General features: G+C 41.4%; 3 protein-coding genes across 7 annotated transcripts; 1 reads left to right on the forward strand and 2 right to left on the reverse strand.

The window, feature by feature from the left end:
* Positions 1 to 1,750: 1,750 nt before the first annotated feature.
* Positions 1,751 to 315,147, forward strand: fmn1 (formin 1). Of its 2 annotated transcripts, XM_033026936.1 has the most exons (19): positions 1,751 to 1,885; positions 9,174 to 11,191; positions 21,940 to 22,067; positions 58,265 to 58,379; positions 74,600 to 74,661; positions 125,148 to 126,004; positions 128,940 to 129,090; positions 152,233 to 152,320; positions 157,090 to 157,151; positions 171,818 to 171,906; positions 174,624 to 174,753; positions 175,926 to 176,072; positions 181,019 to 181,078; positions 181,878 to 181,998; positions 197,852 to 197,944; positions 222,794 to 222,845; positions 257,648 to 257,797; positions 313,545 to 313,626; positions 314,462 to 315,147. In XM_033026936.1, the coding sequence occupies exons 2-19, from the start codon at positions 10,471 to 10,473 to the stop codon at positions 314,504 to 314,506; spliced, it is 3,153 nt and encodes a 1,050-aa protein (XP_032882827.1). In that variant the 5' UTR covers positions 1,751 to 1,885; positions 9,174 to 10,470; the 3' UTR covers positions 314,507 to 315,147. The 2 variants fall into 2 exon arrangements, with proteins under 2 accessions (XP_032882827.1, XP_032882826.1); XM_033026935.1 differs by lacking the exons at positions 1,751 to 1,885; positions 9,174 to 11,191; positions 21,940 to 22,067 and adding an exon at positions 51,990 to 54,295.
* Positions 315,148 to 319,197: 4,050 nt separating this feature from the next.
* Positions 319,198 to 340,400, reverse strand: grem1 (gremlin 1, DAN family BMP antagonist). Its single transcript, XM_033026938.1, has 2 exons — positions 340,181 to 340,400; positions 319,198 to 322,168 (listed from the first exon to the last, which is right to left on the reverse strand). Exon 2 carries the CDS (start codon positions 322,165 to 322,167, stop codon positions 321,652 to 321,654), a length of 516 nt encoding a protein of 171 aa, XP_032882829.1. The 5' UTR covers position 322,168; positions 340,181 to 340,400; the 3' UTR covers positions 319,198 to 321,651.
* Positions 340,401 to 368,618: 28,218 nt separating this feature from the next.
* arhgap11a (Rho GTPase activating protein 11A) lies at positions 368,619 to 412,496 on the reverse strand. Of its 4 annotated transcripts, none has more exons than XM_033026941.1 (13): positions 412,269 to 412,496; positions 408,599 to 408,687; positions 407,542 to 407,638; positions 404,392 to 404,645; positions 397,565 to 397,728; positions 394,360 to 394,500; positions 391,429 to 391,500; positions 383,055 to 383,134; positions 382,429 to 382,540; positions 379,471 to 379,600; positions 377,516 to 377,621; positions 373,190 to 373,337; positions 368,619 to 371,056 (listed from the first exon to the last, which is right to left on the reverse strand). In XM_033026941.1, exons 1-13 carry the CDS (start codon positions 412,380 to 412,382, stop codon positions 369,414 to 369,416), a joined length of 3,150 nt encoding a protein of 1,049 aa, XP_032882832.1. In that variant the 5' UTR covers positions 412,383 to 412,496; the 3' UTR covers positions 368,619 to 369,413. The 4 variants fall into 4 exon arrangements, with proteins under 4 accessions (XP_032882832.1, XP_032882831.1, XP_032882833.1 ...); XM_033026940.1 differs by having other exon boundaries at positions 383,055 to 383,146; XM_033026942.1 differs by having other exon boundaries at positions 382,444 to 382,538; positions 383,050 to 383,146.
* Between the last annotated feature and the right edge of the window lie 59,915 nt (positions 412,497 to 472,411).

Genomic DNA, 472,411 nt, shown 5'->3' on the forward strand with positions numbered 1-472,411 from the left:
TTAAGAGCAAGTATTGGAATGTCAACATGTTTCATGATGTGCTGATGCAGAACAGCTGCTTGACAATGAAACAAATCAGGAAACCTTGGCTTAGCTCTTTTTTATTTTATTGAAAAACTAAGTATTGTCTGATCCAAGTATAAACACACAAATGAATAATTTGGCTTGTATATTTAAAGTTGAAAAATAATAAAGAAAAATGTTAGAAGATTGCTAATTACCTTTTTCTATGGAAGACAGAGGGATGTCTCTAATGAAGATAGCCATTCACTACATTTTCATAATTCTACATACAAAAATAAAGTCATGATTTAATGTGGAAAGAGAGAAAACAAACCAGATAGTTAAAATATGTTGTTACCTGAGACAAGAAACTAGCCTCTGTTCAGATTAGTCCAACATTATTACCATACATTTACCTACGCGGCTAAGCCTATTATACAGTACATGAAATGCAACAGCTAAAATATCAATGCCTAGTGTGCTTACTGTTATCACGCAACAATTTGAGAGAAATAAATATTGTACAAAATTCAAAGCAGCATTTGCTGTATCACACGTGGCACTGCTCAAAGTCATTATTGTAAAAAAATCGCACGCAATTTTAAATCCAAGTCTGCGCATTAATTGTGTGAGCAGCTATTTAATTATTACAAATTGAACGTGGACTTTCTTGCAAATCTATCCCCTATCCCCCAAACATGCAACTGTTTAAATGGTGAATTCTCACTAAAGGTGGAAAATAGTTATCTTCTTGGGGTAATATAGTATTTTCTCTCCTCTATATTTCTTGCTACGTTAAACTATTTATTTTTCCCCTGATCTATCCCAAATGGATTGGGAGGGGAGATCTTGGTCAACTGGATAAATGTCTCATCCACCTCACCTCACCTCGGCCAGCAATTTAAAGTGCGTATCCTTTTTGCCGAGTTGGTGGGCAAAGAAAGTAAACGTAACCATACATCTCTGGGTCTCAATGTAACTAAATTTATCTTAGATAAGGAAACAAAATAAGTATCAATCGGTTTGGAAGTGTAAGTGGCCAGGCATACAATTATGGAAATTCTGAGGTCAATCTCGACAAGTATTTCTAGGTCTTCAGTGTTGAAGGTAAGATTTGTCACTCATTTTATGCACCAATTATTATATAGAAGAGGACGGGAAGGACCTCACGCGTTTTTCATTAAACATATTTTAGCTATCCAGTTTCACAATTTGCCCTGTGGTATTTGGACATAAACTGCTTTCCTCTATCCCATTTAAATTGTAAATAGATACAAATTCACACTTACTTCATTCTAGGTCCTCTTGACATCATTTTACAATTTATTTTTTTCTGAAAAATAATTAAAATTATTCGCAGGACCACAAACGCTTTAATTTTTAACATTTATCTTAAGGCTTCGTTTTTTTTTGCTTAGGATATTTTTAAAGAACTCATATCAAGTCTATTTGGACAAAAGCGCAGGAGGAAATTACACTCACAGATGTGTGAGGAAACTATTTTTTTTTAATTAATTTTTTTGCGAAGGCGCATTTTGTTGGATTGCGATGTTTTTTCCCTTTTTCTTGGGTTCAGGTCCCTGCTCTATAAATAACCCGCGAGATTAACTCAAGCGCGTTGACAGTTTGCCAGGGATCGTCCCGCCCACTCTCAGTCCCGTGATAGGCCCAATGCAGCCGCCGCGGCCGGTCTGAGTGGCTGTGCCGGCCGTCAATCACTCGCCAGGTCCCGGCACAGCTGCTGCTGCTGCTACGGAACCGATTGCAAGGGGAGAGAAATGCTGTTGACGAGGCAACAACATCTAGCCCCAGCTAGAGTAGACATCTGCGGATAATCTCACTTCGTCCATCTCTCTCTCTCTCTCACACACTCACACACCAGGTAAATTGACTATCAATAGTAAGTTGTTACGAATAAGTGTTTTAAACGTATAATAAATAGGCATTTTATTGTGACCATTAAAATCAAATGAATGAAGTTCAATTTTCCGTGAGATTGTTATTGAATACCTACATTAACCCTTTCATGTATTTGACGCAGCAATACAAACATACATTTGCCTTTTTAAAACATCTATTAAGCAATTACAGCATATTCCTAGGGAATTCTTTACGTGTTTGTTGTCATCGTTTTTATTTTTAAATGTTTCTAATAATGTTAGATTGTTCCTGACTTTAAACCATGTCCATTTATCAAATATATGACTGACTAAAAAATCTGACAATTGGCTGTCCATGAAGTATGATTTCTTGGACGTGGTGTCACTGTTATATTTTGGAATGTGGTAAAGAGTGTTTTTATTTTTATGGCTGTACCATCCAGAGGATTATTAAGTGATGCAAATTGCCCCAAAAATTGTCAGCATTGTTCCCTGTGCCTTGTGTCTTTTTTTTTCTAAACCAACATTTGCAATTCCTTGTTTCCACAAAATACATTTGGACAAGTACATGCATAGGAAAGGTTTTGAGGGATACGGATCAGGTACTAGCAAATGGGACCAGCTTGGATGGGGCATCTTGGTCAGCATGGACAAAATGAGCCAAAGGGCCAAAGTTTCTGTGCTGTGACGCTATTACAGATAAATTGCAGACTTATACCTATGTAGTGTTTAATGGACTATTAATATGCAAAAGCAGCAATGACACAAAAATCAAACAGAGGTTAAGCAGGGAGCTGCTTTTAACCATCTTTGCCAAGCTAATGAAGGAATAGCTTTCATCCCCTGTTGGAAACTTAAACAGTTTACAATTCATGGGATAACTTGTTTGTTACAAGCTGTAGATTAATTTTGGTATGAATGACCCAGCACATGTCTTAGATATTACTTTACCAACAAAATTTGGAAATGTATGTTTTTAAAAGCAGGAATATAACGTGCTTACAACGTATTATCCAAGTGACATTTTACTTTGTCGCAGAATTATAGTTCTTTGGATGTTGATGTCAGGTTGCAAAGAGACAGGGTCCATATTGTAACAGAGCCTAACTTGTACATTTTAATTTGCTATCCAACTATAGCACATATTTATTCAAACATCATTTACTGAATGGTTGCAAAATTATGCATTTAAATTTAGACAGCAACTTACTTCCCAAACACCATGTTTGGGACAGAGACCCATCATTTATTTATTTGCCTCTGTACTCCACGATTTGAGATATGTGATAGAAAAAATCACATGTGGTTAAAGTGCACATTGTCAGATTTTATTAAAGGCCATTTTTATACATTTTGGTTTCACCATGTGGAAACTACAGCTGTGTTTATACATAGTCCCCTAATTTCAAGGGACCATAATGTTTGGGACACATGGCTTCACAGGCATTTGTAATTGCTTAGGTGTGTTTCATTGCCTCCTCATTGCAGGTATGAGAGCGTTCTCAGCACCTAGTCTTTCCTCCAGTCTTTCCATCATCTTTGGAAACCTTTATTGCTGTTCATCAACATGAGGACCAAAGTTGTGTAAATGAAAGTCAAAGAAGCCATTCTGAGACTGAGGAACAAGAATAAAACAGTTAGAGACATCAGCCAAACCTTAGGCTCACCAAAATCAACTGTTTGGAACATTCATTAAGAAGAAAGAGAGCACTGGTGAGCTTTCTAATCGCAAAGGGACTGGCAGGCAAAGGAAGACATCCACAGCTGATGACAGAAGACTTCTCTATTATAAAGAAAAATATCAGAAACACTCTACAGGATTCAGGTGTGGATTTGTCAATGACCACTGTCCGCTGAAGATTTAATGAACAGAGTTTAGAAGGATGAGAGGGATTCTCATTGAAACATATAAGATTGTTAAGGGTTTGGACACACTAGAGGCAGGAAATATGTTCCCGATGTTGGGGGAGTCCAGAACCAGGGGCCACAGTTTAAGAATAAGGAGTAAGCCATTTAGAACGGAGACGAGGAAACACTTTTTTTCACAGTGTGGTGAGTCTGTGGTATTCTCTGCCTCAGAGGGCAGTGGAGGCGGGTTCTCTGGATGCTTTCAAGAGAGAGCTAGATAGGGCTCTGAAAAATAGCAGAGTCAGGGGATATGGGGAGAAGGCAGGAACGGGGTACTGATTGGGGATGATCAGCCATGATCACATTGAATGGCGGTGCTGGCTTAAAGGGCCGAATGGCCTACTCCTGCACCTACTGTCTATTGTCTATAGAAATACAGAGGCTACACTGCAAGATGCAAACCACTGGTTAACTGCTAAAATAGGATGGCCCGGTTACATTTGCCAAGATGTACTTAAAAGAGCAACCACAGTTCTGGAAAAAGGTCTTGTGGACAGATGAGATGAAGATTAACATATCAGAGTGATTGCAAGAGCAAAGTATGGAGGAGAGAAGGAACTGGCCAAGATCCAAAGCATACCACCTCATCTGTGAAACATGGTGGTGGGGGTGTTCTGGCCTGGGCATGTATGGCTGCTGAAGGTACAGGCTCATTTATCTTCATTGATGATACAACTGCTGATGGTAGTAGCATTCTGAAGTGTATAGACACATTCTATCTGCTCAAGTTCAAACAAATGCCTCAAAACTCATTGGCCGGTGGTTCACTCCACAGCAAGAAAATGATCCCAAACATACTATTAAAGCAATAAAGGAGCTTTTCAAAGCTAAAAAATTGCCAATTTTTGAGTGGCCAAGTTAATCACCTGATCTGAACCCTATTGAGCATGTCTTTTATTAGCTGAAGAGAAAACTGAAGGGGACTAGCCCTCAAAACAAGCATAAGCTAAAGATGGCTGCATTACAGGTCTGGCAGAGCATCACCAGAGAAGACACCCAGCAACTGGTGATGTCCATGAATCGCAGACTTCAAGCAGTCATTGCATGCAAAGGATATGCGACAAAATACTAAATATGACTACTTTCATTTACATGACAATGCTGTGTCCGAAACATTATGGTGCCCTGAAATGGGGGGACAATGTATAAACATTGCTGTAATTTCTACATGATGAAACCAAAATGTATAGAAATGGCCTTTATTACAATCTGACAATGTGCATTTTAACCACATGTGATTTTTTTCCATTACAAATCTCAAATTGTGGAGTACAGAGGCCAATAAATAAATGATGGGTCTTTGTCCCAAACATTATGGGGGGCACTGTATGTAATAGGATTGATGGTCAATTTGCCATGTTATTTATAGCTTTGAAATAAATGAATAAATCTTCGGGTTTATATTTTGCCTTTAAAAAAGCAGGATGTTTTCTTCCTGAGAAGCCAGATAAGGCCTATGTTTTGAATCTTGTCTGAAATGTTTGTCAGTAGTGTGTTGCAAAAAATACAGCATTGGATTATCAGTCGGAATTATGTGTTTGTGACTTGAACCGTGGCTTTTACACACAGCTTTCCAACTCGTGCATATTTCTATTTTCAGTGTTTTATATTTAGTAGTAGGTAGTCATTCCACATTAAAATTATGGAGAAAATACTCAAAATCTTTTGTGCATTACAACAAACATTGATTTGTTTTACGCTGTCTTGTGATTTCTGATTCATTTTTGAATGTCAGGGAGTATTCTTGGATAAATATCTAACCTTAAAATATAATCTGTAAAAGCGAGTTCTGTATCGTTTTGTGCCAATGTTCACCAATACTCGGTGGTTCTATCAACAGTGAGGGGGTTGCAAAGAAGCGTCAGAGGAGTATAGATGGAATAAGTGAATCGGTGATGAGAGGAAATATGGTAAAACATTGTTGAATTGTGAAAATTTGAAAGATTTTGTGTTCAAAGGATCCATGGTACACGAATCACTCAGAGTTAGTATGCAGTTACAGCAAGTTGTAGGAAAACAAATTATGTTAGTCTTCATTACAAGAATGGAGCTGTCTTGTTCCAATTACATGAAGTCCTAATTATATGTCTGGAATATTGAGTACACTCTTCTGTCTCTATCGATGTATTCATTATGACTGCAGCAAAAGTTCACCAGGTTAATTCCTGAGCTGGAAAGTTTGTTATATGTGGAAAGATATATATGGGATTTTTCAGATTGGACCTGTACTTTCAAGTTTAGAATAATGATCTCAGTGAAACATATAAACTCATTACAGGGCTTGACAAGGTACATGAGGGATTAATGTTTCTTTCCCCTGTTGGGGGTCTAGAACAGGGTTTACAATCTGAAAAACACAGATATGCACGTAAGAAACTCTAATGTCCAATCCCATCCCCACCTCCCCTCTCCCCCTACCCCTGCAACAACATCAAGCCTGAATTTCAAAGTGAAAAAACTTTGATTTGGCAGAGAGTGATAAAAGATGGTCTTAAAAGGAATTAATTGGGATGAATAATGGTTTAGTCCAGAAGATTCATTTAAGATACATTTTCTGAAGGAGTAAAATAGATGCAGTTAATGGGGCAGGGATACTGAGTGTGATAATAACTGTTAATATCAGAATAGAGGGAGCAAGTAATAATTTAGGTATGCTGGAGCAAATGCAGATGTATTGTGTGGTTGAGCTGGAGAATAATGGAGAGATGGGGCGGAAATTGAGAGGAAATGTAAATAAGGATGTGACCAGATTGCTTTGCGGATCTGTGAACAAATATAGGTTAGGAACAACAGGATTGATAGGGAGAAGGACATATTTCAAGAAAGGATACAAGCAAAGTAGTTTTGGGTGAAATTGTTATTTTGGGGGGGTTGAATAATTGTTGAAAAACAAGACATGCAGCAGACATATGAGGGTTTCAGTTCCCTATCATTTGAGGTGAACAGGCAGGACACCTTTGCAGAAATAGTAACAAGGTAATCCTTAATCCTTAATGGTGGGTTATGGGATCGGAACATCTTGGTTATGCCGGACACCAAGGTTATGAACTGTCATAAATTGTAGCGAGGAAGGTTTTGTAGTTGATGGCAAAGTGCAGAATTCATTACTGATACCAGAGAAGATGGTTTCGGTCTTCTATTATTCAGTTGGGGATCAACTGTCGCTCACCCAATGACAATGGTAGTGTGACATTACCTAAGTTGTGGATCGATTCACAGAGGTAATGTCGAGGGTGAGAGAGCAAAGGCAGGGAGGGGCAGGAGAAGTGGTGGAATGGGTGGCACTATTTTGAGGGTGGAAGCTGAGACCTTAAGGAACGCATCCACAAAGAAGACAAGTATGGAGAATATAGCACAGTACTGATTCTTAAGAATTTGTCTCTTTTTTAAAAATAATTCCCATTGTTAGATTTTAAAGTCCAAAAGAAACTTTCTTCTCACTCAAATATTTTGTTTTTTGTATAATATCAGTTTAATTTGTACAATTTAATATAATTTGGAAAGTATGATTGTTATTGGTTGGAAGAGCGGTTAAAATTACCCTGAGAAATTTTCTTAATCTTTCTTTTTCTTGGAGACAATGTATTCCTTTCAAATCAGCGAATTAAATAAAATAAAAATCATGATATTTCCTTAAGTGCTTATTCCTTTATAATAAAGCTTGCTTTCCCCATGCCTTACTATACTTTAACCTATCTAATTAATGCCATAGCTTCTTGTGTGGGTCCCTTTTTCATTTATTGTTTTATTAAATTTCCTTTGAATCTATTTCATTTGTCAAATTCTTTTAAATTTAGATTCCTTTGTTTCAAATCTTTTTGCTAATCCTTCTGCTCTGTTTAAACCCCTTTACAGAACTCTAATTAACTGAGCATTGACTTGTACACCAACAATCTCCACTGTCCTCCCCATCCGAACCTCCAGCCCTCTTTCTCCCTAGTGTACTGAAAATCACATTATTTTTTGTAAATCCTCTTTGCTTTTTTTCCTTGCCCTTCACTCCTTTTCTTTCAACCAAATGAATAATTATAATAAATATTTTAAAATAACTATTTTAAAATAAATTCCCTAATGAATCAAGAATTAAAAAAACAAAAACAATATTTTTATATTGTCCAAATCCAAATTATCCAAATTAAATTGGCTGCTCTCAGTGTTGACCTTAAGGGCCTGTCCCACCAACATGCGATTGCATGCGTCTAGCGCGACCAAACGCTTGAGGCGTACAGCCTCGTGGAGTCGGTCCCAATTCGAACCACGGAGGCGAGTGGAGTTGTGCAGGAGGCGGGCCGACTGAATTTGGACGTCGCACGGTGTCGGGCGGTGACGTCATCACGCAATGGCACGCCGGGTGGTGACGTCATCGCGCAACACCACGCGGTATGCGTACGCTGTCAAGACGCTGCGTGCGACGTCAAGACGCTGCGTACAACATCAAGACGCTGCGTACGACGTCAAGACGCTGCATACGGTCTCAATGCGGCTGCGGGCCGACAGGCCGTTGTCGCGCGGGATTTTCGGACAGTGCAGGATTTTCGGTGCCCCGCTCAATGTCGGGATCAGCCCCGCACAACACCATACGCCTCCGCCGATCGAAGTGGGACCGGCCCCGCGAGGCCGTACACCTTAAGCAACCACGTTTGGTCGCACTAGACGCATGCAATCGCATGCTGGTGGGACAGGCCCTTTACTTTTCATTGCACAATTTAAAAAGCTATTAGTTCAATGCTTTTTTTCCAACATTTTATAACAATTTCTGATTCCAATTAGATGAATTGAGATTTATTTGGAAAGTGTTAATTTGAAATTCTTCATGAAATAACTGACCATATGTGAACACCCTTCAGACAATATGATATAACAGTCTATCAATGCATTGATGTAAATTTTTTGCCATGATTTCCTGTTCCATTAATTAAAGATTAGATTTTTCTTTAAATGTCCATTACACTACTGTATTTCCAATCTCGGGCTACACTTTGCTATTAGTCTATTTATCTGTCTTTTAATTTTCTTTTCAGTGAACCTCAGTTAAACTATAGAATGAGAACTAATGAGAGCAACTGAAGACCAGACTATCATAGTTTATTTAGCTTTTAATCATATTTTTGTCTACGGTCCTGAATTTAAAAAGAACTTACTCAATTGTACCTCCTTTATCTTTTGCTTAAATCTAGTGAGGAATTTGGATCACTGAAATTTTAAATTGTTGGTGGCAGGGACCGAAGCCCATGTTAAAAATGCAAATCAGGTTATTGCACTTAGAAATTTAAGATTGTTGACTGTTCACATTCCCCTTCCAGACAATAACGATTTTGCTAATGTTGATGGATGATGATGGTAACTCCAGTAAAATACTTTTATAAAATTATTTTTCTGCAGGACTCTGACATTGTGAAAATAAACTTAATGGATCCAGTGGAACATGACAATCACATGACTTCTTTGAGTCAGGCTTTTTAATTAAGTGAAGTGAGTAAATAATTTGGTGGAACGTTACTTATAATGGAAGATACTCATACTACCCAACAGTTACATAAACCTATCAAAGAACTATGCTTCATCAGTTACTACTGCCTTGGGGGAGAGGCTAGATGGATTTTGCAGAAATGCAGTATGTTGTTCGATAGCTCGGTGAAATGTTCTCCAGAATATAATCAAGCGAAGGAGGGATCAGGGGCTGGAAAAAAGAGAGGTTTGTACTGTGACAACACTCTGCACATTCAGAAACAAACTGACACAACAAACTCTGTTAACACTGCTGTGCCTTTATTTGCTGCTGAGAAGCAATCTCTATTTGCTGATGCCTTTACGATTACGCCAGCTTATCGTCTGATTTTGAAAATGGGAAATCAAGATGTGAAACTTCAGGACATTCAAGAGATTGAAAATAAGCCAAGTGAACACGAAGAAGATTATGGTGCATTTGATGTGAAGCATTTGGTGGCAATGACATCTGACCGTAAAAAAAGTGATACTAAAATCAAAAAACTGAAAAAGCTTGGCAAAAGAAGAGAAAGTACTGAGGAGCCTTCACGTCAAAATGTAAAAAAGAAATCTATTTCTGGATCAGAACCTATTTTTATAAGTGGTAAGAAAAATCAGATAAAAGACACTGTTGGTACTTCTTATTCAGTTAATTACAGTAAAAGCAGAAGCCTCCAGTCAACCATGGTAAATATTGATTTGTCGTTGGAAACAAAAACACCTAAGTCAGAGTTAAACAGGGACAACTTGGATTTTCAGGATGATGCAAAAACATTTCCGTTAGAAGCTGATGGATGTATCTTTATGTCAAAGCATGACAATGAATTGAATACTGAAGACCTGGTTATTGGCAGCAATAGTTTATTGGGTGATTTGCAAGATACCATACATTTCCTGCAACAACAACATGGTAATTGCTTAGGAAGGAAAAGAGAAGCCTGAGGACAAGGCCAATAGTTCCCTGTTTGGGACAAATTTACCTTCGGAGCACAGGATTTATCACCCTGACGATGGTTTAACAAACAAGAGCACTGTTGAGAGTGTGCTTCCCAAAGATCAGGCTGTAGAAGCAGTTGTGCAGAAAGATGTTCTGACTATTTCAAAGACAGAAGGAATTAAAAATTGTGGTCCATTTGCAGAGGATACAATCAAATGTACTGAGGAACAAAACATTTCAACAGTGGTAACTGGAATGCAGAGCACAATTGTTAACAGGGGGAATGTTGACTCCACACCAAAGGCTTTTATAGATTTGGATCCTACTTTTAGTAAAGGAAATATAGATAAAAGTAAAAAGGACTTGGAATCTTTTGAAGAAAAGACAGAAAACGGTGCAAATTCACAGACCTTTGGTTATGTCAACAAGAATCTGATGAATGTTGTTCAGAGTGAACAATTTTATGAAACAGGTGAATGGCACAGGGTGTTAAAGAGCAATGCACATGCAAGTGGAACTATTCTGACTTGCGACGATAGGAAATTATCAAGAGAGGACACATTTGGCATTAAAGAAGAAATGTTTCTAGAGCCTCTTGAAACTGTTGAAAAAGCTTCCATGGATGGCCATCTTAATGGATGCAACAAAAGTGATTCTTTATCGTTACTGACTGCTGTTAGTAATATTTTTAACAATTCATGTCCCACTAATGATATAAAGCATCATGTGTCTCCTCTTTCATCACCTTTGACTTTGCCAAGCCCTCAACTCCATCACAGGATCCTTCCACTACCTGTATTAGATACAGAGCATACAACTTCAGATGATGACTATTTAAAGCCAGCTGCATCCAGATATAGTTGTATCACAACTAAAAGTATAGATGTGAAAGATAATTTGAATGAAGAAAGTGTTTTGCAATCAGAGTTTAAGAACAGAAACGAAAATTTCCAGCAACAGGATTCCGAGGAACAAGGTTGGTTAAAATACTTTAAATTTGATTTGTAAATACCTTTTGATATGACCATGCCTACATTTGTAACGTCTTCATGCAGTTAAGCGAAACGTAAAGTCTGCATAAATGCCTGATTTGCAGAATTGTACACTGTGTGATCATGTGTCATTGACTTGCCTGATTGCTGATTTGTGCCACCTTGATTCTGAACGCTCACCCAGAGACAAGTCCAAAATGTACCCATTTTGACATTACAATTTAAAATATAAATTTTGACCTTGAATACAATAGGGGAGATGAAAGGAACACAGTGCTGGAGCAATTCAGCAGGTCAGGCAGCATCTATGGAGAACATGGAGGGGTGACGTTTCCGGTCGAGACCCTTCTTCAAACGGATTGTACAGGAGGAGAAGAAAGCTGGAAAAAGGGAGAGGTAGTACAAAGTGTGGCAGGTAATAGATGGACATAGGCAAGGGGGTGGGGTTGAGGGGAGAAATAGGTGGAGCATAAAGGGGGGAAGACAGGTGGTGGGAGTATGAGGAAGAAAGGGGGTGGGGGTTGAGTTAGTGGTAACGTAAAATTGAAGAATTCACTGTTCATATCATTGGGTTCAAAAGGAAGAATCAGCTATTAACATGGGGGACTTTTGATCCATGTGTAATTTTGTATCTGCTTTGCCCTGAAATTTTATGTGTTAAGAAGACTACAACATCAGCTGGAAATGCACATGATTCTGTGGAATGAATGTCTTGTGATAAGCTCATGCATCTCTTAAATATTTGCACTGAGAAAACTTCATATGAAAACAAAGCTCTCCATTATAGTTCTAGATTGGAGAAATGTGGAGATATCTGTAATTCATTCACTGGTCATACTGAGACATCAGTTGTATAACATCAGCTATCAATGTTTTAACTGAAATTAACTTCTATGGTTTATTTTAGTTTTTATTCTTGTCTTTTATAACAGCTTAATATATATTTTAATTGGTAAAACTTCACAGCATGAAGTGCCTTGGAAGGGAACTGTTCAATACTCTGATTTAGTGATGGGCATTCAAGTGAAGCAAATTGGGATAAAAGAGAAACTAGTACCCCATGCTGATTACATATTATCTAGCTTGCATTTCACAAAGGTGCAAACATCTAGACTATAGATCACCTAGTAGTTTTTAATTTATTTTGATGTTAATATATTTAATGAAATATTGCCATCTTTTCTGCTGGTATTTCAACAGTTCTATAGCAAAATACTGATCTTCAAGAGTTGGATAGTAATGGGCCTGTCCCACTAAGGTGATTTTTTTCGGCGACTGTCATAGTCATAGCAGGTCGTCGAAAAACCGGCGACTGGACCCCCCCTACGACAATGTCTACGACAATGTCTACAACAACCTACCACCTAGTCGACGTCATGCTATGGCAAGCTGCCGACAACCGGCGACCTATTAGGACGTCCACCTACGACCACACCTATGACAAACTACATCCACCCGCGACAAACTACGACAAGATAAGACAATTCAGTTGCTGGTACCTGGTGCTGGTTGACGTAGGTAATCATCAATGGAATTCACTGAAGTCAGCACCGGCGACAACCTACGTCATCCTGGCGACAACCTGTGACAGCACCTATGTCAGGCTACGCTCATTGGCGTCAAGCCAACTGTCGCCGAATGCCGCCAAGAAGTTTTGAACATTTCAAAATCCAGCGTCGACCAGAGAAACGCTACGATTCTTTGGGCCGACTGAGGAGACTATACAGGCGACAACCCGGCGACCATGTGGCGACAGCCATGTTGCCTGTAGTCGCCTAAATAATCGCTTAAGTGGGACAGGGGCATAAGTTTAAAAAACAGTACCTCTCCGGTTATAATCTCAGGATTACTCTCTGTGCCATAAACTATCAAGGCAAGAAATTGGAAGATAGCAATTAAATACATGGCTACGAAGCTGGTGCAGGAGAGAGGGCTTGAAGTATATGGATCATTGAGTTCTCTACCAGAGGTGGTGAGACCTGTACAAGAGGGATGGATTGCACCTGAACTGGAGTGGGCCAATATGCTGGCTGGGAGATTTGCTAGTGATATTCAGGAGAGTTTAAACTAGTTTGGCAGGGGAGTGGGACACAAACTAGTAGTGTGGCAGAGAGGAATGTTGAGGCAAATCGAAACATTAAAGCAAGCAAGTTCAGTAAATAGGCAGGAAGGGCTAGACCTGGAGCAAGTAAGGCACAATAGATTAAACTGCATTTATTTTTTATGCAAGAAGCCTGACAGGCAAGTGAGAAGAACTCTGCGCAGGCATTGGTATATAGGACTGGGATATTATAGCACAGCAGAAACATAGTTGAGCGAGAGGCAGGACTGGTAGCTGAATGTTCTAGTTTGTAGGACACAGACATGACAGTGGTGGAGGTAAGAGTGGAGGGGTAGTTGAATTTTTGATTAGGGAGAATGGCAGTACTTAGAGAGGATACTTAATTTAGTTTAGAGATACAGAGTGGAAACAGGCTCTTCGGCCTACCTAGTCCATGCTGACCGTCCATCGCCAGTACACTAATTTTATGTTATCCCACATTCACGTCCTACATGCTAGGGGCATTTTACAGGCCTATTAACTTACAAACCTGCACATATTTGGGATACTGGGAGGAAACCAGGGTACCTGGAGAAAACAGTCACAGGGAAAGCGTGCAAACTCTACACCGACAGCACATGTAGTCAGGATCGAACCCGGGTCTCTGGCACTGTAAGGCAACTCTACCGCGGTGTCACTGTGCTGCCATTAATACCTTCTCTTGCAGGTATTCTGACAAGTACCTATTCCAACATCTAATACAATGATTCAACAGTAGTTTTTCTGTTAACCTAATTCATGATTATTTTATCGCTGTAAGTATCATTCCACTCTATACATGTTGGAGAAGAATAGCATGGCCATAAAGAAGGATTCTGTGTCCACTCAAGCTTTTTCAAACAATTTGTAGATGGCCCTACTGGAGAAGGGGCAACAATAGAATTCCTATTACCTAATGAGGCAGGGAAAATAACTTTAATGTCATTGGGGGAGGAGTTTGGGACTAGTGACCATAATGCTGTTAGTTTTTAAATAGTTATGGAAAAATATAGGACTGCTCCACAAGTTAATGTCTTAACATGGCGCAAGGCACGTTTTGAAGGCATGAGACAGGAAATTGCAATGGTTGATTGGGAGAGGCTGTATGCAGGTAGAGGGATGCCTGGCCAATTGGAGGCTTTTAAAAGTGAGATGGGGAGAGTTCAGTGAATTTGGGTTCCTGATAGAGTGAAGGGCAAGACTGGCAGAAATTGGAAATTCCGGTAAATGATGGATATTGTGGCATTGGTCAGGAAAGAAAGCAGTGTGACAGATATAGGCAGTTGAGATCATGTGAATCCCCTGAGGTGTGTAAGATGTGTAGAGGGTCAACTTAAGGTAATTCTGATCACCCAGCTATAGGAAGGGTGTCATTAAGCTCAAAAAGCTTTAGAAAGGATTCATGAGAATGTTTCCAGGACTGGAAGGTTTGAGTTATAAGGCAAGATTGGATAGGCTGGGACATTGTTCCCTGGGGCATAGGAGGCTGTGGGGTGAAGTTTTAGAGGCACATAAAATCATGTGGAGTAGAGATAAAGTGGCTGGTTACAGTTTTTTTCCCAGGGGGTAGGGGAGTCAAAAACTAGAGGACATAGATTGTGGGTGAAAATCAATTATTTTCCCCAACTATCAGAGAACATCCTGGGAGAAAATCTAAAGAGATCTACAGGCATTCAAATTACAGTTATTTTGGCTCGGAAGGCTACCCGAGATTAGATCTCAAGACTTCTTTGAATTGAAACCTGCTCATCTTTTCCAAGAGTTAAATTCAAGGTCCTTTCCTTGGTCATCCTTAGCATGAACTAACAGGTTTTGCTGAAGCATTTACATATCTGGCAAGTTACAAAATTATCGGCTGATAGGTCTTGTTTAACCCCTGGCCGTTATCTTTTTTTTTCTGCACAATTTTGTTAGATATAGGGAGCTAAATAATTGATACATTGAGTACAATGAAATGCAATTTTCATCTTTTATTAGTACTTTTCATGTCCAGAAACTTATTGTGAAACAAACTTCCTGTTATTTGTAGATCCCACAAATTTCACATGAATAAACCGAGTAGAGTCTAGTGTTAGAGAATGGCCAATTAACAGCTATTAGCCAGTTCAGAACTTGTGTGTTTGTCCATGCATGCAGGCACAGAGGTCCTAAATCTGCTGATGCATATGTGAGCATCTGCTGGAAATAATGCACAGAACTACTAGCGTTTCCCTGTAAAATCCAACCAACATGAATGTAACCTATTCCCGATGCTGGTATCATTTTCATCCTGGTGGATTTTCATATGTTGAAAATAAAGACTTTTGAGAATGCTCTGCATGTATAAATCAAATCTGGAGATTTAAAATCATTGTTTTCATATTATTTGGGTTAACAACTTCCATATAAACTACACAGTGGCTCTCATTGGAAAAAAAAAATGTTTATTTAAGTAATGAAAATAATGACCTCGGTGTAAATTTGCACAGGAACAGTAAACACTCTAATTTGAAGAAGGGTCTAGACCCGAAGCATCACCTATTCCTTTTTTCCAGAGATGCTGCCTGACCCGCTGAGTTACTGCAGCATTTTGTGTCTATTGACAGTAAATACTCAGTCAGCTTTGTCAATTGTAATTGGAAAGAAATAATGGACAAATGTCAACATGAAGAATTAGGAAGAACTCAAAAAATGGTACGCGAACAAATGCATATGTGCATGGCAGGTTTAGTGTGTGTGTGTGTAAATATCCACCAATGCAAGGTAAAAAACATAAATCCTGAATATTTTTTAAATAGTTTGAGATTGAATGAAAAATAATACAGTGATTGGATAACTCAACAAATCAGGCATTATCTATGGAGAACATGGATAGTTGTTGTTTTAAGTCAGGATCTTTTTTCAGACTGTCCACACCAAATCCTGTTTCTCTAGAGATTGAATAATGATGTTCACAATGACGTGGCTGTCCTTGTGTAGAAGTCACTGAAAGCTGGCATGATGGTGCAGCATTTATTTAAAAAGACAAGTGGTATGTGGCCTTCTACTCAAATCCTCTAGCAATAAGGGGGTAAAGTATCACTGGAATTATACAGAGCTTTGTGGTGTGGTGTGGTGTGGACAGTTTTGCCACCGTATTTTAAGAATAGGATATTGTTGCTTTAGTGGGTGTATAGTGAAGACCTATCAGAATTTTCCTGAGATGCCAGGTATGTCATATGAGGAGGGATTAAATAGACTATGTCTCTGTTCTCCAGAAGTTAAAAGAATGAGAGGTGACTTCATTGAAATGGTAAAAATTATTCAAGGACTCGAGAAATAGATGGGAAAGGATGATTCTCTTTGCTGAAGTTGAGAACTCAGGATTACAGTATTGAAATACAAGAGAGGCAATGAGGAAAAGTTTCTTCACTTAGAGAGTGGGGCATTTTGGAATTCTCTTTCCTGGACAGCTATGCAACTAACCATATTTATTGGATTTCTGAATTTTAAAGGAATTGGGGGATAGAGTTGGTAGAGAAAGTCAGAAAATTATATAGCATGGAGTTTGTTTATCATCAAATATCCAATTACATCAATCTCATTTTATTCTTTCATGTTTTCTTCAGCCGCTGCAAGATTCTATTTAAGAATTCTATGTTTAGAGTCATAGATAGAGTCATAGTGTGATACAGTGTGGAAACAGGTCCTTCGGCCCAACTCGCCCACACCAGCCAACAATGTCCCAGCTACACTAGTTCCACTTGCCTGTGCTTGGACAATATCCCTCCAAACTTCTCATATCCATGTCCCTGTCTAACTGTTTCTTAAACTATGGGATAGTCCCAACCTCAACTACGTCCTCTGGCAGCTTGCTCTCAATACCCACCACCCTTTGTGTGAAAAAGCTACCTCTCGGATTCCTATTAAATCTTTTCCCCTTCACCTTGAGCCTATGTCCTCTGATCCTCGATTCCCCTACTCTGGGCAAAAGACTCTGTGCATCTACCTGATCTATTAATCTCATGATCTTATACACCTCTATAAGATCACCCCTTATCCTCCTGCACTCCATGGAATAGAGACCCAGCCTACTCAACCTCTCCATGTAGCTGACACCCTCTGGTCCTGGCAACATCCTCATAAATCTTTTCTGAACACTTTCAAGCTTGACAATATTTTTCCTATAACATGGTGCCCAGAACTGAACACAATATTCAAAAAGCGGTCTCGCCGACGTACACACCTGGAGTATTGTGTGCAGATTTGGTCTCCAAATTTGAGGAAGGACATTCTTGCTATTGAGGGAGTCCAGGGTAGGTTCACAAGGCTAACCCCCGGATAAACTTGGCAAACAAACAGACAAACAAACAAGGTGAGAGTTTTAGTAATATAGAGATATAGAGATATGAATAGTCTGAGTATGTATTTTCAGCAGTTAAAAGGCAGGGTAACAAAAAAGGTTGCCCTTCATCAGAACTAAAGAAGTGTCTTTGACTTGAAACATTAATTATTTCTCTTTTTAAAATGTTGCTTACCTTGGTAAATGTATCTGTCATTTTCTATTGTTATTTAAGACTTCCAGCTTCTTGTAGTTTTTGTTTTGATTCTTCACTAATAAAGTAGATATTTCCTTTTATTTCTGCTGTTTGAATTTGGCTGGACGGTCTAAAAGTTACTCATCCATTAGTTGAAAATCTGTTATGTGATTGCTTAACATTGACACTGGATATTTTGAAATGGAAGTTTTCAATTTTCTGAACTTTATAAGTGACATAAAAAGTCTCCATTATATTACCAAAATCTAATTACAGAGCTAATTATTCATTGTGTTTTTCAAGATCCTCCTGATAATTTATAATAGGACCCATGTCACTAACTCTTTAATTATGTGTTATTGCATCAGCTGCATCGATTTTTTATATGATTCCCAGAGAGATGTTTCTTCATCCTTAATGCATTTGGAGCCCTGGGTTAAAACTAGCTTGGATGCATCATTCAGAATGATTATTGATTCATTCTTTTTGAGTGAAGTCATCTATATTTCTTGTGTCAAAAAAGAGAATGAACAATGCAAGGTCTGATTTGTTTAGGGGAGTGGAAAATAAATTGACTAAATATATATGTGTTAAAGGATGTGCCATTTGATATTTAGAGATAATCCAGTAATGTTGCAAATTCCACAGATGAGCAGGATATTTTTATTTTTCCCTCACACATTGTTTACTAATTCAAAATGTATTTTTCTGTCAGTTTTCGGACAACAGTTTTTAGAACATTGAACAGTTCTGAAATGTATATTAGCTTAATCCTTTATCTATAAAGGTTTCCTGATATATTGTGTCAAGAGTTGTTATACACAATCTTTCTATAGAGGGCAGCATTTGCTTGCATTTTCCAATCATTTCAGTCTTGGTGGATTCAGGTTGTATCGAACTGTCCTGAATAAAAATATCAAAATGAACATTTTAAATCTGCATCCTCGAGTAACTTTATGCAACTTATGCACACATTTCAGTTGAAAATATTCAATTTATAAATCCAAGTTCATCTGGTTTCTTTCTGTGCTTTTCAGTGGCGAAAAAGGTTGGAAAAGGTGGGGGAGGGAGGGCGTGGAAAAGGGGGGGATGGAGGGGGGGGGGGAGAGGAGGTAGGGAGAGGAGGTAGGGAGAGGAGAGGAGGAGAGGGAGGGGAGAGAGAGAGGGAGGGTGAGAGAGAGGGAGGAGTGAGAGAGAGAGGAGGGGGGAGAGAGAGAGGAGGGGGGAGCGAGAGAGAGGAGGGGGAGAGAGAGAGAGAGAGGGGGGGAAGATAGAGGTAGGGAGCGGGGCGGCAGCGGGACGACTTGGACCCGAGCGACGCCCGGAGTGATCTGAGGACTGTCAAAAGCAGCAGAGGGCCGGCCGATCGTGGCTTCAGCGAGGGGAAGCCCACCCACCAGCGTGACAGACGATCAGGTGTGGGAGACGGAGTCCCCTGTGACTGCCGCCACGGCCACTTTTCCACCGCGCTTCCCCGCGCTGCGAAAATGACCGCCGTCGCCATGTTATGGAACTTCAAGGAGCCCAGCGGAGCATGCAGCATGACCTGAAGGGAGGAGGGCTGCTGGGTGGCTGGGCTGTGGGCGGAGCTGGGCATTACGCTGCAGACGGCCGGCGGAGTGTGAGTTACGCGGGGGGGGGGGAGGGCACGGAACTCGCAGCTCGTGGAAAACAGTGACCAGCAGGCTGTGTTTTGAAAACTCTGTGCAGCTGGCCGCGAGGTGCAGAGCCATTGTGAGGTCATCAGCTCGTTAGCTTCAGCTCGTTAACTTCAAAAAAGATCTGAGATTGGTGAACAATTTGATGAAATAATGAACCAAATTTTCAGATGAAGTGATTTTTGAGATCATGACGTAAAGCTCTACCGGAATATGTAAAAATTATCTACCGGTATATGTAAAAATTTCACCGTTAGCGCGTCGGGTTTTCAAGGAGTTGTGAATCACACACAAGCAAACCAATAAATAAGTAAATATCCAGTAGGGGGAAGAGAGGGGGAGTGAGAGAGGGGGAGTGGCGAGAGTAGGGGGAAGAGAGGGGGAGGGAGATGGAGGTGGAGGGGGGAGGGGTACGGTGGAGGAAGGGCAGAGGGGTGGGGGGGTAGAGAGAGGAGTAGGAGAGAGGGGAGGTGGCGGGGAGGAGAGGGGGCGAAGGAGGCTGGAGGTGTGGAGTGGGGGCAGAGGGGGGAGGTGGAGAGAGAGGAGGGGGGAGAGAGGGGAAGCGAGAGGGGGGAGTGGGGATTGGGTGAGGGGGAGGAGAGGGAGTGAGGGGGGATGGGGAGAGAGGGGGGTGGGAGGGGAAGGAGAGCGGGGAAGGGGAGAGAGGGGTAGGGGGAAGGTGGGTGAGAGAGGGTGGAGAGGGGAGGTTTGAGTGGGGGAGAGTAGGGAAGAGAGGGGGAGGGAGATGGAGGTGGGGGGGAGAGGAAGGGGGAGGACGGGTGAGAGGAGGGGGCAGAGCGCGAGGGGGGAGAGGGAGGGGGAGAGTTTGAGGGCTTGGGGGGAGCGTCGTCAGAGGTGAGGGCTGGTTCTTCAACGCAATAATCACTCGCTCCCTCGCTGCAAGAAGACAGCATGGTTTTTTTTCAAAGGCCTTGCGAGCGACGCAAGGGGGGAGAGGAGAAGGGGGGAGAAGAGAAGGATGGGTGGGGAGAGGAGAAGGATGGGTGGGGGAGGAGAAGTGGGGGGGGGAGAGGAGGAAGCGAGCGGGCAGCGGGGTGCGCGTCAACCAAACGACTTCAGCGGACTCAATTGAGACTCCAGGGGTGGGGGGAAGGAGTTGTCCGAATGCTCCCGTAGGCGGCTCCCGGCTGCAGGATTCAGGCTTCAGGGCCCGAGTAGGGAGGGGGGGGGGTGGTTGTGGGGAAAGAGGTGGGGGGAAGAGAAGGAGGAGGAGGGGGGAGAGGAGGAAGGGAGCGAGGAGTGGGGAACGTAACTGGCTGCGCATTGAAAGTCTGCGCAGCTGGTCGCGAGCAGCAAAGGCATTGGGGGTGGGGAGCCAGGCGAGTGAGTGGGCTATGAACAGCGGAGAGAGACAGCACCGGCTTAATTCTCTGGAAACCAGCAGCTGAGTGAGCGGGCGGGCAGTCGGGGGATGGGAGGGGCGAGGCTTCACAAGCTGCATGGGCAGCGAGAAAACGTCTTCAGCGCGTGAGGCGCCTCTGAGCTCGCGATCTGCTGAACAAAGATCCTGAGCTGTAGGATCTTTGCTGCAGAACGTTCTCGATCTTTCTGCGCCTTTTGAAGAACAGGAGTGAGTGGGCTAACATACCTCATGGAAAACTGCGCATGCACGTTGACAGCAGCTGCATTAATCCAGAGCGGCGGGGGGGGGGGGGGGGCACGTGGAAAGGCATTGTGAGGTCAGCAGCTGGGCAACATTAATATTTTAAAAAAATGTCAGTTTGGTTATAAATTTTAGTAAATATCTAGGGACATAATTGACCAAATTTATAGATTGGATTTTTGAAATCATAAGGCAAATTTCTACCAGAAGACGTGAAAATGTTACTGTTATTGTAACGTCAGCAGCTGGGCAGTGGTCAGATTTAAAAAAAAGGTCAGATTGGTCAACAATTTTAATTAAAAAGTTGGGAAAATAATGTACCAAATGTACAGAGGAGTGGATTTCTAAAATCACAAGGAAAATCTCTACTGAAATATGTAAAAATTTCCCCATTTCGGCATCTGGTTTTCGAGGAGATGCATTTCAAAGGCAAAATGACACACACACACGCACAAGCACACGCACATGCACACGCACAGTTTTAATAGATGTATGATATGATAGATATCTTTTCAAAACTTTGTTTTCAATAGACAATAAGTGCAGGAGTAGGCCATTCGGCCCTTCGAGCCAGCACCGCCATCATGGCTGATCATCCCCAATCAGTACCCCGTTCCTGCCTTCTCCCCATATCCCCTGACTGCTATTTTTTAGAGCCCTATCCAGCTCTCTCTTGAAAGCATCCAGAGAACCTGCCTCCACTGCCCTCTGAGGCAGAGAATTCCACAGACTCACCATTCTCTGTGAGAAAAAGTGTTTCCTCGTCTCTGTTCTAAATGGCTTAAAAACTCCTTATTCTTAAACTGTGGCCCCTGGTTCTGGAAGAAGGTTTCCAAAGATTACTTTTTAATGCAATTTTGTGCTGACTTTCCAGAAAATGTATCGTCTGTTGAAAGAACTTCAGAAAACTTCAGACCAAAATCTTTGGACCTTCAACTATTTACGATGGATGGAGAAGAAATGGATGCATTTTCTCCATCATTTGATTACATGCAGTTTAATGTAAGTAATGACTTTAAATTATTAACTATTGTAAAAGAGGTGAACTCTCTGTGCAGAGGTTATCGCATTCATTTTGCTTATCTGTGTAAAAGCATGCATGGTCTATTTGATAAATGGGTTGTTTCGATTCCAACCTTCAAAGCCATGTCTTTTTGATCCCGAGATTTAGTAATGTGAAAAATAATCATGTATTTGAACTTACTAGCTGCAAAAGCTTGGATAGAGCTGAAGCAAATCTTTACAGCAAATAGACTTCCTCAGCTTCGATAATTGACATGTTTTATTACTCCAGATTTAAAAAATATACTGGACCAAGTGGGACTTGTTGGGGATGGGGGGCCCGGCGTCACGAGAGGGCTGGTCCCCGAACGCGGGGTCGTTGCTCACGTCAATCACCCCCATACCCCGTTCCCCAACGTAACCTGTTCGCCCAACGCAATATTCCACCACTCACCCATAGCCCCCAACTGCGCAGGCGCGGCTCATTTTCCCTCATCCCACAACACTCCCTCCCCCTGCTCTTCACACTCCCTCTTCCCTCCCCTCACCTTCTCCATTCCTTCACCTCTCCCTCCCTCACCTTTCCCCTACCATCTGTCACTCCCTCCCTCCCTTCATAACCCCTCTTCCCTCCCTTCACCCTGACCCGTTGGGCCCCGTTTCCCCAACGCAATATTCCATCACTCACCCGTTTCCCCAAAGCAACCCATTTCCAACACTCACCCGTTCCCCCAACGCAATCAATCCTTCCCACATGGAGGGGGGGGGGAGGTGTCGGCGCTTCCCGGAGCCAATGAATGGGCTTGACCTTTGGGACTTTTGGCGCTCCCTTGAATCAATCAATCCTTCCCACGTGGGGTGGGGGGGGGGGGTTAGGACTCGACTTTTGGGTCAGCGTTGGCGCTCCCTTGAGCCAATCAATCCTTCCCACGTGGGGGGTGGGGGCAAAAATCTCACTCTCTCCTTACTCCCCTTGAAGCTGCTGATCCCATTGTCTCTCTGTCACCTCTCCCTCGCTCTCCTTTTCCCTACCCTCAGTCACTCCCTCCCTCACCTCTCCCCTTTTGCACACCCCCACGAAAGACAATCTTTAAATAACATTTCTTCTCCTCCCATCCCCCACTCTGTCAACACTCATAGCTTCTGTGCTGGCAGCAGAGATCACATTGTGATGTCATTTTTGGTTTTCTGAAACTTCATGGCAGCTTGTGTAAATGAGATCCCATTGTGATTGGATGACTGAGATGTCATTGTGACATCATCACTGGAAACTGCCAGAATCGTCTCCCACTCACAAGCAGTTATTATTTTCAAAGTTGGCTTTTTTATAACTTTAAATATCAACTAGACCAAGTGCAGACCCGTTGGGTCTGTTCCCCCAACGTGCGGTTGTGGGGGGAGGGAGGCGGCATGCAGCGTCACACACACTAACTATCCCCCCCACACTCACGCTAATTACCCCCCTTGATATTATATTAATATTATTAATTTGCCCCTTTTACCCCATAACCACACTATCTACTGACGCATAGCCCCCAACTTGCAGTCACATCTAGAGAGGGGGGGGGGGTAGAGAGTGAGTGCAGAGAGAGATGGGGCAGAGACAGAGAGAGAGAGAGAGAGAGAGACAGAAACACAGAGAGAGGGGCAAGAGGGAGAGGGGGGTGGAGAGGAGGGGGGAGAGGGGGGGGGGAGGAGAGGAGAGGAGGGGGGGGAGGGGAGGGGGGGGGGAGGAGAGGAGGGGGGGAGAGGAGGGGGGGGGAGAGGAGAGGAGAGGGGGGGAGAGGAGAGGAGGGGGGAGAGGAGAGGAGGGGAGAGGAGAGGAGAGGGGAGGGGAGGAGGGGGGGGGGGGGGAGGGGGGGATGGGGAGAGAGGTGGGGAGAGAGAGGAGGGGAGAGAGAGAGAGAGAAAGGGAGAGAGACAGGGGGGAGAAAGAGAGAGGGATAGGGAGAGAGGGGGGTGGGGAGAGAGAAAGAGAGTTCCTTTTTACTTCAACCCAAACTGAAATTTGTTCAGTGTCATTCAGAGTGACAGAGTGACAGAGACTAATTGACAGAGCTCCATCTTGATGAGAGACTGATTGAGGCACACCACTTCCTGGTTTTATAGTCCCTCTCCCTCCCTCCAGCAGGGGCAGCAGAGAGAATGGGGAATTTTGTAAAAACATTAATATCTCCGTCATTTTTCATCGACGGGAAAAATCCTCGGCACACATGCGGCGGAGGCGGGCTCTGAGCAAGGTGGCCAAAAATGACGGCCGTAGGTGGCGGCGTTCCCTCCGAAATCGCAGCACAGAAGGCCAAAAGCGGTCAAGAACAGAGATTTAGTAATATAGATAACGTGAAATATAACATCAAATGTGAAGCAACGTGATACTAACGCTCCGCTTTCAAAACTGCTGCCGTTACACCAATCTTAAAGAAACCTGGTCTTGATCCCTCCTCTCTCATTAACTACCGCCCAATCTCAAACCTCCCCTTTCTTTCAAAAACCCTGGAGCGTATCGTTGTGTCGCAACTTCATTCCCACCTCCTTGCGTATAACCTACTTGAACCCCTCCAATCTGGCTTTCGCCCCCTCCATAGCACAGAAACTGCTCTCCTCAAAGTCCTCAACGACCTCCTCACCTCTGCTGACACTGGTTCCCTCAACATCCTCATCCTCCTCGACCTGAGCGCAGCCTTCGATTCAGTGAACCATAACATCCTGCTCACCAGACTCAAAGACCTCGGCATTGAAGGCTCTGCACTCAGCTGGCTCCGTTCCTACCTTTCCAACAGATCCCACTTCATCTCTCTCCACAACCACACCTCTGCTACAGCCACAGTCACTCAAGGCGTTCCCCAAGGCTCCGTACTCGGCCCCCTCCTCTTCATCATCTACATCCTCCCCCTTGGTCAGATACTCGGCCACTTCAATCTGGACTTTTACTGCTACGCTGATGACACCCAGATCTACCTTGGCACCAAATCCCCCCACAACCCCCCCCCCTCCCTCTCCCATATCAACTCCTGTTTGTCAGCTATAAAAAGCTGGATGCAACATAATTTCCTCAAACTCAACAGCGATAAGACAGAATTCCTCCTCATAGGCTCCAAAGCCACACTCAGCAAAATCAATAACCCCACTCTCACCATCGACGGCACCACTGTCTCCCCATCTCCCCAGGCCCGCAACCTTGGCGTGATCTTTGATTCCACCCTCTCCCTTGAGCCTCACATCCGCCATGTCATTAAAACCTCCTTCTTTCATCTCCGCAACATCGCCAAACTCAGACCCTCTCTCACACCGCCCGCTGCTGAAAGACTCATCCATGCCTTCATCTCCTCCCGACTGGACTATTGCAACTAACTTCTCCTTGGCATCAGCTCCACCTACATCAACCGACTCCAACTGGTCCAGAACGCAGCCGCCCGACTCATCACCCATACCAAATCCTGGCATCACATCACTCCAGTCCTCAAACAACTTCACTGGCTTCCCATCTCCCACCGGATCACCTACAAAATCCTGATCCTCATCTACAAAGCCCTCCACCATCTGGCCCCCACATATCTCATTGACCTCCTCTCCCCCTACCAACCCTCACGGTCCCTCAGATCCACATCAGCCGGTCTCCTCTCCATCCACAAGTCCAACCTCCGCAGTTTTGGGGACAGAGCCTTCTCCAGGGCAGCTCCCAGGCTCTGGAACTCCCTCCCCCAACTGATCCGCAATTCCGTGTCCCTCACCATCTTCCAGTCCCGCCTCAAGACACATCTCTTCACCTCTGCCTATCCTTAGCCCCACGTCCCCGTCCCTTTTCATCTGTGCATTAATTGCCTCATACTGTGTTTTGTATTGAATTCTGTCTTTACTTTGTGTACTAGTCATGTCTCTACTATTTATTTCATTCCCCTTACATGTTTTTCCTCTACCTGCTAAATTTTTGTAAGGTGTCCTTGAGACTCTTGAAAGGCACCCATAAATAAAATGTATTATTATTATTAACGATAACGGGAAAAAGTTGAGTAAGATTCTGCAAATATTTGCGTACTATTGTGCACTGCAGTAGCGTAGTTCCTTGATCGGACAGACAGACAGACAGAGCGAGACATTTATTAGTATATAGATAGATAGATAACTCTTATTTCCTTTTATTAAATTTGAAGTTCTACTTTCAAAGTATATTTGTTTAAAGTGCTATTGTGTTTCTCACTGAGAATTGCTGAATTTCGATCGCTAAAATTATGCATTTTGAAATGTTAAAAAAAAATTCCCTTAAGATCAGTGCAGGAGCAGTAAATTAGATCTGACCAGTTTTTTTGGGGGGGGAGGGGAGGGAGGTACAGACTAAAGGCAAAAGCAACATATGGAAAATCTTTTATGCAGAACTGGTTGGTAAGCTGCTCTTGGAAGGTGTTGAAAGACAGCTGGAGGTAGCATCAATCATGGCTTTCAAAAGGGAATTTGACAAATACTTGAAAGAAAAGAAAGAATGCAGAGTTGAAAGGATGCAAATGGTTTGACCCAATAAGTTTGCATCAAGCACCAATCCACACAAATGCCATTTTATTTTCTCCATTCTTCGATCAACTCCCTCTAGATTCTATCACTGATCTGTACATTCAGGGCAAGTTACAATGGCCAATTAACCTACCACCCTACATGATTTGTAATGTGTGAGGAAACCAAAGAAAACCCATGGGGTTGTAGAGGGAACATCCAAACTACAGCATCAGAGATCAGGATTGAATCCAGGTGACAAGAGCTTTGAGGCGGTGTGTACTTTTTGGGTGTTCTGATCCGAACAGTTCTGCCGCTTCTCCCAGGTTAAGGACGAGGATCGCGGATCTAGGACAGATTGAAATTGAAGGTCATGTTAGTGACCAGGAGTCTATCAGTTGCTGGCTTAGAGGTGGATCCATGCTGGTTGGGTAACCAACCTAACACCTCATCCAGGAAGAATGGCAGCAGCAAATGGAGTGGGAGGACAGGGTATCCGCAATACCCTGCATGAAGCATGAAGAACCTCAGCGAGGGGATTCCCTTCTCACGGAACCTGTTCGTCAGGAAGGTCTTGCTGGAGGGCTGGAAATTTGTGGCCGATGACATTTAATATCTCCAGGACTTCCCTGGTAACGGATACTTTGATGTCACTTTCAAGTATCCAATGAGATGGCAGAAGCTGATGCAAGACTTCCGGGAGAAGGGGAACGAAGCTCTGCTGTCGCTGCTGAAGGTGCAGCTGCTCTTCACCCTCCCTACCTAGAAGGAAAGGATGGTCACGGTGCACATGTTTACCATGCCCGTCGTGGATGTCCTCGCCTTCCTTGCTCGTTATGTCGAGGGAGCAGGGAACTGTGCAAAGGAGAAGGACCAGTTCGGGATCTGGACGAGCAAGCGGAAGGTGAAGCTGAGGGTGGACGAGGAGGGAGCCATCATCCACCCTCCCTCGCTGTTCGCTATCAGAGGGAACCGAGGTTTCATGACCTACATGGGGCAACCCAGGGTGTGCAGGAAATGCAACAAACCTGGGCATGTGGCAGCCCAATGCAGAGCAGTTGTCTGCAAGAACTGCAAGCTGGAAGGCCACGAGACAAAGGACTGCCAAGTGAGCAGGAACTGCAACCTGTGCGGGCAGATCACCTCTACAGGGCCTACCCTGAAAGAGTCTGCACCTACGCACAGGCAATAAGAGGAGCTGTTGCCAACACCCCCAGGGTGGGCGAGACGCCTCCCACCACTGCCAAGACCCATGCAGAAAGAGAACAGGGATAAGGACAGCCCGACCACCTCGTGCCCCCAACCGCCGGACAGAGACTACCAGCTACCTGTCCAGGAGGGAGAGTCGATGGAAGAAGGGGAACAGGAGGAGGCATGGCAGGTGGTAAAAATTAGGAAACACCAGAGGGCTCTGCCCAAAGAGCCAAGGCCGGAAGGAACGGGAAAGTCCAAGAAAAGACTCCTCTCCCATACCAAAGCCAGCAACCGCTCCTTGTCGGAGGATGAGGCGACATCGGGGACGGAGGCAGAAGAAGGAAACGGGTGAGGAGATCGGAAAGGGAGAGGACACGCCAATTGTCCCCCAGCTCCAGGAGACCGGGAGCAGTGCAGCGGCCAATGGGTCCTGCTCCGGGAGTCCAGGACAATGAACCAGCCACCATACCCCAGCGACAGGAGACAGAGGGGGCGGTGTGCCTGGAAGAGGGTGGATCTAGGAGGATTCTTCCAGCAACAACTCCAGCTACGCTAGAGGAGACCCTCCCCTCCTTGAGGATGCCATCACTCAGTACCTGAGCCCTGAAACGGTGCTTCAATTCACCAAAACGATTGGCATGAGAGGGCAATATGACGGTCAGTTACTTTTTAAGGATAATGGAGCTAAAGCAGCTCTCTATAATGGGATAATATTTTGTCATCAAGTGTGAGGTACTCTCGGGGCTGCTGTACATGGCGCAAGTGTGGCCTGTCGCTCCGTCCTATGCCACAGGGATCACCTGGGCCGTCTTTCAGTGCATCTTGGGGTTGAGGGTGGACCGGGTGGATGGGCCACATGCAGAAGTCGGTAGACAACGGGGGTAAAAGCGTGCCCAACGTCGCCCTCGCATTGATGGCCATTTTTGTGAGTGGCTGCATTAGGTGGAGCGTAGAGCCAAGTCATGTGGGCACCACAGATTTCCTATAAAAGGGGTTGTAGGGTGGGGTTTCCAATAATTCAGCATCATGGAGCAACATCAGAGGGCATTGCACTCACAAGAAGAAGAAGCCCTGCTGCTAGCAGCAGCCCTCATGCTTATACATGAGCAAGACAGGACAAGAAGAATGAAGAAGAAGAAGCCCAAGAAGAAGTCCGTGTAGTTAAAGCATTACAAACTTACAAAATTCTTAAGGGGTTGGACAGGCTGGATGCAGGAATATTGTACCCGATGTTGGGGAAGTCCAGAACAAGGGGTCACAGTTTAAGGATAAGGGGGAAGTCTTTTAGGACCAAGATTAGAAAAACATTTTTCACACAGAGAGTGGTGAATCTGTGGCATTTGAAGGTAGTTGAGGCCAGTTCATTTACTATATTTAGGAGGGAGTTAGATGTGGCCCTTGTGGCTAAAGGGATCAGGGGGTATGGAGGGAAGGCAGGTACAGGATACTGTTGGATGATCAGCCATGATCATATTGAATGGCGGTGCAGGTTCGAAGGGCCGAATGGCCTACTACTGCACCTATTTTCTATGTTTCTATGTTTCTGAAGCCCTTATCCCTGAAGAGATCCAGGTTGGGCCAGTATGACAACCTGATGATTGTGCTCCAGCAAGAAGATGAGGCTGCCTTCAGAAACTTCACTAGGCTTCCTCCTGAGCTGTTTCAGGAGCTGAAGACATGGGTGGGCCCTCCTGGAGAAAAAGGAGACCTTCATGAGGAAGCCACTGGAACCAGGCCTGCGCCTAGCCATCACCCTCCGCTACCTGGCATCAGGAGACACGTACAAGAGCCTCTCCTACAGCTTTCTTGTGTTCCACAACACCATCAGCAAGGTTGTCCGAGAGACCTGTGAGGCCATCATCAATGCTTATGAAGTCATGGACTGCCCTAGTACACCAGATGAGTGGAAGAGAGTGGCGCAGGCCTTTGATACCAGATGGAACTTCCAGCACACATGTGGGGCAGTGGACGGAAATCGTGGCCATCAGGTGTCCACCCAAGGGAGGTTCAATGTACTTCAACCACAAGAAGTTCCATTCCATCGTACTCATAGCAGTGGTGGATGCAAACTACAACTTCCTGTTTGTGGATGTGGGCACACCTGACAGTGTTGCAGATGGTAGGATCTGGAGAGAGACCTCCCTTGGGCAAGCACTGGAAGAAGGAAGAGCAGTCTTTCCTGATCCAGAACCTCTGCCAGGAGAAGACAACCCTGACATCCACTGCACACTGGTTGCTGATGATGCCTTCCCACTCAGGTCATGGATGATGTAGCCATACCCTCACAGGCAGATGTCAAGGGAGCAGAGGATCTTCAACTACATGCTGTTCAGGGCTTAGGAGAGTCGTGGAAAACGCCTTTGGCATCCTCGCCAGCAGATTCAGATGCCTGCTGACTACGATGGAGCAGGAGCCCAAGTATGTGGAATATTGTCTACGCATCATGCATCCTCCACAACCTGATCCGTACCAGAAGTGCAGCACCAGCAGCCATGGTGGAGGGTAACCGAATGGACAACCAGACAGGCAACGTCACACCAAGCTCATGGAGAACTGGTGGACAGGCTGCACTGATGGTGACACTGGAGAGATTGCCCAGAAACACCTGCAACAAGAGAGCCAAGGAGCAGAGAGACCATCTCTGCACTTACTACAACTCCGAACTAGGCAGTGTGCCATGACAGAACGACATGATCTGAAGACCAGCAGCAAACAGCCCACACCACAAACAGAAGTGCACCACTCGAGGTAGAGTGCCCGCAACAGAGCCATCCACATCCTCCCAAAAGAGTTTAATTTTCAATGCAGTACAATGCTTGTGTTTGTGTTTGTTTTATTGATCAAAATATATGAAAATTATTTGCTTTTCAATGCAATGCAATGCTTGTATTAGTGTTTGTTTTGTTGATCAAAATATATGAAATTTAAATATTTGTAGGTGATGCCATGAGACACTGCTCTGAAATATATCTTCATACATCAATTTGCTGTCAAAATGTCAAGCATCTCCTTTATTGATATTGAAACAAACAAAAGTTTTAACAACAAAAAAAGGTTGAACATACAAAAGTGCATACAAAAATATTATAATCGCATAAAATTTGAAATTAACTATAATAAATCTATAAAGAATTATCACTTTAACAAAAGAAAAGTGATTTATTATTAGACTATAAAGAACATACAACAGTGCTTAAAAAAATATAATCACATAAAATTTGAAATTGTCTATAGTAAATCTATAAAGAAGCATCACTTTAACAACAACAAAAAAAACAAAGTCAGCACCGGCGTTAACTTGGCGACAACCTATGACAGCACCTACGTCAGGAGAAGTCAAGCTACGCTCATTGGTATCAAACCCACAGTCGCCGACTACCCGAAAATTCTTCAATATGTTGAAAATTCAGCGTCGACCAGAACTCTTTGGGCGACTCACGACCATACAGGCAACACCCCGGCGACCATGTGGCGGCAGCCTAGTCGCCTAAAAAATCGCCTAAGTGGGACCGGCCCATAACTGATTCTACTGGGAGACTTCAGAGTCAGGCTGTGGAAAAAAATACTCACTTTTGCCAATGCAGCAAAATTAAAAGCAGAGGAGAAGGCATCCTGCTGGAGAATTGGTCTCGTTGATAAAATGTTTGAAGCGCAATCATGCTAAAACTATGTGTGTCGGAAAGAACTGCAGATGCTGGTTTAAATCGAAGGTGGACACAAAATGCTGGAGTAACTCAGCAGGACAGGCAGCATTTCTGGAGAGAAGGAATGGGTGACGTTTCGGGTCGAAATCCTTCTTCAGACTTAAGTCTTCTTCAGTCAGACTTCTTCAGTCTGAAGAAGGGTCTCGACCCGAAATGTCACCCATTCCTTCAATACAGAGATGCTGCCTGTTCCGCTAAGTTCCTCCAGCATTTTGTGTCTACTATGCCAAAACCATGCTTTGTTTCATCTGAAGATTTTCTCCATGGCGACCAACATGTTGAAAAATTTGCGGCGACCATACTGAGGCCGCGACTAGTTCCCAGAATGCGGGAACTCCTCGCAACCATGAAGGACACTCACCTGAGACCACCAGCGAACATGTGGCGACCATGTGGCGAGTGCATAGTCTCCTGCACTTGCCTAAAAAGTCGCCTAAGTGGGACAGGCCCTTAAAAGTATATTTTACACTCTATAATCTTTCCCTTTGCTCTACCTATTATTGTAGTTTTGTTTGACCTGCTTATATTTATGTATCTTATCTGATTTGATTAGATAGCATGCAAAACAATGTTTTTCACTGTACCTCGGTACATGTGACAGTAATAAACCTAAATCTAATCCTACTTGGTAAGTTCATTTTCTGACCCCTTTTTGCCTGCTTTATTTTCAAAGTCCTCTCCTACATCAAAACTCACTGGATAACATTAAAAAAAAACTGTACCAACATACTAGAGGAGTGTGGCGGTTCAGAAAATTATGAAAGTTTCTCGTTGCAAATAGGTGTTGAATATGTTAACCATTAAAAAGATATCGAAAAGATCTCTTCTATTGGATTTGATATCTATTGTCAAGATCAGTTGAGATCAATTTCCTGGTTATTGTGTTTAGTGGTGTTTGCACATAATGGAGCTATTATCTGCAATGTTGTGTTTACCAAAAAAAATATAGAGCATTTTAAACACTTTGTGATCATAACATGAGTTTTGAATATTCAATTTTTAAAATAAAAATAGCTTTACTGATATCAGAATAAATTAAACTCTGCAGTGCTATAATTCATCATTCACTGATAGCCTTCTGTCATTGTTGTTGACATCACCCAGTGACTCAGATTCCCTGGCAACCATTCTCTTCCAAAACGGCGATATCTCCAGTGTTATCATCTTTTTCTGGTTCATTTTTCACTACTGTAAACACGTAAAACTCCTTTTGTAAGATGTAGTACCTGTATATTTCCTGTTGAAATTAACAGTAATAAATAATTAGTTTTCCAGTAGGGTATATTGAATGATCAAAAAAAATAATTGGGGCAGAATTTGGCTTGATAATGGTGAGGATGTCAGACTTTTTTGTTTCATTGGATGAAGTCTGACAATAAATAGTTACATTCAGGCAAATGTAGCCGAACGTGGAAAATCAAGAAGTTGCTGAGTAATTGCCCATGCCTCCACATAGTATGCTATTGGCACCAGCAAAGTTGACAATAGCTTCAACTATTTGGCAGCTATATCGATAAACTGCTGATGCTAATCTAACCCTGAAAATAGCATATCTTATTGATTGTGATGTAGTTATTTTTTTATTGTGATACTGCTGATTGATTGTCAACCTTTCTGGCACTGAAAGCTGCTGAGATCTGTCCAATTCCTTCAGAACATTAAAATGTGCTCCAAGCTACCATGTTTCACTAACAGCTTTAAATTATTTTTATCTTTAAATTCAGTTCCTGTGATATTCTCCTGCCCATGTCTCAACCTTTAAAGGCCTGTCCTGCTTAGGCGATTTTTTAGGCGACTGTGGCGACTGTCATAGTCGTAGCATGTCGCCGAAAAAACGGGGACTGGACCCCATTCTACGACAATGTCTGCGACAAGCTACAACAACCTACCACCTAATCAACGTCAAGCTACAGCAAGCTACCGACAACTGGTGACCCATTAGGACATCCACCTATGACAACCTACGACTACATCGGCGACAACCTACGACAACCGGTCAACCTACGTCCACCCACAACAAGCAACAACTGAAGACAATTCAGTCACTGGTACATGTCGCCGGTTGACATAGGTAGACATAGGTAGTCATCAATGGAATTCACCAAAGTCAGCTCCGGTGACATCCTACGTCACCTGGCGACAACCCACGATAGCACCTACATCAGGAGAAGTCAATCTACGCTCACGTCAACCCACTGTTGCCAATTGTCCCCAAAAATGTTTCAACATGTTGAAAATCCAGCGGCGACCAGAAAGATGCTATGACTCTTTGGGCGACTGAGGAGACTTCTCACAACCATACAGGCGACACCCCGGCGACCATGTGGCGACAGCCCAGTCACCTGTAGTCGCCTAAAAAATAGCCTAAGTGGGACAGGCACTTTAGTTCGCTCTTTAAAATGTTTGTCTAAAATTTATTTATTTTAAATTTCTGTTTTTCTGTCTGTGTGATTTCATTTAAGTGGTTCTGAATGGAACTGCTGTGTTTTGACCATTGAAAATTTGGACTGCTGCATTTTGCAGCTGAGACTTACCAAGGGACAGATGGTGCACTGTTAGTGCACCCATCACTGAGCTGCGTACAGAGCTCAGATGAGAAATAGTGAGCAATTTGAACTGGTATCTGAGGTTGTAGCAAGTTATGAAAGTAGAATACGAGCAGCACAGCGGTCGTGTTGCTGCCTTACAGTGCCAAAGACAAGTGTTTGATCTGACTAGAGATGTTGTCTGTACGGAGTTTGTATGTTCTCCCTGTGACCAGCGTGAGTTTTCTCCGGGATCTCCGTTTCCTCCCACACTCCAAAGATGTACTGGTTTATAGGTTTATTGGCTTGGTATAGTTGTAAATTGTCCAGAGTGTGTAGGATAGTGTTCGTGTGCGGGGGATTGCTGGTTGGCGTGGACTCGTTGGGCTGAATGGCCTGTTTCTGCACTGCATCTCTCAATTAAACGGAAAAAACTAAACTAAGCAGCAAGCCCATGGTCTTTGCCAAATGTTCTAACTAATCTATTGTCCCTTTCACTATCAGTTATCTAAAGGCAGTGGGAATATGCTGGGGAATAAAACAAGAACTCTATGGAGCGTATAGCCAAAGTGAAGCAGAAATTGGGATAGAGGGAGGAGCATTCCCTCTCAATTGAGATAAACAGCCAGGTTGGGAGGTGTGAGATGCTGTACATAGCGCAGATGAGACCTGTATATGGCACCAGTGGTGCAACAGCCATTTAAATTGTATTTTATTTTATCTACATGTTTAAAATAAAAGTTTGCATTTACAGGGATGTAAAATGCCTGCAGGGAATTCCTCATATAGGAAGAATACTCCAAAAATATTTTAAAAAACAAAGAAAATGAATTAGCATGTATAGTTAAAACTTTGAATTTTTATTTAAGTAACTTTACATAGCTTTTCAAAGTTTTCCAACATTTATCTAAATTTTACACAGTTTTTCTTTTATGTTTAATGTTTTTCAATAAGTGTAAATATTACGATGCACTTAAACTAGCCTTAGTTCCTGCATTGTTGGATTTTGAAGGCAGTGCACTTTGCATCCATAGTGATATAAAAGTGAATGTTTAACAAAGTAAATGGGAAGTCAGTCATGTGTGTGCCTTTGTTTTAGATGTTGTAATGTATTCAGAAAAATGGAGAAGGTTGACTTTTGCTGATCGTTCTGATCATGATGAACAATGGTGTCATCGATACTGTGCTATCTCAAGGGCAAATGGTTAGAGTGCCTCCCAAGATGGTTACAATCAGCCTTTTGGTATGTTTATTGCTTGTCTCGAAGCAACCCAGGTGTCAATACTGCACTATACTTTCAGAATGAGGGCATGGGCTTGTTCATCAGAGTTACCATAATTCTAAATTCTCGAGAATCATTAACAATCATCTACACATCTCAAATGATGGAGAGCAGCTGAAGATTGTTGAGGCAAGAGTACGATCTTCAGGCACTGTTGCCCACTGTTAAGATGCTTGGCCTCCAACAATCTCTCATGTTTGACTCCAGACAGTAGAATGTTTGTCTCATGATTACCATTAACTTCATTTAATGCAATACATGTTCAAGGTCTGCCTTGATGTTAAGAACAATCACTGTCACATCACCTCTGGAATTCAGCTTTTTAGGCTATTTCTGGGCCTATGTTCATCTGTAGGGAACCCTGAGGTTCTGACAGAATGCAGACTGAGCATCAATATCTCGATTATTGGTGAATTAGTGTATTTGATAGTGCCATCATTCATAACTTCATGAAGAAAATAGCCTGATTGTGACAATTAGCTTAACTGAATCAGCATTTGCACATCATTTTCTAATTTGTCAGGAGGATATTGTATTTGCACTGAAAGAGCTTGGCTAGATCTTTAAAAAAAAAATTTAAACTGCACCAGTGGGACCATAACTGCACCAGTGGGACCAGTCACATGGGAGGCCTGGTACCCCAATGCAACCCATTCCCTAACGCAATATTGCACCACTCACCTGTTCCCCCAACGCAAACCGTTCCCCCAACGCAATATTCCACCACTCACCCATAGCCCCTAACTGCGCAGGCGTGGCTCATTTCCCCTCATCCCCAAGCACTCCCTCCCCCTCCTCTTCATGTGTGGGAGGGGATGGGGGGGGGGGGGAGGGAAGTGGGGTGTGTATGTGGAGGAGGGGTGTGTGAGAGGTTAGGAGGGGGGGAGAGGGTGGTGTGTGGGGAGGGGGGTTGTGTGGCGGGGAGGTAGGGTGGGGGGGGAGGTGTGTATGTGGGCGGGGAGGTGTGTATGTGGGCGGGAGGAGTGTGGGAGGGGGGAGATGTGTGGGCGGAGAAGGTGTGTGTGGGCGGAGGGGGAGTGTGTGGGGGGGGATATGTGTGTGGGCGAGTCTATCCAGTCTTTCTTCATATGAAAATCGTGACATTCCAGGAATCAGTCTGGTGAACCTTCTCTGTACTGTCACTATGGCAACAATGTATTTGAGCATTGGGCATTGTGACAGCACACGATGGAACGTTCACCATTGGCTCGGGCTCCTGCAAAGGCATATGTAAATGGATCCATTCCGATTGGACATATGTGAGCATTGGGCATTGTGACATCACACGATGGAACGTTCAGCAGGGGCTGGGGCTGGTGCAGCTTCTGTGGGTGAGAAGCCAGTTTAGTTTTGAAATATTTGGGGGGGGGGGGGAAGGATTTGATTAAAAACGTGTACTTAAACACTACGAAATGTAATGAGGTGCGGATACTTAGAAAGAAAAGTGAAATCTCTACCGAAATGGAAAAGTCGTCGGCGAATCTGCGTCCGGTTTCGGAGTTGCAGGGAATCAAAGGGAGAAATGTTGCCGGAAGCCGTACATGTAAATGGATCCATTCCGATTGGACGTCTGCGAGCGTCGGGCATCGCGATTGGACGTCTGCGAGCATCGGGCATTGTGACATCGCACGGCGGGAACGAATCGAAAGGCAGAAAGGCTGCCGGACGGATGTCGGACGGATGGGGCGAGAGTTTTATATAATAACTAGACCAAGTGCAGACCCGTTGGGTCGGTTTCCCCAACAGCGTTTGCGGGGGGGTGGGGGGTGTGAGAAGAGTGGAGGGAGGGGAGAGGAGGAGGAGGAAACGGGATAGATTTGGGAGGGAAAGGAGAGCGGGGTAGGGGGTGAGAGATGGGGAGAGAGATGTGGTGGGAGGGGGGGATGGGGAAGATGGGGAGGAGGGAGAGGGAGAGGGGTGGGGGAGAGAGGGGAAAGAGGGGAAAGAGTGGGGAGGGAGAGTGGAGGGGAAGGGGGAGAGAAGTGGAAGAGTGGGGAGGGAGGGAGGGAGGGGTAGGGGGAGTGATGTACCTGCCTTCTCTCCATACCCCCTGATCCCTTTAACCAACGCAGCCGTTCCCTACCCGTAGCCCCCACTGGGGGGGGGGGGGTGGGGGCGGCATCACACACACTAACCACCCCCGCACACAGAGTTGGAAAAGTGTATAAACACCGTTCCCTACCTGTAGCCCCCAGCGGAGATGTGGTCGTCGAAGTCGGGTCCCGGCCGTCTTAAAATAGCGTATCTTGAAGTCGTCGAAGTCGGGTCCGTCTCGGCAACGCGGGGGGGTGGGGGGGTGGCGGGGCGGCATCACACACACGAAGCATCCCCACACACAGAGCCTTAAAAGTGTAATGCCCCAACGCAGCCGTTGCCTACCCGTAGCCCCCATGGGAGACGTGGTCCTCGAAGTAGAGCCGTTCCCGAAAGGCCGTTTTTAAATGGCGTCGCTTGAGGTTGTGCTGCGGGCGCCAGCAGCCGTTATGGTCGCTGGCCAGCAGGAGGCGACAAAATGAGTGAGTGGGGGGGGGGGGGGGGGGGGGGAGAAGGTTTTAATTTAAAAAATGGACATAAACATAACGAAATGTAATGAGGAGTGGATAGCTGGAACGGAAAGTGAAATGTCTACCAAAATGGCTGCTTGTATGGGTGAGAAGCCAGTTTTTTTTGAAAAACTGGGGGGTTGGGGGGGGGGGGGGGGGAAGGAATTGATTAAAAACGTGTACTTAAACACGACGAAATGTAATGAGGAGCGGATACTTTGAAAGAAAAGTGAAATCTCCACCGAAATGGAAAAGATGTCGGCGATTCTGCATTCCCCCTTATCCTTAAACTTTGACCCCTTGTTCTGGTCTTCCCCAACATCCGGAACAATCTTTCTGCATCTAGCCTGTCCAACCACTTAAGAATTTTAAACGTTTCTATAAGATACCCCCTCAATCTTCTAAAATCTAGCGAGTACAAGGCGAGTCTATCCAGTTTTTCTTCATTCCAGGAATCAGTCTGGTGAACCTTCTCTGTACTCCCTCTCTATGGCAACGATGTCTTTGAGCATTGGGCATTGTGACATGACACAATGGAACGTTCACCATAGGCTGGGGCTCCTGCATAGGCATATGTAAATGAATCCATTCCGATTGGACATATGTGAACATTGGGCATTGTGACATCACACGATGGAACGTTCAGCAGGGGCTGGGGCTGGTGCAGCTTCTGTGGGTGAGAAGCCAGTTTAGTTTTGAAATTTTGGGGGGGGGGGGGAAGGATTTGATTAAAAACGTGTACTTAAACACGACGAAATGTAATGAGGAGCGGATACTTAGAAAGAAAAGTGAAATCTCTACCGAAATGGAAAAGATGTCGGCGATTCTGCGTCTGGTTTCGGAGTTGCAGGGAATCAATGGAAGAAATGCGGCCGGAAGCCGTACATGTAAATGGATCCGTTCCGATTGGACGTCTGCGAGACGTCGGGCATCGCGATTGGACGTCTGCGAGCATCGGGCATTGTGACATCGCATGGCGGGAACGAATCGAAAGGCAGAAAGGCAGCCGGACGGATGTCGGACGGATGTGGCGAGAGTTTTATATAATAATAGATAGATAGATAATAGATAGATATAGATAATGTACTTGTCATTTCCCACATGAGATCCAAAGAGAAATGCAGATTTTCTCTGAAAAGATAGCCTGATAGAAATAAAAATAAATGCTGAAAGGGTTTTGACTTCAGCTCTATTTTGTTTGCCATTTTGCCCTATTACAAATGTTTAAAAATGGTTTGATTTTTTTCCCAGTTCAACCAATTTTTATCTCAGTTTTTCTCTTGAAATATATTTACTGAAATTCAGTGTCTATGTCTGTTTCACTTTCCATGTAGGCCTTTCTCTTTTAACTGTGTGGTTATGTCTTTTGACTAGATAATTGCTTTGGAGGTCAGTTAGTAAACAGAAATCGATAAGTGAAATACCTTGCAATGAAATCCCGAACTGAAAGAATAGAGTGCTCTCTGGATTAATCTATAACTGTGGGGTGATTATGAACCTTAATCAATGTAATTAACATTGCAGTGTCTTTTAGAGAACTTCAAGGAACTGGCTTGCATCATTTCTTTTGTTGTTGATAACGTTTGATGAGCAAATAATCTTTTTTAAATCGCATCACGTCTTTTGTGCAAATATCTCTCTGCTGCCATACCAACTTCAAGTAACACCAGGTTTTCGGGCATTTGTTATGCTTCATAAAATAAAGCATTTATTCTGATTCTGTTACTACTTACACTATCAATTTTAAATTGGGTTGATGTAGATGTGCCAAATATTTAATTGCATCATTTGCTTTGATATGTGTTATGATTACATTGAAATGGAATTCAAATTCCTTCAGTGTTACGCCCATAAAACCAAATCTCAACTGGATCCACCCAAGTCAATAAATCTGATTTGTATAAACGAGTGAGCAATAATGGTTTCTACTACATTTCTACAAATGCATAGGATTTTGGTGACATTGAATTGGCCTTTATGCTGATTGTGGTTCAACGAAGATTTCTTGATCTATATTTGGTGCTGGTTTTATATTTTATTATGGTGGTGCTAATCATGTGTGTGGAATTTATAAGTGCCAAGGGAAACATACAATATATATAGTGTGCCATTAACTTAGTTAAAGAAATAATTTTCTAGCGTGCAGTATTAGGAGGATCCGACCATATCGCTCCTGTCCAGAAAGTGAATTCAATAGACGTCCACTCAGGGCTCTCACTTAACTTTTTTCCCCTGTTGCCAGCTGGGCAACCTCGGCAGCTTTTTATGTTGCCAAATGACAGTTTAGGTGGTCATTTAAGACGGTTTGAATGACGTGTGCTATAATGTGCTCGGACGAAGTGCGTAGTTACCAGTCGGAATTATGGTCAATGAAGCATTCACGTTATTTCTGCTTCAAATAAAGTCACAAACTAAACATATTCACCAATCAAGACATGATATATACCACAATGACATGCAGCAAAATTATAATACAGTATCTCAACTCTTTTTACACGTTGCATTGAATGCAATTTCTATTATTCTCTTTCCACTTCCAAACAAAATGTGGTTGGATTATTCAGCGTATGATCAACCTCGGTGAGACCAAGCGCAGGCTTGGCGATCGCTTCGCACACCACCTCCACTCAATTCACAATAACTAACCTGATCTCCCGGCGGCTCAGCACTTTAACTCCCCCTCCCATTCCGAATCCGACCTTTCTGTCCTGGGCCTCCTCGATGGCCAGAGTGAGGCCCACCACAAATTGGAGGAACAGCACCACACATTTCGCTTGGGTAGTTTACACCCCAGCGGTATGAACATTGGCTTCTCCAATTTCAGGTTGTCCTTGCTTTCTCCCTCCTTCCCCTCCCGATCCCAGCTCTTCCACAGCCTACTGTCTCTGCCTTGCTTTCTTTTTCCTGCTCGCCCCCCCCTCCCGACATCAGTCTGAAGAAGGGTCTCCACCTGAAGCGTCGCCTATTCCCTTCGCTCCATAGATGCTGCCTCACCCGCTGATTTTCTCGAGCTTTGTCTACCAACGGGATCCCACCACTGGCCACATCTTCCCATCTCCTCCCCTGTCGGCTTTCCGCAGAGACCGCTCCCTCTGAAACTCCCTGGTCAATTTGTCCCTTCCCACCCAAACCACCCTCTCCTGGCACTTTCCCTTGCAACTGCAGGAAATGCTACACTTGTCGCTTTACCTCCCCCCTTGACTCCATTCAAGGACCCAAGCAGTCCTGGTTCGCCCAACACCACCACTCGGGGGGAAGCCGGTGACACAGTAGCGACGCAAAATAACGCTGTCTTTCCACGCGTGCACAGTGGCACCATGTTATAGGAAAGATGTCATCAAACTGGAAAGGGTACAGTGAAGATTTATGAGGATGTTGCCATGACTAGAGGGCCAGAGCTATAGGGAGAGGTTGAGTAGGCTGGGACTCTATTTCATGGAGCACAGGAGGATGAGGGATGATCCAATAGAGGTGTATAAAATCATGATTTGAATAGATCAGGTTGAGTCTTTTGCCCAGAGTAAGTGAATCGAGGAGCAGAGGACATAAGTTTAAGGTGAAGGGGAAAATATTTAATAGGAATCTGAGGGGTATATTTTTTACACAAAGGATGGTAGATGTATGGAACAAACTGCCAGAGGAGAGGAGGTAGTTGAGGCGGGGACTATCGCAACATTTAAGAAACAGTTAGACAGGTACATGGATAGGACAGGTTTGGAGGGATATGGATCAAACATGGGCAGGTGGGACTAATGTAGATGTGACATGCTGGGCCGAAGGGCCTGTTTCCACACTGTATCACTCTATGACTATCTATCTTTCCCTCTCAAACCCATTCTCCTGCCTTCTCCCCATTACCTCTGACACCCGTATCAATCAAGAATCTATCAACTCCTCCTGAAAAATGTCCATTGACTTGGCCTCACTGTCTGTGGCAATGAATTCCACAGTTCACCACCCTCTGACTTAAGAAATTCCTGCTCATCTCCTTCCTAAAGGAATGTCTTTTAATTCTGAAGCTGTGGCCACTGGTCCTAGACTCTCCCAATAGTGGAAACATCCTCTCCACATCCACTCCAGCCAGGCTTTTACGAGGCTGGAACAGACTGCAACAGCTTCACACCATGTCCCAAAGCTCGTGTCATGTCCTGCATCACCCAAGGCAGCAGAGACGTTATAGCAGAGGGCAAGCGCCGTCACAAAGTAGCTCACGATGGTTTGGGTAACATTCAGGAATGTCTATGCATGTCACATCATGCATATTACTGAAGAAGGGTCTTGACCCGAAATATAATCTATACCTTTTCTCCAGAGATGCTGCCTGACCCACTGAGTTACTCCAGCACTCTGTGACATGTCACCTATCCATGTTCTCCAGAGATGCTGCCTGACCAGCTGAGTTACTCCAGCACTTTGTGTCTATTTTACCTTCACCCATCTGCCCAAGCCCACCCTCCCCCCTCCTTTCCTATGATCCTTTCCACCTATAAACCTCTCTCTGCCTTTACATTTCACTCCTCTTTCAAATCTGCTCTACTTATCTACATGCATTTTCCTTCTTCGCTTTTTAGTCATAGAGTGATGCAGTGTGGAAACAAGCCCTTCAACCCAAACTGCCCACACTGACCAACATGCCCCCATCTACACTAGTCCCACTCACACGCGTTTGGCCCATATCCATCTAAACCTGTCCTATCCATGTACGTGTCCAAATGTCTCTTAAACATTAGGATAGTCCCAGCCTAACTACCTTCTCTGGCAGCTCGTTCCATACACCCACCACCCTTTGTGTGAAAAAGCTACCTCAGATTCCTGTTAATTTCTGAAATATTGGTAATATATTTGATGCAAAAATGCTCCAAAATAAGGCTCAGAATGCATCAGAGAGCATCTAAAACCCCAGCTTCAAGGGCCCTTAAGTGGGCCCTGAACCCTGGCATCGAGGGACTTCTCGCTTATCGCTCATGATGCGCGCAGCGCGCTAATTATTTCACATTAGAATTTTTGTAATCCTGTCATGCCACCCATCTTTTTGGAAAGCTTCGTACGGGCCTGTGGGTGCTGTCTGTATGGAGTTTGCTCCTTTTCCCTTTGATCGCATGTGTTTTCTCCGGGTGCTCGTGTTTCCTTCCACATTCCAAAGGTGTGCAGGAACCTATTTCAGACCCAACCCAAAACGTAATATTTTCCTTTTGTCCAGAGATTCTGTCTGACCTGTTGTTACTCCAGCTTTTTGTGTCTATCTTCAGTTTAAACCAGCATCTGCAGTTCCTTCCTACACACACGATACTATACGATAGAACTTTATTAATCCCAGGAGGGAAATTGTGTGTGTGTGTGTGTATAGTTATATATTCATATATAAATATACACTGGTTTGTTTTCTCGTTTATAACATTGTTGTGCTGCTGCAAGTAAGGTTTCATTGTTCTAACTGGGATGTGAGAGAATAAAACATTCTTGACTCTTGACTTACGTCGCTAATGTGTGGGATAGAACTAGTGTACGGGTGATCAGTGGTCGGCCTGTTTCTACGCTGTATCTTTAAATTAAACTAAAAACACTAAAACCAGAGGAAATCTAAAGAAGGGTCTCTACCCGAAACATCACCCAATTTCTTCTATCCAGAGATGCTGGCTGTTCCATGGAGTTTCCCCGCACAATTAAAGCATCTTCACCCTACCATAGGTACCCAACCAAACACAACTAAATTTAAGGTAGCTCTTTTTTCCCAAGAACCCTTTTTTACTTAAGTCCAAGTCAAGAGTCAAGAGAGTTTTATTGGATAGGACAATTAGATTCTTGCTTGCTGCAGCACAACAGAATATGTAAACATAATACAGAACAGGAGATAAAAGTTCAGCGTGTCTATATACCATAAACCATATATATACACAATAAACAGATAAAATGCAATAGGCTGTTATTTTTCAGAGTTTGGAGTTTGGTTGTGGTGCATCCACTCCAGTTTAAATTCCATTTCGAATATTTTTGGAGGACCAGGAAACCAAGAAGCAAGAGTTACTCCAGGGAGTTACTCCAGCTCCAGGGAGTGATTCTGCGTTGGTTTTCAGCCGTCGCGGTGAGGCGGCGACCGGACAGCAATGGCGGCCAGATCTCCCACAATGCAAAGGGAGGGAGAAAGTGGCCGACGCAGACCAGTTGCCATGGCAGTGCGCAAGCGTGCCGGCGAATGAGGAGCGAGCGGAGACCCGAGACCCGGATATGGGTGGCGGGCGGAGATGGAGAGTGACAGAGAGAGAGATAGAGAAGGGGTCTGCTCAGAATTAAACGATAGGTGTCCCAGGTGCTTGCCAAGCCGGGCAAAATGGCATGGCTTTTAGGTTGCCCGGCGGGGCTTTATGCGGCTTTTTCACGGGGCGACTTGACGCAAGAGTTAACCAGAGTTTAACATCGTGGGAACCTCGTGCGATAACAGTACGGCATTCGTGGACCACCGTGGACTACCGTGGCGCTAACGGCAGGTAATCGTGTAACTTGGTGACTCGGGAGAAAATTCAAGAAAGTTTGAATTTCTCCAAGAGTGACTTGTACACTTGTGGTTGAGTATTGCAACATTATATGAACGTAGTGGCCAGTGCGATATCCGTGCGATATCCGTATTAACTCTTGCGGTTACCGTGGGAACTCCTGCGAACGGTGAACCCGGAAGCTGGACAGAGGGGACAGAAGGTGAGTAAAAATTGTCTTCTGTGGGATTGAATTTAAAAAATAAAGATTTGCATCCGCATATGGACATCAACTTATTCATGAGTTATGTTAATGAGATTCAAGAAAATAACTATAATCTTTAAAAGGGACTTTACTGAAAGGTCCCGCATTTTTATGGTCCGTGAGAAATTTTTCACATGTACTTCTTTGAGAGATACAGCTCGGAGTCCTCGCCGACTAGCGATCGATGCCTTTCCGAAGCAGGGTCCGGAACGCTACCAATCAATGTTCTCCAGAGACCCGTGTAAGGAGTGAACTGCACATGCTGGTTTAAACCGAAGACAGACACAAAAAGCTGGAATAACTCAGCGAGTCAAGCAGCATCTCTGGAGAAAAATAGCTGATGTTTCGGGACGAGACACATCTTCAGACTCAATTCCGATTAGGATGTCTGAAGAAGGGTTCCGATTCGAATCGCCACCTATTCTTTTTCTCCAGAGATGCTGCCTGACCCGCTGACTTACTCCAGCTTTTTATGTTTTTCTTCCCAGATCTGACTTACCTGCTGAGTTACACCAACATTTTGTGTCCTTTTGTGCGTATTAACCAGCATCTGCAGTTCCTTTAGACATTACCTAACTTCAGATTTTAGAGATATAGCGCGGAAACAGGCCCTTCGGCCCACCGAGTCCGCGCCGACCACCTATTCTTATCCGGCTTCAGAACGGTTCTTCCTTCCATTCGTTTGGGCACTGACCCGACCTACCAACCTACCTCAATGCGGACATTGGACTTTTTCCCCCTGGAACTGTCCTGAAAACATATATTCTGAACTCTGGTATTTTCCTCTTCGCTCTACCTGGTGTTCTTGTGCATGTGTCGGAAGGAACAGCAGATGCCGGTTTAAAGAGAATGCTGGAGTAACTCGACGGTTCAAAATGCTGGAGTAACTCAACGGGACATGCAGCATCTCTAAAGAGAAGGAACGGGTGACGTTTCGGGTCGAGGCCCTTCTTCAGACTGTACGTGGCTTGGTTATATTCATGTATAGCATTATCTGATATGATTGTATAGCATGCAAGCAAAAGTTTATTCCCTGCATAGAATCATACAGCGTAGAAACAGGCCCTTCGACCCAACTTGCCCACACCGACCAATATGTCCCATCTACACTAGTCCCACTTGCCCGCGTTTGGCCCATAACCATCTAAACCTATCCTATCCATGCTTCAGTCTAATGCGTCTTAAACATTGCGACAGTGCCTGCCTCAACTACCTTAACGGATAGATCATTCCATACACCCACCACCCTTTGCGTAAAATAGTTACCCCTTAGGCTCTCATTAAATAATTCCCCCCGAACCTAAACCTGTATCTGCTGGTTCTCGATATGAGACAATAATAACAAACCAAAGCGAGTTAGGACATCAACGGGGAGATCCTGGGTAAATCCAAGGTAGCCACAAAATGGAGGAACTCAGCGCAACAGGCAGCATCTCTGGCGAGAAGGAATGGGTGACATTTCGGGTCGAGACCCTTCTGATATGCTGCCTGTCCCGCTGAGCTACAGGTTGTGTCTATCTTTGTTTTAATCCAGCATCTGCAGTTCCTTCCTGGCCGAACCCGATTGAAAGATGAGAGGCCGGGCGATAGAGCACTGGGTGTGACACGGATCAGGCTTCAGTAAGCAAAGTAAAGAGAGGTGGCAACGTTATGGAAATGAAGCCGGTAATCCGAGTGATGGCGAGACGGTATCCTCTAATGTGTCGGAAAGAACTGTAGATGTTGGTTTGCGCCGATGATAGACACAGTAATACTGGAGACAGACATAACATCATGGACGGGCAGCATCTGGATAAAAGGAATGGGTGACGTTTCGGGACGAGACTCTGAAGAAGGGTCTCGAACCGAAACGTCACACATTCCTTCTCTCCAGAGATGCTGCCCGTCCCGCTGTGTTACTCCAGCATTTCGTGTCTATCTTCCGTATGCTCTGTGATGGTCATCTCGGAGTCAAGTGGCAACTCTGGTCTGTAGACACGAGGAACTGCAGATGCAGGAATCACGAGCAAAACACAGAGCGTTGGACGAGCCTGACCCTTTGAGTTCCTCCATCACTTTGTGTTGAAGTCAGGTCTGGACATTGCTTGGCTCAGTCTCAGGCGCCGGCTAACTAGGAAGGTCGAGTCAAAGTCCAGAACTAACACTCAAGAAATAACGTTTGCGGCCTGATGTTCCCAATATTTAATTGAAATCATTAATAAAGTAAATAAATAGATACCGGTCTAATCAGTATCTACGGGAGTGGACAGGCTAGATGCAGGAAGAATGTTCCCGATGTTGGGGGAGTCCAGATCCAGGGTCCCAGTTTTACAGTCTACCGTGGGAACTCTTTAACTCAGTAAGTAAGTAAGTAGCCTTTATTGTCATATCAGCGCACAGGCAGCAGTTGATTGTTGCTCTATTCAGTTTCCCAGGGGGTCGGGACGGGACTGGAGTTGGGAGGGAAAGGTGGGGGAGTCGAGGGAGAGGAGGGGGAGACAGATGGGGGTGTCTTCATTTACTGGCGGCGGGTGTCTGTCACTGAAACAGGCAGGTGAGATTTCACATCCACCTTGTGCGTGCCTCTCTCTCTCTCTCCCTCCCTCCCTCTTACACAGGCTGAGAGACTCTGCCTCTGTGAGTGTACGTCTCTTTCTCCCCCTCTCTCACACACAGTAAGACCGAGGTACTGTGCTCAGTCCATCTGTGTCTCCCACATACAGAGTAAAACATGTCTCCAAATGAGCCAATTCAACCAAGGGAGGATATTTATAGTGTGTGAAAAAAAAGTGACATCATTTGTGCCACGTGATGATTTAACAACACTTCACAATGTTCATTCAAGATTTAACGGGAAAGCTCGGGAGACGGACAAGTCACTCGCACAAATAACAGAAATGCCGAGTACCGTGGGAACTCTTTATCTACCCCCCCCGTTATATCGTGTGATATCGTGCTAGACCACGACCACTTCACTCTGGTTACATCTTGCGTCAAGTCGCCCCGTGAAAAAGCCGCTTTAGGTCGCCATTGGCACCCGGGCAACCGCAAATTTCGAGCCCTGCCACTGCATGTTCCATTTGATCTTTTTTGTTTATTGCTGAGTTGATAATATACATATTCTCATTTAACCCAGAGGATTCATTGGGTTAGTTCTGCGGAAAAGTAAAATTCAGTCAAACAGATCCTTGTTTTCCCTCTTTAAATTCAGATTCAGATTCAATTTTAATTGTCATTGTCAGTGTACAGTACAGAGACAACGAAATGCATTTAGCATCTCCCTGGAAGAGCGACATAACAAATGATTTGAATAAATAATAATAAGTGTCGGGGGGGGGGGGGGGTGATTGGCAGTCACCGAGGTACGTTGTTGAGTAGAGTGACAGCCGCCGGGAAGAAGCTGTTCCTGGACCTGCTGGTTCGGCAACGGAGAGACCTGTAGCGCCTCCCGGATGGTAGGAGGGTAAACAGTCCATGGTTCGGGTGAGAGCAGTCCTTGGCGATGTTGAGCGCCCTCCGCAGACAACGCTTGCTTTGGACAGACTCAATGGAGGGGAGCGAGGAACCGGTGATGCGTTGGGCAATTTTAACCATCCTCTGCAATGCCTTCCGGTCGGAGACAGAGCAGTTGCCATACCATACTGTGATGCAGTTGGTAAGGATGCTCTCGATGGTGCAGCGGTAGAAGTTCACCAGGATCTGAGGAGACAGATGGACCTTCTTCAGTCTCCTCAGGAAGAAGAGACGCTGGTGAGCCTTCTTGATCAGAGTTGAGGTATTGTGGGTCCAAGAGAGGGCATCGGAGATGTTGACTCCCAGGAACCTGAAGCTAGAAACACGTTGTCACAGAGAGAGAGATAGAGAAGGGGTCTGCTCAGAATTAAACGATAGGTGTCCCGGGTGCAGATGTCACAGAAATTGGTAGTTAGTCCACAGAACAGAAGGCTATCAAAGGATAGAACAAGATCAGTTGGAAATTTGGGTGGAGAAATGGCAGATGGATTTAAATCTGGACAATTGTCATGTGAATGCATTTTGTGAGGCCAAATACAGAAGAAGGCCTTGGAAAGGGTGCCAAGACGGTTTACAGAATGTTGTCTAGATTAGGGTGGTATTAGCTACAAGGGGAGGTTGGATATACTTGGATTGTTTTCTCTGGAATGCCAGGGGTTGCAGGGAGATGTTGTAGAAATAGAAATACATACAATTATGAGAGGCATAAATAGGGTAAACAGTCAGAATCTTTATCCTAGAATGGATAAGTCAAATACCAGAGGGCGTAGCTTTACAGTGAGAGGGGCAAAGTTTAAAGGGGATGTGTGGAACAAAATATTTTTACACGGAGGGTGGTAAGTGCGTGGAACGGCTATCAGTGTTGGTGGTTGAAGCAGATAATAGTGGCATTAAGAAACTTTTGGATAGGCAAATGGATATGCATGGAATGGAATGATATGGATTATGCACAAGAGATGGTAGACAAGAGATAATAATAATAATAATAATAATAATAATTTTATTTATAGAGCACTTTAAAAACAATCATAGTTGCAACAAAGTGCTGTACATCACTAATCATTGACAAAAAAGTTAATACACACCAATAATAACAATTAAAAGATGGAGTAAGTAAAGATATTCAAAATAAAGAAATATTAAAAACACTAAAAACAGGAGCAAAGTCTCATGCATGGTCAAAAGCCAGGGAGTATAAATGTGTTTTAACACTGGCTTTGAAGATGGACAGTGAGGGGGCCTGTCTGACGTGCAACGGCAGAGCGTTCCAGAGTGCCGGAGCAGCAACAGAGAAGGCTCTATCCCCTCTGAGCTTCCGCATAGACCTCGGTACCTCCAGGAGCAGCTGATCAGCTGACCTGAGGGACCGGGCAGGAGCGTATGGGTGGAGCAGCTCAGAGAGATAAGGCGGGGCGATATTGGCATTATCTTCAGCACAGACATTGTGGGCTGAAGGGTCTGTTCTTGTGCCATATTGTTTTATTTTCTATGTTCTAAGATAGTATCGAGTAAATAGCCATTGTGCCTCAACAGTTGGGGCAATTCGTAATCATTTTGTATCTTTGTAAAACTTTAGTTAGGCCCCATATGAAGTATTCTGTGCAGTTCTAGTCACCACATTACAGGAGGTTGGTGGAGGCTTTAGAGATCTTGCAATAGAGGTTCACCAGGATGTTGCCTCAACTGGAGTGTGCTTGACCTGACTACTAGCAGAGGCATTTTAACAACAGTAAGCTGAAAACGGGTCCAAAATACTGAGAAGAGGACTGGCACAGTTGAAGGGAAAATAAAATCTCTACTTGGGATACGTTCCAAAATGTCACTCAAGAGAGCAGCTGCGAAGCTGTAGTATTTACAGTGTGATCACAATGTTAGATGTTCAAGCTGTCTATTGTTGCTCTGCTATCACCAGCTAACCCTTGGAACTCCTGAAATCAAGTTACTGTTAATGATTAATAAACATTTATAACTTACCAACAGCCTTTTACCATGAGGCTATCTGAGATTGATCAGGTTGAATTCACATTACAGTTCCTATCCATTGATTGCTTTTTTTTTTTTTTCTCTCTCTCTCTCTCTCCCTCTCTCCCTCTCTCCCTCCCTCTCTCTCTCCCTCTCTCCCTCTCTCCCTCTCTCCCTCTCTCTCACTCTCACTCTCTCCCTCTCTCTCTCTCTCACTCTCTCACTCTCACTCTCTCCCTCTCTCCCTCTCTCTCACACTCTCACTCTCACACTCTCTCCCACTCTCACTCTCTCCCTCTCTCCCTCTCTCCCCCCCTCTCTCCCTCTCTCTCCTCTCTCTCCCCTCTCTCACCCCCTCTCTCCCTCTCCCCCTCTCCCCCTCTCCCCCTCTCTCACCCCTCTCTCCCTCTCTCTCTCCCTCCCCCCCTCCCCCCCTCCCCCCCCCTCCCCCCCCTCCCCCTCTCCCAACACAAAGTGCTGATTCAGTCAGTCAGACAGAAATCTGGGCAGGGAATGGACAGGTAACATTTCGCGTTGAAATGCTTCTTCAGACTGACCCTGACCAGTCTGAAGAAGGGACCTGACACAAAATGTCATCTATGTTCTCCAGACATACTGCTTGATCTGTTGAGTTGCTCCAACACTTTGTATCTTTTTATGACACGAAAATGGTGCCTATACAATCAGTCTGAAGAAGGGTTCCGAACTGAAATGTCGCCTGCCCATTCCCTCCCCAGATTCTTATCTAAATGGTGGCCGATTCGGAAAAGGGGAGATGCAGCGAGACCTGGGTGTCATGGTACACCAGTCATTGAAAGTAGGCATGCAGGTGCAGCAGGCAGTGAAGAAAGCGAATGGTATATTAGCTTTCGTAGCAAAAGGATTTGAGTATAGGAGCAGGGAGGTTCTACTGCAGTTGTACAGGGTCTTGGTGAGACCACACCTGGAGTATTGCGTACAGTTTTGGTCTCAAAATCTGAGGAAGGACATTATTGCCATAGAGGGAGTGCAGAGAAGGTTCACCAGACTGATTCCTGGGAAGAAAGACTGGATAGACTTGGTTTATACTCTCTAGAATTTAGGAGATTGAGAGGGGATCTTATAGAAACTTACAAAATTATTAAGGGGTTGGACAGGCTAGATGCAGGAAGATTGTTCCCGATGTTGGGGAAGTCCAGGACAAGGGGTCACAGCTTAAGGATAAGGGGGAAATCCTTTAAAACCGAGATGAGAAAAACTTTTTTCACACAGAGAGTGGTGAATCACTGGAACTCTCTGCCACAGAGGGTAGTTGAGGCCAGTTCATTGGCTATATTTAAGAGGGAGTTAGATGTGGCCCTTGTGGCTAAGGGGATCAGAGGGTATGGAGAGAAGGCAGGTACGGGATACTGAGTTGGATGATCAGCCATGATCATATTGAATGGCGGTGCAGGCTCGAAGGGCCGAATGGCCTACTCCTGCACCTAATTTCTATGTTTCTATGTTTCTATTCCCTGCCTGGCCTGCTGCACCACTTTGTGCTTTGTTAAAGTTAATGGCTGTTGACTCACCATTGAAACTATTTACAAATGCAGGAGTTGTCCACAATATAAACAAACACCATTCCCTCTAAAACAGCATGGAGGAAATTATATATTTACTGACTGAATTTTTAGTTACATTTACTTCATTATTTCTTCCGGGTTACATTGTTCATCTATTCTTATTTACGTCCTTCCTATTGATGGCATGTTGACAGAACTTTTATTGATAAACATTATGGTTTTATAGTGTGGTCAGGCATTGCTCCGTAAGAACAACTTGCAGAATTACATCTGAAACAAATGTGTTATTTAGTCAAAGAAGAAAAAGTGAGTTGCTATACTTTCTGCTGCAGTACTTCATACAAGCATTATACAGCAGACAGTTTTAGTTGCTCAGTTACACATGCTTGCTCACTACTCTTGCCTGCTTCTACTGGGTGGGGTTTTTTATAATACCTGCCTAGACTGCGGAAGTAGCTGAGGGAGTTCGAAATATGAAACCAGTTCTGTGGGCTTTCATGCCTCATAGTAAAGCCGGAAACTCGCATTCCAGCTGAAAGCTGGAACTTGCTAGAGGAGGAGGGTTATTTGTGTTCACTGTCAAAGACGCTAACTTTTCAACGACTGCTCCGAATGAAAACTTATCCAGGCTTTTCAGGCCTGCAGCACTACACCTTCATTTCACGATGAACTTTATGGGTGATTTGAGACTCTGGCGAAACCTGTTTAATATTTCCCTGCTGAACTCTCGGATTATGGAATGCCAGTCAAGAAAAACGGAAACCGGAAAAACCACCCGAATGATGTTCTCAGAAGTTTATTCCTATTTTTGTTTTGGTATTTAACCTTGCTTGGTGGATTCTGTCAGTTTTAAGGTTCATTTTTGAAGTACGGGCCTTCTCACAATCAGGGTTCTCAGTATTTCTTCCAACTATATTTTTGGGTGAAGAAAAAATTGCATGTAATTAGAATAACTAAATTAATCTGACTGGATTTTGAGGTTGATGAAAATGTATTTTATGTTCCAATTAATGAAGTTCAAAGTATAGCACAAGGAATTTTTTTTTTAGTAAATAGATGCTTGTAGACAGCTAGGTTTGCTTGTTTGTGGAAGTTTAACCCTACTCACCGTAAGCTCTCACAGATGTGTTCTTTTGGTTTAGGAAATATTCTGAATTAGATTTAATAGTGGGGGGCAGTAGAGGACAAAGACTAAAGTTCATGAGAAACAGATTTTGGCAATTGTACATATTGGAAATCTAATAATAGCTGATATGTTATGAATTAAATTACTTAAGTGAATGAACATTTTCAGAGGTAATTCAGATATCAACATAACCAGTAGCAATATGACAGAAAATATAAATAATCATAACAGTGCCAAAATGGAACAACCAGAGAATACAGCAACTCCACCCACAGATGCTTTCTCATCGCTATTTTCAGCATTTTCTATGAAAATGTCATTTTTGAGTCAAAGGAGTGGGACCAAGCCGATCACAGAAACATCAAAACAAAAGATTGACCAAGCAAATGCATCGTTAACTTCTTATCGCTCTCTCAGTCCTGACCCGGCACCTGATGACATTAAGGAAAATAATGCTGCTACTCAGTCTGAAAAGCAGGTTGTTGTTGAAGCAAATGAAGAACAAGAAAAAAATGATCAAATGCAGGAACAGCCAATGGAGGACAAAATTCAGATTAAAAGTACAGAAAAACAGAATAACGTATCATGTGCACCCGAGTGTGCTTTGGAGCCTCCTGGATCTGCACAGTTATTTGTCAAAGACTTGGATGAAGGGAAAGTGCATGTGATTCTAGTACAGACAACAGATACTGACTCAGAGGACGAAGCTCAACCGAACAAAAAACAAATTGATGAATTTGAAGTTCCATTGATATGTAATGAAAATTCAAAACGCACTTTAGAACAAGATTTACTGAAGGACAAGGGTCCGACATCAAGTCAGCAACAAGAAAATATTAATGTAACTGAAATGGAAGAAACAAAGAAAATTTCTGAACCCGTATTGTCAAATAAGGATTTACTCTCTCAGATGGAGCTCAGTAAAGATATAATGGAAAATGATAATAATGGCCCAGAACAGGAACAAGATTCATTAGAAAAGGCAGGGAAAGATTCTGTATTACCCATGTCAACTGATAATTCTAACAATTCCTCCATCCAAGGTCCTCCTACACAGATGGCGAGTGTCTTTCAAATGCCCCCTCTATTTAGTGGAGTGCGTTTACTGAAAAAAGGTGCGACAGGTGAATCAAGGGGGACAATTGCAGAGATTAAACAGAAAGATACTGATTTGGCAATGTTAAAATTGACTCAGCCTGGTCAAAAATCTACGGCAAAACTCCTGGCGGAAGCATTACCAAAGAGAAAAGATGAAGGAAGACCACTGGAGCCAAAGAAGAATTCTGGATTTTTGGAGCAGCTTACTCAGTTGATCTTTGATGTACCCCATGTGGAAAATAAAACGGAGATTGTTGATGAATCAAAGAATTCTGAAAAGACAAGTGAACCACCCCAAGAAGAACCACCACAAGCTGAAGCACCCATTCAAGCTTCTAGTGAGAATACTTTGGAAAGTTTCAAATCTTTATTTTCAGCCCGGTCTGTCAAAAAAGATGCAGCTAATTCACTGGACCTGGAAAGCCTAAAAAGGAGAAAAAAGCAAGAGGTGGACTCACTGAAAGCAATATTTGGAAGGCCTTTTCTGAAGCAACCTCCTGAGCAGAAAAAACAGACAGAATCTACAGAAGGAAATGTTGTATGTTAAAACTTTTGATTCTTCTTTTGTTTAGAAACTTGTATTATCAAATACTTAACATTGGTTTATGCTTGGCCATATATAACACTTGGTCATAACTTGATTTTAACAAATAATTTCATTTCTGACCATTGCCAGATTGGATTCCCAGTACAAATTGGATGAACAGCACCTCATATTTTGCTTAGGTAGTTTACACCCCAGCGGTATGAATATTGACCTCTAATTTTAGATAGCCCTTGCTTTCTCCCTCCTTCCTCTCCCCCTTCCCAGCTCTCCCACAAAGTCTACTGTCTCCGTCTCTTCCTTTCTTTTTCCTGCACCCCCCCCCCGACATCAGTCTGAAGAAAGGTCTCGACCCAAAACGTTGCCTATTCCTTCTCTCCGTAGATGCTGCCTCACCCGCTGAGTTTCTCCAGCATTTTTTGTCTACCTTCGATTTTTCCAGCATCTGCAATTCTTTCTTAAACATTTCATTTCTTCATGTATATGTCATTGACAAATTTGACATTCAGAATCAACACATTATGCTTGGTATATGATAAGTTCTCAAATTATGTTTGTGTGGAACAAGAATTATGATCTTAATTTCCTTTTAATTGTTTCTGACATTGGTATGTGATCCTTTCTCCACCTGCTCAACCTGCTTCTTTAGTAAAGAGTATGTGCATATGTCCTTTTAAAACCAGGATGCCATTTAGGTAATATATTTAGAGAAAACATAAGTTACATTAACAACCAAAATTGTTTTCCATTTCCCAATGAGATTACGTCCTTTAACAAAAATAAATCATCTAACATTGAGTATTCCAATTTATTAACAGTTTTGCAGCAAATTGACTAGCCATGATAATGTGATACACACTTACAGTTTGCATATGTTATCTTTATAAAATTTGCGCCTTCTGCCGTTAACCACTTGCAGTTTTATTGTTTCCTCAACTTTAATGTACATCTCTAAGTCATCTAAGTCACCTATTGCATTGTTCCAATGTCAAATTCCTCTCGGCTCTACATTCATTCATCGGAGTTGTACAGAGTTGGCGAAAACCAATGCAGAACACGGAAGGGATAATTTACAATCCATCTTTAATCAGGTGGTTTCATTTATGTTTCTATTTTGTTTATTTTTAATTTTAATTTTTTAATTTCAATAACACTTTTGTCCTACCGCTTCCTCCTGTGTTCTACATTGGTGATTATAGAGAGTGCGGGCCTCATTCAAGCTTGGATACAAACAATGAGGTAGAAATTGGAATGTGTCTAAAATTTCTTATTACATGATGTAACTACCTTTACCTTTCTCTGCACACATGGTCGCACTGCAAAATTCAAGGGTTCCATTTAATATCCATTTCACTAGCACATTAATGAAACCTAATACCTACTCAAAGTGCCCTTCCTGAAATTGGATATAGGAATTATATTCTGTGGCCTGTTCATAGTGGTACCCTGAAGCCGCGTAGTGTAGATTCCTAAAATATAATCTTATTTTTGCACCTATGGTCTTCCTGCAAAGCTTCACTGAGAATTCTGCAGTATCATTTGTAAGGCAAAGGAAGTTAAATTAAGGAAGTTAAGGCAAGGAGTGATAGGGTGTGGCTCATTTGGGCTGCACTTCTAGTTGCACATAACCTAAATTGTAATTTTGGGGGAGGCCAACATCTTAATGAAAAAAACAGGTTGATTTTACTCCACTTCAACATTCTACATTTATTAAATGATTCTATGCAAAACTCTGAGAAATAATTAAGATTGTTGGGTAGGTAAGTATCATTTGTTACATGTAAGCATCAGGCACTAATTCATTTCGACGAAAGCTGACAACTCACTAAAAAATTGAAAAGTGATAAACTAAATCAACTGATCAAACTCGCATGCCTCATTGGTTTAGATTGAATTTGATCACTATTGCTTTGATCACTATCAAAGGATTCCTCCCCTGATTGCCCATCCTCATTCCCTCACAACCCCTTCCTTTGTAGAACTACATGCTGCTTTTAAAGATTCTCCTTGCATGCATTTTACAAATTCCAAGCCATCCAAACCTCTTACACTAAGGCAATCCCATTCAATATTGAGGAAGTTAATCCCACACTACAACCCTATTTTTGCACCCTACTGCAATTTGCCTACAAATCTATTCTTCTAATTGTGTTCACTACTGGGAGGCCTTTACTATAACCCCATCGCACTGATTTCCCCTTTCTTATTTCAAAGTTCAACTCATATGACTTAATTGGTCAATCCTTCCATGATATCCTGAGCCATCAAGATCTCCCTGATCACCACTGCAACACCCCCTTCTCCTTTTATACCCACCTCTCCCATTCCTGAAGCTTCTACAACTTTTATACCCCAGACCACCAAGCTGCCAGTTCTGACCTTCCCTTAACTACCTGTCTGAGCTTGCACAATATCATGTGGTAGTACTGCCTCTTATGATATCATGAATCCATAGACATGGAGGGCGGAATTCCATGGCCATACTATAAGGAGAGCGCAATGCATACAGTGGCTAGGCTTCAGGTGGCATATCCCAAGCTCCTTCTGGACCTTCCCGATGACCTTTTGTCAGCTCATGCCATTAAGGGCCTTTCTGTTTTTTAAATATCACAGATGGTCAGGCCAGTTAAAAAAAAATTCTAACAATGTTTTGAAAAATTACAGATAAGTAAAAATTACAAAACAAAAAATCAAAATTTACAAATTTAGAAACTAATTAAAAACAAAGAGAGATAAAAATAAGCAAAATGTTTGCTCTCTCTTTTTCCAAAAGGAATAGGCCAACCTATTTGTGCGAGTTATGCCACAAATAGCATATCCTCTCAGAATACCAAATCTCCAGCTCATCTCTAACCTTGGTGCTGACATCCGAGGTGAACTAACCTATGATTGCAGTTAACTCGTGGTTCTTGTCCATTGACGGGTCGAACATTGACAGGGAAAACTACTCCCGCCAATATAATTTACAAGTGATCTATGATTCTAAAATTGAAGTCTATATCACAGATGAAATCGAAGGTGTAAAAGAATAATAGTCATACAGTACGGAAACAGGCCTTTCAGCCAAACTCATTCATGCCAACCAAGATCTAAGCTAGTTCAACTTGCCCACATTTGGCCTATATCCCGCTAAACCTTTTCCTGTCCACGGACCTGTCCAAGTGTTTTTTTGATTGTTGTTAAAATACCTGTCTCAACTACTGCCTATGGCAGCTCATTCCATATATCCTCCACACTCTGAGTGAAAAAGTTGCCCTTCAGTTCCTATTAAATCTTGCTCCTCTCATGTTAAACCTGTCATCTGGTCTTGTTTTCACTATCCTCATGATTTTATACACTTAGATTAAGGTCACCCCTCAGCCTCCTGTGGTCCAAGGAATAAAAACCTAGACTGGCAAACATTTCCATATAGCTTAGGCTCTCGAATCCTGGCAGCATCCTTGTAAATCTTTACTGCATTCTTTGCAGCTTAATGACATCCTTCCAATAGCAGGATGATCAAAACTGAACACGGTAATCCAAATGCGTCCTCACCGATGTCTTGTACAACTGTAACATAACGTCCTAACTAGTTTGCTCAATACCCTGACTGATGAAGGCCAATGTATCAAAAGCCGCATTTACACCCGATCTATCTGTAACACCACCATCAAGGAAAGTAATGCAGGTATAATTGAAATTGCAGTGGTTGTCTGCAGCTAAATTTTATTTAGAATTGCTCTGGACTGACATCATATTCTGTGCAAGTCTTTCAAGTTATAGGATAATCATATTTCAATGCTGTCTCTGTATATATCCTGTATCAATAACCCTTCGCATATGACAATATTGGAAGGGATGAACGTAGGGAATGGATATCCAACAAATACAGCTTTGATGTAATCAAATTAAAATGTATACTATGCGTGTGTACTTTAATGCATGTGTTTTCTTTAATGTCCCTCTTTTTAATTTTAATTGCAGGATTTATCTCCATCAGAATCTGAAGACCGAACTCCTGGACGACTTCATGCTATTTGGCCACCTCCCAAACCAAAGGATGAGGAAGAAAAAGTTGGGCTAAAGTACACGGAAGCTGGTAAGAATCAACTGTTCATAGATTAAATCACAACTTTGTGCTCTATTAAACATTTGGACATAAAATCCAAAGAAACATCTGTAATACTGTTCTAAAATGATTGTTTATATGGTTTTTAAATAATAGTCCAGTTTGTAAAATATTACATGTCTATAAATTACAAGTAGCCTTTTGACAAGCATAACAAAGCTATTAGCAACCTGGAATTGGATTTAAGAAGATATATTGTGGAAGGTGAATTGAACTCTTGATCATAAACATACAGTTCAGTGAAAAGAACAATCTAGCATGTGTATGATAAACAATGTAATGCAATTGGCTAACTGATCAATAAATGTCTTCCTTTAGTCTACCATAAGTTATTTATTTAATAATACTATGTACTTGTGCAACTTCAGAACATAGAGGTATTAAATACTAAGCGATATATTGGTTACATTTATTTTGCATTATATTGCACACCAGAAAATGTGCCAAATGTAAAATCACACTCAACCGAATCAGATGAATGCACAACTTACACTACCTTGTAAATATGTACCTCTTATGAGTAGGCAAACAAACTCAACTTGAATGGTATTCAACAGCATAATCCCCTGGTTAAAATAGGTATCAAGTTTTAGATCTGCCATTTATGTCCATCCATTTTTGAAGAGACCAGATGTGTGAGATAAGGAGAGAAAAGGTGAAAATTGTGAAGCCAGAGATAGGGGAAGGGGACAAGGGGATGGAGAAGGAAAGAAATGGGTACAAATCCAGGTGGGGCTCAGGGGAGGGGGGGGAGGATGGTTGTTGATCGGTCAGTTACCTGAAATTTGAGAATTCTTCAATTGAATTCTTCTATTTCAGGTAACTTAGTAACAACCCCCTCTCCCTTTCTCCCCCACGACCTCTCTTCCCTGTGCCCCAACTGGATTATTCCCTTCCTTGTCCCCCTGTCCCCTTCCACCTATATATCTTCCTCTGGCTTCACAATTCACACCTATCCTTATTCTATCCAATTTTTGTCTCTTCATCTCCAGCCCTTGTCCAGCCATCTACCTATCAAAAAATCTGTACCTATCTATCATTTGCCAGGCTTTATCCTGCCCCCACCTCTCTTTCAACCCCCCCCCCCCCATCTCCTCCCACACCACCACAATCAGCCTGAAGAAGGATTCCAACCCAAAATGTCACCTATCCATATTCGCTGAGCAGGTTGCGCAAGATTTACTCCTGCGCTGTGGGGGTCCTCAGAGCTCTGTCAATAGTGCTACACCTTTCTGCCTCCCTCAATTTCACCATAACCATTAGCTCTGCATCCCTCCATCTTGCTTGGAGCTCTTAATGTAGCAATTGCATGAATTTGCCCACCTTTCTGACTTACTTTCTTTTGGGAAAGTGTCTCAGTCTTCAAGCTGGTCTTTGATTTCTTTCACAACTGGACTGTTACAAACTTTGAATAGACACAAAGTGCTAGGGTAACTCAGCGGGTCAGGCAGTATATCTGGTGAAAAAGGATGGCTGACGTTTCTGGCCGGGACCCTTCTTCAGACTCCTGTCACATACTCTGTCTGGCACTCGTGCTTCACCACATCTGTCCTCATGGAGGGAAGCATTTCTCTAATTCATGGTCTTGTGTCAAGTTATTTTTTTTCTCTTCTCATGTAAATAAAGAAAATCAGCATTCATCTTTAATTTGCCTGGGCCATTCTGTTACAGCTACAGCTAATCGCTCTGGCTTTCCGGTACCTGCAAACTGGGAAATGTCTGGGTCCCTCAAGCCCACCAGACCTGTAGTCTATAGGACCATTGCACCCTAAAGCATGAGTAGTGCCTGGTGCTGTAACCTTATCAAACACACTGTCCCTGAATTGGAGCAACTCGTCAACAAGTGCACGTGATTGTTGAAATAGTCGTTTGGCTCATAACCGTAATACAAACTGACCATGTCTACCCAGAACATACAAACATGTCTGTCCACTAACTTGGAGAATCACTCCTGCACAGGTGCCCAGCAGTGATTTGCTCTTCTTGGGCATGAAGCGTTTGAGATCTACCATTACATGTTCTGGTCTTCATCAGACCCCAATATGCCGTATTGCTGAGTGGGCAGTGGAGAGATTGGGAGATATCTGGCAAATTGAGTATAATGTGGGAAAATGGGAAATTATACAATTTTGCAGGAAAATTAAAATGGAAAGCTGACTATATAAACAATGAGAGATGGCTGAGTTCTGGGATACAGGGCGATCTGGGTATCTGAGTACATGGTTGGCAGAATGCCAGTATGCAAGCAGTGCAAATAATTCGGAAAGTGAACAACATGTTGTCATTTATTGTTTGAGGATCTGAATACAAAAGTAGGGAGTTGGTGCTTAGTTATATTGGGAAATGGTCCAACCACATCTAAAATGCCATGTTAAGTGTTGGCCTCATTATTTAAGGAAGGATATTAAACTCTTTGGAAGCAGATCAGAGAAGGTTTACTGGAATGACACCTGAATGGGTAGGTGGTCTTGTGAAGAAAAGTTGGACAGTCGAGGTATGCATTTGTTAGAGTTTAGATGAGTGAGAGATGATTAGATGGAAAGATGTACCGTATTTCCCGGCAATGAAGACGCTATTTTTTACCCTAAAATAAGGCCCGAAAATTTACCTGCGTCTTTGAAGCCGAAGGTTAGATTGTTAGCCGCTGTAAAAGGACAGCCCCGCTGGGGGAGGGGGGGGAGAGAGAGTTCCTTCCATAGCGTGTGTGAAGTCTGGCCCGGGTCAGCACAGCTGGGCCACCAGGGGTAAAGTTGCGGGGAGGGCAGGAGCGTTGAGAAGGAGGGGGTCGGGGATCATGCCAGCAACTCACTAAGTAGTTCGGGTGGCTGCGAGTGGCCGCCGGGACTGGACAGCGGAACTGCAGCTAGTCCGCGGGTTCGCAGGCGACTTGGGAACTGCAGCTAGTCCCGGGGCTCGCAGGTGACCTGGGCGCTACAGCCAGTCCCAGGGCAGGCAAGTTGGGAACTGCAACTAGTCCCGAGCCTCGCAGGGGACCTGGGCGCTATAGCCAGTCCCGGGGTTCGCAAGGCGACCTGGGAACTGTAGCCAGTCCCGGGGACGCGAGGGATCTGGGAACTGCAGCCAGTTCTGGGGCACGCAGGCGATCTGGTAACTGCAGAACTTGTGTGCAGGATGGTTCAATTGCCTGCTATTAATGTTCTGCAATCATTATCATGATACCATTACTGAGGTCGCCTTGAATGTACCGTCATTAATTTCCGTTTTGGATGTGCAGTGAAGTCCATTCAACATAGCCATTTACACCATCCAACGCCAATGGTGCACTAATGGGTCTGGGCAACACCTTTAACCTTTCATATCCATGGTGAATCACACCACCCTGCACTTTGCCATTAACTACTTTTTTGGGTACCTGCATCACCTGGCAATATACACACATCTGTGATGTTGCAGCACCAGGTCATCTTTCATGCCTATTCTGAGCCATCTCTCTTTTTCAGTAAGCCCCTTGTCTTTTACAACCACAGGTGACTTTCTTACTGTCTTTAGCAACATTGTGACCTACTCTTAATCCCTGTCTGAATTTACTTGTACTTAACACCTAATTCAGCTGTGAAAAAGGACAAACTATCATGACCATTTCTGCGAGGTGTGTTCGGCATGTGCCTTGAGTGAAATTGTTTTTATTTTATGGGACAGGCATCATTTTCTCTTTGAATTTTAGTTCCGGTCGGTAAAAAAAAATTTCTTTAGCTTTCCCGTTTGATAGCTTGCAAGCTAAATTATCCCACATTACCTGATTTTATTAAAGACTTTATACTTTAGAGATCCAGTGCAGAAACAGGCCCTAAGACCCACCGAGTCTGTGCTGACCAGAGACTACCCCCCTACAATGGTACTAGGGATAATTTACAATTCAAATAAGCCAATTAACCTACAAACCCGCACGTCTTTGGGGTGTGGGAGGAAATCGGAGCACCCGGAGCAAACCCACGTGATCACAGAGAAAAGGTGCAAACTCCATACAGACAGCACACAAGGGCAGGATCGAAGATCTAAAATCTGTTTCTTTTTGGCAGTGTTTTTTAGCCTGACTGCATATTTGTCAAATGTGTCCATTGTTTGCTGGTTGCAGGTATAGTGTACATACTTGCAATTCTTGAAAATCTCTCAAGGTGCTGGGTTGAGATGTTTCTTCAGGACCATAACAGGATCGTCATATGAATTCTCACGGAAGAATAAAGGTGCTAAATGACTTACTACTTTCTCATTTGCCTGAGCCACCATGTTCTATAATTGAATGGTGGAGTAAACTTGATGGGCTGAATGGCCTAATTCTGCTACTAGAACTTATGAATTTGACTACCTTCTTTCATGCAGATCATTACTTTTTTTCTTGTATCCTCTCCCTAATAATGTTTTCCTTTTGGAACATCTCTACCCATTCCATTAATGGGGACATGTTTGCAAAGTCCATAGGTTGCCATTACTGCAATTTTATGTGGAGAAGTTCTTTACTACATCACTGTTGTTTACTGCCCTGCTTCTCCTTAAAGTGGCAATATCCTAAACTCATCAACATGTAGCAACTATTCAGTAAGGCAGGTAGTAAGTATAGAACATTCTTTATTGAAGGCAGTCAACACTCAACCAACAGCATGGTTTGTACTACATGTAAAAAAAATCATAATATATATGTTCATACCGTTCTTAAAGATATCGTCCCCAACATATAAACTAAAGTAAATACTATTGTGCTCTTGGTCAATGGGTTTGCAGCACCCAAGTCTAAGTGGTGTCTCTTCCTAGTCACTTCCATCATGATCATATCAATCTATCCTGTCTTTTAGGCCTTTAAACTGTGTGACACAAGGCCATAAAAAAAGGATATGTTATATTCACGACTTTTTCATGTGCCAGAAACACCCCTGAGCAAAACGTCCTTGCACTCTTCAACATCATTTTCACACTAATCATTCTTCATGCTCCCTCAAATGTTAACTCCTGCATGTTAGGTAATTTTGTTAATTTCTTTTCTCAGCCTGTCTGTGTACCAATGATTCTCAGCACCTGACCTAAAGAAGTATGAAAATTGCATCTTTTTGGCAGATACTTCACCCATTTCCTGTGGTCCTTGGTTGCATGTACCAAATTTTGTAACTCAAGGTGCTAAATAAAACCCAATTTTCTATCAACTTTAGACCTCATTACCTCCCTGTAACTTTCTTAAACAAAGATATCATAAGCTTATCACTGGTGTAATGAGGCAAGGGTTCACATGCACTCCTCTAACCTCCTACTACATTTGATGCTCCCGATGCAGCTTGCTTTAAATTGGCGAGACCCAGTGTAGACTAGGCGATCATTTCGCTGAACTTTTGTGCTCGGTCAGTCTGCTGGATCTTCCGGTTGCTAACCATTTTAACTCCCCCTCACATTCTCACACTGACCTTCCTGTAATGGGCCTCCTTCATTGCCAGCGTACCACACACAAACTGCAGGAACAACACCTCTTATTCTAACAACCCAATGGTACAGTGCATTCAGAAAGTATTCAGACCCCTTCACTTTTCCCACATTTTGTTACGTTACAGCCTTATTCTAAAATGGATGAAATTCTTTTTTTTTGTCATCAATCTACAATTCTACAATCTACAAAAATCTTCAATTTTTTATCATCAATCCCCAATAAAAAAGCAAACATTTCTAAACACCTGTTTTTGCTTTTTATTATGGGGTATTGTGTGTAGATTGATGATTAAAAAAAAGAAGAATTTAATCCATTTTAGAATAAGGCTGTAACGTAACAAAATGTGGAAAAAGTGAAGGGGTCTGAATACTTTCTAAATGCACTGTATGTACATTGAATTCTCTAATTTTGGTAATAATCAATCCCCTGCGCTTTTATCCCACTTTCTTCCCTGCGGCCCACCTGAGTGCGCACCCATGACTCCCACTGTCCTTTCCCCTTTCCTCATCTCCTTCCATGTTTTTCCCATTCACCTAGTTTCACATTTCACTCCTTTTCGTTACTGAGCTTGCACCCTTTTGTCTCCATTTATATCTCCAGCATTTTTCCACCCATCTGTAAATCAAAGGATCTCTCACCTGTTTCCACCTATCTCTTGCCAGGTTTGTCATGGCCAGCTATTTTCCCCCTTCTACAATTGGTCTAAAGAATGTCCCAATGTGAAACGTCACCTATCCACGTCCTCCAGAAATGCTGCCTGATCTGCTAAGTTATTCCGGCATTTAGAGTTTTGTTCACTGGGGTTATACCTGCAGTCATTTAACCTTCATGTTCTGAATTTTCCCCGAAAATTCGCACTTTTTCCAAGCTTTTAGCTTTTTGCTTTTTGACCTAACCTTTGTCACCATTCAATGTCTTTATTTCATTGAAGATATGAGGCACACATTTTCTTTAGATTATAGAGGGTATATTTCTGAGGCATGTACTGAATAGTGCTAATGCTTGGTTGTCTTTTCCCTTTTTCATTTTTAAAATTACATTTTACAGTTGGTATAAAGCTTTACAGCTCTATTTTATCAAGTGTTACTATCAAGGTTATAACATGGATTAATCAATAAATAGTGATCCCATCACAGATTGATTAAATTCTACTTGGGTTATTGTGCTTTGGTAAACTTCCAAGCCTTCATTATTCACTGAGATTATGTGTGGATAAAATTTTTTGTTTGTTTCTGTCTATTAGAGCCAATCCTTTCCAGTCCTATGAACTTTAAAGGCAAATAGCATTTGACACTGAAATGCTTGCCAAGGAAAGGAATAGTTTCACATGTTGGAATTCAGAATGAGCAAATGTTATTAATGTTTCTCAAATTATACTGATCAAACTGTAGATAATGTTTTTTTTTCCATCATGAAAGGAGGCTTATTGTTATGTAGTTTCACTCGGTGTAACATACACCACACAAAACCAGATGTCAGATGGACCACTGTCAACTGCATAGCAACAAAGCACTCGTTCTTAAATAGCTACAAGTAATCTGATATGAGTAATAGAACAAAGCTAATGTTAGAATGCGGTCATGACAAATTTTAATGGTTAGAATTCCTTGGAATATATTTGAGAGGAAAAAGTCACATGAAAAGCATGAAACGAAAAGAAAAAGATTGTATTGATATTAATGGGTACTATTCACAAACCATTCAGAATTTAACTTAAAACATTAATAAAATGCTCCCCGGTCTCACCACTTATTTATTCGGCAACTGAAACAGCATGTCTGGAATCTCATTGGAGAAATGTCGCATGACGTTACCTCCAAATGTGGGATTTGGTTACCGTGCAATTCTGTATTTATGCTGGCCCTATTTAGCTCAAAACACTTCTGTCCTGTAATGTCAATACAAGTCCGACACTGAAGAAGAGATCCAAGTCAAGCTGAGTTTATTGTCATATGCAAATTTATGGTGTAATAGGTATAATTACCATTTTCTTTGCATCTAAGATTTCAGATATGGCTAATAGGTCCATAATACAAATGAAGTACTGAGATCCATTTCTGCCAGGAGAGAGTTTAAAAGCAGAGACATTATGTTGAACTTGTATTGGACCTTAGATCACATTTAGAGCTTTGTACAGTTCTACCACCCCTTATATTAAAAGCTTGGTAATCAAACCTGATCTATTTGGAGGAGGTGTAAATCAAGGGAAATTAATGAAAAGGGGGGACAGAGAGAAAAAAAGATTAAATGCTGGAACCAAGAAATACAGATTTGTATATCTGCATTGAAGCACAGCCACAGAATATTAGAAATGCTCAGCAGTACAGGTAGCACCAGTGAAGCGAAGTACAGAGCTGACATTACATATTGATGGACTTTCATTTGGTTTGGGGATTCTGACCATATAAAAAGGCTGGTTATCATTTCTGAAATAAAATAGACAATAGACTGATGGAGAATAAGGGGATGCATGTGTGAAAAGTAAATAGTAACAAAAGACAATCTGTCTAAATATCTTCTTATGCTGAATGTTCTATTTAAGTACATTAAGAATGTGTGTAGGAGTCGGCCACCTAGCCCTTTGATTCTGCTTTGGCATTCATTAGGATAAAAGCTGATCAACTATCTCTATGCATTTTTCAGCACAGTTATCATATCCCTTTGTAGCTTAAATTTCCAGAAATCTCATCTATCTATTTTTAATGAATATGGCAATATTCATATACTCATATATGAATATACTCTGTTCATATTCATCAGTGCCGGATTTATGTATAAGCTGGACAAGCGTAAGCTTAGGGCCTCGAGATCTAGGGGGGCCTCGCAGAGCTGGATTCACCACTAGGCTTCATAGGCTGAAGCCTAGGGCCTCGAAATCTAGGGGGCCTCCGGCCGTTCAACCTGCCGTTCAACTCTGGGCGGGCCCCCCTCTGTATCTCTCACTCTCTCTGACACTCTCCGTCTCTGCCCGCCATCCGTATCCGTGTCCTCATCTGCCGGCACGGCAGGCCGCCTTGCACATGTGCACTGCTACGGCCAGCACATCCTCCCCCCTGCACATGCGCACAACCACGGCCAGCACATCATCGGCCGCCCTGTGCATGCGCACTGCCACGGCAACTATTTGGCGCTGGGCACTTTCTCCCTCGCTTTGAATTGTGGGAGATCTGGCCGCCATTGCTGTCCGGTCGCAGCCTCGCCGCGACCGCTGAAAACCAACGCAGAATCACTCCCTGACCCTGGATCTGGAGTAACTCCCTGGAGTAACTCTTGCTTCTGGTTTCCTAGTCTTCCATAAATATACTAAATGGAATTTAAACTGGAGGTGGTGGAGGGCTGAACAATAACAACCTATTGCATTTTATCTGTTTATACAAAATGCAATATGTAAACATAGTACTCTGTAAACAATGTTATAAACGAGAAAACAAAACGGTGTATATTTATATATGAATATATAACTATATAAATGTGTGTGTGTGTGTGTGTGTGTGTGTGTGTGTGTGTGTGTGTGTGTGTGTGTGTGTGTGTGTAATATATATACCCACACACAAAATTTCCCTCCTGGGATTAATAAAGTTCTATCGTATAGTATCGTGTGTGTAGGAAGGAACTGCAGATGCTGGTTTAAACTGAAGATAGACACAAAAAGCAGGAGTAACAACAGGTTTTGGGTTGGGTCTGAAATAGGTTCCTGCACACCTTTGGAATTTGGAAGGAAACAAGAGCACCCAGAGAAAACCCATGCGATCAAAGGGAAAAGGAGCAAACTCCATACAGACAGCACCCATATTCAGGATCTATTCCAGGTCTCTGGCACTTTTAGGCAGCAACTTTATGGCCAATGTACTGCCCCATAGTCTTGAACTTAATTAAAACATACAGTAGCTGTAAAGGGGGACATAGCGCCACTTGGAGATTTAAAACTGAAAATGGATATTCTCATTTTTTTAGTAACCTAAGTTATCAACGTATAATATTTTGTGTGTTGGAAAACAAAATATAGTGGCACAGCTGGTAGTCTTGCTGCTTCACATACCAGAGATCTGTGTTCGATCCTGTCCTCGGGCACTGAGTGTGTTGAATTTGCACATTCTCCCTGCAAGCGTATGGATTTCCTCCCACATCCCAAAGACGCATTGGCTTTATAGATTAACTTGTCTCTGTAAAATTGTCCCTAATGTGTAGGGAGTGGGTGAGGAAAGTGGGTTAACAGAACTTGTGTGAATGGGTAGACAAAAATGCTGGAGAAACTCAGCGGGTGAGGCAGCATCCATGGAGCGAAAGAAATAGGCGACGTTTTGGGTCGAGACCCTTCTTCAGACTGATGTGAGGGTGGTGAGGACGGGAAGAAGCAAGGAAGAGGTGGAGACAGTGGGCTGAGGGAGAGCTGGGAAGGGGAGGAGAAAGCAGGGATTACCTGAAATTGAAGAAGTCAATGTTCATACAACTGGGGTGTAAACTGCCCAAGCAAAATATGAGGTGCTGCTCCTCCAATTTACTGTGGGCCTCACTGGCCATGGAAGAGGCCCAGGACAGAAAGGTCGTATACGAAATGGGAGGGGGATTTGAAGTGCTGAACCACCGGGAGATCAGGTTGGTTATTGCGGACCGAGCGGAGGTGTTGGGCGAAGCGATTGCCAAGCCTACGCTTTATCTCACCTATGTAGAGCAGCTGACACCTAGAGCAGTGGATGCAATAGATTAGGTTGCAGGAGGTGCAGGTGAACCTCTGCCGCACCTGGAAGGACTGCTTGGGTCCTTGAATGGAGTTAAGGGGGGAGGTAAAGCGACAAGTGTAGCATTTCCTGTGGTTACAAGGGGAAGTGCCAGGAGAGGGGGTGGTTTGGGTGGGAAGGGACGAATTGAGCAGGGAGTTACAGAGGGAGCGGTCTCTGCGGAAAGCCAACAGGGGAGGAGATGGGAAGATGTGGCCAGTGGTGGGATCCCATTGGTAGACAAAAAAGCTGGAGAAATTCAGCGGGTAAGGCAGCATCTATGGAGCAAAGGAATTTATCGACGATTCGGGTTGAGACCCTTCTTCAGATTGATGTCGGGGGGGGGGGGAACATGAAAAAGAAAGGAATAGGCGGAAACAGTAGGCTGTGGGAGAGCTGGGAATGGGAGGGGAAGGAGGGAGAAAGCAAGGACTACCTGAAATTAGAGAAGCCAATGTTCATACAGCTGGGGTGTAAACTACCCAAGCAAATATGAGGTGCTGCTCCTCCAATATGCGGTGTGCCTCACTCTGGCCATGGAGGAGGCCCAGGACAGAAAGGTCGGATTCAGAATGGGGGGGGGAGTTGAAGTGTTGAGCCACCGGGAGATCAGGTTGGTTATTGCGAAATGAGTGGAGGTGTTGTGCAAAGCGATCGCTAAGCCTGCGCTTGGTCTCACTGAGGTTGATCATACACTGAATAATCCAACCACATTTTTGTTTGGAAGTGGAAAGAAATAATAGAAATTGCATTCATTGCAACGTGTAAAAAGAGTTGAGATACTGTATTATAATTTTGCTGCATGTCATTGTGGTATATATCATGTCTTAATTGGTGAATATGTTTAGATTGTGACTTTATTTGAAGCAGAAATAATATGTGAATGCTTCATTGAGCATAATTCCGACTGGTAACAATGCACTTCGTCTGAGCACATTATCGCACACGTCATGCAAGCCGTCTTAAATGACCACCTAAACTGTCATTTGGCAACTTAAAAAGTTGCCAAGGTTGCCTGGCTGACAACAGAGAAAAAAAATTAAGTGAGTGCCCTGCAAGGTGCATAATATTTTTGACACTGTCATAGGCCTTTCTTACATATGCTGTCACAACGCACTGTAGTCTCTAAACAACCCTTCAGTAATATTCCTTGCCCTCCATTTCAGAATATTTGTGTTTTAAGCCAATAACTCGACACTAGCACTGGCAATAAATAAATAAAAAGTGCAGCTTTCCAGCCCCTTGTCTCATTGGCCACGCTCGGCTGTAAATCGGTGTCAATCTGGTAGACCATCTTCCTCTAGTCGTGGGGGTGGGGGATTGGGAGGGGCCTCACAAGTGGAACAGCTTAGGGCCTCTCATCATCTAAATCCGGCCCTGATATTCATATACAATATACAGCAATGCAGAAACTATGACCACTGGTCCTAGACATATCGGCAGGAGAAAGATCCTCCCTGCATTTAGTCTTTCAATTTCCATCGCATTTTGTATATTAAAATAAATTCAGAGATTGTATTCTCTCAGGCAAGCTTGTCTGAAATTTGATGGTGGAAACTTGGTACCTAGCTTGTTAATACTTCCTTTTCATCTTATCAGGCTGCTCACTAGCTACTTATTCTTTGCATACTACATGTAAATAGTCTTGGAGTCATAGAGAGATACAGTACAGAAACAACTCATTTGGTCCACTAAATCTGCACCAACTAAATTTGCTGAGCTTTGCATAGAGAAGGCAACAATAGACTTCTAAATCATATTGAATTAGCTTGGACAGAGAAGGTCACCATGCGCCAAGGCTGAAGTGTCATTTCATCCCTTTACTTTATTAACTACCCCTGCCTTTGTTCTACTGCAGCATCTTCCATGATTTGCATGTTACTGGCACCCTTTTCAGGGTAGGAATCGCACCAGAAGTTATGGGCACAAAGAACCACATTGTGACAAATGCCTGAAATGTTCTCTGATCAATCATTTGAAATCATTTGATTTCAGCTTGCTCTCGCCATGATTCCTTGATAGAAGTCATGAACAGACATGAGAAAGCAAATCTTTTTGATGAGGCTCCATTTTCCATCAGCCAATGTTTATTAAATATTTGATATTGGTGCAAAGCAGAGTTTCATTTACAATAGTGCATAATTCATAATTAAAGCGTGAAGATACTCTAATTGAATATGAACATAATATGAAGCCGTTTTAAGTAGGTATATCCCTAATGTTCTCTATGTGCACCAGTTGCCAGACGATTGGAATCTATGGGTGTTGAAATTGATTATGAGTGACAATAGAAACTTAAACATAGAAGCATAGAAAATAGGTGCAGGAGGAGGCCATTCGGCCCTTCGAGCCAGCACCGCCATTCATTGTGATAATGGCTGATTGTCCCCAATCAATAACCTGTGCCTGCCTTCTCCCCATATCCTTTGATTCCACTAACCCCTAGAGCTCTATCTAACTCTCTCTTAAATCCATCCAGTGACTTGGCCTCCACTGCCCTCTGTGGCAGAGAATTCCACAAATTCACAACTCTCTGAGTGAAAAAGTTTTTTCTCACCTCAGTCTTAAATGGCTTTCCCTTTATTCTAAGACTGTGGCCCCTGGTTCTGGACCCGCCCAACATTGGGAACATTTTTCCTGCATCTAGCTTGTCCAGTCCTTTTATAATTGTATATGTTTCTATAAGATACCCCCTCATCCTTCTAAACTCCAGTGAATACAAGCCTAGTCTTTTCAATCTTTCCTCATATGACAGTCCCCCCATCCCAGGGATCAATCTCGTGAACCTACGCTGCACTGCCTCAATCACAAGGATGTCCTTCCTCAAATTAGGAGACCAAAACTGCACGCAATACTCCAGATGTGGTCTTACCAGAGCCCTATACAACTGCAGAAGAACCTCTCTACTCCTATACTGAAATCCTCTTGTTATGAAGGCCAACATTCCATTAGCTTTCTTCACTGCCTGCTGTACCCGCACGCCAACTTTCAGTGACCGGTGTACAAGGACACCCCCTTACCTAACCTAACCCCATTTCGCCTGCTGTTCTAGAAAGGAAACATTAGAGTTAACTCTGGGACTTAATTTACATACTTTTATAACTTTGTATCATTCTTGGGCCAATGTTTTCTGTGATTTGATGCTGTACAAGAGTTGGGTGTGAATCTGACCTTCGAGTCTTAAGGGCCTGTCCCACTATACGAGTTTACCCAAGAACTCTCCCGAGTTTAAAAAAAAATCAAACTCATTGTAAGTACGTAGAATGTACGTCAGAGCTCGGGACGTCTCTTAGTGGCTCGTAACGCTAACGGCAGGTACTCGGGAAACGCGTTAAGCTCGTGAAGTTTTTTCAGCACTGTGAAAAATGTCCACGAGAGCCCCGAGTACCTACGAACGGCTATTACCGTAATTCTCCGAGTTCGAATCAGGGGAAACTCGGGAGAACTCTTGAATTACCTCGTACAGTGGGGCAGGCCCTTTAGGGTCTGAAGAAGGGTCTCGACCCGAAACGTCAGCCATTCCTTCTTTCCAGAGATGCTGCCTGTCCCACTGAGTTACTCCAGCATTTTGTGTCTACTTGATCTTCGAGAGACTGAACCTGTGTTGTAAAGGGGAGAAAGGTCATCTGGGGTAGTATATGAGGAAACAGAGTTGAACTTGCAATCTTATTAAATAGCGGAGCGGGATGAGAGGCTGAGTAGCATACCCCTGCTCCAAATTCATATGTCTGTTGTTCACTTGTTGGGAAAGATGCTCGCTATCAGCTGGTTTTGGTTGCTTGTTCTCATTATCAGGTAAACCTAAATATTTAAGAGCTCTGAAGTTCTTGTGCAGTTAAATCATGTGTGACTTTTTAGTTGTCGATCCATAAGTTTTAGGTCCAGAAAGAAGGGTTAAAATTATTCCTTGCACTTTGAGAAGTTAACAGTTGAAGCATAGTTAACAGTTTGTCAGAGCTACTTGGGTTTACCTGAAGGTTCAGAGAATATTTTTTTCTTAAAAGCTAGAGATGATAGAAGTCTTTAAATGCATTTCCATAAGGAGAAATTATAGCTTGGTACTTATCTCTTAGTTATCAGACTGTCTTTCTGATATCGGGTACCCGATTAACTGACATTTCAGATATGTTTTTATTAAAAATCCCAATCCACTGCCATTTAATCTTCCACAAACAACTCTCCATTGATTTCATTTATTCTGGTGTCTGACATTGGGATACGTTTACAATCTCAAGATGAAGAATACCTTTAACCCCCTTGCTTATCATGAATTAATTGACCTCTGCTTTAAAAAGTATTAATGATTCTGTTTCCACTGTGCTTTGAAGAAAAGTTCCAAAGATTCATGACCTTCGGGAAGAAAATTGCAAGGGTGACCCCTATTCTAAACTCTGCCACATGAGAAACCATCCTCTCCACATCTGCGCTGGAGTTTCACTTATCAAAATTATAGAGTTGGTATATATGAACTGATGTGTTGATGTTAAAAACTAAATAAAGAGGACTCAAATGCAAATGTTTAAACCTCTAAAATTATTAGAACAATCTTAAAGAATAAATTCTTCCTCAAAAAGTTTAAAACTGTCAGGCTCTCTTAAAACAAAATTAAAATGTCAAAATAAGAGTTTAGAAAATCCTTGCTCTACTCAGGTTGATTGTATTGCTCTTACTGTCTCCCTGTAGTGTAAGAAATGCAGAGTAGTGTACTGCAAATAAAATTCATCTTTATTATTCTGACACCAGCAGAGGGCATTAGCATTCAATTTTCTGCTCTACTTCCTTCAAAACCAGTTGCTTGAGTAATGCTGTATTCCACTAATTTTCTATCAATAGCAAATAAAAATTCCAGAGAATTAACAGTTGCATTTCAGATTGGAGAATGCAATTAACATTGAAAATAATAACAAAATGAGAAAAAAGGGTGCATAAGTTATATTTATGGATGAAATTAAAATATTCCAGAATACTTTCTCAAAGAGAAATCAGCTCACTATCTTTACCCATTTTGTAGATTGATTAAATATTCTGATCAATGGAAAACAAATCTGACTGTGTAAAATTGTCACCTGCTTCATGCCTGGGCCTACGCAGTTTCCTGGTTGCTAAATACTTTTTCTTCTCCTTCCCATTCCCATACTGATGTTTCTGTCCTGGGCTTCCTCCACTGTCATAGTGAGGCCAAATGCAAATTGGAGGAACAGCACCTCATATTTCGCTTGGGCAGTTTACAACCCAGCGATATGACTTTGATTTCTCTAACTTTAAGTAACCCTTGCATCCCCTCTTTCTCTGTCCCATTCCTCCCCTCCCCCCCCCCCCCCCCAACTCTAGTCATCGGTACTAGTTTCACTGTTATCCTGTTGAGTTTCAATGTCTTTATAACTTATTATCACCTACCAACCCCCCCCCCCACCTTTCTATGATCATCAATATTTTTGCATGTCTTTCATTCATTTGTTCTGTACCTTCTATATCTCTCGTTTACCTTTCCCCCCCGACTCAGTCTGAAGAAGGGTCTCAAACTGAAACGTCACCTATTCCTTTTCTCTAGAGATGCTGCCTGACCCGCTGAGTTACTCCAGCTTTTTGTGCCTATCTCCTGCTTCATGTTACTGCCCAAGGCAAATTAAACCGAAATGTATCATCAATATGATTTCGTTTTGGTGCTCGTCAGAACTGTTCAAAGGTATAGTTCTTATTTTAAAAATGGCAATGTTAAATATACTTTTTTGGAAATAAAAGAGATTAGAGGTTTTTTAGAAAATGCGCAAACATTGGATAACAGCGATCAATTCCTCTCCTGCTCATTACCTCTTTCTATCATATCGTGTACACGTGAATACCAGGATGGTTTTGCAGAAATGACAACGTTTTATTGAGTTTGGAAATCTTTCAAAAAGTATAAATTGTTATGTAAAAATTAGATGTAAAGAAAAGCAAATTTAATTTTTTGATGGAATACGTAGTAATGTAATTTAATGAATTATAATTCTATGAAACAATAATGACTAAATCAGTTAACCTTTTGTTTGCATCAACAGAATACCATGCTGCCATTTTATATTTGAAACGAGAGCACAAAAAAGAATTAGAGAATTTACAGGTAAGAAATTATCATTACTTTTAAGTGAGAACGAAACGGTTTCTGATAGCTAGTTAGCTTTTTAAAGGTGTTAATTGGGGGAGGGCACTTTGGGTATACTGGATTGTCCACCACATACTAACCCAAAATTTACTTATACTAATATTTATAGAAATTAAATTTGTACAGTATGTCAGCCAATTAATTAATAGTTTTTTTTTCACAACGTAATATGAATATTTTGCACCCTAAATTGTTTGAAATGATGGGCTACTGCCGTTAAAATGAGTAAATACAAACTTGCACTGTAATGTAAATCCTTCATATTTTAAGAATATTACTTTGAATTTCATAGCAGATTTTGACATGCAACTTTCAAAGGTTCATGCTGAGTGTTGCAGATTTTTTTTTCATGTTACTAATCCTTGTAATTTATTGACACCACAAGATATTGAAAATTGTCCTGAAAATGATATTCTCTTAAGAAACATAATTATTTATTAATCTGGTAGTAATTCTATGGTTCCAAAAGATTACAGTTTAAGAGCTTATACAGCATTATGGTATGCTCTAACAGTTTACCTGCATTGTTTGTATTTCTATAATATTCTGAAATGTAGAAAGATTGGTGGATTCGTTTAAGAGGTCATATGGTTGCTCAATGTTGATTCAATTCTGCTGGAAATATTATTCAACTTTAGTTAGTTCTTAAAATGTCAATGCTATGAAGTGCAAAATGTAAATTTACATTTTTAACAAAGCAGAAAATTTTACTTTCAACATGAGAGTAGAATTCTTCACTGATGTTATTTGGAGCAGGTAGTTCCAAATAATAAACAAACATATAGACTAAAGTCTGACATGTGTAGGAAAGATGCCTTAGATTTTCAATCTGTTGATGAAAGTAATAGTCTGTTATTATGCAGTCAGAATTACCAGAAATGTTTCAATGGTTAATTGTAATCGGTTATGAAATACACTAAACTGCTTGAGGTGAAAACTGATTTAGTCTTCCATGCGTGCTTTTCAAGTATGTGTGGGGGATTTATGACTTAGCACTGCCAATTAGCAATCAGTTGATCAGTGCAACTGTGCCTGAACATTATCTTGTCACCACATTAACTTACAACACTGTCAGGATTTCAATTAACCACCCTTTGTATACATTTTGAAGTCTGCCCACATAACCATTTGTGTCTTGCAACAATTTTTATGGCACCTTAATAATTTAGCAACCGCATGGTTTATACTTTTTGCCTTGCATCTGGACTATATTAGCTTAGACTGAGTTCAAAAACATGTTATGAGTGATAACTGAAGGTACAATTAGTTATATTCAAAAATTGGATTTTTTGCCTCTGATACTGACAGCCAATGTATACAGACATGTTTTTGATCTGCAAGTGCTCAACAAGTTCTAAAGGCACTGATGGAATAATATTGAATGTTGTAAGAGACTGAATTCACTGAGACACTGAAGTATGCCAGTACTCAATGTTATTAAGATGTAAATCAGATTAGATTCTTCCGGTGTGCACAGCATGTGGAATCCTTGCTTCTATGTCTTTCACCTCTATCCCTCACTTGGCTCGCCACTTTGTTGGAAAGTTTTTATTGACACATGTCTGTTGCACCATTGTGAGACTAAAATATTTGTTATCTTATTTACGAACGTCGGCATGTTGTCAGAAAAGTCTGCATGCCCATGGTTATGTCTTGCGAAAGTGATACCAATAGCTGTAAAGACAAATGATTGCAGTCTTTAATGTTTCTGAAAATGAAGGCATCAACCTCATGTTTGGCATCATCATGCTCAGGACCAAGTTTTTGTGCTCTGTTCATTTGGATACCTTGTCAATGGTTTGTATATTATCTGCTATTCATCAACTTATCTTTTTATTGATGGCCCTATAGTACAACAACTGTATTCACTGAAGCAATGTGACACTGACTATCCATAGTCATTACCATCCCCAATTGTTGTCGTTTCATTGAAATTAATTGGGAGTATTACAGGGAGAGGTTGGACAGACTTGGATTGTTTTCTCTGGAACACCAGAGATTGTGGGGAGACCTGGTAGAAGTATATAAAATTCTGATAGGCATAGATAGAGTAGACAGTCAGGATTGTTGCCAGGATTGAAAGATCAAATACTTGAGGACAGCTTTAAGACAAGAAGGGCAAATTTAAAGGAGATGTGCGGGGCAACTTTTTGTACGCAGAGGGTGGTGAATGCCTGGAACATGCTGCCAGGCAGATACAATGGTGGTGTTCAAGAGACTTGTAGATAGGCATATGGATATGTGCGGAATGGAGGAATATGCTTTATGCGTTGGTAGATATGAGATGGTCTTGGCAATGTGTTGGGCACAGATATTGTGGGCCAAAGGGCTTGTTCTTGTGTCATACTGTTCTGTGTTCCATTTAACCAGAAGCTTTATGTGTGTGCATTCAATGACCCTGTTTCCTCAAGAGGATTCAGCACTTCTGACCTCCAGTCACTGAGGCAGCATCCAAGAATTATGATTCTTATCTCAATTATAATTATACATTTGTCAAATGTATAATTATTATTGAGATAAGAATGTTGAATTTGCCATAATACTACAGTTGTTCTTGAATTAAGTCAAAATGAGAGCTTGCACTTGACCTCAGAATGTCTGATGTTTATTTGTATCCTGAGGTTGATAGGAAATAATTATCTCCTCATCTTTAATGGCCAAATTTCCTAAAACTCCACTTAACCTCTCGAATATTTTTTCATGTAATTATATGATAGTAATTACAGGGAGTCTCACTTCTTGTTCTTAGTTATGCAGTGTATTTTATTCTAGAATGAATGAAAGAATTAACGTGAATTAGGAGCAGGAGATGTTCCTCTGGCCTGCTCTAGTGAATTATTGTGGCAAATTCAGCATTCTTATCTCTATGATAATTATACATTGACAATTTGAAGGTCAGAAGTGCTGAATCCTCTTGAGGAAATAAAAACATAACCTCAATCCATATCTCTTTCTACACCTGGTAACCATTCACCCCTTGCTTACCAAGAATCAATCTACCTCATTCCGACCTACAGGCAGGAACTAAAAGCTGCTAAGCCTGTGGTCAGAACAATGAAAAGGTGGACAAGTGAGGGCATGGAAAACCTACAGTCCTGCTTTGCCTGCACTGATTGGAATGTGTTCAGGGAAGCAACCACAAGCCTCGATACAGACACAGTAACATCATATGTCAGCTTTTGTGAAGACAGTTGCATTCCCACTAGCACCCGGATCTGGTTCAACAACGATAAGCCCTGGTTTACAGCAGAATTCAGACAGCTCTGCCAGTCTAAAGATGAGGCCTACAGGAGCCGGGATGCAGACTTCTACAGACAGGCCAAGTACAAGCTGAGAAGAGGAATCAGAGCTGCCAAGGAAAGGTAATCCGAGAAGTTGAGGAGCAAGTTCTCAGCTAATGACTCTTCTCCAGTTTGGAAGGGCTTGAAAGAAATCACCAGCTACAAGAGAACATCCCCCCCCCCCCCTAAACCCTGATACCCCCTCCCCCCTCACCAATCATCACCACGCCCACTCACAGCCTGACTCCAGTCTGCAAAGAGTGGGACCTTTTCCACCAACCCCTCTCCTATCACCACTTAACACTCACTTACGGCCTGACTCCAGTCTGCAAAGACTGGGCCCTCGTCCACTACCCACCCCCTCCTTGCTGCCCAACATCAGTCTGGCCACTTCTCCATCACCAACAATAGAAATTGAAGAGGTGGAGAGGCTATTCAATAGACATAAAAGCCAGAAATATCCAGTACCGGTCAATGTTTCCCCCCTCTACCCTCAAGCTCTGTGCCGAATAACTGGCACCGGTCTACACACACACATTTTCATCCTGTCCCTGCAAACTTGTACTGTCCCTGCCTGCTTCGAAGTATCCACTATTGTCCCAGTACCTAAAAAGACAAGGATTACTGGTCTTAATGACTACAGGCCTGTCGCACTGACCTCTGTCGTCATGAAGACCCTTGAAAGACTCGTGCTTGCCCAGCTGAAAAATATCACAAACCCCCTGCTGGACCCTCTGCAGTTTGCATATCGGGCCAATAGATCTATGGATGATGCAGTCAACCTTGGCCTACACTTCATTCTCCAGCACCCAGACGCCAGGGGTCCTATGCAAGGATTTTGTTTGTGGATTTTAGCTCTGCATTCAACACCATTGTGCCAGAGCTACAACACTCCAAACTCTCCCAGTTGACTGTGCGTGAACCCCTTTGTCAGTGGATCACCAACTTCCTGACAGACAGGAAGCAGCATGTAGGCTTGGAAAGCACATCTCGGAACCGCAGACCCTCAGCATAGGAGCACCGCAAGGCTGCGTACTCTCCCCTCTGCATTACTCTCTCGACACCAGACTGCACCTCCACAGACTCCTCTGTCAAGCTTCAGGTTTGCAGTCCTGATTGGACTGATCCAGGATGGGGAGGAATCTGCCGACAGACAGGAAGTGACACAGCTGGCGTCCTGGTGCCTTCATAACAACCTGGAGCTCAATGCGCTTAAGACGGTGGAATTAATAGTAGACTTTAGGAGAGCACCCCCTCCCCTCCCCCCACTCACCATCAACAACACCGCAGTCACATCTGTGGACTCCTCAAGTCAGATAAAGGATGTACTTCCTGCAGCAGCTGAGGAAACATAATCTGCCACGGGAAAGGATGGTCCAGTTCTATACGGCCATCGTAGAGTCTGTCCTCACCTTCTCCATCATGGTCTGGTTTGGCTTAGCCAATAAGCACGACATCCAGAGGCTGCAGTGAATCGTTCGATCAGCTGCGAAGGTTATTGGCTGCAACCTTCACCCCATCGATGAACTGTACACTGCAAGGGCCAGGAAGTGAGCGGATAAGATCATCTCTGACCCCTCTCAATCTGGCCACAAACGTTTTGTAGCACTTCCCTCTGGAAGGCGACTTCAGACTGTCAAAGCCGCCACAGCCAGACATAAAAACAGAGTTTTTCCACAAGCAGCAGCTCTATTAAATAACCAAAAGTCTGTAGCCTCCTTTTGCCCTGGTATTTTATTTTATTCACATGTTTAAACTATAATGTTTTATTCTTAATGTTTTAATGTATACTTAATGGTTTACTGTATGTCGTGTTGTTACTTGCAAGTGGAACACCAAGGCAAATTCCTTGTATGTGTACATATTTGGCCAATAAACTTATTCATTCATTCATTCAAGAATATTCAAAGACTACCACTTCTCATTGAGGAAATGCATTTCAAAAACATCCACTGCATAGAAAGAAAAAATTGCCTCATCTCGATTTTAAATGTGTGATCCCCTTTTAAACATTCTTCCACTAGCCATCGTCTTCACAATCATCCTAAAAATAATTCCTCAGGAATTTGCATGTTTCAATCATATACATAAGCTGAGCCTGTCAAAAAGCTGAGCCTGTCCAAAACTTTCCTCATGAGCCAACCTACGCATTCCAATTGTCAGTCTACAAATCATCCTCTGAACTGTCTCCTATGCATTAATAGGAGTCTCGGGCAGCCACTCTGGAGAACATGGATAGGTAACATTTTGGGTCAGGACCCTTCTTCAGATGTGCTGGTTGGTAGATTTGTTGGCCACTGTAAATTACCCCCCAAATAGGTGGCTTAAGCATCAGCTCAAGCCACTGCTTCATAGTGCCAGAAACCCATGTTTGATCCTGACCTCGGGTGCTGTCTGCGTGGAATTTGCACATTCTACTTGTGACTGTGTAGTTTTCCTCTGGGAGCTCTGGTTTACTCCCATATTCCAACGACGTGTGGGTTGATAGAATAATTGGCCTCTGTAAACTGCCTCGAGTGTGTAGGGAGTGCATGAGAAAGTGGGATAACATAGATAAGTTGAATGGGTGATTAATGGGGTGCATGAACCCGCTGGTTCCATGCTATATCTCTAAACTAAACTAAAGTTTAGCATACAATATGTGTAGAGCGAAAGCACCAATTGCAGTTGAGATAAGTTGTGAGTGAATGCAAATGGAAAGAAGTGGTAGACAAAAATGCTGGAGAAACTCAGCGGGTGAGGCAGCATCTATGGAGCGAAGGAAATAGGCAACGTTTCGGGTCAAGACCCTTCTTCAGACCCTGCTTCAGAAGAAGTGGTGCCCTGTTGTAGTTGGAGGGAACGTAACATTAGGACTGCTGGAGACCTGAAGTTCAACACAGTTATGTCTTTTGAGGGACACAATGCCACATTTATCCTTCCAATTGGTTTGTACTTGGTGTATCCATGCAAAGTTTATCTGTGCATTCTACTGCTTTAGAGACTGCTTCAATAGGGTGACTTTAAAAACACTTTCTGTTGTAGTAATCTTATCTAGGATCAGTTAATTCAACCATACACTTGCAAGAAGAGTACAATGCTTTATTTTATGTCAAAGCAATGTTCTCTTTTTACAAATGAGTGCTTTTCTTTCTGATTTGCCATATTTTTGACAATTAGGCTTGGTTAATTGCATTTTTATATCTATCTCCTTGGACAATAGGGAATCAGAAATCAAGAAATCACCAAAATCTATCTTCAATGAGTGCTACCTTTCTCTTTATGCAAGACAATTTAAAGTCAGTTAAGGCTATTTTTGAAAGTACAGTTTTGTGTTGTTGTTCAATGAAGCATTGCTCGATCTCTTTGGCTGCTTACTCACAGTAAAAACTTCAACCAAATCGTACACTTAAACACATATTTTAGCGCTCTTTAAAGGAAAGGTTATTTGTCGCAAATAAAAATGCTTGTATGGCTCTGAGACAACTTAAGAAACATATTTTCTTTTGTCCTATCTGGAAAAAAGTTAATTCAACCATTAATCAGTGTTACATGTTACATTTTCCGAGAACTTCCAGGCGTACAAGGTCAAGCATATTGTTCGCCAAAAAGGCAATGCCTTAAGATGGATCATTACCTGCCAAATCATATTAAACTCCTTTTCAGTTATTGTCTAATGCCAAGACTATTTCTGCATGATTAAACTTTATTGTAAAATAAGAAATGCTGTAATATTGCCTATGTAAATGAAATACAACAAATTAAAGGGAAAATGGAAATTGTTTATTACAGGGCAGCAATAATGGGAGGTTTTTGCTAATAGATCCAGTCATCTTAGATATTATCTCAATAAATTTGATTATGTAGGTTACATGAGATTCTAAATTAGTTATGGGTGGAAAGGCAGTGTTATAAGGAAGCACTGCTGTACTTCCACTTAGTTGCTTCCTGTCAATGGCACCCTATTCCTTGTCCTGACCTGCCCAAGGACCATTTCCAGTGAGGTAACAAACCTGATGTTTGCCAAATGACAGCTTGAGAGTAAAAAAAGCACCAACAAATTAGAACATGGAACAGTTCAGCACAGGATCGTGCCCTTCGGCCCACAGTGTTTGTGCCGAACATGATGCCAAATTAAACTGACCCATATCCCTTTATTCCTTACACTTCCATGTGCCTATCTAAAAGCCTCTTAAACACCGCTATTGTATCTGCCTCTACCACCACCTGTGGGGGTGTTCTAGGCCGCCTCCACTCTGCATTAAAAAAGACTTCACCCCCACAACTCCATTAAACCTTTCCCCACTCACTGTATAGCTACACCCTCTAGTGTTTTCACCCTGAAGAAAAAAAAGGTTCTGACTAGGCCTCTCATAATTTTATATGCTTCTATCAAATATCCCCTCAACCTCCAATGTTCCAGAGAAAACAATCTAAGTCTATCCAACCTCTTCCCATAGCTGAAATAATCTGATCCTGATGGCATTCTGGTAAAAATTGTCCAAAGTGTTTAGATGAGACATAGAAGCTCCACACTATGAACAAAATAGGCCTTTCAACTCTGCCCTCAATTGTGCTCTGTACTGGTTCTGTCTTTGAACTTCTCAATAATTTAAGCTAGGAGGACAATCAAAATAGACTTGTTTTTTAATGAACAATGTTAATCTTTTATGGCTGCCCTTTGAGAATGAGGTAGTACTTATTTATGAAATTATGATTTTGTTTTCATGTCATTTATCAATGTATAAAATGACTACTTTTAATATAACATGAGCTTTGGGGATAGATTTAAATGCATGTTGTATACTTATTTATTAGTATGGTTATAGATATTCATATTTAATGGCTCACAAACCACCCCACAGTTTTAATTGATTTTGTGGAGCAGATAATAAATAGTGAAAATGAAATGCAACTATGTCTTCCCACTTTGTCATGTTGTATCCTTTAGAATTTATTAAACGATCTTTAAAGCAGCAAAGAAGATTCAATAATGCTACTGTTTCCCATTGTTTCCAGAGAATAGACTAGTAGTGAGATGTGTTACTCGTATTGTTTATCGTTGCTATTTGTTACAGCGTGTTATATATTTGTCACCTTCCAGAAACGGGGCCTTGAAGTGTTTAAAGAGAGTAGGGGAAACAGAATGAATGAATTAATTAATAAGTTTATTGGCTAAGTATTCACATATAAGGAATTTGCCTTGGTGCTCCGCCCACAAGTGACAACATGACATACAGTGACAGTTAGGAATGACACATAAAGCATTAAACATTAGCAATAAGACATTATTAATTAAACATGTGAATTAAATAAAATACCAGAGCAAAAGGAGGCTACAGATTTTTGGTTATTGAGTACAGCTACTACTCGTGGAAAAAAAGCTGTTTTTATGTCTGGCTGTGGCAGCTTTGACAGTCCGGAGTCGCCTTCCAGAGGGAAGTGATTCAAAGAGTTTGTGGCCAGGGTGAGAGGGGTCAGAGATGATCTTACCCACTCGCTTCCTGGCCCTTGCAGTGTACAGTTCGTCAATGAAGGGAAGGTTGCAGCGGATAACCTTCTCAGCTGATCGGACGGTTCGCTGCAGCCTCCGGATGTCGAGCTTGGTGGCTGAGCCAAACCAGACCATGATTGAGAAGGTGAGGACAGACTCTACAATGGCCGTATAGAATTGGACAATCATTGCCTGTGGCAGATTGTGCTTCCTCAGCTGCCGCAGGAAGTACATCCTCTGTTCCTTTTTGACGGTGGAGTCGATGGTGGCCCCCCATTTAAGGTCCTTGGAGATGATGGTTCCCAGGAACTTAAAATACTCCACAGATGTGACTGTGGTGTTGTTGATGGTGAGTGGGGTGAGGGGAGGGGGAGCTCTCCTGAAGTCTACAATCAATTCCACTGTCTTAAGTGCATTGAGCTCCAGGTTGTTGTGATGGCACCAGGAAGTTAACTGTGTAACTTCCTGTCTGTAGGCAGATTCCTCCCCATGCTGCATCAGTCCAATCAGGGTTGTGTCGTCCGTAAACTTGAGAAGTTTGACAGAGGAGTCAGTGGAGGTGCAGCCATTTGTGTAGAGAGAGGAGAGGAGAGGGGAGAGTACACAGCCTTGCGGTGCTCCTATGCTGAGGGTTTGCGGGTCCGAGGTGCTTTCCCAGCCTCACATGCTGCTTCCTGCCTGTCAGGAAGCTGGTGATCCACCGACAGAGGGGTTCAGGCACAGTCAACTCGGAAAGTTTGGAGTGTAGTAGCTCTGGCAGAATGGTGTTGAATGCAGAGCTAAAATCAACAAACAAAATCCTCGCATTGGTCCCCTGGCGGTCTAGATGCTGGAGGATGAAGTGCAGGCCCAGGTTGACTGCGTCATCGACAGATCTATTGGCCCGATATGCAAACTGTGATGTTTCGTGATATTTTTCAGCTTGGCCATCACAAGCCTTTCAAGGGTCTTCATAACTACAGAGGTCAGTGCGACAGACCTGTAGTCATTAAGACCAGTAATCGTTGCCTTTTTGGGTACAGGGACAATAGTAGAGACTTTGAAGCGGGCAGGGACAGTACATGTTTGCAGGGTCTGGTTGCTACCGTTCTGATTTTAGAAGCGTGGGAAATGGGGCCTGGTGAGTTTACAAAAAACAGGGAATATGGGAAACAGGGCCCTGATGTGTTTAAAGGGACGTGGGAAAAGACCTGGCAAGTTTATTGGGAACATGGGAAATTGGGCCCTAATGAGTTTAAAGGGAGTGAAGGAAACAGAGCCTTGGTGAATTTAAAGGGAATGTTTAAAACATCACCCAGTCAGATGCTGAACTATCTGGACATACAAACTATCGGATAGTGAATTATCCAAATGGCCTACTCCTGCACCTATTGTCTATTGTCTATTGAGAGCTGCTAAAGTTAAGACCCCACACAGCTTTAGGCACAGATGCAAGTGCCAATATGCTTACTTTCATAGACTGATGAACAAGGACCCCCCAGATCCCGTTGTACTTCCCCTTTTCCCAACTTGACGCCATTTAGATAGTAATCCACCTTCCTGTTTTTGATACCTAAGTGGATAACCTCACATTTATCCACATTAAACTTAATCTGCCATGCATCTGCCCACTACCCCAACCTATCCAAGTCATCCTGCATTCTCATAGCATCCTCCTCACAATTCACACTGCCACCCAGCATTGTGTCATTTGCAAATTTGCTAATGTTACTTTGAATCCCTTCATCCAAATCATTGATGTATATTGTAAATAGCTGCGGTTCCAGCACCGAGCCTTGCGGTACCCCACTAGTCACTGCCTGCCATTCTGAAAGAGATCCGTTAATCCCTATTCTTTGTTTCCTGTCTGCCAACCAATTTTTTTGCATTCATACAGTTCCAGTGAAGTATTGTAAATGTTAAGAATGCATGTGGTCTTCTGGCAGTTGTATAGATATTGAATTATTTTAAAACACTTCCTTCAGGAAACATCATCCATGGAGAGGTCACAACGAGGTTAAGGGTGGCACAGCGGTAGAGTTGCTGCCTTACAGCGCCAGAGACATGTTCGATCCTGACTGCGGGTGCTGGCTGTATGGAGTTTGTACGTTCTCCCGCATGGCGGGATTTAAAACAAACTAGGTTGAATAGTAGGATTTTGATCTGGAAGAAACTCCACTGAGCAGGAGAAATTGGCAAAATGGATCATTTGCTCTGCAAGCAATACCAATACTACCATAAGGGGCAGTGCACTTATTGCAAAGATGTTGAAGGTTGGCCAGCCAGATTGTCCATGCCTGATCCACAGTTCTGGGGAAGATGCAAGATTGTGAGAGCTGGATTGAAGTGCGGTTGTTATTTTGGTCAAGGAACTCTGGAACCCAAGCACATTAAGAATTTTTCCTCTCCTCTCCTATGATCTACTAATTTCTTTAAGTCTAAATTTTGATCTTGACATATGTTACAGGAAAATTACATTTTGTAAATGTATTATACACTTAATTTCAGTATTCTTTTCTGTTCCAACACACTCCCAGCCTCCACTATCTTTCCTTGTATCTAAAATTCTTTTTTGCTATTATCACATTTTTCATGTAATGTGGTTGCCAGAAGTGTCTGCAGTACTCCAGCTGTGACCTAGCAATTACAAATGTTCTTCCTTAACATTTCTGCTCGTGTGATCTTTGCCTAAGCTAGTAATGATGCCTTATTCAACCTCTGACCTAGCAATTAAAACTGTTCTTCCTTAACATTTCTGCTCGTGTGATCTTTGTCTAAGCTAGTAATGTTGCCTTATTCAACCTTGGTTATCATGTTTATCATCAGGGTGCGGCTTCTCATTACCTGATTGCACTACATAGTAAAGTACCACTGTGAAGCAAACCAGTTCATTTATTGAGTCCTCAGATATACTTTATTAAATGTGTACATCGTGCTTTTCCACTATCATTGAAATCAAATCTAAAAATAGTTTACATTTGATCAGATTCTAAAATGTTGATGTATCTTAAGAAAAGTCTGCTTGGTTTTAATAAACATATTTATTTGGAAGCATCTCACTTAGAACTGCTCTGTTGCTGGCACCACGCAAGTCTGCCACTGATTACTGGTATTTCAGTAAACTTCAAAGATCAAAGCAGATAAGTGTGCTGATTGGCGATAGGATCTTATCATTGTGCCAAAATCTTCACTGGTAAAAGTTGGATTGGTAATGCAAAATGTTTTTACTGAGAACTGCACAATAAAACATGTTTTAAATTTCAAAGATTTCTTCTGTTGGAGATATCTCAATGTAGGTTTGCATGAGCAGTTGCGATGTAATTGCGGAATTAAGGAAGGCGATGAGTCATGAACTGCTGATGCACTGAAAGAAGACCTGAAAGTTGCTTCAAAAATCAATATTCCTTTCTTGCCTTTTTACATAATGAAAAATGGCATACATAGAAACGTAGAAAAATAGGTGCAGGAGTAGGCCATTTGACCCTTCAAGCCAGCACCGCCATTCAATATGATCATGGCTGATCATCTAAGATCAGTACCCCGTTCCTGCTTTTTCCCCATATCCCTTGATTCCTTTAGCCTTAAGAGCTAAATCTAACTCTCTCTTGAAAACATCCAGTGATTTGGTCTCCACTGCCTTCTGTGGCAGAGAATTCCACCGATTTAAAACTCTCTGGGTGAAAATGTTTTTCCTCATCTCAGTCCCAAATGCCCTACCCCTTATTCTTAAACTGTGACCCCTGGTTCTGGACTCCCCCAACATCGAGAACATTTTTCCTGCATCTAGTCTGTCCAATCCTTTAAGAATTTTGTGTTTTTATCAGATTATCTCTCATCCTTCTAAATTCCAGTGAATACAAGCACAGTCGACCCATTCTTTCATCATATGTCAGTCCCGCCATCCCAGGAATTAACCTGGTGAACCTGCGCTGCACTCCCTCAATAGCAATAATATCCTTCCTCAAATTAGGTGACCAATATTGCACACAATACTCCAGGCATTACAAGCAGTCAACTATAATTCATTAAAAGAATACTAACGTGGATGCCTATACCATTTGAATCTCACTTGTATTGTTCAGATTTTATTTTGAAACATTGATCCATCTGAAGATATCATTAAATATGAGAAAATGTATTCAAAATATATTTAAAATTAATACTTGATGCTGAGTTACGACAATTATTGTTGTTTCACATTACAATCTAAAATTGGTTTACCGTAACATGAAAATACAGCAATTAGTCAAGACACCAGTGCAATTAAATCCAACTCAAGCCCAGCCAACCAAGATGCCTAACCAAGCTTGTTCCACTTGCCCCTGCCTGGCCCCTATCCCTCCAAACATTTCCTATCCATGTCCCTGCATTTTAAATATCCAATGCCAGAAATTATATTGGGATAGGGCCCATATTGGTCTTCAGTACTGCCACATCAAACCGTTTTCAAGACAGGAAACTGGAGCACATATTTTGTTCTTATGTGTATTAAGTAAGAACCTTTTACCACCTTTCTCTCACCAACCTGATTGATTAAGCACGTCCATCATTGAGTATGTAGATGACTCACCATACAGGGTGTTTAGTAGTTTTAGAGTAGTAAAATTGTCATAGTAAAAACAGGCCCTTTGGCCCACTGATTCCATGCCGACCATCGATCATCGGTACACTAGCTCTATGTTATCCAACTTTCGCATCCTAAACTCTAGGGGCAATTTCCAGAAGTCAATTAACCTGCGGGAGGAAATCAGAGCATCCAGAGAAAACCCACACGATCACAGGGAGAACATACAAAGTCGGCAGAGACAGCACCCATAGTCATCATCGAACCCAGGTCTCTGGCGCTGTGAGGCAGCAGATCAACCCCTAACATATCTTATTTTTAGTACTTACTAGACTAAGTGGGACCCGTTGGGTCCCTGTCACATGGGAGGCCTGGTCCCCCAATGCAACCCGTTCCCCAACGCAATATTTCACCACTCACCCATAGCCCCCAACTGCGCAGGCGCGGCTCATTTCCCCTCATCCCCCGGCATTCTCTCCCCCTCCTCTTCATCCTCCCCTCTCCTCCACCCAATCCCTCCCTCACCTCTGCCTCCCTCTCCTTTCTCCTACCCTCAGTCACTCCCTCCCTACCTCCATAACTCCTCTCCCCTCCCTACGCCCCTCCTATCCCTCAATCCTCCTCACCTCCCCAGGATCTTTCCCCTCTCCACCTCCCCTCCCCCCAATTCTACCCTCAGTCACTCCCTCCCTCCATAACTCCTCACCCATCCCTACCCCCTCCTATCCCTCTATCCCCCACCTCCCCCACTCTTCACCTCCCCCATCCCCCCCACTATCCCTCCTCACCTCCCCAACTGCACTCCTCTCCCTCTATTCCCCACTCCCTACCTCCCCTATTCCCCCCCTCCCACCCTCTATTCCCCTTCCTCCCCCACACTCCCTCCTCACCTCCTCCACTCCATCCTCACCTCCCCCCTCCTCCTCTCCGTCAATCCCCCCACTATCCCTCCTCACCTCCCGAGGATCTCGAGGTTGCAGTCGTTGGCCTCAGAGCCAGGCTCAGCGCCCAGGCTTCGGATCCACAGTACGACCTCAGCCTGCCGCGCGGGCCTGATCAGCAGCATCAGCTGTCAGCCTCCGAGCCAGCCTCAGTGCCCAGGACCCGGATCATCAGCGCCCGGGCACCAGATCATCGGCGCCCGCAGACGCAGCCCCACCCGCTTTCCACCCGGCGGAGCATTAGTGGTGCACACTCTGCTCACTCCGCTCCTTCAGCTTTATTTTCCTCGTCAGACAAGGCGGGCACTGCCGGCGACTGACAGCGGACGCGGCCAATCAGTGCAGCAATGGTGCCAGAAGGGGCGTCGCCGTCCCGGCTGTGGTGGTAACTGACAGGAGAGGAGACCAATCTGCGTGGTTGTGACTGACAGGAGAGGAGACCAATCCACGCTGCGCAGTTTTTAAGATTTTTAAACCTGAATAACTTTTAAAATATACCATCGAACAAAATAAACTTGTTGCACTTGCAGCACAGGAGAATGGTGAGTTAGGTGACGCTATCGTGTACCATTTTTGCGCAAATAGAAAAATCATGCAAACCGGAAGATAACAAGGTCAGAGTTTTAGTTATATATACTAGACCAAGTGGGACCCATTGCGTCCCATCCCGGTGGGGGCAGTGGCCTGTGGCCACACGCACGTGCACACGCACACTCACACACACACTAACCACCCCCCACACACACACAAACTAACCACCACCCTCCCCCTTGATATTATATTAATTAGCTCCTTTTACCCCATCCCCCGCGCTATCCACTCACGCATACCCCCAACTGCGCAGGCGCGGCTAGAGAGGGAGAGGGTGGGGGGGTAGAGAGAGAGGGCAGAGAGGGCAGAGAGAGGGCAGAGAGAGAGAGAGAGGACAGAGAGAGGGCAGTGACAGAGAGAAGGCAGAGGGGCAGAGAGAGAGGCAGTGAGAGAGAGAGAGAGAGAGAGAGGGCAGAGACAGAGAGAGGATACCCCTGGGGGGTGTTTGCTGCCTTTTGGAGCTGGGGTTCCGGGTGTCCGCTGCCTTTTGGAGCTGGGGTTTCCGATTTATACCGTTTTTGAATAACCCGGGCTCCCGGGTGACGTCACTCGAAGTGCGTGAAAGATTCTGTGTGTGAGACGGCTCGGAGCAGACCCATTGTGACGTCATCAGCGAAAGCCGGTTATTTTATATTCAAAGTCTTTTGACGATTTTCAACTTTAATCTGTAAAAAGTCGAGAAATGTTCAGATAAGGTGAACCCGGCCTGGATGGGAAAAATGTCAACCGGAACATGTAAGAATGATATCGTTACCGCGTAGTGTTTTCGCGACGACGTTAGGACACACACATATACACACACACAAGATCAGAGTTTTAATAAGTATATGATTGCATGGAGGAGTTATAATTTTTATGCAAGAGCAACATCCTGCAACGTTAAATGGATTCCCACAGCGCCGCTACTTGGTTCAGTATTGTGTAAATGGGAACAGGAGTCTAAGCTCCCACATGCAGCGGTAACCAGTATAACTGCCAAGTAAGCAGGCCTTAGCCATGATGGCAGGAATAGGATACTGAGAGGAGAATAACTTGAAGGAAATTAGACGGGATAGCATCAGAATGTGAAATATATGGAGAGGGAAAAGCTTGACGATGTTCAGAAGGCAACAGTAAGGAACAAGGAGGGAGAAGGAGGAAAGGAACGTCGATTTGCAGAGCTCTTTTCTTGTACTCTCAACATTGAAAGGGTCAATAAAATAAGTAACAAACTTTAGTGCGCCAAAAATCAGTAAATCTTTCAATATTCCACAGGTTCTGCACCCTTTTTTTTGCAGATATCTGCTTCTCAGTTTGATACAGATTGTAATCCTTTTTCTGAAAGAATGTGAAGTGTTTTGTGAAAGGGATCATCGGTGGATTTAGAATATAGATTGTGGGATTAGATATATCAGTTTCAGTAAGAAACCCTTCAAACCAATGAATCCATCTATCTTCAGTATTTTCCTTGTGTGCAGTGTTAACCCCAAATTCTATATTTTGATGTGGGCATATTTATTTTACTGTTCCACTGCAAAATCTCCTCAAGGTATGTCTATTTTAAAGAAATTCCCCTCCACTGAGGGTCCTGCCATGAAAGGTAATCTGTTCATACCCTCCAGTGATACTGCCTGACCCGCTGAGTTACTCCAACTGATTGTGTGTTTATTTTGTAAACTAGCATCTGTAGTTCTTTGTGTCTCCATATCTTGTACCTTGTCCATTTTGTTAGAACTTCTTGTTCCACCATCCCAACTGGATACAAAAAGTTTAGAGGGATGTGGATTAAACATGGGGTGAGCTCACCATGAAGAATTGGGTCCAGGGCCCAGTTTCCGTGGTGTTTAACTCTGTATTTCTAACTTGAACTATAGTTTACTGTTTAATAGTTTTCTTTTTCCTTATGTTGTCTTTTAAGTTGAAAATGGAAACGATGCTCTAAAATTTGTTTTGCTTGGATCTCTTTTCAATGTTCTTCTAGTTCTAAACACTTCTAACACAACTGTTCTCAACCTTTTCTTTTCAGAGGAGAAAGGGCACATGATGGTTACATTTTCCCATACCTAATTTCCTGGGGTTCTGGAACTAAAAACATTTCTGTACTCTCTCCAATAACTGAATATACTTTTATAAATAGTGAGACCAAAATTACACACAATTCTCCATATGTGGTCTCACCAGGGCCAAATTCCATTTTCAATTACCTCCCTGGATTTATATCCCTTGCTACACATCCCAACATTTTTTTCTGTTTTAAATAAAAGCATAATACACTGTATTGATGATTTTTAATTGACACTAAAATCCCAATATTTCTATCTTGCTTTGAGATCATCAACATATTTATCCATTTTAACACATAATCTACATCAACCATAGTCTTATCAAACCTCATAACCTTGGAATCTGTTGGGTTAAGTTGGACTCACAATTATTCTATCCACTAGTAATGGTTCTCAGGCTCCTTTTGAGTTGATTCATGATTTATTATTAGCTACTACATCCAATTTGGTAGCGTCCCAGCATTTGTGAGCAATCTGTGCCAAATAAGAAAGGAAATTACAAACCACTCTTAATGCCATTCCCTATTTCCCTAGGAGTTTAGTATGATTCTGCCATTGCCTTGGCTGAAACCAGTTGGAAAACAATTACCATAGCGCAGCCTCATAAAAACAACAGCAATCTTGATTTCCTGTAATTAAACATATTTGCAGTTTGTTGCTGCCACAATCTGAAAGTAATGACACGTGAGAGAGAGGAACATAAGTGGTCGACTGAATCCAACTGCAGTTAAATGGCAATCTAATTGGGACATTGTGCTTCTCATTTTATTAACATGGTGGGTGTAGCTTAGCAGACAGGAAATTTGACGAATGGCAATGGTTGTCCAGAGATTTTGTCAAACTGATGGTGAACTCATATTTTTGGACTGATTCGTGGCTGTCAAATTGAGAGCATGGTTGCTCTATTGGGCAGGAGTGTGTGTAACAACTACTTTCATGCATTGGCATATTGATGTTACTGAAATGTTTTTTTTAGTAAGTGTATCACATCAGGAAGGAAAGCAGGGCTTCTACATTACAAGTGAACCATTTGCAGTGGATTTTGAAAATACAAGAGGGAAATGCAAACTAAACACAAGGAATTCAGTGCCATATCAGGGAAAGAAAGATTTGAAGATTATTCTATTTGAATAAGGAATCCGAGAACTGAAGCATATTCCAACATAAAATAAAAGAAAACGTGCAATAAGCATTAATGTGAGACTCATGCAGTAGCAGGCCAAGCACATGGCACATACATAAATCTTGCATGTACAGAGAAATCTGGAACTTTATAGTGCACTGTTGGTAAATGGCCATTATTCCCATACTCATGTTCTATCTTTCAATATCTATGAATAAGTTATTTATTGATACATTTTAATAGACTCTCATAGACCCCATGAGTTTGAACCATTGTTGAAATCTATTTTAGAAAGTCATGCTAAATATCTTTTGAAATACAAATAAATAGCATACAATCATTTGCCTGCAAGGATTGTCATGCATTGTTTGTGCTAAGGTACCTTAAAAATTACTGAACAAGTAATCCGGAACCCCAAATAAATGAATATAAACACAATAAACTAAAATTCAATCCACCATGGAATTATGGTGGCTAAATTCAGTTAAATAAATCTGGAAAAAAACTTTAATCCATATGATTTTAAAAAATAACAGATTGTAGAATCCAACTAGTATAATAATGTTCTTCAGGAATAATATATGCTATCCTTTCCCTGCCTATAATCTTTGTTAAATGTGACTGAATCATTTGCTGTGCATATTTCACTTGCACATGGTCCAGCAAGCTATTGAGTTCAGAAGCAGGAGATTAGGGCAATTAATATTGGCAGTGCCAATGATGCCTAAATTCCAAAAATAAATAAGGGAATAATATATCTTCAATGGGGGTTGTTCTTTCCAGTGAATGGTGAAAAGAAAGGGGAAATAGTATGAAAGGTAGACAAAAATGCTGGAGAAACACAGCGGGTAAGGCAGCATCTGTTGAGCGAAGGAAATAGGCAACGTTTCAGGTCGAAACCCTTCTTCAGAAGGGTCCTTCTACCTTCTATCGACTCCTTCTACTGAAGACAGTTTAACAACCTCCTCTCCAGAAGACAATAGTATGAAAGGGTTGGATTGAATTTTTCAGAGGATTCTTTGGGATAGAATATACTCTCCTTTGGAAGAGAATGGGTTAATTAGAGAAATGAACATGCCTTTGTACAGGGCAGTTCGTGTCTTACTAACTTGATGTAGTTTATTGAAGAGGTAACAAAGGTGATCAATGAGGGTCGACCAGTGAATGTTGTCTACATGTATTTTAGTAAGGCATTTAATAAAGTTACCCATGATCAGCTGATCCAGAAGACTAAGATGCATTAAGGGTTGTGGTGGAAGGATCTTGTTCAGGCTGGAGATCTATGTTGGTATGAGATTTCTCCGCGGATTTTGAAATTCAGTAAGGCATCGCTGCCGACATGAGACTTCACCACCGCTGAGGTCCCATCGTCACGAGGCTTCACCGCTGCCAAGGCCTCACAGCTGTCGCCCCACTTCACACCTCCGTGGTGCCGACCCGGGCCCCAGCCGCGGGTGTAGATGAGAGGTATAGATAGGATACACAGAATAGAAATATCAAATACAATAGGTCATAGGTTTAAGGTGAGAGGAGCAAAGTTTAAAGGAGATATGCAGGGCATGTTTTTTACAGAGAAGGTGATGAGTGCTTAGAATGTGTTGCAAGGGGTGATGGTAGAGGTAGATACAATTGTGGCATTTAAGAGAATTTTAGATAGGCACATGGATACGTTCGAAATTGAGGGAAGTGGATTATGTGCAAGCAGATAAGAATTGGTCTTGGTATCATGTTCAGCACAGACATTGTGATCTGAAGGGCCTGCACCTGTGCTGTACTGCACTATATTCTATGTTCTATATACATGGTATGATTAGCAAGTTTGCAGATGACACTAATGTAGCTGGTGTTGTAGACAATTAAGATGGTTATCAAAAGTTATCAGCAGGATCTTGATCAGCTGGGCAAGTGAGTTGAGGAATGGCGGGGAGGAAGAAAGGAAGAGCTGGAGCCAGAGGGCTGAGGGAGAGCTGAGAAGGGGAGGAGAAAGTAAGGACTACCTGAAATTAGAGAAGTCAATGTTCATACCGCTGGGGTGCAAACTGCCGAAGCGAAAAATGAGGTGCTGCTCCTCCAATTTATGGTGGTCCTCACTCTGGCCATGGAGGAGGCCCAGGACAGAAAGGTTGAATTCGGAATGGGAGGGGGAGTTGAAGTGCTGAGCCACCGGGAGATGAGGTTGGTTATTGCCAACCGAGCGGAGGTGTTGGGCAAAGCGATCGCCAAGCCTACGCTTGGTCTCACCGATGTAGAGCAACTGACATCTAGAGCAGTGGATGCAATAGATGAGGTTGGAGGAGGTGCAGGTGAACCTCTGCCGCACCTGGAAGGAAGACTTCATTGACTGAGAGGATGCAGCCAGAAGCTTGTTTCCCTTTATTTGAAGGTTAGTCAGCTAGCGTTGAGCGAACGGCCTTGAAATAAATTGGATGTTTTCGACTTCTATGATAAGACGAGCTCAGCAAATGAATGTTTACAAGATTCTGGCTAAGAAAACCTTCGAAAAAATGATTGTTTTGAAGAAACGGAACAGGCTGTTTTTTAAACGTATAACAATCTGGCAGCCAGCCAATGATACACCAACTCCTGGAGCCACGGACAGGTGAGTACAAAGAGGAGCCACAAGAGGGAGCCATGGAGCCAGAAGAGAGAAGATATGGAAAGAGAGTAACCAAGCGCACCGAAAAGGGAGAAGCAGCCTACCTGGGAAGATGCCAGATGGAAAGAAACAAGCGATGGAAGCAGATAGCCAAGAAAATTGAAATCCAGAAGAAACGAATGGAATCAGATGAGAATGCGAAGATGGTGCATTTTAATCTGGAACAATTATTCAGCCTCGGCCACGAGTTTGGAGAAAAGCAAAACTCATTACTGAGTTTACAACTGCCTGAGGGAGAACTCAAAAGGCACATCCAGCAGTTCCAAGAAAGAGTGGAATTTTTTGATGGATTTGTAGAGTATGTGAAGAAATGGTTACTTGAAATCGAACAACTTACGCATTCTACAGTCGGAAGTGCGATGCAACAAGGTGTTGAAGTGGGAGAAGAAATTACACCTCAAGATAGTATTTCAAATGTCTTAACACGAAGATCAAGACATAAATCTGGTTCTGTAGCCAGTTCAACTACAATGGTCTCAGCTCAAATAGAAGCCGAAGCTGAAGAAGCTGCTCTCTCGCTAGAAGCTGCCGCCTTGGAGAAAAAATATGGGATTGAGAGGCAAGAAGAGCAGCTGAAGAGAGAGGCTGAGGAACAAAGTGAACAGCTGAAGAGGCAAGAAGAACAGCAGAAGAGAGAGGCTGAGGAACAAAAAAGGCAATTCAGGAAGGAGAAAGAACGGCTGGAAATAGCCACGAAGTTGGCAGTTGCCAAGGCAAAGAAGGAGATACTAGACGGTCAAGGTACAAGATGCAGCTCAAGAATATCTCAGAAGGAGAGTCCCTTAGTCCAAGAAGGAGCTGCTAAGCTGGGAACAGCAGTTAAATCAAATCTACAGCCAGAGAATATCTGGCATGACTCAGAACTAGTACTGAGTGGGTGGATGGGCGACAAAACTTCATTTCAGCAACAAGGAGCTAGACCGAAGAAAACAACTTTTGGGCTGTCTGTTGAAGCTCCCAATAAGCCAGCGACCCATCACTCTTCTCAGAGGCCCAATATACAGGCTTGTACAAGCCAAGATTTTCAGGGGCCTGTTTGTTATCCATCTGCGCCCAACCAGGGCAAACAACTAGCCATGGGACTCGTGACAAAACTTACCCAGACCAGCACTCTTTTCAGAGGCCTGTTCGTCATCCATCTGCGCCCAGCCATGGATCTCAAAGTGAATTAATTCTATGAATTGATGAGGAATCAAATGAGAATCAGCGAGCTCCTAGCTCAACAAAATCTCTCTTCCATCTTACCCCCAATGGAAATTCCTAAGTATGATGGTGGTCCTTTGCAATATGAAACTTTCATAATAGCGTTTCACGAAGGAGAGGAAATGAAAATTACTAATGAAAGAGATCGCTTATGATTTCTGGAGCACTACACAAGCGGATATGCAAAGCAGCTTGTAATAAGTTGTCGAAATTTGCTGCAGAGGAGGGTTAGCAAATGGCAAGAAAATTGAATAAAGTACATTTTGGTAACAAACAGAAGATTGCTAATGCATACATGAAGAATACTTGTGCTTGGACAGCTATCAAGGCAGAAGATGTGAAGGCATTGCATGAGTTTGCGATATTTATTAGAGGTTGTTGTAGCTCGATGAGAAATCTCAACCACATGGAAGAAATGAATGTTGTTAGTAATATGAGGACGATCATTCTAAAACTGCCCTATAGGCTTAGAGATAGATGGAGGGATCGAGCAGGTAGATACTGGAAGTTGAGAAACAAGAAGCCATGCTTCCTGATCTGGTGAGTGTCATGGAAAGAGAAGTATGGTTAATGTCAAATCTACGCCATGGGAATATTCAAGATCCTAAACCAGCAACTGTTGAAGGTTCTACCTTTACTAAAACAAAAGGAAGGTCAGGACCTAAGGAAAGCAGTTTTGCTACCGCTATAATACCTGTAGAAACGACAGGAGGAATGAAAGGAGATGCATCTACTATTAAGCCACAAGGGTTTTGTTTGTGGTGTGATGAGGTTGGTGTCGAAAATTCAAGAAGAAGGAATATAAAGAAAAGATGGACTTCTTAAAGGAGAAGGGAATCTGTTTTGAATGTTTGAAGAAAGGATACATGGCTAAAGACCTTACCAACTCACTTATTGGAGTTCTCATTCAATTCAGACAAGACAGATTGCTTTGATGGCTGATATTAAAGCAATGTTTCATCGTCAACGTATCAGAAAAGCATATAACTTGTAATAAGTGCAGACAAGATCTGAATTACTTCATACTTAACAGAAGAATATGGAAAAGAAGCCGGAGCAAGTAGAACAGGAGGAGAATCCAGCCATGAATGATGCTGTTACTTCACCTCAAATAAATGCACATATTGAGGCCGGGGTAGAAACCTGTATTTTCTCCATCTTACCAGTAAAGGGAATGAGCATCCAGGGGAATACAGTGTTGCAAACATATGCTCTTTTGGATCATGGGAGCTCGGCTTCCTTTTGCACAGAAAGCTTGATGAGAAGGCTGGACATCACGGGAGAAAAGACTCAGATTTTCTTGCATACCATGAAAAAGGAAAAATGTTGTAATAGTTATCATATTACAGGTATGGAAATATCTAGTCTGGATGAAGACAATTATATACAAATATCTGATGTGTTTACACATGAGACCATACCTGTTTCTCATCTAAATATACCCAAGCAAGAAGACTTGAAACAATGGCTTTACTTGAAGGATGACAAGATTCCTAAAATAAATCTGGTATCAACCTGCTTTTTGGAATGAATGCTTTGAAGGCATTGGAACTGAAAGAGTTTGTCAGCAGACCATTTGCTGTCAGAACCCTACTCGGATGGGTTATCAATGGCTCCTTGAGAAGGAACAACAGAAGCAGGAACCAGAATAACCACCCTGCTGCTGCTGTCAATCAAATATCTACTGTTAAATTAGAAGAGCTATTGATCAAGCAATACAATCATGACTTCAGTGAAAGTACCAGTAAGGAATCAGAAGAAATGTCCAGTGAAAAGTTAAAGATCTTGGATATTATGAATCACTCAGTAAAGATGATAGACGGACACTATTGTCTAGACTTGCCTTTCAAGCAGGAAAGTGTTAGCCTGCCGAATAACCGTCACATTGCAGAGCAACGCACCCAGAATCTGAAACGCAAGTTTGGCAAGAATACGAAATTTCATGATGAATATACATCTTTTCTAAAGGACATGATTGACAATGATTATGCCGAAATGGTACCAACAGACCAGTTGAATCGAAGTGACATAGAGCTTTAGTACATTCCGTACCATGGGGTGTATCACTCGAAGAAAGGGACCTTGAGGGTGGTCTTTGACTGTGCTGCAGTCTTCAAAGGAACATCACTTAACTGTCAACTACTGCAAGGTCCAGACCTTACCAACTCACTCATTGGAGTTCTCATTAAATTCAGACAAGACCGATTGCTTTGATGGCTGATGGTGGTGCATAACAAGGTAACGTTTCATCAAATCAATGTATCAGAAAAGCATATTGACTATTTGCGATTCCTATGGTGGTCTGATGGTGGCGCATAACAAGATCTCGTTGAATACAGGATGAAGATACATCTCTTTGGAGCGGTGTCATCACCAAGTTGTGCAAACTTTGCATTAATGAAGACTGCCGGGGACAATAAAGCTCACTTTCCAGAAGAAGTGACAAACACAGTAAAGAATAATTTCTATGTGGATGATTGTTTAAAATCCATGTCTACGGAAGAGGAAGCAATTCAAATGGTAAAACATCTGACCTCTTTGTAATAAGGGAAGATTCATGCTATCGAAGTGGATCAGCAACAGCCGTGTTGTATTGGAGAGCATTCCACGATGATAGAGCCATTGAGGCCAGGGTGTTGGATTTAGACAAAGACAATCTGCCAATGGAAAGGGCACTGGGACTGCACTGGTGTGTCGAAACACATGTGTTCAAGTTCAGAAACTTGATTCAAGAACGACCATGTACTAGACGGGGTATCCTATCCGTGATTGGTTCTGTTTACGACCCTTTGGGATTTCTCGCACCATTTACACTGCCAGCCAAGTTGATTTTGCCGGATCTTTGTAAGGAAAAACTTGGATGGGATGAGAGTATAACGCAAACTTCCTCTCAGCGATGGACAGAATGGTTAGCAGATCTCAACAAGACCTCAGAATTCAAAGTGTATGAAGCCTACAAACTATGGTCGAATCAGATATGCACAGCTGCATCACTTTACAGATGCAAGTGAATGTGGCTACGGTACTGTTTCATATCTAAGACTGGAAAATGATACCAATGAAGTAAATGTTGCATTCTTAATGGGAAAGGCCAGAGTGGCACCATTGAAGCCAATGACGGTTCCCAAAATGGAAATTACTACCGCAGTCTTATCTGTTAAAGTTGACATAATGCTGCAGAAGGAACTGCAGCTTCAGCTGGAGAAATCCACTGCAGTGCTTAAATACTTTAACAATGAAAACAAGCGTTTCTAACCTTTGTAGTAAACAGAATCTCTTATGTAAGGAGAACTACTAATGTATCACAGTGGAAATATGTTCATACAAAGGAAAATCCTGCGGATGAAGCTTTTAGAGGATTAACAGCAGATCGCTTCTTAAGCAATAAGAGATGGATCAAAAGACCAGAGTTTTTCTGAAAGCCAGACAGAGAATGGCCAAAGCTTGAGCTGGGATTTGAAATCTCTGCTACTGATCCAGAAATTAAACAAAACGTCACAGTGAATGTTATTGTTAAGGATTCACCGAACATAACAAATGACAATTACCCATTTTTCATCATGGGATAAGTTAGTGACTGTGGTAGCTTGGGATCTTAAAGCTAAAACAAAGTTATTGCTATTTGTTCGAAAAAGGAAAGAGATTGCTGAAAGTATTTCTGAAGAAGATCCTGAAAAACTAAAGGAAAAGGTGGACACAAGAATATTTGACTCTAATCCAAGAACGACAACGATCATCAAGGGTTAGAAGAAATTTAATTCCAGGTGATATTGTTTTGGTGGATGATTCTACTGCACCACGAGGTTCTTGATTGATGGGAATGATACTGGAGATCATGCCAGACGTTAAGGGTTTGGTGTGTACAGTACGACTTCAGACTAAGAACAACGTCTTGGTAAGACCGATAACCAAGATATGTCTGTTTCTAGAAGGTGAAGATGGAAGAATCGCTAAAGACGTCTGACTGCTACCATATAATGCATATTACTTGAGCTGGTCCCCTCACTGTCTGGTCTACATTGAAAGACACGGACCGGGCAGTGAATGCCATGCAGTGTCACCCAGCACAGCAAATGAGGCCATGTCCTACTCCCGACGGCAGTCGGAATTTATGGCTTTGCGGGAAGTGGCTGACCTGAGCGAGGCCAGAGAGCAGCAAGAGAGGTGCTCGCTGCCACCCAAGCTACTTCCCGCCCCGGCCACAATGCGGTGGCTCCGCGCCTGGAGCGCCACGGCAGCGGTGAGTAAGTGAGTTGCTGGCATGATCCCCGACCCCCTCCTTCTCAACGCTCTTGCCCGTGCGAACCCGGCAGACTCCCCACAAGCTGTGAAAGGAACTCCCCCCTCCCCCCCCCCCCCAGCGGTGCTGTCCTTTTACAGCCGCTTCCCATTTTACAGCCTCTTCCCATCAGCTGCCAGCAATGAGGGATAGACTTGACTATCCCTCAGTACAGCAACATCAAGAACAATTGTGGCCGGGGAGGAAAGTAGCTTGGGTGGTTGCGAGCATCTCTCTCCTGCCGCTCGCTGGCCTCGCTCATGTCAGCCGCTTCCCGCAAATCCTTAAATTCCGACTGCCGCCGGGAGCAGGACATGGCCTCACTTGCTGCACTGGGTGACACTGCATTGTATTCACTGCCCGGTCCAGGTCTTTCAATGTAGACCGGACATTGAGCGGATCAGCTCAAGAGCAAAGATCATAGAGCGGAGCGGGTCAGCGGGCGATGGATAACAGGACAGTGGGCGGTGGAGCTTACTCCTGTGTCAGCCCGAGTAACCTCAATTGGTATTGTCATTCAATAAGATCACAACTGATTCAACTTGTCCCGGTGTGCTCCTGTTTTTCCCACCATCTCTCCACCTGCCGTCACCCTCCACCCCCCACCCATTCAGTCATTCAGAATGGGGGAGATCTGGAAGCCTTGGACAAATTGAATTGTTACTTTCTTTATTTTTATTTTTTATTTTTTTGAGAGTGAGAAATTCTATGTCCCCCCAGACTTTTTTCAAAATTTAGCAACTCAAAATAGGGGTACGTCTTCAAGTTCAAGTTCTTGAGTTTATTGTCATGTGTCCCTGTATAGGACAATGAAATTCTTGCTTTGCTTAAGCACACAGAAAAATAGTAGGCATTTACTACAAAACAGATAAATGTGTCCATATACCATGATATAAATATATACACGCATGAATAAATAAACTGGTAAAGTACAAATAACAGAAAGTGGTTATTAATAATCAGAGTTTTGTCCGAGCCAGGTTTAATAGCCTGATGGCTGTGGGGAAGTAGTTATTCCTGAACCTGGTTGTTGCAGTCTTCAGGCTCCTGTGCCTTCTACCTGAAGGTAGCAGGGAGATGAGTGTGTGGCCAGGATGGTGTGGGTCTTTGATGATACTGCCAGCCTTTTTGAGGCAGCGACTGCGATAAATCCCCTCGATGGAAGGAAGGTCAGAGCCGATGATGGACTGGGCAGTGTTTACTACTTTTTGTAGTCTTTTCCTCTCCAGGGCGCTCAAATTGCTGAACCAAGCCACGATGCAACCGGTCAGTATGCTCTCGACTGTGCACCTGTAGAAGTTAGAGAGGGTCTTCCTTGACAATCCGACTCGCCGTAATCTTCTCAGGAAGTAGAGGCGCTGATGAGCTTTTTTGATAATTGCGTTAGTGTTCTCGGACCAGGAAAGATCTTCAGAGATGTGCACGCCCAGGAATTTGAAGTTCTTGACCCTTTCAATCATCGACCCGTTGATATAAATGGGGCTGTGGGTCCCCCTCCTTCTCCTTCCAAAGTCCACAATCAGTTCCTTGGTTTTGCTGGTGTTGAGGGCCAGGTTATTGTGCTGGCATTGCCGGGAAATACGGTAATCAAGAAACGACATCTGGAAGATTAATCCTTGCTGTCTTATGTGTGTCGTGAGTGCATTAAGCTATACCTCCAAATCATCTCCAATAATTAATGGTCATTGGTTGGACTTTGAGAACGTTGAAAAACTGCCATTTTTGATACATTGGCCTTCATCAGTCAAGGTATTCGGTATAGAAGTTGGAGCATCATGTCATAGTTGTACAAGTCGTTGATCTTATTGTGGTATATAAAATCATGAGGGGAATAGATAGGGTGAATGCACAGAGCCTTTTACCCAGGGTAGCAACTTGAGGGACATCCTTTTCACTCTGGGGGAAAGAGCTGCCAGAGACAGGAACTATAAAACCATTAAATAGATATATAGACAGATATATGATTGGAATGGTTTAGAGGGATATGGACCAAATATGGGCAAATGGGACTGGCTTTGGTGGGCATCTTGGTCGGTATGGACAAGTTTGGCTGAAGGGGTTGTTTCCATGATGTATGACTCTAAATAAATCTATTGACTTAGTTAAGAATGAGACTATACTCGAAAATTGTTGGTGAAGATGGATAAATATGTGTAAACAGTTGTGTTTTGCTTCGTCTTGCTCAAGTCCAACCCTTTTGTATTATTTCCTCTTTTTATACACCATCCATTGAAAAGAACAAACCCTTTAGAATGGCAAGTTATCTGCTGTTATAATCTTGGACAGAATTGCTGGGCTGCTTTGTTGGCTTCCACTCAACCTATCCAGGCATTGAAGCAGCCTTAATTTGTTCAATTATTATATCCTTCATTGTACTGGCTGCTTCTAATTATGCTCAGGGTCACGTCATATTTGAAATTATATTTCTGATTACTGATTGATCTGATAAGAACATTGTTATTTAATTTGCTTAATGTAGAATTTAAAATATTTCATAGAAACATAGAATAGAAAATAGGTGCAGGAGTAGGCCATTCGGCCCTTCGAACCTGCACCGCCATTCAATATGATCATGGCTGATCATCCAACTCGGTATCCTGTATCTGCCTTCTCTCCATGCCCCCTGATCCCTTTAGCCACAAGGGCCACATCTAACTCCCTCTTAAATATAGCCAATGAACTGGCCTCAACTACCTTCTGTGGCAGGTAGTTATATTTTGTCATATTTTGTTATGACATGGAAGACAGCAGCTAAGGAACAATATAATCCCTGAAACTGATGCACATCACATGCTGGCTGAACATTAAGAGAATGCAAATCCTTCCTGTTGATGTAGATGAGGGCTTGGCTGCATAGAGCCTCTCAATGGCATTCAAGATTTTGAAGAATTCTGCCTGCGGGCTAATAGTTAAGTGCTCACTAGCTACAATTTGGTGAGTCCTCGGGGAAGGATATGTAATGAAATGCCTGAACAAGGCATTTCTGACTTATATAATGCAATGAAGAACTGCTGATTGACCAGTGTAAATTGGGTCATCTGAGGCTGCCTGGAAGTAATTACGAGGGTAAAAGTTCATCTAGTCACTTTAATAACCACTGACAAGGCTGTGCTTCCGTAGAATGAGGCTGCATATTCATGGTTAGCTGCCAGCAAAATTCATATTACTGATGCTCAGAACCATGGTCGTCTTAAGCACCTTATGTGTGAATAATCTGTCTAAAATCTCTTGATTTACAATCCATTTGGCATAATTTTCTTCGAGGCATCTGATAGCATTTATAAGACTAGGCTTAATGACCGTCATCCTGTTTTCCTTCACATTTTTGTTGTCCTTTTCCTCAAAACAGAGGAAATGGGAAGTTCTTAAAACAAAACACATAACTTTCCAAAGATTTGCAGAAATGTTTAATTACTTGACAGAATTTGTAGGCGACTTTTTAATGCAAAGGATGGGTACAGTCTCACATTTAAAATTCATTACATTTTCATGGCAAAACTTTACCGCTGTCTGCTATATTTTCCTGGGACAGCACAACACCTCTCATGTCACTAATAATTTAGGTTTCTTGAGCACGGTAAAAAGGTGATAATAAACTGCTTAGTCAAATGAGACCACACCCTCTTGCCTGTGTTTCCATAGGGCAGAAGCAAGGAACTGCAGATGCTGGCTTATTTTTTTAAAGACACGGTGCTGGAATAACTCCGTGGGTCAGGTAACATCTCTGGAGAACATGGATAATCCATTTTAATAATATTTTCCCAATTTTCAAGCAATACTTTGGAACATATTTTAGAGGTAATGTTACATTACCCCCAAACACACTCTTGGTGGAATCTGCATCATATAGATAATCCATAATCTCCAGAGATGCTGCCTGACCTGCTGAGTTACTCCAGCACTTTGTGTTTTTTTTACATGGGGCAGGGGAAATTTGCGGTCAAATGAGGCAGAAATTGTTATTGTATTTTCAGCTGGGATTTGATTAAAGCTTTTCCTTTTCTTTTTCTTTTCTTTAGCATGGTGTCAGATGATTTTCTTAATAATATTTTCCCCATTTTTAAGTAATTCTCTGGAACCAACTCCAGAATGTTATATCACTTTACTAGACGCTCGTCATGGTCTGTGTAGCACACACAATTAGTTGGCTGAATGCTCTTTCTTCACCAAAGCATAGACTCCAAAAGGTCCAGAGTGACAGATTGGATCTCAGCAAGAATCTATCATGACTTGGATTTCAACTGGGCTTCTTCTAATGGAGGCAGGCCACTGGTTCCAATTTGACAAACTCTGTCCGAGAGGCCGCTTGAATTTGATGTCTGAAATGGAAAGAAATAGGCTTTGACTTTCGTGTTTAGGAAGAGTAACTCTTTGGTTTCACTGTGTGACTCACCTAGATCATCATAGTGTGAGCCACTAGTCTATTCTTAATGTTGTCTCAGAATCCCACCTGAAATAGCCAGATGTGGGAATTTAGAGTCCTAATTCCAGGATCCTGGAAAATAGTTCTCAGAAAGATGAGTGAGTAGAAAGAGTGACGAGATGGGCAAGCCAATGGAGAGGAAGTATAATCTCTTCCTGTGGCATGAAGGGAATCCACCAAGAACCTTTCCAAATAAAAAGAGGGATTTAATATGTGCTCCTCAGCAATCCTAATTGTGGCAGCTGACACCATTTACTTGAGAGCAGGGGTTCCCAACCTTTTTCGTCCCGTTTACCCCTGGCAACTTTAATAGCACATAACAATGTTATTTCACTTATTTATGAACAATTAATGATGAACAGATACCAGAACCAAACACAGTCAGTCAATGAAAAAAAAAATGTACAAATCCAGAATCAACAAATTTAACCCCTGGGAAGGCGAGATTTACCCCCTGGGGATAAATTTACCCCAGGTTGGGAACCCTTGCTTTAGAGGCTTAGTCAATTCAAGAGTTAAAATCACAAATGTGCTTCAATGTCACCAGATTTAGCACAGCCTTACAATTATTGTATATAATCTAAGCTAAGAAGGTCATAAGTACATTATTTACAAGCATTGTATGGCTGTTTGCGAGAGTACCATTGCGAAATAATTTGAAAACATTTTATCACAGTAAACTTTTGTTTGCAAATCAGTACCTCAATAATATGACATACTTGCCATCACCCAGGATCTCTGGCAAGATGTTTTGAACCATCTCTGAAATGTACAGGATCTTGAGGAAACTTGAAAAGTAGCTGCTGAGAAGATGTTTCCTCTGATAGATGAATCCAGAACAAGAGGTCACTCAGGATACATGATCACCCACATATGATTAGATTTATTTCTCAAAGGGTTATGAATGTTTGGAATTTTTTGTCCAAGAGAGCTGTAGAGGCTAAGTTACTGAATATATTCAAGACTGAAATAGATAAGAGTTTTTGACTTTGAAGGTGTTTAGGGATCAGGGGGGAAATGAAGTTGAGCTATGGCCTTATTGAATGATGGATCAGATGTTAGAGAGAGAGAGAGAGCATATGGCTTACTCTAACTCCAATTCCTTATGTTTAAATAATGAGCAATGCCTCGATTTTCAAATATAAAGGTGCACTATTTTCAGTTTATTCTTCCCAAAGGAAACTGCTTTCTGCTTTATCTGCAGATATCTGCTTTGTATTTCAGAGAAATATATATAAAATTCTAGAGATCAGTATTCTTTTGAAAGTTGGATGCTGATCCAGAAGCCTCTGCATAAATTCAAAAATGTATTTTTAAACACTATGTTCAGCTAATATTAATTTGCTTGTCCTTAATTACTCCACGTTGACAGGAAATGGTAGAGATCAGATGCTTATTAGAAGGGCGGAACTAGTGTTCCGATAGCAAAACTGAACTGAAGGTTTCCTCGCATTGTGAAATAATTAAAAATGCCAGAAATTTTAGAAAGAGGGAAGAATAATTATTCAATTTACCCCCATGTGTTGGTGTCACTCCTAGGATTTTTTATATTAGAATTTAACTCTTTGTGAATTTTTTTTGAATTTCGGTTACAGCTAAAATAATTTAACCTGGTTTACTCTGTGTATCATAATGATACACAGTTACATTATCTTAACCTCAGTTTCACATTATGTTCATCTGTCTCCAATTTCTCTGACTCTGTAGACCTCCATCTGGTGGTTCGGATGAGAACTGCAAGACCTTATTACTGAGGCAAACCAAACACTTCAGTATAAATTATTCTTGGAAAAATCTCAATTACAAAGCTTTTTCTAAGATCAAATTTGCATGCAGAAAGTAGGTAAAGACTTGATGCCTGCAATAAGTTAAGAGTATTCACTCCAAATATAAATGATAGACTTGAATTTATCTTTTCCAGATCTGTCACTATTGACTTGCTGCCCAAACAGCCCTGATCCAAAACAACAAGTACTGTGCAGCAACTGACTGTCTGCAAGTGATATCATCAAATGTGCCAACCAAAATAAGTCCTGTTTATGAACTAGCTGAAGTTATTTTACTGGACGCCTAAGTGATGCCCCAGACAAAGACAGCTGCCAAAGCTGTCAGAGTTTGAACATAAACATGGAAATGTATTTAAAAATTATAAAAAATACTTTAAATATTTTAAACATTCTTAAATCAAATTGAAGCGCAAAAACACATTTATATTATTAAGTATATTAGGCAAGCAAAAACAGTGCTATTCTTCTGATTTAAATGTATGGGTCATACCCAGTGTCATTACAGCAGCCGGCATAAGTCCTGGCGAATTATTGCAATTTTGCATTCTGCCAGGGGAAGTCATGAAAAATCTAATCAGAGCACAGTCATAAAGAATGGCCAGCCACTTAGGAACTTAAAGAACTGCCAGCATGTCCTCCCAAGTTATGGCCTATTAATGATGGTAACTTTTTTTCGCCCTCTGTCCACTTCTTTTATTAGCAACCTTAAGACAAATGTGCTCTTCAGATGAAGCCACTTTCATGCCAGTAGTAATAGGTGAAATGGGCCAGTAAATGAGGTAATAAATAAACAAATTTGACGCAATCTTACATTTTATGGCGTGGCATAAATTTTATTGGCTATAAGTCTTTTGAAAGCGATCACTTCCCAAGCACTCAATATTGGTATTATATTTACACCCCATTTGTTTTGATTTTTTTATTCATTGAACCCAGAAGTAGAACAGATGTGCTGCCCACACCTTTTCAATGGAGATGTCCTTGATTCTGCAGTCTAAAATACCAGATAGAACTAGTTATGCCTTACAAAACTTTGAAGAATTGCTAAATTGTTTAGTTTTGGTCATCATTTCAACCCAGACTACGTAAAAATTCCAGACATGTAATCTTATTTATTTTAAACTATATTTGGTATTTTAATTAGTTTCTCAGTCATCCTTAAAAGGACATGAATGATGATGTAGTATTCAACTTCAGCACAGGTGAAAGGTGTCCAGCTGTTGTTCAATCCCTTTTGATCTACAATGTAAAATAGAGGAGTTCAAAATTTATGCGTGTCTTGATGTTTTATTGTTTATCAAGTAGCATTAAGAAAGGGAAATCTATTTTCAAATTTTATTTTCACATCTAACGTAGGAACTGTAGCCAAAGAAAAATAAATCCTGCAGATGCTGGAAAACTGCAATAATGTCCTGGTGAAAAAAACTCACCTGGTCAGGGTGCATCTGTGGAGAGAGAAACAATTTATAATAACAAGGAACTGCAGATGCTGGTTTATACCAAATCCTTTTGAAGTAACTCAAGAGGATCAGGTAGCATCCCTGGAGAACATGGATAGGCAACATTTTTGGCCAGAACCCTTCAGAAGAAGAATGGTCCTGGCCTAAATGTCACCTATCCATGTTCTCCATGGATGCTGTCTTACCCACTGAGTTACTCCAGCATTTTGTGTCTATCTTTCAGAAACAGTTTATGTCAGGTTGAAGATAGGGAAATAACAGAGAGTAAAATGTTTTGATTTTCAAAAATAGGGAGTTGGGTTGGAGAGAACCAAAGAGATGAGTGGATAGTCGAAGAATTGTTGAATTTGGTGGACAGTCGATGAATTGCTGAATATGATGTTGTCCAAAAAAATGATGTTGCCCAAGTTGGAAGATAAGGTGGAGAAACAATAAATTACAGATGCCTGTATTTTGAGTAATAAACAACACATCAATTTGAAGAGGGTCCCAACCCAAAACATCAAGTATCCATTTCCCTCCACATTAGCTACCTGTCCACTGGGTTCCTCTGGCAGTTTATTTTTCATATTGGAAGAAAATATACTGTTCTTGCAGGTTATATTGAGTTCTACTGTTATAGTAACTGAAGACCAAGCAGTCAGAATGGAGGTGAGATAGAAAATTGAAGTGGTAGGTGAAATGCTCAGGGTCACTCTTGTGCATTGAACAGAGGTGTTCTGCAAAGCACTCTCCCAATTTGAATTTGATTTCCACATTGTGGACATTATATCCTGAGCACCAGGTACAGTCAAGTCAAGTCAAGAGAGTTTATTGTCATGTGTCCCAGATAGGACAATGAAAGGAAAAGTGCATTATATTGGAGGAAATACAAGTAATTAACTGTTCCACCTGGAAGGTACAGAGTGGACCCTGAACAACAGGAAGGGGAGAGATGAAAGCCCAGGTGAAACCTCTTGCAGTTGCACAGGAAGATGCTGTGTAAAGGTGAAAATGAACCAGAGAGTCCCAGACAGAACTATTCATCATGGATGCTCAAATGGGGAGGCAGAGCATCGAGAAAGGAGGATGTGTCTTGTGGTGGTATCAAGTTGGAGGTGTCAAAAATTATCGAGATTGATCCATTGAATGCAGCCTTCTTGGGAATGGATTTACTGCCTGCCAGTGGCTCATTATTCCATTTTCACATACGTCAGAACCAATAATAGTTTGATGGCCTACTGCTAAGAAAACGTTACTTTGCTCTTTAACTTCACAGCAATGTGAGAATTACCTAGGGGAGGAAAACATTCAAGTTTCCCTTCAGTCATGAAAACCTCACATTTTTATTTCACATTTTCAACTAAAGATCTGGCTTTGGCCAAGTCAGATCATCCAGAGGCTTTCATCTAACTGTCTGCAGCCATACTTTCCTTATTTACCAATGGGTTTTTTTGTTGGCATTTTTGAAAATAACATCAAGTACAGATTTAGTTATATCAAAAGGAATATTTAAAGGCTCTTTGGGAGGTGTTTTCTGCCTCCATCTGGGATCCTGTCAGTCAGCCAAAGGGTCCAGAATTCAATTTCAACTAAGCTATCATCTCCTATGCTGCAAAGCATCTGGGAGCTCATGATTCTTTTGCCAACTGTGTTAAGAAGTATTGAAAACACATGGAAATCAACCTGCTATACTGTTGGGATTTTGGCTCCAGAACAATGTATTGACTTTGAATTGGCTTGTAGCTCAAATTTAGCAATATGCAGGACATCATCACTTTGACCAAACAATGGTATATTTTGATGTATAATCCAAAACAACCACTAGGATGAACATAATGCAATTATATAAATACATATATAAAATAAACTTCAAATTCCATGCGTCAGATATGAAACCCTTAGCTTTCCTTTAAAGGTGGGCACCACTGTAGCAAACATAACGATGTTGTCCATTATTCTTGCTGAAATATCAAAATCAAATGCACTTTCATGCTACAGAAATTCATTTCCTAAATCAAGATCAAGTGAAAAAGAGTCAAATGTCATCCACAAATGATGCTTCCAAAAGACCACTGCTTATATGGCAGTAGATCTAAAGGGCCTGTCTCACTGCGGGGACCTAATTCGCGAGTTTTGAAGAGTTTGCTCTCGACTCATACTCGCAGCATGGTCGACACGAGGTCCGAGGAGGTCTTTGTGACTCTCCTTCATGCTCGAGAGTAATCCCCGTGTACTCAAGGCCTCAGTTAGTTAAGGGGCTGTCCCACTGCGGCGACCTAATCCGCGAGTTCAGAAGAGTGTCTTCGACCTTCAAGCTCGAGGGCACTCGCCTGAAAAACCTCGAGCTGGATCGACCGTCTGCAATGAAACCGTGAGTTGGATCGATCGACCGCACACACACACACAAACACATCGCAAAGGCGGGGGCCATGGAAAGCGGGGGAGCGCTGTCTGAAATTCACACCTGCAATGAAGTGGAAGGTAAAAGACGGTTGCACAGTGTACGGTAAGTCCTTTAGAGGGGAGGGGGGGAGAAGAAGGTGAGCGAAGGGGGGAGAAGGGGGGGGAGAAGGAGTGGAGGCACTTTTAAGAAGTATAATAAAGTTTAGCGGGCATTTAACCTACCGGTCGGTTTTCCTTGGTCCTGAAAAGGGGCTGTCCCACTGCGGCGACCTAATCTGCGAGTTTAGAAGAGTTTGCCCTCGACTCAAACTCGCAGCATGGTCGAAACATGGTCCTAGGAGGTCCTATGAGGTCACTGAAACTCTCCTTCATGCACGAGGGAAGTTCCCGCATACTCGCAGCCTCAGCTAGGTCACGGAAAATGTTTCAGCATGTTGAAAATTTTTCCGCATGTAAGAATTGGTCGGCATGGTTCTTTTGAACTCGTAGTGCAGTGGAGTTGGGTCGCTATGTAGTTACAGGCAGTCGAGGGCAACCGTAGGCAATCTCCTTTGCTGACCGGGCATTTTAATTGGCTCATTGGAGTTTTTATGACCAAGGAAAACCACTCGGTAGGTTAAATGCCCGCTAAACCTTTATTATACTTCGTAAAAGTGTCTCCACTCCTTCTCCCCCCCCCCGTCTCTCCCCTTCTCTCCCCTTCTCTCTCCTTCTCTCCCCGTCTCTCCCCCTCTCTCCCCTTCTCTCTCCCCCCCCCCCCACCCCGCACTCTCTAAAGGATTTACAGTAACTGTCTTTTACCTTCCTGTTCATCGCGGGTGTGAATTTCAGACAGCGCTCCCCCGCTTTCCCTGGCCCCCGCCCTTGCGATGTGTTTGTGTGTGTGTGTGTGTGTGCAGACGGTCGATCCAGCTGGCGGTTTCATCGCTGACGGTCGATCCAGCTCGAGGTTTTTCAGGCGTGCCAACAAGCTTGAAGGTCGAAGACAGTCGTTGAAAAGTCGCATTAGTGGGACAGTCCCTTAAGGCTTCACAACCTTTATTATTTTATCCATAAGTTATCCACTTTCATTTCGCCTTTGTCAGGTATTATATAACTTAATAACAACAAGAAGGGAACAAATGATAGTTGGAGACAGTTGCAGATGCTAAAATTTTGAGCAAAAAAACAGACTGTTGGAGGAACTCAATGGGTCAGGCAGCATCTGTGGCGGGACATGGACAGATGATGTTTCCGATTAGGATCCTCCTCCAGACTGATAATAAAAGATGAATTATTTGACTAAAACTTATCTAACAAATGATTAATGCTTTCTATTGTTCTTACCTGCATTTGAAGAAGGCCTTTCGAAATAATTGTATAATGTATCATCCTTAAATACTGAAGAAAGAAAAGTCTGTTTTTTTGGGCATTGACTCTGGACTCTTGCACTTGGTGAAAAGAAAATAGTTTATTTCATTTTAGAAATTTACAGTGAACTCCTCTTCCATGGAATAGATCCTAACAGTGATTCCATGACCTGAGCCTAATTCATTCACTTGCTCCAAAAAGTATACTAGCCCAACTGAGCCAGTGGAGTTGACACATTCAGCCTAAGTGGGGTGACTCAATAAAGGTAGAAAAAAATTGCTGTTTACAAACGAGTCAGAATCTCTAGCAACTAATCATTTTCCAGTGGGTTCTGCGTAGGTACTTTTCACACGGGTTACAACAGCAATCTGGTGATATTTAGGGAATTTTAGTACACTTATTCTTTGAAAATGCACGTTTTAAGTTCCAATTGCAGGTAACTTCTCAGTAATCATTTGTAGAAGGTGATGGCACTCATTAAATTTTAAATCATCTTTTGTCCCTTTGCATATGTCAGAGAAAAATAGATAATCTTATTTTGTCGCATTAGCAGAAAATTTTGGAGATAGTACTGAAGGTTTATTTTTTCATCAGGAGCAAGACTGAAGGAGAGATCAATTTGTACGATAATTGGAAGACTAAACTTTTCAAAGAAAATGCTGATGTGTGAACAATGCATTGTATTATTAACTTGAAAATCACCTAGCAACATGAGGAAGATAGAACCCTGTAGTTAAAAACAATGAGGTTATTTTACTAGATCATTAGGATTAGAATAGTCTGCAAGTTGTTCTTGCATGCAAACATTTTGGAAACAAAATGATTTGGCTATTAACACCAAACATAGAATTGCTATAAAAAATACCTAACATTTTTTTAGTTTTATCTTTCCACCAGTACGCCCTTGATTCTTCCGGTTTATGATTAGAGTAAGAAATCAAAAGGTATTTTTGGTAACAATATACTTTTACTAATGTGAGGACAAAGTCCAGTTAATCAATGAAAATGTATGAACAACATATAGAATTTAATAATTCATACCTGCAAAATTATAATAAATTAATCATATTTTGAATCCATAATGTACTCCAACAAACAAGCTGATCTCAATAGTAAGAGCAACTGTCACATGAGATTGTAGGTGTTTACATATTGTTGGCTAACCTTTGGGCCAGAAATGCCATACAACCAGTGGCCTGATTGGGGCAAACTATTTGAATGTGATATGAGTCTTTAGTGCCTGATCTTGAATTAAGAAATGAGCTTGTATTGCACAAAAGTCCATTTGTTAAGCAGCTTGATTTCTTCAAAGGGTATTTCAACAGGTATGACATAGATCAGCCACAGGTAACCCTTGTCAATAGGAAGGCTAATGGTGATGTTTAGACATTAGGAAGTAACTATCACAACTTAATGAGATTTGTTATAACAGAAACTAAACGTGTGGCATTTTAGTATTTCTTAAAATGTGGCACCAATATTGGTTGAAGTAAGTTAAGTGCAAATTATTTGAGAAATTAGATATTTCGGCAATAAATTATTCAATTATTACCAGTTGAAATTTAACGTCTCTAGGTGCCAGTTAAAAATCAGCCAATTTTGCAGGTTAAATTTGTTTTCAGGGGTACAAGGTTGTTCTTGGCCCAGTTAACACCAGTCTGTGCTGAGGTTGAATCCTCAGTTTTTCAATCTTTAAAATATTTATCTATTTCTACTTTAAATATAATTAGTGATCTGGCCTGCACCTTCTAGAGATTCACCACCCTCTGAGAGAAAAAAAAATCGATGCTCCTCAATTTAAATGACCAACTTATTTTTGCTACGTCCACTTCTTCATGACCTTCGTACTAGTGAAAACATCTCAACATCTACCATATCAAGCCCAGTTAGGATCTTGTATATCTGAATGAGCTCACACATGATTCTTCTAAACTCCCAGGTATATGGACGCAAATTTTCAATCCTTCTTTGGGAGTTTAACCCTCTCCTCCCAAGTGAACCTCCTTCAATGTTACTAGATAATTTTTTTGGGAAGGGGATCAAAATTGTGCATAGTATTCTAGGTGTGGCCCCGCCAAAACCTTGTACAATTGCAACAAAATGTAAACATTCTTAAACTCCAACCCCTTTGCAATAAAGTCCAAAGTGCAATGTCCTCAGTCCTCATCACAAGATGCCCTTGCACCTATTTTCATATCATGAAGAGTCAAGAGTGTTTATTTATCATATGCACTGGGTATGAACCAAAGCAATAAACCTTAATTGCTGCGGAACTAACAACAACAGTAACAAATTTGCAATCAATTATCAGTTATTCTATGTAAACTAGACCATGATGGTACAACAAGTAATGTAAGTAGAGCAACCGTAGCAATACAAAGTCCATAGTGGTCTGTTAGAGTTGTGGTTCAGGCTACGTAGGGTTGCTCAAGAATCTGATGGTTGATGAGAAGAGGCTCTTTCTTGAACATGGACGGAAATGCTTCTCATTCTCCTGTAACTTCCTCCCAGTGATAGCAGTGAGATGAGAACGTGGCCACGATGGTATGGGTCTCAGATGATATTAGCTGCATTCTTGAGGCAGCGTTCCTGTCAATCTCTTCAATGGTGGGGAGATCAGTAGGTAGATAGGTAAGTTCAGAGGAATATAGTCCAGATTTGAATAAATCTGACCTGCTGGTATGGTCGGCATGGAGAAGTTGTACCAATAGGCCTGGTTCCATGCTATTTGACTATAACTCTCTGACACGATCTCATAAATACTTGCCATTTTGTTCTGTTTCTTGAGTTTAACAATTTATCCAGCTTTAATAGCCAATTCAGAATGGTAACAATCTTAACTGGAGCATTACGCAATTTAAATACCATTTTTTCCTCTCCATAAACAAATACGAGCTTTAAGCTCAGTTTTGAATTTTCATCAAAACATTTTATCTCAAATTTTAAAAAGTGGTAGATTTAAATCCTCTTTACTATTAATGCTGTCAAATTATCTCAATATCTACTGACTAGTCTCTGTGTATATTAAAACAACTGCAGGAACCTTAAAACAATTTCAGTATAACTTTGTGAAAATAAAAGAAACAGCAGATGCTGAATCTCTGAAAGAAACATTTGGAAATGTAGATCAAGCCACTTCTGTGGAAAGAGAAGCAGAATTAACCTTTTCTGATCAGAGGCAAGGGTTAAGGTTCGAACAAGGAGCCCTTGACCTGAAACATTAACTCTGTTTACCTTCCCACAGATGCGGTCTGAGTACTTCCACTTTTTGTTTCAGTATAATTTTATCTTGTACTGTATTTTCTAGGATTGGCGATGTGTATGCTCAATTTTCCACTTTTCATGTCAATTATTCAATTTATCTGTGACCTGCCTGTAAATTTGCTATGAAAGTCATTCAATTATGTATGAGCTGTATTGTATTGATATACTGGAGGTTAGGCCTGTAATGTTATTTATGTAATACTCAACTATTGCTGAAAGCAGAATTCTGACGAATGGTCCCAACCAGAAATGTCACCTCTCCAAGTTCTCCAGAGATACAGCCTGACCTGCTGATTTACTCTGGCACTTTGTGTTCTTTATTGCTAAAAGCTGTTGAAACTAGAAGAAGTGATTTGATGTGAAGCTTACCAACAAGATTTTAAACTCCAATTATTGGAAGTTGGAAGAGCTTCAGCAGCTTTTTTCCTTTTGTCTCGTTTAGCGATACTGCACGGAAATGGACATATCAGCCCTGTGAGTCCACACAACCCGGTGATCACCCGTACACTAGTTCTATCTGAAACACTCGGGCCAATTTTTACAGAAGCCAATTAACCCACAAACCTACATGTCTTTGGAATGTGGGAGGAAACCGGAGTGCCTGGAAAAAACCCATGTGATCACAGGGTGAACGTACGAACTCTGCACAGCCAGCACTCGTAGTCAGGATGGAACCTGGGTCTCTGGCGCTGTAAGGCAGCAACTCTACTGCCGTGCCACATGCTGCTCCATGATTTTCCTTCCATTCTAATGAAGGTGTATATGTTTTTGACACTGTGAGAGCCTATGAGACCATTGAAATATTTTTGCATCACCCATGGAGAAAGGGCTGAGTTCCAGAAATGGGATTGCCGTTCAGAAATCCCTTGTATGGAATTATAATGGAAGTGCAAGTGTGATTTGGAAGAAATTGAAATGATGTGAATGCATGCTACAAGGTATTTACTCTCTGAAACAATATTTTAATAAAGGGCTCTTCCTCTGAAGAACACACCACACTGAATCAGCTAGAACAGAACCGTGCCAGTGGTTAAATAAAAACATCCAGCCAAGTTCACTTGCCCAGATACCATTCTCATAAGGTTAGAATATGTTATTTTTCAGCTGTTGGCTCAGGAGAGAACTATTAGTCAACTACAAGCCTCAGGCTGTCTTCTTGAATTTTGTGCCTTTACATTATACCATGTAATCCAGCAATGATCTGAAGATCAGATGCCGGTGCGCTTGAACTCATGCTCTTCTGCTGTACTTGGCATGAAATCTGGAGCTTAATACAGACATAAACTGAGATGTTGGATACATTTAGGATTATTTGAAGGAGGTCACCAAGCTTAATTGTGGTATTTTCTTTGTTAGGTATTTCAAAGTAAATGTATTACTTTTGATTTTTTTACATGTTTACAAACTTTCAAACATTTAAAAAATATATTTGATTTGAAAGACATTTAAAATACTTGAAAAGGACTTTGATAGGAGCAAGCTATAAGAAGGCCACCAGGACAGATGCTTCATGATCTGTTGGCTGAGGTCTGGTAACCACGCACAAACTCTTCTGCTGCATAAGACATCTACAACAGTGTAGATGGAACCAAACTGACCTAGAAAGTGTGAGTGGCTCCAGAAATAGCATGTGGACTGTGTGTCATGGAGTCATTGAGCTCCACGATATGGAAACGGGCCCTTTAGTCCAACGCGTCTATGCCAACCCAGTTGACTAACCAAGCTAGTCCCACTAACCTATATCTGATCTACATCCTTCCAAACCTTTCCTATCCATGTACTTATCGAAGTATCTTTTAAATATCATAATTGTATCTTCCTCTAAAACACCATTATTATGTTGTTCCATATTAGCAGTGCCCCGTGTGTGAAAAGTTAACCCTCGGGTTCCTTTTAAATCTTTCACCTTTGAGATAGAACTAATTCCCTATGGAAAAGACCATGGCATATCTATGCCCCTCATGATTTTATAAACCTCTATAAAATCATCCTTAGCCAGAAACATCATGAATAGTGTCTGGTATTAACAACATACCAGGAATACACTGTATGAAAAATAAGACAGGAGCACAGCAGAGCCATAACATTTAATCCTGTTGTTTGGTTCTCCAAAGAAGAGTTATAGTAACTCCACATTGTTGCGTGGCACTGTCAACTCTTTTATAATCAGCCCTGTCAGATTTGCCAATGGAAAGTGTAATTGTTCATTGAATCTCCAGTTTTTCACTTATCTGAAATAGCCACAAATAACTGAGGGCAAAATAGCGAACATCATTTTTATTGTAATAAGTTTAAAAGTAGACATTAAACATTCTGTTCTCTCCTTCAACAGTGTTTTCGCTAAGTGCTAAATGCATATTTCTTTCTCTTTCATAGAATTATACAATGTCAAAGAAGGCCATTAATATTTCTATTTCGGCTCTATCAAGAGCCATCTTGTTAATCTCTTTGGGCATTTAAGAATAATAAGGGGTAAGCCATTTAGAACGGAGATGAGGAAACACCTTTTCTCACAGAGAGTATTGAGTCTGTGGAATTCCCTGCCTCAAAGGGCGGTTCTCTGGATACTTTCAAGAGAGAGCTAGATTGGGCTCTTAAAGATAGTGGAGTCAGAGGATATGGGGAGAAGGCAGGAACGGGATACTGATTGGGGATGATCAGCCATGGTCACATTGAATGGCGGTGCTGGCTCCAAGGGCCGAATGGCCTACTCCTGCACCTATTGTCTATTGTCATTTAACACATCACTGAAATGAACAACATTTCTCATCTGCAACCTGCTGTTTGTTTTGGGATTTACCTAGTTGGAGAGACAAGAGACTGCAGATGCTGGAGTCTAGAGCAAAGACAAACTGCTGGAAGAACTCAACTGGTCAAGCAGCATCGGTGAAGACAAAGAGATGGCTGGTGATTCTGTCCCTGATGCAGGATTTTGGCCCAAAATGTCGACCATCCCTTTGATTCCACAAATGATGCTTTACCCGATGACCTCTTCCAGCAGTTCATTTTTGCTCCAAATTATATATTTTTATCTGTCAACCAACTCTCATTCAAGTGGATACAATTTCCCCTCATTGAAATACTTCAAATAAAAATTAAATACAATATTTTTTTGGCTTTGGAACAATTTCCACCTCCTTAACTTAATATGTTGACATCTTAAAATAACTGATAATATGATCTTTAACTGGGTTATTGGTTCAGGTGATTTTCCATCCTGCTTGGCAGTACAACATATACTTAACAGTGTGAATAATCAGCTAAATAATTTGCTATGATTACTTTATTTTGCTATTTCAGTTTCCTTCTCAAACTTTGACAGAATAATTAATTAACTCTGTGACAATGCTTCTTCATTATGTAAGATTGTACTTATTTGTGCATCAACTGGAATAAATTGTGCATCTCATCGAACATTTTTCCCTCATCGTTTTTATTTTCTGTCCATTCTAATGCTGGCTATTATGACCATCAGGAAACTGCTCTGTGCCTCCGGCAATTAAGTGTTTCGAGAATGGATGGAGTGCAGGAATGTAGTCAAGTTTCCCCTCTCCCTATAAGCAATCTGCAAAGTGTAATTTAGTGCCACCTCAATGACCTGACCAATTTATAATGGATATAGCTGTAGATCTGCAAGTTGCCACGCAGTGGCGCAATATGTTTATTCATCATCATGTCTCTGTCTTGTCCCACATTTTTTTAAATTACGCTTTTAATGATCCAAGCTACCAATTAAATATTATTTAAATGACCAAGAGATCATTCTACAGTTTCACTGTTTTGTTTTTTTGTTTGAAATTGAACTCTGAGTTCAATTGAATCTCTCGGAGATGTAATTGCTGTCACGAGGATTACTGTTGAAGCCTGTGTGTGAATGGTTTTGATGTCTAAACAAAAGTTTTACTTCAAATACCTACAATGTTTGGAGACTTAATTTTTGCCTCCCCACAATGTGCACAGCACAGAAATAATATTGAGTCAACTTAGAATTTTGTGAAAAATAAATCTTTATCATGGTAACAAATTATTTTGATGTGCATTTAAAATTACCTTGTAATTTAAATGAGCATGCTGATTTCATAGGGCTTGTTCTGTTTGTGAGCTCGTCAAAATAAGGGTTCACTTTCTCAAACAATTGAACAGAGAAGTAGTCATGAGTAACAATTTCTTAATAAATGTCAAAGAATGACCCAACACATTGGAATAACCTCATTCCATTGAGCCTCTTGAAACTCTTTGTTGACGTCATCCAATTAATCCCACTTCCCTACTCTTTATCTATAACATGCTAGTCAAATTTAAGCAAAGCTATGGTTCATATCAAATACGTGTCCTCTGGGATGTCAATCACTTTGGTCACGAAACAGTTTATCTAAAAGCAAGCAATAATATTAGCGCAGAAGTGTTATTTCTCCACAGAAGATGTTAGACCTATAAGTATTTGCGACATCTTCTGTTTTGTTTTATTTCAGATTTCAATCAACTATAGTCTTTTTTTTGTATGCTTGTGATGGTGAAATAACAACGTGTCACACTTAGATGCAGATTTGCTTTTGTTATGAAGGATATTTTCTCACCATTCAATTTAAATTGACTGGCAAATAAATAGGATTATGACATTGTGAGTGCAGAGTGTATTTCTGTGATCTTGCACCAGTTTGTAGGACATTGTGCTGGCCATCCATCCCTTTACAGATCAGAGTAATCAGCATTGCCAACTTCCATGAGTTGTGACAAATCACTGTCAAAATGAATGCCCTTGTTTGTGCAGCAGGCAATGGTGCAGTTATCTTCAAACTGACCTGGACAAAAGCTCGCAATAAGATATATAATGAAGTTTCATGGCATAGATTTCTCTTTTTGCAGCATTGGTTGCTGCCAAGTACTAATCTTACATCAAGATAATTGAACAGCCAAACAAATTGAAGAATTATGGATCGCAAACCAGGAAAGAAAAGCACAAGTGTTCACCTATAGTTTATACATTGTAAAAGTATGAAAAAAACAGAATGTAAAAATATAATATATCTTCTATACTATTACTAAAACTCTCATCTTGTCCTCTTCTGGTTTGCATTGTTTTTAAATTTGAGCAAAAACTGTACCCTCTATCCCTCGGATTTTTTCGCCACCTTACTCACCGTTCTCCTCTGCTCCAAGCGCACCATGTTTTGTTCAGATCGGTGAAATATTACAAAGGTTATTGGTCTGTTATTCGCCGGGACGGCGACGCCCCTTCCAGCACCCGCTGTCAATCTCCGGTGCCCAGAATAAACAAAGAAACATAGAAACATAGAAAATAGGTGCAGGAGAAGGCCATTCGGTCCTTCGAGCCTGCACCGCCATTCAATATGATCATGGCTGATCATCCAACTCAGTATCCTGTACCTGCCTTCTCTCCATACCCCCTGATCCCTTTAGCCACAAGGGCCACATCTAACTCCCTCTTAAATATAGCCAATGAACTGGTCTCAACTACATTCTGTGGCAGAGAATTCCAGAGATTCATCACTCTCCGTGTAAAAAATGTTTTTCTCATCTCAGTCCTAAAAGATTTCTCCTTTATCCTTAAACTGTGACCCTGTAATAAACTGTAATAAAGCTGCAGGAACGGAGTGTGGGCTGTGTTCCGCGGGCGGGGGCTGGCTGTATTTACGGGTGCTGTGAGTGCAACAGGCGCTGAGGACAGGAGCCGCTGAGTGAGCCTGGAGCTGGGGACAGGAGCCGCTGAGTGCTGTTGGAGCCGGGGCCGGGAACCGGTGAGCCCACACACCCCCCTCCCCCACATCCCCCTCCCCAACACGCCCCCCCCCCAACACTCCCCCTCCCCCAATGTGATCAGCCATGATCACATTGAATGGCGGTGCTGGTTCGAAGGGCCGAATGGCCTACTCCTGCGCCTATTGTCTATTGTCTAAAACAAACACGGTCGCAGGAAGAATGTACAAACTCCGTACAGACAGCAGCTGTAGTCAGGATCAAACCCGGGTCTCTGGCACTGTAAGGCAGTAACTCTACCGCTGGTTTATTGTATAAACCCAGTATCTGCAGTTCCTTGTTTCTTCATGAACCCAAGGCCTGGTGAGTTTAGATGTGATTAAAACACCTCAATCCTGTAGAATATCTGCCCCACCCAATGTCAGAATTCCAGGATGCATTCCATATCTTGGGCAATGGCAGGCATAGGAAATATCATCAGATGGAACGGCTTGAGCTGTGAGTTTAGTCCTGGATACTGATGAATACCTTCGACAACTGCAGCAAAGAGACATGACCATGGCACCATAGGTCAGTCAAGGTGAAGAACAATCAAGAGAGTAATAATTATTAAGAATTATGCAGTTAGAGGAATAGAAAGATATTTCTGTGGTTGCAGAAGTACAAGCACCACTGTCTTTCTAAATATATGTTAATGATTTAGACTTGATGGCATAGGCACTATTTACCGATTTGTAACTGACACAAAACTGTGAGGTGCATTGATTGGTAATAAATATAGTAATAGCCTTCAAGGAGATAGAGAAAGATTTGTGGAATAGGCAGGTAGGAGGCAAATAAAATATCCAATATTACATTTGGATGGGATGAAGAAGCAATATAAACTAAAAGGTAAAATTCTGAATGCAGTACAAGAGCATGGAGGTTTGCGGAAATGCTGTACATGCGTAATTCATTGAAAGGGCAGGACAAGACTAAAAAATCGGTTGCAGCGGTCCTGAGTCTCCCGATCGAGGAGGGCGGTCAGTCGCTGGTGTGCATTCGCACCAAGGTGGCGGCTCTCCGCCTCAGGACCTTGCAGAGATACCTGTACTCAGGGCATCCTCCCAGGTGGCACGTGCTGGCAACGCACTTTTTCCAACGGAACCGCTGCCTTCAAGGAGGTACGCGGATCCCGATGGTGGGGGTCAACCGTGCGGTCCTGATGGGGATGCCTGGCTTCTACAGGGACTTGTTGAGAGTCTGGAACCTGGTTGCCATTGACCAGGCCCCACCTCCACCGGCGGAGGGTGACGGCCCGGGCTTGAGAGCAGCCGGTCCCTGTCCCGCCCCATCGGGTGACCGGGGGGCTCAAACGTGTGGAGTACTGGTGGTTGAGCAAGCCCCCGCTCAGCCGGAAGTACTCATCGGACCAAGGCGCCGTAATCCATCCCGGGAGCCGGTCCCACACAATTTGAGCCGCCTTTCCTCGACACCCTTCGTCTCCCTCCGAGACGCAGGGAGGCGTGTCCTGTACAGGCTCCTCCTCCACACCCTGCACTTCCTCGCCCTGGTCCACCGTCCGGACACCAAGTGGCGGTCGGTGTTCCCTTCCGGTCGCGAGGGGGGCCCCCGGTGGGGGTCCCTCTACGCAGGGATTCTCCCCCTCTACATTGGGGACCTGGGGTGGAGGGTATTGCACCGAGGTGTTCCCTGCAACCTGTTTCTCTCGCGGTTCACAGACTCGCCAGCCGCCTGCCACTTTTGCGGGCTGGAAGAAACTGTGTACCACGTGTACATGGAGTGCGTGAGGCTGCAGCCATTGTTTCAATACCTAAAGGGGCTGCTCCTTGCCTTCTGGCTGCATTTCTCACCCACCATCCTCATCTTTGGACACCCTGTGCGTAGGGGAGAGGGTAGGGCTGAAGATGTCCTGGTTGGGTTGCTCCTGGGCCTGGCCAAGCTGGCGATCCGTGAGTCAAGGCGCCAGACAGTGGAGGGCTCTACCCGAGCCGGCTGCATGCCCCTTTTCCGGGGTTACGTCCGTGCCCGGGTGCGGATGGAAAGGGAATACGCCCTGTCTACGGGCACCCTGAGGGAGTTCCGCGACCGCTGGGCACCGAGGGGGGTTGAATGTATCCTTGACAAGGATTGTAATATAGTTGTTTAGCAGTTGCTTACATATTTGTTCATCTTGTATTATGGTGGTGTTTTGTTTTATTGTATTGTAAATACAATTTTAATATTTGAATAAATATTTTTGATTTAAAAAAAATAAAAAATAAAAAAAAAAAAGACTAAAAAATCGGTAAGAAAATATCTTGGATTTTATAAATTGACGCATAGTGTACAGATACAAAGAAGTCATTATAAATTGTTATAAACCATTGGTTTCATCACAACTGGCATGTTGTATCCAGGAATGGACTCTACATTTTAGAAAGGATGTGAAGGCTTTGGATAGAATGCAGAACAAATATGTCAAAATGATTCCAGGGCTGAGAGACTTCAGTTTACAGAGAGACCGTAAAAGCTTGTATTGTTTACCTTGGAAAAGAGTAATTTGCAAGAGTATTGGATGATGGTATTTACAAGCATGAAGGTTAAAAGATAGTTGATGGAGAAGTGAAGAACTGAGGATTGCAGAATGAAGGTCATTGGCAAAAGAACCAAAAGTGACAGGAAGAAATTAGTTTGTTGAACAGGGAATGTATACGTGCACGGCTAAGGATGCTAATGGATGCAAATAAAATAAAGGCTTTCAAAAGAGAGCTATATAGGTCTTTGAAAGGAAAGAATTCATATGGTTATCGGGAAAGGGGAGGCAATTGGACTAGCAGGATTGTTTTTCCATAGAGCTAATACTAACTTGACAACTAAGTGAAGAGGGATCTCACTTGCATGACCTTTGATCACTTTGCTGAATTTAAATTGTGGCAAAACTGATTTCTCCAGCTTTAGGTTGTTGTCTGAAACTATACTTGATCCCAATATGGGCTGCGGCAGACCAAGACCATCTTTGGAGTTTTGCAACAAAACAATTCTCTCTGAATTTTCTTCCTGTGGTTATCTCTTCCCATTCTGGTGCTACAGCAGTTGTAGTAATACCGCAGGACACCTTAATTCTCCTTCCCATTCCCACACTGAACCCTCTGTCCATGGACCTCTCCACTGCCAGGGTGAGGCCACAATCAAAATCAGAAACAGCACCTCATATTCTACATGGGTAATCTACACCTGACCCATATCCCCTCTATCCTTTTCTATCTCCTTCAATTTCCTCTGGTTTTTGCACACTCTCTGTTCTTCCCATGATAACCCTCAGCCCCTATTATCCTGTTTCTGCACCCCCCCCCCCCCCCCATCATCTTCCACCGTCCTTATTTTGTTCCACTCTTTCTTTCCTTGTTGAATACACAATCTGCAGTCCTTTGTTATCTCCCTAGCTCCTTCACTCTCTGTTGCTCTCTCCACCCTTCCTCCCTCTACCCATGCCTGACTCTTATTAGCCAATCATCCACTCCCCAGCAGAATCCCACCATCCTGCCCATTTTTTCCCTTCCACTCTTTCAGACCAAGTAAAGGGTCTCAACCCAAAACGTCAACTGTCCATGTCCCTCCACAGTTGCTGCTCAGTCTGCTGACAACAGCTCTCCTTTTTTGCCACAGATCTGCAGTTTATTGTCAAAGTAATACCAATACGACCTGTGGTTTATTTTTATGAATGATTAATTCCGGGAAACTTGCTTTGACTCGGCACGGGCAAAACTTGTGCATAGACCAAATTTAGACAGTAAAGTGGCACAGGAAGGAAATATGGTTATTCAAATAGAATGTCAAACTGCTTGTAAAAATTAAGCAAGCAATCTCAAATTAAGTCAAAAGCATAATTATATGTGTTGCATCAGTGTACAATAGCATTAATTTATATTCTGTTTCCTAACAGCAAGAATTTGAGTTTAAACTTTTCCATATCCGTGGGGAACATGCTGAAGCAATATCCAAGTTTGAAGAAACCATTGCACAACTGAAAAATAACTTGGAAAATAAAACAAGAGAGGGAAAATCTGAAACAAGAGATGTTTCTGTTTCCACTGTTGATGATCTTGTGCCAAAGACATTTCGCAATGTTTGCATTCAGACTGATAGAGAAACATTCATGCATCTGAACCAAGAAGACAGCAGAACATCCAGAAGTAACCTAAGTATCCCAGGGAAGCTGAGTCTTGCTTCCTTGAACTTGAATGGCCAGTCAACTCAATCCCAAAAGACGACAAATGATGAATCTTCATGGTCTTCACAAACCTCAACTTCACAAGTCTCAGAAACTCAGCCTGCTCTATCTCCATCATCAGTCCCATTGTCAGACCATGCTCAATGTTTGACGACACCACTCCCTGGCTCTGCACCTCCCATTCCACCTCCTCTCCCTGGGTCTGCACCCCCCATTCCACCTCCTCTCCCTTTCTCTGGAATTCCTCCTCCACCTCCGCTCCCTGGCTCTGGACCTCCCCCTCCACCTCCACCCCCGCTCCCGGGCTCTGTACCTCCACCTCCACCTCCACCTCCGCTCCCTGGCTCTGTACCTCCACATCCACCTCCACCTCCGCTCCCTGGCTCTGGACCTCCCCCTCCACCTCCGCTTCCTGGCTCCGGACCTCCACCTCCACCATTCCCATTTGGAAATCCAAATTCCACAAACTTCAGCTCGACTAAAGACAGAGATGCAAGGAAACCTATAGTTGAACCTCGTCTTCCAATGAAGCCCTTATATTGGACAAGAATTCAGCTAAAGGATTCCAGGTATTGAAAATAAAAGCCTGTTTTGACATTTAAACACAGACATACATTTATTTTAACATTCCATATTCACATATAATGGGAAGGCAAATAGGCTAATTAATATATTCACAATTGGGTAGTTTTTCAAGTCTGAAGCCCAGTGTCTTTGTTATCCAACACATTCAACTTTTCAAATTTCTTTAGCAATTTACAATGGCCAAATTACTGTAAATCACTGTTTTCAATCAATGCCAGGTGGATTTTTTATTAATTGAAATGAACTTGATCTTAAACTTTATTTATATAGGCTATAAAAGTGCATCAACCAATAGAATGAGTAGAAAACTAGTAAAATATAATTGGATGCCTGAATATGTGCACTATATACATGATTGATTTTCAACTCTCAGAAATAGCTTCTCTCAAAGCCTCTTAAATGGGCAACATGTGATACTTAGTAGGGCCCTTTCCCCTGACTGTCTGAAGAAGGGTCTTGATCCGAAACATCACCTATTCCTTTTCTCCAGAGATGCTGTCTGACCCACTGAGTTTTTTGTGTCTATCTTTGTTTTAAACCAGCAACTGCAGTTCCTTCCTACATATTTATGTTGCTCCTCTGCTTATTCCTTGATAATACCTAGCGTTGTACTATAAATAAGTTACAAATGGCAAATAGAATATTCCTGTGGTTACCCAACTGCCCTTCCTTATGTAAGAGATCCAGTGAGAAAATGCTGTTGGTTTTGTTTTCATTCTTCAAAAATGGTCAAAAAGGTGCTAACATATATCTCATTAATAATGGGATTAAAAGTACATGAAAATACTCCAGAGTTGAGATAGACAAAAATGCTGGAGAAACTCAACGGGTGAGGCAGCATCTATGGAGCGAATGAAATAGGCGACGTTTCGGGTCGAGACCCTTCTTCAGACTGATGTGAGAGTGGGGCGGTGGGGGGGGGGGGGGGGGGGGGGGTGGAGAAGAAGAAAGGAAGAGTCAGAGACAGTGGGCTGAGGAAGAGCTGGGAAGGGGAGGAGAAAGCAGAGACTACCTGAAATTGGAGAAGTCAATGTTCATACCGCTGGGGTGTAAACTGCGCAAGCGAAATATGAGGTGCTGCTCCTCCAATTTACGGTGGGCCTCACTCCGGCCATGGAGAAGGTCCAGGACAGAAAGGTCGGATTCGGAATGGGAGGGGGAGTTGAGGTGCTGTGCCACCAGGAGATCAGGTTGGTTATTGCGAACCGAGCGGAGGTGTTGGGCGAAGCGATTGCCAAGCCTAAGCTTGGTCTCACTCATGTAGAGCAGCTGATGCCTAGAGCAGCGGATGCAATAGATGAGGTTGTAGGACGTGCAAGTGAACCTCCACCGCACCTGGAAAGACTGCTTGAGTCCTTGAAAGGCGTCAAGGGGGGAAGTAAAGGGGCAAGTGCAGCATTTCCTGCGGTTGCAAGGGAAAGTACCAGGGGAGGGGGTGGTTTGAGTGGGAAAGGACGAATTGACCAGAGAGTTACGGAGGGAGTGGTCTCTGCGGAAAGCAGACAGGGGAGGAGATGGGAAGATGTGGCCAATGGTGGGATCCCATTGGAGGTGGCGAAAATGTCGGAGGATTATTTGTTGTATGTGACGGCTGGTAGGGTGGAAGATGAGGACAAGGGGGACTCTGCCCTTGTTACGAGTGGGGGGATGGGGAGTGAGAGCAGAGTTACGGGGTATAGAAGAGACCCTGGTGAGAGCCTCATCTATAGTAGGAGGGGAACCCCCATTCCCTGAAGAATGAGGACATCTCCGATGCCCTGGTTTGGAACACCTCATCCTGGGTGCAGATGCGGCGTAGATGGAGGAATTGGGAGTAAGGGATGGAGTCCTTACAGGAAGCAGGATGGGAAGAAGTGTAGTCCAGATAGCCATGGGAGTCAGTGGGTTTATAGTAGACCCAGAGTTGAGATACCTCTGTTGCAAATCTATGGAGCATAGCAGGAAAGAGTTAGGGCTAATATTTATTTTACCAACTATTTTTCTGATCATCTTAGTGATCATGATATTATGTGCCTAATTTTCATTTGGGAATGGAATATATGGATGTAGGTCTATGTAGGATTTTGATATGTGTAATGTGCTAGAATAAGGCTTGATATTGCTCAAAGACGATCCTAATCCCAAATTCTCCTTTTATCTGTTATCTCTGTGTGTACCGCCATTCAGAAAGCAATTGCGATCATGAATTTATCTTGAGAAAGTGGCAAATCTACCAGCAAAACATACATAAGACTGGGCCACTTCAAAACCAACAAAAGTCTTTGGGTAAACAAGGGTGAGGATGGACATCAGATGGAGAGGAGTGGAAGTGTGCCCTCTTTATTACATAGGACTTACAATAGTACAGCCGTGAAACGCACCTAAGGCCCAGCATGTCTATGTTGAACATGCTGCCAATCAAACAAATCCCATCTTTGAGCACATGCTATGTATCCTTATGCCTGTCTCCTCTATTCCCTATCTGTTCATATGTCTATCTAATTGTCCCTTAAGCATCCTTACAGTTTAGTGTGAAACAGGTATTCTTTGCACATGCAAAGAAAACTTGATTGCCTGTTTTAGGTGTATATGGTACGTGCTAATGTATCTTTACCAATATGATATCTTTACCAATATGATATCAATTAATTTCTGTGCTTGCATGTTTCAGATTGTAGTTTTTTTCAGTTGGCCCACTGATTTAAATAATTTATTGAGATTAAAGTTTAAATCAAGCCAAACATCTTTCTGAATGCAACTAAATATAAGTTTACGTAAAGGTTTGTGTTGTAGTTTAAGATTTTGTTGGTTTTATGTTTCCAGCTACAACACTTGCAAATGTTTACACTTGCAAAATGTTCACTTGCAATGCCTCTATCTTATTGGTTAGCTACTATAGGTCCAGTGACTTGTAAATAATAATTTACTTTATTATTGTAGAAATGCTGAAGTGTCAACAATTTGGGAATCATTGGAAGAACCTAGCATCCAAGATGCTGAAAAATTTGAGGAACTCTTCTCTAAAGCAGCAATTAAGGAAAAAAAGAAGCCTTTATCAGACACCTATCAAAAGACAACCAAAACAAAAAAGGTTGGTTATTTTTTTTATTGTAGAGAATGAGTTCCTTAACATCCTGAACAGTAAGTATAGATCTACATGACAATCAATTATAACACAAATATTTTAAGATATCAGTGGTATGAAACCACTAAGAATCACATTAAATTAGAATAACATAAAAATTCATTCTTTAAGTTAACACGCCACCATGTTAATTTTTCGCAATGTTTTTTCACCTCGTGAAATTTTCATCCTTACATTTCTGCTTGAGCTTTTATTTTTTATCAAGGAAATGTTTGTCATTGCATATCCATTCTGTCAGTCTGAAATTGCTGGCAAATGAGAGCATATCAGAAATTAAACACAGGCATGAAAAGTAATTTACTCTGCTTTAACAAGGTATCATATAAGGTATTTAACATAGTATTGCGTACAGTTTTGGTCTAATCTGAGGAAATACATTCTTGCCATAGAGGGAGTACAGAGAAGGTTCACCATTCCTGAGATGTCAGGACTTTCATATGAAGAAAGACTGGATAGACTCGGTTTGTACTCGCTAGAATTTAGAAGATTGAGGGGGGATCTTATAGAAACTTACAAAATTCTTTGTTGGGGAAGTCCAGAACAAGGGGTCACAGTTTAAGGATAAGGGGGAAATCATTTAGGACCGAGATGAGAAAAACATTTTTCACACAGAGAGTGGTGAATCTCTGGAATTCTCTGCCACAGAAGGTAGTTGAGGCCAGTTCATTGGCTATATTTAAGAGGGAGTTAGATGTGGCCCTTGTGGCTAAATGTATCAGGGGGTATGGAGAGAAGGCAGGTACAGGATACTGAGTTGGATGATCAGCCATGATCATATTGAATGGCGGTGCAGGCTCGAAGGGCCGAATGGCCTACTCCTGCACTTATTTTCTATGTTTCTATGTTTCTATCCTTGCCCCAATCTCCAAACAGTTGCCTCCACTGAACAATTATATTAAAATAGAAAATGCAGGAAATACTCAGCAAGTTAAGTAGCATCTGTTGAGAGAGAATATTTGTTCCTTGCAGATTAGAAGAACAAGGGATGATCTTTTTCAAACATATAAGCATACCATACACTTAGTTTGCTTATGTTGCTACTTTCAATGAGTTATGGACGGACCACAGGATCCCTCTGTACAACAATGCTGTTAAGGATATTACTATTAATTTACCCATTCCTATTACATTCGACCTCCCAAATTGCAGCAATTCACACCTGTTTGAATTAAACTCCACCTGCTATTTCTCCACCCATCACTGTAGCTGATCTATATCCCACTGTATACTTTGACAGCCTTCCTGAGTCTGAGACTCCAGCAATCTTGGTGTCATCTGAAAACGTACTAATGAGCCTGTCCCACAAGCGACTTTTTAGGCGACTGCAGGAGATTATGCGATCGCCACATGGTCGCCACATGTTCTCGGGGAGTCGCCTTCATGGTCGTGAGGAGTTCCTGCATTCTGGGAACTAGTCGCTGCCTCATTATGGCCGCCGCAAATTTTTCAACATGTTGAAAAATTTGGGGCGACCATGATGAAGCTGCCATGGAGAGTAGTGAGAATTCTTGTGCCATAGGTGGGTTTCCAGGAGGTCCTAGTGATTTGCCAGGAGGTCGAAGGTTCTCGTAGGTTTGTGTAGGTTGTAGCCGGTGCTGACCGGTGAATTTCATTGGCTCATTGGGGAAAAAAAACGTAGGCAGTAGTTTTCAGAACCAAAGATAACCAACCGATAATGTTAAATGTCTGCCAAGCTTCACAGTCATGTATCTCTGGCTTCTTAAAGTTGTCTCCACTCCTTTTCCCCCCCTCTCCCCTTCTCTTTTAAAGGACTTACCGTACACTGTGCACAGCCGTCTTAATTGCAGCGCCAACCTTCCTGTTCATCGCGGTCTGTGTCTGTATCACGTTGACTTTGCACCGTGTGAATTTCACTCACCCCCCCTTTGCCCTGCCCCCCGCCTGCATAACGTGCTGGTGAAGGAAGCGAAGTGTGTGTGTTCCACTCTCAGTCGCTGTTCCAGTTGCCGGTTTTTCAGGTGACTGCCGGCAACTTGATTAAACAATCTTCCAGATGTACTAATGACACAAACAATCTGACACAAACAATCTTCCTGATGTACTAGTGGCGAGAGGATCTGGGGTGCGGAGGAACTGAAGCAAATCCACATTAGGCATGAAATGGTGTTGGGTAGACTGATGGGACTGAAGGCTGATAAATCCCCAGGGCCTGATGGTCTGCATCCCAGGGTACTTAAGGAAGTGGCTCTAGAAATCGCGGATGCATTGGTGTTCATTTTCCAATGTTCTATAGATTCAGGATCAGTTCCTCTGGATTGGACGGCAGGAGAGAGAAAACAGGGAATTATAGACCTGTTAGCCTGACATCGGTGGTGGGGATGTTGCTGGAGTCAATCATAAACGATGAAATAGCAGCACATTTGGGTAGCAGTAACAGGATCGGTCCGAGTCAGCATGGATTTATGAAGGGGAAATCATGCTTGATTAATCTTCTGGAATTTTTTGAGGATGTAACTAAGAAAATGGACATAGGGGAGCCAGTGGATGTAGTGTACCTGTACTTTCAGAAAGCATTTGATAAGGTCCCATATAGGAGATTAGTGGGTAAAATTAGAGCACATGATATTGGGGGTAGAGTGCTGACATGGACAGAAAATTGGTTGGCAGACAGGAAACAAAGAGTAGAGATTAATGGGTCCCTTTCAGAATGGCAGGCAGTGACTAGCGGGGTATCGCAAGGCTCGGTGCTGGGACCGCAGCTATTTACAATATACATTAATGATTTAGATGAAGGGATTCAAAGTAACATTAGCACATTTGCAGGTGACAGAGCTGGGTGATAGTGTGAACTGAGGGCAGGATGCTATGAGAATGCAGGGTGACTTGGACAGGTTCGGTGAGTGGGCAGATGCATGGCAGATGCAGTTTAATGTGGATAAATGTGAGGTTATCCACTTTGGTAGCAAAAACAGGAAGTCAGATTATTATTTAAATGGTGTAAAGTTGAGAAAAGGAGAAGTACAACGGGATCTGGGGGGTCCTTGTTCATCAGTCAATGAAAGTAAGCATGTTGAGGGAGTGCAGCGTAGGTTTACAAGGCTAATTCCCGGGATGGCGGGACTGTCATATGCTAAGAGAATGGAGCGGCTGGACTTGTATACTCTGGAATTTAGGATGGGAGGGGAGCTTATTGAAACATATAAGATTATTAAGGGTTTGGACACGCTAGAGGCAGGAAACATGTTCCCGATGTTGGGGGAGTCCAGAACCAGGGGCCATAGTTTAATAATATGGGGTAAGGCATTTAGAACGGAGATGAGGAAACACTTTTTCACACAGAGACTTGTGAGTCTGTGGAATTCTCTGCCTCAGAGGGCGGTGGAGGCCGGTTCTCTGTATACTTGCAAGAGAAAGCTTGATAGGGCTCTTAAAGATAGCAGTCAGGGGATACGGGGAGAAGGCAGGAACGGGGTACTGATTGTGGATGATCAGCCATGATCACATTGAATGGCAGTGCTGGCTCGAAGGGCCGAATGGCCTACTCCTGCACCTATTGTCTATTGTCTATTGACAGTCACTGGCAGTCGCCTAAAAATTTGCCGAAATGTGACAGGCCCATAGCTAACCCATTTACATCCAAGTTTATATCACAAACAACAGAATTGCAGCAGGACTACTGGTCACAGACCTCCAGCCAGATTAGCATCCTCATCAACCATAACCCTGATATGAGTAAGACGGTTCTGAATCCAAATCACCAAGTCACCATGGATCCCATGGATCTTGATTTTCTGGATCCTCTCCAATAGCTTTTCAATCACTGCTGTGAGGGACACTGGCCTATAATTTCTTGATATGCTGACCATTTTTTATAAAGTTGAACAATTGAAAATCAAGTAGTCCTGATGGTTTCTAAAATATGTTTGCCTATAAATGTAGATTGCAGATACAGATGTTGATGCTTCTGTTAATTTCATAAACCTTTCAAGGCATTATTCAAAAATAGAAATTTCATTTAAATTTCCAGCATCTGCAAAAAATCCAAATCTGATGAAACATCAGTAACCTGAGATATTAACTCTTTTTCTCTGTTAATTTCAGATTTCCACCATTTGCAGTTTTTGTCTTTTCCTGAATCTTGTCTTTTCTTAGTTGATATATTGACAGATAACAATCTTGTATCCTCCAGATTTGACCTGGAAGTTCTTTTGCAACTGCACATTTTTATTGAGTGATAATATGCCAACAAAAAAATTAATAAAACATAAAACAATCTAAAATTACAAAATAATAACATCTGCACTTTTAATAAAATTGTGATGTTGGAGAACGAAGAGCAATATTACACTGCATGTGGGATTTCACTCCATAAATCCAAAGCTACATTTCATATTCAACAGATGAAACCAATCGACTGCATAATGTTATAAATTGGATCAAGATGAACCTCATTGTCTCCTCTTGGATTGTGATAGTATGACTGAATAATTTTATTTTGTATCTGTTGTGGGTGGAAACTGTATGGAAATGGCAGTGGAAGGAGAAGTACACAGGAACATAATTTTAATTCTGTGACCCACAGTTGATCCTGATTTTAAGGCAAAAGTCATGCCTGTTGTTGCAATATTTGGGATGGGCATCTGTATATTTAACACAATAGCAAATGAAGGAGATGCAGCTTGTAACACAATGGCAAATAAAGGAGATACATCTATAGTGGCCCCTTAAAGTGAAAGGCAAAATCTCAGTGATGATCTCTAAATTATTTTTTGGGAATTGGCTAACCTTGATTGCTAAAACCTATAGGAGAATCAAGACCTGTAATGCAGAAATTTACAGCTAAGTAACACATTTTTAAGTATTTTATTTTTATTCTATCTGTGGATGTCACTTAGCTTCACACAAGATCACACATGGGGAGATTTTCTGATTTACCTCATCCTCTGTTCGCAGTTCTCAGGTGCTGATGTGAAAATACTCCTGGATGCAGTTATCATGGACCAGAAGTAACACAGGAAATTCCAGGAGCATTTATTAAATGAGACATCACAGCCCATTCCACCACTTAAATACTTAAATAGTTGCTGTAACATATGACTCCATAGCCCCAATTTCTCCTTCCCACGTCTTGCAACACAATCACTCTTTCAAATTACTAAACACCTTCCACAAAACAAGACAAACAAGTGGAGAAATGAGGAACTGCAGCTGCTGATCTGCAAAAAGAGACACAAAGTGCTGGAATAACTCTTCAGTCTGAAGAAAGGACCCAATTTAAAATGTCACCTATCCATGTTTTCTAGAGACGCTGACTGACCTGCTGAGTTACTCCACTGCTTTGTGTCTTTTTTAAACAACCATGTGTTTTGTCCTCTCCATGACTATTCGATTATCACCACCATATTAGCACCCTTGCTTCATTTATTCAAAGCTCCATCAATAAATAAACAGCAAGTAAATGGACATTCTGTTTTGTTAGTCACATCTGAATACGACTATCAGCATATTCTTTCTTAAAGAAATAAAAAAGGGAATTCTGCAAATCTGAAATAGTTGCAAAGAATGGAAATACTCAGCAGGTTAGAATATATCTCTGAACAGAGAAATTGAGTAATGGTTAAGGTCACTGGCATGTCCTTAGATCTTTCATAACATTAATCTACCCATTTCATGAAACCATGGGTTTGCCATGCCTTACATAATATAATTTGTGAGTCAAAGATGGTTCCCGAGGCACTTCGCTCCCAGCAGGAAATCAATACTGATTGCATACTTTGTGCCTGCTACTACACGACCTGGTTCAACTCACTTATTCTGCTTCTGTGGTGGTCTCATGGGAACCTCCTTCATGAGTTTGTTCTCATCTGACCTAGGTTCTACATCCACGTCCTGTGCCTTTGCTACAGGGTCCATGGGGAGAGTGTAAAGATACTTGGGGACCACCCTCATGTGTAAGCAGGAACTACAGGACCCTTTCCTTCTCTCCAGAGATGCTGCCTGTCCCACTGAGTTGCTCCAACTTTTTGTGTCGATCACCCTCATAGGGTTAAGGACTGAGAGTTGAGGGGAAGGAAAAATTCCGACTGTGTAACTCCATTGCTATTGTTTTGACACTAGCCTACTTCTGACCAGATGGCTACAGTTTGACCATTTTCCATGCAGGAAGAAAATATGAAATCATAAGCTACCTAGACTTAACCTTAAAGTGAGTAAAGAGTTAAATATTGTCCTGTAAGAATATGTAATAAAGATTAATTCTTGGGAATTGTGTGAACTGAACAATGAGGTACAGGGTTATTCAAGTCGATCAGAACAGGCAAGAGTTGTTCTTTTGGGCTGGGTAACAAACACAGGATGTCATATTAGTATAGTCCTTTTACTAAATGAAGGGTTATTTCTCGACATTTTACTCTAAGATGTAATAAAGATCAGAACTTGCGAATTATGCGACAGAACAACGAGGTGTAGGGCTTTTTTTATTTTTATTTTTATTTTTATTTTTTTATTTATTTATTAGAAGTAGACATATTATAAAATGTAGTTACATATTATAGTTAAAAAAAAAACTTTTCATATACATCATACGAGGTGTAGGGCTTTTAAAGTGGGTTATAATGTACCAGAGGTGTTATTTTGAGGGCAGGGCAATGAACGCAGGGTGTCATATCAGAATTGCCTTTTGCCAAAATGCAGTGTGAAGGGTTATTTCTAGTCGTGTTGCCCTATGATTTTAAAACATATTCTGATGCCTACGGTATGCTTAGAAGAAAAGGAGGTTTACTTTTACCTTTGCCTTTTACTTTGCCTGCTCTGCAAATTATTTTTATGGCTTTGACTTTGATTTCTGGTGGGACCTGAAACTGTTTTTACATAAATGTGCATATTTAACAATAGTCTAAACAGTTTCACCAAATGTAGATTAATGAATGAATTGGCATCCTTAAATAATGTTCTTTTATGAGCTACTTCTAAATATGATTAAAAGCATTTCCAAAATTCAATTTGTGCCATTTGTGTCATAAAGTTGAAGCATTAAGGAATATTGAGAATATCATTAACTTTGTAAAGCCATTTACTTTTATTTTCTCCTCTCAAAACTATTATTTTCTATTAATTTTATAGCTCACAGAGATTACCAGTAATCCAAATGTGTTTATAAAGCTTGCGACATTTTGAGATAAATCCAGACTTCTAACTAATATTTCATTAGTGATTAGATGCTGTCTTTCATTGGTATTTCTGTAGTTTATAAAATAATGTTGTTTCTGAAGAACATGATTCTTATCTATGCCAGCCACATGGTGTCAGTGCACTTTCACATCAACTTCACTGGATCAAACTTGGTGGCCTCCAAAAGCCCCACTGGTTACTTTTATTGAACACACTTGAATTATGTTATCATATTGATGCAAACTTTAAATCATGTTGATTCTACTTAAAGTTAATATGAGCTGCATGTAAAGACACAGCTAGTTTGAATAGTTTTATTATGATATCACGTCTTCTTAAAAACATCGAACAGACTGGAATCCTGATCTATGTAACTCGCAGTGCAAATTGATGATAATGCATTGAGAGAAATAAGACATCTGGCGCCTGAGTAAGCAGTGCAAATACATTTAAGAACCATTTAAGGATTGGGAAATAAATGCACAAAAGAATGAGAAAGATGGTTAATTAAAGGGACAACATCTAACCAAGTGCAATGAGAGGAGGAAAGATTAATAGGAGAGAAGGAATAGAAATGTTTAGAAAGACAATTTAAAGGTTATTTTTTCTGAATCTCACTGAAAAGTTTGATACAGGAAGGGATGTGACCCCACATTCACAAGAGTTGATTTTTAGGACCGGAGTGGTTGTTTGGCAGTAGTTCATACTTAATATTTGTTGAAAAAAATCCAATGGTTTATAATGCAAGACATAACTTTCTTTCGGGGGTTTGAAATAATAAGTATATAACATTTAGGCCAAACAGAGAGGCTGATTGAGATGCCTTTGTCCACATACACCCGAAATGTGTAGATGGATAGCTGGCAGTTTCCACTTCCTGATGCCTCTGATTTCTGCATGAGCAGAGTCAAAAGCAGTAGCCAGAGGCATCACGCTGCAAGTTCCATGCCAGACATTCATTTGACTGTCCACTTCGCTCCTGGACAGCACTAAACGATCTATCCTCTGGAATAAGGTAAATGCATACAGGTGCTTTCCTTTTTTTTTACTATATCGTAATGCATAATAATTTATTAGTGGTATAATATTCTCCTAATTTGTTTAAGGTGAGGGGGCAATTTATGGTGAGTGGTGCAAAGTGAAAAGGAGATGTTGCAGGGCAAGTTTTCTTTTTACACAAAAAGGCGGTGAGTGCCTGGAATGCGCTGCTGGGGGTGGTGGTTGAGGCATATATGACAGTGACATTTAAGAAACTTTTGGATATGCATATGGATTTGCAGGTGATGGTGGGACATGGCTTATGTGCAGGCAGTTACGGGTTGGTTTTGGCAACATGTTCAGCTCAGGTATTGTGGGCCAAAGGACCTGTTCTTGTGCTATATTTTTCTATGTTTTATGTTCAATGTTTTTAAATTGTAAAATAATTATAACTATGTGAAAAGGTCTGAAATATCCCTGACTGTCAAATGTATTTAAAGAAACATTGGTAAAGCTTTGTCAATTGTGGACCTATCATGGCTATCAGGGGTTGACACCTCAGATTAAAATGCTTGAGACGTGCTAGTCACTCAGATCTTACAGAGCCTCTGCAGGTGGCTGGGGACTGCAGGCAGCAGCGCAAAACACCAGCTGGATCTGCAATGATCCAGCTCAACATGAATTATAAAGCAGTATAACCTGAAGAATAAGTGTTGGACAGTTATCTCTGGGGTAGCACAGTAAGGTAGCTGGTAGAGCTGCTGCCTCACAGTACTAGAAACTTGGACTGTCTGTGTGGAGTTTGCACGTTCTCCATGAGACCATGTGGGTTTCCTCTGCTGCTCAAGTTTTCTCCCACATTCTGAAGGTTGGGAAGTTAATGGGATTAATGTAGGATTAATATGAATGGGTAGTTGATGGTCAATGTGTCCTTGATGGGCTGAAGACCAGTTTCCGTGTTAAATCACTCTGTGACTCTATGAAGTACGAATCTCATCCACTCCTGAATTTGGTGCAGTACTTATCCACAAATAATTATGAACACAACTTGATTTGTCATTATTATGATTGTAAATTTTGATATAGTAATTTAAGAAAGATTCTAAAACGGAAATTGGTAGTTTCTAAAAAATGGATGTTAATTTCGGGAGAAATTACATGCGAGTATTCCTCACATGTTTAAATAACATATTCCAGCATTAAAATTATTGCTTTGGATTTGATGATAATCCAAACAACTCTTAAATGAATCACAGGCCTTTTTGTTGGCTTCCAATAAATATGAACACAATTAAGCAATAATAAATCAAACCAATTTTTTTTGGCAAGCAGTGAGATGCAGATTAAAATATTGGTGATGTTGGTCAAATATGCAACTATGAGTATTATTGTCTTCAGATGAATCCACCATTTCAATAAATTTGTTCATATGCAGTGCATTCAGAAAGTATTCAGACCCCTCCACTTTTTCCACATTTGTTACGTTACAGCCTTGTTTTAAAATGGATTAAATTATTTTTTTTTATCACCAATATACACACAATACCCCAGAATGAAGAAGCAAAAACAGGTGTTTAGAAATTTTTGCAAAGTAATTAAACAGAAATAACTGAAATATCACATTTGCATAAGTATTCAGACCCTTTGCTATGACACTCAAAATTGAGCTGAGGTTCATCCTGTTTCCATTGATTATCCTTGAGATGTTTCTACAACTTGATTGGAGTCCACCAGTGGTAAATTAAATTGATTGGACATGATTTGGAAAGGCACACACCTGTCTATATAAGGTCCCACAGTTGACAGTGCATGTCAAAGCAAAAACCAAGCCTTGAGGATGAAGAAATTGTCCGTAGACCTCTGAGACAGGATTGTATCGAGACACAGATCTGGGGAAGGGTATAAAACAATTTCTGCAGCATTGCAGGTCCCGAAGAGCACAGTGGCCTCTGTCATTCTTAAATGGAAGAACTTTGGAACCACCAGGACTCTTTATAAATCTGGCCATCCGGACAAACTGAGCAATCGAGGGAGAAAGGCCTTGGTCAGGGAGGTGACCAAGAACCCGATGGTCACTCTGACAGAGCTCCAGAGTTCCTCTGTGGAGATGGGAGAAGCTTCCAGAAGGCCAACTATATTTGCAGCACTCCACCAATCAGGCCTTTATGGTAGAGTGGCCAGACGGAAGCCACTTCTCAGTATAAGGCACATGATAGCCCGCTTGGAGTTTGCCAAAAGGCACCTAAAGGCAGTGGCGGACTGGGTCTAAAAATATTGGTTGCCAGGAGACAAAGGGGGCCCACTTCACCAGGGGCCCACTTGCAATCGGGCAAGCTGACACCCTGGCCAGTCCGCCACTGCCTAAAGTAGTCTCCGATTATGAGAAACAAGATTCTCTGGTCTGATGAAACCAAGATTGAACTCTTTGGTCATGTCTGGAGGAAATCAGGCACTGCTCATCACCTGGCCAATATCATACCTATGGTGAAGCATGGTGGTGGCAGCATCATGCTGTGGGGATGTTTTTCAGTGGCAGGAGTAGTCAGGATCGAGAGAAAGATGAACAGAGCAAAGTACAAAGAGATCCTTGATGATAACCTGCTCCGGAGCATTCTGGACCTCAGACTGGGGCAGAGGTTCACCTTCCAACAGGACAATGACCCTAAGCACACAGCCAAGACAATGCAGGAGTGGCTTCATGACAAGTCTGTGAATGTCCTTGAGTGGCCCTGCCAGAGCCTGGACTTGAACCCGAACGAACATCTCTGGAGGGACCTAAAAATAGCTGTGCATCAACGCTCTCCATCCAACCTGACAGAGCTTGAGAGGCTCTGCAGAGAAGAATGGGAGAAATTACCCAAATACAGGTGTGCCAAGCTTGTAGCATCATACCCAAGAAGACTTATGTAAACATTTCTAAACATTTCTAAACACCAGTTTTTGCATTTTTTATTATGGGGTATTGTGTATGGGTTGATGATTAAAAAAAAATTTAAAGAATTTAATCCATTTTAGAATAAGGTTGTACCATAATGTGGAAAAAGTGAAGGGAACTGAATGCTTTCTGAATGCACTGTAGATTTCTGCATTGTTTTGAATTTACATTTCCGATTATTTGATCTATTTCATTTTGTTCTGTTACGTTTTGAGTATTTATCTCCTCCTTACCTGTATGTAGTAAACACAGTTTCACAACCTCCTCTCTAACTGCTTCCCCTCTGTGATTCCCTCTTCCCTCCAACTCTCCTCCTTTTTCCTTTCTTCTCCCCGCCCCCACCCCCACCCCCCATCAGTCTGAAGAAGGGTTTTGGCCCAAAACGTTGCCTATTTCCTTCGCTCCATAGATGCTGCTGCACCCGCTGAGTTTCTCCAGCTTTTTTGTGTAGTAAACACAGAGCAGGTTATTTAGGGACAGGGAGCAAAAATCCCATTAAGCCTTTCAATCCTTGTCTGCTCGAGTTTAGATTATGGCCCATTGCTGCTTCAACAATATTTGCCCACACTTTGATCCGTAATCTTTGATATAAAGCCAAATGATTGACATCATCTTAAAAAAATTCAATTGAACCAACATTCACAGATTTTCACTAATCGTTGTATGAAGACACCCTTCTGGTATTTACTCCTGAATGTCCGCTTCTTAATTTTCCGACCCTCATGCTCTGTTTTTTTTAAAAACAGAGGAAATAATACTTAACAAGCCGTCCAACAACAGTACTGATCATTTAACAATAGTGACAGCATTGCCCAAGATTTTCCATTTGGCAAGTAGTGAGCCATGAAACTTGTTAGATTTACTGGGCTAGTACCACTGAACCATGTTCAGATGAAACTGGTGGATGAATATATTATCTTTATTTAACAATATGGCAAATTCCTAACATACTTCCAGGCCATCCATGGCAGTAATTAAGATTTTTATTTGAAAATCCCTTGACATGGCTTTGCTGCACCTACCTAACTCTATCTTTAATTTATTTTTGTTTATTTAAAAGTATTTGGGGTTGATTCTAACTTTCTGGTGGCTGGCTAGCAGCCTGTCTTCTGGTGGTGACTGTATCTGTATTAATATGGAGCAATCTGGAAATTGTGTGGCTAGCATTAAGCTATGTCCAAAAGAGTGGAAATAGGGGAATATATAAATTGAATGAGACCAAACTAAATTATTTTGTAAAGCACTCCCGTCCCTTCTGCATCAGCAAAGAAAAATTAAAATCACCTTTAAGGGACAACTTGGAATCAGTGGCACCAGTGAAATTGGTATTGGTTTATTATTACTATCACGTTTATTGAAATACAGCGAAAAGCTTTTGTTTGCATGCTATCAACTCAAATGTTTCTATACATTAATACTGTACACAAGTGCAACTGGTAGAACAAAGAGAAAAATACCAGAGTGCAGAATATCGTTTTTCATCATTATAACATAACAATTCCAGAAAAAAAGTCCAATGTTCAAATTGAGGTAGGTTGGAAAATCAGGACCTAGCTTATGGAAAGATAGTTCAGAAGACTGATTACAGAGGAGAGCAAGCTGTTCCTAAGCAGTATGTGCCTTCAAGCTTTTTCCTTGTGGTATGTGCCTTCAAGCTTTTGTATCTTCTGCCCGACGGATGTGGGGAGAAGAAGGAATGACCGAGGTAAGAAGATCCTTGATAATTTTGGAAGCTTTCCTGAGGCATTGTGAAGTGTAGATGGAGTCATTTTGGGAAGTCAAGCCAGGGCAGAACCTTCACAGTGAATGGCAGGGCCCTAGGGAGTGTAGTAAAGCAGAGGGATCTAAGTGCAGGTACATAGTTCCTTGAAAGTGGCTTCACAGGTAGGCAGGGTGGTCAAAAAGGCTTTTGGCACACTGGCCTTCATCAGTCAGGGTATTGAGTAACTTTATATTTAATGCCTCCATGGGATAGTTATTACAATTGAGACTTACTCTAACCGAAATTACCTGGTGAGCATGTTAGACTTTCAATTATAATCCACACTTCATTATTTCACGTTTATTTTAAGTTTTGTTTTTGTAGTAGGACGCAATAGGAATACAATATGAAGGAATACTTTACAACTAATTTTGCTACAAATGATATCTGGAATATAGTGAACAGTTATTTAGTTTGTCCTTTTTTCTCTCTGATTTATGATACGACATTTACTTTGAATTAAATTCAATTTCATTCAATTTTCAAACACATGGAAATGTTAACTGAAAAGAAACATGAAAAAAGGATTACAAGAAAGAAATAAGTATGGTAGGCTCAGTTTTTTTGCTGAATGAAATTCACTCACCACTCTTGACATTTGAATTTTTTTTTTAAATCCTTTACCATTATCATTCTGGAAAACCAAATCTGCTTACTGGTAGCATCATGAACCAAATAAGCAAAACTGCAAGTCACCAGTAGCTCATGCAACATAATTGGATCAATTTAGTGGGCCCAGATAACACCCACCCACAAACTAAGACAAAAACCTTTAACAGGCAGCAAAACCATTACAGAGTCATGCTCTCAACATTGCCATTTATCAAGGTTGTCGAAGCTTTTGAAATACTTCTGAATGACCTTTAGTATTCATGAACATTCCAAGAAAGTATTACAAACATTTTAAAGCTTATTACACTTCTTTAAAAATCACTTAAGATCAGAAGCAAATCTGCAAACTCATTAAAAAACAAATTGAAATGAATAGTTTGACAGATCCTGTGCCAAGTCCAACCTGGCACAGTATCTATGACCAGGTCCTTCAGTACAACTGCTGGCAACCCCATTGGGATTATGCCCTGCCTTGGGACAAGCGTGCTGATGGAATTGCTGGCTGGAATCTGTCGGCTAGTTCAGGACTTCCGCGTTCAGATGAGCATGCACCAAAATCGCAGGCAATGCCCAATTGCTCACGAGCTGCCTGCCACAAAACAACGAGCATTTAACCACATATATTGCATGTTTGTTACAATAATAAAAAGATATGTAAAGTTGTGGCTTTTGAAATAGCTTGCAACATTTAGCATTAGATGTTTTTGAATCCCTGTAGTAATCTCCAGGAAGTGGTATGAATTTGAGTTATGGAAATCATTTTTCTGGCTGTGTCTTAGACTTCCACATGGAAAAGTAAAACTAACCATGTAAATGCTTTATTTATTAAGTGCTAATGCATCTATGGAATTATTGAGAATCATTGAGAAATGAAAATTACATTTTTTACAGTTATGTTCTTTACCTAAATGATTATCATATCAAAGACACTAAAGGTAATAATATAGCTTTCCGTTTTCTTTACAACAGCCTTAAGTAATTAATAGCATATGTTTTTATTTTAAAGTTTAATGTAAGTGGTGCTCTTTCAAAAGGCAATCTTGAAAGGTTAGTTTAGTAATGTAAAATAAAAACACTACACATGTCAGTGCATTTTCTTATTGAATCATGGAACAAAATCTTATACTTACAATGCATACTTTAAAGTATTATGAACCAGAATTTAATATATTTTACAAGAAGAGAGGTAAAAACAGGAATGCAATAAAATGGGAAACCCTGTAAGAAGTATGATATTTGTTCTTCAATTTTATGTTTCAAGATATATGGTTTCCATGGAAAGACGGTTTTAAAAATCAACATGCAATTTAATGAGGAAATTGCTTAAATCAGTAAATTAACTGAGCTACATGTTTTTACACTGCAACGTTACAGTTTTACATGATTAGTAGCAAGGCATTAATTCATTCTTCCTCGTCTGTTTTTATGAATTCTTACAATGTTTTGATAGTTGATCTTTACAAATAATACGTTAGGGATTGATATGGCAACACATTAAATAATTTTAATCTCTACTAATAAATAGTTTGTTTTTGAGGTTGAGAACAACAGTGTTAAATAGCATGAGTACTTAAAATAAGTTCAAATTGTTCAGTTTACAAAGAGGTTTTGGGGTTTATTGATTTCTCAAGAATTATTCTATCAGAGTTGAATTTAAACAAAATAATCCAATCCACATTTCTGCTGCTATTTTAATGGCAGTTAACTTTCGGTTTGAAGCATAAACCTAACTTTTGTTGCAATTATTACATCACCTTATTTTCCTGAGTAAATTATATCTATGTAAAATCCTGGCCTCGAGCCAAGTATACCTATAGAGATTATGGCAGTTTATGCATTTGCCCTAGAATAAGGTCAATTGGAAGGTCATTGAAAGCTGTACAAATTCGATACAGTCAAAGACTGCAATTATCCCTGTTGGAACTTATTCCACCTCCAAGTATTTTAAGTTCAGCAGGCATATGTGTAATTTTGAGAGATGACTGTTTGAATTTGTGGTTACTGTGAAACAAGACTGAACTTATTAGAGAATGTACCAGATAACGTTTGGGTCAAGATATGTATTCTTTTGAAGTATGTACCAGAAGAAGTTGTGGTTCCCACTTACATGAAGCTTTGGTTATGAATTCTCAGTCTACCATCTTTGAAATATGGATTTAATTTTGGTAAGCATTATTTCATTTGAAGGGGATGACTTTTAAACTCATGAATTTGTTCAGAACTTACTAGTTTTATAATACCTAATTTAGTCTGAGCAGGGATCAAAGTTGAATTTGTACTGACTAGATCTATCCCATTCTTCACAAAACACAGAAAATCCTAGGTTCCAGATTTGTTCAATCTAATGGAAAGTCTACATATATAAATTGGCGATTCTGCTTGCAATTGCAGGCATTCAATGTTAAATTTGAAGCTGTGAGTACAAAAAATAGTGAAAAAGAAACAAAAACTAGAATGAGGTGGAATATGAGTATGAATTTCTTGTTATTTATTGTTTGAGATCTGGCTGTTACCAGAAAAGCAAGCATTTATAATCCATCCCTAAACTGCCTTCTTCAGCCACTTCTGGTAAGTGTGCCCTGCTGTAGTCAATAGAACTGAATTTTGCAAGCTGAATATCATTTGCAACTCTTAATTTATATGGACATTTATTGCAAGCAACTAATGACAGATTTCCATTGTACAATTTCTGAAATTAGGGTTGTGCAGTTAATATTCCCATAGGGCTGGAGCAGAATAAGAAAGAACAGTAAGAAAGGGAACAGAGATGCGAGTAAATAAGTGTGAAGAGAGGATGCAGAAGGCTTTGTACTATATAGAATTTCACTGATTATTACGCTCTTCCGTGTGATTGGTTCTGATTTTTCAGAAAGCTAAAGGGCCTGTCCCACTTGGCCGTCATTTACGCGACAGGCCGATAGTGACTGACGCGCGACGGTCGCGCGCGTCATCACCCGTCATCATGCCACTTCAAATATTTTATCTGCTCTGCAAGTAGAATTAGTCAGCGTATTGAAATCATTTGTTATGTGAAACATTGATAAAATTATTGTTTGCTGGAAAAATTCATTTACTTTTAAACTTTCTGAATTACTCCCAACAAACAGAAAATGGTATTCCATTATAGCAGTTTGAGGGTTTCACCCAGCTTAAGAATTAGTTTGCACATTTTTTTCTAAATGGTGTTAGTAAAATTGTTGGTGGTTATTCTAAAAAAAAACTAATTTGGTTACGAATGTTCTTTTAGGATATAAAATCTACAATCCTTACCTGGATGTTAACTTTTGAAACATCCTTAACTAAGGATGTTTCAAAAATACTTATTAAGGTGTTGCTCTGAAGGCATTACTCTGAAAGCGTAATTATTTTCTCATTGTGGCCGACTGCGTAAGGGCGGCGCGCGGCGGTGCATGGTTACGCACGGTGTCGTAATCATACATAACCACACGCTACACGTACGAGGTCAGGACGCTTGCGTGCGACCGCAATACGCCCGCGTGCATACTTCACACCGGAGGCGCGCAAAGATTTTGTGCACTACAAAATCCTGGAGCGCCGCGCGATATCACGAGCAACTCCATACCCCTCCGCGCTTCTCCATGCGACTGTCCCGCGCGGCCCACACGCTACCCCTGCGTCTCAACGCGACGACGAAGTCGCGTAAATGGCGCGCAAATGTCGGCCAAGTGGGACAGGCCCTTAACTGCAGACACATCAACTAAATGGACAAACTATTAGCTACAACATAAATAATTTACAGACCCAATAACCTATTCAGGAGAAACTTTGTCAGGTAGAGATTGGTTAGAATGTGCAAACAGCTACTAAATTGAATACGTAACGTAATTAACATGGATGCCTTTAGGGAACTTATGTTTGGAGACGAGGGAGAAATTAGTTCAATAATATGTCCTTTGGATTAGAGGATCCAAGGTGAATGAGCATAATCATTGACATCAACCTTTTGGTTCAACTGACTTGTGTTTGTTCTGTAAATTCATTTCTTTTGAACAACACCACAAACATCCCTGCCTGTAGCTGTAACAGTTACTGTGGCTCTAAACGTCTGTGCCTCATCATGACTCCAGAAAGAGCATTTTGTAGTTCACTGCTGACACAGATACCCTAGATTACATAAATTTTTTGTCTTGTTAGCAAAGGAGGCTCCAAACATGTAGCAAGTGCTTATTTTTTTCAGGAACTGCAATGTGTCTTCAACTGTGTCTTGTACATTCCACATGAAGAGCCTAATTTTTTTTTAGCAAGCAGGTAGACTTTGTTGAATGTACAGATTGTGTTTGACCTCAAACTTTGTCTGGTTTCCTGGTGATTATTATTGGTGTACTTACGCTGCATCAATCTTTAGTTGTCCCTTTTCCCACAGAAAATATTAGCTGCCATGCAGGCTGCAGAGTGTCAAGGTTACCCCAGGCAATGTAACTCGAAGCGCAGTAATGTTGAGGAGTTTCACAATTAAAGAGCAGCTAATTGGTGTTCAAAACCAGAGTTTCACTGCCTCATGATTGACAGAGACTTTCCAGATCTGCTCTGTGGAGGGCAATCTTGTAAGCAGCTGCAGATGGAAGAATTGGAGGCACAGGATGTCTTATGCTCAAGTCCTAGTGCTCTTGACGCACCCTTGTCTACGGTGATTTATTCAGGTAAATAGGATGGGACATAAAGGTTTGGTGGATCATTGATGTGTAGTGAAGTTTAATAGAAAAATAAGAAAATGTTTCCTCTGATCAGGTATCCAGAGACCATAGATTGAAATAACTGGTAAAGGCAGTAGAGTGGGAGAATCAGGAGAAATATTTTCAGGCAGGGAGTCATTAAGATCTGAAATGCACCAGCTAAAAGCATGGTGTAAGTAAATTTCATAGGAATTTTCCCAAAGGATACAAGAAGAGTCTTGACTAAGTTATGGGGAATAAGCCAGGGTGCAGGAGTAAATTGGACGGTGCTATCAAAGATATAAAATCAGCTTAGTTAAAATCTGTAGCGCGAAAAGCAGTAGAAGTGTTTAAGATCAACCAGCTTTCTTCAGACTTTTCATCTGATAAAAGATTTTCAACCTAAAAAATTAACACTATTTCTCACTCCACAAATGCTGTCCCAAAAATTGTAACTTTTACCCGAGTTCTTTCAGAGACTTGACAAACAGGACAAACTAAATCCACTCTATGCAATACAAGTAACATTCCCTAATTTCTATAGTACAATATGGCCTTATTTCTCATACAAAATAATGTTTATCTCATTGTACCATCTGATTTAATGCTGTATTGCTCCGATTTCTAACAAAATCTCTCATGCTGCTTGATCGCACAATTTTTCACAAAGTAAAATTATCTTTTCAAATGCAAAGAGGAAGTCAGACCTGGCCCAGTACTGGAAATTCACAAATTAGTTGCAACCATACTCTGATTGGCCTAGGCATCCTGGGGTGAAAGTGAATTACATTTCTCACTGGTCATAATCGTTAATGTTGCTTATTTAACCCATTTGTACCGATTGTGCCAGCCACTTCCTTAATGGTATTCCATACCAGATAAACAGCTGTAGTTATTTGGCTTTACTCAGTCAAGAAGCATTCAAGTGAAAATGATGTCACTGTGGTACTTCAGATTTAAAACTACAATGAATATTGCCATAGGGACAACTTTGAAATATTTCACATCTGTAGTGGTCACATTTTTCTTTCAGAATTACCTGTGTGAGAGATTAGTCATTAACTTCAAACTTTGTTGTGTCTTTTAAGTTTAAATAAGTTATGACAGTTAACCAACTCCCATGAAAGTGTGCCGAGTTAAACAAATGCAATTTGTACAAAGTAATTTGTACAAAGTGCATTTTTGAGATGCGTTTGAAACTGTAACATATACAATCTCCCATCCTTCAGTCCAGGTTCAATCCAAAGCCTCCAAAGAATTGGCCTCCACTGCATTCTGAGACAGAGAATTCCACAGATTCACAATTCTCTGTGTGAAAAAAGTTTTTCCTCATCTACATTCTAATGGCTTACCCCTTATTCTTAATCTGGGGGGAATTGATGGGAATGCAGGGAGGATAAAATAAGATTCATGTAAGTGGATGCACGATGATTGCCAAAAGAATGTATGACTATCGATGCCACTTCCCACCCGCATCTCTATTACTTCACATGAAAGAGGCACAGAACTGACCAGATCTCGTGTACAACTAATCTTTCCTTCTATTGCCAGTTTACAATTGACCAAGAAGGTGGGCTTTAGCAAAGGTGATCAAATTGATTTCTGCACCAGTGTTGCAAGCAGCACCACCAAGCACATCATCCTTTGTTATTCCCCACAGCTGCACAGGGTCCCACGGCCACCCATGTCTTTCCCTCCCATCCCTCTCTGCCTTCTGCAGGACTCATTGCCTCCATGACTCCCTGGTCCACTCATCCCTCCCCTCTCACCTCTCCCTGACGTCTGGTACTTTTCCCTGCAACCTCATGAAGTACAATTGTTTGTGCACCTCCTCCCTCTCCGCCATCCAGGAATCCAAGCAGTCCTTTTCAAAACACAGATTTATGTGCACCTTCTCCAATCTTGCATTCACTCCTCTCAATGTGGCCTCCTCTACATTAGCAAGACCAAGCATAGACAAGGTGACTGGTTGCAGAGCACCCGCATTCCATCTGCGTTGGCCCTCCCGAGCACCTGGCTGCATACCTTTTCAACTCCCCTTTCCATTCCCACTCCAACCTGTCTATCCTAGACATTCTCCATTCCAATGTAAACTAGACAAACAGCACCACATATTCCACCTGGGTAATCTGCAGCTCGGTATCAATTCTTCCAATCTCTGGTAGCCCTATGATCCCATCTGCCTCTACTTCCAATCCACATTCAATCCTTCCACTTTGGTCTCATGTCCCACTTCCACCTCCAATCTCCCATCACCCATTTTACATTCCCCCTCCCCTCCTAGTTCTATTTACACTAGCACCCACAAATTCTACCCTCCCCTTTCCATCTGCTTCACCTGCCCTTCATCTCTCCCTTAATACTTTCTGTTACCACCTTACTTACCTATCAAATTCCAATACTGCTGGACTTTGTGGTTTCCTTATCATCCTCCTAGCTGTCTCCAATTTCACTCTCCCCAGGCTTACCACCACCTTTTCTTTTTGTCTGCTTCTTAAACTTTTACATCCCATCTTTCCTTTATACCTCCGGCAATGTGAAGATTTGTGGATTCTTTTGTTTCCAGAAGAATGAAACCTGTCTTCATATTTGCACCTTTGCTCATTCCCTCCAATAAGAATCATTGACTGACCAACTCTGCAGTGCATTTCTTAACTTGCCAAACTTGGTCTGCCCATCAGCCATGCTGCTCTCCAGAAATCCACTCCTTCCCCATTATTGACCACTGAAGTACTCCCCTTGACCCGTGCTAGCTGACAATAGCAATAATTCCCTGCCCAAGGGACATCATCCTTTATCATTTCGCAAGGCCCACATGAAGCTGTTTCCTGCTTGCATAGTTCCTGTCATTTATTGCCCATGTTGCACTCTGATTCTTTAATCTCTCATTTCTTTTAGCAATTCACCATGATTTTATCATGTTCAGTTTGCAATACTCCTACAACAGCAATAGAGTAATACAAACAAGATCTCCTGCAGGTTCACTCTTCCACACTCTTTACCACCAACCCTTGACCTTGGTTGTAAGAACAATGGTATTCTGAGTATTTATGTAATTGAAACATGAAATCAACTGTAACTTCAGATATCTGCATTCTTCAATGTAGAATTCCCGAAGTTGCAACTCTCTTTTCATAGGGTTGTTTACAAGCGGTTTTCGCCACTAGTTGAATCGACCATAAGGCTCCAAGTATCAATGAACTACATTTACTGAGATATAACTTGAAATGTTATTCTTTGCTATATGAAGCCTTAATGAGCCTTTATTAACCCAAAGTTATTAATAAGCTTCCTGGTACCACGTGTGCCTAATTTTAAATAGATTTTAAATTAATAAAATGATTTGTTCTGTTCAGTTTTATTATTTCAGCTTCATTCTTAATCATAATCGTAAATGTATGTTCATATTTATTAAACATTCTGTAAACTATATATAGTAGCAGCTATTAATAGTGTGTTTCCCATCCTAGATTGCTGTTTGTAAAAAATATATATATATATATATATATATTCTATGATGATATTGGGTGTTCATACATCTTGATTATATCAGAGCTGAGGAACCTGATAAATGTTATGGAACCAGTGTTTGGCAATATCAAAAATCTATAATTCACACCAAAAAGCTAGCTCAGTTTTTGCGAGCAGCTGCCTTGTGGATCAGTGGTGAACACCTTTGCTTTCCCCAGGCTCATAAAATAAACTTTGTAATCTTTAAATTAATTCATGTCCTCATCAGTAGCTTTTTTTCCAGCTTTATATATCTCAAGATCTGAGTATCTTGTTTCTATGACAATATTATATTGTGTTCCCCTCTGCTTCTACAACACATCACTCACCACTATTAACTAACCACTTAATCCTCTCTTGGCCACGTGCAGCCCAAAGTTTATCACTTGGAATTTTATTCATAAATCTTTCTACACTGCAGTTTTTGCACCTCCTCTGGAAACATCCTCACACATAGGTGACACGCCTAGTTTTTATTGTTCTTATTATTCTTTCCCACCTTGGTGTCCATACAATTATCTTAGAGTGATTTTTTTTTTTAAACTGAAAATGTTAAGGAAACAAAAATTATGATTTGCTTATATAAGTTAACTGGTCTAAAGCAGGTACAAGAATATGGATAAATATATACAAAATATTCACTGTGTCTGATGTATGTGAAGGTTATAAGAATAGTTACTATGAGCCATTATTGAATTAGTAAATGTAATTGCAGAGCATAGATTGTTCCTGGACACTATCAATACCTTACATTGGTGATCATTACTACTTTAATGTATGTTAACCCAGTTAATTACAAGCCTGATCTAACTTTCAATAATATTCCAGAACTGCAATGATTAAAATATATTTTAAAATATCCATTCAATGTAGCATCACCAATTTTATTTATACCCCACTCTACAAAACAATTGGTGTATGTATAGCACTTTCATTGGTGTCCTTTTGAAATTATCTAAATTGGCTAAACAATCTCTATTGATTCTTTATTGAACTTTCTTATATTTGACGGTACATCAATATGTACTGCTGACAGTTGTTTCATTTTAAGAATATGTTTATTGGCCAAGTATTTACATGCAAGGAATTTGCCTTGGTGCTCCTCTCACAAGTGATAACATGACATACAGTGACAGTTAGGAATGACACATTAAACATTAATAATAAAGCATTATCGATTAAACATGTGAATTAAATTTAAAAATATTTGTATGCTTCTAAGCAATGAAATTCTGTAAGTGTTAATTCATGGGAAGCATCAATAAACAACCACTGAAGCTGTTTAGTTGCTGTTTATTTGCTTCCTTTGAGGAAAGAATATAACTCTTGACTGGTCTGTTGTGGCCAGTGCAAGACTTCCATACCACATGGACATCACAATGCACATCACAAATATGGAACAGTTTTGTTTTACCACCCAGGAACAATCACACTGAAATTCTTCTGTGCAAATATGATTTGTTTATGAAATCCTGTTTTATTAACAGATTGTAAAATTACTAGATGGCAAACGCTCTCAAACAGTGGGAATACTTATATCAAGTCTGCATCTAGAAATGAAAGATATTCAGCAAGGTAAGTTCTGTTAAATACTTTTTTGTTACTAGATTTTTGATTGTGGAATATCAAAAGAAAAATCATAGCAACAGTAAGAATGTAATAATATTTTGTGTTTAAAATTGCTTGTTGAATATATATATATATATTTCCAAGCTTTCTGCTCAAATCTAAAAACACAGTCACTTACTTTAACAGCATTGCTCAAAATTGCATAAACCCTTATGTCCCATTTCTGGAGAGATTTCACCTGTGGTCTCTGATCTGATTTCATTTAAATTCCTAAATTGGTCAGAATTGCAATGGTTTATGTAAAATATTAAGGTTTTGCTTTAGAAACATCTTTCTTCAAAAATGCTGCTTGCACAGTGCATCAGTTTGCTATTTTGTCCATCTACAATTTTCATGCCTTTTTGAAACATCCATCAAGATTTCTTGTGCAATCATATTTTGTAGGATTAAATAAAACACCATTTGATAGATTGATCAGTTTAAATTGTTTGCCTTAGTTTTATAAATCTGTAGCCATGTATCTGACCTGTCTCATTAACCTGATTTCTAAATTGATATACTGTGTCAAAGATTCTGCAAAGTTTATACCACCCAAGTTGCTTGCAGACAAATAGATAATTATAGGCATGTTTCCCACAATTTTACATTGGTGCTCAGAATCCAAATAGAAGTGTTTAAATCTCAGTCCAATTTAGCTATCGTAAATTAAAGTTTTGACAACAGAGCACGTCATAATTCTTTTCCAATGTGTCAATGCTGGTTTAATAGGACCCTGGTCTGTAGCTTACCTAACTTTGCTTCAAATCCAGTTGGCTGAATTTACTCAAAGCAAGGTCTAGCGTTCATCTTCTTTTATTTAAGAATAGTAGATAATCTGTTTATGAAGCTTGAATCCTTATTGTCACAAGGGGTTTCTTAACTATGATGTCCACTTTCTCTGCCTTCTTAAATGGGTTTCCCATGCCAATCAAACTGATCTGAGATCTCACTTGCAGTTTCTGAATAACACACCTACATGTATGCTGCCACGTTTATTTTTTGAGAATCTTACACGGGGGAAATCTAAAATCCAAATTCTGTATGCTTAACCCTGACTTTTGAAAAATGTCTACCTCTATTGTTTCCAATTTTTTAATTTTTGAAATGAGCACAAAGCTCAACAGCAATTTTACAATTTGTTCATCTGCTGAAAATATTATATTGCTTTATTGAGAGTTTGATGTATGATTTAACTAACCTAACTAATGCTTTGTCACTCTAACAGTTTTAAACTATTTCTACCTATATATATCAATATAATTCAACTTTTGAAATTATTAATTTACATTGTATTATTATATCTATAGATATGTATTCTGCGCAGCTGCTGAAGAAATAAACGACAATCCAAGATTCCTTATATACAATGTTCTGCAGTAGCTAGTAACATTTTTGCATTTACTTCTTTCTGAGTGGTACAGCTGGTAGAACTGTTACCTTGCACTTCCAGAAACCCGAGTTCACTCCTGACCTCAGGTATGGATGTGTGCATGTACTCCCTGTTACTACGTGGGTTTCCTTCAAGTGCTCCATTTCCTTCCCATCCCAAAGATGTGCGGATTTGTAAGCTAATTAGCCTCTGTAAATTGTATGTGGAGTGCAGATATGAAAGTGGGACACACGTGTCTGAGATGAGCGCGCATTTTGCAGTTAAAATTATTCTTCTGAAGTCTTTGGAATGACTGGACAAAGGGGTGAAAATCAGATTTTTTTTATGATGGAAGGAAATAACTAGAAGGAATAATATTAGAAAGAATATCGAGCAAAATAAGTGCTCAATATTTGTTGTGCTTACCTGTGGAAAATATCTTTTAAAAGGTTTCCATGAGCATCTATGTTAAATACAGAAGAATGACAAATGAGCAGAATGTGTTGTCGATGAGTGGGCCGAAGGGCCTGTTTCCATTGTGTATCTTTCCATCAATCAATAACATTATCAAATGTCAAATCAGTGTTATTAAAAAATGTTCTCTCCCCCCCCCCCCCCACACATGTAGAGGAGCATGTGCTCTAATATCTGACGAAAAATAGACACAGTAAAAAGGTCATTGTGTCCATTCTGTCCATGCTGACAACAGAAAAGCCATTCGGGTTGATCCTATTTACCATTTTTTGGTCTTTGATTCGATTACATATCCCTCACTTTGCATTGTACCAGAGAAAACAACTGCTACCCAGAAATTTCTCTTTGTAACAAAACATTTGCAGCCCAGGAAAGATATTTTTAAATTCCTATTGCATCTCCACTATGGATGTTAAATTTTCCATGGGATAGCGACCAGAAATGTATACATCACTGTAGCTGCAGCCAAAATTCCTTCTTGTACAGTTCTAATAAAATCACCGCTTTTATACTCTATGCCATAGACAGTAAAGGCCACTTCCCTGTTTGTCTCTACACCCCTGTATCTGTCTGTCCATTTCTTGAAGGAGCTACTCCATGATCTTCTAAGTATCCTACTATTTTTAGTGTATTTGCTTGTATTGTTTACCCTCAAACCCCAACCACCAAGAAAACTACTTTACACTTCGCCAGGTGGAATTCTAACCTGTTTGTTTATATCTTCTTGTAGCCTTCAGTCTGAAGAAGGGTGCCCTAAAACCTCTATTGACCCATTTGTCTTTGTTTTTTCCTTGTGAACCAACAAATTTCAAATTGGTAAATTTTCTTTCTGCTAAACTATTCAAAAGACCAGATAATGATGAGAGAGAAATCCATCATATAAAAAATACATTAAAAAATAAATTACACTACGATACTTGAATGGTTTTAGTCCAAACCCTGCATTTTATATTTAACAATGACTATTGAAGGAAGCTGTTTTAACTTCTGTATTAATTTAGCCCATGTTGTCACTACTGGTGAGAGAAGACTGTACCCAGCATAAATACAAGGCATGTTCTTTGTGTTTGGAGCAACTGTACATTGGGTAGAATCTAAGGAATATATTCAAGTTAAAAATGTCTTTATGCTAGTTTATATTTCGGGCCTCGAACCATCATGTTAGATCAGATCTGTTGACCTTCGGTTGAGCAAATCTAGAGGTTTAAAAAAATATTTTCTTTGTTCTGAATAACTTGTAACATGTGTTCTTTTGAATCTCTCAAAGATCAAGGGGTTTAGTCTGATGAACCTAGGCCAGAACTGGTGCCAGAACAATTTTGCTCATGAATTTTTGGGGCATTAGGGCTCAGCTAGTCTCTCAACCACATGTCAATCCTATCACAATTCTCTGCATCATAAATCACACAGTTATTGTGGTATGACAGAAAGTCAGTCAGACCAGAGGCATCCTCAAGAGAGTTCTCTGTGGATAGTTGACATGTCTGTTAAAGACTGACACAACAGACAGGTCACGAAGTTAAGCTGAGAGGGATTTTAACAATGCTCATATTCCTCTGGTGAACTGCCTTGGTGACGATCTCTGTTGAACTTTACAAATAAAATGAAATTTAGCTTTTCCCTTTTTCAACAAGAAGCATACTCCTTCAGAAAACTTTCCAACTAGACTAAAGTAAGCTGCATTTGACTGGTCACAGAAAGTCTAAGATAAGTGTATTTTTGCAGTTAAAATTATTCTTCCGAAATCTTTAGAGTCTTTAGAGACATGACAAAGGGGTGAAAATCAGATTTTTCATGCTGGAAGGAAATAATTAGAAGGAATAATAAATGGAAGGAATATTGAGCAAAAAAAGTATTACTTTGCAGTGGCTACCTGTGGAAAATATCTTTTGAAAGGTTTCCATGAGAATCTACGTTGAATACAGCAGAATGACATGAGCTTTTATAGATGTACTGGACTAAATGTCATTTGAAAATAATTAAGTTTGTCTTCAGGTTCAGGATAGCATAAGCTAACACAATTGGTAAATTAATACAACCAAACTAAGAACATGTGGATTCCAAATACTCCATTCGTTTTATGTGTCACAGAACATGAATTTAGTTAGAAAGTGTTTTAATGTGTGTGCCTGCTAGTTTGTTAAGTGCACGGTGCTGATCTGTTTTTTGTCGTCAGTGACGGTTATTATAACCAAATGGGCACAATGCTACACTAATGATCTTTCTGTATATAAATTCTTGCTTTTGTGAGCATATACCATAGTGCCACAGGAAAATGTTGCCTTAATTTACCTCAAAATAGATTTCAAAAGCAGACTTGGCTGAGCGACAGTTTTTCTAGTTACAAGAATCCAATAAAATTACCAGCTCTTCACAGCATGTGTCTGCTTCCTTTCTGTTTATCTCAAAGTTTCAATAAAGTGGAAAATTTGAGCAGACAATGTGTGTTTAGATCTCTAATAAAGATTTGTGATCCTTTGGAAAGCTATCGGTCTGTAGTGTAATTGAACTGCATTTTCTGGAAGCAGCGTATTAACTTATCTTGCAAAACATTTGTAATTTTCAGTGCCAGGGACAACTTTATAAGGTTAGTTTGCATCACATATGTAATAAAATTAGCTTAATGCAATTTACAATGACAATGAAGAGAAATGCATTATTTGAACCACACTTGAATTGCCGTTACTGTAAATCTATGTCAGTAACAGTCTTTTAAAGTTTGGTGCATTACATGGACCTTGTCTGGTGACTTTAAAATAATGAAAATATTAAGTGTCTAGTTTACGTGAGATGCATATAGGATTCCAGTAAGTATGCTGCATTTGTGTAATGTGACTATGTTGAACACTGGCAATAAATGTGATTTAATGTGCTATTTAATTTGTGATTTCAGCTATTTTAAATCTGGACAACTCTGTTGTGGATTTGGAGACACTTCAGGCCTTATATGACAATGTAAGTATGAATGTCATAAAACTAATAAATGAAATGTATCTCTCAAAATGTAATGCAGGAAATAATTTAAACTAATTTAAATAACTAAACTTGACATGTTAGTATGTTATTAGTTTTGGCTTGGTTTTGGACATTGTATAATTTTCAATTTCCATCAATGTTATTGGCAAACCGGTATATCAGGATTTAAAAAATTCTGTACATTTTACTTTGCCACAAAATTTTCATCAATATGTTATTGATTCTTAATCTTGATTGATTGGTTCTTAAACGTCCTCTGAAAGGGCATAGCACACCATTCAGTTTGGAGCTAATTAGAGTTGGGTAATAAATGTTGACCTTCCCAATAATACACAAATCTTGAAAAATGAATTAAACAATAATCAGGATGATGCATGACTTAGAAGGGAACCTGCAAGTTATGGTGTTCTTTTGCACCTACTTCCCTTGTCCAAATTTGTTGTGGAGGTATTCGTCTTGGTCTAATGGCCGACAAGAATAATTGCAGTTCATAGAACAGGCAATAAATGGTTAAAGTGATGGCTGAGGTAACAATCAAGCACGTTGCTTCATTCTGGATGGGCCCAAGCCTCTTGAGAGTTGTTGGAGCTGCACTCATCCAAACAAATAGAGAATATTCAATCAAACTCCTGACTTGGACCATGCAGATGATAAATATATTTTGGGAAGTGTGAAAGAGAACCACTCACCACAACCTCGGACCTGCTTGTGTAGCGACTGTATTATACAGCTGTCTTGTTGAGTTTCTGTTCAAAGATTATTCTCTGGATATTGTTCGTGGTCTTGGAAATGATAATGCCATTGAATATAAAGTGTAGATGGTAGATCTCTCCCCTGTAGGATATGGCATCTGGCATTTTTGGGGCATGAATGTTAATTGCAACTTAACAGCTCATGTCTTCACATTGTCTAGGAGATCTTGCAGCCGGCAGGGAAAGATGCTTCAATTTCTGAGGAGTTAAAATATGTAATAATCGTTTAACATCCCCACCTCGTCCCATGTTGGAAGGAACGACATTAATGAAGCAAGTGAAGATAATTGGGTGTAGGACACTGTGCTGACGGGCCTCCAGCAATGATATCCTGAGGCTGGGATGATTAATTTCCGACAATCATAACCATCTTTTTCTGCGTGTACCATGACTCCAACCATTGAGCTGCTTTCACTTTGATGCCTGATAATTTCAGTTTTATCAGGCACCTTGATAGAAACACAGAAAATAGGTGCAGGAGTAGGCTATTCGGCCCTTCGAGCCTGCACCGCCATTCAATATGATCATGGCTGATCATCCAACTGTTGATGAGACGCATTGTCAAATGCTGCCTTGATGTCAGGGTTAGGCACTATAGCATTGTTTTTGGAATCTTTTGGTAAATTTTTCTTACCTAAGTTTGACCTGATGTCATGAGAGTTCATCCTTTCGATACTCTCTTGCATGTGTCATAACATCATGAGCATAAGTAGTAAGATAGGCCTTCTAGCCTTTAAGCCTGCTTTGCCATTCATCAATCATGACTGATCAGTGCCCTTTTCCAGCACCAGCACAAGAGCCTTAATTCCATTAATATCCAGAAATCTATTGATCTGTTCTGCATGATCAAACACTATGGAACAGGATAACCTAGAAAATATGATTTAAAAAGTCTAGCATACATCGTGATGAATAACAGTTGGTCGGACTGTTGCTTTACTAGTTTGTATGACAACTTTTTCAATTTATGCATTTGTTAAGAGGGCTTTTCAGGATTATGTAGACTTTCCTTTGTCCATAAGTGATCCTAAGACATAGGAACAGAATTAGATAATTTGACCCATTGAGTGTGCTCTGCCATTCAATCATGGCTGATCTATTTTCCCCTCCCAACCCCATTCTCCTGCCTTCTCCCCGTAACCTTAGACACCCATGCTAATCAAGAACCTATTAATCTCTGTTTAAATATACCCAATGACATGACCTCCACTGTCAGCTGTGGCAATGAATTCCACAAATTCACCACTCGGACAAAATAAATTCCTCTGCATCTCTATTCTAAAGGTATGTCCTTTTATTCTGAGGCTCTGCCCTCTGGGCCTAGACTCTCCCACTGGAAACATCCTTGTCACATCCAGTCTATCTAGGCCTTTCATTTTTCGGTAGGTTTCAATGAAATCCCCCACATATTTCTAAACTCCAGCGAGTACAGACCTAGAGGCACCAAATGCTCCAATTCGTTAACCCAATCATCCGGGGAACATCCCCGGGATGTGGGTCTGGAATCATACATAGGCCACACTCACTAATGATATTTCTGAGCCAGAGGGCTAGCAATTGCTTCATAGCCATTGCTGCTTTTTGGAATTATGTCATTAACTTCAGCATGCTCAGAACCACTAACTTTCCTTGGCATTCTCTCTAACTCTGGAATATCTATTGATCCACAGTTTTTACAAACATCTCCACAAATTTCTCCTCTAATAATTAAGATTTGCTACCTTTTGCAGTAAGTGTCAAAACTAAAATTAGATGTCTGATAAAGCAGACAATCAATACCACCCCACATTTTATACCCCAAGCTTGCAAGGATTTGTGATAGGAGACAACTGTAAAGGGGAGATTCATTTTGAATCCTTTAACCACAATACAAAGTGAAGAATGATGTGTGTGTTATTCACATTAGGGAAGGAAAGTATGTTGGTATCTGTGATGCAAACAAAAAAGATGGCCGGCGGCCAGTCTGCTGCTATTTCTGACATGTCAAGTCATTAAACATTTTTGGCAATGGTCTGCAATAATAGGGACAAAAAAAATCAACGCAGAGCAATTCCCACGCAAAGGCTGCATGAACTGCTTTTCTTAGCTATCCCCTCCTTTCATCCAAATCTTGGATTAAATGTTTTGGATTTTTGTCTCCTTCCTGACCATGCTTTCCCCTTTGACTGCTTCTGCCCTTCCTGCCACTGTAAGATATTCTTTAAAAGCGACACAAAATCTGTGATGAATCTATTATAATATCTTGTAATTAACTCACTCTTGGCAAATATCTATAATTGACACTGACGCACACCAGGCTGCTGCTGAAAAGTTACCCTTTCCTGCCTTTTGTTATAAGATCCACTCTATAGGTTCAACACTCTGATCTCAGTACTCCGTGTCACAGTAGAGTTAGCATTCAATTGAGACAAACTCCAGGGCATTGATTGTCATTAAATGATGAAAAACATGATATTGAATTAAGTATCACTTTGAAAGTTATTTGAAAGCAATAGCTTATCAATTGCATACAGTACCATTTAATGATAGCATTTGAATGTGAATAGACATTTTTGAAATTTAGAACGTAGAACAGTACAGCACAGGAGCAGGCACTTCAGCCCACAATGTATGTACCAAACATGATGCCAAGACCATCATGGAAGTACTATATCAACATTTAAAATACTTTTGGACAGGTACATAGTTAGAAAGGGTTTAGAGGGATGAGGGTTTAGAGGGGTTGTCCCACAAGGCATGAGAATGCACAACCATGCTATTGGTCATGTATGATAGGCCACCACCAGAAGGATAAGGACCAAACGCAGGAAGGTGGGACTAATGTAGATGGCGCATGTAGATGATTGGCATGGGCAAGTTGGGCCAAAAATCCTGTTTCCATGACTCTGACCAACTCTTACCTAATTACACACAATCCATATCCCTCCATTCTCTCTATAGCCATGTGCCCATAGAGCCAAAAGTCTCTTAAATGCCACTATCATATCTGTCTCCATCATCATCCCCGGCAGCACACTCCAAGCACTCATCACCCTCTGTATGAAACAAAACTTGTCCCGCACATCTCCTTTAAATTTGACTCACTGACCTTGAAGCTATGCCCTGTAGTATTTGATATTTCACTCCTGGGAAGTATTGTTCTGACTGCCTACCCTATCGATGCGTCCCATAATTGTATATACTTCTGATAGGTCTCCCCTCAACCTCTGACATTCCTGAGAAAACAATCCGTCCAACTTCTATAGCTAAATATCCCCTAATCCAGGCATTATTAAGGTAAACCTCCTCTGCAACCTTTCCAAGGGGAGAAAGGGATGACCATGGCTGACAAGGGATGTCAAGGACAGTATAAAAATTAAAGCAAAGAAGTACAACGTAGCAAAGATGAGCGGGAAGCACGAGGATTGTGTAACGTTTAAAGAACAACAGAAGATAACCAAAAAGACAATACGGGAAGAAAAGATGAGGTACGAAGGTAAGCTAGCCAAGAATATAAAGCATGGTAGTAAAAGTTTCTTTAGGTATGTGAAGAAGAAAAAAATAGTTAAGACCAAAGTTGGACCCTTGAAGACCGAAAAAGGTGAATTTATTATGGGGAACAAGGAAATGGCAGATGAGTTGAACAGGTACTTTGGATCTGTCTTCACTAAGGAGGACACAAACAATCTTCCTGATATAGTAGTGGCCAGAGGATCTGGGGTGACAGAGGAACTGAAGGAAATCCACATTAGGCAGGAAATGGTGTTGGATAGACTGATGGGACTGAAGGCTAAAAAATCCCCAGGGCCTGATGGTCTGCATCCCAGGGTACTTAAGGAAGTGGCTCTAGAAATCGTGAATGCATTGGTGATCATTTTCCAATGTTCTATAGACTCAGGATCAGTTCCTGTGGATTGGAGGGTAGCTAATGTTATCCCACTTTTTAAGAAAGGCGGGAGAGAGAAAACAGGAAATTATAGACCAGTTAGCCTGACATCGGTGGTGGGGAAGATGCTGGTCAATTATAAAAGATGAGATAGCCGAACATTTGGATAGCAGTAACAGGAGTCAGCATGGATTTACGAAGGGAAAATCATGCTTGACTAATCTTCTGGAATTTTTTGAAGATGAAACTAGTAAAATGGACAAGGGAGAGCCTTGTAAGATTGTAATGTACCTGGACTTTCAGAAAGCATTTGATAAGGTCTCACATAGGAGATTAGTGGGCAAAATTAGGGCACATGGTATTGGGGGTAGAGTGCTGACATGGATAGAGAAGTGGTTGGCAGACAGGAAACAAAGAGTAGGGATTAACGGGTCCCTTTCAGAATGGCAGGCAGTGACTAGTGGGGTACCGCAATGCTCGGTGCTGGGACCGCAGCTATTTACAATATACATCAATGATTTGGATGAAGGGATTCAAAGTAACATTAGCAAATTTGCAGATGACACAAAGCTGGGTGGCAGTGTGAACTGTGAGGAGGATGCTATGAGAATGCAGGGTGACTTGGACAGGTTGGGGGAGTGGGCAGATGCATGGCAGATGAAGTTTAATGCGGATAAATGTGAGGTTATCCACTTTGGTAGCAAAAACAGGAAGGCTGTTTACTATCTAGATGGCGTCAAGTTGGGAAAAGGGGAAGTACAACGAGATCTGGGGGTCCTTGTACATCAGTCGAATGGCATGTTGGCCTTTATAACAAGAGGAATCGAATATAGGAGCAAAGAGGTCCTTCTGTAGTTGTACAGAGCCCTAGTGAGACCACACCTGGAGTATTGTGTGCAGTTTTGTACACTCTGGAGTTTAGAAGGATGAGAGGGTATCTCATTGAAACATATAAGATTGTTAAGGGCTTGGACACGGTAGAGGCAGGAAACATGTGCCCGATGTTGGGGGAGACCAGAACCAGGGGCCACAGTTTAAGAATAAGGAGTAAGACATTTAGAACAGAGACGAGGAAACAAGTTTTCTCACAGAGTGGTGAGTCTGTGGAATTCTTTGCCTCGGAGGGCGGTGGAGACAGGTTCTCTGGATGCTTTCAAGAGAGAGCTAGATAGGGCTCTTAAAAATAGCTGAGTCAGGGGATATGGGGAGAAGGCAGGAACGGGGTACTGATTGGGGATGATCAGCCATGATCACATTGAATGGCGGTGTTGGCTCGAAGGGCTGAATGGCCTACCCCTGCACCTATTGTCTATTGCCTCCACATGCTTCCTGTAATGGGGTGAGCAGAATTGCACTCAATGATCCAAATGCAAAGTCCTATAAAGCTGTATCATGACTTCTTGATTCTTATACTAAATGGCCAACAGGGCAATTCTATTTCTTTAATGAGCACAGAGTTTTCTTGAGACCACACGTGAAGTATTGTGTGCAATTTTGGTCACCATTTGTAAGATAGGATATAGTATCTTGTAGACACTGTAACATAGATCTTTTAGATTGTGGTATTGTCAATAGTAGAAAAAATGAAGATTTGGCTATTGTCATTCATATTGAGGATAATGACAGGTAACCTCATTGAAACATAAGAATCTGCAAGTGACTGACAGAGTAAGTGCTGTAAGGCTGCTGGACAGGGATGTTATTTGATTGACGTGTAACTTGTAAGATACTTGCGGGCACAAAATAGGCACACAAAAAAAACATAATTTCAAGATAATTAAGAATATAACACATTAAACTATGTAGATGATCTGATAATGGACATCCTTGGAGGACAATGGGCTGAATTGTGCAGGCAGTGGCTCAGCTATGGAATGACCAGGGTTCAGCTGGTTCCCACGCAAGTCTGAGACTTCCACAAACTGCTATAACTCAAGGACTTACTAAGTGAACAGATGCTACTGCATTTGTTACTCTGTTTCATAGTGGACCACATTGATTCCGTGAGCCAGAGTCCTGACTCGCTGGAATTCCCTTGTATTATGTTACCTAATCTGCTGCTGTTGTTTTGCAAGGCAGACTAATTGGTATAGTATCCAGAAAAACCTTATATTTCATTAGAGATTATTGGTTGAGAACTCCCTTGAGAAAGCATTTCACTTTAGTTTAAGAGGAAGGGTCTCCCGGCCCAAAACGTCACCTATCCATGTTCTCCAGGGTGGTTGCCTGACCCTCTGGGTTACTCCAGCACTTTGTGTCTTTTCACTTTGGTTTAATTTTAATGTGTTTATTAACGTTATTTACCCGAATATCAAAGACATTTAATAACTAAAATAATTCCACAAGTTTTAATGGGAGACTAGGTTCTGCCCCCAGATGTGTCTCCTGTCATAGGCTGTCAGGAGCATTCCCGCAGCTGCCTCTCAGCCACTAAGATCTCGCTGCACCTTACTAGAAATATTCTGGGTGTGTAATAAGGGAGGTGAATACCATGGAAAGTGATCCCGAATAGCAGTCTGGATCCAGCACGATTTGTTCCATTGATGCAGCTCTATTGGACTTTGGTTAGGCTGCATCTGAAGTATTGTGTGCAGTTCTGGTTACAGGAAAAATATGGAGGCTTTGGAGAGGGTGCAGAGGAGGTTTACCGGAATGCTGCCGGACTTATAGGTTTTCAGCTATATGGAGAGATTGGATAGACTTGGATTGTTTTCTCTGGAACATTGAAGATTGAGTGAAGACTTGATAGAAGGATATAAAATCACGAGAGGCTTAGATAGGGTAGACAGTCAACCAGGGAGGCAATGTCCAATGCTAGCTGGCATTGTTATAAGGTGAGAGAGGAAGGTTTAATTGAGATGTGGTGTGGGCCTGGAATGCATTGCCGGGGTTGTGGTGGAGGCAGATACGATAGTGGTGTTTAAGAGGCTTTTAGATGGGCATCTGGAAGAGCAGGGAAGAGGGACATGGAGTATGTAAAGGCAGATGCGAACAGTTTAAATTAGCATCATGTTCGGCACAAACACGTCCCCACCCCCGTGTTTTGAGGGGTGGGGGACAATCTCCCCCACGTTTTGTAATCCGGACTTTATCAGACGCTTTCTAAGAGCTGAATCGGCCCATTCACGGGGCCTTTCAGCGCCCACCGCGGCTTAAATTCAAATTGCTGCATCGAGGCGTACGAGGCTTCCGATGTTTAAGTCCCCGCCGGTCGATGGAAGATCCAGCGAATGGGCTGATTCAACCCTCATGATTCGGGCTGGACGAATCCGCTGATGCTGGAGTTCGGAGTCGGTCACCAACCACGTCAGCTCCCGATATTACCGTCTATAGTTCCCACGGCCGAAGACACGCGTGTGTGCGCACGCACGCGTGGCCGCCAATAAATTTTGTCCCCCGCATGTTTTGATAGCGATTCTCGTGCCTGCTATGTGCTATCAAAGTGGAAAGAGTCAAATATTTTGCACTGATGACAATAAAACTATTCACTCATTTTGTAAATCCTTGTAATTTTTATTAGCTCAGATTATATTCAAAACTTAGATCAGTAAGTTTGGACCATAAGGGATTCAAGAAGTACAAGAATAGTTTGCTTGTGAAAAGAGGACTTTTTTGCTTGTCTTTAGTATCAGAGGGATTATGCAATTGACTTGTAAGATGTGCAACTTACTGGAGAGCACAAAATCTGTACAATTACTCAGACGGTACCCTATATCACTAGGATTCTTTCGCTACCTTACTCCTCTCTGCTCTAAGGCACCAAGTTTTGTTCCGATCGGTGGAAGATTACAAAACCTATGAAGGTTTAAAGAATCGTGAGATCAGCAGATTGGTCTTCTCGCCTGTCAGTCACCATGAAGGTAGCGCCCCTTCCGGCACCCGCTGGAGATTAAAGCCCTGGAGGCGGGGCTGAGTCTGTGAGCCCGTCCAGGAGTCGCCCGTCCAGGAGCCGCCTGCCGAGAATAAAGCTGAAGCAGCGGGATGTGGGCTGTGTTCTGCAGGTGGGGGTGGGGTGTGTTCGCAGGCAGGGGTGGGCTGTGTTCGCGGGTGGGGGCTGTGAGCGCGACAGGCGCCGGGTTAGGGAGCAGCTGAGTGAGTCCGGAGCCGGGTCCTGGAGCCAGGAGTGCGTTCCCTCTCCCCCTGAAGCCGTCCTGCTACCTGCGCAACCCTACAAACCCCCTCCCCCACACGCACCCCCTCCCCCACACGCACCCCCTCCCCTACAGCCCCCTTCCCCCCACACACCACCCCTCCCCCACACACCACCCCTCCCCACACACACACCCCCTTCCACCAGCCCCCGACAGGCCCAGCCTGAAGCCGTCCCGCTACCCTGGCTGCAGGACGCTTCCCGCCTGAAGCCATCCCCATCCCCCGGCTACAGAACACTCCCACCATTGCGGTGGGGGAACAGGTGTGTGGTGGAATATTGCATTGGGTTGCGTTGTGGGACCAGGCCTCCCATGTGACTGGGACCCAACGGGCCCCATTTAGTCTAGTAGATGATAAAATTAGAACAAAATTTGAGAATAATAGTAGATGGATTGCTCATGGAAGCTTCTGGGACATTGGCTAGAATTGTGCTAGAGGAGGCGATGGCTTTAGGTTCAGCTAGTCATCTCCAACTTATAAAAGCTCAATTTATGTACAGTCCATACATATGTGCAAGCATTTGGATGGATTTCCGGCTGCTGCCAGCGTATTCTGCTCTGCATTTCCCACTTGCGAACTTTGTTTAGTTTGGTTGAGAGGTACGGAGTGGAATTGGGTCCTTGTTCCCACTGAGTCCATGCCAACCATTGATCACCCACACACTAGGTCTATGATATTCCAGTTTTGCATCCTACACACCAGGGACAATTTGCAGAAGCCAATTAACCTTCAAATCTGCTCATCTTTGGAATGTGGGAGAAAACCAGAGCACCCGGAGAAAACGCATGCGGTCACGGAGAAAGTGCAAACTCCGTACAGACAGCATCTGTAGTCAGCTTTGAACCCAGGTGTCTGGCGCTGTAAAGCAGCAAATCTATCACTGCACTACTATGCTGTCCCACTGTTCAGGTTACGAACCATTCACAGGAACTGAACCATACTGTAACCTTGGGAGGACATGTATTCCTTATGTTCTTCTCACTTCAGAGATTACTTCAAACCTTTCAGGACTGCTATCCTAGATGTTCTATCTTTTCACAAATGTTACCAAATTTCTATGAAAATTAAACCTCTCACAATCTAACCTTACCATCATTGTTAATATGTGAACATTTACAAAAAGTCAGTCCTGTGCTTTGCCTTTTCATTTGATATTTCTGCAACTTGATAAAGTGGCGGCAGTCATGTTGGAGATTAAGTTGTGCTATAACGTAAGCCAACATGCTTATAACTCACCATTTACTATTTTAAATGGAGGAGGGGTGAGGAACAGGAAACCAATCAAAAGTTGCAGTCAGAACCTTTTTCCCAGGGTAGAAATGTCCAACACTAGAGGGCATAGCCATAAGGTGAGAGGGAAAGTTTAATGGAAATGTGCGGGACAAGTTTTTTTACACAGAGAGTGGTGGATACCTGGGCTATTGCTAGGTGGTGGTGGAGGCAGAATCGATGGTGGTGTTTAAGAGGCTTTTAGATAGGCACATGGGACTGCAAGGAATAGAGGAATATGGATCATGAGATGAGATCAGTTTAACCTGGCACAAACATCATGGGCTGAATGCCCCCTTCCTGTGCTGCACTGTTATATGTTCAATGTTCTATAATCTGTTTGTGGGAAATGGTTATTTGTTTAGATAGTACAGTGAAGCTACCTATGATTGCATCAAGACATGGGTCACTTGATTTCCTGAGGAACATCAACAGCTGAAAACAGCCTCTTTGTGCTGAATCCATTACGTAAATGCCTTTATAATGCTGGCTGCAGGATGTGAAAGGCAGGACTGCTGCTTGGGCCGCAAGCTACCCTAACAACCCATCCATTATCAAAACATGGCTTGATTACAATAGTAGGTAGCTTCACTGTATCATTTAAACAAAGAAATATTTCCTGCAAAAAAAGTGCTGGAGTAACTCAGCTAGTCAGACAGCATCGCTGGAGAACATGGATAGGTGATGTTTCAATCCATGTTCTCCAGTGATGCTGCCTGACCCATTGAGTTACTCCAGCATGTTGTGTCTTTTTAATGGTAAACCAGCATCTGCAGTTCCTTGCTTCTACCATTTTGCATAAACAAATTGATTTTCCTTTCCTCACCCATGCTCAATTAAAATTGTAAGTGGTGAGTTTGGGATCAGTTTATGTTATGTTCCAGAACAACTTCAACTCTGACATGATTATCACTCAACTATTTTTGTCCACTATTAGAACCCACCATCCCATAGGACCACTCTTTGTGATTGGACTATATGCCCCTTAACCTAATTACTATTGTTAATATGTGAATATTTACCAAATGTCAGTCCTGCTCTTTGCCAGCTCTATGTTCAACATAGTTTTAAATCCTTGCAGTTGCTGGCTGATTAGTTTCCATTCCCCAGTGATACACATGGGCCAATGTGCATGAAATGACATGAACACAGCTAAGCTGGCAAATGAGAATGTCACAATGCTGCCCCGCTAGCAGTTTAACAGGACAATAATTTATTATTAAAATATGAGAGAATCAGATATTATTGCGGGAAAGAAAAAGTGAAATGAAGTCTTTAAACAATTCAATGAAAATATCTTCTCATTTACTAAGCTCCGCTGCTACCTTTGTTAATTCAATCTGAAATGAATTGAATCTATGGTTTTGTCGTTCATAAATAATTCTTACTACTTACTACTGACAACATCATATAGAAATAAGCTGAAACAATGACTGAATTCAGGGTGTTTATATATTTCATACATGACCTAAAGCAAAAATGAACAATGGAAAACAAGTTTTATTTTGTGACCTGCATAGCTTTGCTTAGAGGCTGTGTGTGGTGCATTTGATGATTGTGATAAGATTCTATCAGCTAGGGACCAATGTTGTTATGGTTACCAACAGAAGAAATCTTTGTCCTCCTTACTGGAAAAGAACAACTAATACTAGTTAAACCAGTGCAGTCTGATGTATGTCACGATACTGCAAATACCTAGTATTGCAAAATGTTAACTTGTTCACATCTTTGCAAACCTTATTAAAATAATGTCCCAGAGATCCACAGGAGTCTTGTTTATTTGACTATGTTTAGACTAAAAGAATGCCGTATCGATTGACCGGTTGAAGCAAGCACATTTGGACATTGACCAGCCGGTGCTGGTTGCCCAGCCTCGGCCGCGAGGTCGCCTCCCTTCACGGCTCCCTCCGCCTGTCACTCCACCTGTCCTTCCGCCGGTCCCTCCACCTGTGCCTCTGCCAGCCCCTCGATCGGCCGACTTCCATACGAGGTCTGGTCGGGTTGTACGCCTGCCGGTACGTTTCGTGCCTCCTGTTCTGGGGGGGGAGGGGGTCCTATGATTTCAGAAATCCTCTCTAGATTTGGTCAATCATTTCCACAGATTTTGAATAAAATTGTTCATAAAACATAAAAAAAAAAAAAAAAATCAAGCTGCTGCATGAGTCACAGTGCCACCTCACAGATGTCCAATCACAATGGATCTCATTTACATATGATATGACATCACAATGGGGCAGGGGTGGGAGATTGGAACCTTCACGTGGTCCCACTAAAATCAAACTGCTGCATGAGTCACAGTGCCATCTCACAGATGTACAATCACAATGGATCTCATTTACATATGACATCACAATGGGACAGGGGTGGGAGATCTTTCCCCCTCCTTCCCTCCCTTCCTTCCACCCCCCTGCCTTTCCCCCACTCCCCCTTCTCTCTCTTCCCCCTTCTCTCTCTTCCCCCTTCCTCTTCCCCCTTCCTCTTCCCCCTTCCTCTTCCCCTTCCTCTTCCCCCTTCCTCTTCCCCCTTCCTCTTCCCCCTTCCTCTTCCCCCTTCCTCTTCCCCCTTCCTCTTCCCCCTTCCTCTTCCCCCTTCCTCTTCCCCCTTCCTCTTCCCCCTTCCTCTTCCCCCTTCCTCTTCCCCCTTCCTCTTCCCCCTTCCTCTTCCCCCTTCCTCTTCCCCCTTCCTCTTCCCCCTTCCTCTTCCCCCTTCCTCTTCCCCCTTCCTCTTCCCCCTTCCTCTTCCCCCTTCCTCTTCCCCCTTCCTCTTCCCCCTTCCTCTTCCCCCTTCCTCTTCCCCCTTCCTCTTCCCCCTTCCTCTTCCCCCTTCCTCTTCCCCCTTCCTCTTCCCCCTTCCTCTTCCCCCTTCCTCTTCCCCCTTCCTCTTCCCCCTTCCTCTTCCCCCTTCCTCTTCCCCCTTCCTCTTCCCCCTTCCTCTTCCCCCTTCTCTCTCTCCCCCTTCTCTCTCTCCCCCTTCTCTCTCTCTCCCCCTCCACTCTCTCACTCTCCTCTCTCTCCCCCTCCACTCTCTCTCTACCTCTCCTCCTCCCCTCCTCCCCTTCTCCCCCACCCCTCTCCTCTCAACCCCTCTTCTCCTCTCCTCTCCCCTCCCCCACCCCTCTCTACCCGCCTCACCCACCCTTCCCGCCCTCTCCCCCTACCACTCCCTTCCCCTACACCTGTCTCCCCTTCACCCTCCCTGCTCTCCTCCCCCATCCTCATCCCCCCCTCTTTCCCTCCCCCCCTTCCCTCCCCTCTACTCCCCTTCCCCACTCTCTCCCCATCTCCCCTTCCCTTCCCCACTCTCTCCCCATCTCCCCTTCCCCTCCCCACTCTCTCCCCATCTCCCCTTCCCCTCCCCACTCTCTCCCCCACCTCTCCATTTCCCCCTCTCCTGCTCCCTCCTTCCCCCCTCTCTCCACCCCATCACCCCTCTCTCCCTTTCCCCATCTCCCCCTCCCCACTCTCTCCCCATCCCCCTCTCACCCCATCTCCCTCCCACCTCATCCCTCCCTCTCCATCTCCCCCTCTGCCCATCCTCTTCTTGCCTCTCCGCCCCTTCTCCATCCCATCTCCGCCCCCTCCCTTCACCCCAACTCTCTCCCCTTATCTCCCTTCCCCCCTCTCCCCTCCTCCAAACCCCTCTTCCCTCCTCCAACCCCTTCTCCCCTCCTCCAACCCCCTCTCCCCTCCTCCAACCCCCTCTCCCCTCCTTCATCCCACTCTCCCCTCATCCCACTCTCCCCTCATCTCTCTCCCCTCATCTCTCTCCCCTCATCTCTCTCCCCTCATCTCTCTCCCCTCATCTCTCTCCCCTCATCTCTCTCCCCTCATCTCTCTCCCCTCATCTCTCTCCCCCTCATCTCTCTCCCCCTCATCTCTCTCCCCCTCATCTCTCTCCCCCTCATCTCTCTCCCCCTCATCTCTCTCCCCCTCATCTCTCTCCCCTCATCTCTCTCCCCTCATCTCTCTCCCCTCATCTCTCTCCCCTCATCTCTCTCCCCCTCATCTCTCTCCCCTCATCTCTCTCCCCTCATCTCTCTCCCCTCATCTCTCTCCCCACCTCCTCTCTCCCCACCTCCTCTCTCCCCACCTCCTCTCTCCCCACCTCCTCTCTCCCCACCTCCTCCCCTCCCCCTCTCTCTCTCTCCCTCTCTCTCTTCCCCTCCTCTCCCTCTCCCCCTCCTCTCCACCCCCCTACCACCTCCCCCCCCTGTGTGTGTGTGTGGAGTGGTTAGTGTGCGTGTGAAGCTGCAGCACCCCCCCCCCCTCCAACTGCGTGTTTGGGGAACAGACCCAGCGGGTCTGCACTTGGTCTAGTTACTCCTTAAAGCTAAAACTGCTCAGCTGATTCACAAATGGAGATTGTGGCTGGAATGATGAAATCACAAGAGAAGTGATAAAGGATTTTCAAGGTCCAGAGTTGAAGACTACAAAACATTGTCATATCAGTAAATGTATATTTATTACTGATGCCTTCTGGAATACCTCCAAATGTAAAGGGAATGCTTGATTACATTTGAACATTAGGCATCATTATCTGTTTAAAAAGAAAATCACTGTAGTGCTGAAATAATGTAATGATTGAATTAACATTTAATTGTGTTACAGAGAGCACAAGCAGAAGAGCTGGAAAACATAACCAAATACTATAAAAAGTCAAAAGAGGAAGAGTTAAAATTCCTGGATAAGCCAGAACAGTAAGGATTTATTCTTCTTGTGCTTGTTGAAGGGTAAAAGGAGGGGTCTGAGCTACTAGCCAGGAGCTGCATTCATCGGGGCAAGGGCCAGAGGGTCACAAAAAATAATGTAACTCTAACTTTATTTTGTATCTATGTTCCTCACAACTATAAAGTCCCACTGGCATTACAGAATCCCATATGATATCTCATCAACAGTGGTAATGTGGAAATATTAAAACTGTTTCCTGTTTTCATGTTATCCAATAATGTAATGACATATATAACTAAATATTGCAAACACTTTAAGTTATTTGATGCTGCATATGTTTAAGCATTTTCTAATTTCTGCCACAAACCACGTCTTTAATAGTTTAATCATTCTGCATTCATTTGATCAGTTTGACAATAATCAGTTTACCCTGGATAATTTGTGCTTTTAGATCTATCACAAATAGACACCAACTTACCAATCTTGGACAACATAATCACCATTAAATCATTATTAGTGAAAGTCATCAGTTGACAACACCACTTAGAGTCATCGAACATGGTAAATGGCCCTTTGGCCCAAGTCACCGTGTTGACCAAGAAGCTCCATCTACATGGATAGGTGATTTTTCGAGTTGGGACCCTTCTTCAGCTCGAATTATTGTGGAAGGTTTTCAAGTTCAGACAGCTGTTGGAAAAAGTCATGGGATGAAACTCCAGTAAAAGCAAAGATAGGTTGGGGAAGACCAGTAGCCCGCTAAGAAGGTTGTCATCTATAATCGTCATCTTTAATCTGGAGTTCTCTAGTTAGACAAAATCATAATCCTAAATTGGGAAGTTTGCCTCAGTGAGAAATTGCAGGAAATTATTAAATTGTAAATGTATTTCATATGGAAGATAGACACAAAATGCTGGAGTAACTCAGCGTGACAAGCAGCATCACTGGAGAGAAGGAATGGGTGACGTTTCGAGTCGAGACCCTTCTTCAGACTGTCCTACTGAGTTACTCCAGAATTTTTTGTCTATCTTCGGTATAAACCAGCATCTGCAACTCCTTCCTACACATAATGTTTTTCATATTATGATTTACCATTCCCTTACATTGAAATGTATTCGACACGTTTTTGTTGAGTTGCTTAATCTTTGAATAATTCTTTGGGTAATTAATTTCTTCTACATATTTGCCAACACTGCAGTTTTTGGAATTAAATATGCAAATCAGGAAATTGCAGTTTGGAATCTTTAGAAGTTGCAAAATATTTTGCCATGACCTAGAGTGGATTCTGACAATGTGCAGTGATAGTGTGCTGGGGGGAGAACACTTTTGGACTGAACTATATAGTTTAGTTTAGTTTAGAGATACAGCGCGGAAACAGGTCCTTCGGCCTGTTCACACCGACCAGCGATCCCTGCACATTAACACTGTCCTGCACACACTAGGGACAATTTACACTTATTCCAAGTCAATTAACCTGAAAATCTGTACACCTTTGGAGTGTGATGGGAAACCGAAGTTCTTGGTGAAAACCCACGCAGGTCACGAGGAGAACATACAAACTCCATACAGACAGCAGCCGTAGTTAGGATTGAACCCGGGTCTTAGGGTCTCCGGCACCGTGGTCTATGATCGATGGTCGGCATGGACTTGGTGTGCCGATTAACCTGTGTCCATGCTGCATCTCTAAATGCTAAATATATCAGTCTATGTCATATAAGCTTCATGGATCAGTTAAATGTCCCTGAGCTCTAGTTGTAGAACCAGTTCCACTCAGTGATAGACACGAAAAGCTGGAGTAACTCAGCGGGACAGGCAGCATCTCTGGAGAAAAGGAATGGGTGACGTTTTGGGTCAAAACCCTTCTTCAGACCGAACGTCACCTTCACATTCCTTCACTTCAGAGATGCTGACTGTCCCACTGAGATACTCCAGCTTTTTGTCTTTCAGTTTAAACCAGCATCTGCAGTTCCTTCCTACACAGTTTCACTCAGTGTTGAGATGCATTGTTAAACCTAGGGTGTGGATGATGAGTGACTGGCAGTCCAGGAGAACTTGGCAGCATTCCAATATGTTTTAGTGCTTCGGCTCCTTCTGATACCAGAAACCTTTTTTATGATTGACCATTGGTGATCTTCAGCTCGGCTTCTGTGGACCGCAAGGTTTCAGTGGTCACAGTCTCAAATCCGGGCAAGCAAATTTACCAACCCCTGTCCAGTGATAACTGGAAATGCACTTGAATACTGAAACAAGGTTTCTATTTGTTTTAAGAGGACCTCATGTCCAACTAAGTAAAAGGCCAGAACCACAAATTTGAACAACCATTCCGATCTGTCCTGCTACATAATTTGTGTGACCAATTAGGTCCATTGACCAGAAACAGCAATGTTAATTTTAATGCTCTTATAATAATTAGGGTTTGATTTGAAATCACCAATATAATACCTAATATAAAACTTGATTTTTAGCTGCCTGTTCTACTAATGGAGCAGCTTGAACTAATTAGAGTGCTGGCTATCACCTTGTAATTTAATTATCACTCCATCTCTACCCTGCTGGATCATTCATTGCAGTTTATTAAAGCATATAACAAACCTACTGGAAGTCAAATCATAAGTGTTTTGTTAATATGTTCAAGGAAGTATTATTGCCATTGCTTTTACATGTAACGATTTAAAATTAATTGGTTTCTTTATTTGAAACAGATTAAAACAGTTATATTTGATTCTCATTAACCTTTCTTTTTCAATAGGTTCTTGTACGAATTGTCACAGATTCCTAATTTTGTTCAACGCACAAATTCTATCATATTCCAATCTAATTTTATGGAAGGAATCTCCACAGTCCGCCGCAAAGCAGAGAGCGTTCAACGGCTAAGCAAGGTCTGATTTATTATGTATTATAGTCAAGGTGGAATCTAAAAATATATGAATGCCACCATAGGCTGCTAAGATTAATTTTATTTGTAACTGGTGTTGGGAAGAGATTGACAATGGCAGATGTAGAATTATTTTTCATCTCTAGTTATACGCTAGGATGGAGGCCCAATCTTCCAACCTACCTCATTGCAGACATTGGAGCTTTTCTCTAGAACTGTTACGATACAATCATGCAAACTATATTTTGCATTCTGGTACTTTGCTCATTGCGCTACCAGTTGTTCTTGTGAATTACTTGAATGTCCTCATGCATCGTATTATCTGTTTTAATGGGATAGCACGCAAACCAAAGCTTTTTACTCTACCTCAATACATGTGATAATGAGCTGTGGTGACGCGCGGCTGCGACCCGACACCGGAGCTCGGAGGCTGCAGCCACAGGTCCAGTGGACGCTAACATTGGGAGCTTGCGGCTCGCGGGTCCCTGGTGGGAGACTGCTTTTCAGAGCTCCCGCAACGGCAACTTCTCCCGCCCAAGTTGCGGGGTTGAAAATGACCCAGAGCGGGGCCTTACATCGCCCGGCGAGGCTTTAACGGCCACGACTTTAATGGCCGCGGGACTTGCCATCGCTCGCCGAGGGCTCCAACATTAAGACCCGGAGCGGGGCCTTACATCGCCCGGCGCGGGACTTGCCATCGCCCGCCGGGGGCTTTAACATCGGGAGAAGAATGGAACATGGGAGGGACAAGACTTTGCCTTCCATCACAGTGAGGAGGAGATTCACTGTGATGGATGTTTGTGTGAATTGTGTTGGTTGTGTGTCTTGGTTCTTTTCTTGTTGTATGACTGCAGAAACCAAATTTCGTTTGAACTTCATTTGAGGTTCAAATGACAATAAATAATTGTATAATTGCATGTATAAATTGTATGTATAATGAAAACCAATTGGTTTAATGCCGCCTTGATGAAAATACTCTGGAATATCAACTTTTTTTTAAATGAATTGGCCTTCCTCCAAAATATATCTACAACCATAGATTTTATCTGTTCTCTTGCATTGTGAATCCCTGAATAACCAGGAAAGAAAATTGCAATATTGTTGATTAACTGCCTAACATATTGACTGTTTAAAAAAAAAAAAGGCTCACTCATTAATCAAGACTTTTTTGTGCAGATTTTGAAAGACCAAGAAAGTGTGAAGATTGTGCTTGGACTCGTCCTAGCCTTTGGAAATCACATGAATGGTGGGAACAGAACTCGTGGCCAAGCAGATGGATTTGGCTTAGAAATTCTTCCAAAGTTAAAGGATGTCAAAAGCAGAGTATGTTAAATCTAAATTCCACCTATTATCATTGATGAGAAATTGTCTCTTAACAATCGCAGTAATGGCATATTTGAGAACAAGTAGCTGGAAACGCCATAGTATTTACTTGCAAAGCACAATATAGTATTAATTTCTTATGATATGATTGCTGCAAATCACTAACTTGCTGCTACACTGAACATGCATATACAACAAGTGGCACAACTTTTGCAACAGTTCACTGCCGTTTGTCAAATAGCATCATTCGCCCTATCTTCTGCATATTATCAGACATTGATCCCTAAACAAAGTTCATATAGTATGTAAGTAATTCATTACCTTATTTTATTCTGATGTTAGAAAAACATCCCCTTTTCCTCTATCATTATATGCTGTGAGCTGAACCCTATGTGTCCTCACTTATGTCCCTGACATCAATCTGCTGATGAGCAATGATCAACTTCTAGTGACTTCCATTTGATAAGGTCCCACATAGGAGATAATATGATAAGGTCCCACATAGGAGATTAGTGGGCAAAATTAGGGCACATGGTATTGGGGGTAGAGTGCTGACATGGATAGAAAATTGGTTGGCAGGCAGGAAACAAAGCGTTGGGATTAACGGGTCCCTTTCAGAATGGCAGGCAGTGACTAGTGGGGTACCGCAAGGCTCGGTGCTGGGACCGCAGCTATTTACAATATACATCAATGATTTGGATGAAGGGATTCAAAGTAACATTAGCAAATTTGCAGATGACACAAAGCTGGGTGGCACTGTGAACTGTGAGGAGGATGCTATGAGAATGCAGGGTGACTTGGACAGGTTGGGGGAGTGGGCAGATGCATGGCAGATGAAGTTCAATGTGAATAAATGTGAGGTTATCCACTTTGGTATCAAAAACAGGAAGGCAGATTACTATCTAAATGGTGTCAAGTTGGGAAAAGGGGAAGTACAACGGGATCTGGGGGTCCTTGTTCATCAGTCTATGGGAGTAAGCATGCAGGTACAGCAGGCAGTGAAGAAAGCGAATAGCATGTTGGCCTTTATAACAAGCGGAGTCGAGTATAGGAGCAAAGAGGACCTTCTGTAGTTGTACAGAGCCCTAGTGAGACTACACCTGGAGTATTGTGTTCAGTTTTGGTCCCCTAATTTGAGGAAGGACATTCTTGCTATTGAGGGAGTGCAGCATAGGTTTACAAGGTTAATTCCCGGGATGGTGGGATGGTCATATGCTAAGAGAATGGAGCAGCTGGGCTTGTAGCTTCTGGAGTTTAGAAGGATGAGAGGGAATCTTATTGAAACATATAAGATTGTTAAGGGTTTGGACACGCTAGAGGCAGGAAACATGTTCCCGATCTTGGGGGAGTCCAGAACCAGGGGCCACAGTTTAAGAATAAGGGGCAATCCATTTAGAACGGAGATGAGGAAACACTTTTTCTCACAGAGAGTTGTGTGTCTGTGGAATTCTCTGCCCCAGAAGGCGGTGGAGGCCGGTTCTCTGGATACTTTCAAGAGAGAACTAGATAGGGCTCTTAAAGATAGCGGAGTCAGGGGCTATGGAGAGAAGGCAGGAACTGATTGGGGATGATCAGCCATGATCACATTGAATGGCGGTGCTGGCTCGAAGGGCCGAATGGCCTACTCCTGCACCTATTGTCTATTGTCTATTGTCTCTGACTGACCAGAACTTTCTTCCACACCTGCAGTCTCTCTGTGGCTGACAGAGCTTTCTCTTCAGGGCAAATGCTTAATGCCGCAAACAACTAAAGTTTTAGCTTTCAGATTGATCTAACATTCTCCTCACCACCTGGACTGAGCAAATAGGCCTTAGCTCTTCCCCATCACCTGACTGCTATATATGTCAACTGTTGTATACAAATGTAAGAATGTAAAGGGCCTGTCCCATGAAGCGAGTTTACCCAAGAGCTCCCCCAAGTTTAAAAAAAATCAAACTCGTGGTATTCTACGAACTCCTACGACCTTCCACGAGTATGTTCACGAGCTCCTACAAGCTCCTACGAGTAAAATGGAGCAATTCTTTTCATCATGAGTATTTTTTTACTCGTGAAGTTTTTTCAACTGTGAAAAACTTCACGAGTAAAAAAATACTCGTGATTAAAAAAAATACTCAAGTAGCCCATTACCTCCAAAGATGGATCCGCACATGATTCAGTCATTATCTTCTAGGGTAGCAGTAAAGATTATGATTTGTTTTCCATTGGCTTCTTCACTCTGCATTTTGGAGAATGCATAGCTTTCTCCAAATTGTACGTGCAATGCATGTACAATTCTCCCCCAAAGTAATGTAGAATACCATTAACTCTGGAATAATGCCCAGCAATTGTTTCCGAACTTCTAATAATTGTAACTTTGAGCTGCTCTATTTGAGACCTGAATCTGACTCTCTAAATGCCCATATTCTCTGCCTGAAGCACAGTGGGATTAACTCAGATAATGGGAACGTGTCCCTGATTATACTAAAATGCTTGCTGAACCAGAATAGACATGAACTCTACGTTCGGATAGAATCTCTCAAACAATTGATACTGCCCACCATTTTTTTTCAGATCCTGTGATCCTTAATTTACTTTCCCTGTTACAATACTTGTCATACTATTTTGTCACCTTGTCAAATCACTGTGATTACAGCAAAAGATGTGTACTTGCCCGTCAGTATTTAGGTACAATGGTAAAACACTTCTCAGTAGTAAAACTTGACATTGATAATTAATGTCAAAACTTGATGAACTTGATATTGAAATTATAATGGCACAGTAAAAAAATTATAAGCTAAATATTCTCCTTATGGTGTTAAATAATCTAGAAGAGAAGATTTCAAAAGCCTTTTTACATTTCATGAACGAGGAAACGGCATTTACTTTGGCATATAAATTGATTTCAGCCTTCGGTAACTATAAATTGAGTATCAGGTGCAATGTAATTAACCCGGATCTCTTGGAAATAACTTTTAATAATTTATTGATTAAAATTATAGGACCAGGAGTATAGCAATGTTTCTGAAGTACAAAACACAGAAGTAATAAATTGAAAGGTCAATGTAAAATGCTTTGGGAGTCCAATCTGATTGTAATAGGTTTTGTAAGAGCCTTTTGAAATGATTTGTAAGTCTTTTTTATGACTTTTACAAAAAGATTAAAGTTATCAAGAATGCCAGAAAAGAGTTTAAATGGTTTTAATCATATTTAAAGTACATTAAATACAAATAAATTTGGAAGGATGAGAAAGATCACCAGCTCTAACAAGATTGCTTTTGAAACATTTTGTTCATCTGGTACTGAGACATAAAAGACCAAGGCCAAATTATAATTAATTGCATCATTTAAAAAAACAAAACAGATATATGGTTTAAAACAAACATGATACTATTGTAAGCTGTTTGTCATTGTTAGCTAAAATGGAGGAATTTAAGTTTTCTTAAATGCAAGCCAGCTTTTGTACGTTAAAGGAAGCAAATAAAGTAATCAAATGTTAGTAAGACAAGTAAGTTACTGATGAAACTGTTTCAGGATTGAAAATGTTCAAACAGTTTGGCATTTTGTTTCATTACATTGGTGAAGTTTAAAGGTTGTAAAATTCAGTCAAGCAGACCAATTACACAAGACCCTTGCTTATGATGGGCAAGATTTAGGATTGTTGTGCACTTCAGTTGTGACTTGCAATTTGTTCAATCAGAAAAAGCTTCAATGTGGAAACGTTTAAATCTGTTTTCTGAGTGAACTCTGGCACATAATGGTAATCCTAAAATTTGGCTGATTAAGTTTAGGAAAATTTCTGCTTCTTAATTGCCATACTTTTAAAATATATTTTAATGTTTCCAATTAGATAGTGCACGGTTTCACGGCATTTTTTATCTTTCTGTTGCGTAAAATTAATTTTCGGCTTTTTATCTGCCAATCCTCTCCTAATTATTCTCCTTAAGAATTGCACCAATCTAAGGCCTTAAGGATAAATGTTGTTCATTGGGTTCTTAGCACATTGCATGATTTCGATGAGGAAGAAGAAGTCACAAGGAACGGATAAATATTTTGTATGTATTTTTCTGTTATTCAGCTTTTAACTGAAGGCATTCAATGATGATTTAAACCCAGTTGACCGCAAATGTTGATTAATGTTCCTGTGCAAAACTCATCCTCATATCCTAAGAGGAAAACTAGGATATGAGGATGATAAACTGGTATTTCACACAGATGTTCATGATGCCCTACATACAGGAGGCTAAATCTCTGCCAGTTTCCTTCCATTGTCAATTCAACAACTGTGACTGGGGCTAGAGAACGAACTATAATTTTTGGTCCTTTAAAACATATTATATTGTCACCCTGGATACTCTAGATTACAATAAGGAAATTGACTGTCCCACTAGTGGTTGTGAACCACCCCACTTATCTCACCTCATGACCGTTAAGTCAAGTCCTGGATACCTGAACGTTCGGCAAGTATTTAAACAAAAAATCATGTGAGCCTCAATCTTGCTAGGAATTGGTTAATTCCTCAGAATGCACTGAAGGAGGAGGGACAATGTACCATTAGCCTAATGGAGACAATGAGTAGACTTCTGGCCCCTTGAACTCAGGAAAGATCCATGGCAGAGATCTGCAAACTGTCTTCATAGTTTTTAGAACTGTTAATTTTTTGCTGAATTTATAGTGAGGAATTTCAAATAAACACATGCATTTGACATGATCTCAGTTTCTATGTTAGTTTATATTTTGTTAAATGAAAAGTAAGGCATGCAATTAAAATCTGAAGAAAATATTTAAACCGGCGCCAGTTTGCTTTTTTAGAAAACTGTGTTATTTCCTTTTTGGCGTTTCAAACCCAGGATGAAATATGCCTAATAGTCATTCAATAGGCAGCAGAAAATTGTAAGATTACACAAATGCTTTGCTTTGTATTTAATATTCACAGTAATAGTTTACAATATGTTTATTTGCTGTTTTAGGATAATCAAATCAGTCTTGTGGATTTTGTTGCATCCTATTATTTGCACCATTTTGACAAGGTAATTAATGGACCTTTATTTGACTTTCTGTTACACAAAGTTGTAAATGTAAGTTAAAGCAAGTAGTGATTCAAAAGTTAATTCCGCTTGTCAGGTATCCCTTCTTTAAATCACAACACAGCACTTGATGATACAAGAATGAACAAAAATAAGTATTGCCCACACTACCACATCCAGACATCTGTATGCACAACTGCCTTATCATAAACTGAGAGCATTCTTTTTTGATGTGTGAATCTGCAGAACTATGTTGTTATTTTTACCTCTTCCTATGGATCTGAGTGTGTAACACAGTGGAGCAGCGGTAGTGTTGCTGCCTGGCAGTGCCAGAGACCCTGGTTCGATCCTGATTATGGGTGTTGGCTGTAGGGGATTTTGTACGTTCTCCCTGTGACTATGTAGGTTTTCTCCGGGTGCTCCAGTTTCCTCCCACACTCCAAAGAGGTACAGTTTGGTAGGTTAATTGGCTTCTGTAAATTGTCTCTAGTGTAGAATAGTACTCCCGTGATTGCTGGTCGCCGCATATTCGGTGGGTCGATGGGCCTGTTTCCGCGCTGTATCTCTAAAGTTTAAAGTCTAAGAAGGGGAAGGTCAATAAGAAACTCAATGGTTCACATTTGAAACAGATGTTTGTGATACACCTGATCTGGTTCTCGAGAATCCCTCAAGGAGCAAACCCAATCCATTTCTGCCAGGGTAAAATCCCGACTGACTTCAGATGATAAGGGTGCAGAAAATTGTGTAAAGTTCTTAAATGGTATTGAAACTAGGTTTTAACATTTCATTCTTCATGTAACAGGATGCAGGAACAGACAGAAGCATATTTCCTTTACCAGAACCCCAGGAATTAATGCGAGCTTCACAAGTTAAGTTTGAGGATCTCACAAAAGATCTCAGGAAATTGAAAAGAGACCTTGCAGGTATTAAAGTTTTGTTACTTATAAATTATTAGGTATCACTAAGTGTTGAATTTGAACCTGAATAAACATGATATTTACGTAGATATAAAATTTCCCACTTGCATCTAGGTGTTAACAAATTAAAATAATTAGTGTTAATAAGGAATGAGGAAATAAAGGAACAAAGAATTACACCCTAGATTTCCTCAATATTTTGGCCCATTTATCATTTTACCCAATGAAAACTGATCAAAATAATAATTTTGCCTTTACAATAAAGTATTTTTGTGCCATTTATGCCATTCTAAATAGTTTGAAATAATATCTGCAACTTTAGAGTCAGGTGATCGCAAAGTCATATTTTATGGTATTTTGTCAGCAATTTTTAATTATTATTATTTTAAAATCGCCTTCATTGAAAATTAAATTGATTCTATATTTCTTTGAATATATTTAAAGGCATCAGTATGTGTGGCATTAAAAAACCTGCACGATTGTACATTTTAAAATATCTTGTTCAAGTGTTCAGGGCCTTAAACATGAATGTTCATTCTTAAAGAAGGAAGTTTAAAACTTTCCTTCAGTCCCGATTGTTTGAACAGATTTCTGCAGTTTTTTCTTGATTTTGTAATTTCAATATGATCATGAAATTGATGTAAAGTTTAGGCTTAAAGCAACATCGTCAAATTGAGTGCAAAATACGTTCTCAATTACACCATTGTGTTATTTAAACTGAAACAAACCAGAGTTAAAATATTGTTATGACCATTATTTTGTATTAACAAGTTTTAGATGAAACGGTTAGGCCTAGTCCAAAGAAGAATTGTTTGTTCATTTTAAGATGAGTTCTTAATGTCAAGACTTTGCTGAATTTTTTTGAGGTAGCTCACTTATGAGGTAGTTCATGCAAAACAAAATTAAAGAGGTAGTGTCAGTCAAAAAACACATTTCTGTAGATTCCAAAACAAAGAACTGAGAAAGTATCAGTTGTTGTTTGTTCAACCCCAGGACACAGAAGTGCTCTTGTCTTCTCCCATCCCTTGGCTCTCATAGAACCCTTGCCCTGCCCTCTGTATTAGTAGTTTGTGCAGAAACATGATCTGTGTTTGATCTCCTCTCCTCTGTCAACAGGTTTCCAACATTAAGTCCAGCTACTGTGTCATTCAGACCTACATGTATGCCACAATACATTATATTTCAAAAAGATAAATGGACCTCAATTAATGATACTTTACCTTTGGACTAAATGCATTGAAACTTTTGATTTAAATGTATCTATTATGGCTTGGAAATACAATAGCGGGTTTCCAAAATTTTATCAAATTAAATTGATAAATGCAAACATTTTAATTGGCAATATGAAGCTATTTGTATACATGTCATGCTCAGTAAAGAATCTTAAATTGTACCAGATTTAAGTTTAGTTTAACGTACTATTTTCACATTTTACAGTCATTTTAATTTATTGTGGCCATTAAAAGGTTGTGGCTGCTGGCAAAATATCAGTGAAAGTTTAAAGCTAAACCAGATGTGATTAGAGACTGACTCCCAAGAAGCATCAAGCTCAACTATCCAGACAGACCCACTGGCTTCAGATGTGAATGATTTAAGTAATATTAACTAGTGTTGCCCCTATTACAAGGTGCATAGAATTACTTTATGGTTTGATGGTGTGAGCTTTTTGAGTGTCAATTCAGCAGACGTTTGTCCAACTGCAGAAGGGAAAAAAACATCAATAGTTTATTTTAGTGAGATGCTCAAGAATTGTTTCCAGGTTCTGGACTGCTATTTTAATTCCCATTATTATAATCACCCAAATGGACAAAAAAAAATCCCTTCATCTTATCAGCAACTATTTCCTTAGACTATCCCTACTCTTTGTAGCAGCTTGCTTGCTGGAGTTCTTAATCAGACATTTCTACACGGAGCTCCCCAGCTGTGGCAGGATCATACAGTGGGAGATTCAGATGGTTCAATTCGAGCATGATATAACTCAGAAGATTAGCTATTTCAAGTCCATGTTCGAAGTACTCGGGTAGTGAAGCATTGCCATTCGCAAGTGAGGCGACAACATCTGTGATCATTTTTTTTTTGCAGCCTATTACCACCAAGCACAGGCTCAGAGAGGCTATTGCAAGGTGAGCCTAATGACAAAATGGTGGACTGTTGCAGCCTTTCATATGCACCGTATCCTCTTTAGTGAGAACTTTTGTTTTCAGTAGTGCCATCTGTGCTTGTGATGCAGTTTTGAGGTGCTGACCACACAGAAGCTTGTCTTTCATGAGGAGGGTGCAGTATATTGAAAGAATTTCAGTGTTATGAGGGAAGTTGGATCCACAGTGTGAGCTCAGCTATTCCAGAATAATGAAAGTTACACGTTCCTTTAAATTAACTGAATTCCAGTTGGAAAATACTTCTGCAAATGTTGAGATGTGACAGAGTAATGTGAAGCCATGGTGGTGCCTCATTAGTTCTGGAAATTTTACTTTCCCGTGACACTCGGGGAGAAAAAAAAGTCTGAAAAAATATAATGTTGATGCTTCTGTTAATCACCTCATAATATTTTACTGCATTAAGGACATTATATACATGCAAATTGCTGTTGTTGACCTCGTGTATTGTTTTCATTGTAATTTGGCAAGAGGCACCTTCCCTAAAGACCCTGGATGGTGTAACCTTCTGCCAAGAACCCTTTTTCCCCTCTGCCTGTCTCTTCTAGCAGCTTCTCCTGCTCTACAAGATCTATCTTTATTCAGTTATGCTTGAATCCAAGAGCAAAGGGTACCAGGCCACCCATGGATAGAAGGAACTTGTCTCACCAAAAGCCCTTAAAACATCAAGCACCAGCCAGACCACACCTTTCAGGCTATTGAAACTCTAGACAAATAAGGGAAAGTTCCAAAAATGCATAGAATTGAACCAGCTGTCAGAAGAAGTAATCCAGCAGCTAATACTTAAGTAGTTCTTGATCTCTTTAAGTAATGCTGGTGGGAGTCCTCCATGCATAGACTGCATGTTCAGCTGTGAGTGCTTAAAATGGGCTGAGACTGATGCATGCCCATTGCAAATGGCACTACTGGTTTCAAACCAGTTTTGTGAATTAATTGGCATCGTAACACACTGCTGGAAAACTGCTGGCCATTATTAACTGGGTGGACACCAAGAACTGTCTCAAAAATATATCCAGCATACCCATCAGAAGTGCCACACAAGACCTGATCTCTGACCGACTGATGTCAAATAGTGTTTCAAAAAGCCTGCTGCCAGAAAGCCCAATTTTTCCCCAAAGTGGCTAAAAACATGTTATGCACCAGATTCGTTGTTGGTGTTTCTGAAAAATCTTTTTATAGCTGCATTTTCAAAACACTGCTCTTGTTGTCTACTTTGATATTGTTTGCATTGGGACATGCCACTATTTCACTGTTCTCTGACGATAAAAGCTGAACTGGCGCCTGTAAAATTGGATTTATGCAAGTAAATCTGATATTGTAATGTTAAGCATCTCCCAAATAAAATTTTACAGAACAAAGAATAATGCACTATAATCAGTGCTGTATGATGTAAATGATACATTAGGGAAATGAATCATCTGTTTAAAGTAAACAACGTTTTCAACTAATGCAGATTAAAGATTTGCTCGTATCTAAATCAGAGTTGTTACACAGTTCCAGATCTGTGCACATTCCTGGTTTTGTTTTTATTTGTACGTTATATCGTTTTTGATCATAAAGCTCCTTAAAATCATTGATAGCTCCTTATCAAATTGTACTTTGAAGTCTTTGATGTTTGCCTGAATGTGTATTTAATTGATCATGAAAATGTTCTTTAGTTTGTGATTCTAATTAGACCACCACTTCAATGATCATTGCAAGTAGTAAGGAATGGGATTTCATTCAGTTCCATGAATGTACAATGCCGTGTTAGTTAATAATGCTTTTAGTAAGTCTGTTTATTGTCTGCACAAAGATCCATTCTAAGTTTATACAGTTATAGGATGATAGGATTTTGATGCTGATAGACGATGGCCTACGAATTGGCACAAGATAATGAAAGTATTATGGCTACAGATAGCGACAGCTGCTCCAATATTTTCTGATTGTAGCCATATTAGAATAAGTAAGAGGAACAATTAAACTATGGTGTGCAATCAAAATCTTGAGATGATCTTTGATATTTAACATTTCACTAAAGATGGTACTAGGATTGCAGTGTAAAGGCCATAAGTTCAGCCAGTACTCAGCTGTTGCAAGTTGCAGCCTGAAGTCAATTTGAAATGTATTATTTTTCCAATCTAAAAGAAATCCATGGCAAGTTTGGGAGAGACAGAATTTCCAAATCGGTTTCCTCTTGCTTTACTGTTTTTCAACTGGTGCATCGCATGAAGGATTATACCTAACAGAGCAGCACTTGAAGTAACAGATGTGGGGCCTGATTATGTAACCGTGTACAAATCTCAGAATGGATTCTAGGATCCATTGAGCAAGTTGTAATATTTATCCTCTAATAAATAGATCAATTCGGCAAAACAACAAAAACAAATTGTAGTTGGCAGCACATCCAACAGGGAAATAAATTGGCAGGCACATTTTTCAAGAGCCTTCTAATGGCTGGAGCTCAATATAAATCTTTGTTGATACTTAAAATCATGGACCTATTCCAAACCAAGATGTAGACACAAGGAACTGCAGATGCTGGTTGGCAGAAAAAGACACAGAATGATGGAGTAATTCAGGCAGCATCTCTAGAGAAAATGGATAGGAGACATTTTGGATTGAGATCCTTCTTCAGACTGATTGTGGTGAGGGGAGAGAAAGCTGGAAGAGAGGAGGGGCAGGACAAAGTATGGCAAGTGATAGGTGGATACAGGTGAGGGGGGGGGGAGGATTGATAGGCAGATGGTTGGACAAAGGTCAAAGATGAAAAAGACAAAATATATGAGATACGGATAGAAGAGATTAAAATTGTGCAACCAGAGGAAGGGGATAAATGAGTGTAAGTCCAGGTGGGGCACAGGAAAGATGAGATGGGGGATGGGGGGTGGGAGAGGAGGGTGGAGGGAGATTTGTTTGTAGGTCAGTTGCCTAAAATTGGAAAATTCAGTGTTCATACTGTTAGGTTATAAGCTACCCAACGGGAATATGAGTGTCGTTCCTCCAGTTCACAGGTGGCCACACTCTGGCAAAGGTGGAGGGCCTGGACAGAAATGCCGGTATGAGAATGGAAATGGGAGTTAAAAGGGTTAGCATCCGAGAGATCCAGCAGGCCTTGTTGGACCGAGTACAGGTTTTTTGCAAAACAGTCACTGACTCTATGCTTGGTCTCACCAATACACCAATATAAAGGAGGCCACATCGGGAACACCAAATGCAGTTGATGAGGCTAGAGGAGTTGCATGTGAACCCTGTCGGGAAGTGTTGGTTTGGGTGGGAAGGGATGAGTGAATCAAGGAGTTGTGGAGGGAGTAGTCTCTGCAGAAGGCAGGAAGAGGTGGCGATGGGAAGATGTAATTCATAATAGGATCATGTTGAAGGTGGCGGAAATGTCAGGGAATAATGTGTTGGATAGTGAGGCTAGTGGGGTGAGAGGTAAGGATCAGGGGAACTCTATCCTTGTTCCATCTGGGAGAGGGGAAGTGAGAGCAGAACTACTGGACACACAGGCTTCCCAGATGACACAGTGGATATGTAAGTGATGTTAACTAAGCGACACAGATAATCTCACACCATTTGTCTTTTCATCTCTGGCCTCTCTGTCCCACCATCTGCCTATCAAAAAACCCTTATTTCCACCAATCACTCACCAGGTTTTGTCCTGCTCTTCCTCTCTTCGCGCTCTTCAACCTCCCCCCCCCCCCCGCCCATCCCCACAATCAGTCTGAGGAACGGTCCCAACTAAAAACATCACCTATTCATGCTCTCCAAAGAGGCTGCCTGACCTGCTGAGTTCCTCTAGCACGTTGTGTCCAAACCACGATACTTTGGCAAGTCAGAAAGAGTCAGATACTCCCTCACATTTAATTGAAAGTGTAGGTGCACTGCTTTCTAAGTATCATTTCCATGGGAATTTTTACTTATCTTTACATCCTTTACATCTTTATCCTTTACAGATCAACCCAAAAAAATTAAGTCGCAACTTCTTTCCACTTTATTCACTTTCTTGATTTTACTTTGCTAACTGCCGACTCATCATTGATTGCTGCTGCATGGTATTTTGTTGAACTCTGGTTTACATATTGCCAACCATTGAACACTGTGCTACAGACACCTGAAATGATTTAAATAAGCTAATCTTCATGCAGATACATGATACCTTGTTCATCCATCTTTTTGGATCACATTTCTACAGAAGTGATGGGTTATGATTTTCAAATGAATCCATGTCTTTCTTTGGCATTTGCAGTCAAGGAAGGAAGACTTTGTTGAGGAATTCATCCCATCATTCCCATCTGGATTTTCCCATCTGGAAATACTCCATTTGGATATTGGCTACCTCCATGGCAGCTTAGTGGTCAAGATAGTTAATTGTCTTTAACTAAATATAGTACCTTCAAAGATACACTGTTTTTTTTAATGGATAAGATGATTGAACACCAACCTAGAAAGGCTCCCTGGTCATCATCCGGTTCAATTTCCATCTATAATTGAGAAAGATAAAAAGACACCTTCAAATGCCTGTCTGGTTTGGGATCTCCACGCAGATCCTGACTCATTTCCCATCCATTTCAGATTTGGCAGTGATACACTGATATGACTCTCATTTTTAATCTGGTATTCTTTTTAACCATGTTACTGGTACTACCAAGAAAGCTTTTAAATAAGGCACAGAAGTCACAAAATAGATTCTCCTTTAATGTGTTCAATGCATGACCTGGATAAATTAGACCTTGTAGCGTCATTGCACTAAATATTTAATTGTGGACTGAAATTATTCATATTAAATTAAAGGTATGCTTGTGATGTTATTCACATTGGATATGTTGATTAATGACCATAAGAATTTGCTGAAATGTTTAAAGGGCAATTTTTCTTTATGGCTTGGTCTTTTTTGTTACTTGTACTGCATTACTTCTGTTACATCTCAATGCAGATCTCTGTTGTGTGCACAAGGTTCCTCCCTTTTACCTTTCTTAGCTCTGTACATCTGGCTGACTTTTGTATAATCCTCATATTATAGCTTACTGTCCAGAGCCAAAGCTACCTTTCATTACGAAGTAACACTGGCCCTATTGTTGCTTGTACTATGCACACTGGCCTCCAGAATGACATGCAAGTAAGCAAATGAATCAAGCTCTTCCAGCAGAAGTGAAGGTTATAATAGCACCAAGCCTCAATGCACCAGATCAATTCATTTCGCCCCAGGAAGTAACTACCTTAATACTCTGACACAGAGTGGAAATGAATTTATTTTTCATTGCTACCAGCATTGTAACTGGTTAGAATTACTAAACCCAAAAATGCTATTTGATGATCTGATGGATTTTAAAAACTCTGCAACTATATTGGGCTAAAAGAGACAGAAAGACTCCAAATTCCAGGAACAATAGAAATCTGTCTGCAATGCTATGTTAGATTAAGTCTTAACAGCGTGCAATCATTTAATCGTGTATTAGAATAAATTGTTGAATCTTCCAAGGTATTACAGGATGAAGGTGTCAATATTTACATAGTATGGCTGATTGGTTAGGTAGAGCAATGTGACATTTAAAAAATCCACAATACCAGGAGCAGAATAACAACGCATTAATATACACCTAATGGACTATATTTTTTATTGATGAAACTTGTACAGGAATTATTTCAAAAATATCTGTCCTTTCATATTCTTTACAATATGATATTAGAATATTGATATTAGAATAACAAGAATGTGTGGAACAGAGGAAAAGTAATGTAACTTTCTGTAATCCTCGTGTGGGTATTTGACTTACCTGTAAAAATAAACATACTGGGCAAAAGCTACCAAATACCTGGGTTTGAAGCTAATCGTGTTTTTAAATTGTGGATTGTAATAAAATACAAGAGTTAGACAAGAAAATGTGAGCATTTTTATTCTATCCTTTATAGAGTACTGTGTGTATGTAGTCTTACTGGAGCCACGTGCTTAAGATACATTTTGTCAGTAGTCCACCATGGGCTGTTTAATTATTCTCAGCCGTTAGTATTCCAAACTAGCTCTGTAGGAGGTAGGCACTATCTTTGCTCTGATAGGTAGACGAGGAAAATCATAAATTGGAAGCTGAACATGATGTGAAATCTATTTGTTGCCATAGCAATACAAGACAGGGGCTGCATAATTTCAACATTTTATGGCTTTGGTTTATTGGGTGTCAGAAAAAAATAATGTTATAGTGTTAGAAGACAGTGTTTCAGATTTAACAGTGGTCATTTTAAAGGTGCTAAAGAAAACCATGTTTCCAGAGAAATCTGTAAGGACCCACTGCTATAGTATTCCTGTCTGTTGCAATTTCACTTTGCAATCTAGAGTTTCCATCGAGGTATTATCCCAAGAGGAAATGTAACAGAACAGCACTTCCATCCGCCAGCGTCATGACATTTGGTCCCCTCTGCATCTTCCAGAATTAGCCTCATGATCATGGGTGTGATCTTTAGGTGTTGGATATGCTATAGATAGGAATTTGCCAGATCATGGAGAGGAAGCAATTAACTGCTGCAGCATTTAATTACCTACACACAGCAGAATTTTTTTTCCTTTTCATTTACTTTAGGGTGTTCGCATATCAACAATATCAATAAAATATGAGGCTCTTGTGACACCATATCTGGAATATTGAAAACAATTTGGTCTTCTGCGTAAGAAAGGATATACTGAAAATAAATAGTATGCCATGAAGAATCACCATACTTTTGAATAGGGTGGTAGTCCAGCACACAAGCAAAAATTAAACACCCGAGGTTTCTTCTTTAGAGTTTAAGAGAAAGTGCGGTGACATTTTTTTTAATCTTCAAGGGCTTGGCAAGGTAGATGCAGGGAGGATAATTCCCCTGGCTGCGAAGTCTAAAACTAAAGGTAATGAAGTAAGGGATAGACACTTTAAGATCAAAATAACAAGAAATGTCTTCACTCAAAGACTGTGGAATCTACATAGCGCTATGGAGGCACAGTCACTGGTTCTATTCAAAATGGGATTAATAGATCTATAGACATGAGAGGAAAGCAGTAATGGTGAAAAGGAATGAAAATTATGTTTGAAGTAGATTAGCCATGATGTTGTTGAATGGCAGAGGAAAATCAATGGTCTAAGTGACCTGTTCCTTCTCCCATTCTTAGGTTTCTCTTATAGTAGGAATAAAGATGTAGACGATTTCCTAAATGGGGAAAAGATTCAGAAATTTTAGGTGCAAAGGGACTTGGGAGTGCTGGTGCAGAATTCCAAAAAGGTTAATTTGCAAGTTGAATCAATAGCAATGAATGGATGAATTAATAAGTTTATTGGCCAAGTATTCACATACAAGGAATTTGCCTTGGTGCTCTGCCCACGTGACAACATGACATACAGTGACAGTTAAGAATGATACACAAAACATTAATAATAAAACATTGTTGATGTGTGAATTATTACGTGTGAATTAAAGAAAATACCAGAGTAAAAGGAGACTACAGATTTTTGGTTATTGAGTAGAGCTACTAATGGAAAAAAGCTGTTTTTATGTCTGGCTGTGGCAGCTTTGACAATCCGGAGTCACCTTCCAGAGGGAAGTGATTCAAAGAGTTTGTGGCCAGGGTGAGAGGGGTCAGAGATGATCTTACCCGCTTGCTTCCTGGCCCTTGCAGTGTACAGTTCATCAATGGAGGGAAGGTTGCAGCCAATAATCTTCTCTGCTGATCGGACGATTCGCTGCAGCCTCCAGGTGTCGTTCTTGGTGGCTGAGCCAAACCAGACCATGATGGAGAAGGTGAGGACAGACTCTGCGATGGCCGTATAGAATTGGACCATCATTGCCTGTAGAAGATTGTGCTTCCTCAGCTGCCGCAGGAAGTACATCCTCTGTTGTGCCTTTTTGATAGTGGAGTCGATGGTAGCCCCCCACTTGAGGTCCTTGGAGATGATGGTTCCCAGGAACTTAAAAAACTCCACAGATGTGACTGTGGTGTTTTTGATGGTGAGTGGGGTGAGGGGAGGGGAGCTCTCCTAAAGTCTACAATCAATTCCACTGTCTCAAGAGCATTGAGCTCCAGTTGTTGCTATGGCACCAGGACGCCAGCTGCGACACTTCCTGTCTGTAGGCAGATTCCTCCCCATCCTGGATCAGTCCAATCAGGGTTGTGTCGTCCGCAAACTTGAGAAGCTTGACAGAGGAGTCAGTGGAGGTGCAGTCATTGGTGTAGAGAGAGTAGAGGAGAGGGGAGAGTACGCAGCCTTGTGGTGCTCCTATGCTGAGGGTTTGCGGGTCCGAGGTGTGCTTTCCCAGCCTCACATGCTGCTTCCTGTCTGTCAGGAAGCTGGTGATCCACTGACGGAGGGGTTCAGGCACAGTCAACTCGGAAAGTTTGGCGTGTAGTAGTTCTGGCACAATGGTGTTGAATGCAGAGCTAAAATCAACAAACAAAATCCTCACATAGGTCCCCTGGCGGTCTAGGTGCTGGAGGATGAAGTGCAGGCCCAGGTTGACTGCGTCTTCCACAGATCTATTGACCCAATATGCAAATTGCAGAGGGTCCAGCAGGGGGTTTGTGATATTTTTCAGCTTGGCCAGCACAAGCCTTTCAAGGGTCTTCATGACTACAGAGGTCAGTGCGACAGGCCTGTAGTCATCAAGACCAGTAATCCTTACCTTTTTAGGTACAGGGACAATAGTGGAGACTTTGAAGCAGGCAGGGACAGTACAGGTTTGCAGGGACTGGTTGAAAATATCTGTGTAGAACCGTGCCAGTTGTTCGGCACAGAGCTTGAGAGTAGAGGGGGAAACATTGTCTGGTCCTGGAGATTTCCAGCTTTTCTGTCTTCTGAAAAGCCTCTCCACCTCTTCTATTTTTATTGTTGTTGGTGGATGTAGAAGTGATGTTGTGCAGCACGGAGGGTGTAGGTAATTGGGTGTGGTGGTGATTGGAGAGGGGTGGGTGGGAAAGGGTCCAGTCTTTTCAGACTGGAGTCTTGCTTTACGTATGTGTGAAGTGGGGAATGGGGAGGAGTGGGTGTAGAAGGGCCCAGTCTTTTCAGACTGGAGTCTTGCTTTAAGTGGGTGTGAAGTGTTGGTTGGGGTGGGTGCAGAAGGATCCATTCTTTGCAGACTGGGGTCTGGCTGTGTTTGTTGGGGAGGGGAAGAGGGGGTACCAGAGTTACATTTCTGCTTGTCAAACTTGCAGTAGAACTCATTCAGGTCGTTGGTCAGCTCACGATTGTCCAAAGAGAGGGGGGCTTTCCTCTTGTAGCTGGTGATTTCTTGCAAGCCCTTCCAAACTGAAGAAGAGTCACTAGCTGAGAATTTGCTTCTCAACTTCTCAGAGTACCTTTCCCTGGCAGCTCTGATTCCTCTTCTCAGCTTGTAATTGGCCTGCCTGTAGAGGTCTGCATCCCCGCTCCTGTAGGCGTCCTCTTTAGGCTGTCGGAGCTGTCTGGGTTCTGCAGTAAACCAGGGCTTGTTGTTGTTGAACCAGGTCTGGGTCCTAGTTGGAATGCAACTGTCCTCGCAAAAGCTGACATATGATACAGTGTCCGTATACTCATCGAGGCTTGTGTTTGCTTCCCCGAACACATTCCAATCCGTGCACTCAAAGCAGGATTGTCAGTTCTCAATGCCCTCGCTTGTCCACCTTTTTGCTGTTCTGACCACAGGCTTAGCAGATTTTAATTTCTGCCTGTAGGTTGGAATAAGGTGAACTAGACAATGATCAGAGAGACCCAGACCCACCTGGGGAACAGAGCGATATGCGTTCTTGATTGACATGTAACAGTGGTCAAGTGTTCTCTCCCGTCTGGTGGGGCAGGTAACATGAAGTCTGCACTTTGGAAGGTCACGGCTGAGGTTAGCTTTGTTAAGGTCCCCCAAAACAATGACCATGGAGTCCGGGAAGTCACTCTCTACCCTCATTACCTGGTCAGCGAGTTGCGTTTGCGCCTCACGTACGCAGGCATGGGGGGGATGTAAACTCCAGCGAGAATAAAGGAATTAAAATTCTCTCGGAGAGTAGAAGTGATTGGGAGAGCAGAAATTTGACAGTACCGTGATGCCGCTGCACCAGTCCAGCAAGGAAGGCAACTGCAATGTTAGCATTTATTTAGAGAGGACTAGAATATAAAAAGACATGGATGTAATGCTGAGCCATTATTAGGCACTGGTCAGACTGCATTTGTAGTATTGTGAGTAGTTTTGGGCTCCATATCTGAGGAAGGATGTGCTGGCATTTGAGAGGATCCAGACAATGCTTACAAGAATGATCCTGGGATGGTCGGGTTAACGTATGATGAGCGTTATATGTTATCATTTAACGTATACGATAACATATAACGTATAAATGACAGGCACTGTCCCTGTACTCTCTGGAGTTTAGAAGGATGAGGGGACCTTTCATTGAAACTTACCAACTGGTAAAAGGCCTGGATAGAGTGGATGTGGAGAGGATGTTTCCACGAGTGGGAGAGTCTAGGATCAGACTTGCACAGCCTCAGAATAAAGGGACATACCTTCAGAAGGAGGATGAGGTGGAATTTCTTTAGTCAGCTGGTGTTGAATCTGTGGAATTTATTACCACAGATAGCTGTGGAGACCAAGTCACTGGGTATTTTTAAAGTGGAGATTCACAGATTCCTGATTAATAAGGGTGTCAAATATTATGGGGAGAAGGCGGAAGAATAGGGTTTAGAAGGAAAGATAGATCAGCCATGATTGAATGGCAGAGTAGATTTGATGGGCCAAATGGCCTAATTCTGCTCCTATGACTTACGAACATGGGAAGAGTCGGATAAGTATCCAATGCATGGTGTATAATTTATTGTGAATGAGTGCAGACTGACAATCCAGTTAGTTACAGAGGTACTCTTGCATGAAAGAGACAAGCATATGAAGATGCAAGTGCATTGCACTTCTTAATAGTCTAGTTCAGCATCAACACGGAAGGAAGTTGAGAAAACTGTCAGAATCTCCTTGGAACCCAGCTTTCTCTATCACATTGGAGGGTCTGCTGCACACCAAAAAAAGATTTCATAGGCAATTGAGGCATGTAGACTATATGTTGTGTTTCACTCCTTTTTCTATTTCTGTAATGGAACTTTGTCTATTTTGCTCTCTCATCCAAGTGGCTATTTTCCATCATTGAGAGATCATGTTTTTCTCAATGTAGAGAAAAGACAGATGAATAACATAAGCTAATCTTACAAATCCACACTGATTCTGGGGCTTCTGTTCAACTCAACTGCAGTTGAGAGTTAGGTTCCTCATTCAATGTTTCTCTACTCTTACTTGATACCCGTTATCAACATGGAAATAATCACCTGTGGACAAAGCAGACTGGAGAAGACGCTTCCTGAATGATTTGAAAGGGTCACTTGGAATGATGTTCTTTGGCAATCCTGATTTCACTGTTGCAAGCAGAATATCATGTACCACCATGAATATGCATGTATTCAGTACATTTTAACATATTAAAACATCCCAAGCCATTTTGCACAACCACATTTAGGTAAAGCTTAACGCTGACGGTGGTAACGGAGGTAAACTTAAGATAGTTGATCAAAAGCTAGGTCAAAGTGGTGTTTTAAAGATGGCCCAAAAAGAGGAGGGAGAGATGAATGTTTAAGGAGAAATGTATAAGAGATAAGAACCTGGTAGCTGTAGGCATATGGGGGAATGAAGGGTAACTGCAGGTTTAAGTACCACAGGGATATTGGAAGAGGTTTCAAGAATAGGGAAGATCCCAGAGGAATTTAACACAAGATTGAGAGCCTGGGTCAATGTAATTTGACAGGCAGGTTGGAACATGTGTGATAAGATGCAGGTAGCAGATTTCATTCAGGATTCAGGGCAGAAATAAAGAAAAAGAAAGTATTACATAAATATCCACTGGTTCTTTCATGGAAGAGATTTTAAATTGTAACTTTGAGAATCCTATGCTAAAAAAGATAAAGACATGCATAGCATAAAATTTATTAAGAATAAATCAGCATTTCATATTCGGTTTATTTCCTTAATTGGGGAGATGCTTGGAGCACATTTTTAAAGATGTTTTTAAAATCAGTTTGAATTTTCATTGAAAAAGTAAAAAAATAACATTTCCTTTTATTAGGAACAAAATAAAGGATCAGTAAGTTTTAATTATTCAGTGGAGAGGCTCATTTAAGGTTCTTATTCAGTTTTTCCAGGAAAGCTCTGAGGAATATAAAGAAAACCCTGGCAGATACCCAGAATAAAGAAAAAGTTTAGAAACAAAATCTCCATGTTTTTGGAGTAGGAAGAGTTTATCTTTAAAGGTAGAATATCTATTTGAAATAAAGCAGGATTTAAAGGAAAGAGTGAACTTCAAGATTAGTTTCAGGTTGTTCAATTAAAGAGCAGACATGGAATAAATAAATGGCCTTCACATGTAAACCCTGACATACATTAATGATAAGTGTTTCCTATACATTTGAAATAGTTACAACTCTCAAACTTGTTTGTAAATTTTACTAGATTGATAAATGTTCATATGGATAATTCATACTGAACAATTCAACAAATACCAAAAGTTTTTTTATGCGATACACATTTAAAAACATTTTATAAAATATTATGCAGTGTGGCCAATGATATTCTGGAAGAAATTCATCTTTGGTCAGCTAGGCTGACCATACATGCAGTTTCCGTGACAACCACAGTAATTTCTGCATAATCATCTCTACTACATTGTTTGAAACAGAACATGTGGATATGGATATAACTATCAGCAGATAATCATCCATGCATTTAGTTATACTAGCTAAGATAATTTTCCCTTCTTACAAGAACAATCTCTGAAACTGGTGACATAGGTGGAAGGGATGGTGAAGAAGGCATTTGGCACACTTTACTTTCATTGGTCAGTGCAAGAGTTGGGAAATCATGTCCAGCTGTACAAGTACAGGTGAGACCACACTTGGAGCATGTGTGCAGTTTTGTTCGAAGAATATTATAAAGCTAGTTATAGTGCAAAAAAAGATTCACAAGGATGTTGCTGAACTCAACAACTTAAGTTATCAGGAGAGACTGGATAGTTTGGTTGGGACGCTTTGTCTTTGGAGTTTAAGAGGCTATGCAGGACCTTTCTAGAGATATACAAGATCATGAAGGACATAGATAAGGTGAGTAGTCAGTCATTTTTCCCAGAGTAGGGGAGTCTCAAGCAAGAGGGCATAGATTTCAGTTGAGATGGAAATGATTGAGAGAAAACCTGTATGGCAAGTTTTTCACATCGAGGGTTGTGGAATGAGCTGTCAGATGATGTGGTAGAGGTGTGTAGAACTACAACATTTAAAATACATTTAGACAGGTGTGTGAATAGAAAAGGTTTAAAGGGATATGGGCCAAATGCAAAAAACTGTGACTAGCTCAGATGAGCTCCTAGATTGGCATGGACAAATTGGGCTGAAGGTCCTGTTTCTATGCTATATAACTAAAACCATATGACTTTAATTTGTTTTTCTTTTGTTGTATATATTGCAGTAATTTTTACAATTTAAACAATTTATTAAGTAACATTTAAAAATAGGAATATATTTAATGTCGGACACTGTTTTAATAAAGACACTGATTTTTCTTCATTTCGCTACAAGTTTAATATTTCTTGGACTTCTGCTGAACATACCTTTGGTAATTGTTTGTACGATTTAGAATAAATATTGTAACCTTGATAAATTATTGTGTTTTGAAAACTAAATCTTTTGTGTTGATTGATGTATTTTCAGCATGTGAGAAAGAAACAGTTCTTGTATGCCAACATTCATCAGAGCAAGATCTCCAGCCTTTCAAAGAAAAAATGGAAGCATTTATTCAAAATGGCAAGTACATTTTTATACAACCTGTACAGTGAAATATAAATCAATTATCCCACATTCACAATGACATTTTCGACTTGAACATTGTATGTTAGGAAATCCTCTGGTTTCTGTAAATGTGAAAGATTATTGCTTGGATTTTGTTAGAGTTTTTTTTTGACACTTCCACATGGAATTGCTCACATTTACCCAAACAAAGCTGCGATTTCCAGGACCTATCTAAGAATCCAGAATGCCTGAGCTCTGCCAGCAATTTCTCAGCTGCCTCATTGCTGTCCAACAGTGAAGCAGATGTTCGCCAGCACTGCACTGGGGGACGGAAGAAACTGCAGATGCAGGATGTTACGTTAAAAAAAAGCTGCTGAAGGAACTCAGTAGGTCAGGCAGCGTCTGTGAAGGGAACCGATCAGATGATGTTTCGGTTTGGGACCATTCTTCAGTTTGTTTCTTGCATTGGGGTATTTGATCTCCGATTCTGCAGTGATTCAATGAGGTTTGTTTGGCTACAAGTAGGAAATGAGAGAAGATATTGATAGGTTGTTTTCTATATTGTTTTTTATTATTTGAAAGAGTTTTTAGGTTTTCTAAATTTTAAAAAAGTTTTCAATTTTAATTGTTTACTAGACCAAGTGCAGACCCGTTGGGTCTGTTCCTCCAACGTGCGGATGTGAGGGGGGGGGCGGCTTGTGGCATCACACACACTAACTACCACCCCGCACACACGCTAACTACCCCGCTTTATATTATATTAATATTATTAATTTGCTCCTTTTACCCCATAACAGCCCTATCCACTGACACATAGCCCCCAACTCGCAGGCGCGTCTAGAGGGGGAGGGGGGGGGGTAGAGAGTGAGGGCAGAGAGAGACTGGGGAGAGACAGAGAGATAGGGGCAGAGACAGAAGGGCAAGAGACAGAGGGAGAGGGGGGTGGAAGGGAGGAGGAGAGGGTGGGTGGGTGTGGGGGGGATGATGGGGGAGGAGGGGAGAGGCAGATGGGGAGAGAGTGGAGATGGGGAGAGAGTGGGGAGAGAGTGGGGAGGGGGAGGAGAGGAGAGGGGAGGGGGAAGGGAGAGAGAGGGGGATGGGGAGGAGAGGAGAGCGGGGAGGGTGAAGGGGGAGACAGGGGTAGGGGAAGGGGGTGATAGACGGGGAGGGGGGTGAGGGGGGTAGAGAGGGGAGGGGAGAGGCGAGGGGAAGAGGGGGAGGTGAGAGGAGAGGGGTGGGGGAGAGGAGGGGGGAGAGGAGAGGGCGAGAGGGGAGGAGGAGGGGAGAGGTGGAGGGAGAGTGGAGGGGGAGAGAGAGGAGAGGGAGGGAGTGGAGGGGAGAGAGAGAGAGGGGGGGAGAGAGAGAGAAAGGGGAGGGAGGAAGGGGGGGCGAGAGAAGGGGGAGTGGGGGAAAGGCACGGGGGTGGAAGAGATCTCCCACCCCTGTCCCATTGTAATATCGTATGTAAATGAGATCCATTGTGATTGGACATCTGTGAGGTGGCACTGTGACTCATGCAGCAGTTTGATTTTAAATGTTTTTGATGTTTTGTGAACAATTTTATTCAAAATCTGGGGAAATAATTTACCAAATCTAGATACAGTGTGGAAACAGGCCCTTCGTCCCATCGAGACCGCTCCGACCAGCGATCACCCATCCACTAGTTCTATCCTATACATTAGGGACAATTTACAGAGGCCAATTAACCTGCAAACCTGCCAATGAAGAAATGGCACAATTTAAAAAATATTTTTTTTCTAGACATATAAAATCATTACCTATGTTGTCACTTTAAACACGGATGATAAAGCAACAAAACCAGATCTGTCCTTATAGTCTTGAACCTTGGCCAGGAAAATTCAAATGATTCTAAAATTGCTTCATGAAAATAAGAATTAAGAGGTTAGCATTCTAATGTATTTGCTCAAAGTATCAGTCATTGTTACTTTGTTGACAACTGCTTTTGTTGAACAAGATTTTAATCATGATATTAATCCTGGTAGGGTTACTGAGTCATCATGACGTTCTTGGCTTATGATCCTTTTACTGTTTTTCTGGTATTTCTAGGCAAACTAATATCACCTTTTAAATCTGCATGTTCAATTAATTAATGCGCACTGTAAATCTCATCCAAAGAAAATAAACATAATTACTGTTAAAATTATATTCCCACAAGATCTGTACATAGCATACATTCCAATAAATCTAACAGGAATTCTTCAGATGAATGCCTGCAAATGAAATATATTCATCAGTGTGTATGCAAAGACCAATTTGTTTTGTTTTTAACATGTGCACAATGTTAGAAATTTGTTCCCAGTTGAATATGTTAAGTATGATAAACAATGTTTCTCTCCCCTTCTGAATCTCAAATCTGTTTACTTCATTGAAAACAAATTTCCAGCGAGAAGTACAATGGCGTGTGCTATTGTATCACATCTTATCTGTTGTTAGTTAGTAAGTGGACTTTCTAAGGCAGCAAATGATCAAATATAAAAGTAGAAGCACGGAACTGCAGATGCTAGTTTAAAAAATAAGCCACAAAGTGCTGGGTCAAGCTTAACGGGTCAAACTTAACGGGTCAAGCAGCATCCCTGGAGAACATGGATAGGTAACATATTGGGCCATTAGCCATCTTCAGACTGATTTTCTAGGGGGTAGGGGTAGGAAAGAAAACTAGAAAAGAGGAGTGGCAGGACAAAGAAGGGGAAAGGGGAGGGGAATACAACATATAAATGTGGGTCATAAATAGATATAATCCTTTGGTGTTTTTCCAAAATTATACATAAGATAAGCATATTTCATTTATTCAACATCTCAAGCTGACCAATAAATAGCAATGTTACAAAATTTTGAGATTTAAAAAATCAAGTCTTTAATTTATCCCATCAGATAAAGCATAAAAAGAAATTTAATTTGACACCTAATTCACTTCCATACATTCAGTATTAAAAAAGTTATGGCCATTTTCATACTCGGAAATTGGCATCTTGTTCCCTATTGCTTTTTCATTGACTTAACACAAAAGCTGTGATCGAGAACATTTTAAAGCCCATAACTTTCTTAAAATTTAAGAGAACTGAAAGAAATGTTCAGTTATTATAGATTGAAGCATTCTGAAACAAATATGAAACAATCTTACTTAGATGACTTGAAATTAAAGCATATAGTTAGTTAGTTACCTAATTGTAGCTAATTACAACATTCAATTACTAGATCTAAACATCTATCCATTTCTTAAGAATAGATTAACATTATTAAATAGCCTAAGTGTCCAAATAACATTCACACAAGAATTCACAATATAACATAATTTTTTAATCTCATTGTCATGGGTTTATAGGCCAAATGGAAGGAATTTAATGTTTAATACCTGTAAATTAATAGCCATTTAAATCAGCTTGCGAGTGGGATTTTCTGGAACGGGACCATTTGGAACGTTAAGGTTGCGGTGAATTTAGTTCCCCATATCGGCAGCAAATACACTGCCGGTTCTTCGGGGGGAAAAATCACCATTTCGCAACTTAAAATGTGAATTAAATGCATCTTAAGAAACACTTTTATACATAAAAATAAACTACTTTCTTTTACCTGTCCCCTACATAAAATCCGGCCCCATTGTCGGCATTGACGGCTTCAGAAGCTGATTTTAAAAACACTCCAGCGATTAACTTGTCGGGCGAATTTTTTTTTAAAACACACAGAACGGCCGTCGGAACGATTCTTTAGCAACATCTTGCACTCCAACAAAATATAATTCAGGACCGGGTCGGAAAAAAAATCCCGTTTTAACCCCGCCCCCCCCCCCCCCCCCCTTAAACGCGCCAAAATCGCGCACACGGCCAGTGGCAGAATTGCAGCGCTGCTGAAGGTAAGTATTGTAACATACCTACAATAAATTGTGGCTAGATTTAATGCACGATAACGATCAGTGAAATACAGGACATACTGATGCAGACAGATCAATATTAGTAAGACAAAGATTTTAAATTCTGTTTTTAAGATTTGCAATGTGATTCAGTAATATGTGGCATCCTTCCAATGTCTCCAGTAGTTTAAGGTAAACTTGAAGCGTAAGTGCAACCTACCTGCATAAATAAAAATCATAGAAAATGGATATGGAATGTGTTAACCCATGTTCTTTCATTGCTTGAAAATTAGTACATTATGCTGTATGCTGTCCAGTGCCAAAGGTATTATTAATTGGTTGCACATATCTGGAAAAGGTCCAGTGTCTTAGGTAGCTGACATTGCTTAAATACAGCTTGAAGGAGAAGCATATTGCGGCTGCAAGTAGTGATAGGTATTTGTGAATACCAATGCTTTATTATACTGTAGAATAGCTGAACTAGCACAAAAATAAAGTCCTCCAAAAATATCTGTGATTTTTATAGTTGCCAGAAAAATCCAGCCACCATCCTAAAGAGTTATTGGAATCTTATGTCTTAATGGGGATGCTACATTCCAATTAGTCTGTCTAGCTGTGCAAGATTAACACTGCATTGATTGGAAAGTGGACGTAAAATAAAAGAGGCAGGTCAAATCAGCTTTGCACATTATTTTTGTGCATTGCATGCAAGCAGTGGGTGCTACATTCACGCATGCAAACTTATGTAACAAGCTGGAAACTTAGGCACTTCCCAATGAAAGTGTACACATGTTTCTTGGATCTCCTTATTTAATTTTAGTTGAAGTCTGTGGAATTCTCTGCCTCAGAGGGCGGTGGAGGCCAGTTCTCTGAATACTTTCAAGACAGCTAGATAGGACTTAAAGATAGCGGAGTCAGGGGATATGGGGAGAAGGCAGGAACAGGGTACTGATTGGGGATGATCAGCCATGATCACATTGAATGGTGGTGCTGGCTCGAAGGACCGAATGGCCTACTCCTGCTCCTATTGAGCTGTTGCATTTTTATAAAAAGGATCTAAATGCACCCAAAATTGACATTTTATGCTTTTATGAAAGAAAAAATATATGTTTGAGCAGATACTGTGACAAAAACTTTTATGTTTCAAATATTTTATATGACAAATATGTTTAGAATAACTGTTAAACATAATAATCTGTACCATCGGGTGGGTTTACTCTGGTTACCACAAATCAGGTTGTAGAAAGTAATCATTGGGCAACTGAACACATTGTTCACAGATATGGCATATATGTCGCCATTGCTGAGTTTTCAAATTGGTTTTCATTTATTGCAGCGCAGCTTAGTCTGGGCATTTTATTCATTTACAAACAAAATAAGCCTGAGTTTGTTTTGCTAAAGTTACATGTGTGGATTATCATCATCATCAGTGACCATCAACTCATTGTATGATCATTGCAGCCACAACCTTATTATCTTGACTGTTCCCAAGCTTTCTGTAGCATCAGCACCATAGAAAGTAGCTTAGTGATGCCCTCTTTAACCAAAATCTGTATCCTAAGGCTATAAACCAACATGTTAAACTAACTTTGGAACCAGCTACAAAAGGTCAAGACTTAATAACCAGTCTGTACATTGGTACCGGTGAATCATCCTCAAAAATAAATTTTAAAATGTTTTCCAGGTCCCACGTTTGCAATTTCTGTAGCTTGTATTAGTTCTCATTAATGTGAAATTACAGACACCTTCTGCAAGATCTGTACAGATCCCCATAGTAGCAAAATTAGACCAGGGTCTTATTAATCGAGAAAGGCATTTGGAAACCTGTAGAAGAACACGAGAATTTAAGAAATGGATTGGGAAATGTGGTTCAATAGATTTTGTGAACATTTATAAATATGTAGAGATTTCAGGTAAGAACCAGAGAAATAAGCTCAATAGAATTAAATACTTATCACAGTAACGGGGCGAATAGAAAGTAAAATGTCAGAATTCAAGAAGAGGTATTTGATGAGAGAAGCTTAGGAAGATTTGATGGAGTAAAGCCATTGAGGGTTTAAGAGAAGGTTTTTAAAATTAACACACGAGATAGGTAATCATTTCAGCAGGGATCTGGTGATTGACAAAACAGGATGATGTTGATGGATAAGTTACAGTATATGGTTAAAGCTTAGCATGGATCAAATGACCAACAATATGAATAATCTGACTGAATCTGAGAGATTGACCAGGCTGGGCGTTGGAATTTTAATCAGGAGCAAAGTCTATGATGGAGTCAATGATAATGGATTTTTCTTCACAATTCTCAGCTGAGATAAAATTAAAGCTTAGAATATTTGCTTCACTGGGATGAGTTAATAAGCCTTTCACTCTTGATTCACAGTTCACTGATTTGAAGATGGGATGGGGGTGGGGCACGAGCCAAAGATATTGGGCCAAGTCATTCAGCTCTTTATGTCATCCTAAAATTGACCTGCTCTTTTTTTTTGTCTTGTTTATTAACCTGTGATTGATCTGTGCTGATATATTAATTTATTAAGTCATCATTGTTGCTTAGAAAACCATCTGCTCAAAAAAATCTCATGTTGTGCAAGAAGACTTTACTTGTGTCTATAAATATATATTTTTATTTCAAATTGAATCTCATTCCAATCATACTTGATCTGTTAAACATTTAAAACATAAAATATAAAAATTGTGCTTTCTCATATTACAGTCTTTGAAAATTCTTCAATTTGATTAGTTGCATGCTCTGTTTGATGACATCAATGTTGCAGGACCCTCTGGGATGCTTTTGGATTGATGACTGATGGCAGCCAATATAGGGAAGGGGGAAATCTATGCCACTGAAATGTCTAGATCTTTGCAGGTGGCTTTTTCCAAGTCATCATACTATGTTATTTTGCTGCTAAAGGCAAAATCCAAGCCATTTTATTCTTTAACTGTTCTACTCATGTAGCCTTATAATTGGTTTCCATCTATTTCCTTCTCTGTTTTCTACACTTCTCAGGTCCATTGTACGCCTGTTTATTCCTCTCAGCTTTATTAATTATTTAATTTAAATTGTTTTAATTTTAAGTATTATGTCATAATATCAGTGAGTAATATCAGTAACTATGGAAATCTCTCCGTGCTTTAGTAAAATCTAAGCATAATTTCATGCGTGAAATCATGCTTGGATATCACTAAGTATGGAAAATTTTCCACTTTGTACAAGAAAAAAACTATTACAAGGAAATAAACTATTATAAAGGCACCTTGCATTTTACACGTTGTTGATTTATTCGTTTTTAGAATATTGTGTTGTCTTATTACTACTGAAGTCTAATTTACGCGTTCCTATTTTCAGAATAACGCACTCAAATTCATGCCTGCACTGTATGGCAGCTTAGTCACATGCAGTGCCTGGCATATGTTTGATTTACGCACTTTTTGATTTACGTGTTACTTTTTCAAGCACGTAACCCCCGCGTAAAACACAAGGTGCCTTGTATATAGTATTCCACTATAGTCTCACTTTTTCTTGACTGCTCCCATTATAGAACTTTTACTTTTCTGCTTCTTCATAAAACTTTAATAAGCAAAATGATCCACTGATAAACTCTAGAATAACTTTATCTGGCCAAATGCTTGTGCATACCAATAAATACCTCTGTTAGAGACCTTGGTGTTTATTCAATGTTCTGGAGGCATTTATTGCCTTTGGCACTGAGGAATTATTTTGTTTATGACACAAGTTTAAGTCTGTGTATTGTATGCTGATTTTAGAAAGTATGAAACTGTTTTATTTTAACCGTTGATAAATGAAAACATTCAGAGTCTAATGTATGTATCTTTGTGAATCTATATGCTACTTTGAATTCAACCCAAATATTGAAATCTATTGAAATTGAAATACAGTAAATTTAGATGTTTTGCCATGTCTGTTCCAATAGTTATTCTCAAAGACAACAAAATGTTGCGATCTATATTTAAAGAAAATTGTGTGATCATTATCAATGAAAAACAATAGAACCTCAACCAATAGAAATTAATCCTCACAGATATACTAAATATGCAATATATTAGCATATTCTTCCAAAATTAAGTTTCATTGTGAACATTTCAGAATCAGAATATACAGGCGCTCCCTGACTTATGTATTAATCATAATTATACTTTATTAGCCATGTTTTGCAACAGACGAGGAATTTGATTTGCCATACAGTCATACTAATAAAAAGCACCAGAACACACAAAATACATTTTCACATAAACATCCACCACAGTGACTCCTCCACATTCCTCACTGTGATGGAAGGCGAAAATCAATCTCTTCCCTTCTTTGTCCTCCTGCGGTCGGGGGCCTCTAACCTTCAGTTGACGGAATGATCTTACTCCCATAGCCGGCGGCAGGCCTCCTGCATCGGGTGGGAATCTCAGCTCCCCCGCGCCGGGCGATGTACCTCGGGTTGGGGCTAGTCGAACATCGTGCAGTTTTAGAGCTTCCCGACTCGGTCTCTCCCGAGACGGCGAGCTCCTTGATGTTAAAGTCTGCAGGCTGCGTTTGGAGCATCGATCCCAGGCTAGGAATCGACTCCGATGGTAAGTCTACAGCTCAAAGTCAGTCCCGAGCAAGGCCTCCATCTCCACGATGTTAGGCTGCAGAGCGACCGGAGATACGACCCAGAAAACAATTGCATCTCCGGCAAGGTAAGAGATTGAAAAAAGTTTCTCCCCGACTCCCCCGCCCACCCCCCACATAAAACAAACCGTAGAACATTAACACAAACTTTTTAAACACACTAAAAAGAACCAAAAAAAAGACAAAAGGGACAGACAGACTGCAGGAGAGGCTGCCATCAAAGCGCCACCCTGTGGTAATAAATGGTTAACATAAACGCGCTCTTACATAAATGATTATTTAAGCCCACTGCTTTATTTCTGAGTTAGCAGTGCACTGCAACCATTTCTGCAAGCCACATCGGAGCTCCCACGTGGTCTCTGCGTCATTAAGTAAATTTACATGTGCGCAGTAGCACTTCCATTTCCGACTTACGTAACATCTGACCAACACAATGCTCCATGGGACGTAACCCTTACGTAAGATGGGGAGCATCTGTAATCCATAAACTGTTCTCAAAATTCACCAATCGCCAAGTTTCTGGCGATGTTTTAACGTTAACCGTGCGCTGATTAGTTTCTACATACAAAGTGTAAGCGAGCATTTTAGGAAAAATGCCTTTTGTTTTAAACGTGCAAATTTGAGCTTTCTTCATGAAGTTTGTTGATGTCGCCTAATCTGGTGCAGTCAGTGAACTGACTAGAAATTCAACTAATTCACATTTCTAAAAAAACAGTAAAAATGTTTGTTGAATAAAATATGTTTGCATGGCATACTCAGCAACCTCACTTGCCCCAAAGTAACTATTTTATGCATGTGGATTGTTATCTCCTCTGATAATTATTTCAAAATTACACCCTTTATAAAGTGAAATTATTTTCTATTGTACTTTTTAAATAAAAGTCTTTCAGTCACTTCATTCTCATTTACATGCCCCATGTTTATTCCATCCTATCTATGATATTTAATATGTTGGATGAAGCTTAGAACTTTTATCTGTTGATTTATGTCACACAAAATTTTCAATGTGATTAGCTGATCAGACGGCATTGCGTTATTGTTGTTTGGTGCAGTGGCTCCTGACAGTCAGAAAGAAAAATCTACATTATCTACAAATAGTGCTAGATTGTTGTGGATGACCTTCTCAAGGGCAGTGTCAAACATTGTCATTTTGTTGCAAAATCCAGGCCTATTAAAAAGATATACCTCATAAAATTTTCAGATATGCTGTATGCACATTTATATTTCAGCATTCTCATTACTGGCTGATTAGCATGCGACAAAAGCTTTTCACTGTACCTCAGTACACATGACAATAAACTAAACTGTACAAGCCATATTTCATTTACTTACTAGACTTGGTGGTATATGGAACAGGCTGCCATTGAGAGTAGTTGAGGCAGGTACTATAACAACATTTAAAAGACATGATAATCTTCCACCACAGTTAGTAGTTTTATTAGAGGGCTGTGTTAAGCAGCTAATGAGGATGGATCTCAATAAAGACTGCTACACTTTTTTTTAAATCTCCTTCGTTTTTGCTGAATGGTACTCAACTCCAGTTTACAAGAGTTCATTGGCCCCACTCTTCATGTCCCTGTTCCCAGTTTTCCGGAGTTGGGTATTTCATCTTCCCATTGCTGCTCCCAGATTTCAGGAGGTGGTGAACCCCATTCTTTCTTTCACCCATCCATGTTTCCAGGAATTAGTGTGCCTTTCATGCCACTGCTCCCAGTTTCCTACAGTTGGCATGAATGAATACGATTGTTTCTAGTATTTAATGTCCTGCTTCACCTTTCAGGCTGTGATGCAACCAATCAGTTTGTTCTCCACCACACACCTATAGATTGAGAGTGTTTGGTTATCTCATCAAACTACTGAGGAACAAGAGGAATTTTCTGAGCTTTCTTGTGAGCTGATCATTATAGGTGTATTCACCCAGGAACTTGAAACTGTTGACTCGCTCCATTGCAAAATTACCAATGAGGCAGGTGCATGGTCTCTCGGCTTTCCTTCCCTGAAGTCAACAATCAGTTCCTTGGGTCATACTAGTAAGATTATGAGTATGGACTAGGTGCATTGCAATGGCGTAGCAATCAATATGTTTGCCTGAACTCCCAGAGAAAAGAAGTCCATTTGGTTCTTTGCTTCCAGGGAGGAACTAGGTTCTTGCAGAAAATAATTGAACCTCTTCACATTTTTCTTTCTGATAAGCCTTTTTGGGGATTTGGGAGGCTAATCTTACTTCTAAAGCTCATGTCAGAAGTTCTTCTAGAAGTCAATAAGAACATTATCCGAAGAGGGAATGACTCAAGAACGTCTCAAAGACAGTACTAATTTTCTTAGAAGGATGGGCAAAAGATTCATTCATCTCCTGACCTCAGACCCCTCACCAGACGATGAATTGGAAAACTTAGCGAAGGATCTGATTGTGAGGCTTTGCCCATTTTCCAATTCACTGTGAGGAATTATTTAAATCTCGTTGCAGTTGCTATGCCGAAGTGTGCAAATCAAAAATGCAGTGGCAGCCTGTTTTCCATCTCTTGGGATTTACTCCCATTCAATTCAACCACTATAGGTAAGAACTGATCATAATCTTCTGAAGACCGATTTCCTGCTCCTCATAAACTTTTTACAAACCGATGTGCCAATATGTGTTAAAAATACATGTTGTCCATAAAGACTGCATTAGCATTTTAGCTGTGGTTGTGTTCCAACTTGGCAAGATCTTGTTTGTAATATGTGGCTCCTGCCTGGCTGGGATTATGAACTGTCATGTCTAGGACATAGCTTGATGCATTCCTGCATGTGCCCAGCTCTCTACTACATTAGAAAGTCAAATGTTTACAGTGCTAGAACTTGAGAATTCTCAGTTTCTAAATGTTTAAACATTGCCACAATAAATTGAAGATCCATCTGACTCCATTAACAGGTTTACACTCCAGGGCCAATTCTCCAAAAGCAAGACAAAGTGTGGCGCCACTGTTTTTCTTCCACCCAAATAGTATGGTCTTGATAAATGCAGCTAAAAAGATGAAGTGGGAATGATTTTTAACTCCAGTCATCAGGTTGGGAAGGTTTGCTTCAAGAGGTTGGTTATGATGCGAACCAACTCCTGTCTCAGCATTGACCTGCAACCGCTTTAATTTGTCCACCACTACAACAGATTGAAGATCTCACTGGCTCTCCACTCTGCGCTGGGCCCCTTGGGCAACAAGAAGACATACGTCACACTATTGCTCATGAACTAGAACTTGACCTTCAACACCATCATCCCTTCCAAACTCACTATCAAACTGGGGATTATAGACCGAGTGCATTTGGCAAAATGGTCGGCTGGTGACCCTAACATCTGTGATAGGTAATTTACTAGAGAGAAAAGATATACATGCATTTGGAAAGACCTACTTAATTAGAAATAGTCAGCATGGCTTTCTATATGGGAGATAATTTCTCACAAAATTGATTACGTTTTTTGAAGAGATAACCAGGAAGATTGATGAGAGCAGAGCACTGGAAGTTTATATAGACTTCAGCAAATCCTTTAAAATGGTTCCACATGGTAAGCTGCTTTGCAAGATGAGATTGCATGTGATCCAGGAAGAGCTAGGTAATTGAATAATGCAATGGGATCCCACTATCAGTCGCATCTTCCTATCCGCACCCCATTTCCACTTTCCATAGAGACCACTCCTTTCGCAACTCCTTGGTGCATTCATCCTTTCCCACCCACACTGACCCCTCCCCAAGTACTTTCACCTGCAACCACAGGAGATGTAACACCTGTCCCTATACCTCTTTCCTCACCTCCATGCAGGGACCCAACAGCCCTTCCAGCATTCGGTGCCCCCAATATGGTCTTCTTTATATTGGCAATACCAAGCATAGAATGGGAGACCATTTCACCGAATGCACTCGGTACTCCTGGATCTCCCGGTGGCAAACCATTTTAACACTTTTTCCCATTCTCATACCGCCAGTTGCATCCTGGGCCTCCTCCATTGTCAGAGGGAAGCCACTAACAAACTGGAGGAATAACACCTCATTCTGCTGGAATGGCTTACAACTTAATGGTATGAACATTGAATTCTTCCATTTTAGGCAACACCCACCCCAGTGTACGCGCATTTTACTGACCATCCAACCCCACCCCACACAATTTTAAACTTTCTGGATCAGCCTAGAAAGCTTCCATAATCAAAGTACTAGAGGGCCCTACTGGAGAGGGAGCAACATCGGACCTCCTCTTAAGAAATGGGCTCGATAAGTGACTGAAGTATTAGTGGGAGAGCACTTTGGGACCTATGACCACAATTCTATTCATTTTAAAGTAGTTATAGAGAGGCTTAGGACTGACCCACAAGTTTAGCTTAGTTTAGAGATACAGCAAGGAAACAGACCCATTGGCCCACAGAATCTGCTCCGACCAGCGATCCCCTACATTAACACTATCTTACCCACTAGGGACAATTTACAATTTTTACCAGTCAATTAACCTACAAACCTGTACGTGGGAGGAAACCCATGCGGTCACGGGAAGAACATACAAGCTCCGTACAGCCAACACTTGTAGTCAGGATCGAACCTGGGTCTCTGAAGTTGTAAGGCAGCAGCACCACCACTATGCCACCATGCTGCCCCGAATTAAGATCCTAAATTAGGCAAGACCAATTATTAAGTTATTAGGCAGGAACTTTCAACAATCAGACAGTGAGTATAGGGGCATCAAGGTCCTGTTAGGGTGAAGGACAAGTCTGGTAGGTTTAAGGAACCTTGTTTGATGAGAGATGTTGAGGTTCTGGTCAGGAGAAAGGAGGCATAGGTCAGATTTAGGCTGGTGGGATCAAACAAATCCCTCGCCATGTATAAAGTGTGTAGGAGGACACTAAACAATGCGATCAGGAGGCCAAAAATGCGACAATCTGCCCTTCCCAAATTTAACGCTTTCCACCAAGGTCTGCATTTACTCATAACAATCTTAAAACACAATGAATTATGATCCCTGTTCCCAACATGGTCTCCCACTGAAACACCAGTCACCTGGTCAAGCTTGTATCCCAATACAATGTCTAGTGTAATCCCTGCTCGAGGTGGATTATCCATATACTGTTCAAATATCGTGAATGTGACCTTGTTAGATTCTGAGATGTGGTACTTTAAACACTATAAATACTCAATCCATTAAGAAAATTAATCATTTTTAGCAAACAATTCTTCAGCATTGAGGAGCTTTAAGTAACCACATTGCTTCCTTTAAATCGTTTCTGTCCAAAATACAATTTTTTCAATAGATCACTGAAAGGACCCCTTATATCCTGTCTCTTTTTTTATAGTTTGTCAGGCTTCGCCATGACCAAAAGGCATAGGTACAGAATCTGCCATTCAATCATGGCTGATCTATGTTTCCACTCTCATCCCCATTTTCCTGTCTTCTTCCCGTAACGTTTGATGCCCTTCCTCATCAAAAATTCTCAGTGGCAATACAGTTAACCAAAACTTCCTGCTCATAGTTGCAGACAGTCACTTCCAAATGGTACTCCTTTACCCATTCCGTAAATCTTTCTTGGACATGAAAAGGAGTAAATAAAGGTGCCTACTAAAACTGTCTTTGGCCTATATTCTCATCAGCTGTATTTGCCAGCATTTGCTTCGCCAACTATTATTCTAAATTAGACACTGTAGTTTCAAAGCAGAAGTTAAAGGAGCTACCCCATGTGCTGATCCATTTCTGTTGGGTTTAGAGGAATATTGGCCAAACGCAGGCTGGTAGGACTAGTGTAGATTGAACATATTGGTTGTTGTGGGCAAGTTTTTACACTATATGACACTAGGACTCATTTAAATTGCATAAGGCCTGAGCTTGAGCTGGTGATTGATGAAATAGTCAAGGGTCTTATTCCAGAAGCAATAATGTCTTATTGACATTTGAATCTTCAAGTCCACTGTATAAACCAGGGCTTTCCACAGTTCATAATGCATTTGCCACATTGTATTATAGGAACAGATTTTCAACTATGCTACATTCCAAAAATGAAATGAGTTCTGGTGACATAGCCACTTCTGCTGATATTTGTTGACCAGCTGTTCAACATCCCCTCCGAACATATCTAGGTGCTCTGCATTTTACTTTGATGTACCATCTAACTCACTATTTTCCTCTTTATATAACTGGATTGGTGATAGATTAAGTAAAATGTTGTTGGGTGGTTGATGAATTTAGCACAGGAATGGTTGATCTTGTTTCAGGTTGCTCAGCTAGCAATTGGTGAAAATCTGTGATGGATGCAGTGTTCGTTCACTTCAGCGAGGTTTGCTGTTGGTTATGATACAGAAAAGATGGAAAAACAGTGCTTAGAGGCCTAGAAATTAATCAGGATGATAAACAGCCTTTCATCAACATTCTCAAACATAATAAGACTGTAAGAGAAAGGAGCAGAATTAGGTAAATTAACCCATTGTGTCTAATCTGCCATTCAATCATGGCTGTTCTATATTTTCCTCTCAACCCCATTCTCCTGCCTTCTCCATGTAACTTTTGACATCCTTCTTAATCAAGGACCTATCATTCCACCTTAAAAACAGCTGATGACGGCCACAACTGTGGCTATGAATTCCAAAGATTCACCACGCTCTGGCTAACAATTCTCCATCTCCTAATGCCAAGAGATATTTCTGTCGAGAAAATGCAGAGATTAATGACTAATTGGTGCCAATCCTCTACACAAAGCATCTGTCACTGATTATGGGCACCATTTCTACTTTGGGAGAAAAGATACACGCTAATCCCATTTGCCTTCAATAGGCTAATATCCTCCTCTGCCTTTCCTATCCAATTACCTGTCCACATACCTTTTAAATATTGTAAATTATTTGCCTCTCCCACAAACTCTGAAAGCTCATTGCAGATAACTAACAACCTCTCAATGGAAAAATTAGATCTCATTTAAATTTCTTCCCTCTCTTCTTAAACCCCTGCCCTCTCGTTCTAAACTCTCATGCTGTAGGAAAGCGACTCCGAATATTGCTCCTATCTATCACCCTCACAATTTTATTACCTCTATTAGATCATCCCTCAGCCTCCTAGGTTCCAGTGAAAATAAACCCAATTTATCCAATCTCTCCATGTATCTACAGCTCTTTGCCTCAGGAAAACATAATGGATAATTTCTTCTGCACACTCTCTCTGTTGTCACTACATCCTTCCTGTAATTTGGTGACAAGAAGAATATACAATACTCAAAGTATGGTCACTCTCATCAGTACTGCAACACAATATTGTAGTTTTGTTGAGTGAAAATTAAATATGAGCAAGGATAGTGTCTGTATATCTTTAAAACAAAACCGTGCCATTGTATGGCTGAAATACAGTTTAACACTACTTAGAAATGCATTGAGGTTTCATCTTTACTATTTGTGCCTTTGGTCTGGGGAGCATGAAACCTCAGCATCTCTGACTCAGATACCAAAATCGTATACACCAACAATGGAGTCATTGTTGAGAGTGTTAAAAATAGCACTGAGCACATTGACCATCAGTTGTAACTTAAAGTAAAAATATTAAAGAACAAGTATTTAATATAAATAATTCAAATCGTAGAAATTAATGGCAGTCATCTTATGGAGAAAACATTGCTCTCATGTTAAATTGTCTCTATTGTTTACAGAGATTTATTTCATAGATTTGAACTTTTTTTATTGGAAATAACGGTTAAATTAAGTTTGTTGTCATTCTTATTTTCAAACATTTTTTTCAATGCGTTTAATACAAAATTATAACATTATTTATCGGTTTATTCTTTGGAATCTGGCCATCACTGGCAAGATAACAAATTATTGCTGATGTTTCTTAGTTTTTCTTGTCCTTCATCCTCCTCTGGTAACTTATTTCTCTTGATTTTCCTACATATGGATTTAATGGGGAGTTCTATCTCAAACTTGAGACGTTTCATTTTGAAAGCTACAATAACAGAAATTAGCAATGATGATGCTAACATCACCAGTGCAACATGGTAAAACCAGGGAACTGTCCATATTTCAGGATGCCTCAAAATTCTTTACATCCATCAAAGCATTGGTAAAGTCAACACTGAAATGCCAGAAATGCTGGTCCCAAGACTCTGGATACATTCCATGACTTCCTAACTAGCATTTCAGAGGAAAAGACTGCTTCCCTCAACAAAAATGAAGGTACCAATTCCCACTGTGGCAACTGAGGCTCCGTATGGCTTCAGACCAGGGCACAGCTCTGATGAAATCGACCTGATGAAAACCTTTGACATGATCAACAAGGAAGCATCCTCACAAAGTTTGTCTGTCACAGGAAACTCATCCAAATCATTCGCCTCTTCCATAACATCATGGTGGGTCTTGTCCTCTCTCATCATGACACTTCAACATCACTTGACATTTCCGATGACGTGAAACAGTGATGTGTACTTTCTCTAGTCTTTTTCAACCTGTTTCCGATGTGTATCCTGATCCATGACCTTGAAAAGGAGTGTACTTGAGATACAAATTATAGAGCTTGTTCTTTGATCTTGTTTGCTGATGGAAAGGGCCAACGTGAGATCTCTGCGTGTTTTGCATAAGCATCAAATGCCAGGGGACGTTGACAAACTTGGAAGTTCTGAACAGGACTGGGTTTGTTTGTATTGAGATCATGAACCTGAGGTCACACTTGTGCTGGACAGACCATGTAATGCTCATGGGCACCAGAATCAGGGATGTTTAAGAAACCGATAGAAGGATTGTTTCAAAGACAGCCTCATACATCTCATTCTTGCATGAGAGTTGGAATTGTGCGTGCATGACAGAACAGGCAGATGTGCTTTGGCCATGATAACCTGTATCAGCTTTGAAGCTAGTTGACGGGACCGAGTTACCAGGGCCAGAAAATGCAGATGCGCTTCAGCTTCTCGACATTATGGCTTTCCTGTGTCCCCACTGACCTCAAGTGTGCGCCCCAGGGCTGGTCTTGTCAGCCAAAGACCTCAATCTCAAATCGAGTATACAAAGGAAGATTACACACTTGACATCTTTGAGCTCAATGGCTAACCAACGAGTTATGTTCACACAGTGATGCCTTTTTTGGCCACAGATTGCAACATATTAAATGAACTTGATATTAGAGAAATTGTAATATTTAATCCATTAGGAAAGATCATAGTCGTGTCTTCTTTTAGTTTTTGCATTCAAATTTCCCAGTTGTTCTTTATTCCAAACTTTCAATCTTCATACCTTCAGTATTTTGCTGGTCTGATGTTTAATATCACTTGCACTTCCTTTTTCATCACCTCACATCCATCATGAAATGGGAACAATGTTTAAAATAAACCTGGAAACCAAGAGGCAAATCATAAGACCCATGAAACTATGCATTAGTGTTTTTGGTCAATCTGTGAAAAGAAAATACAATCAATAAAGAATTCAGTCAACTTCTCAGTCCACCACACCCCCAAAACATGATAGTACTTCAAAAATAAACACATCTGCAACTTTGAAAGGTTTGATGTTCTGGTGGTCATTACTACTTACCACATCATGTGTTGTGTAATATTCATAAAACCTGCATTGCTGATGTTTTGTTATCTGAAGATGTTGGTCATAAAATATGTTGTTAAGTAGTGTAATAGAAAAGTACAACTCTTTGAGTTACCTAGTGTTTTAATAAAGATCTGGGTGCTTAAATTTGGCGCCAGTCTTCTTGAACTGTGGAAGATTGCATTTGACATGGAACTTAGTTTCACAGATTGTCTTTCCAACACATTCATCTTCTGGCGAATTAAGGATGACAGTAGAAATTTAAATGTGTACTTAGAATTCATGATTCATTTAGTGATTGTTCTATGTCTTGTGGATGTTTCTTTCATGTATTTACAACTCTGAAGATCAGACATGATTTTATTTAAACACAACATTTCCTTGTGAACTTTTTATAGAAACCTTTGCCTTTGTCTTTTAAATGTTTGACCGTGTTCAATTATCTATTATTAGTAATTAGTAATAGAAGGTACTATTAGATACAAATGTAAGTTTTATATATATACTGATAAATAGCATACATGATGTTTATCTGGAGACCATTCTCTTTGATTTTGGATATCTAATACTGCTGAGCCTGTACCTAAACACATCTCTTTTCACCATTCAAAAAGAGGACTGTGCTCTCTCCCCTCATTTCCATCACAGCCCACCACATAATGTTGCAATCCCTGAACTAACAGGCAGTCAACATGTATATTTGGACAGCTTAGTGTATTAACAACATCACTGAAAATATACGCACTCCTCTTTTCACTGCCTGAATTCAAATGCAGTTTCGCTCATCACTCCCAAATTGTTGCCCTGCCAAAAGCACCAGGATTAATCTTTTTTCTGAGCTATATTGTTCCAGTTAGGTGGATCTTCCTTATGCCTTTCAGATTAAATGTTGGTAGTGAAATCACTACATATGGATGTTACTCAGTACATTATGACCTCCATAAGGCAGTTAATATCAAAGACCCATACATGCTGGTCACACTCTCTTCTCACTGGCACCTTCGGGAAGAAAGCACAGGAGCCTGGGACATTTTAACTCTATTTTCAAGAACAGCTTCTTTCCAACAACCATCAGACAGAGAGACCACAGTCAGTCCGTGTTGGCAAGAACACCTCGGGCTCGATCACGTTGAGCACCGGCTCCCCTCAAGGCTGTGTGCTCAACCCGCTGTTGTTCACACTGCTCACACATGACTGTGCTGCCAGATTCAGGGACAATAAGATCATAAAATTTGCAGATGACACAACAGTGGTGGGACTCATCAGCGGAGATGAGGAATCAATGTACAGGGAGGAAGTGAAACAACTAGTGGACTGGTGCGGCAACAACAATTTAGCATTAAACGTCGACAAAACAAAGGAGATGATTGTCGACTTCAGGAGGTCGCAGCCAAAACACACACCCCTCAACATCAGTGGCACCATGGTGGAGAGCATAAAGTTCCTCGGAGTGCAAATTACAGACAGCCTCACCTGGTCCAGGAACAACACTGGGATTGTCAAACGGGCCCATCAGCGACTGCACTTCCTGAGGAAACTCAAACAGGCCTCACTCCCCACCAACATCCTCAGGACTTTTTACAGGGGCACGGTGGAGTCTGTACTCACGTACTGCATGAACACGTGGTACTCCAACTGTAACTGCTCAGACAGGAAGGCTCTGCAAAGGGTAGTGAGGGGTGCAGAGAGGGTCATTGGCGTCTCCCTCCCCTCCGTACAAGAACTGTTCCAGAGCCGCTGAAAAAAGCTCTGAGAATAGCTAAGGACAAACTTCACCCCCTCCACACACACCTGGATCTCCTGCCATCAGGCAAGAGATACCGTAGCATCAAAGCCCGGACTACCAGACTGCTAAACAGCTTCCTGCCACAGGCTGTGAGGCTGCTAAACAGTCACTCCACCTGATTCTGCGGCTTTGCACTGACATTTTAATAACTCTGGCACTGGCCACTCAAATCAGCTGCCCTGGACATTTTAATGACTGTTTTTACTGTATTTTAATGTTGCTGTTTTACCTGCTTTTAACTATTTATGCTGTTTCATCAGGGACTGGATTGCTTTTTACTGTTATTATGTGTGAAATGTTTTAAGTTTCATGTGCGATGCTCCGGTATTCCCTGGGAAACATCTTCTCATTTTGCACTGTACAACTGTAGCTTTGCAAGATGAAAATAAAGGTTGATTGATTGATTGAGGTTCTTGAACCACCCTGCAAAATCCTACCTTAGCACAGAACCACTGTGATTTTGCAATACAATGGTTTCTTTAAGTACTTTGTTTTTTACACCTTCATGGTCTGGTTTATTGATTATTCATTGTATATTTATTGTCGTTATTGCGTACAACGTGCCTGTACATTGTCTCTATCTCTCTCTGTCTGTCTGATGATATTGTGGGGATTCTGTGGCAAATCAATCCAATTACAAGACTGTATCAACAGCTGATATGGAGAAAGGGTGAGAAAGAGTACACAGTCTCAGTAAGCATATTAGGAAAAAAAACATAACTCTTAGTGAGAATGTGTCAGTTGGCAGGATATCAAGAATTGCTAGTCCATGTATACATGTAGCTTCTGAGAGGCAATTGGCCTGATTAATTGGGCAATTAATTAGGCATATATACAACTGCACATTTCCAAACTATCAGCACAAGCATCAGGTTCTCCATTATTAGATGTTATTAGAATAAATGTTACCTGGGAGTTTGATGCAAAATTGGTAATACATATGTACAGGGATGGTTCAATGAATAATTCCAACTAAGTTTCAAGTAATACTTCAAAAGTCAAATATTTGTTAATATTTACTAAAAATAGTTCCAGCCCAGCATAAAGTTTGGATTACATTAGTAGATCATGTTCTAAATATAACTACCAATTACTGATTTTTTTCTTTCATCTGTTGAGCCAGTCGTCGTTAAATTTTCTACTTGCATAATCACACTTATTTATTACAGATCAACATTGACTCGCCCAACAAAGCTGGATATTAATAATTTTATTTATAACCTTCACCTCTCAATTTTGCTTTAATTGTTGAGCTTCTGTGTGTTCACCTGACCTTTGTAAACTTATTCATCATGATTATTCATCATGATTGTTTTGCAAAATTCATTGTGGTACTTTTTTAACCTATCATTAACATGCTATCTGGACATTGAACTCGTGGCTACTTCATATGCAGACACGGTTAAAACTAGACATAAAGTTAAAATTTGATGACCGAGTCCAATTAACATTTATCTCTACAATCTAAAGAAATATTACTTTGAAGGAATGTCTACTCATTTTGTCACGTTCACACCAATTTGGTTAAATTACCTGGAACAACAGATAGATAATAAGGGGTGATCAGAGAAAGTTTGTACAGCTAAAAGAATACAGAAAACCACAAATACGTTTTATATATCATAGTCAAGGCAGCAAATTCTTCATGCATTCAAGCTAAGGAATTGTACTTAAAAATGATAATGTCTTTTGCATTTTTCACTGTACTAGTCATTCATCCTTCCAGTTAACCATTTAGTCATTCATCCTTTAAACTTATACTGGTTATTGTTTAAACAAACCAAGGTGAATACTTACTTGAACCCTATCCACCGTACAACTATTTATCACTTCAACTGACTCTTTAATGAGCCATACATCACACTATGTCATTCACATGACCATGGATGCCATCTCTATTATAGATGGTAATGCACATTAGCATTTTCAAACAGTTGAGGTGTAAAGATTTAAAAAAAAGATACACAATATCTTTCCAAGAATTGGTTGAGAGGAATCTTGAAAAAGCCAATGAAAAGTAATGAATGAACTTTACACCTTAATGAAAAAACAATTATCAAAGAAACTAAACAGAGAAGGTTCCTGTGCTTCTGATCAACGAGCGCACCAGAGACCTGGGTTTGAGCCTGACTATGGGTTCTGTCCGTACGGAGTTTGTACTTTCTCCCTGCTCCGGTTTTCTCCCACACTCCAAAGACATACAGGTTTGGAGGTTAATTGGCTTTGGTGAAAATTGTAAATTGTCCATAATGTGTAGGATAGTGTTCGTGTACGGGGGTGATCGCTGGTCGGTGCAGACTCGATGGGCCAAAGGGCCTGTTTTCATGCTGTATCACTAAAGACTAAAGAATAAATGATTTGCAGACAATTAATTATTCCAGAGCTTCCTATGTCCTTCACAATAGATGTTTCAAGTCAATTTTTTGTACATTGGATAAAATCTTTGATCATTTATGGTTTACATGTGACTGTAAACAGGCAGCTTAGTGATGCAGCTAGTGGGGCTCTGGCAACCCGAGTTCAATCCTGATCTCTGGCACTATTTGTCAGAGTTTGCACATTCCCTCTGTGTCTGTGTAAATTTCCTCACATATCTCTCCTTTATTCATCACCTACATTAACGACTTGGCTGTGAATGGAGGTGGCATGGTTAGTAAGATTGGGGTGACACTAACATTGGTGGGAGAGTAGGTTACCTAAAATTACAACAGCATTTGAGAAATGGCAGATCAATTTGGGGAAGGACACAAAGTGCTGGAGTAACTCAGCAGGTCTGGCAGCAACTCTGGAGAACATGGATAGGTGATGTTCTGGGTAAGTGTGAAATGTTGCATTTTAGTCAGATGAACCAGGTCAGGATTTATAAAGTAAATGGTAGGGTCCTGGAGAGTGATGTGGAACAGATAGTCCCAAGAGTGCAGGTACATAGTTACTTACAACACAGATAGATAGGTAGATGAAGAAAGCATTTTGCATGTTTATCTTCAACAGTCCGGCTAATCAGTACAGCAAAGAGGACATCATGTTACAGTTGTACAAGACATTAGTAGGGCCACATTTGGAGTACTGTGTACAGTTCTGGTTGGCCTGCTGCAAGAAGGATGCCATTAAGCTGGTAAATGTTTATGGGGATTTTACGAGGATTAGAGGATTTGAAATATATGGAGAGACTGGATACGCTATGAGATATTTCTTCTTCAAGTGTAGAAGGCTGAGGGGTGATCTTATGGAGATATATAAAATCACAAGAGACAAAAATAACATGAATAGACAGTCCTGTCCCCAGGTTAATGGAGTCAAAAACTAGGTTTAAGATGAGAACGGAAATATATAAAAGGGTTCTGGGAAGGAACCTTTTTGCTCACAGAGGGCAGCACATACTCGGAACATGATGTACGCATTCTGCAACATTTTAATGGATCCCTCAGTACCATTTTACACAGACATTTTTTCTTCAGCATTGCCACTTGAATTGTTAACCTCAGAGAAAAACAAGTTCTCTGAATTTCGGCATGAAATCTCCCTGTGCTGCACAAACATTTCCACTGCTCACCTAGACTTAAATTTCCATAATCCCATGACAAGCTTATGGAAGACTTTTAAAAATTCCAGCAGCCATGTACCTTTAAGGCTGCAACAGGAGTTCAATTTCTAATCTTTATCATTTATTCTTCTCTGTAAACCTAATCTGTAATTAAAGATTGAGAAGCAAGGAACTGCAGGTGCTGGATGCTGCCTAACCCACGAGGTTACTCCAGCACTTGTATGTTGCTGGAATTAAAGATTATTGGCTTTTTAAACAACAACCCCTCATTTGTTTAAGATAGGCACAAAATGTTGGAGTAACTCAGCGGGTCAGGCAGCATCTCTGGAGAGAAGGAATGGGTGACATTTCGGGTTTAGACCCTTCTTCAGACTGAATGTAAATCTTAATGCCAGATCATTGGGGGGAAAAATAGGTAAATTTTCTTCAAAACATTATTCAATAGCGTTTCCACATCCGTGCAAATAGTACACAACTCTTCTTACACATTCATTCAGGAACTGGTTTTGTGGCTAATGAGGCAAGTGATAGCTGACAGGTGAGGTAGTGAGTAATTTGTGAGATGATCTGCTCTTTCTGCCATTGGGAGCGCTCAGAGGTTTTCGTATGTCCCCAGTGCATAACCTCAAGGTTACACTGTAGACTTTAGAGACACAGCGTGGAAACAGGTCCTTCAGCCCACTGATTCCGCGCCGACCAGCAATCGCCTCATACAGTAGCACTTTCCTACACACGAGAGACTATTTACAATTTACAGACACCAATTAACCTACAAACCTGTACGTCTTTGGAGTGTGGGAGGAAGCCGGTGCACCTGGAGAGAACCCACACAGTCACAGGGAGAAAGTAAAAACTCCATACAGACAGCACCCCTAGTCTGGCACTGTAACGCAGCAACTCTGCTACTGTGCCACCCGTACTATCTCTGTACCATCCCAATGCTTCTCCATTATGAGCACTCAGAGATTCTCCAGAGTCGGTGGTGATGTTTTTGAGCATCTTGAAGCTTTTCCACTGTCTACGTGGTAATATCTTTGCATGACAGAGCTGTGGAAATAGTGTGCCTGTTACAGTTGATAGGCCTGGCAATGTAACTGAATGTAAGTACTGGATCAATAGTGAAGATGTTGGCCTGGGAGAGGACATTGACATTGATTTGCTTGTCCTAGTGAATTTGGAGACAGCATTGGTGGTATTTATCCCATGCTTTTAGATGTCTGCTGTAGGTTGTCCCAAGTCTCGAAGTAGAAAGGAGAGCAGTAATCAGACATAACTTATGAAAGGAAAGTGATTTCCTGTGAGATGGTTGGAAGTGAGTTTCCTCATTCTGGTGTCCAGTTGATACAAAAACCACAAGAACAAAAAAAGCAGATTTTTATTTCTTCACAAAATCGATCACTATTCTGAGAGATTACCTGCAAAACACCTCTTACTACTCAATGAGTAAGATTTAATTTTGTTTTTGGGTAAAATAATGTGTTCCATGTTCTTTAATGTAAATAAATATTTTGATTTACTTACAGCAAAAAACGAACACAAGGTGGAAGAAGAACATCTTGATGAGTCAATAAAAAGGTACACTACTTGCAATTTTGGCTAATTATCAGATACTATTTGTTGTGTATTAACATCTTCCCTCTCGATAAATGTAAACAAAATAATTTGTCAGGTACTCTAAATGTGTTTGATCTTTCATGAGTACAATATGGCTTTATTTAATTTTCTTGATTATTTTGTGTTTGGTGGTATTGGCTTTGAGGGGGGATCTTATAGAAACTTACAAAATTCTTAAGGGGTTGGACAGGTTAGATGCAGGAAGATTGTTCCCGATTTTGGGGAAGTCCAGAACAAGGGGTCACAGTTTAAGGATAAGGGGGAAATCTTTTAGGACCAAGATGAGAAAAGCATTTTTCACACACAGAGTGGTGAATCTCTGGAATTCTCTGCCACAGAAGGTAGTTGAGGCCAGTTCATTGGCTATATTTAAGAGGGAGTTAGATGTGGCCCTTGTGGATAAAGGTATCAGGGGGTATGGAGAGAAGGCAGGTACAGGATACTGAGTTGGATGATCAGCCATGATCATATTGAATGGCGGTGCAGGCTCGAAGGGCCGAATGGCCTACTCCTGCACCTATTTTCTATGTTTCTATGAAACAATTTCTAATCCTAGCACAATTCCTTAGAAGCAAGATTTGTCTGGATTTATTAGGTAATATGAACATTATCTTACAATGGGATATACTGTATATTTTTTTAATAACCTTATCTGTAGAACACTTAATACTGAAATTGCAAAAATGTATATTCATTAGTTTACAGATTCATTTTAAAGATAAGGTTTTCAAAACCAGCCAATCATCGCAATGAAACAAACAGCTAAAGCTATTGTCTATACCTTAGTATACATGACAATAGTAAACTTAAACCTTTGAAGGGATATTACTATGACTATGAGCTTTAATTTTTACTAGACTAAGTGGGACCCGTTGGGTCCCTGTCACACAGGAGGCTTGGTCCCCAACGCAATATTATTCCACCACTCACCCATAGCCCTCAACTGCACAGGGGCAACTCATTTCCCCTGACATGATTGTCCTAAAAAAAGAGGATTTAAATTAAGACACGGGCGATTCGTGTGGGGCCCAAATAACATTTTCGTAACGTAAAATTAGATTAAAGCCACCCCAAGAAGCAAGATTATATGTAAAATAAATGACTTACCCTTTTTTTTTGTCCTGTTTTTGCGATCCGTCACGTTGTAGGCGTTGAGGGCGATAGAAGTCGCTTTTTACTTTAATCCAACTATTAAATTGTCCAGCGATTTATTTATTTTTTAAAACCGGGACCGGAAGTCCGATCGACTAGCAGCCCGAGGAAATCCCTCTCCGACAAGCGATACAAACCTACAATTTAATCATGTCATTTATTAATTTGCCTCTATACTCCACAATTTTAAATTTGTAATAGAAAAAAATCACATGTGGTTAAAGTGCACATTGTCAGATTTTAATAAAGGCCATTTTTATACATTTTGGTTTCACCATGTAGGAATTACAGCAGTGTTGAAACATAGCCCCCCCCCCCCCCCATTTCTGGGCACCATAATGTTTGGGACACAGCAATGTCATGTAAATGAAAGTAGTCATGTTTAGTATTTTGTTGAAGTCCGAGATTCATGGACATCAACAGTTGCTGGGTGTCTTTGAAAAACACCTTTGTTGCTTTAACACAAATGGTTGAGATCATTGTCTTGCTGTAGAATGAACCGCCGGCCAATTAGTTTTGAGGCATTTGTTTGAACTTGAGCAGATAGGATGTGTCTATACACTTCAGAATTCATTATGCTACTACCATCAGCAGTTATATCATCAATGAAGATAAGTGAACCAGTATCTTCAGCAACCATACATGCCGGACAAGGCCATAATACCCCCACCACCGTGTTTCACAGCTGAGGTGGTATGCTTTGAATCTTGGGCAGTTCCTTCTCTCCTCCATACTTTGCTCTTGCCATCACTCTGATATGTTAATCTTCGTCTCATCTGTCCACGACCTTTTTCCAGAACTGTGGTTGCTCTTTTAAGTACTTCTTGGCAAACCGTAACCCAGCCATCCTATTTTTGCGGCTAACCAGTGATTTGCATCTTGCAGTGGAGCCTCTGTATTTCTGTTCACAAAGTCTTCTACAGACAGTGGTCATTGACAAATCCACACCTGACTCCTGAAGAGTGTTTCTGATCTGGCGGATAGGTGTTTGGGGATTTTTCTTTATTATAGAGATAATTCTTCTGTCATCAGCTGTGGTCTTCCTTGGCCTGTCAGTTCCTTTGCGATTAGTAAGCTCACCAGTGCTCTTCTTTCTTCTTAAAGATGTTCCAAACAGTTGATTTTGATAAGCCTAAGGTTTGGCTGATATCTCTAACAATTTTATTCTTGTGTCTTAGTCTCATATTGGCTTCTTTGACTTTCATTGGCACACCTTTGGTCCTCATGTTGATAAACAGCAATAAAAGTTTCCAAAGGTGATGTAAAGACTGGAGGAAAGACTAGGTGCTGAGAGCTCTCTTATACCTGCATTAAGGAGGCAATTAAATGCACCTGAGCAATTACAAACGCCTCTGAAGCCATGTGTCCCAAACATTATGATGCCCTGAAATGGGAGGACTATATATAAACCCAGCTGTAAGTTCTACATGGTGAAACCAAAATATATAAAAATGGCCTTTAATAAAATCTGACAATGTGCACTTTAACCACGTGTGTTTTTTTTCTATTACAAATCTCAAATTGTGGAGCACAGAGGCAAATAAATAAATGATGGGTCTGTCCCAAACATTATGGAGGGCACTGTACATTGAAGTGCCCCACACATTAGCCCAAAATCCAATTTCTGGTAATGTAGGGGACTATAAATTCTGACTGTAATGTAAACCACCTTTTGAATGCACCTATCTCAGACAAGGATTCAATTATTTTTACCACAGACATTGCAATGGCATACCTGATTGATGACCTATTCAATGTATAGCACCATTACAGCAAAGGTGCGATTCAGTACATTGAATTTATACCAGCTCCTAATAGAGCAATTTTATCAGTCCCATTCTTTATGTGGCCCAACAAATTATTCTCTCTTGTGCTTATCCAAATCTATTTTGAAGACACTGATTTATTCTGTTTCTCACAGGCAGTGAATTTCAGATCCTGAGTACATTCTGAACCAAATACGTTTTTCCTCACATTCCCCTACCTTTTCATGACCATTTTAAATCTCGGTCTCCCGATGCTGCAACCATTCATAAATGGCAGCAGGGGCTTCCCTCTACTTACACTGTCTCAACCAGCCACAATGCTCTGCAACTCTCTCCTCAACCTCCTCCTGAAATGACCACAACTTCACCAATCTAATCTGGTGCCTGAAATTCTTCAAGCCTGGACCCATTCCTATAGTTCTTTTCTGCATCTTCTCAAAGACTATCACATTATTCATTATTCTAAAATCATGGCACACTGAATGTATTGCACTGATTCATTTTTATTTTATCTTTTGTACTCCATACCTCTATGTATGAATCCTAGAATCCTACATGCTTTATTGATCATTCTATCAACTTTCAAGAATGTATGCATATGTTCACTCTTGCTATTTCTACATCCCTTTTCAACTGTACTATTTATACCCTGCTGTCTCTGCACTTTCCTGTATTAAATGTTAGAGATATACAGCATGGAAACAGGCCCTATGGCCCAATTTACCCATGCCAGCCAAGATGCCCACCAATGCTAGTCCCATTTGCCCATTTGCCCATACTCTTTAACCCTATCCTATCCATGTACCTGTCCAAATGTATTTTAAATGTTGTTATAGTATCTGCCTCAACTACCCCCTCTGGCAGCTTGTTCCATATAGCCACCACCCTGTGAAAAGTTGCCTCACAGATTCCTATTAAATCTTTCCCCTCTCACCTTGAACTTATGTCCTCTGATTCTCAATTCCCCGACTGAGTAAAAGACTGTGCATCTACCCTTTCTATTCCCCTCATTGTCTTATACACTTCGATAAAATCACCTCTCAACCTCCTGCGCTCCAAGGAATGAAGTCCTAACCTTCCCAACCTGTCTATGTAGCTCAGGCCTTCAAATCCTCACAATATCTGAGTAAATCTTCTCTGCACTCTTTCCATCTTAATACATCTTTCGTACAGTAATATAACCAAAATTGAACAAAATACTACAAATTTGGCCTCACCAATGTCTTGTACAACTGTAACATAACATCCCAACTTACATGCACAATATTCTGACTGATCAAGGCCAAATGCTGAAAGCCTTATTGACCACCCCATCTATCTGTGATGTCACTTTCAAGGATATTCTATTTATGCTCAGTATCGGCCCTGCTTATGCATTAATGCATTGTATACTATCCTCCTCATAATATGTAATTTTTTCAAACTTTGCATCATTTTACACTTCACCCTGTACATCCATTCAAAGCAGTGGTCCTTGCAATGCCAACAAGAATCATCACTGTTTACCCTTCTCCATTACTTTTACTTGTTTTCTCAACTTTCCACCTTTCAGCCAGTTTCCAATGTATTCTGCAGATAACCAATTAATCAGTGCGTTTCGATTTTGCTCAATAGCTTTTGAGGGGCAATTTATTCAATACCTTCTAGAAAAACAATGTCAATGGCATCTTCTGAATATTCTTCATCAACTTTCTCCCATTACTTCATCAAAAAATTCAACAAATTAGTCAACTATGAAGCAACTTTAACAATGCTAATTCCCCTTTATCAATTTAAACTTCTCCAAATGCCAAAGAATTATTATTATTATTATTATTATTATTATTATTATTATTATTATTATTATCTAGCAATGCTCAACTCTTTAACCCGAGTTTGAATTCATTCTCTTTTTCGAATTATTTGCTATTTTATGTCATTGGCACCACATATCCCTGCATCCAATGAGGACCAGAAGTGTCTGGCAAGCTCTGTAATCACCAGCTCCACTTCAACAAGCAACTATGAATGCATTTCTTCATGTCCTGGTGACTTGCTTACTTTAAGCATGGTCACTGTTGTACCTCCTCTATATTACTTTTCACCATGTTCATTACTTTGACAATTTTTCTTACCCAGATTTTGAGAGGATCCACTTTTTGTTTTTGGTAAATGCTGCTATATACTATTTACTTGGCATTCTAGCTATACTTTCGGCTTATCTGCCTTGTCTATCATAGGTAACCCTTATCCCTAATTGGTGCCATCCCTCTTCCTCCTCCGATACTCTTATGACATATGATGAAAGAATGGGTCGACTGGGCTTGAATTCACTGAAAGTTAGAATGAGAGGGGATCTTATAGAAACATATAAAATTCTTAAAGGATTGGACAGGCTAAATGCAGGAAAGATTTTCCCGATGTTGGGGGAGTCCAGAACCAACGGTCACAGTTTAATAATAAGAGGTAGGCCATTTAGGACTGAGATGAGGAAAAACGTTTTTACCCAGAATCTTATAAATTCTCTGCCACAGAAGGCAGTGGAGGCCAATTCACTGGATGTTTTCAAGAGATTTAGCTCTTCGGGCTAAAGGAATCAAGAGATATGGGGAAAAAGCAGGAACGGTTTACTGATTTTAGATGATCAGCCATGAATTATCATATTGAATAGCGGTGCTGGGTCGAAGGGCAGAATGGTCTCCTCCTGCACCTATTTTTCTATGTTTCTATGTGTCAATAGAAAGATTTTGGATTCTCCTTTTATATTGGCTGTCATTCTTCTTTACATATTTTCTCTTTGCATGTCATTTTCCTTTTCACTTCCTCTCTCAGCCTGCGGGCCTGTTTTCATTGGAATTATTCTTCTGGTAGATATCAGACACTTACCTTTTATCTTTCATCGTCTTGCACATCTCCTTTGTTTTCCAAAGAGCTTTGCCTTTGTCACCTTTTTTCTGATATGAGAACATATCTAGCCTTTAACTGAAACATCTGCTCATTAAATGATTCTATTACAGTCTTACCCACTTTATCCTGACCAGATCCTTCCCATCTCATTGAGGTTATTCCTCCTACAGTTTAAAAGTTCTACTTTGAATTTCCCTATTATTAATCTGAACTTTCTGATGTAATTGTCAATGCTCTCCAAGCATTCTCCATTGGCTTAGTCAATAATGCTACAATTAATTTAACAGTTTTAATAATTTAGGTCATTAAATTAAAAATCACAGACCTGCCAAACAAATGTGGGAATGAATGATTACAGAAAGGATAGATCCAACTAAAATTACCCATAAAATGCTTTCACGGTAATTATATATTATTCACATGTGAAAATATACATTTTATTCTTGGAAAATGGTGCCATTCAGAGCAGAACTAAACATTGACTCTTCCAGCTTTCATCCCCACAATGTCTGAAGAAGGGGCCTGACCCTTAACGTCACCTATGCATGTTCTTCAGAGAAGCTGCCCAATCCGCTGCGTTACTCTAGCACTTTAATTCTTTTTTTCTAAAACAGTGTGTGCAGTTCCTTGTTTCTACATAGCAAATCAGGTCATGCATGTCCATAGATCTAATAGAAATATCACATTGTAACACATGCTTTCACCTTAGGAGCCATTATCAATCGAAGATTCAACCACTTAAGCTCAGAATCTCCCATAGCAATCCCAGAAATAAGATCTATCTGTCTAATACCTGGTTATATATATCATTGTCGATATGTAGGTGCTTGAACATTATCACAAATTATAAACTAGCAGCCGAAATTGTTTCCAATTGCGACTAAATTAATTTGCATTGCCTGAACCTGAATAAAAAATGAATGATACAAAGATTATGATTTATCTCAAATTACTTTGTTGATGAATGCTAAATGCCCCTATTGTGTGCAAATTATTATCTTCCTTTTTCGGCCATTCACCTTGAATCTATCATGCTAATGATAATTTGCTGATAATGTGGTAGATGTCATTGCACAGAAAGTGGGAGAGTGGATTAATTAGAAGATAATTCAAAAAAGAATCATCATCCCATGCAAACTCTCATGGCAGAAAATTGAGTTGTTTTTTTTTTCATTTTAGATTTCAATTACCATATATTTTAATGGTTAAATTGTTTTCTAATCTCCTGCCCAAAACAGTGGCAACGTTTAATTGCATTGTTGATTAGTTCAAGTCCTACTTCCTGATAAATGGATTGGATACAATGTTAAGGTGTTGACTTGCTTTATCAAACCTTTATGTTTTATGTATTTATGTGTTCGCTCATAAATATTTGAATGTTATTTTGGGCATCTGCCAACCTGTCCCAAAGACCTTATAGAATATCAGGCAGAAGAAAAAGTGTTCGATCATTGAGGATGATTAGCTTTCATTCCAATTCTGTGATTTCTAAGGTGACATGAAGCCAATGTGAGACATATGAACACACCACAGATAGGGCTGGAAGTGGCGATGGGGCAGACAGTGGGTAATTGTGAGCTGGTATGCCCTCTCTGCTATTAATGTAGAGCTTCCATCTACTCCAGACGCGTGCACCGACCTTCGCAGTGCCATCTAGAATGCACCGCCTCCATTTTGCGCTTTCCTGGGCCAGTGATTCCTTTCTTTCAAAATATTTTTATTCGTTTTTTTCAACAAAAAAAAACAAAACAAAAAAAATAATGATAAACATAACAATTATATTGATACATAAGGATCAGGATTACAATAGCAAATATAACCTAAATATGTCCAGTGTCAAAATACACATTGAGTCTCTATGTAAATATAGTTAAGTGTTTAATAGAGAACATATATATATATAAAAACAAAAAGATAAAAAGAAAAAAAAAGAAAAAGTGAAAAAAGAGAAAAACAAAACCCCCTAAACTAGAAAAAAAAAAGCAAAACAGAATCTGGGTTGCAAAGAATTTCAACAATTTAAGTCCCTGTTTGTCGTCAAGTCCGTTCCACCGTATAAAGGTAAAATAATTATTATAACGTTTGGAGAGGGGACAATTTATATTGTGTGAAAATGTTGAATAAAGCTTCCCCAAGTCTATCAAATTTAACCAACGGTTCAACAATTTCACTCCTAATTTTTTCTAAATTTAAACATGATATCGTTTCAGAGTACCAATGGAGTGTGGTCAGAGGATTAAAGTCTTTCCATTTAAATAAAATAGATCTTCTGGCAATTAATCTAGTAAAAGTAATCAGCCGATGGGCGGAACGGGACAGATGAGTAGAATCTATCATTGGTAGGCCAAAAATTGCAGTAATAGGATGAGGTTGTAAATTAATACCTAAAACTACAGAAATAGTATCAAAAATTATCACGTAGGATTTATATGACCATAAAAATGAGCTAACTTATCTTTTGACATATGAGCTCTGTGAACCACCTTGAATTGTATCAGAGCGTGTCTTGCACAAATTGCGCAAGTATTAGCTAATTGAAGAATCCTCTCCCATTTCTCTATAGGTAGAGAAATTTGAAGTTCTCTTTCCCAGTCATTCTTAATTGTATCAAATGTATCTATTTGTAATTTCAAAATCAACTATAAATAGTCATTATTAAAACTTTCTGATAAGGGTTGAAATGTAAATGTTTTTCTAAGATTTTGGTTTGATGTGGTAACGGAATAAAGGGTAGAGTAGCCTTCAAAAAATGTCTAATTTGTAAATATCTAAAGAAATGTGAGTTAGGTAGATTATATTTATTGGAGAGTTGTTCAATAGACATAAAACAACCATCCAAAAACAAATCACGAAAACCTGCTAATCCCATCCTCTTCCATAACAGAAAGGCTTGATCAGTACTAGAAGGTTGGAAGAAAAAATTAGATGATAGGACTCGATAAGATAAAATCATTCAATCCAAAAAACGTACAAAATTGAAACCATATTCGAAATGTCTGTCTTTGGGTTAGTCGTATATTTATTCAATCTCGTAATTGTAAAAGGTAACGAGATCCGTAGAATAGAAGCCAATGATAGCCCTTGCATAGAATCACGTTCAAGATTTATCCATCCTGGGCATTGGGGTATCTTCTAAATCTTTTGTCCAAAACGTTAAATAGCGAGCATTAACTGCCCAATAGTAAAATCTAAGGTTCGGCAGTGCCAAACCACCATCAATTTTGATTTCTGTAAGTATTTTTTACTTCGTCTGGGATTTTTATTCTGCCATATATATGAAGACATTTTTGAGTCAATAATATCAAAGAAAGATTTAGCAATAAAAATTGGTATTGTCTGAAATAAATACAACAATTTAGGGAGGAGAAACATTTTAATAGTATTGATTCGGCCGATTAGAGATAAGGACATCGGTGACCATTTAGTAAACTGTTGTCTGATATGGTCAATTAGGGGCGTAAAATTGGCTTTAAATAGATTCTTGTGTTTCTTGGTCATCTTAAAGCCTAAATAAGTAAAACAGTCAGTAGTCAATCTAAATGGAAACTCCATAATTCGAAATTAGATTGTTTAATGGAAAAAGCTCACTCTTACTAGGATTTAGGTTATAACCAGAAAAACTATTACATTGATTAAGTAGTGCTACTATTGCCGGAATAGATTTCTCTGGAGTAGAGATAAATAATAACAGATCATCTGCATAGAGAGATAGCTTATGTGTCTTATTCTCACGGACAATACCAAAAATATTAGGGGATTCCCTAATAGCGGTGGCCAAAGGTTCCAAAGCGATATCAAACAGTAAAGGACTTAAAGGACAGCCATGTCTAGTACCTCGAAAGAGCCTGAAATAAGGGGATCTCTGATTATTGGTAAGTACAGAAGCCTGAGGTATATGATATATCAGCTTGATCCAAGAGATACATTTTGGACCAATCTTAAAATGTTCATGTGTATTGAATAAGTACTCCCAATCTACTCAAAATCAAATGCGTTCTCAGCATCAAGTGAAATGACACATTCTGGAGTTTTATTTGATGCTGTATATACAATATTTATTAATCTCCTAACATTATAGTATGAGGGACCAGTGATTCTGTGGAGTTTAAACTAAATTTGCAGGAGGCAGTGGGATCTAATAATGCAGCATAGCAGCAGGTGAGAGGCTGGAAGTCAGTATGGAAGGTGATGAAAAAAAGATCACTAGATAGGAGCAGCAGGAGCATGGCTGGGAGCAACCAAGGACTATGAGATTGAATTGCATTTATTGTAATGCGAGAGGCCTGATGGGTAAAGCGAATGAACGCAGGGTGCAGATTGGGACATTGCAGCTGCTACTGAAAGTTGGCTAACAGAGAGACAGGTCTGGCAACTTCATGTTCCAGGACAAATACAGTATAGGAGAGATAGAGGTAGGGGAAAGGAGGAATGGGTGTTGCTGTATTGATTAAGGAGAATGTCACGACAGTAGACCGAGATGAAATTATTGATGGTTCGTACAGTGAGACTATATGCCTGAAGCTGAGAAATAAAAAGTGAACGATAACCTTGTGGGGAGTGTACTATAGACCCTCAAATAATCAACAGGAATTAGGACAAAATTGCCAGGAGATTGCAGGCAACTGAAAAAACTAAGAGGATTGTCATAGTAGGGAATTTAGACTGTTTAGACTGAGATTGTCAAAGTACCAAGGGCATAGATGGGGTGGAATCTGTGAAGTGTGTTCAGAAAAGTTTTCCCAGGCAATATGCAGAGAGGCCCACAATGGAGGGGGCAAGGCTTGATCTAGTCTTAGGGAATTAGGACAGGCAAGTGACAGAAGTGTCTTTGGGCGAGTCTTTTAGGACCAGCGACTGCTATTCTCCTAGCTTTAAAATAGATATGGATAAAGACAGGGCTGACCCACAAAATCCTGAATTGGGGTAAGGCCAACTTTGATGGTATAAGATAGGTACTTGCGAAAGTTGATTGGAGTACATAATTTAAAACAATGCCAATAACTAAGCAGTAAACATTAGGATTGAGAACATTTCAGAATTAAGCAAAGAAATACCGAGACATTAATTCAGGAAAGGGAAGGCAGAATATGATAGAAGGTAATGGGAAATATAAAATTAGATTATAAGAGCTTCCCTAGAAGTAAAAAGAAATAGATTAGTAAAAGTTAATTTGAAGCCCTATTACACTGACGTTTGGAGGAACTGGTAAATAGCAGAGAAATTAAACAAATATTTTGCAACTATCTTCACAGGTCATCACAATAAACCTTCCAACAATAGTGGAGGACTGTGTCCACAGTAATGGTAGAATTCAAGATAACATGGATTCTAGAACCATTTTCATAGATTGGAATATAGTAAATTTAATCCTATTGTTTAAGAGAAGGGGGGAAAGTGAATAGGGAAATAAAAACTTGTTGGACTGACATCAGTAGTAAGGAAAATGTTGGAATCTATTTTTAAGGACAAGTAACAGAGCACTTGGAAAGTAAGAATAGTGTTGGCCAGTCAACATAGATTTATGGACGCAAATTCACGAGTGACAATGAATGAATGATAATGATTATCGCATATGACATGCCACAGTGAAATTTGTTGTTTTGCATACACAAGTATGCAAAGAGTCACCACATATAGGGCGACTATAAAAGCTATTAGAGAGAGATTTGCGGCTCTCATTTGCAGAACAGAAGGATGAGAAATTGGTATGATATATTCAGACATTTATAAAACATTCAATAAAGTACAATTCAAGAAATTATTAAACAAAATTGGAGCAATTATCCTGGTATGGACTGAGGATTGATTAAGAGACAAAAAAAAAGTAGAAATAAATGGTAATTTTCAGTTTAGGAGGATTTCATTCATGAGGTGATGCACGAATCATTGCTGGGACCTCAATTGTTGACAATTACATGTAAATAATATCCATGAGGGAATCAGTTGCAACATATCCAAGTTTACTGATGATACAAATCTGGGTGGCAGCATGGGTTTTGTAGAGGATGTGGAGAGCTTTCGGTGGGATACAGGCAAGCTATGAAAGGTCAATGACATGTCAGATTGAATAGAAACACCAGACTATTTTTACAGGATGATAAATTGAAAAGTATTGTTCAGAAAGACACGAGTGCCCACGTGCATGAATCACTGAACGTTAACATGCATGTTCAACAAGCAGTTCGGAATTCAACAATACAATGGTGTGTTGGCCTTTATTGCAAGAGGATTTGTGTTCAAAGGTAGAGACAGCCTGCTCCAATTATATAGACCCCTGGTGCGACCACATCTGGAATATTGTGTACTGGTCTGATCTTCCGACATAAGGAAGGATATTCTCATGGTAGAGGGAGTGCAGTGAAGATTCCCCAGTTTCATTCCTGGGCTGATCGCTTTGATGTACAAGAGGAGATGAAGTAGACTAGGCCTCTCTTGAGTTTAGAAGATTGAGGGATGATCTCATTGATACATACAGAATTCTTAAGGGACATAATAGGGTGAATCCGGAGATAATGTTTCCTCTGGCTGGTGTGCATAGACCGGAAATCACAACCTCAAAATAAGAACGGATATGAGAAGAAATGTCTTCACTGGAGGCTGGTGAATCTTTGGAATTCATCATCCACGAGGTCTGTAGTGGCTCAATTGCTGTGTATATTCCAGACAGAGATTTAAAATATTTTAGATATTTTTAGGAAATTCATGGATATGATAGTGTAGAAAATGATGCTGAAGTAAAAGGTCGACCACATTCTCATTGACTTGTGGCGTAGGAGTGAGGGGTCAAATGGCATCTTCAGTTTATTATGTTCCTATTACTTGTTCATTTTCAATATTAACTGGAAACCTGTGATCTTCTCCAACATAAATGGTAATGTAAATTCCCGCAACTACAGCTTTTCTTTCAGGTGAGTAAATTGCTCTTTAGCTGAAAATAATGCAGGGCCTCGACCCAAAACATTGCTTATCCATGTTCTCCAGATTTTCTGCCTGACCAGCTGTGTTACCCCAGTACTTTGTGTCCTTTAGTACATTAACCGGAATCTGCAGTTCCTTGTTTCTATATTCTAATTTGTAACTGTTCACTAAAATCATCACTGCACCCTTCAGATATTCTTTGTCGTCTACACCGTAACTATTTCCATGTAAGGGCATCCCCAGAAACATTATTTTAGGTTAATATTAGTAGTAGTAGTATGAATTAAGAAACAGCTTGCTTTGTGGTATTATACATTGGTTCTTGCATTGTGCCTTCAAGTTTCGGTGTCCATGTGACATCAATTGAATTGTATTTTACTACATTATACCCTTATAATAAAGTTATCAGTGAGGTTACACAATCTTTATGGTAGTGAAGAGGATGTTATAGAGTGGATGATTTGTAGGGTCTTGCTGTTAATGAGCTATTAACAATGCATATGATATCAAAGCATGTGATATATCACTGTGTCATAGCAGGCAGCTACTGTATTCATTTATCACCAGTTTGAATACAGCCTCCAAGTTATACCAAACATGCTTTGATCCTGTTTGTTACATGGACATAATTTCAGAATGAATATCGAGATCTAAATGATCTTTTTTTCCTAACATGCACTTGCAATTTGTTATTTTCCAGTAGCATCTAAATATATCAAAATTTTATGGGTCACTACACTTCTGCATTTATGATGTTCACCTCTATATGACATGCAGGTGTACTTTAGTTATACAGCCAAATGAACTTGGGGTTATTGAGGACATAAATTTCCATTGTGAGAATTTGAGTGTTATTAGTTTAAAGGCATTTTTGTAGCTTTCATGTCATACATGAAAGATGTTAGGTCACATCTTGAAACAGCAAAGCTCAAATTTATTTCATTGCTCTGTTTCCAAAAGATCAAAGATTTTTTTTGTGTTGTTCTCTTCTAAGGAAGAATCAAAGTAGTTAAAATATTAAAAGCACATTCCAAGCAGTGAACCATTTAATAAAAGAATTTGCTCAAGACCTATACAAGAGACAAAATTCAAGTATTAAAATTGGCCAAAAAAAAGAGGATTTGAGCAATTTCTAGTAACTGAAGTTGAAATATTGCATTGGCAAGTAATCTAATGTGGAGACATTGCAGCCAATAAGGGTTTATGTGTAGGAATTGCCATGGCCGCTATATGATATCATAAACATGAAAGGATTTACGATGTTACGAACTCGAAGAATTCTTTACCAATTTATTTAAAATGCATTAACTGTAGGCACCATAATCGTATTGGATTACACTTTAACTAAGCATACTTTTCTTCATTATCAATTCCAAAAAGCTTTTGTTAACTTTTGTTATATTAGCTCTTCACCCAAAGTGGTGTCTTGACTTAATTCATATTAATGCATATTTTATTTTTCAATGATAGATTAATTAAGATCATTTTTGTTTTATTTATCATGATTTATTGTTATCATACATTCCAGGAGGGAAATAAAAAAAGGTGTTTAAGTTACTTTTGAATCCATCAACTATTAAAGTAATAAATTTACAATTGATTCCGTGGACAAGATGTGGACAGCTCTTCCATGAGAACTCCTAAATGCAAAGCTGAATATCAAAAATTTAAAATTACATTTAGAGATTTAGAACTGTAAATTTGTATTTTGAGAGAAAACATTCTGGCTTCAATTCACAATGTCAATGAAATGAGAATTGAATGTGATTTTAAACTCCCTTTGCTTTCAGTATGTAAATGATCCTATGGCATTATTAGAAGAGAAAGAGCAAGGCAGTTCTCTTTGATTTTGGCCAAAGCTTATTTCATTGTTGTTTGTTAAAACACTTTGCAAGCAAATGGACTGCCACATTTCCTGGATTACAAATGGTGTACTTTAGAAGTACTTAATTGGATGTAAAAAGGCTTTGGCGTATACTGAGGTCATAAAAGGTGTACATAAATTCCATCCTTTCTTATTTTCAATATCACTAAGACAAGTTAAATGTTTCCGTTAATTTAGAACATAAGTTGGTCAGATTGCCACTATTATTCGCATGTGGCGAATATCCAGGCGGCAAAGTGCTGTTTGCTAGTGAGCAACTTATACAAAAAGGTGTTTTTGATTGAAAATTTCCATCAGGTCAATGCCATCAGTGCCAGAGTTCCTGCAGTGATATAGGCAGAAGCTCAATCTGCAGGGTAATTGATTGCCTTTAGATTTTTATACCCAAACATCACTCATCCCCATTCTTCTCTCACCCCATCACTAAAACCTTCAGCTATGTCTTTAACATTGGAAATTCCTCACTGACTTAATAGAATCCATTCCACACAAATTTGAACATATTAGAACCCAGTCAAATGCACATAATTTCATATTAAATCAGTTCGCCTATTAGCATAGTTCCCAACGGCTTTCCCGGTTTCCTGTCGAGAACATTAAATTAAAAATCTACAAAATGCACTGCCATTTCTTGCCCAGACTACTCGTACATCAGCTCCAAATCTGCCACCATGAAAGATGAGGGCAGCAGCTACATGAGAACACCACCACCTACAGGTTCCACTCCAGTTGCACATCATCCTGACTTGGAAATGTATCACTGCTTCCCTTCCAACTATATTCCTTCCTTTGACTTCAGAACTCGAACATCCTCTGTCCTCATCTCACACGTTTTGTCTTTTCATCTCTAGCCTTTGCCCACCCATCTGCCTATCACCGGGCTTTGTTGTGTCCCCCTCCCACTCTCAGTCTGAAGAAGGGTCCTGACCCGAAACATCACTTTTCCATGTTTTCCAGAGATGGTGCCTGACACGCTGAGTTATTCCAGCACTTTGTGCCTTGGAAATGTATCACTGTTCCTTTATTGTTGCTGGCACTAAATCCTGAAATCTCCCAGGATTCAATCAAAACATATTTTTTCAGAAGTTGCTGTCTGGAAAACAGTATTTGCCTCATGGATATTTAGTGGCAATCTGACCAATGTATTTTCTAAGTTAATGGAAACATTGAACTTGTCTTCCTGACGTTGTAAGTAAGAAAGGATAGGATTTATGAACATCTTTTACAGGAGTACTTTCACCAGAAGAACTTAAAAAGTTCAAGAAGGTCGCTCACTGCCAACTTCTCAAGAGTGGTCACAGATGGGCAATAAATGCTGGTAAGGCATCAGCATCTATAATTTTTTTAATTTTTTTAATTTCTGGCTTATAATTTATTTTACCATCTCAATGCAGTGCAAAATTCTCAATCTCTATGTTGTGGCTGTCAGACTAAAGTCTAGACTAAGCATTTCCATCGTCCCTGCACTTCACCACAAAGCCAAGGCCTTCAGTCACCATGGCCAGTTCTCGTCATTCTTTTCCCTATAACCTCTCATCTTCCAACAGGCCTTTCTATTTTTGAAAATATCCCCTAAATCTTTTTTATTTTCTGTTACCTTGTCTGGATCTTAGTAGTTGCATGATCTAAGTTCCAAAAAAAATAATAGTTTTGCTTTTTTGTATGTATCTTGTTTCTTGTCTGGTTTTCCTCTCACCCCACTTTTTTTATGAAGCACTTGGGAGCAATTTGCTTTGTTAAACTGCATTGTGAACACGCACTGTTGTCCCCCTTTTTTGCTCTAGATCTCAGTGACAGATCACTCTTCAGTCTACACAATTTGCACGATAATTTTGTTATACGTTGTATTGGAAAGCCAATTGAAGCTTTTTTTCCAGATTTTTTTTTTCAAATAAGCTAAGAATACAAGCACACAGTCCTTAACTAAAATAATTTCATGCTAAATTTTAACAATAGAAAAGATAGTGGACTGTTCAAACCTCATAGTGGAGGCAACAGTGGCATTCTACAAAATGTTCTTCACAAGTAAAGTTACAAATAGTATAAAGAAAATCAAATTGTAAAAATGACATTGGTAAGCTTTTTAGTCAAACAGACTCCTCTAGTTACACTTGACATGAAGTTACCGGCCATAAAATAAATATAGAATTTAGCGGAAAGAAAGTTAACTAGAACATAGAACAATACAACACAAGAACACGATGCTGTGCCAAACATCATCATGACCATGACTTACCTATGTGCCTGTCTATCTAGCCATATCCCTCCATTCCCTACATATCCACATGTTTATTCAAAAGTATTTTTAAATGCCACTAACATACCTGATTCACTCCCGGCGCTGTCCCCCAGACACTCATGCCCTCTGTGTAAAATACTTGCCCCACATCTCCTTTAAGCTTTGCCCCTCTTACCTTAAAGCTATACCCTCTAGTATTTGATTTTTCTTCGTCCTAGGAAAACAATTCTGATAGTCTACCCTATCTAGGCCTTTCATAATTTGACCCATTCGCACTAGTTCTCTCTTACCCCACTTTCACATCCACTCCCTGCACACTAGGAACAATTTTTACAGAGGCCAATTAGCCTACAAACTCGCACATCTTTGAGATGTGGGAGGAAACTGGAGCATCCAGGGGAAACCCACGCGGTCACAGGGAGAATGTGCAAACTCCACGCAGACAGCACCCAAGGTCAGGATTGAATCTGGCCCTCTGGTGCTGTGTGGCAGCAGCTCTACCAGCCACTCTGCCAACCACAACTCTTGACAGCTCTTAGCTAATTAAAAACATGTGTAACTTAATGTTAAGATTGATTAAAATAACAAAGCAAAATGCATACTTGCACTTGCCTTTCCATCCAAGTCAGTGAGTCCATTTAAATAAGTGGGATCATTCTCTAGCATCAACTTTGAATGGCATTGAGGGTCATTGAGTCCAGCAGCGGAGATCAAATGCATTGGCATCTGACCTTCAGCATGTCCTGCTTCCCACATTGTAACGTGGAGGCACGGGCCTGTGTACTGCAACTAGCTGACAATGCTCTCCAATCAACAAAATCCAGCCTTTGCATGACTTAAAGGTTGTTGCCTTCATGACTTAAGGGCCTGTCCCACTTAGGCGACTTTTTAGGCGAGTGCAGGAGATTCTGCGCTCGCCTCATGATCTCCACATGGTTGCCATGGAGAAAATCGATAATCCTGTAGTTGTAGGCACAGTGGTAGTGGGGTTGCCATGTAGTTGTAGGTAGTCGGGGTAGCCGTAGGTAGTTTTAGTTCTCCCCTTCTCCCCCCCCCTTCTCCCCCCCTTCCCCCCCCCCCCTCCCCCCCCCCCCTTCTCCCCCCCCCTTCTCTCCCCCCCCTTCTCTCCCCCCCTTCTCTCCCCCCCCTTCTCTCCCCCCCCTTCTCTCCCCCCCCCTTCTCTCCCCCCCTTCTCTCCCCCCCCTTCTCTCCCCCCCCTTCTCTCTCCCCCCCCTTCTCTCTCCCCCCCCATTCTCTCTCCCCCCCCTTCTCTCTCCCCCCCCCTTCTCTCCCCCCCCCCTTCTCTCTCCCCCCCCTTCTCTCTCCCCCCCCTTCTCTCTCCCCCCCTTCTCTCCCCCCCTTCTCTCCCCCCCTTCTCTCCCCCCCCTTCTCTCCCCCCCCTTCTCTCCCCCCCCACTTCTCTCCCCCCCCCACCTCTCCCCCCCCCTTCTCTCCCCCCTTCTCTCCCCCCCCTTCTCTCCCCCCCCCTTCTCTCTCCCCCCCTTCTCTCCCCCCCCCCTTCTCTCCCCCCCCTTCTCTCCCCCCTTCTCTCCCCCCCCTTCTCTCCCCCCCCTTCTCTCCCCCCCCTTCTCTCCCCCCCCTTCTCCCCCCCTCCCTTCTCCCCCCCCTCCCTTCCCCCCCCCCTCCCTTCTCCCCCCCCCCCTCTGTCTTAATTACCAGCCATCTCCTCAAGTTATTTTTCCTTTGTTTTTTTTTAACTTATTGACTTTTTTTGTCATTCTATTCAATGAATAAACAGATTTATTCCAGTACTTACTTTCACTTTTTTTTTAAATTGGGTCATTCCTCCCACAACTCTCCAACATTTTTCCTAAAATGATAAGGATCTCAACATTGATAATTGATCTTTTTATGAACGATGAGTAGTAGCCTAAATGATTCTTTCCATTGGGACAGAATTTCAATTAATTTCTGCTCAAGAGCTATGCAAAATTTCACTCATGAACTTATTATTGTTTGTGAAATTTTGAATGACTGTAAAATGCCTGTAATCATGTTGATTTTTTTCAAAGGTTGTATGCATTCCATTGTTTGTAAAAAAGCGGATTCTTATTTGTGTACAGATCCAAATTAATTGATTCCACACTTCCAGCTTGGGAGGTCTTTTGTTCAGAGATATGGAACTCTTTCCAGGTGAAGCAGCAATTAAATGTATTTCTTCCAAATTACTCTGCATATTTACTACTCACATACTGGCCTCCTCTTCAATGGGGAAACCAAGTTCAAATTATTTGACCACCAAGCATTTTATAACTTGAGATTCCAGTTGTCTATTACTTTAATGTTCCTTCTCACTCCCATTCAGATCTTTTTCTTTATTTTCCATTACAGTTCCAATGAATCACAATGAACGTCTGTGAACCCGCACCTCATATTCTGACTACACATATGATAGCCTTCCATACTCATTTACCAGAACATAGCACAGAACGGGCTCTTCGGCTCACAATGTTTGTACTGAACATGATGCCAAGTTAAACTGATCTCATCTGCCTGTGGATGATCCATATCCCTCTATACCCTGCACTTTCACATGCCTACCTAAAGGCCTATTAAACACTACTATCGTATCTGCCTGCCTCCACCACCATCCCTGGCAATGTGTTCCAGGCCCCCACCACTCTCAGTGTAACAAAAACTTGCCTTGCACTTCTCCTTTAAAGTTTGCTTCTCTCATCTTAAAGCTATGCCCTTTAGTATTTGATATTTCAATCTTGCTAAAATGGATCTGACTATCTACCTTATCTATGTCTCTCCTAATTTAATATACTTCTATCAAGTCTTCTCTCAATCTCTGACGTTCCAGAAAAAAACAATCCAGGTTTATTCAAACTCTCCTTGTAATTTACACCCTCTAATACTGGCAGCATTCTGGTAAACCTCCGCTGCATCCTCTCCAAAGCCTCCACATCCTTCCTGTATTGAGGCGACAGAACTACTAACAATACTCCGAATATAGCCTAACCTAAGTCTTTTACTCTTAACAACAATTTCAGATAATCAGCTATTTCCATATTTTCTATGTGCACCAGCACATATTGTGAGCACCAAATGCCCTGTATTAACTTGGAATATATGTAAGTAAATTGCTGCTTCATTTAGAAAGGGTACCACGTCTTTATCTTTCTATCAGGTGTTTCTCTGCTTATAGAAGGGAACTGCAGTCAAAATAATTGATAATCATTGCTGGTGTTCTAGCCCTATAACACAACCATATTTCTTATAGGGGATAAATAACATTTGGGAACAACCCACAGCACACAATGAACATATATTGAAAACAAATAGAATAGAAGAAATACATACAAGGGACACATGGCTACTCAAAAAGAGTGAGTGTAAAGAAAGACTTAAACAGAAGGGGAAATGCAGAAGGAAAAATCAAAATTGAGGTTCAGTGCAGTGAACTCCAATGTTTCGTTAACTGTAAATGTTTACTGATTCATGCCTGTGATTCCCCATAATTGTTCACACGCCTAATGAGCAGAATGCAAATGGAGATGACAGGACCAGTTTAATGATTGCGTATTACAAGCAAAGAATTTCACCTGCTGGCAAATTAGGAATTCACGGATCACCACCCAGAATTTTCTATCCCAAAGATCATAGATGTCTCTGAAACAAACAGTGATGAGCTAAGCTCATTGCACACATTTGCAAGACACATTTTAAAGTGTTTCCCACCAACAAAATAAAGTAGATGTCAATCGTTACCTATTTTTATTAGGTACTTCCAAAACAGAAAAGCATCATGTATGAACATCTTAAAGACCCAATCAGACAAAAATAGATGAAAGAACAAAGATGTGGGTATCAGGAAGAGCCTTAAGTAGGTTTTGGGGAGGATACTTCAGGATGAGAGGAGATGGAGTTATTTACAGAAGATTTCCATAACTTTGAGCCCGGACAGTAAAAGGAACATTTGCCGGAAGTTAATGAACGGAGGCGGAGTAAAATAAAGGGCCAAAGTGAAAGAAATTTGATGATAATGTAGGTTCATGGGGGGAAATTTAAATACAAGCTTGGAAATTTAAAATCTGTGGCACTGGAAGATTATGGCTCAAAATAGCTTAATAACAACAATAGTGTCGGATGAATGAGATCTATATTTGGAACAAGATACATATGGAAGTTTTGTATGCACTGAAGTTTACAGATGGTGGAGGATAGAAGACAGACTTCAGTCAAAAATGGAGGTGAGAAAATAAATATTATGGTTTGCTTGGGAGGATGTAGGCAGACTTTATGATGCTATGAATCCATTAGGATGCTGTGATTTTGAACAATCTTATTCAGCCTGAGATGGTAGTTGTAAAGGTAGTTTATGGTGAGACAACTAAGCTTGTATCAGTGCTCGGAGAAAATGACAAGAGTCATCAATGTTTAACTGAAGGAAATTGTCTGTGATCAAACAATTTGCCAATGCAGAAGTCCCAGACAATCGTAGAGGTCATGGAGTCGTGGTCAGAGCCAGTTGACATTCTGGGTCGGCCCTTTTTGCCTGAATTTGGCCCATTGCCTCAAAACCATTTGCATCCACATATCTGTGCAAATGTCTTTTGAAAGTCATAATTGTATCCAGCTTCCTCTGGCAACTTGTTCCAGATACCAACTACCCTCTGAGTGATAAACCTTTTCCTGAGATCCCCTCATATCTTATTTCTCTCACTTTAAGTTTATGCACTCTAGTATTAGAATCCTCTATCAAGGAAAAAAACTATGAGCATTCACTTTATTCATGCCCTCGTGATCTTGTACGTCTCCTTAAGGTCACCCCTCAACCTCCTATGCTCCTAAAAAAAAAAGTCCCAGTCTATCAAACCTCTCCCAATGACTGAAGCCTGAAACCACCCGGGTGAATCTCATCGCCAAGTTGTATTTTGTAGGGACATTTGTGGAGTCCTGGGAATTATGTAATTAAGGGACAGCTCCCCCAGGCACAATAGAACTGTACATCAGTTATGTTCATGTGTCTTGCTTCAGCCGGGTGGCTGACCACAATTTAAATGAATGGTTCCTTTGACTCAATGAGCATGATTAGATCTTAACATAGATATCTATATTTTATTACCATCATTACATCAGTTGTACCATCTGCAAAGACCATAAGACAGAGGAGCAGAATTAAGCCATTCGACCCATCGACTATGCTCCGCCATTCGATCATGGCTCATCTATTTTGACATCAATGCAAATTATGACATTGATCCTCAAATGCCTATTTCTATGTTGAACTGCTGTGAAAACTGCTTTAATGAAAACGAATCGAAAATACTTTGTGTCTTCAATTGACATGCATAGCTATTCTTTTATGCTAAAACCATATGCCATTGGAAATGGAATATTACAAGCGATTCATGGTGAAAATATGGAATTCTTAAAGTTCATATGTTCATAATTATAGCAGCAGAATTAGGCCATTCGGTCTATCAAGTCTACACCGCCATTCAATCATGGTTTACCTATCTTTACCTCACAACATTCTCCTGCCTTCTCCCCATAATCCCTGACACCCGTACTAAACAAGAATCTCAATCTCCACCTTAAAAATATCCTCTGACGGCCTCCACAGCCTCCTGTGCCAAATGAATTCCACAGATTCACCACCCTCTGACAAAATAAATTCTGCCTCATCTCCTTTTTAAAAGTACGACCTTTTATTCTGAGGCTATGGCTAGACTCAGGAGGGAGGATTTCGGAGTGAGTTGATGGCAGTACGTTCAGGGGGGGAGTGATTGGAGTGAGACAGGGGAGTGGAGAAGTTGAGGCGGTTGATGTCGCAACGGCAGTTTTAGATAAAAAGTCAGTCTGAAGAAGGGTTTCGGCCAAAAACGTTGCCTATTTCCTTCGCTCCATAGATGCTGCTGCACCCGCTGAGTTTCTCCAGCATTTTTGTGTACCTATGGCTAGACCCCCCCCAGTAGTGGAAACATCCTTTCCACATCCACTCTACCCAGGCCTTTCACTATTCAATATAATTTTAAATGAATTAGCTCTTCGTTCAGATTCCAGCTGAATGCAATTATTTTAACATCTGCAAGGACACAAAAAAGGCTAGAATTTTTAGAATTACTAAGGAGAAGTGAGCAGAAATAATAGCTAAGGTAGACAAAAATGCTGGAGAAAATCAGCGGGTGAGGCAGCATCTATGGAGCGAAGGAAATGGGCAACGTTTCGGTTCGAGACGTAATAGCTACATGTTTTTCTACAGATCCCCAGAATAATTTTAATTTCAGCTCCTTTTGACAAATTGTGCAAATTTCCATTCCTCTTCAGATCAAAGCAACTGGTAATAGGAACTTGACAATAGGTGCAGGAGTAGGCCAATTTGGCTTCGAGCCTGCACCGCCATTCACAGTGATCATGGTTGATCATCCACAATCAGTACCCCGTTCCTGCCTTCTCCCCATATCCCCTGACTCCATTATCTTTAAGAGCTCTGTCTAACTCTCTCTTGAAAGCATCCAGAGAATTAAACTCTGCTGCCTTCTGAGGCAGGGAATTTGTAAGATTCACAACCCTCTGTGTGAAAAAGATTTTCCTCATCTCTGTTCTAAATGGCTTACCCCTTATTCTTAAACTGTGACCCCTGGTTCTGGACTCCCCCAATATCGGGAACATGTTTCCTGCCTCTAGCGTGTCCAAACCCTTAATAATCTTATATGTTTCAATAAGATCCCCTCTCACCCTTCTAAATTCCAGAGTATACAAGCCCAGCCGCTCCATTCTATCAACATTCTATCAGCAAGTGTCTAACCCAAAAGGACTGTCAGGGTCCCTGGACAGAGTCGAGGGAGGAGATATAGGGACAGGTGCGGTTGCAGGGGAAGGTACCTGGGGAAGGGGTGGTTTGGGTGGGAATATTTTGCTTGGGCAGCTTAAAACCTAATAGTATGAATATTGATTTCTCGAACATCAAGTACCCATTGCATCCCCTCTCTCCCCACCTCCCCCCCCCCCCTGTCCCCCACCATCCAAGTAATTGTACTAGTTTTGTAGTCGTCCTGTTGAGTCTCAATATCTGTAACTTGCTCTCATCTAGCTCACAGCTAACAATGGCTTGATTCCTTTATCATTTTTACCTTTTTGCATATCTCTCATTCATTTGTTCAACATCTCTCTATATCACCATCTACAACCCTAATTTCCCTTGCCCCTGACTCTCAGTCTCAAAAAGGGTCTTGACCAGAAATGTCACTTATTCCTTTTCTCCAGAGATGCTGTCTGACCTGATAAATTACTCCAGCTTTTTGTGTCTATCTTCGGTTTAAACCAGCTTCTGCAGTTTCTTCTTACTCAAAGCCTCCTGGACTCCAGTATCATGCTTTGAGAAGAAGCCCAGTCCCTGAAATGATACTCAGAGGTTTGACAAATTAAAAGTCCTTTCCGTCACCATTACTGACTCTCAATAAAGTAAGGAACATTGAATGTCTGCCATTCAGAATGATATCAAAAGTGAACAAAATATTTTTAAATTAAATTGTTAAAAGTTAGAAAATAAAATTAGGTGAAACCATTAGAAATTATTAAAATGCTATGCAACAACAACCCAATTAAAAACTATGACTGCCTTCTCCTTGCTTTTTTCCTCTTTAGTCCTACTAGTCCAACTATGGAAGTGTGTCATGCACCTAATCCTTGAGCTAATCCTAAAAGCTACTCCTTGAATATAAATGCTAGGAAATTTCAGCAAGATCACACTCTGCTGCTTACCTACATGGGAGGTCTAGTGATGGAACATCTGGACAGTTATGGTAGGTAGACAAAAATGCTGGAGAAACTCAGTGGGTGAGGCAGCATCTATGGAGCGAAGGAAATAGGCAACGTTTCGGGTCGAAACCCTTCTTCAGACAGTTATGGTCCCTGCTTCTGCCCAATGTGTTCAGGGCTACTGCAAATGCACAAAGGTTTTGGAATTGTTTCTATTTTCCAGAAAATTTCAAGTAATAGGCCTAGATGTTCGCAGAGAAAACAACCCAAAATCTGAGCGATATCTTGTCTCAGGGATACAGTTTGGTCTTAAATTCCGCGTTGCTGCTAATGATTGCTGTGCTACTTATCCGATTCATGCTGCTAAACAGTTTCACCAATGGGAATAAAACAAACATGTCACCACCTTTGCCCTTCACCTTTCACTACACAATGCATTTTAAGGAGCTGCAAATACATTGTATGTGTAGAATTGAAGTCTTTCATCTCTTTCCAAATTGTACTTATGGTAAATGGCATTTTATTGTGAGTTCGCTCATTTTTGTTGCCAAAAGTACATTAGATTTTTGTGGCAAACTTTGATTCCTCTTAACACCATAAAAGTAATACAAAATTAGTCTTGCATTGTTGAGTAAGTATTGCAGAGGTCACATGTTTAGATCATGTGTGAGTCCATATAAAAAATAGTAAGAAACCATTAAAAAGCATAATCTGAAATATTCTTAAAACTTAAAACTTAAAGAATGCAAACCAACTAAAATCAATGACTTGGGTTTTGCCCGTATTTATCCCTTTGCATTCCTTCGAGTTTAGGACTCTCACCTAAATGCGGATGTCCCAAACAAGTGGCCATACTGTAATTGTGAATTTTCCACTGCACTGTGCCACTGGAGCCCAACAGTGGAGCTTATACGACCTGATGTTCCGCAAATATTTACAGTACATTCAGAAAGTATTCAGACCCCTTCACTTTTTCCACATTTTGTTACAGCCTTATTCAAAAATGGATTCAATTCATTTTCTTTATCATCAATCTACACACATCACCCCATAATAATGAATCAAAAACAACTATTTAGAATTTTTTGCAAAGTAATTAAAAAGAAATAACTGAAATATCACATTTACATAAGTATTCAGACCCTTTGTTATGACACTCCAAATTGAGCTTAGGTTCATCCTGTTTCCATTAATTATCCTTGAGATGTTTCTACAATTTGATTGGAATCCACCAGTGGTAAAAAGTTGATTAGACATGATTTGGAAAGGCACACACCTGTCTATATAAGGTCCCACAGTTGACAGTGCATATCAAAGCACAAACCAAGCCATGAAGATGAAGGAATTGTCCGTAAGCCTCCGAGACAGGATTGTGTCGAGACACAGATCTGGGGAAGTGTATAAAACAATTTCTGCAGGATTGCAGGTCCCGAAGAGCACAGTGACCTCCGTCATTCTTAAATAGAAGAACTTGGAACCACCAGGACTCTTCATAGAGCTAGCCGCCCAACCAAACTGAGCAATCAGGGGAGAAGGGCCTTGTTCAGGGAGGTGACCAAGAACCTGATGGTGACTCTAACAGAGTTCCTCTGTGCAAATGGGAGAACCTTCCAGAAGGACAATTATATCTGCAGCACTCCACCAATCAGGCCTTTATGGTAGAGCGGCCAGACGGAAGCCACTACTCAGTAAAAGGCACATTACAGCCTGCATGGAGTTTGCCAAAAGGCATAAAGGACTCTCAGACCATAAGAAACAAGATTCTCTGGGTCTGATGAAACCAAGATTGAACTCTTTGGCCTGAATGCCAAGCTTCACGTCTGGAGGAAACTAGGCACCGCTCATCACGGTGAAGCATGGTGGTTGCAGCATCGTGCTGTGGGGATGTTTTTCAGCGGCAGGAACTGGGAGATTAGTCAGGATCAAGGGAAAGATGGACAGAGCAAAGTACAGAGAGATCCTTGATGAAAACCTGCTCCAGAGCGTTCTGGACCTCAGACTGGGGCGGAGGTTCACCTTCCAACAGGACAATGACCCTAAGCACACAGCCAAGACAACGCAGGAGTGGCTTCGTGACAAGTCTGTGAATGTCCTTGAGTGGCCCAGCCAGAGCCCGGACTTGAACCCAATCGAACATCTCTGGAGGGATCTGAAAATAGCTGTGCATCGACGCTCCCCATCCAACCTGACAGAGCTTGAGAGGATCTGCAGAGAAGAATGGGAGAAATTACCCAAATCCACATGTGCCATTGTAGCATCATACCCAAGAAGACTTAAGGCTGTAATTGCTGCCAAAGATGCCTCAACAAAGTACTGAGTAAAGGGTCTGAATACTTATGTAAATGTGATATTTCAGTTATTTCATTTTAATTACTTTGCAAACATTTCTAAACACCTGTTTTCGCTTTTTTATTATGGGGTATTGTGTGTAGATTAATGATTAAAAAAATGAATTTAACCCATTTTAGAATAAGGCTGTAGCGTTACAAAATGTGGAAAAAGTGAACGGGTCTGAATACTTTCTGAATGCACTGTATGCTGGGAAATTTGCTCTTAAATCCTGCATCATGAGAATTTGCATAGTATCTGTGTGCCAATTCATTCCATAATGAGCTTGTTTTGAGAAAGTAAATTCTTATGGTCTTTTGCGTGTAATATAAATAACATAATTTATTAAAATCTTGTGGTTCGCATGCATTCCTGTACTATTAAATTTTCTTGATCGCTGCTACAGGAGATCGGCTGATTGAGGAAAGACACTGAAATGATGCATCGTCCAATGCGCCATTTCATCTTCAATTACCCCCACCCCCCTTAAATTACCCATGTTAATAATTCCTTCATATTTCCCTTGTGGTTATAAGAGGTAGATATGAGTTGATAGATGGGTTTGTGTGGATGTGGGATGGTGGTTTGAAAAGTGGAATTGCGAAGCAGCAGAATTGGGTTACACCACAATTATTTCTCTTTTAATCAATGACTAACAATCAGTGATATACAAATGTTATTAGATGTTGTATTTGTGATGGAAAGTTTTCTGCCTTCTTAATACAACTGCAAGAGAATAATAGAATCAATACTGCAGTCTCACTTTGTAAAATTCCTTGGAGCTTGTGTTTGTTAATTCTTTACCTCGTGTTGACAATTTGGCCTACCAAAGGCCAAAACTATCAACATTGCCATTTTTTATTTAAATTCTATGTTTTAACGGTCTAGAAATTTTGGTGCTCTCAAGTTCAAGTTCAAGTTCAAGTGAGTTTATTGTCATGTGTCCCTGTATAGGACAATGAAATTCTTGCTTTGCTTAAGCACACAGAAAATAGTAGGCATTTACTACAAAACAGATAAATGTGCCCATATACCATGATATAAATATATACACACATGAATAAATAAACTGGTAGTGCAAATAACAGAAAGTGGTTGCTAATAATCAGAGTTTTGTCCGAGCCAGGTTTAATAGCCTGATGGCTGAGGGGAAGTAGCTATTCCTGAACCTGGTTGTTGCAGTCTTCAGGCTCCTGTACCTTCTACCTGAAGGTAGCAGGGAGATGAGTGTGTGGCCAGGATGGTGTGGGTCTTTGATGATACTGCCAGCCTTTTTGAGGCAGCGACTGCGATAAATCCCCTCGATGGAAGGAAGGTCAGAGCCGATGATGGACTGGGCAGTGTTTACTACTTTTTGTAGTCTTTTCCTCTCCAGGGCGCTCAAATTGCCGAACCAAGCCACGATGCAACCGGTCAGCATGCTCTCGACTGTGCACCTGTAGAAGTTAGAGAGAGTCTTCCTTGACAATCCGACTCTCCGTAATCTTCTCAGGAAGTAGAGGCGCTGATGAGCTTTTTTGATAATTGCGTTAGTGTTCTCGGACCAGGAAAGATCTTCAGAGATGTGCACGCCCAGGAATTTGAAGTTCTTGACCCTTTCAACCATCGACCCGTTGATATAAATGGGGCTGTGGGTCCCCCTCCTACTCCTTCCAAAGTCCACAATCAGTTCCTTGGTTTTGCTGGTGTTGAGGGCCAGGTTATTGCGCTGGCACCATATGGACAGTTGCTCGATCTCTCTTCTGTACTCTGACTCATCCCCATCAGTGATACGCCCCACAATAGTGGTGTCGTCAGCGAACTTGATGATGGAGTTCGCACTGTGGTTCGCTACGCAGTCATGGGTATAGAGTGAGTACAGCAGGGGGCTGAGCACGCAGCCTTGAGGTGCTCCCGTGCTGATTGTTATTGAGGCTGACATATTTCCACCAATACGAACAGACTGTGGTCTGTGGACGAGGAAGTCGAGGATCCAGTTGCAGAGGGATGCGCAGAGACCCAGTTCTGCGAGTTTGGTGACCAGTTTGGAGGGGATGATTGTGTTAATTGCCGAGCTGTAATCAATGAATAACAGCCTGACATATGAGTTTTTGTTGTCCAAGTGGTCCAGTGCGGACTGGAGGGCCAGCGAGATCGCATCCACCGTTGATCTGTTGTGGCGGTACGCGAACTGCAGTGGGTCCAGGTTTTTGTCGATGTAGGAGTTGATTTGCTCCATGATCAACCTCTCAAAGCACTTCATCACCACCGGCGTTAGTGCCACTGGTCGATAGTCATTGAGGCACGTCACCTTACTCTTCTTGGGCACCGGTATAATTGATGCCCTTTTAAAGCAGGTGGGGACCTCAGACCTCAGAAGTGAGAGTGTTGAAAATGTCCGTAAAAACTCCCGCCAGTTGGTCCGCACAGGTTTTTAGAACACGCCCGGGTACACCGGTACTGGCCATCAAAATGGCCAGTACCCAAGTTGCACGTTTTTGATCCAGAAAAATTGCTTTATAATATTTGTTTAGAGACGGGATTCAGGATGGTCAAGGCATAATGGGGCGTGGGATGTGGTGATATGTATCACATGCTGGTTAGACTGGTAAAGAATAAGAAGATGAACCAAAGTTTTGGTTGTTGGGATTATAAGAAATGTATAAGAATAGATCCTTTATATCATAATCTTATCTTATATTAATGAATGTAGGACCCATAGGAAGTTATTCAATGATTTGACCTGCTATTCATTTAGTACATGCAACAGCGTGAAAGTTTTAATTAACAAAAAATCTACCATTTATATACGGTATCAGCTATATTGGAGCAAAATATCCCCGAACACTTCACAGGAATATTACCGAATACAGATTTCTCCATTTGGGTAGGGTAGATCGGAGGTGTCAGTGTTGCAGTTGAATAAAGGGGACTATGGAGTCATGAGGGAGGAGCTGGCCAAAGTTGACTGGAAAGATACACTAGCATGGAAGACAGTGGAACAAAAATGGCAGGTATTTCTAGGAATAATACATAAGGTGCAGGATCAGTTCATTCCTAGGAGGAAGAAAGATTCCAAAAGGAGAAAGGGACGACCATGGCTGACAAGGGACGCCAGGGACAGTATAAAAATTAAAGCGAAGAAGTACAACGTAGCAAAGATGAGCGGGAAGCAAGAGGATTGGGTAATGTTTAAAGAACAACAGAAGATAACCAAAAAGACAATACGGGAAGAAAAGATGAGGTACGAAGGTAGGCTAGCCAAGAATATAAAGCAGGATAGTAAAAGCTTCTTTAGGTATGTGAAGAGGAAAAAATGAGTTAAGACCAAAGTTGGACCCTTGAAGACCGAAAAAGGTGAATTTATTATGGGGAACAAGGAAATGGCACACAAGTCGAACAGGTACTTTGGATCTGTCTTCACTAAGGAGGAAACAAACAATCTTCCTGATATAGTAGTGGCCAGAGGATCTGGGTTGACGGAGGAACTGAAGGAAATCCACATTAGGCATGAAATGGTGTTGGATAGACTGATGGGACTGAAGGCTGATAAATCCTTAGGGCCTGATGGTCTGCATCCCAGGATACTTAAGGAAGGGGCTCTAGAAATTGTGGATGCATTGATGATAATTTTCTAATGTTCTATAGACTCAGGATCAGTTCCTGTGGATTGGAGGGTAGCTAATGTTATCCCACTTTTTAAGAAAGGTGGGAGAGAGAAAACAGGGAATTATAGACCAGTTAGCCTGACATCGGTGGTGGGGAAGATGCTGGAGTCAATTATAAATGATGAGATAGCCGATATTTGGATAGCAGTAACAGGATCGGTCCGAGTCAGCATGGATTTACGAAGGGAAAATCATGCTTGACTAATCTTCTGGAATTTTTTGAAGATGTAACTAGGAAAATGGACAAGGGCGAGCCAGTGGATGTAGTGTACCTGGACTTTCAGGAAGCATTTGATAAGGTCCCACATAGGAGGTTAGTGGGCAAAATTAGGGCACAATGTATTGGGGGTAGAGTGCTGACATGGATGGAGAAGTGGTTGGCAGATGGGAGACAAAGAGTAGGGATTAACGGGTCCCTTTCAGAATGGCAGGCAGTGACTAATGAGGCACCGCAAGGCTCGGTGCTGGAACCGCAGCTATTTACAATATACATCAATGATTTGGATGAAGGGATTCAAAGTAACATTAGCAAATTTGCAGATGACACAAAGATGGGTGGCAGTGTGAATTGAGAGGAGGATGCTATGCGAATGCAGGGTGACATGGACAGGTTGGGGGAGTGGGCAGATGCACGGCAGATGAAGTTTAATGCGGATAAATGTGTGGTTATCCACTTTGGTAGCAAAAACAGGAAAGTAGATTACTATCTAAATGGCGTCAAGTTGGGAAAAGGGGAAGTACAACGGGATCCGGGGGCCCTTGTATATCAGTCTATGAAAGTAAGCATGCATGTACAGCAGGCAGTGAAGAAAGCGAATGGCATGTTGGCCTTTATAACAAGAGGAATTGAATATAGGAGCAAAGAGGTCCTTCTGCCATTGTACAGAGCCCTAGTGAGACCACACCTGGAGTATTGTGTGCAGTTTTGGTTCCCTAATTTGAGGAAGGACATTCTTGCTATTGAGGGAGTGCAACGTAGGTTTGCATGGTTAATTCCCGGGATGGCGGGAATGTAATATGCTGAGAGAATGGAGCAGCTGGGCTTGTACACTCTGGAGTTTAGAAGGATGAGAGGTAATCTCATTGAAACGTATAAGATTGTTAAGGGTTTGGACACGCTAGAGGCAGGAAACATGTTCCCGATGTTGGGGGAGTCCAGAACCAGGGGCCACAGTTTAAGAATATGGAGTAAGCCATTTAGAACGGAGACGAGGAAACACTTTTTCTCACAGAGAGTGGTGAGTCTGTGGAATTCTCTGCCTCAGAGGGCGGTGGAGACAGGTTCTCTGGATGCTTTCAAGAGAGAGCTAGATAGGGCTCTTAAAAATAGCAGAGTCAGGGGATATGGGGAGAAGGCAGGAATGGGGTACTGATTGGGGATGATCAGCCATGATCACATTGAATGGCAGTGCTGGCTCGAAGGGCCGAATGGCCTACTCCTGTACCTATATACACCTGCAAACAAGGACTTCTCTCGAGCTGCTGCCCTGTGTTTCACCGAGACCTGGCTTTGTGAGTCGGCCCCGGACAGCGCGCTGCAACTGGCTGGCTTCCAACTTCACTGAACCGATTGCGAAGTGGAGGCAGCTGGGAAATCAAGAGATGGTGGAATATGCTTCTATACCAACCAGGACTGGTGCAACGACATCACGGTAATGTCAAATGTCTGCTCTCCCAACCTAGAATCCCTCTTTATAAACAGCAAACCCTTCTACTCTCCGAGGGAATTTAACTCCTTTATTCTCGCTGGAGTTTACATTCCCCCCCAAGCCTGCGTACGTGAGGCGCAAATGAAACTCGCTGACCAGGTAATGAGGGTAGAGAGTGACTTCCCGGACTCCATGGTCGTGACCTTCCAAAATACAGACTTCATGTTATCTGTCCCTCTGGAAGGCGACTCCGGACTGTCAAAGCTGCCACTGCCAGACATAAAAACTGTTTTTATCTACGAGTAGTTGCTTTACTCAACAGCCAGAAATCTGTAGCCTCCCTTTGATCTGGTATTTTGTTGGTTCACATGCTTGATCAATGGTATTTTATCATTAATGTTTTATTATTATAAATGTTTAGGGTTTTCTGAGTCATTCGTAACTGTCACTGTATGTCAAGTTGTTACTTGTGGGCGGAGCACCAAGGCAAATTCCTTGTATGTGAATACTTGGTCAATAAACTTACTTACTTACTTACTTACTTACTTACTTACTTACTTACTTACTTACTTACTTACTTACTTACTTACTTACTCACTCACTCACTCACTCACTCACTCACTTACTTACTTACTTACATTAAATTATTGTCTACATTATATATTTGAGTTTTGTAAATGAGTTAAATTGTAAGGCGCATCTTAAAAGAAGCAAATGAGGTGAAGAGGTTAGAAGAGGAATTTCCAGACCTTAGGGCCTTGGCAGCAGAAGGAACAGCAATGGTGCCAACATTTAAGAATCACAAGTATCATGCTATTTTAGACACACAATGTTGGAGTAACACAGCGGGTCAGGTAGCATCTCTGGAGAAAGGAATGGGTGACGTTTCGGGTTGACACCCTTCTTCAGACTGCTATTTTATTAATTAATTGAAGAGTACTATTGTAATCATAACATGAAGTTACACTTGAAGAATGAGTCTAATGTGGATCCAAATGCAAATAATTGCGAGGTGTTGAGAATCCTCTTAAATATTTTTCAGCTGAAATTAAAATATTAAAATAAAGGTATATTCATCACATCTTGCTGGAGCACTTTCCAATGTCAAAAGTGATTGGTGATAAAACAAGGTGTTCTTTCATATAATTTTATTTAAACTATTAAAACACCATGATTACAATGGTTATGGAAGGAATTTTAAGTTGACAACACAAGTGACTAATTAATGATCTAATTAATGCACCCTAGTGCTTATATAGACATTTTTACCATAGGGAACTATTTGAAACACTTTTTACTGCAAATTAAATGTTCTTTTCCATAATTTTTTTTTGTATTTTTACTGCTGTATAAACCAATCCTGATGGTCTTCATTAAACTGATGTAGATCTATGTGTAAATGTTTGATGTGCTATTCTCTTGAGGGGTAGTAAAATAATCATTGTTCAGTTAAAGACTAATTTGAGCTCAAGGGACCAAGGCTCATCACAGCTAGTGAAAATTAAGCTGCTTAAAATGTTTATCCTATCCTCTTGATCCTAAACTTTGATGATTGAAGAACGGTGAATGATCTGTAGGATTCTAGAAGTTATACTCCTCTACTGCTAAATATTAACTTCGGAATTTAAATATTTCTCAAAGACAAGAAGATAAGAAGGTCCATAATAATCTTCCAAAGCTCTGGTGTATCAAAATGCAGTATGCATTCATTAAACCAGTGTGAGAAAGGTACTTTAATGATTCAAGTCAACGCTTGCCATATTTACAGGAAGGAAGGGGTAGTTGTTTGAAAAGGTTTGTGGCAGCAAGTAGCCACGTAAAGAAAAAACAATTTAGAACAAAACTGAATGAAACAAAAACATAATTAAAACAGAAATGTGCAAAGTAGCTATTGTGGATCTATTGAACTGATGAATTTGTGTTGAACATGCGTTGCAGCTACCAAAATTCTAAATAATATCATATCATTGTATTGAATCCATGTCTGACTTTTATGTAGATATGTTGATGAGATCAGTAACACAATATTGTATTTCATTGCATTTCAACTGAATGGCACCTTAGTTGTCAGAAAGAACATGAGTTTAAACAGATACGAATCATTTGAAGTGCATGAATGAAAGGAAAGTGTGCAGTTCAGACTTTATGTGTCTGTACTTGTTTATGTTATGTGCCTGGAGTCGCTCACTTTGGTAGACTAATGTGAACTTGATTTCATTCTTTACCCAGTTTTAATTTAATTTGTGGGGTTGGGAGTGGTGATATATATTTAAATGAGGGCATTGATACCCCATTATTTTCCTATAAAGACATTCAGTACTTGAATATTTATGCATGCATGTGGACATGGTTATATAGCCATTATAAATATCCCCTTTTGGGACGACTGTAGGTGTTTGAAGGTTACATTATACATGACAAGTGTTGCTGCCATGAATGTTGAAGCACAGGGAAGTCACAATAATTACAGAGTATTGGCTACTGACTTTGGAACAAGCCCTCAGGGAAACTACAGCCACCAGCAGGTTTGTGTGTTGACAGTTTTTTTTCTTTTCCTCCTAGCTTTGAAGATATAATAAGGTTCTTTGGGGTGAAGCCAAAATCTGGGGAGAAAGAGGTCACTCCAAACAACATATTCATGTTGTGGTTTGAGTTCTGTACGGATTTTAAGAATACTTGGAAATGCGAAAGTAAACACATCTCTAAAGAAAGGTAAGAAAGATAAAATCTCCCATGGAAAAGTTTTAATCATTTTGGAAAGTATATCCTTTTTAATTTGAACATTTTTACTGTACCATCGAATCATAATTTACTTACTTTTTTATCTGAACTTGGCTTAAAAAAGTTTGATTCCCCCAGGGTGGGGTGAAGAAGTTGCCAAAATCTGCTTTACCCACAAGGAAGATAAACACACATAATCTGATAAATTACACTTTCCCAACTCTTTTCAATTACCTGCTAATAAAGTGGAATGGGAGCAGTGCTAATTCGTAACAGATTGTTTCACTAGTGCATTTTTATGTTGAAAAAGCCTAAATGAGCTGATATTATTGTTGCAGAAAGTACAGGCAAATAAAAGCAAATGCTTTTCTAGTTATTAAACTTCACTTGCATCAAAGAAAACCCCCCCAGACCTGGGCCACACTTAGCACAATGTCAGAGCCCCACACTGAATTTACGGCAGCACATATGACCCCAAGTATCCTGCTGGGGACATCAAACTGCGTGACACTGCTTCTCGCAACAGTCTCCTGATTTTATTGGTTTGGGAAAGAATAACCTTATCCCATATTTGCTTTTAGGTAAGGTTTCATGAAGGAAGTTTTTATGTGTGAGCTACGTTACAACTTAAAGATTGGCATTTCCCAGTTCTTTGCTCTTTTTGCTCTCTAGTGTTATATACTCTGATTCAGTATTTTCAATTTTCTGTCAAAATAAGTATTGAAATTGTTAAAGTTGTGATGTTTCTATATGGACATTTTTAAACAACTATGGACCAAATAAAGAACTATTTTGTATGCCATTTTGCCAATATTAAGGCATTGCTGCAGGGTTGAATCTATTCAGATCCCAATATTTAGAAAGATTGCAAAACATTTAACTAATGTTTTAGCTCCAACATTACTGGTGTATTCCATAGAAAAATGAAACGAATAACATTTTTACCACAATAACACCTCTGAAAACTCAGTACAGTTCCCTGACAGTTTTTATAATGATCTTACTTTAGGTAACAATATAAGGACAAATGATTTTCTTTATTTGATTGTTTAGAAATTATTTACAATTATTTCTAAATGACCTTGTATGCCCTGCTATAATACTGATGTCATTAACTTGGAAAGGGTGAAGGAGAGATTGACCAGGATATTACCTGGACTTGTAGACACAAGGAACTACAGATGCTGGGTTCCAAACAATGAACATAAAGTGCTGGAGTAACTCAGCATTCGCAACACCTTAGTTCCCACCCAAACTGCTGCCTGACCTGGTACTTTCCCCTACAATTGCTGGAGATGCAACGTCTGTCCTTATACCTCCTCCCTCACATCCATCCAGGGACCTCAACCGTCCTTCCAGGTGAGACCGAGGTTAACGTGCACCTCCTGTAACCTCATCTATTCCATTTCTTCGGGAAGACCAAGTGTAGTGTAGGTGATCATTTTGCTCAGTCCCGGTTGCTCACCATTTTGCTAACTGATCTTTCTGTCCTGGACCTCCTGCATTGCCAGACGCCACACAAAAAACAGGGGGAACACTACCTCATATTTCACTTGGGTAGCTTACAACCATGAACATTAAACTCTCCAATTTTAGGAACAAACCTGCAGACAACCATCCCCTTTCTACACACCCCCTCCTCTTTTTGTACCATTCTCTTCCCTGTGGCCCTTCAGGATTCTCACCAATTTCTTCCCTTCCACTCCCCAGCCCTCCTCCCCACATCCCATTCCACTTATATTTCTTATTCTGGCTTCACAAGTCACACCTCTTCCATCCTTGTCTCCTTATCTCATGCTTTGCTTTTCCCTCCTGACCTCTGTGCAACCATCTACCTATCAAAACCCTCCTCCTCACGTACCCACCAATCACTTGCCAAGCTTTGACCTGTCCCCACTTCTTGTCCAGGTTTCTTCCCCCCCAACACAATCTGACTGAAGAAGAATCCTGACCCTAGACAATAGACAATAGGTGCAGGAGAAGGCCATTCGGCCCTTCGAGCCAGCACCGCCATTTAATGTGATCATGGCTGATCATCCCCAATCAGTACCCCGTTCCTGCCTTCTCCCCATATCCCCTGACTCTGCTATTTTTAAGAGCCCTATCTAGCTCTCTCTTGAAAGCATCCAGAGAACCTGCCTCCACCGCCCTCTGAGGCAGAGAATTCCACAGACTCACAACTCTCTGTGAGAAAAAGTGTTTCCTCGTCTCTGTTCTAAATGGCTTACTCCTTATTCTTAAACTGTGGCCCCTGGTTCTGGACTCCCCCAACATCGGGAACATGTTTCCTGCCTCTAGTGTGTCCAAACCGTTAACACTCTTATATGTTTCAATGAGATTCCCTCTCATCCTTCTAAACTCCAGAGTGTACAAGCCCAGCCGCTCCATTCTCTCAGCATATGACAGTCCCGCCATCCCGGGAATTAATCTTGTAAACCTGCGCTGCACTCCCTCATTAGCAAGAATGTCCTTCCTCAAAATAGGGGACCAAAACTACACACAATACTTCAGGTGTGGTCTCACTAGGGCTCTGTACAACTGCAGAAGGACCTCTTTGCTCCTATATTCGACACCTCTTGTTATAAAGGCCAACATGCCATTCGCTTTCTTCACTGCCTGCTGTACCTGTCTAGGTTTACCAGAGATGCTGACTGACCTGTTCAGTTATTCCAGCACTTTGTGTCTTTATTTGTTAACTTGCCTTGCTGCCTTGAGTTATAGAGAGAGATTGGATAAGCTAGGATTCTTCTTTGGAGCATAGAAGGCTGATGAATGACCTCATTGAGGTGTACATGATCATGAGGGACATGGAGAAAGTGAATACTCACATACTTTTTCTCAGGATAAAGAGTTCTAAAACTAAAGGGCATAGGCTTCAGGTGAAAGGGGAAAGAATTAAGCAGGACTTCAGGGAAACTTTTTCATTCAGAAAATAGTTCATATCTGAAATGAGTTGTTAGAGGGAGCTATAGAAGTAGATACAATTATGACTTTTAAACACTATTTGGATAGATAAGAAAGGAAGGGGTTAGAGGACAATGGACCAAATGTAGGCAAATAGGACTAGCCTGATATTTTACCATATTGGTCAGTATGAACAAGGTGGGCCGAAGGGCCTATTTCCGTGATGTATAGCTCTACGGTTCTATAACGTATATCATGATTACTGCCTTAAAATACTATTCAAGAAAAGCCAGATATATTTAAAATGTTCAGCATCTGAATCTATGAACTCTCTTGGGAAAAGTAATAAAAAATGATGAAAGGCGTGTTGGTAAATATAACACAATACAATACTGTTAACTGATTATGTTCAAAATTATATTATTGCCGATGGTTATTCTTAGACTTCTGTTTCAATACCTCTGAACTGGATGAAACAAGAAATTAAGTTTTCTTCATGTAGCTGTTCTGCAAGGATAATAAGAATCTTATGTTCAACTGCTACTCTAGGGTTAAAGTTGGAATTTAATCTAAAACAGAAAGATTCCATTAAGATACATAACTAAAATTGGGAGTTCCTTGAAATGTTGTAAAATGGAACAGCAGAAAAAACATCCACATCTAGAATGTCTTGTAAAGTCATGACCCTTAGTGACACTGTTTTCCTAAGTGTGAAACTGTTGATTTACCACCCAGTTTACAGAAATGGGTCAGAATCAAATTAATGGATTGAATTCTAGATTTTCTACTTTTGAGTTTCTCTTTTCAATTCAACTCTATGAGTGCAGATCAATATTAAGAAGCATTATTAGAGCAATATTATTCAGCTATACATATAATCCAATTTATCCTCTGGTATCGCAATAAAACGACGGGGTTGACTTGATGCAGTAATATAAAATGGGTGATAAAAAACAGCCTGCTAATTTGCATCTAATAATTTTGCACACAATGTCAAGATCCAACTCAACCTCAGAAAATGAACACATTTAGGTTAATATTATATAGATTGTTGTAGTCTGTCAAATAGGACTATTAAAACTTTGATTCTGCATGACATTCAGCCTTAAATGACATAGATGTTAATATTGTTATGTTAAATTAATGTAATATACAATAGTGGCTTTAAATCTTGTGTTAGCTTTTTGCCAACACTCAGAGTTTATATTTTGTCACCACTCAGAAAGAAGGAACTGTGCATTGATTATCACAAAGAGGAACCATCTCACATGTAATGAAATATATATATTATAATTGACAACGAGACATACTCATTAAGACAGATCTTCCGTTCCACTACCCCTATGCTAGTATTGCATTGAAGCTGGGGACCTGCAGCATGATCAAGAGCATGGGATTTCCTGTCCCAGGCAATTAATCTAGCCCAATAGACAATAGGTGCAGGAGTAGGCCATTCGGCCCTTTGAGCCAGCACCACCATTCAATGTGATTATGGCTGATCATCCCCAATCAGTAACCCGTTCCTGCCTTCTCCCCATATTCCCTGACTCCGCTATCTTTAAGAGCCCTATCTATCCCAAAGGCATGCCCAACATAGCTCAGCTACATGACACGATGTAGAGATTGGAATCTTCTGCCCGCTGATGAATTGAATTTAATTGAATAAGGTTATTGGCCAAGTATTCATATACAAGGAATTTGCCTTGGTGCTCCGCCCGCAAGTGACAACATGACATACAGTGACAGTTATGAATGATACCTAAAAAATTAAACATTAATAACAAAACATTATTGATTAAACGTGTGAATTAAATTAAATACCAGAGCAAAAGGAGGCTACAGTTTTTGGGTTATTGAGTAGAGCTACTACTCGTGGAGAAAATCTGTTTTTATGTCTGGCTGTGGCAGCTTTGACAGTCCGGAGTCGCCTTCCAGAGGGAAGTGATTCAAAGAGTTTGTGGCCAGGGTGAGAGGGGTCAGAGATGATCTTACCCGCTCGCTTCCTGTCCCTTGCAGTGTACAGTTTGTCAACGGAGGGAAGGTTGCAGCCAATAACCTTCTCAGCTGTTCGGACGATTCGCTGCAGCCTCCGGGTGTCATGCTTGGTGGCTGAGCCAAACCAGACCATGATGGAGAAGGTGAGGACAGACTCTAGGTTGGCCATATAGAATTGGACCATCATTGCCTGTGGCAGATTGTGCTTCCTCAGCTGCCACAGGAAGTACATCCTCTGTGGAGTCGATGGTAGCCCCCCACTTAAGGTCCTTGGAGATGATGGTTCCCAGAAACTTAAAAGACTCCACAGATGTGACTGTGATGTTGTTGATGGTGAGTGGGGTGAGGGGAGGGGGAGCTCTCCTAAAGTCTACAATCAATTCCACTGTCTTAAGTGCAATGTGCGTAATAATAAAGAGCATATAAACGTTGATCCATGCAGTGTATTGAATGGCAGGTGTCATGTGAAGAGTGCAACAGGATACTGTCGCCTAAATGAACTTTTTGCTTTTGGAATTGAAAATCAGTTAGGATTCATGATAATATTTATGGTTGTTTTAGTAAAGTCTTCTAGTAGTAGAAAAGATTCTCATGAATAGGAAATGGACATACCTCAACGATGGTCATACTTGACCTTGCTACGTTCTGCATCATCCAACTCAATTATAGGGGGTGGATATCTGCTGGGGTTTTCTGACTTGTCCACTGCAATCTTTGCAAAAAGATATACCCCAGACAAACAGCAGATAATTCAGATAACGGTCTGATGTTTCCCAGCTTTGGAGCTTTGCCACCAAAATTACAATGGCAAGCAAAGAAAACCTTGCAGTAATTCATCACTTAGTAATTGTATTTTAATATTCATTTTTTCTAAAAGTAGGTAGTTTTTGTTGAACATGTTCCAATCACCATGATGTTAAAAGATTGGAAAGCATGACTGTGCAGTATTATTAATCTGAAAAGTAGATACCATAATAAAATAATCATTGCTTTGATGTTCTTGTATTTCAAATGTGCATAGAAATTCAGTTATTTGACGCTGATGGATACCAGAGACTGGAGATTCTAATATGCTTAGAAACATCCGCTAAAATTACGTTGTACAGAGGGCATCATGCCAGATTCTTTCTCAGCCACAGGGGAACAAATTTCTTATGTGCATGAATGTGTATGGCCCCATGCAAACAGGCATTCAGAATTCCAGGCCTTCAGCGTAGTTACACATCGTAACTTGGTGCAGTAAGCACAAACTTACAAGCATGCTCTCCTGCTGTGAAGGTTGCTTTTAAAGCAACGGTTCTCAACAGGAACGAAACCAAGACTGGCAGGTTGGACTCAGGAGCAGGCATCGCATGTTTCCAACAGATGATCAGGCTTCATGGCAACAGAGATAGATACACAGGGGAAACATTTTGTCTCTCACAAAGAAAGAAGATTTTGCATAGCATAGCTGTTTGATCACTCGGAGATGATTAAATAGTCATTTTCAATGGCAGACTCCTTAATAGCTCGAATAAGATCTGTCCCGTTGGCCGAGATCAGGCAGATTCATGTCAGGTTCTGCTATTTTATTTATTCAAGGTCCAGCATCAGATTTTAATGTTTGCACACAAACGATGTTGCAAGCTAATGGACATAATTAATGGATGCCAAGCCGGAATGTCTTGTACCTGGAACCAGTGATTGAGTTTCCCATTGTGCGCTATAAGCGTCAATTGAATTTCGCAAAAAATATTTGGCACACCTAGTTCGGAAATCGACATTTAAATGAAAATATATAAATTGAATTAAAAAAAACCATGTTAAAATTAATCAAATTTCATTTTAACAGATTTTTAAATATATCATCATAACAAAATGTATTCCAAAGTAGAAAGGTCTAGATTTAATCTGCTTCTGTCACATTTTGGTATAGTTTTGCATAATTTAATCATAGAAATTTCATCCAATAACTCATATTTTGAAGACAAACCTGCTTATGCTTAGCAAACTTTTATGTTCTAGTAAAGACATGTGTTCTTTCAATCCCATCTGTGAGGTCACAGAGTTATAGGAAATAAAAGACCAAAAGAGTTTCACTAACAAAGATGGGATTCAGGTCTGAATAAATCAGGTCCCTGGGATATTATACAGAATATAATTTCAGTTGCTGTTAACTCAAGCTGAGCTAAATCACACAATTAAACTACAAGCAGCACTAATAGGTAAAACAAATGGTGTGTAATAAGGGTTGTCTTAAGGAGACTGATGAAATGCAACCAGTCATTCCATTCATGAGAAAGTAGGCGTCTCGCGGTAGACCTTTCACTTGGTTTTATAGAGCCAGAATGAAAAGCAAGCTGTCAAAGGCCCTGATTACTGTCTCTCTAGGAAAGTGTTTGAAATGTGAAAGGTGAATTGATTCATGTCTGTGTTTGCCTGGGTTTATGAAAGACTTCTTACACACTGGGAATGTTAATTTTAAGTGGAAACACTACTAAACAGATATTTGCTATTTGTACCAATGAATACTTGTTTGTACAATATCTGCAAAGCAATTCATCAATGATTGATTTTAAGATCTATTTAAATGTTTTTTTTCATATTACACTATAGTTCATGATAAATCATGAATATTTAAAATAATCAGACAAGAGGACATGGCAAATGTGATTCTGTGATCCTGTACTCTCAACAGAAAGCTGACTTGAAATGCTCATCAGAAAATGGTGGGCCAACATTTGATCCACTTTCTAAGAGTGTGACCTTTTAGAGTGTTAGGAAGGCAAAATATAACACCACCCTCAAAAGAGATTCATTGCAATCGGTCATGCAAATGGGCAGGTAAATCCTGAAGATTGAGAAATTAGTAACTATGTTGACTACTTGATTCAGCAGAGGCCAAACCCGGCATAGGATCCCCCATAGGTGCCAGACTGGACACTTTAGTCTTTAGAGATTTTAGACTTGAGAGATACAGCACAAAAACAGGCCCTTCGGCTCACCACGTCGGCGCCAACCAACGATCACCCTGTACACTAACACTATCCTACACACCAGGGACAATTTACAATTTTATCAAAGCCAATTAACCTACGAACCAGTACATCTTTGGAGTATGGAAGGAAACCGGAATACCTGGACAAAACTCACGTGGTCACAGGGAGAATGTACAAACTCCATACAGACAGAATCCATAATCAAGATCGAACCCGGGTCTCTGGTGCTGTAAGACAGTGACTCAACCACTATACCCTTGTGCCTTTGGAGTTTATATGTAATAGTATATCAGCTATTATTAACTTTTTTTGACATCACTGCACCATTCCATTCTAAATGGCTTATGTGGTTTTAATATATATTTTTAATTTCTCATTGCATATTTGTTGTGTTATTGGACTTCAGTTATCAGATAGCCTGTGGCTTGCATTGAGATAAAAAAAAAGATAAATGGATGGAAACACTCAGCAAGTCAGACAGTAAAAGAGAAACATTGTTACTATTTCTGTTCAAAGTTTTTTCATCAGAGAACATAGTTTGGTTATAAGTTGCAGAAAGGGTGAGGAAAGGATAGAACAAAGGGAACATTTCTGATTAGTAGCCTATCAATGGATTAGAAGGGACTTTGGGGAAAAGAAAATCTTAATAAACAAACTTAAAGGCAATGAAATGAAGGCAGTTAGGAACTACGACACCAAAGGAATGTGAAAGACATACAGTACAGCGAAGAAGGACATGTGTGACGTCAGATTGTGATAATGGAAAAGTGTCTTTCTTTGCCCTTCTTTTCAGTACTACCTGAATTCATGATCAGAGTTGATAAAAAATGCATTTAAGATAGCATCCTCTGAAGACAAATGTTTATTTTTTAATTAAAATCGCAGCTTTTGTGTTTTGAAATTCTGATCTGAGTGCTCATTTGATTTAGTGCTTCATTTTCTAAGCCCATTGTACATTAATGCTAATTGCATCTATACAGCAATTTGGAATAAGTTTTTTTTTAAATCTTAAAATCTTGGCTGAGCTATAATGAAATTATTTAATAACTAGGCAAAAGAAAAAATAAACTTGTCTAAAATAAAATAAATATTATGAATGAGAGCATTTAATGTTTGTGTGGTTTCAGTATTAATGGTGAAAATGTTTGTCTTGGAATATGATGTGTGTGTTGGTTTCAAAGATCATTAGCACACATTCTAACTCTTTTAATTCTCTCATTACTTTTTAACTAAATTTAACTAAATTTATGTGGGTGTATAAGCTTCACCATCTCTAAATGATGAATGATTGTATCAGTCTTGTTTTGAAGAGATGCCTCTTACAGCTATTACAGTCAGATTTCACAATTCCCTGCATGAATTTCTTACACTTTCCATAAAAACTGGGCTTTTACTAGCTTAGCTGGCGCTGACAATTTAATCAGAGGATTGCATGGTATTTACATAATCCTTATTTCAAAACAGTTGGGAAATTAGCCATTTTTGCGAACATTCCACATAACTCACTAAACAATAATTTCACTTTAGTTATGATATATGAGTCTATTAGTTACAAAACCTTTTACATTCATGAACACAAACAATATCTTCATATTGCAGGCAAAAGATGGTCTTATCTTCTTTTGTCCAGTTTCTTCATACAAAGTAAAGACATAAAATAAATAAGGTAGATTAATGACCTTTGGCCAATAGCAACCAAATTGGAGATTGGCTCAGAGTACTGGATTAAGTACTTCTTCTTCATGGTTGTAACAGATTTAGGTGGGATAAATTTTGGCGTGCTTGAACAAGTTCTTAATGAGGAAAACATCCTGAAAATTCTCAGAAAGGACCACAATTTAGTACCCAGTTTGTAATGTGCCTTGAAAAGACATTATAAATCTCTTGAAAATAAAAATGTTACATTCATGGAGTATTGGAGACTAAATTAATGCTGGGTTGGGAGAATGTAAACAGATACTCACTCTTCGTTTCACATATGCAATATTTGGCCTGGAGATGTTTTATTCAGAACACATTGCACAATCTGTAGATACTCTGGGACACCCCTGCTGACCTTGGGAAGCCAGGCATTCAACTGAGAAAAAAAATACGTTCACAAAAGCAGAGTTAATAATGCCTTGAAGGGGGAAAGTTCTGAACAAATTAGATGCCTTGCAACATAATTGTTTCACCAAGAACAGTAAAAAATAATCTCTTAAATAAATACATGAATTATAATCTCATCAGAATAAAGCCTTGTTTCAGGTTTCAGTTTAGTCCACCTCTCAATCTACTAACTGCCTCTAGATAAATAAAGTTTGGTTTGTAGATTTTAATTCTTATTCTTATTGTTTTATTAACCCCTCAATTTCTAATTGGGAGGGGATTTAAGTCTCTAGTCAGCGGGTGGGAGATGCTGGGGTTATAAAAGAGTGATGCAGAGCCAACAGAGTATTCATACAATAGGAAAAAATTTAACCAAGTCTGGAAATGTATCAAGAAAATCATATTTGGATGAAAGAAAGTTGTGAAGAGAATTATAGGATATAGGAAAGAGTGGCATTGAATCAAAAAAGAATACTGGCCTTAGAGCAAAATTGTTCAAAGCTAACTTAGTAATATGAGAACCAGGGATATAAATGAAGAAAACAAGAATAATAATTAGAACTTTGGATGGATTTGAGTGCATGGCAAAATAGAGAAGGACACAAGGAACCAAAGGGCAAGATGGAGCTGAAAAGGGAATCATGGTAATTAGGGCAGATCTGGAGGAACAGTTATGTGGGTGGCACTGTGGAACTGAGAGAAAAAAAAAGCAGAGTAAGAAAATCCATCCTTGAACAAAGACATTTCTTGCAATTCAGGATTCCCGCCTTGGCAGCGCATACTTGCTCTTTGGAAAAAAATAGTATTTTAGAAGAGATTGCTTTAATCTAAAGTACTGCCTTCATAAGTAAAGGCTTTATTATGCACTTTCTAAAACATAACAATATATTAATACGTTTAGAAAGTGCAAAATTTATTAAGTAACTCAGCGTGGTATTACTCAATATTGGTAATGTCAAGGGCAATGTGTAAAGAGGCTCTATTATTGGGGATTTTTTTGTTTAAATGTGCCTGTTTTAGTTAATACATTTCAAGCAACCAATCTGCTTGGAACATCTAATTTCCTAATACCAATAAAGATGGTATTCTTAAAAGAACTGCAGATGCTGCAAATCCAAAATAGAAATAGATTTTTCTGGTGGCACTCAGCAGATCAGGCAGCATCTATCAAATTAGAGAAACAAAGAACTGCAGATGCTGGTTTTCAAAAAAGGACACAAAAGTGCTGGAGTAACTCAGCAGATCAGGCAGCATCTCTGGAGAACAAAGATAGATGATGTTTCGGAAAGGATCCTGACCCGAAACATCACTAATCCTTGGTCTCCAGGCATGGTGCCTGACTGGCTGAGATACTCCATCACCTTGGGTCCTTTTTTTTCTATCAAAATAGAAACAAGTTGGTGAACTTGTTTCAAAACTGGAAGAGTGAAAATAATAAGCATATGTAAAGTTGTGTGCGTGTGTGTGCACATATGTGTGAAGAGGGAAGGGTATGTTCGAGACAACAAAAGGATATGATGTATGTATGTATGTGATTGGAGGCCAAGATTGACTGGATGACAACATTTTGTTGGTCCTGAGAAGAGAATAAATAGAAGAAAATGCAGGGAATGCAGAGATATGGAGCATGTCTCTAGGTGGATAAATTGATTAGTTTAAGTAGGCATCATATTCAGCTTTGATATCATCTCAAAGGATTGTTCCTGAGCTGTATTGTTCTATGTTCTATGAAGATAAATTAGGGTAGTGGAGAGAAAAAGTGCCGGAACTGTTTGAAATGTTCTAAATAGAACACAGCAATTATTTGAAATTTGATGTTAATTAGAATATTAGAAATACTTCTGCAGCCAGATAGGATTTGTGAGGGTAAAACAATTAAGGTTAGAACTGGGCAGCCTTTCCTCTAAGCTGGTTTGGTTTGTTGTATAGTGTACTGATCGCATGTAATGATATAGAGTGAAAAACTTTATTTTGCCTGCTATACCATGCATAAATACAATCAATCCATACACGTACAGCAGATGTGCAAAGAGAAAAAAAAACAACCTGAGTGTAGAATATAGTATTATAGTGTTACAGTGACAGAAAATGTGCAAATTTTAAAACATGTGCAAGGGCTGCAGGGAGATAGGTTGAGAAATCTAGATTACACTCTCATTTTATGAGAGTTCCATTCGGTAGTCTAAGGAAGAATTTGCTCCTGAGTCAGGTTATACGTGCTTTCAAGCTTTTGGATCGTCTTCCTGGCAAAATAGGGGAGAAGAGGGAATGACCACGATGAAAATGGTCCTTGATTATGTTGGCTGTATTTCCGAGGCAGCATGAGCCATGGTCTGTGTTATGGACTGGGCTACATCCACAACTCTGCAATTTCTTGCGGTCTTGAGCAGAGCATTTGCCAAACCAAGTTGCTATTCATCCTAATAGGATGCTTTCTATGGTGCATCTGTAGCAATTGGTTCGAGTTGTTGGAGATATTCCAAATTTCCTTAGTCATCTGAGGAAGTAGAGTTCTGACACCAACGGGAAAAGCTGATTATCTGAAACTTTTGATTTCATTCTTGTGCTAAGAAAGAAAATGGGGTGTTGTTATTTGAGTTAAGGAGAAAAAGGTTTTTGATAATAAAAGCCAAATATAGAGCTATATCCAGAGGTCATTCATGCCAAGTATAATTCAATTCAATTCAATTCAACTTTATTGTCATTGCACAAATACAAGTATAGGTACAACGAAATGCAGTTTAGCGTCTGGTCATAGTCATAGTGCAAGATAGTAGAAGTAAAAATAAAAATACAAAGTTGGCATACAATAAAAGTTTAAAAAAAAATAAAAAAATAAAAATACTGGTTAACAATGTGTGGATTGTGGATGAATTAAAACTGATACATAGGCAGGTAACTGTATACAAGTGGGAGAGTCTAAGGATGGCTAGCGTCGGGACTCTGAGTTCAACAGTGTAATGGTGTTGTTGAAAAAGCTGTTCCTCAGCCTGCTTGTGCGAGACCTGAGGCTCCTGTACCGCCTCCCTGATGGGAGGAGGGCAAACAGTCCATGGTTAGGGTGAGATGGGTCCTTGATGATTTTCCCGGCCCGTCTCAGACACCGTTTTCGGTGGAGGGCATCCATGGCAGGGAGCAGGGCACCGATGATGTGCTGAGCGGTTTTCACCACCCGTTGCAGTGCCTTCCTGTCAGCTGCGGTGCAGCTGCTGTACCATACCGTGAAGCAGGTGGTCAGGATGCTTTCGATGGTACAGCGGTAAAAGTTGGATAACTAATTGATGATTGGATTTAAATGCCATGTAATGAAGGCAGGGGAACTGGAATTAGTTAAGCACCACATTTGCTGAACTGTAAATTGTTTTAGACAAGTAAAGCCAACTTATATACCTGAATACTATATATTGAATAATATACTTCATCCCAATTCATCTTTTGATCACTTGTCAAAGTCAAATTTATTTGTCACATGTTGCACAGGTGAATTCCATTCTTAATAGCAATACAAAATTGCAACTGTTGTTTAGTCAGAATGTTCTTTTCAATATTTTTTATTCTATAAAAATATATATTTGCAGATCATTTATTTTTGAGACTGAATGAATATTAATAATATTTATTGATAATGAATATGTTACTGATTATAATAATATAATAGATATTCTATTACCATTAATAATATTATACATTTTATGCTGCATTAAGTAGGTGCCCAAAGGAGCAGTTGTCTCACTTAGACTGGTTTATGGTTTTTTACATGAGCAAATCAGGACACACCGAGATTGCTACATGCTGAATGTTGTATCAAGTGGCAGATTTCACGGTCAGCAATAAAATCCAAGCAAAGCATATGCTAATGATCTCAAATAAACGACCACATTTCATTCCTTGTGACCGTTACCTCACCTTTCCTGACATCAGTTGATGTCAAATGTCATATTTGAAGATTCCTAGCATGCAGGAACAGTGATGTCATCAAACAACTCAAACTCCACATCACATTGAGGAGCTTCCACATGCTGCAAACCAGGAAGTAAAAAGGATAATTCTAACTAACATTTTCAGCATTTTACAGTGCAAAATTAAGATTAAAACAATATCAAAATAATGTTTTTATTTTATACAGGTGTAAAATGTTAAAATATTTAGATAAGATAATGTCAGTCTGCATATTTAAACTAGTTTTAACAGCAGTGTTAAACAATAATTTTGTGATAGTGAGCTACTAAGAAGCTCGTACACCTCAAAGAAGTATGACTTTGTCATGGAACATTGTTTATATTTAGAATGCTGTTTAAATGCTCCTATTAGTGCACTTACTCCTTCATCTTACACTTGAGGGGTTCTGAAACAGCTCACTGTCTGAAGGAGTAGGGACTGACAGCAGCTTCTGGATTTCTGCTTATTACTAAACATGTGTATACTTCAGAAGTTCCTGTCAGGTTTCCTCTATATATAACAGTGAGGGCTGAAAGTCTCGCTATTATTCTCACCGCAAATTCCAGGCAATTAATTTTATAGCAAGGCAGCAACAATTGTGGCCCCATACAAATGAAATTATTTGCTGGGAATGTGTTAACATGATGGTTTGCAGTCACTCCCAATCCTATAAACCTGCCTGTCATGCACATTGTGTTCCCCTGCCCTGTTATTCCCTATCATATGCACTGTGCCTATAGTCGAAGCAAATACAACTGAATGGTTCTATTTTGTGTTTTTCATAAAAAAGCATTTTATCAAGTGTGGTTAGTCAGAAGTAAATTAATATTTATTTGTGTTTTATTGCCAAAATTTTGCAGCAATTTCTCTCAAATCTTTATCAAAAGTTTAAAAGAATTTTGCCTTCATCCTAATCACAATTTAGACCTTATCAGAAGAAGCCACACTTTGCATTGCATTCAAAGCAAACTTGTATTTTACTCTGCAGAAGTTGCCAATAAATGAGTACAAAAACTGCCTTGCTTTTGTTCTATACAGCACATTCCCATCATGCTCCCTTCAACTTTGTGCACCTCTTCCCTCAAACATTCATTTTATCTTTGCTATTATTGCTTGAAACCTCAGCAGCAAGTTATTACACCAATGGCAGCTCAACAGGCGAGCATAGTATGCCCTGGTCATATTCATGCCAACCAGCTGAAAGCACAACCTTCTACTGGCAGCTCATTAAAAAGCCCTTAATTGGTTTTAACATTCAACAGCAGGCTTTTCCAGAGTGCTTCAATCTTTATGTTGATAAGCAGAAATCAGCAAGTAATGTGAAAAGTAAACTGCAATGATGGTTTTTATTTTTAATTTATTTTCTTTCTGGTTAGCTGCCAGTGTTAATGTACATTCTTGCAGTTCATCAATACTCTAGAAATCATTTGGGTAATCTCAAAGAATGCAATGAATTTTAGAAAATCAGATGAGTGCTATGTAGCTAAATTACACATTCCCGGTGACAGGTGGGTTAAATTCATAATATTCACAGTAAAAGTGGCATAAATTTGCCACTTTTACCTTTTCAAACTTAGCCCATCACAAGCCCTATTTACCATCAATGACAACACAATGCAAAAAAAATGAGACTCTCCAACAATCCAGGAAACAAGAAAGTAACCAAAAAAGGCAGGGAGAAGCCAACTTAATAATGAACAAAATTAACATAAAACTCAATTAACACTGGACAGGTCTACAGTATCTGCTGTGTGTGATGTCCGCTTGATAAATCTGAACAAGTACTTATAATTTAAGGCCAGTGCACTGGAGCTACATATGCATATGCTGGGATGTATGCACAGGTAGTTTCTGAATGGCCATTTTTTATAGTGTGAGAATTTAGGTGGGAGTACTATTGTTTCTTATTTAAAAGCAATGGCCTTGAATTTTTGATGAGAAGATAACAGGAGATTGGAGCTTGTGAGAGAGAGTGAGGCTGATGTGGAGTGGCGGTAGAAAGAGAGTGGTGCGTGATGGATAGAAGGTTCCTGACCATGGCACAGAGAAAAGGGGAGTCTCTCAATTGCACTGATGTAGCACATAACATTTTTTTGTCTCGGCCATTGTGTTAGCATGGCCTAGTGGCATCACTTGGAGATAATGACATTTTGACTAGGATCAAGCATTTGACTAGAAACTGAGGAGGGCTATAAGTACATAATACACCATTATAAGAACAAAATAAGAAGTATACTGTGTGAATCAGCAGCCAGCCACTATGAGAGCAAAAAAACAGGTTAAGTGGCTGGTTGCTGATTCATACTTTGTTGAGTTGGGAAGCTAGAGAATGATGCTGTTTTTATAAACAGTAAAAAAATAGGTTGAAAATAGAAAATGAAATGTACATAAGTGTAAATGCATTAAACTTAATTTAATAATGCCAAAACTAAGAATAAGTGTAACCTATAATGTAAAGTGCCCTTGATATTAATTTCCAGGACCCATGGTTCCAAAGTTCAAATACTTTTAAAATAGCTAGTATTTTTAACCTGCTGTTATCTCTATGGTGTAGGAGATGTGCAAAGCCAGACATTTAATTAACAGATTTTAATTAGACTCTGACAGTGCAATTGAAAGACTCCCCTTTCCTCAGTGCCATGGTCAGGAACCTTCCATCCATCACGTACCACTCTCTTCCTACCTCCACTCCACCTCAGCCTCACTCTTTCTCACAAGCTCCCATCTCCTGTTATCTCATTCTCTACTGACAGTGTTGTTCCCTCATCACCACTGCCTACCAAATCCTGATGTTACACTCCCAATATTCTTCAGCTCTGAATCTCCTGCACTAATTTTCCTCACTGACACCAGCCAATCTGTAAATATGGCAGATTGCTAAACAGCAAATTGAAGAAAAAATGTAATGAAGTCCTGACATCAAATGTCAGAATATGTGTGCCTAGCTTTGCTAGTTTTTCTTGTCTCACCAAACTCCTTCAGATCACTCCTATCTCCCTATCAACACCCAGGCCTGCCTTAGTCAAAGTTGTAGGTTCACCTTAATTCCTGCATTAATCCTAAATTTTGTCAAAACTTCTGTCAGATTCATTTGAAAAAGGAAGTAAAAGGAGCCTATTGCCAGCCCAATGCCCATGGTCTTCTTAACTTGAGTTTGAGTTTCGTTTATTGTCACATGTACAGTAAAAAGCTTCAATTTGTGAAGGGTTCATGTAGATTTTGTCCTGATAAAACAACTGGGCTTCCTGGTATAGCTAGGGATCCAGAAGATATAACTGGGTGCAGGCTCGTCTACACTGGGATGACTTTTATTTTAGAAACGCAATCTATTTTGGGGAGCCAATTGACCGAGAAGAGTGGCCTCCAGGTGACGCCTGAGCAAAATGACAGCAATTTGGTGCCAAAAGAAAGATTAAAACTAACCCGAGTCAACTTCATAACATAAGGAAAAGAAGAATGGTGCCTTGAGGAGGGACAGTGCCAGGTATACTCATTTACAGCAGGAAAGGAGTGGATCCTCTGACAAAATGGGGCTGGTGAGCAATTGGGATGAAAACACGCAACCCATGCACATGAGCTTCCTCTGGCTGTTGAGTTTGGCAGATCAGTGAGGAGAGGTACAATATTGGAACAGCTGCTAGATCTATAGTTTGCAGAATTACTGGCCATTCAACATGGTTGGCTTACCCTTCACCCATTCTTTGCCTGTGATTACATCTACTTCTTGCAGCCTACTGATACCCATCTGCCTGAGGCTTAATTTCAAAATTTTAACAAATTTGTTTAAAAATGCCTTAAGCCACTAGAAATTACTTGAAGGTATAAAATAAAATAAATAAAAATAAATAAACATTTTAAAACTACTCCATTTAAATGAATGTGTTTTCCCACACTGTTCATCACTGACATCTGCGTTTAGATGCATAGGTTCATGTCAGAGGCAAATTGACCCAAGAGAAAGATGTCATTGGCAGTTCCCTGTGGAACTGCTGGCTAGATGTAAGTACACTAAGACCCAGTATGTATTTCAAAATTAGTTACTGAAGTATCTATTCAGATTGACGTAAAGAAAAGACAACTGTGTTTTCTTAGAAAACATACAATAAAGTTTCATGTCCACAAAATCCCATTTTTCTTTGATAGCAGTGAATGAATTCAACAGCATGAACCATTTAGGAAACAGATTAATATGGTTTTAATTATGATTTGTGTTAAATCATTGTAATGGTGAGTGCAATTTTAGCAGTTTCTTTATTTTATAGATGGTTGTTAAGTCAGTGTTTTGTGTTGTGCAGAGTAAAATAATGTATGTAAATAAATCAAATCGCAAAGACTCTTCATTATAAATGTAGTCACAATACTGAAACTTTAACAACACCATGGGCAAATTGGCTCTTAAATTATGTTCGGTCTGTCTTGCAGTTTTTTAAATAAATAAGATTTTTTTAAGTACGGAAGATGAATTATGGAGGCTCCATAACACAATCCTTTTACAGTGATTAATCTTTTCTATTTATTTTCTTGATGTCTATTCTCTCTTTCTCCTACAGTATGTGAAACGAAATGTATTTTCTTTCACTTAAATTGACTGCTATATTGGCCTGGTGTTACAGAACTGCAGTGTCAAAGACTAGCTGTATATTTGATTATCTTATTCCTTAACATTATTATTCTTCATGTAGCAAGTAACAAATACTTTTCATACCTTGATGCCTAAAGGATATGATGTGATATCAATTTGTTCGTGATTTAGTGACATTGTCTCAAGCGCTTTTGTGATCTGTAGCATATGTTGCGTAGGCCTTTCTCCTGTGTGTTCCTAAAATAATCCAAAAAATTAATCTAATTTTCATTTTCCTGTGTGGATCTTTTAAAACAGTCCCAAGATTAATTGGACTGGATTTTTTAAATTATTTTTAATCATTATTTCTTCCTCACTTTGCTGTGACAAGAAGTAAATTAACTTTTGTTGTACTGTGTGATTTTATTTTTAATTAAATAAATTGAGAACAGAGTGAAGTGTCAAATACTGTAATGTGCATAACATCATTAAAACTGAAGAATGTAGGAGACAAGATAAGTAGCGGTTAACTAACACATAGATTAGACCTAAATTTATTTGCATAGATTGAAAGAATACAACTTTTACCTTTTACAAGAATATTCTTTGCATAATAATAATAATAATAATAATAATAATAATAATAATAATAATAATAATAATAATAATATATTAAACAAGCAAAATAGAGCTATTCCAAACATATAATCCTTAAAAGTATAAAGATAAACTATTTATGATAACATAATGGCTTCCCTCTATCTCCCATAACATTTTGAGTTGAGAGGTGAGTGGCAGGAAACAGCAAAGGTGGACTATATTTGACAATTCTAATTGCAAATTTTCAAACTTTATTTGTTCCCATCCTCATTTCTTGTTAAGATTTGATTAACTCATATGCCAAATTTTATTCCACAATTTCAAGTTATGTACACCAAGCACAGTAAAATATTTAAAATAACTAGGTATATTGGCTATTCAGAAAGTGGGCATAACGTGGTTGGACTCGGTCTGTAAATTTTAGTTTACAAAATCAAAACCAGAAGAGTCTCATTATCAAAAGCAACATAAAAAATTGAAAGCACAAACAAATGTAAGTTTGAATATGCTTAGAGAAAAGATTATCTTCAAAATTGCCAACATGACAATGGCAAAAGAGATAGGAGAGAGTTAAATTGCTCACAACATTTACAAAGTTGAATTGTAAAAGTTACAAACCAAGTGCTGGTAAATGGGATCTGTATAGATGGCAATTGATGGTCAGCATGACCAAAGGGATTGTTCATGTACTATATAAGACACTATGATTCTTTGAGACCTGATATATAGACAGTAGACAGCACCACCATTCAATGTGATCATGGCTGGTCATCCCCAATCAGTACCCCGTTCCTGCCTTCTCCCCATATCCCCTGACTCCGCTATTTTTAAGGCTATAGTAAGGTTTTTGAGTAAGACCGAGTCTCTAGATTGGCTATTGGAAAGAAAGCAAACAGTTTTATAAATACATACTGAGGAATATAGATTTATTGTAATGAATAAAACATATTGTGTATTGCATACATTTGGACACAAACCACAACTTTAACAAAGTCTTACAGACGTCACGTTTCATAATACACATGAATACAAATATGACTATAAATAATAAATGTAATATATTTATATCAATCACAAAATATTCCTTTCACCTCAACAAAAAGAATTAAGGGGCATGTGGCACAGTGGCTACTTGGTCAATTAAAGCATTACCAACAAGGAATCTTATTGGTTTAAATGGTAGTTTGGCGATGTACTAGTGAGTGTTGCTCCCTCACAGCTCCAGGGATCTGGGTTTGATTCTGACCTTAAGTGCTGTCTGTATAAATTATGTACACGCTCTCTGTGACTCAATGGCTACCTATGGGTGCTCTGGTGTCCTCCCACTTCCTTGAAATCTGCTGGTTGGTTAATTGGCTAGCTGTAAATTACTCCTTGGTACAGGTTAATGACAAAAAGAATCAAAGGGGAATAAGTGAACATTTATGAGAGAAAATAATTTGCAGAGATACAGGGAAATAAGTAGAAGAGGATATTGGAATTATTCTCGCCTGGGAGCCAACATTGACCTGATGGGTCAACCGGTCTCCTTCAGTGTTGCTATAAGACAAATGGGCTCAGGAAGGAAACTGTTGATGTATCCCTATCTTCAATGGCAACCTCACCACAAGCAGTGCAGGAGGCCTGAATCTAACTTATAATGTCACCAAGCTCTCCATCCAGATTTGTTGATTGTGAAGCAATTTACTTAATAGCATGATCACATTTTTCAAAAGTCAAGAAAGTCAAGAGTGTTTTATAGAACAATGAAATTCTTACTTGCTGCAGCAAAATAGAATATGTAAACATAGTACACTGGAAACAATCTGATAAACGAGAGAGAAAAAAAAAGTTCAGTGTGTATACACACACAAGTACATACATATATATACACACACATACACAAATACTCAAAAAACAAACAATAGTAGCGCAATAATAATAATAATAATAATAAAAATAATAATAATAATAATAATAATAATAATAATAATAATAATAGTCTATTGTAGTTCCAAGCTTATTTGAGGTTGTAGTGTTTAATAGCCTGATGGTTGTAGGGAAGAAGCTGTTCCTGAACCTGGATGTTACAGTTTTCAGGCTCCTGTACCTTCTTCCCGATGGCAGGGGTGAAATGAGTCTGTGGCCAGGATGGTGTGGGTCTCTGATGATGCTGGCTGCCTTCTGAGGCAGCGACTCCGATAAATCCCTTCGATGGTGGGGAGGTCAGAGCCGGTGATGGACTGAGCAGTGTTTACCACTCTTTGCAGTCTTTTCCACTCCTGGACGTACAAGTTGCCGAACCAGGCCATGATGCAACCAGTCAATTTGCTCTCCACTGTACACCTGTAGAAGTTCAAGAGAATCCTCTTTGACATACCGAATCTCCATAATCCTCTCAGGAAGTAGAAGTGTTAATGTGCTTTATTTATAATTGTATCAGTGTGCTGTGTCCAGGAAAGATCTTAGGAAATATGCATGCCCAGGAATTTTGACTCTCTCCACCATCGTCCCGTTGATATAAGCAGGATTGTGGGTCCTCATCCTTCCTCTGCTAAAGTCCACAGTCAATTCATTGGTTTTACTGATATTGAGAGCCAGGTTGTTGTGCTGGCACCATTTGGTCAATCGGTCGATCTCACTGCTATACTCTGACTCATCACCATCTGTAATTCATCCAACAACGGTGGTGTCATCAGCGAATTTGAAGATGGAGTTCACACTATGTCCGGCTACACAGTCATGAGTATAGAGTGAGTAGAGCTGAGCATGCAGCCTTGAGGTGCTCCCGTACTGATTGTTAATGAGCAAGAAGTATTTCTGCCAATTCAAAAAGACTGTGGTCCGTGGATAAGGAAGTCGAGGATCCAATTGCAAAATATCCAACAAAAATATTTATTCAAATATTAAAATAATATATCCAGTACAGTAAAAATAAAACAGAACCCACCATCATATTACACGACAAATGATAAACTATTATACAACTATCTTATACTCTTTGTCAAGGATGCATTCAACCCCCCACGGTGCCCAGCGGTCCCGGAAATACCCCAGGGCGCCCTTGGACAGCGCGTAGGGCACGGACACGGGCACGGACGGAACCCTGGGAAAGGAGCAGGCAGCTGGCTCAGGCAGAGCCCTCTTCCGCCTGGCGCCGTGACTCACGGATGGCCAGCTTGGCCAGGCCCAGGAGCAACCCAACCAGGACATCCTCGGCCCTACCCTCTCCCCTATGCACAGGGTGTTCGAAGATGAGGATGGTGGGTGAGAAGTGTAGCCAGAAGGCCCTTTAAATAATGGAACAGGGGCTGCAACCTCACACACTCCATATACACGTGGTACACAGATTCTTCCAGCCCACAAAAGTGGCAGGTGGCTGGCGAGTTTGTGAACCGCGAGAGAAACAGGTTGCAGGGGACTCCTCGGTGCAGTACCCTCCACCCCAGGTCCCCAATGTCGAGGGGTGGTAACCAGCTTGGAGGGGATGATGGTATTGAACGCCGAGCTGTAGTCTATAAACAACAGCCTGACATATGTGTTTTTATTGTCCAAGTGGTCCAGTGCGGAGTGGAGAGCCATTGAGATCGCATCCTCCGTTGACATGTTGTGACGGTAGGCAAACTGTAATGGGTCGAGTTTCTTGTTGAAGTAGGAGTTGATATGCACCATAACCAACCTCTCAAAGCACTTCATCAACACAGACATTAGTGTCACTGGTCGATAGTTGTTGAGGCACGTCACCTTGCTCTTCTTGGTCACCGGTATTATTGATGCCCTCTTAAAGCAGGTGGGTACCTCAGACCTCAGTAATGAGAGGTTGAAAATGTCTGCAAAAACTCCAGCCAGTTGGTCTGCACAGGTTTTGAGAACTCGACCAGGTATACCATCAGGTCCAAGCACATTCTGAGGGTTCTCCCCCCTAAAGGATCTTCTGATGTCAGCCTCTGTGATTGTGACTGTAATACCATCTCGGGGGCTCGGGAAGGCACATCAGTGTTCTCCCTATCAAAGCATGCGAAGAACGCATTGAGCTTATCAGGGAGTGACGCTTCGCTGTCGCTTGAGCTGCCTGCCTCCTGGTTTTGCCTTGTAGGAGATGATGGCATTCAAACCCTGCCACAGTTGCCGAACATCTGCCCCATCCTGTTGGTGATAGTTTGGGAGTGATTTTTTCAGGTTGGCTTTGTTGAAGTCCCTGGCTATGGTGGTAAAGGCTTCAGGGTACGCTGTCTGGTGCTTGTTGACCACGGCGTGCAGCTCCTCCAATGCTAGATGACGTCCGCCTGGGGTGTGATTAGGGTTGCCAGCTGTCCCGTATTAGCCGGGACATCCCGTATATTGGGCTAAATTGGTTTGTCTCATAGGGGACCGCCCTTGTCCTGTATTTGACTGCTACTACTCAGGCTGAGGGGACTGTCGGGTCGGAGAGCCGCATCCGAACCCGCCTCACCCGTTCCGACGTAGTGCAGCCCATGGAGTGCAGCAGCAGTGCCTCGCCCGTGGCCGATCATCAGTACATGAGTTGGATGGGGTGCCAGACGTCGCGTGCAAAGTCCGGCACCCAGGCCAAAACTCCTTAGCTGGCCCGCCAGCTGGGCCTTGTGTGCAATCCAGCACCCGGGCCAACTCATCATTCACCCAGCCATGGCCAAGTCGGTCAACGAATTGCCATTGGGAATCTGTCCCTTATTTTAACCTTTTGTCCCTTATTTGGGAGTGAGAATGTTGGCAACCCTTGGTGGGATGTAGACCGCGGGTGTTGCATCTGCATTCAACACCCCTAGACATACTAGCCTGGTAGACACATGCCTGAACAGCACCTTGCAAACCATCACTGAGTGCCTTCAATCTGCTCCAGTCGAGCAGCTCCCTATACTTGCAGGCATTCCGCTTGCAGGGATCCGGAGGCAAGCAGCAACTCTGGCACTATCTCGTCGTGCCATGGACCCAGATCACATCCTCCATCAGGCTGCCAGCAGAGAGCAGAGGCCACCCCGACTGAAGTCCCATCACCTCTTTGCTCCACATGGAAAACAACTCCTAGCATCCATCCAGCCAACTGAAACAAAAGCACACTGGATAGCCACCAAGTAGTCACAGGAGTGGAAGGCAGCCTCATCTCCATTAAACAGCTACATCTCTTCACCAGATAAAAGCTGTCTGGGGTCTGACCTCCCCAGGGGAGCATGGGTGAAACTCAACAGACTTCGTACTGGAGTTGGGCATTTCAATGCCAGCATGTGGAGATGAGGACTCCGCCAGAGCCCAGCCTGTGAAAGCGGAGCAGAACAACAGACAGCCAGCCATGTCATCTCTGGGTGCCCGCTCTACCACCCACCAAATGGAGCTCTGGCAGACATTGACGCAGAGACAATAACCTGGCTGCTCAACACCCTGCTTGAGATCTAACTATTCCTTTGGTTTATGTTTCATTCGCAAGAAGAAGAAGACCCTGGGACCTTGCTTTTTGTCCGTCACTGCAACACCGTGCTCAATGCAATGCTCTTCAAGAGTGTTTTACTGCTTGCACTCTCCCTACCATCATCTTTCTGCTGCCCAACGTTGTGCTGCGTGCTACCAGCCAATCACCACCATGAACGGACGTTCATAACCAATATCCATTAGTTAGATAATTTAGATTTAGGTCCGTAATTGTGAGGGTTTACTCTTCTCTAAAACATCCGTAATAATGGACTGTAAAATCTTACCAACCACTGGTCAGTCTATACAGTTTTCCGTCTTTTGCCTTATGCCCTTTCTTGAACAGCGGAGAAACATTTGCAATTTTTCAGTCCTCTACGACCAGTCCTGAGTCTAGTGATTCTTGAAAGATCACTACTAATGCCTCCACAATCTCCTGGTAACAAGGACACATGTTCCAACAAAATGCATGTTTTGTTTAAGTTGCTATTTGTCAGAAATTCTTCTCAATGTTGTTGAATGATCTACATGCTGATCGTTTGGAATAAAATTATTTTAAGCTATTTGCTTTACTGGTGAGAAACCAGTGAAACATAGTACAGTACACTTATTCATCAAAAACAAAGAAAACATATATCAGGTGACTGGCAAACATCTCACTGGGGAAAACCTGAGCCGAACAATATATGCTATTGAAGTAAAATGGCACATCAGTTTATTCTCACCTTTATGACTCAGCTATTAACACATTTTTAAGGCTTTTGCTGCATGGCTATGTCATTAATGAATGATTAATTGCGCCGAACTACAGTACAAAAGGGTAAGAGGGCTGCTTAGATTAGTGGAGTGCATTGTAGCTAAAAGGAATGGTTTATAAACATAATGTGCCAGAATTTCCTGTAGCTGGTGAACGAACTGCCCCCATTGTTCGTTAGACTTGCCCTAGCCCATTTAATTGCTATGACCTTTTGCACTGAAAGTTCCTGTAAATTAAAGATTCAAATTCTGTGATGTCCTCTACAGAATATCTGAGTCTTGTGGATCTCCTTAACCATTCAAATTGCAGAATTGAGTATTAACCAGTATTCCTCGTCTAAACCAGGAATTGTGAATTAGAACAGTGAATTCAGTGTCAAATCAAATTCAAAAAGTGAAAAAAAGAAGAGGAAGTTTAGATTAAAAGAGAGTGAAAGTATAAAGAAAAAGTTGGAGAATATTGTGCTGGGAACTTTTATATCTCTTACCAGAATTATAGTGGTAAAACACTTATTAAAAAGTTAATATTCAGTACCAGATAAATTATTTGTTAGTGACTAGAATTTAACATTCTGAAATAGAACTTTTATGATTGGATTTGTCCCTTTCTCCATGATCAGAATGAAAGCAGAACTGCTTCACAGTTCCAGTAGCCCACATTCAATCCTGATCTCTGGTGCTGTCCGTTTGGAGTTTGCACGTTCAATCTTTCACCACTTCTCCTCTGGGTTCCCTATTTCTTCGCAAATCCCAAAGATGTAGCTTTATAAAACTTTGGTTTGTGCGGGCAAATTTTTTGCATGGAGAATGGTGGGGGGCTAGATGGCATTGCCAGGGTGGTGGTGGAGGGAGATACGATAGTGGTGTTTAAGAGACTTTTAGATAGGCACATAGAAATCCAAGGAAAATGCTGGGAATTATAGACCGGTGAGCTTAACATCTGTAGTTGGAAAGTTACCAGAGAGTAGTCTGAGGGATCAGTTACACAGGCATTTGGATGGGCAAAGGCTGATTAGGGGTAGTCAGCATGGTTTTGTACGTGGGAGGTCATGTCTCACACATCTGATTAAGTTATTCGAAGACGTGACCAAAAAGGTCGATGAGGGCAGAGCTGTAGATGTTGTATACATGTAAGGCATTCGACAAGGTTCCGCAAGGTAGGGTGCTCTGGTAGATTAGATCGCATGGGATCCAAGGAGAGATAGCTGAATGGATAGCAAATTAGCTTCATGGAAGGAAGCAGAGGGTGATGGTGGAAGGTTGCTTCTCAGTCTGGAGGCCTGTGACTAGTGGTGTGCATCAGGGTTCGGTGCTGGGCCCGATACTGTTTGTCATCTACATCAATGATTTGGATGAGAACATACAGGGCAAGATTAGCAGGTTTGCTGATGATACAAAAGTGGTGGTTTTGCAGATAGTGAAGAAGGTTGTGAACGATTGCAGCAGGATCTTGATCGATTGGCCAGGTGGGCTGAGGAATGGTTGATGGAATTTAATACGGAGAAATGTGAGGTGTTGCATTTTGGGACGTCTAACAAGGGCAGAACCTATACAGTGAATGGTAGGCCTCTAGGAAGTGTTGTAGAGCAGAGGGATCTAAGAGTACTCGTGCATGGTTCCTTGAAGGACGAGTCGCAGGTAGATAAGATGGTCAAAAAGGCTTTTGGCACATTGGCCTACATCAGTCAGAGTATTGAGTATAGAAGTTGGGAGGTCATATTGCAGTTATATTAGACAATGGTGAGACTGCATTTGGAGTATTGTACTCAGTTCTGGACTAGAGGACTAGAAGGTCTAAGCTATAGGGAGAACTTGAGTAGGCTGGGTCTCTATTCCTTGGTGCGCAGGGGTTGATGGGAATGTGAGGAGAATAAAGTAGGGTTTGGGTAGGATTAATGTGAATGAGTGCTTGATGTTCAGTGCGGATTATTGGACCAAAAGGCCTGTTTCTGTGTTCTATGAATATGATCTAGTGCTTTTAACAGTGAAATACTAATTTTGAGCAATTTGAAGAAAAGAATTGCATCTGGACAACGTGTTCTGGATTTTTACGTATGATTTTAAATTAATGCTCACCTGAAGTTGCTGTCCTCTTTTAATGGTGAGTGGTGTTAGCCACATTCGTCCTTACAGTAATATTCAATCACATTGATGTGCTCCTGTCAAAAGTACCTGGAAATACCTGTATGCATCAAGTATATTGTTGATTGAAACAAGTTCATATCTGATTTGGTTTTTAGAGCAGTGCTCTCTATTTACAATCCATAATGACCATAGAAACAAGACTTAGTGCCACATGGAACTCCTTATTCAACTGATTTAATTATTTTCTGACGGCCGAGGTCTTTTGATCTGTCGGTTCCACATACTGCGTGCTCAATTTAACACTTGACTAACAAGAAAGATCAAATAACAAGATTAAGTGGATAATTTTAGGAAACCTGCACTTGTATTTAGTTCCCCATTACTCAAAAGTGGACCAGAATGCAAACATTAATCAGCAGAAACTGAATTCAGAGCACATATTTATACAATTTTTTTAAGTACCCTGGTCGTAATGTTTGTTAAACAAATTCAAGATTTTTATGTACCTGGAGTTTCACAACACATTTCTGTATCCCACATATGCCTTCAATCAACTGAATAGATTGCATCAACTAGCTGTATTAACTCACACATACCAAACGTAAGTCAAAGACCAAACTGACATTTGAAGAAAATAAAACACTGGTACAGTACTTCAAATAAATAAACAATAACAGTGATATCTTTAAATGCAGTACCATATTTCATTTCTGCAATTTTAAAGCTGTAGGTGTAACAATTACTTAACTTCCTACATTTACAATAAGTATTATCCATGTTTTCTCTCCTTTATGTTTTACATTTTAGTCGTACTATTTTCAGAACTTTTATTCATTTACAAGTCCAAGTGTATAGTACAAAATGTAAAGTAATGTGAAAATTTATAATGTTGAAATGCTCACGATCTGTGGAGAGGGAAGCCATTAAGGTTTCGAGATGATGGCTGGAATCTTATTCCTGTTGTTCCTTAACTAGAAAATAAGGTCAACATTTGTCCTCTTTCCCCTGTTATAGTGAGTTTCTGCAAATTGTATCACTTCTAAAGTTCAGTTCCCTTCATGTCACTTTAGCCAAATTTTGGGTTGGAGTAGAAAAATGTAAATATTTCAATCTCATGAATTTGATCCATATCACCAAGGGTGAATTATTTCTCATATGTCTTTCATCCTATCTTCAGTTTAGATATTAAACTTGGTCTTTGAAAAGTATATTTAATAACAGTAAACTTGAAATTATTAGAGTTAAGTGTAGAGTTTCCCTTGACCTTTCTTGAATTTTATTTGCGACAAAAGGATTATAATCTTTTCACTCTCCGTAGAAAGAGGGAAATTCATAAATTGGTTAAAATTATGCACAACCTTGGAATGCATTCCCAGGAATGAAACCACTGGATCAATGTAAAAAGGGGTCATTGTAACGTTATATTAAAATAAATGTTTTACTGATAGCACTGCTATACAGGGAACTGGTATAAACCTCTACACTCCCCGTTACTGCTCACAAATGTGTGAGGAAGCCGATACTAAGAAGTTAGCATGAGTCTAACAGTGATTCACCCATGGCTTTGTGAGGTTGCCCATGAGGGCTGGTGTTGAGCAGACCAAGTTGAGTGGAATGGCTGTTCAACTCTGAGATGTGGGTCATTGTTGGGGATTGGCAGCACCTGCTCCCATGTGTTGACAGCCTGTCCTTATCCTGTGATGCTTCTTATCATCACGTGTTGGATGTGATGGAAGCTGCTACAACCCCCCCCCCCCCTTTTTGTTTGGCTGTACAACTCTCCTCAGCCCAGAGATTTCTCTTTGGCATCGAGTGCAATGGTGGTCTCTGGCCTTTGACCATGTGCTGTCAACGAAAGAGGGAGCTGGGGAGAGGCAGCAGCTACCATCATGCTCAATATCCCTGAGTCCCACATTTCAGCAGCCAGCCACCACTCAACTCGCTTCAGACCACTGAATACCAGCTTTAACAAGCAGTCTCACTCCACATTGAGCTACAAGTGACTCATTGCAGTGAGAGTTCCAGCAATGGGTGCGGATATACAGCAGGTGCCCAACACAGTAATGTGGGGGGTAGACATTTGTGCCACATTCCCAGCATAGTGCATAGTTCAAGCAATATCTTCCTTCAAGCACCTGTTCAGCCTTGAGAACTGCAGAGAAGTGCCTAGCCTGCTGAGTTGAGTTGTGCTGATCTACTCCAACATTATCTATCCATGTTCTCCAGAGATTCTGCCTGGCCCGTTGAGTTACTCCAGTACTACGTCTTTTTTTCAATATATATCCATGTTCGCCAGAGATGCTGGAGTTACTCAAGCACTTTGTGTCTTTTTTGCAAATGGGCATCTGTAGTTCTTTGTATATATATGGTAATGGCTAATCTGCTTTGCTCTAAATTAGGCATACTTAAATGGATACAAAGTGCGAAAAGTAACTCTGTGGGTCATGCAGCATCTCTGGAGAAGATGGATACGTGATATTTCGGGTCGAGACCCTTCTTCAGACTGATTGCGGTGGGGGGGGAGAAACTGGAAGAGGGATGGGGCAGGACAAAGCCTGGCAAGTGATGGGTGGGTACAGGTGAGGGGTTTTGATAGGCAGACGCTTGGACAAAGGCCAGAGATGAAAAGACAAAAGATGTGAGTTAAGGATAGAAGAGGTGAAAATTGTGAAGCCAGAGGAAGGACTATAGGTTGAAGGGGAGGGGAAGGGGGCAAAATGGGTGCAAGTCCAGGTGGGTCGCAGGGAAGTGGGGAGGTATATAAAATGAAAAGGGAACGTGTTTGTAGGTTAGTTACCTAAAATTGTAGAATTGAATGTTCCTTCCGTTAGGTTGTAAGCTACCCAAGCAGAACATGAGGTGCTCTTCCTCCAGTGCACGTCACGTCATTCCGTCAATGGAGGAGGCCCAAGACAGAAAGGTCAGCATGGGAAAGGGAAGGAGATGGTTAGCAACCAGGAAATCCAGCAGGCCTCTGCAGACCTAGCGCCTGGCCGAACATATCCTCACACTCTACAACTTATTTTTTGACTCCTCTCACTTTCTTCAAGTTAAAGGTGTAACCATGGGTACTCATGTGGGCCCTAACTTTATCACTAACTTACACCTTGCCCTCAAATTCACTTGGACTATCTCTTACATCTCTCTCCTCTTTCTTGATCTATCTGTCTCCATCATAGGAAAAAGACTACTGACTGACATCCAGTACAAACCCACCAACTCTCACAGATATCTGAACGACACTTCCTTCCAAATGACCTCTCACAAAGACATGATCCCCTACTCTCAATTTCTCCATCTCCACCGCATTTGTTCCCAAGATGAGGCTTTCCATTCCTGGACAACCGAGATGTACTCTCTTTAGTAAACGTGGTTTCCTCCCTGCTGTATTAGATAGATCCTTCACCCACATCTCTCCCATGTTCCGCTGTTTGTCTTCTCATCTCTGGCCTATGTCCAAACACCTGTCTATCAAAATGCAACTCCCCTCATCTATAGTCACCCATCACTCACTACCTCTCTTCCAGCTTTCTCTCTCCCCCCCCCCCCCCCACCCCTCCCCCCACCACAATCAATCTGAAAAAGGATCCCATCCCGAAACGTCACCTATCCATGCCCTCCAGAGACGCTGCCTGTCCTGTGGTTATTCCAGCATTTTTGTCTTTTTTTTGTAAACCAGCATATGCAGTTACTTGTGTCTTCATGTTTTGCAGAGATGCTGCCTGACCCGCTGAGTTATTCCAGCATTTTGTTTTTTTTTGTAAACCAGCATCTGCAGTTCCTTGTGTCTTTATTTAAATGGACATTGACATTACTGGTGGAGAGGAGTTATTATCCACAAACCTCATAGTACCAGCTATATGAAGTCAAACATGGTTTATTCAAAAAAATCCCAGAGCTAACAATGTAGTTGCTGAAATGGAGACCATTCAGCCCATTTTGTCACAGACCTCCGTAGCTCTATTGTAATGAGATGTTATTAATTGGTTTGGTCATTTTCTGAGCCGGATAGGAGTTCACTTTGTGTGGCTGATTACCTGCCTTTTTGGATGTTGTAGATAAATGCGTTAGTCTTGTCTTCCTTTTAACATTCTATCCATCTGAGAGGAATGTTGAACGTTCACTGAGTTTTCATAATACATCTCACTCTCATGAAACAAATAAAGATGTTCATTTAAGTGCTGGCTTTGCTAGCAATACGCATATCCTGTAAATGAATGATGAAAGAAACGATGCTCACTGAAGCATGAACACTGGAGCAGATTGGTTAGATTAAGTATCCTTTCTCCCCGTTGTAACTTCTTTGTGTTTGTTAGTGATATATCTTCCAGGAAGGCAGAAAATGCTAATTCCACATTGTACACTTTCAGTGATACATTTTATATTTTGTATTTTAATTACAAATTGGTTTCCTGTTTATTCCAGCCTCAATAAATAACTAAAAAGATTGTTTTTAATCCAATTTAATGCCAGTAGAGACCATAATTGTGTAGGGAGTACAAAGTCACTGGGAAAAATATTAAGGCATAGTTCTACTTGGCACAACCAGACTGGAATGGATTTCTAGCCAAATAACCTACTGAGAGCAATGTCGTAAAAGAGAACTGGGAAAAGATTCTTCATCAAGATCAAATTGTTTTAGCAAAGCCCACTTTATGAAAAATCTTGGTCCACTTCACTCCTCTGCAAGGAAACCTAATCTCTTTTTTAGTTTAAGAATAATCAGTAGCCAAAGCATTGAGTTTGTTTACTGAATTCACCCGTATTTTTCAAGTATTCTGTTGCATCATCTGGACTTCAAGAGCCACAGCAGTTTTATATCAAAACTATAAATCTTTTTCACAGTTAGACAGTCTTTCCATTTTATTAATGGTCAACATATATTTGCTTCAAACTGCTGTTGTTTTGACAGCATATATCCATCTTGAGCACTTTCAAACACAGAGTTTTATATTAAATGCTCACTGCTGAGGTGTAACTTCTTTTCCACAGTTTGCCAAATTCAGCATCGATTGGCAGGCATTGATACCACCTGGGTTGAATGAGTACAGCTAAATATGTTCTGGGTTTTGAAGTAGTCCACAAAGACGATTTCTATCTTTATGCATTCAAGTAATCGATCGATCGATCGATCGATAGATAGATCGATAGATCGATAGACCTATAGATAGATAGATAGATAGATAGATAGATAGATAGATAGATAGATAGATGATAGATAGATAGATAGATAGATAGATCCTTTATTGTCATTCAGACCTTTCGGTCTGAACGAAATTATGTTGCCTGCAGTCATACACAGAATCAATAATAACAAAACACAATAAACACAAATTAAACATCCACCCCAGTGAGTTCACCAAGCACATCCTCACTGTGATGGAGGCAAAGTCTTAGTCTCTGTCTCTTCCCTCCTTGTTCTCCCTCTGCGCTGAGGTGATCGATCCAGGCCGAAGATGCCGCTCTCCAGTCCAGCGGACCTCCGTGGTGTTGTCGCCGCCGCCGAAAGCTGGAACGCCGTCTCCGCTCCGAGACGGCCCGCCACAGCATCAGCTCCGGGCAGCCGCCCCAGCTCCAGGCCGCCGCCCCAGCTCCAGGCCGCCGCCCCAGCTCCAGGTCCCGCAGTCTCCGCTCCAGGCCGCCGCCCCAGCTCCAGGCCGCCGCCCCAGCTCCAGGTCCCGCAGTCTCCGCTCCAGGCCGCCGCCCCAGCTCCAGGTCCCGCAGTCTCCGCTCCAGGCCGCCGCCCAAGCTCCAGGCCGCAGTCTCAGCTCCGGGTCCCGCAGTCACCGCTCCGGGTCCCGCAGTCTCCGCTCCGGGTCCCGCAGTCTCCACTCCGGGTCCCGCAGTCTCCGCTCCGGGCCGCTGCCCCAGCTCCGGGCCGCCGCCCCAGCTCCGGGTCCCGCAGTCGCCGCTCCAGGTCCCGCAGTCTCCGCTCCGGGCCGCCGCCCCAGCTCCGGGCAGCCGCCCCAGCTCCAGGCCGCTGCCCCAGCTCCGGGCCGCCGCCCCAGCTCCGGGCAGCCGCCCCAGCTCCAGGCCGCTGCCCCAGCTCCGGGTCCCGCAGTCTCAGCTCCGAGCCCCACTGCATCAGCTCCAGGCCGCCGCCGAAAGCCAGAACGCCGCATCAGCAAGTCGGGCCACCGCTGCTTTAGCCCCGAAGATGGCCAGCCTCTCGTTGGTAAGTCCTGGCTGGCTCTGCCTCCGGAGCCTCGGGGTCGGTCGCAGGTTGGAGGCCGATAAGCTCCGCCATTACGCCTCAGCGCAGACGGAGGCAGAGAAGGGGGATACGACACGAAAAAGTCGCATTCCCCCGAAGGAAGAGACAGAACATGTTTCACCCCCTCTAACACAACCCAACAAACTAAAACTTAACCAAAACAAGACAAAAAAAACAACAGAAAAAGTAAAGACAGACGGACTGCAGGCGAGCCGCAGCTGTTAACAGCGCCGCCACTTCCGGAATATGAATATGAAAACACTTGATCTACTAGTATGTTTTACTTTTATTAATATTCCTTTTGCGTATATATTGGTAGAAATTCCCATTGCTCAGTTGGGGTATTAGTGGCTTGAATGACACATGAAGACTAAAATCAGGCAGGATGTGCCTGCGACAGAGCCTCTCCTTTTTTTATCTTTGCTTTAATGGAAGAATTTGTTATGAAGAGAGGGGGTTGGGTGTAACCTGCCTGCTTTATTTCCCTCCATATGCTGTCATCACAGTAAGAAGTGAATCTTCCCATATTAGTTTAGTTTCCTTTGTAATCAGAGTCCCTTTGAGGTCAAGTTAGTCTTCAGGACACTGTTGTTGATTAACCACCAACTAAGCATATTGATGGGAACTGAAGGTCACTGGTATCACTGTCACTTCCCACTTGGCTTGACATAATATTACTAGCCAGGACCCAGTGGGGTATTGCGGTGTTAGCTGTAAAAGTAAGTGGAATCCCAAGTCAAGTCAAGTTTATTCGTCACATACACATACGAGATGTGCAGTGAAATGAAAAGTGGCAATGCTCGCGGACTTTGTGCAAAAAACAAACAAATAAACTACAAACAGAATGGAACAGAATCACATATTCTTTTACATATTGCATATTGTGGGAGGAAGGAAAAAGGAGAAAAAAAAACAGTAGAATGGTAAGGTAAAGTTAGTCCCTGGTGAGGTAGGAGTTTACAGTCTTAATGGCCTCTGGGAAGAAACTGCTTCTCAACCTCTCCGTTCTCACAGCATGGCAACAGAGGCGTTTGCCTAACCCTAGCAGCTGGAACAGTCCGTTGCAGGGGTGGAAGGGGTCTCCCATTATCTTATTGGCTCTGGAGTTACACCTTCTGATGTATAGTTACTGCAGAGGGGCGAGTGAAGTTCCCATAGTGCGTTCGGCCAAACGCACTACTCTCTGCAGAGCCTGGGTAGAGCAGTTCCCAAATCAAATTGTGATATTTCCGGACAAGATGCTTTCCACAGCCGCTGAGTAGAAGCACTGGAGGTTCCTCAGAGACACTCTGAATTTCCTCAATTGCCTGAGGTGGTAAAGGCGCTGTCTTGCCTTACTCACGAGTGCTGAAGCGTGTGATGTCCATGTCATATCCTCAGAGATGTGGACTCCCAGGTATTTAAAACAGATCACCCTATCCACAGTATCCCCATTTATCCTCAATGGTGTGTACGTCCTCGGATGATGTGCCCTCCTAAAGTCCACGACCAGCTCCTTAGTTTTTTTGATGTTCAAGAGGAGGCTGTTGTCCTGACACCAGAGTGCCAGATCAGCCACCTCCTCCCGGTAAGCCATCTCATCGTTGTCTGAGATCAGGCCCACCACCACAGTGTCATCAGCAAACTTGATTATCAAGCTGGAGCTGAACCTAGCCACACAGTCATGTGTGTACAGGGAGTACATTAGGGGGCTGAGGACGCAACCCTGGGGGGATCTTGTGCTCAGGGTGAGGGACTTTGATGTATTTCCCCCCATCTTGACTACCTGGGGCCTGGCGGTGAGAAAGTCCAGGGCCCAGGCACACAGGGGGGTGTTGAGCCCCAAATCCAGTAGCTTCTCGGCCAGTCTGGTGGGGACTATCGTGTTGAAGGCTGAACTGAAGTCTATGAACAGCATCCTCACGTAGCCCCCCCTTCTGGCTGTCAAGATGAGAGAGAGCGGTGTGCAGAACCTGGGAGACCGCATCGTCCGTGGATCTGTTCGGACGATGGTGCTTTTGTGTTAAACTCTTTACAGAAAAACATCTGCAAAACCTTTCCAGGTGTGTTGGTATCAGTGAATCTTAGTTTATATAAATGTATAGCTTAGTTCCATGGGTTTTGGTAAATGGTGTGTATTTTTCAAAGAGTTATGGGTTTAGTTTATTGTCACGTGTACCAAAGCACAGTGAAAAGCTTTTGTTATGTGTTAACCAGTCAGTAGAAAGACTATACATGATTAGAATCACGCCATCCCCAGTGTACAGATACATGATAAAGGGGAGAAAGGGGATTCCATAATTAGCAAAAGGAAATTTTATCAACGTAGATTTTTCAGTGATTTTGGAGTTTTAAAAATAACTAGATCAAATGCAGATCTCCCAACGCAAGATTCCACCACTCACCCGTTCCCCCAACGCAAGCCATTCCCCCAACGCAATATTGCACCACTCACGCAAAGCCCCTAACTGCGCAGGCGCGGCTCATTTCTCCTCATCCCCCAGCACTCCCTCCTCCGCCTCTTCACCTCCCTCTTCAATCCCTCGAGAGGGAGGGGGGATAGAGAGGGAGAGGTGGAAGAGAGGGAGAGTTGGTAGAGAGGGAGGGGAGTAGAGAGGGAGGGGGGTTAGAGAGGGAAGGGGGGACAGAGGGAGGGGGTAGAGGGGGAGGGGGGTATAGAGGGAGAGGGAGGGGTAGAGAGGGAGGAGGAGGGACTAGAGAGGGAGGGGAGGGTAGTAGAGAGGGAGGGGGAGTGGGGTAGAGAGGGAGGGGGCTAGAGAGAGAGAGAGGCAGTGGGGCAGAGGGAGAGGGAGGGTGGCAGAGTAGGGAGGATGAAGGGTAGAGAGGGAGTGGGAGAGGGCGAGGGGGGAGAGGCCGGAGGGTAGAGAGGGGGAGTAGAGAGGGAGGGGGCTAGAGAGGGTGGGAGTGAGGGTAGATAGGGAGGGGGCATCTCCCTCCTCCACCCTCCCCGTCTTCCTCCTCAGCCCCCCTCCCCCCCCCCAACTCCCTCAACCATCCCACTTCCCACTCCATCTCCCTCCCATCTCATTTCCCTCATCCTCCTCCCCTCACTCCCATTCCCTACCCCAGGACCTACCCAGGTCACAGAGCTGCGCCAGGGCCTGAAACGCGGCCAGGTTCTCGTGCTCGGCCCGGCCCTGGCTATAGACAGCAGCCGTCAGCTCGGCCGCTGCCTGGGCTCCAGTGCAGGTCCTGACTTCAGCTCCGGGCTCATCCCTGACCACAGACCCAGGCTCGTCCTTGGTTCCAGCAGCAGCTTCTTTCTCGGCCCCTATCACGGCCCCATCCCAAGCCCCGGGCTCGGCCCTCACTCCAGTTCCAGCACCACCCTCCCCACCGGGGGTCAGGCGGCAGCACTCCTCGTACACCACGAGCGCTGGAGTGCCCCTGGGCACTCTGAACCCGAGCACCAAGTTGTAAGCGGCCGAAGGTGCACATCCCTTGGGCCAGCTGGCACTCTCCTACACCCATGGCCACCCTCCGCCTCGTCTCCCCCATGCGGCCGCACTGTGAAGGGTGGAGCGGAGGTGTGGGACAGGCTGGTCCATCAAGCTTCACAGCCGTGTATCTCTGGCTTCTTAAAAGTTGTCTCCACTCCTTCTCTCCCCTTCTCCCCCCTCCCCCCCAATCTACGCCCCTCTTTTAATGGACTTACCGTACACTTACCTTGCTTTAGCCATCTTTTTACAGCGCCAACCTTCCTGTTCATCGCGGTGTGTGTCTGTATCACCTTGGCTTTGCACCACGAAAAATTTTTAGACAGGGCAAGCATGGGGTGCGTTGTCTAAAAAATTCACACGGGCTGGTGAAGGAAACGATGTGTTAGTGTGTGTGTGTTCCACTCTGACAGTCGCCGTTCCAGTTCCTGGTTTTTCAGGCCGCTGAAAAATCGCCTAAGTGGGACAGGCCCATATAACTACATTTCTGGGTTTATTTTTGTCCTGCATGTATATGCAAAGAGTCGTTTACAGGGCAATCAAGAAACATAGAAACATAGAAAATAGGTGCAGGAGTAGCCCATTCGGCCCTTCGAGCCTGCACCGCCATTCAATATGATCATGGCTGATCATCCAACTCAGTATCCTGTACCTGCCTTCTCTCCATACCCCTTGATCCCTTTAGCCACAAGGGCCACATCTAACTCCCTCTTAAATATAGCCAATGGCCTCAACTACCTTCTGTGGCAGAGAATTCCAGAGATTCACCACTCTCTGTGTGAAAAATGTTTTCCTCATCTCGGTCCTAAAAGATTTCCCCCTTATCCTTAAACTGTGACCCCTTGTTCTGGACTTCCCCAACATCGGGAACAATCTTCCTGCATCTAGCCTGTCCAAACCCTTAAGAATTTTGTAAGTTTCTATAAGATCCCCTCTCAAAAGAACCAGAGGACATAAGTTTAAGGTGAGAGGGGAAAGATTTATTAGGAACTTGAGGGGCAATATTTTCACACAAAGGTGGTGAGTATATGGAATGAGCTGCCAGAGGAGGTAGATGAGGCAGGTACTATCACAACATTTAAAATACACTTGGACAAGTGAATGGATAGGAAAGTTTAAAAAGTATATGGGCCAATCGCAGGCTGGTAGGACTGGTGTAGATGGAGCATCTTGGACAGCGTGGGCAAGTTGAACCGAAGAATCTGTTTCCGTGCTGTATGATTTTGCGTATATATCCAATCTTCATTCCACTTACAGAGCAACATATGCAATGGATGGTGGCACTTTATCCTTCTTGCTTTGCTGCCTTAACAAGGAATCACAAATCTGATCAGGTGAAGAGCCCACCTGCTACTTTCCTTGCTTGCACATTGTACTGGAACTGTTGGTTGTTGCACAGAATAGTAAGATTAAACGAGAACTTACCAGTTTGAAGTTTGATCTTTATTCTATGAGGAGTTTCGATGAGCGATTACGTGAAGAAGGCCGTCAGCACGCCTACGCGTCAATCTTCAAAGCAGCGGTGTGAAATCACAGATAACAGTAGTTGACCTGAATATGATAAGATTGGAGAGAACTTGAAACTACCAGGTGACCTTGATAATATGAGGGTTGGGAGCGGTGGGCACGTAATCGCTCATCGTAACTCCTCATAAAATAAAGATCAAACTTCAAACAGGTAAGTTCTCGTCTAATCTTACTATTTTACTTCGGAGTCACGTGAGTGACTACGTGAAGACTTTGAAGCTCTGTGATTTCATGCCGGATACGAGTCCAGGCGTCACACACTGCATCAATTGACCATGGATGAGTGAAAAAGATTAATACATTCAGACATGACATAGTGTGTTAAAAATGCTGATGCTTAATCATCAAAGGAAATTAATAGTGACCCTTCCCATCCTGGGGAGAAACTATGAAACAGAACATAAATGGAATTGGCAAATACTCCCAGTCTGGCAATGGGTATTACAAAAATTGGAAAGTTCGTTCGTTTGACCATCCTACAGCCGCTAGGATGTGGTCCAGTGGAATGTACATAACCCTGCTGCTGATGTTGTAGCAGCCCTAGTGGAGTGAGATTTGAAAATATTACTATCTACTCCTGCATAAGCCAAAACCCGTTTTGACCACCTGGAGATGGTCTGGATTGATATCTTTTATAAGGATTTTAGCACCTAACAATCATTGCTAGTGCAGAGCCTCTAAGGCTCTAGGTGACCTTGACATATTGCTGTAAATGTGTGACCACACACAACCAAAGGTCCATGGGGTATGCCATGAGAAAATGTTTGGGACCTGACTCCCCTGGTCTGCTCTGCTTAACTACATCATAAACATAAAATATACATTATTAGCAGATGTATCCATCCTGTCCAGTCGCAATTTAAGTAGTGGCTGGACCAGTTGCGCTGAGACTAGCGCCATGAGCATAACCACTTTGTAAGTGAGTTGACCAGGGATATAGATGTAGCTGGGCCCTACTGGCGAAGTAGTTTAAGAACAATGCTAACATCCCATATCTCCGAGTACCTGGGCCTGGGAGAATGTGTGTTAAAGATATCATTTATAAATCTGGATATCAGAGGGTGAGTCCCGACAGAGTGGGTCCTGATTGCTGCAGCAACTATGATGAGGAAGCACGTTGGCACCGTAGTGGTACTATAACTTAATTAATTATCAAAAGACCCATCTGAAAATGAACTCCAAGACGTTAGTAATCCGTGCCGTATTATATGTAACATTAGCATGAAACAAAACACTTCCCATCTCCTGATGAGGAAAATGTGCTGCTTTCTCGGTGCTATCCCTGCATTCTGCAGTGAGCACATACATAGATCGGTCTGGCAACCCGTGCCGCCGAACGGTTCTCAGAGTCTGCAAGTCTATAAATTGATTTAATCATGCAGAGGATGGTCTCCCGAGTCACGGGGTGAACGACCAAATTTTTGTGTTTAGGATAACCATATAAGGTCCTATATCATTCCCAACATTAGCAGGAACCATGGCTGCATTGGCCAGTCAGGCAGTACGAAATGCCTGAGGCGAGATCTTGCTGGATTTTGTGCAAGACCAGACTGATGAGGCAAAATGGAGGAAAGACATAAAGAACATTCCTCCTCAGTGTAGCGAGAATACATCTATTGCCACTGTGCCACATATTTTTGCAATAGTGATAGAGCCTGGATGCAAAACACATTGATACTCGGTGTTCCATCGAAGCACAATGTCATTAAACATTTTGTGATACAACATCCATTCTGTGTTGTCATGAATTTTTACGTGATGATATACCTTGTGTCTTATAGGTAGTTGATACCATATAACTGAAAATAGGTAACTCATGCAAAGCCCATCACCTCCGTAACTAGAGATGGTATTCGTAATTTCATCTTTGAGTTCTAGCATCAGTTTGTAATATAACTGAAGAGTTACTGAGCAATGTTAGTTCTGATAATGCAAAGGCCCAAATGCACAGCTGAAAACACAGCCGCTATATTGCCAATTACTCTTGATGAATAGAGGCTGCTTCATAACAACAAGGTTGTTACAGGCTTTAATTAATTCCAATCTCTTGCCGCAGGACGGAGTCACAGCAAATTAATAGAGTTAAAGGTAAATCACAATAATCAATAACTCTAGTTGGTATCAACTTAAATTTAACTGAATGAATGCCGAAACAGTTAATTTTAGCAAAATACAGCATTTTAGAATCATGTAGATAGGCCATAACAAGTGTTTTTGAGCTCTAAGCAGACCAAGCACTGGTTTTGCTATGTTCACTTTGTCATTTGTACAAAAATAAGTATTACCAACTCGTAAATGATCCACATACCCCATGTTTCGGAAAGAACCAGACCCACCTACCTTCATGGTTACCGGTGGTCTTATGGTAAGCCCAAAGGCCCCTGATGCGGGTTCTATTTCCGTCCTTGATTGGAGAGTAGGACTGGCAGGGTACGTGGATTCCATATTTTTCCTGAGACCGGCTTGGGCCTTGGCCTAAAAGCCCTCTGCCCAGCTTGCTGGCTGCCACCAGCTTCAGTGAACCGCTTACTGCCGATGGAGGCGTGGGGTGTATTGTTGCCGAAATGATGAGGCTGTTCTCGTAGTTCGACAGTTTTAGCTCCCTCATGCAGGTCTCACCTGCTGAATAGGTTTACCTGAAGAGAAGATTCGGCGGCTGGTTTCCTGGGGTCCATGCCCCTCCAATGAAACCCCTGATAGCGCTGTTCACTGCCGGTACTTTCAGGACATACACTGAGTTTGGAGTCAGTTACACACTGACCCCGACTGCTCCCCTGCTCAGAGAGGGAGACAGTGTGCAGCCCTGTACACAGGTGCTGTTGCCGCGGGCCCGCAGAGACCCGCGGTGATATAACTCCCTCCTTGGAACATACTATTGTGGAGCACCTCTCCATCAGGTGTTCCATGTGGGTTAGACGTCCGAAGAACCCTACCCATTGAAGGAGGGGATCCTCTCCATCAGGAATCCTCCTGGCCCGATTCGTTTGAGTCAACGGGCCGTACAGGCTTTCTCTGTGGCTACCCTCCAAGCGGGTTTGCCAAGGTGCTGCCGGCACCAGTCTGAAGCTGCTGGCTCCACCGCCAGCGACTCGGAAGGCGAATTTGACCGCCACCCCTACCCGCACTTCCGCGGTCTCCGTAGCCGGTTCCCTGCAGTCTGTGGCCAGGATTCCCCTAGGTTGTGACCGGGTTTCCCCACGGTCCGTGACTGGGACGCGGTCCATAAAGGTTTCCCCGCGCCCCGTCCCGACTTCACCCCGAAATCCAGCAGGAACTCTGTAAAAGAGATTCCTGCAGAGAAAACATAACCTGGAAAGTTGAAAAAACTTATCTGCAGGTTTAAACTTACCGCTGGCAGGCGCAGCGTTGCGCAATGCGGTAGGCGTAATGACACGCAGGCGTGCTGATGGCCTTCTTCACGTAGTCACTCACGTGACTCCGAAGTAAAATTAACCATCTATTTCTGCAAAACTTTCGCAAGAGAATCATGTGTGTGTGAGGTGAATGGCAAAAGCTCATCGAAAAATCCAAACCTCTAAGTTTTCTCCACACTTCTCATTGATCAAACATACATTCCCATGTCAAGTGTGATGAATTGTGATTTGAACATTTACATCTGTTTTCAGATTTGAATCAGCTTTGGAAATTGCTATGGAAATCTGTAGAACAAACGGATCCAAGTAATATTGGAACCAGTAACCTTGAATCTTTCCAATATATATTAGTAGGAGGTTTTGTTGAAATTTAGCAATTCATGTTAAATTCCATCAATTATCATTGCAACATAAATCTGAAGGTGGAATTACTGCCACAGGACACCACATTGAACAGCAAGGAAAATGGACATGGGGATTTTGATGTGCGATATACCCCTGTTCATTTGATCTAATGGAGATTTCATATTGGTTTATCAGTGCCAGCTCCCCTAAGAGTGGGTTTTATTCAGTTTTTGCTGCAGATACCTCCAATGAAGCCCACACATCCTTGGGGTGCTGCTGAGGTCCCAGCTGTACGGTAGCTTCTAGACAGCCATGTCTCAGCTTCCACTGCTTGTGCTTAACTGGGTGCCACAGCAAAACCAAAGACATTGTCCAGCAATCTGATCGCAGCAGACAATTAGTGAGCCACAAACCTATTGTCTTCTCCCAGGCTCACAGCATTAGTGATCCCTCTACTTCCACTCCACCATCAACCAGACAGCCCAACCTGCTGGTGCTCAACTTGGAAGCTGCAGTCTTCCAGACCCAGAACATCTCAAGATCATCCACAAAGGCCAGGTACAGTCTCATCTGTTACAAGGCAGCAAACTTCTCCCTGTCAAGCTGCAGTCACTGATGTGCCCGAGCACAAGAGCATTGGACATAGGCCCACGGAGAAAACGTAGATACAAGGAACCGCAGATACTGATTTACAAAAAATGGCACAATGTGTTGGAGTAACTCAGCAGGTCAGGCAGCATCTCTGGAGAACATGGATAGGCAACATTTCTGGTCAGGACCCTTCTTCAAACTGATTGTACTAGGGAGGAGAAAGCTGGAAGAGTGGGGGTGTGGTACAAAGCCTGACAAGTGATATGTGGATACAGGTGAGGGGCAGAAGTTGATGGGCAAATGTTTGGACGAAGGCCTGGGATGTAAAGAAAAATAGTGGGAGATAAGGAATGAAGAGATAAAATGCGAAGCCAGAGGAAGGAGTATAGGTTAGAAGGGATGGGGGGAGGGGAAAGAGAGAAATGGAGATACATCCAGGCACAAGGAGGAGAGGGGGGTAATGTGCGAGAGGGAAAGAGGGCGTTTGTAAGTTAATTACATAAATTTGTAAAATTTAATGTTGATACTGTTGGGTTCAACACTGATAAAAATTTAAAATAGTGTTGTTAGTAAAGGTGGAAGGATGATTAACGTATATTTGTGTGTGTGTGTGTGTGTGTGTGTGTGTGTGTGTGTGTGTATTTATATAATACTAGACCAAATGCAGACCCGTTGGGTCTTTCCCCAACGCGCGTTTGCGGGGGGGGGGGGGGGGGTTGGGCTGCGGCATCACACTCACAATAACCACCCCCCAAACACACAGGTGGGGGGAGGGGGAGACGGGGTGGGGAGAGGGGAGGGTGAGAAGAGGGGAGGGAGTGGTGGGAGGGGAGAGGGGGAGGAGGAAACGGGGGAGATTTGGGAGGGAGAGGAGAGCAGGGTAGGGGGAGAGAGAGGGGGATGGGAAGGGGGAGGAGAGTGGGGAGTGGGAGGACAGCGGGGAGGGCAGGAAGTGGGGGGGAAGGGAAGCAGGGAGTGGTGCAAGAGAGAGGGGAAGGGGGTGGGGGGGAGATGGGGGTGAAGAAGGTTGGGGGAGGGGGGGAGAGGGGTGAGGAGAGGGGGAAGGGAAGGAGGAGAGTGGGTGGGGGAGGGGATGATAGAGGGGTGGGGGAGGGGGGAGAGAGGGGTGGGGGAAGGGGAGAGAGGGAGGAGGAAGGAGGAGGGGGAGGAGGGAGGGGAAGGAGGAGGGAGAGGGGAAGAGTGTGGAGGGAGGGGGAGAGTGGTAGGGGGGCGGGGGAAGAGTGGGTGGGAGGGGGAGAGAGGTAGGGGGGAGAGAGGGGGAATAGTGGTGAGGGAAGGGGGAGGATAAGAGTGTGGAAGAGGGGCAGAGGGGTAGGAGGAGTGATGGAAGAGGCAGAGATGGGTAGGGGGGAGAGGTGGGGGGAGAGAGGGGTGGGGGTTGGCGTGGGAGGGGAGGAGGGGTGAGGAGAGAGGGAGAGGGGAGAGAGGGGGGAAAGGGAGGAGGAGAGGGGTGCGGGAGGGGGTGAGAGGGTGGGGGAGGGGGGAAAGAGGGTGGGGGAGGGGGAGAGAGGAGAGAGGGAGGGGAGGATGGAGGAGAGGGAGGAGGGAGAGGGGGAAGAGTGTGGAGGGAGAGGGGTAGGGGGAGAGAGGTGGGGGAGAGAGGGGGGTGAGTGTGGAGGGAGGGGGAGAGCGGAGTGAGGGGGAAGAGTGGCGAGGGAGAGGGAAGGGAGGGGGGGGAGAGAGGGGTGGGGGAGGGAGATGGGGAGGGTGGGGGGCGGGGGAGATAAGTGGAAGAATGGGGAAAGAGGGGGAGATGTGTAGGGGGGAGTGGTGGAAGTGGGAGAGAGGGAGGAGCAGAGGGGTAGGGGGAGTGGCGGAAGAGGGACAGAGGGGTAGGGGAAGGGGTGGGGGAGAGAGGGGAGCAAGGGGGAAGGGAGGGGGAGAGAGAGGGGTGGGAGAGGGAGAGGGGTGATGTAAGGGGGAGAGAAGGGGAAGAGTGGTGGTGGAGGGGGAGAGAGGTAGGGGGGGTGGTGGAAGAGGGACAGGGGTAGGGGGTGGGGGGAGAGATGGAGGGGGGTGGGAGAGAGAGGGATGGGGGTGGGAGCAGGAGGGGGAGGAGAGAGAGGGGGTGAGGAGAGGGAGATGAAGAGGGAGGAGGAGAGAGGGGTGGGGAGGGGAGGGGGAGGGGAGGGGGAGAGAGTTGTGGGGGAGGGGGGGAGGAGGGAGATGGGATAGGGGAGAGAGGGGGAAGAGTGTGGAGGGAGGGGGAGAGGGGTGGGGGGGAGAGAGGGGAAATAGTGGGGAGGGAGAGTGGAAGGGGGAGGGGTAGGGGCAGTCCATGTTCCCCATTCCCTATCACCCCCAATCCTCTTTCTCTGTTCCCACACACGTGATGACGTGCTTCGACACAGGCTGTGGGGGTGGGGGGGAGGGGCTGGGGCTGCTGCAAAGGCGTATGTAAATTGATCCATTCCGATTGGACATCTGTGAGCATTGTGCCATCACACGCTGGAACGTTGCATTGTGACAGCACACGATGGAACGTTAACCAACATGTTATGGATAGCTGGGGTTTTTTTTGAAATTTTGGGGGTGGGGGGGGGGAGGATTTTATTAAAAATGTGTACATAAACATGACTAAATTTTATCAGGAGTGGATACTTGGAATGAAAAGTGAAATCTCTACCGAAATGGGAAAAATCTGGGCGTTTCTGCGCCTGACGTTGGCGTGGCAACGAATCAAAGGCTGGCAGCCACAAGTCAGATACACACCCGGCCACACAGGCAGCCGGACATGTTTCCAAAGGTTATGGAAGGACTGGAGGAAGACTAGATGCTGGGAGCTCTCTTATCCCTGCATTAAGGAGGCAATTAAACACACCTGAGCAATTACAAACACCTGTGAAGCCATGTGTCCCAAACATATGGTGCCCTGAACTGGGGAGGACTATGTATAAACACAGCTGTCATTTCTACATGGTGTAACCAAAATGTATAAAAATGGCCTTTAATAAAATCTGACAATGTGTACTTTGACCACAGGAGATTTTTTCTATTACAAATCTCAAATTGTGGAGTACAGAGGCAAATAAATAAATGAAGGGTCTTTGTCCCAAACATTGTGGAGGGCACTGTGTATATATATATATATTTATGTGTCTGTGTAAGAAAGAACTGCAGATGCTGGTTTAAATTGAAGGTAGACACAAAATGCTGGAGTAACTCAGCGGGTGAGTCAGCATCTTTGGAGAGAAGGAATGGGCGACGTTTCGGGTCGATACCCTTATATATACAGTGGCTTGCAAAAGTTTTCATACCCCTTGAACTTTTCCACATTTTGTCACGTTACAACCACAAACGTAAATGTATTTTATTGGGATTTTATGTGATAGACCAACACAAAGTGGTGCATAATTGTGAAGTGGAAGGAAAATGATACATGGTTTTCAAATTTTTTTACAAATAAAAAACTGAAAAGTGTGGCTGCAAAAGTATTCAGCCCCCCTGAGTCAATACTTTGTAGAACCACCTTTCGCTGCAATTACAGCTGCAAGTCTTTTGGGGTATGTCTCTACCAGCTTTGCACATCTAGAGACTGAAATTTTTGCCCATTCTTCTTTGCAAAATAGCTCAAGCTCAGTCAGATTGGATGGAGAGCGTCTGTGAACAGCAATTTTCAAGTCTTGCCAGAGATTCTCAATTAGATTTAGGTCTGGACTTTGACTGGGCCATTCTAACACATGAATATGCTTTGATCTAAACCATTCCATTGTAGCTCTGGCTGTATGTTTAGGGTCGTTGTCCCGCTGGAAGGTGAACCTCCGCCCCAGTCTCAAGTCTTTTGCAGACTCTAACAGGTTTTCTTCCAAGATTGCCCTGTATTTGGCTCCATCCATCTTCCCCTCAACTCTGACCAGCTTCCCTGTCCCTGCTGAAGAAAAGCATAACCACAGCATGATGCTGCCACCACCATGTTTCACAGTGGGGATGGTGTGTTCAGGGTGATGTGCAGTGTTAGTTTTCCGCCACACATAGCGTTTTGCTATCTTCAATTTTGGTCTCATCTGACCAGAGCACCTTCCTCCACATGTTTGCTGTGTCCCCCACATGGCTTGTGGCAAACTGCAAACGGGACTTCTTATGGCTTTATTTCAACAATGACTTTCTTCTTGCCACTCTTCCATAAAGGCCCGATTTGTGGAGTGCACGGCTAATAGTTGTCCTGTGGACAGATTCTCCCACCTGAGCTGTGGATCTCTGCAGCTCCTCCAGAGTTACCATGGGCCTCTTGGCTGCTTCTCTGATCAATGCTCTCCTTGCCCGGCCTGTCAGTTTAGGTGGACGGCCATGTCTTGGTAGGTTTGCAGTTGTGCCATACTCTTTCCATTTTCGGATGATGGATTGAACAGTGCTCCGTGAGATGTTCAAAGCTTGGGATATTTTTTATAACCTAACCCTGCTTTAAACTTCTCCACAACTTTATCCCTGACCTGTCTGGTGTGTTCCTTGGGCTTCATGATGCTGTTTGTTCACTAATGTTCTCTAACAAACCTCTGAGGCCTTCACAGAACAGCCGTATTTATACTGAGATTAGATTACACACAAGTGGACTCTATTTACTAATTAGGTGACTTCTGAAGGCAATTGGTTGCACTTGATTTTATTTAGGGGTATCAGAGTAAAGGGGGCTGAATACGTTTGCACGCCACACTTTTCAGATTTTTATTTGTAAAAAAATTTGAAAACCATGTATCATTTTCCTTCCACTTCACAATTATGCGCCACTTTGTGTTGGTCTATCACATAAAATCCTAATAAAATACATTTACGTTTGTGGTTGTAACGTGACAAAATGTGGAAAAGTTCAAGGGGTATGAAAACTTTTGCAAGCCACTGTAGGTAGCTTGGCATTTATACATTTGAATTGGAATGTGTATTTTGTAATGACTTTTGTTTTGGGATTGTGGCCAAATGAATACTGTGTGGGTCAGCAACAATGGCAGTTTAGGATTTTGGACTGTCGAATTGGGAACTGAGTTTAATTATATTACTGGTGCACTTGGAATAGGAGATCATGGATAGCCCAGACCAAATACTTCCTCTCCATTTTCTTCAATTTCAATAGTTCAATGGTGCTTTATTGTCACGTACTTATGTACAGTGAAATTCATTTTTAGCATATACTTCAGTAAAAATCTTACTATACATAAGCACAATCATACATGAGTTTAGGAATAGTAGATTGCACTAAGGCGGTACACAAGAGTTACCGTGTTTCTGGTGCTGCCTTGTACCCTTCACGTCCAAAGTGGTTAAAACCATAGGGTCTTAACATAAAAGGCCCATTGACCTTGGAGTGGTACTGGGTTGTAGTTTTAAGGTCGGCCTGATGTTGTCAATGTTCTCCGCCACTCCATGCTGCTGCAGGCCGTGTCCAATTCGCACATTCGGCCTTTTGGAGCAGTGCCTGGATGACCCCAATGGAGGAGCCGGGCCATTTCTACATGATGTCTTTGTTCGGTCTGGCGCGGTGTGAGCGAGGTGGGGAGGTGCTCTTGAAACATTTTGTCTCACCTCCTCCTCTCCTTCCGCTGTCTGAGTGACGGCCAACCCGGCCATTCACAGGCCAACCATCCTTGGACTGATTTTCTTTACTTTGCTCTTCCTCCTCTTTGAGGAACTTAAACTAATTGATATTAGCAATTTGCAAATAAATTAATTGTGCCAAAATCTGACATATCCCCTGGACTTGATATCCTCTACCTGAAAGACGTGATGGCAAAGAGATTGGATGCTTTATTGATGATATTCCAATATTCCCTGCAAATGGCAAATTTAACTTTCTTCAAGAATGAAGAGAAAGAGAAAATGGGGAGTTGTTTACCAATTAAGGGATCGGACAGGCTGGATGCAGGAAAATGTTCCCGCAGTGGGGGTGTCTAGAACCAGGAGTCACAGTTTAAAAATAAAGGGGAGGCCATTTAGGACAGATGATGAAAACCGTTTTCACCAGAGAATTGTGAATCTGTGGAAATCTCTGCAACAGAAGGCAGTGGTTGCCAATCCACTGGATGTTTTCAAGAGAGAGTTAGATCTTAGGGCTAATGGAATCGAGGGATATGGGGAAAAAGCAGGAACGGGGTACTGATTTTGGATGATCAGCCATGATCATATTGAATGGCAGTGCTGGCTCGACAGGCCTAATAGCCTACTCCTGCACCTATTTTCTATGTCTATGTTAATTGATATGACATCAGTGGTGGGAGAATACCAAAATTCATTATTAATAACATGCAAATAATTAGGCAAACAGCATGTTTTTATTAAGAGAAAATAATCTGAATGCCACAATGTGTTTTGAATATGAAATTGGAAGGTGAATAAGGAGAAAACTGGATGAGGTATATCTAAATTTTCAGAACACATTTGATGGATATCGCACAAATTATCATTACATGAAATAAAGGTCCAAGAATTGGTTGAAGGAAGAAAACGGAGACGGAATGAATATAGTTTTCAGCTTGGCACACTGTTCATCTTTGTGTCATCCCAGGATTAACAGTTGGCCCTTAACTGTGTACAAATAGTTCTGATAATTTAAACACCAGGACAGAGCATAATGATTCAAGTTTGCTGGTGATGATAAGTTGGGTGGAAAGTTAATTATGTAAAGTTTGATTGCAAAACGACATAAATAAGTTAGATACGTGTAGAAGAAGGTGTCTGAAATTCTTCAATGTGGGAAAACCTGAGGTCATTCATTCTGTAGGAAGACTAGAAATAATATTTTTAAACAGGAACAACACCCCATTAGGTGTTTACATTAGCCTTTATGAGAAGAGATTTGGTGTACAAGAATAAACATCACTTGCTGTATTTATGCAGTCTTGGTGAAACGACATTTGAATGTTATGTACAGCTTTGTTCTCTATGCTTAAGGTAGATATGCTTGCCACAGATTCAGTGTTCCGTAAAATTGAAAGATTTGATACATGAGATAAAGGAATGAGAAAAAATGATAAATTATTTATCTATATTCACTGGAGTGGGTAGAATGAAGAGGAGGAGGGTTTTCACTTTCAGCATTGTAAATCTCTGAAATCCTCTCTCTCAGTTGACTGTGGATGCTTAGTCATTGAGTATATTCTAGACCTAGTTTGGAATTTTTTTTGGATGCTGAAGAATCAAGGGATTATAGAGAATGGGTGGGAAAACAATCAAATACAAGATTAACTGTCATCTTAATGGATGACAGAGCAGGCTCTGGGCCAGTCTGCTCTGTTCCTACTTCTATTTCCAACTTTATTTCCTGCTCTCCATTTGCTTTCCATTTAGAGTCTGGCAGCGTCTGATCCTTGATGAGGTTGCACAGCACACAGCAGACCACCATGACTCTTGAGAACTTACCTGAGCATTCCAAGGCTCCTGTAGGGTGGTCAAGAATGCAAATTTGTTGTCTGAACATACCAGTAATTTGCCTGGTCACGTTACATGTCGCAGTGTGACAGTCATTGATTGCATGTTTGCATGTTTGAATCAAAAGCCATGTCATCGACCTGCTGTCTTTGTTGCCTACAGCCATCATTTGGTTGGGTTTTGTAGCTCAAAGCCCAATGGCACGTTAAACTGCTACTGAATTAAGACACAACAACTACTGCTAGGATGCCTGCATAGAGTGATGCCTGATCCCATACAAATTGTACACAGAGGAAGTTGAATCCCTTCCTGCTGCTGTACATCTCCAGGTTGAGATAAGACCCTCATAAAGCTTCATCCATGTTGTCAGTGGTAATCTGCACCATGGGAGTGTCAGCAGTCCTCATGCTTGCTCCCCCTGCTGGCATTGTCAGGTAAAAATTAAATGCACTTTGCAGTATTCAATACAATGTGTAAGTTCTTGACTTTACCTAACAGGAGATGGCATACTGTATTGTTCAAATTTCTCCAGCTCAACCCACATTGGTTTTAACAACATCATCCTATGAAATAATTGGAGTTCGGGCTCCGAACTAGGAAGTATAATTCAGAGGGGCTATGCTTGCTGAGGTCCAGAATTCCCACAACATTTCCCAATGTTCTACGCTTGGGTTCAGTGGAGGAGAAATGCTTCCTGAGGTCCTTGTGTACATGTGGCCTTTAACTGAGAGTCCTGCTCTGGCTCCTCCTCCTCTTCCAACGATGTTTTACTGCCTTATCTAAGACTTGTCCCACCCCAGTGGTTACTTCTTCTCCCTACTTCTGTCGGGCAGAAGTAACTTGGTCAAGACAATATCTAGCACATCATTTCCTATATACTTTAAAAATGCCAAATCAACAAGTAGAAATGATTTACTAATTACCTGCAAATAGATGTCAATCCTTCCGTGCTCCTAAAATGTTGTGCTACTGCACAATATTAAGAGAGTGTACTAACTGGAGAATTTAGCTCCATTTTCAAAACATTAGTTTCGGATTAACATTACCCTACTCACCTCCTCTCTTGCCCAGAGTAAGTAAATCGAGGACCTCTTGCCCAGAGTAGGTGAATCGAGGACCTCTTGCCCAGAGTAGGTGAACCAGAGTAGAGGACATAGGTTTAAGGTGAACGGGAAAAGATTTAATAAGAATCTGAGGGGTAACTTTTTCATACAAAGGGTGGTGGGTGTATGGAATGAGTTGCCAGAGGAGGTAGTTGAGGCAGGGACTATCCCAACGTTTAAGAAACAATTAGACATGTACATGGATAGGACAGGTTTGGAGGGATATGGGCCAAACGTGGACAGGTGGGACTAGTTGTAGCTGGAACATGTTGGCCGGTGTGGGCAAGTTCGGCTGAAGGGCTGGTAACACTCTATGACTCTATTGCGCACTAAGAGGGTCACTGTCTCGCAACTGCATTCTAAAGATAGATGTGTAGGAAGGAACTGCAGATGTTGGTTTAAACCGAAGAAAGACACAAAAAGCTGGAGTAACTCAGCGGGACAGGCAGCATCTCTGGAGAGAAGGAATGGGTGACGTTTCGGGTCGATACCCTTCTTCAGACTAGTCAGGGGAAAGGCTAATGAGAGATATAGACAATGATGTAGAGAGATAAAGGACAATTAATGAAATATTTGCAAAAAGTTACGATGACAAAGGAAACAGGCCATTGTTAGCTGTTTGTTGGATGAAAACGAGAAGCTGTTGCGACTTGGGTGTGGGAGGGATGGAGAGAGAGGGAATGCTGAGGTTACTTGAAGTTAGCAAAATCAATATTCATACCACTGATCTGTAAGCTGCCCAAGTGAAATATGAAATGTTGTTCCTCCAATTTGCATTTAATCTCACTGACAATAGAAGAGACCTGGGACGGAAAGGTCAGTGTGGGAATGGGAAGGAGAATTAAAGTGTTTAGCCATCAGGAGATCAGGTAGGTCCAGGCGGATTGAGTATAGTGGTTCAGCGAATAGATATCAGCATTCACCCATACCAAACGCCAAACTATAATGGCATGTAGCTTTACTTGCTTCAATAATATTCATGTGTGTTTTGATTACCATTTTGAAAACACTTTGACACCTGTGACATTTTAGTATTTAGTTTAGACATAGAGAGCAGAAACGGGCTCTTTGACCCACCGAGTCAGCGCCAACCAGCGATCCCCATACATTAGCACCTTCCTACACACTGGAGACAATTTACAATTTTTACTGAAGCGAATTAACCTACAAACCTGCATGTCTTTGGTGTGTGGGAGGAAAGTGGAGACCCCGGGAAAATCACACGTAGTCATGGGGAGAATGAGCAAACTCCGTACAGACTCCGTACAAACTCCGTAATCAGGATTGAACCCGGGTCTCTGGTACTGTAAGGCAGCAACTCTACCGCTGCACCACCGTGCCGACCCCAATCAGGGCAATGGCTGTAGTGGAGCCATATTTTTAGGTCATAAAGTCTTGGTTTACTCTGGGTGTCTTCAGTCCTATCATGATAAACATAAACTTGAAACTCTGACAAAAAGGTTAAAATATATTGTGCATTGTATTGTACCTGGGGTACATGATTAAATGTAAAGAAAAATAATTTTTGAGTTAGATATATTAAATTCTATACTATTAAATAAAATACTAAATATTTGCAGGTTAAGAATTTAATATCTCCAACTCAAATATTTAAAATTGAGGCCAGAGTATAAGATGCAAAATAACTTTTGACTGTCTGCAAACTAATTATTTCATCCCTGGGCACTTGTGGATGTGTCCCATGTTATGTAAGGCTTGATATATTTTTTCCTCTTACAAGAAATGTTCTAGCCAACACGGCCAGATTTGGAATATGAGTGGGATTTTAAATGATTAAGCCAATGGTTTGCAACTAATTATTATTCAGGTACATGTGAGGGGAAGGAGACTGTGTTAGTTCCAGGGAAATGCTTTTATGTCATTTTTAATATCTCTATTTTGAATTTGATCAAACATAAAATGGGCAGCATGGATGAGTTGGGCCTGTTTCGAGTATGATTGTATGATGTGCATCATGATTCTAGGGCTTTATGACTTAACCTAAGTTTACAGAAAATAACTTATCTGGTTTTTAAATTATGTTGATAAATGGCAAATTAGACTATATTTGACTTTTAGACTAATTAGACTTTTTTAAAGAAATTCTTTTTTAAACTGTGATTCCTTGAAATTCAAGCCCTCATTATTTTAAATGTGAATTATCTCTGTATTAGACGTCTGCATTTTAAATATCTTGGGCTTCAAAATAAATTGCTAGTATTGTAGTATTAATATATTTTCATATAAATATGATAATAGGCCTGTAAACCTATAGATAAGAATGTCATTGCTCTGGTGCCTGTAAAGAAACAATTAAACACTTTTTTTGCAGGTTTCTTGCTCTATTTAACAATTTCAATCTGTGAAAATAAGTATTTCAAGTAATTTTATGCATTGATTTGATAAAATCAATTGAGGTTATTAATATAGATTTAAGTAGATTTGAGGGGGGAGAGAGGTGGAGAGGGGGGGGAGAGAGTGTGTGGAGGGGGAGAGGAGAGGAGAGGGGGAGGGAGATGGGGGAGGGAGTGAGGAGGGAGAGGGGGAGGAGAAGAGGACGAGAGAGGAGGAGGGGGAGGGGGGGAGGGGGAGGAGAGAGGGGAGGAGAGGGGGTGAGTGGGGGGGAGGAGGGGGAAAGGAGGAGAGAGGGGGAGGGGAAGGGAAAGGGGGAGGGGAGAGAGGGGAAGGGGAGAGAGGGGGAAGGGGTGGAGGGAAGGGAGGGGGAGGAAGGAGGGGGGATAGGGGGGGAGAGGAGGGAGGGAGGTGGAGAGGGGGGAGAGAGGGGGTGGAGGGGGAGAGGATGGGAGGGGGAGTGGGAGGGCGGAGGGAGGGGAGAGGGGAAGGGGGTGAGAGGGGGAGGGAGGGGAGATGGAGAGTGGGGGGAGGGGGGGAGAGGATGGGGCAGAGGAGGGGGGAGAGAAGGGGGGGAGAGGAGGGGGAGGGGAGGGGGGTAGAGGAGGGGGTAGAGGAGGGGGGAGAGGGGGAGTGGAGGGGTGGGTGGGGGAGAGGATGGGGGGTAGAGGAGGGGGAGAGAGAGGGAGAGGGCAGACTTGAACTCGGCGATCGGGTGGCGCAGACGGGGCCGACTGCGAGTGGGCAGCGGGCCTTGGCAGCTCACGGGACCTCACTGGACCTCTGAAGCCCACAGATGCCCAACCAAATTACTGCATGTTCAACGGCTTTAATCCAGAGCCCTGGGGGGCGGGGAGGGCAGCTGGGCTGGGGGTGGGGCAGGGCGGGGCGCTGTGGACGGCCGGCCGAGTGAGCGTCGACTGCAAGCGGGATGCGACAAAATGACTACGAGTCGGGGGGGGGGGGGGTTACGTAACTCGCAGATTGTGGACAACAGTGGCCAGCAGGCTGCACGTTGAAAACTCTGCGCAGCTGGCCGCGAGGAGCAGAGCCATTGTGACGTCATCAGCTCGTTAGCTTTAAAAAAGATCTCAGATTTGTGAACAATTTTAATTAAAAACTCAAGGAATAATGAATCAAATTTTCAGATAAGGCAATTTTTGAAATCATGAGGTAAATCTCTATCGGAATATGTAAAATTTTCACCGTTAGCGCATCGTGTTTTCGAGGAGATGTGAATCACAGACTAACACACAAATACACACACACACAAATCCACAAATACATCCTCATCCAAGATCAGAGTTTTATAAGTATATAGATAGATAGATTGTATTCTTTCTGTACTTAATGGTTCTCAGCAAGCACTTTATCAGTGGAATTTAGATTGGCCAGATTGTAGGAATACCATGTTATGAATTTGTTTGCTTTTCAATTTTTTCAGACAGCTTAACTGATAATCATTGTCAATATTTTTTTAATGCTTTATACTGTCATATATAATAATACGTAAAACCATACTGAATTGTGAATCTATTTACTGTTGTGGTAAACAATGCTGTCAATGTTAGTCAATGTTAATGCAATATTAATATTAATAGACTCAGAACACCATAATACATGGTTGGTGAAAGCAGGAGTGGCTTTCTTCCAAGAGCTATTGCTGTGCAGCTTGCAATATGTGTTGAAGAGCTTCATGTGTGCCTAAAAAAAAGATAACTGATAAAGCCAGGCAAACCTATGGCATAAACCTTGGATGGCTTAAGTGGGAAAGCTGTGGATTTAAAGTTCACATATGTTCTTTTCTCCCATTTTAATGTCTTATTTGCACATAAATTCAACTTTTGCTAAGACCAGTTAATAAAATGTTGAGCTTAGCATTTGGCATGTATCAGATACTATTATGTATCAGAAAACTGGTCAGTTTACCTTTAAATACATTGAGATATGATGCCTCAAATAGTCATTATACTGCATTAATAAGGGAGATCACTATTATTTAAAGCAAAATTATATAACCATTTACAACGTGGTTACCATTTATCCAGATAATTAAACCATATGCAACAAATTGAAATGTATAGGATTGATTTTGTTTTGTTTTTCCAGGTTGAAGGAGGCTCAACAATCAGTAAAGAAGATAACTGCAGAAAAGAAGGTTGAAACAAAAAAAAACAACCCAAACAGCCTGGTAAGATTGTTTTTATCAGCAGTCTTATCTTCTGTTCATGTCTATGATTAAATGTATCATTTAGCTATTTGATAATTGCAATGTATATATATTAGTCCGAACAATATTTTTATTATTTGAACGTTAATGTTAGATAGAGACTTCAAAGTAAAGAGCTAGTAATGAGTTTCTTTAAGCAATACGTGCCATCTAGACCACTCCTATCAAAAGGTATTAAAGCAATAAAAATAACTTGGTGAAGGTACCTTGATTGGAACAGGCAAACTGAAATGAAGTTGTAATGGGGTTTTTCAAAATCACGAAAATTTCTATCCAGTAAAGAAAAGAAGATTGTTTTGCTGATCGATAACTCGATTATCATTACAAAAATGAAAAAATATCAATTTCATCTATGGCCAGGCATTGAGAAGTTGAGCACTGACAGAAACATCACAGCACAACCAGATGTCAAGCTGGCTGAATGTGTTTTCCTTAAGACATACAAATAATTATCCTACTTTGTTAACCGCACCAATTTAAGCCCTGAAATCTCCAAAATGGAGACCCTTACAGAACCACCAATGGGAAGAACGTGCTCCCCACTGCCTACCATCTCTTTAAAAAATAGAACAAAATGTAAGAGGAGAAATAGAAACAGCTTAGCAAAAAATATGAAATTATAATTTTTTTTCACAGAAGTTCAGAGTTGAGAAAAGATATGACTTGGAATTGGAATTCAACAGTTTTATTGCAAAATCTATTAAATAACCTAAGCTCATGTGGAATTTTGGAATTCACAAGTAATCAAAATACAAAAGATGTGAATGACAATAAGCTTACTTTGATTTAAAAACAGAAAGAAAGACTACGCCAGAGGGAAGCAAATGTGACCACCAATTGAAGAGAACCAACAAGAGAAAGAATCTAATGACTTAATGCTTTGTATACAACCAGAATTCGCGGAATATCTTCTTGAGGGTCACATACATATCTTTGCAATGCTGTGTTTATATGAAAACAAATGAATAGCCTTTTAAATTTGCATAATAACATAAAAGGAATAGTATCATTCCAAACAACAATTAGTAGGTGGAACAGCAAGTATGTATTTCACCTTACACTGGAGAAATGTAGGCATTTAATTATCCTATGAAAACTAAGCAAAGGGGATCCTTAAAATTAAAGCTCAGATGGCGGTTCTTTTGGGAAGATGGTCTGAACCAAAACTAAGGTCTATTGCAATATATTACTGTAGAAGATAGGCTTTAGCTGTTGAATTGGTTTTTGTTTAATTTAACGTGAAACATTTGACAACACATTAGAATATCTGAGGCTGCTGCAAAATTCAGTAATAATCTAAACTTTGATTTTCATTTGTGCATTCCTTTCCTTACTTTATGCATCCTCAAAAACATGCCACAAGCTCTCTTAACCCATTGGCTTCCTCAGCCTTCTATCACCTGCAGAAACTTTTTTCCAACACATTTCTCAAGAAAATATTTTTTAATGCACATCAAGTGAATTATGTTGCGTTTACAAACATAAATAAGTTAATTCTTAATATTCACTATACCTTTTGAGTTCAGATTGTATTTTCAACAGTTAATTTGAATATGTGAATATAAATCAATTCTAACCATAGTTATTCCAATCAGAATACTTTCAGCACAAATGCTTAAAATATATGTTGGATAATAATTATGAATGTTGCTCATTATATTGGCTTTTATAGTCAAAAACCCCTGGTTAAGCATGGTGCTTAAACATGGAGAAAGAACATAAAAGCCTTAGATTTAATTCTTTGTACGCTAACGTAGCATATCTCATAAGGAGTACAATAGCTGCCTTTGGTGTATTTACATTGGCAAGAGGGACTGAGCTACACTTATTGGTGATCCCATCTAGAAAATATGGATGCTAGGCGAGGGGAGCATTGGAATCGACTATGTTGCCTCTCATTAACAAATAATTTGCCAGCACTTTTGGCCTGGACTTGCACTTAAAGCATAATATATCTGGGTAACTGTTAGACTGAGAAAATATGTGCATAATCTTTAGGGAGAAACTTATGAATTAGAATTATGCAGCATGGAAGCAGGCCCTTTGGCCCAGCTCATCCATGCTGACCAAGATGCCCCATCTAAGCTAGTCCCATTTGCGTACATTTGCTCCATATCCATCTAAACCTGTCCTATCCATGTACCTGTCCATGTGTTTTTTAAATGTTTTTAATTGTACCTGCCTCAACTACCTCCTCTTGCAGCTCATTCGATATACCTACCATCCTCCAAGTGAAAAGGTTGCTCCTCAGGTTCCTATTATATTTTTCCTCTCTCACCTTAAATCTATATCCTCTGGTTCTTGATTCCCCTACCTTGGGTAAAATACTCTGCATTCACCCTATCAATTCCCTTTGAGTGTTTAAACACCTTTATTCGATCACCGCATCGCCTGTTCTTGAACGAATAAAGTCCTAGCTTTCCCAATCTCTCCGTATAGCTCAGGTTTTCGAGGCCTGGCAACATCTTTGTAATCTTCTCTGAATTTTTCCAGCTTAATTACATATTTCCTATAGCAGGGTGACTAAAACTGAACACAATACCATTCCTTCTCTCCAGAGATGCTGCCTGGCCCACTGAGTTACTTCAGTATCTGCAGTTCTTTCCTACACAATACTCCAAATGCAGTCTCACGTCTTGTACAACTATAACAGAATGTCTCAATTTCTATACTCAAAACCCTGGCTGATGAAGGCCAATATACCAAAAGCGTTCTTTACCATCCAATCTGCCCGTGGCACCACTTTCAGGGAATTGTGCACCTGTACTCCTGGATCCCTCTGCTGTACAACACTCGATTATGTTGTATTATGAAAATCTTTCCACAAGGTTTTTATGATCTGGCAAAACGTATGTCTATTGAAGGGTGATGAATTCCATTTAGTAAAATAACCAAGGAGACATAAACATATTTCTTTATCAATATAATTATTTTTCTCCTTTTATACCAGCTATTTATTGAGTGTGACATTAATGAAAAAAATGTTATTGCTATTTTATTGAAATTAAAATTCTCGATGTGGTGTACAATAATAATATGTAGTCACAAAAAATATATTTTTAATCTCCTTTGAAACTATGAAAATATATGTTTATTGGTGTGCAGCAGAACTTAGAAATGCAGTTTAAATGTACAGGTTCATGAAAATAACATCAACTCTTATGAGCATCCATTACCAAAGAAAATCGAGAAACAAATTACCATATTTGCTAAAGCAGGACACTAAAAATCAAGGTACATAATGTAAACTATAATTTTGCAGTATTAGAGTGGATTGCATATATTTGCCAGGTGTAGCAAAATTTATAGTAATCTATAAACAATTTTAGTGTTTTAATCTATAAGCACATTATGAAATTAGTCCTTTTTGTTGGCTGTTTAAACATTACTGTTCATTTTAATGCTTGTTAAAGCAATCTTGAAGGATGTTTACATAACTGATGTGAAATATTTCAACTAAAAATGTTTTTAAATGATCAGAATTGAGATCTCAATCTCACTATGGGGCAATTCTGTAAAAAATGTAGTAAATTCAACTATTTTACTTTACAAGAATTCATCTTAGATTTAAGAATATCTCAGCTTTTACCCACTAAGGCTTTATTTCTTTCCAACAAAAAAATATTGCCTTTAGATATTTCTTGTTGCACTTTAAAAATAAAATCACCAAATTTGTTGTTGAACTATGCTGATCATTTTACATTTTTATTGTGGTTAACACAAGAATATGGTTGGAAACTTCTAAGCAAAGGATAACAAGATTGATGATTGTGTAAGAAGGAACTGAAGATGCTGGTTTTTGACACAAAAATGATTATGTATCGTTGGTACATTGTACAAAAATATGAATCTGTTAAATAACTCAGCAAATTACAAACTTTGATAGCTTTACATATACAATGCCTACATAGTTGATCAGGTTTGCAGAGCACTTTGATCTAAAAATGTAGAAATATATAAGAAATAATCTTATCCTAATCACTATTTCATGCTTTGTAATATTCATATAATTGGAAACCATAGGAATTTTCGGCAAAAATTAATTTAATTCTTTTTTGCTTTAATTTAATGAAATAGCGGTTTAAAAAAAACTATTTTGTAAAAATGTTTGTGAAGAATATTAAACATTATGAATATTATGTTTAAACTTTTGTCTGTTGTATCCAAATCAGGGCGCTGCTGCATTTGATGTTTGATTACTGTAGAGTTCTAATGTGAGCAATTCAACGCTTAATAATCAAAATAAAAATAAACAAATGTTGCTGCTTTTCTCCCAAGCCCCTTAACAAAAACAATAAATTATTTTGCAATACACACAAGGTAATGAATCTTTAAAACACTATTGGAAAGTAAACTGAGATCTCTTGCCCTCATTTTCTTTTTAATCGGCAACTGGAAATTGACTGATTTAACATTTTGTTGCTAAGTGCCTATATCATCAGATCATCAGTGCAAGTGCCTTCTATGAGTTTAAAAAGACTAGTTTCTATTGGTAATACAATTACAGGCCCACAACAGGCCACTGAACTTGTGAGTGACGACAGTTTAGAGGTTTGGTTAAGAATATATGATATCATCTTGGAGAAATTATAATATTCGAAAACTAAACAGAAAGTGTATAATATAAAAAATTAGGTCAGCATACTAAGTTAAGAAAACTTGAAAAGTCTGATAGTGGTTTCGTTAGAATTGTGTTATTTTAAAACATACTTCTAACAAAAATGCTCCAACTGAGATAAGTTGTCAAGATCTTTCAAATTAATGTTCATTCTTTTGTCTCGTATGGTGGTAAAAGCCCTTCCTACACGATAAACTCAATATACTAATAAAACTCAATATACTAATAAAACTCAATATACTAATATACTAATAAAACAACTCAACTTCCTACTTTCACAGAAATTATTTTGCATTCAATTTATTGATTTGTCTAAGTCAAAATTAACAACAATTTAAAGTGATTAAATGGTTGATATTACTCTCTGGAGAATATATTTCAGTTACAGTGATGACTTTATTGGCATCTCAAATTTCTTGAAATCTAATAAAAACACTTTGTAAATGTTATAATGATGTGATTGATGGGTCTGTGTAAGTCATTCAAAATATATTTTATAAAGGAGTGTAGTAATATAAGTAAATTGTTTGGTTCCATTCATTTAATGTTTTAAAATCTTTGTTTTTTTTATAATACTGCACCTTTTATCTACCTAGAGATGTACTGAGAGTACAAGCATGTCATAATTGATAATGTTGAATGGAATCTTGTCCGCTAGAATTGTTCTTAATCTTCTTGAATTTCCTGATTAATTTTGATATCTTTGATTTAATCACCATGAATATATGTACTGAACATATCTGATTCAAAAACAATTACACAATGTGTTTTAAAGTACCCACAATGAATGATGGGTTAGAGTCCCTTAGTCGTAAATTCAGTACATTTTATGATGAAAAGAAACCACAGGAGTGAGTAATGTATTAAAATCACAGCAAGGAGCAAATTCCTAGTGAAAATAAAATGGAGCATAGTACTTAGGAAGGTAGTTTTTATTTGTGTACTAACAGTTAACATGCCATATAAAATGCTTGGAATGAAATCTGATTCTGTTTAATTACAATATCTGTGACTTCTTGGTTTTCTTTACTGACCATATCAGGATGAGGCAGTGAAGATAGTCCAACAAAAAAGAAATCTGCAGTACATGCAGTAAAATGAGTACAATTATTACAATGTACAAGTAAGCATAAATACATTCAGTGCTCATTTTTAATATTATTGACTCAAACTAATTAATTGCTACTAATGATGCCTGGCTATACCAAGCAGAATCGTCATGCTTATACTATACGGGAGAGCACGAGGATCATTTATCCGTAATTGTGTTTTCATTCAGTGTGTAATGCTGCTGATGTGCAAGAATTGTAGAACCATGCAATAGAATAACAATGCAGGTGTTCCTTTCATCCCAATTATTTCCATAATTTGATACTACTCGAGAAAGCAGGGAAAAAATGAACAGGATTTATTTCCTTTTCACACCTCAACAAATCTTACTGCTGAAATTTAAAGGGATGTTTTCAAACGCATCAAATTTAGATTCAATTCAGTTCATTAAATTCAACTAGTATTACTTTGAATCTTTGATGCCAATATTTTTGATAAAATGTTGAGATCAGAAATGTTATTGCATTATTCTGAATAGCTATTAAAATAAGTAAAGTCCATCATTCTGATATAAATAACTCATGTTTTAGAATTAATTATGGATGATTTCATATCTTTCTTCCAAAATGAAAATCATTGTGTCATTAACAAAACAAGCACCCATGTGATTAGTACCTGTTCATTTTCTATTATCTTTGTAAATTGCTGACCTATTGTTCTCAAATCTTTCCCTGTACGCTCTAGCCCATGTACTACCTTTGACAAAATGTGAGCTGCTTCTAAATATGCTTTTTTCAACATGAGGAAAGCCCAAAGCTGATTCTCATTCACATTGAAGGAAAGCTTCTGGTTTCTAATTCCCAGTTCTTGATCAATGGTAAATTTGGTCAAAATGAGATGCTTGGCGACAGAACATTAGATACGGTAACCTATATTTCACCATTTTATGTTCACTGTGCAATGATGCTCCATCACAGTGCTTTCTGTTCAACCCAACAATCTAATACTTAACAGCAGTAACAGAAATTACATACAATATATATATATATATATTACAGTAAAAAACAGCAAGTATAATACATACATATACTAAAGGCATTAAATTAAAAGCCAAAATACTGTTGCTTTTTACAACTTTCGTCATTGTTACTATTTTTCATATTTGTTTGCAATGCATAACAAGATATTTTAAGCATGTGAAAAAAACACAGCCATGGGGAGAATACATTTAATTATAATGACTAATGAATGACATTTTGAGCGTTTACCTCGTGTCGTAATGTGCAGTGGTTAGCAATAGTTCTGCTTTTATATAAGCTGTTGTGATTTTCTTTCCAGAAATCACAGCAAAATAAAAATCAGCTGATTGGTATTAAGGATCTATGATCAGCCCTGCCAGATCACCCAGGCAGTGAAGCTATTCATTGTTCCCATAATTTTGCTCTTCACATAGATAATGGACAAGTTCTCTTTTTGCAATATGCGATTGAAAATGTTTATTTATTAGAAACAGCTATTTTTTGCAACATATTAAGTTGGATACTTAATATATTTAAATGGTTTCCTAGTTATTCTGTACATTTATTGAGAAGTTTGAAAGCTTTTGTCCACATCCAATGTTTGATTACAGAGGCACTCTACATTGCTGCTGTTTCCTGCCAGTCAAAACATTCAAAAGATAGGTGTACGGAAGCACACGTTCTTTTCTTGGATGTTTGTTTTTTATTCCTATCATAGAGTCGTACAGCATGGAAACAGGCCCTTCACCCCTACTTGCCCATGCTGGCCAAGATGCCTCATCTACATGTCCTCTCACACTTCCAGGCCAATCACTGAAAGCATTTCTGAGAATGGGTAGCAAATTCCAAAACAGACTACCTGTACTAGATTTTTTTATTAGTTCAAATCCATTTTCAAGTCAACTTTGTCAAGATGGATTATGCATCCTGATTTTAATTAGTATTCAGTAAATTTTATGAATGCAGAATGACCTCCCTTTTGGCCAACAATGTAGTATTATGGGCAACATATGTTGAATACAATCTCACACACTGAAACTGAAATTAATTATGAAATACCCATAACATTCTGAACAAGAGCTTTGAAATAATTATTTAAATATTCATATCCTTCTCTCTGACTATTCACATTCCACACAGTGGAAATTATCTACTTGGGGTTTGGATCGGAATCCAAGTCCTTGAACAAATAAAGGTAATTGAGGATACAAACATGTTTAAATGTATATGTCCCAGAGTTATGACTGTGGTATATTATGTTGCAGGTCATTGAGTTGTGATAGTGGTGTTCTTGTTGCTTTAGTTGAGATCAATGGAAATGCAGCGACACTGTTTAACTCTCTGGATTCTTTTCTTCTTAATTGGTGGCTGTAGGTCAGGGCAATTGAGGGTGACTGTCATGGTGGTGAATCTTTTTGGCTTACAGAAGGAGCAGGACTGGAACGAGCCCTCCTCCTTGCGAACATGCCTTGGTATGTAAAAAGAATTACACTGGCCATAGCAGAACCTATTGATGATAGTGCGACTGTTGCAGCCTTCCTCATGGATGGTTTGCTTGAGAGGCTGTGTTTTACACCAGTCCCGTTTCAGGTACTTCCTCTCAGTGACGTGGAGTGCCTCATGACTCGACTCCAAGACCTCATCCACGTTGCTCCGATTACCCGCCTGCTCCGAATTGTTTGGCTGCCCTTTGTCTGGTGAAGGGATAGCCCCTTGGGAGATGCGATTCCTCTTCTTCCCGGCTCCCTCACTGGTACATAGCAGGAAACACCACAGTAACAGAAAAATGCAGGATGCACATAAAGTTCGGGTCATCCTGAGAAAAGAGAGAAAATGGCGTCAATTATAAATAAATTTTACCCATTCTATGTAACAGAACACATATTGGTGATATTGTTGACTATACATAATTCTTCAGGAAAAGACGCATCTCCTGGAAATCTTTAATTAAAACCACAGTAGAAAATGACAGTACTGCCTGTATTAGTTTGCACCAAAGATACAGAACAAAATAATTTGCCGATTACATCATAGCTTACTACATTAACACTCACATTGTTATGTTTGACTTCCATTTTTGAACTGTAAATGTCTTGAAATTCACTCATATGCAACTAACAATGAAATTACAATTCTTATTGAACATTTTGGCGACATACAGTAGATCAAGATAGATTTGGATTAATTATTATTCTCATCCAACAACTGCTTATACAAAATATACAACAAATCACAATTAATCTGGTAGCAATTGCTTTATAGCAATTTCCAAAAAAAGAGTATCACGCATGAGGTGATCACACCTAATGTGGAATTGGGCTTGGTCTATGAAAATTTTGTTGGGCACACTGGCAATCCCTGCTTATTTCTGCGGTATCCCAAAATATCTCCCAAGGCAAGGGAAGAGCAGCAGGCAGGGGTCGTCATTTGTAAGGTAAAATTAGCACTTTTCCCCTTATTTTGCTTTGGCCACAGCAGCTGCAAGATTCCAGAGCTGGCGAAGTCCAATTGGGTTACAATGGACCAAACCTCTGTTTCAGAGGGTTCACGGGAATATCTAAAATTTGGCACAACCAGTATCGCAACTGATGCCCATTAGATGGTGCTTGGAGTACAAGATTTTAATGCTTAAAAATGGGAGCCATGAAATTCAAATTCTATTCCTATTGACCATTTTACCAGTTGCAAACTCAGTGGTCAATTTGATGTGTTTGGCAAATACAACCTGAACTGGAAAGCAATATGAGATATGTTTCTAATTGTTTATATAATAGAAAGAATAAATCATGAAAATGGGCTGCAGCACAAGGAAAGGACCATTGGCCTTCTAACTGGTATTTCTACAGGTGCAGTGATTGGAAATAACTATCCCGAATCCTATAGAAACAAGGAAGGGTCGTGACCTGAAACGTCACCTATCATGGAATCACAATAATCACAATCACAATAATACTTTATTAGCCAAGTTTGTTTTGCAACATACGAAGTATTTAATTTGCCAAGTCAGTCATACAAATAAAAAGCAACGGAACACACAAAATACATTTCAATATAAACATCCACCACAGTAACTTCTCCACATTCCTCACTGTGATGGAAGGCGAAAATAAAGTTCAATTCTCTTCCATTCTTTGCTCTCCCGCGGTCGGGGGCCTCGAGTCTTCCGTTGACGGAACGATCTTGACTCCCGTAGCCGGCGGCGTTCGGGCCCTCCGCATAAGGGCGCTCAGCTCCTGCATCGGGTGGATGTCAGCTCGCACGCGCCGGGCAATCTGACCCCGGGTCGTGGCTGGTCGAACCTCTGTCGTTGGAGCTCCCGACTCGGCATCTCCCGAGATTGCGAGCTCTCTATGGTAAAGTCTGCAGGCCGCGGTTGGAACGATCCCAGGCAAGGGATCGGCTCTGATGTTAAGTCCATGCCCCGCGGTGGGGCTCAAAGTCAGTCCGAGGAGGCCTCCAGCTCCATCGATGTTAGGCCGCAGAGCGACCGGAGATACGATCCGGAAAACAATCGCATCTCCGGCAAGGTAAGAGACGGAAAGAAAAGTTTTCCCCGACCCCCACCACCTCCCCCCATATAAAACAAACCGGAGAACATCTACACAAACTTTTAAAACACACTAAAAAAATGTTTTAGCAGTCGAAAAATCAGACAGACTGTTGGTGGGGCTGCCAATCGACTGTTGTCAGGGCTGCCAGTCTGAGAAAGGGACATTACCTGTCCATGTTCTCCAGAGATGCTGCATAGACAACTGAGTTACACCAGCACTTTGTGCCTTTTTTGTCCAGAATCATAGAGACATACAGCACAGAAACAGTTTCCATGCTGACCAAGATGCCCCATATACACGAATCCCATCTGCCTGCATTTTCCCCACATTCCTCTAAACATTTCCTATCCATTCACCTGTCCAAATGGGGGAAGAGGGTGATGGGCAGGAGAAGGGGCATAGGGTGAGAGGGAGTAGGGCGCGAGGGGTGAAGGAAACCGCGAGGAAGATGGAGAGGGCACGAGCAGGGCGGAGTGGATGTCCGCAGGGAGAAAGGGGATGCGAGGAGCCCACTTGCAAAGAGCGCACAAAATTGAAACGAGCGTCGCTGCAACAGCTGATGGACGGCACTTCTCTTTTTCACCGCCCACCAGCACAATGGCGTCAGATTTATGTTATTTTATGACATATCTCTCTTTATTTTAGATGATTTTGATAAGCCTACATTAAAGTAAAAATTCCTGGAGTCGAGGAATTATACCAAGTTGAACAATTTTGACTTTTTTCTATAATTTATCGGTAAGTTTGTTAATTTATTTGGATATATGTGAAATATATCTTCGTTGGTCTCAATGTTTTTTGTCTCACCTCCTTTCCATATGCAGGAATTTATTTTACATTATTCTAATTTCCCTTTTTAACTTTTTTTTTCTATCTTTCTTTATCGGTATACGTTGATTTTGATGTACATGCATATTTGATTTCTTTCCCCCTCATGCAACCAATTTTCTTATATTTTGATCAAAGTGTAATTCTTTAAACAAAAAAAAAAATTGTGGCTTTATAAAATATTCTGTTACTTTTGATTAAGCTGAATTAAAGTTGGTTGAAATCAGTTTATTCATAACGTGTCTAAAAAGTATGAGATAAGTGAATAGAGGTAATATTCATATTTATCAACTTCAACCATTTGCTAACTATAAACCTCATTTATTCTTGTGGCAAACTGTTCATTAATCTATTGATGCATACAATTGAAGAAGTCTTGAGGAATTGCTGTAACATATTTTGTCAGCTGTACACACTGCAATTTTGCTGTGCTGATAGTGATAGGGAAACTAACATTTGAAGTAGTGAATGGAGAACCGTCTTGAATTATATTAAGAATTTGAGCATTGTGTGGAGTTGCACTCAGCCAGTCAAGGGGAGATTCAAAAGGTTTTGGGATATCAGAGGTGAATAGCTTGTTACACATAATTAAAACTCAAAAACACTTTCCATTGGATCTTCTAAACTAAAGGGCAAAGTGTTTTCCATTAGACAATTCCAAGCACAAGGATCGGTATTGTGCCCATTGTTGTTTGTCATCTCTATCAAAGATTTGGATGAGAATGTACAAGGCATGATTAGTAAGCGCGCAGGTGACACTAGAATTGAATATTGTAGACCGTAAAAATGGTTATCAAGAATTACAGCTGGATCTTGATCAACTGGGCAAGTGGGCCGAAGAATGGTTCATGGAGTTTAATTCAGATAAGTATGAGGTGTTGTATTTTTGTGATGTCAAACCAGGGCAGGACCTTCACAGTGAAGGCCATGGCTCTGGGGAGCGTTGTGGAGCAAAGAGATAGAGAAGTACATAGTTCCCTGAAAGTAATGTCACAGATAAATGGGATGGTGATTAAGGCTTTTGGTACATTGGCCTTCATCTGTCAGGGATTTGAGTATTGTATTTGGAAAGTTATGTTGCATTTCTTAGAGTATTGTGTTCAGGTATTGGTTATTCTACAATAAGAAACATGCCATTATGCTGGAAATAGGGCAGAAAATATATACAAAGATCTTACCTCACACAGAGGATAGTGGGTATATGGAACAAGCAGCAAGTGGAAGTAGCTGAGGCAAATACAACAACAACATTTAAAATACATTTGGATAGATACATGGAAAGAAAAGGTTTTGAGGGATATAAGCCAAGCACAGGCAAAATGGAACTAATTTAGATGTTAAAAATTGAACAAAACTTTGAGTTTTGTATTTGCACAGAAACCAATTACAGACAGTTATGTGGGGCAATGTCAGCAAAGTACACACAATTTTTATTCTCCATTGGTATTAACAATGTCACACATTCGATTTTGTAAGCAAGTACCCATGGTTTGCTTGATAATAATTCCTTTTTCTATTATTTGCTTCTTCGTTCGTATCTTCCATAGATTGCTTTCTCACTCACTTCCAAAAGTGTTATTAATAGTCAAATGCATTGCCTGAATTACAGTCAGATACACAATACAGAATAAATTCATATCCAAACAGATTCAAATTTAAGGATTAACTTGCACTAAAAGCATTGTTTTGGTATTAAGCAATTTTGCTTTTGCCATGCAAGATTTGACTCCTAAGAAATTAGATGTGACAAAGGTGTTGCCTTATTTGCTTTGCTTTGATTTGATGTTATGAATTAATCTGGTGCAGTAGCAATCCTGGTTTTATAAAGTGCTGAAGACCTAAATGTTTGAAAAGTTGCCAGTTTTCTGGCCTTTGCTGACTAATTGTTTATGTTGTAAATGGTGGGAGGTAGCTATTTTCACCCTTTAATTTTGGGCTTACTCTGGGCATGGGTGTCACATTACAAACCAGTTTAGACAGTCAATCAAAACATGGTTCTGCATGGCTGAAACTGTAATTAACAGCCAAAGTAAATTGAGCCCAGAATAATTGGAAGAAAATTGGAGCATCCCGAAGAAATCCATGCATCACAGGGAAAACATGCAAACTCCACGCTAAACAGCACCTGAGTTTGGGATCGAACTTGGATCTCTGGTGCTGTGAGGCAACAGTTCTACCACTTACAACAATGTGCCATCCTGTATGTAAAAATAAATCTCCATAAAATCCCTTTAAAATCTTCTACCTCATACCGTAAACCAATGTTGTCTTTTTGATGTGCTTACAGTGGGAAAAAAGATTCTGGCTATTTACCCTATCTGTGGCTCTTATAATTTTACTTATCTCTATCATGTCAACACTCTGCCTCCTTCACTCCAGGGATAAAAAGCACAATCTATCTAATTTATTCCCAGTACTAAAATCTTTAATTCCTGACAAAATCCTGGTGAATCTTGTTTACACTCTTTCCGGTACAACCTTTCCTGGTTAGCCGGTGAATGCGTTTCACAAGCCATAAGAAGTGAGAACAAGTTCAGAAGTGAGAACAAGTCCCTCAAACCTACTCCGCCATTCAATAGGATGACGCCTGGTAGAATATCCACACGTATACGTTCTTGTCCTTTTCACTTTACCCTTGCTTACTGATTAAAAATCCAATTGTCTCAACAACAATCAGTTTTATTCGTCACTTGCACATAAAGTGCAAGTGAAATGAATTTGCCAGCAGTGGTACAATGAAAAATAACACACAAAAACACAATAAAAATTTAACACTCCGACATTTAACAATCTGACTCTTATCCCACTGGGCCAGATGTCAAATAATAATGAGACAGAGTACAGGAAGGAGATGAAGAACCTCATAACCTGATGCCAAGACAACAACCTCTCCCTCAATGTCAGCAAGACAAAGGAGATTGTGACTGACTTCAGGAAGCGAAACAGCACACTCCCTGGTATACACTGATAGCACCAAAGCAGAGATGAACAAAAGCTTCACGTTCTCAAGAATAAATATCACCAGCAATATGTCCTGGGCCAGCCACATCGGAGCTATGGCCAATAAACCACACCAATGTCTCTACTTCCTTAGAAGGCTTAGGAGGTTCGGCAAGTCTCCAACAACCCTCACCAACCTCTACACATACACCGGAGCAATCATGTTATTGAGATGCATCACAGTGTATTTTGGGAACAGCTCTATCCAACACCATAAGACATTGCAGAGAAATATGGACTTCGCACAGACCATTCCTCAAAGCAACCTCCCTTCCATTGACTCCATCTGTACTTCTGCTGCCTTGGCAAGGCCACTAGCATAATCTCACCTTGGACACTTCTTCTTCTCCCCTCTCCCATCGGGCAAGAGGTAAAGCTTAAAAACGTATACCTCCAGATTTAGGACCAGTTTCTTCCCAGCTGTTATCAGGCAAATGAACTGTCCTCACACCAGCTAGACCGCAGTCCCTATTACTCACCTACCTCATTGGAGACCTTTTAAACCATATCGGACTTTATCTAACTTTATTTTGCACTAAATGTTGTGTCCTTTATCTGTACACTGTGGACAGCTTGATTGAATTTTGTATGTTATGGTCAGATAGTCTCTCATTATTGAATGAATTCCCAACCGGCTTAATTCATTGTCATGATAAATATCTGGGATTATGTTGCATATTTTCCAAACTGTCTCCAATTAAATAATATTGTTAAAAACCAGGGGACCCAATATTACTTGCAGAACTCTAGATGTAGTTATTTGTGCAGTCGCAGTATGGCTTCCCTAGTTTTGTATTCCAACCCACTTGAAATAATCGTTAACCTTGCATTATCCTTCTCATACTGCCTGTACCACAGTGCTAGCTTTCTGTGTTTCATACACAAGGATCCCCAAATCCTTTTGTGCTGCATCTTTCTGCAGATTTTCTGTCCAAAATGAACAACTTCATATTTTCGCACATTATACTCCATCTGCCTTTTAATATTCATTTCAAATTGTCTGTAACATTGTACTGCAAGCATTGTACTAAAGCGCTCCCATAATGCTGTGTGTAGGGAGATATAACAATCCTACACATCTGAGTGAATAGATGGGACAGAGAGGTGTTAAAAACCAACCACATCTGGAGTCACATATAGGCCAGGCTACGTGGGAACAATAGATTTTCTAGCATTAAAAATATTTGATGAACCTGAGAGGTTCCATCATTACTAATAATTAGTTTCTTAACTGCAGATTTGTTGCATAAATAACATTTTTGTTCAATTACATTTATTGCCCAACTACCATGGCGGTATTTGAACATATATTATTCATCTGTTTAGATGAAGGGAAGAATTCCCTGGCTTTAAAATAAAACAGAAAATGCTGGAAATACTCAATGGATCAGGCAGAGCCTATGGAATGAGAAAGCAAATTAATGCTTCAGTTTGATGACCTTTAACCAGATCTGGGAAAAACTGGATAAAACAAGTTCTTAATAGCAGAGAAAAGGCGGTGTGAGAAGTAAAAAAAAAAAACAGGATGGGGGTATGTAATAAATTGGATGGCAGAAGAATTGTAACATAAAAGGTGTGTAGGAAGGAACTGCTGATGCTGGTTTACACCGAATTTAGACACAAAGTGCTGGAGTAACTCAGCAAGACAGGCAGCATCTCTGGATGGAAAGAATGGGTGATGTTTCGGGTCGAGACCCTTCGTCAGACTCAAAAAAGGCCGGTGGTTTGAGATAATAAAAATCTTGGGAAGGTCAAAATGTAAAAGAATACTGAAAGTCTGAAATAAAATGCCAAAAAAATCATCTTACATAATTCAATGTATCATTCAAACTGCCAGTTAGTAAGGTGCCTAGATGGAAGAAAAAATGTTGTTCCCCAAGCTTGCTTTGAACATCACTGTAGTGCAGTGTAGAATGCCAAAGAGAGGAAGATCAGCAAACGTGAGGCAGATAATTAAAGGACACTTGAAGCTCATGATCATGCCTGTGGCTTAAGGGAAGTGTTACACAAAACAGTCCCCCAATTTGACATGTAAACCAGTCCACATCCCTTCCACCAGGTGAGGGTGGACCACTGTAATTAGTGTTTTTACATTGGCAGTATTTTTTAACATAATAATAAGGGCAGAAACATTTACAGTTAAACCTGGGTTAATAAAATAAGAATTGTTCATTTGACTGAAATTATTCTTTCAAGCCCCAAACACAACTATTCATATTGATTATCTGCGTTTCATTTTCATGAAAATCTGGCATGAAATTCCAAACTTGGATTTTCTTTTATAAAAGAAGCCTAATTCTTTTTAAGGTCACATTTATTTTTGAACACAAAGTGTTATTGTGGACAGAAATTAATGCGGTTATTGAATAAGTAATAACCTTTTGGCAAATTTGTCCATGTTGTAATGTGAATTCAAGGAAGTAACCTAGAAGGGTCTTGACCCGAAATTTCACCTATTTATTCGCTCTGTAGATGCTGCCTCACCCGCTGAGTTTCTCCAGCATTTTTGTCTACCTTTAAAACTTGCATCAGTTGCTGAACTGCCAAAGATACAGAAAAAAAGGAATGACAAATATTTAAATTTCTAGTATGGTGTTTGTCACAAATGTAACTATTTAAAAGTTATATATTCTTTACCTATTTTCAAAATTACTCATGACATGTCTTAATAAAATAATCTCCCACATGCTGATTTTATTTTAATATAAATAACAAAATAGGTTGTAAAGGCAAAAACAGAAGAAAAAAAAGCTACTGGGATTTTCATTCTCTTCCTATGTATTGTGCATTGACACTGTAGCTTTATCTCCATTTCCCAATTTGCCTGGCCATCCCAATTTGCCTGGCCATCCCAATGATCATTCTTTGAATAAAGAAATCCTTCCTGAGAATAGGCCTGTAACGTCTGATAGAAATGTATCACAGGTGATTCAAAATGCCAAGATTTGTTTCAAAACGCTTTACAAGTTTATATTCAAATTACAGTAAATTAGCAGTTTAGCATAATTAAGGATTAAAATGTATTCTAATAAAATGAAGATTGACAATATCAGCACAGTTATTACACATGCTTAGATGATTCTGGTTAAAATTTAAATTCATTATTTTTGCCTTCTTCTGTGGGCTGGGGACATTTACTCTATTCATGATAAATTAACAGGAGAGAGGGGAAATTAGTTCCCTGGTCATCATCCATAGTTCAATAGATTGGAGTATACGTGAATACTTGCATAGGAAGAAAAGTTAGACCTAGCAAAAGTAATAATTTTATTTGAAAAGAGGGGAAGAAAACAGAAGCAAAGAAGTTTTGATTAATGTGGCAATGTAAAATACAAGACATCCTAATTGTGGTGATTTTAAGATTAATACTGTGATTGGTTTGGATTGTTTCATTCTATTTCGAGTCAATGTTGAAAATAAAATATTTAATGGGCAAATGTTCACATTGCTTTCTCTTCAACCAAATCAAAAATTTCAAATGCATGTTACAATTTTTCACTATTATTTCAGTATGAGTAACTGAAATGTACTGTATTTTGTTCAGAGCTCATATGAATGGATATTAATAGATGAAGAATTTCTAAGAAAATTTTACCATTAAACACATTTGGAAAGACCTATGTGTGAAAAACATGTATTGCCCGAGGCAGTGCATGCATTTATTGCCCCCTTGAGCACCGATTGATTTCAATAGGAGACACAATCCAGATGTGTTAGAAAAAAATTTATTACCCTCTTGAACTACTTATTGTTTTCAATTACACATCATTTGAACTGGGTCTGTACAATGAGTCTAAATAAAGTATATTGCTAGCCCATGTTAGACTTTCCTCTGTGATAACTGCAGGATGATATATGCAATAATGTCATTTTGATTTCTAGAACATGATAGTTTTATTTGTTTGCTATAAGTTCTAAGGTTCTTATTTTAAAAAATGCTTAATGATGATGGGCTTTTTATTCAGTACATAGAAGTTTCCATTCTTCAAAAAGTATCACCAAATCCAAATAATGTATTAATGTTAAGTATAAAATGCCCATGTACTAATCTTAAACTACATTCAAGGCACATTAAACTACATTCCAGTTCATTATATTAGCTGCCCCCTTGGGTCTATAACCATTATTACTTGTCAATTAGTCTTTTTGTGAGACTGGGTCCCAATGGAAAAATTCTCCTGTATTTTTTTTAAGTGCCAATCCACGAAAGCAAATGATGATGATGGGTTTTTTTTCAATGTTATTATTGATACAAAGGTATAATCAAACCTAGATCTGCACTTTCATTGTTTCATGTTCAATAAACATATTTGTGTATACCTTTTGGTGTTGAATATTCCCAGTACCAATTAGGTTTACCCCGATAGGTTTACTGAATAAAATTGATATTCACTGGTGAACCAGAACCATTATTACTGGCTTCACCAGAAGGTTATCTGTGTTAACCAGTTTCTGTGTTGCGAGTAGGTTGCATAGTTTGCATCTGCCTTTTCTTGAATGCAGAAAATTAAAGCATGATCAAAGTGAAATGTTTAAGATAAAGGAGAAACTATTTCCACTTGTCTAGAGCAAGGGGCAAGACTTAAAATGATAGGTTAGGTGTTCATAGGTGATGTAATCAAACTGTAGTTAAAGATTATTTTGGTTTTATTTTAATGCCTCGTCCGAAGGATGGCATCTTCAACAATCCAGCATTCCCTTGGTATGAAATGCCATCTTGGATTACATGCTTGCGTGAAACCCTCAACCTTCTGCCTCATCCACTAAATATTACTCCCAAGATTGTGATTGCTAATTCCAGTTATAAATAAGAAATAAAATCAACAAATAGTTTTCATTACACTTTGAGATGGATACAAAGTGCTGAAGTTACTCAGCGGGTCAGGCAGCATCTCTGGAGAAAAAGGATGGGTGATGTTTCAGGTCAGGACCCTTCTTCATAGATTTAATAGATCCCCACAGCACCCATTGTCGACAAGTAGCATTTGCCAATAATCATCGCAACTAGTCATCAATATCTGAAAATAACACAATCATCTGTTGGGTTTTTTTCTCTCCCACCCCAAAAGAAATGATAAAACTTTGCCTTTATGATGCAACCATGATTGGGGAGGTGTGCTGAAAATATGCATTACATGGTTTCACAGTGGAGCACTCTGAAATAGCCTACTTAAACGAAAAAAACATTTAATGCTATTAGCATAAGAAAAAACATGTCCTTTCTCCATAAACAGTAGCTGAAGATCATCGGCCAACCAATTCTGATAAATAAACTAAATACTGTGTTACCCGGGACATAATGAACATTACACTTTGCATAAAGCTGCTAACAGATTTAGACACATGAGACTTTTGAATATTTATGTATTCATTGAACATTGGGATATATGCATATAACCCAATTTTTTTTAACAATTTCCCTAGAAAACCTTAAAATACACCTTTCCAAATTGCATAGATTTTTTTATTAATCGCTTGTTAGCTGGCCTGTTGCACATTACAGACACTGTGTGTTCTTTCATTATTTCACATTTTAATAATGCTACTCATAACAGAAAAACATAGATTTAATATACATTTTACTGCTCAGCTAAGTTGCTATCATTAATCAATGCTCTTGAAGCCATTGTTTTACTTGCAGTACAATGTTTCTATTGTCAATGTGCAACTTGGAAGATAACATGCAAGTGATAATGTTCCCTTCTGCAGAAGTCCTTGTCCTTGGTGGTAGGAGAAATAAGTTTGGGGGCAGGATTGTCATTGGAGAAGTCTAGGTGAATAACCACAGTCCATTTGTGTGCATTACTGTGCTGCAAATAGAGCAAATGAATGTTTTGGGTTACAGATGGATGTAGTCAAGTCTGCTGCTTTGTCATAAATGGTGTCAAAGTTCTTGGGTATTGTTGAAGCTGCTTTCATCTAGGCAAGTTGAATTCACTTCATCGTGCTACTGACTTATACCTTGTAGATGGTGGAAAGGCTTGGGTGTCTGGGGAGGGGAGTTGCTCGCGTTGCATTATTTAGCCTCTTACCTACTTTTATAGCCGCAATATTTATGTGACAGGTGTAGTTAAATCTTTGTTCTTTGTTCAGTAATGACTTCCAGGGTGTTGAAAGTAGCAGACTTGGAGTTGGTAATGCTTATTAATGTCAAGGGTATTTAATTAGACGCTTTCGTTGGAGACTGTCATTGTCTAGCAGTTTTATGATGTGAATAAGTGAATGCCCTTAATCGGCCCATGTCTGATTATTGTCAAGGACTTTGTGTGGATTGCTTCATTTGCTCAGGAGTTGCAAATTGAATTGATCATTATGCAAGCATCAGTGAACATTCCCATTTCCGATCTTATGATGGTAAAAAGGTCATTGATGAAGCAGCTTAATGATATTTGGGCCTTAGATATTGGCTTGAGGAACTTCTGCAGTGAAGTACTGGGATGGAATGATTGATCTCCAATAACCCCAGGTACCATTTTTTAGGTTATGGATATCTCCAACCATTGGAGTGTTGTTCCCTTGGTGCATATTGACGTGTTCCCAAGGCTTCTTGATACCACACTCAGTCAAATGCGAACTTGATGTCAAGGACAGTTATTCTCACCTTACTTCTTGAATTCAATTTTATGGACCATATCTGGACCAAGGCAGTGATGACATCTTGAGCTAAATTGTCCTGGTGGAACTCAAACCGAGTGTCAGTAAGCAGTTTATTACTGTTTATAACATGCCAATAACATCTTCCAGCATTGTGCTAATGTTTGAGAGTGGAAGGAACGGATAATTATTAGTTGGATTGGATTTGTCCCCCTTTCTTTTGAATGAGACCTGCATAGTAACATTTCTATGTGGTCCATAGATGATGTTGTAATGGCACATGAACAGATTGGATAGTGGTTCTTCTTGCACAAGTCTTTGGTATACCACCTGGGATGTGGTTGGGTGCTATAATCTGTGCTGAATCAAATCAATTCCGTATATATCATATGGAGTGAATAAAATTGGCTGAAGCCTGGCTTCTGTGATGGTGGGGATCTCCGAGGAAACTGAAAAAAGATTATCCATTCAGGACTTCTGAGAAAGCTTTATCCTTGACCTCAAATGCTGGGCCCCGCCATCATTGAGGAAGGAGACATTCTTGGAACCTCCTCTCAGCTGTTTAAACAGCCACCACTATTAATGATGAGCTGAAGCAGTTCTACGTATCTTTGATCTAATTTGTTAGTTATGAAATCATTTGGCTGCTATATTTGCTCTTTGGTCAGCATCTTCATCATGTTATTATCTCATTGGCTGGTGTTCATCCCAGCACAACCTTCTGCACTCCTCATCGATCCACTGGCTTGATTGTAACCATAAAGTGAGGGATATCCCAAGAATATGCTGGGTTGCAAGTTGCAATAATGTGCTTTGCTGCTACCACTGCACAGTGAAAGGAGACCCTGGGTAGGCCTTTTTCTCCATGAGTACTGTGCAGTCACCACTTCTACAAATGCTATCACGGATAAATGTGTCTGCCATCAGCAGGCCTGCATAGGCAAGATCAAGTAACAATTACCTGCCACAGACCCAGTCTAGCAACATATACCTTCAGAATTAAACCAGGTGTCAGTGCTGGAGCTGGCAAGGCATTCTTGATGATGGGCATTAAAGTTCCCCACCGGGAAAATATACTGTACTTTTATTGCTTTCTGTGCCTCTTATAAGCGTTCCATATGAAGGAACTCTGGTTCGTCAGCTGCAGAAGAATGGTTGGTAATGACCAAAGGTGCAAAAAGGACAACATGTGCAATAAATAGCAAAGATCTAAGCATTCTTATTAAGCAATGGATCAAATCAAACCTCTGCAGAATGATTACATCTAATTATGAAAGGTCAAAGATATTTAAACAGCTATGGAAAGGAGGCTCCAAGAATGTCCCCATCCTCCGCATTAAGGTTGATGGTGAATGGTCCATCATGTTTTTTTCGCTCTGTTTTAATAGTACAGCTGGTTGGCATGTTAAGCCACTCCAGAGGGCAGATCTGTTGGTTTCGACCTGAAATGTCACCAATTCCTTTTCTCCCGAGATGCTGCCTGCCCGTTGAGTTACTCCAGCATCTTGTATCTATCTTCGGTGTAAACCAGCATCTGCAGTTCCTTCCTAACATGGACATGAGTTGACTTTATATTCAAGAGGTAATTTGGAAGATGCTATCGGAGTTCCTCATTTGTACATGTCCTACTGGGTAACTTCTGAAAAGCAACAGCGGACGGCGCTATAGAGATGTCTGTCCTCTTTGTGGTTAAAAACTATAAGGTAAGATAAAAAATAATGTACATTGGGACTTTGGAGATTGACCTATATTGTTTGAAATGTTATTTTAAATGACTCAAAACTATATCCCACTGGCAACTGAAAGTGAAGTTTCCGTACTCCATTACTGATTTGAATTGAATATGGCAACACTACGAAGGCAAAGTCACTACATTTAAGTTGGTTTAAAGAATAATTGTTATTCTCCACTAAAATGTGTGGTAGATGTCAGTTTGCAATGCATTGGTCTGATGTTGTAAATCTAGCACAACACATATCACTTTAAGGTGGTGCAATAGTGCTTTGCAGGTATCAACTCACCATTACATTTGATGGACCCTATATATAGGAGGCTGCTTAAAACAGTCATACACTGAATTATGTAATAAATCTGCAATATCCAATAGCATTTATCCTTCTTCTGGTATTTGTACAATGCTGGACATCTAGAATTCAATTACAAAAGCCAAGGGTGAAAATACAATTTGACTGATCAATAAACATCATTTTATCCATAACAATTTTAAATCTAGTTTGCACATCATTCTGCACAACTTCTGCAATGTGTGCAATGTTTTAAATAACTAAATATCATGTAAATTAAAATAGGCTGACAGGTTTTGAAAGTGCACATTGATAGGATTGTGAAATATTTGGAAGAAAGTACAACATATTGCTTTGCCATTAATATTAACCACAATATGTAATAAATTAAAACACTAATTATTCTATCCAGCTGTGCACTCAAGTTTGCATTATGGTCTAATCTTAAATTTAAAGTCAACAATGGAAATTATTTCCACCTATTACATTTCATTCCCCAGTTAAACCAAAGTAAATCTCTCCACATTATTTAATTGTAAAAGTCCATTGTTGAATTATCTTTTAAACCTTGAACTATTGATATGAATAACACTCATGTGTCATCAATAGTACAATATTTAATATTGTAAATAAAACTGTGATTTTCATTATTCCAAATATTTTAACCTTTGAGACTTTAAACTATTGTTTCCTTCACTCAGAGTTAAATACTACCAAATTATATCTTCATATCTTAACATTTTTAGTCCATTTGAAGGTTTAAAATAAGGTAACAGTTCTACCAAAATAGAGGGAAGATCTGATATAGGATTTTAGTCTTTTTCACCTAATGTTAGTTTCCAGACTACAATGTCTTTGATACGTTTAGAGTGAGCGGCATTTAAAGATTGGTCAAGAATCTGCATGACTCAATGCAAAAGTGTGACTTCACTGTCGTCTGAATTTATTAGCTGCAGGTTATTGAAATTACTCAATAAATGGAGCAGTACTGCAGTAGGTTGGAAACAGGAGAAAATAATCTGACAAAAATATTGGAGATTCAGATATGGCATTGAAATCTGATTCATTCTTGATAGATTAGTGATTATATTATAAAGCCGATAAACTCCATTCTTAAATTAAAAATATAACTGTTCATCCCTTGAAAATGGACAAAATATGAATATCTGAGTGATTAAATTTTGTCTCCAGAGAGAGCACATCCATTCTCACTAACAGAAGCATTGATAATTAGGATCTTGAAAGGTTGATGAAATTTTAACTGCAGCTTCTATTTCATCTATCAATAATGTTTTCCATTTTCCAACCACTGATGTGTGCCATTTAGTTAAAAAAGTAACTAATCTGTTAAAAAGCATTTAAATTAATAATTTATCGACACTGAATTAAGATATAAACCATATCATGATATCTATGACTAAATTACAGAGAAGCCAAAATTCATTTGCATTAAACTCCACACGTAAATTAATTACATCATTACTAGATTACAATGAAACACTAATCTTAGAGTAAACCCATTCAAAAATTTGTTTTCATATTTGATCCATCTAAAAGAACCAACACAGAACAATGCAAAAAATGTAAGAATGGCTACGGAGAGGCTGATATAAATAATACAATGAAAGGGTTAGTTTGGTCATCGTTTTATTGGATTTTCTATGGCCATGAAATTACAAATTATCAAAAGGTCATTTGGGGCAAAAAATAAGAAGATTCATGTACAGAAGTGACAAGTATATTTAAAATAATTGAGTACAGGTTATTGTTATTCATGCATAAAACTTGGAATTTCAGCGTTTTATTACAGTAAATATTCACTTAATTCAACGTGTGATTGCTTAAAATGCTTTAAAACATGTCTACGTTAAATTGTGTTTCACATTTCTGGGTTGGAAGTAAGATTTTAATCCTGTGCTATTGTGCAATTATATATATTTTTTAAGTTATCAATCGTAACATTCCCATTTTTATAACCTGAATTGTTTAACGGTCACATGAAGACTTGTTTTAAAAGATAATGATCAAACGTTTTTGTTACTCGTTTGTTGAAGAGCAAGGTCGGATATCTCCTAGAAATATTTTTGGATACCGCAAAGCCTGTAAAAATTACGCTGAGCTGCAAAGAGCCAAAGCAACGGCTTTATGTTGATCTAATCTGTTCAGCAACAACCCGGACTAGTGTGAGTGGGTTCACTTTTCCTTTGAACTTTACCATGCTGGCATTCCGTATTGACTTTGTGGTTTAATGCAACCGGAGATGCGGTTTGTATTTTGGACCGTGTCGCTGGCGAGTGGCATAAGGGTGAATATGATAAATTGAACAGTTCTATATAATTTGATACATTAACCGAAGATGGGAATACTAAAGAATGCCCCCGCCCCCTAAAAAAAGAAAAAATACTTGGAGATCTTAAGAAGAGAAAACAATTTAATTCTGATCAGAGGATATCGAAAAATAGCATGGACACCACGAATGGGACTCCTTTACAGAGAAAGGATTTGAATTGTGTTTTAATATTTCTTTAACTGTTCCGGACCCGTTCGGGTCAATGCATGGCATGAGTTTTGACAACAGATCTGCCCTCCGCCCCTTCCCTCATGAGGCAAATCGCATGCTTCATTCCCATACGTGCTGCAATCTCCGCGATTTCCCTTCACTGATCTCCCGCACTCACTAGCAATAGAAGTCGCGAATGAAGCTACAAAACCACTCTATTCTAAACAGTAGGGCGTATGCACCGGGCCTTTCTGGCAGTACATCTGCAAATCGAATCATTTTGTACCCTATCCTGAAACGTGTCGAATGTCCCACTTCTAACACAAATCATGATGATGAGATAGTGGGGGACTGTAAGCAGCGACGAGAAACTCAACTGCGGGGGGAGCTAAACCCAAGGCACAACGTATAGCACGAGAAAACAAAACCTGTAGAAATAGGAAATAAGTGGAAAAAACGCACATTGTGTCGCACAGCACAGCACAAGAAACTGGAAATATAGGGGCGGGGTGAGGGGGGAATAGATAATACAAATGAAGCTGTGAAAGATGTTGAGTGTTAGGCCTGAGTATTGTATACCAAGCGAATGTTGAAGGAGAGCAATATTAGACCAAAGGGCAAAAAGCAACGACCACACGGATCATTGGCTTTTGTGAGCTCCTGCGGTTTATATTCATTTGTCTGCCGATTATACCTGACCTCTGGGAGAGAGAAAACGGCAATGTGACTTGAGGTTTAGACCACAACGATGAAGTAAAAAAAAAACTGTTACAGAGTACCACCCGAGTGATTAGAACCACGGCGTTATGAACCCGAGTGAATACAAATTAGTCGACATAAATATTGAACTGCTATCTTCTGTTAATAAACATATATCAATGTGATAGTCGCCAGTCCGCCGTGCTCGGTGCATTTGACTGTGATTTGATGTTATATAGCTGAAATCAATTGCCTAGGTCGCCAGACGGCAACCAAAAATAGTTGAGCAAAGAATGTTTGGACGCTCCCATCGATCAGGTGATTTATGTGTACAAAACCAACCACCGCAGTTACACTGTCCACACAGGCTCTCCACCCCCGAACGATGCACGCGGATGGCAATTTAAGGGGGAATCAACACAGCTCACAACGTAAATCGTCCGAGGTATAAAGGGGGAGAAGGGGGAGTTAAAAGTTCAAAAGCACTCAGGAAAGGAAAATTAAACCGAGCGCCAATATAAAATGAAACTGAACTGTGAGCAGCTTGTCTCGGTGCACGCTCCGCTGCAGATATCCAGCTGGACGTACAGATCTCACCCGTGGCTGCAAAAAGCACCAAGTTTTTGATTTACCTGTCCTGCGATCGCTGTGCAGTCACCGTCACGGCTGGCTGAAGTTTCACGCAAAAGGCGGGATACTGTCGAAAATAGAAAAAGTTCTGGATACTGATGCCTCCATAGAATGAACCGCTGATTTGCGGTGCAATTTCTTCCCGAGTCGACAGTCATATTTAAAAGCCAGGAAGTCTCCAAACCCTCTCGCGATCATTGGCCAGAACGTTTGGAATCGCAACAGAATTAATCCGCCCACTGATCGAAATCGGATCCTGGATTAGTTTCACACTACGGCCAATCCCAATATTTGCAACTATTAACCCTTCGTAAAACATTGCCGGGGTTGGTAGATCTGTAGCCTAATTATTGAAATTGAATATGAAAATAAATTACAAAATAAATTCATATAACACATATTGCAAACTCCATTGAAGATGCGCTATATTTGTATGACTGCATCCCCACACATTAAAATGCAAGTATCCTAAAGTATAACGATGGCAGGCTAATGAACGCAGCCTTGATAGGGATATCAAGCCATTGGGGATTTTCTAAACAAATATTTTGAGATCAGTTTTAATGAATTGAAACCCATGTATTTTCCTAATTTTTATTTGATCATGTCTTCCCTCAAAAGGTTTGAATAATATTACCAGCATAAAACTGACATCATCGTCAATCTCGCTTAGTAGTAGTGGTAATATTTGATTCGGTGAATTTCCCTGCTTTGTTTATTTGTGCGCCGAATTAATTCCTTACTTTAGAGTGATGACAACAGCAAAACTTTTACTCTAGATTTAAAATACCCCCCCACACACACACACAAAATGCGTGTTGTCCCACCGACTGGGAGAATTAGTACGGGAACTGATCTTTGTACGGTATATGAATATATTCGATGTATTTCAATGTTCAGATTTTGTGAGTAGTTTAGGATATCAACTCTACTCCTCTTAGCCTCTAATCTCCACACCGACCTGTCTTTTAAACAAGCGAGATCCACAGCAAACTCTTCAAAATCACTTAAAATACCTTTTGTGGAACATTTAGAATCGGATCGGAAGGTTATTTTTGAACGTATTCATGAGGAAACTTCATTTAACGCTTGTAAATATTTTTCTTTAGAAAATCATCCTTCCACATTCCCCGAAATCCACTTTCGTTGTTTTGTTATCTTGACGACTTTCCAGTTTATTCTTCCAATCCACGATCCCACTTATCTTAACTCTCAACGCCATTTCGCATAATTATGATGGTTTTAGAGATTCAAAATAGTTTACAGTAACCTGAAACGTATCTATAAAACTTAAAACAAAATCCGTGCACTTCAACGAAACTTAAGTTACTCGATTGTAAGATAATTGTCATTAAACCATGGCAGATAACCATCAGAAATGTGAGCCATTCAGTCAAATTAGCGTTTTTTTTTAATGTTATCCCAACTAAACGAAAAGTAAGACGATTTGCCCTCAGTGAGGCATGTCAATGAATGAACCTGAACAAACGTAGCATTTCGTAAAAACTTTGACGCAAAACTAATTTTCTGATTTTGTTTTTAAACATATGTTCTGTAGCACCAGCATTTTGTTGATTTTAGTTTCTATTAAAATCTCCCCCGTGAGCGATTGGGTTAATCGCCAAACCTAGTATAATTTATATACAAGCCCGCCGATGTATTCGTACAAATGCAGCAGATTTGCGCTTCAAATTAATATGTTCTGCATTCTCGCTTGCTAATGACACACATTTTACACGGTACAGCCCTATTTGAAGTGGCCACATGACTCACTTGCGTTCCCGTTGTCTCTTTTTATTTAACTTTCGCAGTGATACCCTTGAAATAGACACGAACGTCCGGCGCACCAATGCCGACCGAGGCCGATGAAGCTGATGCGAGTGCGTGTCCCGGAGTTCCATTAACTGGCGAGCTTGATGTGTTAAGTGTGGGTTTCAGGATATTGGCAATTTTGCAAATTCTAATGACCTGGATCGATTTTAATTTAATAATGCTGGAGTATTATCCAAATTCGAACTGGCGTTTTCCCTCTTTGCGACGGTCATAGAAAATGCATCTACTAACTAAAAAAAGATACTAAGTTTTGCAGTTATACTGCTTGTTATAAACCGAGTGTTAAACTAAAACAGGTTGGTGATTTCTACGTAGGGTTAATTGAAGCAAAGCAGACGAAATCCGGTTAAAATCTATTACCCGCATGCAAAACATTTTTAAATCTATTCGCCTTGATGCTTTAAACCTGCGATTGTCAGGCGCTCGAAGCAGATATGTACAGCCCCGTTTTTAACTTGAACACATATTCTACACAAAAGCGCCGTCAATCATCAATGTTCTGGGCTACTGCCTGCAACAATCGGATCAGTTTAACAATTTTATTATTCCCATGTGTTCAACATATGCCAAGAACACTGATCCCGATGGGTGTTACATGGTCCAGTGGATTCGTCATTGTAAATGTACTAAAAAATGGTCGAACCAGTCTAAATAATATTGTCACGAACATTTGACGCTCGATTGTGTCGGATTGAGTATGATGGAAACTAAATAGTGAGTTCCTTCTAAATGTCGTATTTCAATCATGTTTCATTAATTTTCAAATGTATATTTTAGAAAGTAGAAGACGTTAGTATTTTTAAATCATAGAGCAATGGTTAGCGATGTAAAGCAGTAGAGAAATGTCAGACAATGAGAATATAATTAAATTGAAAGATCCGAAACTGTTTATTTTACATTGGGATATCTGTCTTGCAATATCTAAAGCTGCTATTTAAAATGATAAGTATAGGCAGAACTAAATTTATAAAGTGATGTTTAACTAAAGTAAAATATAGGATATTGTGCATTGAAAAGTAATTAACCACATTATATACATTCAATTATATACATTTGCAGAATTTACACATAAGAGTGTTGTCAATAATTCTAAGATTAGGGTGATTGTCCTCGTCAATAGTGTGGGATTTATATCATATACAAATGATTTTTACTTCTAAAAAATGAATGTAAACTATTTTTCGTCCACACAGTGTGTGGCATAATTAGCTGGAGTTGCAAGCAAGACAGCTGGGATCTTAATTTAGGACAGAGGAGAAACTGACAGAGAAAGAAAAGGGATAAATTGGTGCAAAATTAGAATTGGCAAAAATAAAAAGGCAAAAACAGAACAGATAATGAACAGAACAATAACAATTTTGAAAATCTAGTAACTATTCACTAACTGCATGCACTGCTGTGTTTTGCTTGCTTTCTGCTCTTCTAGGATTGAGTAATAGGCCGAGACTAAACGCTGCTTCAGTAACAAATCTTTATTGTATGGCATTCCAAAACAAAATGATTATAACTTTAAGGGAAATGATGAGCAACTATCTGCTTGGAAAATAGTAACTAATGGTGAAAAAAATGCACTCTGATTGTAATTACTGAGTAAACGATGCTCAATAGTAATTGGCTGGAGTAGAATGTTGGTATCTCACCTTTGATGCTCAGGTTACAAGAACAACTAGAATTGTTCAATGTGTCTCTGGTGACTGACTACTGTGAAGTTTTTTTGTTCTTGTAAATATGGCATGGATTGGTAGACAGAACTTGGATCTTAAAGTTATAATAGAAGCTCAATGTTCCAGAATATAGGTGCAAAGGAATTGCAGATATGAGGGGAAGGGCGAGTTACATTGTTCATCAGGGAGGACATCACAGCAGCACTCTAAGGATAATCCTGGGGATGCCCAGTGAGGTTGTATGGGTGCAACTTAGAAAGAGGAGGATTACTTTGAGGTTACATCCTCGCTATTCCCCATGATCAGTGGGAATTAGAAAAGGAAATATGCAAGGAGTTTGTAGATACAAGCTGCAAGAATAATCGGATAACACAGTCAGTGAGATTAACCTCCATCATATTGACTGGGAATCCTACAGTGCAAGAAATCTGGACAGGATAGATTTTTTTTAAGTGTGTCCACAATTGTTTTTAAACAATATACAGAGGGTTCTACTAGAGAGGGCACAATACTGGACCTATTAGGGAATGAGGAAAGGCAAATGACTGAAGCATCAGTAAGGGAAAACTTTAGGAGCAGTAACCATAATGATATTAGTTTTTAAATAATCATGGAAAAAACATAGGACTAGTCCTTAATTTAAGTCCTAAATTGGGGCAAGGTCTATTTTGATGGCCTAGCTTGTAGTAGTTGATTTGGAAATACAGGTGAAAGGATATCTGGCAAGTGGGAGGATTTTAAAGATGAGATTGGAGGAGTACAGGAACCGCATGTTCCTGTTGGGGTAAAAGGCAAGGCTGGGAGGTTTAAGGAACCCTGATTAATAAGGGGTTTTGCAGCTCTCGCCATAGACCCCTACAGCATAGAAACAGACCTTCAGCCCAACTCAAAAATTCCAACCAAGACACCCCATCTAAGGTGGTCCTATTTGCCCATATTTGGCCCATATCCCTCTAAACTTTTCCTATCCATGTACCTGTAAATGTGTATTTTAAATACTGTTATAGGATCTGCCTCAACTACCTCCTCTGGAAGCTCCTTCCATATACCCACAACTCTCTGAGTGAAAAGATTCCTATTAAATAAGGTTCCATCGTTCCCATCTCACCTTAAAGCTATGTCATACGGTTCTTGATTCCCTTACCCTGGGTAAAAGACTGTGCATTCACCCTATCTATTCCCCTCATGATTTTATACACTTCTACAAGATCATGCCTCAGCCTCCAGCACTCTAAGGAATAAGGTCATAGCGGGCCCTCAAGCCCTGGCAACCTCCTGCAAAATGCTCTCTGCACTCTCTCTAGCATAATGAGCTTTCCAGTTTAGTCAAATAAAGGAGACAGATATGTCAGATATAGGCAGCTAGGATCAAATGCATTCCTTGAGGAATATAAGAAATCTATGAGTATACTTAAGAGAGAAACGAGGAGGGCAAAAAGAGGACCAGATTACTCTCGCAGACAAGATAATGGAAAATCCTAAGAGCTTATCCACGTATATTAAGAGCAAAAGGGTAAGAAGGGAAATAATAGGTCCCCCTTAAGGATCAACATGGTTGTCAATATATCAAGCTGTAGGAGATGGAGAAGTTGTTATATGAATACCTCCCATCTATATTTACTGAGGAGAAAGTCATGGAAATAAAGAACCAGGGAAAAGAGTAATGGTTGGACCACTGCTAGATAACAAAGAAATAACCCTGATGAATCAACATGGACTATCATATTCTGCATGGAAAGATAAACAGATATACAAGGTAAATTGATTATATAGGATGCTGTTAACAACTTAATAAAAAATACTTGGATTTTTCAAGGGACTTCCGAAAGAATCCAGAGATTTGTTACATCATCAGGAGTTATTGCAAGATTTGAATTTTTTTTTTAAACTGTTTTATTTTAGACTTGCAGACATAAGGATATGTTTGATGAGATACTGGTTGTTATTTATGAAAAGCATGCAGTATACAGACCCAATGTTTCAACTCTGCTGCTACTATAATAATTCATATGTATTGCTTTGACAAATGAAACGCATTGAGGCATATTAACAGGAAATAGTGGTGCATAATGATAACATAAATGATGTGCCACAAGACTGAGCTGCAAATTTTAGTAAAGCAATATAGGAAAAATATAATTTAAAGATGACCCAAGCAATGTAGTGAATGTGATTCATTTCCAAACTTTTTTGCTGAAAACTTCAGAGAATAATTATTGATTTTAACCATGTATTCAAAATATCACACAATAGATACATCAATATAATTACGACAACATTTCTCCATTTCCCATTCCCAAGCTAAAATTTGTAAGGAAAGTGAATTTGAACATTATCTCATTTTGAGCAAATTTTGGTTCACCTGTTTCAGCACTAGTACACTAGTTCTATGTTGGTCCATTTTCACATTTTACACACTAGGAGCAATTTACAGAAGCCAATTAACCTACAAACCTATCTGCCTTTGGCGTGTGGGAGGAAACGGGAGTACCCGGAGAAAACCCACAGTCACAGGAAGAGCATACAAACTCCAAAAAGCACCTGTATTCATGGTCAAACCCAGGTCTCTCGCACTGTAAGGCAGCAGCTCTATCACTGCGCCCCTGTGCTGCCTTTCAATTTCGTGAGTTCTAAAGACTCAATGACTCAAAGACCTCGGCATTGAAGGTTCTGCACTCAGCTGGCTCCGTTCCTACCTTTCCAACAGATCCCACTTCATCTCTCTCCATAACCACACCTCTGCTACAGCCGCAGTCACTCAAGGCGTTCCCCAAGGCTCCGTACTCGGCCACCTCCTCTTCATCATCTACACCCTCCCCCTTGGTCAGATACTCCGCCACTTCAACCTGGACTTCCACTGTTATGCCGATGATACACAGATCTACCTCGGCACCAAATCCCCCCACGACCCCCCCCCCCCCCCCCCCCCCCCCCCTCTCCCATATCAACTCCTGTTTGTCAGCTATAAAAACCTGGATGCAACATAACTTCCTCAAACTCAACAGCGATAAAACAGAATTCCTCCTCATAGGCTCCAAATCCACACTCAGCAAAATCAATAACCCCACTCTCACCATCGACGGCACCACTGTCTCCCCATCTCCCCAGGCCCGCTAACCTTGGCGTGATCTTTGATTCCACCCTCTCCCTTGAGCCTCACATCCGCCATGTCATTAAAACCTCCTTCTTTCACCTCCGCAACATCGCCAAAATCAGACCCACTCTCACACCTCCCGCTGCTGAAAGATTCATCCATGCCTTCATCTCCTCCCGACTGGACTACTGCAACTCACTTCTCCTTGGCATCAGCTCCACCTACATCAACCGACTCCAACTGGTCCAGAACACAGCCGCCCGACTCATCACCCACACCAAATCCTGGCATCACATCACTCCAGTCCTCAAACAACTTCACTGGCTTCCCATCTCCCACCGGATCACCTACAAAATCCTGGTCCTCACCTACAAAGCCCTCCACCATCTGCCCCCCCATATCTCACTGACCTCCTCTCCCCCTACCAATCCTCACGGTCCCTCAGATCCACATCAGCCGGTCTCCTCTCCATCCACAAGTCCAACCTCGGCAGTTTTGGGGACAGAGCCTTCTCCAGGGCAGCTCCTAGGCTCTGGAACTCCCTCCCCCAACTGATCCGCAATTCCGTGTCCCTCACCATCTTCCAGTCCCGCCTCAAGACCCATCTCTTCACCTCTGCCTATCCTTAGCCCCACGTCCCCCTCCCTTTTCATCTGTGCTTGAATTGCCTCATATTGTGTTTTGAACTGAATTCTGTCTTTAATTTGTGTACTAGTCATGTCTCTACTATTTCTTTCATTCCCTTACATGTTTTTCCTCTACTTGCTAAATTTTTGTAAGGTGTCCTTGAGACTCTTGAAAGGCACCCATAAATAATAAATAAATAAATAAATAAAAATAAAGTGGTTGAGCAATCATCGTGAGGTCTGTAGTCATGTTTATAGATGGAGTTGGAGATGCCTGGCAGGACAGTGGGTGGTTTGTGTCAGATATAGTCCACTCCTTCTGCTGTTTGCAAATGTTCCCTTGCTCTTTGCTCATGGAGACTTGTGGTGTCTTCCCAGATACTCCTCCTCCAATTTGAGGGGTTCCAAAGAGACTGAGTAGAAGTTGTATTTGTTTAAGGAGACTTTCCAAATATTATTGAATCATTTACCCATTTCCCTCAAAATCCTTCCCCTTAAAGTGCTCAGTATAGATTCTTGTTTTGAGAGTCTGTGGCCAGGCATGTAGTCAATGTGACACACCCACCTGAATTGTTTGAGTGAAATAAGTCTTGATGCTGGGATGTTGGCCTGGGAATTGACACTGATATTGGTTCTCATATCCTGTCACAGATTTGAAGGATTGATTAGCAAGTTAGAAAGTTAGCATTGATCTTAATATTTCAGTGGTTCAAGTCTTCATTGCATGCAGGACCATGATGAATTGTTGCTACTCATAGACCAGGAGCCTTGCTGCCAGATCTGAAGCCTTGGTTTTCTCAGTTGGGTAAAGGCAATGCTGGCAGCCAGAGGCAGCGGTAAATTTTGACATTGATTTTGCCTTCACTAAGATCTGGTTCCAGGGATCATGATTACTATGATGGGAGACAAGGGGCAATGAAATGTTGTACAATGTGAACAGGTTTGTAGAGGATCTTTTAGTTTAGTTTAGTTTATTGTCTCATGTACCGAGGTATAGCTTTTTGTCGCATGCTATCCACAGGTGAAAGACGACACATGATTACAATCAAGCTGTCCATAGTGTACAGATACAGGATAAAGGGAATAATGTATAGTGCAAGATAGAGTCAGCTTAGAAATAGTCTGAGGGTCTCCAATGAGGTAGATAGTAGATCAGGACCGCTCTCTAGCAGAGAATAAACTGTCTCTGAATCTGAAGGTATGCGTTTTTCACACTTCTGTACTTCTTGTCTAATGGGAGAGGAAATAGAGGGGGTGACTGGGGTGAGATTCATCCTTGTCTACGCTGGTGGCCTTGCCAAGGCAACGTGAAGTATAGAGTCAATGGACAATTTTATCTGATAGTTCATCAGTATAAACCTATCTATTCGAGAACTTGAGTGAAGGAATAAACAATGACTTGGAATTCAGTCTCCAAGTCCACCCTTGCACAAGCACAATGGTTCTGTAGTAGGAGATGATAAAGTTTGAAGAGTTGCCCCAGGGGTTAGCCAGTTCAAGTTAGGACAGCACACCAGTGAGAAAGTATGCAGCAGTGTTGATGGTGATGGACTTCTGTGGAAAACCAGATTTTTGGATGGTTCATAATCCCCTTCAGTAGATTGAAATGAAGGCATGTGTGAAGACAGAAAAGGCCCAGCAGCGCAGTTGGTGCTGCTCTGTATAGTTTCCTTGCACTACTTGTGTTGTGAAGATCTGGTTCTTTGTGCCACTTAATGGTCGAATCTGGGTTGGGGTTTTAGAAGGAGTGATTCAGCCATTGGGAAGAGAAGTTGATGATGTTCCTTTAGACTAGATACAGCTTGGAAACAGGCCCTTCGGGCCATGGGGTCCATACCAATTAGCAATCTCCTGTACACTAGCTCTATCCGACACACTAGGGCCAATTTACAGAAGCCAATTAACCCACAAACCAGTACATTTTTGGAAGTGTGGAAGCAAATCAGAGCACCTGGACGGCATGGTGGCACAGCAGTCGAGTTGCTGCCTTACAGCGAATGCAGCGCCGGAGTCCCGGGTTCGATCCCGACTATGGCTGTTGTCTGCACGAAGTTTGTATGTTCTCCTCATGACCTGCGTCGGTTTCCTCCCACACTCCAAAGACGTACAGGTCTGTTGGTTAATTGGCTTGGTAAATGTAAAAATTGTCCCTAGTGTGTGTAGATAGTGTTAATGTGTAGGGGTCGCAGGTTGGCGAGGACCCGGTGGGCCGAAGGGCCTGTTTCCGTGCTATATCTCTAAACTAAACTAGACTAAATTAGTGAAGTTTTCCTCCCATTTTTTCGTTTATACGGAGAAAACCCACACGATCATAGGGAGAACGTACAAAATCTGTACAGATAGCACCCATAGTCAGGATCTAAGGCAGCAATTCTACTGCTGCGCCACTCCCGAGGATAACCTAGGATTGCATGACTATTTCAATCAGTGGGCTGGGCTAGTACTGAGGGATGAAGTCAACGACATGTGATCAACAGGGTCTCAATTGAGGAAATTATCATAGTAAATTTTCTGATGAACAACAACAGCATCTGTCCTTGATTAGTTCTTCTCCGTTTTAGGTTGTCTGTTCAATGGGCTCTTGGGTGTTCAGGTCACAGATGATTTTGACAGCATTTAAGCGTTGATATACATTGTGTTATAATCAGTTGGGTTGATTGTACTCCTTGAAATCCTCTTCATCAGTAAATCCCAGATGGTGTAGACATCATTGTCATAAACAAGGTTTGTGCCCAATCTTGATGAATGCTGATGAAACTGGCCTTTAAATCAACTCTAAAATTGGTCAAGTGGCTGTGCACTAGAATTTTTCACTAGCACTTTATCATCTCAACACTGAGAACGCTAAACTATCACATTGCAAATAATCCTTTTATGCTTGGCATGATGCTCGGAAGGAAGCCAACCAATTTTCAACACCCAATAAATATTTTGGAAAGTTTATTGTGCATTTTATTATTTTATTTTGTAATTCCAATGCATAGTAAAAGTGCTGTAAAGTACTTCATACTGGGAACTTAATATAAAGTCAAACCACACTGTCTGAATCTATGCCTGTGAACAGTATGGGGGTGAATACATGTTTCTTTCTCAATTAGCTGCATGGTAAGGATGTCAAAATCAGTAACATCCTTGTATGTAACATAAAATAGGAAACAGGAATTTTGATAAGAGTTAACAAATTTAAGACGGGACCATATACAGTTATTTGGCACACTAAGGAATGGGAATAAAAAGAAACAGTTTACTAACACTGTTTCCAGAGTGAGAACTTTGGCTCGGTAAGAGCGCAAAACAGACAGAAAACCAATTATCACTAGCAACATGTTACATCCATATCCACTCCCACAAGCTTTACCAAATTGCCCTATATTGATATTGGATACAGAAGTTTGCAAACTAATTAGAACAGATTAATATCGTTGATTGCACAGTGAATTATGTGAGTGCTCCCTGTATTTCAATAAGGAAAGTTGATTCTCTGCCACTATTTGTTTCCTAATCATATTTAAATTAGTTAAGCTGTAGATTCCTTGCCCAGTTTAGTTTAGTTGATTTTATTATTGTCAGGTGTACCGCGGTGCAGTGAAGAGCTTTGGTTTAGCATGCAATCCAGTCAAAGAAGTCTGTACATGAATACAATCAAGCAGTCCACTGTACACAGGTAAAGGGTACAGCATTTAATGCAAGATATAGCATTGAGGTCCGATTAAAGATAATTCAAAGGTCTCTGGTGAGGTGTATGGGAGGTCAGTTCAGTTGCCTGATTCCAGCTGGGAAGAAACGGGAGGTGTGCATTTTCAAACGTCTGTACCTCGTGCCTGATGGGAGAGGGCAGAAGAGAGTGTGACCAGTGTGAGACTGGTTCTTGACTATGCTGGTGGTCTTGCTGAGGCAGTGGGAGGTGTAGATGGAGCCAATGAAAGGGAGGCTGGTTTGTGTGATGGTCTGGGATACATCCACAACTCTCTGTAATTTCTGGTGGTCTTGGATGGAGCTGTTCCACAACCAGTTTGTCATGCATCCTGAAAAAATATTTTTTTCTGCAGAATTTGGTGAGGATTGTTGGAGACATGCAGAAGTTCCTAAGACTTCTCTGGAAGTAGACATTTATGTGCTTAGCCATAGCTTCAATGTGACTGGTCCATGACAAATTGCTGACAATATTTATTCCAAGGAACCTGAAGCTTTTGACCATCTCTACTTTGGCACCATCATTGTACAATGATTAGTATGGTACAATGTACTGCAGATGCTGGTTTACCAAATATAGACACAAAGTTTGTCTTGGGTGGGGGAGTGGGGGGAAGTAGCATTGAATTAATGTTAGTATTGATGACCATATAAAGCTACCAAATGTCATTTAAAAGCACCTGTTCATTATTATCTTTCAAAGGAGTGGTGCCCAGCATATGTATGCTAAAGAAAAAGCATCCACAAGAGTCAAGTCAAGAATGTTTTATTGTCATATTCTCGAAAGGGAACAATAAAATTCTTACTTGCAGCAGCACAACAGATATGTAAAACATGATACTCTGTAAACACCCTAATAAACAACAAAAAAGTTTGGTATATAAAAAAAACAGCCTACTATAATGCTCATCTGTTTTCACTGCATTGCTTTTTCTCCTCTCAAATAGCTGAATAAAGGTTCTATTAAATAAGATTTGTAATCTAAGAAAACGTTACAGGAAATAGCCTGGGATATTTTATTGCATTTGTTTTGCATTAAAGGGAACATGTCAATGAAATTTACCACAGTAAGTTGTGCAGAACAGAATAGGGCTCTTTAACCCACCACATCAGTGCCAATAATTTTGCTAATTTATACTAATCTTTTTAGCTGATATTAACTCCATATACCTTGCCTATTTAAGTGTCTGTCTAGATGCTTCTTAAACTTAAAATAGTTTGTCACCTCTTCTGACAGTGCCTTCCAGTTATCAAGTATTCACTAGTATCCTTTAAATTTCCTATCGCTCACCTTAAAAAGATGCCCACTTGTTTTTGATACCCCTACCATGGGAAAAAGATTTTAACTATCTTACTCTCGGCAAGCTTTTCAGCCAATTTTTTGCTATCTTAAATCATCCAAACCAGAAGACATCTTGGTGAATCTCCTCTGCACTTTCTCCAGTGCAATCACATTCTTCCTATGGGGTGACGACTAGATCTGCACACACCAGTCCAAGAGCATCCTAACCATTTTTTTGTACAGTTGCAACATAATATGTCATCTCTTATGTTCGATGCCCCGATCTATGATGTCATCCATAACATATGCATTCTTCACCGTACAATCCACCATGCTTCTACTTTCATCAACATCCCTTGGTGTTCTAACATTTATCGTCTTTGTCCTACTCCTAATTAACTTTACAAAATATATTTCACAATAACACATTTTGGCCAGCTAGTGCCCATGCACAAATTTGGCATGTACCATATTCTATCAGTTCAAATTAAATGCTGCAGATTGTAACGTAGAACATAGAGCAGTACCACATAGGAACACCACTCTTCTGCACACTATGCCTGTGCATAAATGGCCTGTCCCACTGCGGCGACCTAATTGGTGAGTTTAGAAGAGTTTGTCCTCAACTCATACTCACAGCATGGTCGACACGAGGTCTTAGAAGGTCTTTGTAACTCTCCTTCATGCTCGAGAGTAGTCCCCGCGTACTCGAGGCCTCAGTTAGGTCGTGGCGTATTTTTCAGCATGCTGAAAAATGCCCGCGAGTAAATAAAGGTCGCCATGAAATAAAACGATATTTATTTAGTCGAAGTAAGTCGTAGTAGGTTAGCATGTTATTCGTAGGTAATCGAAGGCAATGGAAGATAATCATAGATAGTCTTCAACATATTCAAAGGAGGTCGAAGGAGATCGAAGGTGGTCGTCTTCACTCTCCACTATTCAGTGACGGTTGGTGACCGATTCCGAACTCCAGCAACAGCAGCTTCGTCCACCCGAATCGTGGGGCTTCAATCGGCCCGTTCGCGGGGGCTTCAACATCAGGAGCCTCGATCGCCTTGATGCAGCAATTTGACCACTCTATGATCTTTGCTCCACCAGGACATCTCCCTCCTCCAATCACCGCGCCTTATCCACAATCCCACCCCCGCTACTTCCGCCTCTGACCGACACCTCCCTCCTCCAATTATCACGCTGAATCATCATGGTCCCCCCCACTGCCTGCTGACCGACGTCTCTCTCATCCAATCGGCGCCCTCGATCATCAGTCCCACCCCCACTGTCTCGCGGAAAGCGGAGATTTTTTAATAGCTTTTTTTTGCATTTTTAAAATGCGGATTACAAAACATGGGGGGGGGGGGAATCAACACCCCCCTCTAAAAAAAACCCTCCCCTCCCGAGATTTCCGCTCCTGATTCTTGCTATTGAGGGAGTGCAGCGTAGGTTCACAAGGTTAATTCCCCGGATGGCGGGACTGTCATAGGCTGAGAGAATGGAGCGGCTGGGCTTGTATACTCGGGAATTTAGAAGGATGAACGGGAATCTTATTGAAACATATAAGATTATTAAGGGTTTGGACACGCCAGAGGCAGGAAACATGTTCCCGATGTTGGGGGAGTCTAGAACCAGGGGCCACAGTTTAAGAATAAGGGGTAAGCCATTTAGAATGGAGATGAGAAAACACTTTTCACACGGAGAGTTGTGAGCCGTGGAATTCTCTGCCTCAGAGCGCGGTGGAGACGGTTCTCTGGATACTTTCAAGAGAGAACTAGATAGGGCTAGATATGGGAGAAGGCAGGAGCGGGGTACTGATTGGGGTGATCAGCCATGTCATTGAATGGTGGTGCTGGCTCGAAGGGCCGAATGGCCTACTCCTGCACCTATTGTCTATTGTCAATAATTGTATTCAAAGCAAAATGGGACAATTTTCTCATCCAAACTTTTAATGTAGTTTTGCTTGCTATTTTTTCACATAATTTTGGAACTGAGTTTTTTTTTGTACTTTTTGCACTTTTGGCTCTGCATATTCTTTCCCCAAAGATTTTACTTTTTCATGACAGAGTTTGTCTCAAACTTGGTTGTTTCCTCCCCTCTTTAATTTGTATCAGATTTTTTTCTTTGAATGTAATGAATAGTTTGAGACGAAATGCAAACGACAGTCTAAAGATAATACATTCAACCTCAAATTTAGGAGCAGAAACAATATCAATTAAACTCAAGGACTCATTTCCTAAGGTCAATGCCTGTTTTACAATGGGTGTAATACAGACTAATTTCAACACTGGTAATCTACTGTACATCATCAGCAGAGAATCCTTATGTGACACTCCTGGCTTAAATAGTAAATAGTGTCTTGTGCCCATAAATGCAAGAGGCTTCACTTGAATATCGGAGGAGAACCAAAAAGACTGAAATTTGTAAATTTTAGACCTTTTGTAGAGTGGGGTATTCCATGCCAAAATAATTGCTATTTTAAAATGTTCTGCAGCATATGTGAGAATTATTCAGATAATAACATTTAAACGTCTAAATATTGGTTTGAATAGTGATATTTGATAATAAATAGCTTCTAAATTAGTCTGCTTTCTGCTAAAATGTATTTGCAGGGAGCTTGAAGTACAAGTATTAATGTTACAATTTAAAAATATATGAAAAATATGTATAAAATTAGAAATCCGTTCCAATAATCTTCCATTTTAATGGAGAGTGTGAAAATGTATTGTATATTCAGAATGTTTTGAAAATCTACTATTATTTTAGTAATCATAGATCAGATCATTTCATCTTTACAGTGAGTAACTCACTTTTAATCTTTCAAAATAACATGATCCTACTGTTCCCTCTAAATTCCATTATTAATGCAAAATTACACGTGTAGTTGGCTAATAGGCATACTGTTGACAAGTTATTGATCCACTGCTTTTTAATCTCACAATTGCTGCCCCCTACCGTAAATCACGGTAATGTACAAGCAGCAATCCGCTTTTCTGGCAAAATTAATATAACAGATTTCTCAGATTCATTTCCACACTGGTTTAAAAAAAGGTACTGATATTCCATGAAACATGGTTTTTGATTAAAGTGATCCAATACTGACAGAAAGAGAATGCTAAACATTGTTGTCCATTTGTACTACTGGTGTGGTTTGTTTACGTGCACTGTGTTTAACATGAGGCTTTCAAACATCTCCACTTCCTACATTTGTACCCAAGACCAGTTATATTAAAGTGTAGAGCAAGACGATGTTTGAAGTCATTTCGCATCAAAATTGCAGTTCTTCACCGAATTATATGTTTGCCAAAAATCTGTACAATTTGACGTGCATTGGGTTTCCTCTTTTTTATGGATTGACTTCTTTAAAGTAAACAAGTCTTAAGCAATACATCTAAAGTTGTCCAGAGTTGCTGTGGGTTGATTTTAAATTGATTAAAATTGGCGTCTCAGTGGAAAACGAACAGTTCCCAACAAGTTTTCACGAGGTTACTTTCGTTGCCAATTTTAAGCACTTAACCAATTGCAAAACGTGTGCTTTGGTAATGCGAATCTACAAGTATATAAAAACAGCTTAAACTGAGAAGTAATTTGTCAAATAAAACCTATGTAATAAAAAGCAATACAAATGTTTGCACCCACAAATGTCATTACCCTGTACCAGCATATCAATACTGAATGTTGCCAACACACATTAACGTAATGTAACTCTATAATGTGTGTGTCCATTTTATTCATTTTTTTTTTTAACCTTTTTCTATGGTTTGTAATGGAACTTATTATTTAATTTATGTAAAGCACTTTGGTGTCAATGCGAGTTGACTTAAAACGTGCTATATAAATAAACTTACTTACTTACTTACTAACTAGTAAAAACAGAAAAAATAATGAGACACTTAACAGACAGAGGGGGGAGAGGGGATTAACATAGCAGATGATGATCTTTTATCAGAGCAGCGCAGACGCCAGATGTTGTCACCTAATCTACCGCTCCCCACTGGACGCATCATTGAATCCAACGTAATCATGAACCCGTAAATTGAGGATGGGACCCACGACCCAGGGTACCTCGGCTTTTGGTTCACAAGTTCCATTAAAGGTTAGTTTAACTAAACTTTTAAAAGTAAATTTGTTTAATTAAGTAACAGTTTAATGCGAAGGAATCACAATGATATCTGATTGTCAACTTCATTATTAAACCTCTCTGCTTATGGGGGACATTTCAAACGGAGAGAGGTCTTTGACTGAGGCCGCCGGGGTGTGCTGGTTAGCGGCCTCGGTGTCCACAGGCTGCAACCTGGCCGTCGTTGGCCCCGCTCCGCTCCCCTCCACCTCGCAGTGCGACGGCCGACTGGAGTCTCCGGACGTCCCGCCCCACACACAGCAGCCGCTTGGGTTGAGCCCGATCTGAACCCGGTGTTAAACCAAATGTAATTTTCACAATAGTACTTCGATTCTCAACTCGATATATGTTGCATGTCAGAGACATCAGTTTTATTTCTAAAATTTTAGAACATCTCATTCATTGTACTGATTATTCACTTAAAAGGAAAATAGAATAACTATTATTTTATAGGATTTATTTGGTTTTGCTCCAAGATACGACAACATCTCTCTCTCTCTGGGCCCTGTGTGTGTGTGTGTGTGTGTGTTGGGGAGTGGGAACAAGGCAGGGAGAGAGGAGCAGATCTAAAGGCACGGTTCGGCTACTCTTCACTATTCGGGCAACACTGTAATCGTGCATGTGAGAGAGAGGCAGCACCCTGGTTGGCATTAGGGGCAATGTTGAGGGAGTACGTGGGGCATCGGGGTAACTGGCATAATTGTCAAGTCTGGGCACCTGCTACATTTGTTTTATTTTGTTTCATTTCTTCCTCCTTTATATGTATCCTTTTTTAAGCTACTTCCACGACCTAACAGTGGTGTGCGTGTGGTACACAAAATTGCTGGAGGAACTCAGCGGGTGCAGCAGCATCTATGGAGCGAAGGAAATAAGCGACGTTTCGGGCCGAAACCCTTCTTGCTGTCCCTTTTGAACAGTGGTGTGCGTGTGTTGAGTGGCGGGAGTGAAAATGATGCAAATTACCTGATTATTATTCAACAATTACATTAGCAAATTAATCAAATGGGTGCTTCTCATTTGTTCTGATCGACCTCAAAGCCATTCAAATGTCCCTGTTGTATTACCTGTTGTATTGGAAAGGTATATGAAAGAACTGCAGATGCTGGTTTAAATCGAAGGTAGGCTGGAGTAATCTCTGGAGAGAAGGATTGGGTGACATTTTGGGTCCAGACCCTTCTTCAGACATTGGAAAGGTACATGGATAGGAAATGTTTAAAGGGATAGGGCCCATCATGGTCAGGTGGGACTAGTGTAGATGGGTTCCTTGTTTGGCATAGGCCCATGTGCATAAGGGTCTGATTCCATGCTGTATGGTTCTGTCTCTCCATCTCTGTTCTGGTGCAGGGAATTCCAGTTTGCCCAGCTTCGCTTCTCTTCATAATTAAACTCTCAGTAAATTATGATATAATTGGGATTACGGAGATATGGCTCCAGGTTGACCAAGGCTGGGAGCAATATGCAGGGTATTCAATATTCAGGAAGGAAGAGGAGGTGGGGTGGCTTGCTGGTTAAATAAGAGATTAATGCGATTGTATGGAGAGACATGAGCTTGGAGACTGTAGAATCCGTATGGCCAAGGGCAGAAAACACATGTTGGAGTTGTGTACAGACCACTAAATAGCGGTAGTGAGGTTGGGGACAGCATCAAACAGGAAATTAGAGATGCGTGTGGCAAAGGTACAGCAGTTATCATGGGTGACTTTAATCTACATATAGATTGGGTTAACCAAATTGATAACAGCGCTGAGGAGGATTTCCTGGATTGTATACAGTATGGTTTTCTAAGCCAATATGCAGAGGAACAAACTAGAGGGCAAGCCATCCTAGACTGGGTATCATGTAATGTGGAAGGATTAGTTAATGATCTTGTTGTGCAAAGCCCCTCGGGCACCAGTGATCATAATATGGTGGAATTATGCATTAAAATGGAGAGTGTCATTGGAGAGTTAATTCAGAAACGAGGGTCCTAAACTTAAAGAAAGGTAACTATGATGGTATGAGATGGGAAATGACTAGGATAGACTGGCTAAAGATACTTAGAGGGTTGATGGTGGATATGCAATGGCAAAGATTTAAAGATCACGAGGATGAATTACAACAATTGTTCATCCCTGACTGGCGTTAAAATAAACGAGGAAGGCAGCTCAACCGAGGCTAACGAGGGAAATTAGGGGTAGTGTTATATCCAAGGAAGAGGCATATACATTGGCCAAAAGAAGCAGACTGGGAGAAATTTTGAATTCAACAGAGGAGGACAAAAGGTTTAATTAAGAGGGGGAAAATGGAGCATGAAAGAAAGCTTGCGGGGAATATAAAAACTGACTGTAAAATCTTCTTTAGATATGTGAAGAGGAACTGATGAGTGAAGACAAATGTAGGCCCCTTACAGTCAGAAACTGGTGAATGTATAATGGGAAACAAGGAAATGGCAGACCAGTTATACAAGTACTTTGATTCTGTGTTCATTAAGGAAGACACAAACAATCTCACAGAAATGCTAGGGGACCGAGGATCTAGCATGACGGTGGAACTGAAGGAAATTCACATTAGTCATGAAACGGTGTTGGGTAAACTGTTGGGACTGAAGGCAGATAAATCCCCAGGGCCTGATGGTCTGCATCCCAGAGCACTCAAGGAGATGGCCCTAGAAATCGTGGATGCATTGGTGATCATTTGCCAATGTTCTATAGACTCTGGATCGGTTCCTATGGACTGGAGGGTAGCTAATGTAACCCCACTGTTTAACAAAGAAGGGAGAGGGAAATCATGGAATTATAGATCAGTTAGCCTGACATTGGTAGTGGGGGAAGATGCTTGAGACAATTATTAAAGATGTAATAGCAGCGCATTTGGAAAGCAGTGACAGGATTGGTCAAAGTCAGCATGGATTTATGTAGGGGATATCATGCTTGACTAACCTTCTGGAATTTTTTGAGGATGTAACAACTAGAATAGCTAATGGAGAGACAGTGGATGTGGTGTATCTGGACTTTCAAAAAGCCTTTGACAAGGTCCCACTCTAGAAATTAGTGTGCAAAATGAGAGCACATGGTATTGGAGGTAGGGTATTGACATGGATAGAGAACTGGTTGGCAGACAGGAAGCAAAGAGGAGGAATTAACATGTCCTTTTCAGAATGGCAGGCAGTGACTGGTGGGGTGCCGCAAGGCTCAGTGCTGGAACCCCAATTATTTACAAATATTAAGTCAAGTATGTTTTATTGTGATATAGAAACATAGAAAATAGGTGCAGGAGGAGGCCATACGGCCCTTCGAGCCAGCACCGCCATTCATTGTGATCATGGCTGATCATCCCCTATCAATAACCCGTGCCTGCCTTCTCCCCATATCCCTTGACTCCACTAGCCCCTAGAGCTCTACCTAACTCTCTCTTAAAACCATCCAGTGACTTGGCCTCCACTGCCCTCTGTGGCAGGGAATTCCATAAATTCACAACTCTCTGGGTGAAAAGGTTTTTTCTCACCTCAGTCTTAAATGACCTCCCCTTTATTCTAAGACTAAATTCTAAGACTTAGACTCCTGTACCTTCTTCCTGATGGCAATGGTGAGATGAGCGTGTGGCCAGGATGGTGTGGGTCCTTGATGATATTGGCTGCCTTTTTGAGGCAGCGACTATGATAGATTTCGTCGATGGTGGGGAGGTCAAAGCTGGTCATGGACTGGGCAGTGTTCACAACTTTTTGTCGTCTTTATAGCTCCTGGACATTCAAGTTGCCGTACCAGGCCATGATGCAACCAGTCAGAATGCTCTCTACCGTGCACCTGTAGAAGTTTAGGAGAATCCTCTTTGACATGCCTAATCTCTGTAATCTTCTCAGGAAGTAGAGTCGCTGATGTGTCTTCTTTATAATTGCATCGATGTGCTGGGTCCAGGAAAGATCTTCGGAAATATGCACGCCCAGGAATTTGAAGTTTTTGACCTTCTCCACCATCGTCCCATTGATGTGAACAGGATTGTGGGTCCTCATCCTTCCTCTACCAAAGTCCACAATCAGTTCCTTGGTCTTACTGATGTTGAGAGCCAGGTAGTTGTGCTGGTAACGATTTAGACAAAGGAATTAAATGTTCAAGTTTGCGGATGACACAAAGCTGGGTGGCAGTGTGAGCTGCGAGGAGGATGCTATGAGGCTGCAGGGTGACCTGGATAGGTTGGGTGTGTGGGCGGATACATGGCAGATGCAGTATAATGTGGATAAATGTTATTCACTTTGGTGGCAAGAACAAGAAGGCGGATTATTATCAGAATGGTGTCAGATTAGGAAAAGGGGAGGTGTAACGAGACCTGGGTATCCTTGTACATCAGTCACTGAAAGTAAGCATGCAGGTACAACAGGCAATGAAGAAAGCTACAGGCAATGAAGAGGTACAGCAGGCAATGAAGAATGTTGGCTTCCATAGCAGGAGGATTTGAGTTTAGGAGCAAGGAGGTCCTGCTGCAGTTCTACAGGGCTATGGTGAGACTGTGCCTGGGGTATTGTGTGCAGTTTTGGTCTCCTAATTTTAGGAAGGACATTATTGCTATTGAGGGAGTGCCTCGTAGGTTCACCCTGTTAATTCTCGGGATGGCGGGACTGACATATGATGAAAGAATGGATCGCCTGTGCTTATATTCACTGGAATTAAGAAGACTGAAATATAAAATTCTTAAGGGATTGGACAGGCTATATGCAGGAAAAATGTTCCCCATGTTGGGGAACAGAACCAGAGGTCACAGTTTAAGAATAAGGGGTAGGCCAATTAGAACTGAGATGAGGAAAAACGTTTTCAGCCAGAGAGTTGTGAATCTGTGGAATTCTCTGCCACAGAAGGCAGTGGAAGGCAATTAACTGGATGTATTCAAGAGAGAGTTAGATACAACTCTGAGGGCTAACGGAATCAAGGGATATGGGGAGAAAGCAGAAATGGGGTACTGATTTTGGATAATCAGCCATGATCATATTGAATGGTCGAAGGGCTTGAAGGGCCGAATGGCCTACCCCACACCTATTATCTATTTTTCTATTAGAAAAATCTTTATGTGAATGCTGTTTAAAACTCATGACAAATTAGGGTATCTAAAACTGGAAACAATGTTCTCATAATGATCTAACCAGTTATTTTAATGGTTTTAATGATTTCACCTTTGCTTTTGTGCTTTTTTTCTATATCAAGTCAAGAGTGTTTAATTGTCATACGTATTAAATCAGAGTAATGAAATTGTTACTTGCAATAGCGCAACAGATTTGTCAACACTGTACTCAATAGTTAACATAATAAACAAAAAAATAACGATATAGTGTGAAGCAAAACAAAGTCCCTGGTGCAACCAAGGCAATTTGTAGTTCAGAGCAATTTATAGTTGGAGTTTGTGGTGTTCAATAGCCTAATCACCTGTCTTTGGAATATTCATCTAACATGTATTTCTTATTGTGAAATAACTTAAATCACAATGGGAAGCAATTTGCCCCTGTGCTTTATAGTGACATTGAACAGTACAGCACAAGAACAGGCCCTTCGGCCCACAATGTCTGTGCTAAACATAATGACAAGACCATCTCTTATCTACCTGCGCGCAATCCATATCCCTCCATCCCCAGTAAATCCATATGGCTGTCCAAAAGCCATATGGCTGTCCAAATGACACTATCTTATCTGTCTCAACCACCAACCTTGGCAGCATGTTCCAGGCACTCATCACTGTGTAAAAAGTTGCCTCGCACATCTCCTTTAAACGTAGAGATTTGGCAAAGAAATAGGCCCTTTAACGCATTGAGTCTGCATCAAACATCCGTTTTGAAAGAATCCTAGGCTATACTAGGAGGTCGCACAGTGTTAGAGTTTCTGCCTTACAGTGCCAGAGACCTGGGTTTAATCATGATTGCGCTTTCTCTGGGTGCTCTGGTTTTTTTTCCATACTCCAAAGATGTACAGGTTTGTAGATTAATTAGTAGAGCCAGCATTTTACTCACCAAACCAATAATGTTTCAGCTATTTCATTGCCTTCCTCAGAACTTTAAGATGCAGAAGTCACAGATATTTTAATTTTAACTTTCAACAAATTCTATGCATTGGGCTTTAAGATTCTACCTAATTGGTCTATATTGTGCTTAAACCCATTTATTTTCACTATCACAGATTTGTAAAAGGTGAGCTAAAGTACTTTGACATTTTCATGTTTTATTCCTCTTTCTTGAAACATTTTGGACCTAGCCTTTTATTAGCAACTCCCTTCTGGTTCCTGTGCTATAACCTCTGAAGAGTCCATTGTTGCATGCTCTTCCTCATCTGCCTATTGACTCCAGATAATTGACTCCAGATTAGATGAGTTGGGTCAAAGGACGTTTCTGTGCTGTATGACTCAATGAGTCTATGACTCTGAACGCTGAAGGATTATAATTTAATGCTGCACATAGACTGAAAACTAATGGTGAATAATGAAGGAAGATTTTTGGTTACAACCAATACAATAAAACTATAATAGTCCCTTATTAGAAACCATGATGATTTGACTTTAACTCATCAGCTGAGCTCCTTTTCCACTCACCCAGTCTCCAGTTCCTGTGCTCCCTCCAGTAAACCAGGGCTCCCACTTCCCTCACTTGCTTTCAACTTACCTGGTTCTCTGGAAAATGTATTACAACATGAAAAAAGAATTTAGAACATTGAGGTCTAGTTTAGTTTCGAGATACAACATGGAAGCAGGCCCTTCAGCCCATCGAGTCCACGCCGTCCATCAATCACACTAGTTCTATGTTATCCCCTACACGCTAGGGGCAATTTAGAAAGGTCAATTAATCAACATAGCCACACGTCTTTGGGACGTGGTAGGATGCCGGAGGACCACATAGTCATCGGGAAAATATGCAAACTCTTCACAGACAGCAGCCAAGGTCAGGATCGAACAAGGGTCTCTGTTGCTGTGAGGCAGCAGTTCCACCAGTTGCACCGCTGAGGTATTAATAGATATAACATCCAATTGTCTGGATCTACCAGACCAGCACCACTGAAGTCTTGAGCGGGTCAGATTATTGGAATTCTACTGTCAGAAGTCTCAGTCAGCTCAACTGTGCTGGAACTGTGGTTCCACATTGGCCTCCTCAGTTACATCAGAGCTCTCTGCACCAGAGTTTTCGTTTACTGTAGTCAGTGTGCCACATAATATTTGTATAGGTTTTCAAGAGAGAGTTAGATTTAGGTCTTGGGGCTAAAGGAATTGAGGGATATGTGGAAAATGCAGGAACGGGTTCTGATTTTAGATGATCAGCCATGGTCATATTGAATGGCGGTGCTGGTTCGAAGGGCCGAATGGCCTACTCCTGCACCTATTTTGCTATGATTCTATGTTCATCCATTAAGACACAAATTCCTTTCAGGAGAATGTAGAAACAAGGTACTGCAGGTGCTGGTTTACATAAAAGACACATAGTCCCGACCCAAACCATCACCTATTGAACTTCTCCAGAACTTCTCCTGCTGTGTTACTCCAGGATCTTTTTTCCCTTATGGAGTTGACATTATATTGTATCACCTCCCTCTAGTGGTCAGATAACAACAGGAAAATAAGGCAGATTTGCAGATCCATTCACATTTTTAAAATTTCATGATTGTGGTGGATGCATATTCAAAGTGATTAGTCATTACAATTGATAATTATTTCTCTCAAACAATAATGTGGTGATTGTCCAGAGTTACTTGTAATAGACTTGGACACTTGGCAAATTCAGCACCAAATCATCGACTCCACACCAGCAGTCCTCAAATGGGTTGATGTAAAGGGCAGTTTATACTACAAAAGGTGGACTAAAAAAAGATGTAGGGAGGTGAAATTCTGACCAAAGGTGCATTTAAGCCCCTCACATATATAAATATAGTTATATTAATGATGGGAGGATATGTCAAAAACAAATTTGGATTTGGTGCAACCAGAGGTTAGTGCCACTATGTGCTTCAAACACCCGGTGGTTTCCTATTGTGACAATGCTGGGACGTGTCTATTTTGGGAGTCTAGTGTTGGAACCAATTGATTGTAATTAATGTCTCGGTGCTCGCGATATAAACCCGGGAGAAGATGCTGAACAAAAACAAAAAATGCTGGAGGAACTCAACAGGTCAGATTGCATCTTGGGAGGAAATGAACAGAGTACATTTGGGTCAGGACCTTCCTTCAGACTGCTTAGTTGTCTGTCCATTTCTTCAGAGTTCCTCTCTTTGTGATTTCCTCAAGATTCCAGCATCTACAGTTTCTTGTATCTCCAGAAGATGTTAAAGTTAGTTTACTCCTCCCAATGGATTACATTGGAAGCACTACATAGTGGACCAATTTTGTGTTGGCAATTCATGTTTTGAGGCGGTTACTCTTGGTAGTCCAGGTCTCAGAAGTATAGAAGATAGGGATCATTGTACTGGGTTTGATCATCAGGCACAAGTGCTATGCTTCAAATCAAAAACAAAATGTCCAAAGCCATTGGTTCCACAAGAGTATGTAATTATCAATGTCAAAAATATGTTTCTAGGAGATATGATATTAATGCAGATCACAAAAATGACTGTCGTTACAGTGTAGAGCATTGAATTTAGATATTTTAGTTTCAAATGCTAGGGAACACAACGCAGTTGTATGTGTTACACTGCCTGGTGAGTTTGATATACAAAATTCTGATTTAATATAATTTCATAATAATCTGATCTCAGCCTTTGTTACTTTGCAACCATGTTTCTGTAAAGGCATTTGGATAATACCAAATTCATATTAATTTGTGCCATCAGCTTGTTTATCTAGTTTCAAATGGTTCATGTGTTCAGAAGTTTTTAATTGAATAATTGTCCTTAATCTGACTATTTGCATACTCTACATGTCATTCCCTTTCACTATTGCCACCTTTCCTTTCGCCTTCCTAAACACCCCCTCACCTGAACCCTTTTATTGGGCGCAAACAATCTTAGAACAGTTATGAATAGCAGCTGTATCATTAACCAAAGTTTAAATAGAATAAGGCCGAGTTCAAAATAATGGTTCAACAGCACCGTAAGGGCAATTTTAGAGTGGATGATAAATGGTGGCCTTGTCAGTGACAACTAAATATCCCTAAAAATGAAAGTCATAGGTTTCTCTGAGCTACTTCTAATGGCCTGCACAAGGAGTTAAAAGTGCATAAGATATGAATGGAAAAATATGCATTTTCTTTTAGCATCAAAGATCAGGTACAAGCTCTTTGAATTATTTTTTTTAATTGTATTGTAATTAATTTATTAGCCAAGTATGTAAAAACATACAAGGAATTTGATTTGTCATAGTCATACCAAAAAAGCAACAAGACACACAACTACATAAAAATTAACATAAACATCCACCACTGATGGAAGACAATAATGTATTATCATCTTCCCTCCTTTACTCCTGCAGTCGGGGCAGTTGAACCACCCGTAGTCGAGATCGAAGCTCCTGCGGCTTTGAGCTCCCGAAGTCGGTCCATAACCAAGAGATTGCGAGCTCCACAATGTTAAGTCCGCAGGCTCCCGCGGTTGGAGCTCCCAAAGTCGATCCCCAGCAAGAGGCCGACAGCTCCTCGATGCTAGACCGCATACGGAAAAGTCGCATCTGTTGAGGAAATAAAAAAGTTTCCCCCGCTCCCCACATAATACAAAACTAAATACACTAAAACATATTTAACAGACTAAAAACAAAAGAAGAAAAGGACGAGACTGTTGGCGAGGCTGCCATCGTACGGCGTCACCTGGTGGTCTTCTGGGGTTATATGTGGTTTGTCATAGTTCAGTTTAGGCTTTATAAGTGTATGAACAGGCTGGAATGGAAGGTTTGGCCTTGTGTGAACAGATGGGATTCATTTTAATTGGCATCATGGTCAGCGCAGACATCATGGGCCGAAGAACCAGTTTCTGTAGTATAATGATCTATGGCCAGTAAAATGAAAGTGTTTATTACTCGCAAGTGGTGTATGCTGACTTCCTACTGCATCCATGTCAACAAGGCATCAATAGCTTTTTGGACCAGACAACTTTGAATAGCCTTCAGTTACAGTAACAAATTCTTAACTAAATGTATACATAAATGTAAATGAAACTGTTTTGACGATAAAAGTTTACCCCAAAGATCATTTATTTTCTCAACAGATGTTATCTTATCCATTTCTAATTGTGGAGTAAATACTTGTATCCATCTTGCGTATGATACATGGAAACCGATGAAAATAAAGGTGAGACTTTTTGGAAAAAATATACAAGGTCATCTTTCAGTATTTTGTTTAAGTATATTGGACTTTAGAAGGACACTGAATATATTTTTTCGCCTTCCATCACAGTGAGGAATGTAGAGGAGTCACTGTGGTGGATGTTTATGTTAAAATGTATTTTGTGTGTTATGTTGCTTTTTTATTACAGTGTAGTATGGTTGTATGACAAATCAAATTCCTTGTATGTTGCAAAACATACTTGGCTAATAAAGTATGATTATGATCTTCATTAAACCTGGACAGCATAACTGGCAATACTTTTTTTTTTAAATGAACCAAATTGCAAACATGTTTTATCCACTCAGAATAAAACATGCTTGAATAACCCTTCGCTTTTCGAGCAATGATCCCTAAATTTCCCCACTTTCCCACCACTCCCTCCCTGCCAATAATGTTTCCAGAAGATATACTTGCAGCATCTCTGGAGAAGGAATGGGTGACGTTTCGGATGGAGACCCTTCTTGAGTCTGAAGAAGGGTCTTGACCCGAAACATCACCCATTCCTTCTCTCCAGAGATGCTGAGTTGCTCCAGCTTTTTGTGTCTATCTTCAGTTTAAACCAACATCTGCAGCTCCTACTTGCACAATAACGTTTCCAGTAATGAAATACTTAATGAAAAAATGTTGAAATCATAGCATCAATTGCAAATGTGCTTTGTGCAACACAGGCTAATAATTAAATCATAAATATACCAGAATCTGGCTTCTAGCCTGAATTAAATGAATATATAATTTTCCAATATTCAGGCAGCTACATTTTATATTAATGAAAAGGCATCATGAAGTATTTTTGAAATGTAGTTGTTTAATGCAAAACAAATTCCAGTGAATATTCTCAAAATGCAGCTGCCGTTCTGTGATTGAATGATAATGATCAGGATGCACGGGAAACACCTTTGCTCTTTAAAGTGGCACCATAGGACCATTAATAGCTAAAGAAGCGGATGAAATCTCAGTTCAATACTTCATTCGTACTTTACTGAGTATTGTTAGCAATGCACATCACAAATAATGTAATGATAATGCATACATTTTTTTCTTAAACTACCCCCCCCTTCTAATGACTATCTGGTGCAGATTATTGGTATTACAATATTGTTTCCTCTTTTTGAATACCAACACAGGCTCACATATTTCTCTTAAGTGTTGGCATTGCCCTCCACAATAGTTAAATGAATTGCGCTTCTGATTCAGTGCTTTTCTCAAATAAGGGTGGCACAGCAGTAGAATTGCTGCCTACAAGGCCCCGAAACCGAGGTTTGATCCTGACTATGGGTGCTTCTCTGCAAAGTTTATAGGTTCTCCCCATGATCTGCTTGGGTTTGTTCCAGTATCTCCGGTTTCCTCCCACACTACAAAGATGTACAGGTTTGTAGGTTAATTGGCTTGGTATAATTGTAAATTGCCCTTAGTGTGTGTAGGATAGTAAGTGTGCAGGGATCACTGGTCGGCGTGGACTCAGTGGTCAACGGGCCAGTTTCCGCGTTGTAACTCTAAACTAAGCTATAGTTCCACATACCCAATGTTCAAACAGCCAGATTCCAATAATTGCAATACACATTGTAATTTAAAACAAACACATATAAAAAAAGAAATCCAATTGATTGCCTGTGTCATTTCAGACAACTAGTTTTACCTTCTCTTAATTTGATTATATGGATTCTCAATATAATCCTGACTCTGAATATTATTTGAATTAGCTGATTTCCAACTCAAATTAAAATTTAGATGTATAATTCTAATATTAATATCGCTGTCAATCTTTATTATTCACAGAGAACGTTATTAAGATTGTGCTCCTTTTGTAGATTCAGTGTTATCTGGAGACAAATATAAATGCCATTGGTGGCTGTAATTTAACACACCTGAGGTAACACAACAGCACAGCAAATAGGAGAACACTTTTTATTATTTCAAATTCTGCTACATTCATTTCAAATGCTGCAAACATTTATCATCCAAACTTATTTTTGTCTGATATGAATAGTCTCTTACTGATTGTATTTATTCTCCTCAATCAACTGACAATCACACCCGAATTATTAGTTACAAAGTTGAACGATTCTTATGTGTTTTTCATTATAACACAGTACTTTGTTTATAGAGTACTTAAACAATTCTGTTCAAAGCTACAGTACAATTATATTAAAACTACAGTATGATAACTAAAAGTGCTTAACCGGATTTCTGGATAAGATTTTAATACAAAATAAATAGTTTTAAATAGAATCAAGATGGCAAGACAGAAAGCCCAGCTATATACATTAATATAATGTTGGACACCACTGAACAGCCAAATTTTTACAATGATTTTCTTAAAATGTCTACATTATTTTTGGTTAAACATTAATAAAATCATAGTAATTTACTCAGCATGCCTTTTCATTTCTACTATCAACACAAAAATCCAACAACTCTTTGCTGACCCATAGCAGAGTAGTCCGTTTTAGACACACGGCATCATCTTAAACATTGGAACAGCTGCAAAAGGATATTATCCAATTACAAAAACTGTTCAGAATTATATTCAGAAAATCATTACACAATTTAAATTTAATAAATTCCAGCATTCAAAAATAATTACAACCTAAAAGTCAACAATAAAATTAACTTAAACAACATGTGCAATTGGAAGCATCAAACAGCAGCAATGCAATGAGAAAAAGAACATTTTCCCATAGATTTAGAGGTCTATGGCTTTAATTGTAAGTTTTGTTGTTGATATCGGGCACTTTGGTGAACCTTTGTATTTATTTTTTTCTTTTTCCAAAGCTTTATGCAGCACATTAGAAAATGATTTTTCTGGAGTTGCATCAGATCCTTTGGTAAGTACATTGTGCTTTGGCAGCACACAATCAACTAGATGAATTCTTGAAATTTTCCTATTAGTCCAATCCTCAAAAACAGACTGGTTGCCTCTTTGACCAGAGTTCTTGTGCTGGCTGCCCAAATTATTTTCTTTAAAAGCTCCAGAGTGTTTTGAATGTATTGGTAATCTGGCTTTGCAAAACCTTTCAGTAGATAAATGACGTGCATCATTTCTTTGTTTACTTTGCTTTAAAGTTAAATTTTGTTTTACTGTGAATGTATCTGTATCAAATGACAAACCACTTTCATAATTTAATGGTTTAACTTTTGGAGAACCAACTGCAATTTTATATGATCCGGTCCTGCTGGGTACTAATTTGTCACTGCCAGATGATAAGGCATTCATCCTTCTAATGGACTGATGGACTGGAGTACGTCTGAACTTTAAAGGTGATAGAACAGCTTTATGTTTTGGAGTTTGATCATTCAAAGAAAGACTATTAAATCGATTAATATGTTCAACCACTTTGAAGTGATGACCACATTCAGTCTCTGGCATAGCTTCTGCTGAAATCTTTCTTTCCAAAGTAGGCATCCGTGAAGGGAATTCTGAAACTGGAGTTGTATCTGCAGAAGTTGAGATGTCCTTCCTTTTATTTAATTCATTGGTTGAGAATACAGACCGGTGCACATCAAAATGATGCTGATCATCATCTACGTCTGAAGAGGTTGGCACAGTTAATATCTCTACAGGAATACTATTTTCATTCTGCTCTTTCTGTTTATGGTTGGACTCGAGAAATGACAGTACTGGTATTGAAAGTACCGTAACACACTTTGTGTCCAAATTAGGAGCTTCAGCTAAAGATAGAACAGGCAAGCTTTTGTTTTGTAGAACGGCAACCCCATTTTTCTCCTGCTGATCCAAACTACTTGAGCAATTTAGATTATTGTACATACCAGGTGTTATGCTCATGTCGGTTGGACAGGGATTTATTGCAACATTTTCAGGTATTATATTTGCAGCTGGTTGGGATGGCAATTTGGAGGATGACCATTTTTGATTGGAGAGAACTTCTAATGGTCGATCATCCTTCTGAGGGGTGGATGTACTGGAAGTCTGCTGAGTAAGCAAATTACTTCTACATAAATTATTCTCGGCGGAAGATCTTTGGCTACCACTCAATGCACAGAGGCCATTTCCTGAATCGGAAAATGCCTTTTTAATTTTCAGCACAGTTTCTCCAGTCTGGTTTAATGAATCACTGCTCTTTTTCTGAGTTATATTCTGATTCTGTAAATCCCCTGGTACAGTGGGTGGTTTTCCAATGACTAGTGCAGGCTCTGATTGACTGCTTCTGGAATTGAGATAACTCTCTAAGGTGGTTTCCATTTCCACATGGTTACACGTTACTTGGGACACTGCAGGACTAGCATCATTCCAGGACATTCGATGTGCATCTTTATTGCTTATTGGAGTAAGAAGATTTTCTTCAGATTTACTTCTGTGCTTCCAACCTGAAAAGGAATATAATAAATCGAAAACCTAATTTCCAATCATTACCAGGTGATGCAGGGAACTAACAATTATTTATTTTACATTTGGTAGTTACAACCTTGTAGTAGACAGCAAAGAGATGAAACAATAAACACAAGAGCAGAAGGACCATGTTTGCTAAAATGAAATTAAAACTTGTATTTATGAGGGGAGGATATCATTTTTCCTACCTCTCTAGATGGCATAAGCAAATTTATTTTCTCCCAAACCCCAGCACATATTATTGCAGCAGGATTGCTGCCAGCTCAAAATCAAAAGATGTTGAAGTTAATCCTTTGTCACCTGCATTGCTATCCAATAAAATCAGATAATTTGTTCACCTCAATATGCACATAATTCAAGACGATTCACCGTCTATTGTTATTTTCTTCTTCTGGAGCAGCACCTTAGGGTGGAGAACGACTTGCTTTCACTATGGTGCTCTGAGTGCAGAGGTTAATGATAAGGCCGATTTGGTAACCACATTTATTCTACATTTGGTTAGGTGTCTGATGGGGTGACTGGGTGGGTATAGCACAACTCCAATAATCTGGCAGATTCAAGGCATTGATGGTGGTAGATTGGTTGATTTTCTGGTCCACTGGATGTTATTTATATTCATACCCCACTCTTAATTATTTTGTGCTGCACGGTACACCAGAGCTGCCAAGTTTTGTCAGAGCATTTCAGTATTCTAGTACCTGAAAATCAGTATTTTGCTGAGGAAATCAGTATTTTTACGCAGTGCCATTTTGCTGATTTTTAATTTTTTTTAATGTGCAGTCATACCCATGTAAGAGTACAAGAATGCATAACTTTGCTACCAATTGACATGTCTTCTACGCACCTTACTTGACAGTGCATTAATTGCCATATCTTTGTATACTGCTGTTTGAACGGCTGCTTCCTCGTCTTAGCACCAGATGATGATGTCAAAGCCATTTTGGAAGTCTCCCTTTCTCCCTCCATCTCGCCTTCTGTCCCTCTCTTATTCCCTCCCTTCCTCCCTCTCCCTCCCCTCTCCATCCTCTCCCTCTCTCCCCCTTGAGCCCACCCACCCTGTAAAATCAAGGCCAATCCCAATGTAACTGCAATCCTACTGGTAACCTTTCACCACTAGGCTTATCCAAAATTCTACCACTGCCTGAAAAATAATCAAAGGCTCAACTACCACAGAGAAAGAGAATTCCAAAGACCCATTGTTATACGAGAATTTTCCTGAACAGTCTGTGACCCATAACGCTATGTTTAAAGCCCATAGCACTCCAGCTGGTAACGCTATTTTTAGAACCCCTAGCGCTGTACCCGACAGCTCTTCGTTTAAATTCCCACACGTTAAACTGACAGCGTTCTGTTTAAAACTGGAGCGGGGCAGGCAACCTAGAGAGAAGGAATGGGTGACGTTCCGGTCGAGACCCTTCTTCAGACAGAACCGAACTCCGTATTTAAAAACACAAAACCGTACATCCGTATTCTAATTGCATTTCTGTACAAAATACGGAAATGGAGGGAGTGTGGCAACTATTATTTGGTGTGCCAGATGTAGAACCATCAGGATTGTGGCCTGGTTTTATTATGGGGGAAAAAAGTGTGTGTGTGTGTGTGAGAAAGGACCAGGGTAGATAGGAAGAGAGAGAAAGGTAGACACAAAATACTAGAGTAACTAGAGTAACATTTTTTACACAGAGTGGTGAATCTGTGGAATTCTCTGCCACAGAAGGTAGTTGAGGCCAGTTCATTGGCTATATTTAAGAGGGAGTTAGATGTGGCCCTTGTGGCTAAAGGGATCAGGGGGTATGGAGAGAAGGCAGGGATGGGTTACTGAGTTGGATGATCAGCCATGATCATATCGAATGGCGGTGCAGGCTCGAAGGGCCGAATGGCCTACTCCTGCACCTATTTTCTATGTAACTCAGCGGGTGAGGCAGCATCTCTAGAGAGAAGGATTGGACGACGATTTGGGTTGTGACCCTGAGTTACTCCAGCATTTTGTGTCTACCATTGATTTAAACCAGCATCTGCAGTTCTTTCTTACACAAAGAGAGAGAAAGGGACAGACAAGGTCTGCGTTATCTAAAATTGGAGAATTCAATGCACAACTTTATAATATTTACCCTTTAAATCTTTGTGCCTTCGATCCCGAGTAATTGGCAAATCTTCCACTGAGAACCAATTGTGGCTGTAACCGTCACTCTGATTTGCTAGTCGCCAGCCAATGTTTTCTGAACCCTTTGGTGCTGGGATTCCAGAAGAGATGGTATTCTGCACAGAAGAAAAAAATATTGTAAGTAAAACTTAATTTTTAATTATCTTAGGTAAAATTGGCTTGCATTTCAGTAAAACAGGTTTGTAATCTAGGGAGTTAGATGTGGCCCTTGTGGCTAAGGGGATCAGAGGGTATGGAGAGAAGGCAGGTACGGGATACTGAGTTGGATGATCAGCCATGATCATATTGAATGGCGGTGCAGGCTCGAAGGGCCGAATGGCCTACTCCTGCACCTAATTTCTAGGTTTCTATGTAATTTACATTAATGAACAATGTCAGGACATTTTGGTTCAGGTTTGGAGTTATAATGGAAAAGTTAGTGGTGCTCATCGTTAAGTAATTTGGACACAAGCTTTTTGTTGTCATGCATGTACAATAAAATGCAGAGTGGATAAATGTTCTTAACTCATTATACAAAGTTGTATTTCAATTCTTAGAATGGAGCCATTTTTTGTATGGGAATATAATCTAGAATAGCTAGTCTTGATACAGACATGTATCAAGTTTTAGTGACATGACAAAAGATTTGGATCTTTTGTATATTAACAATAATTTTAAAGAATTTCCAACAAACAAAGTAGCTCATGTAAAAATTCTGGTAATCCAGATCCATTATCCAGATATTTTTTTTTAAATGCAGAAAGTAACTCGGCAGGTCAGAAGGCATCTTTGGAGCCATTTTGGGTCGGGATAATATTAAATTATATCAACATATGTTAGTTGGATTTTTGTAAAGTCAGACGATCTTACTGTGCAGACAATAAAGATAAGGTTAAAACATATTTACAATTTCATGAAAGAAACAATATAAATAAACTACAAAGTGCAAAACTGAAGCAAAAGTCCCAGTCACCTGTGGTCACTCTGTCCTCCCCTCCCCTATCACACAATAGGTACAAACGTTTGAAAACACATACCTCCAGGTTCAGGACCAATTTCTTCCCAATGGTTATCAGGCAACTGAACCACCCAACCACCAGATAGCAGTCCTGACATACCATCTACCTCATTGTAAACCTTCAAACTATCTTCAATTGTACTTTATCTTGCACTGAACATTATTCCCTTTATCCTGTATCAGTACACTGGATGGCTTAATTGTAATCATGTAAAGTCTTTTTGCTGACTGCACAGTGCGCAATAAAAAAGCTTTCACTGTACCTTGGTACACATGACTATAATAAACTAAAGTAATTGCTCATTAGCAATGAGTTTAAGTCAGAAACATAGACCTTAAAATAACGCAGTAATACATCAAGAATATTTGTAGCAAGAGGAACACAAATTTGCATGATGAGTAGTCCCAACATTGGAAGAGGGGTAATTAGCAAGTGAAATAAAATCAAGCAGTAATTACAATCGAACAAAATGAACCAATTGATTAATTTTGGGCATCTCTAGAAAAATGAGGAGTGCTTTTGGAAATCTGACAATCTTATTTCTATTTTTCACTGATTATTAAAAACATCATTAATAACAGGATCTAATGAGGCTACATTTTTAAATCACAACAATGGTAATCTAAGCTATTATTAGACTTGTGCATCATCTAATATTATGCTGGTTATGGCATCTACTGTATTTTTTACTACAAAAACACAGTTTAAGAGGAATCCAAATAACACTTCCTTCTCAAGAAATGCAATTAACCTGAAGATAGACACAAAAAGCTAGATTAACTGCGGATCAGACAGCATCTCTGGAGAAAAGGCATAGGTGATGTTTCGGGTCAAGACCCTTCTTCAGACTGAGTCGGGGCAAAGGGAGATCTCTCGATGGTGATACAGGGCAAAATAGAACAAATGAATGAAAGATATGTAAAAAAGTAGCGATGATAAAAGAAACAGGCCATTGTCAGCTGTGGACTGGGTGAAAATGAGCTACAATGAGACTCAACAAGACGACTTTGAAACTAGTTCAACGACTTGAGTGGGGGAGGGATGGAGAGAGAGGGGATGCAAGGGTCACAAAGTTAAATAAATCAATATTCATACCGCTAGGTTGTAAGCTGCCCAAGCAAAATGTAAGGTGCTGTTCCTCCAATTTGCGTTTGGCCTCATTCTGACAATGGAGAAAGCCCAGGACAGAAAGATCAGTATGGGAAGGGGAATTAAAGTGTTTGGCAATCCAGGAGATCAGATAGACCAAGGAAGACTGAGTAAAGATGTTAAGCAAAACAATCGTCCAGTCTACGTTTGGTCTCGCCGGGGGGGGGGGGGGGAAGAGAGACAGTCTATTTGGAAGGCAGAAAGAGGAGGAGATGGGTTCATGTATTAGAGGTGGCGAAAATGTCGGAGGTTTGTGTGTTGTATCCGATGGCTGTTGAGGTGAAAGGTAAAGACTAGAGGGACTCTGTCCCTGATGTGACTAGGGGGAAGGGGGAGGAAGAGCGGAGATGCGGGGAGACACGAAGGAGTTAGTTAAATGAGGTTGTCATAATCTGTGCTCTTTTGAATTTTATGCCTAATTGGTAATTCAATAATTCCAAGAAGTCCAAGGGGTACTGATTGGGGACACATTGGCTCGAAGGGTCGAATGGCCTACTCCTGCACCTATTGTCTATTGTCTAAGTCTACCTAAAACATCTAAATACAATGCAGAAAAACTCAAATTAATTAAAAAACAATACGGGGAGTAAGCAAAATTTACAGATGGTGAAAATAAAATAAAGTGGATTTTAATGGAAAAGTGGAATGAAGGGGGGGTGGGGGTGGTGTGGGGGGGAGGGGGTAACTTTTAAATCTCTCCCTGCACGGGAGACCCGACCTTTTCTTTCTCGGGTCTCCGTTGTCGTTGGGGCTGCAACGAGGAGCGGCCTCCAACAGGAAGACCGGGGGCTGTGGTGCCGACTACTCACCTCACCGTCGCGGAGCTGGCCGAGTCCGGAGCGGGTGGAGCTGTGGTGGGCGCTGCTGCGGCCCGACCTCCGGAGTTTCGGGGGCTGCAACTGCGGGTTTGGCGGACGGCGGCACCAGGAGCCCGCGGGTCCCTGGAGGGAGACCGCTTTTCGGGGCTTCCGCAACGGTACTTCTCCCGCCCGAGTTGGGGGGTTGAAGAGCACCTGGAGCGGGGCCTTACACCATCGCCCCGCGCGGCTTGGAATGGCCGCGGGACTGCGAGCGCACGCCGGGGGCTCTAACACCAAGACCCGGTGTGCGACCTTGCATCACCCGGCGTGGTTTTAATGGCCGCGGGACAATTCGCCATCGCCCGCCGGGGGCTTTGACTTTGACTGACATCGGGGGGGGGAGAGTGCAGTGGAGAGATAAGTTTTTTTGGCCTTCCATCACAGCAATGTGATGGATGTTTATGTAAATTATGTTGTGTCTTGGTTTTGTTTGTTTGTAATGTATGGCTGCAGAAACGACATTTCGTTTGGACCTCAAGGGGTCCAAATGACAATAAATTGAATTGAATTGAATTGAATTCATCCAAATGAGAAAGGAGAAAAAAACAAGCATATTTCAAGTTGCATGTGGGGTAACTGCGGAGAGTGTCATGGTTATACAGTACACAAACAGGCCCTTCAGCCAGGGAATGCCTGTGCTAGGGTGACTTATCCCTATCTACTTCTCCCCTACTCACAGCACTTTCCAGTGCAATTGCATGAGATACAACACATACATTTTTACCTCTTCCCATTCCAGCATACAGGGACCCAAATAGTCCTTCCATGTGAAGCAGAAATTCACTTGTACTTCATATTTAGTGTATAGCATTCGGTGCTCTTATTGTCATCTCTTCTACATTTGAAAAATCAAATGACAATAGGAGACTACTTTGCAGAACATCCCCATTCAGACCATAAGGTTTCTGTCATGTCGGTGCAATTATCCATCTTCTTACCACCTTTTTTGGCGTTCTACATTGCTCACACATAACCTTGATCAACAGCATTTCATCTTATGCCTGGTCATATTGTAACCGTCAAGACTCATCACCAACAATTTTAGGCTACTTCCCCCTCCTAAGATGCAGCTGTACTCTGTTTCAATTTGTTTCTGATTTTCTTTTCTGTCTCTAACTGCTGTTTTTTTTAAATAATGTTGTCCATAACAACTTCAGAATTGTCCATAAAAATTCAAAGTGCAGCATTGTCAGGTTTGGATGTGCTGCAGTCATTACCAAATGAAAAGTATTCAAATATAAAATCATTATTGCAACATCAACTTACTGTGTCTTTGCTTTTCCCAAGGCTAAATTTCAAACGCAAGGATTTACGGACCATTTCTTTGCGATTAAGTTTTGGAGAAAAACAACAAGTTTTTCCCGACTCCAACCTGGAAGACAAATAATTTCCAAATACTTCAAATGACCACAGAACTTGGATGAGTCTGGAAATAATTCTTATTATTATTATTCACACTTCCAGCAGGATTACTTAGCTTGTTATTAGAACCAGAAATCGAACATGATTTAGGGCATTTGCTTGAAACCCATTAAGTACCGATTAGCTGGTTAATTAGCATCCGTCCATCTGAGGAATGATGGTGATGTTGTCCTGTTTGGAGAAGCCCTATCCAGTGTGACGATTGCTATATATAGTAAGTGCACAATTTTGGAACATTGTTGCTTTGTATGGCTACACCATTTTGTACCCCTGCTAAAAACTTCATTGGGCTAAGTTCCAAATCAACCTCAACATGAGCAGTACCACTCAATTCCAAGTTATGTGCACACAGAGCAAGCATTTCAAAACCAAATATTGCAATGGCACCATATGTAAAAGTCAGTTTGTTTTGAAAAATGTTTCAATAACAGTTGCTTCATTATTGACAATCATTCTGTTTTTAACAAAACTGTAAAGATGCTCCAGTAAGTTGAAGAGGTATCGATCGTGCAGATGTAGTTTCTTTATGCGTCTCTTCTTCCTCCTTGAATGCCGCAGCCTTTACAATTGCTTCCACAAATGCACCTGTCCATTGGTGCAATATCAGGTTTAGCATTAGCCAACATTCTTTTATTAAAGCTAATTTTGGAAAGAGCACCGTGCATGCACCATTTTCCACGATGTCACGTATATAATATAAAAACCCTTTAAAGTTGTTATCATTATCTCCAAACAAAAGTGCAATGAAGCAATATTGGGTTGGGTTGAAATTGGGAAGGGGCAAAGTGGGATATTCTGATAAGATTTTTGAGCAAGCAGACAATTGCGCCCAAGAGTGGGTGATGAATTTGAAACTAAAGTCAGATCAGTAAAAATTATAATTTTATAATTGGGCACGCGAGAATTAAACAAAAATTCCACTGTGGTTTTCCCAAGATAGTAAGAAATAGACAAACATTAAGTTATGGATAACAAAACAATAAAAAAAGTGGAGAAGAAATCAATTGGCTTCAAGTGTATCACTTGCTTTCAGTCTGGATTTAAAACAACTAATTTTACTTTGTAAATGACAATAGGAAATTGAAAGTAAAAATGACCCCTCTTAGTGGCAAAAGTATCAGGCAAAAGTAAGCACAGGAGAAAGTTTGACTTAGGGAGGTTGAAGGTGCGAATGGAGATCTGGAAGATAAACCTGGTACAGTAGGAAATGCATACTGTACAAGATAACCAGAAGTGAGCAAGAAAAATAGAAATGACAACAATAAATTATACAGATAAAGCTCAAACATTTAGATTATTAAAAAATTGGCGATAATAAAAGCAAAAGTCATCTGATTCAGCTTCATAGCTGTCTAGGATACAGAATTCTAAAAACTTGTTAACCTCAAAGGGAATTTCACCCAATGTCCATCTAAATAGGTGCTCCCATGCACCAAAACCATGTATCCTAGCTCTAAATTACCCCCGAGGAAAAACATCCTCTTGGCCTTTACCATTGTGTACCTGGCAATTGTCAGACATACCAATAAAATCTATTTCTCAAACTCCAGAAAGTATAGACCTAACTTGCTCAACCAAGAATGAACCCCCTTTTCCCAAGAAACCATAGAGTAATTTTCTTTATAAATTGTCTCCATTGCGTATGTATCCCTGTACAATTATAGCAAGACTTCCCTCCTATTATGTTGCAACCCCATTGCAATTTAGGTTCCATCATCAAGTGCATACAAAACATTATGAATAAATTTAATAAGCCTCTAATATTAACAGTGAAATTGTTTCAAGTATTTGATAAATACCTTTCCACTCTTTTGTTCTCGAGTCTCTTACTTTTCCGTTGATTAGCTGATGCAATTGACTGAACTGTACCACTTCCATTAGATAGCAACAGTGAACCTTGCAATGATTCCAGTGACACTTGTGGAGTGCCTTCAACAAAAGTACATAGTGGCCAGTCACAAACTGAGCAAAAGCACGTCATCACATAATTCCAACACTTCTCTTCAGAAACATAAGTTCTTCATTACAAAGCTTTTTGATTAACTTAAGATTTAAAATGCAGATCTGAAGTCCAGACACAGGGCCTTCACCTTCAATGATACAGTGGCCTACATGAAGACCAGATATGACCTTGGTAAGGCCATCAAAAAGGCCAAAAGGGACTTCTGCTCCAAACTGGAGGACGAGACAGATGTTCGGCAGCTGTGGCAGGGTCTGAATGCAATCACCTCCTACAAGGCAAAACCAGGAGGCAGCTCGAATGCCGGTGTAACATCACTCCCTGACGAGCTCAATGCGTTTTACGCACGCTTTGACAGGGAGAATACTGATGTGCCTTCCCGATCCCCCATTCGCTGTGATGGCATTTCAGTCTCAGTCACAGAGGCCGATGTCAGGAAATCCTTCAGAGGGGTGAATCCCCGAAAAGCACCTGGACCTGATGGTATACCCGGCGTGTTCTAAAAACCTGTGCAGACCAACTGGCGGGAGTTTTTACGGACATTTTCAACCTCTCACTTCTGAGGTCTGAGGTCCCCACCTGCTTTAAAAGGGCTTCAATTATACAGGTGCCCAAGAAGAGTAACGTGACGTGCCTCAATGACTATCGACCAGTGGCACTAACGCCGGTGGTGATGAAGTGCTTTGAGAGGTTGATCATGGAGCAAATCAACTCCTACCTCGACAAAAACCTGGACCCACTGCAGTTCGCCTACCGCCACAACAGATCAACGGTGGATGCGATCTCACTGGCCCTCCACTCCGCACTGGACCACTTGGACAACAAAAACTCATATGTCAGGCTGTTATTCATTGATTACAGCTCGGCATTTAACACAATCATCCCCTCCAAACTGGTTACCAAACTCGCAGAACTGGGTCTCTGCGCATCCCTCTGCAACTGGATCCTCGACTTCCTCGTCCACAGACCACAGTCTGTTCGTATTGGTGGAAATGTGTCAGCCTCGATAACAATCAGCACGGGAGCACTTCAAGGCTGCGTGCTCAGCCCCCTGCTGTACTCACTCTATACCCATGACTGCGTAGCGAACCACAGTGTGAACTCCATCATCAAGTTCGCTGACGACACCACTATTGTGGGGCGTATCACGGATGGGGATGAGTCAGAGTACAGAAGAGAGATCGAGCAACTGTCCATATGGTGCCAGCGCAATAACCTGGCCCTCAACACCAGCAAAACCAAGGAACTGATTGTGGACTTTGGAAGGAGTAGGAGGGGGACCCACAGCCCCATTTATATCAACGGGTCGATGGTTGAAAGGGTCAAGAACTTCAAATTCCTGGGCGTGCACATCTCTGAAGATCTTTCCTGGTCCGAGAACACTAACGCAATTATCAAAAAAGCTCATCAGCGCCTCTACTTCCTGAGAAGATTACGGAGTCGGATTGTCAAGGAAGACTCTCGCTAACTTCTACAGGTGCACAGTCGAGAGCATGCTGACCGGTTGCATCGTGGCTTGGTTCGGCAATTTGAGCGCCCTGGAGAGGAAAAGACTACAAAAAGTAGTAAACACTGCCCAGTCCATCATCGGCTCTGACCTTCCTTCCATCGAGGGGATCTATCGCAGTCGCTGCCTCAAAAAGGAAGGCAGTATCATCAAAGACCCACACCATCCTGGCCACACACTCATCTCCCTGCTACCTTCAGGTAGAAGGTACAGGAGCCTGGAGACTGCAACAACCAGGTTCAGGAATAGCTACTTCACCTCAGCCATTAAACCTGGCTCGGACAAAACTCTGATTATTAACAACCACTTTCTGTTATTTGCACTTTACCAGTTTATTTATTCATGTGTGTATATATTTATATCATGGTATGGACACATTTATCTGTTTTGTAGTAAATGCCTACTATTTTCTGTGTGTTTAAGCAAAGCAAGAATTTCATTGTCCTATACAGGGACACATGACAATAAACTCACTTGAACTTGAAATAATAGGTGCTCATCAGATGCTTTTTCAAATTCTGCAACAGCACATGGATGCCACAGCAAACTTCATACCCATCCCTAAACATTTCTTAGATAGATCATTCAAGTGGTCTCTTTTTGACGCTGGTACTTCCTCTAGGATTTAGAGCCAGTGATGTTGAAGGAACAATAATTGATTTCAAAGTCAAAATGGCAGACATCGGGGGCTGGAAGGGGGCTTAGAGTAACCTAGGTAAGTAATACAATGCAGTTGTCAATTGGAAACAGCAGATCAGGGTAACATACATGTTCAGTGTGTGGGAGTGCACGATTCTGTCCTCAAATGGTGCAAAGATTTGAATATCATTGGACCCTGCTATGATCTCAGCAAATGAAGAGTATCCTGTTGCATTCCTGACATTGGATCATGTGGACATTGGATGTCAGGGGTTTATGTAACTTTTCATAGAATACCCAGCCCGCAACAAATTACAGGACATGGCGACAATATCACTAACAAAATGTAATAAACCATACAAGGAAATACTAGGACAAAGTATTTTGTCAAAGGAGTAGGAATTAAGCAGTACCCAAATGGAGGTTTAGAGAAGAAACTGTGGAGTTTGGAGAAGACCACTGGTAGGGCAATGGAAATTGGGACCGACAACAGACCTGAAGTAAAGAATGACAATATTTCCTTCAAATCAGAGCTTCTGCAAAATCATTGTTATTTGCACTGCAGGACACTTCATTATATTTTAATAAAAAGCACGGGTACTAAATGACGAAAGGTACTAAATGACGAAATACAACTGAAAGTAGACTTACAAGCTTCATTCAAACCATCATTCTTCTTGATCGCAACTGAAGGAGTACAATTCTGGCTAAGGAAACCACTGGGTAATAGTTCCAAAGCTATATTGTGTCTGCGAGATCGCCTATGAAAAATAAGTCACTTTATCTCACTGTCAATTTTTGTGAATAAAAAAAAAAAGGCCTTTTCAACTCCAAAAAATCATCATGAAACAGTGACATAGACAGCGATAAACAAACTATCATTGAAATGGTTATCATGTTAGTTTCCATATTCTTGGAGATATGAAGTATGTTGACCTTCTTCAGCTCACCTCAGAAAATCCAAGAATTCCTCATTTTAATTTGTGTTGGATAGGATTGGACCAGAATAGAATGGGTATTGTAGTACTGCAGAGTTTTAGCAATTTAGTGGCAAATGGCAGTCAGACTTTAATTCATTCATTTAACAGAAGCAGGACTACTTTCATGATGGAAAATATAATTTCATCTGAAATATTTCACAAAATCTTCGAACAATTAAACTAGAACTTGCTTGAGATTTAAAAATCAGGATATATGGCAAAAGGTCTAAACATTTCAAAATAAACAAACTTTGACACAGAACAATTTCGCCTATATCTATAAAAAACATACCTTTTTTTATTTGACAATCCAAGACTTTGAGAAGAATCTACCAGTAGTTTCCTTTTCCATGTTGGAGTCTTTATTATTGGAGTTCCTGAAGATGTTTCTAACAAAGTTTAAAAAAAATGAGATTGCTAATTAGTTGATGTTCAAGAACAAAGATTTAAAACATTAAAGTTGTGTTCAATCAGATTACATGGAAGACAAAGGACACATATGTTGTCCCATTTATTAGTCAGATTGGAAATGGAAGGGGAATTGAAATGACTTGCAGCCAGATGCTCAAGGTGGCCACAGGTGCTTTACAAACCAGGCATCTGGTTTATGCTTGTTATTGCTTACATTGAGGTTGGCATATCACGAGTACCGAATGCTATATCACCAGGCACTCGCTATGTGTTCACCTCTTCGTAAATGGTCACTACCTCCCAGGGGTATCTTTAACTACTAAATCTTTAATTAATCTTTCCTCATTATTCATGACCAGATCTAAAATGCCTTTTTCTGTAACAACGTTCGAAGAAATAATTCTAAACAAATTAATAATTCAATTATCACACTGGCTTTATTTTCATTAACAATGTTACTGTTCCTATTTTAAGGGATCTAAATAGTTGTCTATCTCTATGATCACCAATGGCTGTCTTTTTGGGAAGTATAGCTTGTACTTCACAGTGATCTAAAGTGACTCAAATCAAATTTGAACACCTTGCACTGATCTGCTGATTTTTAGTTTTCTATGGCAGACTATGTTTTATCATGTTGAAGTCGGCCAAATCTGGATCTAAATCCAAACTCAAAACTATCAAACGTTTCATTGAACTCAACCATACCTCGATTGCTAAAATAAATAGTGATGCATGGGCACACTAATAATTAAATTTGGCTTATTACTCATCTTCTAAATCTAGCATGCCTTCTTTGCAGGTTGTTTCTAGGACATTTCTTTGCATTATCACAAAATGAGTTCCATGCAAGAACTATACTGCTTGGCTCATTTCCACCACCCCCCCCCCCCCTCCTCGCTTTGTAAATTATCAACTCCCTTTGTAATGCTAGAATTGAAACGCCAGTATCCTGAGTGTGTTACAAATTTTATTCACTTGTGTAAGAGGTTTACCCTAGTCTTGGTTTTTTTACCAATCAATCTCCTAGTGTCATTTTTTCCCTTGCCCCTCTGCCATTGGAAACAGTATCTATTTTATCGATCTGTATCCTTAATGATTTTAAATACTTTCTCAGATTCCTTCAATCTCTCCAATTTCAATGCTAGCTTTTCCATTCTTTCCACATAATATTTTATCTCATGCTCATGCTTCTCAACCTGCTGTCACTGTCAACAAAATATGTATATCTACTTTCAAATCTTTGTTCTTGTATCCCTTTTCGAAGGTTATCTTATTCATCCCATGTATCTGTAATAGCATCATATTATACTCAGCATTAAATCTACCGCATCAACCTATTTAGGCAGCCTATTTAAATCACCTTTAGAGATATACGGGCAAAAAAACAAAACAGTACCTCATATTCTGCCTAGGTAATCGCCAACTCAGTTGAATGTGAACAGTGGCACTGGCACCACCCATGTTCATTTCTCTACACTACAAACCAACTGACTCACATGGCTATCTGGACTACACGTCTTCCCACCCTGCCCCTTGTAAAGACTCCATCCCCTACTCCCAATTCCTCCGCCTACGCCGCATCTGTTCCCAGGATGAGACGTTCCACACCAGGGCATCGGAAATGTCCTCGTTCTTCAGGGAACGGGGATTCCCCTCCGCCACCATAGATGAGGCTCGCACCAGGGTCTCATCCATACCCCACAACACTGCTCTCTCTCCCCATCCCCGCACTCGCAACAAGGGCAGAGTCCCCCTAGTCCTCACCTTTCACCCCACCAGCCGGCAAATACAACAAATAATCCTCCGCCATTTCCGCAACCTCCAACGTGACCCCACCACTCGCCACATCTTCCCATCTCCCCCTTTGTCTGCCTTCCGCAAAGACCGCTCCCTCCGCAACTCCCTTGTCAATTCTTCCCTTCCCTCCCGTACCACCCCCTCCCCGGGCACTTTCCGTTGCAACCGCATGAAATGCAACACCTGTCCCTTCACCTCCCCCCTCGACTCCATTCAAGGACCCAAGCAGTCGTTCCAGGTGCGACAAAGGTTCACCTGTTTCTCCTCCAACCTCATCTACTGCATCCGCTGCTCTAGATGTCAGCTGATTTACATCGGGGAGACTAAGCGGAGTTTGGGCGGTCGTTTAGCCGAACACCTCCGCTCAGTCCGCAATAACCTACCTGAACTCCCGGTGGCTCAGTACTTCAACTCCCCCTCCCATTCCCAACCCGACCTCTCTGTCCTGGGTCTCCTCCATTGCCAGAGTGAGCAACACCGGAAATTGGAGGAACAGCACCTCATATTCCGCCTTGGTTGCTTGCGTCCGGTTGGCATGAACATTGAATTCTCCCAATTTTGCTAGTCCTTGCTATCTCCTCCCCTTCCTTAACCGTCGAGCTGTCTCCTCCCATCCCCCCGCCCTCGGGCTCCTCCTCCTCCCTTTTTCCTTCCTTCTCCCCCCCCCCCATCAGTCTGAAGAAGGGTTTTGGCCCGAAACGTCGCCTATTTCCTTCGCTCCATAGATGCTGCTGCACCCGCTGAGTTTCTCCAGCATTTTTGTGTACCTTCATTTCTCACTCGTTCTGGTCCACCCAGATTATCTCAACCCCCCCCACTCATTCTGACCGATCCTTCAGTCCCACGTTAGCCAGTTTTTTTCCTCCCCTTCACTTATTCTATTTGCCCCTTAACAGGAGGGGGACTAGCATTCTGGCAGGCAGGTTTGCCGCTGCTACATGTGTGGGTTTAAGCTAAATAGTGGGAGGGAGGAGACCAACTGGAGATATAAGGATGGAGTTAAAGGGAAAGAGGAAAGTTAAGAAAGACACCAGAATTAACGGGGCAGAAAGCTCAGGAAGGGATAGGAGAGTGTGGCCAAGTGAAATGGGAATCGATGTGAAAGGTGAGGGGAGTAATGGATTATGAGTATTATATATGAATGCACAAAGTATAAGAAATAAAGTGGATGACCTTGAGGCTCAGTTAGAAGTTAGCAAGTATGATGTTGTGGGAATTACAGAGATATGGCTGCAAGAGGACCAGGGCTGGGAACTGAATATTCAAGTGTATACGTCCTATCGAAAAGACAGACAGGTGGGCAGAGGGGGTGGGGTAGCTCTGTTGGTGAAGAGTGAAATGCAGTCCCTTGTGAGGGGTGACATAGAATCAGAATATGTAAAGTCAGTATAGATAGAACTGAGGAATTGCACGGGTAAAAAGACCCTAATGGGAGTTATCTACAGGCCCCCAAACAGTAGCCTGGATATAGGGTGCAAGTTGAATCAAGAGTTAAAATTGGCATGTCGCAAAGGTAATGCTACGGTTGTTATGGAAGATTTCAACATGCAGGTAGACTGGGAAAATCAGGTTTGTACTGGACCCCAAGAAAGGGAGTTTGTGGAGTGCCTCCGTGATGGATTCTTAGAGCAGCTTGTACTGGAGCCTACCAGGGAGAAGGTAATTCTGGATTTTGTGTTGTGTAATGAACCGGATTTGATAAGGGAACTCGAGGTAAAGGAGCCATTAGGAGGAAGTGACCATAATATTATGTTTTAATCTACAATCTGAGAGGGGGAAGGGAAAATCGGAAGTGTCAGTATTACAGTTGAACAAAGGGATCTATGGCCAGCTCCTCCCTCATGGCTCCAAAGTTGACTGGAAAGATACCCTAGCAGGGAAAATAGTGGAAGAACAATGGCAGGTATTTCTGGGAATAATACATAAGGTGCAGGATCAGTTCATTCCAAAGAGGAAGAAGGATTCCAAGGGGAGTAAGGGGTGACTGTGGCTGACAAGGGAAGTCACGGACAGTTTAAAAATAAAATAAATATAACATAGCAAAGATGAGCGGGAAGTCAGACGATTGGGAAACTTTTAAAGAGCAACAGAAAATAACTAAAAAGGCAATACGGGGGGGAAAGATGAGGTACGAAGCTAGCCAAGAATATAAAGGGGGATAGTAAAAAGCTTCTTTAGGAATGTGAAGAGGAAAAAATTAGTTACGACCAAAGTTGGACCCTTGAAGACTGAAACAGGTGAATTTATTATGGGGAACAAGGAAATGGCAGACGAGTTGAACAGGTACTTTGGATCTGTCTTCACTAAGGAAGGCACAAACAATCTCCCCGATGTACTAGTAGCCAGAGGATCTAGGGTGACAGAGGAATTGAAGGAAATTCACATTAGGCAGGAAATGGTGTTGGATAGACTGATGAGATTGAAGGCTGATAAATCCCCAGGGCCTCATGGTCTGCATTCCAGGTTACTTAAAGAAGTGGCTCTAGAAATCGTGCACGAATTGGTGATCATTTTCCAATGTTCTATAGATTCAGGATATGAATTGGAGGGTAGTTAACGTTATCCCACTTTTTAAGAAAGGCGGGAGAGAGAAAACAGGAAATTATAGACCAGTTAGCGTGACATTGGTGGTGGGGAAGCTGCTGGAGTCAACTATAAAAGATGAAATAGTGCACATTTGGATAGCAGTAACAGGATCGGTCCGAGTCAGCACGGGTTTACCAAGGGGAAATCATGCTTGACTAATCTTCTGGAATTTTTTGAGGATGTAACTAGGAAAACGGGATAAGGGAGAGCCAGTGGATGTAGATAAGGCCCCACATAGGAGATGAGTGGGCAAAATTTGAGCACATGGTACAGGTGCACAACCTTTTATCCGAAGATCCAAATAACGAAAACCTCCGAATAGCGGCCATTTTTTCGGTCCTTGAAGAAAGGTCCTTGAAAACGTTCACCGAGGGCGGCCCGCAGATGTGACAGCGGAACCTCCGGTCGGTCCTCGAAGAAAGGGGAACTAAATCCCCATTCATAAAAGAGAAGGTGAGGGTATATTGCGCGGGAGGGTTAATAATTGACAATATGCTGCTGCCTGCCCGCTGAGTTGAAAAGTTCCCACGGTAGACTCACAATACAGTGTATCGTGAGTCTTGCGTGGGAACTTTTTAACTCAGCGGGGCAGGCAGCAGCAGATTTTCGCTCCCTTCAGTTTCACCCCACCTACACCCCTCTGCTTCCCGGCCATGTGTTGTGACCCCTTCCCTCCCCTCTCCAGCTCCCCGCCCATTGCACCGGCGCGGGGGCTTTGCACTGTCTTCACGTCAGCGATTGCAGCAGGACCGTGCCAGTCACCGGAGACGTCAGGACCAACGGGACACCGACCCCCAGGCCCACTGCAAGCACAGAGATCCCAGAGACCCACAGCCAGCAGCAGCGCAGCCCCGTTCCAACTCCAGAGGAAAACTGCAAACTGGCCGGAGACGTCAGGACCACCAGAAGCCGTTCCCCGAGCTGCGCCCCCTCATCGGGACACCGACCCCCAGGCCCACTGCAAGCACGGAGATCCCAGAGACCCACAGCCAACAGCAGCCCAGCCCCGCTCAAACTACAGAGGAACCTGGGTTGCGATGACGGGGCGCAGCTCGGGGCGTCGTAGGGGCCCATCGGGGAGCGGGTTCCTGTTGGTCCTGACGTCTCCGGCCACCTGCCATCCTCCGGGAACTGTACCGCCCTTGCAGGAGAGTGGGGTTGTTTGCAGTTGCAGAGGGAGGGGGCAAGGGCAAATCCAGCCCAGCCCCGCTCCAACTCCAGATGATGGTGTGCAAGGTACGTCTTGTTCTTTGGGTGGCGCAGCTCGGGTTGTGGGCGAACTGCCACTTGTCGCCGTAGCGGCCCATCGGGGAGCGGATTCCTCTGGAGTTGGAGGGGGAGGGGGGTATTGTGCTGTTTGATCGCCCCCTGCTATCCCAGGGACAGGGAGACACAGCGGCTTTTTAGACTGGTGGGCAATCACTTCCAAAGTTCTGCCCACACAGTCAGTACACCTCTCCTACACTGCATTTCATACAAACATTTATTCTGCAAGAAAAAACTACATTGAAGTCTCAAACTCGCGACCGAGTTTACTGCCGGGATCAAGGCGCAAACTCGCGACATTGCGGATATGAGCCGAGCACTCTACCACTGAGCCAGCCTTTAAAATCTACGCTAAAAAATTTCCATTCCGAAGACCGACAAATTCTGAATTACGAAAAGTGTCTGGTCCCAAGGCTTTCGGATAAAAGGTTGTGCACCTGTATTGGGGGTAGGATACTGACATGGATAGAAAATTGGTTGGCAGACAGGAAACAAAGAGTATGGATTAACTGGTCCCTTTCAGACAGGCAGTGACTAGTGGGGTACCGCAAGGCTCGGTGCTGGGACCGTAGCTATTTACAATATACATTAATGATTTAGACGAAGGGATTAAAAGTATCATTAGCAAATTTGCAGATGACACAAAGCTGGGTGGCAGTGTGAACTGTGAGGAGGATGCTATGAGGATGCAGGGTGACTTGGACAGGTTGGGTGAGTGGGCAGATGCAGTTTAATGTGGATAAATGTGAGGTTATCCACTTTGGTGGCAAAAACAGAAAGGCAGATTATTATCTGAATGATGTCAATTTGGGAAAGGGGGAAGTACAACGAGATCTGGGGGTCCTTGTTCTTCAGTCAATGAAAGTAAGCATGCAAGTACAGTAGGCAGTGAAGAAAGCTTATGGCATGTTGGCCTTCATAACAAGAGGAGGAGTATAGGAGCAAAGAGGTCCTTCTGCAGTTGTACAGGGCCCTAATGAGACCATACCTGGAGTATTGTGTGCAGTTTTGATCAAATTTGAGGAAGGACATTCTTGCTATTGAGGAAGTGCAGCGTAGGTTCACAAAGTTAATCCCCAGGATGGCGGGACTGTCATTGTTGATCAAATTGAGGGGATGGGCTTGTATACTCTGGAATTTAGAAGAATGAGAGGGAATCTTATTGAAACATATAACATTATTAAGGGATTGGTCACGCTAGAGGCAGGAAACATGTTTCCAATGTTAGGGGAATCCAGAACCAGGGGCCACAGTTTAGGAATAAGGGGTAGGCCATTTAGAACTGAGATGAGGAAAACCTTTTTCACTCAGAGAGTTGTGAATCTGTGGAATTCTCTGCCTCAGAAGGCAGTGGAGGCCAATTCTCTGGATGCTTTCAAGAGAGAGTTATACAGAGCTCTTAACGATAGTGGTGTCAGGAGATATGGCAAGAAGGCAGGAACGGGGTACTGATTGTGGATGATCAGCCATGACGGTGGAGGCTGGTGAATGGCAGTGCTGGCTCGAAGGGACGAATGGCCTACTCCTGCACCTATTGTCTATCTCCAGATTATCTGGTTTCACATCAGATACCAGAATATGTAGCCCTTTGTTGTCTTCATTTACCACCTTACTCCACCCATCAGCCCGTTCCTCAACTGGTTCTACTATCTTCTGTCAGCTCCTGTCTCACCTTTTCCGCATCCTTTTAAACTAGCCATCTCCACGTTACACTCTCAGTCCTACTGCTGAGTTCCTCCAACAAATTGTTCTTTGTTTTTTAATTGCCTTTATATCTATTACTATTGTCACAGCTCACTGTGCCTCTAGGTTTAGATTTTGGTGTCTTGAAAAGATGAAAAAATTAACTGAAGCAAATCAATCTTCAAAATGTAAACCTACTTTTACAACTAGTGGACAACTATTTGACATTTGCTGGTGTTTGATTAAATACTGCTCATAATTTGGATTTAATTACTTTTTGGATCTATCCTATCTAACAGTGTGGAGGAGTAATAGGAACAAAATCTATTTGTCCATTTCACTCCAAGATGCTAGCCTGATGTGCATTTTGTTTATTTGTACACATTTGAAGTTGGAATGGAAGGGGAAAGCAGTAGAGGCAGTTGTTACCCCAGTCACAAAGAAATCTTTGATTCCTCCACAAGTTCAGTTTATTCACTACATGGGCAATGCTGGCAAGGCTGAGCAACCCAAAGATAATGGGTTGTCGTCTTGACTCTTGCATTGGAAAAAAACAAAACAGGATTCTTGAACAGAAAAGTACTTTTGTATTGTTGTTACATTGTTAAAATGCCATTGAGTTATATTTTACCTCCAATTATATACCACAACATGGGAGTCATTGGAAGTACATCCAGCAACTATTTTAAATGTTAAGTTTGATTATTATCCATTTCAGTGGAACTGGTTTAGAGTGAGGAAATAGAACACACATTAAGGTTTAGACTTCGAGAGACTTCTGTAACATTAATGATATTGATGCGTTAGAAATGACAAAACACTAATCTCTAATAGTTCGCTTGACCTGTATTCACAAATAACTCTTTTGGTATACTTGCTTTGGGTTTTTTTTCCCCACAAGTAGGTCACAATTTCTTGTTCTACCTACCAGATGAATCGGGGCGAGTAGCAGAAGGTGTTCTATTTGATTTAAATTTACTCAGTGCTCCACTAACAATATCTGAAAGACACAAGAGAAAAATACAATCAAATCCACAACTGCTTTTTTTACTGATCTCGTACCATATTGCACCGCCTTTTTTCATATTGAAACAATTAATTGGTCAATAAAATAGCTTTTACATATCCTTAAATCTAAATCATATCCAGTATCTTTAAAAACAAAGTATTTTGAAATGAGAGGAATATTAAAAATTGTGAAATTCTCAGAATATATATATGCTAAATTGTATTTCTGAACTTTAATCCAGGATTCCGAAATTTCTTGTAAACATTTTAACAAGATATCCTTTTTATTCAAAATGTATCTAATTTATACAATCCTGGAAAAGATATATTTGCCAGAAGAGCGAACTATTGAGGGAACAGAGCAAGTCACTTGTTTTGGGAAATCTTGGTTCAAATATTGACTCCAATGATATTATTATTATTTGATGGCTGCAAACATAGTTTAGGGGAGTATCAATCGATGCTCTGTATATGGGGTTTGAATGCGGGTTGGTATATGGGATCAATATGTTTCTTTATTATACTATATTGATGAATGTAGCAAATATTGCTCGATATTCTCTTTTCTGGAGCTTTTCTGTAGATGGCCTGGATGATGTCTGTCCCCTGCACCAAATCCTGATCCGGTAATTGTAATTTTGAAGATGTACTTTTTAATATAGTTAAAAGCTCATCTCCATAATTTAGAATGAAAAAAAAAACGTTTTCTTTTCTAAATCCAGTTGGTGGGATCTCTATTAGGTGAAGGAATATAGTGATGCTGATAAGCTGAAGCGTTTGTTTCAATGCAAGGAGTATTAAGAAAGAAAAACACAAACTTGGAGCCTGGATTGATGCTAAAAAGTAGCCATTATGCAATGGTGGTTGAGGGAGGAACATGACTGGCAGCTCATTGGTCTGGGCTTTAGATGTTTCACATGATCGAGTAGCAGGCAAAAGAGATGGAGCGTTGCGCTACTGATCAAGGAGACAGTCACAGCGGTGACATACAGGTCGACAGTCTCATTTCCCACAACGTTCACTTTGTTCCCTTCTCGGGTTGAACCATCGAAATATTGTTCGAAGATAGTGTAACCATGAGAATGTATCACTTAGATACATTGTTTTTTGCTGTCTAAGCTTTGGCACCAAGCACGTCCCAGTCAATATTGGGGTTAAAGTCGTCCACTAAGACTATCAAAAGATACCAAATCAACAAGGTAATCTGTCTACATATCTGTTCCTCTATCTCCCATTTGCTATTAGGGGGAGCTATTGTACATTCCCATTGGAAGCTTGCAGCTTTCTTATTTCTAATCTCTACCCATATCGCCTCAGTGTACGAACCCTCCAGTATGTCCTGTCTGAGTGCTGTTGTGAGAATCTCCCTGATTTGTAGTGCAACTCCTCCACCTCTTTTGCCTCCCTCTCGATCACATCTGAAACATCCAAACCCCGGAACATTGAGCTGCCAGGTTTGTTCCTCTCGCAACATTTCCACAACGGCCACAACACCATAGTCCCAAGCACTGATCCAGGTTCGAAGTCCATTTGCTTTCTACACAATACTACTGGCATTGAAATAAACACACTTCAGCCCATCAGCATCACCATATTCCTTCACCTCCTCCGGCCTATCCTTCCTTTGGGACTTGCTGGTCCTAACTTCTTTGTCATTGCTAATTCCAATTTCTGGCCTACCACTATGATCCCTCCCCCGGCTCTAATTTAAACTGAGTAGCACCAGCAAACCTCCATGCAGGATATTGGTCCCCCTACAGTTAGGGTGGAACCTGTCCCTCTTATACAGGTCACCTCTACCCAAGATAATATTCCAATGGTCTAAAAATAGAATCCCAGCCCCCTGCACCAACTCCTGAGCCACCCGTTCATCTGTCTTATCTGCCTATTCCTACCCTCACTGACACATGGCACCAGGAGCAATCTGGTGATTATTACCCTCAGGGTCCTGCTTTTTAATCTTCTGCAACTGCTTGGAGACATCTGGACCCGGGCAACGGGGAGGCAACACACCACCCTGAAGTTTTGTTTACTGCCACAGAAATTCCTGTGTCCTGCTACCTAAAGATCTCCTATCTCGATGTCTGACCTTTCCCATCCCAGCTATGCCTCAGAGCCAGGTCTGACACTGCAAATGTCCAAGTAGTAAAATGCACAGCAGGATCCTTTTCCTAAATCACCTTTCATCTCTATTGGATTTTCATTGGGCAGAAAGACAAATTAAGGTTGGCAAAGACACATATGATTCAGAGTTAAAGGTGAAAGATTGAAAATCAAAAGTGCAAAGCAAATAGGTTGGCGTATGATTTCATAGTAATTATTAAATTGTGAAAATAATCTAGAAACATCTTGCTTAACTTTCTATTTAGCACTTTGGAGTATTTGTTCAGTGCATTTTCAGTGCTATGATAGAACATTTGGAGGAGCGTGTTGTTTTTAAACAAAATTAAATATGTCAATAATAGTTCACTAATCATTATGGTTTCTTAAGGAAGATTGAAAATAATTGTCAGGAACCTGAAGAATTTTAAAAAAACCCAACACGATTTATAATTAATTGACCGAAAAGATGTTTGAACTATTTTTTTTTAAACAAAAAACTGTCATTTTTACGTGCAAAGAAAACCGTAGCAGAAAACGCAAGGAATTCCTTTGTTTTAACATGATTGAATGATCAACTTCACTTGCAGCAAATAAGATATGTCAAATCAAATGAAGGATGAACATGAAATATTATTCAGTCACAATTTACAGCGAAGTCGACACAAGCTGAACAGTCCAATTACAATCTTACTAAATATAAAAAGATTTAGACAGAAAAAGGACATAATTGAAATTGAATTTTATTAACCTCCAACACTCCGTCGCCTATGTCTTTTGCACTCTGCCACTCTTGAACCATCTCCATCTTCCAAGTTTTCTAATGGAGTGGTGAATGCTATATCACCAAGCATTGCTGGAACTTTTTCCAAGATAAACTCTGGAAAGCAACCTTAAAAAAAGGAATTGTTATTACTGACAATGAGAATCAAATTAGCCAATTTTAAAAGAGATACACAAGTTAACATAATTTGCCCACATTAGAACATAAAAGATAACCAAGTGCGAGATGAAGCCCCAATTAGCCCAGCAGAGACTTTGCAAGATGGTGCTTGCAGATGAGCTGCTCCATTTATAGAAAAAGTATCAGTGTACTTGTAAACAACTTCATTTTATGAATAGTTTTGAGATAAATCATTGATGAGCTGGTTATACAAATTTTAATGTCACTTTTCAGCATTATTTATCTGATAAAGGCTGCAGGGTGCATTACAGAAAATCAAACAAATAACACTGGAGATAAGGAGCAGTTAGTCGGGTGACTAAATGGTCAGTCAAAGAGGAGTTTTAAAAAAATGTAATGAAAGGCAGATAAAGGTGCTAGATACAACCCAAAAATATCAGTTAACGGAATGAAAGGAGAGAATCAAGACAGAACTGAAAGAACACACTGTTCTGAGAGTTGGAGGTTACACAGATAATAAACAGATTTGAACACTCAAATGAGTTGTGAACAACCTGGTTAGAAGGGAATGGACAGGCGACATTTTGGGTCATGACCCTTCATCAGACTGATCATGGTTTATCTGCATGGCTTCCTGTGATCATGCTATTCCCATGCTGCATCTTTTGTAGCTCTCACAGGTAAAACTGAGTTCCAACCCTCACCACTACATCCGCTCCATGAAGTAGACTCAAAGAGCACATTTTCAAGCACATATTAAATACGACTTATCTAGATAACAAAAACCATTTGCAAAATAATACAGGTTAATTAATTAGTAGACAAACGTCCCGGCAATGACAACATGTTTTAACTACAAAAGAAGTGAGAAGAACATCAATAACAACAGAACACAAGCAGAACAGATACGATTCAACTTCTATGGAAGGCAATGGTGTTAAATGGAAGTGCCTATTGCACATTCCTCCATTGAATATTAACGCTAATCAGATTCTATGGCTGTCCTTAACCTAGAAGTATTCTTACGATTTTAAAAATGGCAGCAAATCAAAGTAAAGAAACAACTGATTCATTAATTTGATATCTGTTATTAGTATTTTAGTTCCCGTCAGCTCCCAAATGATCGTAAACTAGTTTGTTTGTCAATACTTGCTCATTTCTTTAAGTAATCTTGTTTTTTTTGGTTACGAAAATGGGTCAGACATTGCTGAGGAAAACAAGCATGTGAATGATGATCTATGCACGAGTTAGCCAGGAATTCGACTGACTCAAGTTGCCTTCGGAATTGTGCCACATTGCAGTTAGTTTCATGAAAATGTAATTTCACGCTCAATGATCCAATAATTCCCATAGTGTTTCCTCTGTAGCCAAAAGTCTTTAAAGTTTAGTCAAGTTTGCTATTTATGTTGCAAATGCCATTCAAATTTGGTAACACCTGATTACAGCACATCAATCTCTATAGCCCCAAAAGTGAACAATATATGCAAAGACTCAGACTTGTGTGTATTTCTTTAGATTTAAAAATGTGTTTTTTTTAAAGTCCTAAATCTTCCCTTCCATTATTTTTTCTATGCTTAATTTGGCATTGAATTCATCCACACTCAGATTGTTTATCTTAGTACTTGCTGTTTCTTAATTGTTAAAAAGACATTGGTTAAAGATATTTAAATAAACTTTCATCGCATACATATTCCAGAAGAAAGCAAATGATGGAAATTCAACAGGGAGAAATTTTGTGAATTCTTCAAATCCACTGGCAAGACATATGGACAATTAACAACTGACATCAATGCACACCAACAATTCCACATGTTTTAACAGCTCTTAGCTGGTGCTATGTATCTGCTGATCTGGCGAAGAAATAATAATATCTCAAACTCTTTATTAATTAAAAACTATTATTCGGCATTTTGTGAATCACTTGATAAAGCAGTCAGATTTCTCATTCTGGAACCTATTTAAAAATCAGAGAATAGGTGCCAGCAGGATTCATAGAGATCTCGATAAAGTTACAGCATAAAGACCGAAAGGTCTGAATGACAATAAAGGATCTATCTATCTATCTATACAGTAGGTTAAAAAATTGCATACTGCATTTTTATTCTCTATGGAAACAGTGAACACTAATGTAAACTGCTGGTTAAATACTGTCAGCAGCTCAGCCAGATTTTCTAAAATATTGAAACAGTTCCAAAATTTATTTTTTAGCGTGCTTAGAAACAATTGGCCTCTTGATCCAGAACCACGAGGCTGGAAAATGTTTATAAAAGTTTTAAAAATTGGCTTAAATGGGAAACTGAAAGCCAATTTGATTTTATTATAGTATATGATCTACATGGAAAAGATTACCAACATCAAACTGGTTAGTTTTTCAAGTAAAAACCAATTTGTTTTAATCTTCTTTAAAATAAACAAACAATGCAAAGCTCCATTAGTTGGACTAGTATCATGCCAAGTTCATCAGAAAATTAGTACTTTTGTTAATCGTATCTTGTTCAAAAACAACGCTGATGAAGTGTAGTTTTCAACAATTCAATCCATTTGGGAGAAAAATATTGTTATTCTATACAGCAGGGATATTAAAAACAGGACAGGCAGATCTCATTGACTCTTAAAAGTCTAGAAATCCAAAAGAGTTTTGAAGTCAGGTAATGATGATTTAAATCAGCAGCCAGCTAAATCTGCAGTGTATGTTATTTTCACGTTGCTGAACATACAAAAATTGACTCAAGTATAATCAGATCACTTTCAATAAGCCAAGCATTACATGGATTTACAGAACAGCATTAACCTTTCAACATTCAAGCAATTTTAAATGACGTGACTCTATTGACCAAAATGGATTTTATAAAAGTTACGTTTGATGGTTATAAATGGACTTTGTCTGAATAAAACACTATAACATGGAGTTCCAAGAGGCCAGCAATTATTAAGTGCCTGTCTTTAACTACTTTCAGAAAAGCAGCAGCACCATTCTCAGTCGTCAAAAATGCATTGATTGAATACATGGGGAGAAAAGTAGAAGGAAAATATTTTTTTTTAAACTACATACCAATACCATCAAAATTGTCAATTAGCGTGTGCACTGTTGCAGCTTGAAGGTGAAGCCGTTTCTCTGCCAATGAGGTTACTTTTTCACTTCCATCTCCAGAATGGAACAGATTGGGTGCAAACACTACAGCAAGATTACTAGCATCCATTTTGTTATCTTTTGACCTAAACAAGTGGGGGAAAAATTAGTTCACTAAATTGACTTCAAATTAAAAAATAAACTTGATTGTATTTTCTCTATTTTAGTGTTTTGAGATTTACACTTATTTACCTCTCCATAGCTGCAGCACTTATGTAAGACTAAAATAATGCATGTCAGAAACAGACAAAAAGTTGTAATTGTTCACTATATGATACTGACAATATGCTCTGGTTAGAATCTTCCAATATGCGCTCCGTTACTTATGTACTATCTCCAGTACATAAAAAACTTTAACTTTCCCTGATATGGATTCACATACGTCAATTCACTTTATCTTTTCTTAATCACACTGAAATATGAGAATTCTCAATTACTACTTGAGGCAATAGCTAGGAATTTAAACATCAAATTTCTTTTTCTGTAGCAAAGTCCCTCCCATATTGTTTCCACTCCATTAATTAAAAAATGCAAAATTTGGTAAGTAGTTTACCAGTCTTAGAATAAGATTGAATTGATGGTCAACAAAGATGTTTAACAAATTAGAAATGGATCAGAACACTTGAAATGTTTAGCAAGCCAGGCATTATCCACCTGCAAGTTTATTATTCAGGTCAGTGACCTTTACGAAATAGAGAAAGTTAAAGCGAAAATGTTTTTAGGCACAAAAACAACAAAGGGAAAAAATAGCAGAGAAAGCAAAAAAAAAGTCTGTAATAAGATAGCGCACACAATAACAAAAGGGGCAATGAAATTGGAGGGGACAGTAAAAATTAATGAATAAAAAGCTTGAAGCTTTACTTTGCTGCGGGTGCTTTCCACCATTGTACATAAGGTCCTCAACCACATCTGTTCTACTACCCGAGCCATTACATTCCTCTTCCTGTCCACTTCTACCAATCCTTCTCTTCGCAGCATCAGCCTCCATGTTAAACTGATCATCCTCCGTAATTTCCAACATCTCCAACATAATGCCAGATACATCTTCCATCATAACCCCAAAGGCATTCCAAAAAGATAATTCCTGCCAGGACACCCCAGTTCACCTCCTCGATATCCCCTACCCTCTCATAGCATCATAATATGCCATATCAGGAGACGCCACTTGATCCTTTTACTCCTCCCTGCCTGCCATCCAGAGGTTAAAACAATCTTTCAGTAATTTAATTATACATCGTCTAATTTGACACCTGGCAGTTGATGGTCTCAAAGTAATCTATTCTACATTGGAAGAACTGAACCGACTGACCAATTCACAGAATGCCTCTGCTCAATAGGCAAGGATAAGCTTAACTCTTCCAATTGCCAGACTTTAATTCTCAATCTCCACCCAACCTATTTTGACCGTTGTTCCTGTATCACACACACTACTACAACAAAGACCAACTTAAACTAGAGGGACACTTCATTTTCAAAATTGGTATGTTATTACCTTTCAGACTTCTTCCCACCCTGCTTCCTGTAAGGACTATCCCCTACTCCCAATTCCTCCATCTACGCCACATCTGCACCCAGGATGAGGTGTTCCAAACCAGGGCATCGGAGATGTCCTCATTCTTTAGGGAACAGAGGTTCCCCTCTTCGACTATAGATGAGGCTCTCACCAGGGTCTCCTCTATAGCCCGTAGCTCCGCTCGCACTCCCCATCCCCCCCCCCACTCGTAACAAGGACAGAGTCCCCCTTGTCCTCACCTTCCACCCTACCAGCCGTCACATACAACAGATAATCCTCCGATATTCCCACCACTGGCCATATCTTCCCATCTCCTCCCCTTTCGGCTTTCCGCAGAGACTGCTCCCTCCGTAACTCCCTGGTCAATTTGTCCCTTCCCACTCTCACATCAGTCCGGTACTTTCCTTTGCAACCGCAGGAAATGCTACACTTGTCGCTTTACCCCCCCCCCCCCCCCTCCATCCAAGGACCCAAGCAGTCTTTCCAGATGAGGCAGAGGTTCACCTGCACCTCCTCCAACCTCACCTATTGCATCCGCTGTTCTAGGTGTCAACTTCTCTACATCAGTGAGACCAAGTGCAGGCTTGGCGATCGCTTCACCCAACACCTCTGCTCAGTTCGCATTAACCAACCTGATCTCCCGGTGGCTTAGCACTTCAACTCTCCCTCCCATTCCGAATTCGACCTTTTTGTCCTGGGCCTCCTCCCATGGCCAAAGTGAGTCCCACCGCAAATTGGAGGAGCAGCACCTCATATTTCGTTTGGGGAGTTTACATCCCAGCGGTATGAACATTGACTTCTCCAATTTCAGGTAGTCCTTGCTTTCTCCCTCCTTCCCAGCTCTCCCCCAGCCTACTGTCTCCGCCTCTTTCTTTCTTCTTCCCGCCCCCCCCACCCCCACATCAGACTGAAGAAGGGTCTCGACCCAAAACGTCACCTATTCCTTTGCTCCATAGATGCTGCCTCACCCGCTGGGTTTCTGCAGCATTTGCAGAAATTTCTTAAACCTTTCTAACTTTGATTTTTCCAGCATCTGCAGTTCTTTCTTAAACCTTTCAGACTCAACTGTTTCAGGTAATCAACAGCTATGGTCTTAGTGCCTTGCACTTCCCGCATTGTTAATTTTTCCTTCTTCCTGCAATTTCAGATATTATTATTTTTTTCCTGCTTACAACTCTTCCTGATCAACTTTTGTTCTCCATTAATGTCTTTATATTTATTCGCAATGCTAAATTCACTTCCTCTCGACATTTAGTCTCACCAACACATCAGATCTGTGTTCTCCCTGCCACACTCCTCACCTGGCATTGCATCTTAGAAAGGTACTAGTTCTGATAAAAAAGATCTTCACCCCGATACATTAACTCTGGTTACCTTACCATATTTATCTGCCTGAATATATATAGTACTCAAAAAGCAAAGTGTTATCTGAAATAAAAAAGAAAATACTGGAAATATTCAGGTCAGGCAACATCCATGGAGAGGGAAAATGAGATAGCAATTCAGGTCCTTGATAAGAACTTAACCAAATCATCAACTGTTTCTCTCTCCACATATTCTAAATATTCTATTTTATTTCAGGTTTTAAGCACCAACAATACTTTGCATTTGGCTTTTAGTTAAGCCCATTTTCACAGCGTCTTATAGTTCACTGGTAGATGGGTATATAATAAGAAACGTTAACGTTTTTTAAAGGAAAAAATAACTAAAGCAGAAAAGAATAAATTAAAAATCAAAGAAATAATACAGAATCTAGAGCAACTATAAATTATTAAAATAACATTATTATATACTTTAGGTATGGGCTTGCTTGAAAAAGATTATGAAAATAGGGGGAGAACAAGACATGGAACTGGACTAGAAAGCTGATGGAATTAAATAAAATAACAATTAGTCTTGCTAATGTTGAGGGAGAATCTACTGAATTGAAATAAAAAACAAACTCTCTAGTGTTCCTCAGGGCAGGAAGTCAAAACTGTCACAGTTGCACTGGCCTGTGGGTCTCCAGGCTGCAACTGTATAATAAATTCCTAATTCTTCTTTAAAACGGTCCATTAAGTTCCATGAAAGCAACTACATTAAAACAAATACATGGGAAATTGGACAGTCCACCCAAAAACAACTTGGGAATCCTGCCTTGTTATCACATGGTTGAAATAGGGGAACCTCTGAAATAACAACATTGTGGGAGCAACTTAACCAAAAAACAATTAGATAGGTACAGGTACTTGAATAGGAACGGGCAAAACATTGGCAATTGGAATTAGCTCAGTTATAACATCTGGCCCGCATGGACGTTTTGGGTTGGGTCCACTTCCTTGTTGCATGAAAAAATGGCAGAATAAAAGACAATAAAAAGATGGTTCATTGTTATTTGCTCAACACTCACATCCAGCAAAATCAATAAATGAAATCACAGATCAAATGGCCTACTTTTGTCCTGCAAGATTCTATAACTGCAGCCTACATTTAAAGATAGTCAGTGAAAGTGGTAGCAATGAAACCCAATCACCAATGAATAGTGTGTGGCTCAAGTCATCCCATCTCAATGTTAGCTACAGAAATAATTTGCATTTTTGTAGGTGAATTTGAACTTCATCTAGTGCATGTTTTTATTAAAGTACAGGTGCACAACCTTTTATCCGAAAGCCTTGGGACCAGACACTTTTCATAATTCAGAATTTTTCGGCTTTCGGAATGGAAGATTTTTAGCGTAGATTTTAACGGCTGGCTCAGTGGTACAGTGCTCGGCTTATATCCGCAAGGTCGCGAGTTTGCGCCTCGATCCCGGCAGTTACTCGATCGCGAGTTTGAGTCTTCAATGTAGTTTTTTCTTGCAGAATAGGAGAGAATAGGGAGGGTTAGGCTGGGATCATTCTCTGCGAGATGATCTTAGTGCGAGAGACAAGTGTAGGAGAGGTGTACTGACTGTGTGGGCAGAACTTTGGAAGTGATTGCCCACCATTCTCAAAAGCCGCTGTGTCTCCCTGTCCCTCCAACTCGAGGAATCCGCTCCCCGATGGGCCGCTACGGCGACAAGTGGCAGTTCGCCCACAGCCCGAGCTGCGCCACCCCAAGAACAAGACGTACCTTGCACACCATCAGCTTCTGCCCCTACGGGGAGCGTATTGCTCTGGAGTTGGAGCGGGGCTGGGCTGGAGTTGCTGATCTGGGATCTCCGTGCTTGCAGTGGGCCTGGGGGTCGGTGTCCCGATGAGGGGGTGCAGCTCGGGCTGTGGGCGAACTGCCACTTGTCGCCGTAGCGGCCCATCGGGGAGCGGCTTCTGGTGGTCCTGACGTCTCTCAGCTCCTGTCCACGGGGGTGGCCGGAGACGTCACGACCAACAGTAACCTGCTCCCCGATGGGCCGCTACAGCGACAAGTGGCAGTTCGCCTACAGTCCGAGCTGCGCCCCCTCATCCGCAACCCGGGTTCCTCTGGAGTTGGAGCGGGGCTAGAGTTGCTGCTGGCTGTGAGTCTCTGGGATCTCCGTGCTTGCAGTCGGTGTCCCGTTGGTCCTGACGTCTCCGGCCACCCCCCTGGACAGGAGCTGAGACTGGGAACTGTACCGCCCTTGCCCCCTCCCTCTGCAACTGCAAACAACCCCACTCTCCTGCTCACCTGCAAGGGCGGTACAGTTCCCAGTCTCAGCTCCTGTACAGGGGGGTGGCCGGGACGTCACAGCCCGAGCTGCGCCCCCTCATCCGCAACCCCAAGAATAAGACGTACCTTGCACACCATTAGCTTCTGTCCCTACGGGGAGCGTGTTCCTCTGGAGTTGGAACGGGGCTGGGCTGCTGCTGGCTGTGGGTCTCTGGGATCTCCGTGCTTGCAGTGGGCCTGGGGGTCGGTGTCCCGTTGGTCCTGACGTCTCCGGTGACTGGATTGACCGGCTGGCATCGCCGACGTGAAGACAGTGCAAAGCCCCCGCGCCGGTGCAATGGGCGGGGAGTTGGAGAGGGGAGGGAAGGGGTCACACACATGGCCGGGAAGCAGAGGGGTGTAGGTGGGGTGAAACTGAAGGGAGCGACAATCTGCTGCTGCCTGCCCGCTGAGTTAAAAAGTTCCCACGCAAGACTCACGATACACTGTGTATCGTGAGTCTACCGTGGGAACTTTTTAACTCAGCGGGCAGGCAGCAGCAGATTGTCAATTATTAACCCTCCCGCGCAATATACCCTCACCTTCTCTTTTATGAATGGGGATTTAGTTCCCCTTTCTTCGAGGACCGACTGGAGGTTCCGCTGTCACCTCTGCGGGCCGCCCTCGGTGAACGTCTTCAAGGACCTTTCTTCAAGGACCGAAAAAATGTCCGCTATTCGGAGCTTTTCGTTATTTGGAATTTCGGATAAAAGGTTGTGCACCTGTAGTTGATAATGAATTCAACTCAGTTGAAAATAATTAAATAAAAATGCAGTCACCAATCCCGAATTAGATGCATCTTATAAATTGGATGAAATAAAGACAAATGAGAAACAACACAAGCAATAGAATTTGTTAGTTGCGGACAGATGCATGACAGGGCACACCAAATGCACTGTAATATTTATATCTAAAATGAAAAAAAAATGCAGGCATTGGAAATATGAAACATACAGAAAAAATGCTGGAAAAACATACTAGATTAGGGAAAATCTGTGGAAAAAGGAAAGTGAATGATTCTGGTTCATGATCCTTTGTCAGAACTGAGTTATACACTTAATATACTTTGAAAATGAGGTTGATAAAGCTGTGTAGGAAGGAACTGCAGATGCTGGTTTAAATCGAAAATAGACACAAAATACTGGAGTAACTCTGCAGGACAGGAAGCATGTCCGGAGAGAAGGAATGTGTGACGTTTCGTGTCGAGACCCTTCGTCAGACTGATGTCAGGGGAGTGGGCAGTATATAGATAAGGAAATGTAAGGTGTGAAAACAGGACAAAGGGAATGGAGATCAATGATAATGTAGAATAGATCATTGTTAGTTGGGAGAAGGTAACAACAAAGCAAACAGATATAGAATGTAATCGGAAAATTGGGATGGGGTTGGGGATGAAGAGAGAAAGAAAGTAAGGGCTATTTTAAGTTAGAGAAGTCAATGTTCATACCGCTGGGGTGTAAGCTGCCCAACCGAAATATAAGGTGCTGTTTCTCCAATTTGTGCTGGGCCTCACTGACAATGGAGGTGGCCCAGGACAGAAAGGATACAAAAGTTGTTCTACTCATCAGTACACACAGTAGGCTATAATACAAACCTGAGGGACACATTTTGGAGAAAATTCAGGAAATAATGCAGTATATCAATAGTTTTTTCAGGAAGTAAACAGGAAAGAAGAAGTGTGGTTGAAATCTTCTCATTGTTCTGTAGTTGTTGTGCTCTGAAAAAGGCTTCATGCAGTTCCACTGGAAGTACCGGCTCAGGCAGCTCCCGAAAAAATTGTTTTACCAGTCCTGCCACATCACAAGGGGGAGCCAGAGTAAGACATTTTTCACCTTGATCCACTTTTTCCTGGAGAAACAATCACATTGCACTTGCATATCATTGTACGCTACAGAAAGGGAAGAGGGCAAACATCAACCTTTCCATCTCACCCAAATCAAAGGCTGCATCTCACCTCCAATCCCCAGACAATCGCACTATAATCAACATTATATTCAGCAAGAAAACTGAAAGTAAATGCATCACTTTCTTTACAAAATTTGGCCATGATCAATAAAATTCTGATTTTGTTTTTCAAAAGTTACAATGTATGCTTGACTATCTATCAAAATGAATCTTGTTCATTTCAAATATGAGCATACGTCAGTCCTTTTCCTTCCATAGATGCTGTCTGACCTGCTGAGCTCCCTCAGCATTTATATATACCTAACTTATATTCAATGAGCATACTACCGTTTTAAAAGATTATGGCACTAAAGATAGATTCACGAGTTCAATAAAGCAAAATCCATTCAGATAGCAACAAATAAAACCAAACCCAAGAATAACAAACGTTGGTTAATTTCATAAAAGAGAACCACGAAAATGAAGAAACATAAAATTTAGTACCTCAGTTACCAATCTAATATTTGTAACCTCTAATCTCTATAATACAAAATAAAATGCATGGGGAGAAAGCTGGGAAAATTATGATTATTTCCCTCTAACTTGGTGTGTATACATTTTCTGTAAAAAAAAACTGCTGGAGAAATTTGGCGACTCAAAGCAGCATCTACATGTCCCGTATATTGGTTCATGTACATAATTTAACCCTAACATAACTAATTATCCCTAAAAAAATGTATAAATAAAAAATTGCGAGAAATTTGGAGAAAGAAAGCAAAAATTGCTGTAAATATACCAGACCTAATATGCACCATTTTACAAAAAAAGACAGGTCTCATTATTATATGCGTGTATCACAAAAATTTAATAACCAATGTTGCTCCATATAGTTCCTCATTGACCTGTTTTCCTCCCCATATTTTATTTTTCATGTTCCCTATTTACATTGAAATAGAAATATAGCTAGAAAAATTAAGTGCAGATTAATTTCCTTATATCTGCCAAATATTAATTTTCTAAGCAACTTCACTTTAATCGGGAGAGGGACCACTTAGCAATCTGCATGTGTCCAGTCACATTCACTGACATTTATTTGGCTGAGATTTATTTCACATTATTCATGTGGGAGCATTACATAGAAGTTTTGGTCTGAACAAGTTTATTGCATTGGCAGAAATAATTACTGGCTCAAAGTTTAAACTACATCTGATCCTTCTCAGAGACGTGCATTCAAATGACTGGGATTAAATCCAATAAGGAATGGAATCTGAACCATAAATACATTGTTGCACCACAAAAGAGCAATGGCGCAGTTCCTCTACAAAACTGTAGTAACATTTGATTAAAATGGACCTGTTTCTATTTGAATCTCAAATTTTATTATCCCTTGGAGTCCTCTTTCTTATTACCTCCCTAAAACTGGATGGACGAAAATACAGAAGATATTTACACATTTTGAAGAGTGAGGAAGAACAAGTGCTATGGAAAAGCAATATACCATTACCTTACTGCTACAAATACTCAGAAAAAACACTTTTATTTACATACTCAGTAAATTTCATTAACTTGGTACATTTCTCATTGTGCTTGATAGGTACATTAAATCAAAAAAAAAATCTGAGTCTGGGCTGTGATAGGACCTTCACTTATGTTGGCCTTCATAACAAGAGGAGTTGAGTATAGGAGCAAATAGGTCCTTCTGCAGTTATACAAAGTCCTAGTGAGACCACGCCTGGAGTATTGTGTGCAGTTTTGGTCTCCAAATTTGAGGAAGGACATCCTTGCTATTGAGGGAGTTCAACATTGGTTCACAAGGTTAATTCCCGAGATGGCGGGACTGTCATATGCTGAGAAAATGGAGCAGCTGGGCTTGTATAGTCTGGAATTTAGAAGGATGAGGGGATCTTATTGAAATATTAGATTATTAAGGGTTTGGACACGCTAGAGGCAGGAAACATGTTCCCGATGTTGGGGGAGTCCGGAACCAGGGGCCATAGTTTAAGAATAAGGGGTAAGCCATTTAGAACGGAGATGAGGAAACACTTTTTCACACAGAGTTGTGAGTCTGTGGAATTCTCTGCCTCAGAGGGCAGTGGAGGCCAGTTCTCTGGATACTTTCAAGAGAGAGCTAGATAGGGCTCTTGAAGATAGCGGAGTCAGGGGATATGGGGAGAAGGCAGGAACGGGGTACTGATTGTGGATGATCAGCCATGATCACATTGAATGGCGGTGCTGGCTCGACTCCTGCACCTATTGTCTATTGAGCCATTAGATTAATAACTTAATGTAGGTGTTAAGGCATAGCTTAAAAGGAGAAAAAAATGAATAAGATTGGACTCAAAATTCCAGGGGTTGCCTTGATTTCCAAAGCATGGCTAACAATGATGAAGCAAAGTAGACTTCAAGTTCAACATAATTAATAAAAGTTGCGATTTGAGATGAGAAAATAATACAGGTGTGTGTGTGTGTGTGCGCGCGGGCTGGAGAGATGCAAATCCATGGAGGAATTTTTAAATGAGGGTGTTAACAATTGATGTTCCCGCTGATGTTACAGCAAGTACCAGATGATGCAACAATATGCATAATAGATAACCAAGTTATATTGTGAAGTGCAAATGAGAATCGACAAATGAGGTTAGAATCCATTTTTTTTCTCAACACTCTAATCTTGGGTGGTGTCTGGATTCTTTGCATGCACCACTGAAGATTCCACAAACTGTGCAGCATTTGCAATGCGAAGATTCTAAAATAATGCCACTTCAACAAAACAATGACAAAAATAAAATGATGTTAATCTCAAAATAATGCAGCTGCAGGATTTACAATTGAAATTAAGCAAGGAAAAATAGAACATTCTTACCTTTAAAACTCTAAGACGACTCACAGATCCTGATTTTCTGAAGAGTCCTTCTGTATCAATGTGCTTTTCTAAATAGCTACAGGCATCGACGAGAAACCTACAAGTTCAGGTCATAATGAATTATTACTTGGAATCACTTAATAAAGTAATAATATTTTCAAGTTATTAAAAAATGTTCAGTTTGCTCTTGCACAACAATATTTAAAGGAGCTGCAAACAGGGTGAAGATAGTGCAACAGAACAATTTTCACTGAAAGATTATCAATAAAACACAAAATGTATGTAGAAACAAGGAACTACAGATGCTGGTTTGCAAAAAGAGCCGGAGTAACTAAGCAGGTCAGGCAGTATCTCTGGAGAACATGGAAAGGTGATGTTTTGGATTGGGACTTTTCTTCAGACTGATGGCTGTGGTGGGGGGGAGGGGGGGGCGCAGAGGAAGAAAGATAGCTGGACAAACCCTAGCAGAATATCAGTATTAGATTAATGTGGATTTGGGTGTTATATGCCATGTATTGGTTATTTCAAAACCATCCAAACAGCCCTATTCATAGTTAGAGAAACATAGATGTTAAAGTAGGAAATATGATGAAAATTGGTGGTCATAAAGAGCAAAGCAAGTTGTCTCAGGGCACAGCAAACAAAATGGAGCAGAGCAATGGCAGAGGAAATTTAAGCCTGACAAATGGAAGGTGATGCATTTGGGAAGGTCCAATTGGGGTAGGACATGTACAGTAAATGGTCGGACACCAAGGAACATTGATGAACAAAAAGGCCCATGGGCCCAACTCTCCGAAAGTGGCAGCAATGTCAATAGGGTGGTGAAGACAACATATCCCATCCTTCGTTTTATCTGCTAGGACATAGAATATGAGATGGAATGTTACATTGCAAAACACTGATTAGGCTGCATTTCAGAGTATTGTGTGCATGTTTAGTCGCCACTCTATGGGTCTGTCAATACTGGGTACTCTTTCAGTTTCAAACATGTTAAAAACACAAACATTAAAATCACACCAAAATTCATATTCTAATTTTGTTAATTATATCAACTTACTGTGGAAGACTGGCATGTCCGAGGAGAGTGCATAGTGGTAGAGCATGCAGAGGGGTGCCGAACACTCCATTGTATGTTATTTTCTTGTCCTAAGTCAATCCAAAAAGAATATGAGAGCGCACAATTTGCATCCAATTAACATTACTGATGTTACCAAAATAACCCAAAGAAAGCACTAGCATGTAATTATAAAAAAGAGATACAGTCCCTAAAATGATAACTTTGGTTAAACCCAGGGTATCCTTCCATGTACTTGATAATGCCTTTGCTCTGCGAACCCCTCTCCAAGAATTCTGGATAAGCAAGTATCTACTGTGGACAAACAGTATGCACTTTCCCATAAGAAAACATTATTTTTTTAAAGTCTCTTGACTTAAAATAAATGCATTTTATTTTGGTTAGCTAAAGGTCCAAACCATATTTTTATTTTGAAATCCAATTACTAATAAACTAAGATGCTCTTAAAGTAAAACTATGCTAAGTAAAACTAACCACTGAAGTATTGCAAATCACCTCCATTGACAGTAAAGCATGCAACTTGGCTTTATATTATGCACCAAAGTAAAAAAAGATACTGCATAATCATTGCTCTAATAAAAAGAGGAAACTTTAAAGAGCCAGTTATTGCACATAAACCGTTTAAGCTGTTACATTAGACTACTGAAAACCATTACTTTGAACATTCACACCAGTGACCCAAAATGTCATCTGTCCATTTCCCTCCTCAGATGCTGTCTACATTCTTCTCATGAAGAAGGGTTTCGGCCCGAAACGTCGCCTATTTCCTTCGCTCCATAGATGCTGCTGCACCCGCTGAGTTTCTCCAGTAATTTTGTGTACCAGTCAGTTCTCTTCCTTTGTTCATCCATGGTCAGGGCCATGAACCCTCCGCAGTCGCCACTACGGACAGACGGATGTACATTTTGTGTACCTACATTCTTCTCATGCCTGGCAACAAATGCTGGTCTTGTCATTAATGACCAGAATCCTCAAAAAACATAAATACTATGCTTCCAGATAGGAACTAATGGGCCTGGTTTACAAAAAAGGCGTAGCAGGTCAGGCAATATCTCTGGAGAATATGGATGGATAGATTGATTTGATATGCGGGTGAGGAGAAAGCTGGAAGAGTGGAGGGGCAGGACTATGCCATGGCAAGTGAGAGGTGGATAGGAAGGGGGATGTGATTGGCACATAGTTGAGGCGTTATAAGGCACTGGCCAGACTGTATTTGGAGTATTGTAAACAGTTTTGGGCCCCATATCTGAGGAACGATGTGTTGTCATTGGAGAAGGTCCAGAGGAGGTTTACGAGAATGATTTGGTTAACGGCACTGGGTCTATACTCGTTGGAGTTTAAAAGGATGATTTCCTCATTGAAACTTACCGAATAGCAAAAGGCCTGGATAAAGTGGATGTGGAAAGGATGTTTCCACTAGTGGGAGAGACTAGGACTGGAGGCCATGGTCTCAGAACGTACCTACCTTTAGATGGAAGACAAGGAGAAATTTCTTTAGTCAAAGGGTGGTGAATCTGCAGAATTATTGCCTGTGGAGGTCGTCAATAGAAATTTTAAGGCCGAGATTGATAGATTCTTGATTAGTACAGGGGTTATGAGAAGTCAGGCGACTGCAGTTGAGAGGGAAAGAGAGATCAGCCATGATTGAATGGTGGAATAGACTTAATAGGTCAAATGGGCTAATTATGCTTCTATAACTTATGAATGATTGGGCAAGTGTCCCCCTCCTCAGGTATCTTCTGATGCAACTGCAGATGCAACACAATACTTTATTAGCCAAGTATGTTTTGCAACTAATGAGGAATTTCATTTGCCAAGGGTCATATAAATAAAAAGCAACAGAACATACAAAATACATTTTAACATAAACAGTGACTCCTCCGCATTCCTCACTGTGTCAAGGAATATGGGGAGAAGGTAGGCACGGGTTATTGATAGGGAACGATCAGCCATGATCACAATGAATGGCGGCTCTGGTTCGAAGGGCCGAATGGCCTCCTCCTGCACCTATTTTCTATGTTTCTATATGATGGAAGGCGAACAATAGTTCAATCTCTTCCCTTCTTTGTTCTCCCGCAGTCGGGGGCCTCGAGCCTTCTGTTAACGGGACGATCTTGACCCACATAGCTGGCGGTCGGGGCGATCAAGCTCCTGCATCGAGGGGAAGCTCAGCTCCCCCCGTCGAGCGATCTGACCCTGGGTCCGCGCTGGCCGAAACCTTCTGCGTTGTTTGGAGCTTCCTGACATCGGTCTCTACCCAAGACTGTGAGCTCCTTGATGGTAAAGTCCACAGGCCGCGTTGGAGCGTCGATCCCAGGCTCCGATGTTAAGGCCATGCCATGCGGTGGTCTCAAAGTCAGTCCGAGGAGGCCTCCAGCTCCACGATATTAGGCCGCAGAGCGACCGGAGATATGATCCGGAAAACAATTGTATCTCTGGCAAGGTAAGAGACTGAAAAAAAAAGTTTCCCCCTCCCCCCACATAAAACAAACCAGAGAAGATTACCACAAACTTTTTAAAAACACTTTAAATAACAAAAAAGACGAAAAGACAGACAGACTGTTGGCGAGGCTGCAAATCGTGCGGCACTGCTGGTGGTTCCTATTCACAACTTGCACCTCTTCTCTCCGTATCTCAGACCTTTTGTTTTCTCATCCCTGGCCTTTGTCCAACCTGGCCAAGCTCTCATTCCACTCCTACCCTCAAGAAGAAGGTAATGGAGCCTTGAAACTGTAATGTCAAAGCTCCGGAGCAACTTATTCCCAACCACCATTAGGCTATCAAATACGGCAGCCTCCAACTACATAGACTTTGGGGGCATTGTTTTTGTGTTTGCACTATTATTGTTTGTTTGTTTTTTTTATAAAGTGAACTGTTTTGTTGTTTATTATGGTGTTTACATAGTGCTATGTTTATAAATCTTTTGTTGCTGCTGTAAGAATGGCGTAATTGCATTTCAGGACACATGACAACAAAAAGACTGGTAGGAAGGAACTGCAGATGCTGGTTACACCGAAAAGACACAAAGTGCTGGAGTAACTCAGCGGGACAAGTAGCATCTCTGGAGAAGGAATTAGTAACGTTTCTTGTCGAGACCCTTCCTCAGACCCTGAAAACTTTCCGTTCACATGTATCCACCTATTACTCGTCAGGCTTTGTGCTGCCCGCTCCCCCATCAGTCTGAAGAAGGGTCCCGGCCCTCAAACGTGTAATCTATTCGTGTTTTCCACAGATGCTGCCTGACCCGCTGAGTTACTTCAGCGCTGCGCGTGTCTTTGAAAGAGTATGTTCGCCAGGAAGACTACGTCAAAACAAATAAAGTGGGCCAATCGTGAACGCCCCGATCCCGAAAATGAACGTTTAAAACAATCGAAAATAGACACAAAAAGCTGGAATGACTCAGCGGGACAGGCAGCATCTCTGGAGAGAAGGAAAGGGTGATGCTTCGTGTCGAGACCCTTCTTCAGACAATCGTTTTAAATACCAGTATAATTTGCTCATCCTATTTCACTCACCGTCCACATATCTATGTAAACATTACATTCTCCGAGTTCCCACATGTGCAATGAAAACAACAAGCAATACCCCCTCCTCCATAATGTAAACAGCGTCCTGTCGTACGCTGTAACTGCAATGTTGGGCATTGTCTTACCCGGCCTGGCGGCCCACTGTTGCAGTTGATCCTGTTCCACTGTTTCACTTTGATCCCATTGTCTCTGAGGTGCTGCACAACGGCGAGCCTCAGTATGTTCCTGTCCACTTTCATTCTGGCCACCGCTCTCTGCTCCCGTTCTCAGGACGCCCTCCGCTGCCCCAACACACTCGATCTTCCCTCCTTCTCCCTCACCAGCTGCCCCTCCCCCACAGTTCACCGACCCCGATCCTTCCCCTCACCTCACCAGCTATCCCTGATCTCTCCCCTCTCCTCCCTCGCCAGCGTCCCCTGCACCCACCACTCTCTGTCCTCGACCTCTCCCTCCCTTCTTGCCCACCAGATGCCCTTTCGCCCCTGACCTCGCTCCCAAAGAGCTCTGCTCTAAGATCTTTGCTCGCTCCCACCAGCTGCCCCCTTCTCCCACTGCTTCCGTTTTCGACCTCCCCTCCTTCTCACCCACGACCTGCCCCCTTCAACCACCGCTCTCCCTGACCCTCTCACTCACCAGCTGCCCCTGTTCCCTCCTCTCCTCTCCTCTCCCCGGTTACTCCCCTTCCCCTCAACCAAAGATTATAGATTAAACATCTAGTATCTTTGCCCTCAACCTCCACTCGAGCGTCAGCCCCCGCGCGCGTTCTCCGTTCGAACGGTGGCGCGCTCCGACGAGCCTTCTTATTGGTTGAAGCGAATTCAAATGTGAGGTCCTACCGCGCGAGCGTGTCTTCGGTGCCGCCTGAGGCGAGGGGGTTTGTGCGCATGCGTCCCCTACGCGGCCGCTCGCTCTGGCGCTCTGCCGGCTCCAACGATTGAAGTGCGCGGCAGCGGCCATTGAAACTAGTATCTTTGATTGAAACGAGTGGAGCTCTTTTCATGGCTCATGAAATACGGGGAGGTGTGAGCGTGTTGAAAATAGACAGTGGTGCTGCCCAACAAATACAAAAAAAGAAATCCACAGGCGACCATTAATTCAATCTTCTTTTATTTTAGACAGAATTATACAACACGGAAACAGGCCCTTCGACCCGCCTACTCCATCCATGTCGACCGAGTTGGCAAACTGGGCTTGTTCCATTTACTTACATTGGGCCCATACACCTCTAAACTCTTCCCGTCTTTCTTTTAATTGTATCCTCTTTCTTTTTTATTTATGTATTTAATATTTTTGTTGTATTTATTGAGTACTTTGTTTACAAACCTGCTGTTCTACTGCTGTAAGAATTTGATTTTTCTGTTTCGGGACATATGGTAATAAATATTCTTGGCTCTTTTCTGGCAGATCGTTCCACATGCAGAATATCCTCTTGAGTAAAAATGTTGCCCCCGAGGTCCCTCTTAAATCTCTCCCTTCACTTTTAGTTTTTGGACCCTCTACCTTCGAGAAAAAGACTGGGGCGTTCATTTTATCCCCCCCTCCCCCCACGCACAATTTTCATTTACTCAATATGGTTCTCGTCTTTTACACTCCCAAGCAAAAAGTCCCAGCCTATAACTCAAGCCCAGGTAACCTGGTAAATCTGCACAGATTGGAATTGTTATCGGGAGTAACTTTTGTGTATTTCTATAACAACCTAGATAACACTTATTTTCCATTATGAATTGGGACTGTGCTTTTAAAAGTGCTTCCCTAGCTAATAAGTACTTTATCCAAACTTTTGGGTTTATTTTTGGTTACATCTTGAGGGGGAAATCCCAGTTCTTCAGTTTCTGTTTAGCTTATTGTCACATGTACCGAGGTACAGTGAAAAGCTTTCGTTGCCTGCTAACCAGTCAGCGGAAGGACACATGATTACAGGCATCTCGAAGCCGGGGTACAACAAAAAAAGGTGTGACCTAAAGAACAAACGGTGAGTGGATAAAGCACAGGAAGTCCTGCTCCCAGTCAGATTATACAATACACTTATCTGTATTTTCTGTACCTAGATGTGGCTAATGAAAAACTGGAGTAATATAGATAAAACAATGAAATTCTTACTTGCAGCAGCACCACATAATATATAAACATAGTACACTGTAAACAATATAATAAACAAGAGGTAAAAAAGTCCAATGTGTCATCTAGGTCGTTGTGGTAGTGCAGGAAAAAGAGCAATACTCTATTGGGGTCTTTATGGTGGAGTAATAACAGGAAAGTTGGGTTCTTCATCCTGGAAAGTTTGGCAGGTGAGATTAGAGTAGAAAATTGCGTAAATAAAATTAAAAGATGTATTTTAGAATAAACTAAAATGGGACTAGGACAAAGGAGCACTGGTTCAGAGGAAAGGTAATTTTAGGATAGACATTTTCTTCACACAGAAATAAATTCTTGGAACAGATGGAATTGCAGAGGCAGAAACCTTGGAATCATAATTTTCATTATTTTATCATGGGGAATCAATCTGAAAGTTTAAGTTCAAATGTATTTGTCACATACACCATAAGGTGCAGTGAAATAAATTTATCATGCAGCATTACAATTAAAATAGGACACAATACACAACATAATTCAACAGACATCCACCACAGCATTCTTCACTGTGGTGGAAGGCAATACAGTTCAGACAGTCCTCCTTCTCCCTTGTTCACCCGTGGTCGGGGCCCTGACCCTCCGTAGTCACCGCTACGGACGGCCAGATGTTCAAGCCCTCTCGTTGGGATGGTCAGAACGCCACGTCGGGACAGGTAGAGCACAACCCGCGGCCCGGAGCTCCCAAATCGGCCACCTCCTTACAGGAGACCGCGGCTTCAAAATGTTGTCGGTCGCAGGCAACTGGTCGGAGTTCTTCTCCGGCGACCCCCCGCGAGGGATCTCCCGCTCCACGATGGAAGGTCCTGCCGCCAGAAGCCCCACAGACCGATGCTCTAAGATGTTGTAGGCCGCAGGCCAGCGGTCGGAGCGCTTCTACAGTTATACCGTGGATCTGAAGCAAGAGCGGGAGTTAAAGTGGAGAAAATTCAGAGATGTGTAATTTTGGCAGTTGAAAGCATAACTGATAATCATTGGTATCACAGGGAAAAGATCTCTCGCAAGTCCACGGAGTTCAAGAAAGAAAGATTTATTTGAGCGTATGCAAGGGAGAGGTTTTTAAATTCCAAGGTATGGACACAGCACACAAGTGTCATACTTTTTGAGAGTGGGTGAAGCTTAACAGACAGATCTGTTGCATTTATGGTTCAACATGTAGGTTGTAGCGTGTCATCAACCATTAATTCTGGTCTTTGTTATCATAACTCTTTATCATTGTCCTTGTTTAGGGTCCAACGCTGCTAATATCAATGGTTTGTGATTCACCAACATCTATAATTATTGCTGATCTTGTAGTTAAATGACTAGGTCGGTGGGGCCGTTGCAAGCGGCAGCCCTGTCAGCAGCGTGTCCGTTTTTTTCTACTTTTTTTGGTTTTTTAGTATGTTTTAATGTATGTTTTTAATATTTCTTTGTATGTCTTGTGTGGGGGGGGGGGGGGGTAAGGGGGAAACCGTTTTGGTCACCTCCACGGAGAGGCGACTTTTTCCATGTCGCCTCCCCCGTGGCCTAAAAGCAAGGATCGGTGCGGCCTTTCCCGGAGACGCGCCTGGGGCTTCAGCCGCGGGCGCAGCGCGGACCCTCGATGTGGAGCAGCCGAGTCCTCAACGGAGGGGAGCGCTCCGTTTCGCTGGCCCGGGGTAGCCTGAAGCCGCGGTCTGAGGAGCTCCAGCTGGCGCGGCGTCCGCAGCCTGGGATCCCTCGTTGGGGACTGGGGAGAAGAAGAAGCTCCCACGGCTGGCCTGCGGCCAACTTCTCCCACGGGCAGGACAGCGACTTACCATCAGGAGCGGGGTCCCTCCCCGGGGAGCTTCGACCGCCGGCCCTGCGGTCTGATGTGCTTCTGGCTGCAGCGCGGCGGGAACTTTAAATCTTCGACCGCTGACCTGCGGCCTACACCAACCTGAAGCCGCGGTCTCCGGTGGGGGAGGCACCATTTCAGGACTTACCTTGACTTTCACTCATCTGGATGCCCGCAGCGGCAGCTGCGGAGGGTTGAGGTCCCAACCAAGGGGGAAAATGGAGGAGGACTGGCCAAATTTTGTGCCTTCCACCGCAGTGATGAATGCTGTGGTGGATGTTTGTGTTAAATTTTATTGTGTTTTTGTGTGTTCTTTTTCATTGTACCGCTGCTGGCAAATTCAATTCTGAATTTCTGAATCTACACCAACCTGAAATGTCAAAGACTGGAGGCGATAGCTTTAAGGTAAGGGGGACAAAGTTTAAAGGGAATGTGCGGGACAACATTTTTTGCACAGAGAATGGTGGATGCATGGAACGCAATGCCATGGGTGGCGGTGGAGGCTGATACAATAGTGTTGTTTAAGAGGCTTTTAGATAGGCACATGGATATGTAGGGAATGGAGTGGTATAGACCACCTACAGGCAAATGAGCTTAGTTTATTTTGGCATCATGTTTGGCACATACATTGGGGGTTGTAGGGCCTGTTCCTGTGCTGCACCTTTCTATGGTCTATGTTTTGGTGACCTCGAAAGAGATTTAAATATGTTCATGACAATTTTCAATTGGAGGGACTAGAAGTCCACAGGTTCAGTCTAGACAAAAGTTTTGTGCTAATAGGACTTGGTATAGATTTGGATATGGATAGAGAGCTTTCCCTGCAGTGATGTTTAGAGTAATAGTTAGACCAGAAGCTGGTCAGGGATCCCATTGAATGGTCAGCTCATGGATAGTAAAAGTATGAAGGGTTTTCAAATTCAATATAGTTATAAATAACGATCTATATCAGGATGGGTTTGAAAATAATTTTGAGATTTGAACGTTTTTTACAGATTCGGATAAGATTTAATTTTTAATGAATGACCACATATTTTCCGATCGCTCCATTCTTGCACCTCTGGGACAATCTCCGGTAACAGCGATACAATACAATACCGTTTATTGTCATTTGAACCTAAGTTCAAACAAAATGTCGTTTCTGCAGTCATACGAACAAGAAAAAAAACCAAGACACACAATTACCACAGACATTCATCACAGTAAATCTCCAAACACCTCCTCACTGTGATGGAAGGCAAAGTTTTGTCTCTCCCCTGTACTTTATTCTTCTCCCGATGTTAAAGCCCCCGGCGGGCGATGGTAAGTCCTGCGGCCGTTAAGGAGAGAGGGGTTGCGTTCCTAGAAAATTACCTTAATTTTCTCTAACACAAAGCCACATTATCGGCATATATAAATTGAATTTTTTTTATTGCTTACATTTTGCACACACTTTGTAAGTGTGAAAATTAATTTCATATCTTGGATGTCTTGCGATGATTTGTGAATTTCATAAGGGTGAATTTCTGCATTATAAACTGCTGTAATGTGGGGGTTGAGGCGGGCCGAGCCACTTTGTTCCCGAACCGTCGTTCGTCAAGCCCAAGCTCTCGCGTGATCTGAGCCGACCTGGGTGGACAGCTGACGGGGCGCAGCGGACGACGGAGCTAGACTTCACATCACAGTCAACACGTTAACACACCTTGCCCTTTTGTACTAATTGTTGAACTGTATCATTTAAATATTAAACTGAGTGTTTATACAACATGTGAACCTCTTCAGTGGTGACCCCGACGATCCAAAACGGCCTCTTTTGGATTTCATCATGCCTGGAGGAGACAACCCAGATCAGCAGAACATAGTTTCACTCAAACTGCCCACCTTCTGGACATCACAGCCCCAAGTGTGGTTTGAACAAGCCAAAGCCCAATTCCACATCCGCCAGATAACTGCCGACGTCACTAAGTACTACTACGCGGTCAGTGCGCTGGACCAGGAAACCGCCAGGCACCTCATCGATTACCTTCGCCAGCCACCAGCCGACAACAAGTACGAAGGGATCAAGACGCTCCTCAAGTACATATTTGGCTAAAATCCTGCACATGGATGGCCTAAGTGACCGCAAACTGTCCGTGCTCATGAACAAAATGCTCGCCCTGATGGATGGACAGGTCTTCCTCGAGCAGATGCCTGAGGACATCCGCCTGCTCCTCGTGGATGACGATTTCACTGACCCCCATACGGCTGTCAGCCCGTGCGGACGTGCTGTGGCAGGCCAAATAGCAGGGTGGAGCCACGATCAGTCGGGTGGCGGCTGTGCCTCGGCAGGTCATACCATCCTTCACGGAAGGAGCGGCAGAGACTTCGGTCACGAATGGCGCCAGCAAGGATAAGTGGTGCTACTACCAGTAAAGGTGGGGCTCCAAGGCCCGCCGATGCCGACCACCCTGCATGCATCCTGGAAAAACCTCGGCCGGTTGTCGGTAGTGGCAATTGCGGCCGGCCAAAAGCATCGCCTCCTCTACACCTGGAATCGTCATTTGGGGCGGCGTATTCTCGATGTCATAGGAGCGTAGGTCAGTGTTTTGCCCCCCACTCTGGCACCGACACTCGTTCCGGAAAGAAGGGGCCTCCCCTGACCGCCGCCAACAGCAGCAACATCAGAACATAGGGGTCCGCACGATCCCGCTCAACTTCTGTCGCTTCATTTGGACCTTTACCATCGCCGACGTCTCACAGATGTTGGCTGGGCGCCGACATCCTCCGGGCGCACTCCCTGCTTCTTCTTCTTCTTGCGTATGGCCTGCACAGCCTAAAGTTGTAGGACAATTTGTTCTATTTTATCTTATTTGATTGTGCATGCCAGGTTGATTGCATTCGTCGAAACAGGGCGGACCACGTGAAGGTTGCAATCTCCCACCCCGCACTCCCTGCTGGTCAACGTGAAAGGACAACGTCTCATTAATTCTGTGATGTTCGAGTCGATCGCCTTGCGCCCTGCCGAATTGACTGCGCGGTCAATTGACGGCTCGGTGACCTCCGACAACGAGCATGCCAAGATCTTGGCCGATTTCCCTGACATAATTCACCAGTTTACAACGGCCAGCCCCAAGCATGGGGTGAAGCACCATATCCCCACCACCGGACCGCCCCTCCATGCACGCGCACACAGGCTGCCCCCTGACAAGCTCCAACTGGCCAAAGACTAGTTCCGCAAGATGGAGGCAATGGGCATAGTGTGCCGCTCAGACAGCCCATAGGCATCCCTGCTTCACATGGTCCCCAAAGCGTCTGGCGGGGACTACCGCCGTCTCAACGAGGTCACAACAGCCGACCGGTACCCTGTCCCTCACATCCAGGACTTAACGGCAAACCTGGACGGTGACAAGGAATTTACCAAGATCAACCTGGTTCGTAGCTACCATCAGATTCCAGTCCACCCAGACGACATTCCCAAGACGGCCATCATCACCCCGTTCAGGCTCTTTGAGTTCCTGCGCATGCTGATTGGCCTAAAGAACGCCGCCCAAATTTTCCAACGGCTCATCACGGGCTGGACTTTGTGTTCATCTACCTCAATGACTTCCTCATCGCCAGCCGCTCTTGCTTAAGACGGTCCATGGAGACACTCGTGTCTGCCTCCCATGTCGATGATGGAAGCCATGGCATCGTCTTGCAGTAGTCTGAAGGGTTCCTTGTTAGGCATTTGCAGTGGTGTACGGTGGGAATCCCGGCGAAGGAAAACGTACTGGCAATCCTTGAGGTCGGGTGGGATGTACGTGGTTGTGAGACCCTGGTGGGACTGGAGAAAGTGTGCCCACCTTCTCACGGACAAGCGCCAGCATGGTCATGGGCGGTTTTTGATGTCCACGAGATGCCATGATAAAATCTCCTGGGACCGTAAGCGGGGTGCCGTACACCAGCTCGGCCGAGGAAATTGCCAGGTCCTCCTTTGGGGCAGTGCGTATACCTAGCATGACCCACGGCAATTCGTCCATCCAGTCTGGGCCCGTGAGCCATGCCTTGAGGGATGCCTTCATGTGCCGGTGAAAACGTTCCACTAGGCCGTTTGCTTGCGGGTGGTAGGCCGTTGTGGGTTGCAGCTTAGTGCCCAGCAGCCGGACCATTGCTGACCACAGCTCGGAGGTGAACTGCGCACCTCTGTCGGAGGAGAGTCCGCCGGCACACCAAAGTGGGCGATCCATTGGGTGGTGCGGGCACCTCGCAGAGGAGGTATCAGAGTGGGACAGCTTCCGGCCATCTCATGAATCTGGATGGGGGCAGCCGTCCAACAATGTCGTCGTGGATGTGGTTGAAACGCCGGTGTGTCAGGGCAAAGTTCTGCAGCGGCGCCTTGATGTGTCGCTGAATCTTGGAGGTTTGACAGGGGATGCACACTTTGGCCCAGTTGCCGACCTGTTTGCGCAACCCGCGCCACATGAACTTGACTGCCATCAGTGCCTTTGTTGTCCGGATGGAAGGGTGAGCTGGGCCGTGAACCATGTTGAAAATCCGGCGGCGCCAGGCAGAGGAGATGATGGGTCTTGGCTGTCCCATAGACACGTCACTGAAGATTGTGGTGTCAGCGGGCCCGAATCACACATCCTCCAACAGCAGGCCTGAGATGGCGGTGCGGTAGGCGAGCATCTCTTCATCCTCTTGCTGGGCGGCCGCCACGGCCTTGTAGTCGACACCTGGGGCCAGAGCATGGATGGCATTGATGGCGATGCGGGACGACGCATCTGCGACCTGGTTGTTCTTGCCTGCGATGTGCTGGATGCAAGTCGTGTATTCTGAGATGTAAGTCAGGTGGCGCTGCTGTCAGGCTGACCAAGGATCAGACACTTTGGAAAAGGCAAACGTGAGTGGCTTGTGGTCGGTGAAAGCTGAGAAATCCCTGCCCTCGCGGAAGTAGCGGAAATGCCGGATAGTCAGGTAGAGAGCGAAGAGCTCCCGGTTGAAAGCGCTGTATTTCTGCTCGGGGGGGGGGGGGCTCAGGTGATGACTGAAAATGTCGAGGGGCTGCCAGCTACCATTGATCAGTTCCAGCACTCCGCCCATGGCTGTACCAGATGCATTGACCTCCTATAACTTATTGGTCAGTGGAATAATATTCAAAACTTCTCTTCCTGTGAACTTTGAAACAGTTGAAAATATTATGATTGTATGTTAGCAGCAATGTGGGGGAGGGGGGGGGGTGGGGCATATAATGTTAGAGCATATTGGTTAATCCCACATTTGTCTCTCCCCACTGTCCTGTAAATTAGTTCCTTGTATTGTTTCTGAACTTTAAATGGATAAATTCTGCCCTAGAACCCATGCATAGAATTCTACTTTTTTTGCTCTCTACCACTCCTCTTTTCTGCGACTTAACAACTTTGTTTTATCACTTTTACAGGTCTGATCAAGGGTCATTAACCTGAAACATTAAATCTGTTTCTCGTTCCACTGAGGTTGCTAGATTTGCTAGGTATTGCAAATTTTCTCTGTTCTTATTCTTGATTCTGTCCATGTCTTCCAGCATGTCCCTTATCCATCTATATAATATTTTTATTTCCTTTTCTGCCTTCTCTTTATCTTTGTTGAACATCTTGCAAGCAAGAATACTCAAAAAATATTTAGAACCAATTCTCACCCTATCCCTAGCCAGGTTTCTGTTACTGCTGCAATATTTTAATCCCACATGGTTAATTTTGCCTGCTGCTCACCCACCTTGTTATGCATTTATATGTTCAAAGTGCCTGCTTCTTTGGTACATGTCAAGAAACAATATTGAAAACGACAGATATAGAACATTACTGTTGCTAGAAACCTAAATTAAAAGAGAATGCTCGAAATATCTAGCTGATCGAACATCATTTGTGTAGTTCCCTTTACAACTCCCTGGACCATTCGTCCATCTACATCCCAACCTTTTTCATCCCGTTTACCCCAGGCAACTTTAATAGCACATAACAATGTTATTTCACTTATTTATGAACAACTAATGATGAACAGATGAGGTATACCAGAACCAAACACAGTCAGTCAATGAGAAAAAATACGTACATATCCAGAATCAACATATTTACCCCCTGGGTAGGTGAAATTTACCCCCTGGGGGTATATTTACCCCAGGTAGGGAACCCTTGATCTACATCAACCACTTCCCATCTCTCTGTAGGTTCCTGTGCAACATTTGTCTTTTTACCTTTTCCACTCTCCAGGGATTCAAAGAATTCTATGGAATGAAACATCGATTCATTTGTATTTCTGATCCAATATACTGCATTGGGTGTTCTTAACTTGGTTTTCACTACACTGAACAAATCAAACTCAGAGTGACTGTTTTTGGTTGCACCTACATTCAGCCTACATGGATGGCGCTGAGCTTTCAGTGGCTCTAATAGCAAGATAAAGTAAAGTAAAGTATCCTTTATTGTCATTCAGACATATCAGTCTGAACAAAATTGTATACCATTGTAAAATTTTATAGATGGTGCCAAGTCAAACGACTCTCTGCATACTGGCTCCAGAAGTGGATCTGCATCCACTCATATAAGATACAATAGAACTTTATTTATCCCAGGAGGGAAATTGATCTGCCAATAGCCATAAAAACACAAAATACATGAAACATGAAATTAAAGTGACGAGTGGAAAGGCTTGGTGGATGTGCAAAGATTGGGGAGGGGGACGGGGGTCAGTGTCGGTCTACCCCACGACAGAAGGGGAGGAGTTGTAAAGTTTGATAGCCACAGGGAAGAAGGATCTCCTGTGGCGTTCTGTCCTTCATCTTAGTGAAGCCAGTCTGTTGCTGAAGGTACTCCTCAGGTTGATCGGTGTATCTTGGAAGGGGTGAGCTATATTGTCCAGGATGGTTCGCAGTTTGAGGAGCATCCTCCCCTCCAAGACCATCTCCCATGAATCCAACTCCGCCCCCAGGATGGAGCCAGCCTTCCTGATGAGTTTGTGGATCCTATTGGTGTCCGCAGCCTTCGCCCTGCTGCCCCAGCACATGGCGGTGAAGAAGATGGTACAGCATCTGACTGCAGACGTTGAAGGAGCGGAGCCTTCTCAAAAATTACAGCCGGCTCTGTCCTTTCTTGTACAGGGCCTCCATGTTTCTGGACCAGTCCAGTTTACTGTCCAGGTACGCTCCAAGGTATTTGTACTCCCTGGTAAATTGCACATCCACACCACACTTTACTTCCTCAGAACACTGAGGAAGGCCCATCTGTCTGCTAAACTGCTGGAGTCTTTCTACCGCTGTTCGGTAGAAAGCATACTGACTTACTGCATAACTGCCTGGTTTGGGAACTGTTCAGCAGCTGACAGAGCAGCTCTCCAGAGAGTGATAAAAACTGCCCAGGGTATCATTGGACTCCCCCTGCCCCCTCTGGAGGACATTTACCACTCCAGATGCCGCAGCAGGACCTGTAATATCGTGAAAGACATTACACATCCTTGTCACCACCTTTTCACACTGCTGCCCTCGAGAAAAAGGTACAGTTCGCTAAAGTCACGCACTGCCAGACTCAAGAACAGCTTTTACCCATCAGCAATCTTGGAACTGAACTCTGTCTCGGGAGTGGGTTATGACCAAGGAGGGGGGGGGTGGGAGACAGTTAATTTATGTAAATGTGAATCCATGGGTGGGTTTGGGGAGGGAGGGAGTGTAAAAGGTATGAGTATGTGAATGTTTGAAGTTCTTTTAAATGGAGAGACACAGTAATCTCGTTGTATGTGACACATGCAATGACAATAAAGCATTCTGATTCTGATTGATGGAGACAGGAGACCATCCTCTCCTAAAGTTCATCACCAACTCCTTAGACTTGGTTGAGCAGCAGGTGATTCAGCCCACACCACACAAAAATTAATTGACTACACCTCTGTATTCAGCTCCCCTCCCCTCACTGATGCAGCCCACAATTGCAGAGTCATCTGAAAACATCGACAGGTGGCAGGAGACGGAGTTATATCTGAAGTCCTCTTTTAAACCTCTAGTCCAACAGCAGATTCCCTTTATCATGTATCTGTACACTGGACAGTTCAATTGTAATCTCTACATAACTAAAACTCTGTTCTTGTGCACTTCCGGTTTGCGTGGTTCTTCTATTTGCCCAAAAATGGTACGCAATCGCGCCCCGGTTTTTCGCCAGCTTACTCACTGTTCTCCTGTGCTGCGAGTGCAACAAGTTTCGTTCCGATCGATGGTATATTGTAAAAGTTATTAAGGTTTAGAAATTGTAAAAAATACGCATGCGCAATTTGCAGTCAGTCGCTGTCACGCAGATTGGTCTCTCCTGTTAGTCAGGAACGGGCATCGCCAGGACGGCGACATCCCTTCCTGGCACCATCGTCGCACAGATTGGCCGTGTCTGCTGTCAATCGGCTGGAGGTCGCCATAGTGAAGGAGTGGCGCCGCCGCCCGAGGAGCTGCGGCCGCGCAGTACCTGGTGGTAAGGGTGGTGCCACTGGCCGAGCACGGAGACTGGGCCTGGGCTGGAGCAGTGGGCCGAGCCCGGGGACTGGGCCCGGACTGGAGCCAAGGTCGAGACCGGGGACTGGGCCCGGACTGGAGCCAAGGATGAGCCCGGGGACAGGGCCTGGGCTGGAACCAAGGACTAGCCCGGAGATGTTGGGGCCTGGACTGGAGCCCAGGCGGCGGCCGAGCTGAGGGTTGGAGTTGTGCCCAAGCCCACTGCCTGGTCATGGTGTACCAGCGCCTCGGGCTGCCGCCATCCTGGAGCACAGCCTCCGCTTCCTGCTCTGCGGGCACCTCTGGCTCAGCCGCCCGCCACCCTCACCCCGCCCCTGGCACAGCGAGCCCGGCTCCGTCGAGGCCCAGGTCCGCGAGTGCTTCGGCCGCCTACAGCCAGGGCTGGGCCAAGTATGAGAACCGGGCTCTACAACATGCTGGGGCAGGGAATGGGAGTGAGGGGAGAAGGATGAGGGAAATGGGGAGGAGGGAGAAGGGGTGGTAGAGGGAGAAGGGGAGCAGCGCTGAGCCCCGCTGTCTACCCGCTGGCGAGGAACACCGCAGGTCCCGGGATGGGTAGCGCTCCAGTAGCTACTGCCTCCGGGCGCGGACACCTGGAGTAGCCATAACGCGCTGCAGCCCGGCCCACAGCATGGTGGGGGGGGTGGTGGAGAGAAGACGGAGGGAGGGGGGGAGAGAGGGATGAGGGAGGGAGGGGCAAGAGAGGGATGAGGGAGGGAGGGGCAAGAGAGGGATGAGGGAGGGAGGGAGAGGGGAGAGAGGGAGGAAATGGGGTAGAGGGGTGGTGGGGTGCAGGGGGATAGGGAGGGGGGTAGAAGAGGTCTGGGGTGATGGGCAAGGTGAGATAGAGGGGACAGTAGAGGGAGAAGGGGACATGACGGGGTGGATTTGATGGGAAGGGGATAGGCGTGAATGGTGGAATATTGCTTTCTTTTGCATATATGTAATTGGTGTGTAATTATATTTGCACAAAAGTGTTACCTCCCATTGTGGTATCCAACAATCTCAGAATTTTAATGTTGGATTTTGTGATCTGTTTCCCTCTGTGGTGAATGGATTATCTTGAATTATGTTGGGTGCTATCCCACAAATTTACAGAATATCTGTATTAAAATAACACATTTTGCTTAATCTAGCTCTTCTTGTATGCCATAAGGTTTCTCAAAGTTGGCTGACACAAGATTTAAATATATAGCTGCAATACACATAACGAAAGCAAAGTAAAGATAGCTCTTAAGCTATAAATATATTAACTTTGCATTGGGTTACAACTTGATTCCGCAAAATGTATTTAAAATATTCCTATGTTAGATTCCACCAGGCAGCAAACGGTTGTAAATATATCAGTCTTTGTATGAATCACCTTATGGCAATTATGGTAAAATATTTGTAACTTTAATTGTACGGTACTTTATATAGCCTGCAGCTCATGATGCAATAGCACTAAAAAAGCTCTAAGGGGCAGTGGACGAAACCTATATCTTTATCCTAGTGTTTTGACTTTAGATACTAATAATATTTGAAACATATTGATCCTAAACTACAGGTATGGCCTGAAGTGAAAAGACTCACATTTTAATCTTTCCTTTGAAGCTTCCGCCCAGCTGTTTACATGCTCCCAACTTTACCTGTAACTCCGGTAGCAAAAGTTACTTGATCCTAATCAGCTCCTTACTTAAGACATCTGTTACTCTATATTTTGGTATTCTTGGTTTATTATTGTCACATGTACCAAGATAGAATGGAAAAACCTCAGTTTTGTATGCCACCCAGGCAAATGATACCATACATGAGTACATCAGGATGTGCAAAAAGAAAACAGACTGCAGAATATAGTGTTACAGCTACAGGAAAACGTGCAGATAAAATATGAAGAAAGGACCTGACTCGAATCATCACTTGTCCATTTCCCACCATAGATGTTGCCTAAATCCAGCAGATTGTTTTTTACTCAAGATTCCAGCTTCTGCAGTCTCTTGTGTATCCATATTATTAGGAGAAATTTGGCAAAATGCTGAATTATTTCAAACGCATCCTTTGTCTGAAAGATGCCAGGAGGACAACTTAACATTACTTTGACACCTTACTAAATGGAGGAAAGAACATCTTATGTCCATCTAGAATGTGTTATATTTGTTTTTCAGAAATGTTACAGGTCTGAGTAAGGTGGGGATATAGTTAAAATAATGTAAGTTAAAGATATATAAATTTGCCAAGAAAATGTAAATGTAAGTATTTTTTGTCTTTTATAAATTATGTAAGATTAAAATATTTGACATTAGACAGTCAAACGGGTTAAATTCCTGGTTATTGATTTATTAGGGAAGTTTGAAGATTTAATTTTAAATACTTCATTGGGAAAAGAAAAACAATTGTTATTTCACCCGAAATGTGCATGCAATTCAGAGCAGTGGGTTAATTGATGGTTTCCAGTCTTTATTGGAAGAATAAAGCAAACCAATGTTGGTATTGTCTCACAGGTCTAGGATTGAGGCACTGCTTTTATTTACTGACTACATTAGGCAGGCCATGTCACTCCTGTACCAAAAAACAGACTCTTGAAACGGACACTCTATTTCAAGCTCTCTCTGATGAAATTACCAGGCAGACAGAGAAAAAGATTCAAAGATGAGCTCAAATTTCAGTTTAGTTTAGAGATGCTTGGCAACAGGCCCACGGAGTCCACGCTGACCATTGATCATCCGTTCACACTAGTTAGCCCACAACACACTAGGGGCAATTTATAGTGGCCTACAAACCCGCATATCTTTGGGACAAGGGAGGAAACCAGAGCACCCAGAGGAAACCCACGCGGTTACAGAGAAATTGTTGCAAACTCCACGCAGACCAGGTTAGGAACAAACCCTGATCTCAGGCACCGTGAGGCAGCAGCTCTACCTCTGCGCCTCTATGCCACCCGGAATGGAAACGCGTTCAGCCCACCAAGAACATGCTGACCAGCGATCATCTGTTCACACTAGTTCCATGTTATCCCACTTTCTCATCCACTTCCTACATACTTTGGGCAATTTTACAGAGGACAATTAACTTACAGACCTAAAGCTTCCTTAAAGAGTTCCAACATCCCTACCGACTCCTGGGATTCTTATGACAAGGAGCATTCAGGATAGCATGGATAATGTCATGTCCATGCATCATGAATACACTGAACCATCAAGTGCAAGGCCCCATCGGACGCCAAACATCCTTTGCACCACCCCGCACAGGACTCTCAGCAACTGGGACCTCAACGCCTGTCATCTCGTCACCCCTTCTCCCGTCACGCAGCGACCCTCTGTGGCTCCGGTTTCAACACACTAGGAGCATGGAGAACCAGCTGGGAACAGAGTTCACAACCTCCCCAATTCACTGTTGCACCGAACACCACAGCCCCACCCGGCTCGGATCTGCCCCGCAAAGAGTGGGTCGCCCTGAACCGGCTCCGTACAGGGGTCGGCCGTTTCAACACCAACATGCATCGCTGGGGCTGCGTTCAGCAGCCTGCGTGTGTGGAGCAGACCAGCAAACAGCACAGCACATCATTTTCGACTGCGCTGTCCTTCCCCCCCCGGTGGAGGGGTAGACCTCACGGCCCTCGACAATAGCACATTGAACTGGCTACAGCGCCTGAAGGGCGTTACATAACCGCTGCTGCCTCAAACGCAAGAATGTTTAATCAATAATGTCACATGTTTAATCAATAATGTTTTATTATTAATGTTTTATGTGCCATTCCTAACTGGCACCTGTATGTCCTGTTGTCACTTGTGGGCAGAGCACCAAGGCAAATTCCTTGTATGTGAATACTTGGCCAATAAACTTATTCATCAAGAAGAAGAAGTACGCTGAAGCCTTGCATAAGCAGCAGGAGTGCACTACTAGTTTACTACCCACCAGCTGGGGTGGAAGATTGCAACCTTCACGTGGTCCGCCCTGTTTCGACTAATGCAATCAACTAGACGTGCACAAACAGAAGATCAAATAGAACAAGTTGTCCTACAACTTTAAGCTGTGTATGCCACACGAAAGAAGAAGAAGACCCACCTACCTGTACTGGTAGTAATGTTATAGCCGTGTATTGGCCTATAGATCCCTGGCTTCTCCTTGCAGCTCTTCTTAAATAAAGACACAACATTGCTACCCTCCAGTCTTCCAGTGCTTCACTGATTGATCTGCATTAACCATAAAATTTTCTCTCTTTAGGATGTTAACATCACCTTGATCACTGTTGACAGGTTTTAACAGGGCTCTGATGCACACTCAGTGGGAAAACAGCGCTTTATCTCAATAATGATTGTCATGCATATAATAACCAACAAGAAAGTAGATCAGTGAGCTAAAAGGTGTGTCCTATTGTTAGATCACTTTCTCTTTGCTGCAGTCCCACAAGGTCAACAGTGCCATTCAACATTTTGCCAGCGTGATCAATGGCGGTGCTATGGAGCTGTCTTTGGTGATGGATATTTAAGTTCCCCTTCCATAGTACAAAGTGTGCCCCAGTTGCTCTTTGAACTTGAACATTTGTTCATTGTGGATAATTGCTAATTCATCAGCTGAGGAAGTATAACTATGACAGCAGGAAGTTATTTTGTTCTCATTTGAGATTATATCCTGGTATTGGAATCAGCATTTAGACTTCCCTACAACATGCCAGCGCCTGTGATGTGGACTGGAATTAGCCTTTGATTTATATAAACGAGCCTGGGACATTGACTGACAAGTAGGATTTTGTGAGTAGAACTTCATCGGGTTGACTAATCTCTGACGCGGCTCTCCAGGTTTAGACACCACATCTTATATATTGTGAGGAGAGGTTTTAAGAGGTTACATGACATTGTTGTGCCCAAATCCAATTTGTGGGTTTATGGTGGATAATTATGTTGAGTTACGTCCTTTTTTAACAGTGATTTTGATGCAACTGAATGGCTTACTAGGTAATTCAGATTTGATTATGTCATGGGTCTAATGTGACTTGTAAGGCAGACTAGATAATACCAGCAGATGTACTTCTCTGAAGAAATTAGTATGCTTGGTTATTTAATCTAAGTAAATTCATTTCAAATGCAGCCAGATTAAAACATTAGTTATAATTGAATTTGGAATCCAGATATGTTTAAAACTGTATTTTCAATATAAGCATGCTCCCAATTAGAGTAGCCTTTGCTTTCAGTCACATATTATGGATTTTATTATTGGATTTGTTTTAAAACAGAACAATATTTTAGCCAAACTTTCAAACCAAGGAAAGTAGGTGGGGAAAAAAGGGAAATATTTCATTCTACTTAATTGGCTTATTAAAAACTTCTGAATCACAAGTTGTCTCTCTGTCTTAACTTTGAAAAAATTGAGCAAAGTTTATATCATTTTGCTTTTTTGCCTTCATTTGCACGTTATTAATTTTGCACAACTTCTCAGGGAATGTATTTATATCATAAAAGTTAATTTAACAGGGAAGCTCTGTACCAGAAACAAAGCAGACAATGTAGTCGGTGTTAAACCCATTTAAAAGCTGGAGTAATTGAGGACAAGTTCTTGTTTTTAACAGATTTTGACAATTTCTATGAAATTATGTTTCGAGAAAAATCGAATAGTCTGTAGTTCCATGCTTACCACTATTAGAGTAATCTTTAAAAAAAAATTCAATTGTAATTTCTATTTATGAATGGAATTTAAATTCTTCAGCTGCCATGGTGGGATTGTAACACTAAAATAATGGTTTTCATGCATTAACTTCAACAAAAATAGGAAAAGCATATAAAATGATCGGAAACGTATAGCAACGGCAAGATGCTTGCAGCTGCTTTCACAGGCTTATTTAAAACACACCCAGTTATATAAACCTTCCATTACACCTGTGGTAAATGGTTGAGTTCACCAGTCTCTGTTGGCTTCCTGCTTGAGTTATATGAATCCATTAATATCTACAGTATTTTTGAAGTGAAAAAAGCTTAGTTCATTTTTGAGATTTTGAATATGACATGATATTGCTGTACATTTTATTCCTTCATTAAAAAATAAGACTTATGAGCAAACTACTATGCATTGAATTGTTTGGCAGCGTTGAGTCATGAATGGGTGGAACATTCAGTGACAGAAGAAACCTTGGAGTTACAACTGCAGTGAACCATGGGAAATCAACAACAGTATTCCCCTAAAATCAACTTTTGAACATTACAGACAGTTCAAGATTACATTTGGTTTGACTAGGTGCAATAAAAATGTCATAGTGTGAAGCTTTACATAGGTCAGTGTTAAACCACAGAATAGCTCAGCCTCACCACAGACTGAGCACCTGACTAGTTTTATTTTGCAAGTATTCGAAGTTAGTAGAAGAAAGGATATTAACAGTGGAAAGAGGTAAGAAATTGTCAAAATTTGTTTATAACAAGAATGTTCTCAATAACTCCAACTTTTAAATTAGTTTAACACCGACTACATTATCTGCTTTGTTCCTGGTATGGTTGACAGAGGTTTCCTGTTAAATTAACTTTTATGATATAAATACATTCCTTGAGCAGTTGTGCAAAATTGAGAATGTGCAAATGAAGACGAGAAAGCGAAATGATAAAAAATGTTGCTCAATTTTTCAAAGTTAAGACATAGAGACAACGTGATTCATAAGTTTTTAGTAAGTCAATTAAGTAGAATGATATATTTCCCATTTTTTCCCACCTACTTTCCTTGGTTTGAAAGTTATAGCTAAAATATTGTTCTGTTGTAAAATAAATCCAATAACAAATTCCATAATATGTGACTGAAAGCACAGGCTACTCTAATTGGGAGCATGCTTATATTGAAAATACAGTTTTAAACATATCTGGATTCCAAATTCAATTCAGGTAATGTTTTAATTTGGCTGCATTTTGAAATGAATTTACTTGGGATTAAATAAACAACAATACTAATTTGGTAAAGGATGGTCAGGGCTTCTATGTGAATAAATTTAAAGCCAATTACTATTTATTAATCAAGAAAACAGCAACTTAAGGAAAAAGAGGGCAATCAGCTACTCAATCCTGCTTCATTTAGATCATAACTGATTTGCAGCTCAACTCCATTTACGATCCTTTGCTCTACAGTATATCCTGTGGTGCTGGAGAGATCAATAAGAATGATTTTACTTCAGCAAGTTGATTTTTGCATTGGCTTTTCTGCAGAAAATGCCAGTGCTAATGTGAGTAGGTTCTGAGATTCTGAGAATAACTATATTATGGCCTGAATCTGATCTTAAACACCGTACAAGTAATCTTATCATATTTCAGCATTTATTTGGTAATGCATATTGATATTTTCCATTGAGATCAGAAATATTACTTGTCTGAAGGATGGAGGGACTTGGCAAACAAAAAGTATTCAAAAGAAGTATAATACATCTGCTGAGACCACATTTTGTTCTTTAAAAAAGTGTTTTTGCCGTTGTTTCTTCCTGTTCCTCTTTTCCTGAAGAGATGCATGGATTTGTTTTGTACTCCACTGATTTTTTTTCTTGATTAATGATTGATAGTTAAAATTTCCCTCCTCCAGAAGTGACGATTGACAGTAAGTGTTACACAGGTTGATTTCACTGTTTTTCCGTAAGATCTTGTACATTTACCAAATCACTGTTATTTTTGAATAGCTTTTGAATAGCTACTAGACCAAGTGGGACCCCTTGGGTCCCTGTCACACGGGAGGTGTGGTTCTCCTATGCAACCCGCTCCCCCAACTCAATATTCCACCACTCACCCGTTCCCCCAACTCAACCCGTTCGTCCAACGCAATATTCCACCACTCACCCATAACCCCTAACTGCGCAGGGGAAGCTCATTTCCCCTTATCCCCAGCACTCCCTCTTCCTCCTCTTCATCCTCCCTCTTTTTAAACTTTAAAAAAAATGCATGTACTTGCTGCCAGGACTTTAAAAAAATCGCAATTCAACTTCCCTTGCCTCCCCCAGCACTCCCTCCCCCTACTGTTCAGCCTCCCTCTGCCAGGACTCAGTGTTCTGTGATTGCAATATTGTTGCAAATGAGATCCCATTGTGACATCATAGCTGTAACTGCCAGCAACTGCCACTAGTGTTCAAGTCATTCTTTCTCAAACTGGATTTTGTAAACTTAAAAATGTGATAACCTGTAAAATATAACATCAGTCTGAATGAAACTTGTTGAAAACACACCACAGGACAATTGTGAGTAAGGTGGTGCAAAAATTATAGCACTATTATGTACCGTTTTGGCATAATTTCAGGATCTCACTCACCCACAGACCGGCATATATATATATATATATATATATATATATATATATATATATATATATATATATATATATATATATATATATATACTAGACCAAGTGGGACTCGTTCCCCCAACGCAATATTCCAGCACTCACCTATAGCCCCCAACTGCACAGGCGCGGCTGATGGGTTCCCATTGTGATGCCAGAGATCCCCATTGTGACGCGAGTCACAGCAACCCTCCCAAACTGCGCCATCCCTCTTCCTACCCCTGTCCTCCATTCCCCCTCATCCCCAGCACTCCCTCACCTACCTCTTCACTCCCTCTTATTTCCCCTCTCCCCCTCCCTCCCTCTCCTTTTCCCTACCCTCAGTCACTCTCTCCCTCAGTTCTCCCCTATCGCACTCCCCCACTAAACACAATGTTTAAATAAAATCCCTCCCCCACACCCTCTCTCTCCTTACAACAATGTAACACATCTTTCAATGCTCTGGGTGGAACACTTGATTGGCAGTTTATGTAAATGAGATCCCATTATGATGTAATTGTCGGGTGGAGCACTGTTCACGGGCAGTTTACGTAAATGAGATGAGATCCCATTGTGACATTATAGTTGCAAACTACCAGCATCTGCCACTGCAGTTTTCAAGTCATAGCTGTAAGCACAGGGAAGAAAATATTCTCAAATTGGGGTTTTGTAAATTAAAAAATGTTAATAACTTGTAAAATATGACATCAATCTGAATGAAACTTGATACACTACACCATAGGACAATGGTGAGTAAGGTGGTGCAAACTGAGTTCAGTTTAGCGCGATATCTTGTACCGTTTTGGCGTAATTCAGGGCATGAATCAATCACACACACGCAGACAGACAGGCAGACTCACTCCACATTGGCTCCCTGTCCCACGGGAGGCCTTGTCCCCCAATGCAATATTCCACCACTCACCGATAGCCCCCACAGGAGGCCTGGTCCCTGATTGAGTAAGGTGGTGCAAAAATTATAGCGTTATCATGTACCCTTTTGGCATAGTTCAGATAACGAAAAGCTGACAAACAAACAAATACGCTCATAGACAAGATGTGACTTTTAGTAATATACTAGACCAAGTGGGACCTGTTGGGTCCCTGTCACATCGGAGGCCTGGTCCCCCAAGCAATATTCGACCATGGCCCCCATGGGAGGCCTGGTTTCCCTATGCAACCTGTTCCCCAACGTAAGATTCCACCACTCACCCGTTTCCCCTATGCAACCCATTCCCACAATGCAATATTCCACCACTCACCCATAGCCCCCAACTGTGCAGGTCGGCTCATTTTTTCACCCTCACTCATTTTAAATGATGGAGGTGCCACCGACAAGGCCATCTTTTGTTATCCAAATCTAATCATTAAACTTTCAATTTAGAGAGCAATCAAAAGGCTTTGCAATCACATATGTGCTGGGTTAGGCTGGCAGTTCTTCTTTTCCTGAAGGACATTTGCTGCCAAGGACTCAGTGTCCTGGGATAGCAACATTGTGGGTGGTTGTGGCGGCGGCAGTTGTGGCGGGGGGGGGGGGGGGGGGTGTGGGTGTGTGTGTGTGTGAGCAGGGGGGTATGTGGGCAGGGGGGTTTGTGGGGGGGAGGTGGAGGGGGAGGGGGGGAGTGAGCTCGGAGAAAAGATGAGAAGAGTCATGGGGGAGAAAGGGGCATCACGGGGAGGGGGGAGGAGCCAGTGAGGGGACCAGAGGGGTAGTGGCTGGAATAGGCGGTGCGATGGGGACTCACAGTGGGCGCTGGTCGCTGGTCATTCTCCGCTTTCCATTTGGCGACATCGGCGACATCTCCAACTCTGGGGTAGGCTGGGCTGGGCCCCTGACTCTGGGCTGGGTCCCCGACTCTGGGCTGGGCTGGGTCACTGACTCTGGGCTGGGCTGGGTCTCCGACGCTGGGCTGGGTCGGGTCTCCGACGCTGGGCTGGGTCGGGTCTCCGACGCTGGGCTGGGTCGGGTCTCTGATGCTGGGCTGCTTGGGGCTGGGCTGCTTCAGGTCCCTCCCAAATTGTGTCTGGTTGGAAACTTCCGCCGGCCATCCTCAGCTCCAGTAAAGACGCGATGGGGCAGGAAGAGGCGGACCGCCCCGGGGAGTGACAGGGGAAGAGACTAATCCGCGCAGAGCTGACTAGCAGGAGAAGAGATCAATCTACGCACGAGCGGTTTTTATGATGTCACTGGCAGCGCGAGAAAGAAGACAGGGTTTTTTGTCAGTCATTTCAGATTCATGAACATTTTCATTAATAACTGAAGAAATAAGGCATGAATTTTTCAGATAAGGTGATTTCGGACTAGGGAGAAAATCTCTAGAGGAATATGTAAACATTTTACCGTTAGCTTTGGGTCCCAGTCACACGGGCCTGGTCCCCCCAATGCAACCCATTCCCCAACGCAATATTCCACCACTCACCTGTTACCCCAATGCAACCTGTTCCCCCAAAGCAATATTCCACAACTCACCCATAGCCCCTATCTGCGCAGGCATGGCTCATTTCCCCTCATCACCCAGCACCCCTCCCCCTTCCTTTTCATGTGTGGGGGTGTGTGTGGGCAGGGGGTGGAGGTGGGGGGGGAGAGGTGTGGGGGGGGGGAAGGGCGTGGTGGGGGAAGGGGGGGGGGGGGGGGGGAGGGGGAGGGGGGGGGGGTGGGGGGGGGAGGGGGGGGGGGGGGCAGCAGACGCACCTCGCACTGCTCATTCCGCACCTTCCGTACCCGGTCCCACTCCGACTACACTCAGAGGCTCCCTGCCCGCACACTGCTCATGGACTCAGCCCCGCCTCTGGGTCTTTACCTTCATGGTGACTGACAGGCAAGAAGACCAATCTGCTGATCTCACGATTTTTTAAACCTTCATAACTTTTCTAATATTTCACCGATCGGAACAATACTTGGTGCGCTTGGAGCGGAGGTCAACGGTGAGTAAGGTGGTTAAATTGATAAAAAATATATCTATTGATGATCCTGAACACATCATCAGTGATGTAACCTGGGGTCATTGGGTGTTTCGGGTCTTTCAACATCAGACACCCTCACCCAGGCAATCCAGCCGTGGTTGGTCAGACCACGACTTGTGTTCAGGTGGCATTCGCTCCACCCCATGGACCTTCTCTCCTGATCCAGAGCCATCTCGAGGCCTTCTCCCCTGCCTCTGTTGTGTTCTTGATTGGTCTTCTCCTCGCCAGTGCTCTCAAGGTTTTGTGGAGCGATTGCCCTGCAAAATCACTGCAGCCAACCTCGATGGGCATACACCTTGCCTTCCAGCCCTGCTTAGGGCAGTCTATGACCAGCTCATCGTACTTGGTCATCTTCCTCTCGTGGGCCTCCTCCAGACAGTCTTCCCACGGCACTGTCAGTTCCAACAAGACGATGTTTTTGGTCGCCACTGAGACCAGTAGGATGTCTGGCCTCAGGGTGGTTGCGGCAATGTGCTGTGGGAACTTCAGCTGTTTCACCAGGTCTACAGAAAGCTGCCAGTCCTGCGCAGTCGCCAGGATTCCTGACATTCCTCCGGCCTTCACAAAGGTGATCATCTGGGTGGTGGGCTGTGCTCGTCTGTAGCTGCTGATTCCCATGCTGATGGCTTCTGCAATGGGTTTAAGAACCTGGTCGTGATGCCATGTGTACCGGCCCTGCTCAAGAGCCTTTGGGCAGCAGCTCAGGATGTGTTCTAACGTCCCCTTGCCTGAGATTCCGCTTTGCCCCAGATGAAGAGGTTCGATGGGCAGGACATCATATACTGCCTGGACCAGGAACTTGATGCGTTGTGGTTCAGCCTGCCAGAGCTCAGTCCATGTGACTTTTTGGTCCATGGCCTGCTCCCAAGTTGTCCAGGCTCCCTGCTGCCTCAATCCAACCGCTCTGGTAGACCTCTCCTCCTCCACCACTGCCCTCACTTCCTCCTGGACCAGCCTGTGCCTCTCCTTCCCCTTGGCCTTGTCAAACTGCGGAGTTGGGAATATTCTCAGACCAGCTGCTCCCACCAGGACTCTGTGGCGTATCCGAGACTCCACTTGCAGCACGGCTTCGCCAGCTCTCCACTTCCTCCCAGATTTCACCTCCACGCCTGCCTGAGCCACCTTGGGGTCGCTGGAGTCCCTGTACAGCATTACCTCTCTGGCCCGAGTCACCTTAAACAACTCCTCCAGGGATTTCAGGGGCAGGTGGAGCTTGGTGTTATTTCCGTAAAGGGCGATGCTGCTAAGGCTCCTGGGCAGTCCCAGCCACCTCCTGAGAAAGTTGCAGACTTTCCTCTCCAATCTCTCTACGATGGATATTGGGACTTCGTGGACAAGCAGTGGCCAGAGTATCCTTGGCAGGATACCATGCTGGTAAATCCATGCTTTGAACTTGCCAGGAAGCCCCGACTGGTCCACTGCTCTCAACCAACTCTCCAGCTCCTGACAGGTTGCCTGGACAGATCCTGTATCCTTCAGGCTGCTGTTAAACACCTTGCCAAGACTCTTCACTGGCCGTTCGGAGACAGTTGGGATTGGTGTCCCTTCGATGCTGAAGCAGAACCTGTCCATGACTTTGCCCTTCTTCAGCACCAGTGACCTTGATTTTCCTGGCTTAAACCTCATCCTTGCCCATCCAATCAGTTTCTCCAACCCCTGCCAGGATCCACCTGACTCCTGGCACTGACTCAGTGATGACAGTCAGGTCATCCATGAAGGCTCTGATTGGTGGTTGGTGCATTCCTGACTTGGTCCGAGGGCCCCGGCACTCTGGCTCAGCAGACTTGACGATTATGTTCATCGCCAAGGCAAAAAGGATCACAGAGATGGTACAGCCTGTGATGATCACAACCTCCTGTCTGTGCCACTCTGATGTTACTGACCCTGATGAGACTCTCATGTTGAACTGGTTGTAATAGTCCAGGATGAGATCTGCCACTTGGCCCGGCACATGATGCTTGGCCATGACTGTCTGGATTAGCTTGTGCGGGATGGAGCCGTAGGCATTGGTCAGGTCAAGCCAGAGCACTGTCAGGTTTCCCTTGTTCTCCCTGGCTTCTCTGATGAGCTGTGTCACCACTACCGTGTGCTCTAGACACCCCGGCACTCCAGATAAGCCTCCCTTTTGCACTGAGCTATCAATGTAGCCATTGCTGGAGAGGAAGTTGGTCAGCCGCCTCGCCACTATGCTGAAGAAGATCTTGCCTTCAACACTTAACAAGGAGATGATCCTGAACTGATCGATCTTCTTGGAATCTTCTTCCTTTGGGATCCAGACTCCTTCAGCGAATCGCCACTGCTGCAGCGCTTTCCCTCGTTCAGATGCCTTTCAGGATCTTCCACAGCTGTATAGGTTACCGTTTTTGCACAAATTAAATAAAACGCAAACCGGAAGTGGTCAAGATGAGAGTTTTGATAGATAGATAGATAGATAGATAGATAGATAGATAGATAGATAGATAGATAGATAGATAGATAGATAGATAGATAGATAGATAGATAGATAGATAGATAGATAGATAGATAGATAGATAGATAGATAGATAGATAGATAGATAGATAGATAGATAGATAGATAGATAGATAGATAGATAGATAGATAGATAGATAGATAGATAGATAGATAGATAGATAGATAGATATCTCTTAAAGATAACTTTTCGTGCATAATTATGTGTAAATGTTTTATCATTTATTTATTAACCACCAACATTTCTGAATGTGAAGCAATTAGAATAAAAATCAAAGAAATAGCCTGGAATGTGTTTGTATTAAAAAACTGAAGTATAGCATTTCTCATGTTTCCAACTACTATACAAAAATGTCAAACTCACCAACTATTCAAAAATAAGTCTTTATATTATTATATAACTTTGATATTTGTACATCTTTAGATATAAAATTCAGGAGAGCTATCAAACTTATAATATTGTGAAGTAAAGTATGTGTTTAATCAGCAAACAGTACACATTATGAGATTGAATTGTGAATTATCTTTTTTGGACAATTTACGCACACAGTGCCAGAAAATGGATTCTGTGATGTGATTATTATTAGTGTAATGCTATCTTGATTAAGAGGTTTGTGCATGTGCACCTAACTTTTGGCAGCGCCCAAACAGGGTTTGTGGGGTAATATACCAGCCATGGAGATTAGCTAACTTGTTAGTAATGCTGACATTTTTGAACTGAAAATATTAGTAAATGTACTTTCTTCCTCACACAGCTGAATATAACAGTAAACAGATTTTAACAAGAACAACAAAATAAATTATGAACTGCTTGCATGTTAGTATTTATTTATTTTGGCTTCTCTTTGCAGCTTTTCCATTTTTGAAACTCAAGTTTTAATGGTTTACACAGAGTGGTTTGGCTGGAACTCAAGTAGTATTTTGTTATTTAGAAGTTTGTGCTGAAATAAGATATCTTAAGGTAGAGCAATGTCAGCATTGTTGTTCCAACTGTTATGAATCAAGCACTTTCTAAGTCACTACTACAGGTATAGGTAGTATCTTGACCGTGTGCGACCATTGCATGATAACGAGGCTTATAGTACAAAGGAAGGTAATCTTAGTCCTTCTTGTTAGAGAGAAGCAGGTTAATGAGGTTAATGAGGATTGCAGACTTTCTAATTAGTGAAGGGAATAATTGCGTCCAGTCACATGTCCCATGAATTGTCCATGTACATAGTTTTAATTGTGTTAACCCCAGCACACAGCTATTCTATGACCAGAGACAACACGTGTATATTGATATGGATTATCTGTTAATGATGTAGCTCAGGACATTAAAAGAGGAAGAAGACTAAATGCCACCGAATATAAAGGAACAAAGAAGATGAGAAACTACATCGTAGAGAGATCGTTTCTATCTGGGTTCCAGGTGATCAAAATATTTCTCAGCTAATACCAACTTCCACTTCACCAATAGTTCCACACCCTACCCTTCCAACAGTTATCACTGCATTGCCTATCCAAAGACCAATAAAATCAGGGGATGGCCATTCTAATCCAATGCTATAAACTTGAATTACTTGTTTAAATATGTATACATTTAATCAACCTTGTTCTGGGCATTTGACTGCCATTGCCTGTTCTGGTGTTCATTTAAATTATTTGGCTGAAAAATGGGTGGTTGACTGCTGATTTTTTTAACTGTGGAGGTTGTAGTTGCCAATTGAGCATAGAAACAGAAAAATAGGTGCAGGAGTAGACCATTCGGCCCTTCGAGCCAGTACTGAAATTCAATATGATCATGGCTGATCATCTGAAATCAGCACCCTCTTCATCCTGCTTTTTCCCCATATCCCTTGATTCCTTTAGCCCTAAGAGCTAAAAACTCTCTCTTGAAGACATCCAGTGAATTGGCCTCCACTGCCTTCTGTGGCAGAGAATTCCACAGATTCACGACTGTCTGGGTGAAAAGCTTTTTCCTCATCTCATTCATAAATGACCTACCCCTTATTCTTAAACATTGACCCCTAGTTCTAGACTCCCCCAACACCCAGAACATTTTCTCTGCATCTAGCCTGTCAAATCCTTTGAGAATGTTATATGTTTCTATAAGATCTCTCATCCTTCTAAATTCCAGGGAATACAAGCCCAGTCGACCCATTCTTTCATCATATGTCAGTCCCGCCATCCTGGGAATTAATCTGGTGAACCTATGCTGCACTTTCTCAATAGCAATAATGTCATTCCTCAAATTAGGAGACCAAAATTGCACACAATACTCCAGGTGCGGTCTCAGCAGGGCCCTGTACAACTGCAGTAGCACCTCCTTTCTCCTTAACTCAAATCCTCTCGCAATGAAGGCCAACATGCACGGCGCAGCGGTAGAGTTGCTGCCGTACAGTGAATGCAGCACCGAAGGCCCGGGTTCAATCCTGACTATAGGTGCTGTCTGTACGGAGTTTGTACGTTCTCTCCATTACCTGCGTGGGTTTTCTCCGAGATCTTCGGTTTCCTCCCACACTCCAAAGATGTACAGGTTTGTAGGTTAATTGGCTTGGTAAATATATTTTAAAAAATTTCCCTAGTGGGTATAGGACAGTGTTAATGTTCGGGGATCGCTGGTCGATGCGGATCCGGTGGGCCGAAAGCGCCTATTTCCACTCTGTATCTCTAAACTAATATAAAATGCCTGCTGTACCTGCATGCTTACTTTCAGTGACTGATGTACAAGGACACCCAGGTCTCGATGCACCTTCCCTTTTCCTAATCTGACTGGTTCTGAAGAAGGGTTTCGACCCAAAACGTCATCCATTCCTTCTCTCTAAAGATGCTGCCTGTCCTGCTGAGTTACTCCAGCATTTTGTATCTACCTTCGATTTAAACCAGTATTTGCAGTTCTTTCCTACATCATTCAGATAATAATCTGCCTTCTTTTTCTGGGCACCAAAGTGGAGAACCTCACATTTATCCACATTATACTGCATCTGCCCACTCACCCAACCTATCCAAGTCATCCTGCAGCCTCATAGCATCCTAATTGCAGCACACATTGCCATCCAGCTTTGTGTCATCTGCAAACTTGGCGATGTCACATTTAATTCCCTCGTCTAAATCATTATCTTGCAAAGCTGCGAGCACAGCATCTCTGGCTTCAGATTGCCTAATCTCAACCTAGGCAATGATTTCCTGGCGGGCTGACAACAAAAGCAAGACTGATAATAGTTAGAAGACCCATTACTGTCCTGTGAGAGGTTCATGCTCCACAGATACTGCTCTCCTAAGATGGTCCTTCAGCAATCCTTTAACCCTGGCTGAGAATACGTTAATGGAGTGATGAAACAAACTACAGAGCGGAGGTGCAGAACCTGGCGGACTGGTGCGCCAGTAACAACTTGGCACTAAACACCTCCAAGACCAAGGAGCTGATTATTGACTTCAGGAGGTCCCATTCTGGAGAATACGCCCCAATCTCCATTTATGGGGAAAGTGTGGAGAGAGTGTCCAGCTTTAAGTTTCTGGGCACTCACATTTCAGAAGACCTCACATGGTCCACAAACACCGCCGCGCTGGTCAAGAAGGCACAGCAACGACTGTTCTTCCTGAGGACATTAAAAAAGACTGGTCTGCCCCAACAGCTGCTGACAACGTTCTACCGCTGCACCACAGAGAGCATACTAACGTATGGCATCTCAGTGTGGTATCTCAGCTGCACGGAGGCGGAGAGGAGACCTCTTCAGCGCGTCGTCAACAGAGCGCAGCGGATCATCGGGACAGAGCTACCAGCCTTGGAGGGCATCTACCACACGCGGTGCCTCAGGAAGGCCCTCAGCATCCATAAGGACTCATCACACCCCTGCCACGGTCTGTTTCAACTACTTCCCTCCGGCAGACGTTACAAGGCCTTCTACGCCCGAACCTCCAGACTCAGGAACAGTTTTATCCCAAGAGCTATAGCGGCTCTGAACTGGCCCTAATAAGTGCCCCCCCACCCACCCCCTTTGGACAGTCTCCCTCAGATGATCACGTCAATCAATTCAGCTTGCTTATTTATGTATTGTATTTATTTACCTTTCTTGTACATCAGTGGAGCTGCACACTAAATCTCGTTGCACTGACGTGCAATGACAATAAAAGATATTATTATTATTATTATTATTATTATTATTATTATTATTATTGTAATTCCCTGGAAACCCTTTTAATAGTGGTTACCAGGGGGCATAATAGCAGTAGCATGACTGCAGAATGAGCATCTGAATGAGCAATATTCATGAGAATATTGCAGCATTCAGACCGTTGCTGAATATTAGTGCAGCAAAGGTAGCTCAATTAAGGTATTGTGTTATATTTCACATATACATGGAAATAATCACTGAGTTTTAGAGTTGAGTACTAATTAATAATAATTGTTTCCAAATAAAACAGTTGATGAGGCCAGTGAAGTAATTGAAGATGTGGCTGTTCATGGTTATCGAGTCAGGTTGTTGAAATTTCTTTCAAAGCCACCAGATTACTGGCGTATCTGTAAAAGTAGTATCAATTAAGGCGGCAGCATCCATCATGGTGGTACACATGACCAATCAGATCATACAACTCCAAAATTAATACATGAATTTGTAATAGAGCAGTACCCCTTGCCACCTATCTCAAAATTTATATGTTGAATTGGGAGGAGCAAAATTCTTCACTAAACTGAATCTGTCTCATTGCCTATACCCACAAGTGTTGGCAAAGGGAGTTTGTATGACAGTTGACAACCCATAAGATTGTACACCAAGTTACTGAATAGGTTAAAATCATTACCTAAGGTTTTCCAAACAACAATGGTTAGAAAGACCAGTATTGTTTGTGCAGTTGAGATGTCATTCCAATTACAAAAGTAGCCTCAAAGTAATTTAAATAAATATGACAATGTAATGTAAATTATATCACCAGAATCAGAATGCCGTTTATTGTCATTTAAACATAGGTTCAAACGTAATTACGTTCCTGCAGTCATAGCAACATAAAAACCAAAACACACAATTAACACAATTCCACACTAACATCCATCACAGTGAATCCCAAACACCTCCTCACTATGATGGAAGGCAAAAGTCTTATCTCTTCCCTGTTCTCTGTTTGTTATTCTTCTCCCGCAGTCAAGCAGTCAAACCGCTGCATCGAGCTGATCGAGGCTCTTGATTAGAGCCCCCAGCAGGCAATGGTAAGTCCCGCGGCTGTTTAAGCCACGCGGGGCGATGTAAGGCCCCGCTCCGGGTCTATTTAAACCCCTCGTTTCGGGCGGGCGAAGTTTGCCGTTGCGGCAGCTCTGAAAAGCGGTCTCCGACCAGGGACCTGCGAGCTCCCGATGTTACCATCCACAGGGCCTGCAGCCGAACCCTCCGAAGCTCCGAAGTTGGGTCGCAGCCGCGCGCCACCACAGCGCTCTGCACTCCGAAGTCGACCAGCTCCGCGATGGTGAGTCCACAGGCTCTGCGACTGGAGCCCCAGGTTGATACCGGTTGGAGACCGCCGGCTCCACGATGTTAGGCCCCAACGACAACGGAGACTTGACAAGGAAAAAGTCGGGTCCCCATACAGGGAAGAGATTAAAAAGTTCATGGTGGTACACATGACCAATAAGATTATCCAACTCCAAAATTAATAATGTGACTTGTAATAGAGCAGTACCCCTTGCCATATATCTCAAAATTTATATGTTGAATTGGCAGGAACAAAAGTCTTCACTAAACTGAATCTGCCTCCTTGCCTATACCCACAAGTGTGGGCAAAGGGATTTTGTATGTCAGTTAATAACCCATAAGATTGAACACCTAGTTACCCTATATTCCACAGAAAATTTCTCTGAAGAACCGAAAAGTCACCCATTCCTTCTCTCCTGAGATGCTGCCTGTCCCGCTGAGTTACTCCAGCTTTTTCTGTCTATCCTTGTGAATGAGTCATGGCTGATCTGATCTGTACCCTACAATTTTCCATTTTCCTTGAAAGGTTTTGGGTGGCAATTTAGTTTTAACCACATTATTTGTACGAACCATAGTTTTTCATGAATCCTCCGTATCATTAACTGATAAAAGTTTATGCGCATTAGCATTGCTAACTAAAACTGCCACATTATTTGTGACAGTCTCATGAGGCCTGGCATCTAGAATATTTTAATTTATTTTTCTGAATGTCCCTGCCCATTCCTTATTGTCTTTGAGAAGCTGGCAGTGAGCTAAGGTTTGAGCTATTGCTGTCCTTCAACTGAAGGTACCCTCACTTAGTAACAATCCCAATATGGTTATCTCCGACATGGGAAATGCCAATATAGTCTTGTAATTATGCTCCTAAAGATTACCCCCGTTAGTCTAGTTCAATAAAACACTGTCAAGCACCGGATCACTATTATTTATTCTTTCCAACAATAACGAACTCCCTATACAATACCTAACCACCGCGGGTCCAATCCTTGTCTCTGCTCGTTCAAGCCCTTCAGCCTCGTGCAAGCAGACACTTCCAAAAGGTTACGCAGTCCAAAGCGCCCCTCCAGAATATTGACTCCGATCCTCATGGGGTTCAATCTTTTATAGGCCTTCAGACCCGTGGGGCAGAACTACATGGGGGAGTCAGCCCCTACAAGCCAATCACACAAATCAATCGCATTATTACAGTTATTGACAGTTCCCTAACCCAATTACAAAGCACCCCATTACAATGTTTCGACAGAAGCTTCTGGAAAGAAGTCAGTTAACTAAGGTAATGGGGTAGAGGCACAAAGCGTGGTGAACAAATGGGCTACTTTATTCAGGCATAATAAATGCCTGAATATTATTAATGCCTGCGATTGGCTAGACCCAGGCGACCTGCGATCGGCTAGACCAGGCACAGGCGGGAGTCGAACGGCCCCACCGCGTTGGTGGCGCCCAAGGCGGCTTCCAGGTGCACCGCAGAGTTGACGGCTGCATCTATAGCGGTCATTACCGTAGAGCTGGGCTGCCGGCTGCAGACATCAGGTCACCACAGTAGATGGTCAGCTGCGTGCGTCGGGAAATCCAAAATATCTGTTTTGGAATGTCGGGGTCACCAATGTAGAAGCATCAAACGTGGTGAACAAATGGGTTACTTTTTTCTGGTATAATAGGTTCGTTATACATGCACGTATGTCCTCTAACACAAAGTTGTTGTTACTGCTGCGAGGCTGTTGCCTCATGGGCTCGAGCTGAGCCCCTGCTGAGGTGGAAGGACACTCACACCTAGAGAGAAGAGAGCTGGTCAGCTCGAAGTAAGAGAGAGAGAGAGAGAGAGAGCGAGGGTTTTCCCAGGGTTCGTTATATATCCCGGAACACACCCCTGTAACCCGTGCCAACTCCTCCCTGCCATTGCCCAATCACGTGACCCACTGCTGAGGGTTCATGTAGCTAGTGGCCTAACCACCGGGTGCCGCCACAATGCAACATTTTCCCAGGTTGTATAAACAATTCAAACAAGGTTCAGCCAATCATCAAACAGCAGCACCACAACCTGTAACATTATTTTCAATACCTTTTTACACCCCCTTCTACAACCAATCCCCACTATGCATTTGCAGACCTTTTTATCTCTCTGCAAACTTTCATACATATTAACGGTTAGGACATCTTGACCTCTCCTCATCTTGCATATCCATCTAGGGTCCTGACTTTCTGGTGCCAGCTCATAGCTTGCAACTTTTCACAGAAAGAGGCCAAGCAGGCCCTGCAAATGCAAAGATCCTCCATTTTGTAATACCTCCAATTTGGCCAATATTAACAGTCTTGCAGCCTGACCTCTATTGTGCTGAGTCTAGGAGCCAGCACTCAGACACCCGCTCATACCTACCCCTTGACCATGACTTCACATATGAACACCAGCCCACCATTTCCCAGGCTATTACTGACCTGATCACCTATGATGATCTCTACGCCACAGCCTCCAACCCCATACTGCCTTTTTCTGTCTCCTTCCCAAAATCCACAATCAGGACTGCCCTGACAGCACCATTTTTTTCTGCCTGCTCCTGCCCCACCAAATTCATCTTCAAATACCTAGATTCTATCTTTCCCCCCCTTGTCCAATCCCTTTAGACCTATCTCGAAGACACCTCATGGGAATTACAACACTTCAATAACTTTCAATTCCTTGACTCCCATAATCTGGATGAGTGTTTTCTGAACAATCTTGTTCTCAACATTAGCAAGACATGCTCAGGAAGGGAAAACCAAGGTCCATTAACCTATCTTTAGTGTAACAGTGGTGGAGAGAGTCCCAACAACTTCAAGTTCTTGGTGTGCACATAGAAAACTAGAAAAATAGGTGTAGGAGTAGGCCATTCGGGCCTTCGAGCCAGCACCGCCATTCAATATGATCATGGCTGATCATCTAAAATCAGTACCCCGTTCCTGCTTTTTCCCCCATATCCCTTGATTCTAGCCCTAAGAGCTAAGTTGAATTATCTTTTGAAAACATCCAGTGAATTGACCTGCACTGCCTTCTGTGGCAGAGAATTCCACAGATTCATAACTCACTGTTACCCCAGCATTTTGTGTTTATCTCATTTTGGTAAGTTGAGTTCAATTAATTTTCTAATTTATCTTTTAAACCAGAAAAATCAGTACAAATATATGTGGAAATATTTAGGAAGGAATTGCAGAAGCTGGTTAAAACCAAAGATAGACACAAAATGCTGGAGTAACTCAGGGTCTGAAGAAGGGTCTCGACCCGAAACATCAACCATTCCTTCCCTCCAGAGATGCTACATGTCCCGCTGAGCTACTCCAGCATTTTGTGTGGAAATATTCTTTGACAAAAGGTTATGTAAGTGACTCCAGCTAACTATTATTCCCTGCACGGTACGAGCAATGTTCCAGGAACTCCTTTGTTCCATCGTGCTCAAACAACAGTGAATGTTTCTTGACAGGCGAGAGAGCAAGTGGTGGTGGGAAGGTTCAAAGATTGGGATGTTTAATTTCCAAACTCCTTCATTTGACACGTATTAATCCCTGATGACAATGCAGATGTTGCTTATTTAAATTATTGTGTTGAATCACCATTTTTATTTGTTTCTGTTAACTGATTTAAAAAGAAATGCAATAAGCTGAATTGTTTTGGGCAAGTAATGTGTACCACTGAAGCCAATGTGTGGTGGTGTTTTGAATTGAATTGAATTGAATACCTTTATTGTCATTCAGACCTTACGGTCAGAACGAAATTTCGTGCCTGCAGTCATACATACAATCATACAATAATAAACAACAATAAACACAAATTAACACCACCACAGTGTATCCTCCAAGCACCTACTCACTGTGGTGGAGGTAAAAATCTTAGGGTTACTGTCTCTTCCCTCCTCTTCTCCCTCTGCGACATTGCAACATTTTGCCATTGCAAATGTTGCATATGGCAGCTTGGTTTTGGGGGAAACATTGGCGGCAGACCCATAATCTTAAATACAAGATAAACACTGTATAACGGGACTGTCATTTGTTGAATATTGTCATTTATTTTAATGGAAAAATAAGCAAAAGCATTTTTTTGTGATTTTATTAACTCCAAAGAAAATGGAGTTAATCAGTACTCCAACTGCCAAAAAGACAACTGCGTACGTAGAGAGTAACATCAATAATGTTGAATAGCAATAAGCTCACATGGGCAGAGTGTTCCATTTTCTTTAGGTGAAATTCATTTGTTAACTAGTAGGTTCAATATTCATTCTCAGAAGCAGTCGTGCTCATAGCAGTGATGATGCAAAATGAATCCTTGCATGAAGGTGTTGCTAAATGCATGATCTCGTTCTTATTTAAATGGCAGCATTTGTCGAGTTCAATTTAAAATGAAAGTTAAGCAATATTTCCAATATAAATAGTATCATTTAAGAAATAACATCTATTCAGAAAAAGCATAGATCAGTCGGTGTTTCCAAATGTCTCTGCTTCATACATGTGTGATTTAATTTTTAATTATCAATAGGAAACACACTTACACAAACCACCTATGATCCACCGTAACAGGCAACGTCATCGTTGTTTTCAGAATCATAACACAGCTGAACCTACTCGGGACATGGATTCTTTCTTCTCTGTTGTCCCCTACCTAGTAAGCTAGACGGGGTCCTTTTTCTCTATTGTGTTCCAGTATATACTGGCAATATTGTGCCTTTGATGGCAAAATGTTTTTGCAAAAATTGAACTTCCCTTTGTCAGTGGAGAGGTGGTAATCTGCAACAATAGTGCACTTGCTTGATTGTTACAATTGAGAATAAGCAAAGGAAATTGATGTGGTGAAAAAGTACTAAAAGAAGGGAGGCAGGGGGTGGAGGATGGAGGGGTAATGGTGAAATGAAAAAAGAAGACGGAAATTGATATTAATGGCAAAAAGTATCTTGAAAATATACCAGCAATTTATTTGAAAGAAGGTAGCACTGCTTTGTATGATCAGACAATGGGAAAAATCTTGAGGAAACTAGTGTGAGAATGAAACATGATATCAAAATACAAGGAAGCTTTTATAATGGTGAATGTATCCTGTTTCATTCCAGATATCAGAAAGCTTCTGTGTACATGAGGCGTGTCAGGATTCCTGCTTTGGAATGCTGGAACGTTTATTATTAGCTCACAAGAGACTCGGGCAGATTTTAATTGTTTTTTTCCATCTACAATTAACAATGTGACCTTATAGAACCAAGGATCTGGGTGCAATTTAGAACTCCAGTCCTCTCTGTGTGGAGTTTATATGTTCCTCCTGTGACCATGTGAATCGCCCAAGAATAAGTTGCAGGCATATGAAGGGAAGTGCACTTGGAGTATCATTTTGCAGAGAACCAGCATGGAACATGGGTCAAGTGTACTCCTTCTGTGGTATAGTAAGGAAATAGTTATCACAAAAAATTGCTTACAAAGTAGAGACTCTTACACAATCCATCTTCCATTATTTCAAATAACTAACATCGATCTGAAATAGAAACATTATTCATGAAAGCCTTTTTAATATTAGATGTATACATTGTGAATATCATAGAAGTATATATAAATTAATTTTAACGTTCTCAGGGAGTGTGCCTTCAGATCTGTTTAGAAATGCATTATGAAGGGCTGATCTAGGTTGTCAGATGAGTGTTATAAAGGTGCAGCTGAGTGGGCAAGAGGAACAAAATTGTGGAAAATACTGTATATTAGCAGTGATAATTTACAAAGGTCAATAGAGATATTCATTTTAAGTGGTGGTGGGGTAGGAACAGCTTAAGCCACAAACATTTTAATATATTTGACAAACACTTAACTAAAAACGCAATGCTATAAGATACAGAGAACTACCAGCTCACTTTAATAATTAGCCATCAATCTTCAGTCAGGATTTGAGATTGAGTAGTGAAGCACTTGGCACTGATGTCTTTGGAGTGTGGCTGCTTTGTTCCCCCTCAGACTAACATAAGGCGGTAGTGAATTCAACACTGTGCAAGTCCTGTGTCCAGGACTTAACACCTGCCAATGGATCATCTTCTCCTTCAAAAGGGCATCTATCATGTCAGTGCATGGTAATCTGATTGGCTACAATGGTTACCGTACAGTAATATATGCAAGTTATTATTGGTGGGTAGGTGGTGGAGAGAGTTAGCAGCTTCAAATACTGGGATTTTACAGCCATGCACATAGATGCAATCAAGAAAAAAGCTCACCAGAGTCTCTACTTTCTTAGAAAGGTAAAAAGATCCATTAAGTCTCTGAATAGTCCAACAAACATTTACAGATATTCTGAAGAAAGTAACCTTCGTGGATGCATTATGGCCTAGTATAGCAATTATAATGTAGCAATGTTACAAAATTTTGAATTTCATAAATCAAGTCTGCAATTTATCCCATCAGATAAAGCATAAAAAGAAGTTTAATTTGACACCTAAATCACTTTCATATCTTCAGAATTAAAAAAGTTATGGCCATTTTCATACTCGGAAATTAGCATTTTGTTCCCTATTGATTTTCCATTGACTTAACACAAAAGTTGTGATCAAGGACAATGAAATGGCCATAACTGTATTAAAAAATAAGAGAACTGAAAGACATTTTCAGTTATTATAAATAGAAGCATTCTGAAACAAATATTAAACAATCTTACTTGGATGACCTGAAATTAAAGCATATAATTAGTTAGTTACCCAATTGTAGCTAATTCCAAAATTCAATTACTAGATCTAAACATCTATCAATTTCTTAAGAAAAGTTTAACATTTTAAAATAGCCTAAGTGTCCAAAGAACATTCACACAAGAATTCACAATAAAACATGATTTTTAAATCTCATTGACATTAATTTATAGGCCAAATGGAAGGGATTTAGTGTTCAATTGCTGTAAATTAATGGCCATTTAAATCAGCTTGCGAGTAGGTTTTTCTCGAACGTGCTGGTTTAGAACGTTGCCATTGCGGTGGATTTGAAGCCCATATGTGGCATGAAAGATACTGCAGGATTGAATGGGCCCCCAAGTCACATATTCGCAACTTAAAATTTTGAATAAAGGGATCTTAAGAAGCCCTTTTTAATGTAAAAATAAACAACCTACCTTGCCTTGTCCCCTACATAAGATCCGTCCCGTTGTCGGCGTTCGCGGCTTTTGAGGATGATTTTTAATCTACTATAACAATTAAATAACACAATTTAGTTTAAAAATTGCTGCAGCGAACGAATTTCGCAGCGATTTTTCGTCAGCAACTAAGTAGGCTGAACAACATCGATTTCAACAGCCTAGAGAAAATCGCGTTTTAAACCCGCCCCCCTCTCAAAGGCGCCAAAGTCGCGCGCACGGGCAGCGGCAGAACTGCAGCGCCGCTGAAGGTAAGTTTTGCAACATACCTATATAATGCACAGAAACGGAAGAGGCTGCAGAGAATGGTGGACTCAGCTCGGTCTATCATGGGCACGCCATTCCTTTCCTTTCCTTCAAACGCATCTACATGTTGCGCTGCCTCAAAAAAGCAGCATCAACATAAGGATCTCCACCATCTGGGCCATGCACTTTTCTCACTGCCACCATCGGACAGGAGGTACATAGAGTCATACAGTGTGGAAACAGGCCCATCGTCCCAACTTGCCCATACCGGCCAAAAATGTCCCAGCTACACTGGTCCCACCTGCCCGCGTTTGGTCCATATCCCTCCAAACCTGTCCTATTCATGTACCTGTCTGACTGTTTCTTAAATGTTGGGAGAGTCTCTACCTCAACTACCTCCTCTGGCAGCTTATTCCATACACCCACCACCCTTTGTGTGAAAAAGTTACCCCTCAGATTCCTTTTAAATCTTTTCCCCTTTACCTTAAACTTATGTCCCCTGGTCCCCGATTCACCTACTCTGGGCAATAAATTCTGTGCATCTACCTGATCTATTCCTCTCATGATTTTATAGACCACAATAAGATCACCCCTCATCCTTCTGCACTCCAAGGAATAGTCCCATCCTACTCAACCTCTCCATATAGCTCAGACCCTCTAGTCCGGATAACATCCTTGTAAATCGTTGTACCCATTTCAGTTTGACAACATCTTTCCTATAACATGGTGCCCAGAACTGAACACAATACTCTAAATGCAGCCTCACCAACGTCTTATACAATTGCAACGTGACCTCCCAACTATTCTCAACACTCTGACTGATGTAGATTTTTGTAGATTTAAAAAGATTTTTAACGTGTGAGTTAGGTATAATTAGTGTTTTGTGTGTTTGTCTATGTGCCTGTGAAGCTGCTGCATCAGATTTTTCCTTGTACCTGTGCCTCACTATACTTGTGCATATGACAATATACTTGAACTAGGCATGGTGGGCTAAACTCTGCTGATAATCCTCAAAGTTCACCATTTTTCCTGCTCTCAATTGACAACAACCCCGTAACCTAGGCCTGCATGCACCCGTCCTTCCATGTCCTTTCCCTTGCCTCATCTTTGCTGCCTTCCATACACCCCCTGAAAGGGTCATCCTGAACAGAGACAGACAATCGTTGTGTGGGCAAGTGGATGAGCTAAGGGCAAAATATTGCACTGGAGGCCTAATTTTGTAAAATCCACAAAATCATGTCTGTAGATTGGCTATTTCATATTAGCCAATTATAGCGCTTGTTGGTAGTAGCTCCGCCTAGTATGTACTTTTATAATGTCGAGAACCCGCTTATGCTAGTTAATAGCAGTAACAGCTCAGAGCTGCAACGTATGCAGATCCATGCTGTAAGTGATTCAATAAATATGTGTTGTATCTTAATGTGTGTTTGAGTCAAATCATTACATGGTGTCAGACAGTGAGTCTCGCCCACTCCGTTCATGTTTATTTGGTTTTATTTTCTTCTCATTATTTTGTGTCTCTATTATCTCCATTATGGCAAATTCGTGTCGCTGCCCAAGCCCTTTGATTCAGACATTGCTGAACGATGGCGTCTTTTAGAATGTGACAACTGATTATGCTCGCTTTGTTCATCGTAATGACCCCCCTGAAGTGTGTGCATCTGTTTTGCTTAACCTTGCAGGACCTGAGGCAATGAATCGTGCCGACAACTTCACTTTTGCGCCTGCTGTTTTGGATAACAACGGTCAGGTCCGTGTATAAACAATTGATGACCCCATGGTTTTGCTCAGAAAGTTCAGAGAGCTGTGTGATTATGCCTTCAAACCATATTATTGAAAGATCCAAGTTCTATGCTCATTTACAACAGGTCGATGAGCCTATTGAACAATTTATCAGTGTCTCAAGCACATGGCTGCACGTTGTCGATTTCGTGATTAACGCGATGAGCTCACCCGTGACAAATTGGTTGGTGGAATGCTTGAGAGCAAGCTAAGAGGTGAGCTGCTTCGAAATGCAGAATTACCCTTGAACAAGCCGAACATGCCTGTCGTATTTCTCAGATAACGTCTCCCCACACTGATCCAGTGCCTTTCAGTCCCCACTAGGAACATAGCGTTAATCTTACTGACTTCTCTCGCAACCCACGCTGCTGCTCATTGTCAAAATTGTAACTATTTCCATGCGAAGGGTAGACAGTTCTGTGTTGCCTACGGGAAAGCTTGCAATTTCTGTAAGAAATTATACCATTTTGCTTGATGCTGCCATTCCCGTGTGAATCCTGCAGCATCAAGGACGAGCCTGCACCTGCTTCAACATGAGCTTACTGATAATGACTCCCAAGAGCCTGAGTTATCATCCCCCATCCCGCTCTCAGACAGTGCAGATACTAGATCTGCCATCCACTCCCTCCTCCCTTTGTCTAATGAGCTATTTGACCCTGAAGTAACCATGTTTGTGAGCAACCGGCCTCTTTCTGCCAAGGTGGACGCTGGTGCAAAATGCAATGTCATTTCATTAAGGGAGTTTAAAAACAGTCGTAATGCTGAACGTATAGATAAGGCCTCCGCAACGCTTCGGGCGTACGGGGGAGAAGTCCTGCACTCACTTGGAGAAGCTAATTTAAAGTGCACTGTAGATGAACAGACCCGCACCTTACAGTTTTATATTGTTAAGGCAGACTCAGAGACTTTGCTCGGCATCATTGCATGCCACGATCTTGGCCTGGTTTACTTTGGACGCGCTGTCCACAAACTCTGCCTCACTGATGAGCCCACTCAGCAGCTGCTCTCTCAATACAAAGACCTGTTTAATGATGAACTTGGCAAATTGCCTGTCAAATATTGCATTGATCCCAAAGTCACTCCCGTGGTCTCAGCGCCACATCATGTCCCATATGCCATGCGTGACAGAATACACGCTGAACTCAAGTGCATGGTCTCCATGGGTGTTATTGCTGAAGTTACTGACCCGTCTGACTGGGTTTCCACCATGGTGGTTGCAACTAAGAAAAACAAGGAGGAGATCTGTATCTGCATCAACCCCAGAGATCTTAACACTGCCATCAAGCGCCCACATTACCCAATGCGAATAACAGAAGAAGTCGCTGCACAGATTGGCAACGCAGCAGTATTCTCAGTCCTGGATGCCAAAAGCTCCTTTTGGCAGATTCCACTGGACCCGGACTCGTCCAATGTCACTACGTTCGGCACCCTCTTTGGCCGCTACAAATTTCTAAGAATGCCCTTCGGCATCAACTCAGCTAATGAAGTTTTCCAGCGCACTATGTTGTTTGCAGAGTACCCGTGCGCCATTATTGTTGATGATATTCTCGTCAATGGTCGCGACCTGGCTGAACATGACGCCAATATGAAGAGAGTACTTGATCGTGCCAAAGACATTCACCTTAAACTCAATCCACTAAAGTGCAGGTTTCGAGTTCCTGAGGTTACTTACATCGGACATGTTTTTACCAGCGACGGTCTCAGACCAGATCTGCTGAAAACTGCAGCTATCAACGAAATGCCGGTTCCTACTGACATCGTGAGCTTACAATGATTCCTCGGTATGGTTAACTACCTGGGAAAATGTATTCTCAACCTCAGCGACATATTACTCTCAACCCCTGCGAGAACTGATACACAAGGACGCGGCGTGGTCCTGGTACCCGCAGCACCAAAGAGCTATCAACACTCTCAAATTGCAGCTGGCTAGCGCACCTACACTCGCCTACTTTGCTCTGGAGTTACCGGTAATGCTCACCTGCGATGCATCCCAGTAGGTGCTAGGCGCAGCATGCCTGCAGGCCACTACTGACGGCGATTTCAAGCCCGTTTCCTATGCAACCTTTATGCTAACTGACACTGAACGGCGCTACACGCAGATCGAAAAGGAACTGCTCACAATGGTTTTCGCCTGCACTAAATTCAAGGACTTAATCTTTGGTAAAACCGTTACCATCGAGACTGACCACCAGCCGCTGGTCACCATTTTGAACAAACCGATCCATGCTGCCCCAGCACGACTCCAGCGGATGATGATGCAACTGCAACGATTTGATTTCAACTTCGTCTATAAGAAAGGTAAAGACATGTACATAGCAGACACGCTATCCAGAGCTAGTGATGGAAGGCGATAAAAAAAGTTCAAATCTCTGAACTAGTCCTACAGAACGGAATCATAGTCAAGGGCCACAAGGCAGTGGTCCCAGCCGCCCTTCGGGATGAATACTATAACGACATCCACAGGGGCGACCCCGGCGTGGAGGCAACCCTCCAAAGGACGCAAAGCATGTTTTACTGGCCCGGTATGACCAAATACATATGCAAAAAAACGAAACGTGCACTGTCTGTAAAAGCCTGATGCCACATCAACGGAAGCAGCCTTTATTGCCGCAACCTGTCCCTCCTCTCCCGTGATCCTCGTTAACCACCGCCACCTTCGAGTGGCATGGGAAACATTATCTGGTTCTTGTTGACTCTTACTCGGGCTGGTTCGAAATCGACGTACTTCAAACAATTTCTTCTGAGGCAGTTATTGAGAAGTTGCAGCGTCTCCTTTCCGTGCACGGCTCCCCAGCACGTATCCAGTCCGATAACGGCAGACAGTTCACCGGCCAACCATTAAAAACGTTGCTAAACGATTGAACGTTCAACACGCTACCAGCAGTCCCGGGTTCCCGCAGTCCAACGGACTCGCCGAACGCGCCATTCGGAGTGCAAAACAACTCATGAAACGATCTTACCTAGCCAAATCAGACGTATACCTGGACTTGCTCAATCTAAGGAACATTGCACGGGATCCCATACTAGGTTCTCCAGTCCAACGATTGATGTCTTGCCAAACCCGTGGTCCCCTGCCTGTGTCCCAGCAGCTGTTGCAGCCACAAGTTTGTTCCCTGCCTGCGGTTCAGAAACAACTACAATTTAAATGTGACACGCAGAAGCGGTTCTTCGACAAGTCCAGCAAGCCACTTAATCCCCTCGCACATGGACAAGTGGTTCGTCTGCAGACCGACAAGGGCTATGCACGCCTGGGACACATCCACGGCCCTGCCAAAGAACCACGATCATACCTGGTTGAAGTGGACGGTGTCATCTACAGACGCAACTGCGTCCTGCGACTCCATATCCTGATGCCCCGCGTCTCATGCTCCTTCCCACAGTCGGTCCCGCTCCCCCACCACCAACCGTCGTTCCTACCGCGGTCTCCCCGCGTCGTTCGGCGCCTAGCTCGCCTATCTCGTCTCCTTCACTGCCCGTCGGGTTGCCAGTCGTTTTCCCCACTCCCCTCCCTGGTGTCTTCTCCAGCGAAAGGAGGTGAGGCGGTCTCGTACCGCACACGGGCCGGACGGGTTTGCAGGCCACCCATTAAATATGGCGATTTTATGTAACTTTGCAAATGTATTCTTAACATTCTGCTTATATTGCTTAGCCACCGATGCTTCTTTATTTCTACAAGAAGAGATGTAGATTGGCTATTTCATACTAGCTAATTATAGTGCTTGTTAGTAGTAGCTCCGCCTAGTATGTACTTTTATAATATTGAGAACCCACTTACGGTAGTTAGTAGTAGTAGCAGGTCGGAGCTGCAACGTATGAGATCCATGCCGTAAATGATTTAATAAATATGTGTTGCATCTTAATGTGTATTCGAGTCAAATCATTACAATGACATACTGTAAGTAGGATCTTATGGCTTTCTAATTTTGTAGTTATTGCAATTAGATTTGTTTTTCAAACTTTTATGGTTTCATTTCTACAATTAAAATTGCATTTATATAGCCCCATTCAAGCATCAATCCTATGCAGCCACATGCTTTACACAGTTGGCACCTATCTTCTGTTGTTAACTTTGCAAGGACCTTTTGATAATTTTTGCCAGCTTTTCAAGATTCCATCATTTGATAACGTTTTAGTCGGCTTTGTTGGAAGAATCATTAAAATCAGTACTTGAATGGTGGTACACAATATAAACAGCTTTTGTGCAAACTGGTTTTGACTTTGAATTTGCAATAACTAGCAATAAATAGCAATGTACATCAGATGGACAGCGTGCCATTGAAATGGTTCAGAGTCTAAAGTCAGACTGTATTTATTATCCCGGTAAAGTCTGTGTAAATGTTCTCCGATTTGTTTTATGTGGGGGTCGGGGGAAACTTTTTTTTTCAGTTTCTTACCTTGCCGGGGATGCGATTATTTTCCAGATCGCATCTCCAGTCACTCTGCGACCTACCATCGATGGAGCTGGAGGCCTCCTCAGACTGACGAGCCCCACACCGGGGCGTGGACTTATCAGCGGAGCCGATCCCTTGGCTGGGATCGCTCCTACCGTGGCCTGCGGACTTTACATCGGGAGCTTGCAGTCCCAGGAGGGGCTAGTCGGGAGCTCCAAAGGCGCAGAGGCTCGACCAGCCCCGATGCGGGGTTCGATGGCCTGGCATGGGGGAGCTGACACCCCCCCGAAGCAGGAGCTGATCGCCCCGATGCGGAGGGCCCAAACGCCGCCGGCTACGGGAGTCAAGATTGTCCCGTCAACGGGGGCGCAAGGCCCCTGACCGCAGGAGAGCATTGAAGGAAAGAGATTTGAACTTTTTTTATCGCCTTCCATCACAGTGACGAATGTGGAGGATGTTTATGTTCAAATGTATTTTTGTGTTCCGTTGCTTTTTATTGTATGACTGACTTGGTAAATGAAATTCCTCGTATGTTGCAAAACATACTTGGCTAATAAAGTATTATTGTGATTGTGATTGTGATTGGATGCTTTGGATCATATAGATGTGGATAGGTTATTTCTCTGGCTATAGTCCAAAACTAAGAAACACAATAGGCCATTTAGGATGTAATTGAGGAGAAATTTCTTCAATGTACGAAGATGAGTCTTTGAAATTCTCTACCCAGGATGTATGAAGAGATTCATTTATTAATTTCCTTGAAGGATAGGTTTTTGTATATTGAAGTAACAGAGATATAGGGATAAAGCTGGAAAATGTGCGAGAAGGTCAACTATTTTCTTGTTAAATAGTTGAATAGGTTAAAGTGGTCAAATGCTCTCCTGTTTCTAACAGTCAGAAAGCTGTGAATTCAGGTCCTACTCCAGAGAACTGAGCACAAAATATCTTGACTGTCACTTTAGTGCAGGCATTCAGGGAGACCTGATATTTAGGAGGACCTGTCATTTAAATTACGCAGATAAATAAGACCCCATGACACTTGCCTCCTGCTTGATCTGTCTCGTTGGTATATTGAAAACTAAAGTTGGAAACCACAGTTATTAATTTTCTGCAGTCAGGACAACCTGCTTGTGAAAGTTCATCACTTTTCAACTGGTTTGTAAAATAAAATTGAAAATGTTACACAGATCATAGTAAGGAGAAGATTTTAAAATTATAAAGAATTTTGTATAGAAACATAGAAAATAGGTGCAGGAGGAGGCCATTCGGCCCTTCGAACCAGCACCGCCATTCATTGTGATCATGGCTGATCGTCCCCTATCAATAACCCATGCCTGCCTTCTCCCCCTATCCCTTGACTCCACTAGCCCCTAGAACTCCATCTAACTCTCTCTTAAATCTATCCAGTGACTTGGCCTCCACTGCCTTCTGTGGCAGGGAATTCCATAAATTCACAACTCTGGGTGAAAAAGTTTTTTCTCACCTCAGTCTTAAATGACCTCCCCTTTATTCTAAGACTGTGGCCCCTGGTTCTGGACTCGCCCAACATTGGGAACATTTTTCCTGCATCTAGCTTGTCCAGTCCTTTTATAATTTTATATGTTTCTATAAAGATCCTCCCTCATCCTTCTAAACTCCAGTGAATACAAGCCTAGTCTTTTCAATCTTTCCTCATATGACAGTCCCGCCATCCCAGTGATCAATCTCGTGAACCTACGCTGCACTGCCTCAATCACAAGGATGTCCTTCCTCAAATTAGGAGACCAAAACTGTACACGATACTCCAGATGTGGTCTCACCAGAGCCCTATACAACTGCAGAAGAACCTATTTACTCCTGTATGTTGCCCTTCAGCCATGACCATAATCAACATGGCCACTAGTTTTCATTATCTCTTTACCTTTAATTAAGGGTGAGCTAAGTCCCATATCAAACAAGACGCTTCAGCTCCCAGATCAGCAACACCTGCAATATCAATATAACAATGCTGTAAATCTGGCTGAGATTGATGATTGATTCCATAAACCCTAAAACGATGCAATCAAAAGTGCAATGGTTTCATTAAGAAGGACTTGCGATAAAGGCACATGAATGCATACTTAGGTCTATAAAAGGACTGATTAAAATGTAACTAAGAATATATTTTCTTGTAAGTTTCATAAAAACAAATGTAACTATTGGACAAGGGAGACCAAATGTTGGGAGAGATTGTAATTTATTAAGCACCTCTGGGCTTTGGAAGGTCACGGACCTGAATCCGAAAGATCATGGGTTTGGAGGCATTTTATATTTGGAACTAAGTGGGGAGGGGTTGGGGGTGTTAAAGCAGTGGTGTTGTTGAGATGAAGCAGAAATGTCGTCAGAAGTTTTGATGTTTAGCGAGATTACAGAACAAAGGAGCAAGGTCTGTTTGATTTTGATGGTAAAATAATATTCCAACACTAATGCTTTTGATTCAAACAAAGAATAGTTTCTTTCAAATTGAACAGCTGAATCCCAAACTGGTTGGCCCAGTGGCGCAGCAGTAGAATTGTTGCCTTACAGTGCCAGAGACCCGGCTTCGATCCTGAATACAGGTGCTGTCTGTACAGAGTTTATACTGAACATTCTCTCTGTGACTGCGTGGGTTTTCTATGGGTGCTCCACTTTCCTTCCACACTCCAAAGACGTTAACTGGCTTCAATGAGTTATAGAGCCTTATTGTGTAGAAACAATCCTTTCAGCCTAACATGCCCACGGCCACCTACATGTCCTATCTACATTGGTCCTACTTGACTGCATTTGGCCCATATCATCTATATCAATGATTTGGATGAGAACCTGTATGGCATAGTTAGCAAGTTTGCAGATGTCACAAAAGTTGGAAGCTCCAGCTGGCGCAGCGTCCGCAGCCTGGGATCCCTCGTTGGGGACCCGGGAGGAGAAGAGCTCTGACGGCCGGCCCACGGCCAACTTCTACTGCGGGCACGGCGGGGATTTACTATCCGGAGCGAGGTCCCTCACCAGGGATCCCTGGAGAGGAGTTCTGACCGCCGACACTGCAGTCTGCGGTGCTTCTGGCTGAGGCGCGGCGGGGACCTTAAATCTTCGACCGCCGGCCTGCGGCCTACACCATCTTGAAGCTGCGGTCTCCAGTGTGGAGGCACCGATTCAGGACTTACTTGGACTTATCTTGTCTGTACATCTGGACACCCGCAGCGGCGACTGCGGAGGGTTGAGGTCCCGACCACGTGGGAAAATGGAGGAGGACTGGCCAAATTTTGTGCCTTCCACCACAGTGATGAATGCTGTGGTGGATGTTTGTGTAAATTTTTATTGTGTATTGTGTGTTCTTTTTTATTGTACCGCTGCTGGCAAATTCATTTCACTTGCACTTATGTGCACTTATGTGCAAGTGACGATTGATTGATTGATTGATTGATTGATTGATTGATTTAAGTGTATGTATATCCTATCCCTCAGAATAATCTCATAACCTTCCGATGTTAAACATAGTTCCCAGCCTTTTCCCTGCAGCCCTTCTTGAATAAAGGCATAACATTTGCTTCCATCCAGTCTTCCGGCACTTCGCCTGTATTTAATGATGGTTCATAAATCTCTGCAAGGGCTCCTGCAATTTCCTCTCTAGCTTCCCACAGTATTCTCAGATATATCTGAACATACCCGGGAGATTTGTCTATCTCCGTCGGGAAATAGACAGACATTTTCAGTCATGACTCTTCATCGAAACTGAGAATATGAGTACATTATTGGAGGTGTATTCAGGAGAAAATATTCATCAACTACTTTGTTATTGCTGTAGCCTCCAAAATTAGCTCATACTTATTTAACGTCCAATAACAAATTAAAATACAAATTCCTCATAATAGTCTATTGAATATTGTTCTTGTAAAATGTTCCATTTATTTTCCTGACCTTGATTACATTACTCTTCAAATTACTCAGGAACTGTCTTTACAATAGACAATAGACAATAGGTGCAGGAGTAGGCCATTCGGCCCTTCGAGCAGGCACCGCCATTCAATGTGATCGTGGCTGATCATCCCCAATCAGTACACCGTTCCTGCCTTCTCCCCTTATCCCCTGACTCCGCTATTTTTAAGAGCCCAATCTAGCTCTCTCTTGAAAGCATCCAGAGAACCTGCCTCCACTGCCCTCTGAGGCAGAGAATTCCACAGATTCACCACTCTCTGTGAGAAAAAGTGTTTCCTCGTCTCCGTTCTAAATGGCTTACTTCTTATTCTTGAACTGTGGCCCCTAGTTCTGGACTCCCCCAACATCAGGAACATGTTTCCTGCCTCTAGCATGTCCAAGCCCTTAACAATCTTAGTGGAGTAGGTTTCGGACCGAAACGTCGCCTGAGTCTGAAGAAGGGTTTCGGCCCGAAACGTCGCCTATTTCCTTCGCTCCATAGATGCTGCTGCACCCGCTGAGTTTCCCCAGCAATTTTGTGTACCTTCCTTAACAATCTTATATGTTTCAATGAGATCACCTCTCATCCTTCTAAACTCCAGAGTGTACAAGCCCAGCTGCTCCATTCTCTCAGCATATGACAGTCCTGCCATCCCGGGAATTAACCTTGTAAACCTACGCTGCACTCCCTCAATAGCAAGAATGTCCTTCCTCAAATTAGGGGACCAAAGCTGCACACAATACTCCAGGTGTGGTCTCACTAGGGCTCTGTACAACTGCAGAAGGATGTTGATTCCATCAACACTACAAACCATGTAACATTTGGACTAACATAACTTATGTTCAGGTCTGGGTGACCTGGATGAACATATGTTCATTTGAGGAATATGTAATATCAATAAAATATTTGCCATAATTCAAATTGTTTTCCTATTTAATTAGTCTATGTCACGTTGCCACTACTTTAATCTGATGTGCCTTTTATTGCCAAAACCCTATGCAGCTCTATAACATTAGCTCCACACATTGTGCAAAAGCCTAAAGAACATAAATAAATTGCATTAGAAATAAAATTCACATGTATTGTCAAGTAGTGTAATGTGATGGTAGTTTATACATATCAAAGAAACTCTGTGTGGCATAATTAAACTCCCTCTACATAAATTTTAAACAGCATTAATATTTTGACCCTAACCATGTTGGCATAATTTCTTAAATTTATTTTTATTCCATAAACAGTTTGAAAATTTAGAAACACCACTGCTCAAATGTTAGCTCAATTAAGTTTAAAGTATTGAAAAAAGAAACTGCAGATGCAGGGAATCTGAAATAAAATGCAGAAAACACACTAAATTCAGGTAGCATTTGTGGAAAGAAAAATAGTTAATGTTTCAGGTCCTTGAGCATATTCAGTATTTTCTGTTTTATATTTGATATCTCAAGCAAATAAAGAAAGCTAAAATTCATCTATGAGTCTGGCACATTATATCTGTAAAAAACTCAAAACTACGTAACACCCAATATAATTCAAAACCAATCTAATTGTGTTATATTCAAACAGTTTCTATATTAAATCTCTCAATTTATATTGAGCCGGGTTGTGTTCTGGCCTATATTCAACCATTCCAATGCAAGTAAGTCCTGCTGTTATTATGTGATCTGTCACTTAGCTCTACTCGTTCAAACATCAATGCTGTAAAACTCCTGAAGGGTTTTATGCATTTCAATGAGATTATCTCTCAATCTTCTAAACTCAAGAAAGTAATCCAGTCTGGTTAATTTGTTTATGCAAGAGGGTGGTGAAATGAATGCCATTGCCAGCATTTAAGAAGTGTCTAGACATCCACTAACATTAAGGAGGCAGAGACAGACCCGCTGAATTCCTCGAGCTGCTGACTGACCCACTGAGTTTTTTCAGCACTTGGTTTTTTGCTCAAATTCTTCGATCTATAATTTCTTGTGTCTCCATTTTAGGAATCAGTCTGTAAAACTTTTGATATCCTTACTCATTCGAAAGTATATCCTTGAGTAGGGTGTTTAAGAAAGAACTGCAGATGCTGGAAAAATCAAAGGTAGACAAAAAAGCTGGAGAAATGCAGCGGGTGAGGCAGCATCTATGGAGCGAAGGAATAGGCGTACGTTTCGGGTCGAGACCCTTCTTCAGACTGATGTCAGGGGGGGGAGGCGGGATAAAGAAAGGAAGAGGAGGAGACAGTAGGCTGTGGGAGAGCTGGGAAGGGGAAGGGAAGGAGGGAGAAAGCAAGGACTACCTGAAATTGGAGAAGTCAATGTTCATACCGCTGTGATGTAAACTACCCAAGCGAAATATGAGGTGCTGTTCCTCCATTTTGCGGTGGGCCGCACTCTGGCCATGGAGGAGGCCCAGGACAGAAAGGTCGGATTCGGAAAGGGAGGGAGAGTTGAAGTACTGAGCCACCAGGAGATCAAGTTGGTTATTGCGAACTGAGCGGGGTGTTGGGCGAAGCGATCGCCAAGCCTGCGCTTGGTCTCACCGATGTAGAGTAGTTGACACCTGGTACAGCGGATGCAGTAGATGAGGTTGGAGGAGGTGCAGGTGAACCTCTGCCCCACCTGGAGTGGTCAGGTGTGTATGCAGTATTTTAGAATTGGGTCTCACCAAGTCTTATATAATTGGAGCTACATGCTTTTATTCTTGTACTCATATCCTCTTGCAACAAAGGACAAAAAAAAAACTATTGGAGGCACACATTAGTTCAGGCAGTATCTGTACAGGGAAATAGACAGTCGACATTTCGGATTAGGACCCTTGATCTATCTCGATGGTAACTTTCAGTGATTTGTGTACAAGGAGTTCCTTATATGATAATATAAAATGTAGATATTGAAATATGTCCAAGTTTTCAGCTGCTTAATCAGCTCAACATCAATTGGAGTTCAAATCTTAGCATATTCTCATTTTTCTCATTGGTATTATTTTTTTGTGTGGGCTGGACAATGCTACTTTAAATAATGCAGTATACTCCCACGAAGTGAAGGTAAAGCAATGACATTAATAAAATGGAAAGTTTGTGTCATTGTGTGAAGTGTATTATGGAAAGTTAAATAAAATTGTTTATCCTTCAACACATAGTAGGCAGAGAATGTCACTCTGCTTTGCATAAATGTTCTCTCAGCATTTTGTATATCTTCCATGATCTATTTTAAGAAATAAAAAAACCAATTAACTCTCAATAATAAAATTAATAGCTTTCAATTTATAGCAAATTGATCTTAATATTAAAAAAAAGATAATTAATTTCTTAACTTCGTAAATGTCTTCAGACCAAATTGTCTATAAGCACAATGAATCATAATCCTTGATGGTTTAGTGCTTTAAATAGTTCACAGCACCAGAGACCCGGTTTCAATCCTGACCTTGCTGTCTGCGTGAAGTTTAGATATCCTACGACAATGTGTGTTTCCTCCAGGTGCTCCGGTTTCCTTCCACATCAAAAAGACATTTGTAGGTTGAATGGCCTCTGTAAAATTGCCCTTAATGTGTAGGTGGTGGATGAAAAAGTGGAATAACATAGAATTAGTGTGTAAGGGTATAATGGTTGGCGTGGAGTCGGTGGGACGAAGAACCCGTTTGTATGCTGTATCTACAGTGCCTTCCATAATGTTTGGGACAAAGACCCATAATTTATTTATTTGCCTCTGTACTCCACAATTTGAGGTTTGTAATAGAAAAATCACATGTGTTTAAAGTGCACATTGTCAGATTTTATTAAAGGCCATTTTTATACATTTTGGTTTAACCATGTAGAAATTGTTATATAAATTATACACAGCTGTGTTTATACATATTCCCCCCATTTCAGGGCACCATAATGTTTGGGACACATGGCTTCACAGGTGTTTGTAATTGCTCAGGTGTGTTTAATTGCCTCCTTAATGCAGGTATAAGAGAGCTCTCAGCACCTAGTCTTTCCTCCAGGGGGCTTACAGTCATATATTTATGGGTACCAGCACACATTGGCATTAGAGGAAACGAAATGGCAGATAAGGTAGCAAAAGAGGTAGCAAAAAGAAGTAAAATTGATTTAAGTATTAACATAGGTAAAACTGAAATCAAAGACACTATTAAGCAAAGACTGAAGGAAAGATGGCAAAAGCAATGGGATGAAGAGCGGAAAGGACGGTGGTTCTACAGAGTCCAGGGGAAAGTGGGAGAAATGAGATGTGCAGGAAAAAACAGAAAAGAGGAGACAGTAATCTCAAGAATTAGATTTGGACACACTGGTCTGAACAGTACACTTTTTATAATAGGCAAGCATAATACAGGTAGATGTGAATACTGTGGGCAAGAAGAGACAATAGAGCATGTCATTGTACATTGTGAGAGGTATGAGGAGGAGAGAGAACGGATGAGTGAGCAGTTCAGAAAAGAAAGAATACAATTTGATTTGGTAGATATTTTGCAAGGAAGTTCATATAAGTGCTATCAAATCCTGTTGCATTTTCTTAGGGTAACCAATTTGTTCGGAAGGATATAGGTTATTAGTATATGTAATGGTGTTGTTTGATCCACACTCCATGCCAGTTGGTGGCGGTAATGCAACAAAAAAGTTGTTTGCCAACCGCCAAAAAACACCACATAGAAGAAGAAGAAGAAGTCTTTCCTCCAGTCTTTCCATCACCTTTGGAAACTATTATTGCTGTTTTTGAACATGAGGACCAAAGTTGTGCCAATGAAAGTCAAAGAGGCCATTGTGAGACTGAGAAACAAGAATTAAACTGACATCAGCCAAACCTTCGGCTTACCAAAATCAACTGTGGAACATCATTAAGATTCAGATTCAGATTCAACTTTAATTGTCATTGTCAGAGTACAGTGCAGAGACAACAAAATGCAAGAAAGAAAGAGAGCACTGGTGAGCTTACTAATCACAAAGGAACTGGCAGGCCATGGAAGACCTCCACAGTTGATGACAGAAGAATTCTCTCTATAATAAAGAAAAATCCCCAAACACCCGTCTGACAGATCAGAAACACTCTTCAGGAGTCAGGTGTGGATTTGTCAATGACCACTGTCTGCAGAAGATTTCATGAACAGGAATACAGAGGCTACACTGCAAGATACAAACCACTGGTTAGCCGCAAAAATAGGATGGCCAGGTTACAGTTTGCCAAGAAGTACTTAAAAGTGCAACCACAGTTCTGGAAATAGGTCTTGGCAGGTGAGACGATGATTAACTTATATCAGAGTGATGGCAAGAGCAAAGTTTGGAGGAGCGAAGGAACTGCCCAAGATCCAAAGCATACCACCTCATCTGTGAAACCAGGTGGTGGGGGTGTTATGGCCTGGGCATGTATGGCTGCTGAAGGTACCGGCTCATTTATCTTCATTGATGATACAACTGCTGATGATAGTAGCATAATGAATTCTGAAGTGTATAGACATCCTATCTGCTCAAGTTCAAACAAATGCCTCAAAACTCATTGGCTGGTGGTTCATTCTACAGCAAGCCAATTATCCCAAACATACTGCTAAAGCAACAAAGGAGTTTTTCAAAGCTAAAAAATGGTCAATACTTGAGTGGCCAAGTCAATCACCTGATCTGAACCCTATTGATCATGCCTTTTATATGCTGAAGAGAAAACTGAAGGGGACTAGCCCCCAAAACAAGCATAAGCTAAAGATGGCTGCAATACAGGCCTGGCAGAGCATCACCAGAGAAGACACCCAGCAACTGGTGATGCCCATGAATCGCAGACTTCAAGCAGTCATTGCATGCAAAGGATATGCAACAAAATACTAAACATGACTACTTTCATTTACGTTACATTGCTGTGTCCCAAACATTATGATGCCCTGAAATGGGGACTATGTATAAACACTGCTGTAATTTCTACATGGTGAAACCAAAATGTGTAAAAATGGTTTTATTAAAATCTGACAATGTGCTCTTTAACCACATGTCGCCACGGAGGCAAATAAATAAATGATGGATGTTTGTCCCAAACATTATGGAGGGCACTGTATAAATTAAACCAAACTACACCAAACAATAAGAAAACAAATGATTTTCAAATGTAACTGGTGCAATTTTACAAATGCCTTTTAAATTAGTTGATAAGATGTTAATGGATTTCATATATTAATGATTTGGATAATGGCTTTGTGGCCAAATTTGCAGATGTGCAAAGATAGATGGAGGGGCAAGTAGTGAAGAGGAAGCAGGGAGTCTGCAAAAGGATTTGGACAGGTTGGGAGAGTGGGAATAGAAGTGGCAGATGGAGGTCAGCATAGCAAAGGGTGAGGTCATGCACTTTGGTAATAGAAATAAATGTGTAAACTATTTTCTAAGTGGGGCGAGGATTCAGAAATTAGAGGTTCAAAGGGACTTTGAAGCGTTGGTGCAGGATTCCCAAAAGGTTAATTTGAAAGTTGAGTGGGTAATAAGGAAGGCAAATGCAATGTTAGCATTAATTTTGAGAAGGCTAGACAATTTAAAGCAGGGACGTAATGCTGAGGCTTTATAGGGCAGTAATCTAAAGTTGCTATACAATTTAAAATTGGGGATTGCCATCAGCCTCTGGCTTTAGATCGCTTTTAGCAGTATTGTGAAAAGTGCAGGAGACATTGTTAAATGCTGTTACAACATTTGGACAACTGACCTTTCATTGAAGAATATGTTTCCACAGGGAAATAGAAAGTTACATATTCATGAAGTAAGCTATATGGGGGATTTCCACAATAAATATGAAGCACGTGAACTGTACTTTAAAAAAACATTAAAATGTTGAGTTTTTTTGATGACTTAAAAGATTACAGATTTATTATTTTCAACAACATTGCATTGTATGATCTTTACAAAATTGTTGCAATCAGAGATAATGTAAGGAGTTTTTGTTTTCATTGTAGCTTAGTTCTTTATCATATGATATAAACATGTGGGACACGGATGTTAAGCTAAAATCATAATCACACACTTTTTGTGATTCCTCTTTCTCAGTGGAGCACATGGTCTGCTACTAAGCCACAGTTTATTTAATCATAGTATTTGAAGAATACTTGATATCAAGTAACATTGAGTGAACATAGAAACATAGAACCATAGATGCAGGAGGAGGCCATTCGGCCATTCCAGCCAGCACCGCCATTCATTGTGATCATGGCTGATCGTCCCCTATCAATAACCCGTGCCTGCCTTCTCCCCATATCCCTTGACTCCACTAGCCCCTAGAGCTCTATCTAACTCTCTCTTAAATCCATACAGTGACTTGGCCTCCACTGCCCTCTGGCAGGGAATTCCATAAATTCACAACTCTCTGGGTGAAAAGGTTTTTCTTCACCTCAGTCTTAAATGACCTCCCCTTTATTCTAAGACTAAATTCTAAGATTTATTCTAAGATTAACATCAAATTAATTCCAACACTGAACACTTATTCCCTTCCCCTTTTAACATTTTGAAAGGAACAATCCCATGTGACTTCCTGGTCTGCACTTCCAACCCCACCAACCAGTCCCTTTCTCCTGGCACTTACTAATGCAGCCGCAGATGAACCAAATACCTGTCATAGAGTCCTAGAGTACAAATAGCCCTTGCTTTCCCTCTCTCGCCACCCCCTCCCCCTTCCCAGTTCTCCCACCAGTCTTACTGTCTCCGACTACATTCTTTCTCTGTCCCGCCCACTCCCCTGACATCAGTCTGAAGAAGGATCTCGACCCGAAACACCACCCAAAAACCAAGGTACGCAAACACTCTTTCCATGTGAAGCTGCAATTCACTTGCACTCTCCCAATCCAGTGTGGTGGACATCTCTACATTGGAAAAACAAAGTACAGACTGGGCGATCATTTTATGATGCACTGCATTCAGTCCACAGGCTCTATTTTCCTTGCTGCCTGCTACAGCCTGCTAGGTGGCCACGGTGGCGCAGTGGTAGAGTTGCTGCCTTACAGCGCTTGCAGCATCGGAGATCCGGGTTCGATCCTGACTACGGTGCTGTCTGTACGGAGTTTGTACTTTCTCCCCGTGACCGCGTGGGTTTTCTCCGAGATCTTCGGTTTCTTCCCACACTCCAAAGACGTATAAGTATGTAGGTTAATTGGCTTGGTGTATGTGTAAATTGTCCCTAGTGTGGGATGTGTGGGGATCGCTAGTTGATGCGCACTCGGTGGGCCGAAGGGCCTGTTTCTGCACTGTATCTCTAAAACAAAACTAAAATTAGTATACAAGACATTTTACTCTGGTGCACATGTGTGCACAAACCACACGGATGCGCAAGTTGTTGTTTTTTCTTTCCTCCTATGGCTGTAAGGTAATTCGCATATCACTGTACCTTAATTGGTACATGTGACAATAAATTACCTTTGAAACCTTTCAAATCTTTGAAGTGTCCCATGACTATGTTGTATAACAACTGAAAACTCAATATCTGTTGTATCTCTAATAGTGACAAGCAGGCTATGTTGAATATGTCTAGGTGGCAGACGTTTCAGCAGACAACCAATGTAATACAGGTACCATAATTAATAATAATATATATTTTTTTGTGTTTTGTCCCTCCGTAAGCATTTCTTACAATTAATTCCTTTTGAATTGCTATAACAATTACGTAAGCAAATTAGGAAACCATTCTGGATCATCAACCTGCCATTAACAGCAGCCACAGGAATGAACTATTGTCATCTGGCGGTAAATGATTAAGGAAGGAATATTATTCATGGGTGCACAGATAATTCCCTTAGTCGTCACTAGCACGTCAGCCTAAATTTTAGAAACAAGGAACTGCTGGATTACAAAAGAAGACACAAAGTCACAAAGACACAAGACTCAGTGGGACAGGAGAACATGGATAGGTGACATTTCAGGTCGGGACCCTTAAGTCTAAATTTTGTTTGCCAACTCATAAATGGAGCCTAGACTGCAACTTCCTGATTAATGGATAAAAAATGATACCATCCAAGTTAGCAAACATTTTGTACTGTGTTCATGGACATCATGTTGCATGGGAAGGAGAGAAAATAAATAGTGAGACATTAAATTAGTGAAATTCAGGTGAGAGTTATTGCTATGATCTGAAACCAAAAGGAGATGGCAGGAAATGTTCAGCAGATCATGCAGCATCTGAGGAGAGAGAAATATAACTATTGATATTGCAGAGGTGCACTGGAACTGGTTAGTTCTGATTCAAATAGAAGAACCGATTTGACTAAAATTGTTGAATTCATTATCGAAACCCAAATACTTAATTATGTTTGGGCAGAGGAATAGCTGTTGTCCTTCAAGCTTGAGTTGGGCCTCGTTGGAACAGAGTAGAAGACCACATACGGATAAATCAGAATGAAAGTGGGATGCAGACTGAAAAAAATTGGCAGATGGAAGCTTTGGATCATCCTGCAAACTGTGTGTGAAAGTATTCTGGAAAGTTTCACTCAATCTATGTTTGGATTTTACAGTGTAGAGGAGGTGATAGACAGGAAGACAGTTAAGGCCTTCAGCTGACATGCTGAGACACAGCAGTCTTTTAATGCATGGCTGTATGATATGAAGCCCATCCATCGCGCAGCCTCTCAGCTTTGCTATTGTTGAGATGTTGGAGGATAATGAGGATAGTTACGTTATACTTAATTCTATGGGATGGTATAGTTTCCAAAGTACTGGAAATGTATGGAGATATTCATCCAGCAGGCATTGTACCAGAAAAGATGAAGAAAAGGCATAGTCGGCCACATCGGGGGGGGGGGGGGGGAGTTAAAGAATTATAAATTTTGTTGATAAACGTTGAGCCACAGATTCTATCCAAGGCCATTGTCAACAACTGCTCTGGAACATGTAATTTCACGATCCAGATGTCTGGAATCTGACAACCTCTCACTCCACATTCCAAAGATTCATGTACAAGATTGTAGGTAGCTTATCTGCCCAGACGTGACCCACAGAAACATTGAAAGCAATCTAAAATATTAAAAAGCAGTAATGTTGGAGATATTAAGTAGATTGGGCACCATCCGTGTAGAGAAAAAAAATAAAGTTTTTGATGAAAGGTTATCAACTCAAAACATTAATTTTAATGCTGAAATCACCAGCATTTCCTGTTTTACCTTTCAGTACATGTTTGACATTATCTTCCCTCTTCTTAGGGAAGGAATTTATACTTAATCAGACCACTCAATGTGGACATTACAATGCCATGCTAAACATTGGAAATTAGTTGGGGAGCTTTCCAATCAGATCTGGAGATGCGTCTCCCTGCTATCATTTAATTATTAATCTCTGCTTCATCTATCAGGAAAGACAAAGAAATCAGGTGAGGGAGGTAGTGGTAATCCAATGCAAAAGAGGCATACTGGTTAATTTTGCTTACACATTGCAAAGCTCAACAGTTAGTCCACAGCTCTTATGCAGCCACGACCATTACAAAATACATTGCAGTTACTTGCCTAGAATATTCCAGCGTTATCTTCCAAACCTGCAATCTTTCCCACCAAGAAAAGCAAAGACAGCAATTGCATTGGATCATAACCACCAACAGGTTCCCTCCAAGTTGAACAGTATCCACATTTGGTATTATATTTGTTGTTCTAGATTCCAGCATCTGAGATCCCTTGTATCTCCTTGCCAATTCTAAATCCCAAAACGCTCTCCCTAACAGTACTGTTGAAGTACTTTCACCTTTGCAAGGGAAGTTAGAGATGGATAATAAATGTGTAGGAACTGCAGATGCTGGTTTAAACCGAAGATAGACACAAAAGGCTGGAGTAACTGAGCATGTCAGGCAGTATCTCTGGAGAAAAGGAATAGGTGACGTTTGGGGTCAACCCGAAATGTCACCTATTCCTTTTCTCCAGACATGCTGTCTGACTTGCTGAGTTTCTCTAGCTTTTTGTGTCTATTTATGGAAAATAAATGTTGGTCTAGCTCATAAAGTCTGGAGCTCAAAAATAGAATAAAATATTATCAATTAAAACATTTAGATAGTCTTCTATAACATGTGCCACAAATGGCACATGGTAAAATAGAATTATAGAAGGGAAAGGTGAATGTTTTCAAAACTGAAAAAGTAAATTTTACTTTTAGAGAAACAGCGTAGAAACAGGCCTTTGAGTTACTTCGGCCGAGCAACAATCACCCACACATTAGTTCTATTCTACACACTAGGGACAATTTACAGACGCCAATTAATCTACAAACTTACAGGTCTTTGGAATGTGGGAGGAAAGCAGAGCACCTGGAGAAAACCCATGCAGTCACAGGGAGAATGCACAAACTTTGTACAGACAGGACAGATAGCCAGGATCGAACCTGGGTCTCTGGCGCATTAAGACAGCAACTGTA

The sequence above is a fragment of the Amblyraja radiata genome, chromosome 9, assembly GCF_010909765.2.
Source record: "Amblyraja radiata isolate CabotCenter1 chromosome 9, sAmbRad1.1.pri, whole genome shotgun sequence".
Lineage (NCBI taxonomy): Eukaryota > Metazoa > Chordata > Chondrichthyes > Rajiformes > Rajidae > Amblyraja > Amblyraja radiata.

Excerpts from the sequence above, each read along its gene's own strand:
- fmn1 (XM_033026935.1), top strand. The coding sequence starts at position 52,814 with ATGAACATTTTCAGAGGTAATTCAGATATCAACATAACCAGTAGCAAT. Across the intron at positions 174,754-175,925 it reads GCGTTCAACGGCTAAGCAAG|ATTTTGAAAGACCAAGAAAG; the intron begins GTCTGATTTATT and ends TTTTTTGTGCAG. Across the intron at positions 176,073-181,018 it reads TAAAGGATGTCAAAAGCAGA|GATAATCAAATCAGTCTTGT; the intron begins GTATGTTAAATC and ends TTGCTGTTTTAG.
- grem1 (XM_033026938.1), bottom strand. The coding sequence starts at position 322,167 with ATGACCCGAACTTTATGTGCATCCTGCATTTTTCTGTTACTGTGGTGT.
- arhgap11a (XM_033026939.1), bottom strand. The coding sequence starts at position 412,382 with ATGAAAGTGGACAGGAACATACTGAGGCTCGCCGTTGTGCAGCACCTC. Across the intron at positions 404,646-407,541 it reads GTCGTCTTAGAGTTTTAAAG|GAAAAAGTGGATCAAGGTGA; the intron begins GTAAGAATGTTC and ends TTGTTTCTCCAG. Across the intron at positions 373,338-377,515 it reads TTGGGAAAAGCAAAGACACA|AATACCATCTCTTCTGGAAT; the intron begins GTAAGTTGATGT and ends TCTTCTGTGCAG.